We start from the raw sequence: 576,716 nt of genomic DNA, 5'->3' as shown, positions 1-576,716 counted from the left end.
AAATAGAACATGTAATACTAAAATTTATATGGGACCATAAAAGACCCCGGATAGCCTCAGCAATCTTGAGAAATAAGAACAAAGTGGGAGGTATAACGATACCTGTCTTCAAACTATACTGCAAGGCTACAGTAATGAAAACAGCATGGTACTGGCATAAAAATAGACACATAGATCAATTGACCATAATAGAGAGTCCAGAGGTAAATCCATGCCTATATGCCCATCTAATCTATGACAATGGAAGCAATGGGGTAAAGACAGTCTGTTCAATAAGTGGTGTTGGGAAACCTGGACAGACACATGGAAGAAAATGAAGCTGGACAACCTCCTTACACCATATATAAAAATAAATTCAAAATGGCCTAAAGACTTAAATGTAAGATCTGAAACCATAAAATATGTAGAAGAAAATATAGGAAGAAACTTCATAGACATTACCCGGAGTAAGATTTTCACTGATATATCCCCTCGCACGAGGGAAGTAAGAGAAAAAATAAACATGTGGGATTACATCAAACTAAAAAGTTTTTCACAGCAAAGAAAACCATCAATAAAACAAAAAGGGATCCTACTGAATGGGAAAAGATATTTGCCAATGATATATCTGATAAGGGATTAATATCACAAATCTATAAAAAACTTACTCAACTCAAATCCAAAGAAACAAACAACCCAATTAAAAAATGGGCAGAGAACTTGAGGAGACATACAGAAGGCAAGAAGACATATGAAGAAATGCTCAACCTCACTAACCATCAGAGAAATGCAAATAAAAACCACAATGAGATACCACCTCTCCCCAGTCAAAATGGCTATCATCAATAAATCAACAAACAACAAATGCTGGCGCGGATGTGGAGAAAAGGGAACGCTAGTGCACTGTTGGTGGGATTGCAGATTAGTGCAGCCACTATGGAAAACAGTATGGAGGTATCTCAGGAATCTGAAAATGGAACTAACCTATGATCCAGTAATTCCACTCCTAGGCATCTACCCGGAGAAATCCAAAACTCCAATTCAAAAATCTGTATGCACTCCTATGTTTCTTGCAGCACTTTACACAATAGCCAAGATATGGAAACAACCGAAATGCCCATCGGTAGATGATTGGATTAAGAAGCTGTGGTACATTTATACAATGGAGTATTATGCAGCCATAAAGAAGAAAGAAATCTTACCATTTGCAACAACATGGATGGATCTAGAGAACATTATGTTAAGTGAAATAAGTCAGAAAGAGAAAGACAAGAACCATATGATTTCACTTATATGCGGAATCTAAAGAAAAGCATAAGTGAATGAACTAATCAGAAACAGTTTTGGGGACACAAAGAAAAAACCGAAAGTTGTTAGATGGGCGTGGGGGTTGGGGATAAGGGGTAAGGTGAAGGGATTAGGAAGCAGCTGGTAACCACAAGATGGCCTCCGGGTTTTTTGAAAATTAATTTGGGGAACGTATTCAATAATGTTGTAAAGATTTTCTTGGGTATCCGATGGACATGCGTCCTATTTCGGAGACCACCTCAGGGATACTGTAAATGCCTGATTATGGCATTGTACACCAGAAGCTAAACATTAATGAATGCCAACTATAATTATAGATAGATAGATAGATAGATGGATAGATAGATAGATAGATAGATAGACAGATAGATAGATAGATAGATAATGTGATGGCTCAGTGTGAGGTCGAAGGGATAGTGGATGGGGGAAGGGGGGTTCATAGTGTGAGGGATATAAATGATGAATGTCTAAGTATTACCTTGTCTTGTACACCTGAAACTAATAAATCTAAAAAAAAGAAGAAGAAAGTCCTGCCATTTGTAACAATATTAATGAACCTGGAGCACATTATGCTAAGTGACATGAGCGAGACACAGAAGGAATGATACATGATATCACTTATATGAGGAATCTAAAATAGTTAAACTCAAAGAAGCAGAGAGTAGAATGGTGGTTTCCAGAGACTGGGGGGGGAGGAGGAAGTGGGAAAGTATTACTCAAAGGGTATGAACTATCAGTTATACAAGATGAACAAGTCCTAGAAATCCACAGTACAGCATAGGGCCTGTAGTTAGCAAGACTGTGGTCTATACTGAAAAACTTGCCAGAAAGGTAGATCTTTTGTTAGGTATCATAATCATCATCATCATCATCATCATCATCATCATCATCATCATCATAACAATAACAATAATAAATATACTGGGCAGGAGAAAACTTTTGGAGGTAATAGATAAGTTTATTGGTCTAGACTGTGGTGACAGTTTCACAGATGTATACTTATCTCCAAACTCATCAAGTGGGATACATTAAATATGTATAGATTTTTTTTAATTAAATTTATTAGGATGACAATTGTTAGTAAATTTACCTAGATTTCAGGTATTCAATTCTGTATTACATCATCTATAAATCCCATTGTGTGTTCACCATCCAGAGTCAGTTCTCCTTCCATCACCATATATTTGATCCTTCTTATCCTCATCACCCACCACCCACCCTTTACATTCTGGTAACCACTAAATTATTGTCTGTGTCTATGAGTTATTCTTTCTCATTTGTTTGTCTTGTTCTTTTCTTGTTTTTGATTTATATACCATATATCAGTGAAATCATAGGGTTCTCTGCTTTTTCTGTCTGACTTACTTCACTTAGCATTATACTCTCAAGATCCATCCATGTTGTCACAAATGCTCCTATATAATCTTTCCTTAATGCCGAATAGTATTCCATTGTGTATATATACCACAACTTCTTTATCCATTTATCTATCGAAGGACATTTTGGTTGTTTCCATGTCTTGGCCACCGTAAACAAAGCTGCAATGAACATTGGAGTACACATGTCTGTATAAAGAAATGCTTTCAGATTTTTTGGGTAGATACCCAGGAGAGTGATTGCTGGTTCATATGGTAATTCTATTCGTAATTTCTTGAGGAACCTCCACACTGCCTTCCATAGCAGCTGCACCAGTCTGCATTCCCACAAAAAGTGTATGAGAGTTCCTATTTCTCCACAGCCTCTCCAACACTTGTTACTATTTGTCTTGTTGATGAAAGCCATTCTGACTGGGGTGAGGTGATATCTCATTATGGTTTTCATCTGCTTTTCTCTGATGATTAGCGATGTTGAACAGTTTTTTTTTAATTAAATTTATTGGGGTGACAGTTGTTAGCAAATTTACATAGATTTCAGGTGTACAGTTCTGCATTACATTGTCTATAAATCCCATTGTGTGTTCACCACCCAGAGTCAGTTCTCCTTCCATCACCATATATTTGATCCCCTTTACCCTCATCACCCACCCCCCACCCCCTTACCCTCTGGTAACCACTAAATTATTGTCTGTGTCTATGAGTTTTTGTTTCTCATTTGTTTGTCTTGTTCCTTTTGGTTTTTCTACCACATATCAGTGAAATCATAGGGTTCCCTGCTTTTTCTGTCTGACTTATTTCACTTAGCATTATACTCTCAAGATCCATCCATGTTGTCACAAATACTCCTATATCATCTTTCCTTAACGCCGAATAGTATTCCATTGTGTATATGTACCACAACTTCTTTATCCATTCATCTATCGAAGGACATTTTGGTTGTTTCCATGTCTTGGCCACCGTAAACAAAGCTGCAATGAACATTGGAGTACACGTGTCTCTATAGACAAATGCTTTTATATTTTTGGGGTAGACACCCAGGAGATTGTTTGCTGGGTCATATGGTAATTCTATTCGTAATTTCTTGAGGAACCTCCACACTGCCTTCCATAGCGGCTGCACCAGTCTGCATTCCCACCAACAGTGTATGAGAGTTCCTGTTTCTCCACAGCCTCTCCAACACTTGTTACTAATTGTTTTGTTGATGAAAGCCATTCTGACTGGGGTGAGGTGATATCTCATTGTGGTTTTCATTTGCATTTCTCTGATGATTAGCGATGTTGAGCATTTTTTCATATGTCTATTTGCCATTTGTATATCCTCTTTGGAGAAATCCTCCTCAGGTCCACTGTCCATTTTCAATTGGGTTGTTTGCTTTTTGTTGTTGAGTTTCATGAGTTCCTTGTATATTTTGGATATTAGCCCCTTATCAGAGGAACTGTTTGCGAAAATCTTCTCCCATTCAGTTAGTTGCCTCATTATTTTGTCAATAGTTTCTTTTGCTGTGCAGAAGCTTTTCAGTTTCATATAATCCCATTTGTTTATTTTAGTTTTTACTTCCATTGCCTTTGGAGTCAGATTCATAAAATGCTCTTTGAACCAAGGTCCGTAAGTTTAGTACCTATGTTTTCTTCTATGCAATTTATTGTGTCAGGTCTTATGCTTAAGTCTTTGATCCATTTTGAATTAATTTTGGTACATGGTGACAGATAGCAGTCCAGTTTCATTCTTTTGCACGTAGTTATCCAATTCTGCCAGCACCATTTATTGAAGAGACTGTCTTCCTCCATTGTATGTTTTTAGCTTGTTTGTCAAAAATTGTCTGTCCATATTTATGTGATTTTATTTCTGGGTTCTCAATTTTATTCCATTGGTCTATGTGTGTGTTTTTCGGCCAATACCATGCTGTTTTGATTATTGTAGCCCTGTAGTACAAGCAAAAATCAGGGAGTGTGAAACCTCCAGTATTGTTCTTTTTTCTTAATATTGCTTTGGCTATTCGGGGTCTTTTGTGGTTCCAAACAAATCTGATGATTTTTTATTCTATTTCTTTAAAAAATACCATGGGGATATTGATGGGGATTGCATTAAATCTGTATATAGCTTTGGGTAATATGTCCATTTTAACTATGTTGATTCTTCCAATCCATGAGCATGGAATGTCTTTCCATTTCTTTGTGTCTTCAATTTCTTTCAAAAATGTCTTATAGTTTTCAGCATATAAATTCTTCATATCCTTGGTTAAGTTTATTCCTAGGTATTTTATTATTTTTGCTGCAATTGCAAAAGGAATTGTTTTTTGTGTTTCTTTTTCTGAGATTTCATTGTTAGTATATAGGAATGCAATGGACTTTTGTACATTGATTTTTTAGCCAGCAACTTTACTGTATCCGTTGTTAGTTTCTAAGAGCTTTTTGGTGGAGTCATTAGGGTTTTCTATATATAGTATCATGTCATCTGCAAAGTGTGATATTTTACCTTCTTCATCCCCCAATTTGGATGCCTTTTATTTCTTTCTCTTGCCTGATGGCTCTGGCAAGGACTTCCAACACTACGTTGAACAGCAGAGGTGATAGGGGACAGCCGTGTCGTGTTGCTGAACGTAGAGCAAAGGGCTTCAGTTTTTCACCATTAATTATAAGATAAGCTGAGGGCTTGTCATAGATGGCCTTTATTATGTTAAGGTATTTTTCTTCTATATCTATTTTATTGAGTGTTTTAATCATAAATGGATGTTGTATCTTGTCAAGTGATTTTTCTGCATTAACTGATATAATCATATGATTATTGTCCTTTATTTTGTTTATGTGATGTATCACATTGATGGATTTGCGGATGTTGAACTGTCCTTGTGACCCACGGATGAACCCCACTTGGTCATGATGAATAATCTTTTTAATGCATTGTTGTATTTGATTTGCTAAAATTTTATGTAGGATTTTTGCATCAGTATTCATCAGAGATATAGGTCTGTAGTTTTCTTTTTTTGTGTTGTCCTTACCAGATTTTGGTATCAGGGTAATGTTGGCCTCATAAAATGAGTTAGGGAGTACTGACCCTTCTTCAATTTTTTGGAAAAGTTTGAGCAGGATTGGTATTAGATCCTGTTTGAAGGTTTGGTAGAATTCACTAGTGAAGCCATCTGGTCCCCGACTTTTGCTTTTGGGAAGGTTTTGGATGACTGATTCAATTTCTTTAATGGTGATTGGTCTTTATAGATTTTTCAGTTCTTCATGGTTCAGCCTTAGAAAGCTATATGTTTCTAAGAACTTGTCCACTTGTTCTAGGTTATTGAATTTGGTGGCATATAGTCCTTTATAGAATTCTTAGATGAACTTTTGTATTTCTGTGGTGTCCGTGATAACTTCCCCTTTTTCATTTATGATTTTGTTAATTAGTGTCTTCTCTCTTTTTATCTTAGTGAGTCTTGCCAAAGGTTTTTCAATTTTGTTAATCTTTTCAAAGAACCAGCTGTTTCTCATAGTAATTTTTTTTATGTTCTTTTTGTTTCTATTTCATTTAGTTCTGCCTTGATTTTTGTTATTTCCTTTCTTCTGCTGACCTTGCATTTCACTTGTTCTTCTTATTCTAGTTCTTTAAGGTGTAACATGAGGTTATTGATTTGGGATTTTTTTTTGTTTCTTGAGATAGGCCTGTAATGATATACATTTCCGTCTTTAAACTGCTATGGCTGCAGTATATCCCAAAAATTTTGGTCGGATGAATTTTCATTGTCATTTGTTTCTATGTATCTTTTGATCTCTCCTCTAATTTCTTCTTTGATCCAGTCGTTCTTTAAAAGTGTTTTGTTTAATCCCCATGTAGTTGTGTTATTTCCTGCTTTCTTTTCACAGTTGATATACACTTCCAAAGCCTTGTGATCAGAGAGTATGCTTGGTATGATTTCAATATTCTTAAATTTGCTGAGGCTGATTTTATGTCCCAATATATGGTCTATCCTTGAGAATGTTCCATATACACTCGAAAAGAATGTATAGTCTGATGTTTTAGGATGAAGTGCTCTATATATGTCAATTATGTCCATTTCATCTAATGTGTCATTTAGGGCTGCTATTTCGTTATTGATCTTCTGTGTGGATGATCTATCCATAGCTGTCATGATGTATTTATGTTCCCTAGTATAATTGTGTTTTGGTCAATTTCTCCCTTTAGTTCTGTTAGTAGTTGCTTGGTATATTTCGGTGCTCCCTGATTGGGGGCATAAATATTGATGACTGTTATGTCTTCTTGTTGAATAGTCCCCTTTACCATTATGAAATGTCCATCTTTGTCTCTTGTTATATTTTTCACCCTGAAGTCTGTTTCATCAGAAATCATTATGGCTACACCTGATTTTCTCTGGGTACCAATTGTTTGGAGTGTGAATTTCCACCCTTTCACTTTGAATCTATGCTTGTTGTTGTAGCTGAGATGTGTCTCTTGGAGAAAGCATATGGTTGGGTTTAGTATTTTGATCCAATCTGCTACTCTATGTCTCTTTATTGGTGAGTTCACTCCATTTACATTTAGGGTGATTATTGATATGTGTGGATTTCCTGACATTCTATCTTTAGTTTTCTGGTAAGGCTGTGTCTCCATTGTTTCTTAGCCTTTTTGTTGTTGTCTATTATTTCTGTGTGATGGTATTCTATGATATTTCCCTGTTTCTTCTTTTATTACAGTATATATTTCAGATCTGGATGTTTTTTGACTGGTTACCCTTAAGTTTATGTAGAAGAAAGTTTGATATTTAGAGTCTTCCAGTCCTCAGCACGCTTACCTTCTCTATTGCCATATTCCAGTTCAGACCTTTACTCTCCCCCTTTTTAAGTTTTTGTTGCCACAAGTTTTCCCTGTTGATGGTGGTCTAATAGCCTCCTTTAGTAGTTCTTGTAGTGCAGGTCGTGTATTAGAAAATCCCCTCAGCTTCTGGATGTCTGGAAAAGTCTTTATTCCTCCTTCATATCTAAAGAAGATCTTTGCTGGATATATTATTCTTGGCTCATAATTTCTCTCTTTCAATAGTTTGAATATTTGGTTCCATTCCCTCCTAGCTTGTAGAGTTTCTGCTGAAAAATCTAATCATAATCTAATGGGCTTTCCTTTGTAAGTTACCGTCTTCTTTTCCCTGGCTGCCTTGAGGATTCTTTCTTTGTCATTGATTTTAGACAGCTTCAATACAATGTGCCTTGGTGAAGGCCTGTTGGGATTGAGATAATTAGGTGTTCTATTTGCTTCTTGGATTCGAGGATACAGTTCTGTCCACAAGTTTGGGAAGTTCTCATCAATAATTTGTTGTATATATTCTCTGTTCCCTTCCCTCTTTCTTCTCCATCTGGTATGCCCATTATTCTTATATTGCTCTTTCTGATGGAGTCAGAAAGTTCTTGTAGAGTTCTTTCATTTCTTTTAAGTCTCAAGTCTCTTTCTTCTTCCGTCTGTGTAAACTCCAGGTTCCTATCTTCGATGTCACTGATTCTTTCATCCATCTGGTCAACTCTACTACCTAAGGTGGATATTTTATTCTTAATTTCTTCTATTGAGTTCTTAATCTCCAGAATTTATATTTGGTTCTTTTTCAAAATTTCAATCGCTTTTGTAAAATGCTCATGGTGTTCTTTGATTGTGTTTCTGAGTTCATTAAACTGCCTTTCTGTGTTTTCTTGCATCTCGTTCAGTATTTTCAGAATTGCAATCTTGAATTCTCTGTCATTTAAATCACAAATGTCCATATCTCTAAGTTCCTTTTCTGGAGACTTTTCACTTTCTTTCTGAGCTATCTTGTTGCCTTGGTTTCATGGCAATCACTGATTTACTATTTCTCTTCCTAGACATCTACAGGAGTGGCTTCTGCAACAGGTTGATAGGTATGAGAAGAGCTTTTGAAGTTCCAAAACTCTTTCTGCACCAGATTCAGACCACGTATGTTTCAGCATTTCTGTTTACTCCTGCAGGGATCCACCCAGATAGATGGGGCCAGGGGCGGGGTGAGTTGTGAGAGGTGGCCCAGAGCAATGGCGGTGACCACGACCACACCAGTCTTGCTTCTACAGCTCCCTCTCCTTTGCCGGAACTAGTTGAGTTGCGAATAAGTGTCTGCGGTCCACAGTTCTCAGAGCAGCAAATATTCTGTCCTTTGATCTGACACTGCTACTTTATCGCTTCTAGCACCAGGCAGGTAGGGGCGGCGCGAGCTTTGGGAGGGTAGGGAGGCGGCGGCTAGTCTCTGTGCCTAAGGCTTCCGCTCTCCGCTTGGCTGAGAGGGCTTAAACCACCGATTTCAACCGTCTTCCCTCAGTCTTTGCTTTGTGAGGTCTCTGCCATGAGCGCTGTGTTCAGCTGTGTTATATGCTGCCCCCTCAGCCCTGTGGGCCATAAACGGAGCCCTAGCAGTTCTAGTCTTTCCTCTCCCGCAGCTGCGGTAGATCCAGGAGTAGCGAGCTCCGCGCACTGAGCTAGGTCTGCGTCCTGCGCCCTTGCGGCTCCATCTCAGCACTTCTCCTCTCCCCACTCCCCCGCTCACGAGATTCACCCACCTGGAGGTGAATTCAGTAGTGGGCCTCTTCGTCTTGCCTGTCTGCTGTGCAGGGAGTCCTTTGTGGAGTTATTGTTGTCCAATTCGTTGTAAATTCCAGGGGAGCGCTCCAGAGGCTCACCTCATGCCACCATTTTTTTCTTCATGTATTGCTTTTTGTATGCCAATAAAACCTCAACAATTTTTTTTAAATAAAATATTTTAAAAGATGATTTACTAGAGTGTGTTCAGATCCCTTTTGCCTCATCTCCCAGATTTCATCTCTATCTTCTCTCTTTGTCTTACATAAAACACTATGGCTTCCACTAGCCACACTGTATTTTAATTATCTGATTAATGGCCTGTCTCCCCCACTAGACTATGGGATACTCAAGGGCAGGGATTGTGTCTTACTGAATTCAATATGCCCAACACCTGGAATTCAATGGCTCTCAATACGGCTCAAAGACTGAATTGAATGCCTCTTTGATAATTTGGGATATTATTAAACAAATGTAGTTATAAAGTTTATTATAATAACAATTACAATTAATTCAATAAATTTCAACAAAAACTGCCTTAGAACACATGACATCCAAGACAATAAGCTAGATACTATGTATCCAATTGTAAAGGACACAGGATCTGGCTTGCACATTTGTTCTTAGTCTTGGCTTCATAGTAGAATCACCTAAGGAAATCTTTTTTGAAATACTGTTGTCTGCAGACGTCACCAAAATGGCGGTGTGAGGTGAGTCCCTGAAATCTACTCTGTAATTTATAACTAATCAAACAACTATAACTCCACAAACGACTTCCTGCACAGCAGACAAGCAAGACGAAGAGGCCCACTACTGAATTCACCTAAAGGAGGGCTAATCGCGCAAGCAGGATTGGAGGGAAAGCAGAAACACAGAAACGGAAACACGCAGACGCAGGACACAGACCTAGCTCAGTGTACCAAGGTCGCTGTACTCAGGAACTACCGCAGCTGCGGGAGATGGAATGACTCAGACAGTTATGGGTCTGTTTATGGCCCACAGTGCTGAGCAGACAGCATATAACACAGCTCAACCAAACGCTCACGACAGAGACTTTGGAGAAAAGACTTAGGGAAGAAGGATGAAAATGGTGTTTCAAGACCTTACTGCCAAGCAGAAAATGGAAGACTTAGGCACTGAGACAAGCCGCCCCTTGCCTCCCCTCCCGGAGCTCTCCCCACCCCCACCTGCCCAGTGCTAGAAGCGGAACAGTAGCAGTGTCAGATCAAAAGAACAGAATACTTACTATTCTGAGAACTGCAAACCACAGACACAAATTTGCAAACCAACTAGTTCTGGCAAAGGGGAGGAAGCTGTGGAAGCACGACCGGCTGTGGTGGGGTTCTCCGCCATTGCTCTGGGCAAACTCCACAACTCACCCCGCCTCTGGCCCCAACTATCTGGGCAAATCACTGCAGGAGTAAACAGAACTGCTGAGACATATGGGCTCTGAATCAGGTGCAGGAAGAGCTTTGGAACTTCAAAAGCTCTCTGCATACCCACACAGACACTGCGCACTGTGACCCAGATGAACTGTGAAAAGAGGAGAAGCCCATCTCCCAGGGAATCCCTCATTGTGTGAGAAGATGGAATAGTGCAGAGAAAACATAGCACTACCGTGTGAGACAGAAAACAAGGCTGCAGTTGGACAGAAAATAAAACGTTCTACCCACAAGTACTGGAAAACAAAAGAAAGACCTCTTACTACCAACCTGGTGCAGAAACTACTACTATACATGTCTGGGAAGAGAAATAATAAATCATCAATTGCCATGAATAACCAAGACAACAAGACAGCTCACAAAGAAAGTGAACAATCTCCATAAAAGGAAGTTAACGATATGGAAATATGGGACTTAAATGACAAAGAATTCAAGATTGCAGTTTTGAAAACATTTGACGAGATGCAAGAAAACACAGAAAGGCAGTTTAATGAACTCAGAAAAACGATCAAAGAACAACATGAGCATTTTATGAAAGAGATTGAAATTTTTAAAAAGAACCAAATGGAATTTCTGGAGATAAAGAACTCAAAAGAACAAATTAAGAATGAAATAGACACCTCAGGTAGTGGAGTTGACCAAATGGAGGAAAACTTCAGGGACATCGGATATAGAAACCTGGGAATGACACGGATGGAAGAAAAAAGAGACTTGAAAATTAAAAGAAATGAAAGAACTCTACAAGAACTTTCTGACTCCATCAGAAACAGCAATATAAGAATAATGGTTATACCAGAAGGACAAGAAAAAGAGAAGGAAACAGAGAATATATTAAAACAAATTGCAGATGATAAATTCCAAAACTTGTGGACAGAACTGGATCCTCGAATCCAAGAAGCAAACACAACACCTTATTACCTCAAACCAAACAGGCCTTCTACAAGGCACATTGTACTGAAGCAGTCTAAAATCAACGATAAAGAAAAAAATTCTCAAGGCAGCCAGGTAAAAGAAGATAGTAAACTACAAAGGAAACTCCATTAGATTATCATCAGATTTTTCAGCATAAGCTTTACAAGCCAGGAGGTAGTGGAACCAAATATTCAAACTATAGAAAAAGAGAAATTATGAGCCAAGAACAATACATCCAGCAAAGATATCCTGAAGGAGGAATAAAAACCTTCCCAAATATACAGAAGCTGAGGGAATTTTCTAATACACAACTACACTACAAGAAATACTAAAGGAGGCTATCCGACCACAACCAACAGGGACAATTTATGGCAACCTAAACATAAAAAGGACGAGAGTAAAGGCCTGAACCGGAATATGGGAATGGAGAAAGTAAGCATGCTGATGAAAAAGGAATACTCAATATATCAAACTTTCTTTTACATAAACTTAATGGTAACCACTCAAAAAAACACCAGAACTGAAATATGTACTGTAATAAAAGAAGAAACAGAGGGAAACATCAGAGAATACCACCACACAGAAATAACACACAACAACAAAAAGGCAAAGAAACAATGGAGACATAGCCTTACCAGAAAACTAAAGATAGAATGACAGGAAATCCTCACATATCAATAATCACCCTAAATGTAAATGGACTGAAATCACCAATAAAAAGGCACACAGTAGCAGATTGGATGAAAAAACTAAACCCAACCATATGCTATCTCCAAGAGACACATCTCAGCTACAACAACAAGCATAGACTCAAAGTGAAAGGGTGGAAATTGACACTCAAAGCAAATGATACCCAGAGAAAACCAGGTGTAGCAATACTGATATCAGATGAAACAGACTTCAGGGTGAAAAATGTAACAAGAGACAAAGATGGACATTTCATAATGGTAAAGGGGACTATTCAACAAGAAGACATAACAGTCATCAATATTTATGCCCCTAATCAGGGATCATCAAAACAGACCAAGCAACTACTAACAGAACTAAATGGAGAAATTGACCAAAACACTATTATACTAGGGGACTTAAATACATCATTGACAGCTATGGACAGATCATCCAAACAGAAGATAAACAATGAAATAGCAGCCCTAAATGACACATTAGATGAAATGGACATAATTGATATATATACAGCACATCATCCTAAAACATTAGACTATACATTTCTTTCTAGTGTATATGTAACAGTCTCAAGGAAAAAAGGCTGCAGTCGGTGATAAAATAAATTGGGAGAGAAATAAATTGGGAGAGAATATATTGGGACGTAACATCAGCCTCAGCAAATTTAAGAATATTGAAATCATACCAAGCATATTCTCTGATCATAAAGCTTTGAAATTGGATATAAACTGCAAAAAAATGCAGAGGGGAAAAAACAAATACATTGAGATTAAACAACATACTTTTAAAGAATGGCCAGGTCAAAGAAGAAATTAGAGGAGAGATCAAAAGATACGTAGAAACAAATGACAATGAAAATACATCCTACCAAAACTTTTGGGATACAGAGAAAGCAGATTTAAGAGAGAAATTTATATCACTACAGGCCCAACTAAAGAAACAAGAAAAATCCCAAATAAACAACCTCATGCTACACCTTAAAAAACTTGAAAAAGAAGAACAAATGAATCGTAAAGTCAACAGAAGAAAGGAAACAACAAGAGTCAGAGCAGAACTAAATGAAATAGATAACAAATAGACAATAGAAAAAAGTAATGTGACAAAGAGCTGGTTCTTTGAAAAGGTTAACAAAATTGACAAACCCTTCGCTAGATTCACTAAGATAAAAAGAGAGAAGACACTAATTAGCAAAAAAAGAAATGAAAACGGGAAAAGGGGGAAAATGGCGTCGTGAGGTGAGCCTCTGTAGCACTCCCCTGGAATTTAAACGAATGGGACAACAATAACTCCACAAAGGACTCTCTGCACAGCAGACAGGCAAGACGAAGAGGCCCACTACTGAATTCACCTCCAGGTGGGTGAATCGCGTGAGCGGGGGAGGGGGGAGAGGAGAAGTGAGGAGACGGAGCCGCATGGGCTCAGGACGCAGACCTAGATCAGTGCTCCGTGCTCATTTCATCCCGGAACTACCGCAGCTGCAACTGCGGGAGAGGGAAAGACTCGGACTGCTAGGGCTCTGATTATGGCCCACAGGACTGAGGGGGCAGCATACAAAACTGCTGAACCCAACGCTCGCTCACGGCAGGTCTCAGAGCAAAGCCTGAAAATAGAGGGCTGAAATCGGTGGTTTAAGCCCTCACTTCCGAGAGGAGAACAAAAGCCTTAGGCATGGAGACTAGCCGTCACTCTCTACCCTCCCAGAGCTCACCCTGCCCCCACCTGCCCGGTGCTAGAAGCGATAAAGTAGCAGTGTGAGATCAAAGGACAGAATATTTGCTGCTCTGAGAACTATGGACCGCAGACACAGATTCGCAGCTCAACTAGTTCCGGCAAAGGGGAGGGAGCTGTGAAAACAGGACTAGCTGTGGTCGTGGTCGCCACTATTGCTCTGGGCCACCTCTCACAACTCATCCCGCCCGTGGCCCCACCTATCTGGGCAGATCCCTGCAGGATTAAACAGAACTGCTGAAACATACGGGCTCTGAATCTGGTGCAGAAAGAGCTTTGGAACTTCAAAAGCTCTTTGCATACCTACCAACCTGTTGCAGAAGCCACTCCTGTACATGTCTAGGAAGAGAAATAGTAAATCAGTGATTGCCATGAATAACCAAGACAACAAGATAGCTCAGAAAGAAAGTGAAAAGTCTCCTGAAAAGAAACTTAGAGATATGGAAATATGTGATTTGAATGACAGAGAATTGAAGATTGCAATTCTGAAAAAACTGAAGGAGATGCAAGAAAACACAGAAAGGCAGTTTAATGAACTCAGAAACACAATCAAAGAACACCATGAGCATTTTACAAAAGCGATTGAAATTTTGAAAAAGAACCAAATAGAAACTCTGGAGATTAAGAACTCAATAGAAAAAATTAACAATAAAATATCCAGCATAGGTAGTAGAGTTGACCAGATGGACGAAAGAATCAGTGACATCGAAGATAGGAACCTGGAATTTACGCAGAGGGAAGAAGAAAGAGACTTGAGACTTAAAAGAAATGAAAGAACTCTACAAGAACTTTCTGACTCCATCAGAAAGAGCAATATAAGAATAATGGGCATACCAGATGGAGAAGAAAGAAAAAAGGGAAGAGAGAATATATTCAAACAAATCGTCGATGAGAACTTCCCAAACTTGTGGACAGAACTGCATCCTCGTATCCAAGAAGCAAATAGAACACCTAATTACCTCAATCCCAACAGGCCTTCACCAAGGCACATTGTATTGAAGCTGTCTAAAATCAATGACAAAGAAAGAATCCTCAAGGCAGCCAGGGAAAAGAAGACAGTAACTTGCAAAGGAAAGCCCATTAGATTATCATCAGATTTTTCAGCAGAAACTCTACAAGCTAGGAGGGAATGGAACCAAATATTCAAACTATTGAAAGAGAGAAATTATGATCCAAGAACAACATATCCAGCAAAGAACTCCTTTAGATATGAAGGAGGAATAAACACCTTTCCAGACATCCAGAAGCTGTGGGAATATTCTAATACACGACCTGCACTACAAGAAATACTAAAGGAGGCTATTAGACCACCATCAATAGGAACAACTTGTGGCAACGGAGACATAAAAAGGGGGAGCGTAAAGGCCTGAACTGGAATATGGGAATAGAGAAAGTAAGCATACTGAAGAAACTGGAATACTCTAAATATCAAACTTTCTTTTACATAAACTCAAGGGTAACCACTCAACAATCATCCAGAACTGAAATATATACTGTAATAAAGAAGAAACAGAGGGAAACATCATACAATACCACCACACAGAAATAATAGACAACAACAAAAAGGCAAAGAAACAATGGAGACACAGCCTTAGCAGAAAACTAAAGATACAATGACAGGAAATCCTCACATATCAATAATCACCCTAAATGTAAATGGACTGAACTCAACAATAAAGAGACACAGAGTAGGAAATTGGATCAAAAAATTAAACCCAACCATATGCTGTCTACAAGAGACACATCTCAGCTACAAGGACAAGCATAGACTCAAAGTGAAAGGGTGGAAATTGACACTCCAAGAAAATGGTACCCAGAGAAAATCAGGTGTAGCCATAATGATTTCCGATGAAACAGACTCAGGGTGAAAAAGATAACAAGAGACAAAGATGGACATTTCATAATGGTAAAGGGGACTATACAACAAGAAGACATAACAGTCATCAATATTTATGCCCCCAATCAGGGAGCACCGAAATATACCAAGCAACTACTAACAGAACTAAAGGGAGAAATTGACCAAAACACAATTATACCAGGGGACTTAAATACATCATAGACTCCTATGGATAGATCATCCAAACAGAAGATAAATAACGAAATAGCAGCCCTAAATGACACATTAGATGAAATGGACATAATTGACATATATAGAGCACTTCATCCTAAAACATCAGACTATGCATTCTTTTCGAGTGTACATGGAACATTCTCAAGGATAGACCATATATTGGGACACAAAATCAGCCTCAGCAAATTTAAGAAGATTGAAATAATACCAAGAATATTCTCTGATCACAAAGCGTTGAAATTGGATATCAACTCAAAAAGAAAGCAGGAAAAAACGGAAATACATGGAGATTAAACAACATACTTTTAAAGAACAACTGGGTCAAAGAAGAAATTAGAGAAGAGCTCAAAAGATACATAGAAACAAATGACAATGAAAATACATTCTACCGAAATTTTTGGGATGCCGCGAAAGCAGTTTTAAGAGGGAAATTTATATCATTACAGGCTTATCTCAAGAAACAAGAAAAATCCCAAATGAATAACCTCCTGTTACACCTTAAAGAACTAGAAAAACAAAAACAAGCAAAACCCAAGGTCAGCAGAAGAAAGGAAATAACAAAAATCAGAGCAGAACTAAATGAAATAGAGAACAAAAAGACAATAGAAAAAATTAATGTGACAAAGAGCTGGTTCTTTAAAAAGATTAACAAAATTGACAAACCCTTGGCTAGACTAACTAAGATAAAAACAGAGAAGACACTAATTAACAAAATCAGAAATGAAAAAGGGGAAGTTATCACAGACACCACAGAAATACAAAGGATTATCCAAGAATACTGTGAAGGACTATATGCCACCAAATTTAATAACTTAGAAAAAATGGACAAGTTCTTAGAAACATATAGCCTTCCAAGGCAGAATCATGAAGAACTGGAAAATCTAAACAGGCCGATCCCCAGTAAAGAAATTAAATCAGTCATCCCAAACCTTCCCAAAATCAAAAGTCCTGGACCAGATGGTTTCACAAGTGAATTCTACCAAACCTTCAAAGAGGATCTAATACCAATCCTGCTCAAACTCTTCCAAAAAATTGAAGAAGAGTCAGTACTCCCTAACTCATTTTATGAGGCCAACATTACCCTGATACCAAAACCTGGTAAGGACAACACAAAAAAAGAAAACTACAGACCTATATCTCTGATGAATACAGATGCTAAAATCCTAAACAAAATTCTAGCAAATCGAATACAACAATGCATTAAAAAGATTATTCATCACGACCAAGTGGGGTTCATCCCAGGGGCACAAGAATGGTTCAACATTCTCAAATCCATCAATGTGATACATCACATAAACAAAATAAAGGACAAAAATAATATGATTATATCAATTGATGCAGAAAAAGCATTTGATAAGATACAACATCCATTTATGATTAAAACACTTACTAATATTGGTATAGAAGGAAAATAACTCAACATAATAAAGGCCATATACGACAACCCCTCAGCTAATCTCATAATTAATGGTGAAAAGCTGAAGCTTTTGCTCTACGTTCAGGAACACGACAAGGTTGTCCCCTATCACCTCTGCTTTTCAACATAGTGTTGGAAGTCCTCGCCATAGCTATCAGGCAAGAGAAAGAAATAACAGGCATCTAATTGGGAATGAAGAAGTTAAATTGTCACTCTTTGCAGATGACATGGTGCTATATATAGAAAACCCTAAAGACTCCACCAAAAAGCTATTAAAAACAATCAATGAATACAGTAAAGTTGCTGGCTACAAAATAAACATACAAAAGTCCATTGCTTTCCTATATACCAACAATGAAATCTGAGAAAAAGAAATGCAAAAAACAATTCCTTTCACAATTGAAGGAAAAAGAATAAAATACCTACGAATAAACTTAACCAAGGATGTGAAGGATTTATGTGCTGAACACTATAAGACATTTTTGAAAGAAATTGAAGAAGACACAAAGAAATGGAAAGATTCCATGCTCATGGATGGAAGAATCAACATAGTTAAAATGGCCATATTACCCAAAGCCATATACTGATTTAATGCAATCCACATCAAAATCCCAATGGCATTTTTTAAAGAAATAGAACAAAAAATCATCAGATTTGTTTGGAACCACAAAAGACCCCGAATAGCCAAAGCAATATTTAAAAAAAAGAACAATACTGGAGGTATCACACTCCCTGATTTTTGCTTGTACTACAGGGCTACAATAATCAAAACAGCTTGGTATTGGCAGAAAAACAGACACATAGACCAATGGAATAGAATTGAGAACCCTGAAATAAAACCACATAAATATGGACAGATAATTTTTGACAAAGAAGCGAAAAACATACAATGGAGGAAAGACAGCCTCTTCAATAAATGGTGCTGGCAGAATTAAATAGCTACGTGCAAAAGAATGAAACTGGACTGCTATCTGTCACCATGTACGAAAATTAATTCAAAATGGATCAAAGACTTAAGCATAAGACCTGACACAATAAACTGCATTGAAGAAAACATAGGTACGAAACTTATGGACCTTGGGTTCAAAGAGCATTTTATGAATTTGACTCCAAAGGCAATGAACATAAAAAGTAAAATAAACAAAAGGGATTATATGAAACTTAAAAACTTCTTTACAGCAAAAGAAACCATCGACAAAATAAAGAGGCAACCAACTGAATGGGAGAAGATTTTTGCAAACAGTGCCTCCGATAAGGGGCTAATATCCAAATATACAAGGAACTCATGAAACTCAACAACAAAAAAACAAACAACCCAATTGAAAAATGGGCAGAGTACCTGAAGAGACATTTCTCCAAAAAGGACATACAAATGGCAACTAGACATATGAAAAAAAATGCTGAACATCACGAATTATCAGAGAAATGCAAATGAAAACCACAATGAGATATCACCTCACTCTAGTTAGAATGGTTATCATCAATGAGACAAATAGTAACAAATTTTGGAGAGTCTGTGGAGAAAAAGGAACACTCATATACTGTTGGTGGGAATGTAGACTGGTGCAGACGCTATGGAAGGCAGTGTGGAGATTCCTCAAAAAATTAAAAATAAAATTACCGTATGACCTAGCGGTCCCTCTCCTGGGTATCTACCCAAAATATCTTAAAACATTTATCCATAAAGACACGTGTTCTCCAGTGTTCATTGCAGTTTTATTTACGTTTGCCAAGACACGGAAACAATCAATATGTCCTTCAATAGCTAAATGGATAAAGAAGTTGTGGTATATATACACAATGGAATACTATTTGGTGGTAAGAGAAGATGAAATAGGACCATTTGTGAGAACAGTCATGGATCTTGAGAATATAATGCTAAGCAAAGTAAGTCAGTCAAAGCAGAGAACCATATGATTTCATTGATATGTGATATATAAACCAAAAACAACAAAAGAAGAAGACAAACAAATGAGATACAAAAACTTATAGACACAGGCAATAGTTTAGTTGTTCTCAGAGGGTAAGTGGGGAGGGGGTGGTAGATGAGGGTAAAGGGGATCAAATATATGGTGATGGAAGGAGAACTGACTCTGGGTGGTGAACACACAATGGGATTTATAGATGATGTAATACAGAATTGTACACCTGAAATTTATGTAACTTTACTAACAATTGTCACCTGAATAAACTTTAGTTAAGAAAAAAATAGAAAGTTAATAGGAAAGCAGTTAACCGCCAGCTAGCCTGAGGCCGTACCAGCTTCCCAGCCCCGGGCCACTGCAGGCTCTCAGGTCTTGGCTGCGAACTAATGGCCGCCTCACACCCAGTGGCGAAGCTGGAGTTCTCCAGTCTCAAAACCCTGGTAAACCCCAACACCAGAGCGCAGGTACCACAGTAGCAACACGAAGACCCCTTAGATGCTCTTGCGATGGCGGCCTTGGAGGAGGCACAGGAAGAGCAGGTGGAGGTAGTACAGAGAGGGACTGCATTGGTAATGTACGGGCAGGCCATGGGCTGGGTCTGGGCACTGGCTGGGTGCAGGCGGGTCTGCATCCTCACTGGGCTGAGCGACATGCTTCGAAAAGTGGCACCCTGTCCATATCCTACCTACCAGGTAATACTGGCATACTGCCTTCTTTCTGTTACAATGAATACCTCTCAAAACCGAGGCAAGGCGTTGGAATGTCTTTTAATTTTCACCAAAGAAATTGTTATAATAATTTTTTGGAGAGCATTTACTTTTTTTACACTATAGAGTGCAAAGTACAGAACCTTACTGCTTGTGCTTCAGCATCTCTCAAAAGTAGATATCCCTGAGTGACGTCATAGGAATGGAGGCAACGGGGCGCACTTTTTCAGTTCTCCTCTGGATCTTATCACAAACGGGATATATAACCCACCAAAAAACTCTCTGCTCATCACACAGAACAGCTAAGAGACTCGTGCAAGGATTACTTGAAGGTACGCAAATTGGGTGAGCAGGGGAAGAGGGAAGGGAGTGGAGTTGAGACGCGGCCTGCATCTGCGGCTATGGGGACATGGACCGCATCTGCGGTGGTGGAAATGCGGTCTGCACCTGTGGCTGTGGGGATGCGGCCCTCACTTTCAGCTGTGAAGAGCGGCCCACATCTGCGGCTGTGGAATCGCGGTCAGCACTTGCGGTGGTGGAAACGGGGCAGGGATATATGGCGGAGGAAATATGGCCAGCACCCGCAGCTGAAGAGATGCAGGGGATCCCAGGACGGAACAGAGAACACAAAAGCCAGGAGTTGAACTCTTTCCCTGTGTCCCACAGCTATTCTCTCCGGCTGAGGGGGCAGCTAGGTGGGCCCTAGGGCAGACAAAGAACACAAACTCCATACATGGGCCCCTCCCCCGCTCCTCCAATCCTACCACTGCCCTTCGAGAGACTTAAACTGGACCCTGAACTGAGGAGTAGTGTCAGATTACAGAGGAGCAGTAGTGCTCAGCCTCTGGGAAGACTGGGACGCAGCTCTGACCCAGGGAAGAGGCTGGGAAGAGTGTGATTTATGCTGGGCTAGGAGAGAAGAGACTCCTCCACCCCAGCCACCACCTTTTTTGGCCTGCAGGAAGAATGTGACACGGCTGGGCTGGGAGAGAGAAGACCCCTCCATTTCTGGCCTGCCTAGGGCGGGGCAAGTACAAATGCGGAGGCACTCCCAGAGATCAGCAGTAAGGGGCAGATTCAGCTCCCGGCTTTCAGCAGCTCAGAAATCTCCCGCCCACCACACACACATACACACACACACACACACACACACACAGAAGAGGTGCCCTAAGACTCAGGAGAACTGGACACAGGGCTTGTAGTGCTAAACTCAGTGTGCATATGTGCAGGCAAGGGCAGAAACTGCACTGAATTTGTAAAAAATACCATCCATACCCCTCAGCCCCAAGCATCTAAATCTGCAGTCCCATAGTCACTAAGGGCACTAGGTGACCGGAGCTGCATGCAAAATTGGCAGGGGACTCTTTGGTACAGCAGAGGACAACCTGGAGATTACTTGGTGGGCTTAAGCCAAGACTGGCACTGCTTTTTGTTTTGCTTTGTTTTGTTTTGTCTTTATGTCTTTGATATGTTTGCCTGTGCTGAGTGGTGATTGACAGTTGTTTTTAAAAGTGAATGTATTTGATTTTTTCTTTCCTGTTGTTGTTGCTGTGCTTGGTGATTTCCTTTGTTCTGAAATTGCCCTACCAGGGCCCAGCTTCAGAGGCACAAGATTCAACATATCCAGAGGCCAACTCCAGACAAAACCAGAGTACTACCGGGTTTGACCTACAAGTCACACACCCAGAGGGAATTCTCTACAGGCACAAGACCCCATAGAGGCCAAACCACATTTAAGTGGTCAACCCTCATGCAGCAGAACACCCTGCGGTGGGCAGAGCCAAGTCTCACAACTAGTCAGCCTAGGAGTTAACCCCACCTACTCACAAGTGAAAATAAATTAAAGATCTTATTTAACGGGACAATATACACAACACAAGAGTCACCTTTGGAGCACACGCAGAGGAGGAGGACGGAGTAGTGCAAGTCAAATATAAAGGACACATACTACATAAGATAACCCAGCAAAAAATAAGAACCCTAGGGGATCTACATAACACATTAAAGCAAACACACGGAGTCAGCCAGAATGGGGAAACAAAGAAACATGTCCAAAATAAAACAACAAAAGAAACCTCCAGAGGCGGAACCAAATGAAACAGAGGTAACCAACCTATCAGAGACAGAGTTCAGAACACTGGTGATGAGACTGTTTAAGGAGCTTAGAGAAGACATAAAGAAGGATGTAGAAATCATAACATACAACCAGCTAGAACTAAAGAACACAATTACCAAAATTAAGAACTCACTTGAAGGAATTAACAGCAGGTCAGATGAAGCAGAGGATTGAATCAGCGACTTAGAAAACAAGTTAGCAGAGATCATCCAAATAAAAAAAAGCAGAAAGAAAAAAAAATAAAAAACAATGAAGATGGTTTAAGAGACCTCTGGGATAACATCAAGCACAACAACATGCACATCATAGGAATACCAGAAGGGGAAAGAGGAAGCAAGAGATTGAGAACATATTTGAAGTAATAATGTCCGAAAACTTCCCTAACCTGATGAAGGAAACCAAAATATAAGCCCAGGAAGTGCAGAGAGTTACAACCAGGATAAACCCAATCAGGTCCACACCAAGACCCATTATAGTTAAAATGGCAAAGCTTAAAGACAAAGAGAGAATTCTAAAAGCAGCAAGAAAAAGACAGAGGGTTACATACAAGGGAACTCCCATAAGACTATCAAATGACTTTTCTACAGAAACATTGAAGAACAGGAGGGAGTGGCAGGAGATACTCAAAGTGATAGAAAACAAAGGCCTACAACCTAGATTGCTTTATCCAGCAAGGCTATCATTTAAAGTTGATGGAGAGATAAAGAGCTTCCCAGAAAAGAATACGCTAAAGGAATTTAGTACCACCAACCCAGCATTGCAAGAAATACTAAAAGGACTTCTGCAAATAAAAGAAAGATGAAAACAATCTAACTACAAATTTAAAAATGGCAATAACTATGTACATATCAATAATCACTGTAATCATCAATGTAAATGGAATAAATGCTCCAATCAAGAGACATAGGGTGGTGAGTAAATAAGAAAGCAAGACCCTTGTATATGCTGTTTACAAGAGACTCACCTCAGATCAAAAGACACACACAGGCTGAAAGTGAAGGGTTGGAATAAGATATTTCATGCAAATGGAAATGAGAAAAAAGCTGGAGTTGCAATACTTATATCTGACTAAATAGATTTTAAAATGAAGAATATGTTAAAGATGGGCACTATGTAATAATAAAGGGATCGATCCGAAAAGAGGACATAACCCTAGTAAACATCTATGCACCCGACATAGGAATACCTAAATATATAAAACAGACACTGACTGACATCAAGATAGAGATCAACAGTAACACTATCATAGTAGCAGATTTCAAAACACCTCTGAAAACAAGGGACAGGTCTTCCAGACAGAAAATCAATATGGAAACAACAGCCTTAAATGATACTTTGGACAACTTGGATTTAATCAATATTTTCAGAGCATTTCACCCCACTGCTGAAAAATACACATTTTTCTCAAGCGCACGTGGAACATTTACCAAGATAGACCTTATGTTAGGCCACAAAACAAGTCTTGATAAATTTAAGAAAATTAAAATCATACCAATTGTCTTCTCAGAACACAGTGCTATGAAATTAGAAATTAACTACAGGAAAAAAAACTGGAAGACACACCAATTCATGGAGGATGAATAACTCATTACTAAACAATGAATGGGTAAAGCAGGAGATCAAGGAAGAAATCAAAAGATATCTCGAAACAACCAAAAACGAAAACACGCCTACGCAAAATCTGTCGGATGCCGCGAAAGCAGTCTTAAGAGGGAAACTCATAGCATTGCAGGCCTACCTAAAGAAACTAGAAACATCACTAATCTACAGTTTATCTTCACACTTATGGGATCTGGAAAACAACAGCAAAATAAGCCCAAAAGGAGCACAAGGAAGGAGATAATAAAGATCAGAACGTAAATAAATGAAATGGAAACCAGAAAAACAATACAAAAGATCACTGAATCCAAGATTTGGTTCTTAGAGAAGATAAACAAACTTGACAAACGTTTAGCCAGACTCATTTAAAAAAAAAGAGAGAGGGAGACATCATCAAAATGGCGGCGTGAGGTGAGCCTCTGTAAAGCTCTCCTAAAATTTACAACTAATCGGACAACAATAACTCCACAAAGGACTCCCTGCACAGCAGACAGGCAAGACAAAGAGGCCCACTACTGAATTCACCTCCAGGTGGGTGAATCGCGCGAGCGGGGGAGGAGGGAGAGGAGAAGTGCAGACGGAGCTGCAAGGGCGCAGGACGCAGACCTAGCTCAGTGCTCGGAGCTCGCTGCTCCCAGATCTACCGCAGCTGCGGGAGAGGGAAGGACTCGGACTGCTAGGGCTCCGTTTATGGCCCACAGGGCTGAGGGGGCAGCATATAACACGGCTGAACACAACGCTCATGGCAGAGACCTCAGGAGCAAAGACTGAGGGAAGAGGGCTGAAATCGGTGGTTTAAGCCCTCACTGCTGAGTGGAGAATGGAAGCCTTAGGCACGGAGACTAGCCGCCCCCTCCCTACCCTTCCAGAGCTCGCCCCACCCCCACCTGCCCGGTACTAGAAGCGATAAAGTAGCAGTGTCAGATCAAAGGACAGAATATTTGCTGCTCTGAAACTGTGGACCGCAGACACAGATTCGCAGCTCAACTAGTTCCGGCAAAGGGGAGGGAGCTGTGGAAGCTGGACTGGCTGTGGTGGCGGTCGCAGCCTTGCTCTAGGCCACCTCTCACAACTCATCCCGCCCCTGCCCCACCTACATGGGCAGATCCCTGCAGGAGTAAACAGAACTGCTGAAACATAGGGGCTCATTATCATAGAAATGCAAATAAAAACCACAATGAGATATCGCCTCACCCCAGTCAGAATGGCTATCATCAACAAGACAAATAGTAACAAGTGTTGGAGAGGCTGTGGAGAAAAAGGAACCCTCATACACTGTTGGTGGGAATGCAGACTGGTGCAGCCGCCATGGAAGGCAGTGTGGAGGTTCCTCAAAAAATTACGAATAGTATTACCATATGACCTAGCAATTTGTCTCTTGGGTATCTTCCAAAAAATTTGAAAACATTTATACATAAGGACACGTGTGCTCCAATGTTCATTGCAGCTTTGTTTACGGTGGCCAAGACATGGAAACAACCTAAATGTCCTTCGATTAATGAATGGATAAAGAAGTTGTGGTATATATACACAATGGAACACTATTCGGCAGTGAAAAAAGATGATATGGGAAAATTTGTGACAACATGGATGGATATTGAGGGTATAATGATGATTTTTTATAATAATGAGAGTATAATTTTAAGTGAAATAAGTCAGACAGAAAAAGCAGAGAACCCTATGATTTCACTGATATGTGGTATATAAACCAAAAACAAAAAAAGAACAAGATATACAAATGAGAAACAGAAACTCATAGACACAGACAATAGTTTAGCGGTTACCAGAGGGTAAGGGGGTGGGTGGAGGGAGATGAGGGTAAGGGGGTCGAATATATGGTGATGGAAGGAGAACTGACTGTTGGTGGTGGACACACAATGGGATTTATAGATGATGTAATACAGAATTGTACAACTAAAATCTATGTAATTTTACTAACAATTGTCACCCCAATAAATTTTTTTTAAAAAGACAAAATGTATCATCCCAATGTTCATATCATTTACCCTTTCCCCCAATTAAAGGAACTCATACTCCAGACAATTCTTTCTGCCCCTGTCATAATATACATACCGCACTCTCAAGCTGCTAATATGATTTCCCACTGCCCAGCTAAAGTGAAAGAAGTCACTGAAGCACTTGCAGATTGTACTGCACTCATTTGGGGCTACACTCCTCACCTCCCCATATTAGAGTAGGCTTTGAAAGACCCTTAGAGACCTCCCTCAGAGGTGGCCCCACAGATGTTAGCTGGTGTGTTCCTGCTGAAAGGTTCAGAGGAAGGGTTAAACAGCCAAACAAAGCTAGTAAATTCTTACCTGTCGCCTTTGCTAATTAGAGACTGCAGCTCCTGGCTTGACATGTGAAAAGGGATTAGAAAGAAATTGGAGTGGGGAAGAAAAGATGAAAGCAAATGTGGAGAAACACAGTTCAACCCATAAAGTGGCAAGGGGAAATGTCTGATAACAGGGAAAATAGGGCTTTGTTTAGAATGCCTCCCCACCCCCACCTCAGGTTTTCATCATCCTTTTGAGTCATCCTCTACTATGCAGGAAGAGCCACTACAAAAGAAAAAAGAGTCTCCATGTCTTCCAATCCCAGCCAAACTCCTCCCATACAACTTCAAAGGCTGGGAAATGGCATCCAAATTTGGAGAAATTAAAAACTACACTGGCTTATTCACTCCTCATCTATCTGCACATCATTTGAGACCAACTTCCATTCTAGGTTCAGAGAGTTCAGGACAATTAAGGGTAAAGAGCCTGAGGACCTGGGGATATTCAAATACCTCTGGTTTCAGATGCAGACCTGCTGCATTCTGGGTTAGGTGAACAGACACAAAGGTAACCTTAGGAATGCCTCCCACTCTCCGCTCCCTTATGCCACCACGACTACACCCATAATATTATTCATGGAAGTTGGCATGAGCATCCAGTTTACAACTTGGGAATTTGAAAGAGTCTTCATGGTACGCATGCCTCTGTATTAAAATATCTGTCTCTTGGCTAAGATGGATTGTGCACCAGGTTTTCCACTATAAAGTTTATATTTTGTCCTTTATAATAATGAGTGATCTGTGGTAAGATTCTTTGAGTGTATGTAAATATCCTATTTCCCATCAAACTTACCCCTCTAATTTTGTTATTTTATTTTTTATGCCCTTAGCTTTGTTTTATTTTCCTTTGTTCCCCAAAATATTTATTTTTATTAAATTTATTGGGGTGACATAGGTTAGTAGAATTATATGTTTCAAGTGCAAAATTCTATAATACATCATCTATAGATTGCATTGTGTTCACCACCCAGAGTCAGTTCTCCTTCCATCACAGTGTGGTTGACCCCTTTCACCCTTTCCGACCACCCCCTTTACTCTCTGGTAACCAATAAACTGTTCTTTGTGTCTGTTTTTTGTTTGTTTTTCTTGTTTGTTTATTGCATTCAGTTTTATATCCCACATATAAATGAGGACATATGGTTCTCGACTTTTTCTGTCTGACTTCTTCCACTTAGCATAATAATCTCAAGATTCATCCATGTTGTTGCAAATGGCAGTATTTCATCTTTTCTCATGGCTGAGTAGTATTTCATTGTGTATATATACCACTTCTTCTTTATCCAATCACCTATAAAAGGGTACCTTGGTTGTTTCCATGTCTTGGGCACCATGAATAATGGTGCAATGAACATAGGGGTATATACATCTTAACAGATAAATATTTTCAGGATTTTTTTTTTTGGCTATATACCCAGGACAGGGATTGCTGGGTTGTATATAATTATATTCTTAATTTTTTGAAGACCCTCCATACAGTTTTCCATAGTGGCTATACCAATTTACATTCCTATCAGCAATGCATGATAGGAAGGCTCCTTTTTCTCCAAAATGCTCCAACACTTGTTATTACTTGTCTTGTTGATAATAGTCGTTCTAAAAGATGAGAGGTGGTATCTCATTGTGGTTTTGATTTGCATTTCCCTAAAAGCTAGAGAAATTCAGCACTTTTTCCTATGTCTTTTGGCCATTTGTTTATCTTCTTGGGAAAGGTATGTGCTCAGGGCTTCTGCACATTTTTTACTTGCATTGTTTATTTTTCTGTTGTTCAATTGTATGAGTTCTTTATATATTTTGGATATTAGCCCCTTATTGGAGGTACTGTTTGCAAATATCTTCTCCCATTCTGTTGAATGCTTCTTTGTTTCCTTGATGGTTTCTTTTGCTGTGCAGAAGCTTGTTTGTTTGATATAGTCCTATTCATTTATTTTAGCTTTTATTTCTTTTGCCTTTTAAGGTCAAACTGATAAAATACTCTTTGAACCCAAGGTCCATAAGTTTAGTACCTGTACTTCCTTCTATGTAGTTTGTGATAACAGGCCTTCTAACATCTTAACAATGAGTTCATTAATTTGCCACGGTGCACTTACATTGGCAGCACTATACAAACAGCTCAGTAAGGTTTCATGACCTGGGAATATCAGTCTCACAAATGCGTCTCACAGCTATGTTCATGTTGATGTGTGGCAGTGTCTTGCTGAGTAGAGTTTATTATTGTTCTTCCATTTTCTCATTTGTGCCGTCACAAGATTGTCTAAGCTTGAATTAGAACAATGAGCAAACATTAAATTTCTTGGAGATGTCATCAAAATGGCGGCGTGAGGTGAGCCTCTGTAAAGCTCTCCTAAAATTTACAACTAATCGGACAACAATAACTCCACAAAGGACTCCCTGCACAGCAGACAGGCAAGACGAAGAGGCCCACTACTGAATTCACCTCCAGGTGGGTGAATCGCGCGAGCAGGGGAGGAGGGAAGGGAGAAGTACCGGGAGGGATGCACACGGGCGCAGGACACAGACATACCTCAGTGCTCCGAGCTCGCTGCATCCCAGAACTACCACAGCTGCAGGAGAGGGAAGAACTCGGACTGCTAGGGCTCTGCTTATGGCCCACAGGGCTGAGGGGGCAGTATATAACACGGCTGAACCCAACGCTCACGGAAGAGACCTCAGAGCAAAGACTGAGGGAAGAAGGCTGAAAACGGTGGTTTAAGCCCTCACTGCCGAGCGGAGAATGGAAGCCTTAGGCACTAAAACTAGCCGCCCCCTCCCTACCATGCCTGAGCTCACCCCACCTCCAACTGCCCAGTGTTAGAAGCGATAAACTAGAAGTCTCAGATCAAAAGGACAGGATATTTGCTGTTCTGAGAACTGTGGACTGCAGACACAGATTCGCAGACCAACTAGTTCCGGGAAAGGGAAGGGAGCTGTGGAAGCAAGTATGGCTGTGGTGGTGGTCGCCGCCATTGCTCTGGGCCACCTCTCACAACTCACCCCGCCTGTAGCCCCACCTATCTGGGCACATCCCTGAAAGAGTAAACAGAACTGCTGAAACATATGGGCTCAGAATCTGGTGCAGAAAGAGCTTTGGAACTTCAAAAGCTCTCCGCACCCCCACAGGGACATGGCGCCCTATGACCCAGGTGAACTGTTAACAGAGGAGAGGCCCATCTCCCAGGGAATCCCCCGATTGTGTGATAAGCTGGAATAGTGCAGAGAAAACATAGCACTACTGTGTGAGAGACAAAAAAAGAAAAGGCTGCAGTCGGAGAGAAAATAAAACATTCTACCAACAAGTATTGGGAAACAAAAGTAAGACCTCTTCCTATCAAACTGTTGCAGAAACCACTCCTGTAGATGTCTAGGAAGAGAAATAATAAATCAGTAATTGCCATGAATAATGAAGGCAACAAGACAGCTCAGAAAGAAATTGAAAAGCCTCCAGAAAAGGAACTTAAATATATGGAAACATGTGACTTAAATGATAGAGAATTCAAGATTGCAGTTCTGAAAAAACTCAACGAGTTGCAAGAAAACACAGAAAGACAATTTAATGAACTCAGAAACACAATCAGAGTGACGTCATAGGAATGGCAGCAGCGGGACACATTTTCTGAGTTCTCCTTCGGATCTTATTACAAACGGGATATATAACCCATCAAACAACTCCTTGCTCATCATGCATAACAGCTAAGAGACTCCTAAAAGACTCGTGGAAGGATTCCTTGAAGAACAGCGGGGAGACTCGTGGAGGAATTACCTGAAGGTGAGCGCTGATTGCGAGCAGGGGAGGAGGCAGGACAGCGAAGTGGAAGCATGCTCCCCCCCCACGGCCGGCCGGCGACCTCCGCGGCCGCGCCCAGGACGGAGGGCAGACTCGTGGAAGAGCCCAGACCTGACGGCAACCGCTGCGCGAATCTCAGGACAGAGCAGAGACTCGTGGAAGGTTTGCTTTCGGGTGTGCTAGTTGGGCAAGCAGGGGAGGAGCGAGGAGGGCAAGAGGAAATGCGTCGCGCTCTACCCACCCCCCACGGTAGAGACTCGGCCCTGTAGCATGCCCACAGCAGCAGTGGCAGGCAGCACCCGGGGCTCTAGAGTCCCACGGGAGCCCAGGGTGCAGCGGAGAGCGCAGGGTCCAGGAAGTGGGCTCTTTCCCTGCGTCCCACAGCTGATCGCTCTCGCCGGGGCGGGCAGCTCGTGGGCCCCAGGGCAGACAAAGAATTCAGACGCCACACCTGGGCACGTCACCCCACTTTTCAAATCCTCCCCCCGCCCTTCCATAGACTAAAACTGACCCCTGAACTGAAGAGTAGTGTCAGATTACAGAGGGGCGTCTGAGCTCAGGCCCTGGGAAGATTGGCAGCCAGCTCTGACCTTCGGAAGAGGCTGGAAGAAGGGGATTTTCGCTGGATGAGGAGAGAGGAGACTCCCACATACCAGCCACCACCTTTTCGGGCCTGCGGGAGGAGTGTGACGTGGCTGGCCTGGGAGAGAGAAGACCCCTCTATCACCAGCCCCCACCCTCTCTGGCTGGCCTGGGGCGGGGCAAGGGCAACCGCAGAAGGACTCCCTGAGTTCAGCAGTGAGCGGCAGACGCAGCTCTCAGCTTTCAGCAGCTTAGAGATCTCCCGCCCGCCCCCTCCCACACACCCACGGAAGGAGGGCCCTAAGACTCAGGAGTACTGGGCACAGGGCTGGTGGAGCTACTCTCAGCGTGCATTTGTGCAGGAAAGGAAAGAAACTGCACGGTCTCTCTGAAAACTGTCATCCAGACCCCTCGGCCCCTTGCATTTAAATCTACAGTCCCAAATTCACTCTGGGCACCAGGTGACCAGAGCTGCCTGCGCAATAGGCAGGGAACTCCTTGGCACAGCGGAGGACAACCTGGAAATTACTTGGTGGGCTTAAGCCAAGACTGGTGCTGCTTTCTGTTTTGCTTTGCTTGGTGTTCTTTTTTTCTGCTTGTTGTGATTTGCTTTGTTCTGCCTTTATTCTTTTGATATCTTTGCCTATGTTGAGTGGGAATTGTCGGTTGTATTTTACATGTGAATGTACTTGATTTGTTTTCTTTGTTGTTGTTGTTGTTGTTGTACTTGGTAAGTTGATTTGTGCTGAAACTGTCCTAACAGGGCCCAGATTAAGAGGCACAAGATTCAACATATCCAGAAGCCAACTCTGGACCAAACCAGAGTACTACTGGGTTTGACCAACAAGTCACACACCCAGAGGGAATTCTCTGAAGGCACAAGAGCCCATAGAGGCCAAACCTAAGTTAAGTGGCCAACCCTCACCCAGCAGAACACCCTGCGGTGGGCAGAGCCAACTTACACAACTAGACGGCCTAGGAGTTAAACCCACCTACTCACAAGCAAAAAGCAATTAAAGTTCTTCTTGAACAGGACAATATACTGAACAAATGAACCGCCTGTGGAGCACATGCAGAGGAGAAGAACGAAGTAGTCCAAGTCAAATATAAAGGACACATACTATATAAGATGACCCATCAAGAACTAAGAGCTCTAGGGGATCTTCCTAATACATCAAAGCAAACACAGAGAGTCAGTCAGAATGGGGAGACAAAGAAACATGTCCCAATTAAAAGAACAGAAGAAACCTCCACAACTGGAACCAAATGAAGCAGAGGTAACCAACCTGTCAGAGACAGAGTTCAGAACACTGCTGATAAAAATGTTTAAGGAGCTTAGAGAAGACATAAAGAAGGATATAGAAATCATAAAGAACAACCAGTTAGAACTAAAAAAGGACGTAGAAATCTTAACGAACAACCAGCTAGAACTAAAGAACACAATTACCAAAATTAAGAACTCACTTGAAGGAATGACCAGCAGGTTAGATGAAGCAGAGGATCGAATCAGTGACTTAGAAAACAAGTTAGCAGAGATCACTCAAACTGAACAACAGAAAGAAAAAAGAATAACAAACAATGAAGATGGGTTAAGAGACCTCTGGGATAAAATCAAGCGCAACAACATGCGCATCATAGGAATACCAGAAGGCGAAGAGAGGAAGCAAGGGATTGAGAACATATTTGAGGTAATAATGTCCGAAAACTTCCCTAACCTGATGAAGGAAACCAACATACAAGCCCAGGAAGTGCAGAGAGTTTCAACCAGGATAAACCCAAACAGGCCCACACCAAGACACATTATAGTTAAAATGGCAAAGCTTAAAGACAAAGAGCGAATCTTAAAAGCAGCAAGAGAAAGGCAGAAGATTACGTACAAGGGAACACCCATCAGGCTATCAAATGACTTTCTACAGAAACATTGAAGGCCAGGAGGGAGGGGCAGGAGATACTCAAAGTGATGGAACACAAAGGCCTACAACCTAGATTGCTTTATCCAGCAAGGCTATCATTTAAAGTTGATGGAGAGATAAAGAGCTTCCCAGAAAAGAACAAACTGAAAGAATTTATTACAACCAAGCCAGCATTGCAAGAAATGCTAAAAGGACTTCTGTAAATAGAAGAAAGATGAAAACAATTTACTACAAATTTATAAATGGCAAAAACTATGTACCTATCAATAATCACTTTAAATGTAAACGGATTAAATGCTCCAATCAAGAGACATAGGGTGGCTGAGTGGATAAGGAAGCAAGACCATTGTATATGCTGTATACAAGAGACTCACCTCAGATCAAAAGACACACACAGGCTGAAAGTGAAAGGTTGGAGTAAGATATTTCATACAAATGGAAGCGAGAAAGAAGCTGGAGTTGCAATACTTATATCTGACAAAATAGACTTTAAAATGAAGAACATATTAAAAGACAAAGATGGGCACTATATAATAATAAAGGGATCAATCCGACAAGAGGACATAACCTTAGTAAACATCTATACACCTAACATAGGCGCACATAAATATATAAAACAGGTACTGATGGACATAAAGACAGAGATCAACAGCAACACTATCATAGTAGGGGATTTCAAAACACCTCTGACAACAAGGAACAGGTCCTCCAGACAGAAAATCAATATGGAAACAACAGCCTTAAATGATACTTTGGAACAGTTGGATTTAATTGATATTTGCAGAGCATTTCACCCCAATGCTGCAGAATACATGTTCTTCTCAAATGCACATGGAACATTTTCCAAGATAGATCAAATGTTAGGACACAAAACAAGCCTTGATAAATTTAAGAAAACTGAAATCATGCCAATTGTCTTCTCTGACCACAGTGCTATGAAATTAGAAATGAACTACATGAAAAAAAACCAGGAAGACACACCAATTCATGGAAGCTGAATAACATGTTACTAAATAATGAATGGGTCAAGCAGCAGATCAAAGAAGAAATCAAAAGATATCTCGAGACAAATGAGAATGAGAACACGACGACCCAAAATCTATGAGATGCTGCGAAAGCAGTCCTAAGAGGGAAGTTCATAGCACTGCAGGCATAAATAAAGAAACAAGAAACATCACTAATTGACAGTTTATCTTCACACTTAAGGGATCTGGAAAAAGAACAGCAAAATAAGCCCAAAGGGAGCACAAGGAAGGAGATAATATGGATCAGAGCAGAAATAAATGAAATAGAAACCAGAAAAACAATACAAAAGATCAATAAATCCAAGAGCTGGTTCTTAGAGAAGATAAACAAAATTGACAAACCTTTAGCCAGAGTCATTAAAAAAAGGAGAGAGAGAACCCAAATTAATAAAATCAGAAATGAAAGAGGAGAAGTGACAACAGACACCACAGAAATACAAAAAATTTTAAGAAATTACTATGAGCAACTATATGCCAACAAATTTGACAATCTGAAAGAAATGGAAAATTTCCTAGAGGCTCACAACCTTCCAAGGCTAACTCAAGAAGAAACAGAAAGCCTGAACAGTCTGATTACCACCCGGGAAATTGAATCAGTAATCAATAATCTCCCAACAAACAAAAGCCCTGGACCAGGTGGCTTTACAGGTGAATTTTTCAAAACGTTCAAAAAAGAATTATCACCTATTCTCCTCCAACTCTTCCAAAAAATCCAGAAGGAAGGAAGACTCCCAAACACTTTTTACGAAACCACTATCACCTTCATCCCAAAAGCAGACAAAGACACCACAAAAAAAGAAAACTACAGGCCGATATCTCTAATGAACATAGATACAAAAATTCGCAACAAAATATTAGCGAACAGAATTCAGCAATACATTAAAAAGATCATACACCAGGATCAAGTGGGATTCATCCCTGGTATGCAGGGGTGGTTCAACATCCGCAAATCAATTAATGTGATACACCACATTAACAAAATGAAAAATAAAAATCCCATGATCATATCAATAGATGCAGAAAAAGTATTTGATAAAATACAGCAACCTTTTATGATAAAAACGCTTAAGAATGTGGGAATAGAGGGATTATATCTTAACATAATAAAGGCCATATATGACAAACCCACAGCTAACATCATACTCGATGGGGAAAAGCTAAAACCATTCCCCCTAAGATAAGGAACAAGACAAGGTTCCCCACTTTCTCCACTTCTATTCAACATAGTGCTGGAAGTTCTAGCCACAGCAATCAGACAAGAGAAAGAAATAAAAGGCATCCAAATTGGTAAGGAGGAAGTAAAATTATCACCATATGCAAATGATATGATACTATATAGAGAGAACCTTAAGGACTCCACCAAGAAACTATTAGAACTGATAGATGAATTTAGTAAAGTAGCAGGATATAAAATTAATATTCGGAAATCAGTTGCATTTGTATACACCAATGATAAAATAGCAGAAGGAGAACTTAAAAAAACAATTCCATTTACAATTGCTCCAAAGACTATAAAATATCTGGGAATAAATCTAACCAAAGATGTAAAAGATCTGTACTCAGAAAATTATACGACACTGAAGAAAGAAATGAAAGAAGACATAAATAGATGGAAACACATTCCATGTTCATGGATAGGAAGAATTAATATAGTTAAAATGTCCATACTGTCTAAGGCAATATACATATTCAACGCAATTCCTATCAAACTACCACAACGTTTTTCACAGAAATAGAAAATATAATCCTGAAATTTATATGGGACCATAAAAGACCCCGGATAGCCTCAGCAATCTTGAGAAATAAGAACAAAGTGGGAGGTATAACGATACCTGATTTCAAACTATACTACAAGGCTACAGTAATCAAAACAGCATGGTACTGGCATAAAAATAGACACATAGATCAATGGAACAGAATAGAGAGTCCAGAAGTAAATCCATGCCTATATGCCCATCTAATCTACGACAATGGAAGCAAGAATGTACGATGGGGTAAAGACAGTCTGTTCAATAAGTGGTGTTGGGAAACTGGGACAGACACATGCAAGAAAATGAAGCTGGACCACCTCCTTACACCATATACAAAAACAAATTCAAAATGGCTTAAAGACTTAAATGTAAGATCTGAAACCATAAAATATCTAGAAGAAAATATAGGAAGAAACTTCATGGACATTACCCGGAGTAAGATTTTCACTGATATATCTCCTCGCGCGAGGGAAGTAAGAGAAAAAATAAACATGTGGGATTACATCAAACTAAAAAGCTTTTTCACAGCAAAGGAAACCATCAATAAAACAAAAAGGGATCCTACTGAATGGGAAAAGATATTTGCCAATGATATATCTGATAAAGGATTAATATCACAAATCTATAAAAAATTTACTCAACTCAACTCCAAAAAAACAAACAACCCAATTAAAAAATGGGCAGAGAACTTGAGGAGACATTTTTCTAAAAAGGACATACAGAAAGCAAGAAGACATATGAAGAAATGCTCAACCTCATTAACCATGAGAGAAATGCAAATAAAAAACACAATGAGATACCACCTCACTCCAGTCAAAATGGCTATCATCAATAAATCAACAAACAACAAATGCTGGCGCAAATGTGGAGAAAAGGGAACGCTAGTGCACTGTTGGTGGGATTGCAGATTAGTGCAGCCACTATGGAAAACAGTATGGAGGTATCTCAGGAATCTGAAAATGGAACTACCCTATGATCCAGTAATTCCACTCCTAGGCATCTACCCGGAGAAATCCAAAACTCCAATTCAAAAATCAGTATGCACTCCTATGTTTATTGCAGCACTTTACACAATAGCCAAGACATGGAAACAACCGAAATGCCCATCGGTAGATGACTGGATTAAGAGGCTGTGGTACATTTGTACAATGGAGTATTACGCAGCCATAAAGAAGAAAGAAATCTTATCATTTGCAACAACATGGATGGATCTAGAGAACATTATGTTAAGTGAAATAAGTCAGAAAGAGAAAGACAAGTACCATATGATCTCACTTATATGCGGAATCTAAAGAAAAGAATATGTGAATGAACTAATCAGACACAGTTTTGAGGACACAAAGAAAAAACCTAGAGTTGTTAGACGGGCGGGTACGGGGGGGCTTGGGGATAAGGGGAAAGGTGAAGGGATTGGGAGGCGGCTGGTTGCCTCAAGATGGCCTCAGGGTTTTCTGGAAATTAATTTGGGGAACTTATTCAATAATATTGTAGGGATTTTGTTGGGTATCCGACAGGCATGCGTCCTATTTGGGAGACCAACTCAGGGATGGTGTGGATGCCTGATCGTGTCATTGTGCACCAGAGGCTAAACATTGATGAATGCCAACTATAATTTTATGTGTGTGATGTGATGCGTGGGTGTGAGGTTGGAGGGATGGTGGGTGGGGAGAGGGGGGTTCACAGTGTGAGGGATGTAGATGGTGGGCGTCTAAGTATTACCTTTTCTTGTACACCTGAAACTAATAAAACATAATAATAATATATAAAAAAAGGCAGCCCAGACCACTCAAGAATCACTGACCCCTCAATGGAATGTTTCTGACAAATGCTTATGTTATGATTTATTAAAGATTAGGGAATATGTCTATGATTTTCGTTTAAGGCCGCACATTTTAGCTATATTTTTCTTCAACTAATTGTTACCAAATATGTTTTATTTTTTATAATAATACCCAACCTGTATAATAAATTGCGTACGTTTAAAAAAAAAAGAAAAAAAAAGAAACACAATCAAAGAACAACATGAGCATTTTACAAAAGAGATGGAAATTTTAAAAAAGAACCAGATGGAATTTCTGGAGTTTCAAAAATCAATAGAAGAAATTAAGAATGAAACAACCAGCTTAGGTAGTAGAGTTGACCAGATGGAGGAAAGAACCAGTGACATAGAAGATAGAAACCTGGAAATTACACAGATGAAAGAAGAAAGAGAATGAGACTTAAAAGAAATAAAGAACTCTACAAGAACTTTCTGACTCCATGAGAAAGAGCAATATAAGAATAATGGTCATACCAGAAGGAGAAGAAAAGTAGAAGGGAACAAAGAATATATTCAAACAAATTATTGATGAGAACTTCCCAAACTTGTGGACAGAACTGGATCCTCGAGTCCAAAAAGCAAATAGAACACCTAATTCCCTCAATCCAACCAGGCCTTCCCCAAGACACATTGTATTCAAGCTGTCTAAAATTAACACCAAAGAAAGAATCCTCAAGGCAGCCAGGGAAAAGAAGACGGTACCTTACAAAGGAAAGCCCATTAGATTATCATCAGATTTTTCAGCAGAAACTCTACAAGCCAGGAGGGCATGGAACCAAATATTCAAACTATTGAAAGAGAGAAAGTATGAGCCAAGAATAATATATCCAGCAAAGATCTCCTTTAGATATGAAGGAGGAATAAAGACCTTTCCAGACATACAGAATCTGAGAAAATATGCTAACACACAACCTGCACTACAAGAAATAGTAAAGGAGGTCATTTGACCAACATCAACAGGAACAATTTGTGGCAACCGAAACATGAAAAGGAAGAGACTAAAGGCCTGAACCGCAATATGGAAATGGAGAAAGTAAGTGTGCTGAACAAAATGGAATATTCTAAACATCAAACTTTCTTTTACATAATCTTAAGGGTAACCACTAAAAAGAAATCCAAAACTGAAATACATACTGTAATAAAAGAAGAAACAGAGGGAAACATCATAGAATACCACCACACAGAAATTAGAGACAATACAAAAAGGCAAAGAAACAATGGAGATACAGCCTTACCAGAAAACTAAAGATAGAATGACAGGAAAACCTCACGTATAAATAATCACCCTAAATGTAAATGGACTGAACTTGCCAATAAAAAGGCACAGAGTACAAGATTGGATCAAAAAAGTAAAAGCAACCATATGCTGTCTCCAAGAGACACATCTCAGCTACAAGGACAAGCATGGACTCAAGGTGAAAGGCTGGAAATTGACACTGGAAGCAAATGGTACCCACAGAAAATCAGCTGTAGCCATAACCATAAAAGATGAAACATCCTTCAGGGTGAAAAAGATAACAAGAGACAAACATGTACATTTCATAATGATAAAGGGGACTATACAACAAGAAGACATAAAAATCATAAATATCTATGCCCCAAATCAGGGAGCACCAAAATATACCAAGCAACTACAAACAGAACTAAAGGGAGAATTTGACCAAAACACAATTACACTAGGGGCTTAAAATACATCATTGACAGCTATGGATAGATCTTCGAAAAAGTAAATAAATAACGAAACAGCAGCACTAAATGACACATTAGATGAAATGGACATCATTGACATATATAGAGCACTTCATCCTAAACATCAGACTATACATTCTTTTCGAGTATACATGGGACAGTCTCAAGGATAGACAATATATTGGGTTATAAAAGAAGCCTCACCAAATTTAAGATGATTGAAATCATACCAAGTATATTATCTGACTACAGGACTTTGAAATTGGATATCAACTGCGAAGAGAAAGCAGGAAAAAACACAAATACATGGAAATTAAACAACATACATTTAAAAAACGACTGGGTCAATTAAGAAATTATAGGAGAGATCAAAGATAGATAGAAACAAATGACAATGAAAATACATCCTACCAAAATTTTGGGACGCAGCGAAAGCAGTTTTAAGACGGAAATTTATATCAATACAGGCCTATCTCAACAAAGAAGAAAAATCCCAAATAAATAACCTCATGTTACACCTTAAAGAACTAGAAAAAGAAGAAAAAGTGAAACCCAAGGTCATCAGAAGAAAGGAAATAACAAAAATCAGATCATAGCTCAATGAAATAGAGAACAAAAAGACAATAGAAAAAACTCATGTGACAAAGTTCTGGTTCTTTGAAAAAATTAATAAAATCGACAAACGCTTGGCTAGACGCACTAAGATAAAAAGAGACAAGACACTAATTAACAACATCAGAAATGAAAAAGGGGAAGTTATCACGGACACCACAAAATACAAAGGATCATGTAAGAATACTATGAAGGACTATAGGCCACAAAATTCAATAACCTAAACGAAATGGACAAGTTCTTAGAAACATATAGCCTTCCAAAGCTGAACCGTGAAGAACTGGAAAATCTAAACAGACCGATCACCAGTAAAGAAATTGAATCAGTCATCCAAAAGCTTCCCAAAAGGAAAAGGCCGGGACCAGATGGCTTCACTAGTGAATTTCACCAAACCTTCAAACAGTATCTAATACCAGTCCTGCTCAAACTCCTCCAAAAAAACTGAAGAAGAGTCAGTACTCCCTAACTCATTTTATGAGGCCAACATTACCCTGATACCAAAACCTGGTAAGGACAACACAAAAAAAGAAAACTACAGACCTATATCTCTGATGAATACGGACGCAAAAATCGTAAACAAAATTTTAGCAAATCGAATACAACAATGCATTAAAAAGATTATTCATAATGACCAACTGGGGTTCATCCCAGAGTCGCAAGTATGGTTCAACCTCTGCAAATCCATCAATGTGATATATCACATAAACAAAATAAAGGACAAAAATCATATGATTATATCAATTGATGCAGAAAAAGTATTTGACAATATACAACATCCATTTATGATTAAAACACTTAATAAAATAGGTATAGAAGGCAAATATCTTAAAATAATAAAGGCCATCTATGACAAGCCCTCAGCTATTCTCATAATTAATGGTGAAAAACTGAAGCCCTTTGCTCTACTTGCAGGAACACGCCAGGGCTGTCCCCTATCACCTCTGCTTTTCAACATAGTGTTGGAAGACTTTGCCAGAGACATCAGACAAGAGAAAGAAATAAAAGGCATCCAAATTGGGAATGAAGAAGTTAAAATATCACTCTTTGCAGATGACATGATGCTATATATAAAAAACCCTAACGACTCCACCAAAAAGCTGTTAGAAACAATCAACGCATACAGTAAAGTTGATGGCTACAAAATCAACGTACAAAAGTCCATTGCATTCCTATATACTAAAAATGAAATCTCAAAAAAAGAAATACAAAAAACAATTCCCTTTGCAATTATAGAAAAAAGAATAAAATACCTAGGAATAAACTAAATCAAGAATGTGAAGGATTTATATTCTAAAAACTATAAGACATTTTTGAAAGAAATTGAAGAAGACACAAAGAAATGGAAAGACATTCCGTGCTCATGGATTGGAAGAATCACCATAGTTAAAATGGCCACATTACCCAAAGCAATATACAGATTTAATGCAATCCCCATAAAAATCCCAATGGCATTTTTTAAAGAAATAGAACAAAAAATCATCAGATTTGTTTGGAACCACAAAAGACCCCGAATAGCCATAGCAATGTTAAAAAAGAAAGAACAATACTGGAGGTATCACACTCCCTGATTTTTGCTTGTACTACAGGGCTACAATAATCAAAACAGCTTGGTATTGGCGGAAAAACAGACACATAGACCAATGGAATAGAACTGAGAACCCAGAAATGAAACCACATAAATATGGACAGATAAGTTTTGACAAAGAAGCGAAAAACATACAATGGAGGAAAGACAGCCTCTTCAATAAATGGTGCTGGGAGAATTGGATAGCCACGTGCAAAAGAATGAAATTGGAGTGCTATATGTCACCATGTATCAAAATTAATTCAAAATGGACCAAAGACTTAAGCATAAGACCTGACACAATAAACTGCATAGAAGAAAACATAGGTACTAAACTTATGCACCTTGAGTTCAAAGAGCATTTATGAATTTGACTCCAAAGGCAATGGAAGTAAAAGCTAAAATAAACGAATAGGATTATATGAAACTGAAAAGCTTCTGCACAGCAAAAGAAACTATTGACAAAATAAAGAGGCAACCAACTGAATGGGAGAAGATTTTCGCAAACAGTCCCTCCGATAAGGGGCTAATATCCAAAATATACAAGGAACTCATGAAACTCAACAACAGAAAAACAAACAACCCAATTGCAAAATGGACAGAGGACCTGAAGAGACATTTCTCCAAAGAGGACATACAAATGCTAATAGACATATGAAAAAATGCTCAACATCACTAATCATCAGAGAAATCAAATAAAAACCACAATGAGATATCACCTCACCCCAGTCAGAATGGCTATCATCAACAAGACAAATAGTAACAAGTGTTGGAGAGGCTGTGGAGAAAAAGGAACCCTCATACACTGTTGGTTGAAATGCAGACTGGCGCAACCGTTATGGAAGGCAGTGTGGAGGTTTCTCAAAAAATTACGAATGGAATTACCACATGAACCAGCAATCCCTCTCCTGGGTATCTACCCCGAAAAAATTTGAAAACATTTATACATAAAGACACGTTTACTCCAATGTTCATTGCAGCTTTGTTTACCGTCGCTAAAACATGGAAACAACCAAAATGTCCTTCGATAGATGAATGGATAAAGAAGTTGTGGTATATATACACAATGGAATACTATTTGGCAGTAATTAAAGATGATATACGAACATTTGTGACAACATGGTTGGATATTGAGAGTATAATGGTAAGCGAAATAAGTCAGACAGAAAAAGCAGAGAACACTATGATTTCACTGATATGTGGTATATAAACCAAAAACAACAAAAGAACAAGACAAACAAATAAGAAACAAAAACCAATAGACACAGACAATAGTTTAGAGATTACCAGAGGGTAAAGGAGGTGGGGGGAGGGAGATGTGGGTAAGGGGGATCAACTATGTGGTGATGGAAGGAGAACTGACTCTGGGTGGTGAACACACAATGGGATTTATAGATGATGTAATACAGAATTGTACACCTGAAATCTATGTAATTTCACTAACAATTGTCACCCCAGTAAATTTAAAAAAAAGATATATGTGCTGCAATGCTATTGCAGCTTTATTTATATTTGCCAAGACACGTAAACAACCAAACTGTCCTTCAATAGATGATTGGATAAAAAATTTGTTGTATATATACACAATGGAATGTTATTCTGCCATAAGAAAAGATGAAATAGGACCATTTGTGACAACATGGATTGATCTTGAGATGATTGTGCTAAGCGAAATAATGCAGACAGAAAAATTCCAGAACCATATGATTTCTCTGATTTGTGGTATATTAAACTGAAAACAACAAAAGAACAAGACAAACAAATGAAGAAACAGAAAGTCATATACACAGATGATAGTGTAGTAGTTACTAGAGGGTAAGGGGGAGGGAGGTGGTTAATGAGGGTAAAGGAGATCTAATATATGGTGATGGAAAGAGAACTGACTCTGGGTGGTGAACACACAATGTGATATATAGATGATGTATTATACAATTGTACACCTGAAATCTATGTAACTTTACTAAGATTTGTCACCCCAATATACTTTAATGTTTAAAAATGAGAAAAGTGGTCATCCAGGTGGCTCAGTTGGTTGGAACATGAGCTCTGTTCAGTGGGATTGCCGGTTCAATTCCCACATGGGCCAGTCATTTGCACCCTCCACAAGTAAATTGAAGACAATGCGCTGTCAGTGAGCTTTCTTAGGGGTGGCCAGATGGCTCTGTTGGTTGTAGTTTGAGCTCTCAACAGCAGAGTTTCTGGTTCAATTCCCACTTGTGAAGGTGTGCTGCACCCTCTGCAACTAAAGATTGAAGACAACAAATGGACTTGGAGCTGAGCTGTGCCCTCCACAACTAGATTGAAGGACAATAACTTGGAGCTGATGGGCCTGGGAGAAACACACTATTCCCCAATAAAGTTTACTTTTAATAAATGAGCAAAGGACATAAGGAGACATTTTTTTTAAAGACGACATACAGATAGCTAATAAACCTATGAGAAGATGCTCAAAGTCACTAATGATCAGATATATGCAAATGAAACCACAATGAAATACCACCTCACTCCTCTCAGACTGGCTGTCATCAAGAAATCAACAAACAACAAGTTTTTGCAAGGTAGTGGAGAAAAGGGAACCCTCATGCACTGTTGGTGGCATTGCAAATTGGTGCAGATACTATGGAAAACAGTTTGGAGGTTCCTCAAACAAATAAAAATAAAGCTAACTTATGACACAGCAATTCTATTCCTGGGTATTTATGCCAAAAAACCCAAAACACTAATTTCAAATAATACATGCACTGCTATGTTTAATGCAGTGTTATTCACAATAGTAAGATATGGAAATAACCGAAATGCCCATCAATAGACGAATGGATAAAGAAATTGTCCATTTAAACAATCGAGTACTACTCTGTCAGAAAAAAGAAAGAAATCTTACCACTTGCAACAACATGGATGGACCTAGAGGATATTATGCTAAATGAAATAAGTCAGATTGAGAAAGACAAATACCATATGATCTCACTTATATGTGGAATACAAAGAACAGAATAAACGAACAAACAAAACAGAAATAGACTCAGACATAGAGAAAATAATTGATGGTTGCTGGATGAGTGGGGGGTTGGGGGATGGGGAAGAATGTGAAGGAATTAGAAAGTACAAACTGGTAGTCACAAAACAGTCATGGGGATATGAAAGACAGTATGGGGAATATAATCAATAAAGTAGTAAAGACCATGTAGCATGCCAGATGGATTCTGGACTTATCAGGGGGATCACTTCATAGACTGTATAGATTCCTGACCACTGCACCATATACCTGAAGCTGATATAGAATAATATTGAATGTCAATTGTAAATATATATATATTCATGACGTAAAATACAGCATGGGGAACATTATCAATAGTATTGTAATCGCTATGTATGATGTCAGAGGGGTTGCAGACTTGGGGGGTATCACTTTGTGAGGGGTATAAACGTCTAATCATTATGTTGTTTTGCACACCTGAAACTAATAAAAAGTGCACATAAATAATAAGTAAATATCCTAATAAATGTAGTTGCCTAAATCCAAAAAATAAAAAGAGCTTCTCATACAATAAAAAGGTAAAGGAGTTCATCATCACTAAGCCAGTATTAGAAAAAAAAATGTTACAGGGACTTCATTAAGAAGAAGAAGAAAAAGATTAGAAATATGAATAATAAAATGGCAATAACTACATATCTATCAACAATTACTTTAAAAGTAAATGGATTAAGGGGCAGCCAGATGGCTCAGTTTGCTAGAGCGTGAGCTCTCAGCAACAAGTTTGCGGATTCAATTCCCACATGGGATGGTGGGCTAAGGCCCCTGCAACCAATATTGAAAATGGCGACTGGACTTGGAGCTGAACTGCGCCCTCCACAACTAGATTGAAGGAAGTAACTTAGAGCTGATAGGCCCTGGAAAAACACGCTGTTCCCCAATATTCCCCAATGTAAAAAAAATAAAATAAATGGATTAAATGTACCAATCAAAAGATATAGGGTGGCTGAATGGACAAGAAAATAAGACCCTTCCAAATGATACCTACAAGAGACTCACTTCAGATTGACTGACACAGACTAAAAGTAAAGGGATGGAAAGAGGTATTTCATGAAGATGGAAATGGAAAAAAATCTATGGTAGCAATACTTATACCAGAAAAATAGACTTTAAACAAAGGTTATAACAAGAGACAAAGAAAGACCCAGTATTTCCACTTCCGGGTATTTATCCAAAGAAACCCAAAACACTACCTCAAAGTGACTGGTGCATCCATATATTGACTGCAGCATTATTTACAATAGCCAAGATGTGGAGGCAATCTGGGTGTCCATTAATGGATAAATGGATAAAGAAAAGATGGTACATATATATAATAGAATACTTTCTACCATAAAATAGAATGAAATCTTGCCATCTGCAACAACATGGATGGACCTAGAGGGTAGTATGCTGAGTGGAGTAAGTTGGACAAAAAAGACAAATGCTGTATGATTTCACTTATATGTGGAATCTAAAGAGCAAAATAAATGAATAAGCAAACTAGAAAAACTCATAGATACAGAGAACATTTTGATGATTGCCAGATGGGAGGGGTTTGGGAGGATGGGTGAAAAAAGGACAGGATTAAGAAGTACAAACACGTAGTTACAAAATAGTCACATGGATATAAAGTATAGCACAGGAAATAATATTGTAATAAATATGTATGGTGTCAGATGAGTACTAGGTTTGTTGGGGTGATCACTTCATTAGCTATATAAATATGTAATCACTATGTTGTACATAAAACCAATATGATATAGTATGTTAACTGTAACTGAAAAAAAATTTAAAAAAAGAGGATGCTGGTCAAAGTCACATGCATGTGTACATGCATGCAAGAATGCACACATGGGTGTGTGTGTGTGCACACACACAGACACAGTGTTGAATAACCCTATTACTTGTGTAAGCACCAGCCATTTACAGAACACATTGTTATAAGGGCCAAATTTAGTGTTTTCTCTGCTTGCCAAGGCTAAGCCATGTGGTCATTTTTCTTGTAATCTACATCCACTCACGAGAAGAATGTTGTTTTTCATGATGTCATCCAAATTATGTTTTTTAAAGTGAGTGAGACTGGAAGCTGGGTCTGAGAAGTCTGCTTAATTGCCTTATTTCAGTATATTGTTATCTTGGGTACTCAAGTCTGACTATGATGAGAAGAAAATATGCCACTGTTTCGGTTTTACCTGCCAGCACTGAGGGTGGTCTTAGAGTTTACTGAGCAATGAGGTAGACTTTTTTAAATGTTCACATTCTTCCTATTAAGCTTTCAAGCCTATTTTTCTATTCTCAGCAAAGGCTTCAGAACTTACCTGGGCCTGGCTCTTCCTGGGTAGATATGATGAAACCAGGTGGTGTTCCCCAGACCCTCTGAGTAAACTTTTCTCTTCACCCTTCAAAAGACAAATGAATACTGTAAATTCTTTAATGCCATTCATGGAACTTTATTTCCCACTGGGGAGCTGGCCGAATGGCCCTAACACATGTAGAAGAGAAGCACGCACGTGAACTGATGAAGGCACAAAGGGAAAATTAGGAAAATTGGCTCCTAGTCCAAATTCTGCCACCATGTATGTGGCCTTGAGAAAGACCTATCTATTCTTTGGGCTTTTAAAATTCATCTCTAAAATCACTGGGATGAACTTTGTAATCTCTAAGAACACTTTAGTCCTTATAATCAAGATTTGCCCACACAAACACATCCATGTTAAAATAAACTCTCCCAGATAAACGTCATCAAAACAGCGGCATGAGGTGAGCCTCTGAAAAGCTCCCCTGGAATTTACAACAAATTGAACAACAAACTCCACAAAGGACTCCCTGCACAGCAGACAGGCAAGACGAAGAGGCCCACTACTGAATTCACCTCCAGGTGGGAGAATCGCAGGAGCGGGGGAGGAGTGAAGGGAGAAGGACAGAGACGGAGCCACAGAGGAGCAGAACGCAGACTGACCTCAGTGCTCCAAGCTCGCTGCATCCCGGAACTACCACAGCTGCAGGAGAGGGAAGAACTCCGATTGCTAGGGCTCCACTTATGGCCCACCGGGCTGAGGGGGCAGCATATAACACGGCTGAACCCAACGCTCATGGCATAGACCTCCGGGAAAAGACTGAGGAAAGAAGGCTAAAAGAGTGGTTTAAGCCCTCACTGCCAAGCAGAGAACGGAAGCCTTCGGCACTAAGACTAGCCGCCCCCTACTTACCCTCCCAGAGCTCGCCCCGCCCCCACCTGCCTGGTGCTAGAAGCGGAATAGTAGCAGTGTCACATCAAAAGAAGAGAATATTTCCTGTTCTGAAAACTGTGGACCGCAAACACAGATTTGAAGCCCAAATAGTTCCGGCAAAGGGGAAGGAGCTGTGGAAGCAGGACTGGCTGTAGTTTTGGTTGCTGCCATTGCTCTGGACCACCTCCCACACCCCACCCTGTGCCTGGCTCCACCTATCTGGGCGGATCCCTGAAGGAGTAAACAGAACTGTTGAAACATACGGGCTCTGAATCTGGTGCAGAAGAGCTTAGGAACTTCAAAAGCTCTCCATATCCCCACAAGGACGTGGCGCCCTATGACCGAGGCAAACTGTTAATAGAGGAGAAGGCCGTCTCCCAGGGAATCTCCCCACTGTTTGAGAAGCTGGAATAGTGCAGAGAAAACATAGCACTACTGTGTGAGAGAGGGAAAAAAAGGCTGCAGTCAGAGAGAAAATAAAACATTCTACAAACAAGTACTGGAAAACAAAAGAAAGACCTCTTCCTATCAACCTGTTGCAGAATAACCAAGGCAAGAAGACAGCTCAGAAAGAAAATAAAAAGACTCCAGAAAGCGAACTTAAAGATATGGAAATGTGTGACTTAAATGACAGAGAATACAAAATTGTAGTTCTGACAAAATTCAACAACATGCAAGAAAACACAGAAAGGCAATTTAATGATGTCAGAAACGCAATCAAAGAACAACATGAGAATTTTACAAAAGAGATTGAAACTTTAAAAAAATACCAAAAGGAATTTCTGGAGATTAAAAACTCGATAGAAGAAATTAAGAATGAAATAACCAGCGTAGGTAGTAGAGTTGACCAGATGGAGAAAAGAATCAGTGACATTGAAGATAGAAACATGGAAATTACACAGATGGAAGAAGAAAGAGACTTGAGACTTAAAAGAAATGAAAGAACACTACAAGAACTTTCCGATTCCATCAGAAAGAGCAATATAAGAATAATGGGCATACCACAGGAGAAGAAACAGACAAGGGAACAGAGAATATATTCAAACAAATTGTTCATGAGAACTTCCCAAACTTGTGGACAGAACTGGATCCTCAAATCCAAGAAGCAAATAGAACACCTAATTAACTTAATCCCAACAGGCCTTCTCAAAGGCACATTGTATTGAAGCTGTCTAAAATCTATAACACAGACAGAATCCTCAAAGCAGCCAGGGAAAAGAAGACAGTAACCTACAAAGGAAAGCCCATTAGACTAGCATCAGATTTTTCAACAGAAACTCTACAAGCCAGGAGAGAGGGGAACCAAATATTCAAACTTTTGAAAGAGAGAAATCATGAGACAAGAATAATATATCCAGCAAAGATATCCTATAGATATGAAGGAGGAAAAAAGACCTTTGCAGACATACAGAAGCTGAGGGAATTTTCTAATACACGACCTGCACTACAAGAAATACTACAGGAGGCTATTCGACAACCATCAACTGGGACAATTTGTGGCAACCGAAACATAAAAAGGGGGAGAGTAAAGGCTTGAACCGGAATATGGGAATGGAGAAAGTAAGCATGCTGAAGAAAATGGAATACTCTAAATATAAAAGTTTCTTTTACATAATCTTAAGGGTAACCACTCAAAAAAAAATCCAAAACTGAAATATATACTGTAATAAAAGAAGAAACAGGGAAACATCATAGAATACCACCACACAGAAATAATAGACAAAAACAAAAATGCAAAGAAACAATGGAGACACAGCCTTACCAGAAAACTAATGATAGAGTGATAAGAAATCCTCACGTATCAATAATCACCCTAAATGTAAATGGACTGAACTCACCAATAAAAAGGCACTCAGTAGCAGATTGGATCAAAAAACTAAAGCCAACTATATGCTGTCTACAAGAGACACATCTCAGCTACAAGGACAAGCATAGACTCAAAGTGCAAGGGTAGAAATTGACACTCCAAGCAAATGGTACCCAGAGAAAATCAGGTGTAGCCATAATGATATCATATGAAATAGACTTCAGGCTGAAAAACATAACAAGAGACAAAGAAGGACATTTCATAATGGTGAAGGGGACTATACAACAAGAAGACATAACAGTCATCAATATTTATGCCCCCAATGAGGGAGCACCGAAACATACCAAGCAACTACTAACAGAGGTAAAGGGAGAAATTGACCAAAACACAATTATACTAGGGGACTTAAATACATCATTGACAGCTATGAATAGATCATCCAAACAGAAGATAAATAACGAAATAGCAGCCCTAAATGACACATTAGAGGAAATGGACATCATTGACATATATAGAGCACTTCTCCTAAAACATCAGACTATACATTCTTTTCTAGTGTACATGGAACATTCTTAATGATAGACCATATATTGGGATATAAAATCAGCCTCAGCAATTTTAAGAAAATTGAAATCATACCAAGCATATTCTCTGAACAGAAGGCTTTGAAATTGGATGTCAACAACAAAAAGTAAATAGGAAAAACCACAAATACATGGAGACTAAACAACAAACTTTTAAAGAACGAATGGGTCAAAGAAAATTAGAGGAGAGAACAAATGATACATAGAAACAAATGACAATGAAAATGCGTCCTACCAAAATTTTTGGGATGCAGCGAAAGCAGTTTTAAGAGGGAAATTTATATAATTAAAGGCCTATCTCAAGAAACAAGAAAAATCCCAAATAAATAACCTCATGTTACATCTTAAATAACTAGAAAAAAAAGAACAAGTGAAACCCAAGGTCAGCAGAAGAAAGGAAATAACAAAAATCAGAGCAGAACTAAATGAAAAAGAGAACAAAAAGACAATAGAAAAAAATAATGTGACAAAGAGCTGATTCTTTGAAAAGATTAACAAAATTGACAAACCCTTGGCTAGACTCACTAAGATAAAAAGAGAGAAGTCACTAATTAACAACATCAGAAATGAAAAAGGGGAAGTTATCACGGACACCACAGAAATACAAAGGATCATCCAAAATACTTTGAAGGACTATATTCCACCGAATTCAATAACCTAGAAGAAATGGACAAGTTCTTAGAAACACATACACTTCCAAGGCTGAATCATGAAGAACTGGAAAATCTAAACAGACCGATCACCTGTAACGAAATTGTATCAATCATCCAAAACCTTCCCAAAAGCAAAAATCCAGGACTACATGGCTTCACTAGTGAATTCTACAAAACCTTCAAAGAGGATCTAATACCAATCCTGCTGAAAGTCTTCCAAAAAATTGAAGAAGAGTCAGTACTCCCTAACTCATTTTATGGGGTCAACATTACCGTGATACCAAAACCTGGTAAGGAAAACAGAAGAAAAGAAAACTACAGACCTATATCTCTGATGAATACAGATGCTAAAATCCTAAACAAAATTCTAGCAAATCAAATACACAATGCATTATGAAGATTATTAATTACGACCAAGTGGGGTTCATCCCCGGGGCACAAGGATGGTTCACCATTTGCAAATCCATCAATGTGATACATCACATAAACAAAATAAAGGACAAAAATCATATGATTTTATCAATTGATGCAGAAAAAGCATTTGACAAGATACAACATCCATTTATGAGTAAAACACTTAATAAAATAGGTATAGAAGGAAAATATCTTACCATAGTAAAGGCCATATATGACAAACAGTCAGCCAAACTTATAATTAATGGTGAAAAACCAAAGGTCTTTGCTCTATGTTCAGGAACACAACAGGGCTGTCCACTATCACCTCTGCTTTTCAACACAGTGCTGGAAGTCCTCGCCAGAGCAATCAGACAAGAGAAATAAATAAAAGGCACCGAAATCGGGAATGAAAAAGTTGTTGCTCTTTGCAGATAACATGATCCTGTATATAGTAAACCCTAAAGAGTACACCAAAAAGCTATTAGAAACAATCAACGAATACAGTAATGTGGCCAGCTCCAAAATCAATGTACAAAACTCCATTGCATTCCTATATACTAACAACGTAAACTCAGAAAAAGAAATACAAAAAACAATTCCTTTTGCAATGCCAGCAAAAACAATAAAATACCTAAGGATAAACTTAACCAAGGATGTGAAAGACCTATATGCTGAAAACTACAAAACATTTTTAAAAAAAAAAATTGAAGAAGACACAAATAAATGGAAAAAAAATTCCATGCTCATAGAATGGAAGAATCAACGTACTTAAAATGGCCATGTTCAGTGTAGAGGTTCCTCAAAAAATTACAAATAGAATTACCATATGACCCAGCAGTCCCTCTCCTGGGTATCTACCAAAAGAATTTAAAATCATTTATACATAAAGACACGTGTGCTCCAATGTTCATTGCAGCTTTGTTTACGGTGGCCAAGACATGGAAACAACCAAATGTCCTTCGATAGATGAATGGATAAAGAAGTTGTGGTATATATACACAATGAAATACTATACGGCGTTAAGGAAAGATGATATAGGAACATTTGTGACAATATGGATGGATCCTGAGAGTATAATGCTAAGCGAAATAAGTCAGACAGAAAAAGCAGCGAACCCTATGATTTCACTGATATGTGGTATATAAACCAAAAACAAGACAAACAAATGAGAAACAAAAACTCATAGACACTGTGCTCGCTTCGGCAGCACATATACTAAAATTGTAACGATACAGAGAAGATTAGCATGGCCCCTGAGCAAGGATGACACGCAAATTCGTGAAGCTTTCCATATTTTTCTATGATCCAGTAATTCCACTCCTAGGCATCTACCCGAAGAAATCCAAAACTCCAATTCAAAAATCTGTATGCACTCCTATGTTTATTGCAGCACTTTACACAATAGCCAAGATATGGAAACAACCGAAATGCCCATCGGTCGATGACTGATTTAAGAAGCTGTGATACATTTATACAATGGAGTACTACGCAGCCATAAAGAAAAAAGAAATCTTATCATTTGCAATAACATGGATGGATCTAGAGAACATTATATTAAGTGAAATAAGTCAGAAAGAGAAAGACAAGTACCATATGATCTCACTTATATGCGGAATCTAAAGAAAAGAATATGTGTATGAACTAATCAGAAACAGTTTTGGGGACACAAAAAACCGAGAGTTGTTAGATGGGCGGGGGGGAGGGGGTTGGGGATAAGGGGAAAGGTGAAGGGATTGGGGGGCGGCTGGTGACCACAGGATGGCCTCAGGGTTTTTTGAGAATTACTTTGGGGAACTTATACAATAGTGTTTGGGGATTTTGTTGGGTGTCCGATGGACATGTGTCCTGTTTGGGAGACCACCACAGGGATGCTGTGGATGCCTGGTCATGGCATTGTACACCAGAGGCTGGACATTAATGAATGCCAACTATAATTTTATGTGTATAATGTGATGGATCAGTGTGAGGTCGGGGTGGTGGTGGATGGGGGGAGGGGGGCTCATGGTGTGAGGGATATAAATGATGAACGTCTAAGTATTACCTTGTCTTGTACTCCTGAAACTAATAAAAAAAAAAAAAAAGAAAGAAAGCTTATCATTTGCAACAACATGGATGGATCTAGAGAACATTATGTTAAGTAAAATAAGTCAGAAAGAGAAAGACAAGTACCATATGATCTCACTTATATGCGGAATCTAAAGAAAAGAATAAGTGAATGAACTAATCAGAAACAGTTTTGGGGGCACAAAGAAAAAACCGAGAGTTGTTAGATGGGCGGGGTGGTGGGGGTTGGGGATAAGGGGAAAGGTGAAGGGATTTGGAAGCAGCTGGTAACCACAAGATGGCCTCAGGGTTTTTTGAAAATTAATTTGGGGAACGTATTCAATAATGTGAAGATTTTGTTGAGTATCTGACGGACATGCGTCCTATTTGGGAGACCACCTCAAGGATACTGTGGATGCCTGATAATGGCATTGTACACCAGAAGCTAACCATTAATGAATGCCAACTATAATTTTATATATATAATGTGATAGCTCAGTGTGAGGTCAGTGGGATAGTGGATGGGGGGAGGGGGGTTCACAGTGAGGGATATAAATGATGAACGTCTAAGTATTACCTTGTCTTGTACACCTGAAACTAATAAATTTAAACAACAACAACAACAAAAACCAACAAAATATACAGGGAACTCATGCAACTTAACAGCAAAAAAACAAACAACCCCATTGATAAATTGGCAGAGGACCTGGAGAGACATTTCTCCAAAGAGGACATACAAATGGCAAATAGACATATGAAAAAATGCCCAACATCAGTAATCATCAAAGAAATACAAATAAAAACCACAATGAGATATCACCTCACCCCAGTTAGAATGGCTATCATCAACAAGACAAATACTAACAAGTGTTGGAGAGGATATGGAAAAAAAGTAGCCCTCATACACTGTTGGTCGGAATGCAGACTGGTGCAGCCACTATGGGAGGCAGTGTGGAGGTTCTTCAATAAATTATGAATAGTATTATGGTATGATGCAGCAATCTCTCTCCTGGGTATCTACCCAAAATATCTGAAAACATTTATTCATAAAGACACGTGTGCTCTAATGTTCATTGCAGTTTTATTTATGGTGGCCAAGACATGGAAACAACCAAAATGTCCTTTGATAGATGAATGGATGAATAAGTTGTGATATATATACACAATGGAATGCTATTTGGTGGTAAGAAAAGATGAATAGGACCATTTGTGCCAACATGGATGGATCTCGTGAATATAATGCTAAGCGAAATAAGTCAGAAAAAAATGCAGAGAACCCTATGATTTCACTGATATGTGGTATATAAACCAAAAACAACAAAAGAACAAGACAAACAAATGAGAAACAAAAACTCATAGACACAGACAATAGTTTAGTTGTTACCAGAGGGTAAAGGCAGTGGGGGGTGGTAGACGAGGGTAAAGGGGATCAAATATATGGTGTTTGAAGGAGAACTGACTCTGAATGGTGAACACACAATCGGATTTATAGATGATGTAATACAGAATTGTACACCTGAAAGCTATGTAAGTTTCCGAATAATTATCACCCTAATAAACTTTAATTTTAAAAAAAGAAAGTTAAATGGTGAAGAGCGTCACTCTCAGTTGAACTCTGAACTTTCCAGAGCAATTAGTTAATATGCCTACATATGTCTAGTCTATGATTTTTTAGGAAAATTTAGGTATTTATTTTAAGAGGAAGAAACTGTACATTTTAGCACCATCTGCTGGTGCTAAGTAAGCTCTGGAAACGAATATACACTACCCACCTTACTTGCAAGCTCGAAATCTTCTGTTGCTAATTAGTCAAAGTTGACTTGCCTGTTTCAGTCATATGGTCACTTTGAATGATTTACTTATAAAGAAGAAAGTTGTAATAAAAGACAGGTTCTGCAAGAGATCAAAACTACTAACTTCCCCCCAAAAGATTGGCAGAGAAGGTGACCACCTGTCTAGTAAAATTTGAGGAGCCCCAGAAAGGCGCTTCCTGTTCCCAATTTCCCCCCTACTCATCAACCCTATTATTATTACAACAGTTTTATTTTTGTTCTTCAAAGCTTTTGGACCTAAATCCCCATGTGAAAATACAACTCCCTCGAGAAAAAGACATATTGTAAGCTATTAGCAGTTAACACTTAATGAGGAATTAATTGGATCCTCCTTGGGAGTCACCTTCAAGAGGGCTATGATTAGGATGCCTCTTGAAAGTCTCAATTTATACCTATTGTCCTGATACGATTGTTTAATAGCATTCTCATTTACTCTCCAATGTATCCCAGTTTGAGAGATGAATTATCTTAGCCATAACATTTGTTAATACATTATACATTTGGAATTACCAAGTCCAACAGTGTCAAAGCTGATTAGTTCTTCCCGGTATTATGTTTACAACTCAGAAGACTCTCAGTAAATGGATGGTGCAGCCTGCGTGTGGCTTTATGAGCAAAGTGTAAAGCAGGTGGGGTTGGTGAATCTAACTTAGATTATATATATAATACTTGAGGTATAATATTTGTTAAATTGAAAATTTTAAATACTAGCTAATCACTCATTACTAACAGTCTTATAAATTTAAAGTCTACAGTGAAAAACGACGTTAAAAAACCTACTAGTATCAACTTGATTAGATCTCAACACCTATAAAATTACTGCATTTATTTGTTTAACACAAATGACTGCTGCTAGACTTTGGTCGCTGCTTAGGAATTTAGACCTTTCAAGATAACAGCAGCATGGTAACATTTTAAAATATCATTAAATAGGTTTTATGTTCTTGGTTATTAACGGTGTAGGCCTAGATTAGGGTTTCTCAACCTAAGCAATCTTCACATTCTGGCAGTGGCGGTAAGGGCTTTCCCGTGTTTTACAGAATGTTAAACAGGATCTCTGGCCTCTACCCACTAGATTCCAGTAGCACCAACCCCCAGTTCTGAACATAAAAAATTTCTCCAGTGATGTCATCAAAATGGCAGTCTGAGGTGAGTCTCTGAATTTTCAACAAATCCAACAACTATAACTGCCCAAAGGACTCCCTTCACAGCAGACAAGTAAGACGAAGAGGCTCACTACTGAATTCACCTAAAGGTGGGCTAATTGCACGAAGAGGGGAGGAGGGAAGGGAGAAGTGCAGAGACAAGGCCAGGCAGGCTGGTGCAGGACGCACACCTAGCTCAGTGCTCCGAGCTCACTGCATCACAGAACTACTGCAGCTGCAGGAAAGGGAAGGACGTGGACTGTTAGGGCTCTGCTTATGGACCACAGGCCTGAGGAGACAGCATGTAATAATGCTGAACCCAAGGTTCATGGCAGAGACCTCAGAGCAAAGACTGAGGGAAGAAGGCTGAAAACGGTGGTATAAGCACTCACTGCTGCAGAGAATGGAAGCTGTAGGCACAGAGACTAACTGCACTCTCCCTACCCTCTCAGAGCTCACCCACCCGTACCTGCGCAGTGCTAGAAGTGGAACAGTAGCAGTGTCAGATCAAAAGAATAGAATATTTGCAGTTCTGAGTACTATGGTCCACAAACACAGATTCTTAGCCCAAGTAATTCTGTCAGAGGGGATGGAGCTCTTGAAGCAGGATTGGTTATGGTGGTGGTCATCGCCATTGCTCTGGGCCACATCTCACAACCCACACCGGCCCTGTCCCCAGATATCTGGGCTGATCCCTGCATCACTAAAGAGAACTGCTGAAATAAACATGCCATGAATCTGATGCAAGAAAAGCTTTGGAACTTCAAAAGCTCTCCACATCCCCACACAGACACGGTACCCTATGACCCAGGTAAACTGTTAACAGAAGACAAGACCATGTTCCAGGGAATCCACCCATTGTGTGAGAAGCTGGAAGGGTGCAGAGAAAACATAACACTGCAGTGTGAGAGAGAAAAAAAGGCTGCAGTCAGAGAGAAAATAAAATTCTACCAATACCTCTTGAAAAACAACAAAAAAAGATATATTCCTATCAACATGTTGAAGAATCCACTCCTGTAGATGTCTAGGAACAGAAATAATAAAGCATTAATTGCCGGGAAAAACCAAGGCAACCAGATAACTCAGAAAGAAAATGAAAAGTCTCCAGAAAATGAACTTAAAGATTTGGAGATACATCACTTAAATGACAGAGAATTCAAGATTGCAGTTCTGAGAAAACTAAACGAGATGTGAGAAAACACAGAAAGGCCATTTAATGAACTCAGAAACACAATCAAAGAACAACACAAACATTTTACCAAAGAGATTGAAATTCTAAAAAAAAAAAAGAACCAAATAGAATTTCTGGAGATTATCAATTCAAGAGAAGAAATGAAGACTGAAATAGACAGCTTAGGTAGTAGAGTTGACCAGATTGAGGAAAGAGTCAGTGACATCATAATTAGAAACCTGGAAATGACATAATGGAAGAAGAAACAGAACTGGGACTTAAAAGAAATGAAACATCTCGACAAAAGCTTCCTGACTCCATCATTAAGTGCAATATAAAAATAAGGGGCATAGCACAGGGGGAAGAAATGGAGAAAGGAACAGAGAGCATATTCAAACAAATAGTTGATGAAAACTTCCCAAACTTGTAGAAAGAATTGGATCCTTTAAACCAAGAAGCAAATAGAACACCTAATTACATGAACCCCAACAGGCCTTCTCCAAGGCACTTTGTATTGAAGCTGTCTAAAATCGAAGACAAAGAGAGAATCCTCACGGCAGCCAGGGAAAAGAAGATGATAACCTACAAAGGAAAGCCCATTAGATTATCATCAGATTTTTCACCAGAAACTCTACAAGCCAGGAGGGTGTGGAAGTAAATATTCCAACTATTGAAAGAGAGAAATTTTGAGCCAAGAATAATATGTGCACCAAAAATATATTTTAGATATGAAGGAGGAATTTGTCATCAAAATGGCGGCATGAGGTGAGCCACTGTAAAGCTCCCCTGGAATTTACAATTAATCGGACAACAATAACTCCACAAAGGACTCCCTGCACAGCAGACAGGCAAGACGAAGAGGCCCACTACTGAATTCACCTCCAGGTGGGAGAATCGCGCGAGTGGGAGAGGAAGGAAGGGAGAAGTGCGGGGACAGAGCACGCGGGCACAGGACGCAGACCTAGCTCAGTGCTCCGAGCTCAGTGCATCCCAGAACTACCGCAGCTGCGGGAGAGGGAAGAACTCAGACTGCTTGGGCTCCACTTACGGCCCACAGGGCTGAGGGGGCAGCATATAACACAGCTGAACCCAACGCTCATGGCAGAGACCTCGGAGCAAAGACTGAGGGAAAAAGGCTGAAAACAGTGGCTTAAGCCCTCACTGCCCAGCAGAGAACTGAAGCCTTACGCACTGATACTAGCAGCCCGCTCACTACCCTCCCAGAGCTCACCCTGCCCCCACCTGCCTGGGGCTAGAAGCAGGACACTAGCAGTGTCAGATCAAAAGGACAGGATATTTCTTGTTCTGAGAACTGTGGACGGCAGATACAGATTCGCAGCCCACCTAGTTCCGACAAAGGGGAGGGAGCTGTGGAAGAAGAAACAGCTGTGGTGGTGGTGGTCTCCGCCATTGCTCTGGGCCATCTCTCAGAACTCACCCCGCCCCTGACCCCAACTATCTGGACAGCTCCCTGCAGGAGTAAACAGAACTGCTGAAACATACAGGCTCTGAATCTGGTGCAGAAAGAGCTTTGGAACTTCAAAAGCTCTCCGCACCTCCACAGGGACGTAGTGCCCTATAAATCAGGCGAACTGTTAACAGAAGAGAGGCCCGTCTCCCAGGGAATCCCCCCATTGAGTGAGAAGCTGTAATAGTGCAGAGAAAACATAGCACTACTGTGTGAGAGAGGGAAAAAAAAAGGCTGCAGTCAGAGAGAAAACAAAACATTCTACCATCAAGTATTGGAAAACAAAAGAAAGACCTCTTCCTATCAACCTGTTGCAGAAACCACTCCTGTAGATGTCTAGGAAGAGAAATAGTAAATCAGTGATTGCCATGAATAACCAAAGCAACAAGATAGCTCAGAAAGAAAGTGAAAAGTCTCCAGAAAAGGAAATTAGAGATATGGAAATATGTGATATACATGACAGAGAATTCAAGATTGCAGTTCTAAAAAAACTGAACGAGATGTAAGAAAACACAGAAAGGCAGTTTACTGAACTAAGAAACACATTCAAAGAACACCATGAGCATTTTAAAAAAGAGATTGAAATTTTGAAAAAGAATAAAATAGATATTTCTGGAGATTAAGAACTCAATAGAAGAAATTAACAATAAAACACACATACTGTAATTAAAGAAGAAATGGAGGGAAACATCATAGAATACCACCACACAGAAAGAATAGAAGATAACAAAAAGGCAAAGAAACAATGGAGACACAGCTTACCAGAAAACTAAAGATAGAATGAAAGGAAATCGTCACATATCAATAATCACCCTAAATGTAAATGGACTGAACACACCAATAAAAAGGCACACAGTAGCAGATTGGATCAGAAAACTAAAGCCAACCATATGCTGTCTACAAGAGACACATCTCAGCTACAAGTACAAGCATAGACTCAAAGTGAAAGGGTGGAAATTGGCACTCCAAGCAAATGGTACCCACAGAAAATCAGGGGTAACCGTAATGATATCAGATGAAACAGACTTCAGGGTGAAAAAGGCAACAAGAAACAAAGATGGACATTTCATAATGGTAAAGGGGACTATACAACAAGAAGACATAACAGTCATCAATTTTTTTTTTGAGGATGGAAAACATATATTTATTTAGTGATCAAATGGACTGAACATGGACTGTCAACAGAGTCAGCCCCTATTTATGTTCCCAATGTCTTTGTGGAAGTCATTTGTTAAGGTTTTCCCATGACTTGTCTGTCACAAATATGTTTCTGGATATTTACATAATGTTTATTTATTATCTTTTTCCTTCATATTAAAGGCTTTATTTGCCTGCAGTAGAGACTCTCCATTGACTAAAACCTTACCTACTTCACAAGACAGATTCGTTTTTCTCATCCTCTTTTTTTTCAATTTTTTTAAATTTAGTAGTTTCAGGTGTACAAGACAAGGTAATACTTAGACATTCATCATTTATATCCCACACACTGTGAAGCCCCCTCCCCCCATGCCCCTATCCCTCCGACTTCACACCGAGCCATCACATTATATATGTAAAATTATTGTTGGCATTCATTAATGTTTAGCTTCTGGTGTACAATGCCATGACCAGGCATCCACAGTATCCCTGAGGTGGTCTCCCAAATAGGACGCATGTCCATCAGATAACCAAAAAAATCTTTACAGCAGTATTATTTTTTTTATTAGTTTCAGGTGTACAAGAAAAGGTAATACTTAGACGCCCACCATCTACATCCCTCACACTGTGAACCCCCCTCCCCCCACCCACCATCCCTCCGACCTCACACCCAGCCATCACATCACACACATAAAATTATAGTTGGCATTCATTAATGTTTAGCCTCTTGTGCACAACGCCACAATCAGGCATCCACACCATCCCTGAGGTGGTCTCCCAAATAGGACGCATGCCCATCAAATACCCAACAAAACCCCTACAACATTATTGAATAAGTTCCCCAAATTAATTTCCAGAAAACCCTGAGGCCATCTTGCAGCCACCAGCCGCCTCCCGATTCCTTCACCTTTCCACTGATCCCCAACCCCTCCCCCGCCCCAGTCCATCTAACAATTCTCGGTTTTTTCTTTGTGTCCTCAAAACAGTCTCTGATTAGTTCATTCACATAGTCTTTTCTTTAGATTCCATATATAAGTGAGATCATATGGTACTTGTCTTTCTCTTTCTGACTTATTACACTTAACATAATGTTCTCTAGATCCATCCATGTTGTTGCAAATGATAAGATTTCTTTTTTCTTTATGGCTGCGTAGTACTCCATTGTATAAATATATCCACAGCTTCTTAATCCAGTCATCGACCGATGGGCATTTCGGTTGTTTCCATATCTTGGCTATTGTGTAAAGTGCTGCAACAAACATAGGAGTGCATACAGATTTTTGAATTGGAGTTTTGGATTTCTCCGGGTAGATGCCTAGGAGTGGAATTACTGGATCGTAGGGTAGTTCTATCTTCACATTCCTGAGATACCTCCATACTGTTTTCCATAGTGGCTGCACTAATCTGCAATCCCACCAACAGTGCACTAGCGTTCCCTTTTCTCCACATCCCCGCCAGCATTTGTTGTTTGTTGATTTATTGATGATAGCCATTTTGACTGGGGTGAGGTGGTATCTCATTGTGGTTTTTATTTGCATTTCTCTGATGGTTAGTGAGGTTGAGCATTTCTTCATATGTCTTCTTGCCTTCTGTATGTCCTTTTTAGAAAAATGTCTCCTCAAGTCCTCTGCCCATACTTCCCTGGCGCGAGGGGATATATCAGTGAAAATCTTACTCCGGGTAATGTCCATGAAGTTTCTTCCTATATTTTCTTCAAGATATTTTATGGTTTCAGATCTTACATTTAAGTCTTTAAGCCATTTTGAATTTATTTTTGTATATGGTGTGAGGAGGTGGTCCAGCTTCATTTTCTTGCATGTGTCTCTCCAGGTTTCCCAAGAGCACTTATTGAACAGACTGTCTTTACCCCATCGTACATTCTTGCTTCCATTGTCATAGATTAGATGGGCATATAGGCATGGATTTACTTCTGGACTCTCTATTCTGTTCCATTGATCTATGTGTCTATTTTTATGCCAGTAAAATGCTGTTTTGATTACTGTAGCCTTGTAGTATAGTTTGAAATCAGGTATCGTTATACCTCCCACTTTGTTCTTATTTCTCAAGATTGCTGAAGCTATCCGGGTCTTTTATGGTCCCATATAAATTTCAGGATTATATGTTTTATTTCTGTGAAAAAGGCCGTTGGTATTTTGATAGGAAATGCATTGAATATGTATATTGCCTTAGACAGTATAGACATTTTAACTATATTAATTGTTCCTATCCATGAACATGGAATGTGTTTCCATCTATTTATGTCTTCTTTCATTTCTTTCTACAGTGTCGTATAATTTTCTGAGTACAGATCTTTTACATCTTTGGTTAGATTTATTCCCAGATATTTTATAGTCTTTGGAGCAATTGTAAATGGAATTGTTTTTTAAGTTCTCCTTCTGATATTTTATCATTGGTGTATACAAATGCAACTGATTTCCGAATATTAATTTTATATCCTGCTACTATACTAAATTCATCTATCAGTTCTAATAGTTTCTTGGTGGAGTCTTTAGGGTTCTCTTTATAGTATCATATCATCTGCATATAGTGATAATTTTACTTCCTCCTTACCAATTTGGATGCCTTTTATTTCTTTCTCTTGTCTGATTGCTGTGGCTAGAACTTCCAGCACTATGTTGAATAGAAGTGGAGAAAGTGGGCAACCTTGTCTTGTTCCTGATCTTAGGGGGAATGGTTTTAGCTTTTCCCCATTGAGTATGATGTTAGCTGTGGGTTTGTCATATATGGCCTTTATTATGTTAAGATATGATCCCTCTATTCCCACTTTCTTAAGGGTTTTATCATAAATGGCTGCTGGATGTTATCAAATGCTTTTTCAGCATCTATTGATATGATCATGTGATTTTTATTTTTCATTTTGTTAATGTGGTGTATCACATTAATTGATTTGCGGATGTTGAACCACCCCTGCATACCAGGGATGAATCCCACTTGATCATGGTGTATGACCTTTTTGATGTATTGCTGAATTCTGTTCGCTAATATTTTGTTGAGAATTTTTGCATCTATGTTCATTAGAGATATCGGCCTGTAGTTTTCTTTTTTTGTGGTGTCTTTGTCTGCTTTTGGGATCAGGGTGATAGTGGCTTCATAAAAAGTGTTTCGGAGTCTTCCTTCCTTCTGGATTTTTTGGAAGAGCTTGAGGAGAATAGGTGATAATTCTTTTTTCAATGTTTTGAAAAATTCACCTGTAAAGCCATCTGGTCCAGGGCTTTTGTTTGTTGGGAGATTATTGATTACTGATTCAATTTCCCTGGTGGTAATCAGACTGTTCAGGCTTTCTGTTTCTTCTTGAGTTAGCCTTGGAAGGTTGTGCGCCTCTAGGAAATTTTCCATTTCTTCCAGATTGTCAAATTTGTTGGCATATAGTTGCTCATAGTAATTTCTTACAATTTTTTCTATTTCTGTGGTGTCTGTTGTCACTTCTCCTCTTTCATTTCTGATTTTATTAATTTGGGTCCTCTGTCTCCTTTTTTTAATGAGTCTGGCTAAAGGTTTGTCAATTTTGTTTATCTTCTCAAAGAACCCGCTCTTGGATTCATTGATCTTTTGTATTATTTTTCTGGTTTCTATTTCATTTATTTCTGCTCTGATCCTGATTATCTCCTTCCTTGTGCTCCCTTTGGGCTTATTTTGCTGTTCTTTTTCCAGAACCCTTAACTGTGAAGACAAACTGTCAAATAGTGATGTTTCTTGTTTCTTTAGGTAGGCCTGCAGTGCTATGAACTTCCCTCTTAGGACTGCTTTCGCAGCATCCCATAGATTTTGGGTCGTCGTGTTCTCATTCTCATTTGTCTCGAGATATATTTTGATTTCTTCTTTGATCTGCTGCTTGACCCATTCATTATTTAGTAACATGTTATTCAGCTTCCATGAATTGGTGTGTCTTCCTGGGTTTTTTTCCCTGTAGTTCATTTCTAATTTCATAGCACTGTGGTCAGAGAAGACAATTGGTATGATTTCAATTTTCTTAAATTTATCAAGGCTTGTTTTGTGTCCTAACATATGATCTATCTTGGAAAATGTTCCATGTGCACTTGAGAAGAACGTGTATTCTGTAGCATTGGGGTGAAATGCTCTGAAAATATCAATTGAATCCAACTGTTCCAAAGTATCATTTAAGGCTGTTGTTTCCATATTGATTTTCTGTCTGGAGGACCTGTCTCTTGTTGTCAGAGGTGTGTTGAAGTCCCCTACTATGATAGTGTTGCTGTTGATCTCTGTCTTCATGTCCATCAGTACCTGTTTTATATATTTAGGTGCGCCTATGTTAGGTGCATAGATGCTTACTGGGGTTATGTCCTCTTGTCAGATTGATCCCTTTATTATTATATAGTGCCCATCTTTGTCTTTTAATACGTTCTTCATTTTAAAGTCTATTTTGTCAGATATAAGTATTGCAACTCCAGCTTTTTTCTCACTTCCATTTGCATGAAATATCTTACTCCAACCTTTCACTTTCAGCCTGTGTGTGTCTTTTGATCTGAGATGAGTCTCTTGTATACAGCATATACAAGGGTCTTGCTTCCTTATCCACTCAGCCACCCTATGTCTCTTGATTGGAGCATTTAATCTGTTTACATTTAAAGTGATTATTGATAGGTACATAGTTATTGCCATTTTTAAATTTGTAGTAAATTGTTTTCATCTTTCTTCTATTTACAGAAGTCCTTTTAGTATTTCTTGCAATGCTGGCTTGGTTGTAATAAATTCTTTCAGTTTGTTCTTTTCTGGGAAGCTCTTTATCTCTCCATCAACTTTAAATGATAGCCTTGCTGGATAAAGCAATCTAGGTTGTAGGCCTTTGTGTTCCATCACTTTGAGTATGTCCTGCCACTCCCTCCTGGCCTTCAATGTCTCTGTAGAAAAGTCATTTGATAGCCTTATGGGAGTACCCTTGTACGTAACCTTCTGCCTTTCTCTTGCTGCTTTTAAGATTCTCTCTTTGTCTTTAAGCTTTGCCATTTTAACTATAACGTGTCTTGGTATGGGCCTGTTTGGGTTTATCCTCGTTGGAACTCTCTGCACTTCCTGGGCTTGTATGTTGGTTTCCTTCATCAGGTTAGGGAAATTTTCGAACATTATTACCTCAAATATGTTCTCAATTCTTTGCTTCCTCTCTTCGCCTTCTGGTATTCCTATGATGCGCAGATTGTTGCGCTTGGTGTTATCCCAGAGGTCTCTTAACTCATCTTCATTGCTTTCTATTCTTTTTTCTTTCTGTTGTTCAGTTTGAGTGAATCTGCTAACTTGTCTTCTAAGTCGCTGATTCGATCCTCTGCTTCATCTAACCTGCTGGTCATTCCTTCAAGTGAGTTCTTAATTTTGGTAATTGTGTTCTTTAGTTCTAGCTGGTTGTTCGTTAAGACTTCTACATCCTTTTTTAGTTTTAACTGGTTGTTCTTTATGATTTCTATATCCTTCTTTATGTATTCTCTAAGCTCCTTAAACATTCTTATCACCAGTGTTCTGAACTCTGTCTCTGACAGGTTGCTTACCTCTGCTTCATTTGGTTCCAGTTGTGGAGGTTTCTTCTGTTCTTTTATTTGGGACATGTTTCTTTGTCTCCCCATTCTGACTGACTCTCTGTGTTTGCTTTGATGTAGTAGGAAGATCCCCTAGAGCTCTTAGTTCTTGCTGGGTTATCTTATGTAGTATGTGTCCTTTATATTTGGCTTGTACTACTTCGTTCTTCTCCTCTGCATGTGCTCCACAGGTGGCTCGTGTGTTTGGTGTATTGTCCTGTTCAACAAGAACTTTAATAGCTTTTTCTTGTGAGTAGGTGGGTTTAATTCCTAGGCTGTCTAGTTGTGAGACTTGGCTCTGCCCACCGCAGGGTGTTCTGCTGGGTGAGGGTTGGCCACTTAAATGAGGTTTGGCCTCTATGGGCTCTTGTGCCTTCAGAGAATTCCCTCTGGGTGTGTGACTTGTAGGTCAAACGCGGGAGTACTCTGGTTTGGTCCAGAGTTGCCTTCTGGATATGTTGAATCTTGTGCCTCTGAAGCTGGGCCCTGTTAGGGCAGTTTCAGCACAAATCAACTTACCAAGTACAACAACAACAACAACAACAACAACAAAGAAAACAAAACAAGTACATTCATATGTAAAATACAACCAACAATCTCCACTCAACATAGGGAAAGATATCAAAGAAATAAAGGCAGAACAATGCAAATCACAACAAGCAGAAGGAAAAAAAAAACACCAAGCAAAGCAAAACAGAAAGCAGCACCAGTCTTGGCTTAAGCCCACCAAGTAATCTCCAGGTTGTCCTCCACTGTGCCAAAGAGTTCCCTGCCTATTGCGCAGGCAGCGCTGGTTACCTGGTGCCCAGAGTGAATTTGGGACTGTAGATTTAAATGCGAGGGGCTGAGGGGTCTGGATGACAGTTTTCAGAGAGACCATGCAGTTTCTGTCCTTTCCTGCACAAATGCACGCTGAGAGTAGCTCCACCAGCCCTGTGCCGAGTACTCCTGAGTCTTAGGGCCCTCCTTACATGGGTGTGCGGGAGGGGGCGGGCGGGAGATCTCTAAGCGACTGAAAGCCCGGAGCTGCATCTGCCGCTTACTGCTGAATTCAGGGAGTGCTTCCGTGGTTGCCCTTGACCTGCCCCAGGCCAGCCAGAAAAGGTGGGGGCTGGAGATGGAGGGCTCTTCTCTCTCCCAGGCCAGCCACGTCACACTCCTCCCGCAGGCCCGAAAAGGTGGTGGCTAGGGGTGTGGGAGTCTCCTCTCTCCTCGTCCAGGGAAAATCCCCTCCTCCCAGCCTCTTCCAAAGGTCAGAGCTGGCTGCTAATCTTTCCAGCGCCTGAGCTCAGACGCCCCTCTGTAATCTGACACTACTCCTCAGTTCAGGGGTCAGTTAAAGTCTCTGGAAGGGCAGGGAGAGGATTCGAAAAGTGGGGTGAGGGGCCCAGGTGTGGCAGCTGAGTTCTTTGTCTGCCCTAGGGCCCCTGAGCTGCCTGCCCCGGTGGGAGCGATCAGCTGTGGGACGCAGTGAAAGAGCCCACCTCCTGGACCCTGCGCTCTCCACTGCACCCTGGGCTCCCGTGGGACTCTAGAGCTCCGGGTGCTGCCTGCCACTGCTGCTGTGGGCACGCTGCAGGGCCAAGGCTCTACCATGGGGGGTGGGCAGAGCTCTGCGAGTTTCCTCTCGCCCTCCTTGCTCCTACCCCACTCGCCCAACTAGCACCCCAGAGCAAACCTTCCACGAGTCTCCGTTTTGTCCTGGGAGCTGCGCAGTGCAGCTCTTGCTGTCCGGCCTGGGCTCCACCATGGAGGGGGGGATGCGTTTCCACTTCATACCCCTCTCTCCTCCCACGCTTGCCCAACTAGCACACCCCAAAGCTAACCTTCCACGAGTCTCTACCCTGTCCTGGGAGTCGCGCAGCAGTCGCTCTCCGGCCTGGGCTCCGCCGTGGGGGAGGGAGTGTTTCCACTTCGCGCCACTCTCTCCTCCCCTGCTTGCCCAACTAGCGCACCCCAAAGAAACTTTCCACGAGTCTGCCCTAAGTCTTGGGCGCCATGAAGCGGTCGCCGTCCGGCCTCACCTCTGCCGTGGGTGGGGAAACAGTCATCAATATTTATGCCCCCAATCAGGAGCACCAAAATATACCAAGATATACCACTAACAGAGCTAAAGGGAGAAATTGACCAAAACACAATTATACTAGGGGACTTAAATACATCATTGACAGCTATGGATAGACCATCCAAATAGAAAAATAAATAACGAAATAGGAGCCCTAAATGACACATTAGATGAAATGGACATCACTGACATATATAGAGCACTTCATCCTAAAACATCAGACTATACATTCTTTTCAAGTGTACATGGAACATTCTCAAGGATAGACCACATATTGGGACATAAAAACAGCCTCAGCAAATTTAAGAAGATTGAAATCATACCAAACATATTCTCCAATTACAAGGCTTTGAAATTGGATATCAACTGTGAAAAGAAAGCAGGAAAAAACACAAATACATGGAGATTAAACAACATACATTTAGAGAACAACAGGGTCAAAGAATTAGAGGAGAGATCAAAAGATACATAGACACAAATGACAATGAAAATACATCCTACCAAAATTTTTGGAATGCCGCGCAAGCAATTTTAAGAGGGGAATTTATATCATTACAGGCCTATCACAAGTAACAAGAAAAATCCCAAATAAATAACCTCATGTTACACCTTAAACAACTAGAAAAAGAAGAACAAGTGAAACTCAAAATCAGCAGAAGACAGGAAATAACAAAAATCAGAGCAGAGCTCAATGAAATAGAGAACAGAAAGACAATAGAAAAAAATTAATGTGACAAAGAGCTCGTTCTTTGAAAAAATTAATAAAATCGACAAACCCTTGGCTACACTCACTAAGATAAAAAGAGAGAAGACACTAATTAACAAAATCAGAAATGAGAAAGGGGAAGTTGTCATGGACACCACAGAAATACAAAGGATCATCCAAGATTACTATGAAGGACTATATGCCACCAAATTCAATAACCTATAAGAAAAGGACAAGTTCTTAGAAACATATAGCCTTCCATGTCTGAACCATGAAGAACTGGAAAATCTAAACAGACCAATCACCAGTAACGAAATTGAATCAGTCATCCAAAATCTTCCCAAAAGCAAAAGTACGGGACCAGATGGCTTCACTAGTGAATTCTACCAAACCTTCAAAGAGGATCTAATACCAATCCTGCTCAAACTCTTCCAAAAAATTGAAGAAGTGTCAGTACTCCCTAACTCATTTTATTAGGCCAACATTACCCTGATACTAAAACCTGGTAAGGACAACACAAGAAGAGAAAACTACAGACCTATATCTCTGATGAATAATGATGCAAAAATCCTAAACAAAATTTTAGCAAATCGAACACAACAATGCATTAAAAAGATTATTCATCACAACCTAGTGGGGTTCACATCTGGGGCACAAGGATGGTTCAACATTCGCAAATCCATCAATGTGATACATCATATAAACAACATAAAGGACAAAAATCATATGATTCTATCAATTGATGCAGAAAAAGCATTTGACCAGATACAACATCCATTTATGTTTAAAACGCTTAATAAAATTGGCATAGAAGGAAAACACCTTAACATAATAAAGGCCATAACTGACAAGCGCTCAGCTAATCTCATAATTAATGGTGAAAAACTAAAACCCTTTGTTCTACATTCAGGAACACGACAGGGCTGTCCCCTCTCACCTCTGCTTTTCAACATAGTGTTGGAAGTCCTTGCCAGAGCTACCAGGCAAGAGAAAGAAATAAATGGCATCTAAATTGGGAATGAAGAAGTTAAAATATCACTCTTTGCTGATGACATGATGCTATATATAGAAAACCCTAAAGACTCCACCGAAAAGCTGTTAGAAACAATCAACTAATACAGGAAAGTTGCTGGCTACAAAATCAACATACAAAATTAGATTGCATTCTTACATAGTAAGAATGGAATCTCAGAAAAAGAAATACAAAAAACAATTCCCTTTGCACTTGCAGCAAAAACAATAGAATACCTAGGAATAAACTTAACCAAGGATGTGAAGGATTTATATGCTGAAAACTATACCACACTTTGAAAGAAATTGAAGAAGACACAAAGAAATGGAAAGACATTCCATGCTCATGGAGTGGAAGAATCAACATAGTTAAAATGGCCACACTACCCAAAGCAATATACAGATTTAATGCAATCCCCATCAAAATCCCAATGGCATTTTGTGAAGAAATAGAACAAAAAAATCACCAGATTTGTTTGGAACCACAAAAGACCCCAAATAGCCAAAGCAATCTTAAGAAGAAAAAAAAACAATGCTGGATGTATCACACTGCCTGACTTTAGCTTGTACTGCAGGGCTACAATAATCAAAACAGCATGGTTTGGGCAGAAACAGACACATAGACCAATGAAATAGATTTGAGAACCCAGAACTAAAACCACATAAATATGGACAGATAATTTTTGACAAAGAAGCTAAAAACATACAATGGAGGAAAGAGAGCCTCTTCAATAAATGGTGCTGGGAGAATTGGATAGCCACGTGCAAAAAATGAAACTGGACTGTTTTCTGTCACCATGTACCAAAATCAATTCAAAATGGATCAAAGACTTAAGCATAAGACGTGACACAAAAAAAACTGCATAGAAGGAAACATAGGTACTAAACTTATGGACCTTGAGTTCAAAGAGCATTTTATGAATTTGACTCCAAAGGTAATGGAAGTAAAAGCTAAAATAAATAAATGAGACTATACGAAACTTAAAAGTTTCTGCACAGCAAAAGAAACCATCGACAAAATAAAGAAGCAACCGACTGAATGGGAGAAGATTTTTGCAAACAGTGCCTCCGATAAGGGGCTAATATCCAAAATATGCAAGGAACTCATGAAGCTCAACAGCAACAACAAAAAAACCCAATTGAAAAATGGGCAGAGGACCTGAAGAGACATTTCTCCAAAGAGGACTTACAAATGGCAAATAGACATATGAAAAGATGCTCAACATCACTAACCTTCAGAGAAATGCAAATAAAAACCACAATGAGATATCACCTCACCCCAGTCAGAATGGCTTTCATCAACAACACAAATAATAACAAGTGTTGGAGAGGCTGTGGAGAAAAGGAAACCTCATACACTGTTTTGGGAATGCAGACTGGTGCAGCCACTATGGAAGGCAGTGTGGAGGTTCCTCAATAAATTACAAATAGAATTCCCATATGACCCAGCAATCCCTCTCCTGGCTGTCTACCCAAAAAATTTGAAATCATTTATACATAATGACATATGTGCTCCAATGTACATTGCAGCTTTGTTTGCGGTGGCCAAGACATGGAAACAACCAAAATGTACTTCGATAGATGAATGGATAAAGAAGTTTTGGTATATATACACAATGGAATACTATTTGGCGTTAAGGTAAGATGATACAGGAGCATTTGTGACAACATGGATGGATCTTGAGAGTATAAAACTAAGCGAAATAAGTCAGACAGAAAAAGCAGAGAACCCTATGATTTCACTGATATGTGTTTTATAAACGAAAAACAACAAAATAACAAGACAAACAAATGAGAAACAAAAACTTATAGACACAAACAATAGTTTACTGGTTACCAGAGGGAAAGGGGGTTGGGGGGTGGGAATGAGGGTAAGGGGGATTAAATATATGGTGATGGAAGGAGAACTCACTCTGGGTGGTGAACACACAATGGGATTTATAGATGATGTAATACAGATTGTACACCTGAAATTATGTAATTTCATTAACAATTGTCACCCCAATAAATTAAGAAAAAGGAAAGAGAAAAAAAAAAGAGGATACAGAAAACCTGAATAGACTGATTAGCATCAGGGAAACGGAATCAGTAATCAACAATACCCCTACAAACAAAAGCCCTGGACCAGACGGCTTTACAGTGAATTTTACAAACGTTCAAAGAAGAACTATCACCTATTCTCCTCAAGTTCTTCCAAAACATCCAGAAGGAGGGAAGGCTCCCAAACACTGTTTACGAAGCCACTATCATTCTGATCCCAAAATCATACAAAGACACCACACACACACACAAAAAAAACTACAGGCCGATATCTCTAATGAACATAGATGCAATAATCCTCAACAAAATATTAGCAAATAGAATTCAGCAATGCATTAAAAAGATCATACACCATGATCAAGTGGAATTCATCCCTGGTATACAGGGGTGGTTCAACATCTGCAAATCAATTAGTGTGATACACCACATTAACAGAATGAAAAATAAAAATCACATGATCATATAAATAGATGCAGAAAAAGCATTTGATAAAATCCAGCAGCCATTTATGATAAAAAAAAAAACCTTAAGAAAGTGGGAATAGAGGGATCATATCTCAACATACTAAAGGCCATATATGACATACCCACAGCTAACATCATACTCAATGGGGAAAAGCTAAAACCATTCCCTCTAAGATCAGGAACAAGGCAAGTATGCCCACTATCTCCACTTCTATTCAACATAGTACTGGAAGTTCTAGCCAAAGCAATCAATCAAGAAAAAGAAATAAAAGGCATCCAAATTGGTAAGGAGGAAGTAAAATTATCATTATATGCAGATGATATGATACTATAGAGAAAGAACCCTAAAGACTCCACCAAGAAACTATTAGAGCTGATAGATGAATTTAGTAAAGTAGCAGGATACAAAATTAATATTCAGAAATCAGTTGCATTTGTATATACCAATGATAAAATAGCAGAAGGAGAAATTTTTAAAAATACCATTTACAATTGCTCCAAAGACTATAAAATACGTGGGAATAAATTTAACCAAAGAAGTAAAAGATCTGTACTCGGAAAATTATAAGACACTGAAGAAAGAAATGGAAGAAGATATAAATAGATGGAAACACATACCTTGTTCATGGAGAGGAAGATTTAATATAGTTAAAATGCCCATACTGCCTAAGGCAATATACATATTCAATGCAATTCCTATCAAACTACCAATAACATTTTTCACAGAAATGAAACATATAATCTTAAAATTTATATAGGACCATAAAAGACCCCGGATAGCCTCAGCAATCTTGAGAAATAAGAACAAAGTAGGAGGTATAACAATACCTGACTTCAAATTGTAGTACAAGTCTACAGTAATCAAAACAGCATGGTACTGGCATAAAAACAGACACATTGATCAATGGAACAGAATAGAGAGTGCAGAAATTAATCCATGCCTATATGGCCATTTAATCTACGACAATGGAAGCAAGAACGTACGATGCAGTAAAGACAGTCTATTCAATAAATGGTGCTGGGAAACTTGGACAGACAAATGCAAAAAAAAAATGAAGCTGGACCACCTCAATACACCATATACAAAAATAAATTCAAAGTGGCTTAAAGACTTAAATGTAAGATCTGAAACCATAAAATACCTAGAAGAAAATATAGGAAGAAACTTCACAGACATTACCCGGAGTAGTATTTTGACTGATAAATCCCCTCGCACGAGGGAAGTAAGAGAAAAACAACATGTGGGATTACGTCAAACTAAAATGTTTTTTCACAGCAAAGGAAACCATCAATAAAACAAAAAGGGATCCTACTGAATGGGAAAAGATATTTGCCAATGATATATCTGATAAGGGGTTAATATCACAAATATATAAAAAAACTCACTCAACTCAACTCCAAAAAAACAAACAATCCAATTAAAAAATGGGCAGAGGACTTGAAGAGACATTTTTCTAAAAAAGAACAGACAGATGGCAAACAGACATGAAGAAATGCTCAACCTCACAAACCATCAGAGAAACGCAAATGAAAACCACAATGAGGTAGCACCTCACTCCAGTCAAAATGGCTATCATCAATAAATCAACAAACAACAAGTGCTGGCGCGGATGTGGAGAAAATGGAAAGCTTATGCACTGTTGGTGGGATTGCAGATTGGTGCAGCCATTATGGAAAACAGTATGGAGGTATCTCAAAAATCCGAAAATGGAACTACCTTATGATCCCGCAATTCCACTCCTAGGTATCTATCCAGAGAAATCCAAAACTCCAATTCAAAAATCTTTATGCACTCCAATGTTTATTGCAGCACTATACACTATAGCCAAGACATGGAAACAACCGAAATGCCCATCGGTAGATGACTTGATTAAGAAAGTGTGGTACATTTATAAAATGGAGTATTAGACAGCCACAAAGAAGAAAGAAATCTTACCATTTGCAACAACTTGGATGGACCTAGAGAACATTATGTTAAGTGAAATAAGTCAGACAGAGAAAGATAAATACCATATGTTCTCAGTTATATGCTGAATCTAAAGAAAAGAATAAGTGAATGAACGAATCAGAAACAGATTCGGAGACAAAGAAGGAAAAAAAATGCTAGATGGGGGAGTGGGGATAAGGGGAAAGGTGAGGGGATTAGAAAACAGTCGGTAACCACAAGATGGCCACAGGGTTTTGAAAATTAATTTGGGGAACGTAATCAATAATAGTGTAAAGATTTTGTAGGGTATCCGATGGACACGTGTCCCATTTGGGAGACCACCTCAGGGATGATGTAGATGCCTGATCACTGCACTGTACACCTGAAGCTGAACGATAATGAATGTCAACTATAATTTTACATATATGTGTGTGTATATATATATATGTATATATATATGTATATATATATATGTATATATATATATATATGTATGTATGTATATACTTACAAGAAGTGGAGTACAGCATTAGGAATAGAAACAGTGGAAATGTAATGACTCTGTGCAATGTCAAATGGGTAGTGGATGGGGAGAGGGGGGTTCACACAGTGTGAGGGATATAAATGATAAATATCTAAGTATTACTTTGTCTTGTGCATATGAATCTAATAAAAAAACACAATGGGATATCACCTCACCCCACTCAGAATGGCTATCATCAACAAGACTAATAATAACCAGTGTTGCAGAGGCTGTGGAGGAAAAGGAATCCTTATACACTGTTGGTGGGAATGCAGACTGGTGCAGCCGTTATGGAAGGCAGTGTGGAGATTCCTCAAAAAATTATGAATAGAATTACCATATGACCCAGGAATCCCTATCCTGGGTATCAACCCAAAAAATCTGAAAACATTTATAAAGACACGTGTGCTCCAATGTTCATTGCAGCTTTGTTTACGGTGGCCAAGACATGGAAACAACCAAAATGTCCTTCGATCGATGAATGGATAAAGAAGTTGTGGATATACACACAATGGAATACTATTCGGCGGTAAGAAAAGATGATATAGGAACATTTGTGACAACATGGATGGATCTTGAGAGTATAATGCTAAGTGAAATAAGTCAGACAGAAAAAGCAGAGAACCCTATGATTTCACTGATATGTGGTATATAAACCAAAAAGAACAAGACAAACAAATGAGAAACAAAAACTCATAGACACAGACAATAATTTAGTGGTTACCAGAGGGTAAGGGGGTGGGGAGTGGGTGATGAGGGTAAAGGGGATCAAATATATGGTGATGGAAGGAGAACTGACTCTGGGTGGTGAACACACAATGGGATTTATAGACGATGTAATACAGAATTGTACAGCTGAAATCTATGTAAATTTACTAACAATTTTCACCCCAATAAATTTAATTTAAAAAAAAGGGAGAGAGAGTATGATGCTAAGCGAAATAAGTCAGACAGAAAAAGCAGAGAACCATATGATTTCACTGATATGTGGTATATAAACCAAAAACAACAAAAGAAAAAGACAAACAAATGAGAAAGAAAAACTCATAGACACAGACAATAGTTTAGTCGTTACCAGAGGCTAAGGGGGGTGGGGAGTGGGAGATAAATGTAAGGGGGATCAAATATATGGTGATGGAAAAACTGACTCTGAGTGGTGAACACACAATGGGATTTATAGATGATGTAATACAGAATTGTATGCCTGAATCTATGTAATTTTACTAACAATGGTCACCCCAATAATTTTTTAAAAAGATATTATTAGAATGATTAGTGAAATTTGAATGAGGATGGTAGCCTAGCTAATAGTACTATATCAATGTTAATTTCCCGATTTTGATCATTATGTGTTTATGTAATATATTGTCCTTGTTTTAGGAAATGCACATTGAAGTATTCATTGGTAAAGTGCTGGTCATGTGTGTAACTTACTTTCAAAAAAATTTTAAGGGGTGTGTGTGTGTGTGTGTGTGTGTGTGTGTGTACCAGGGAGAGAAAGTGATTTTAAAAATGAGGTAAAATTCGAGGAATGTGGGTAAAGGGCTACTTGTACTATTCTTTCAACTTTTCTGTAAATTTGAAATAATGTCAAAATAAATAGTTTACTTAAAAATGGGAACAAAAGGATAAAAAAGGAAAAGGAACACTCATACATTGTTTGTGGGAATGCTGAGTGGTGCAGCTGCTATGGAAGGCAGTGTGGAGGTTCCTCAAAAAAATGAAAATAGAATTACCATATGACCCAGCAATTCCTCTTGGGTATCTACCCAGAATACATGAAAGCATTTATCTGTAAAGATATATGTGCTCCGATGTTCATTGCAGCTTTATTTACAATGGCCAAGACAAGGAAACAACCAAAGTGTCCTTCAATAGATGACTGGATAAAGAAGATGTGGAATATATGCACAATGGAATACTATTCTGCCATAAGAAAAGATGAAATAGTATCATTTGTGATAACATGTCTGGATCTTGAGATTATAATGCTAAGCAAAATGAGTCAGACAGAAAAAGTAGAGAACCATATGATATCACTGATATGTGGTATATAAAACTGAAAACAACAAAAGAACAAGACAAACAGATGAAGAAACAAAAACTCACAGACACAGACAATAGTTTAGGGGTTACCAGAGGGTAAGGGGGAAGAGGAGCTCTAGAAGAGGTTAAACGGGGTCTAATATATGGTGTTGGAAAGAGAACTGACTCTGGGTGGTGAACAAACAATGTGATATATAGATGATGTAATACAGAATTGTACACCTGAAATCTATGTAACTTTACTAACAATTGTCAGCCCTATAAACTTTAATGTAAAAAAAAAAAAAGAATTTAAGAGTTGATGCAATATAATGCCAGAGTGATTCCTGAGCAAGAGTAATATGATGAATATCATATTTGGGAATAATTCTTCCATTATCCATATATAGGATCATTTGGAGCAAAGAATCTTGGAGTCCATGAAACAAGCCAAGTTATAATGGAGATGGAAAATACTAAGGAAAGTGATTATAAGAATCTGAGAGGTGTGGCTGAAAGAGGAACCACAAGATTAACCATCTATTTAGATATGGTGAAAGAGAAAAAGTGAAAATGGGCTTAAATATTTTTTCTATTCCTGCTATAACAAATTGCCACAAACGTGATGGGTTAAATTAAGACAAATGTATTATGTTACAGATCTGTAGGTCAAAAGTCTATAAGCGGGTCTCAGTGGGATAAAATCAAGTTGTCAGCAAAGCTGCATTTCTTTTTGGAGTTTCTTGGTGAGAATTATTTTCCTTACCCTTTCCAGTTCCTAGAGGCCACCCACATTACTTGCCTCTTTCATGGCCCTCTACCTCCATCTTCAAAGCCAGTAGCATTCCATCTCTCTGACCCATTCATTCTTGGTCATATCTGCCTGTGACTCTCCCTCAGCTTCCCTCTTCCACTTTTATGCACCCTTGTGCTTACATTGGGCCCACCTGGATAATCTAGGAGACTCTCCCCAAAGCAAAGTCATCTTAATTCCTGCAACCTTAATTCTCCATTGCCATGTAACATCACACTCACAGGTGTTGGGGACGAGGATGTGAACATCTTTAGGGATTTGGGGGCACTATTCTGCCTACCACAAGGTTTAAGGGTTAGAACTTGGGAATTCATGAGGATAGTAGTGCCACTGATAATAATGGAGAAGATGAGAGGAATTCATTTGATGGGAAGTGTCATGCAGGGTCTCAGCTCCTGCTCCCCGCACAAGAACGCAGGACATGGTGAAGCCAAAAAGGAACACCCACGGAGCCATAGATAGGGGAGTCATACCACTATATTCTCACTGGTGGCTGGGCTGGAGCCACAGGAAGCAGGAGCCAAACGATCCACATCCTACAGTCCACTTCTCTGCCAAATGACCCCACTTGCTAACTACAATCTGTGCTTGCTAGCTTAGCCACGGCAGTTATATCTGTACCTAATTGGCTAACTGGTTACAGCTGATGGCCATCTACTACCCAAGCCAGGACCTTTCCACATAAGGCCGAGAGCCTGGAAACTTCTCTCTGGGACTCTGTCCCTATACTCCACCCCCAAGGGTCTCGACTCACAATCTATGCTACAAGGGTCTTCCACGAGGGGCCCTGTGTCAGGAACCCAGGTCATGAGAAAAAGTTTCAATCCAGTTCAAGTATTGTCCCAGGAGGTGTCCCTCAATGTCCACTGTCATGCCAGGTGACATGCAGGGTCTCTGGTCCCGCTCCCCACACAAGAACGCAGGACATGGTGAGGCCAAAAAGGAACACCCATGGAGCCATAGATAGGGGAGTCATACCACTATCGTCTCACTGGCGGCTGGGTTGGAGACACAGGAGGCAGGAACCACACGATCTGCAATCCACACTCTGCCACCTGCTAGCTCAGCCACCATCTTCTTGCTAGCCCACATTTTCTGCTAGCATAGCCACAGCAGTTATATTAGTGGCCAACAGCTCATTGGTTACAGCTGATGGCCAACTAGCCACAGCTGATGGCCATTTAATCCCAGTTGATGGCCATTTACTACCTGAGCCAGCACCTTTCCACGTGAGGCCAAGAGCCTGGAAACTGCACTCCTGGCTCTTTCCCCACACTCTACCCCTACAGGGTCTTGCCTCAAAATCTACGTGACAAGTTTTTTTCCGCAAGGGACCCTGTGCGAGGAGTCTAGAGGTGAATGCAGTATCCTGGACACAGCCAAGCTCTCTGGACACAGCCAGGGTTTCTCCACCTCCACTCCTCCTGGGCACAGCCAGACTTCCTGGACACAGCAAGGGACTGTCAGGGCACTACCACTCTCTCTGGGCACAGCCAGACTTCCTGGGCTCAGCCAGGGTTCTCAGGGCACTGCCACTCTCTCTGGGCCTCTCAGGGTACTGTGCTGAAACAACAGCGACTCACAGTCAAGGTGCTTACATATTATCGATGGCAGCCAATCAAGACACAAAAGCAAACATCCGCCAGTTCCACTATATGGTGGTATGTTCCGAAACAAACAGTCAAGCCGTCCATTAAATTAGGGATGGAAGGCAATTCCCCATAGTCCATAGTCATTTGCCAGGGCTGTCCTGGGGGTGAGGGACGACCTTGACCTCACCCTCATCTCCCATGGAGGACTCAGCAAGCGTTTCCTCCTGGGACTACATGTCCTGCATCCAGGCTATCTCAGCAAGCACTTCCCACCCCACAGGGCCCCAACAACCTTCGCTTTCTTTTGCCTATGCTGGTTGGGGAACCGTACACATCCTTCCACCCCTCCACAGGGATCCAGCTCTCCGGCAACTGCTCCTCCTTGTTTTTCTGAGACTGAGTGTTCATATGCACAAATTGCTCCACCGCCTTTCGAAGAGCTTTGGCTGGCACCATACCCTGCTCACTGCGCCATTTGTCCTGCAGGAGACCCTGCTCGCTGTGCCATTTGTCAACCAGGGTGTCATGCGTGGGTCTCTGGTCCCACTCCCCACATAAGAACACAGGACATGGTGACGCCAAAAAGGAACACCCACGGAGCCATAGATAGGGGAGTCAGACCACTATAGTTTCACTGGTGGCTGGGTTGGTGACACAGGAAGCAGGAGACACATGATCTGCAATCCACATTCCGCCACATGCTAGCTCAGCCACCATCTTCTTGCTAGCTTCCATTTTCTGCTGGTGTATCCACAGCAGTTATATTTGTGGCCAATGGCTCACTGGTTACAGCTGATGGCCAATTAGCCACAGCTGATGGCCATTCAATCCCAGTTGATGGCCATTTACAACCTGAGCCGGCATCTTTCCACGTGAGGCCGAGAGCCTGGAAACTGCACTCCTGGCTCTGTCCCTACACCACCTACTTTCTGGGCACTGCCTGAGCTCCCAGGGCACCATCAGGGTTCTCAGGGTACAACCAGTCTTTCTGGGCACAGCCAGCCTTCCTGGGCACAGCCAGGGTTTCCATAAACAAAACTGCCATCTGCGTCAATGTCAAGTAGAGCCAAAATCCTCTGCACATTAGAAGGGTGTGGGGACAGAGTCCCAGAGAGCAGTTTCCAGGCTCTCGGCCTCACATGGAAAGGTGCTGGCTCAGGTAGTAGATGGCCGTCAGATGTGGCTAGTTGGCCATCAGCTGTAACCAGTTAGCCAATTAGCCACTGATATAACTGCTGCAGCTGCACTGGTTAGTTGGTCGGTTGGGTGGCAGGCAGAGAAGTGGACAGCAGGTTGCAGGTCATGTGGATCCAGCCTCCAGTGAGACTATAGAGGTATGACTCCCCTAGCTATGGCTCCATGGGTGTTTCTTTTTGGCCTAGCCATATCCTGCGTTCTTATGTGGAGAGTGGGACCCGCAGGCCGCCTCGCATGACACATGGCACAGCAAGCAGGGTCTCCCACACGACAAAGTGGATCGATGTATGGACAGTTCCACGTGAGGCCTCCAGTCCCCGCTCATCCCCTCTGACCGGGTACCTTGGCCCCACCCCTAATCAAGCTGTAAGGAGTCGGCCTCAAGCAACCCTATGAAGTCTTGGAGGGACATAGGTCGGATTTCCCGGACTTCTCCTTTAGGATTCGCCGGAATTGCTGTTCCGGACACAGCTGTTTCCAAAGTTCCAGCAAGACTGCATTGGGTTGTCCGTCTATTTTTTTCCTGATCAACCCCTGCTGCCACAAGATAACACCACATCTGCATGGGTGTTACTCTCTGAGGCCTGCAACCTTGCTCCCTTACGTTTGGCTTGGGCTTCCAGGTCCTAACTTCTCAGGCCTCCTGTCTTAACTTCCTTTGCCACCAGCTTTCAACATCCCCTAGGGTGGCCATGACAATGGTAACTTCATGGATCTGCTGTCCCACATAGGGTATAAGAATGGCAACCAAGGATACAAAAGCACTTGCAGGGGCAGTATCCAAAACCAGATCCCTCATACTGCTTGTAAATCACTCGTCATCTGGCCCCCGCATATTATGGTTGAACATAGCATGTGTCATACCCATTTCACAGATGATTCGAGTAACCTCAGTATACGATTGCCATTTACTCAGTGTCTGGAAGCTCGCCAGCCTGTCCACATACTGTGCATACCGCAACGATGAGCCACTCCATTAGAGTGTGGTTGTCATGGTCGTGGGCCAATCTATGGCAATTCTGTAACCTTTGTCGCAGGGAGGGATACACTGTCACGAAGGCTAGCTTTTCCATTTTGCCTGGGGAGCAGAGAATGCTGTCTGCCCCTCATCCTATAAACATAGTAGCCAAGCCGAGATTGGCTCTCCAGGGCGCTGTCAGCACCGCCTCCCCAGCTCCTGCAACTCAGTGGGAGTGTAAGCGATGTAGGTTGTGAACTCAGTCACAGCTGGGTTGCCAGCAACAATGCCCCCGGGGCCCAAAAGTTGCTCACTGTTTACCTTTTGCTTCATAATGGGCTGGGCGTGGTGGTTGGGAGCTACATTGTCTCCACTGCATTGTCCACCTCTGCTTCAGAGTCTCCAGTGTGGGGCTCATCCTCTAACAGGCAGACCCCGGCTTCCATCACCTCCCACCAGGACACCTGGTCCCACACCTGAGCCATTCCAGCAAGCGCTTCCTCCGAGTTATGATGCAACACGGTGAGCACCTCCTCTAACTGGCGGTCCAGAGCTTTCAGAGCCTCCTGCCGGGGCTGCTGGTCCAGCACCTGAGCTATTTCATTGAGCACATCCTCCATGTTATGACACAAGGCGGTGAGGAATATTCAGCCCACATAGCCGGCTATACCTTCGCCTCCTCTAGCAACCGCTCAGCTAAAACCTGCAGGGCCCTCTCCATGTTGGCCAGAGAGCCATCCATGTCCTCCTACTCCTCCTTGGGGGTCCAGCTCCTGAGAACAGTGGCTACCGGTATCCCACACTGTATGGGAGCCACTTGTCCTCCTGCCCAGAGTCAGACACCATTCCTACCTGGGCAGAATCCTGCTCACCCTACCAAGCATCTGATTGTGTGGAGGCCTCAGTGTGAGATGCCCACAACTCTAGGAGCCTACGGCAGCAGTAAAGGCTCCTAGAGTTGTGGGCATCTTACACTGCAAGGTGACACCCTCCACAGCCACCAGGGTGGCATGTCTTCTGGAGGTTTGAGACACCCACCAATTCACCAAGGGGTAACATTTCTCCCAAGCAGATCGCGCCTCTTGTTCCCAGCACCACTCCTCATGGACTTCCTGAAACTGAGCTTTCATACATATAAACTGCTCCATTACCTTTCAGAGAGTTTTGGCCGACACCACACCCTACTCGCTGCACCATGTGTCATGCAGGGTCTCAGCTCCCGCTCCCTGCACAAGAATGCAGCATATGGTGAGGTGAAAAAGGAACACCAATGGAGCCATAGATAGGGGAGTCATACCACTATATTCTTGCTGGCAGCTCGGTTGGAGACACAGGAAGCAGGAGCCACAGGATCCACAACCTCCTGTCCGCTTCTCTGCCAACCGACCCCACTTGCTAACTGCAATCCATGCTTGCTAGCTTAGCCATGGCAGTTGTATCAGTGGCTAATGGCTAACAGGTAACAGCTGATGGCCAACTAGTCACAGCTGATGGCCATCTCCTACCCGAGCCAGCACCTTTCCACATGAGGCCGAGAGCCTGGAAACTGCTCTCTGGGACTCTGTCCCCACAAGAAGATAACAAAGTTTTTGCTAAGTGGAATGTCCAATTGACAATGGTCTCCAGAGCTATTTATCTTGAGGACCTGGGTCCTTGGAAAACCATCACGATTAGGGACATGATCTCAGAGAAACTTACACCTGAAGATAAAATCTGAAAGCCCTTGAGCCACTGACCCCTTAGTTGCTTTAGAAAGAGAATAACAAAAATATAAGTTGAAAAGGGAAGTGCCCTTATCACCTCTTATCTAGGCTCAATGTGGGGCAAAAACTCATTCGTGGAGAACTGAAAGGAACCAAAGGAAGGCCTAGAGGAGCCTGAAGATGGTGCAACAAAATTCCAAAGGGGACCATTTAGCTTGTCCCCTCAACCACATCTGTAGCCCAGATGTTCCATGTAACCAGAGCATATGCCCACACCAAAAAGCCGACATTATATGCTCCACAAGGTCTGTGGCCAATGTAAAAGTGTAGAGGAACCCGTCCACATGGCAAACCAAGTTTGTTATTTGTGTCACATCAAAGCCAGAGCCTCAACGAATTACTGCCCTCTGAGGTCATTTAATTATGATTAAGTGAACTAAGAACCAGTGTAAATGGCATTTTATACTCCAGTGAATTAAGGTATGAGATGTAGCCGAAGTGAATAAGATTTATGGCCCAAACTCATGCAACCTTACAGTAATTTCATGACACTTTTACTATGAGGCAAGCGATGCCAGCTCTTGAAATAATTAAAAGTATATACTAACTCTAAGGCCGGGCTTCAGACATTTATGCGAAGCCAGGAGACAGAATGAGGAGCAGGTTTCTTTGTGACTAATTTACTCTGGATAGCAGCAGCTGTTTCTTTTACCTGCAGTAAAGTCTTAATTAGAGTGGGAAGATTGACCCTGAGCAAACCAGGCTGGCTCCAGGAGGTCAGACCACACCACACATCTTCAGGAGCCAGGTTCGTCCCCAGATGAGAAATGCTTAGACAAGTAGCTTTTCAAATCCCTGGGCTCACACACCACTGCCCTCTGCAGATCCCTTTCTGCCTTTGAGATTAGTTTAGTCTGGGTTACCATCCATGGAGGCAAGGAATCACTGTCCACAGATTCCGAGGGAACTGGCAGAGCAGAATGTGGGTCAGTCAGAATGTGTCCCATTTACCTTGGGCACTTCATTGCCCCATCGCCAGCTGTTGCTTGCCTTCTGATACTTCTGATTCTTTAGGTTCATGCAACAATTGGCATCTTCCTGGCTTCTGGTTTTGTACTCCATCTCAAGAATTCTGATCTCACCTCTCCCATTCAATGAGAGGGGGTCACATGGACAGAACCTAGAGCTAACCATATGGGAAGACCTCCATTACCTTCTGCTTCCCATATTTCCAATTTAAGAAACTTCAAGCGTGAGGATGAATCTTTGCCATCATAATAAGTTAAATTCAAATATGGGACAGAATCTTCTCCTTGCAGCTCCTGACCCTCATGTCAGTGCCTGATTATATCAGGTATAAAACAGGGGGATGAGGAGAGTGTTAACCTATAATCATTGAATAAAACAATATATTTTTTACTTATTAGGCCAGATGAATTGAAGGATTTGGTTATCGCAATACTCCCCTAGCTAATCTCCCCATCTTCAAACTTTCCCCACTTTAATCCAATCTCCCTCTGTGAACTGAGTAATTTTTTAAACAATAAATCAGTTCAAGTTACTTTCTAAAACTTTCAGTGGATCCCCATTGCCTATTGGACAAAGTCTATACTCCTTATCATGGCCAACAGCAGAGTTTCCCAACCAGTATGCCCTAAATACATTACAGGTATACCTAGATATTGATCCCCTCATCCCTGCAGAGAGGCCTGGGATAGCTGAGCCCCAGAGACCTTGCCTTAGGAAGAGCAGTCTTTTGAGTTGTGAGAAAAGTTGAAAAGAGGCCTTTCAAAAATTTGGTCCCCCCGCCAATCTTCTCCTTAGCTCCTAAATACACACACACACACACACACACACACACACTTTTTCTTGATACATGAATGCTATGTAGGTTACAGATAATCTATAGATTACATGGAACATTATAATGCATCAGAATCACCAAGAGAACAAATTAAAATGCAGGTTCACAGACCCTACCACAGAGCTACAGCTGCATTTTTAAGAAACAGCCTGTGTAATTGATACAGATGGTCTATGGACCACACTTAGAGAATTACAGCCTACTCTAGCTATACTGGACCATAACATATTCTTCAAATGTGCATGCTCTTTGCTCAGGCTATTCCCTGTGCTTGGGATGCCTGTCCCCTATTTGATCACATAGTTAATCCTTATTTATCCTCCAGACCTATGCTTAGACCTCATTTCTTCTGGAAAGCCTTCTCTGACTCCCTAGCCCATGTCAAACAACCCTCCTATGTTTTCCCTGAAGCCCCATATTTCTTGTAGCACTTGAATGATTACCTGCCATAGAGGTAGAAACCATTTCAATATTGTTTACCATTTTATCCCTAATACACTCTATAGCATGACATAGTTCATTATAGGCATTCAGTAAACATTCATATTAATGCCTTATCTTGAATACAGATCCCAAAGGAAATGGTCATTTGATGATCTAGGTGTGATAACCTCTGTCAACCCAAAAGAAAGCAAGCCATCAGTCTAGCCCTAGACTCAGAGAGCCAGGAACCCAGTTCTTCCACATTTTCTAGTTTGTATGAGCATTCCTTATGCTTTGTAGCAAAACAGCTACTACTGATTCCAAAATTTTCACTCTCTGTGAATGGTACCCCTTATCACTTCTAAGGCTCAGGGTTATACCAAAAGATATTCCTTATCATCCCTGACATAATTTCCCATTCAGTAGCATTTTAACAATTGCTTTTATTGCCCAGTATCCCTCAGATATTTTTTTTTTCCTTCTGGCTTCGTTTCTGAATGGTTTTCTCCTGTCCCAACCAGGGAGGACATTTCACTTTCATCTAAACAAGAGTGTTGTAAAGCATTCCTCAGCTTCTTTACACTTTCACCGTCTGTGTTAACAAGAGTACCAGTTTTAGGGCAATGTCCTGGTTTGCCCAGGACATTCCCACTCTTAACATTGAAAGTCCCCTATCTCCCCTTTTTCCCCAACCCCCAGGCCCAGACCACCACCATTCTACTCTCTTCTTCTGTGAGTTTAACTTTTTTAGATTTCTCATGTAAGTGATATCATGTAGCATTTGTCTTTCTGTATCTGGCTTATTTCATTCAGCATGTCCTTCAGGTTCATCCATGTTGTCACAAACAGAATAATTTCTTTCTCATGGCTGAATATTTCATTGTATACATACCCCATATTTTTTTATCCATACATCCATTGATGGATACTTAGATTGTTAGTCAAAGGGTAAGAACTTTCAGTTATAAGATGAATAAGTTCTGGAAATCTAATGTACAGCATGGTGACTATAGTTGATAATACCATATTGTATACTTGAAAATTTCTGAGAGTAGATCTTAATGTTCTCAACACACACAAATACACACACACACACACACAAATGGTAACTATATGAGGTGATGGACATGTTAATTAATTTGATTGTGGTAACCATTATACAACATATATGTATATTGAATCTTCATGTTGTACACCTTAAAAATCACATTGTACAACATAAACATATGCAAATTTTATTTGGCAATCACACCTCACTAAAGTTAGAAAAAAATAAAGTCTTCTAGAAAAGTTTTTTTAAAAAAAGAAGAATGTCCCCCTCATCTCAGGAAAGCCCTCAGTTCTGGGAATACCAGAATGGTTGGTCAACCTAAGTTTGCATTTACAACAGTAACTGCTTCCCTGACCCTCAGATAAGTAAATGTGGGCTACTCATCCTTAAAGCCGATAGGGATCCTTCAATCAAGATTCCCAAAAAATGCACTGGGACCACCATTTCCACAGTCATTATCAGTGCTACTCCATCTTCACTGTTTCTGGGATATATTGCTTTTATATCTAAGTAGTTCATCTCTCTCTCTCACATACACCACCCAAAAGACTCCCCTACCTCTCACAAGTACACAATTCACACAGTAAGAAGCAATGTTTGACTTACCTGTTCTGGGACTGCTCTTACTGCTTCAGATCTAGGATTCATTGCCCTCATGACTTCTGGGCAGGATTTTATTTTTTCAATTTTTAAAACTGAGGTAAAATTTTCCATTTTAAAGTGATTTCAGTGGAATTTTTAGTATATTTGCAGTGTTGTGCAACCATCATCCCTTCTAATTCCAGAACATTTCTATCACCCCCAAATAAACCTAATATTTGAGCAGAAATCCTTAAGGGCCCCCTCCACTATTGAAAAAAACCTGTTCTTCAACTATGGTAATGATGACGAGAATAATAGATCCTGAATTTTCAATGGTTTATCTAATAAATGGAAATGGGATATACCAATCCAACATGCCTGTCCCCTTTACAACCAAAGACATCACATTTGAAGACAGAATAACAAAAATAACAATTCCCTATATTACATAACATAAGTAAAAACTGCTTCTATTTATATGCTGCCTTACAGCTTAGAAGGGATTCTCACTCTCTCTCATTTGATAATACACATACAAATTTCAGACTCACACAAGGTCTCACAGCTGGTGAGGAGCAGAGCCAGAGAAGAACCTCTGGCTTGACTCTTACTCAAGTGCTCTCCCCTGATTCTACACTGACTCTCTGTCTGGGCTGATTGTTGGCCCAACCGGTGTTTATGGACCCAGTCTTCATTTTGATGTAAAGCTGACTGGCCTTTGATAGGACTCTAACTCCTAAACTTAGTTTTACTTGCCTGCTCAAATTTAGTTTTACTTGCCAGGCAGAAAGGCAGCTGAGGATGCATCCAAAAGGGAGTTAAGAAGGTCCAACTTAGTACCTCCACCCTGAGGACAAGGTGAACATACACCCAGGAGAACAGTTAATCATTGGAAGATCTCCAGCATCCCCATCTCTCTTTAGAGGTCACCCAGACTAAAATAAACTCATTTATATTTCCTCCTTGATCTTAGAATTTCCTTATTCTCTCCTAAAGGTGCTAATTAGTAGAAGCCAGAAGACCATGTGGTAATGACATTGATCCCACGTATCTGTATGGTGCATTATGGTTTATAAGACCTTCTTCACATTTACTGTGGCTATTTAATCCTCTCAATAACCCTGTGAGGTAGGTTAGCATCATCCCCATTTAACATAAAAGGCAGAGGGGTGACTAGACATGGCATTTGTCCCACAGTTAGTATGTAGATGGAAGAGCCAAGAGTCAAAAACAGGTACATTGACCTCCCATCATGTCAAGAATTGACTAGAGTATTAGTTTCCTGGTACATTCTTATGATGATTAACTATGCACTGTCCCTGGACCCCAGGAAGTTATATCTCTTTAAGCTCCCAGTTCCTAATTCCAAGGCACCCAGTGCCTTCACATTGCCTACCTAATTCCCACCTCCACCCACCCCTGAATTAGGGCTTTCCCAGCAAGTTTTTCATAGACGTAGTGGGAGAATTAAAGTAATAAAATTACTAAATGCATTCTAAGCAGCACATTCAGTACCCCACTTCACCTTTGAGTATATCTGCCATTCTCTCTGGGGTCTTGATAATTATACACCTTTCTGCTCATTTATAAATGTAAGGGAGCCTCTCCAAGTTCCAAAGTCCTTACGAGAGCAAGCTGTCAGACTTTAAACCGATAACTGGTTCTGTTGTTTAGTTTACGACCAGAGGCCTGGCTGCAGCTCTGGCTCTTGGCTGGCCTCTGTGAACAGAAAGAAGGAAACTTGTTTTTCATCCTGTTTCCAAAGTCCGACCTAACTGTCTGCACACAAATTCCATGACGGAGTTAGGAGCTTTAGGCACAGCAGGTGGAAAGTGTTTCATTCCTGATGGGAATTCCTGGGCCCAAATCCCAAGCCCCTCCTTCCCTTCTCACAGCAGGCTCCTGCTCTGATTGCCCCATCATCTCCTAAGTGAAGCAAACAGAATCCCAGCTCAGCCTGGCCCCAGTAGTATCTCCCTTAAATGCTGACTGCTTTCCTGAATTAGGAACAAGGACCTCCAGGAATTGATTGAGCTTAGTTGTGTGGTGCAGTGACAAGTGCTCTGAGCTGGAAATAAGCAGCCCAAGATTCCTAGGACCACCTCTATTTCAAATCACTTCTTTTGAGGCCTAAGTTTTCTCATCTAGAAAGCAAAGATAATAGTGGCTTCCTAGCTTGCCTCCACCCGGTTTTGCACAGAAAACGAAAAGTCCTATCCAAAAATAAATGACAGAAAGTATGGTATAAACTTGTTCATCCCATGATCCCTCAGCCCCCGCCCCAGGACAGTCAGTCCCTGGTTAGAGGATAAGAGTGCTCCGTGAAGGAAGATGGAGATGCTGAAACATGCATTGACTTCCCAGGCCCCAACCTCCACACTTCCCTGAATCTGAAGGTTATCTAAACTGAGGCCAATGGTGGTGGCATGTGAAGAATGTGTGTGTGTGGGGGGGTGCTTCCCCAGCAGACACGAGAAAGGTCTGGACATGAATCCATATGTGTATGAGCAAGTGAGCAAGTATTGGAGTAAGGGGACTAAGGATGCCAAGAGGCATAATGGCTAATGCGCCCAAAGTATGTTAATCACATCCATGCACAAAGTACAGCAGTGCCCACTCTCACCCAGACCTCTTTCTACCTATTAACTCACTCCTCCAACAAGTCCACTCTTTGCTGAGGCTTGTGCAAGGATAAGATCCCTCCTTCTCATTGTCATCCTGGCTTAGTGCCAGTCTATGAAGACAGCCAAGGAGCCCAGGCTTCGCCCTCCAGGAGCTCATACCTGTAATTGGGGGAGGAAAGAGACACCCACAGATTTGAAGAAGCGACTTTCTGTTTAAGACATGAGCTGTCTAAGGGACACATAGGTGGAGGTTTTACCAGCCAATTGAATATGTGAACCTGGGTCTCCAGAAAAAGATCAAGTCTGGAGGTAAACATTTGAGAGTCATCTTGAAAGAGGTCATTGTTCAAGCCGTGGGAGTAAATAGGATCTCTCAGAGACCTGAGGGATACCTTATAGAGCAAGAATGGAAGAGGACCAAGAATGGACTCCTGGCACCAATTACTTTAAGAGAAGGGAGGAGGAAGTAGAATGGTTTGACCAAGGAGACTGAGGAATAGCCATAAGAAAGTAGGAAAACCAAGAGAAGATTATCATGATATTCAAAGGAAGAAATTTGTTAGAAAGAGGGTGATCACACAGAAAAGAGGTCAAGAAAATGAGCACAGAATAAAAGCTATCTGATTTGGTGACCTTCCATAGAGGAGTTTCAATTAAGCCTAGAGAGCAAAATCTAGATAGCAGAGAACAGGCCTGAGAGGTAGTGTTGCCAGAGCCAGTTTGAATGGTTTGCAGGCCAGTGACAGGATGGAGGGAACAGACAGATTCTTACATGAATACCAAGATCAAGCAGAGGACTTCTAAGGAGACTCTATGGTTTCAGACCAGGGTGGCTGAGTGTCTAGGGGTGTGAAGGTTGGAGGAAGTTGTCTCTTTTGGGAGAAAGAATAAACTCCTATTGGTGTGTGGACCTCTGAATACCTGGAGACAATTAATGAATTTGTGTTTATGTGCAGATAAGAGAGGAAGAAGGAGATGCAATACTGGCATTCTGGCCTACTTCTCTTAGGAGCAATTGAGTGGATAGGATTTGCTACAGGAATAACAGCAGTAACTAACTTTTTTGACTATGTTCTACATGCAGGCACTATCCTAAGTATATTAGCTCTCCCCAAGATCTTTTGAGGTAGGTACTCTCATCATCCCTATTTTATAGATGAGGAAACTGAGGCATAGAGAAGTTAAATGCAAATTATCCTAAACTCTAGTTAATAGCACACATGCTAAAATTTTTGGCTGTATAACTCCTTTCTCATCTCTCTGCTGAAGCCTGGTTGGGGCACTTGGAGAGAGAACATTTGCAAATGCTGGAAAGGTCTTTGTCAAAGGAAGTGTCTTTCTTCTACACCACATTGCCTTTAATTCTGTTTCAAATCACAGTCCAATCTAACTTGAAAATCACATTTGAGGAAAAAATCTGACTGGAATATCTGCCCTGCAAGTCAAATAAGAAACAGAGTAGCAAGGAGGGAGTGGCACAGATCATGACAAAGGGCATCTCTTCTCTCTCCAAGAGAAGCCATGTTAATGAGGAGACTTGACTAACAATCCAATCACACTCCATATTTTATATATATACACATACATACATATTGAGTGGAGAAAGCCTTAACCCAAAGGAACACAATCCACCCACTGCCCTGGACAATTTTCTCTCTTAGCCCCATCACCACACTTCTTTTCAACCAAGTTATACATGATAGACAGAATTCTAAGATGGACCCCCAAGATTTCATGCCCCTCACATACACACCTTCTCTCATTTACTCAATCAAACACTAATTTAGGTGCTGCTGTGAATGGATTTTGCAGAGGCAATTAATGTCCCTAATCAATTGACTTTATTTAAGGGACATTATCTTTGGTGGACTTGATCTAATCAGGTGAACACTTAAAATAAGTCAGAGACATTCAAATCAGCAGAGGTTCTCCTGTTTACTTTGGAGAGGTAAACAACCATGTTAAGAAAAGCCTGTGGAGGGTGCCACATGTGGTCCTAAGTCAAAAACCAGAAAGAAAACAGACTTCAGTCGTACAAGCCCAAGGAAATAGATTCTGCCAAAAATCAGTGAGCTTAGAAGAGGACCCCAAATCTCAGAATAAATTGCAGCCCTGTGAACACCTTGATTTCAGCTTGTTGAGATCCTGAGCAGGGGACCCAGCTAATCTATACCTGGACCCTGACCCATAGAAACTGTGAGATAATAAGTTTGTGTTGTCTGAAGTCATTGAATCTGTGGTAATGTGTTACACCAAAATAGAAAACTAATGCTGGGTGGAAATTTCTTCTTTTCTCTTAGATCAGTGGAAGACAAGGTAGAATTTATCACAAACAGTTTGTACCGGGAAACCAAGGGCAAACAAAACAAACACCAACACAGACCCAGCTGATTTTATGTAACATCCTACAATGCACAGGACAGCCCACACACATACACGCCAGGGGTACCAAAAAATATATACAAGTGGACACTTTGGTCAACATTGCTCAAGCAGTAGTTTGTCATATCAGAAGTATTTGGACATGATGGTAACCACTTTGAGCACCTCCTGTAATTGCAGAAGTCAAACATGACTTGTATTTATCTTCTGTTATCAGTATATATTGAATATTACAATTTTTTTATTAGCTGAGGGTTTGTCATATATGGCTTTTATTATGTTAAAGCATTTTCCTTCTATACCTATTTTATTGTTTTAATCATAAATGCATGTTGTATCTTGTCAAACACTTTTTCTGCATCTGAGTATTACAATTTTAATAGTATTTTTTCTGTTCTTAAAATGTGTATACATTTTTTGGCACCCTCTGTACATGCACACACACACTAAAGAATTATCTGATCCAAAATGTTGAAAGTGCCAAGGATGAGAAAGCTTGACCTAGAGTGTAAGACTTGGCTGAAGATGAGGGAATATGCTTCTTTTCACTAAAAATAGGAAATGGGGTAGAAAATAAGGCAATGGAGGAATGCTAGGGACCAGGCACCACGATGTCCAGTTCCTGCCCAAAGATGTCTCAGATAAACTATGGAGGTCTTTTGCTTAAGAGCCCTAAAAGTAATTCTCCCTTCACCAGGAAATTTTGAAAGGGACCTTTGAACTACAGTTCCCATTAGAGTTCTAGAAGCACTGTCCGCATTGCAATCAATGAGACTTACCCTCATAAAGGAGAGAATACTCCGCTTGAAAGGACATGGAGAGAAAATCAGAGACATGGGCAGCATGCAGAGAGAACAAGCTTCAGAATATGCACAAGAAATAGCCAAAACAGATTCCATTTGGATACTCACAAAATAAATCATATAACTGGGAAAAATCTAAAAGAAAAATGTTTCTGAGGTAGGAGGAAGCTGAAGAACATCAGAGCTGAGAGATACCTGGCCTTGCTAACCAGTGAGCGAGGGGTTGGCCTTAACCTGTTGAGCTACATAGATCATTCTGGGGATGGCTGGGCTGTCCCAAGGTCCAAATGGGGCACAGGAATATCTGACCCTTTATCCAGGATTCTAGTCATTGGAAAAATACCCTGAACAATGCCTTGGGGAGACCGGCAGCAGGTGGCCTAAAGGTCTTGGAATATGATCCTGGAGAATCATTCAGTATAATTAATGAAGATAGATGAAAGAAATTAAATCTGGACTGCAGCATGCCTAAGAAAGGAAATGATAGCAGCCTACATGTATTTGGATGTGCAAACACAGCTAAAAGGAATGGACTGGGGTTGGGGTAGAGGAATTGTAGACAAGAGGGTACTGAATCTCAGAGGTCAATGAACCAAAATGGGAATGCAAGACACTGAAGACCAACTATACCTGCATTTCAAATGTGTTTCAGTTGGCCCTGGGTGCCAAAAACAACTCTTGCTTGGTGGCTGGAGAAGGTAAGGCCGAGGTCATGATAACATTCGTATTAGCCCCTACCACACAACTTACTTTACCCAGAGCTGTCTCTAGAATAGAATCAACTCTCAAGGCCATACAGTGCTCTGAGGAAAGAGAGGTCTCTTCCAGGTAATATGGGCAGAGAAGGCTTCACAAAGGTTGGTTCCCTGACTCCATTTATTGAATAAGTCTTTACTAAGAGCCAAAGTATACAGAACATTACACTAAGAAACTTTGGGGACATGAAGGAAATACTGGACATGGTCCCTGTCTTCCAATAGCAGATAACATCCTTCAGGAAAACATGTCCAGAGAGACTTCTTAGAGGATCAGGGCCTTGAATGATAGGTAAGATTTAGTGAAGCTGAAAGAAAAAGGAAATAGAACAACAAAGAGCACACTTTGGGTGTAATAAAAGATCTTATTAAACAACTAAGGGTAGGAGGACCCTTCCTGATGACCCTGAAATCATTCTACATAGGTGACCACAGACTAGGTTACTTACCATTTACACTTATACAGAAGGTCAGCTTTCAAACACTCTTTATCAAGTTGGCTAAAACCTTCCCTGACTTGGCCCTGGATTTCTTTTGATTTCCTTTTTAAAATGGCCCAACTAGCTCCTAAAGATGGCTTTCTGATAGGTGGATTACATCCCATCACCTACCATCTGAGATTACTAAATGAATAAGTATTTACTGTCTAGCTGTATTATGTCAGATAGCCTAGAAAAGCATGAGTGGTTTAATTTCGATGAACATAATGTAGAGATGCAACCCAGGCCTTCTGCCTGAGATATGTTAACAGATATAAAATCTAAAAGGACTTTGTGCCACATATGAGACCCAATTTGGGTCCTCCAGTGGAAGTAGAGAAGAAAATCCCATGCCCCTTCTAAATCTGTCTAGTATTTATAGTCACCAGGTTGCAGGAGCTGCTCTTGACTCTTTTCACTGTAAGCACAATGAAAGGATACTAAACTACTTAAAAGAAAAGATAAAATAGGACCATTTGTGACAACATGGATGAATCTTGAGATTATAATGCTAAGAGAAATAAATCAGAGAGAAAAAGTAGAGAACCATATGATTTCACTGATATATGGCATATAAACCAAAAACAACAAAAGAACAAGACAAACGAGAAACAAAAACTCATAGACACAGACAATAATTTAGTGGTTACAAGAGGGTAAAGGGGGTGGGTGGAGGGAGATGAGGGTAAGGGGGATCAAATATATGGTGATGGAAGGAGAACTGATTCTGGATGGTGAACACACAATGGGATTTATAGATGATACAATACAGAATTGTACACCTGAAATCTATGTAACTTTGCTAACAACTGTCACACCAATAAACTTTAATAGAAAAAAAAAAAGAACTAGGTATTTTGCTTTGGCACCAGAAATATATCTTAATCAGAATGGAAAACACTTCCATTACATGTTAAGTACAGTCAACACTGTATGAAAAGAGTTACCATAATGGAAAAGTGGAACACACTAATGGTATATCCTACGACAGCCTGCGACCTCCCTCTGCAATGACCTGCCTGTTTCCCTGCCCAGTTATTCCTCTGTGCCACACAGCTATAGGCACTTTTTTCATTCAGTAATTCATTCAATTATTCATTCAACAATTTTTACCAAGCACTAGCTACGTACTAGGCACTATATCAGGTACTGAGATCCAATCAAATGAAATAATTCTAATCTCTGTCCTCCAGAATCTTAATTCTAGGAGAAGAGACAGACATTTAAAAATTACACCAGAAGGTCATCAAAATGGCGGCGTGAGGTGAGCCTCTGTAAAGCTCCCCTGGAACTTACAACCAATCGAACAACAATAACTCCACAAATGACTCCCTACACAGCAGACATGCAAGACGAAGAGGCCCATTACTGAATTCACCTAAAGCTGGGAGAATCACGCGAGTGGGGGAGGAGGGAAGGGAGAAGTGCAGAGATGGAGACGTGTGGGCGCAGGACAAAGAGTTACCTCAGTGCTCCGAGCTCGCTGCATCCCGGAATTACCACAGCTACAAGAGAGGGAAGAACTCGGATGCTAGGGCTCCGCTTATGGCCCACAGGGCACAGAGGGCAGCATATAACACGGCTGAACCCAAGGCTCATGGCAGACACCTGAGAGAAAATACTGAGGGAACAAGGCTGAAAACGGTTAAAGTCCTCACTGCCGAGCAGAACATGGAAGCCTTAGACACTAAGAATGGCCGCCCCCTCCCTACCATCCCAGAGCTCACCCCGCCCCCACCTGCCCGGTGCTAGAAGCAGAACAGTAGCAGTGTCAGATCAAAAGAACAGAACATTTGCTGTTCTGAGAACTGTGGACCGCAGACACAGTTTTGCAGCCTAACTAGTTCCGGCAAAGGGGAGGGAGCTGTGGAAGCGGGAACAGCTGTGGTGATGGTCGCTGCCATTGCTCTGGGCCACCTCTCACAACTCACCCCGCCCCTAGCCCCACCTATCTGGGAGGATCCCTGCAGGAGAAAACAGAACGGCTGAACCTTACGGGCTGTGAATCTGGTGCAGAAAGAGCTTTGGAACTTCAAAAGCTCTCCGCACCCCCACAGAGACATGATGTGGTATGACCCAGGTAAACTGTTAACAGAGGAGAGGCCCGTCTCCCAGGTTATCCCCACATTGTGTGACAAGCTGGAATAGTGCAGAGAAAACATAGAACTACTGTGTAAGAGAAAAAAAAAGGAGGCAGTCGGAGAGAAAATAAAACAGTCTACCAACAAGTATTGGAAAACAAAAGAAAGACCTCTTCCTATGAACCTGTTGCAGAAGCCACTCCTGTAGATGTCTAGGAAGAGAAATAATAAATCAGTAATAGCCATGAATAACCAAGCAAACAAGATGGCTCAGAAAAAAAGTGAAAAATCTCCAGAAAAGGAACTTAAAGATATGGAAATATGTGACTTAAATGACAGAGAATTCAAGATTGCAGTTCTGAAAAAAACACAACGAGATGCAAAAAAACACAGAAAGGCAATTTAATGAACTCAGAAACGCAATCAAAGAACAACATGAGCATTTTACGGAAGAGATTGAAATTCTAAAAAAGAACCAAATGGAATTTCTGGAGCATTAAGACCTCAATAGAAGAAATTAAGAATGAAATAACCAGCTTAGGTAGTAGAATTGACCAGATGGAGAAAAGAATCAGTGACACCGAAGATAGAAACATGGAAATTACCAAGATGGAAGAAGAAAGAGACCTGATATTTAAAAGAAGTGAAAGAACTCTACAAGAACTTTCTGACTCTATCAGAAAGAGCAATATAAGAATAATGGGCATACAAAAGGAGAAGAAAGAGAGAAGGAAACAGAGAATATATTCAAACAAATTGTTAATGAGAACTTCCCAAATTTGTGGACAGAACTGGATCCTTGAATCCAAAAAGCAAATAGAACACCTAATTACCTCAATCCCAACAGACCTTCTCCAAGGCACATTGTATTGAAGCTGTCTAAAATTAACACCAAAGAAAGAATCCTCAAGGCAGCCAGGGAAAAGAAGATGGTAACCTACAAAGAAAAGCCCATTAGATTATCATCAGATTTTTCAGCAGAAACTCTACAAGCCAGGATGGAGTGCAACCAAATATTCACCCTATTGAAAGAGAGAATTCATGAGCCAAGAATAATACATCCAGCAAAGATAGCCTTTAGATATGAAGGAGGAATAAAGACCTTTCCAAACATACAGAAGCTGAGGGAATTTTCTAATACACGACATGCACCTCAAGAAATACTAAAGGAGGCTATTCGACCATCATCAAAAGGGACAATTTGTGGCAACCGAAACATAAGAAGGGGGAGAGTAAAGGCCTGAACCGGAATATGGGAATGGAGAAAGTAAGCGTGCTGAAGAAAATGGAATACTCTAAATATCAAACTTTCTTTTACATAAACTTAAGTATAACCACTCAAAAAAAATCCAGAACTGAAATATGTACTGTAATAAAAGAAGAAAGAGAGGGAAACATCATAGAATACAAACACACAGAAATAATAGACAACAACAAAAAGGCAAGAAACAATGGAGACACAGCCTTACCAGAAAACTAAAGATACAATGACAGGAAATCCTCACGTATCAATAATCACCCTAAATGTAAATGTACTGAACTAACCAATAAAGAGACACAGAGTAGAAGCTTGGATCAAAAAACTAAACCCAACCATATGCTGTCTCCAAGAGATACATCTCAGCTACCAGTACAAGCACAGACTCAAAGTCAAAGTGTAGAAATTGACACTCCAAGCAAACGGTCCCCAGAGAAAATCAGGGGTAGCCATAATGATGTCAGATGAAACAGACATCACGGTGAAAAAGATAACAAGACACAGAGATGGACATTTCATAATGGTAAAGGGGACTATACAACAAGAAGACATAACAGTCATCAATATTTATGCCCCCAATCAGGGAGCACCGAAATATACCAAGCAACTACTAACAGAAGTAAAGGGAGAAATGGACCAAACACAATTACACTAGGGGACTTAAATACATCATTGACAACTATGGATAGATCATCCAAACAGAAAATAAATAACAATGTAGCAGCCCTAAATGACACATTAGATGAAATAGACATCATTGACATATATAGAGCACTTCATCCTAAAACATCAGACTATACATTCTTTTCTAGTGCACATGGAACATTCTGAAGGATAGACCATATATTGGGACATAAAAGCAGCCACAGCAAATTTAAGAAGATTGACATCATACCAAGCATATTCTCTGATCACAAAGCTTTGAAATTGGATATCAACTGCAAAAAGAAAGCAGGAAAAAACACAAATACATGGAGATTAAACAACTACTTTTAAAGAACGACAGGGTCAAAGAACAAATTAGAGGAAAGCTCAAAAGATACATAGAAACAAATGACAATGAAAATACATCCTACTAAAATTGCTGGGATGCAGCGAAAGAAGTTTTAAGAGGGAAATTTATATAATTGCAGGCCTATCTCAAGAAACAAGAAAAATCCCAAATAAATAACCTCATGTTACACCTTAAAGAACTAGAAAAAGATGAACAAGTGAAATCCAAGGTCAGCAGAAGAAAGGAAATAACAAAAATCAGAGCAGAACTAAATGCAATAGAGAACAAAAAGACAATAGAAAAGATTAATGTGACAAAGAGCTGGTTCTTTGAAAAAATTAATGAAATCGACAAAGCCTTGGCTACACTCACTAAGATAAAAAGAGAGAAAAAACTAATTAACAAAATCAGAAATGAAAAAGGGGAAGTTATCACGGATACAACAGAAATATCAAGGATCATGTAAGAATACTATGAAGGACTATATGCTACCAAATTCAATAACATAGAAGAAATGGACAAGTTATTAGAAACATATAGCCTTCCAAAGCTGAACTGTGAAAAACTGGAAAATCTAAACAGACCGATCCCCAGTAAAGAAATTGAATCAGTCATCCCAAACCTTCCCAAAGCATAAGTCGGGGACCAGATGGCTTCACTAGTGAATTCTACCAAACCTTCAAAGAGGATTTAATACCAATCCTGCTCATACTCTTCCAAAAAATTGAAGAACAATCAGTACTCCCTAACTCATTTTATGAGGCCAACATTACCCTGATACCAAAACCTGGTAAGGACAACACAAAAAAAGAAAACTACAGATCTATATCTCTGGTGAATACTGATGCAAAAATCCTAAACAAAATTTTAGCAAATCGAATACAACAATGCATTAAAAAGATTATTCATCATGACCAAGTGGAGTTCATCCCTGGGGTGCAAGAATGGTTAAACATCCGCAAATCCATCAATATGATACATCACATAAACAAAATAAAGGACAAAAATCATATGATTCTATCAATTGATGCAGAAAAAGCATTTGACAAGATACAACATCCATTTATAATTAAAACACTTAATAAAATAGGTATAGAAGGAAAAAATAAAGGCCATCTATGACAAGCCCTCAGCTATTCTCATAATTAATGGTGAAAAACTGAAGCCCTTTGCTCTAAGTTCAGGAACACGCCAGGGCTGTCCCCTATCACCTCTGCTTTTCAACATAGTGTTGGATTTGCCAGTGCCATCAGGCAAGAGAAAGAAATAAAAGCCATCCACATTGGGAACGAAAAAGTTAAATTATCACTCTTTGCTGATGACATGATGCTATATATAGAAAACCCTAAAGACTCCACCAAAAAGCTGTTAGAAACAATCAGCGAATACAGTAAAGTTGCTGGCTACAAAATCATCGTATAAAAGTCCATTGCATTCCTATATACTAAGAATAAAATCTCAGAAAAAGAAATCCAAAAAACAATTCCCTTTGCAATTGCAGCAAAAAGAATAAAATACCTAGGAATACACTTAACCAAGTATGTGAAGGATTTATATGCTAAAAACTATAAGACATTTTTGAAAGAAATTGAAGAAGACACAAAGAAATGGAAAGACATTCCATGCTCATGGATTGGAAGAGTCAATATAGTTAAAATTGCCATTTTACCCAGAGTAATATACAGATTTAATGCAATCCCCATCAAAATCCCAATGGCGTTTTGTAAAGAAATAGAACAAAAAATCATCAGATTTGTTTGGAACCACAAAAGACCCTGAATAGCCAAAGCAATCTTAAGAAAAAAAAAACAATGCTGGATGTATCACACTGCCTGACTTTAGCTTGTACTACAGGGCTACAATAATCAAAACAGCATGGTATTGGCGGAAAAACAGACACATAGACCAATGGAATAGAATTGAGAACCCAGAAATAAAACCAAATAAATATGGACAGATAATTTTTGACAAAGAAGCTAAAAACATACAATGGAAGAAACACAGCCTCTTCAATAAATGGTGCTGGGAGAATTGGATAGCCACGTGCAAAAGAATGAAACTGGACTGCTATCTGTCAACATGTAACAAAATTAATTCAAAATGGATCAAAACTTAAGCATAAGACCTGACACAATAAACTGCATTGAAGAAAACATAGGTACTAAACTTATGGACCTTGGGTTCAAAGAGCATTTTATGAATTTGACTCCAAAGGCAATGGAAGTAAAAACTAAAATAAACGAATGGGATTATATGAAGCTGAAAAGCTTCTGCACAGCAAAAGAAACCATCGACAAAATAAAGAGGCAACCAACTGAATGGGAGAAGATTTTTGCAAACAGTGCCTCCGATAAGGGGCTAATATCCAAAATATGCAAGGAACTCATGAAGCTCAACAGCAACAACAAAAAACCCAATTGAAAAATGGGCAGAGGACCTGAAGAGACATTTCTCCAAAGAGGACATACAAATGGCAAATAGACATATGAAAAAATGCTCAACATCACTCATCATCAGAGAAATGCAAATAAAAACCACAATGAGATGTCACCTCACCCCAGTCAGAATGGCTTTCATCAACAAGACAAATAGTAACAAGTGTTGGAGAGGCTGTGGAGAAAAAGGAACCCTAATACACTGTTGGTGGGAATGCAGACTGGTGCAGCCATTATGGAAGGCAGTGTGGAGATTCCTCAAAAAATTACAAATAGAATTACCATATGACCCAGCAACCCCTCTCCTGGGTATCTACCCAAAAAATTTGAAAACATTTATACATAAAGACACGTGTTCTCCAGTGTTCATTGGAGCTTTGTTTACTGTGGCCAAGACATGGAAACAACCAAAATGTCCTTCGATAGATGAATGGATAAAGAAGTTGTGGTATACATACACAATGGCATACTATTCAGTGGTACGGAAAGATGATATAAGAACATTTGTGACAACATGGATGGATATTGAGAGTATAATGCTAAGCGAAATAAGTCAGACAGAAAAAGCAGAGAACCCTATGTTTTATGATATGTGGTATATAAACCAAAAACAACAAAAGAACAAGACAATCAAATTAGAAACAAGAACTCATAGACACAGACAATAGTTTAGTGGTTACTGGAGGGTAAGGAGGTGTGGGGGGAGGTAGATGAGGGTAAGGGGGATCAAATATATGGTGATGGAAGGCGAACTGCCTCTGGATGGTGAACACTCAATGGGATTTATAGATGTTGTAATACAGAATTGTATATCTGAAATCTATGTAATTTCACTAACAATTGTCACCCCAATGAAAATATTTAAAAATTAAATAAATAAATAAATAAATAAATAAATAAATAAATAAATAAAAATTACACCAATAGGGGACAACCAAAATGGTGCAGTAAGTAAATGCTGTGTTTAATTTCTCTCACAACCACATCAAAATTACAACTAATCCACAAAACAACCATTATTGAGAATCACCTACAATCAAGCTGAACTGAAGCCTTTTGACTATGGACGTACAGAAGAGGCCACCTCCAGACTGGGAAGAACATCAGAGATGCAGAACAGGCTGGTCCCACACCCGCGTGTGACCATTAAAGATCAGCAGGGCTATTTTGGCTGTGGACGTTCTCCCATTCCCTAGAGGAGTGTCCTGCGGTAGACCCTGCTCGCTGCGCCATTTGATGTGCGAGGCAGCCTTCGGGGTCTCTAGTACCGCTCCCCACATAAGAACACAGGATATGGCTAGGCCAAAAAGGAACACCCATGGAGCCATAGCTAGGGGAGTCATACCACTATAGTCTCACTGGTGGTAGTACAGTCTCCTTGGAGGATGGAGTCACATGACCTGCAACCTGTTGTCCGCTTTTCTGCCTGCCAACCAATCTACCGACTGACTCGACTCTACTCACTCACCAGCGCAGCCACGGCAATTATCAGTGGATAATTGGCTTACTGGTTACAGCTGGCGGCCAATTAGCCACAGCTGACGGCCATCTACTACCCGAGTCAGCACCTTTCCACGTGAGGCTGAGAGCCTGGAAACTGCTCTCTGGGACTCTGTCCCCACAATCCACCCCTACATGGTCTGTCCTCACAATTTACATGACAAGCATCTCCTGTGAGGTTCCCTGTGTCATATTAGCCTACAGGCACCTACGGATGGAAAGAAACAGTAGTCTTGGTGTGGGGACAGAGCCCCAGAAAGCAGTTTCCAGGCTCTCGGCCTCATGTGGAGAGGTGCTGGCTCAGATAGTGGATGGCCGTCAGCTGTGGCTGGTTGGCCATCAGCTGTAGCCATTAAGCCATTGGTCACTGATATAACTGCCGCAGCTACAGAGGGGAACCGAGGAGAGTGAAGGAGGAGACTGAAGGAGAGTGAGGAGAGTAAAGGAGAGTTGGTCGGTTGGCAGTAAATCGGACAGCAGGTCGCACGTCGTGTAAACCCAGCCTCCAGTGAGACCATAGTGGTATGACTTCCCTACCTATGGCTCCGTGGGTGTTCCTTTTTGGCCTCACCATGTCCTGCATTCTTATGTGGGGAGCAGGAGCAGAGACCCCGCAGGCCGCCCCGCCGGACACCCCGCACAACACTTGGGAACCAACAATGGCAAATTCCTTCCATCTGGGAGGATACATGCTAGATTTTTGTCCTGGGAAAGGAGGGTCGCTGCCATTAGCACCTTTCCTGGTTTATGGTACCAGACCTTTATGGCAGTGCTTGGGGTCCCTTGCAGAGTTTCAACATGTAACAGAACAGGGGACCCCATAATAGGCCACAGCAAGAGCACATAAGTTCCCCGCAAAATCATCCCTGTGTCGGGACCTCCATATACCACAGTCACTTGCGGTGGCCACTCAGCCACCACCCCTGGCATCACTTGCAAATCATGAGTCAAACCGACCCCTCATGGGGCTATCAGGCCCAACCATCGACAGTGGGGGCTTTTGACCTGCCAGGGCCAACTCGATTGCTGCCGTTCCCCTGCTTTCAAGCATGTGGGTGCTGGCAGCAAAATGTTTCCATTCCTGCCGTAGCCTGGTTTTAACAGTCTCACTTGTGGTGACTTGTAATTGAATGGGAGCGGCTGTTCAATGTAGCAGAGCTTCTACTGGTGCCGGTCCTCCCGTCCGTGGTCTCTCATTCAGGATTCTCAAGACGTCCCATAGACATGAAACCCAGTCACGCATCATGGGAGGGTGTTTTGACACCCAGAGGCCTTGCTTCAAAAGGCCGTTGTAGCGTTCAATCATGCCAGCTGCTTGTGGGTTATACAGTGTATGAAACATCCATTGCAAGTCCGTCCTGGAGCCCAGCACTGCACTTGTTGCCCCTTAAAATGGGTACCCCTGTCACTTTCAATGACTTAGGGGCGCCCATAGAGGGTGCACAGCCGTGTAAGAGCGACTGCTGTATGCCACTGATCCGCAGCTGGACACGGCCAAGCAAACATCAACCCCGTAGCAGTGTCCACTGCTGTGAACGCATACACAACATTGTGGGCCTTAGGTAGGGGTCCAATATAATTCACTTACCAGCAAGTGAGGGGCACCTTCCCTCGAGTAATCTGCTGTGTCTCCCAGGGGAGCTTCTGCCTTTGGGGACTGTCCTGGGCATAGACAACACAATCATAGCAGGCATCTGCTATCTCCTGCCATTTCAAAGGCAGACCCAAGTGTCTGCTCACCTGCCACATGGTTCAGCTTCCAGTGTGCTGCAATTTCTTATGCAGCCAATGGGTCACATCAGTGACAGGAGCCCGCTCTAACCATCAGATCCGTGCTAGGGCGTCTGCCTCATCATTACCTGGGGACACTAAGGTGGAGTGACCTGTGATATGCATTAGGGTCACCTCCTTTCTCTGCCCTAGGTCCCAGAGGTCCTGCCACATGGCTTGACCCCACAGTAGACGGTGTCCTACCAACCAGTTTTGGTGTTTCCATGTAGGGAGCCACAACGTTAGGCCACAGAACACCGCCCAGCTGTCAGTAAAAATAACTAGGGGTCCGGGCTAGTGGCTGATTATCATCCACATAGCCCGTAGCTCAGCCCACTGGTTATTCTGGCCCGTCCCAGTATCAAACCAAATGTTGTCTGTTTTGGGCTGCACACCAATAGCCATCCAAACGGCTGCAGCTCCTCAGCTAGAACCATCAGTAAAGCAATCATCCTGAGGTACTGGGGGCTGTTCTTTGTAGGACGAGGGCTCCAAGTCCTCCCGTCTAGGCCCAGTGCTTGGCTCAGCCTGGGCTACAAGCTCCACAGGCCCCAGGACCTGTTGTAGCTCTGTGCTGAAAGGGCTTGAACTAAGGGTACTATGCTGCTCTAAGTAAGCACCCCACTTGGCGAGGGTGGTGGTCTGTGCCACCCCTGTTTTGGGTCCCTGGGTCCACGTATGGACCCACCCCTGGATGTGATAGGTTGTTCGAACCAACACCCGTGCCGTTCCTGTGATGGCTTCTGTGGCCAGTTGTTTCTCTATTGGAGAGTAGCGGACCTCTGCTCCTTTCCACAATTGGGACCAAAATCCCACTGGCAACCGGAGATCCTCCTTCTGTTGCCAGAGGCCACAACCATACCCCTCTTGGGTTACGTGAACATCAAGTTCAAATGGGCGGCCAGGGTCTACTACTTGTGGAGCTTGTGCCTGCTGCACTGCCCGTTTCATGGCAACGAAGTCTTGCTCTATAGCCTCTGTCTAATCCCATGAGGTCCCCTTTTTTATCATGTTATACAAGGGCTTTGTCATTTGTGCTAAATGGGGTACAAACGCCCGCCAATATCCTAGCAGACCTAAATACGTCTGCAGTTGGGAGACCTTGGTCTGCCAGGGAAAGGCTTGAATTTTGTCAATGATCACCTCAGGTATGACCTTTGTCTTACCCGAACACACAACACCCAAAAACGTGATGGATAAGCCAGGGTATTAGACCTTTTCCTCATTCACCACCCAGACATGTGACTTCAGGTGGCGGAGAAGAGAGGGAGCTGCTTGCTCTAAATCTGAAAAAATCAGATGTTAATAAAATATCATCAACATAGTGAAACAAGGCCACAGAGGACGGGCGATCCCAATGTGCCAAATCCTGGGTTACGAGCCCTTGGCAGATAGTGGGGCTGTGCAAGAATCCTTGCGGAAGGACTTGAAAAGTCCACTGCCGCCCATGCCAAGTAAAAGCAAACTGCTCTTGACACTCGGGTGCAATGTCAATGGAGAAAAAAAGCATTGGCCAAGTCCACTACATAGTGATATGTTACCAGGTGGACAGACAATCCATCAAATCATGAATTGAAGGCACTGCTGCTTGCAAAGGTGGCATCACCTTATTTAACTCCCTATAGTCCACAGTCATTCGCCAGATCGCATCTGGCTTCTTTTTTATTATTATTAATTTTTTTAATAATTAAATTTATTGGGGTGACAATTGTTAGTAAATTTACACAGATTTCAGGTGTACAATTCTGTATTACATCATCTATAAATCCCATTGTGTGTTCACCACCCAGAGTCAGTTCTCCTTCCATCACCATATATTTGATCCCCCTTACCCTCATCACCCACCCCCAACCCCCTTACCCTCTGATAACCACTAAATTATTGTCTGTGTCTATGAGTCTTTCTTTCTCATTTCTTTGTCTTGTTCTTTTGTTGTTTTTGGTTTATATACCAAATATCAGTGAAATCATAGGGTTCTCTGCTTTTTCTGTCTGACTTATTTCACTTAGCATTATACTCTCAAGATCCATCCATGTTGTCACAAGTGTTCCTATATCATCATGCTTACCGCCGAATAGTATTCCATTGTGTATATATACCACAACTTCTTTTTTTTTTAAATTAAATTTATTGGGGTGACAGTTGTTAGTAAATTTACATAGATTTCAGGTGTACAATTCTGTATTACATCGTCTATAAATCCCATTGTGTGTTCACCACCCAGAGTCAGTTCTCCTTCCATCACCATATATTTGATCCCCTTTACCCTCATCACCCACCACCCACCCCCTTACCCTCTGGTAACCACTAAATTATTGTCTGTGTCTATGAGTTTTTGTTTCTCATTTGTTTGTCTTGTTCTTTTTTGTTTATATACAACATATCAGTGAAATCATAGGGTTCTCTGCTTTTCTGTCTGACTTATTTCACTTAGCATTATACTCTCAAGATCCATCCATGTTGTCACAAATGCTCCTATATCATCTTTCCTTAACGCCAATAGTATTCCATTGTGTATATGTACCACAACTTCTTAATCCATTCATCTATCGAAGGACATTTTGGTTGTTTCCATGTCTTGGCCACCGTAAACAAAGCTGCAATGAACATTGGAGTACACGTATCTCTACAGAGAAATGCTTTTATATTTTGGGGGTAGATACCCAGGAGAGCGATTGCTGGGTCATATGGTAATTCTATTTGTAGTTTTTTGAGGAACCTCCACACTGCCTTCCATAGCGGCTGCACCAGTCTGCATTCCCACCAACAGTGAATGAGGGTTCCTTTTTCTCCACAGCCTCTCCAACACTTGTTGCTATTTGTCTTGTTGATGATAGCCATTCTGACTGGGGTGAGGTGATATCTCATTGTGGTTTTTATTTGCATTTCTCTGATGATTAGTGATGTTGAGAATTTTTTCATATGTCTATTTGCCATTTGTAAGTCCTCTTTGGAGAAATGTCTCTTCAGGTCCTCTGCCCATTTTTCAATTGGGTTGTTTTTTGTTGTTGTTGAGTTTCATGAGTTCCTTGTATATTTTGGATATTAGACCCTTATCGTAGGAACTGTTTGCAAAAACCTTCTCCCATTCAGTCGGTTGCCTCTTTATTTTGTCTATGGTGTCTTTTGCTGTGCAGAAACTTTTAAGTTTCATATAGTCCCATTTGCTTATTTTACCTATTACTTCCATTGCCTTTGGAGTAATATTCATAAAATGCTCTTTGAACCCAAGGTCCATAAGTTTAGTACGTATGTTTTCTACTATGCTGTTTATTGTGTCAGATCTTATGCTTAAGTCTTTGATCCATTTAGAATTAATTTTGGTACATGGTGACAGATGACAGTCCAGTTTCATTCTTTTGCACGTGGGTATCCAATTCTCCCAGCACCATTTATTGAAGAGGCTGTCTTTCCTCCATTGTATGTTTTTAGCTTCTTTGTCAAAAATTATCTGTCCATATTTATGTGGTTTTATTTCTGGTTTTCAATTCTATTCCACTGGTCTATGTGTCTGTTTTTCTTCCAATACCATGCTGTTTTGATTATTGTAGCCCTGTAGTACAAGCTAAAGTCAGGCAGTGTGATACCTCCCGCAGTGTTCTTTTTTCTTAAGATTGCTTTGGCTATTCAAAGACTTTTGTGGTTCCAAACAAATCTGATGATTTTTTTTGTTCTATTTGTTTAACAAATGCCATTGGGATTATATGGGGATTGCATTAAATCTGTATGTTGCTTTGGGTAATATGTCCATTTTAACTATGTTGATTCTTCCAATCCATAAGCATGGAATGTCTTTCCATTTCTTTGTGTCTTCTTCAATTTCTTTCAAAAATGTCTTATAGTTTTCAGCATATACATCCTTCACATCCTTGGTTAAGTTTATTCCTAGGTATTTTATTCTTTTTGCTGCAATTGGAAAAGGAATTGTTTTTTCTATTTCTTTTTCTGAGATTTCATTGTTGGTATATAGGAAAGCAATGGACTTTTGTACGTTGATTTTGTAGCCAGCAACTTTACTGTATTCATTGATTGTTTCTAATAGCTTTTTGGTGGAGTCATTAGGGTTTTCTATATATAGCATCATGTCATCTGCAAAGAGTGACAATTTAACTTCTTCATTCCCAATTTGAATGCCTTTTGTTTCTTTCTCTTGCCTGATTGCTCTGGCGGGGACTTCCAACACTATGTTGAAAAGCAGAGGTGATAGGGGACAACCTTGTCGTGTTCCTGAACGTAGAGCAAAGGGCTTCAGCTTCTCACCATTAATTATGACATTAGCTGAGGGATTGTCGTATATGGCCTTTATTATGTTGAGGTATTTTCCTTCTTTACCAATTTTATTAAGTGTTTTAATCATAAATGGATGATGTATCTTATCAAATGCTTTCTCTGCATCAATACATAAAATCATATGATTTTTGTCCTTTATTTTGTTTATGTGATGTATCACATTGAGGAATTTGTGAATGTTGAACCATCCTTGTGCCCCAAGGATGAACTCCACTTGGTTGTGATGAATAATCTTTTTAATGCATTGTTGTATTCGATTTGCTAGAATTTTGTTTAGGATTTTTGCATCTGTATTCATCAGAGATATTGGTCTGTAGGTTTCTTTTTTTGTGTTGTGCTTACCAGGTTTTAGTATCAGGGTAATGGTGGCCTCATAAAATGAGTTAGTGAGTACTGACTCTTCTTTAATTTTTTGGAGGAGTTTGAGCAGGATTGGTATTAGAATCTCCTTGAAAGTTTGGTAGAATTCACTGGTGAAGCCTTCTGGTACAGGACTTTTGATTTTGGGAAGGTTTTTGATGACTGATTCAATTTCGTTACTGGTGATCGGCCTGTTAAGATTTTCCAGTTCTTCATGATTCAGCCTTGGAAGGCTATATGTTTCTAGAACTTGTCCATTTCTTCTAAGTTATTAAATTTGGTGGCATAAAGTCCTTCATAGTATTCTTGGATAATCCTTTGTATTTCTGTGGTGTCCGTGATAACTTCCCCTTTTCCATTTCTGATTTTGTTAATTAGTGTCTTCTCTCTTTTTATCTTAGTGAGTCTAGCCAAGGGTTTGACAATTCTGTTAATCTTTTCAAAGAACCAGCTCTTTGTCACATTAATTTTTTCTATTGTCTTTTTGTTCTCTATTTCATTCAGTTCTGCTCTGATTTTTGTTATTTCCTTTCTTCTGCTGGCCTTGGGTTTCGCTGGTTCATCTTTTTCTAGTACTTTAAGGTGTAACATGAGGTTATTAATTTGGGATTTTTCTTGATTCTTGAGATAGGCCTGTAATGATATAAATTTCCCTCTTAAAACTGCTTTCGCGGTATCCCAAAAATTTTGGTAGGATGTATTTTCATTGTCGTTCCTTTCTATGTATCTTTTGATTTCTCCTCTTATTTCTTCTTTGACCCAGTCATTCTTTAAAAGTATGTTGTCTAATCTCTATGTATTTGTGTTTTTTCCTGCTTTCTTTTTGCAGTTGATATCCAATTTCAAAGCCTTGCAATCAGAGAATATGCTTGGTATGATGTTAATCTTCTTAAATTTGATGAGGCTGATTTTATGTCCCAAAATAAGGTCTATCCTTGAGAATGTTCCATGTACACTAGAAAAGAATGTATAGTCTGATGTTTTAGGATGAAGTGCTCTATATATGTCAATGTTGTCCATTTCATCTAATGTGTCATTTATGGCTCCTATTTCGTTATTTATCTTCTGTTTGGATGATCCATCCATAACCATCAATGATGTATTTAAGTCCCCTAGTATAATTGTGTTTTGGTCAATTTCTCCCTTTAGTTCTGTTAGTAGTTGCTTGGTATATTTCGGTGCTCCCTGATTGGGGGCATAAATATTGATGACTGTTATGTCTTCTTGTTGTATAGTCCCCTTTACCATTATGAAATGTCCATCTTTGTCTCTTGTTACCTTTTTCACCCTGAAGTCTGTTTCATCGGAAATCATTATGGCTACACCTGATTTTCTCTGGGTACCATTTGCTTGGAGTGTCAATTTCCACCCTTGCACTTTGAGTCTATGATTGTCCTTGTAGCTGAGATATGTCTCTTGTAGCATGCACATGGTTGGGTTTAGTTTTTTGATCCAATCTGCTACTCTGTGTCTCTTTATTGGTGAGTTCAGTCCATTTACATTTAGGGTGATTATTGATATGTGAGGATTTCCTGTCATTCTATCTTTAGTTTTCTGGTAAGGCTGTGTCTCCATTGTTTCTTTGCCTTTTTGTTGTTGTCTATTATTTCTGTGTCTTGGTATTCTATGATGTTTCCCTCTGTTTCTTCTTTTATTACAGTATATGTTTCAGTTCTGGATGGTTTTTGAGTGGTTACCCTTAAGTTTATGTAAATGAAAGTTTGATACTTAGAGTATTCCAGTTTGTTCAGTACGCTTACTTTCTCTATTCCCATATTCCAGTTTAGGTCTTTACTCTCCCCCTTTTTATGTTTTGATTGTCACAAGTTGTCCCTGTTGATGGTGGTCTAATAGCCTCCATTAATATTTCTTGTAGTACAGGTCATGTATTAGAAAATTCCCTCAGCTTCTGGATGTCTGGAAAGGTCTTTATTCCTCCTTCATATCTAAAGGATATCTTTGTTGGATATATTATTCTTAGCTCATGATTTCTCTCTTTCAATAGTTTGAATATTTGGTTCCATTCCCTCCTAGCTTGTAGAATTTCTGCTGAAAAATCTGATGATAATCTAATTGGCTTTCCTTTGTAAGTTACCGTCTTCTTTTCCCTGGCTGCCTTGAGAATTCTTTCTTTGTCATTGATTTTAGACAGCTTCAATACAATGTGCCTTAGTGATGGCCTGTTGGGATTGAGGTAATTAGGTGTTCTATTGCCTCTTGGATTCGAGGATCCAGTTATTTCCACAAGTTTGGGAAGTTCTCATTGACGATTTGTTTGAATATATTCTCTGTTCCCTCCCCTCTTTCTTCTCCTTCTGGTATGCCCATTATTCTTATATTGCTCTTTCTGATGGAGTCAGAAAGTTCTTGTAGACTTCTTTCATTTCTTTTAAGTCTCAAGTCTCTTTCTTCTTCCATCTGTGTAAATTCCAGGTTCCTATCTTCGATGTCACTGATTCTTTCCTCCATCTGGTCAACTCTACTACCTAAGCTGGATATTTTATTGTTAACTTCTTCTATTGGGTTCTTAATCTCCAGAAATTCTATTTGGTCCTTTTTCAAAATTTCAATCTCTTTTGTGAAATGCTCATGGTGTTCTTTCATTGTGTTTCTGAGTTCATTAAACTGCCTTTCTGTGTTTTCTTGCATCTCGTTCAGTTTTTTCAGAATTGTAATCTTGAATTCTCTGTCATTTAAATCACATATTTCCATATCTCTAAGTTCGTTTTCTGGTGACTTTTCACTTTCTTTCTGAGCTATCTTGTTGCCTTGGTTATTCATGGCAATCACTGTTTTCTCTTCCTAGACATCTACAGGAGTGGCTTTTGTAACAGGTTGATAGGTATGCGAAGAGCTTTTGGAGTTCCAAAGCTCTTTCTGCACCAGATTCAGAGCCCGTTTGTTTCAGCAGTTCTGTTTACTCCTGCAGGGATCCACCCAGATAGGTGAGGCCAGGAGCGGGGTGAGTTGTGAGAGGTGGCCCAGAGCAATGGTGGCGACCACCACCACAGCCAGTCCTGCTTCCACAGCTCCCTCCCCTTTGCCGGAACTAGTTGAGCTGCGAATCTGTGTCTGCAGTCCACAGTTCTCCGAGCAGCAAATATTCTGTCCTTTGATCTGGCACTGCTACTTTATCACTTCTAGCACCGGGCAGATGGAGGCGGGGCAAGATCTGGGAGGGTAGGGAGGGGGCGGCTAGTCTCCGTGCCTAAGGCTTCAGTTCTCCGCTCGGCAGTGAGGGCTTAAACCACCGATTTCAGCCCTCTTCCCTCAGTCTTTGCTCCGAGGTCTGCCGTGAGCGAGCATTGGGTTCAGCTGTGTTATATGCTCCCCCCTCAGTCCTGTGGGCCATAAGCAGAGCCCTAACAGTCCGAGTCCTTCCCCCTCCCGCAGCTGCGGTAGTTCCGGGATGCAGTGAGCACGGAGCACTGAACTAGGTCTGTGTCCTGTGCCCGCGTGGCTCCATCTCGGCACTTCTCCTCTCCCTCCTCCCCCGCTCGCGTGATTCACCCACCTGGAGGTGAATTCAGTAGTGGGCCTCTTCGTCTTGCCTGTCTGCTGTGCAGGGAGTCCTTTGTGAAGTTATTGTTGTGTGATTTGTTGTAAATTCCAGGGGAGCGCTACAGAGGCTCACCTCACACTGCCATTTTTCCCCCTGTTTTCCCATCTGGCTTCTTTACAGGCCATACTGGGGAGTCAATGGGACAGTGCATATGCCTCACAATATGTGCCTTCTCCAATTTCAATATTGTACGACCAATCTCCTCCTGCCCTCCTGGCCGGCAGTACTGTCGCACTGTTACCACGCGCCAGTACGGTGGCAACACTTGAGGAGGGTGGAGAGCACGCCCACGCGTCACTGCTTCACCACCCAGATCTGGAGACAAAACTCTCCTACCGACGTCTGTAAGCTGAGGCCATGTAGCATGTCCACCCCAAGAATATACTCCGGAATGTGGGAGACATACACCTTGTAGGTATGAGGGGGAAGCCTTCCTATACCCAGTGGTAAGGAAACAGCTTTTACCGTCACAGTCTTTCCCCTGTAGCCATCAGTGCTGATTGCTGGGCCGGGGAACAGTTCTGGGTTCCCATAAACAAGACTACAGTCTGCACCAGAATCAACTAGGGCTAAAACCCTCTGCACATTAGAAGGGGACCAATGTATGGACAGTTCCACGTGGGACCTCTGGTTCCTGCTCGTCCCCTCTGACTGGGTACCTTGGCCCCACCTCTAATCAAGCAGAAAGCAGTCGGCCTCAAGCGGCCGCATGAAGTCCTGGAGGAACACGGGTCATGCTTTCCCAGACTTCTCCTTTAGGCTTCTCTGGAATTGCTGTTCCAGACACAACTGTTTCCACAGTTCCAACAAGGGTGCATTGGGTTGTCAGTCTATTTTTTCCCGATCAAACCATGCTTCCACGAGATCACGCCACATCTGTGCACGTGTTACTCTCTGAGGCCCGCAACTTCGCCCCTTTACTTTTGATTTGGGCTTCCAGGTCTCAACTGCTCGGACCTCCTGTCTTAAATTCCTTTGCCTCCAGCTTTCAACATCCCCTATGGTAGCCATGGCAGTTGTAACTTCATGGATCCGTCGCCCCACATAGGGCATAAGAATGGCAACGAAGGATCCAAAAGCACTCGCAGGTGCAGTATCCAAAACCAGATCTCTTATGCTGGCTGTAATCAGCTCGTCATCTGCCCCTGCATATTAAGGTTGAAACAGCACATCTCATACCCATTTCACGGATGATTTGAGTAAGTTCCGTATATGACTACCATTGACTCAGAGTGTCTGGCAGCTCACCAGACTGTCCCCATACTGTTCGTACTGCAGCAGTGAGCCACTCCATTAAAGAGTGGTTGCCCTGGTTTTGGGCCAACCTATGGCAGTTCTGTGACTTTTGTCGCAGGGACGAATGCACTGTCACAAAGGCTAGCTTTTCCATCTCACCTGGGGAGCAGAGAATGTTGTCTTCTCCCTCATCCCATAAACGTAATAGCCAAGTCAAGACTGCCTCTCCAGGGCTCTGTCTGTACCGACTCCCCAGCTCCTGCAACTCAGTAGGAGTGTAAGGGGTGTAGGTTGTGAACTCAGTCACAGCTGGGTTGCCTGCAGCAACGCCGCCGGGGCCCAAAGGATGCTCACATTTTATCTTTTGCTTCAAGATTGGCTGGACTTGGGGGTTGGGAGCTATATTGTCTCCACTCGCTTCTTCCGCCTCTGCCTCAGAGTCTCCACTGTAGGGCCCCTCTTCCAACAGGCGGACCAGAGCTTCCAGCATTTCCAACCGGGATACCTGTTCGGCACTTGGGCCACTTCATGAAGTGCATTTTTTGTGTTGAGACTCAAGGCTGTGAGGAACATCCAGCCCACATGGCGAGCTGTAGCCTTCTCTTCCTCCAGCAAACTCTCAGCCAGAGCCTGCAGGGCCCTCTCCATGCTGGCCAGAGATCCATCCATGTCTCACACCCCTCCTTGTGGGTCCAACTCCTGAGAACAGTGGCCACCGGACACCACACACTGTGTGGGGGCCACCTGTCCTCCTGCCCAGAGTCAGACGCCATTCCTACCTGGTTGGAATCTTGCTCGCCATGCCAGGTGTCTGAGTGGGTGGTGGCCTCGAAGATGTCCACAACCTTTGGAGCCTAAGGCCGCAGCAGATCACCAAAAATGAAGGCAACGCCTTCCATGGCCAAGATGGTGGTATGCCATCTGGAGGCTTGAATTACCCAGGCAGACCGCACCTCCCATTCCTGGTGTTGCTCCTCACAGGCCTCCCAAAGCTGAGCTTTCACATGCACAAACCACTCCAACATCCTTCGGTAGGTTTTGGCCGGCACCATACCCTCCTCACTGTGTCATTTGTCATGCGGGAGACCCTGCTCGCTGCACCATTCATCATGTGAGGCGGCCTGGGGGGATCTCTAGTCCCGCTCCCCACATAAGAACACAGGATATGGCGAGGCCAAAAAGGAACACCCACGGAGCCATAGCTAGGGTAGTCATAGTCTCATTGGCGGCACTATAGTCTCACTATAGGATGGAGTCTATAGGATGGAGGATGGAGTCACACGACCTGCCACGTGCTATCCGCTTTTCTGCCTGCCACCCAACCGACCGACTGACTCGACTCGACTCGACTCCCCGGCACAGCCGTGGCAGTTATATCAGTGGCTAATTGGATAACTGGTTACAGCTGATGGCCAATTAGCCACAGCTGACGGCCATCTACTACCCAAGCCAGGACCTTTCCACGTGAGGCCGAGAGCCTAGAAACTGCTCTCTGGAACTCTGTCCACACAAGGAGCAAGAGATCCCAGCCCCAGCCCAGCGTTCCAGTGACAGGGAGAGAAGTCCCCATAATTTTTCCTTGTGAAAACCAGCGGAGATTGTGACTTAGTGAGACTGAGTATAGCTGTACTCACAGGTGCTCCTCTTAAAAGGACTGCACGTGGACTTACCCACCAATGGAATTGCTTGCTCTGAGCTCCAGCACTGGTGCAGCAGCTGGAGAGGCAGTGGGGACATATAGTGGGGAACTGAGTTGTCTGGCTTGAGACAGGGGCTGGAGAGGCAGCTTTCTTCTAGACAGGGGAACTGGCAGGAGCCATTTTTTCTTTGTTAGACCTCCCCCTTCCTGGCGTGTGAACACAGGCAGCCGTCATATCTGAGTCTCCACCATTTGATTGCTATGCCCTGGCGATTTGAGACCTAGCCCCGCCCAACTTTCCAGCACACCCAGACCACTTCCAGTGGCTTTTTCATGTAAGACCTCCTGCTTTAACTCTAGCTGCAGACTTTCCTTGGGTCTCTCAAAGGTTCAGAGAACCCAGACAAGCAGCATCTGGCTTGAGTATGTCCTGTACCTCTGGCTGAGCAGCCCTAAGCCAGCACTAGCAGCCACTGGCCTTAGTTCATGGCTTGGCCTCTCAAGGCGCTTCCAAGCACAGCACAGGCAACAGCCATCTACAGACTTCTTTCTGGTTCCTGTTAGGTGGCCCCAGGTGGGGCACAGGCTGTGACTGAAGTAGACTTACAGGGGATCCCCTCTAAGGTGGTCCTGAGGCTGGCGCCACCAGTGGCCAGCTTCAAAACAACCTGGTGCATCACCCAGCTACCTCCAGGTATGACACATCCAAGGGGAAGATTAGGCAAGCACCAGCATTCTGCTGAGGCAGATCATGCTCTGTAGGATCAGCCTCTGCACAACAACTCTTCCACTGTAGTCAACGCCAGTCCTCACAACCAGTGAGCCCAAGGGTCAGTCCTTCCTATTGATGCAAATATCAACCAAGGCTCAACTACAAGAGGAGGGCACAGACACAAATGTCACACCTGGAGTGCGTGGCTCAGGTGGCCAGAAAGACTGTGCCACTGACCCCCACAAAACACCTACTACATAAAGCCCCTCTAGTAAGACCAAAGACAAAGCAGCTCTACCTAATACATAGAGACAAACACAGGGAGGCAGCCAAAATGGGGAGACAAAGAAACATGTCCCAAATAAAAGAACAGAACAAAGCTTCAGAAAAAGAATGAAGTGAAACGATGTAAGTAATATATCAGATGCAGAGTTCCAAACACAGGTTATAAGAATGCTCAATGATCTCAGGAGAACTTCAACAGAGAGATGAAAATTGTAAAAAAGAACCAGTCAGAAATAAAGGATACAATAATGGAAACAAAGAATAAATTACAGGGAATCAACAGTATATTAGATGAAGCAGAGGATCCAACCAGCAATGTAGCAATGTAGAAGATAAGGTAGCAGAAAACATCCAACCAGAACAGAAAAAAAAAAAAAAAAAGAATCCAAAAAATTGAGACAAATTTAAGGGCACTCTGGGGCAATATGAAGCATACAAACATTCAAATTATAGGGGTACCAGAAGGAAAAGAGGGAGAGCAAGGAATTGAAAACCTATTTGAAGAAATAATGACAGAAAACTTCCCTAACCTGAAGGAAAGGGAAAAGACATACAGTGAAGGAAAAAGACATACAAACCCAGGAGCACAGAGAGTCCCAAATAAGATAAACCCAGGGCAGCCGGTTTGCTCAGTGGTTAGAGCATAGTGCTCATAACACCAAGGTAGCCAGTTCAAGTCCCACATGGGCCAGTGAGTTGCACCCTCAACTAGATTGCAAACAACGACTTGACTTGGAGCTGACCTGCGCCCCCCACAACTAGATTGGAAAAAAAAAAAAGCAATGACTTGACATAGAGCTGATTGGTCCTGGAAAAACACACTGTTCCCCAATATTCCCCCAAAAAAAATTTAAATAAAAGATAAACCCAGAGAGGCCAACACAAAGACACATTATAATTAGAATGTCAAAGGTTAAATACAAAGAGAGAATCTTAAAAGCAGCAACAGAAAAGCAGTTAGTTACCTACAACAGAAATTGTGCAGGCAAGAAGGAAGTGGCAGGAAATATTCCAAGTGATGAAAAGCAAGGACATACAACCAAGATTACTCTACCCAGCAAGGCTATCATTTAGAATTGAAGGACAGAAAAGGAGCTTTCCAGACAAGAAAAAGCTGAAGGAGTTCATCTCCACCAAATCAGTATTACAAGGAATCTTAGAGGGACTTCTTTAAGATAGAAAGGGGATAAAAGATGGGTGAAAGGGAAGGGATTAAGAAGTACAAATTGGTTGTAATACAGTCATTTTGGGGATGTATGGTATAGCATAAGGAATATGGTCAATAATATTCTAATAATTAGGTATGGTGCCAGATAGGTACAGATCTATAAAGATGATAGATGGGAATAGAGTTGTGGATAGGGTAAAAAGGTGAAGGCATTAAGAAACACAAATTGGGAGCGAGAGGGAGCCACCCCCGCCCGGCAGGGCAGTGATGAGCTCCTCTCGGACGCCCACCAGCCTCCGAGGGTGTACACACACACCGTGCCCGCCCGCCCGCCTCGCTCGCTCGCTCGCTCCTTTTTTTTTTGGTTGTTGAGAGCCCACTGGCCCTTGCGGCTGAAGCTGTTACCTCCCTCCGCCACACATTCAGAGGAATGAGAGTCCCGTAATCCTCTTAGGGTGGAAACCGGTGACGGCTGTAGCGGAGACTGCAGTGAGTGCTGCTGCCGGGGGCGAGTAGCACTTGGCGTCTTCATCTCCCCGGATTCTTGGAGTCGGGCTGCCCCCTCTGCCCAGACCGAAGTCACTCTATATATGCCTTTCCTGGGTCCACGGGAAACATGAGTCTTTTGGGACTTGGGACAAGAAGAAAACAAGACATCTTCACGAGGAAAACCAGACACTAACAAAAAGTATCCCAAAGTCTGAAGAGACAGCAGACAAACATGGCTGACGGAGGACTCAGGGATCCTTCGGAGGACTCTCCAAAGGGATTTGGAAAATGACCCATCGATAAATTCTCAGGTACAGGAGACCACAGTTACAGCAAGTACCACTGAAGAAGAAGAAGAAGCGCAGATCCTAAACTCTGCCTCTGGTTTCAACAAGGACCACCAAGAGGTAGAAACAATAGGTTCAGGAAGTGCAGATACAGACGATCAATCAGCAGGTCCGGATGAAACAAATGATGGAAACTATCCAAAGGATGAAACAGAACATGAGACCAAGCAGAGTTTTCAGGAGGGAGAACAAGGGCATCAACTCTCTTCAGAAAATCTGGGTGAAGAACCCAACAGTTCTCCAAGTGACAAGGCAGGAGGAGCAGATGCACCCTTAGAGAACATCTCTGCTGCCCTCCCCGAGGAAGCGAGCGACAGACCTAAAGTGCCCCAGGAGCCACCTGCTGTAGACCCTGAGAATGCCCAGTCTGGTCCTCACAGTGCAGGGCTGGAGAGCCAGGGCGCATTGAGGAGGCGACTGCTGGCGCCAGAAGCTGAAAGTCACCAACAAGAAATACAAAAATTGGAAGAAAACAAAGAAAATACACAAGGAACTATACGAAAGAATAATAAAAAGGAGTTTTTTAGCTACGGCTCCATCTTCCTTGGCTTCCTGGTTCTGACTCATGTTTGCTAAGCTCTGTTCATAGCTACTATTCCTCTCCAGCACAGCAAGTGCCCAAAAATCCAGCTTTGGAGGCCTTCTTGGCTCAGTTCAGCCAGTTGAAGGATAAATTTCTGGGCCAGAGTTCCTTTTTGTGGCAGAGAGGACGTAAGTTTCTCCAGAAGCATCTGAATGCTTCCAAACCCAGCGAGCCCGCCACCGTCATTTTCACAGCAGCTCGAGAGGGAAGAGAGACCCTGAAGTGCCTGAGCCACCACATGGCGGATGCCTACACCTCTTCCCAGAAGGTCTCTGCAGTTGAGGTCGATGGGGCTGGAAGAAGCCAGCAGGATAGCGATGTGGTCAAGCTGCTGGTTGACATGGCGCTAAGCTCTGGCTGTGAGAATGGCCAGACGGCTGCCGTGGTCCACCGCTTTGAATCCCTTCCTGCAGGCTCCACCTTGATCTTCTACAAGTATTGTGACCACGAGAATGCCGCCTTCAAAGACATGGCCCTTCTCCTGATCGTTCTCCTAGAGGAGGAGACATTAGAAGCAAGTGTCGGCCCAAGGGAAATGGAGGAAAAAGTGAGAGATTTACTTTGGACAGGCTTTACTGACTCAGACACACCCACCTCCTTCAACCACATGGACTCCGACAAGCTGAGTGGCCTGTGGAGCTGCATTTCCCACCTGGTGCTGCCTGTCCAGCCAGTGAGGACTATAGAGGAACAGGGGTGCCACTTATAAGCTAAGTTCAGAGCTGGTTATGGAAGTTGGAGGTTGACGAAAAAGTCAGTTTAAAAGCCTTCCACTGACATGGAAGGAGATTGATGAATGTGAATAAATCACCGGAAATGCCCAAATAAGCTTATTTTAGGAAACAAATTTATTTTTCACTTTTTTAAATGTTTTTCTACTCAAAGCTTGACAAAGTTAAAGGTTGACTTTACCTTTCAAGCCAATCAGGTTTGAAATACAGCATAGTGTATATAACTGAGGATTATAATACAGCAATAGAATTATTGCACAGGAAAGGAATCTGCCAAGAGTAACTACAGAGTGCATTTTGTTTTCTTGAGAATCTAAAAAGCCTTTCGTAAGATTTTTACTGATATATCCCCTCGCGCGAGGGAAGTAAGAGAAAAAATAAACATGTGGGATTACATCAAACTAAAAAGTTTTTTCACAGCAAAGGAAACCATCAATAAAACAAAAAGGGATCCTAAAAAGACTTTTGGATAGTATTTGGATTAAAGCAATTACAGTTATGAAGCAACGATAATTTTAAAAGCTTTTTTTTCTATCCTATGTCTAACATTTTAAAAACTCATTTTAATAGCCTAGTTGTGGGATTACATTTTTTTTTAATTTTAATTTATTAGTTTCAGGTGTACAAGACAAGGTAATACTTAGATGTTCATCATTTATATCCCTCACACGGTGAACCCCCTCCCCCCATCCACTATCCCTCCGACCTCACACTGAGCCATCACATTATATATATAAAATTATAGTTGGCATTCATTAATGTTTAGCTTCTGGTGTACAATGCCATGATCAGGCATCCACAGTATCCCTGAGGTGGTCTCCCAAATAGGACGCATGTCCATCGGATACCCAACAAAATCTTTACAACATTATTGAATACGTTCCTCAAATTAATTTTCAAAAAACCCTGAGGCCATCTTGTGGTTACCAGCTGCTTCCTAATCCCTTCACCTTTCCCCTTATCCCCACCCCCCCTGCCCATCTAACAACTCTCAGTTTTTTCTTTGTGTCCCCAAAACTGTTTCTGATTAGTTCATTCACATATTCTTTTCTTTAGATTTCGCATATAAGTGAGATCATATGGTACTTGTCTTTCTCTTTCTGACTTATTTCACTTAACATAATGTTCTCTAGATCCATCCATGTTGTTGCAAATGATAAGATTTCTTTCTTCTTTATGGCTGTGTAATACTCCATTGTATAAATGTACCACAGCTTCTTAATCCAGTCATCTATAGATGGGCATTTCGGTTGTTTCCATATTTTGGCTATTGTGTAAAGTGCTGCAATAAACATAGGAGTGCAACCAGAGGCTGGACATTAATGAATGCCAACTATAATTTTATGTGTATAATGTGATGGCTCGGTGTGAGGTCGGGGTGGTGGTGGATGGGGGGAGGGGGGTTCACGGTGTGAGGGATGTAAAAATAAAATAAAATAAAATAAAACTAAAAAAAAAATAGGAGTGCATACAGATTTTTGAATTGGAGTTTTGGATTTCTCTGGGTAGATGCCTTGGAGTGGAATTACTGGATCATAGGGTAGTTCCATTTTCAGATTCCTGAGATACCTCCATACTGTTTTCCATAGTGGCTGCACTAATCTGCAATCCCACCAACAGTGCACTAGCGTTCCCTTTTCTCCACATCCGCGCCAGCATTTGTTGTTTGTTGATTTATTGATGATAGCCATTTTGACTGGAGTGAGGTGGTATCTAATTGTGGTTTTTATTTGCATTTCTCTGATAGTGAGGTTGAGCATTTCTTCATATGTCTTCTTGCCTTCTGTATGTCCTTTTTAGAAAAATGACTCCTCAACTCCTCTGCCCATTTTTTAATTGGGTTGTTTGTTTTTTTTGGAGTTGAGTTGAGTAAGTTTTTTATAGATTTGTGATATTAATGTGGGATTACATTTTATACTAATTTACACTTTTGAATAGTATGAAAAAAGGAAATTTGAATTCAAATACTTAACCTAAATACTATACAGAAGGCACTGTACTATTTTTCTGTGAATGAGCTGGGATAACAGCAGCTGTATCCAAGAAATGTTCTTAAGAATTGGGGGAATTCTTTATAATCATTGGAAACAAAGTTCCAATTGGCTGTGTCTTTCCCATTACGTGGCACTCCAAAGAACAGTCACCAGGCTCCTGGAATATTTCAGTGAGGTTTTGGGATACGTTTTTTCTTAAGTCACATGATTAAAGTATGGAAGGAGTTTCAGAAACAGTAAGAAGATAATAGAGATTCTTACTGATACCTAAAAAGAGATCACAAAGAGCTGGGGGAAGAATCTATTTGAAACGCATATGTCTCTTTTAACCAAAGCCTTATGTTGTACTCAGTTGAGGTTGGGGAATACCTAACGGGGCATACCAAAAGGGACTTTGTGAAGCAATCTTCCAACAGATTTGAGGAAAGAACTGCCTGAACACAAAGTTAAAGCATAGTGAATATAATATCAATATCGATCTAATGGAAACTCAGAGGAAATTGGAGAAAAATCTATATAGCATATGCAAAATTTTTCTGCCTTTCTAGATCTCAGTTGCTAGCATTACATCACACAGACCGATGATGCCTTGTACAACTATTTCATTGGCCTACTTACTTGTGCTACCTCGGATCTGTAACCAGTGAGAAGTGTGCGTGTCTAATCTGCCAGTGACTCAGATCACAGCTAAAGCAAAGAGTCTTATTTTTTTCATTCAGTTGAATATAGTTTCTCAGCCTTTCCTTTCAATGTAGTTTAGAAAAGGAAATTTAAGAAATGTTAACAGATCTTTTTAATATGTAGCCTTTGATAAAAAACACTTCTCCTTCCTTGTATAAGTGCAATCAACTGTAAATGTTGTCAGTTTTCTGTCCACTACTTCAAAATCATTTTACAAAGAAGCAGTATATTATTAGCTCTGGGTCTTTTCATGAATAAAATGATTATTTTTAAAGCGTAAAAATTTATATTTTTAAATGTACAAATAATTAAAATGTATTATCTAATATACTCAATTTACTTAATATACTTAATTTCTACTCAGTTGTTTCTATTTTTTCCACTTTTCAAGTTTCCAAATGTTCTTGTGTATCTTGTCATTCACCTTTCATTACTATAATAGATAGCTTGTTTATGACTTAGAACAATGACTTATGGGTATATGATACCATATGTGATACTGAAACATCACCATTTATTATTGTAGAACAACTCTCATTACACAACATATTAACATAAGTCACTTGTTGATTAATAGTGAAGTTCTAGAAGCAACTGATGGATTCAGAAATTGTCTCTGGACTTGAGGTTTTTTTCCTGTGGTGCAAATTTTAGGTTCCCGACTTAATTTCCAAGGGGTGGTGGAGAAGTTCTAGGGGCTTCATATCGCTAAAGGTAATCATGATCTTGTTTCTGTTTCTTTAAATCAATAAAATAATTTCAGTGTATTTCATTTGAAGGCCTTCGCGCTTACAGTGGTAAGGATTAGCATGTCACCCACCATCCCCCAGGTGAACTGTACAGTTGCTGAGGTGGTTTTGACCCTTTCATAGTTGTTAATTGTTTGATTTATACTTTTATCTGTTAAAGACAGGAAGCATAATGAGCACTGATGTTAAACTACATATAACAAATGTACAATGTGAAAGTGACAATAATTCAGCTATACGATCTTTACCAAAAATTGTATGCAGGTATCTAGCACTTCAAAATGTTAAATAGAAATGTTAAATAGATAAATAGATAATGTTAAATGTTAAATAGTTAAATGTTAAATGTTAAATAGTTAAATGTTAAATAGTTAAATAGTTAAATGTTAATAGTTAAATGTTAAATAGTTAAATAGATAAACGTTAATAGTTAAATGTTAAATAGATTAAAAGATAAATAGATAATAGATAAATAGATAAATAGATAATGTTAAATAGAAATAGAAATGTTAAATAGATAATGTTAAATAGAAAATATAGGATCAGAGAAAAATGGCAGCGTGAGGTGAGCCTCTGTAACGCTCCCCTGGAATTTACAACGAATCAGACAACAATAACTCCACAAAGGACTCCTTGCACAGCAGACAGGCAAGACGAAGAGGCCGACTACTGAATTCACCTCCAGGTGGGTGAATCACGCGAGCGGGGGAGGAGGGAGAGGAGAAGTGCAGAGACGGAGCCGCGCGGGCGCAGGACACAGACCTAGCTCAGTGCTCGTTGCCCGCTGCTCCTGGATCTTCCGCAGCTGTGGGAGAGAAAAGGACTCGGACTGCTAGGGCTCCGCTTACGACCCACAGGGCTGAGGGGGCAGCATACAAAACCGCTGAACCCAACGCTCGCTCACGGCAGACCTCGGAGCAAAGACTGAGAGAAGAGGGCTGAAATCGGTGGTTTAAGCCCTCACTGCCGAGCGGAGAACGGAAGCCTTAGGCGCGGAGACTAGCCGCCCCCTCCCTACCCTCCCAGAGCTCGCCCCGCCCCCACCTGCCCGGTGCTAGAAGCGATAAAGTAGCAGTGTCGGATCAAAGGACAGAATATTTGCTGCTCTGAGAACTGTGGACTGCAGACACAGATTCGCAGCTCAACTAGTTCCGGCAAAGGGGAGGGAGCTGTGGAAGCAGGACTGGCTGTGGTGGTGGTCGCCGCCATTGCTCTGGGCCACCTCTCACAACTCACCCCGCCCCTGGCCCCACCTATCTGGGCGGATCCCTGCAGGAGTAAACAGAACTGCTGAAACAAACGGGCTCTGAATCTGGTGCAGAAAGAGCTTTGGAACTCCAAAAGCTCTTCGCATACCTATCAACCTGTTGCAGAAGACACTCCTGTAGATGTCTAGGAAGAGAAATAGTAAATCAATGATTGCCATGAATAACCAAGGCAACAAGATAGCTCAGAAAGAAAGTGAAAAGTCTCCAGAAAAGGAACTTAGAGATATGGACTTTTGTGATTTAAATAACAGAGAATTCAAGATCGCAATTCTGAAAAAACTGAACGAGATGCAAGAAAACACAGAAAGGCAGTTTAATGAACTCAGAAACACAATCAAAGAACACCATGAGCATTTTACAAAAGAGATTGAAATCTTGAAAAAGAACCAAATAGAATTTCTGGAGATTAAGAACTCAATAGAAGAAATTAAAAATAAAATATCGAGCTTAGGTAGTAGAGTTGACCAGATGGAGGAAAGAATCAGTGACATCGAAGATAGGAACCTGGAATTTACACAAAGGGAAGAAGAAAGAGACTTGAGACTTAAAAGAAATGAAAGAACTCTTCAAGAACTTTCTGACTCCATCAGAAAGAGCAATATAAGAATAATGGGCATACCAGAAGGAGAAGAAAGAGGGAAGGGAACAGAGAATATATTCAAACAAATCGTCGATGAGAACTTCCCAAACTTGTGGACAGAACTGGATCCTCGAATCCAAGAAGCAAATAGAACACCTAATTATCTCAATCCCAACAGGCCTTCACCAAGGCACATTGTATTGAAGCTGTCTAAAATCAATGACAAAGAAAGAATCCTCAAGGCAGCCAGGGAAAAGAAGACGGTAACTTACAAAGGAAAGCCCATTAGATGATCATCAGATTTTTCAGCAGAAACTCTACAAGCTAGGAGGGAATGGAACCAAATATTCAAACTATGGAAAGAGAGAAATCATGAGCCAAGAACCATATATCCAGCAAAGATCTTCTTTAGATATGAAGGAGGAATAAAGACCTTTCCAGACATCCAGAAGCTGGGGGAATTTTCTAATACACGACCTGCACTACAAGAAATACTAAAGGAGGCTATTAGACCACCATCAACAGGGACAACTTGTGGCAACCGAAACATAAAAAGGGGGAGCGTAAAGGCCTGAACTGGAATATGGGAATAGAGAAAGTAAGCGTACTGAACAAACTGGATTACTCTAAGTATCAAACTTTCTTTTACATAAACTCAAGGGTAACCACTCAAAAAACATCCAAATCTGAAATATATACTGTAATAAGAGAAGAAACAGAGGGAAATATCATAGAATACCACCACACAGAAATAACAGACAACAACAAAAAGGCAAAGAAACAATGGAGACACAGCCTTACCAGAAAACTAAAGACAGAATGACAGGAAATCCTCACATATCAATAATCACCCTAAATGTAAATGGACTGAACTCACCAATAAAGAGACACAGAGTAGCAGATTGGATCAAAAAACTAAACCCAACCATATGCTGCCTACAAGAGACACATCTCAGCTACAAGGACAAGCATAGACTCAAAGTGAAAGGGTGGAAATTGACACTCCGAGCAAATGGTACCCAGAGAAAATCAGGTGTAGCCATAATGATTTCTGATGAAACAGACTTCAGGGTGAAAAAGATAACAAGAGACAAAGATGGACATTTCATAATGGTAAAGGGGACTATACAACAAGAAGACATAACAGTCATCAATATTTATGCCCCCAATCAGGGAGCACCGAAATATACCAAGCAACTACTAACAGAACTAAAGGGAGAAATTGACCAAAACACAATTATACTAGGGGACTTAAATACATCATTGACAGCTATGGATAGATCATCCAAACAGAAGATAAATAACGAAATCGAAGCCCTAAATGACACATTAGATGAATTGGACATAATTGACATATATAGAGCACTTCATCCTAAAACATCAGACTATACATTCTTTTCTAGTGTACATGGAACATTCTCAAGGATAGACCATATATTGGGACACAAAATCAGCCTCAGCAAATTTAAGAAGATTGAAATCATACCAAACATATTCTCTGATCACAAAGCTTTGAAATTGGATATCAACTGCAAAAAGAAAGCAGGAAAAAACACAAATACATGGAGATTAAACAACATACTTTTAAAGAACGACTGGGTCAAAGAAGAAATTAGAGGAGAGCTCAAAAGATACATAGAAACAAATGACAATGAAAATACATCCTACCAAAATTTTTGGGATGCCGCGAAAGCACGTTTAAGAGGGAAATTTATATCATTACAGGCCTATCTCAAGAAACAAGAAAAATCCCAAATAAATAACCTCATGTTACACCTTAAAAAACTAGAAAAAAAAGAACAAGCGAAACCCAAGGTCAGCAGAAGAAAGGAAGTAACAAAAATCAGAGCAGAACTAAATGAAATAGAGAACAAAAAGACAATAGAAAAAATTAATGTGACAAAAAGCTGGTTCTTTGAAAAGATTAACAAAATCGACAAACCCTTGGCTAGACTCACTAAGATAAAAAGAGAGAAGACACTAATTAACAAAATCAGAAATGAAAAAGGGGAAGTTATCACGGACACCACAGAAATACAAAGGATTATCCAAGAATACTATGAAGGACTTTATGCCACCAAATTTAATAACTTAGAAGAAATGGACAAGTTCTTAGAAACATATAGCCTTCCAAGGCTGAATCATGAAGAACTGGAAAATCTTAACAGGCCGATCACCAGTAACGAAATTGAATCAGTCATCAAAAACCTTCCCAAAATCAAAAGTCCTGGACCAGATGGCCTCACCAGTGAATTCTACCAAACCTTCAAAGAGGATCTAATACCAATCCTGCTCAAACTCTTCCAAAAAATTGAAGAAGAGTCAGTACTTCCTAACTCATTTTATGAGGCCAACATTACCCTGATACCAAACCCTGGTAAGGACAACACAAAAAAAGAAAACTACAGACCTATATCTCTGATGAATACAGATGCTAAAATCCTAAACAAAATTCTAGCAAATCGAATACAACAATGCATTAAAAAGATTATTCATCACGACCAAGTGGGGTTCATCCCCGGGGCACAAGGATGGTTCAACATTCGCAAATCCATCAATATGATACATCACATAAACAAAATAAAGGACAAAAATCATATGATTCTATCAATTGATGCAGAAAAAGCATTTGATAAGATACAACATCCATTTATGATTAAAACACTTACTAAAATTGGTATAGAAGGAAAATACCTCAACATAATAAAGGCCATATACGACAAGCCCTCAGCTAATCTCATAATTAATGGTGAAAAGCTGAAGCCCTTGGCTCTACGTTCAGGAACACGACAAGGTTGTCCCCTATCACCTCTGCTTTTCAACATAGTGTTGGAAGTCCTCACCAGAGCTATCAGGCAAGAGAAAGAAATAAAAGGCATTCAAATTGGGAATGAAGAAGGTAAATTGTCACTCTTTGCAGATGACATGATGCTATATATAGAAAACCCTAAAGACTCCACCAAAAAGCTATTAGAAACAATCAATGAATACAGTAAAGTTGCTGGCTACAAAATCAACGTACAAAAGTCCATTGCTTTCCTATATACCAACAATGAAATCTCAGAAAAAGAGATAGAAAAAACAATTCCTTTTGCAATTGCAGCAAAAAGAATAAAATACCTAGGAATAAACTTAACCAAAGATGTGAAGGATTTATATGCTGAAAACTATAAGACATTTTTGAAAGAAATTGAAGAAGACACAAAGAAATGGAAAGACATTCCGTGCTCATGGATTGGAAGAATCAACATAGTTAAAATGGACATATTACCCAAAGCCATATACAGATTTAATGCAATCCCCATTAAAATCCCAATGGCATTTTTTAAAGAAATAGAACAAAAAATCATGAGATTTGTTTGGAACCACAAAAGACCCCGAAGAGCCAAAGCAATATTAAAAAAAAAGAACAATACTGGAGGTATCACACTCCCTGATTTTTCCTTGTACTACAGGGCTACAATAATCAAAACAGCTTGGTATTGGCGGAAAAACAGACACATAGACCAATGGAATAGAATTGAGAACCCAGAAATAAAACCACATAAATATGGACAGATAATTTTTGACAAAGAAGCTAAAAACATACAATAGAGGAAAGACAGCCTCTTCAATAAATGGTGCTGGCAGAATCGGATAGCTACGTGCAAAAGAATGAAACTGGACTGCTATCTGTCACCATGTACCAAAATTAATTCAAAATGGATCAAAGACTTAAGCATAAGACCTGACACAATAAACTCCATTGAAGAAAACATAGGTACTAAACTTATGGACCTTGGGTTCAAAGAGCATTTTATGAATTTGACTCCAAAGGCAATGGAAGTAAAAACTAAAATAAACAAATGGGATTATATGAAACTGAAAAGCTTCTGCACAGCAAAAGAAACTATTGACAAAATAATGAGGCAACCAACTGAATGGGAGAAGATTTTCGCAAACAGTTCCTCTGGTAAGGGGCTAATATCCAAAATATACAAGGAACTCATGAAACTCAACAACAAAAAAACAAACAACCCAATTGAAAAATGGACAGAGGACCTGAAGAGACATTTCTCCAAAGAGGATATACAAATGGGAAATACACATATGAAAAAATGCTCAACATAGCTAATCATCAGAGAAATGCAAATGAAAACCACAATGAGATATCACCTCACCCCAGTCAGAATGGCTTTCCTCAACAAAACAAATAGTGACAAGTGTTGGAGAGGCTGTGGAGAAAAAGGAACTCTCATACACTGTTGGTGGGAATGCAGACTGGTGCAGCCGCTATGGAAGGCAGTGTGGAGGTTCCTCAAGAAATTATGAATAGAATTACCATATGACCCAGCAATCGCTCTCCTGGGTATCTACCCCAAAAATATAAAAGCATTTCTCTATAGAGACACGTGTACTCCAATGTTCATTGCAGCTTTGTTTACGGTGGCCAAGACATGGAAACAACCAAAATGTCCTTCAATAGATGAATGGATAAAGAAGTTGTGGTACATATACACAATGGAATACTATTCGGCGTTAAGGAAAGATGATATAGGAGCATTTGTGACAACATGGATGGATCTCGAGAGAATAATGCTAAGTGAAATAAGTCAGACAGAAAAAGCAGAGAACCCTATGATTTCACTGATATGTTGTATATAAACCAAAAAGAACAAGACAAACAAATGAGAAACAAAAACTCATAGACACAGACAATAATTTAGTGGTTACCAGAGGGTAAGGGGGTGGGGGGTGGGTGATGAGGGTAAAGGGGATCAAATATATGGTGATGGAAGGAGAACTGACTCTGGGTGGTGAACACACAATGGGATTTATAGACGATGTAATACAGAATTGTACACCTGAAATCTATGTAAATTTACTAACAATTATCACCCCAATAAAATTAATTTAAAAAAAATAGAAAATATAATTGTTATATCTGCTTAGGGTTATTTAATGGGAATAAAGCTTATATCTATACACAGATTACTTGTAAGAAATAGCAACATGAAAACTTTTTTATCATTTGAAAATAAAACAATAATTATAAAAATAAACCAGTGCATCTTTGTAAGGCCCTTAACATATTATTTAATAAAAGCAGTTTTTAATGTTTTTCAAAAGTTGAATATGTAGTTAAGTATCAGTATTCATTTTAATATTTTTTTCACTGATTTAAGCATAATATATTTCATTTTAAAATTTATTTGTTGAAAAGTCATAGGAGTTTTGTTTTTTGTTATTTCAAAAATTAAAGTATCTTGAACACTCAAAAAAAAGAAATACAAATTGGTAGTTCATACAGTATGGGAATTCAATCAACAATGTTATAAAGATCATGTAAAGTACCAGATGGGCACTGGACTTATCAGGGGGATCACGTCATAGACTTTGTAGATGCCTGACCAATGCACTACATATCTAAAGCTGAAGTAGAATGATATTGAATGTCAACTATAACCTAATATACAGGTATATACAGTTACGGGATATGGAGTACAACATAGGGAAGATAGTCAATGGTATTGTAACAGCTATATAAGATGACAGAGTGGTAGCTGGGGGTGGGTTATCACTTTATGAGGGATTTAAATGTCGAACTATTATGCTGCTTTGTACACCTGAAGCAAATAAAAAAATAAATTTAAAAAATTACACCAATAAACTTATACTTATAACTTGTGATCAATACTATGAATACAAACAGCAAATACAGTTGATTCTCATTATTCACAGTAGCTACACTCTATACAGTTACCACCAATACTGAATTAATGAACCCTAAACCATTTCTTCTGGGGAAATACAAGGTTAAGTACCTGTGAACCTCTGGTCCCAAAATTTTTATCAACTGATTGATACACAACCTTGTTTTATGTGTGTAGCTGTTTAAAGATACCTTATTTAATATATATTGTTGATTCATTAACATTGAACTTAAAGCCAACAGCACTATATCTCAGGCCTGAGTGAAACTAATCTAACACATGTACGAGGTCTGACAATTAAGTTCACAAAACTTGTTTCAACGATGTTGCCAATCTTTTTTGACATCAGAGGGATTATTCATTATGAATTTGTACCAACTGGAAAAAACAGTTAACAAAGTTTACTATTTGAAAGTGCTGAAAAGGCTACATGAAAAAGTTAGATGACCTGAACTTTTCACCAACAATTTACAGCTCTTGCATCACGACAATGTACCAGCTCACACGGCACTGTCTGTGAGGGAGTTTTTAGCCAGTAAACAAATAACTGTATTGGAATACCATCCCTACTCACCTGATCTGGCCCCCAGTGACTTCTTTCTTTACCCGAAGATAAAGGAACTATTGAAAGGAAGACATTGTGATGACATTCAGGATATCAAGGATAATGCAACAGCAGCTCCAATGGCCATTCCAGAAAAAGAGTGCCAATATTGCTTTGAAGAGTAGACTAGGTGCTGGCATTGCTGCATAGCTTCCCAAGGGGAGTAATTCGAAGGTGACTATAGTGATATTCAGCAATGAGGTATGTAGTACATTAGCTAGGATCAGTTCGCGAACTTAATTGTCTGACCTCATATTTTCTCTGTAAGATACATCGGTCTTGTGCTTAGAAACACTGGACAGCACTTCAGCACTATGCACCAGGGCCATTTTAAACATCAAAATCACCAAGAAAAAGCAAAACAAAAAAAGGCACTAAATAGATTGCAAAAGAGGCTCATTTACAGTATGAGAGCTAAAACAGGAAAGCAGAATATTGCCTTCGTTCTTAAACCTCAACAGGGAACACATGCCTTAGACAACTCAAATATTTTAGTGCTCTGTGCCTGCCCATGAATGATAGTCAAAACATAATGAGTATTTTTCAATTTTTTATTCAATTTACTTAAACTAAAAACAAACAAACAAAAAAAAGTTTACCTATTTCTCCCACCTTCCAACTGCTGCCTCTTGCAACCACCAATCTGTTCTCTGTATTGATGAGCTCAGTTGTTGTTTTTTGAACTTCAAACAATTTTTAGGTTCCACATATAATAGGCATTATATGGTGTTTGTCTTTATCTGTCTGACTTATGTCACTTAATATAATGCCCTCAAGTTCTATCTATATTCATTCATTGTTAGAGCAGAATAATATTCCACTGTATGTATAAAACATAATTTCTTTTTTAAAAAAAATTAAAGTTTATTGGGGTCACAAATGTTAGTAAAGTTACATAGATTTCAGGTATGCAATTCTGCATTACATCATCTATAAATCACATTGTGTGTTCACCAATCAGAGGCAGATCTTTTTCCATCACCATATATTTGATTCCACTTACACTCATCTATCACCCCTCTCCCCTCTTACCTTCTGGTAACCACTAAGCTATTGTCTGTGTCTATGAGGTTTTTTTTTTTTTTTCTCATTTGTTTGCCTTGTTCTTTTGTTCTTTTGGGTTTATATACCACAAATCAGTGAAATCATATGGTTCTCTGCTTTTCTGTCTGACTTATTTTGCTTAGCATTATAATCCATCCATGTAGTCACAAATGGTCCTATTTCTTCTTTTCTTACTGCTGAATAGTACTCCATTGTGTACATATACCACAACTTTTTTATCCATTCATCTATCGAAGGACATTTTGGTTGTTTCCATTACTTAGCCACCGAAAATAAAGCTACAAAGAAAACTGGAGTATACTTGTCTTTCTGGCTAAATGCTTTCAGAAGTTTTGGTAGATAACCAGGAGAGGGATTGCTGGGTCATATGATAATTTGTAAGTTTTTAAGGAACCTGCAACCTGTCTTCCATAGAGGATACACCAGTCTGCATTCCCACCAACAGTGTATGAGGGTTCCTTTTTCTCCACAACCTCTCCAACACTTGTTACTATTTGTCTTGTTGATGATGGCCATTCTAACTGGAATGAAGTGATATCGCATTGTGGTTTTCATTTGCATTTCTCTGATGATTAGTGATGTTGAGCATTTTTACCTATGTCTATTGGCCAATTGTATATCCTCTTTGGAAAATGTCTTTTCAGGTCCTCTGCCCAGTTTTCAATTGGGTTGCTTGTTTTTTTTCTTCTTGAGATACATGAGTACCTTTTATATTTTGGATATTAGCCCTTTATTGGAGGCACAGTTTGCAAAAATCTTCTCCCATTCAGTTGGTTGCCTCTTTTTTTTGTCAATAGTTTCTTTTCCTGTGCAGAAGCTTTTAAGTTTGATGTAGTCCCATTCCTTTATTTTACCATTTACTTCCCGTGCCTTTGGAGTGAAACTCATAAAACATTCTTTGGACCCAAGGTCCACAAATTTAGTACCTGTGATTTATCTTATGCAGTCTTTTCTCCATTGCATGTTTTTGGTTTCTTTGTCAAAAATTATCTGTCCATCACAATGGCTGCATCAGGTGAGACTCTGTAAATCTCCCCTGAAATTTACAACTAATCACACAACTATAACTCCACAATAGACAGGATTATCCAACAATACTATGAAGGACTATATGCCACCAAATTCAATAAGCTAGAAGAAATGGACAAGTTCTTAGAAACATATAGCCTTCCTAGATTGAAACATGAAGAATTGGAAAATCTAAACAGACCAATCACCAGTAACAAAATTGAATCAGTCATCAAAATCCTTCCAAAAAGCAAAAGTCTGGGACCAGGTGGCTTCACTAGTGAAGCTTCAAAGAAGATCTAATATCAATCCTGTTCAAACTCTTCCAAAAAATTGAAGAAGAGACAGTACTCCCTAACTCATTTTATGACGCCACCATTACCCTGATACTAAAACATGGCAAGGACAATACAAAAAAAGAGAACTACTGCATCTGATGAATACAGATGCTAAAATCCTAAACAAAATTCTAGCATATCGAATGCAAAAACACATTTAAAAGATTATTCATCACGATCAAGTGGGGTTCATCCCCGGGCCACAAGAATGGTTCAACATGCGCAAATCCATCAATGTGATACATCACATAAATAAAATGAAGAACAAAAATCATGATTATATCAATTGATGCAGAAAACACATTTGACAAAATACAACATCCATTTATGATTAAAACACTTAATAAAATAGGTATAGAAGGATACTAACTTAACATAATAAAGGCCATATATGACAAACCCTCAGCTAATCTCATAATTAATGGTGAAAAAGTGAAGCCCTTTGCTCTCTCTACTTTCAGGTACACGACAGGGCTGTCCCCTATCACTTCTGCTTTTCAACATAGTGTTGGAAGTCCTTGCCAGAGTAATCAGGAAAGAGAAAGGAATAAAAGGCATCCAAATTGGGAATGAAGTTAAATGGTCCCTCTTTGCAGATGGCATGATGCTATATATAGAAAACCCTAAAGACTCCAACAAAAAGCTATTAGAAACAAGCAACGAAGCTGGCTACAAAATCAACATACAAAAGTCCATTGCAAGGGTGGAACACAGAATACAAAAGCCAGGAGGTGGGCTCTTTCCCTGTGTCCCACAGCTGATTGCTCCTGCCAGGGAGGCAGCTTGGTGAGCCCTAGGGTGGACAAAGAACACAGACTCCATACCTGGGCCCCTTCCCCCACTCCTCCAATCTTAACCTGCCCTTCCAGAGACTTAAACTAGCCCCTGAACTGAGGAGTAGTGTCAGATTACAGAGAGAGCATAGTACTCAGGCTCTGGGAAAACTGACAGGCAGCTCTGACCCAGGGAAGAGGCTGAGAAGAGTGTGATTTTCGCTGGGCTAGGAGAGAAGAGTCTCCTCCACCCCCAGCCACCACTTTTTCTGGCCTGCAGGAAGAGTGTGACGCGGCTGGGCTGAGAGAGAGAAGACCCCTGGATCCCCAGCCCCCACCCTTTCTGGCCTGCCTAGGGCGGGGCAACTGCAACTACGGAGGCACTCCCAGACATCAGCAGTAAGTAGCAGATGCAGCTACCGGCTTTCAGCAGCTTAGAAATCTCCTGCCCGCCCCCGCCCCCCCCACACACACACGGAGGAAGTGCCCTAAGACTCAGGAGTACTGGGCACAGGGCTGGTGTTGCTACTCTTAGTGTGCATATGTGCAGACAAGGGCAGAAACTGCACTGACTTTGTAAAAACTATAACCCAGACCCCCCAGCCCCACGCATTTAAATCTACTCTCCCAAAGTCACCCTGGGCACCAGGTGACCGGTTTGGCCTGCACAATAGGCAGGGGACTCTCTGGTACAGCAGAGGATAACCTTGAGATTACTTGGTGGGCTAAAGCCAAGACTGGTGCTGCTTTTTTGTTTTCCTTTGTTTTGTTTTGTCTCATATCTTTGATATCTTTGCCTGTGTTGAGTGGGGGTTATCGGGTGTTTTTTCATGTGAATGTACTTGATTTTTTTCTTTGTTGTTGTTGTTGTGCTTGGTGATTTGCTTTGTTCTGAAATTGACCTACCAGGGCCCAGATTAAGAGGAACAAGATTCAACATATCCAGAGGCCAACTCCAGGCCAAACCAGAGTACTACCGTGTTTGACCTACAAGTCACACACCCAGAGGGAATTCTCTGCAGGCACAAGAGCCAATAGAGGCCAAACCACATTGAAGTTGTCAACCCTTACGCAGCAGAACACCCTGCGGTGGGCAGAGCCAAGTCTCACAACTAGCCACCCTAGGACTTAACCGCACCTACTCACAAGCAAAAAGCAATTAAAGATATTCTTTAACAGGACAATATACGCAACACAAGAGTCACCTTTGGAGCAAACAGAGAAGAATAACGAAGCAGTACAATTCAAATATAAAGGACACATACTACATAAGATAACCCAGCAAGAACTAAGAACTCTAGGAGATCTAACTAATACATCGAAGCAAACACAGAGAGTCAGCCAGAATGGGGAAACAAAGAAACATGTCCCAAAGAAAAGAACAGAAGAAACCTCCAGGTTGGCTACTAGAGACAGAGTTCAGAACACAGGTGATAAGAATGTTTAAGGAGCTTAGAGATGACATAAAGAAAAATGTAGAAATCATAACGAACAACCAGTTAGAACTAAAGAACACAATTACCGAAATTAAGAACTCACTTGAAGGAATTACCAGCAGATTAGATGAAGCTGAAGATCGAATCAGCAACTTAGAAGACAAGTTAGCAGAGATCACCCAAACAGAACAACAGAAAAAAAAAAGAATAAAAAACAATGAAGATGGTTTAAGAGACCTCAGGGATAACATCAATTGCAACACATGCGCATCATAGGAATACCAGAAGGTGAAGAGAGGAAGCGAGGGATTGAGAACATATTTGAAGTAATAATGTCCAAAAACTTCACTAACCTGATGAAAGAAACCAACATACAAGCCCAGGAAGTGCAGAGAGTTCCAACCAGAATAAACCCAAACAGGTCCACACCGAGACACATTATAGTTAAAATGGCGAAGCTTAAACACAAAGAGAGAATCCTAAAACCAGCAAGAGAAACACAGAGGGTTACATACAAAAGAACTACCATAAGACTATCAAATGAGTTTCCTACAGAAACATTGAAGGCCAGGAGGGAGTGGCAGGAGACACTCAACATGATGTAAAACAAAGGCCTACAACCTAGAATGCTTTATCCAGCAAGGCTATCATTTAAAGTTGATGGAGAGATAAAGAGCTTCCCAGAAAAGAATACGCTAAAGGAATTTATTACCACCAAGCCAGCATTGCAAGAAATACTAAAAGGACTTCTGTAAATAGAAGAAAGATGAAACTATCTACCTACAAATTTAAAAATGGCTATAACTATGTACCTATCAATAATCACTTTAAATGTAAATGGATTAAATGCTCCAACCAAGAGACATAGGGTGGCTGAGTGGATAAGAAAGCAAGACCCTTGTATATGCTGTATACAAGAGACTCACCTCAGATCAAAAGGCACACACAGGGTGAAAGTGAAGGGTTGGAGTAAGATATTTCATGCAAATAGAAATGAGAAAAAAGCTGGAATTGCAATACTTCTAACTGACAAAATAGATTTTAAAATGAAGAACATATTAAAAGATAAAGATGGGCATTATATAATAATAAAGGGATAGATCCGGCAAGAGGACATAACCCTAGTAAACATCTATGCACCCAACATAGGAGCACCTAAATATGTAAAACAGGTACTGACTGACATAAAGACAGAGATCAACAATAACACTAACATATTAGGGGACTTCGACACACCTCTGACAACAAGGGAAAGGTCTTCCAGACAGAAAATCAATATGGAAACAACAGTCTTACATGATACTTTGGATCACTTGTATTTAATTGATATTTTCAGAGCATTTCACCCCAATGCTACAATATACACGTTTTTCTCAAGCGCACATGGAACATTTTCCAAGATAGACCATATGTTAGGTCACAAAACAAGTCTTGATAAATTTTTAAAAATTGAAATCATACTAATTCTCTTCTCTGATCACAGTGCTATGAAATTAGAAATGAACTACAGGAAAAATCTGGAAGACACACCAATTCATGGAGGCTGAATAACTTATTACTAAATAATCAATGGGTCAAGCAGGAGATCAAGGAAGAAATCAAAAGATATCTCAAGACAAACGAAAATGAAAACATGAAGACCCAAAATCTATGGGATGCCGCAAAAGCGTCCTAAGAGGGAAATTCATAGCATTGCAGGTCTACCTAAAGAAACAAGAAAAATCACTAATCAACAGTTTATCTTCACACTTAAGGGATCTGGAAAAAGAACAGGAAAATAAGCCCAAAGGGAGCACAGGGAAGGAGACAATAAAGATCATAGCAGAAATAAATGAAATAGAAACCAGAAAAACAATACAAAAGATCAATGAATCCAAGAGTTGGTTCTTAGAGAAGATAAACAAAATTGACAAACCTTTAGTCAGATTCATTAAAAAAAAAATAGAGAGGACCCAAATTAATGAAATCAGAAATGAAAGAGGAGAAGTGACAACATACACCACAGAAATACAAAAAATTTTAAGAAATTACTATGAGGAACTATATGCCAACAAATTTGACAATCTGGAAGAAATGGACAATTTCCTAGAGGCGTACAACCTTCCGAGGCTAACTCAAGAAGAAACAGAAAACCTGAATAGACTGATTACTATCAGGGAAATTGAATCAGTAATCAACAATCTCCTAACAAACAAAAGCCCTGGACCAGATGACTTTAGAGGTGAATTTTACAAAACGTTCAAAAAAGAATTGTCACATATTCTCCTCAACCTCTTCCAAAAAATCCAGTAGGAGGGAAGCCACCCAAACACTTTTTATGAAGCTACTATCACCCTGAACCCAAAATCAGACAAAGACACCACAAAAAATGAAAACTACAGGCCGATATCTCTAATGAACATAGATGCAAAAATTCTCAACAAAATATTAGCGAACAGAATACAGCAAAACATTAAAAAGCTCACACACCATAATCAAGTGGGATTCATCCCTTGTATGCCGGGGTGGTTCAACATCCGCAAATCAATTAATGTGATACACCACATGAACAGAATGAAAAATAAAAATCATATGATCATATAAATAGATGCAGAAAAAGCATTTGATAAAATCCAGCAGCCATTTATGATAAAAACCCTTAAGAAAGTGGGAATAGAGGGCTTATATCTCAACATAATGAAGGCCATATATGACAAACCCACAGCTAACATCATACTCAATGGAGAAAAGCTAAAACCATTCCCCCTAAGATCAGGAACAAGGCAAGGTTGTCCACTATCTCCACTTCTATTCAACATAGTACTGGAAGTTCTAGCCACAGAAATCAGACAAGAAAAAGAAATAAAAGGTATCCAAATTGGTATGGTGGAAGTAAAATTATCATTATATGCAGATGATATGATACTATATATAGAGAATCCTAAAGACTCCACCAGGAAACTGTTAGAGCTGATAGATGAATTTAGTAAAGTAGTAGGATACAAAATTAATATTCAGAAATCAGCTGCATTTGTATATACCAATGATAAAACATGAGAAGGAAAAATTTAAAGAACAATCTCACTTACAATTGCTCCAAAGACTATAAAATACCTGGGAATAAATTTAACCAAAGAAGTAAAAGATCTGTACTGAGAAAATTATAAGACACTGAAGAAAGAAATGAAAGAAGATATAAATTGTTGGAAACACATATCATGTCCATGGATAGGAAGAATTAGTACAGTTAAAATGTCCATACTGCCTAAGGCAATACACATATTCAACGCAATTCCTATCAAACTACCAACGACGTTTTTTACAGATATAGAACATAAAATCCTAAAATTTATATGGGACCATAAAAGACCCTGGATAGTCTCAGCAATCTTAGAAATAAGAACAAAGTGGGAGGTATAACAACACCTGACTTCAAATTATACTACAAGGCTACAGTAATCAAAACAGCATGGTACTGGCATAAAAACAGACACATAGATCAATGGAATAGAATAGAGAGTCCAGAAATAAATCCATGCCTATATGGCCATTTAATCTATGACTATGGAAGCAAGAATGTACAATGCGGTAAAGACAGTCGATTCAATAAATGGTGCTGGGAAACCTGGACAGACACATGCAAAAAAATGAAGCTGGACCACCTCCTTACACCATATACAAAAATAAATTCAGGGAGGGGAAAAAATGGCGGCATGAGGTGAGCCTCTGTAACGCTCCCCTGGAATTTACAACGAATGGGACAACAATAACTCCACAAAGGACTCCGTGCACAGCAGACAGGCAAGAATAAGAGGCGCACTACTGAATTCACCTCACGGTGGGTGAATCGCGCGAGCAGGGGAGGAGGGAGAGGATAAGTGCGGAGACGGAGCCGTGGGGGCGCAGGACACAGACCTAGCTCAGTGCTCGGAGCATGCTGCTCCCGGATCTTCCGCAGCTGTGGGAGAGGGAAGGACTCGGACTGCTAGGGCTCCTGGTCCGGCCCACAGGGCTGAGGAGGCAGCATATAGCACGGCTGAACCCAACGCTCCCGGGAGCAAAGACTGAGGGAAGAGGGCTGAAATCGGTGGTTTAAGCCCTCACTGCCGAGCGGAGAACGGAAGCCTTAGGCACGGAGACTAGCCGCCCCTTCCCAACCCTCCCAGAGCTCGCCCCGCCCCCACCTGCCCGGTGCTAGAAACGATAAAGTAGCAGTGTCCGATCAAAGGACAGAATATTTGCTGCTCGGAGAACTGTGGACTGCAGACACAGATTCGCAGATCAACTAGTTCCGGCAAAGGGGAGGGAGCTGTGGAAGCAGGACTGGCTGTGGTGGTGGTCGCTGCCATTACTCTGGGCCACCTCTCACAACTCACCCCGCCCTGGCCCCACCTATCTGGGCGGATCCCTGCAGGAGTAAACAGAACTGCTGAAACATACGGGCTCTGAATCTGGTGCAGAAAGAGCTTTGGAACTTCAAAAGCTCTTCGCATACGTATCAACCTGTTGCAGAAGCCACTCATGTACATGTCTAGGAAGAGAAACAGTAAATCAGGGATTGCCATGAATAACCAAGGCAACAAGATAGCTCAGAAAGAAAGTGAAAAGTCTCCAGGAAAGGAATTTAAAGATATGGACATTTGTGATTTAAATGACAGAGAATTCAAGATTGCAATTCTGAAAAAACTGAACGAGATGCAAGAAAACACAGAAAGGCAGTTTAATGAACTCAAAAACACAATCAAAGAACACCATGAGCATTTTACAAAAGAGATTGAAATCTTGAAAAAGAACCAAATAGAATTTCTGGAGATTAAGAACTCAATAGAAGAAATTAACTATAAAATATCCAGCTTAGGTAGTAGAGTTGACCAGATGGAGGGAAGAATCAGTGACATCGAAGATAAAAAACTGGAATTTACACAGCGGGAAGAAAAAAGAGACTTGAGACTTAAAAGAAATGAAAGAACTCTACAAGAACTTTCTGACTCCATCAGAAAGAGCAATATAAGAATAATGGGCATACCAGAAGGAGAAGAAAGAGGGAAGGGAACAGAGAATATATTCAAACAAATCCTCGATGACAACTTCCCAAACATGTGGAAAGAACTGGATCCTCGAATCCAAGAAGCAAATAGAACACCTAATTACCTCAACCCCAACAGGCCTTCACCAAGGCATATTGTATTGAAGCTGTCTAAAATCAATGACAAAGAAAGAATCCTCAAGGCAGCCAAGGAAAAGAAGACGGTAACTTACAAAGGAAAGCCCATTACATTATCATCAGATTTTTCAGCAGAAACTCTACAAGCTAGGAGGGATTGGAACCGAATATATAAACTATTGAAAGAGAGAAATTATGAGCCAAGAATAATATATCCAGCAAAGATCTCCTTTAGATATGAAGGAGGAATAAAGACCTTTCCAGACATCCAGAAGCTGAGGCAATTATCTAATACACGACCTGCACTACAAGAAATACTAAAGGAGGCTATTAGACCACCATCAACAGGGACAACTTGTGGCAACCGAAACATAAAAATGGGGAGCGTAAAGGCCTGATCTGGAATATGGGAATAGAGAAAGTAAGCGTACTGAAGAAACTGGAATACTCTAAATATCAAACTTTCTTTTACATAAACTCAAGGGTAACCACTCAAAAAACATCCAAATCTGAAATATATACTGTAATAAAAGAAGAAACAGAGGAAAACATCCTAGAATACCACCACACAGAAATAATAGACAACAACAAAAAGGCAAAGAAACAATGCAGACACAGCCTTACCAGAAAACTAAAGACAGAATGACAGGAAATCCTCACATATCAATAATCACCATAAATGTAAATGGACTGAACTCACCAATAAAGAGACACAGAGTAGCAGATTGGATCAAAAAACTAAACCCAACCATATGCTGCCTACAAGAGACATATCTCAGCTACAAGGACAATCATAGACTCAAAGTGCAAGGGTGGAAATTGACACTCCAAGCAAATGGTACCCAGAGAAAATCAGGTGTAGCCATAATGATTTCCGATAAAACAGACTTCAGGGTGAAAAAGATAACAAGAGACAAAGATGGACATTTCATAATGGTAAAGGGGACTATACAACAAGAAGACATAACAGTCATCAATATTTATGCCCCCAATCAGGGAGCACCGAAATATACCAAGCAACTACTAACAGAACTAAAGGGAGAAATTGACCAAAACACAATTATACTAGGGGACTTAAATACATCATTGATACCTATGGATAGATCATTCAAAGAGCAGATAAATCACAAAATCGCAGCCCTAAATGACACATTAGATGAAATGGACATAATTGACATATATAGAGCACTTCATCCTAAAACATCACACTATGCATTCTTTTCTAGTGTACATGGAACATTCTCAAGGATAGACCATATATTGGGACACAAAATCAGCCTCAGCAAATTTAAGAAGATTGAAATCATACCAAGCATATTCTCTGATCACAAAGCTTTGAAATTGGATATCAACTGCAAAAAGAAAGCAGGAAAAAACACAAATACATGGAGATTAAACAACATACTTTTAAAGAACGACTGGGTCAAAGAAGAAATTAGAGGAGAGCTCAAAAGATACATAGAAACAAATGACAATGAAAATACGTCCTACCAAAATTTTTGGGATGCTGCAAAAGCAGTTTTAAGAGGGAAATTTATATCATTACAGGCCTATCTCAAGAAACAAGAAAAATCCCAAATAAATAACCTCATGTTACACCTTAAAAAACTAGAAAAAGAAGAACAAGCGAAACCCAAGGTCAGCAGAAGAAAGGAAATAACAAAAATCAGAGCAGAACTAAATGAAATAGAGAACAAAAAGACAATAGAAAAAATTAATGTGACAAAGAGCTGGTTCTTTGAAAAGATTAACAAAATTGACAAACCCTTGGCTAGACTCACTAAGATAAAAAGAGAGAAGACACTAATTAACAAAATCAGAAATGAAAAAGGGGAAGTTATCACTGACACCACTGAAATACAAAGATTTATCCAAGAATACTATGAAGAACTTTATGCCACCAAATTTAATAACTTAGAAGAAATGGACAAGTTCTTAGAAACATATAGCCTTCCAAGGCTGAATCATGAAGAACTGGAAAATCTTAACAGGCCGATCACCAGTAACGAAATTGAATCAGTCATCAAAAACCTTCCCAAAATCAAAAGTCCTGGACCAGATGGCTTCACCAGTGAATTCTACCAAACCTTCAAAGAGGATCTATTACCAATCCTGCTCAAACTCTTCCAAAAAATTGAAGAAGAGTCAGTACTCCCTAACTCATTTTATGAGGCCAACATTACCCTGATACCAAAACCTGGTAAGGACAACACAAAAAAAGAAAACTACAGACCTATATCTCTGCTGAGTACAGATGCTAAAATCCTAAACAAAATTCTAGCAAATCGAATACAACAATGCATTAAAAAGATTATTCATCACGATCAAGTGAGGTACATCCCCGGGGCACAAGGATGGTTCAACATTCGCAAATCCATCAATGTGATACATCACATAAACAAAATAAAGGACAAAAATCATATGATTCTATCAATTGATGCAGAAAAAGCATTTGATAAGATACAACATCCATTTATGATTAAAACACTTACTAAAATTGGTATAGAAGGAAAATACCTCAACATAATAAAGGCCATATACGACAAGCCCTCAGTTCATCTCATAATTAATGGTGAAAAGCTGAAGGCCTTTGCTCTACGTTCAGGAACACGACAAGGTTGTCCCCTATCACCTCTGCTTTTCAACATAGTGTTGGAAGTCCTTGCCTGAGCTATCAGGTAAGAGAAAGAAATAAAAGGCTTTTAAATTGGGAATGAAGAAGTTAAATTGTCACTCTTTGCAGATGACATGAAGCTATATATAGAAAACCCTAAAGACTCCACCAAAAAGCTATTAGAAACAATCAATGTATACAGTAAAGTTGCTGGCTACAAAATCAACGTACAAAAGTCCATTGCTTTCCTATATATCAACAATGAAATCTCAGAAAAAGAGATAGAAAAAACAATTCCTTTTGCAATTGCAGCAAAAAGAATAAAATACCTAGGAATAAACTTAACCAAGGATGTGAAGGACTTATATGCTGAAAACTATAAGACATTTTTGAAAGAAATTGAAGAAGACACAAAGAAATGGAAAGACATTCCGTGCTCATGGATTGGAAGAATCAACATAGTTAAAATGGACATATTACCCAAAGCCATATACAGATTTAATGCAATCCCCATTAAAATCCCAATGGCATTTTTTAAAGAAATAGAACAAAAAATCATCAGATTTGTTTGGAACCACAAAAGACCCCGAATAGCCAAAGCAATATTTAAAACAAAGAACAATACTGGAGGTATCACACTCCCTGATTTTTGCTTGTACTACAGGGCTACAATAATCAAAACAGCTTGGTATTGGCGGAAAAACAGTCACATAGACCAATGGAATAGAATTGAGAACCCAGAAATAAAACCACATAAATATGGACAGATAATTTTTGACAAAGAAGCTAAAAACATACAATGGAGGAAAGACAGCCTCTTCAATAAATGGTGCTGGCAGAATTGGATAGCTACATGCAAAAGAATGAAACTGGACTGCTATCTGTCACCATGTACCAAAATTAATTCAAAATGGATCAAAGACTTAAGCATAAGACCTGACACAATAAACTGCATTGAAGAAAACATAGGTACTAAACTTATGGACCTTGGGTTCAAAGAGCATTTTATGAATTTGACTCCAAAGGCAATGGAAGTAAAAACTAAAATAAACGAATGGGATTATATGAAGCTGAAAAGCTTCTGCACAACAAAAGAAACCATTGAGAAAATAATGAGGCAACCAACTGAATGGGAGAAGATTTTCGCAAACAGTCCCTCCGATAAGGGGCTAATATCCAAAATATACAAGGAACACATGAAACTCAACAACAACAAAAAACAACCCAATTGAAAAATGGGCAGAGGACCTGAAGAGACATTTCTCCAAAGAGGACTTACAAATGGCAAATAGACATATGAAAAAATTCTCAACATCACTAATCATCAGAGAAATGCAAATAAAAACCACAATGAGATATCACCTCACCCCAGTCAGAATGGCTATCATCAACAAGACAAATAGCAACAAGTGTTGGAGAGGCTGTGGAGAAAAAGGAACCCTCATTCACTGTTGGTGGGAATGCAGACTGGTGCAGCCGCTATGGAAGGCAGTGTGGAGGTTCCTCAAGAAATTACGAATAGAATTACCATATGACCCAGCAATCGCTCTCCTGGGTATCTACCCCAAAAATATAAAAGCATTTCTCTATAGAGACACGTGTATGCCAATGTTCATTGCAGCTTTGTTTACGGTGGCCAAGACACGGAAACAACCAAAATATCCTTCGATAGATGAATGGATAAAGAAGTTGTGGTATATATACACAATGGAATACTATTCGGCAGTAAGAAAAGATGATATAGGAACATTTGTGACAACATGGATGGATCTTGAGAGTATAATGCTAAGCGAAATAAGTCAGACAGAGAAAGCAGAGAACCCTATGATTTTACTGATATGTGGTATATAAACCAAAAACAACAATAGAACAAGACAAAGAAGTGAGAAACAAAAACTCATAGGCACAGACAATAGTTTTGTGGTTACCAGAGGGTAAGTGTGGTGGGGGGAGGGAGATGAGGGTAAGGGGGATCAAATATATCGTGTTGGAAAGAGAACTGACTCTGGGTGGTGAACACACAATTGAATTTATAGATGATGTAATACAGAATTGTATACCTGAAATCTATGTAATTTCACTAACAATTGTCACCCCAATAAATTTAAAAAAAGAAAAAAGAAAATGCAATTCTAGTTTTCTGTCAATATAATATTTAATACTAAAGGCCTTTTTTAAAATCTCATAAATAAACATAGCAAGCCTGAGCCAGCTTTGAACACAACAAATTAAATCCCCTTTCCACAAACCTACAAAGTTCTATATCCATAGATAGCCAGTACAGTACTACTTTTCAAAGTAGTAAAAAGAAACATTTATTAACAGACCCAAGAATATATAGCCTCTCTGTAGCATATAAAAATAAGCTGGCACCATATATAGTTATTACAATATTATTGACTATATCCCCTATGCTATCCTTTGCATCCCTGTGACTGTTTTTATAACTGATAATTTGTACATCTTAATCCCTTCACTTTTTTCCTCCAACCCCTCCCATCTGGCAACCATCAAAATGTTCTCTATTTCTGTCAGTTTGTTTCTCTTTTGTTTGTTTGTTTTGTTTGTTGGATTCCACATGTATGTGAAATCATATGGCATTTGTGTTTCTCTGTCTGACTTATTTACTTAGCATAATACCTTCTAGTCCCATGCATGTTTTCACAAATGGCAAGATTTAATTCTTTTTTATGGCTGAGTAATATTCCATTGTATATATGTACCACCATTTCTTTATCCAATGATCTATTGATGCACACTTAGGGTGCTTCCATACCTTGCCTCCTGTAATAATGCTGCAATGAACATAGAGATGCATGTCTTTTCAAATCAGTATTTTGGGTTTCTTCAGATAAATACTCAGAAGTGAAATTGTGGGTCATACAGTAGTTCTACTTTTAATTTTTTGAGGAACCGCCATACTGTTTTCTATAGTGGCTGTACTAATTTGCAATCCCACCAAAGTGAAAAGGGTTCCCTTTTCTCCACATGCTCACCAACATTTGTTGTTGTTGACATATTAATGATAGCCTTCTGACAGCTGTGAGGTGATATCTCACTGTGATTTTACTTTATTTTTTTATTAATTTATTGGGGTGACAATTGTTAATGAAATTACATAATTTCAGGTGTACAATTCTGTATTATATCATCTATAAATCCCATTGTGTGTTCGCCACCCAGAGTCAGTTCTCCTTCCATCACCATATATTTGATCCCCCTTACCCTCATCTCCCATCCCCAAACCCCCTTACCCTCTGGTAACCACTAAACTGTTGTCTGTATCTATGAGTTTTTGTGTCTCATTTGTTTGTCTTGTTCTTTTGTTGTTTTTGGTTTATATACCACATATCAGTGAAATCATAGGGTTCTCTGCTTTTTCTGTCTGACTTATTTCGCTTAGCATTACACTCTCAAGATTCATCCATGTTGTCACAAATGTTCCTATATCATCTTTCCTTAACGCTGAATAGTATTCCATTGTGTATATATACCACAACTTCTTTATCCATTCATCTATCGAAGGATATTTTGGTTGTTTCCATGTCTTGGCCACCGTAAACATAGCTGCAATGAACATTGCAGCACACGTGTCTTTATGTATAAATGATTTCAAATTTTTTGGGTAGATACCCAGGAGAGGGATTGCTGGGTCATATGGTAATTCTATTTGTAATTTTTTGAGGAATCTCCACACTGCCTTCCATAGCGGCTGCACCAGTCTGCATTTTCACCAACAGTGTATTAGGGTTCCTTTTTCTCCACAGCCTCTCCAACACTTGTTGATTATATTTGTCTTGTTGATGATAGCCATTCTGAGTGGGGTGAGGTGATATCTCATTGTGGTTTTTATCTGCATTTCTCTGATGATTAGTGATGTTGAGCATTTTTTCATATGTCTATTTGCCATTTGTAAGTCCTCTTTGGAGAAATGTCTCTTCAGGTCCTCTGCCCATTTTTCAATTGGGTTGTTTGTTTTTTTGTTGTTGAGTTCTCACTGTGATTTTAATTTGCATTTCCTTGATTGTTAGTGATACTGAACATCTTTTCATATGTCTATTGGCTATCTGTATGTCCTCTTTGGAGAAATGTGTACTTAGGTCCTCTGCCCATTTTTTAAATCAGATTATTTGGCTTGGGTGAGTTAAGTTGTTATTAGTTCGTTACCAATTTAGGATATTAACCCATTGTTGGATGTATCATTGGCAAATATCTTCTCCCATTCAGTAGGTTATATTTTCATTATGTTGATGGTTTTCTTAGCTGTGCAAAAACTTTTTAGTTTGACATACTTCCATTTGCATATTGTTTCTTTTGCTGCCCTTGCTTGATCAAAAAAAATATATTACTAGGAGCGATGTCAAAGAGTTCACTGCCTATGTTTTCCTCTAGGAGTTCTATGGTTTGGGGTCTTACATGTAAGTCTTTAATACATTTTGAGTTTATTCTTATATATGGTGTAAGAAAGTGATCCTCTTTTGCATGTGCCTGTCCAGTTTTCCCAATACCATTTATTGAAGAGACAGTCTTTACCTCATTGTATATTATTGCCTCCTTTGTCATAGATAAACTGACCATATAGATTTGGATTTATTTCTGTGCTTTCTATTCTGTTCCATTGATTCATATGTCTATTTTTATGCCAGTACTATGCTGTTTTGATTACTATAGCCTTGTAGTATAGTTTGATATCAGGTATTGTGATACCTCTAACTTTGTTCTTCTTTCTCAAGATTGCTTTGGCTATTCAGGGTCTTTGATGGTTCTATGTAACTTTTGGGATTATTTGTTCTAGTCCTGTGAAAAATGCCATTGGTATATTGATAGGGATTGCATTGAATCTGTTTATTTCTTTGCATGGTAAGAACATTTTAATGATAAAACATAATTACTCTTGAAATATGATTTGTCAGAGTAATTATTTGATTTGGTTAAACACAAATATACATTTCCAACAATATTAAGCATTTAGTAGAAGTAATACTAGCATATTTGGTCAATAAACCTGTATATATTTAGGAATAACATACTCATGTAGAATAAAAATGTAAGCTTGTAGTATATTCAACACTGATTAAATCATGAAAAGCATAGCTGTTTTTATTAAGTGAAAAATATTAAATGACTCTCATTTGCTAGATTTATGTAAATTTTGTGAACTTGAATTCTTCAAATATTTGAATTCATTTCTATAAGAACACTTTTGTTTAGCACATTGCAAGTATTCAATACAATACCGTTTCCTTAATTTTTGAGAATTTTAGGAACATTCAATGTATACAAGCATTTATTTATATCTAAACCAATCAAAATAGAGCTCCTTTAAGAAATTTTATAATCTAATTTGATAATACCATCCAGAAGTTGAAAAATAGTACACAATCACAGAATAAAAGATAAAGGCCTTTCTGAATTACATATAAACATATGGAAAGATAGCTTATAGCTTTAATTCTAAAATTCCATCCATGGCTCCAGTGTAAACACAGAATTATAAAACTCACTGATCTATATCAAAGAGCTGTTTTCTTCCTGATGGGCATGGTATTCTCAATTGATTTAAGCTCAAAATAGAAAAAAATAGCGAGATACTATCATCACCTTTCATCTAACAGAGATAAGATCTCTGTAAACCATTAATCTATTTACAGAGGTCACTAAATGGTCAGACCATGAAAACAAAAATAAGCCATCACCAGAAATCAAGCAAGTACTCAAAAATAATCAAAATCAAATCTTACAGTGCTAGCAGTAGACAAGAGTCCAGAACACAGGATCTGGAACTGGACTCACGGGTGGGTCCCTAGATCACCAGGCAGGAGAGGAGTACAAAGAGCTCCGAGAGGCCTTGTTACAGATAGGATAAATATGCATCTGAAGGTAAGATCTAACCCATTCCAGTCAAGGAAGCAAAACCATGAAAGACAAAATACAACAGACAATTAAGGAGATTATTTTATTAGTGTTATTGCAATAGCAAGAATGTTCATAAACGAGGAATGTATCAACAAAGAGGAAAAAAACTTGGGGGTAGGTCTTATCTGAGTCATTCAGAAAGGTTGGTGGTGGGTCTTATCTTATAATTTGTGAGGGCAGTGTCCTCCTTTGTTAGCCATTTTTGGAATACAAAAGGGTCATAAAAAGGTAAGGGGTTTTCCAGAAGTATGGGGCTCAAAATAAAGTTCAGCATTGTCAAGTTTGCTGGCCATGGTAAGTCTATTTGTCCTTATCCTAAGAATAATGGGAAATCATTGAGGGTTTAAGTAAAACTATGGCAGAGTCATTGGATCTCAGACAGTCTGTCTCTATCTACCTACTTGCAAAATATCCCTTCCCTCAATGTTTACTGCCCAGGTCTTCACAAGATACTGGATTCTGGGCTCCCTATTGCTGTGACAGCTGCCCAACAGGATGTCCAGTGGTGACCCCAAACTACCTCTCCCAGGCTTTGTGACTCTTTTGGGGCCTTACTGCTCATTTGTCTCCCCTGCCCTGCAAGAGAATCCCCCCACTAAGGCCTATCCACCTTGATGAGTGTTGAAATTTGAGGTATCACAAACTGGTCTACAAAAGACAGACAAGTAGCCTAAATGAAAGAAGCACAGAGGGTATAATGCAACCAGTAAGGAAATAGGGTATTCTGAAAAACTAGAAAGTGCAGATCCTGCTCAAATGTGGCAACCACTATTGAGTATAACTAATTGTTGTCAAGCAGGCGACATGCCAAGTGTTATCTGACCCTGTTATTTTCAAGTTTCTGAATTTTTTAATGTGGGTAACCAATTTAAATATTTTAAAACACTGTTCAAGGAAGCCCTACAACTAAGGACATACAGAAGAAGCCACCTTGAGACTGGTAGGGGCAGAAAAGTGGAACAGGCTGGTCCCATACCTGTGTGTGGCAGTTAAAATTCAGGAGGGATATCTTGACTGCAGAGATTCCCCCCAAAGGAGTGAGAGGTTCCAACCCCATACCAGGATCCCCAGCCCACGGTTTCAGTGCCAGAGAGAGAAGTCCTCATAAGTTCTGGTTGTGAAAACCAGCAGAGATTGTGGGTGACTGAGACAAAGGGTGGCTGAAGTCCTAGGCACTCCTCTTAAATGGTCCATGCATGAATGTACTTGCTGACAAACTCACTCACTCTGAACTCCAGCACTGGGACAGCAGCTTGAAAGGCACCAGGGACATACATGGAGGAACTGAGCTGTCTGGCTTTTATACAAGGGCTGGAGGGGCAGCTTTCTCCTAGATGGAAGGGCTGACAGAAGCCATTGTTTCTTTGTTGAGCCAACACCCCTCCCAGTGTGCATAATCAGGCAGCCACCATATCTGAGTCTCTACAAACCTGGCTAATGCTGTTCATTCGCCCTGCCCTAGTGATTCTGAGACCCTACTCCACCCAAATTTCAGGCACAGCCAAGCCGTTTCCAGCAGCTTTTCCCTATGAATGGCCTGTCTTGGCTCATGCTGCAGACTTTCCTAAAATCTCTCAAAGATTCACAAAACCCAAACAAGCATCATCTGGCTTCAGCATGTCCCATACCTCTTGCTGAGCAGCTCCAAGCCTAGCACTAGGAGCAGCCAGCCTCAGTTCATGACTTGGCCACTCCAGGCACCTCCAAGCACTGTGTGAGTGGCAGCCATCTGTGGATTGCTTTGTGGCTCATGCCAAGTGGCCCTGGTCAGGGCACAGGCTGTGCCTGAGCTTGGCCTGCAGTAGGTCTCCTCCCAGGAGTCCCTGGGGCTGGCATGCCCAGTGGCCAGCTTCAGAATAAGCTGGAGCATCACTCGGCAGCATCCAAGGGTGGCATAACTAAAGGGCATACTGGGCAGGCACCAGAGCCCTGCTAAGCAAATCCTGCTTTGTAGGGTCAGCTCCTGCACTACAACTCCTTCATTGTAGTCATGGCCAGTCCTCACAACCAGTGAGCACAAAGGTGAATCCCTGTCACTGACATGAAAACACCAACCAAGGCTCAACTACAACAGGAGGGCACACAAAATGTACACAAGAGACACACCTGGAGCACCTGGCTCTGGTGACCAGGGAAACTGTACCACTGGGCCCCACAAGACACCCACTACATAAGAACATTCTACTAAGACCACAAAATATAGGAGCTCTACCTAATACATGGAAACAAACACAGGGAAACAGCAAAAATGGGGAGACAAAGAAACATGTCCCAAATAAAAGAATAGAACAAAGTTCCAGAAAAAGAACTAAACAAAATGGAGACGAGCAATCTACCAGATCCAGAGTTCAAAACACTGGTTATAAGGATGCTCAATGATCTCAGTGAGAAATTCAACAAAGAGAAAAGAAACATAAACATGGAGACAGAAAGCATTAAAAAAAGTACTAGTCAAAAATAAAGAATATAATAACTGAATATATTAGAGGGAATCAACAGTAGATTCGATGAACTGAAAATGGAACTACCCTATGATCCAGTAATTCCACTCCTAGGCATCTACCCGGAGAAATCCAAAACTCCAATTCAAAAATCTGTATGCACTCCTATGTTTATTGCAGCACTTTACACAATAGCCAAGATATGGAAACAACCAAAATGCCCATCGGTAGATGACTGGATTAAGAAGCTGTGGTACATTTATACAATGGAGTATTACGCAGCCATAAAGAAGAAAGAAATCTTATCATTTGCAGCAACATGGATGGATCTAGAGAACATTATGTTAAGTGAAATAAGTCAGAAAGAGAAAGACAAGTACCATATGATCTCACTTATATATGGAATCTAAAGAAAAGACTATGTGAATGAACTAATCAGAGACAGTTTTGGGGACGCAGAGAAAAAACCGAGAGTGGTTAGATGGGTGTGTGGGAGGGGGTTGGGGATAAGGGGAACGGTGAAGGGATTTGGAAGCAGCTGGTAACCACAAGATGGCCTCAGGGTTTTTTTTGAAAATTAATTTGGGGAAGGTATTCTATAATGTTGTAAAGATTTTGTTGGGTATCCGATGGACATGCGTCCTATTTGGGAGACCACCTCAGGGATACTGTGGATACCTGATCATGGCATTGTACACCAGAAGCTAAACATTAATGAATGCCAACTATAATTTTATATATATAATGTGATGGTTCAGTGTGAGGTCGGAAGGATAGTGGATGGGGGGAGGGGGGTTCACAGTATGAGGGATATAAATGATGAATGTCTAAGTATTACCTTGTTTTGTACACCTGAAACTAATAAATAAATTAATTAATTAAAAAAAAAACAGTAGATTCGATGAAGCAGAAGACTGAATCAGCAATTTAGAAGATAAGGTAGCAAAAAAAAATATCAGAAAGCAGAAAGAAAAAGTATCCAAAAAAATGAGGACAGTTAAGGGACCTCTGGGACAACATCAAGTGTATCAACATTGGCATCAGTTTTGTTACCAGAAGAGAGAGAGCAAGGAATTGATAATCTGTTTGAAGAAACAATGATGCAAAATTTCCCTACCCTGGAGAAGGAAATAGACATAGAAGCCCAGGAAGCACAGAGCCCCAAATAAGATGAAGCCAAAGAGGCCAACACCAAGACACACGATAATTAAACACCAAAGGTTAAAGATACAGAAAAAATCTTAAAAGCAGCAAGAGAAAAGCAATTAGTTACCTTCAAGGGAGCTCTCATAAGACTGTCAGTTGATTTCTCAACAGAAACTTTGCAGGCCTAAGGGATTGGCACAATATATTCAAAATGATTGGAAAAGCAAGGACCTAAAACAAAAATTACTTTACCAGCAAAGCTTTCATTTAGAATCAAAGAACAAAGAAAACACTGAAGGAGTTCATCACCACCAAACCAGTATTACAAGGTTTCTTAGAGGGACTTCTTTAAGATGAAAAAAAAGGATTAAAAAATATGAATAATAAAATGACAATAACTACATGTTTATCAACAATTTACTTTAAATGTGAAGGGATCAAATGTTCCAATCAAAAGAAATAGGGAGACTCAGCGATGGCTACTGAGTAGATTGGATTCTACTCGTTCGCGAGCCTTGCTCCTCTTCTTTTGCAACCATGTCTGACAAACCCAATATGGCTGAGATTGAGAAATTTGATAAGCCTAAACTGAAGAAGATGGAAACACAAGAGAAAAATCAACTGCCTTCAAAAGAAACGGTTGAACACTAGAAGCAAGCAGGCGAATCGTAATGAGGCATGCACCACCAATACACACTGTACATTCCACAAGAATTGCCTTATTTTACTTCTTTTAGCTGTTTAACTTTGTAAGATGCAAAAAGGTTGGAACAAGTTTAAAATCACTGTGTTACCCCTTTTCACATCAGAACTACTGACAACGAAGGCCGCACCACCCTCTCCCACATACCTGGCTAGCTGGCAGGGGGGAACAGAACTTGCATGTTGGTAAAGGCAGAAACTGGGTGGGATGACAGGGAAAGCTACAGTAAATATCAAGCTGATCCAAGGTGTCTTGCAGGATGTAAAATGCAGCTTAGTCAGAGTGCCATTTTATTCTGTTAAAACTATTTTAATTATTGGAATGCAGAATTTTTTCATAATGCAAATAAAAAGTTTTAAAACCTGAAGAATAAAAATAGAGAGGCTGCATTGAAAAGAAAATAAGACCCTTACATGTACTACCTACAAGAGACTTCAGATGGAAAGACACACACAGGCTGAAAATAAAGGGACAGAAACCGATATTACATGAAAACAGAAACAACAACAAAAAGCTGGGAAACAATACTGGTACCAGACAATATAGACTTTAAAACAAAGGCTATAACAAGAGACAGAGAAGGAACCAGTAATCCCAATTCTTGGTATTTACTCAAAGAAACCAAAGACAGTACTTCAAAGGGACATCTGTATCCATATGTTCACTGCAGCATTATTTACAATAGTCAAGATATAAAGGCAACCTGGGTATTCCTGAGTGGATGAATGGATAAAGAAGAGGTGGTACATATATACAAGGAAATATTACTCAGCCGTAAAAAAGAATTAAATCTTGCCATCGGCAGCAACATGAATGGACCTAGAGGATACTGTGTAAAATATAGTATGTCAGAAAGAGAAAGGCAAATGTCATATGATTTCAGTATAAGTAGAACCTACAGAACAAAATAAACCAACAAAAAAGAAAAATATGAACAGAAAACATTTAGATGGTTAACAAATGGGATGGGAGTTGGGAGCGGGTGAAAAAATGGAAGGTTTTAAGTACAAATTGGTTGTTACAAAGTATTCAAGAGGATATAAGGTATAGCATAAGAAATATAGTCAATAATATTAAAATAACCATGTATGGTGTCAACTGCTTTTCAACATAGTACTAGAAGCACTAGGCTGAGCAATCAGGTAAAAGAAAAAAATAAAAGGCATCTGAATTGCAAATGAGGAAGTTAAATTGTCACTTTTTGCAGATGACATGATGTTATATAAAGAAAACCCTAAAGAGTCCACAAAAAGCTATTAGAAACAATCAATGAAAACAGTAAAGTTGTTGGCTATGAAATCAACATACAAAAGTCCATTGCATTCCTGTATACTAACAATGAAATATCAGAAAAAGAAATTGAAAAAAACAATTCCTTTTGCAATTGCAAAATAAAGAATAAAACACAAAGGAATAAACTTAACCAAGGATGTGAAGGACCTACACACTGAAAACTATATGACATTTAAAAAAAAAAAATTGAAGAAGACACAAAGAAAGGGAAAGATATTGTATGTTCTGGAAGTATCAACATAGTTAAAATGGCCATATTACCCAAAGCCATATACAGATTTAATGCAATCCCCATCAAAATCCCAATGGCATTTTTTAAAGAAATAGAACAAAAAATCATCAGATTTGTTTGGAACCACAAAAGACCCCAAATAGCCAAAGCAATATTAAAAAAAAAAAGAATACTGGAGGTATCACACTCCCTGATTTTTCCTTGTACTACAGGGCTACAATAATCAAAACAGCTTGGTATTGGCAGAAAAACAGACACATAGACCAACGGAATAGAATTGAGAACCCAGAAATAAAACCACATAAATATGGACAGATAATTTTTGACAAAGAAGCTAAAAACATACAATGGAGGAAAGACAGCCTCTTCAATAAATGGTGCTGGGAGAATTGGATAGCTACGTGCAGAAGAATGAAACTGGACTGCTATCTGTCACCATGTACCAAAATTAATTCAAAATGGATGAAAGACTTAAGCATAAGAACTGACACAATAAACTTCATAGAAGAAAACATAGGTACTAAACTTATGGACCTTGGGTTCAAAGGGCATTTTATGAATTTGACTCCAAAGGCAATGGAAGTAAAAGCTAAAATAAACAAATGGGACTATATGAAACTTAAAAGCTTCTGCACAGCAAAAGAAACCATTGACAAAATAAAGAGGCAACAACTGAATGGGAGAAGATTTTTGCAAACAATGCCTTCAATGAGGTGCTAATATCCAAAATATACAAGGAACTCATGCAACTCAACAACAAAAAACGAACAACCCAATTGGAAAAATGGGCAGACGACCTGAAGAGACATTTCTTCAAAGAGGACATACAAATGGGAAATAGACATATGAAAAAAATGATCAACATCATTAATCATCAGAGAAATGCAAATAAAAACCACAATGAGATATCACCTCACCTCAGTCAGAATGGCTATCAACAAGACAAATAGTACCAAGTGTTGGAGAGGCTCTGGAGAAAAAGGAACCCTCATACACTATTTATGGGAATGCAGACTGGTGCAGCCGCTATGGAAGGCAGTGTGGAGGTTCCTCAAGAAATTACGAATAGAATTACCATATGCCCCACCAATCCCTCTGCTGGATATCTACCCAAAAAATTTGAAAACATTTATCCATAAAGACACGTGTACTCCAATGTTCATTGCAGCTTTGTTTACAGTGGCCAAGACATGGAAACAACCAAAATGTCCTTCAATAGATGAATGGGTAAAGAAGTTGTGGTATACCTATGATCCAGTAATTCCACTCCTAGGCCTCTACCCGGAGAAATCCAAAACTCCAATTCAAAAATCAGTATGCACTCCTATGTTTATTGCAGCACTTTACACAATAGCCAAGATATGGAAACAACCGAAATGCCCATAGGTAGATGACTGGATTAAGAAGCTGTGGTACATTTATACAATGGAGTATTACGCAGCCATAAAGAAGAAATAAATCTTATCATTTGCAACAACATGGATGGATCTAGAGAACATTATGTTAAGTGAAATATGTCAGAAAGAGAAAGACAAGTACCATATGATCTCACTTATATGCGAAATCTAAAGAAAAGAATATGTGAATGAACTAATCAGAGACAGTTTTGAGGACACAAAGAAAAAACCTAGAGTTGTTAGATGGGCGGGGGCGGGGGGGGGGGTTGGGGATAAGGGGAAAGGTGAAGGGATTAGGAGGCGGCTGGTGGCCGCAAGATGGCCTCAGGGTTTTCTGGAAATTAATTTGGGGAACTTATTCAATAATGTTGTAGGGGTTTTGTTGGGTATCAGATGGGCATGCGTCCTATTTGGGAGACCACCTCAGGGATGGTGTGGATGCCTGATCGTGGCGTTGTGCACCAGAGGCTAAACATTAATGAATGCCAACTATAATTTTATGTGTGTGATGTGATGGCTGGGTGTGAGGTCGGAGGGATGGTGGGTGGGGGGAGGGGGGTTCACAGTGTAAGGGATGTAGATGGTGGGCGTCTAAGTATTACCTTGTCTTGTACACCTGAAACTAATAAAAAAAAAAAGAATAAAATCAGGAAAAAAAAAAGAAGCTGTGGTATATATACACAATGGAATACTATTTGGCGGTAAGAAAAGATGATATAGGAACATTTGTGACAACAAGGATGGATCTTGAGAGTATAATGCTAAGCGAAATAAGTCAGACAGAAAAAGCAGAGAACCCTTTGATTTCACTGATATGTGATATATAAACCAAAAACAACAAAAGAACAAGACAAACAAATGAGAAACAAAAACTCACAGTCACAGACAATAGTTTATTGGTTACCAGAGCATAAGGGGGGAAGGAGGTGGGAGATGAGGGTGAGGGGGATCAAATATATGGTGATGGAAGGAGAACTGACTCTGGGTGGTAAACACACAATGGGATTTATTGATGATGTAATACAGAATTGTACACCTGCAATCTATGTAATTTTACTAACAATGTTCACCCCAATAAATAAAGAAAGAAAGAAAAAGAAAAACAAACCATGGTACATTTATACAATGGAGTATTAAGCCGCCATAAGGAAGAATGAAATCTCACCATTTGTAACAACATGGATGGACCTAGAGAACATTATGTTAAGTGAAATAAGTCAGACAGAGAAAGACAAATACCATATGATCTCACTTATATGTGGAATCCAAAAATAAGAGTAAATGAATGAACTAATTAGAAACAGTCTCAGAGACATAGAGGAAAAACTGAGGGTTGTTAGATGGGAGGGGGGTGGGGATATGGGGGAATTTGAGGGGATTAGAAAGCACAATCGGTTACCACAAGATTGTCACAGGGATACGAAACTCAATTTGGGGAATGTAATCAACAATGTTGTAAAGATTTTGTAGGGTATCCGATGGACACTTGTCTCGTTAGGGAGATGTTGATGCCTGATCCCTGTTCTGTACACCTGAAGCTGAAGCTGAATAATAATGAATGTCAACTACAAATATATATGCGTGTGTGTGTGTGTGTATATATATATATATATATATATATATATATATATATATATGTGTGTGTGTGTGTGTAAATATATATATATGTATATATATATAAAACGGAGTACATCATTAGGAATAGAGACAGTGGAAATATAATGGCTGTGTGTGATGTCAGAGGGATAGTGGATGGGGGAGGGGTTTGACAGTGTGTGTGGGATATAAATGATAAATGTCTAACTATTACATTGTTTTGTGCACCTGAATCTAATAAAAAACAAAAGACACTGTTCAAGTTACATAAGTTGTGAATGCTGAATTTGGTCTTCGGATTCCCACTTGGCAACTTCTACTCTCATTTCCAAGGGGACCCTGCCCCTGTCAGGGTGCTCTCCACCGCATCCCACCTGCCAAGAGAACTCTAAACCCTTTTTCTGATACCTTTGGCCCAAAAAGCAATTAACCTGCAACCTCACTGTACTAAAAGCAAATCACCTGTCAATCACCTGTTGGCCTATGAATAACATTAGTATCCACATTTACATATTAAGTCAGCCCTATTCAGAGAATAGATCCATCTGAATCTACCACAGAGAGAGGGTGGAATTGCAATATACACATGAGTGGAGAGTTCATCAGCGCTGCTGGCAGGGTCTTAAGAATAAGACAATCTGGTGGCTACCAACCGCACAAAAGCTGGGAAACAAGCCATTTTCCAACTGAAGGGAGATGAGGTTCAGCTCTTTCTTCACTCTTCCTTTCAAGTAGTGGGCAGAGGCAGAGTAGTAGAAATGGTAGACAAACCCTGTGATAACCTACCAGCCACAAGACAATCAGCCTCTGGCAAAGTACAAGTATGATGATCCAACCTCTCCTGGGTCAGTTTTCCAAAGTTTATCCAAGGTCCCCACATTCTGAATGAAGAACACTGAGACCCAGAGTGGCAACCTGTCATGCCCTGGGTATTTCAGACCTCAACACAGTCAGGAACAATGATCCAAGAAGCTTAGGCCTTTACCTACATATAAGGCAACAAGAAAGACCTTTTTCTTTTTTTTTTTTTTTTTTTTTTTTTTTTTTTTTTTTTTTTTTTACATAGCCAACTCTTGCACTAAAGAATCCTTAAAAGAGCCAAAGGACAAATTCACAGAGCATTGATACAGGCCATGCACACTCAAAATACACACTCATGCCCACAGCCCACACAGGGACACCCTTCCCCTAGCCCTGCCCATACTTGCAAACTCAAACTAGTCTCAGCCAGTAAACCTTTCACCTTCCCCTTCCTGGTCCTGAACACACACAAAATCCCCGGTATTGATATTTCAGGCACAAAACTTATTTCTGCTTAATATTAATAGCACCAGAGGAACTTTTTACTGGGAATTACACCTCTTTCCAAAGGTGTTTAACATTGGACCCCAGTGAAGGCCCCAGGCTATTCGGTGAGCATGTGAAAAGCCTCTGGAGCTGCTAAGGGGGGTTAGCAGAAATAATCTTTACAGACTAATGGTTTTTCTGGCCCCAGGTCTGATATCCAAGCCTGGAACAGAGCTCTTCAGGCCTCTTGAGTCAGTGTGACTTAAACCTCAGGGAAGGAGCAGGTAAATTGCTAGAAATTTGTTTTGTGTGCTCTTGGAGGCCTCACCGGAGAGAAGACCTTGCTGTGGTCCTATATACCTCAGGCATTTCCTGCATGCAAGTACACAGTGTGTGCAGCATGGCAAGCCCTGTGTGGATAAAAAGTACTGTGTTTCCCCGAAAATAAGACCTAGCTGGATCATCCACTCTGGATCAACAGGGACTTAATATAAGACCCTGTCCTATTTTACTATAAGACTGGGTCTTATATGACATAAGACTGGGTATAATATAATATAATAATACTGGGTCTTATTTTACTATAAGACTGGGTCTAATATAATATTATATTATAATAAAATATAATATAATATATTCCAGGTCTTATATTAATTTTCACTCCAAAAGACACATTAGAGCTGATGGTCCAGCTAGATCTTATTTTCGGGGAAACACAGTAGGTGGCCCCCTAGCAGGGAAGTTTGAGAAATGGCTGTCTTGAGAGGCCTCCTAACAACAACAAAACCTAGCCCTCCCCTGCCCGAGCACCTGGAATCTACCATTATTCATTCCTCCTGAAGCAGAGAAAGCTCCCTGTTGAAATGTAAATATATCGTCCAATTAACACCCATTAACACATTAGCATGGATTTTTTTTTCCAGATTTAGTGATAAAACAGCCTGGAGAACAGAAAGTATGGTCCTAAAGGGATGGTAACTAGGTTTAGGTAAAGGTCAGCAAGGCTGGGGAGGAAAGGGAGGGAAAGAGGCCTAAAAGGAGTAATTATGATTCTCTTGGAGGTTACAAAGCGCTTGGGCCTCACCATAACCCCGGTAAGTTGTTTATCCATCCCCTCTTATAGGCTTAAAGAGGTTAATTGACTTGTCCAAAGTTAATCAATGGCTAAACTCAACAGTATATCAGCTCATCATTTGAATTAGGCTCTATAAACATTTTCTGCACATCTGCTCCACTCGGGCAATACGCTTTTTGTCCAGGATACAAAGATGGTCAAGGCATTGTCCTCACTCTCAAAGTGCTCAGTCTACTGTAGATGACAGGAGGCAGTGAAAAGAGAGACAAATACCATGATAAGGGAAACAGTAGGCACTGTGAGAACACAAAGAGAAGGCACCTGATCCAGATAGGGAGGTGGGGCACAGCAAGGTCAGGAAAGTCTTCCTGCAAGAAGTAAGTCTTGAACTCAAATATTCTCACTCCAAAGCCCATACCCTCTCTATACCCCTGATGATAAACATCATGATGCTTTGACACTTTGGTTTTCCCAGCCTATGGATAAGGTACAGCATGCTCCAAGATTCCAGCTCATCGCTCCCAAGTTCTTAAAGCTGTGGCTGTCAGATCAGTCAGGCTTGCAGGCCCTGCCGTCATAGTCAAGTCCTCTATGGGCTTCCCACAACATTGATTGTTCTTCCCCTTTAACTTGTGAGCTAGTGGGAAAGGGGGAGACCTGAAGAGTCTGGGACATGGTTGAAGTTCAGGTTCTGCCTCATTGAAAATCCATCATTTGCTCCTCATAGGGGTGACATAATTAAAAACAAAGACGTTAAGTGTTTACTATGTGCTAGACAGTGTGCTAAGCTTTTTGTAGACATTATCTCATTTCATCCTCCAACAGCCCTATGCAGTAGGTACTATTAACACCTCCAATTTACAGATGAGGAAATGGAGAGTTGGAGAGATCACATGACTTGGCAAAGACTGGGATTCTAATCCCGGCCTGTGTAATGTGGTCCACTACACTACAATCCCTGAATTGTTGCAAGATCCTCCTCTCCTGCCTCCCAGCTACTCACTCTACTAATTCACTCATCAGTGTTTATTAAGAACCTACTACATTTAATTTACTACACTTGAATATAATTGAAATTCTAAGATATATAAGCCAAGGAATTTACCTTCCAGGATATCACAGAACACAAACTTACTGATTTTTAGAAATGAAAGGTCATATTGCCCAACCCCTTTAGCCTAAAATGAGGAAACAGAAACTCAAGAGAGGACAAGTGAGTCACTGGAAGTCACGTAACTGGTTAGTGGCTGAGCCAGGACGAAGACGGGTCTCTCTAAATCACTGGCTCTCAGACTTTATGTACCAGAAGGATCTTCTTTCAAATGTAGATTCCAGAGCTCCAACCCAGAATACACACTTGAATCTGTGGGGATAGTATCTGGGAATCTGCATTTAAAGAATGGCCATATGTGGTCCTTGGAACACACAGAGGGAAACATTTTCCTATGTCCTGCTATATCATCTGTATTGCTGAATGAGCACAATCAGTCTCATTCTCACCCTGAGGTGAGACAGAAGAGCTGGACCTGATCAAAAGCAGGAAAGTATTGTGGACACAATTTACTTGGAGAGGTAAGACCAATGCAAAGGAAACAATTGGGAAGAAATACATGACTGTAGAGAAAGAGTTCGCAAAACACGTAGCAAAGACAGTCAAAGCTGTAGCAGTCAGAGGAGGCAAAGCTCTCTGTGGACTGAGGTGATCAGAGAGGCCTTCCTGGAGGAGGTAGGACTTGAGTCCAGCATTGCAGGACAAGAAGAATTAGGTGGACAGAGAGGAATACATTCCAGGGAGGGGAATTACTTTGAGCAAAGGTAAAAAGTGAGGACATGAAGATCATATTAGAGAGACAGAGAAAAGGCCTGCCCAATTCTGCCAAATTCTGAGGATACAGTTGAGGGACCAAACACAATTGGCCCCTGCTCTCATGGAGCATACATGGGTCAGGGGAATGGGGAGGGACAATAAACAACCAAATAACCAAATGGTGATTTGAGGTAGTGAAAGGTGCTATAAAGACAATAAATAGAGTGATATGAGTGGGGGTGGAAGCTTTCTAACTAGGAGAGTGAGGGACTGCCTCTGAGGAGGTACCATTTTTGCCACAACCTGAATAAGGGTATGTGTAGAAGAGCAATGGAGAATATGACAGAAAATAGGGTTGTTGAGACCATAACTGAAGACTCTTCACCTTAGCTTATCTGCTTTCATTGAAGCCCCGGTGAAAGACACATAAGGGCAGCATTGAGCCTGTTTGTTTTGTTCAAGACAAGATGGGGTTTGGAAAAAGGCAAAACATGTTTTGGGGTCACTGGGTAAAATCAGGTTGGGGGGCCTACCTTGACAGAGTGGGCTACATCTAAATGCACACTTTGTCCTAACATTCAGGTCTTTCACTAAGCCCCAGTCCTCACACATTCATCTCCCCTCAAATGCCCAGTAGTTCCCAAGCTGGTTCAGTTCTCTCAACTCTGTGGGAAGCAGAGACCCTGCAGCCAAAGCCTGACCCACAGAAACTGCCCCTATGCCTAGGATCGCAGCCTAAAGTGTCCTAAATTCATGAGCAGGTAGTCATCTCTCTCCTTTTTTGAGGTCAGTCTGTTCCTCTACAGTGAGGGCCTGAGGCCCATGCTGGAAAAATGGCTAATTAAACTTAAGTGAATCTTTTTTTTGCCCCTCCCTTACCTTGCCCCATAAGCACAGAACCCCTATAGGAGAAGCCATGACCTGTGTCTACAAATACTAGTCGATGGAAAAGCCATCAGGTTGGTGATTTATTTGCAGTACCTCAATATCCCCATTCTGTGCCCTTCTCTTCCCTTGAGACAAATATCTCCCTGGCCAGATGTTCAGGACCCTCATTATCTCTCCTTTCACTCCATCTCTGTCTCTCAGGAAACAAGAGTAAAAGCCCATTAATATTAAGGTTGAAGTAAATAATCAGGTTTAAGGAGTATTTGAATTTTACTAGAGTGGAATTATAGGTCTTAGCAAATAGATGGGGAAGTTTGTTTTGTTTTAATTGGGTACTTTACATGCATCCCTAAAAATGATGTTAGACAGTTGCCTTTTCTGGCAATATGGAGTTAAACTCTGGTTCCCTACGGCAGAAGCAAAAAGAAAGACAATACAAGAGCAGGAAAGAGCCAAGACACAGTTTTGTCATAACTGCGGGATGATTTTATTTGTTTTTAACCATAATAATGATTAATATATGGCAACACCCTGCATTGCGGGTATAAAAACACAATCCTCTCCCAAAATATGACTCAGCCTCTGTGCTCTCAGATACACTGAAATTCCTTGGAAGGCAGCTGTGGGCCTTCATGGAGGCTCCCATTCTTGCTTCTTTCACAGTTGGACAAAGCAAAGCAGACCCACAACCCTGATGCTAGGTGCCCAGTCATAAGGAAAGAGGGACTGGTTTCACTAATTGCCACACAGTAGAGCCAAGTATGTCCTATTCAGACCTAAAGTTCTCCCACCCCCCCACCCCCCCACCCCGACTACCTCCAGGGGAAATGGGCTGTTTCTAGGCCAAACTCGCTGTTTAACAGTGATCCAAACACCTCATCCTGGATCTTTGAGTGGAAGGTTTGGGAAAAGTCATAGGGATAACTGCCTTTATCCACAAAATTCTTACACTCCCAGAACCCTAACCCTGCTCTCTTCTTGCCTGGGGACTCTTTGTGACGATACCTTTTACACTAAGAAATGGAAAAATAACTCATTCCAGAGACAGTGGAAATGTAATGGCTGCGTGCGATGTCAGAGGGGTAGTAGATGGGGGGAGGGCGGTTGACACTGTGTGAAGGATATAAATGATGAATGTCTATTATATTGTTTTGTACACCTGAAACTAATATAAATAAATAAATAAATAAATAAATAAATAAATAAATAAATAAACAAACATAACTTATTCCTTCTACTCAGACCTACCCTTGGGAACGGCTTTTCAGTTTACTAACTGCTTCCTGGGAGGAGAAGTAGGAAGAAGTAGGGTGGGGCAAGGACTAGGAAGATCTTAGAAGGCCAAGTATTCTAATTAGGATCACTTTTGACTGTGGGCTCCAAAGGTTTTCCTTTCTGCTTACCATACTTATTGAAAGGAAAGCTGAAGCCCAAAGAGGTCAAGAACTTGTCCAAAAGTCACATCAAATGTATAGAGGAGAGTTTAGGAACAGGAGCCAGGTGCTCCATCCAAAATGATGTGTGATTCTCCTCAGTGAGTCTGGGAAAAATGCAGAGAAAGACGGTTATCAGAGGAGAGGGTTGTAGTTCATGTGCTTTCACTCTGCCTCCCAAAAAGGAAGAGGAAGGAGATACACAAACAGGGCCTGAATGAATGAATAAATTAGAAATCTCTAAATTGTAGAGGTGAAGGGCAATGAGGTGGCCACCTCTCCTGTGTTCAAAGATGCTTCCCCAGTATTGGGCCACTCTGACTGTCCAGATGTCCTTCACTACCCTGGAGAGAGGAAGGAGGGGAATGAGTAAAAGAAGGAAAGAGAGAGGAGAGGAAGAAGTTGGGGAGAAAAGAAAGGAAAGGAGCTGGTAAAAAAGATTTGGGAGAAAAAACGATGGCTGAATGAATATTTGAAAAGGAGGAACATGCCATCCCAGGATGCTTTGGGGCCCTTAGCACAGATTGGTTCCCCTTCACCTCTCTCCTCCCCCTATTCTGCACTGTCTTGGGTACACAGGTACAAACACACACACACACACACACACACACACACACATGCGTGCATGCACATGTGTGCGTGCTCTCTCATTAGTCCCTCCTGGGCCTACCCCTATTTCTTCCCCAGATGTGCTGGCCCGGGCTCTGGAGCCTCAGGCTTCAACCATTGCAAAGGAATTGCTGGGCCAGCCCAGCCTATATGCTGCTTGACCTATACATTTCACAGATGTTAATTCCCTCTGCTGTTCCCCAGGGAACCTGAGCAAAGATAATATAGCAGGAAAATATCTATTCCAAATGGTTTCATTATATCCAAAAGGAAAATAAATTCACATTTCCTAACTCTCAAAATAAAAATGCCTTTTCTCAATGTCCCTAGAGACTACTCCCGTAGAGTATGTCTACTTAGACAGTTGGGCTAAGACTATGTCAACACCTCTACAACCTGATTGCTGCCTTTGACCTATAGCAGTGGGCTTCACTGGCCCCAGAGGAGAAGGGGCCCCAAGCCAACAATAAAACTGCTGAAGCACGAAGCATGGTGAGAACCACTCCCCAGAATCCAATTGAATAACACCTCACTCATCCAGAGGTCACTTCTCTGGCAACCTCATATATCTGGAACAAAGCAGCATAGAAAGAAGTGAGAAGGGGGAAAAGGCCTCTAGGAAGTCAAAATAGATGTGAGCATCTATATGGTAAAATTTGCAGGCTTTACTCATAAAAGAATCTTTGTCAGAGTCAATTTACTTTACTTCAGACTAAATCTTTACAAGTGTGTTTATTATGTTTGTAGCCACATTAATGAGAAATAGCAAATTATGAGGAGGCAGAAACACTGATAACAACAGAAGTGACAGTTGCATGTAGATGTAGATGGTTAATCAAAGTCTTGAGGTTTTGTCCTCTTAGTAATACAACAGGACTGACTTCTATTGTCAAACATGGAGCAACTTGCTGAGCTATGAGAAACGTGGCAAATCCTATTGGCCAATCTTACCTAGTCATTCAGTTTTGGGGATTGTTAGTTGTCTCTGGACCATACTTTCAGCCTGATCATTTGCTTGAGTGTGATGAGTGTGATGGCAATAGCTCAGCTAAGTTTCCTTCCTTACAAAATAAATAAATAAATAAATAAATAAATAAATAAAACTCCTTAAGCTTGACTAAGGTAAACCCCAGCCCCACTGTCAGAAATAATGGAGCCCAGAGGTATGACTGCAGGATATTTGGGACAGGATTCAGATCATTAGGCTCTTACCAGATAAGAAGCTACCATAGACAAGAGTCTGTTTCCTAGACTGGTCTTGCCAAATCATTCTGGATTCTTGACTGAGGCTTCTCAGGCACTTCCCCTGGAAAGATAAGTACCTTTGGAAGGCCAGGATAAGCAGCCTCACCTGCTCTATACTCCTCTATCCATGTTGCTTTTATTATCAGAATCCCACCCAGGGTTACCAGGTTCAGCTAGTATCAATAGCTTCTGGATTTGCTCTTTGTAGTATGGGCAAGATGATAGGATTGCAAACTTTACTGTCACTTGAGTGGGTTTGAGTGTGAGGCATGCAATATGGACCAGTGGGGAAGAGGAAGACATTAGTTCCAAGTGATACGAGAGCTGGGAGTCACTACCTCAACCACTTAGGGTGGACTCTGAGGGAGGAAGCAGTTGAACAGAACAATGCATCCTGGCTAAAGGGCATGTGGTTCTCTGGGGCTGGTTAGATACCAGATGCAGGGTCCGAGAGGGTAGGCAGGCCCAGCAGCAGCCACCCACCAGCACAGCCAGAGAATTTAGGTAACAGGCAACAATCCTCCAAATTAGACAGATGGTAGTGTTGAGTGCATTCACAGCTAAACCTCAGCCACTAGTATGGGAGGACAGGGAAAAGCATTCAGCCTTCAGAGGAGGAACTTGGCAAGAGCTAGGTAGGGAATCAAGGCCCCAGCCAAGTGGACCTTAGTCCAAGCAGAGAACCAAAGTGCAGGCCGATGAACTGGGCCACACAGTGAGGGACAGGAAAAGACTGTGAAAAGAGGGCTGCAAGGTATTTGTGTCTTCCTCATGGCTCATGCGAGTCAACAGTGGACTGAAGCAGCTGAGATGTCCCCATATCCTATTCAGTATTGGTTCAGGGTAGGAATTAGGAAAGGCTGGAGAAGGCAGGGGCTTGTAGTCCTCTTGAAAAAAATAACAATTCCACCATCAGGGTCATCCTTTGTGGGCCAGGAATTCAACTTGGTTCCTTAGTCAGCTTCTCTGAAGATCCTTGTACCCACTTTTAAAAACAGCTTTATTGAGATATACTTCACATACCATACAATTCACCCATTTAAAGTGCACAATTCAATGTTTTTAGAATATGCACATGGTTGTGCAACCATTGCTACAATCGCCCATTCTGTTGTTAAAATTTTTCTTTTTAAATCATTGTAGATTCACATATAGTTATAAGAAATAATACAGAGATCTCTTGTACGCTTTGTCCAGCTTCTCCCAACAGTAGCATCTTGCAAAATTATAGTACAATTTCACACCCAGAATATTAACATTGATACAATCCACCCATCTTGTTCAGATATCTCCCGTTTTTGCTTGTACAGTAAGTCCTCACTTAATAGCAATAGATTCTGTGACTTTAAGCAAAACAAGATATAATAAAACCAATTTTACCACAAGCTAATTGATATAAACAAAAGATAACCTCTGTGGCATCTCATCAACATTACAGCAAAATGACATTGAATGAAAACATGCTATCCGAGGACCTGCTGTATTTATTTGTGTGTGTGTATATGTGTGTGTGTGCATTTCATTCTATGCTATTTTATCACCTGTTTAGGTTCATGTATCCAACACCACAGTCAAGATACTAAATAGTTCCATCACCACAAGGATCCTTCATGTTGCCCTCATCCTTCACACCTGCCTCACTTCCCCTCTTTTCCCTAAACCCTGGCAACCACTAATCTTTTCTCCACATTTATAATATTGTCATTTCAAGAATGTTTTATAAATAGAATTATATAGTATACAATCCTTGCGGATTGATGTTTTTCACTCAGCATAATAATGCAGTTGAGATTCATCCAAGTTGTTGCATATTTCAATAGTTTATTCCTTTTTACCTTGCAACCACTTTTAAGTTAGATAATCTACCAGTGGCTTGATACACTGAAGAAGAAGCCCTGCAGATGGCATTGCAGCATACTGAAGGAACTGCAAAAGCAGAGGGCATGGGCCTCAGGAGAATTCTTCCCAACTTAGAGACATGCCTGGAGTCTTGAACAGCCTTTAAGCATATGGTTCCCTCTTTTAGGTGAAAATTTAACATCTGTGTTCTTGAGCAAGCAGCCACCAGCAGTTGTCACCACAAGACAGCTGGTATTTAGGGTCTCCACCCAGATCACACTCCGCTCTCTAAAGGAGAAGCCTCAGAGCTAAGAAATTATTAATCCTAGCAGAGCTCAATTATTGAGTGCTTAACATTCTAGAAACCATCTACATACTGAGCAACAATTGCCTTTAGGGAAAGAAAAAAATATGGAAGAAGCCAAGGAGACTCAGGAAAGCCAAAGGCTCTTGCCTGATTTATAGAGTAGAGATGTCTTGAGGAGGATATACTCAAGCAGTCTTGGTTGTACTGATTTCATATATCTCTTCTTTCACTCATATTGAAAACCTAAAGATTTTTCGCTTCTTCTATTGATCCCAGGATCATCAGAATGAATTACCTGTTGAGTGACATCAGAAACATGGTGGTGTGAGAGGTTCCTCTTGATCTCTCCTCTTGAACTTACACAGATTGAACAGCTAAAATTTGACAAAGGATTACCTATGTAACACACAAACATGTCTGAGACATCTGCATATCAAAACATCTGAAGGTGGGCAAATCAGGGTGAATAGGGGAGGAGGGAAGAGAGAACTGCAGATATAGGGGCTGTGGGATGCAGCCTGGAGCTCACTGTGGTCCCAGGAAATGGGAGGATTGAGATTGCAGATGCACTGCCTGTGGCCCCAGCAATCCTGCCTGAATGATCACCATACAATATGGCGGAACTCAGTGGTTGGGGCAGAGACTTCAGGTCAAGACCAAATACAGAAGTGTTATGAACTGTGGTCTAACAACCTCCACAGCCAGGCAGAAAATAAAACCATAGACCCTAGCCACCTTCCCAACAACCTCCCATTGTTAGCAACAGGCCCTGGACGGGGGACTGTACAAGTGTCAGATTAAAGAGCAGAATATCTACAGCCTTGAGAACTGGAAAGATAGTTTGTGAGCAGCAGATGAACATTGCAGCTAACTCCAGTGACAAGGGAGGAGATATAGGGGCACGGCAGCTATGTTCTGGCAGTCACCATTACTCAGAGAAGAACAAAGCCACAAACATACTAGCCACCTCTCACATCCCACCCCGTCACCAACTTTGGGGCTGATCCCTGTGGGGCACACTGAGGTGCACATCTCTGCATCTGGCTAGAGAGGCAGCACTGGGATTTCAGGGGCTCAGAACCCCACAGTCCACTACATCCTCCCATGGGGGTGGTACCTTAAGAATGAGGTGATCTGATTACAGAGGAGAAGCCACCTCCCCAGGAAACCTTCCACTATGAGGAACTGGAATAGGGTAATAGAAAATAAAACTCTCCAGGGCTACCTACTGAAAAACAAAAGAAAGACCTCTTCCTATCCATTTGCTGCAGAATCTATTTCCATAAATAGCCAAGAGGAAAAATAATTCATTAATTACCATAAATGACTCAGGGAACAAGGCAGCTCAGAAAGAAAATGAAAAACATCAAGAAAATAAACCTACAGACATGGAAATATGTGTCTTCAGACAATAGTTGAGTGGTTACCAGACGGTAAGGGGGGAGGGGAGTGGTAGATGACGGTAAAGAGGATCGAATAGATGGTGATGGAAGGAGAACTGACACTGGGTGGTGAACACACAATGGGGTTTATATATGATGTAATACAGAATTGTACACCAGAAATCTATGTAATTTTACTAACAACTGTCACGCAATAAACATTAATATAAAAAAATGAAATGAGATAAAAAAGAAAGAAATATGTGTCTTAAATGATGGAGAATTCAAGCTTGCAGTACTGAAAAAACTCAGTGAGATACAAGAAAACTGAGATAGGCAGTTTAATGAACTAAGAAATAAAATCAACAAACAAAATGAACACTTTACAAATGAGATAGAAATTTTTTAAACGAATCAAATAGAAATACTGGGTCTGAAGAACTCAGTAAAAGAGAGGAAGAAAGAAATAACGAGCTAAAAAAATAGAGTGCACCAAATGCAGGAAAGAATCAGTGACATCAAAGATAGAAATCAAGAAATGATGCAGATGAAAGAAGAGAGAGACTTGAGAGTTAAAAGAAATGAAAGAATTCTACAAGAACTTTCTGACTTTATCAGAAAGAGCAATATAAGAATAATGGACGTACCAGAAGGAGAAGAAAGAGAAAAAGGAACAGACAGTATATTCAAACAAATAATCCATGTGAACTTTCCAAACTAGAATCCAGGAAACAAATAGAAAACATAATTACCCAACAGGCCTTCTGCAAGGCACATTGTATTGAACCTGTCTAAAATCAAAGACAAAAAAAGAATCCTCAAGGCAACCAGGGAAAAGAAGAAGGCAACCTACAAAGGATAGTCCATTGGATTATCATCAGATTTCTCAGCAGAAACGCTACAAGACAGGAGGGAGTGGAAACAAGTATTCAAATTATTGAAAGAGAGAAATTCTGAAACAAGAATAATGTACCCAGCAAAGATATCCTTTAGATATGAAGGAGGAATAAAGACCTTTCCAGACATACAGAAGCTGAGGGAATTTTCTAATACACGACCTGCACTACAAGAAATACTACAGGAGGCGATTCGACCACCATCAACAGGGACAATTTGTGGCAACCAAAACATAAAAAGGGGGAGACTAAAGGCCGGAACTGAAATATGGGAATGGAGAAAGTAAGCATGTTGAAAAAAAATGGAATACTCTAAATAACAAACTTTCTTTTACATAAACTTAAAGGTAACCACTCAAAAAACTAAATCCAGAAGTGAAATATACACTGAAACAAAAAAAGAAACGGAGGGAAACATCATAGAATATCACCATACAGAAATAATAGACAACAACAAAAAGGCAAAGAAACAATAGAGACACAATCTTATAAGAAAACTAAAGACAGAAAGATAGGAAATCCTCACATATCAATAATCACCCTAAAAGTAAATGGACTGAACTCAACAATAAAAAGGCACAGAGTAGCAGATTGGATCAAAAAACTAAACCCAACCATACGCTGTCTCCAAGAGACACATCTCAGCTACACGGATAAGCATAGACTCAAAGTGAAAGGGTGGAAATTAATACTCCAAACCAACGGTATCCAGAGAAAATCAGGTGTAGCCATAATGATATCAGATGAAACAGACTTCAGGGTGAGAAACGTAACAAGACACAAAGACGGATATTTCATAATGGTAAAAAGGACTATACAACAGGAAGATATAACAGTCATCTATATTTATGCACCCAATCAGGGAGCACCGAAATATACCAAGCAACTACTAACAGAACTAAAGGGAGAACTTGACCAAAACAAAATTATACTAGGGGACCTAAATACATCATTGGCAGCTATTGATAGATCATCCAAACAGAAAATAAATCATGAAATACCAGCCCTATATGACACATTACATGAAATGGACATAATTGACATATAGAGAGCAATTCATACTAAAACATCAGATTATACATTCTTTTCGAGTGTACAAGCAACACTCTCAAGGATAGACCATATATTGGGACAAAAAATCAGCCTCTGCAAATATAAGAAGATTGAAATCATACCAAGCATATTCTCTGATAACAAGGTTTTGAAATTGGATATCAACTGCGAAAAGAAAGCAGGAAAAAACACAAATATATGGAGATTAAACAACATACATTTAAAGAATGACTGTGTCAAAAAAGAAATTAGAGGAGAGATCAAAAGATACATAGAAACAAAACAAAAAAACAGATACATAGAAACAAATGACAATGAAAATGCATCCGACCAAAATTTTTGGGATGCAGCGAAAGCAGTTTTAAGAGGGAAATTTATATCATTACAGGCCTATCTCAAGAAACAAGAAATATCTAAATTAAATAACCTCATGTTACACCTTAAAGAACTAGAAAAAGAAGAACAAGTGAAACCCAAGTTCAGCAGAAGGAAGGAAAAAACAATAATCAGAGCAGAAGTAAATGAAATATAGAACAAAAAGAAAATAGAAAAAATTAAAGTGACAAAGAGCTGGTTCTTGGAAAAGATTAACAAAATCGACAAACTCTTGGCTAGACTCACTAAGACAAAAAGAGAGAAGACACTAATTAACAAAATAAGTAAAGAAAAAGGAGAAGTTATCACGGACATCACAGAAATACAAAGGATCATGCAAGAATACTATGAAGGACTATATGCCACCAAATTCAATAACGTAGAAGAAATGGACAAGTTCGTAGAAACATATAGCCTTCCAAGGCTGAAACATGAAGAACTAGAAAATCTAAACAGACTGATCACCAGTAACGAAATTGAATCAGTCATCCAAAACCTTCCAAAAACCAAAAGTCTGACACCAGACGGCTTCACTAGTGAATTCTACCAAACCTTCAAACAGGATCTAATACCAATCCTGCTCAAACTCTTCCAAAAAATTGAAGAAGAGAAAGTACTCCCTGACTCATTTTATGAGGCCAACATTACCCTCATACAAAAACGGGGTAAGGACAACACAAAAAAAGAAAACTACGGACCAATATCTCTGATGAATAGTGATGCAAAAATCCTAAACAAAATTCTAGCAAATAAAATACGACAATGCATTAAAAATATTATTTATCACGGCCAAGTGGAGCTCATCCCCGGGTCACAAGGATGGTTCAAAATCCGCAAATCCATCAATGTGATACATCACATAAAATAAAGAACAAATATCATATGATTTATCACCTGATGCAGAAAAAGCATTTGACAAGAGAGAACATCCATTTATGATTAAAACACTTAATAAAATAAGTATAGAAAGAAAATACCTTAACATAATCAAGGTCATACATGCCAAGCCCTCAGCTATTCTCATAATTAATGGTGAAAAACTGAAGCCCTTTGCACTACGTTCAGGAACACAGGGCTGTCCCCTATCACCTCTGCTTTTCAACATAGTGTTGGAAGTCCTTGCCAGAGCAATCAAGTAAGAGACAGAAACAAAAGGCATCCACATTGGGAATGAAGAAGTTAAATTATCACTCTTTGCAGATGACATGATGCTATATCTAGAAAACCCTAAAGACTCCACCAAAAAGCTGTTAGAAACAATCAACAAACACAGTAAAGTTGCTGGCTACAAAATCAATATACAAAAGTCCACTGCATTCCTATCTACTAAAAATGAAATCTCAGAAAAGGAATACAAAAAACAATTCCCTTTGCAATTGCAGCAAAAAGAATAAAATACCTAGGAATAAACTTAACGAAAGATGTGAAGGATTTATATGCTGAAAACTGTCAGACATTTTTGAAAGAAACTGAAGAAGACACAAAGAAATGGAAAGACATTCCATGCTCAGGGATTGGAAGAATCAACATAGTTAAAATGGCCATATTACCCAAAGCAATATACAGATTTAATGCAATCCCCATCAAAATCCCAATGGCATTTTGTAAAGAAATAGAACAAAAAAATCATCAGATTTCTTTAGAACCACAAAACACCCCGAATAGCCAAAGCAATCTTAATAAAAAAGAACAATACTGGAGGTATCACACTGCCTGACTTTAGCTTGTACTGCAGGGCTACAATAATCAAAACAGCATGGTATTGGTAGAAAAACAGAAAAATTAAAAAATGGAATAGAATTTAGAACCAAGAAATAAAACCACATAAATATGGACAGACAATTTTTGACAAAGAAGCTAAAAACAGGCAAGCTGACGTCATCAACATGGCGGTGTCAGCCAATGTAAAGATCCCCTGGAATTTAAAACTAATTGGACAACAATAAGTCCACAAAGGACTCCCTGCACAGCAGACAGGCAAGAACAAGAGGCCACTATTGAATTCATCTCCAGGTGGGCAAATCAAGCGAGTGGGGGAGGAGGGAAAGGAGAAGTGTGGGGATAGAGCGGGCAGAAACAGAACGCAGACCTAGCTCAGTGCTCTGAGCTCGCTACATAGCGGAACTACCGCAGCTGCGGGAGAGGGAAGAACTCGGACTGCTAGGGCTCCGCTTATGGCCCACAGAGCTGAGGGGGCAGCATAAAACACGGCTGAACCCAATGCACACTGCAGAGACCACAAAGCAAAGACTGAGGGAAGAAGGCTGAAAACGGTGGTTTGTCCAAGTCAAATATAAAGGACACATACTACATAAGATAACACAGCAAGAACTAAGAGCTCTAGGGGATCTTCCTAATACATCAAAGCAAACACAGAGAGTCAGTCAGAATGGGGAGACAAAGAAACATGTCTCAAATAAAAGAACAGAAGAAACCTCCACAACTGGAATCAAATGAAGCAGAGGTAACCAACCTGTCAGAGACAGAGTTCAGAACACTGGTGAGAAGAATGTTTAAGGAGCTTAGAGAAGACATAAAGAAGGATATAGAAATCATAAAAAACAACCAGTTAGAATTTAAAAAGGATGTAGAAATCTTAACGAACAACCAGCTAGAAATAAAGAACAAAATTACCGAAATTAAGAACTCACATGAAGGAATGACCAGCAGGTTAGATGAAGCAGAGGATCGAATCAGCGACTTAGAAGACAAGTTAGCAGAGATCACACAAACTGAACAACAGAAAGAAAAAAGAATAAAAAACAATGAAAATGGGTTAAGAAACCTCTGGGATAACATCAAGCGCAACAACATGCGCATCATAGGAATACCAGAAGGCGTAGAGAGGAAGCAAGGGATTGAGAACATATTTGAGGTAATAATGTTCGAAAACTTCCCTAACCTGATGAAGGAAACCAACATACAAGCCCAGGAAGTGCAGAGAGTTCAAACCAGGATAAACCCAAACAGGCCCACACCAAGACACGTTATAGTTAAAATGGCAAAGCTTAAAGACAAAGAGAGAATCTTAAAAGCAGCAAGAAAAAGGCAGAAGGTTACGTACAAGGGAACTCCCATATTGCTATCAAATAACTTTTGTACAGAAACATTGAAGGCCAGGAGGGAGTGGCAAGAGATACTGAAAGTGATGGAATACAAAGGCCTACAACCTAGATTGCTTTATCCAGCAAGGCTATCATTTAAAGTTGATGGAGAGATAAAGAGCTTCCCAGAAAAGAACAAACTGAAAGAATTTATTACAACTAAGCCAGCATTGCAAGAAATACTAAAAGGACTTCTGTAAATAGAAGAAAGATGAAAACAATTTACTACAAATTTAAAAATGGCAATAACTATGTACCTATCAATAATCACTTTAAATGTAAACGGATTAAATGCTCCAATCAAGAGACATAGGGTGGCTGAGTTGATAAGGAAGCAAGTCCTTGTATATGTTGTATACAAGAGACTCATCTCAGATCAAAAGACACACACAGGCTGAAAGTGAAGGGTTGGAGTAACATATTTCATGCAAATGGAAGTGAGAAAAAAGCTGGAGTTGCAATACTTATATCTGACAAAATAGACTTTATAATGAAGAACGTATTAAAAGACAAAGATGGGCACTATATAATAATAAAGTGATCAATCCGACAAGAGGACATAACCCTAGTAAACATCTATGCACCTAACATAGGCGCACCTAAATATATAAAACAGGTATATGGACATAAAGACAGAGGTCAACAGCAACACTATCATAGTAGGGGACTTCAACACACCTATGAAAACAAGGGACAGGTCCTCCAGACAGAAAATCAATATGGAAACAACAGCCTTAAATGATACTTTGGAGCAGTTGGATTTAATTGATATTTTCAGAGCATTTCACCCCAATGCTGCAGAATACACGTTCTTCTCAAGTGCACATGGAACATTTTCCAACATAGATCATATGTTAGGACACAAAACAAGCCTTGATAAATTTAAGAAAATTGAAATCATATCAATTGTCTTCTCTGACCACAGTGCTATGAAATTAGAAATGAACTACAGGAAAAAAAAAACCAGGAAGACACACCAATTCATGGAAGCTGAATAACATGTTACTAAATAATGAATGGGTCAAGCAGCAGATCAAAGAAGAAATCAAAAGATATCTCGAGACAAATGAGAATGAGAACACGACGACCCAAAATCTATGGGATGCTGTGAAAGCAGTCCTAAGAGGGAAGTTCATAGCACTGCAGGCCTACCTAAAGAAAGAAGAAACATCACTAATCAACAGTTTAGCTTCACACTTAAGGGATCTGGACAAAGAACTGCAAAATAAGCCCAAAGAAAGCCCAAGGAAGGAGATAATAAGGATCAGAGCCCAAATAAATGAAATAGAAACCAGAAAAAAAACACAAAAGATGAATGAATCCAAGAGTTGGTCCTTAGAGAAGATAAACAAAATTGACAAACCTTTAGCCAGACTCATTTAAAAAAAAAGAGAGAGGACCAAAATTAATAAAATCAGAAATGAAAGGGGAGAATTGACAACAGACAAGACAGAAATACAAAAAATTTTAAGAAATTACTATGACCAATATATACCAACAAATTTGACAATCTGGAAGAAATGGACAATTTCCTAGAGGCGCACAACCTTCCAAGGCTAACTCAAGAAGAAACAGAAAACCTGAATAGACTGATTACCATCAGGGAAATTGAATCAGTAATCAATAATCTCCCAACAAACAAAAGCCCTGGACCAGATGGCTTTACAGGTGAATTTTTCAAAACGTTCAAAAAAGAATTATCACTTAATCTCCTCATGCTCTTCCAAAAAATCCAGAAGTAAGGAAGACTCCCAAACACTTTTTACGAAGCCACTATCACCCTGATCCCAAAAGCAGACAAAGACACCACAGAAAAAGAAAACTACAGGCCGATATCTCTAATGAACATAGATTCAAAAATTCTCAACAAAATATTAGTGAACAGAATTCAGCAATACATTAAAAAGATCATACACCATGTTCAAGTGGGATTCATCCCTGGTATGCCGGGGTGGTTCAACATACGCAAATCAATTAATGTGATACACCACATTAACAAAATGTAAAATAAAAATCCCATGATCATATCAATAGATTCAGGAAAAGCATTTGATAAAATACAGCAATGTTTTATGATAAAAAACCTTAAGAAAGTGGGAATAGAGGGATCGTATCTTAACATAATAAAGGCCATATATGACAAACCCACAGCTAACATCATACTCAATGGGGAAAAGCTAAAACCATTCCCCCTAAGATCAGGAACAAGACAAGGTTGCCCACTTTCTCCACTTCTATTCAATATAGTGCTGGAAGTTCTAGCCACACCAATCAGACAAGAGAAAGAAATAAAAGGCACCCAAATTGGTAAGGAGGAAGTAAAATTATCACTATATGCAGATGATATGATACTATATAGAGAGAACCCTAAAGACTCCACCAAGAAACTATTAGAACTGATAGATGAATTTAGTAAAGTAGCAGGATATAAAATTAATATTCGGAAATCAGTTGCATTTGTATACACCAATGATAAAATATCAGAAGGAGAACTTAAAAAAACAATTCCATTTACAATTGCTCCAAAGACTATAAAATATCTGGGAATAAATCTAACCAAAGATGTAAAAGATCTGTACTCAGAAAAAGTGGGAGGCATAACGATACCTGACTTCAAACTATACTACAAGGCTACAGTAATCAAAACAGCATTTTACTGGCATAAAAATAGACACATAGATCAATGGAACAGAATAGAGAGTCCAGAAGTAAATCCATGCCTATATGCCCATCTAATCTATGACAATGGAAGCAAGAATGTACGATGGGGTAAAGACAGTCTGTTCAATAAGTGGTGTTGGGAAACCTGGAGAGACACATGCAAGAAAATGAAGCTGGACCACCTCCTCACACCATATACAAAAATAAATTCAAAATGGCTTAAAGACTTAAATGTAAGATCTGAAACCATAAAATATCTAGAAGAAAATATAGGAAGAAACTTCATGGACATTACCCGGAGTAAGATTTTCACTGATATATCCCCTCGCGCCAGGGAAGTAAGAGAAAAAATAAACATGTGGGATTACATCAAACTAAAAAGTTTTTTCACAGCAAAGGAAACCATCAATAAAACAAAAAGGGATCCTACTGAATGGGAAAAGATATTTGCCAATGATATATCTGATGAGAGATTAATATCACAAATCTATAAAAAACTTACTCAACTCAACTCCAAAAAAACAAACAACCCAATTAAAAAATGGGCAGAGGACTTGAGGAGACATTTGTCTAAAAAGGACATACAGAAGGCAAGAAGACATATGAAGAAATGCTCAACCTCACTAACCATTAGAGAAATGCAAATAAAAACCACAATGAGATACCACCTCACTCCAGTCAAAATGGCTATCATTAATAAATCAACAAACAACAAATGCTGGCGTGGATGTGGAGAAAAGGGAATGCTAATGCACTGTTGGTGGGATTGCAGTTTAGTGCAGCCACTATGGAAAACAGTATGGAGGTATCTCAGGAATCTGAAAATGGAACTACCCTATGATCCAGTAATTCCACTCCTAGGCATCTACCCGGAGAAATCCAAAACTCCAATTCAAAAATCTGTATGCACTCCTATGTTTGTTGCAGCACTTTACACAATAGCCAAGACATGGAAACAACCAAAATGCCCATCGGTAGATGACTGGATTAAGAAGCTGTGGTACATTTATACAATGGAGTATTACGCAGCCATAAAGAAGAAAGAAATCTTATCATTTGCAACAACATGGATGGATCTAGAGAGCATTATGTTAAGTGAAATAAGTCAGAAAGAGAAAGACAAGTACCATATGATCTCACTTATATGCAGAACCTAAAGAAAAGAATATGTGAATGAACTAATCAGAAACAGTTTTGGGGACAGAAAGAAAAAACCGAGAGTTGTTAGATGGGTGTGGGGAAGGGGGTTGGGGATAAGGGGAAAGGTGAAGGGATTTGGAAGCAGCTGGTAACCACAAGATGGCCTCGGGGTTTTTTTTTGAAAATTAATTTGGGGAAGGTATTCAATAATGTTGTAAAGATTTTGTTGGGTATCCGATGGACATGCGTCCTATTTGGGAGACCACCTCAGGGATACTGTGGATACCTGATCATGGCATTGTACACCAGAAGCTAAACATTAATGAATGACAACTATAATTTTATATACATAATGTGATGGTTCAGTGTGAGGTCGGAGGGATAGTGGATGGGGGGAGGGGGGTTCACAGTGTGAGGGATATAAATGATGAACGTCTAAGTATTACCTTGTCTTGTACACCTGAAACTAATATATAAATAAATAAATAGAAAAAAAAAAAGAGAGACGACACTAATTAACAAAATCATAAATGAAAAAGGGGAAGTTATCACTGACACCACTAAAATACAAAGGATTATCCAAGAATACTATGAAGGACTATATGCCACCAAATTTAATAACTTAGAAGAAATGGACAAGTTCTTAGAAACATATAGCCTTCCAAGGCTGAATCATGAAGAACTGGAAAATCTTAACAGGCCGATCACCAGTAACGAAATTGAATCAGTCATCAAAAACCTTCCCAAAATCAAAAGTCCTGGACCAGATGGCTTCACCAGTGAATTCTACCAAACCTTCAAAGAGGATCTAATACCAATCCTGCTCAAACTCTTCCAAAAAATTGAAGAAGAGTCAGTACTCCCTAACTCATTTTATGAGGCCAACATTACCCTGATACCAAAACCTGGTAAGGACAACACAAAAAAAGAAAACTACAGACCTATATCTCTGATGAATACAGATGCAAAAATTGTAAACAAAATTTTAGCAAATCGAATACAACAATGCATAAAAAGATTATTCATCATGACCAAGTGGAGTTCATCCCTGGGGTGCAAGAATGGTTCAACATCCGCAAATCCATCAATATGATACATCACATAAACAAAATAAAGGACAAAAATCATATGATTCTATCAATTGATGCAGAAAAAGCATTTGACAAGATACAACATCTATTTATGATTAAAACACTCAATAAAATAGGTATAGAAGGAAAATACCTTAACATAATAAAGGCAATCTATGACAAGCCCTCAGCTAATCTTATAATTAATGGTGAAAAACTGAAGGCCTTTGCTCTACGTTCAGCAACACGACACGGCTGTCCCCTATCACCTCTGCTGTTCAACATAGTGTTGGAAGTCCTTGCCACAGCCATCAGGCAAGAGAAAGAAATAAAAGGCATCCAAATTGGGAATGAAGAAGGTAAAATATCACTCTTTGCAGATGACATGGTTTTATATATAGAAATCCCTAAAGACTCCACCAAAAAGCTCTTAGAAACTATCAACGAATACAGTAAAGTTGCTGGCTAAAAAATCAATGTACAAAAGTCCATTGCATTCCTATATACTGACAATTAAATCTCAAAAAAAGAAATAGAAAAAACAATTCCCTTTGCAATTGCAGCAAAAAGAATAAAATACCTAGGAATAAACATAACCAAGGATGTGAAGGATTTATATGCTGAAAACTGTGACATTTTTGAAAGAAATTGAAGAAGACACAAAGAAATGGGAAGACATTCCGTGCTCATGGATTGGAAGAATCAACATAATTAAAATGGCTATATTACCCAAAGCAATATACAGATTTAATGCAATCCCCATCAAAATCCCAATCGCATTTTTTAAAGAAATAGAACAAAAAATCATCAGATTTGTTTGGAACCACAAAAGACCCCGAATCGCCAAAGCAATCTTAAGAAAAAAGAACAATGCTGGAGGTATCACACTGCCTGACTTTAGCTTGTACTACAGGGCTACAATAATCAAAACAGCATGTTATTGGCAGACAAACAGACACATAGACCAATGGAATAGAATTGAGAACCCAGAAATAAAACCACATAAATATGGACAGATAATTTTTGACAAAGAAGCTAAAAACATACAATGGAGGAAAGACAGCCTCTTCAATAAATGGTGCTGACAGAATTGGATAGCCACGTGCAGAAGAATGAAACCGGACTGTTATCTGTCACCATGTACCCAAATTAATTTAAAATGGATCAAAGACTTAAGCATAAGACCTGACACAATAAACTTCATAAAAGAAAACATAGGTACTAAACTTATGGACCTTGGGTTCAAAGAGCATTTTATGAATTTGACTCCAAAGGCAATGGAAGTAAAAACTAAAATAAACGAATGGGATTATATGAAGCTGAAAAGCTTCTGCACAGCAAAAGAAACCATCGACAAAATAAAGAGGCAACCGACTGAATGGGAGAAGATTTTTGCAAACAGTTCCTCCGATAAGGGTCTAATATCCAAAATATACAAGGAACTCATGAAACTCAACAACAACAAAACAAACAACCCAATGGAAAAATGGACAGAGGACCTGAAGAGACATTTCTCCAAAGAGGACTTACAAATGGCAAATAGACATATGAAAAAATACTCAACATCACTAATCATCAGAGAAATGCAAATAAAAACCATAAAGAGATATCACCTCACCCCATCATATTGGCTATCATCAACAAGACAAATACTACCAAGTGTTGGAGAATCTGTGGAGAAAAAGGAACCCTTATACACTGTTGGTGGGAATGCAGTCTGGTGCAGCCGTTATGGGAGGCAGTGTGGAGGTTCCTCAAAAAATTATGAATAGAATTACCATATGACCCAGTAATTCCTCTCCTGGGTATCTACCCAAAAAATCTGAAATCATTTATACATAAAGACACGTGTGCTCCAATGTTCATTGCAGCTTTGTTTACGTTTGCCAAGACATGGAAACAACCAAAATGTCCTTCGATAGATGAATGGATAAAGAAGTTTTGGTATATATACACAATGGAATACTATTCAGCGGTAAGGAAAGATTATATAGGAACATTTGTGATAACATGGATGGATCTTGAGAGTATAATTCTAAGTGAAGTAAGTCAGACAGAAAAAGCCGAGAACCCTATGATTTCACTGATACGTGGTATGTAAACCAAAAACAACAAAAGAACAGGACAAACAAGTGAGAAACAAAAATTCATAGGCACAGACAATAGTTTAGTGGTTACCAGAGGGTAAGGGTGGTGGGGGGAGGGAGATGAGGGTAAGGGGGATCAAATATATGGTGATGGAAGGAGAACTGACTCTGGGTGGTGAACACACAATGGTATTTATAGATGATGTAATACAGAATTGTACACCTGAAATCTATGTACACCTGAAATCTATGTAATTTCACTAACAATTGTCACCCCAATAAATTTTTGAAAAATGATGAAATGCAAAGATCTACAACCAAGATTACTCTACCCAGCACAGCTATCATTTAGAATTGAAGGACATATAAGGAGCTTCCTATGCAAGAAAAAGCTAGAGTAGTTTATCACCACCAAGCCAGTATCACAAGGAATCTTAGAGGAACTTCTTTAAAATGAAAAAAAAAATCAAAATTGTGAAAAATAAAATGAAACAAAATGGCAATAACTACATACGTATCAACAATTACTTTTAATGTAAATGGGTTAAATGCTCCAATCAAAAGTATGAGGTGGCTGAATAGATAAGAATACAAGACCCCTACTACTTAAAAGAGACTCAGTATAGATTGAAAGACACACACAGACTGAAAGTACAGGAATGTAAAAAGATATTTCATGGAAATGGAAACAAACAAAAAATCTGAAGGAGCAATACTTATACCAGACAAAACAAACTTTAAATCAAAGACTGTAACAAGTGATGAAGAAGGATCCAGTAGGGCGGCCGGATGGTTGGAGCACTAGCTCTGAAAAACAGAGTTGCCATTTCGATTCCCACATGGGCCAGTGAGCTGTGCCCTCCACAATGCATTGAAGACGAGCTGCCACTGAGCTACAAGAGAAGCCAGATGGCTCAGTTGGTTAGTGCACGAGCTCTTAATAAAGTTGCTGGCTTCATTCCCACATGGGATGGTGGGCTGTGCCTCCTGCAATTAAGATTGAAAACAGTGACTGGACTTGGAGATGAGCTGTGCCTTAGGACAACAACTTGGAGCTGATGGACCCTGGAAAAACACACTGTTTGTTCCCTAATATTCCCGAATACACAAAAAAAGCAGAAGGACCCAGTAATCCCCCTTTTCAGTATTTATCCAAAGAAACCCAAAACACTACTTCAAACGCTACTTCAAGGGCACATGCCTATGCATATATTCATTGCAGCATTATTTACAATAGCCAAGATATAAAGGCAACCTTGGTGTCCATCAATGGATGAATGAATAAAGAAGAGGTGGTTCTGTGTTTCCCCAAAAATAAAAGCTACCTCGAAAATAAGTCCCAGTTAAGATCATCAGCCAGACGGACGCATTTAGTATGTTATGATGATGTTTCTGAAGAAGATGACATGACTGTATTTGAATACATGTAGATTGTTGTACATGAAAAAATAAGACATTCCCTGAAAATAAGCCCTAATGCATCTTTTGGAGCAAAAATCAATATAAGACCCAGTCTTATTTTTGGGGAAATACAGTATATATACAATGGAATATTACTGAGCCATAAAAAAGAATGAAATTTTGTCATTTGCGACAAATGGATATTGTGCTGAGTGTAGTAAGCCAGACAGCAAAAGAAAAATGTCATATTATTTCACTTAGAAGTGGACTCTAAAGAACAAAATAAACAAACAAACAAAATAGAAACAAATTCATTGATACAGAGAACATTTTGATGATTGACAGATTGAAAGGGGGTTTGGGATGGGTGAAGAAATGGAGGGTTTTAAGTAAAAATTGGTTGTTACAAAGTAGTCATGGGGATGTAGGTATAGCACAAGAAACGTAGTCAATAATATTATAATAACCAAATATGGTGTCACATGGGTACTAGCTATATCAGGGTGATAGATGGGAGGTGGGTTGGGGGCACGGTGAAAAAAGTGAAGGGATTAAGAAATAAAAATTGTGGTTATAAAATAGTCCTGGGGATGTAAAGTAAAGCATAGGGAATATAATCAATAATATGGTAATAATTATGTATATTGCCAGGTGGGTATTAGTTAGGGGGATCACTTCATAAATTACATAAATGTCTAACCACTATACTTTACACCTGATGTAATGTACAGTATAGGTAATATAGTCAATAATATTGTGATAGCGTAGTATGGTGTCAGATGGTGGTGGGACTTATCATGGTGATCACTTCTTTAGGTACATAAATGTTGAATAACTACTGTGTACACCTGAAACTAATATAATATTGTATGTTAGCTATATTTTAATAAAAAAAATTTTTAATGTGAACATACTAAAATATTTAGCTTGAATGGAGTATAAAAATCTACTAGTCTTTACTTTTAGGGATGGTACTTTTGACCTGATTCCTAAAGGGTCCCGGATCCTGCTGCTGTTTTGGGGCAATTCTTGGTCCCCTGACCCTAATAAATGATTGGTTGCATCTGTGTTTAAAATAGTATCACATTTGCCTCAGGTAAATCTTTCATGCAAGAAGAACTTAAAAGGACAGAAATCTGAAATATCAGTGAGCTTCTAGAACAGGTTTTATGACTGTGTTTGTGCCTACTTGCCAATGTTTACATATGTGGCAGATTTTGGTCTGACACTTGCTTGTATTACAAAGTGGCAACAAGATTGGCAGTTAACCCCCTCACCTTCCTCCAACTATTGGTGACTACTGAAACCTAGCCATAAAATCTAATAGTTATACCTGACCAAATTTGTTTACATTAGTTCACCAGATGACCCTAAGAATGTAAAAAAGGAACCCTAATGGTAGAATCTCCATAAAGCTGTGAAAATCCCAACAGCGACAAAAATTATGAACAGAAGATTCTGAACTCAGTAGCAAACAGCAGTCTTTGTCAGCCAAGCAACCAAAGTCTCTAGATGTCAGCTGAGGAGGCCTGCAAGTTGTGGTTCTGGGTCTTCACTGGGAATGATTTTTCTATGGCATGATTTTTCAAGGTGGATCTTCTTTAAAAATTTACATTACAAATCCTTGAAATCATGGAGTATTAATAAGCCTTTGACAGACTGAGCTAACCCACACATCTTGAAAAATCTAAATCTCTAAACAATGACCAATAGAATAAAAACTCTGCATATTTAAGTACCAAGCATATTACACATATTGGCTCTTTTAATTCTTTTTAAAAACCTTTCAAAACGTCATAAAAATGGTGGCATGAAGTGAGCTTCTTGAAATCTCCCCTAGAATTTACAACAAATTGAACAACTATAACTCCACGAAGAACTCCCTGCACACCAGACAGGCAAGATTAAGAGGCACATTACTAAAATAACCTAAAGGTGGGCGAATTGTGCGAGCAGGGGAGGAGGGAAGGGAGAAGTGCAGAGATAGGGCCGCGTGTGCACAGGACGCAGATCTAGCTCAGTGCTCAAAGCTCGCTGCATCCTGGAACTACCACAACTGCGAAAGAAGGAAGAAATCGGAATGCTAGGGCTCTGCTTATGCCCCACAGGGCTGAGAGGACAGCATGTAACACGGCTAAACCCAACGCTCACGGCAGAGACCTCGGAGCAAAGACTGAGGGAAGAAGGCTGAAAACGGTGGTTTAAGCCCTCACTGCCACAGTGAAAGGTAACCTTAGGCACGGAGACCAGCTGCCCCCTAACTACCTTCCCAGAGCTTGCCCCACACCGACCTACCAAGTGCTAGAAGCAGAACAGTAAGCAGTGTCAGATCAAAAGAACAGAATATTTGCAGTTCTGAGAACTTTGGTCCACAGACAGAGATTCGTAGCCCAACTAATTCCAGCAAAGGAGAGGGAGGTGTGGAAATAATACTGGCTGCAGTGGTGGTCGCAGCCATTGCTCTGCCCACCTCTCACAACCCTCCCCCCTCCTGCCCCTGCCCCACCTATATGGGCAGATCACTGCAACAGTAAACAGAACTGCTGAAACATATGGGCTCTGAATCTTCAAAAGCTTCAAAAGCTCTCCGCATCCCGACATGGACACGGCTCCCTATGACCCAGGTGAACTGTTCACAAAGGAGAAGCCCACCTTCCAGGGAATCGCCCCATTGTGTGAGAAGCTGGAAAAGTGCAGAGAAAACATAACTCTACAGTGTGAGAGACAATAAAAGGCTGCAGTCAGAGAGAAAATAAAACATTCTACCAACACCTACTGAAAAACAAAAGAAAGACCTCATCCTATCAACCTGTTGCAGAACCCACTCCTGTAGATGTCAAGGAAGAGAAATAATAAATCATTAATTGACATGAATAACCAAGGTAACAAGACAGCTCAGAAATAAAATGAAAAGTCTCCAGAAAAAGCACTTAAAGATATGGACATACGTAATTTAAATGACAGAGAATTCAAGATTGCAGTTCTGAAAAAACTCAACAAGATGCAAGAAAACATAGATAGGAAGTTTAATGAACTCAGAAACACAGTCAAACAACACAATGAACATTATACCAAAGAGATTGAAATATCAAAAAAAAACAAAACAAATAGTATTTCTGTTTATTAAGAACTCAATAGAAAAAAACTATAGAAATGATCCCTGAAAGTATAGGAAAAAAAAAAAAAAGAACTCAATAGACGAAATTAAGAATGAAATAGCCAGCTTTGGTAGCAGAGTTCACCAGATGAAGGAAAGAATCAGTGACATCAAAGATAGAAACCTGGAAATGACACGGATGGAAGAAGAAAGAGACTTGAGACTTAACAGAAATGAAAGAACTCTACAAGAACTTTCTGACTCCATCAGAAAGAGCAATATTAGAATAATGGGCATACCAGAAGGAGAAGAAAGAGAGAAGGGAACAGAGAGTATATTCAAGTAGTCGATGAGAACTTCCCAAACTTGTGGAAAGAACTGGTTCCTTGAATCCAAGAAGGAAATACAACACCTAATTACTTCAACCCCAACAGGCCTTCTCCAAGGCTCATTGTATACAAGCTGTCAAAAATCAACGACAAAGCCATGGACCTGAACCCTGGCCGATGGGCAGGAACCGGGCTGCAATTGTTGCCTCCCTGCCCCAGGCTCCTCCTCCTCGCTTCCCACCGCCTCCTCCAGACGCCCGCAGGCAGCGCACTGCAGGCTCCGGGCTGTCGGAGCTGCCCCGAGAGACTGGGTTGCGGTTTCGCGGCTGCCACGGAACTGAGGCCTACTCCGCTGTTTCTCAGTGCTATTGTCCATGGGCCCGGCCCTGACCGGGTCCACTGGGGAGGCGAGTGCGCCGGCTCCGCGGAAAATGCCGGACCAAGCCCTACAGCAGATGCTGGACACAAGTTGCTGGGTATGTTTTGCCACCGATGAAGATGATAGAACCGCCAAATAGGTGAGACCGTGCAGGTGCAGAGGATCTACCAAATGGGTTCACCAGACTTGTCTGCAGCACTGGGTGGATGAAAAGCAAAGAGGAAACAGTACAGCCAGAGTGGCGTGTCCTCAGTGCAATGCTGAATACTTAATAGTTTTTCCAAAGTTGGGTCCCGTTGTGTATGTCTTGGATCTTGCAGATAGACTGATCTCAAAAGCTGTCCATTTGCTGCAGCAGGAAAAATGGTTGGCTCTATCTATTGGACAGCTGTGATTACGGAGCAGTGACAGTGATGCAGGTTGTAGGCCATAAAGAAGGTCAGGATGTTATGGAGAGAGCTGATCCTTTATTCCTTTTAATTGGAATTCCTACTATTCCTGTCATGCTGATATTAGGCAAAATGATTCACTGGGAGGATTATGTCCTTCGACTATGGCACAAATACTCAAATAAACTACAAATTTTGAACAATATACTTCCAGGAATTGGTTGTCCTGTTCCTCGAATTCCAGCTGAGGCTAATCCTTTAGCAAATCATGTCTCTGCCACCCGAATTTTGTGTGGAGCCCTTGTCTTACCTACTATTGCGACAATAGTTGGTAAACTGATGTTTAGTAGTGTTAATTCTAATTTACAAAGGACAATCTTGGGTGGAATTGCTTTCGTTGCCATAAAAGGAGCATTCAAGGTTTACTTCAAACAACAGCAATATTTACGTCAGGCACACCGCAAAATTCTAAATTATCCAGAGCAAGAAGAAGCATAAAACTTTAACTTCTAGTTGTTCTGCAGTCCTCTCATCCTTATGAGTCTGTTGTGTTGTTTTGATTCCATCATTAATGCACAGTAGTGGAGACCTGTGATAAGCTGCTGCTCCCCAATTTTTAAGAAATATAATAAAAGCACTTAGGGCAAGGGAAATCCTCTCAGTAAACATGGAACCTAAGGATGGAATTTGTTTTCATTGTTCTGTATGTACTTCTTTTATGGCAGTCATCGGAACCATTATCTTAGCATGGTAAACCTGCGCTTTGTTCCTATTTTCTCCAGACAGAAATGTAAAGATCAAACTACAAATATTGAAAAGTGCACATGCTGTTTTATTCCGATGCCTTTTTTGTACATATCCATGTTCAATGTTTTCTTAGAGTCAGCAACTCAATGAAAGTACTATGAGGATTTTTCTCAGTGGCATAGTTTGACTTCATGTTAAACAGTAATATATGTTAATATGAGGAAATGTAAATTAAATTAGTTATAAATAAATAACCAAAAATGTATGTAAACATTCACATGATTATTTGAACAAATGCAATTTGTTGTTTTTCTTAACCCATGTGATGTCCTCCAAAATGTGTAGGGTAAAAATTCACAGGGCTTCCAGATCACTTTTTTCACTATTAAATTTTATTTATATAATGTTGGGGTGAAAAAATCAACGACAAAGAAAGAAACCTCAAGGCAGCCATGGAAAAGAGGGTAACCTACAAAGGAAAGCCCACTAGAATGTCATCAGATTTTTCAGCAGAAACTCTACAAGCCAGGATGGAATCAAACCAAATATTCAAACTATTGAAAGAGAGAAAGTATGAACCAAGAATAATATACCCAGCAAAGATATTCTTTAGATAGGAAGGAGGAATAAAGACCTTTCCAGACATACAGAAACTGAGGGAATTTTCTAATACATGACATGCACTATTAGAAATACTAAAGGCGGCTAATCAACCACCATCAACAGGGACAATTTGCGGAAACCAAAACATAAAAAGAGGGAGAGTAAAGGCCTAAACTGAAATATGTGAATGGAGAAAGTAAGCGTGCTGAAGAAAATGGAATACTCTAAATATCAAACTTTCTTTTGCATGAACTTAATGGTAACGACTGAAAAAGCATCCAGACCTGAAATATATACTGTAATAAAACAAGACACAGAGAGAAAAATCATAGACTATGACCAGACAGAAATAATAGACAACAAAAAGGTGAAAAAACAAAGGAGACACAGGCTTACAAGAAAACTAAAGAAAGAATGATAGAAAATCCTCACCTATCAATAATCACCCTAAATGTAAATAGACTGAAATCACCAATAAAAAGGCACAAAGTAGCAGATTGGATTCAAAAACTAAACCCAACCATATGCCATCTCAAAAAGACACATCTCAGCTACAAGGACAAAAGTAGACTCAAAGTGAAAAAGTGGAATTTGACACTCCAAGCAGATGGTATCCAGGGAAAAGCATGTGTAACCATACTAATATCAGATGAAACAGACTTCAGGATAAAAAAGGTGACAAGAGACAAAAATGGACATTTTATAATGGTAAAGGGGAATATACAACAAGAAGACATAACAGTCATCAATGTTTCTGCCCCCAATCAGGGAGCACCGAAATATACCACGCAACTTCTAACAGAACTAAAGGGAGAAATTGACCAAAACACAATTATACTAGGGGACTTAAATACATCATTGACAGCTATGGATAGATCATCCAAACAGAATATAAATAAAGAAAGAGCAGCCTAAATGACATATTAGATGAAATGGACATAATTGACATTTATAGAGCGCTTCATCCTAAAACATCAGACTATACATTTTTTCTAGTGTACATGGAACATTCACAATTATACATCATATATTGAGACGTAAAACTAACCTCAGAAAATTTAAGATTGAAACCATACCAAGCAAATTCTCTGACCACAAGGCTTTGAAATTGGATATCAACTGCAGAATGAATGAAGGAAAAACCACAAATACATGGAGATAAACAACATACTTTTAAAAAAAATTTACTTATTTATTTTTTTATTGGTTTCAGGTCCGCAAGACAAACTAATACTTAGACGTTTACCTTTTATATCCTTCACACTGTGTGAATCCCCCTCCCCCATCCACTATCCTTCTGACTTCGCACAGAGCCATTGCATTTCCGATGTCTGTATTCCTAATGCTGTACTCTGCTTCTTATAAGTACATACATATACATATACATATACATACACATACACATACACATACATATACATATATATACATATATATGTATATACATACACACACATATACATACAAACTTGTAGTTCACATTCATTATTGTTCAGCTTCAGCTTCAGGTGTACAATGCAGCGATCAGGCATCTACATCATCCCTGAGGTGGTCTCCCTAATGAGACAAGTGTCCATCGCATACCCTAGAAAATCTTTACAAAATTATTGATTACATTCCCCAAATTAATTTTCAGAACCTGTGGCCATCTTGCAGTTACTGATTGTTTTCTAATCCCCTTACCTTCCCCTTTATCCCCACCTCCCTCCCATCTAGCAACACTCAGTTTTTTCTCTATGTCTCCAAAACTGTTTCTGAATAGTTCATTCACTGATTCTTTTCTTTAGATCCCGCATATAAGTGAGATCATGTGGTATTTGTCTTTCTCTGTCTGACTTATTTCACTAAACATAATTTCCCTAGGTCCATCCATGTTGTTGCAAATGGTAAGATTTCTTCCTTCTTTATGGCTGTGTAATACTCCATTGTATAAATGTACCACAGCTTCTTAATCCAGTCATCTACCGATGGGCATTTTGGTTATTTCCATGTCTTGGCTATTGTGTATAGTGCAGTAATAAACATAGCAGTGCATAAAGTTTTTTGAATTAGTTTTGACTTTCTCCGGATAGATACCTAGGAGTGGAATTGCTGGATCATAAGGTAGTCCCATTTTCAGATTATTGAGATACCTCCATACTGTTTTCCATAGTGGCTGCACCAATCTGCAATCCCACCAACGGTGCTCAAGGGTTCCCTTTTCTCCACATCCGCGCCAACACTTGTTGTTTGACAATTTATTAATGATAGCCATTTTACTGGGGTGAAGTGGTATCTCATTGTGGTTTTTATTTGCATTTCTCTAATGATCAGTAAGTTTGAGCATTTTTTCATATGTCTCTTTGCCATCGGTATGTCCTTTTTAGAAAAATGTCTCTTCATGTCCTCTGCCCATTTTTTAATTTGGTGGTTTGGTTTTTTTTGAGTTGAGTGAGTTTTTCATAAATTTGTGAAATTAACCCCTTATCAGATATATCGTTCGTAAATATCTTTTCCCATTCAGTAGGGTCCCTTTTTGCTTTATTGATGGTTTCCTTTGCTGTGAAAAAACTTTTCAGTTTTATAAAATCCCACATGTTTATTTTTTATCTTACTTCCCTTGCACGAGGAGATATATCAGTAAAAATCTTACTCCGGGTAATGTCTGTGAAGTTTCTTCCTATATTTTCTTCTAGGTATTTTATGGTTTCAGATCTTACATTTAAGTCTTTAAGCCACTTTGAATTTATTTTTGTATATGGTGTAAGAAGCTGGTCCAGCTTCATTTTTTTGCATTTGTCTGTCCAGTTTTCCCAGCATCATTTATTGAATAGACTATCTTTACCCCACCGTACATTCTTGCTTCCATTGTCGTAGATTAAATGGCCATATAGTCATGGATTTATTTCTGGACTCTATTTTGTTTCATTGATCTATTTGTCAATTTTTATGCCAGTAAGATGCTGTTTTGATTACTGTAGCCTTGTAGTATACATTGATGTCAGGTAACGTTATACCTGCCACTTGGTTCTTATTTCTCAAGATTGTTGAGGCTATCTGGGGACTTTTATGGTCCATATAAATTTTAGGATTCTGTGTTGTATTTCTGTGAAAAACGTCATTAGTAGTTTGATAGGATTTGTGTTGAATATGTATATTGCCTTAGGCAGTATGGACATTTTAACTATATTACTTCTTCCTATCCATGAACATGATGTGAGTATCCATCTATTAGTATCTTCTTTCATTTCTTTCTTCAGTGTCTTATAATTTTCTGAGTATAAATCTTGTACTTCTTTGGTTAAATTCATTCCCATGTGTTTTATAGTCTTGGAGCAATTGTAAATGGGATTGCTTTTTAATTTCTCCTTCTGATGTTTTATTATTGGCATATAAAAATGCAACTGATTTCTGAATACTAATTTTGTATCCTGCTACTTTACTCAATTCATCTATCAGTTCTAAAAGTTTCTTGGTGGAGTCTTTAGGGTTCTCAATATATAGTACCATGTCATCTGCATATAATGACAATTTTACTTCCTCCTTACCGATGAGGATGCCTTTTATTTCTTTTTCTTGTCTGATTGCTGTGGCTAGAACTTCCAGCTCTATGTTGAATAGAAGTGGAGAAAGTGGGTAACCTTGCCTTGTTCCTGATCTTAAGAGGAATGGTTTTAGGTTTTCCCCATTGAGTATGATGTTAGCTGTGGGTTTATCATATATGGCCTTTATTATGTTGAGATATGATCCCTCTATTCCCACTTTTTTAAGGGTTTTTATCATAAATGGCTGCTGGATTTTACCAAATGCTTTTTCTGCATCTATTCATATGATCATTTGATTATTATTTTTCATTTTGTTAATGTGGTGTATCACATTAATTAATTTGTGGATGTTGAACCAACCTTGCGTACGAGGGATGAATCCCACTTAATCATGGTGTATGACCTTTTTAATGTATTTCTGAATTCTGTTTGCTAATATATTGTTGAGGATTTTTACATCTATGTTCATTAGAGATATCACCCTATAGTATTCTTTTTTTGTGGTGTCTTTTTCTGATTTTGGGATCAGGGCGATAGTGGTTTCATAAAAAGTGTTTGGCAGGCTTCCCTCCTTCTGAATTTTTTGGAAGAGCTGGAGGAGAACAGGTGATAATTCTTTTTTGAACGTTTTGTAAAATTCACCTGCAAAGCCATCTCGTCCAGGGATTTTGTTTATTGGGAGATTGTTGAGTACTGATTCAATTTCCCTGGTGGTAATCAGTCTATTTGGGTTTTCTGTTTTTTCTTGAGTTAGCGTTGGAAGGTTGTACGCCTCTAGAAAATTGTCCATTTCTTCCAGATTGTCAAATTTGTTGGCATATAGTTGCTCATAGTAATTTCTTAAAAAATTTCTGTATTTCTGTGGTGTCTGTTGTCACTTCTCCTCTTTCATATCTGATTTTACTAATTTGAGTCCTGTCTCTCCTTTTCTTGATGAGTCTGGCTAAAGGTTTGTCAATTTTGTTTATCTTCTCTAAGAACCAACTCTTGGATTCATTGATCTTTTATATTGTTTTTCTGGTTTCTATTTCATTTATTTCTGCTATGATCTTTATTATCTCCTTCCTTGTAATCTCTTTGGGTTTATTTTGCTGTTCTTTTTCCAGATCCCTTCAGTATGAAAATAAACTGTTGATTAGTGATTTTTCTTGTTTCTTTAGGTAGGCCTGCAATGCTATGAATTTCCCTCTTAGGACTGCTTGCGCAGCATACCATAGATTTTGGGTCATGTGTTTCCATTTTCGTTTGTCTTGAGATATCTTATGATTTCTTGCTTGATCTCCTGGTTGACCCATTTATTATTTAGTAACATGTTATTCAGCCTCCACAAATTGGTGTCTCTTCCAGCCTTTTTCCTGTAGTTCATTTCCAATATCATAGCACTGTTGACAGAGAAGACAATTTGGTATGGTTTCAATTTTCTTAAATTTATCAAGACTTGTTTTGTGACCTAACATATGATATATCTTGGAAAATGTTCCATGTGCCCTTAAGAGAAACGTGTATTTTACAGCATTGGGGTGAAATGCTCTGAAAACATCGATTAAATCCAAGTGATCCAATGTCTGATTTAAGGCTGTGTTTAGGTGTTCCTATGTTGGGTGCATAGATGTTTTCTATGGTTATGTCGTCTAGTCGGATCAATCCTTTTATTATCATATAGTGCCCATCTTTGTCTTTTAATATGTTCTACATTTTAATGTCTATTTTGTCAGATATAAGTATTGCAACTCTAGCTTTTTTCTCATTTCCATTTGCATGAAATATCTTACTCCAACCCTTCTCTTTCAGCCTGTGTGTGTCTCTTGATCTGAGGTAAGTCTCTTGTATACAGCATAAGCAAGGGTCTTGTTTCCTTATCCACTCAGCCACCCTATGTCTCTTGATGAGAGCATTTAATCCGTTTACATTTAAAGTGATTATTGATAGGTACATAGATATTGCCATTTTAAAATTTGTAGTTAGATAGTTTTCATCTTTATTCTATTGACAGAAGTCCTTATAGTGTTTCTTGCAATGCTGGCTTGGTGGTAATAAATTCCTTTCGCTTATCCTTTGCTGGGGAGCAGTTCATCTCTCCATCAACTTTGAATGATAGCCTTGCTGGACAAAGCAATCTAGGTTGTAAGGCTTTTTTTCCCACCACTTTGAGTATCTTTTGCCACTCCCTCCAGGCCTTCAAAGTTTCTGTAGAAAACTCATTTGATATTCATATGGGAGTTCCCTTGTATGTAACCCTCTGTCTTTCATTTGCTGCTTTTAGGATTGTTTCTTTGTCTTTAAGCTTTGCCATTTTAACTATAATGTGTCTTGGTGGGGACCTGTTTGGGCTTATCATGGTTGGAACTCTCTGCACTTCCTGGGCTTCTACGTTGCTTTCCTTCATCAGGTTAGGGAAGTTTTCGGACATTATTACCTCAAATATGTTCTCAATCCCTTGCTTCCTCTCTTCACCTTCTGGTACTGGTACTGAAGCACATGTTGTTGCACTTGATGTTATCCCAGAGGTCTCTTAACCCATCTTCATTGTTTTTTATTCTTTTTTCTTTCTGTTGTTCTGTTTGGGTGATCTCTGCTAACTTGTCTTCTAAGTCGCGGATTCAATCCTCTGCTTCATCTAACCTGCTGTTATATCCTTCAAGTGAGTTTTTTATTTCAGTAATTGTTGTCTTTATTCCTAACTGGTTGTTCATTATGATTTCTATATCCTTCTTTATGTCATCTCTAAGCACTTAAACATTCTTATCATCAGTGTTCTGAACTCTGTCTCTGATAGGTTGTTTACCTCTACCTCATTTGGCTCCAGTTGTGGAGGTTTCTTCTTTTCTTTTATTTGGGACATGTTTCTTTGTTTCCCTATTCTGACTGACTCTCTGTGTTTGCTTTGATGTATTAGGTAGATCCCCAATAGTTCTTAGTTCTTGCTCGGTTATCTTATGTAGTATGTGTCCTTCATATTTGACTTGCACTACTTCGTTCTCCTCTGCATGTGCTCCAAAGGTGACTCTTGTGTTGTGTATATTGTCGTGTTAAAGAAGATCTTTAATTGCTTTTCACTTGTGAGTAGGTGGGGTTAACTCCTAGGCTGACTAGTTGTGACACTTGGCTCTACCCACTGCAGCGTGTTCTGTTGCGTGAGGGTTAACCACTTAAACGTGGTTTGGCCTCTATGGGCTCTTGTGCCTGTAGAGAATGGGTGTGTCACTTGTAGGTCAAACCCGGTAGTACTCTGGTTTCGTCTGGAGTGGGCCTCTGGGTGTGTTGAATCTTCTGCCACTTAAGCTGGGCCCTGATAGGGCAATTTCATGATCATGGTATCTCCCCTGCCAGGTAAGTATGATAGGGCAATTTCAGAACAAAGCAAATCACCAAGCTCAACATCAACACCAACAACAAAGAAAAAATCAAATACATTCACATGTAAAAACAACTGACAACACACACTCAACACAGGCAAAGATACCAAAGATATAAAGACAAAACAAAACACAAAAAAGCAGCATCAGTCTTGGCTTAAGCCCTCCAGGTAATCCGCAGGTTGTCCTCTGCTGTACCAATGAGTCCTCTGTGTATTATGCAGCGAAGCCGCTCACCTGGTGCCCAGAGTATCATTGGGACTGCAGATTTAGATGCATGGGGTTGAGGGGTCTGGATGGTAGTTTCTACAAAGTCAGAGCAGTTTCTGCCCTTGCCTGCACATATGTGCACTGAGAGTAGCATCCCCAGCCCTGTGTCCAGTTCTCGTGAGTCTTAGGGCAGTTCATCCAAGTGTGTGTGTGTGTGTGTGTGTGTGTGTGTGTGGCGTGTGGGAGATTTCTGAGCTGCTGAAAGCCCAGAGCTGCATCTGCCGCCTACTGCTGATCCCTGGGAGTGCCTCCGCAGTTGTAATTGCCCTGCCCTAGGCAGGCCAGAAAGGGTGGGGGCTGGGGATGGAGGGGTCTTCTCTCTCCCAGCCCAGCTGTGTCACACTCTTCCCGCAGGCCAGAAAAGGTGGTGGCTGGGGGTGGAGGAGTCTCTTCTCTCCTAGCCCAGCAAAAATCACACTCTTCGCAACCTCTTCCCTGGATCAGAGCTGCATGCTGTTCTTCCCAGAGCCTGAGCACTAAGGCTCCTCTGTAATCTGACACTACTCCTCAGTTCAGGGTCCAGTTTAACTCTCTGGAAAGCGCGCGTAATATTGGAAGAGCAGGGGGAGGTGCCAGATTTGGAGTTTGTGTCCTTTGTCTGACCTAGGGCCCAACTGGCTGCCCCCTCGGTGGGAGAGATCAGCTATGTGACACAGGGCAAGAGCCCACCTCCTGGCTTCTGTATTCTCTGTTCCATCCTAGGATCCCCTGTGTCTCTGCAGCTGTGGATGCTGGCAGCGTTTCAACCTCTGCAGGTGTGGGCATCATTTCCTCAGCCTCAGATGCGGGCCACGTCTCCACTCCGCTCCCTACCCTCTTCCCCTGCTCGCCCAATTTGACCACCTTCAAGTATTCCTTGCATGAGTCTCTTAGCTATTCTGCATGATGAGGAGAGAGTCCTTTGATGGGTTATAATATCCTGTTTGTGATAACATCCAGAGAACTGAAAAAGTGCACCCCACTGCTGCCATTCCTATGATGTCACTCCCAACAACATATTTTTAAAGAACGAACTGGTCATAGAAGAAATTAGAGGACAGACCAAAGATACATGGAAACAATGAGAATAAAATACATACTACCAAAATTTTGGGGATGCAGCAAAAGCAGTTTTAAGAGGGAAATTTATATCATTACAGGTCTATCTCAAGAAACAAAAAAAAATCCCAAATAAATAACATCACGTTAAACCTTAAAGAACTAGAAAAAGAAGAACAAATAAAACCCAAGGTCAGCAGAAGAAAAGAAATAGAAGAAATCAGAACAGAACTAAATGAAATTGAGAACAAGAAGACAATAGAAAATAATAATGTGACAAAGAGCTGGTTCTTTGAAAAGATTAACAAAATTGACAACCCCTTCACTAGACTCACTAAGATAAAAATAGAAAAGATACTAATAAACAAAATCAGAAACGAAAGGGGGAAGTTTATTAGGGATACCACAGAAATACAAAGGAACATCCAAGAATACTGTGAAAGACTATATGCTTCCAAATTCAATAACCTAGAAGAAATGGACAAGTTCTTAGAAACATATAGCCTTCCTAGGCTGAACCATGAAGAACTGGAAAATCTAAACAGACCGACCACCAGTAATGAAATTGAATCACTCACCCAAAACCTTCCCAAAGGAAAAGTCTGGGAACAGATGGCTTCACTAGTGAATTCTACTAAACCTTCAAAAGGATGTAATACTAGTCCTGCTCAAACTCTTCCAAAAAACTGAAGAAACAGGAGTACTTTTTAACTCATTTTATGAGGCCAACATACCCTGATACCAAAACCTGTTAAGGATAACACAAAAAAAGAAAACTACAGACCAACATATCCGATAAATAGAGATGCAAAAATCCTAAACAAATTTTCCAGCACATCAAATGCAGCAATACATTAAAAAGATTATTCATCATAGACACAGACAACAACTTAGTGGTTCCCAGAGGGTAAAGGAGTGCGGGGTGGGTGATGAGGGTAAGGGGGATCAAATATAGGGTGATGGAAGGAGAACTGACTCTGGGTGGTGAACACACAATGGGATATATAGATGATGTAATACAGAATTGTACACCTGAAATCTATATAAATTTACTAACAATTGTCACCCCAATAAATTTAATTAAAAAAAAGATTATTCATCACGACCAAATTGCTACATCCCATGGGTACAATGATGGTTCAACATACGCAAATCCATCGATGTGATACATCACATAAATGAGATAAAGGACAGAAATCATATGATTCCATCAATTAATGCAGAAAAACGATTTGACAAGATATAACATCCATTTCTGATTAAAACACTTAATAAAATACAAATAGAAGAAAAATACCTTAACATAATAAAGGCCATAGATGACAAACCCCCAGATAATCTCATAATTAATGGTGAAAAACGGTTGCCCTTTGCTCTACATTCAGAACACGACAGGGCTGTCCCCTATCACCTCTGCTTTTCAACATAGTTTTGGAAGTCCTCGCTACTGCAATGAGGCAGGACAATGAAACAAAAGGCATCCAAATTGGGAATGAAGAAGTTAAATTGTCACTCTTTGAAGATGACATGATTCTATATACAGAAATTCCTAAAGAATCCACCAAAAACCTATTAGAAACAATCAACGAATACAGTAAAGTTGCCGGCTACAAAATCAACATACAGTCCATTGCATTCCTATATACTAACAATGAAATCTCAGAGAAAAAAAAACAAAACAAGAAAACAGTTCCTTTTGCAATTGCAGCAAAAAAAAAAAATACCTAAGAATAAACTTAACCAAGGATGTGAAAGACCTATATGTTGAAAATTATAAGACATTTTTTAAATAATTGAGGAAGACACAAAGAAATGGAAACACTATCTCTGCTCATGGATTAGAAGAATCAACATAGTTAAAATGGCCATATTACCCAAAGCAATATACAGAATTAATGCAATCCCCATCAAAATCCCAGTGGCATTTTTTAAAGAAACGGAACAAAAAATCTTCAGATTTGTTTGGAACCACAAAAGACCCCAAACAGCCAAAGCAATCTTAAGAAAAAAGAAGACAGACATAATCAAAATGTCAGCATGAGGTGTGCCTCTGTAAAGCTCCCCTGGAATTTACAACTAATCGAACAGCAATAACTCCACAAAGGACTCCTTGCACAGCAGACAGGCAGGACAAAGAGGCTCACTACTGAATTCATCAAAAGGTGGGTGAGTCAGGCGATGGGAGTGGGGGGGAGGAGGGAAGGGATAAGTGCAGTGACAGAGTCGCAGGACGTAGACCTACCTCAGTGCTCCAAGATCGCGGCATACAAGAACTACTGCAGCTGAGGGAGAGGAAAGAGCTTCGACTGCTAGGGCTCTGCTTATGGCCCACAGGGCTGAGGGAGCAACATATAACAAGATTGAACCCAACACTCACTGCAGAGACCTCGGAGAGAACACCGAGGGAAGGCTGAAAACAGTGGTTTTGGCCCTAATTGCCAAGCAGAGAACGGAAACCTTGGGCACTAAGACTAGTCGCCCCTCCTTATCCTCCCAGACCTCACCCTGCCCCACCTGACTGATGCTAGAAGCAGAACAATAGCAGTGTCAGATGAAAAGAGCAGAATATTTGCTGTTCTGAGAACTGTGGACCGCAGACACAGATTCACAGCCCAACTGGTTCTGGCAAAGGGCGGGGAGCTGTGCAAGCAAAACGGGCTGTGGTGGTGATCACCGCCATTGCTCTGGGCCACCTCTCACAACTCACCCCGCCCTTGGCCCCACCTATCTGGGCGGATCCCTGTAGGAGTAAACAGTACTGCTGAAACATATGGGCTCTGAATCTGGTGCAGGAAGAGCTTTGGAAATTCAAAAGCTCTCTGCATACCCACACGGACACTGCACCCTGTGACCCAGGCGAACTCTTAGCAGAGGAGAAGCCCGTCTCCCAGGGAATACCCCCATTGTGTGATAAGCTGGAATAGTGCAGAGAAAACATAGCACTACAGTGTGAGAGAGAAAAAAAAGGCTGTAGTCGGACAGAAAATAAAACATTCTACCAACAAGTACCGGAAAACAAAAGAAAGACCTCTTCCTATCAACCTGTTGCAGAAGCCACTCCTGTAGATGTCTAGAAAGAGAAACAATAAATCAGTAATTGCCATGAATAACAAAGGCAAAAAGACAGTTCAGAAAGAAAGTGAAAAGTCTCCAGAAAACGAACTTAAAGATATGGAAATATGTGACTCAAATGACAGAGAATTCAAGATTGCAGTTCTGAAAAAACTCAACGAGATGCAAGAAAACACAGAGAAGAAGTTTAATGAACTCAGAAACACAATCAAAGAACAACATGAGAATTTTATGAAAGAGATTAAAGTTTTGAAAAAGAACCAAATAGAATTTCTGGAGATTAAGAACTCAATAGAAGGGTCTCGTGGTGGAATCAGGCCGGCGGGGGCTGCGGCAGCGACAGCGGCAGTAAACCGCAGCTCTAAAGACACAGGGAGATATAGAACACGCAGAACAGTGGGGAGACTCGTGGAGGAATTACCTGAAGGTGAGCGCTGATTGCGAGCAGGGGAGGAGGCAGGACAGCGAAGTGGAAGCACGCTCCGCCCCTCCACCGCCGCCGCGGTGCCCAGGACGGAGCACAGACTCGTGGAAGAGCCCAGGCCGGTCGGCGACCGCTGCGCGAATCTCAGGACAGAGCGGAGACTCGTGGAAGGTTTGCTTTGGGGTGCGCTAGTTGGGCAAGTAGGGGAGGAGCGAGGAGGGCAAGAGGAAACGCGCCACGCTCTCCCCACCCCCCACGGTAGAGCCGCGACCCTGTAGCGTGCCCACAACAGCAGCAGCAGGCAGCACCCAGGGCTCTAGAGTCCCACGGGAGCCCAGGGTGCAGCGGAGAGCGCAGGGTCCAGGAGGTGGGCTCTTTCCCTGCGTCCCACAGCTAATCGCTCACGCCGGGGCGGACAGCTCGTGGGCCCTAGGGCAGACAAAGAACTCAGACGCCACACTTGGGCCCCTCACCCCACTTTTCGAATCCTCCATCGCCCTTCCAGAGACTTAAACTGACCCCTGAACTGAGGAGTAGTGTCAGATTACAGAGGGGCGTCTGACCTCAGGCGCTGGGAAGATTGGCAGCCAGCGCTGACCTTCGGAAGAGGCTGGAAGGAGGGGATTTTCGCTGCACGAGGAGAGAGGAGACTCCCAAAAAACCCCAGCCACCGCCTTTTCGGGCCTGCTGGAGGAGTGTGATGTGGCTGGCCTGGGAGAGAGAAGACCTCTTTATCCCCAGCCCCCACCCTCTCTGGCTGGCCTGGGGCGGGGCAAGGGCAACCGCCAAAGCACTCCCTGAGTTCAGCAGTAAGCGGCAGACGCAGCTCCCAGCTTTCAGCAGCTTAGAGATCTCCCGCCTGCCCTCTCCCACACACCCACGGAAGGAGGGCCCTAAGACTCAGGAGTACTGGGCACAGGGCTGGTGGAGCTACTCTCAGCGTGCATTTGTGCAGGAAAGGACAGAAACTGCACAGTTTCTCTGAAAACTGTCATCCAGACCCCTCAGCCCCTCGCATTTAAATCTACAGTCCCAAATTCACTCTGGGCACAAGGTGACCAGCGCTGCCTGCGCAATAGGCAGGGAACTCTTTGGCACAGCGGAGGACAACCTGGAGATTACTTGGTGGGCTTAAGCCAAGACTGGTGCTGCTTTCTGTTTTGCTTTGTTTGGTGTTGATTTTTTCTGCTTGTTGTTATTTGCTTTGTTCTGCCTGTTTTCCTTTGATATCTTTGCCTATGTTGAGTGGGGATTGTCAGTTGTATTTTACATGTGAATGTACTTGATTTGTTTTCTTTGTTGTTGTTGTTGTTCTTGTACTTGGTAACTTGATTTGTGCTGAAACTGCCCTAACAGGGCCCAGCTTCAGAGGCACAAGATTCAACATATCCAGAAGCCAACTCTGGACCAAACCAGAGTCCTACCGGGTTTGACCAACAAGTCACACACCCAGAGGGAATCCTCTGAAGGCACAAGAGCCCATAGAGGCCAAACCTCATTTAAGTGGCCAACCCTCACCCAGCAGAACACCCTGCGGTGGGCAGAGCCAAGTTTCACAACTAGACGGCCTAGGAGTTAAACCCACCTACTCACAAGCAAAAAGCAATTAAAGTTCTTCTTGAACAGGACAATATACTAAACACACGAACCACCTGTGGAGCACATGCAGAGGAGAAGAATGAAGTAGTCCAAGTCAAATATAAAGGACACATACTACATAAGATAACCCAGCAAGAACTAAGAGCTCTAGGGGATCTTCCTAATACATCAAAGCAAACATAGAGAGTCAGTCAGAATGGCGAGACAAAGAAACATGTCCCCAAAAAAGAACAGAATAAACCTCCACAACTGGAACCAGAGGTAACCAACCTGTCAGAGACAGAGTTCAGAACACTGGTAATAAGAATGTTTAAGGAGCTTAGAGAAGACATAAAGAAGGATATAGAAATCGTAAAGAACAACCCGTTAGAACTAAAAAAAGGATGTAGAAATCTTAACGAACAACCAGCTAGAACTAAAGAACACAATTACCAAAATTAAGAACTCACTTGAAGGAATGACCAGCAGGTTAGATGAAGCAGAGGATCGAATCAGCGACTTAGAAGACAAGTTAGCAGAGATCACTCAAACTGAACACCAGAAAGAAAAAAGAATAGAAAACAATGAAGATGGGTTAAGAGACCTCTGGGATAACACCAAGCGCAACAACCTGCGCATCATAGGAATACCAGAAGGCGAAGAGAGGAAGCAAAGAATTGAGAACATATTTGAGGTAATAATATCCGAAAACTTCCCTAACCTGATGAAGGAAACCAACATACAAGCCCAGGAAGTGCAGAGAGTTCCAACGAGGATAAACCCAAACAGGCCCACACCAAGACACGTTATAGTTAAAATGGCAAAGCTTAAAGACAAAGGGAGAATCTTAAAAGCAGCAAGAGAAAGGCAGAAGGTTACATACAAGGGAACTCCCATAAGGCTATCAAATGACTTTTCTACAGAAACATTGAAGGCCAGGAGGGAGTGGCAGGAGATACTCAAAGTGATGGAACATAAAGGCCTACAACCTAGATTGCTTTATCCAGCAAGGCTATCATTTAAAGTTGATGGAGAGATAAAGAGCTTCCCAGGAAAGAACAAACTGAAAGAATTTATTACAACCAAGCCAGCATTGGAAGAAATACTAAAAGGACTTCTGTAAATAGAAGAAAGATGAAAACAATTTACTACAAATTTAAAAATGGCAGTAACTATGTACCTATCAATAATCACTTTAAATGTAAACGGATTAAATGCTCCAATCAAGAGACATAGGGTGGCTGAGTGGATAAGGAAGGAAGACCCTTGTATATGCTGTATACAAGAGACTCATCTCAGATCAAAAGACACACACAGGCTGAAAGTGAAAGGTTGGAGTAAGATATTTCATGCAAATGGAAGTGAGAAAAAAACTGGAGTTGCAATACTTATATCTGACAAAATAGACTTTAAAATGAAGAACGTATTAAAAGACAAAGATGGGCACTATATAATAATAAAGGGATCAATCCGACAAGAGGACATAACCCTAGTAAACATCTATGCACCTAACATAGGAGCACCTAAATATATAAAACAGGTACTGATGGACATAAAGACAGAGATCAACAGCAACACTATCATAGTAGGGGACTTCAACACACCTCTGACAACAAGGGACAGGTCCTCCAGACAGAAAATCAATATGGAAACAACAGCCTTAAATGATACTTTGGAGCAGTTGGACTTAATTGATATTTTCAGAGCATTTCACCCCAATGCTGCAGAATACACGTTCTTCTCAAGTGCTCATGGAACATTTTCTAAAATAGATCATATGTTAGGACACAAGACAAGCCTCGATAAATTTAAGAAAATTGAAATCATACCAATTGTCTTCTCTGACCACAGTGCTATGAAATTAGAAATGAACTACAGGGGAAAAAAACCAGGAAGATACACCAATTCATGGAGGCTGAATAACATGTTGCTAAATAATGAATGGGTCAAGCAGCAGATCAAAGAAGAAATCAAAAGATATCTTGAGACAAATGAGAATGAGAACACGACGACCCAAAATCTATGGGATGCTGCGAAAGCAGTCCTAAGAGGGAAGTTCATAGCACTGAGGGCCTACCTAAAGAAACAAGAAACATCACTAATTGACAGTTTATCTTCACACTTAAGGGATCTGGAAAAAGAACAGCAAAATAAACCCAAAGGGAGCACAAGGAAGGAGATAATAAGGATCAGAGCAGAAATAAATGAAATAGAAACCAGAAAAACAATACAAAAGATCAATGAATCCAAGAGTTGGTTCTTAGAGAAGATAAACAAAATTGACAAACCTTTAGCCAGACTCATTAAAAAAAGGAGAGAGAGGACCCAAATTAATAAAATCAGAAATGAAAGAGGAGAAGTGACAACAGACACCACAGAAATACAAAAAATTGTAAGAAATTATTATGAGCAACTATATGCCAACAAATTTGACAACCTTGAAGAAATGGACAATTTTCTAGAGGCGCACAACCTTCCAAAGCTAACTCAAGAAGAAACAGAAAGCCTGAACAGTCTGATTACCACCAGGGAAATTGAATCAGTAATCAATAATCTCCCAACAAACAAAAGCCCTGGACCAGATGGCTTTACAGGTGAATTTTTCAAAACGTTCAAAAAAGAATTATCACCTATTCTCCTCAAGCTCTTCCAAAAAATCCAGAAGGAAGGAAGACTCCCAAACACTTTTTACGAAGCCACTATCACCCTGATCCCAAAAGCAGACAAAGACACCACAAAGAAAGAAAACTACAGGCCGATATCTCTAATGAACATAGATGCAAAAATTCTCAACAAATTATTAGCAAACAGAATTCAGCAATACATTAAAAAGATCATACACCATGATCAAGTGGGATTCATCCCTGGTATGCAGGGGTGGTTCAACATCCGCAAATCAATTAATGTGATACACCACATTAACAAAATGAAAAATAAAAATCACATGATCATATCAATAGATGCAGAAAAAGCATTTGATAAAATACAACAACATTTTATGATAAAAACCCTTAAGAAAGTGGGAATAGAGGGATCATATCTTAACATAATAAAGGCCATATATGACAAACCCACAGCTAACATCATACTCAATGGGGAAAAGCTAAAACCATTCCCCCTAAGATCAGGAACAAGACAAGGTTGCCCACTTTCTCCACTTCTATTCAACATAGTGCTGGAAGTTCTAGCCACAGCAATCAGACAAGAGAAAGAAATAAAAGGCATCCAAATTGGTAAGGAGGAAGTAAAATTATCACCATATGCAGATGATATGATACTATATAGAGAGAACCCTAAAGACTCCACCAAGAAACTATTAGAACTGATAGATGGATTTAGTAAAGTAGCAGGATATAAAATTAATATTCGGAAATCAGTTGCATTTGTATATACCAATGATAAAATAGCAGAAGGAGAAATTAAAAAAACAATTCCATTTACAATTGCTCCAAAGACTATAAAATATCTGGGAATAAATCTAACCAAAGATGTAAAGGATCTGTACTCAGAAAATTATACAACACTGAAGAAAGAAATGAAAGAAGACATAAATAGATGGAAACACATTCCATGTTCATGGATAGGAAGAATTAATATAATTAAAATGTCCATACTGCCTAAGGCAATATACATATTCAACGCAATTCCTATCAAACTACCAACGACGTTTTTCACAGAAATAGAACATATAATCCTAAAATTTATATGGGACCATAAAAGACCCCGGATAGCCTCAGCAATCTTGAGAAATAAGAACAAAGTGGGAGGTATAACGATACCTGATTTCAAACTATACTACAAGGCTACAGTAATCAAAACAACATGGTACTGGCATAAAAATAGATACATAGATCAATGGAACAGAATAGAGAGTCCAGACGTAAATCCATGCCTATATGCCCATCTAATCTACGACAATGGAAGCAAGAATGTACGATGGGGTAAAGATAGTCTGTTCAATAAGTGGTGTTGGGAAACCTGGACGGACACATGCAAGAAAATGAAGCTGGACCACCTCCTTACACCATATACAAAAACAAATTCAAAATGGCTTAAAGACTTAAATGTAAGATCTGAAACCATAAAATATCTAGAAGAAAATATAGGAAGAAACTTCATGGACATTACCCGGAGTAAGATTTTCACTGATATATCCCCTCGCGCGAGCGAAGTAAGAGAAAAAATAAACATGTGGGATTACATCAAACTAAAAAGTTTTTTCACAGCGAAGGAAACCATCAATAAAACAAAAAGGGATCCTACTGTATGGGAAAAGATATTTGCCAATGATATATCTGATAAGGGATTAATATCACAAATCTATAAAAAACTTACTCAACTCAACTCCAAAAAAACAAGCAACCCAATTAAAAAATGGGCAGAGGACTTGGGGAGACATTTCTCTAAGAAGGACATACAGAAGGCAAGAAGACATATGAAGAAATGCTCAACCTCACTAACCATCAGAGAAATGCAAATAAAAACCACAATGAGATACCACCTCACTCCAGTCAAAATGGCTATTATCAATAAATCAACAAACAACAAATGCTGGCGCGGATGTGGAGAAAAGGGAACGCTAGTGCACTGTTGGTGGGACTGCAGATTAGTGCAGCCACTATGGAAAACAGTATGGAGGTATCTCAGGAATCTGAAAATGGAACTACCCTATGATCCAGTAATTCCACTCCTAGGCATCTACCCGGAGAAATCCAAAACTCCAATTCAAAAATCTGTATGCACTCCTATGTTTATTGCAGCACTTTACACAATAGCCAAGATATGGAAACAACCAAAATGCCCATCGGTAGATGACTGGATTAAGAAGCTGTGGTACATTTATACAATGGAGTATTACGCAGCCATAAAGAAGAAAGAAATCTTATCATTTGCAGCAACATGGATGGATCTAGAGAACATTATGTTAAGTGAAATAAGTCAGAAAGAGAAAGACAAGTACCATATGATCTCACTTATATATGGAATCTAAAGAAAAGACTATGTGAATGAACTAATCAGAGTCAGTTTTGGGGACGCAGAGAAAAAACCGAGAGTGGTTAGATGGGTGTGTGGGAGGGGGTTGGGGATAAGGGGAAAGGTAAAGGGATTTGGAAGCAGCTGGTAACCACAAGATGGCCTCAGGGTTTTTCTTTTGAAAATTAATTTGGGGAAGGTATTCTATAATGTTGTAAAGATTTTGTTGGGTATCCGATGGACATGCGTCCTATTTGGGAGACCACCTCAGGGATACTGTGGATACCTGATCATGGCATTGTACATCAGAAGCTAAACATTAATGAATGCCAACTATAATTTTATATATATAATGTGATGGTTCAGTGTGAGGTCGGAGGGATAGTGGATGGGGGGAGGGGGGTTCACAGTATGAGGGATATAAATGATGAACGTCTAAGTATTACCTTGTTTTGTACACCTGAAACTAATAAATAAATTAATTAATAAAAAAAAATAAAAAATAAAAAGAATGCCTGGGATCAAATATATGGTGATGGAAGGAGAACTGACTCTGGGTGGTGAACACGCAGTGGGATTTGTAGATGATGTGATGCAGAATTGTACACCTGAAATCTATGTAAATTTACTAACAATTGTCACCCCAATAAAATTAATTAAAAAAAAAAAAAAAAAAAAAAAAAAGAAGAAAGAAATCTTATCATTTGCAGCAACATGGATGGATCTAGAGAACATTATGTTAAGTGAAATAAGTCAGAAAGAGAAAGACAAGTACCATATGATCTCACTTATATATGGAATCTAAAGAAAAGACTATGTGAATGAACTAATCAGAGTCAGTTTTGGGGACGCAGAGAAAAAACCGAGAGTGGTTAGATGGGTGTGTGGGAGGGGGTTGGGGATAAGGGGAAAGGTGAAGGGATTTGGAAGCAGCTGGTAACCACAAGATGGCCTCAGGGTTTTTCTTTTGAAAATTAATTTGGGGAAGGTATTCTATAATGTTGTAAAGATTTTGTTGGGTATCCGATGGACATGCGTCCTATTTGGGAGACCACCTCAGGGATACTGTGGATACCTGATCATGGCATTGTACATCAGAAGCTAAACATTAATGAATGCCAACTATAATTTTATATATATAATGTGATGGTTCAGTGTGAGGTCGGAGGGATAGTGGATGGGGGGAGGGGGGTTCACAGTATGAGGGATATAAATGATGAACGTCTAAGTATTACCTTGTTTTGTACACCTGAAACTAATAAATAAATTAATTAATAAAATAAAAAATAAAAAAATAAAAAAAATAAAAACGGCAGTAACTATGTACCTATCAATAATCACTTTAAATGTAAACGGATTAAATGCTCCAATCAAGAGACATAGGGTGGCTGAGTGGATAAGGAAGGAAGACCCTTGTATATGCTGTATACAAGAGACTCATCTCAGATCAAAAGACACACACAGGCTGAAAGTGAAAGGTTGGAGTAAGATATTTCATGCAAATGGAAGTGAGAAAAAAGCTGGAGTTGCAATACTTATATCTGACAAAATAGACTTTAAAATGAAGAACGTATTAAAAGACAAAGATGGGCACTATATAATAATAAAGGGATCATCCGACAAGAGGACATAACCCTAGTAAACATCTATGCAGCTAACATAGGTGCACCTAAATATATAAAACAGGTACTGATGGACATGAAGACAGAGATCAACAGCAACACTATCATAGTAGGGGACTTCAACACACCTCTGACAACAAGAGACAGGTCCTCCAGACAGAAAATCAATATGGAAACAACAGCCTTAAATGATACTTTGGAACAGTTGGATTTAATTGATATTTTCAGAGCATTTCACCCCAATGCTGCAGAATACACGTTCTTCTCAAGTGCACATGGAACATTTTCCAAGATAGATCATATGTTAGGACACAAAACAAGCCTTGATAAATTTAAGAAAATTGAAATCATACCAATTGTCTTCTCTGACCACAGTGCTATGAAATTAGAAATGAACTACAGGGAAAAAAAAACCAGGAAGACACACCAATTCAAGGAAGCTGAATAACATGTTACTAAATAATGAATGGGTCAAGCAGCAGATCAAAGAAGAAATCAAAATATATCTCGAGACAAATGAGAATGAGAACATGACGACCCAAAATCTATGGGATGCTGCGAAAGCAGTCCTAAGAGGGAAGTTCATAGCACTGCAGGCCTACCTAAAGAAACAAGAAACATCACTAATTGACAGTTTATCTTCACACTTAAGGGATCTGGAAAAAGAACAGCAAAATAAGCCCAAAGGGAGCACAAGGAAGGAGATAATAAGGATCAGAGCAGAAATAAATGAAATAGAAACCAGAAAAACAATACAAAAGATCAATGAATCCAAGAGCTGGTTCTTTGAGAAGATAAACAAAATTGACAAACCTTTAGCCAGACTCATTAAAAAAAGGAGAGAGAGGACCCAAATTAATAAAATCAGAAATGAAAAAGGAGAAGTGACAACAGACACCACACAAATACAAAAAATTTTAAGAAATTACTATGAGCAACTATACGCCAACAAATTTGACAATCTGGAAGAAATGGACAATTTCCTAGAGGCGCACAACCTTCCAAGGCTAACTCAAGAAGAAACAGAAAGCCTGAACAGTCTGATTACCACCAGGGAAATTGAATCAGTAATCAATAATCTCCCAACAAACAAACGCCCTGGACCAGATGGCTTTACAGGTGAATTTTTCAAAACATTGATAAAAGAATTATCACCTATTCTCCTCAAGCTCTTCCAAAAAATCCAAAAGGAAGGAAGACTCCGAAACACTTTTTACAAAGCCACTATCACCCTCATCCCAAAAGAAGACAAAGACACCCCAAAAAAAGAAAACTACAGGCCGATATCTCTAATGAACATAGATGCAAAAATTCTCAACAAAATATTACCGAACAGAATTCAGCAATACATCAAAAAGGTCATACACCATGATCAAGTGGGATTCATCCCTGGTATGCAGGGGTGGTTCAACATCCGCAAATCAATTAATGTGATACACCACATTAACAAAATGAAAAACAAAAATCACATGATCATATCAATAGATGCAGAAAAAGCATTTGATAACATCCAGCAGCCATTTATGATAAAAACCCTTAATAAAGTGGGAACAGCGGGATCATATCTTAACATAATAAAGGCCATATATGACAAACCCACAGCTAACATCATACTCAATGGGGAAAAGCTAAAACCATTCCCCCAAAGATCAGGAACAAGACAAGGTTGCCCACTTTCTCCACTTCTATTCAACATAGTGCTGGAAGTTCTAGCCACAGCAATCAGACAAGAGAAAGAAATAAAAGGCATCCAAATTGGTAAGGAGGAAGTAAAATTATCACCATATGCAGATGATATGATACTATATAGAGAGAACCCTAAAGACTCCACCAAGAAACTATTAGAACTGATAGATGAATTTAGTATAGTAGCAGGATATAAAATTAATATTCGGAAATCAGTTGCTTTTGTATACACCAATGATAAAATATCAGAAGGAGAACTTAAAAAACCAATTCCCTTTACAATTGCTCCAAAGACTATAAAATATCTGGGAATGAATCTAAGCAAAGATGTAAAAGATCTGTACTCAGAAAATTATACGACACTGAAGAAAGAAATGAAAGAAGACATAAATAGATGGAAACATATTCCATGTTCATGGATAGGAAGAATTAATGTAGTTAAAATGTCCATACTGCCTAAGGCAATATACATATTCAATGCAATTCCTATCAAAATACCAACGGCCTTTTTCACAGAAATAAAACATATAATCCTGAAATTTATATGGGACCATAAAAGACCCGGATAGCCTCAGCAATCTTGAGAAATAAGAACAAAATGGGAGGTATAACGATACCTGATTTCAAACTATACTACAAGGCTACAGTAATCAAAACAGCATCTTACTGGCATAAAATAGACACATAGATCAATGGAACAGAATAGAGAGTCCAGAAGTAAATCCATGCCTATATGCCCATCTAATCTATGACAATGGAAGCAAGAACGTACGATGGGGTAAAGACAGTCTGTTCAATAAGTGCTGTTGGGAAACCTGGAGAGACACATGCAAGAAAATGAAGCTGGACCACCTCCTCACACCATATACAAAAATAAATTCAAAATGGCTTAAAGACTTAAATGTAAGATCTGAAACCATAAAATATCTTGAAGAAAATATAGGAAGAAACTTCATGGACATTACCCGGAGTAAGATTTTCACTGATATATCCCCTCACACGAGGGAAGTAAGAGAAAAAATAAACATGTGGGATTACATCAAACTAAAAAGTTTTTTCACAGCAAAGGAAACCATCAATAAAACAAAAAGGGATCCTACTGAATGGGAAAAGATATTTGCCAATGATATATCTGATAAGGGATTAGTATCACAAATCTATAAAAAACTTAACTCAACTCCAAAAAAAACAAACAACCCAATTAAAAAATGGGCAGAGGTCTTGAGGAAACATTTTTCAAAAAAGGACATGCAGAAGGCAAGAAGACATATGAAGAAATGCTCAACCTCACTAACCATCAGAGAAATGCAAATAAAAACCACAATGAGATACCACCTCACCCCAGTCAAAATGGCTATCATCAATAAATCAACAAACAACAAATGCTGGCAGGGATGTGGAGAAAAGGGAACGCTAGTGCACTGTTGGTGGGATTGCAGATTAGTGCAGCCACTATGGAAAACAGTATGGAGGTATCTCAGGAATCTGAAGAGAGAACTACCCTATGATCCAGTAATTCCACTCCTAGGCATCTACCCGGAGAAATCCAAAACTCCAATTCAAAAATCTGTATGCACTCCTATGTTTGTTGCAGCACTTTACACAATAGCCAAGATATGGAAACAACCGAAATGCCCATCGGTCGATGACTGGATTAAGAAGCTGTGGTACATTTATACAATGGAGTACTACGCAGCCATAAAGAAAAAAGAAATCTTATCATTTGCAACAACATGGATGGATCTAGAGAACATTATGTTAAGTGAAATAAGTCAGAACGAGAAAGACAAGTACCATATGATCTCACTTATATGCGGAATCTAAAGAAAAGAATATGTGTATGAACTAATCACCAACAGTTTTGGGGACACAAAAAACCGAGAGCTGTTAGAAGGGCGGGGTGAGCGGGTTGGGGATGGGGGGAAGGGTGAAGGGATTGGGGGGCGGCTGGTGACCACAGGATGGTCTCAGGGTTTTTTTGAGAATTACTTTGGGGAACTTATTCAATAATGTTTGGGGATTTTGTTGGGTGTCTGATGGACATGTGTCCTGTTTGGGAGACCACCTCAGGGATGCTGTGGATGCCTGGTCATGGCATTGTACACCAGAGGCTGGACATTAATGAATGCCAACTATAATTTTATGTGTATAATGTGATGGCTCGGTGTGAGGTCGGGGTGGTGGTGGATGGGGGGGGGGGGTTCACGGTGTGAGGGATGTAAAAATAAAATAAAATAAAATAAAATAAAAGTATAAAAATTTTTTAAAAAAAGAACTCAATAGAAGAAATTAAGAATGAAATAACCAGCTTAGGTAGTAGAGTTGACCAGATGGAGAAAAGAATCAGTGACATCGAAGATAGAAACCTGGAAATTACACAGATGGAAGAAGAAAGAGACTTGAAACTTAAAAGAAATGAAACAACTCTACAAGAACTTTTTGACTCCATCAGAAAGAGCAATATAAGAATAATGGGCATACCAGAAGGAGAAGAGAGAGAGAATGGAACAGAGAATATATTCAAACAAGTTGTTGATGAGAACTTCCCAAACTTGTGGACAGAACTGGATCCTCGAATCCAAGAAGCAAATAGAACACATAATTACCTCAATCCCAACAGGCCTTCTCCAAGACACATAGTATTGAAGCTGTATAAAATCAACAACAAAGAATCCTCAAGGCAGCCAGGGAAAAGAAGATGGTAATCTAAAAAGGAAATCCCATTAGTTTATCATCAGATTTTTCAGCAGAAACTCTACAAGCCAGAAGGGAGTTGAACCAAATATTCAAACTATTGATAGAGAGAAATTATGAGCCAAGAATAATGTATCCAGCAAAGATATACTTTAGATATGAAGGAGGAATAAAGACCTTTCCAGACATACAAAAGCTGAATGAATTTTCTAATACACAACCTGCACGACAAGAAATACTAAAGGAGGCTATTCGATCACCATCAAGAGGGACAGTTTGTGGCAACCAAAACATAAAAAGGGGGAGAGTAAAGGCCTGAACCGGAATATGGGAATGGAGAAAGTAAGCGTCCTGGGGAAAATGGACTACTCTAAATATCAAACTTTCTTTTACATAAACTTAAGGATAACCACTCAAAAAAATCCAGAACTGAAATACATACTGTAATAAAAAAAGAAACAGTGGGAAACATCATAGAATACCACCACACAGAAATAATAGACAACAAAAAGGCAAAGAAACAATGGAGTCACAGCCTTACCAGAAAAGTAAAGATAGAATGACAGGAAATCCTCACATATCAATAATTACCCTAAATGTAAATAAACTGAACTCACCAATAAAAAGGCACAGAGTAGCAGATTGGATCAAAAAACAAAACCCAACCATATGCTGTCTCCAAGAGACACATCTCAGCTACAACAACAAGCATAGACTCAAAGTGAAAGGGTGAAAATTGACACTCCAAGCAAATGGTACCCAGAAAAAATCAGGCGTAGCCATAATGACATCAGATGAAACAGACTTCAGGGTGAAAAAGATAATAAGAGACAACGATGGACGTTTCATAGTGGTAAAGGGGACTATACAACAAGAAGACATAACAGTCATCAATATTTATGACCCCAATCAGGGAGCACCAAAATACACCAAGCAATTACTAACAGAACTAAAGGGAGAAATTGACCAAAACACAATTATACTAGGGGACTTAAATACCTCATTGACAGCTATGGATGGATCATCCAAACAGAAAATAAATAACGAAATAGCAGCCCTAAATGACAAATTAGATGAAATGGACATCATTGACATATATAGAGCACTTCATCCTAAAACATCAGACTATACATTCTTTTCTAGTGCACATGGAACATTCTCAAGGATAGACCATATATTGGGACATAAAATCAGCCTCAGCAAATTTAAGAAGATTGAAATCATACCAAGCATATTCTCTGATCACAAGGCTTTGAAATTGGATATCAACTGCAAAAAGAAACCAGGAAAAAACACAAATACATGGAGATTAAACAACATACTTTTAAAGAACAACAGGGTCAAAGAAGAAATTAGAGGAAAGATCAAAAGATATATAGAAACAAATGACAATGAAAATACATCCTATCAAAATTTTTCGGATGCATCGAAAGCAGTTTTAAGAGGGAAATTTATTATATGGTGATGGAAGGAGAACTGACTCTGGGTGGTGAACACACAATGGGATTTATAGATGATGTAATACAGAATTGTACACCTGAAATTATGTAATTTCATTAACAATTGTCACCCCAATAAATAAATTTTAAAAAATAGGGAAATTTATATCATTACAGACCTATCTCAAGAAACAAGAAAAATCCAAATAAACTCAACAACAAAAAATAAACAACCCAATTGAAAGATGGGAGCGGATCTGAAGAGATATTTCTCCAAAGAGGACATACAAATGGCAAATAGACATATGAAAAAAATGCTCAACATCACTAATCATCAGAGAAATGCAAATAAATACCATAATGAGATATCACCTCACCCCATTCAGAATGGCTATCATCAACAACACAAATAGTAACAAGTGTCGGAGAGGCTGTGGAGAAAAAGGAACCCTCATACACTATTGGTGGGAATGCAGACTGGTGCAGTTGTTATGGAAGGCAGTGTGGAGGTTCCTCAAAAAATTACGAATAAAATTACCATATGACCCAACAATCCCTCTCCTGGGTATCTACTAAAAACCTGAAAACATTCATACAGAAAGACACGTGTGCTCCAATATTCATTGCTGCTTTGTTTGCAGTGGCCAAGACATGGAAACAACCAAAATGTCCTTCGATAAATGAATGGATAAAGAAGTTGTGTTTATATACACAGTGGAATACTATTCAGTGGTAAGGAAAGATGATATAGGAGCATTTGTGACAACATGGATGGATCTTGAGAATATAATGCTAAGCGAAATAAGTCACACAGAAAAAGCAGAGAACCATATGATTTTACTGATACGTGGTAAATAAACCAAAAATAACAAAAGAACAAGAGAAGCAAATCAAAAGCAAAAACTCATAGACACAGACAATAGTTTAATTGTTACAGACGGTAAGGGGGAAAGAGGGTGGTAGAGGAGAGTGAAGGAGATCAAATATATTGTGATGGAAGGAGAACTGACTCTGGGTGATGAACACACAATGTGGTTTTTAGATGATGTAATACAGAATTGTACACCTGAAATCTATGTAACTTTACTAACAGTTGTCACCCCAATAAACTTTAATTGAAAAAAAAAACTTTCGGGAAAGTGAAGCTCAGAAAAATTAACATGCGGTTTTTGAGATCAAAGATGGTGAAGTAGATAAACACTGTGCTTGCTTCCTTTTCTGAACAAATTAAAATTGCCACTAAATTATAGAACAGTCAACAACCTGGAAAACCAATCTAAAGTCTGGCTGAACAGAAGTTTTATAACTAAGAATATAATGAAATCATGTCAAGACTGGTATGAGGGGCAAAGATGCAGAACTGGCTAACCCCAAACCTCTGTGTGATGGTTGAGAACTGGGAGGGATATCTCAGCTGAGGAGGTTTCCCACAGAGGAAGAAGGATTCCAGCCCCCCACCAGCCTCCCCATACTGGAGTACGTGTGCAGAAAGAAGAGCACCCACAATATCTGGCTGTGAAAAACGGTAGGGATTCCGACCATCTCGGCGGGAAACCCAGAGGTCCTCTTAAAGGGCCCACACACAGATTCACTCACTCACAGGCACTCACTTTGGGCTCTAGCAGAGGGATAATCACTTGGTGGGGTGGGGGGTGTTGGAGACATACAGCGGGGAAGACTGAGTTGTGTGTCTTCAGGACAAGGACAGGAAGTCAGTCAGCATTTCCCACGTGAGGAGTCCTCCTGTGGTGCAGCCAGCAGGCTGGCGCCATCTTTACTGTGTTGAGCCTGCCCCCTACTCTTAAGGCCAAATCTGAATCTGATTGGTCTGGTGAGCTCTGCAGCTCTGCCCTGCTGACTCACTGGGACCCCACTGCACCCAATTCCCCCATCACTGGAGGCACTTTTTCCAAGAACAGCCAGCCCCACACACATTGCTCTCTTTCCTGGAAAACTATCAGAGTCTGACAGACCCCAGGCAGGCAGCAACTGGCCTCAGTGCGCTCTCATACGTTTGCTGAGTAGCTTCAGGCTCAGCACTGGCGCCAAACCAGAATCTACATTAATGTGGTGAACACAACACTTCCCACTTTAGGGATTCCCTGAGACCCTGCCTCACCCAACTTGCATACCACACAAGGCTTTATCAGTAGCTGAACCTTAAGGGAGCTAGCAAGTTGCAGCAGGCCTCGAGGTGTCCTGACTTTTTGAGGAGCTACCCCAGGCCCAGCACTGGTGGCAGATGTCCTTGGTTTGCAATGTGGCCTCTCACACGCGCCTTCAGGTTGATCACAGGCAGCAAACTGTGGATCACTTTGTAGCTCTTACGTGGTAGTCACCAGCCATTCACAGGCAGTGGGTGACCTGGGCCTGCACCAGAGCCCCTTGCAAAGACCCCAGAACCAACATATTGGAAGTTGGCTTCAGACCACAGCAGAATACCATACAATTAGCCCCACAAGCAGCACACCCAAAGGGCAGTCTCAACAGGCACCAGAGCCTGCTGGGGTGAATCCCACTCAGTGAAGTAAGTCCCGTGCATAGCAGTTGGTAAGCTGTGAATGTGGCAAAACCTTATAGCCAATCAGTCTGAGGGTCAATTCCACCCACTGAAGTGCCAATAGCAACCAAGGCTCAACTATATCAGGAGGGTACACAAAACCAACACAATGGACACTCTTGGACACTCAATACAGTGACCAGGAAGACTGTGCCAGAGCCGTACAGGGCGTCTACTACATAAGTCCACCTGGCCAAGACTGGGGGATATAGCAGATCTACCTAATGCATAGACACAAACAGAGAGGCAGCCAAAATGAGGAAACAAAGAAATACAGCCCAAATGAAAGAACAGGAGAAAACTCCAGAAAAAGAACTAAACTAAATGGAGGCAAGCAACCTGCCAGATACAGAGTTCAAAACAAGGCTATTAAGGATTCTTAAGAAAGTTAATGAGAACTTCAACAAAGAGACAGCAAGCATAAAAAAGGACAAAACTATAAAAAATAACCAGTCAGAAATGAATAATACAATAACTGAAATGAAGAATACACTAGCAGGAATCACCAGCAGATTAGATGAAGCAGAGGATCAAATCAACAATTTGGAAGACAAGGTAGCAGAAAATACCCAATTAGAACAGCAAAAAGAAAAAAAAAGAATCTAAAAATAGAGGAGAGTTTAAGAGACCTCTAGGACATCAAGTATAACAACATTCACATCATAGGAGTACCAGAAGGAGAAGAGAGAAGGCAAGGGATTGAGAACCTATTTGAAGAATAGTGACTGAAAAATTTCCTCACCTGGCGAAGGAAATAGACATACAAGTCCAGCAAGTGCAGAAAGTCCCAAACAAGATGAACCCAAACAGGCCCACACCAAGACACATTATAGTTAGAATGGCAAAGTTAAAGACAAAGAGAGTCCTAAAAGCAGCAAGAGAAAGGCAACTAGTAACTTATAAAGGAGCTCCCATGAGATTGTCAGCTGATATTTCAATAGAAACTTTGCAGGCCAGAAGGGATTGACAGAAAATATTCAAAATGATGAAAAGCAAAGATCTACAACCAAGATTACTCTACCCAGCAAAGCTATCATTTAAAATCGAAGGAGATATAAAGAGCTTCCTACACAAGAAAAAGCTAAAGGAGTTCATCACCACGAAACCAGTATCACAAGGACTCTTAGAGGAACTTCTTTAAAATGAAAATTTTTTAAAAAATCAAAATTATGAATAATAAGATGGCAACAACTACGTACCTGTCAACAATTACTTTCAATGTAAATGGATTAAATGCTCCACTCAAAAGACAGAGGAGGGCTGAATGGATATGAAAACAAGACCCTTACATATGAGGTCTGACAATTAAGTTCACGAACTAATCCTGGAAAAAGTGCTACATACATCATTGTTGAATATCACTATGGTCACTTTTGAAGTATTCCCCTTGGGAAGCTATGCACCAACACCAGTGCATAGTCTACCCTTCAAAGTAATGTTGGAACTCTTTTCCTGGAATGGCAATTAGAGCTGTCATCATATTACCCTTGATGTCCTGAATGTCATCAAAATGTCTTCCTTTCAATATTTCCTTTATCTTCAGGTAAAGAAAGAAGTCATTGGGGGCCAGATCAGGTGAGTAGGGAGGGTGTTCCAATATAGTTATTTGTTTACTGGCTAAAAACTCCCTCACAGACAGTGCCGTGTGAGCTGGTGCATTGTCGTGATGCAAGAGCCATGAACTGTCGGTGAAAAATTCAGGTCGTCTCACTTTTTCACACAGCCTTTTCAGCACTTCCAAGTAGTAAACTTGGTTAACTGCTTGTCCAGTTGGTACGAATTAGTAATGAATAAGCCCTCTGACATCAAAAAAGTTTAGCAACATTGTTTCAATATGTTCACAAACTTAATTGTCATACTTCATATGCTGCCTACAGCAGACATACTTGAAATTGAAAGACACACACAGACTGAAAAGTAAAGCTATGGAAAAAGACATTTCATGAAAATGAAAAAAACAAAAACAAAAGCAAAAAAGCTGGGGTAGGAATACTTATACCAGACAAAATAGACTTTAAAACAAAGGCTATAACAAGAGACAAAGAAGGACCCAGGAATCCCACTTCTCAGTATTTATCCTAAGAAACCTAAAAGCTCCTTTGAGGGGCCATGTGCATCCATATGTTCATTGCAGCATTATTCACAATGGCCAACATGTGGAGGCAGCCTGGGTGTCTGTCTGTGGAAGAATGGATCAAGAGGAGGAGGTACATATATAGAATGGAACATTGCTCAGCCATGGACGGTAATGGTTTCTTGCCATCTGCAGTGACATGGATGGATCTGGAAGGTATTGTGCTGAGTAGAGTGTCAGACAGAGAAAGACAGATGGAATGAGATTTCACTCATATGTGGAACCTAAAGAACAAAACAAACAAACAAAACAGAAACAAACTCATAGATACAGAGAACATTTTGATGGTCGCCTAATGGGAAGGGAGTTGGGGATGTCGGTGAAAAAACGGGAAGGGATTTAGAAGTACAAATTGCTGTTAAAACAGTAGTAATGGGGATGTAGGGCATAGCATATGGAATGTAATCACTAATATTGTAATATCTATGTGTGGTGTCAGATGGGTACCTGATTTGTTGGGGTGACAGATGGGAGGGGGTTAGGGATAGGGTGAAAACGGTGCAAGGAGTAGGAAGTACAATCTGATAGTTACAAAATAGTCATGGGATATAAAATAAAACATAGGGAATATAGTCAATAATATGGTAATAGCTATGTATAGTGCCAAGTGAGTACTAGACTAGTCAGGGTGATTACTTCTTAAATTATTCAAATATCTAACTACTGTGCTGTACACCTGAAATTAACATAAAGTAACATTGAATGTCAACTGTAATTGAAAAATTAAAAGGGGGGGGGAAGGTGAAGAGGAATAAGAGGTTCAAACCTCCAGGTATAAAACAAATGAGTCATGGGGATGTAATGTACAGCATAGGGAATATAGTCAGTAATATTGTGATAGCATGGTACAGGTCAGATGGTTGGTGGACTTACTGTGATCACTTCTTTAGGCATGTAAATGTTGAATGACTATGATGTACACCCGAAACTAACATAATGTTGTGTGTTAGCTATATTTTAACAAAAACCTTTTAAAAAAATAAAAGTTAACATGGCTCATCTAGGGTTCTATGTCCTGTAAGTGACATGGGGTGTTCAAGCCCCATTTTTCTGACTCTTTCTGCTCCACACCATGCTGTATCTCATTTTTTTTTAAATACAATGAGTGGATAAAAGGGGAAAAGTCAGACAAAGAAGGAGCATGCATTCACAAAACATTCCTATCTGCAAAGTCACAGTAACCCACCTCTCAAAAACTTTGCTATAGTGAGCAATCATGAAAATAAAAAAAGAATAAAAAGACCCACTAATGTCGAACCACAGGGTCCCTGGCATACCTAACACCATGTAACTGTGTTACTAACTCACTGTGAGACCTCCAAATATATATATATATAGATAGATAGGTGTGTATTCACATTTTAGTCTCACTATCACCTAAGAGGAACCTTCAATTATTGTTTCAATTTACAGCAGATGAGACAGAATTAGAGAGGATTAAATGCCTTGCCTAAGGTCACACAGCCAATGATAGTCAGGAATCAAACTCAGATCTGTCTGATTCCACATCCAGTACACTCCACTGCTTAGCAAACCTTTACCTGATATTTCACACCATCTACAGATTCACTCTTGGACTCAGAGAGAGCCTGAGACCCACCAGTTATGGTGTGTATCTAATTCCAAGACTGTTAGCCCCCAGGATGGCCCAGCCCCAAACCCTTACTGAAGAGCAAGTCATCCTGCCCCACGCAAGCAGCCAGCTGGCCCCAGTTATGGTTTAGGAGGCTGAGCAATTCCTGCTGGGATTTTCTCTCTCTGTCTTACTATTTTTTTTCCAGTTTGGGGTTAGTAGGTTAAGCACCCTCTGCTTTGGAAATCTTCAAGGCACTTGAAAAGACAAAGCTTTTTATATCTGCAAAAGAGGAGACTTCTGTCATATTAAGAGAAATCATGAGTGTTGTTCTCCCCCTTAAACCATCTGGGCCTTGCTTGCCTCCCCCAGCTGTCAGCTCTTCCTTCCCCCACACCAGCATAAACCATCTCCTAATCCAAACTTGGTTTAGGAGAAAGTCAAAATTTTACAAATAGCTTCATGGTCATTGCTTTGAATCACACAACCCCTTGGGGAAACTATGAGATTTCAAAATTTAGCTTTAAAAGTAGTTGTTTTATGGCCAGCCAAGTCATGATACTGTCATCTCATCTCACACCAGGGTGACCTCATCTTCCACTGTGGGCCTGAGATGCTAATCAAGAAAGGCCTGGGTGTGGGGAGGTCCAGACGGTCAAGAATCAGTGAAGCCAACACCCTGAAAGGACAATTTTGTACTTCTTTCTTGAGGTGGCAGGGAGGAGGATGGGGAGGAAGATGAGGAAACGTGCCTCTGGACCCTACTACAGATATTTTGAGTGGTAGTGTGGCTTTGTGAGTTTGTCTGGGTGGCACTTTGATGACCTGTCCAGCTTCAAGCCCCTTCTAAGGCCACTTAACACACAATGATAGATTTTCCCACCATTTCTATGAAACTTGGATCTGTGATTCATTCTGCCCTGAATAAGGGGGAAATATAAGATATCTCTGTCTATATCTCACCAGCTGAGGCTCAAGTAAGTGGCATCTGTCCCTCTTCTGATCTCATTCCAGTACCAGTAACTGAGCTCTCGTCCCTTCCCTTATCTGCCTTGTACCCAGTTCGTGTAATTAAGTTCCTGTCTTATCCGCTCAGTATCCGAGATCCTGTAGTTCCCTAGGTATCCAAATTCTTCCAGCATTGAGGGGAGCATTGGCTTCCTTGGCAATACCTCCAATCCCTAACCAATCTGTGTCTTTTCTGGCAACTGGAGTCCTTCGAAATTTTAAATTTACACATTTCAGTTTCAGATATTATCATTTGGCTCCCTGGTAAGAAAGATTTAAAAATCAGCACTCAATTATGCTAGATGCGTTAAGTCCTAGAGACCCACTGTACAACATAGTGACTATGGTTAATAATACTATATTATATACTTAACATTTTGCTAAGAGGGTAGATATTATGTTAAGTGTTCTCATCACCAAAAATAATGGCAATAATAATAAAAAAGAGGACGGGGAAACTTTTGCAGGTAATAAATATGTTTACAGCATAGACTGTGCTGACGATTTCATGCATATATGTTTATCCCCAAACATATGAAGTTGTATATATTAAGTATGTACAGCTTTTTGTATGTCAATCATGCCTCAATAAAGTGGTTTTAAAAATATCAGCCTTTATTCATTTTTGCCTATTTTCTCTCCTGTCACCTTCTTATTTCTGTTAGTCATATTGGTATTTTTACTTGGTCTGGATTTCTAACCTGTTGGTAATGTGTGCCTGCCATCTGCAACTGTGCTTCCTTGACACCAGCTTGCTTACCTGGATCTTTCTCTACTGCCAGGCTTCCTGGACGCTGGCTCTGCCCCGCTTCAGGTCCACCTGTGACCTGCCTGCTCCGGGGCTTCCTGTTCCTGACTGCCTGCCTACAACCTTATCATCCCTGGGCCTGTTGTTGAAGCCTCTCCTTGCCACCAACTCTGCTCTTCTGGGGCATGTCTCTCCTTAAGTTCTGAGACAGTTCTGGCATCACTATCCCTGGCCACCAGCAGGTCCTGGGTAGGTTTCTTCACTCTCCCTAGTGCTCTGCTCTGAGGTTACGTGTACAGGGGCTGGGAGCTCCCCTGTACTCTAGGTTGCCCCAAACCATATATACTATGCAAGCACTACCCAGGGTTCTTTGAAATGAACTTTTACTAATAAATTAAAGAAAACCAAAGAAAATAACATGCACCCAAAAGACCAGAAATCTAGTAGCTTACAGAATAAACCAACATCTAATCACAGACTGGATTGGATGACAGTATATGAGATTATTGAGATACTTTTTTTATCGTTCACTCTCTCCCTCAAACCCTTTTTTGAGGGTTGTTTTCTTTGGTTCCAGAGACTTCCTACTCCCTGCAGGAGAGGGGGTCAGTCTCAGGCACAACCTCCTATAGAAAAAGACAGTGGACTGACAAGTAGTTAATAATTCATGCCCAGGGGGAGAAAGACCCCATTTCAGCTTTCTGTGCCTCCTGCCACTGAGCAAGACTCTGGCCTAGGCCTAAGCAGGCCACAATCCTGACAGCTTTCAGAGCTTTGCTCATGCCCTCTTCCCAGCTGGAATGCCACTCCTCATCTATCCATTTATCTAAACTGCTCATTCTTCAAAACTCCTCTCTTGCTCTCCTATCACCGCCTCCAGGAAGCGCATCTGTGTTTTGCTTCACAATCTCATGCAGCACTTAAAATCTACACAACACAATTTACTATTTAACTCACCAAACTCTTAACTCCTGTTGCTTCACGTAAGGTAATTTAGGCTCCACAAGACTCTTATGGAGTCTACCATAAGACTCTTTCTTGATGTCCCCGGGACACTTAGCGTAAGTCTGAGCCTGTAGTTGGGGCTCAGCAAAGACACACTGGAAATGCTTGTTCTAGAAACAAAATCAGGGGTTTCCATTCTTTTTGCATAACTGGCTAGAAAATGGAGTGCTCAGACGCAGCCATTAAAAAAGAAAGAAAGAAAAGAAAAAAAATCAACCCTCCAGCATCCTGGCGAACAGCTACGAAAGACACCACAGGTATTCCCAGGTCATTGAACCACAGAGTGTTAGAGCAGAAAGTAAAGGAATCTTAATCATCTACTCCCCAACTTTTAAACTAGGGTATGCATACCCTGGGGGTCCATGGCAGCGTGCCAAGGGGGTCCACAAAGCCACAGGATAAACATGGCATGCTTTCTTCGAGTGTCAGTTTTACTCAAGTATAAGAAATTTAAAACATTTCTATATTAAAACAAATATGTCTATATCATGGAGGCAAATGCAAACTTTGCACTCATTTTTAGGATAAAACATGAGACCTCAAAGACACTTTAGAGCATGCAGTAGGCTGCTTTGGGTTACCCCATCCACCCTTCTCCCTTACTCGTGCTAGGGATTTCATTTTCCCTCTCTTCTGTCATTAGGGTTATTTCAGTTAAAAAATAAATAAAGTTTGAGAAGGCTGATCTAGTCCAGCCCCCTCTTTTCACAGGTTGGAAAACTGAGGCCCACAGATGAGAAATAATTTGGCCAAAGCCCTAGACAGCGAGTTTAGCAAGAGCTAGGAGCACAATCCACCCCCATCAGATGTACATTATTTTTAGTGACTTGTTCAGGTGACTACTGATTGCAAACTAGAATTTCTTGCCACCTCTGTTCCACCCCTTGTAACCTTCACCATCGTTTTTTCTTTGCCAAGGGTTACGCAGCCCATCCTTAGAGGGGCTCGGGCACCAGCAGCGCTGGGAACAGTCCAGAACCTATCACCCTTTCCTATAGCTTCAAAAACAGTGAATAACACTGCATTTCCAAGACATCGGAGTGTAACTGATGAGATTTAAACTCTTCACAGAAACAGGACAAAGTCTGTAGTTTTAGGGAGAGAGAGGCAAAGCAGGGAGGCGGTCCTGCTAATCAGAGGCCATAGCCAGGAAGCAAAGAGCTAATCTTTTTCCTTTGCTTTTTAAGAGCTTGCTTTTCCCTTTGTTTATGTAAGAAAGAGATGCTATAAGACCACCACAGCAAGGCTCCAAGGAAACTGGGTCGTCAGACGAGCCCCCACAACTGGCTACCCTATCTCCTGAGGGGAATCTGCTCACAGGCTATGGGGTTAAACTATTCATTGCAGTTAAAAAAAAAAAACAAATGACTTTGGACTCAAATTAACTCAGATTCACACACTGTTGTGTATATTGTCTGTGCAAATTAGCAGAGGCTGTCTGTAGATTCACATACTTCATCCACTTATTCACACCTTAAACCCACAACACTTGCTGTTACACAGACACATGCAAATTTTTCTGCACACTGTCACAAATACAAACGTAAGCACACATTTGTGTTGGGAAAAGCAATACAATTATAGTTTCTGCCCACACTTCTCCCCCAACACAAAGCCCCAGACACACACAGCCACGGTTGATACCCACATTCACAGCCACACACACTAGGTTGAGAAGTGACCCAGGTTGCCAGGGTTAGAGCCACATTCCACAGTATCCCATTCCCCTCAGAGAACTAACAGATCATTTCACAAAGATGTCATCACCTGCCTACTAATGGCAAGTTATAGCCAGAATAAATGGTCCATTACCCACCCCTATTACAGGTAGGCCCACAGGAGAATGATAGCAGAGACAAAGGAGACTTGTGGCTCAGTGTCACTGCAGGGGACTGACCAGACAGGTAAGATGGGGGCTTGTTCCAGCCAAAGAGATTTCCTTTCCTCTCTGGGCCCTAGAGTCCGGGGTGGGGAGATCAGAAAGTAGTCTTACTTTTTGCAGGTTTCTCAAAGTCTAGCTACAAATCATGTAAGAAAAAAAAAAGACTGCTATGTAAATCTGAGTTTTCCTTGTCCAGAAGAGGATTGGGTTGTGTATAATATTTTCTCTTTTGAACAAGGCACAAGACTTTTTGGAGTACTGTAGTGACCAACACATGGTCTCTGGAGCCACTCTCCAGATCTGAATTTTGGCCCCACCACATACAAGCTGTATGACCTTGAGCAAGTTACTTAACCTCTCTAACCCTCAGTTTTGCTATCTATTAAAAATCAGAATAATAATATTATCTACCTTGTGGTGTGACATGATTTAAATGTAAAGCATTTAGATACAGCAATTCCCCCTTATCCGAATTTTTGCTTTCTGCTTTCAGTTGCCTACAGTCAACAGTGGCCTGAAAATATTAAGTGGAAAATTCCAGAAATAAACAATTCATAAGTTTTTAATTGCATGCTGTTCTAAGTAGTGTGATGAAATCTCATCCCCTCCCATTCTGTCCTGCCTGGGAGGTGAATCATCCCTTTGTCCAGCGTATCCAAGGTGTATATGCTCCCCACCCACCCATTAGTCACTTAGTAGCTGGCTGTGTTATCAGATCAACTGTCACAGTAGTGCAGTGCTTGTGGTCAAGTAACCCTTATTTTACTTCTAATTGTTATTATTGTTCTATTTTATTATTAGTTATTGTTGTTAATCTCTTACTGTGCCTAGTTTATAAATTAAATTTTATCAAAGGTATGTATATATAGGAAACAACACAGTATATATAGGGTTTGGTACTATGTGCGGTTTCAGGCATCCACTGGCCCCCACAGATAAGGGGGGACTACTGCAGTGCCTGACACTTAGGTTGCTCAATAAATGGAATTATGCAAATGAGCGATTTCCTGTTTTTCTCAGACCTCCATTCCCTCACGACCTGTTTGCCCACACAGAGGTGACAGTTTGGTCACCCCATTTCTGAGACAGGCCTTCTAAAGTCCAGAGAGAACAAGACTGACCTACTACCACACAGAAAGAGTAATAGGATTGGAATTGATTGCTTTGGGGTGACCCGATCAGTGTTTTCTCATCTACTTCATTTCTCCCTTAGGAGAAAATGAGCATAGTTTGAGGAAACCTGGGGAGGAAATATGACTGGGATCAGGCAGGATGTAAATAATATTAGGAACAATGACCACTTAATATGTGCTAGGCACAGGTGTAAGTACACTATGTGTATTCTTTTATATAAACCTCACAACAACCCTATGAAGTGATGCCTATCAAAATCATCATCTGCATCACACAGAAGAGGAAACTGAAACTCCAATGTCTAGAATGGCTTCAAGCTGGGATTTGAACCCAGTCAGTCTGACACCAGAGATGGAGTGTGCAACCACTAAACTATACCACTGTCCATAAGGAAAGCAGGAGGAGAGGGGAGGCAGGAACAAAGGACAGAGGAACAATACAAGTTCTTTTTGAAATAGATTGACACAGTGTATTGTTGTGGTGAGGTTCTAACTTAAGATCGAGGGTTTAGTCCTACCTCTGCTACTACTTATTGAATGTCTTTGGGCCTGAGCTTCCTTGTCTGTAAAATGGAAATAAAACTATTTCTTGGAGTTGTGATAAGGCTTTGGGAGGTAATGCATAAAGCACCCAGGGTAATGCATAACTCAAGTTAAATGCTCAGTAAACAGGAGCATTTGATGTTCTTAACTGTGTTCCCTGCAGGGTTTGCCTAGCAGTACAGCTCTCTCTGCTCCTTCTCAGGGAAAATAAATTAGGAAGGGAAAAGAAGACAAAAAACATTTATAAGCTGTCAGGAAAATGAAGAACTGTGCAGAGCACCACTTCCAGACATCTTTTCCCCTGTCTTGGGTGTGTGGAGAGGGTGGGAGGAGCTAATAATAGGTATTACTATCTCTTTCCTCAAGGAACAGTCCAACAGGTTGCCCCCCAGCTTCTGGTCATTTATAGCCTAAGTCAGAATGCTCCTTTGTCTTCAAGAGTTTTGTTTTTCTATGTCCTTTTCACATAGGTGCACAGTGCTGTGTGGATTCAGAAAGCAGAGTTTTCATTTCAATCCCATGAAGTATTGGGAAATGAGGATGGAATCTCAGAAGATCTGAGTATTTTCCATGTGCCAAACAGAATGCTGGCACTTGCCATCACTGATTTTATTTTATCTTCACAATATCACTGTGAAGGGGTCCAGTTTTCCTCATTTTACAAGTGATTTCCTGAATAAAGTAAGGGTTACTTCTTTTTTGTACATTTTTCTCTCATTCTATATATCCAGCACAACCCTGGCCTAAGGCTGTATCCTGCTGAGAATTTTCTGCAAACCAAAGTATTCTGAAATCTCCCTGTCCTCAACATGCAGATTTTTTCACAATCCCGATTATATAAATTGAGAGTAATTTGTCCCCAGTGAATCTGAGATCAAATTATGACTCTGTTCCTTATTAACTATGTGTGATTCTATGCGAGTCACTTAATCTCACCTCTGAAAGAGGGATAATTGCACCTCCTATTCCACAAGGTTGTGAAAATTAATTAACTTTCATGAAAGTGCCCTGTCAATTCGGACACTTCGTGGAAACATTTAAAACAGAATTACCAGTCAGCTTAATTTCAAAAAAGCCCCAGAAGGGCAATGGAATGTTTGCATCTCTGACCTTTGATAAAGTAGGATTCCAGATCTGCAGTTACCGTTGGTGACTTTGGGAACGTTGGGGGACAGAGAATGCAGAAGTTCCCTGAAGTGACTGTTGAGGAAATGATCTTTCACCATTATCAATGTGTGACTTATATCATAGAGACATCTAAACCCTTTATATCACATTCTTCTTAAAACAGTTTTACTAACAGTATTTCATTTGACATTCACTAAACACCCCAAGGATTAGTCTTTATCAATTAAAATTGTTCCACTTGCTTTGTTACTATTTTTCCCTTCCTGGAAGTGGCCCACCTGAATTTATGAAATCCTTCCCTTCAAGGTCCATTCATTACTAAGGCCACTTTGGACCAAGGCCCAGCCCTAAACCCCCAGATCAGCCTTCTCTCTGCTTTCTGAATCCACACAGCACCCTGCACCTTACACTGCCTAGTATTCTAGTCATTTATATACTTGTCTTAACCTCTGCCCCTCTCCTCCCACCTTCTCACTAAATCCACAAAGTCTTTGAAGGGAAGAATAAAGAAGAAATGATTTCCTTGTTGTTTTATGTCAGTCCCATTTTAAGAGCTTTCTATTATGGAAATTTTCACACGCGTGTTTATATAGAAAGTAGAGGAAATATATAATGAACACCCATATACCCATCACCCAGCTTCAACAATTAGTAACACATATTATCACCTCTGTACCTCCACTCCTTCTGCCTTCTCACTCTGGATTATTTTAAAGCAAATCCCAGAGCCTCAGAGCCTGTTATTTCACCCATAATACAGACGCCATCTTTTGTATTTCTGTGTCCCCTACAGTGGGAAGACCGTTTGTATCTTGTTCCCTACTACTGGGAGCACGACAGAAGATGCTTTCTGAGTACCTACTGTGTGCCAGACCTCGTGCTTAGCTCTGGAGGCTCTGGCTGAGCTAGGGAGACATACCAGAACCAAGCCACGATGTTCCAAACCAAGAATTGCTACGGTACCAGAGCGTGAGCACGGGGTGCCAGTGGGAGCCCAAGGCAGGACCTCCGATTGCACTAACTGAATGGAGCTGAATCGGTCTTAGGAAGACTGAGTTCAAACTCCCCGCGAGGCACGGGCTCTCCAGCAGGAGGCGCTGCAAAGGCGGGGCGCGGGATACTTGGTATGTTCAGTTTCTCCTGCAGGAGCTGCGGAAGGAGGCCAGAGCCCACCGCGGGTCCAAACCGCAAGCAACAACGCAGTTTAATAGGTGAGCAAGACGCTGAGCGCCAGGGCCTGAGAGAGGCCCTAGGATTCAGGTGCCGGGCAGGGGCGCAGGGGGCACATAGCAGGCCGGGCACCTGCTCCCAGGTTTTCTCGACGCTGCCCGTTGCCCTGACTGCCGCCAGTTACCGCCCCAACTGCTGCTCTTCCTGATAGAATATCTCGGAGCAAGGCACAGGACAGAGCGAGAAAACACCTGTTTCCAAGAAGAAAAGAAGTGGGGGTAAGCCCCCACCAGGCTTCCAATGGCCTCTCATCGAGCTTGCTCTCTAGAGCCTTGTAAAAGCGCGCCCAGAAAGCCAGTGGAGATCATTTTTCAAAAAGATCGCTTTCTATTTCTTACTCCCCCTCCTTCTCCTAAGCTGTAACGTCCCTTAAAAATGTCTTCTTTCCTCCGTGGGGTTTACCGCTCCTCCCAGACCCCTTAAGGCCCCGCCTTGGTGCCTGCTGGGACCGCCACCACCCCCAATCGCAAAATTTGCAACTGCATTCGCTTCCGGATCTTTCACTTCCTCAGCCCCCTGCCGAACTACAGGTGGGGAGTGGGCCTGGGGGCAACAGAACAAAGAAAACAGGGAGCCCCTATCCCAGGCCAGGCACCCCTTCTGCAGCTTCTGACCAGCCAGGGAACAAGAGGGGCTCAGGATCGCGTGAACACCCCGGCCCTGCTCTCACTCCACTTTCCCAAGGCCAGAAGCTAGAGGACGCGTGGGAGGTGGGACCTGCCCCCGCGCAGCAGACAGACCTCCACGCAACAGGCCTGAGTGGCAGTGGGCGCCAACTGCCCTCCACGCACTGGGCTCCGTTATTTCATCAGCAGTTTCAGAAAAACCTGCCAAAAGCAGTTATGCCTCACTGCAATGTGTAGCTTTTTCCTGCCATTTTTTCATAATAAAAGAGGGAGTGAAGCTCGCTCGCTCTCTCCTCCTTCCCCCTCCCTCTCCCAAAAAGAGCCAAATGGATACGAGAAGGAGAAGGAAAAAAAAAGAACTCACACACCAATCTCCGAGGGGATGCCAGTGAGGTGTGGCTTGTATTTAAATATCCAATATGTCAATGTGAGGGGAGTGGGTACGTATATAAAGTGCCGTTTGCATCCGATATCTCGACGAAGCCAGCTATGAGAGGCCCAGGGAGATGGATGCGGAGGGGAAGCGGCACTTTGACTGAAAGCAAGGTCAGGAGCGCGCTGCCCCACGCTCCCCGCGGCTGAAAAGTTCCTTGGACGCGAACAGACGTCGATTGCAACTCGGCGGAGCGCGGAGCGAGGGAGCGAGCGAGCCGGCCAGCCAGCGCCCGCGAATCGCTCACGCCCGCTGCGGGGAGAGGCAGTTCGCGCCCCGCCGCCCCGGCTCGGCCCCGCGCGCCCCGCCATGGCGGAGGTAGGGGGGGTCTTCGCTTCCTTGGACTGGGATCTGCACGGTTTCTCCTCGTCTCTGGGGAACGTGCCCTTAGCTGACTCCCCAGGTTTCCTGAACGAGCGCCTGGGCCAGATCGAGGGGAAGCTGCAACGCGGCTCGCCCACAGACTTCGCCCACTTGAAGGGGATCCTGCGTCGCCGCCAGCTCTACTGTCGCACCGGCTTCCACCTGGAGATATTCCCCAACGGCACGGTGCACGGCACCCGCCATGACCACAGCCGCTTCGGTGAGGATGCGGCGGGGAGGGACGGGAGGCGAGCGGACGGACGGCGCTCTGGGGAGCCGACGGCTCCGGGCTCCGGCTTCGGGCCCCACGGACCGCCCCCAGCTCGGTGCGGTCCCGGCCCGTCGAGGCGGGAGGCTGCCAGGGACGCGGGCCAGGCGTGACAAGACCGTGCGGACTTCAGCCGCGCAGCGTCAGGGCGCCTGGCACCCTCAGACGCTCGGGAGGGGGCGGGGGCGTCTTGAGGTGAGACCTCTCCTTTCCCCCACTCCACCCTCCCTCTGTCTCCTGGGTGCGAGGGATCGTTCTGGGACTTGAACGCTGTGCTTCGGCCGGAAGCAGGTGAAGCTGGGAGAGGGGTAGGAGCACCCGCGGAAGAGGTCAGGGACCGCGGCTGCAGCGCAGGGCCGAGCCTCGAGGGCAGCAGGGTTGTCGCGGCCAATAGACTGGAGCAGGAGCCTTCCTGGGCCAAGGATGTGATGGGCAGGAGGCCCAGGCCCAAGTCGCTTTTGGCCTGCAGAGACGCGACAGCTGTGGCACCTGCCTGCCTCTGGGTTGCTCTGCCCTGGGGTAGGGGCCAATCCAGGCAGCTCGGCGTCGGCTGGATAGTGGAGAAACTAGGAAAGCCTCCCGGTGTCCACTGTGCAAGGGCGAAGCCCTGGGGCAGCTTTTGCCATGAGCTACCTCTGGTCTCCTTGCTTCAATGAGGAAACGGTCCTGGGCCCACTCCCAGCTACAGAAACAGGTGTCTCCCGGGCTCAGGACAGGAAACGTCCAACCTCCATCCAGGATTTCTCCACCCGCCATTCTGCAGATTGTTCAAAGGGCACAGCTGCCTGTCTCACGTAGAGAATACAGTTAATACAAACGTTGAACTGAGATGGAGATCATTAGGTTTCTAAGCAAATATGTTCACTCTTCAGTAATTTGGCCATTTTTATTTTCAGTTTCCTATTCTCTGCTAAACCATTTTTCAGTTGCTGTGACAGCTACCCTTCCTTGGTCCTCCCATCCCCCGATGCCCCGACTTCCTCCCAAAAACCCTGTGACCCAAGGACACCTTCTATCCTTAAGCCTGTAAGAGGCTTTGCCTACCCTCAGGCATAATACCATTCCCTTCGTTTTCCCACCGTCTCCACCCCCCTAAACTTCCTCATCCTCCTGTTCCCATGCCTTGCTAGAGCTGCATCTGGAATGCACAGTAAAAAGGGGAGGGGGTGCACAGAGGCCAAGTCTAGCAAACAACTTAGGGCCAGGGCTGGTCTTCCTTGCTGGGAGCAAGCAGGAACCCTAATGAGGCCTATGTCATCTTGGAAAAATGCACTCACAGAGCTGGAGTGCAGTAGGTTGTGTGTGGGGTGGGGGTAATGGAGGGGTGCAGGTGTCTGTATAAACTTGCAGCAGGTTCTCAAAAGGGTGATAAGGTGGGGTGGAGGGAGAAGGAGTGTTAACTTGGCTCCTTTCCCTTCCATCACTTGTGACTTTGCAGTCGCCTTTTGTTCCTCTTCAAAAGGAATGGGACTCTCACCCAGGCCTCAGAGCTTCCCAAAGTCTCCCCAAAATGGCCTAAAAATACTGGGGTAGCTCATTCCTGATACATAAAAGAAAAAGCATGAAATGATGGAGAAATATAAGATGGGGCAGCAGAGGTGGAGAAACTATGAGCTTGGCTCTCAGCGGCTACAAGTGTTTGTCTGACTCTGTGCCTAAGCTGAGCCCAATAACCTACAAGGTCAACATAAATCAGTAATAGGTTCTTGGGATAAGTGGTCTTTAATTACCTCCCTAAGGACACATCTTGATTTCTTTTCATCTCTCAGGCCTGCTAGGGGTGTTAAGTTTAAGCAGAAACCAAAGGAAATAAAACTGGCAGGAAGAAGGGATATTTTTCACTGCTGCTTAACTGACTGCTTCATTTTTGGTTTGGCCTTAACAAACAAACAAACAAAAAAACTAAACTAAACAAACAAACACTGCTTGAGACCACCTCTGCATCACCTTTTCCCTTTCCTCCTTCCCTGGCTTCCTGGAAGTTCCATGTATTTCCTGTAAAGGAAATGATAACTGGTCGAAGCTGTCTCTTTGTAACCTTCCTTGCCAACTTTCAAACACACATTTACTCTTTTGCAGTTTAGCTTTTGGCAAAGAAAGAGGTGGCGTTTGAGTCTCCTCCCTCCACATTTGAGTTAATCAGCCAGGGTATTCAATAAATCGAAACTTTAACATTCCATAAGTGCTTTAGCAGTCAACATTCCAGCAGGGTAAAGTAGGCCAGACTTAAGATATAAAATATTATAGATTTCTGCTTGGGAGGAGGAGGTAGTCTCCAAAGGCCATGTAAAGTAAATAGCTATTTGTTGTAATTGGAGAGCAGGGCCCCCAAGGATTACCCTGGAATCCATGTGTTCAGGAGTCAGGCTGAGCCCAAGAGCAGCCCCGACTCCAAATAATAACCTGTTGGCACAGCCTATCCTCCCCTTTCCACCCCCCATTCTGCAATCAGTAGCCAGGAGTATTTCAATCTCTGCCTGGCTGTTGGCATTTACATGAGGTTCACAGGGATACTGACATTCCTGAGGGGCACCTGTGGACTGGCAGAGCAGAGCTTGGGAGCCAGACTGGAGGAGAGGCCTCTGGCCAGGTGGGATGAAGCAGGCTTCTGCAGCTGCTTTGGTTTTTGAGTGATCTGGTTCTTATTTGGCAAGATGCCAAGGCAGCACTGTCTTGGCCCTAAAGGTCTGAAAGGATGACTGAGGGAACTCAGGCAAGTTATGGAACCAGATTAAATAACACATTAGCCAGTCATCTAGCTAGTTTCTTAAGCAGTGGGGTCCAGGACAGATCCGTTTTGACTGACGCCATGGGGGGAAAGGTGTAAGAAGAGAAGAGTCTGGAAATTGTCAAGCGAAGGCCGGAGCCTGAGGTGGACAGGTCAAGATGAGGCAGAGCAGAGGGAGGTCCTGGGCTTTGAAGGGGGTGAGAGTACCAGGACAAACTTTGTCTACTTAATACTTTGCCTCAACACTTTGCTGTTAACACCCCTCTCCAGCTGTAGCTGGGAAAATGTGAAAATGGCTTGTTTTCTTTCTCCCTTCATGCTGGCTGGGATTCAGGAGAAGGTTTAGGAATATCTGTTCCATCATCATGTGCCACTGGGTTCCCACAGTTTGAATCCAGCTAATAGGAAAATTGGCAAGGGGAAGTGATGCCCAAAGACAGCTGGGCAGGGATGATTCCAGCTGTTGGAGACCCCTGTTACTGGACACAACCCAAGTGACTTCCTGTATGATCTATCCTTTGGCATCAAGGTTAACAGAGTTGGAGAAAAACTGTGGTGACTCAAATGGCCACACCTCTTGGGTTTCATGATTTGTTCTCACACCAGGTCTTGGACGGTGAGATCACAAGCTGCCCTCTGCTACTTAATGAGCTCAGGGTGGTCAGAGACATGAGATACTTAGAGAATGAGGGAACTAAGACTTGAAGCTCAGAAATAATCTGCCTAAGCAAAGCAAAGAACTGAAGGCTCCAGCAGGTTGCTATCCCTCAAAGTTTAGCACCCAGAACTGAATCATGACCTGGTTTCTCGTTTCCTTGCCACAGTGGCTGTTCTCCTTTGGACATGCCCCTATTTTTCCATAGCCCTCTTTAAACTATAAACAGTCTTCTCAGTGTGACCTACCTAAAACAGACAGAGTGGAGCAGTCCCCTCCCTTATGCCAGTTACTAGACCTTTATCAGTGTAGCCTTAAATCACATTAGCTTTTCCCCCTTTTTACTAGTTTTCACATTAGCTTTCTTTATTTGTTTCAGGTGTACAAAACAATGTAATATTTAGACATTTATACCCCTCACAAAGTGATAACCACTCTCCCCCAATCTACCACTACATTAGCTTTTTAATACTTTTTAATTTTTACATGACTAGTTTACATTATTTAGGTTTTTAATGATCTCATGAGTCACCCACACTGAGCTTACCTTGTTCAACCAAATCCCTTAAGCCATTGTCGTGCATGTTTTGCTATGCCACATCTCCCCATTCCAAAGATGGACAGACTTGCATTTAATAAAAATGCATGAAGACACAAAAAAACAGTACATGTTTTCAAGAAAATATATGTGGTTACCTGAAGTGGGGAGGAGGATGAGAGCAGAGTATGGAAATAAAAAGAAAGAAATAGATAAACAAAAAGCCCTTGTACAGACTGATTGTGATAATAGGCCAAAAACCAAGGAATATGATTCACCTGTCTGCAATTGAGGCTCACCCTCCCCCCAAAAAAACCCAAACAGAAAACATCTCAGGTAATTGGTTTGGGGACCAAAGTGCAGGACTTTACATTTTATTCTAATTAAAGCTTACTTTGATAGAGTCAGCCCATTTTTCCATTCTCTTGAAATTTCTTTGGATTTTGTTTGTCACCCTCTCAGCTGTATGTCTTCTGGAACTAAAGTAAGCAGTCCACCTATGTCCTCTTACAAGTTATTTATTAAAATGTTAAACAGTGCAGAAACAAAAATCAGAACATTGTATGGTACAACTAAAGTTTTTTGTCCATTAAATCAGTATCTGCTTAATAGTTACCTGGCATCCGGTATTTTCCCTTCCTCTCCTACCATCTTGTATCAATCTCTTTTCCTAAAACTCCTTTCTTTGTACTATAAGAGCTAGTAACAATCAGACTGAGAATAAAACTTGGAGGATTTCGATGCTGGAGGCCAAAGGCTACACTGTGAGCGTTCTATACAATGGCAGCCAAAGAACTTGACATTCTCTGAATGGATCCCAGTGGGCCATGGAAACATGTGCCCTAAAGCTGCCACACCTGAACACCCACCCACCAGCCAAAGTCACTGGGGCTCTTTAGACTTCCCACTGGAGTTTTGAACCTGATTACAAAATTAACCACTTACATTTTTTAAGTGATCTTTAAGGAATCAGTCTCACTCCCTATGGAGAGTACATAGATTTAAGAATTGCATTTTTGGACAAGAAAGAGCCAGATATGAGCTCATTTCATACCTTTGGATGCCTCTGTGAGTCAGTTGTATCAAGTTTTGTTCCGTATGTTGAAAAACATGGTTAGAGACAGGAATATCACAGAGGAATCTAGTTGTCCATTATATCTGCATTCATATAATAGATGTGCTATCTTAGGACGAAAGTATAAAGTCTTTAGTGTCACCATTATTTCAGTTCTTGGTCCTTTTTTCCCTCTTACTAGTTGATTTCTTTTCTCCTCCTACTGTTGCTGAGTAAATGAAAACATTTTCAAACTCTCACCTCTAACCTTGTCTGCTAAAGGGACATTTCTGAATGTCTTCCCTTTCCCCTTAAAGTTGCAACATCTCAAATCAGTTTCAAGTCCAATACTACCTGCCAACTCTTTGCCATGGATAAACTTAAAATTCTCTAGGGAGCAGGGGAGAATGACAGGCTTGTCAGCCTGGGACTGCACTAGCTGAGAACACTTTCTAGGAGAAATCTCTCACTGGGCCAAGTTTTGCCTCCTGCCTCTGACAGGAGAAACAAACTTAGTGAGTAGCCTGTGTGGCCTTTGTTAGAGTCAGCTACAGGCAGTTGACAGCCTCATGTGGCTTTACGGACATGGGAGCTAAGAGGGTGCAAAACAAGTTCAGCCTAGAGGACAGCAAGGTAATGATGTGTGCTCTAGGGCAGAGGGAAGTGACTTTGGGAAGATACAGAAACCAGGCCACATTCTTCCATTTAGAAAGCTGCTCTCCCATTTCTTGAAATGGTGGCATTTAACAGTAATAGTACCTTATAATTATGGAGATTTTATAGCCAAAGCCTTCTCACAGTCTCTTCCTTATGATATGCCTAAGAGTGTTGAGTAGAGGCAGAAAGTATTTCCCCCATTTTACATATGGAAAAACTGAAGTCTAGAGAGACTCACTGCCTGAGGTTCTATTCTTGCTGCAAAAAAATGGTTTCATCAGGTAATTCACAAAAGGCACACAAGACTGGCTTCTAAACTGGCTTCTAAATGACTGAAAGTTCATGTCACCTGGACAGTTTCCTCTTAGCTTGATATCAGTAATGGAAATGACACTCACTTTTTTGCTCTAGGCATCCTGGAGTTTATCAGCCTGGCCGTGGGGCTGATCAGCATCCGGGGCGTGGACTCTGGCCTATACTTAGGAATGAACGAGCGAGGAGAGCTGTATGGGTCGGTAAGTTTAAGGTTTTCTTTTCATCGGAGGCTATTACCATCAGTGTTTGGACAATGTAAAGCAAAAGTATAAACACTTTTACCTAGCATTTGAAAGCACTTTTGTCAAATGTAAAGGATTAGTGTCTTCAAATCACTGCTTGGCTGCCCAGGAACTTGCTACATAACACTTTCACTCATTCAGCCACCATTAAAACATAAGCTTTATTATGGCACACTTGCTTTCGCCTTTTCCATTAGAGAGCCAGCTAGTCTGATGATATAGTGAGCTGTGCTGGTTTGTCAGTAGATGGTAATGGTTTGGGGCATTAACCCTCCCAAGGAGCACATCTGAATTTTAATGGGTGCCCAGAAGAGTAGCAAACTAGCTGGTACAAAAATCAGCAGTGTAAGAGCTGGCCTTCAGATTGAGGATTCTGAGATTAACAACACAGTCCTTGATTTCCAGATTGCTTCAGCTGAATCCCAAAGGCTAAATGAAACAAACAAAGAGAGAGGGTTCCTGGGTCTGGTGACAACCCAAAGTCCCCAGCTAGGACTGGGTTGGCTGCAGTGCATGTTCTCTATTCTGGAAGCTAGCCAAGATCTGGGAAATGGTGAATGGGATCCCAACTTGTGGCTTTGGCTTTTGAGTCACATAGCATGCTTTCTGGCTGCCTGCACCCCTTTGAAATCAGAGCACATTTTTCCCTGACACCTAAGCGATATGCCTGTCCCCAGCACTCAGTATCGGCAACCCCAGCAAGTAGTATGGCGGTTGGATCAAGTGTGAGAAGGGACAGAGGCAAGAGACCCGAGAACTGCTAGCTTGAAGTAGCCAGATTGGAGGAACTTTTCAAGGAGATCTTTTCTGAGCTATCCAACTGACAGACCTGAGACCCTTCATCATGAGAAATCACCTCCCATGGAACTTTATACAGATCCAAGGCCTTTGCCTATCAGTTGACATAGTTGACTGTAATCTCAATGGATTTGAACATCATTAGCCCTAAGTAGGGAGGAAACTCAGACGTGCCAGTGGGACATTGGGAGGCCATAGCAGAAATTCTCAGGCTCAGAAAAATCTCAGTCTCCATGAGCCAGGTGAGGCCATCTCCTGCAGTCTCCTGCCTTTAGGAAAGATCTCACCTAAAATATTTGTGTGTGGCTGGCTCATGAAAGAAGACGAAGGTGATACAGACAGGATTCTCTTGTGCTACTTGGAAAGATGGACCTCAGTAATACCGGGAGATAGGACTGAAATTTTCTAATATCAATGTGCTATTAGCAATGTGCTATTGCTAATTCAGGGTTCTCCACTAGCAAGCTGGGATGGGAGAAATAGTCATATAATGGGCTCTGCTTTGTTTTCTCACCCTCACAGAAGAAACTCACACGTGAATGTGTTTTCCGGGAACAGTTTGAAGAAAACTGGTACAACACCTATGCCTCTACCTTGTACAAACACTCGGACTCGGAGAGACAGTATTATGTGGCCCTGAATAAAGACGGCTCACCCCGGGAGGGATACAGGACTAAACGACACCAGAAATTCACTCACTTTTTACCCAGGCCAGTAGATCCTTCTAAGTTGCCCTCCATGTCCAGAGATCTCTTCCGCTATAGGTAACAGACCCTAGTGTGATCTCTGTGACCTGTGTACTCTGAGGCCACAGTTGTCTCTGTAAGCACTATATGTGTAGCTTTTCAATTCTCTTTCCTATCAATTTAGATAACAGAGAAGCACTTACTGTTCAACTTGACCCAGCTGTTCCCTTGTTCAAAATGTATATCAAGGTTGGGTTATTTTGGGGAGGGATGTGGGAGGAGGGGTGGGCTAGAGGGAATCTTGTATATACTTTTGTCTTTACTCATGTTCTTTCCCCTGAGGTGGCATGAGAAAGAATGGGGGCCCTTGCCAAGGGCCAGGGTGTCTTACCCCACAATCTACCCAAATACCTTGACAATGGGTAAATGAAAGACCAAGAAATCTGCCATAGATGCTACCTACAGAGCTTTGGAAGTCTCATTCAGAAAATCCCTACAGCTCTGCTGCAAGCTGACCCTGCATTGGCTCTGCAGATTTCTCATCTGTCCTGACATGCAGTTTTCCTGCCATCAGAAGTGGGAGATGGAGTAGGTTGTAAGAAAATGCTATTAAAATGTAAGCATGGATACTGTGCATAAGGACAAACTATTTATGAAATGTACATGCTATTTATTTTATATATTTATTTATTTCAAAATAATTTTATTTTTAATGAGAGATGCTATGACTGGATTTTCATCAGAAAGAATAAGGTCCTACTGAAACGGGATAAATGAGTTATTAAAGGCTTTTATTGGCAATAAAATTGTCTTTATATTGTAACCACTGTCTAATTCTATTGATTCGTACATTTAGTAGGCTTAGCTCGGTTAGCTTCATTCCTTCCAACTTGTTAGAATCTCCTGATGTTGGCATCACACTGCCTAGGCTAAATGACCCATCATTCATAATGTCAGCATTATCTAGAGGCCCTATCTGAAGTCCTTTCTGGTTCTGTGACATTAAACTTAGTAGTGAATCAAAGCTTCAGGAAGGCCTGGATCAACAGCTTTTATGGAAGCTCCTATCTGTGCTTAGGACTAGGCATAGGGAAACTCTCTTTTGAGATTTGGTTAGCGCCCAAAGCCTGGAGGTCAGAAACCCTAATTGGTGGCTTTTTACTTTAGATATGAAAATGAAGGGATTCAAAATAGACAGATGATTACTAGAATTATTGGGATGATCACGTTGTAAGGTATAAAAATGTTGAATCACTATATTGTACACCTGAAACTAATATAAACAACATAAGATTGTATATCAACTATACTTAAATAAAATTTTTTAAAAAGAAAAATAAATAAACAACAATCAATAGGGAGACTGATTTTTTTTAACCAATCAACTTCCCTTCTGGAGGTGTTCTCCCACTCCCTCTCCAACCCTGACCCCTATCCTCTGCCAGTGCTTTTCCTAGAGAATTCTGGGAAGCTCTTATCACATTTCCCTAAAGCAGTAGTTCTCAGAGTTTATGGCCTCTTGACCAGCAGCAGCATCTGGGAACTTGGTAGAAATGCAAATTATCAGGCCCTCCGGTAGACCTGCCAAATTAGAAACTCTGGGTGTGGGGCTCAGCAATCTGTGTGTTAACAAGTCTTCCAGAGGATTCCTGTACATGATAAAATTTGAAACCTAGTGCCATAAATGAATGGTTTTATAAAATAATTATTTTTGCAGCTGAATGGCTTATAGATAAAGCTTTAGGATAACTTCAGTCCATAAAGCAAAAGTAGATTAGCTCTAGTTGAAGTGGGGATGGCATTTCTGGAGCTCCTTCTTCTCCACAGTAACCCCTGAGATATTTTGGTTAAAAATTTCTGGCCTCTTTACTGGTATTTACTGAGGAGCATAGGATTATTTGTATTTTCCAAATGAATGCTGTCAGGAAACAAGAACCAAAGGAATAAAAGTCGTATTGAGTACTCAGGCACCATGAAGGACTGGTGGGAGAAGGTTTTGGGTAAGATACCGTGTTTCCCCGAAAATAAGACCTAGCCAGAGAATCAGCTTTAATATGTCTTTTGGAGCAAAAATTAATATAAGACCAGGTATTATATTATATTATTATATTATTATATTATATTGTTACATTATATTATATCATATTATATAAGAACCTGTCTTATATAAGACTGGGTCTTACATTATATTAAAATAAGACCAGGTCTTATATTAATTTTTCTCCAAAAGACAAATTAGAGCTGATGGTCCAGCTAGATCTCATCTTCGGGGAAACACAGTTCTTCCTGGTGTTTCTCAATCACATCATATAAGTATCCACTATTTTTCCAACCAATTGTATGGGTGAAACAAATAGCTTAGGTAGCAGCTCACTTAAAAATCAAAACCAAAAAGTCTATAAAAGCTCATCCAAATCTAAGTACCCAACAGGAAAACCACACATATGAGATTACATACATGAGATAGCAAATAAGGCTGTAGGATAAAAAAAATGCTAAGTTGCCTGGTGTGTGTGATCATAGAATGCTCACCAATGGAAAAACCAAGGCAGAGATCTTGCAGGGCCAGGATGAGTAGGGAAATCTTCCTGAAAGGAAAAATTCCCCCATGAAGAACCAACAGGATTTGGAGAGCCAAAGAGGCTGATGGCAATGTCCATGTTGGGCTACAGGGAAAAGACAGCACCTCTAGAGATCTCAGAAAAGGGTGAAAAATCAGCTATGTGACTTTTTTTTAATCACATTTTTTAATGTGTACCACACCTTTATTTTAAAACCAAAATTTTACCCATATTATCTATGGTCAGCTACCTAGAACTTTTGATACACAGCTACAATTTCTGAGGGCTTGAGAGATAAATGTGATCTATTTTAACCAATGGAAAGCTGGCACTTCCTTATGAGTAGGGCCAGTGTTATTCTAGTGAGGCACTTAACATGGTCCTGGCAAGGCCACAACACCATACTACAAGGCAGGATTTACAAGAAAAACACCACTGTAATGAAAAAGGGAAAGACTTCAAATCCTAGGTTCAGTCCTTAATTTTTTCCTCTAGGTGGAAGTAGAGGGAAAAAGACTAGAAGAATGGGGTAGGGTCCCCAGGATACAGGAGGAGTTAGTTCATTGGCAGGGGGTGGGGGATGGGGGCTCTCTTTGGTATTGAACTATAGGAATAACAGTGAAGGAGACACATGACCAGGAAATGTCAATGGGTAGCTGTTTTCATTTTCAAAAAGAGGGGAAAGATATATTCTGGAAGTGAAAATGTAAGATGAATGATCTGACACCACTTGATCAATCGACAGCTAACTGACATCATATCCCCAGAGTGCTAAAGTAATGGGTTTTGTGCCAACTAGAGAGAATTTTAGAGTAGTAAACTCTGGACCTCAGGTTTTGGGTGAAAACATGTGCAGAGACAATTTCTTATTCATCTTTGCATCCCCTCTCAGTGTTTAGGTTGTTCTTGAACAAAACAAACACCTAGGAAATGTTTGTTAAATAAACAAATGGGTAGTTGAAAGAATATGAATGAGTACATGAATGAATGGACAAGGATACCTTTAGCAAATATGTACATGAGGCAAAAGCTAGGCTAAAGAGAGAAAATGCATTCTATAACAGAATCACCTGAACTGTTATGTTAAGTTCTGAGTATACTTAAATAGGGACAATGACAAACTAGAGTGTGTCTCGGGAAAGAGAGTGAGTTCCCTGTCACTGGAACTGTTAAAGGAGAGGCTAGACATCCTCTTGACAAAGATATTGCATTGAGAGGGGACAAGGTGAATATTAGATTAAAATGGTAGAATGTGTCATTAGTTTACTAACTCTTACTCTGTGGGACCCCGAGATTTCTTTTGAGCACCAATAATGTTCCAAGAAAGAATACATAATATCTAAGAGTGCTACCCAACTGCTATTCTAGGCCAAGGAAAACACTGTAGACCAGAGGTTCATGAGGTCCTTAAAGATCCATAGAAGGCTCCCTGGTCCTGCATTCCCAAAATAGTAGTAATTTTTTATGTGTATGTACATTTGACGTTTCATTGGTTTTCAAAGGATCCCCCAAAATGTTAGGAAAAACTGCCTTTGAAGTTTCCACCGCCTCAAATCATCTGGTATACAAAGTGATGGCCACTTCCTATGTGAAAAACACGACAGTCTGTAGTTTTTTCTCTTTTTTTCAAAGATGTAGATTTTATATGTGAAACCTTTGACTTCTGTCCTCTAAGATATAGCTTCAAGTTTGGAAACAGGAAGGCAGGAGTGTGGTGAGGGAGGAGCTGGGATGGCTTCACTGCTCAGTGGTTCTGAACAAATCTTAACCCAGGTCCAGCCCCAACAGTAGTCCTGATAGAAGCAAGATACTCCTTCCCTGCCCTACACTCCCCTCTTTTTACTCCCACTGCCATAGCCAAATGTTGCTCATGTTTAAAAAAACAATCAGAGACTGAACCCACCAGGCCCAGACACGAGGAGTTTATCAAAGCCATCAAAGCAGACTCCTTCCCAAAAGAAATTTAATCAGTCTTGAAATAATAAAAGAAACTAAGTTTATAGCTTACCTTCAAGTCACTGCAGTACTCAGTCATCAAATCCTTGGCTGAATAGTCAGAAATCCATCAGACTCAGGGCTCTAGTTGGGCCACAGGTCACACAGGCTTCATCCAAGTTGCCTGGAGTGTAGGTCTAACCTTCCTCCTCCTGAAGAGGCTGGCCTTTAGGACTGCTTTCCTTCTCTCTGGAGTAGGAGCTACATTGCCTTTCCCCAGCACTTCACGAAATGGGATCTGTTGAGAAGGAATATGGGAGGTTAGGGAGAAGGAGACCAGAGAGGAAAAATCTCTGGAAAAGACACATTCACTGTCAGTCATTTACCTCCCTTGCTCAGCAAGAGGATCAGAACATAATTTACTTTGTCATTCCTAGAGTTCCATCTTTTCTCAGCAGAAAATGGAAGGCCTTTCTAATAGGTCTGTACACCAGGGCTCTGGTGTCAATTGCAGAGATACCCAACCATCTCTTTGACCTTCAGTAGTCTCCACTCCTCCATCCCAACATAAGCTGTTTAGCCTCTGCATCTTTTTCCAATTTCCAGACAAGGTATTGAATCAGCCCTGTTCTTTATTGTTGGCAATGGAGCAAAAGACATGTAGATAACATGTTACCCAGGTCCTAGAGTCAGACCAACTTGTTTACATTCAGATTCCTTTACTTCTTAACTGTGTGACCCCAAATTTATTAATTTATGCATCAATTCAACAAATATTTATTGAGCACCTATTACATCTTTAGAGATATAATGGTGAATAAGACAGATGTAGCTCCTTTCATCATGACATGGTGTAGCCGGGAAGACAGATATAAACAAATAAACTTACATATTGTAATAATTGCTGTAAAGAAATTGTGCAAGGGCTATGAGAGTGTTTAACGGGAAGACATAACCTTAAATTAAGGGAGTTCCTGGAAGGCTTCCTGAAAAAGTGATGCTTAGGGTAAGCCCTGAAGGGTGAGTAGGAGTTAGCTTAGTTGGGGGTAGGAATAGCTTTCCAGGCAGAGAGAACAGAAATATGTAAAAGTCCAGAGGCAAAAAGGAGTTATGCATGATCAAAAAACTACAAGAAAGTAGAATGACTGAATTGTAGTGAGCCGCAGTGTCTTCATAGATGGGGATGATTGTAACACCTACCTCAAGGGCTGCTGCTGGAAGATTAAATAAGATAATATATGGAAAATATAAAGTACTTAACACAGTATCTCGTGCATAGTGACCACTCAGTAAATGTTAGCTATTGCTATTACCTTTAGTTCATTATTTATTAGTAATAGTATTAATTTGAAGACATGTCTCTGAATGAAAATATGCATCACTCCATCCCCTCTCCCATATGTATGATTCTGCTGGGGTTTAGAAAGGATGGGTACCAGAAAGCATGGTAGCACATTGGACAGTCACACCATACAAATACTGGCCTCTTACTGAGAACATATAATGAGAGCACCCACTTGGAAACTCAGTCTTCTAATGTACCTGGTCTGAAGCAAAGCAACAGAATCTCTCAGCCCTCACCCAACTTCTAGTTTAGTTATATTTTAGCAGTGCATCCTAGGGTCCCAGGATGCTCCCTTCTCCAGGCTCCCATAACCATACCAAAAATAGACTGTGTCACTCGGGTCCCAAGTACCCAGAAACCTCCATTTTCATTTCTCTTTTTTGTAGTCTTGTTATTTGAGCCCCATCCCAGTCCTTTTTAACGTGCCACACACTATACTCCTAGGAAACTCCTGGTGGCAGATGTATACTTGCTCTGTCAGTTTCCAATTTCCCTGTGTCCCACCAGTTATAAATGCTCTAAGTTTCCAAAACCCATTATACCATCCTAACCTCATTGAACACTATATCTTACATGTTTCCCCAGGATTGCCCCTTAAGCTATTGTACCCATACACAATATCCCTAGAACTCTCCTCCAATATAAATCCAGGGCATAGCCTCCTCAGTGTGTAATCTGAATGTCATGTATATATCTAGCACAGGGTAACAGCCTCCACCCAAAGCACATCCAACTATAGTTTAAAGTGCCCACTTTCTCTGCTTCTGCTTCTGGATTGCTAACATTGCTAGGTAAACCTATGAAAATTGGGTCCTCATTTCTGCACAGCAAAAGAAACCATCGACAAAATACAGAGGCAACAAACTGAATGGGAGAAGATTTTTGCAAACAGTGCCTCTGATAAGGGGCTAATATCCAAATTATACAAGGAACTCATGCAACTCAACAACAAAAAAAAACAAACAACCCAATTGAAAAGTGGGCAGACGACCTGAAGAGACATTTCTCAAAAGAGGACATACAAATGGCAAATAGACATATGAAAAAATGCTCAACTAATATTCAGAGAAATGCAAATAAAAACCATAATGATATATCACCTCACCCCAGTCAGAATGGCTATCATCAACAAGACAAATAGTAACAAGTGTTGGAGAGGCTGTGGAGAAAAAGGAACCCTCATACGCTGTTAGTAGGAATGCAGACTGGTGCAGCTGTTATGGAAGGCAGTGTGGAGGTTCCTCAAGAAATTACGAATAGAATTACCATATGACCCAGCAATCCCTCTCCTGGGTATCTACCAAAAAAATCTGAAAACATTGATACATAAAGACACGTGTGCTCCAATGTTCATTGCAGCTTTGTTTACGGTGGCCAAGACATGGAAACAACCAAAATGTCCTTCGATAGCTGAATGGATAAAGAAGTTGTGGTATATATACACAATGGAATACTATTCGGCGATAAGAAAAGATGATATAGGAACATTTGTGACAACGGATGGATCTTGAGAGTATAATGCTAAGCGAAATAAGTCAGACAGAAAAAGCAGAGAACCATATGATTTCACTGATATGTGGTATATAAACCAAAAAAAAACCCAAAAGAACAAGACAAACAAATGAGAAACAAAAACTCATAGACACAGACAATAGTTTAGTGGTTACCAGAGGGTAAGGGGGGAGGAGGGTGGGAGATGAGGGTAAAGGGGATCGAATATATGGTGATGGAAGGAGAACTGACTCTGGGTGTTGAACACACAGTGGGATTTATAGATGATGTAATACAGAATTGTACACCTGAAATCTAGGTAATTATACTAATAATTGTCACCCCAATAAATTTTTAAAAATGGGTCCTCAAATGGCTCCACTACAAATATAGTCTTGTCAACCTCAAATGGACCAGCCATTTTCTGCTTGATGGCCCTTTTATTCATTTAGTTTTTATTCTTTCTGGCATTCTCCATAACTCATAAAAAAAAATCCCTAACATTTTAAACACCTTTATACTGCCTCAGTGTTAATCAAATTTCTCTGGTAAGCACCTGGTGTAATTATCTAAAAATACAGACTCCTGGGCTCTAGTGGGACTTCCTAAATCAGAATTTCCAACTGAGAGGCTTGGTTATCTATAGCAATGGTTCTCATACTTTTTGAACTGAGGAACCCTTACACTCTTCAAAATTATTGAGGATCTCAAAGAGCTTTTGTTTATGTGGATTATAGCTATTGGTATTTACTGTACTAGAAATTAAAATTAAGGAATTTTATTATCTAATGATTCATTTAAAATAACAATAAACCCATTAACATTAATATAAATCACATTTTTATGAAAAATAACTATATTGCCAAAAATTTAGTGAGTGGTATTCTTTTACATTTTTCCAAAACTCTTTGATGTCTGCCTTAATAGAAGACAGATGGATTCTTATATTTGCTTCTGCATTCAATTTGTTGCTATATGTTCTTTTGGTTGAGGTATAGGGAGAAAATCTGGCCTCTCCCAGATCTGTAATTAGAAAAGAAAGGACCTCACTGACCCCACAAGCCCTTAAACCACACTTTGAGAATCACTGATCTGTATATAACAAGGCTCCAAGTAAGTCTTATCACGAAAATATGTGGTAAACACTGCATTAGTTCATGTGAGATTTGTAACGTTACAAACCTTCATTTGTCTCCAGCTCTCAGCTTCAGCCTGTTCTGGATCAGACTCTCCCTGGTCTCTCTCTGTTGACGAAATCTTTCTCACATTTTACTAAGACCCAAGCCACTGAGCAGTGGCTTCCTATCAATCATTTTTTTATATTGTTTAGTGTTGCTTTTCTTCTTTTAAAGAAAATATCTTTTGATTTTTTTATTGTAGTAAACTATATATAACAAAATTTGCCATTTTAACTGTTTTTAAGAGTACAATTTGGGGCATTAATTATATTCACAATACTGTGCTACCATTGCCACTATCTACTTACAAAATTTTTCATCACCCCAAACAAAAATTATGAAACCATTAAGCCATAGCTCCCCATATTTCTCCTCCAAGCCCCTAGTAACCCCTAATCTACTTTGTCTCCATAGAACTTCCTGTCCTGGACATTTTATATAAATGGACTCATACAATGTGTGATCTTCTGTGATTGGCTTCCTTCATATAGCACAATGTATTTTGTTTTGTTGTTTTCGTTTTTTTATTTTATTTTATTTTAATTTATTAGTTTCAGGTGTACAAGACAAGGTAATACTTAGACATCCATTATTTATATCCCTCACACTGTGAACCCCCCTCCCCCCATCCACTATCCCTCCGACCTCGCACCGAACCATCACATTATATATATAAAATTATAGTTGGCATTCATTAATGTTTAGCTTCTGGTGTACAATGCCATGATCAGGCATCCACAGTATCTCTGAGATGGTCTCCCAAATAGGACACATGTCCATTGGATACCCAACAAAATCTTTACAACATTATTGAATACGTGCCCCAAATTAAATTTCAAAAAACCCTGAGGCCATCTTGTGGTTACCAGCTGCTTCCTAATCCCTTCACCTTTCCCCTTATCCACCCCCGCCCATCTAACAACTCTCGGTTTTTTCTTTGTGTCCCCAAAACTGTTTCTGATTAGTTCATTCACTTATTCTTTTTTTTAGATTCCGCATATAAGTGAGATCATATGGTACTTGTCTTTCTCTTTCTGACTTATTTCACTTAACATAATGTTCTCTAGATCCATCCATGTTGTTGCAAATGATAAGATTTCTTTCTTCTTTATGGCTGCGTAATACTCCATTGTATAAATGTACCACAGCTTCTTAATCCAGTCATCTACCAATGGGCATTTCGGTTGTTTCCATATCTTGGCTATTGTGTAAAGTGCTCCAATAAACATAGGAGTGCACACAGATTTTTGAATTAGAGTTTTGGATTTCTCCAGGTAGATACCTAGGAGTGGAATTAATGGATCGTAGGGTAGTTCCATTTTCAGATTTCTCAGATACCTCCATACTGTTTTTCATAGTGGCTACACTAATCTGCAATTCCACCAACAGTGCACTAGCGTTCCCTATTTTCCACATCCGCGCCAGCATTTGTTGTTTGTTGGTTTATTGATGATAGCCATTTTGACTGGAGTGAGGTGGTATCTCATTGTGGTTTTTATTTGCATTTCTCTGATGGTTAGTGAGGGTGAGCATTTCTTCATATGTCTTCTTGCCTTCTGTATGTCTTTTTGGAAAAATGTCTCCTCAAGTCCTCTGCCCATTTTTTAATTGGGTTGTTTGTTTTTTTGGAGTTCAGTTGAGTAAGTTTTTTATAGATTTGTGATATTAATCCCTTATCAGATATATCATTGGCAAATATCTTTTCCCATTCAGTAGGATCCCTTTTTGTTTTATTGATGGTTTCCTTTGCTGTGAAAAAACTTTTTAGTTTGATGTAATCCCACATGTTTATTTTTTCTCTCACTTCCTCGCGCGAGGGGATATATCACTGAAAATCTTATTCCGGGTAATGTCCATGAAGTTTCTTCCTATATTTTCTTCTAGATATTTTATGGTTTCAGATCTTACATTTAAGTCTTTAAGCCATTTTGAATTTATTTTTGTATATGGTGTAAGGAGGTGGTCCAGCTTCATTTTCTTGCATGTGTCTGTCCAGGTTTCCCAACACCACTTATTGAACAGGATGTCTTTACTCCATCATACATTCTTGCTTCCATTGTCGTAGATTAGATGGGCATTTAGGAATGGATTTACTTCTGGACTCTCTATTCTGTTCCATTGATCTATGTGTCTATTTTTATGCCACTACCATGCTGTTTTGATTACGGTAGCCTTGTAGTATATTTTGAAGTCAGGTATCGTTATACCTCCCACTTTGTTCTTATTTCTCAAGATTGCTGAGGCTATCCGGGGTCTTTTATGGTCCCATATAAATTTCAGGATTATATGTTCTATTTCTGTGAAAAACGTCGTTGGTAGTTTGATAGGAATTGCGTTGAATATGTATATTGCTTTAGGCAGTATGGACATTTTAACTATATTAATTCTTCCTATCCATGAACATGGAATGTGTTTCCATCTATTTATGTCTTCTTTCATTTCTCTCTTCAGTGTCGTATAATTTTCTGAGTGCAGATCTTTTACATCTTTGGTTAGATTTATTCCCAGATATTTTATAGTCTTTGGAGCAATTGTAAATGGAATTGTTTTTTTTTAATTTCTCCTTCTGATATTTTATCATTGGTATATATAAATGCAACTGATTTCTGAATATTAATTTTATATCCTGCTATTTTACTAAATTCATCTATCAGTTCTAATAGTTTCTTGGTGGAGTCTTTAGGGTTCTCTATATATAGTATCATATCATCTGCATATAATGATAATTTTACTTCCTCCTTACCAATTTGGATGCCTTTTATTTCTTTCTCTTGTCTTATTGCTGTGGCTAGAACTTCCAGCACTATGTTGACTAGAATTGGAGAAAGTGGGCAACCTTGTCTTGTTCCTGATCTTAGGGGGAATGGTTTTAGCTTTTCTCCATTGAGTATGATGTTAGCTGTGGGTTTGTCATATATGGCCTTTATTATTTTCACATATGATCCCTCTATTCCCACTTTCTTAAGGGTTTTTATCATAAATGGTTGCTGGATTTTATCAAATGCTTTTTCTGCATCTATTGATATGATCATGTGATTTTTATTTTTCATTTTGTTAACGTGGTGTATCACATTAATTGATTTGCGGATGTTGAACCACCCCTGCATACCAGGGATGAATCCCACTTGATCATGGTGTATGATCTTTTTAATGTATTGCTGAATTCTGTTCACTAATATTTTGTTGAGAATTTTGGCATCTATGTTCATTAGAGATATCTGCCTGTAGTTTTCTTTTTTTGTGGTGTCTTTATCTGCTTTTGGGATCAGGGTGATAGTGGCTTCGTAAAAAGTGTTTCGGAGTCTTCCTTCCTTCTGTGTTTTTGGAAGAGCTTAAGGAGAATAGGTGATAATTCTTTTTTGAACGTTTTGAAAAATTCACCTGTAAAGCCATCTGGTCCAGGGCTTTTGTTTGTTGGGAGATTGTTGATTACTGATTCAATTTCCCTGGTGGTAATCAGACTGTTCAGGCTTTCTGTTTCTAATTGAGTTAGCCTAGGAAGGTTGTGCGCCTCTGGAAAATTGTCCATTTCTTCCAGATTGTCAAATTTGTTGGCATATACTTGCTCATAGTAATTTCTTAATTTTTTTTGTATTTCTGTGGTGTCTGTTGTCACTTCTCCTCTTTCATTTCTGATTTTATTAATTTGGGTCCTCTCTCTCCTTTTCTTGATGAGTCTGGCTAAAGGTTTGTCAATTTTGTTTATCTTCTTTAAGAACCAACTCTTGGATTCATTGATCTTTTGTATTGTTTTTCTGGTTTCTATTTCATTTATTTCTGCTCTGATCCTTATTATCTCCTTCCTTGTGCTCCCTTTGGGCTTATTTTGCTGTTCTTTTTCCAGATCCCTTAAGTGTGAAGATAAACTGTCAATTAGTGATGTTTCTTGTTTCTTTAGGTAGGCCTGCAGTGCTATGAACTTCCCTCTTAGGACTGCTTTCACAGCATCCCATAGATTTTCGGTCGTCGTGTTCTCATTCTCATTTGTCTCGAGATATCTTTTGATTTCTTCTTTGATCTCCTGCTTCTCCCGTTCATTATTTAATAACATATTATTCAGCCTCCATGAATTGGTGTGTCTTCCTGGTTTTTTTTTCCCTGTAGTTCATTTCTAATTTCATAGCACTGTGGTCAGAGAAGACAATTGGTATGATTTCAATTTTCTTAAATATATCAAGGCTTGTTTTGTGTCCTAACATATGATCTATCTTGGAAAATGTTCCATGTGCACTTGAGAAGAACGTGTATTCTGCAGCATTGGGGTGAAATGCTCTAAAAATATCGATTAAATCCAAGTGATCCAAAGTATTATTTAAGGCTGTTGTTTCCATATTGATTTTCTGTTTGGAGGACCTATCCCTTGTTGTCAGAGGTGTGTTGAAGTCCCCTACTATGATAGTGTTGCTGTTGATCTCTGTTTTTATGTCCATCAGTACCTGTTTTATATATTTAGGTGCTCCTATGTTAGGTGCATAGATGTTTACTAGGGTTATGTCCTCTTGTCGATTGATCCCTTTATTATCATATAGTGCCCATCTTTGTCTTTTAATATGTTCTTCATTTTAAAGTCTATTTTGTCAGATATAAGTGTTGCAACACCAGCTTTTTTCTCACTTCCATTTGCATGAAATATCTTACTCCCACCTTTCACTCTCAGCCTGTGTGTCTTTTGATCTGAAATGAGTCTCTTGTATACAGCATATACAAGGGTCTTGCTTCCTTATCCACTCAGCCACCCTATGTCTCTTGATTGGAGCATTTAATCCGTTTACATTTAAAGTGATTATTGATTATTGATAGGTACATAGTTATTGCCATTTTTAAATTTGTAGTAAAATGTTGTCATCTCTCTTCTATTTACAGAAGTCCTTTTAGTATTTCTTGCAATGCTGGCTTGGTTGTAATAAATTGCTTCAGTTTGTTCTTTTCTGGGAAGCTCTTTATCTCTCCATCAAATTTAAATGATAGCCTTGCTGGATAAAGCAATCTAGGTTGTAGGCCTTTGTGTTCCATCACTTTGAGTATCTCCTGCCATTCCCTCCTGGCCTTCAATGTTTCTGTAGAAAAGTCATTTGATAGTCTTATGGGACTTCTGTTGTATGTAACCCTCTGTGTTTCTCTTGCTGCTTTTAAGATTCTCTCTTTGTCTTTAAGCTTTGCCATTTTAACTATAATGTGTTTTGCTGTGGCCCTGTTTGGGTTTATCCTGGTTGGAACTCTCTGCACTTCCTGGGCTTGTATGTTGGTTTCCTTCATCAGGTTAGGGAAGTTTTCGGACATTATTACCTCAAATATGTTCTCAATCCCTTGCTTCGTCTCTTCGCCTTCTGGTATTCCTATGATGCGCATGTTGTTGTGCTTGATGTTATCCCAGAGGTCTCTTAACCCATCTTCATTGTTTTTTATTCTTTTTTCTTTCTGTTGTTCAGTTTGGGTGATCTCTGCTAACTTGTCTTCTAAGTCGCTGATTCGATCCTCTGCTTCATCTAACCTGCTGGTCATTCCTTCAAGTGAGTTCTTAATTTCAGTAATTGTGTTCTTTAATTCTAGCTGGTTGTTCGTTAAGATTTGTACATTTTTTTTTTTTTTGGTTCTAACTGGTTGTTCTTTATGATTTCTATATCCTTCTTTATGTCTTCTCTAATCTCCTTAAACATTCTTATCACCAGTGTTCTGAACTCTGTCTCTGAAAGGTTGGTTACCTCTGCTTCATTTGGTTCCAGTTGTGGAGGCTTATTCTGTTCTTTTATTTGGGACATGTTTTTTTGTCTCCCCATTCTGACTGACTCTCTGCATTTGCTTTGATGTATTAGGAAGATCCCCTAGAGTCTCAGTTCTTGCTGGGTTATCTTATGTCGTATGTGCACTTTATATTTGACTTGGACTACTTCGTTCTTCTCCTCTGCATGTGCTCCAAAGGTGGCTCGTGTGTTTAGTATATTGTCTTGTTCAAGAAGAACTTTAATTGCTTTTTACTTGTTAGTAGGTGGGTTTAACTCCTAGGCTGTCTAGTTGTGAGACTTGGCTCTGCCCACCGCAGGGTGTTCTGCTGGATGAGGGTTGGCCAGTTAAATGAGGTTTGGCTTCTATGGGCTCTTGTGCCTTCAGAGAATTCCCTCTGGGTGTGTGACTTGTAGGTCAAACCCGGTAGTACTCTGGTTAGGTCTGGAGTTGGCTTCTGGATATGTTGAATCTTATGCCTCTTAAGCTGGGCCCTCTTAGGGCAGTTTCAGCACAAATCAAGTTACCAAGTACAACAACAACAAAGAAAACAAATCAAGTACATTCACATGTAAAATACAACTGACAATCCCCACTCAACATAGGCAAAGATATCAAAGAAATAAAGACAGAACAAAGCAAATCAAAACAAGCAGAAAAAAAAAAAGCAAAGCAAAACAGAAAGCAGCACCAGTCTTGGCTTAAGCCTACCAAGTAATCTCCAGGTTGTCCTCTGCTGTGCCAAAGAGTTCCCTGCCTATTGCGTAGGCAGCGCTGGTCACCTTGTGCCCAGAGTGAATTTGGGACTGTAGATTTAAATGCGAGGGGCTGAGGGGTCTGGATGACAGTTTGCAGAGAGACCGTGCAGTCTCTGTCCTCTCCTGCACAAATGCACGCTGAAAGTAGCTCCACCAGCCCTGTGCCCAGTACTCCTGAGTCTTAGGGCATTCCTTCCGTGGGTGTGTGGGAGGGGGCAGGCAGGAGATCTCTAAGCTGCTGAAAGCGGGGAGCTGCGTCTGCCGCTTACTGCTGAACTCAGAGAGTGCTTCCGAGGTTGCCCTTGCCCCACCCCAGGCCGGCCAGAAAGGGTGGGGGCTGGGGATGGAGGGGGTCTTCTCTCTCCCAGGTCAGCCAGGTCACACTCCTCCCGCAGGCCCAAAAAGGTGGTGGCTGGGGGTGTGGGAGTCTCCTCTCTCCTCGTCCAGCGAAAATCGCCTCCTCCCAGCCTCTTCCAATGGTCAGAGCTGCCTGCCAATCTTCCCAGCGCCTGAACACAGACGCCCCTCTGTAATCTGACACTACTCCTCAGTTCAGGGGTCAGTTTAAGTATCTGGAAGGGCGGGAGGAGGATTCGAAAAGTGGGGTGAGGGGCCCAGGTGTGGCGTCTGAGTTCTTTGTCTGCCCTAGGGCCCACGAGTGCCCGCCCCGGCGGGAGAGATCAGCTGTGGGACGCAGGGAAAGAGCCAACCTCATGGACCCTGCGCTCTCCGCTGCACCCTGGGCTCCTGTGGGACTCTAGAGCCCCGAGTGCTGCCTGCCGCTGCTGCTGTGGGCACGCTGCAGGGCCGCGGCTCTACCGTGGGGCGTGGGGAGAGCACGGGGCGTTTCCTCTTGCCCTCCTTGCTCCTCCCCCACTCGCCCAATTAGCGCACCCCAAAGCAAACCTTCCACGAGCCTCACAGCTGTAATGGCTTCTATCTTCTCCACTCGGCCCTGGGTCCCCACTGCGGCGCCAGGCAGCGGCTCTGTGGTGGGGGGGGCACGTTTCCCTAGCACAATGTTTTGAAGGTTGTTCTATATTGTAGTATGTGTCGAAACTGCATTTCTTTTTATGGTTGAATAATATTGTATTGTATGGATATTTTGTTTATCCAGTCATCAGTTGACGGGCATTTGGGTTGTTTCCACTTTAGAGCTATTATGAATAATGTTGCTATGAACATTTGAGTACAAGTCTTTATGTGAAAACATGTTTTCATTTCTCTTGGGTATATACCTAAGAGTAGAATTGCTGGGTTATATGGTACTTTTATGGTTAACCATTTGAGACACTGCCAAACACTTTTTCAAAGAGGCTGTACCATTTTACATTCCCAGCAGCAACATATGAGTGTTTCAATTTCTGTACATCCTCATTATCCCTTGTTATTTTCCATCTTTTTTATTGTAGCCATTCTGGGGTGTGTGAAGTGGTATCTGTCTGTAGTTTTTATTTGAATTTTCCCGAAGACTAAGATGTTGAGCATCTTTTCATGTACTTCATGGGCATTTGTACATCTTCTTTGGAGAAATGTCTATTCAGATTCTTTGTCCATTTTTAAATTGGGTTATGACTTTTTATTACTGAGTTATAAGATTTCTTTATTATGGACACAAGTATATGATGTGAGGTAGAGATCCAACTTCATTCTTTTGCATATGTATGCCCAGATGTCTTGAAAGCATTTGTTGAAGATTATTCTTTTCCCACTGAATAGTCTTGGCACTCTTGTTGATAATCAATTGACCATATACGTGTGGGTTTAATTCTGCATTCCCAATTCTATTTATTGATGTGTATGTCTATCTTTATGCTACTACCACACAGTCATGATTACTATAGATTTGTAGTAAGTTTTAAAATCAGGATGTGGGAATTCTCCAACTTTGTTCTTCTTTTTCAAGACTGTTTTAGCTATTCGGGGTCTCTTGAAATTCCATATGAATTTTAGGACCAGTTTGTCAATTTTACAAAGAAGCCATCTGGGATTTTGATAGAGATTGTGTTGAATCTGAAGATGAACTTGTGGAGTATTTGCCATCTTAACAATATTAAGTCTTCCAGTCCCTGAACATGGACTGTCTTACCATTTATTTAGTTCTCCTTTAATTTATTTCAAGCAGGCTTTAGACTCATTTTTCCTTTCTTCCTCTTTCAGAGAATGTTCCTCCCTCTCTGAAAGCTATGTCCTTTCTCTGAATACTTGATCCCAACTCCTCCACATAGCCTTGTCTTTTCAATATATCCAAATTGCTCTAGTTCTTGAAGAACTTCTAAACATAGTGAAGGATGAAACCATTAAGAAAAATATCAAGAATTGTGTAAACACTTAAATATTTTAAAATATTAAAATTAAAAGCTAAAAGAAAAAACCCTGGGGAAACATTTGCTACAATATTTTAAAAGTTATTATCCTTAACATACTGAATATAAGACCCATACAGATATATAATAAAAACATCAAGCCTGCAATAGAATATGGGCAAAGAACATAGACAACTTGCAAAAGAAGATACACAACTTGTAAAACACATAAGCAACATATTTTGACTTCAAAAGTAATTAATAAAGTTTCTTATCAAATTAACAAAGTTTTAAAAAAATATAGTACTCAAAACCAATGAGGGTGCAGAGAACTAGGCTCAATCATATACTCCTAGTGGGAGAATTCTGATGATGCAACTTGATAATATAAATCAAGATCTTTAAAAATGTTTATAATTTTTGACCCAATAAGTCCACTTCTAATAATGGAAGGAAAACTGACTCTGGGTGGTGAACACACAATGTGACATATAGATGATGTATTACAGAATTTTTTTTTTTTTACTGTTCCAGTCAATGAAAGGGAAACCTTATTGAAGCCCCAGGGACAAGGGTTTGGGGCAGGAGGCCACCCTGTGAGCCAAAGTGGTGGAAGGCCCTTATTTGACCTTCTTCTTGGGGCGTAGGTTGTTGGTGTGGCCACAACTCTTCTTGTGGCAGTTGTCAGCACGAGGATGCAGGTGAGCATAACACTTGCGGCAGATCATCTTGTCACAGTTGTACTTCTGGGCAAGCTGGAGGAGGGAAGGCTCAATGATACCACCCCGCAGACGAAGCACCAAGTGCAGAGTGGACTCTTTCTGGATGTTATAGACTGAGAGAGTGCAGCCATCCTCTAGCTGTTTGCCTGCAAAAATCAGACGCTGCTGGTCAGGTGGGATGTCCTCCTTGTCTTGGATTTTGGCTTTGACATTTTCAGTAGTGTCAAGTGGGCAAGACCTGGAGTGTGATGGTCTTGCCAGTCAGGGTTTTCACAAAGATCTGCATCTCTATGTCTGCTGGGGAGGCTGCTCCATCGCCTCGTTGAAAAGAAAGAGTGTATTACAGAATTTTACACTTGAAACCTTTCTAATTTTACTAACCATTGTCACCCAAATAAATTTTAATTAAACAAATAATGCAAAGATATATACACAAAGATGCTTCTTGCAACATTATATATAAAACAAAAAAGAAAGAAAGAGAAAGAAAGAAAGAAAGAAAGAAAGAAAGAAAGAAAGAAAGAAAGAAAGAAAGAAAGAAGGAAAAGGAACGAAAAAAATAACTTTTCAACAGTAGAAGAATGGCTTTAAGTTATGGTACATCACTATGATCAATTATTATGCAGTCCATTTAAAATGAGGTTATTGAGAGAGATAGAAGATAAACACTGAGTAGATAAACATTGTGCCTGCTTCCTTGGGTGAATACATTAAAATTACAACTAAATTATAGAACAGTAAACTGGAGAACCACCTGAAATTTTATAACTAGCTGACCTGAAGTTTTATAACTAAGGATATAAAGAAGAAGCCATGGCAAGACTGGTAGGAGGGGCAGATATGAAACAGGCCCCAAAACTCTGCGTGCTGGTTGAGAATCAGGAGGGATATTTCAGCCATGGAGGTTCCCCCAGGGAGGAGTGTGGGACCCCTGCCGACACCAGGCTCCCCAGCCAGGAGTGCTGGTACTAGGAAGAGAAGCCTCCACAACATCTGGCTGTGAAAAACAGTGGAGTTTCCAACCATCTTGGTGGATGGAAGGCTGAGGGAAATCCAGACATTCTCTTAAAGGGCCCACACACAGACTTACTCACTCTCAGGCACTCACCCTGGGCTCTGGCAGAGGGTGGTGACTAGGGGTGCATTGGAGGCATACAGGGGGGAAACTGAGGTGTGTGACTGGGTTGGAGGACAGTCCCCATTTTCCCTTGTGGGGTCCTACTCTTGTGCAGCTAGAAGGTAGGCACCATATTTCCTGTGTTGAGTCCTCCCCAACAAGGCCAAATGTGAATTGGAATTGGTCTGCTGAGCTCTACTGGGACCCCACCAACCCAACTCCCCCAATGTCAAAAGCACTCTCAGTGAGAAGCCAGCCCCACCCGAATTGCACTGTTTCTTGGAAAACTATTGGAGACTGCAGGCCCCAGGTGGGCGGTGACTGGCCTTTGTGTGTTCTGAGACTTTTGCTGAGAGATCCAGGATCAGCACTGGCACTAAACCAGAATCTACATTAATCTGGTGAGCACAACTCTTTCCACTTTAGGAATTCCCTGAAACCCTGCCTTACCCAACTTGCATATTGCACGAGGCTTTCTCAGTGGCTGAACCTTAAGGGAGCTGGCAGTTGGCAGCAGGCCTCAGGGTGTCCTGACTTTTTGCGGAGCTATCTCAGGCCCAGTACTGGTGGCAGACATCCTTGGTTTGCAGTGTGGCCTCTCCCACGTGCCTCCAGGTTTAGCACAGGAAGCAAACAACCACAGATTGATCACTTTATAGCTCCTACAAGGTAACCCCTCGCAGGCCACTGGCAGTGGGTGATCCGGGCTTGCACTAGATCCCTTACAAAGAGGCCCCAGAACCAACACACTTGGAGGTTGGCTTCAGACCACAGCAGAGCACAACCCAATTAGCCCCCCTAAGTAGCACACACAAAGGGCAGTCTCAACAGGCACCAGAGTCTGCTCGGTGAATCCCGCTCTATGGGGTAAGCCTCCTGCACAACAATCTGTAAGCTGTGGACATGGCCAAACCCCACAGCCAATCTGACTGAGGATCAATCCCATCTGCTGACATGCCAATAACAACCCAGGCTCAACTATATCAGGAAGACACACATAAACCACACAAGGGACACTCCTGGGCCACATGGAGCAGGTGACAAGGGAGACTGTGCCACTGGGCCCCACAGGACACCTACAACATAGGGTGACCCGGCCAAGACTGGGATGCGTAGTAGATCTACCTAATACGTAGGAAAGACACAAAGAGGCAGCCAAAATGAGGAAATAAAGAAATACATCCCAAATTTAAAAACAGGAGAAAACTCCAGGAAAAGAACTAAACAAAATTGAGGTAAGCGACCTACCAGAGACAGAGTTCAAAACAATGGTTATAAGGACTCTCACGGAACTTAGTGAAAACTTCAACAAAGAGATAGCAAGCATTAAAAAAGGAGAACTGACTCTGGGTGGTGAACACACAATGGGATTTATAGATGATGTAATACAGAATTGTACACCTGAAATCTATGTAAATTTACTAACAATTGTCACCCCAATAAATTTAATTTAAAAAAAAGGACATAAAAACCATAAAAAAGAACCAGTCAGAAGTGAAGAGTGAAATAACTGAAATGAGGAATATACTGGAAGGAATTAACAGCAGACTAGATGAAGCAGAGGATCAGTTCAGCAATTTGGAAGACAAGGTAGCAGAAAACACCCAATTGGAAAAGAATAAAAAAAGAATTCACAATATTGATGATAGTTTAAGAGACCTCTAGGACAACATCAAGAATAACAACATTCACATCAGAAGGAGAAGAGAGAAAGCATGGCATTGAGAACCTATTTGAAGAAATAATGACTGAAAACTTTTCTAACCTGGCGAAGGAAATAGACATACAAGTCCAGGAAGCACAGAGAGTCCCAACCAAGATGAACCCAAAGAGGCCCACACCAAGACACATTATAATTAAAATGGCAAAATTAAAGACAAAGACAGAATCTTAAAAGCAGCAAGAGAAAAGCAGTTAGTTACCTACAAGGGAGTTCCCATAAGACTGTCAATTGATTTCTTAACAGAAACTTTGCAGGCCAGAAGGGATTGGCACAAAATATTCAATGTGATGAAAAGCAAGGGCCTACATACAAGGATACTCTATCCAGCAAGGCTATCATTTATAATCAAAGGACAGATAAATAGCTTCACAAACAAGAAAAAGCGTAAGGAGTTCATCACAACCAAGCCAGTACCACAGGAATGTTAGAGGGAATTATTTAAGACGGGAGGAAAAAAGATCAAAATTATGAATAATAAAATGGCAATAGCTACATATCTATCAACAATTACTACATTGTAAATGGGTTAAATGCTCCAATCAAAAGGGCTGAATGGATAAGAAAACAAAACCCTTACATATGCTGCCTACAAGAGACTCACTCCAGATTAAAAGACACACATGGACAGAAAGTAAAAGGATGGAAAAAGATATTTCACAAAAATGAAAAAAAAATAGGGTAGTAATACTTATACCAGACAAAATGGACTTTAAAACAGAGGCTGTCAACTATAATTTTATATATATAATGTGATGGTTCAGTGTGAGGTCGGAGGGATAGTGGATGGGGGGAGGGGGGTTCATAGTGTGAGGGATATAAATGATGAACGTCTAAGTATTACCTTGTCTTGTACACCTGAAACTAATAAATTAAAATAAAATTAAAAATTAATAAATAAATAAAACAGAGGCTGTAACAAGAGACAAAAAAGGACCCAGTAATCCCACTTCTGGGTCTTTATGTAAAGAAACCCAAAACACTACTTCGAGGGGACATGTGTTTGGTGTAGCACTGTTTACAGTGGTCAAGATATGGAGGCAGCCTGTTTTTCTGTTTATGAAGAATGGATAAAGAGGAGGTGGTATATACAATGGAATATTGTCTAGCCATGGAAAGGAATGGGTTCCTGCCATCTGCAGCGGTGTGGATGGACCTGGAGGGTATTGTGCTGAGTGGAGTGTCAGATAGAGAAAGACAGATGCAATGAGATTTCACTTATATGTGGAATCTAAAGAATAAAATAAACAAAACAGAAACAAACTCATAGATACAGAAAACATTCCGATGGTTGCCAAATGGGAGGGACATTGGGTGTGTAGGTGAAATAGGGGAAAGGATTAAGAAGTACAAATTGGTTGTTACACAGTAGTCATGGGGATGTAGGGCATGTAAATAGAATATAGTCAATAATATTTAAAATAATTATGTATGTGTCAAATGAGTACTAGATATGTTGGGGTAATAGATGGGAGGGGGGTTGGAGGACAGGGTGAAAAAGGTAAAGGGATTAAGAAGTGTAAATTGGTAGTTACGAAATAGTCATGGGGATGTAAAATAAAACTTAGGGAATATAGTCAACGATATGGTATTAACTATGTATAGTGCCAGAGGAGTACTATAATGGTCAGGGGGATCACTTCTTAAATTATGTAAATGTCTAACCACTATGCTGTATACCTGAAATTAACATAAAATAATATTGAATGTCAACTGTAATTGGGAAGTTCATAAAAGGGGAGGAAAGGTGAAGGGGAATAAGATATCCAAATCATCAGGTATAAAACAAATAAGTCATAGGGATATAATGTACAGCATAGGGAACATAGTCAATGATAAAGTGATAACGTGGTATGCTGTAAGATGGTTGCTGGACTTACGGTGATCACTTCTTTAGGCATATAGATGTTGGATAACTATGGTGTACCCCTGAAACTAGTATAATATTGCATATTAGCTATATTTTTAATAAAATCTTAAAAGTAAAACAAGGTTGTTGAATATTTTAAATGACATAGAGACATTCTCTCAGGACAATTTAAAGGGAAAAGAAGAATACAGAATTGTATTACACTATGATCTAAAATACGTAAATATATCATACATATATACATACATACATATGAATAGAAAAAATAAAAGTTAAATGAGTCAAAATGTTGAGTGTTTGTCTGTGAGCAGTATGTTTTTATCTTTATCTTCTATATTTTTTTCTGTATTTTTCTAACTTTTCTATAGTTACCATGTATAATTATCTACATAGTGGAGTAGGGTTTCCAGGTGGGAATTTCTGCCTGTTCTCAGGAATTTTTTTCACTTTCCCATTTCCAAATCCCGAGATATAAACTGTTTTCTGTTCTCCACGATGAATCATTTCCACAAAGTGATGGCCAATACTACCAACCACCTGGGTTCAAGGAGCCAATTTTCCCAATTTCCCGACCAACTTTTCTCTGGATTCAGAAAGGGGAATGAGAAAAAAAATTCCTGAGAACGGGCAGGAATTCCCTCCTGGAGACCCTATAGTGGATTGCCTTGATGCCATTATACTACTTAATCAGTTCTCTGTTAATGGCCATAAAAAACAAGGAGGCATTTAGTCTGCTACTGCAATCAACATTCAAGTGAATATCCTTGTACATACATTTTTGTGGACAATGTGAGTTTATCTGTAAGAAATTCCTAGAAGTGAAATGTTCTGGGACAAATGAAATAAGCATTCTAAATTTCGATAGATAGTGCCACATTATCCTTCATCAAAGTTGTGCCCATTTATACTACTGCCAATAATTTATAAGGGTGCATGTTTCACCATACTCTTGTCAACAAATAAACAATTGTTTTTTATCTTTTCTAATGAGAGATGAAAATTGTATTTATTTTAGCTTCATTTGCATTTTATGAGTGAGATTAATCATCTTTCCATTTGTTTAAAAGCCATTTGCTTTGCTTTAGTCTCCTTATTTTATAAATGGGGAGACTTGACGCCCAAAGAGGGTAATATTTTTAAGGGGACATACCTAATTAGTGGTAAAATCAAAATTAGCTCCATAGTTTATTGAACTTTAATCATAGACTCTTTGTATCCATCAGTTTGTCTTTAGCTGTAACACAAATTACCACCTGATCATATACTGCGTCAATATGCTGGCTTCATATCAAGAACATCAACCTTATCTTCCCAAACAGGTTGCAAGCAGTACCATAAAAAAAGGGGGCATTGCATGTGGCAGATTTGGGTTTGAAACCTGGATATTCTATGTTCTACTTGTGTGAACCTTTGGCAAACCTCATTTTCCTCATCTATAAAATGGTGGCAATGATAGAGGACTAAATGACATAATGGGTGTAAATAACCTAGGATAGTGGCTGACACATGGAAAATACTTTGTAAATGGGAGACACACAGCTTCTTAATGCCAGGATCCAGACCAGCAAGTTCTCTATAACTTCTACACCATACCAGTCACAGGGCGGGGAACTCAGTAGGTGCTAACAAATGTTCATTGACTTCAGGGGAGGCTTACAGTGTAATAGAGGTTCAAAAAGCAGAGAGAGGGGTGGCTGATTAGCTCAGTTGGTTAGAGCATGGTGTTGATAACAACAAGGTTACTGGTTCGATCCCTGCATGGGCCACTGTGACCTGTACCCTCGTAAAAAAAAAAAATGTTTACTTAATAAATTTGTTTTTAAAAAAAGAGAGAGAAGTCCTATTGCCCTACAGCCTGCTGTCCCCCTGCTCTGGAGTCTTGTCCCCACATACAGTGAATGACTGCACAATAATGACTCAAAACCCTGCAGCCATCTGGCAGAGAAAACAACCACCAGTTCCTCCCAACTGCTCCTCAAGGTATATCTAAATGATGGGCGGGTGGTAGGGGGCGGGGGAAAGAGAAATCCTAGGCTAAAGAGGTCCAGCCCTCTGGCAGTTTTATATCTTTTAGGAGTTTAGGGGAGAATGTATCATTACATTCCCTGTTACATGAGCTGCTATATGGTGGGGAGCAAACTGAAGAAACGTAACATGGTCAGATTTGTTTTTAATAAGATCATTGTGGTTGCAGTGTGGAATATTGATTGGATGAAGGTGGGGAGACCAACGAAAAGTTTACTGTAGTTATCCACTCAGGAATAGGTCAGGGTTGGGTTGATGGAGGTTGAAGGTATAGGAGAGAAGGGGGGGATGATGGATAGAGCCACATCTCTAAAGAGGGGGGGGGAATTTGGTTCCAGAGCATAGGTGGAGGAATTCATTTATTGCCAGAAGGGAAACACTGACACTGAAACTGAAGAGAAAGGGAAAGCAAAGGTAAGTTTGTGCGGGGGACTGGGTGGAAAGGAGATTGAGAGGTTCTGACTTGATGATGCCCTTGCCATTCTCAGGGACCTAGGAGGCAAGGCCATCTCCTGAGTATAAACAGGAGGGTAGAAGGCACTGACTAGGGACACTTAGAAGGGTTTCTACACAGCTGAGTTTACAGTTAATGACTTTGTTGTGGCTCCAGTTCACAGAGCTGTGGAATATTCTTTCTGAGAAAATTTTGGTGATTAGGATATCATGGTTACTGTCAAAAAGTATCTTCTGTAAAGATGTAAAAGCAGAAGGCATATTGCTGGGCCTGGGGAGTGAAGAGGAGGGTGAAGGGAACTGTAGGCAGCAGGCATAGACCACACTTTTGAGAGGTTTGGCAGAAAATAGAAAAGGGGAAGATAGGACCATGGCTTGAGGAAGAAGCAGAGAAAGGATAATTTGCGTTTGTTTATAGGATAGGAGAGACTTTGAGGCCTAAAAAGGATGCTATGTACATACTCTAATGGAGGTAATATAATGTTTAAGAGCACAGGCTCTGGAGCCATTGTGCCTGGGTTCAAATTCTGACTTTGCCACTTACCTTAAAATTATGTAAGTCGCTTACCTTCTCTGTGCCTCAATTGCCACAATGGCAAAATGGGGAAAAAAATTACAGTATCCACCTCAGGATTGCTTAAGTAATAAATGAGATAATATTTGTAAAACACTAAGGACAGTAACTGGCATATAGTTAGTACTTGATAAGTGTTAGATATTATTATTTAAGAAAAAATGCAGGATATTATTAGGTTTCTTTTTATTTTGGCAAGCTTTTCCCCTTATTGTAAAAGTGATTGTATATATATATATATATATATATATATATATATATATACACACACACACACACATATATATTTTTAAGCTTTTGAAAAAGTATACAAAAAATGGCGGCGTGAGGTGAGCCTCTGTAACGCTCCCCTGGAATTTACAACGAATCGGACAACAATAACTCCACAAAGGACTCCTTGCACAGCAGACAGGCAAGACGAAGAGGCCGACTACTGAATTCACCTCCAGGTGGGTGAATCGCGCGAGCGGGGGAGGAGGGAGAGGAGAAGTGCGGAGACGGAGCCGCGTGGGCGCAGGACACAGACCTAGCTCAGTGCTCAGAGCCCTCTGCTCCCGGAACTACCGCCGCTGCGGGAGAGGGAAGGACTCGGACTGCGAGGGCTCCGCTCATGGCCCGCAGGGCTGAGGGCGCAGCATACAAAACCGCTGAACCCAACGCTCGCTCACGGCAGACCTCGGAGCAAAGACTGAGGGAAGAGTGCTGAAATCGGTGGTTTAAGCCCTCACTGCCAAGCGGAGAACGGAAGCCCTAGGCACGGAGACTAGCCGCCCCCTCCCTACCCTCCCAGAGCTCGCCCCGCCCCCACCTGCCCGGTGCTAGAAGCGATAAAGTAGCAGTGTCGGAACAAAGGACAGAATATTTGCTGCTCTGAGAACTGTGGACCGCAGACACAGATTCGCAGCTCAACTAGTTCCGGCAAAGGGGAGGGAGCTGTGGAAGCAGGACTGGCTGTGGTGGTGGTCGCCGCCATTGCTCTGGGCCACCTCTCACAACTCACCCCGCCCCTGGCCCCACCTATCTGGGCGGATCCCTGCAGGAGTAAACAGAACTGCTGAAACAAACGGGCTCTGAATCTGGTGCAGAAAGAGCTTTGGAACTCCAAAAGCTCTTCGCATACCTATCAACCTGTTGCAGAAGACACTCCTCTAGATGTCTAGGAAGAGAAATAGTAAATCAGTGATTGCCATGAATAACCAAGGCAACAAGATAGCTCAGAAAGAAAGTGAAAAGTCTCCAGAAAAGGAACTTAGAGATATGGACCTTTGTGATTTAAATGACAGAGAATTCAAGATCGCAATTCTGAAAAAACTGAACGAGATGCAAGAAAACACAGAAAGGCAGTTTAATGAACTCAGAAACACAATCAAAGAACACCATGAGCATTTTACAAAAGAGATTGAAATCTTGAAAAAGAACCAAATAGAATTTCTGGAGATTAAGAACTCAATAGAAGAAATTAACAATAAAATATCCAGCTTAGGTAGTAGAGTTGACCAGATGGAGGAAAGAATCAGTGACATCGAAGATAGGAACCTAGAATTTACACAGAGGGAAGAAGAAAGAGACTTGAGACTTAAAAGAAATGAAAGAACTCTACAAGAACTTTCTGACTCCATCATAAAGAGCAATATAAGAATAATGGGCATACCAGAAGGAGAAGAAAGAGGGAAGGGAACAGAGAATATATTCAAACAAATCGTCAATGAGAACTTCCCAAACTTGTGGACAGAACTGGATCCTCGAATCCAAGAAGCAAATAGAACACCTAATTACCTCAATCCCAACAGGCCTTCACCAAGGCACATTGTATTGAAGCTGTCTAAAATCAATGATAAAGAAAGAATCCTCAAGGCAGCCAGGGAAAAGAAGACGGTAACTTACAAAGGAAAGCCCATTAGATTATCATCAGATTTTTCAGCAGAAACTCTACAAGCTAGGAGGGAATGGAACCAAATATTCAAACTATTGAAAGAGAGAAATCATGAGCCAAGAATAATATATCCAGCAAAGATCTCCTTTAGATATGAAGGAGGAATAAAGACCTTTCCAGACATCCAGAAGCTGAGGGAATTTTCTAATACACGACCTGCACTACAAGAAATACTAAAGGAGGCTATTAGACCACCATCAACAGGGACAACTTGTGGCAACCAAAACATAAAAAGGGGGAGTGTAAAGGCCTGAACTGGAATATGGGAATAGAGAAAGTAAGCGGACTGAAGAAACTGGAATACTCTAAATATCAAACTTTTTTTTACATAAACTCAAGGGTAACCACTCAAAAAACATCCAAATCTGAAATATATACTGTAATAAAAGAAGAAACAGAGGGAAACATCATAGAATACTACCACACAGAAATAACAGACAACAACAAAAAGGCAAAGAAACAATGGAGACACAGCCTTACCAGAAAACTAAAGACAGAATGACAGGAAATCCTCACATATCAATAATCACCCTAAATGTAAATGGACTGAACTCACCAATAAAGAGACATAGAGTAGCAGATTGGATCAAAAAACTAAACCCAACCATATGCTGCCTACAAGAGACACATCTCAGCTACAAGGACAAGCATAGACTCAAAGTGAAAGGGTGGAAATTGACACTTCAAGCAAATGGTACCCAGAAAAAATCAGGTGTAGCCATAATGATTTCCGATGAAACAGACTTCAGGGTGAAAAAGATAACAATAGACAAAGATGGACATTTCATAATGGTAAAGGGGACTATACAACAAGAAGACATAACAGTCATCAATATTTATGCCCCCAATCAGGGAGCACCGAAATATACCAAGCAACTACTAACAGAACTAAAGGGAGAAATTGACCAAAACACAATTATACTAGGGGACTTAAATACATCATTGACAGCTATGGACAGATCATCCAAACAGAAGATAAATAACGAAATCGCAGCCCTAAATGACACATTAGATGAATTGGACATAATTGACATATATAGAGCACTTCATCCTAAAACATCAGACTATACATTCTTTTCTAGTGTACATGGAACATTCTCAAGGATAGACCATATATTGGGACACAAAATCAGCCTCAGCAAATTTAAGAAGATTGAAATCATACCAAGCATATTCTCTGATCACAAAGCTTTGAAATTGGATATCAACTGCAAAAAGAAAGCAGGAAAAAACACAAATACATGGAGATTAAACAGCATACTTTTGAAGAACGACTGGGTCAAAGAAGAAATTAGAGGAGAGCTCAAAAGATACATAGAAACAAATGACAATGAAAATACATCCTACCAAAATTTTTGGGATGCCGCGAAAGCAGTTTTAAGAGGGAAATTTATATCATTACAGGCCTATCTCAAGAAACAAGAAAAATCCCAAATAAATAACCTCATGTTACACCTTAAAAAACTAGAAAAAGAAGAACAAGCGAAACCCAAGGTCAGCAGAAGAAAGGAAATAACAAAAATCAGAGCAGAACTAAATGAAATAGAGAACAAAAAGACAATAGAAAAAATTAATGTGACAAAAAGCTGGTTCTTTGAAAAGATTAACAAAATCGACAAACCCTTGGCTAGACTCACTAAGATAAAAAGAGAGAAGACACTAATTAACAAAATCAGAAATGAAAAAGGGGAAGTTATCACGGACACCACAGAAATACAAAGGATTATCCAAGAATACTATGAAGGACTATATGCCACCAAATTTAATAACTTAGAAGAAATGGACAAGTTCTTAGAAACATATAGCCTTCCAAGGCTGAACCAAGAAGAAGGGGAAAATCTAAACAGGCCGATCACCAGTAACGAAATTGAATCAGTCATCAAAAACCTTCCCAAAAGCAAAACTCCTGGACCAGATGGCTTCACCAGTGAATTCTACCAAACCTTCAAAGAGGATCTAATACCAATCCTGCTCAAACTCTTCCAAAAAATTGAAGAAGAGTCAGTACTCCCTAACTCATTTTATGAGGCCAACATTACCCTGATACCAAAACCTGGTAAGGACAACACAAAAAAAGAAAAATACAGACCTATATCTCTGATGAATACAGATGCTAAAATCCTAAACAAAATTCTAGCAAATCGAATACAACAATGCATTAAAAAGATTATTCATCACGACCAAGTGGGGTTCATCCCCGGGGCACAAGGATGGTTCAACATTCGCAAATCCATCAATGTGATACATCACATAAACAAAATAAAGGACAAAAACCATATGATTCTATCAATTGATGCAGAAAAAGCATTTGATAAGATACAACATCCATTTATGATTAAAACACTTACTAAAATTGGTATAGAAGGAAAATACCTCAACATAATAAAGGCCATATACGACAAGCCCTCAGCTAACCTCATAATTAATGGTGAAAAGCTGAAGCCCTTTGCTCTACGTTCAGGAACACGACAAGGTTGTCCCCTATCACCTCTGCTTTTCAACATAGTGTTGGAAGTCCTCGCCAGAGCTATCAGGCAAGAGAAAGAAATAAAAGGCATCCAAATTGGGAATGAAGAAGTTAAATTGTCACTCTTTGCAGATGACATGATGCTATATATAGAAAACCCTAAAGACTCCACCAAAAAGCTATTAGAAACAATCAATGAATATAGTAAAGTTGCTGGCTACAAAATCAACGTACAAAAGTCCATTGCTTTCCTATATACCAACAATGAAATCTCAGAAAAAGAGATAGAAAAAACAATTCCTTTTGCAATTGCAGCAAAAAGAATAAAATACCTAGGAATAAACTTAACCAAGGATGTGAAGGATTTATATGCTGAAAACTATAAGACATTTTTGAAAGAAATTGAAGAAGACACAAAGAAATGGAAAGACATTCCGTGCTCATGGATTGGAAGAATCAACATCGTTAAAATGGCCATATTACCCAAAGCCATATACAGATTTAATGCAATCCCCATTAAAATCCCAATGGCATTTTTTAAAGAAATAGAACAAAAAATCATCAGATTTGTTTGGAACCACAAAAGACCCCGAATAGCCAAAGCAATATTAAAAAAAAAGAACAATACTGGAGGTATCACACTCCCTGATTTTTCCTTGTACTACAGGGCTACAATAATCAAAACAGCTTGGTATTGGCGGAAAAACAGACTCATAGACCAATGGAATAGAATTGAGAACCCAGAAATAAAACCACATAAATATGGACAGATAATTTTTGACAAAGAAGCTAAAAACATACAATGGAGAAAAGACAGCCTCTTCAATAAATGGTGCTGGCAGAATTGGATAGCCACGTGCAAAAGAATGAAACTGGACTGCTATCTGTCACCATGTACCAAAATTAATTCAAAATGGATCAAAGACTTAAGCATAAGACCTGACACAATAAACTGCATTGAAGAAAACATAGGTACTAAACTTATGGACCTTGGGTTCAAAGAGCATTTTATGAATTTGACTCCAAAGGCAATGGAAGTAAAAACTAAAATAAACAAATGGGATTATATGAAACTGAAAAGCTTCTGCACAGCAAAAGAAACTATTGACAAAATAATGAGGCAACCAACTGAATGGGAGAAGATTTTCGCAAAGAGTTCCTCTGATAAGGGGCTAATATCCAAAATATACAAGGAACTCATGAAACTCAACAACAAAAAAACAAACAACCCAATTGAAAAATGGACAGAGGACCTGAAGAGACATTTCTCCAAAGAGGATATACAAATGGCAAATAGACATATGAAAAAATGCTCAACATCGCTAATCATCAGAGAAATGCAAATGAAAACCACAATGAGATATCACCTCACCCCAGTCAGAATGGCTTTCATCAACAAAACAAATAGTAACAAGTGTTGGAGAGGCTGTGGAGAAAAAGGAACTCTCATACACTGTTGGTGGGAATGCAGACTGGTGCAGCCGCTATGGAAGGCAGTGTGGAGGTTCCTCAAGAAATTACGAATAGAATTACCATATGACCCAGCAATCGCTCTCCTGGGTATCTACCCCAAAAATATAAAAGCATTTCTCTACAGAGACACGTGTACTCCAATGTTCATTGCAGCTTTGTTTACGGTGGCCAAGACATGGAAACAACCAAAATGTCCTTCGATAGATGAATGGATAAAGAAGTTGTGGTACATATACACAATGGAATACTATTCGGCGTTAAGGAAAGATGATATAGGAGCATTTGTGACAACATGGATGGATCTCGAGAGAATAATGCTAAGTGAAATAAGTCAGACAGAAAAAGCAGAGAACCCTATGATTTCACTGATATGTGGTATATAAACCAAAAAGAACAAGACAAACAAATGAGAAACAAAAACTCATAGACACAGACAATAATTTATTGGTTACCAGAGGGTAAGGGGGTGGGGGGTGGGTGATGAGGGTAAAGGGGATCAAATATATGGTGATGGAAGGAGAACTGACTCTGGGTGGTGAACACACAATGGGATTTATAGACGATGTAATACAGAATTGTACACCTGAAATCTATGTAAATTTACTAACAATTGTCACCCCAATAAAATTAATTAAAAAAAAAAAAAAAAAAAAAAAAAGAAAAAGTATACAAGTATTGTTTTTCACTACATAGAAACCAGAAGATAAAGATAAACAAAAAGAAAACAAAACCTGGGTATCCGATGGACATGCGTCCTATTTGGGAGACCACCTCAGGGATACTGTGGATACCTGATCACGGCATTGTACACCAGAAGCTAAACATTAATGAATGCCAACTATAATTTTATATATATAATGTGATGGTTCAGTGTGAGGTCGGAGGGATAGTGGATGGGGGGATAGTGGAGGGGGGTTCACAGTATGAGGGATATAAATGATGAACGTCTAAGTATTACCTTGTTTTGTACACCTGAAACTAATAAATAAATAAATTAATTAAAAAAAGAAAAAAAAGAAAACAAAACCAGCTATATCTTCATTCTGTATCATCTTTAATATTCTGATGTGTATCACTCCAGACATTTTTCTATTCATCCAATGATGGTTTTCAAATTGTGTTTTGGTGTATGTGCATGCCTACAACAGGGAGGCCAGGCAAGTACATCCACTGAGATTTTGGGCTTTGTATCTGTGGCAGCTAAGGTTAATTACCCTAATACACATGCTTCCCTCATTTCCCTTGATGCCCCCCAACCCAGGGAAGGCCAAATCCACTATACTCTGCCCCAGCTCTTAGTTCTGGGGTCCTCAATACATGAGAGACCAAGGCCCTCCATCTGCCCAAATAGAGAGGGGAACTCAGACACCTTCCCTGGGGCTCTGGTTCTAGAAATTCCTGCCTTCCAGTTCCCCTGTGCAAAATGCAGATCCCCTATATTGCTCTAGATCCACTGTCCTCTTGCTCCTGGAAACGTGGTTCCTGGGCCAGCAGCACCAGCATCACCTGACAGCTTGTTCGAAATGCAAATTCTTGGGCCCCACCTCAGAGCTACTATATCAGAATCAAAGTTTAACAAGCTCCCCAAGTGATTTGCATATACATTAAAGTTTGAGAAGCATGGAACCAGCACAGGTCCTTTCAATTCTAAGAATGAAGATTTCCCTAAATGTTCTCTAACACTAGAAACTTCAAGAACTTTCTCATCAAAAGACTTACCTTTCATTAGGCCATTATGTTTAATGGAACAGTCTGAGCTTTGTATGTGAACAATAGGCCCTATGCTTTCCTCAGGATTCCAGTGCATCCCATTCAAACATTAAACATCTTTATGATCAAACTCAGTAACCAGAGGATGGAATGAGGGAAAAGACTGAATTAACTCTGATCCTAATGGGGATCTGATTTCTTCTGAGTAGACGGCATCAAACAATATCCTGTCAGAAGAGAAGAAATTATGTTGTTTGGGCAATGTGGGCCATGCATTCAGAGAACAAATTTCCACCAGTAGGTACAAAGGGACAGCTTATGTGGGATGTTTCTGCCCCTGGGTTCTATATACCTTCCAAAGTCAGAAAAAAGAAACTTCTATCAAGGATCACTCATATTTTTGACCTTCTTCTTCCTCTTCTTCTCCTTCTCCTCCTTCTTGTCCCTTTAACACTCCTTGTAATACTGGTTTGGTGATGATAAAGTCCTTTAGCTTTTTCTTGTCTGGGAAACTTTTTATTTGTCCTTTGATTCTAAATGATAGCCTTGCTGTGTAGAGTAATCTTGGTTGTAGGTCCTTGCTTTTTATCACATTGAATATTTTTTGCCTCGATATTTTATTAAAATTTTAAACACAGAAAAAGTTTAGAGGATGACCAATGAACATCTTTATATCCTCTATAAAGATTCAATGACAGTTGACAATTGTTTTTACCAATTTATATGAAAATACACTATAAACATCATGACTTTTCAAATTGAAAACTTTTGCATGCATCTCTTAGGAATAAGGGCATTGAACTATATACCTTTTAGCATTGCAAATGGAATCTCCAGATAGACCAGGGTGCTGTAGTTCTCCAGCATCACCTCCCGGTACAAGGCTCTCTGCACAGAGTCCAGGTACAACCACTTGTTCTGGCTAAAGAGCACAGCCACATCCCCGAATGTCACAAGCTCCATCGCATGAGCAGGCAGCAAATCCATGGCTGTTCTCTCCTTCTTAGTTTTCCTATCAATGGAGAGCAGAGTGCTGTGAAGGTCAATATGGAGATAGGTGCTGGTACTACCCACCACCTGGGAGAGGCAAGGGAGCTTCTCTGCCTCAGGCAGGCTGCCCTAGTGGAGCCAGGATAATTCATGCCACAAGCCCCAAAAAGGCAGAGAGTGGTCTCCGCAATCCCACAGACCCCAGGAGACATTTTGAATATTTCGTGCCAACCCCTTCTGGTCTGCAAAGTTTCTGTTAAGAAATCAGCTGACAGTCTTATGGGAGCTCCCTTGTAGGTAACTAATGGCTTCTCTCTTGCTGCTTTTAAGATTATTTGTCTTTAACCATTGGCATTTTAATCATAATGTGTCTACGTGTGGGCCTCTTTGGGTTCATCTTGTTTGGGACTCTCTGCATTTGCTGGGCTTGTATGTCTATTTCCTTCACCACGTTAGGAAATTTTTCCATCATTATTTCTTCAAGTAGGTTTTCAATTCCTTCCTGTCTCTCTTCTCCTTCTCATACCCCATTGATGCCAATGTTGTTATGCTTGATGTTGTCCCAGAGGCCCCTTAAACTATTGTAATAACTATGTGTGGTGTCAGATGGGTACTAGATTTGTCAGCGTGATCACTTTGTAAATTATATAAATGTCTAATTACTATGTTATACACCTGAAACTAATATGATATTGTATGTTAAGTGTAATTGAAAAATAAAAAGAAATATTTAAAAAAATTTCAATAAACCTGCATCCCAAGTTAGCACAAAAAAGGATCACTCACCCACTGTGTAAATTAAATAGTGAATAAATGAAGGGCCCTTGAATACAGCAATTTTTTTAGTGCAATAAACTATGTTACTTATTTTTTTAAAAAAACCATGAATAGGACATATAAGACTTTACTCCATAAACATAATAGAGAATTACAAGATGTACTTTAGTCCTTTGTTATGGCCAATTAAAAAATAGGGACAGGGGCCAGCCCGGTGGCTCAGGCGGTTGGAGATCCGTGCTCCTAACTCCGAAGGCTGCCAGTTCGATTCCCACATGGGCCAGTGGTCTCTCAACCACAAGGTTGCCAGATTGATTCCTCGAGTCCCGCAAGGGATGGTGGGCTCTGCCCGCTGCAACTAAGATTGAACACAGCACCTTGAGCTGTACTGCCTCCCGGATGGCTCAGTTGGTTGGAGCGTGGGCTCTCAACCACAAGGTTGCCGTTTCAATTCCTCGACTCCTGCAAGGGATGGTGGGCTGTGCCCCCTGCAACTAGTAACGGGAAATGGACCTGGAGCTGAGCTGCGCCCTCCACAACTAAGACTGAAAGGACAACAACTTGAAGCTGAACCGCACCCTCCACAACTAAGATTGAAAGGAGAACAACTTGACTTGGGGAAAAAAAAAAGTCCTGGAAGTACACACTGTTCCCCAATAAAGTCCTGTTTAAAGAAAAAAAGGGAGGGCCGGCCGGGTGGCGCAGGCAGTTGGAGCTCCGTGCTCCTAACTCCGAAGGCTGCCGGTTCGATTCCCACATGGGCCAGTGGGCTCTCAACAACCAAAAAAAAAAAAAAAAAAAAAAAATAGCAAAACATTTAAAAAAAAAAAAAAAAGAAAAAAAAAAAGAAAAAAAAAAAAAAGAAAAAAAAGGGACAGAAGTAATGAAGAGAGAAGAGAAAATAAAGAAGGGAAAGGAGAAAGATAAAGAGATGCAAAGAAAAAGAGAAACATACATATACATTTGGGGACACAGAAATCGATTTTGATGGTATTGATATTGCCATAATGTTCTCAGGTAACATGACTGCCAAGACATTTACACATTAAGTTCATCAAACATTTATTTCACACTTTTTCTCTCAGCTGCTGAGGATATTATGGTGAGCAAAACAGACAGAGTTTCTGCCCTTAACGAGCTCACATATCTAGCAGGGGAGCAAGACATTAATCAAGTAATCACACAAATAGCCATTTGTATTAGTTTCCTGTTGCTGTTGTAACAAATTACCACTAATTTAGTGGCTTACAACAACACCCATGTACTACAGTGTTTCCCCCAAAAGAAGACCTAGCCGGACAATCAGCTCTAACGCATCTTTTGGAGCAAAAATTAATATAAGACCTGGTCTTATTTTAATATAAGATTGGGTCTTTAATATAATACTATACTATACTATACTATACTATACTATACTATAATACAATATAATATAATACCAGGTCTTATATTAATTTTTGCTCCAAAAGACTCATTGGAGCTGATAATCTGGCTAGGTCTTATTTTCAGGGAAACATAGTATCTTACAGTTCTGTATGTAGAAGTCTGACATGAGTCTCACTGGGCTAAAATCAAGGTGTCATCAGAGCTGCGTTCCTTTTTGGAGGTTCTAGGTAAGAATTCTTTTCCTTACCCTTTTCAGTTTCTAGAAGCCACCCACATTCTTCCTCATCTTCAAAGCCAGTGGCATTGCATCTTCTAAGCCATTCATTCCTGGTTTCATCTGCCTGTGACTCTCCCTCTGCTTCCCTCTTCCACTTTTAAGTACCCTGTAATTACATTAGGCACACATGGATAACCCAGGAGACTCTCCCCATCTCGAGGTCAGTTGATTAGCAACCTTAATTCCTGCAACCTTAATTCTCCATTGCCATGTAATTTAACACATTCCCAGGGGATTAGGATGTAGACTTCCTTGGGGGACCACTATTCTACCTGCCACTCCATTTGATTACAAATTGTCCATTATAGAAGCCATTGACTTAAATAGGTGTCATGCAGGGAATCTGGTCCCGCTCCCCACATAAGACCACAGGATATGGTGAGGCCAAAAAGGAACACCAATGGAGCCATGGATAGGGGGTTCATACCACTATTTCTCGCTAGCAGCTGGGTTGGAGACACAGAAAGCAGGAGCCACATGATCTGCAACCCGCTGTCCACTTCTCTGCCCACCAACCAACCCCACTTGCTAGCCGCAATCCACAGTCTGCTTCTCTGCAAACCAACCAACCAACACCCTAGTGTAGCCACAGCAGTTACATTAGTGGCTAATGGCTAACTGGTTACAGCTGATGGCCACCCAGCCACAGAGGATGGCCATCTGATTACAGCTGATGGCCATCTAATAACCGAGCCAGCACCTTTCCACGTGAGGCCGAGCGCCTGGAAAGTGCTCTCCTGGCTCTGTCAACAAAATAGGGCTATGCCATGTGCACAAGTACACAGGTCATATGACCTGTGCATAAGCATGGCATTTCTTGGCAATATCCTGAGTTTTTTTCTTTGCTGTCTGCATTTGTTTGTGTTTTCTGTTTCTTCTGAGATGCCCTCCTCTGCAGTCTCTACATGTCCATATTCTAGCTACTGTATTTTCCCGAAAATAAGACCTAGCCAGACAATCAGCTCTAATGCATCTTTTGGAGCAAAAAATTAATATAAGACCCAGTCTTACTTAACTGTAATATAAGACCAGGTCTTTATAATATAATATAATGTAATGCAATGTACTATACTATACTATACTATAATATAAATTGTCATGTGGGGTCTCTGGTCCCACTCCTCACATAAGAACGCAGGATATGGCGAGGCCAAAAAGGAACACCAACGGAGCCATGCATGAGGGGCTCATACCACTATATTCTCACTGGCGGGCTGGGCTGGAGACACATGAAGCAAGAGCTACATGATCCGCAATCTGCCCTCCGCTTCTCTGCCAACCAACCAACCAACCAACCCCCTTGCCAGCGTAGCCACGGCAGTTATATTAGTGGCTAATGACTAACCAGTAACAGCTGATGAGCAACTATTCACAGCTGACGCCATCTACTACCCAAGCCAGCACCTTTCCACGTGAGGCCGAGAGCCTGTAACTGCTCTCCGGGACTCTGTCCCCACGCTCCACCCCCCACCCCAGGGTCTCGCCTCACAATCTGTGCAACAAGTGTCTTCCGCGAGGGAGCCTGTGCCATATTAGCCTATAGGCACCTACGGACCGGAAGAAATTGTAGTCATAGGAACCAACAATGGCAAACCCCTTCCATCTGGGAGGATACATGTTGGATTTTGTCCTAGGAAAGGAGGGTCGCTGCCATTGGCACCTTTCCCAGTTTGTGGTACCAGACCTCTACGGCAGTGCTTGGGGTCCCTTGCATAGTTTCAACATGTAACAGAACAGGGGACCCCATAATAGGCCACAGCGAGAGCACATAGGTTCCCCGCAAAATTGTCCCAACATCGGGACCTCTGTATACCACAGTCACTTGCGGTGGCCACTCAGCCACCACCCCTGGCGTCACTTGCAAATCATGGATCAGACCAGCCCCCCATGGGGCTATCAGGCCCAACCATCAACAGTGGGGGCTTTTGACCGGCCCGGGCCAAGTCCATTGCTGCCGTTCCCCTGCTTTCAAGCATGTGGGTGCTGGCAGCAAAATGTTTCCATTCCTGCCGTAGCCTGGCTTTAACAGAGTTTCACTTGTGGTAACCTGTAACTGAATGGCAGCGGCCGTTCAATGTAGCAGAGCTTCTACTGGTGCGGGCCCTCCCTTCCGTGGTCTCTCATTCAGGATTCTCAAGACATCCCATAGACCGAGGCCCAGTCACGCATCGTGGGAGGGTGTTTTGACACCCGGAGGCCTTGCTTCAAAAGGCCATTGTAGCGTTCAATCATGCCAGCTACTTGTGGGTTATACGGAGTATGAAACAACCATTGTACGTCCATCCTGGAGCCCAGAGTTGTACTTCTTGCCCGGTAAAACGAGTACCCCTGTCACTTTCAATGACTTGGGGGCATCCATAGAGGGCGAACAGCCGTGTAAGAGCGACCACTGTATGCCGCTGATCCACAGCCAGACACGGCCAAGCAAACATCAGCCCTGTAGCAGTGTCCACTGCTGTAAACGCATACATCACATTGTAGGCCTTAGGTAGAGGTCCAATGTAATCCACTTGTCAGCGAGTGAGGTGCACCCTCCCCTGCGTAATCTGCTGTAATTCCCAGGGGAGTCTCCATTTTGGGGGGCTGTCCTGGGCACAGACGGCACAATCATAGCAGGCATCTGCTATCTCCTGCCATTTCAAAGGCAGACCCCAGCGCCTGCTCACCTGCCACATGGTTCGGCTTCCAGCGTGCTGCAATTTCCTGTGCAGCCAATGGGCCGCATCAGTGGCAGGGGCCTGTTCTAACCATTGGACCCGTGCTAGGGTATCTGTTTCATCGTTACCTGGGGACAATAAGGGTGAATAACCTGTGACATGCATTAGGGTCACCTCCTTTCTCTGCCCTAGTTCCCAGAGGTCCTGCCACATGGCTTGACCCCACAGTGTATGGTGTCGTACCAACCAGTTTTGGTGTTTCCATGTAGGGAGCCACAACGTTAAGCCCCGGAACACCACTCAGCTGTCAGTACAAATAACTAGGGGCCAGGGCTCATGGCTGCTTATCATCCACACAGCCCGTAGCTCAGCCCACTGGCTATTCTGGCCCGTCCCAGTATCAAACCAAATGGTGTCTGTTTGGGGCTGCACACCAAAAGTCATCCAAATGGCTGCAGCTCCCCAACTAGAGCCATCAGTATACCAGGCATCTTTAGATACTGGGGGATGTCCTTCTCTGTAGAGCGAGGGCTCGAAGTCCTCCCCCCTAGGCAGAGCGCTTGGCTCAGCCTGGGCTACAAGCTCCACAGGCCCCAGGACCTGTTGTAGCTCTGTGCTCAAGGGCTTGAACTAAGGGTGCTACGTTGCTTCAAGTAGGCACCCCACTTGGCGAGGGTGGTGGTCTGTGCCACCCCCGTTTTGAGTCACTTGGTCCACATACGGACTCAACCCTGGACGGGATAGGTTGTTCGAACCAACACCCATGCCATCCCTGTGATGGCTTCTGTGGCCACTAGGGCTGCGTACACAGCAGTCAGCTGTTTCTCTATTAGAGAGTAGCGGACTTCTGCTCCTTTGCACAATTGGGACCAAAATCCCACTGGTGACTGGAGACGCTCTTGCTGTTGCCAGAGGCCCCAACCGTACCCCTCTTGAGTTACATGAACATCAAGGTCAAACGGGCAACCAGGGTCTACTACTTGTAGAGCCTTGCCTGCTGCACTGCCCGTTTTGTGGCAACAAAGTCTTGCTCTATAGTCTCTGTCCAATCCCACAAGTACCCCTTTTCTACCATGTTATACAAGGGCCTTGCCATTTGTGCTACATGGGATACAAACACCCGCCAATACCCCAGGAGATCCAAATATGTCTGCAGTTGGGAGACCATTGTCGGCTGCGGAAATGCTTGTATTTTATCAATAATCACCTCAGCTATGACGTTTGTCTTACCCGACCACACAACACCCAAAAACTTGACAGATAAACCAGGGCCTTGGACCTTTTCCTCATTCACCGCCCAGACACGTGACTTCAGGTAGCGGAGAAGAGAGGGAGCTGCTTGCTCTAAATCTGAAAGAGAATCAGAAGTTAGTAATATGTCATCAATATAGTGAAACAAGGCCAGAGGACGGGTGATCCCACTGTGCCAAATCCTGGGCCACGAGCCCGTGGCAGATAGTGGGGCTGTGCAAGTATCCTTGTGGAAGGACTTGAAAAGTCCACTGCCACCCGTCCCAAGTAAAAGCAAACTGCTCTTGACACTCAGGTGCAATGTCAATGGAGAAAAAGGCACTGGCCAAGTCCACTACATAGTGATATGTCCCCAGGCGGACAGTCAGATGATCCATCAAATCGTGAATTGAAGGCACTGCAGTGAGCAAGGGTGGTGCCTCCTTATTTAACTCCCTATAGTCCACAGTCATTCGCCAGGTCCCATTTGGCTTCTTGACAGGCCATACTGGGGAGTCAAAGGGACTGTGCGTCGGCCTCACAATATGTGCCTTCTCCAATTCCAAAATTGTATGACCAATCTCCTGCTGTCCTCCCAGCAGGAGGTACTGTCGCACTGTAACCACGCGCCAGGGCTGTGGCAACATTTGAGGAGGGTGGTGAGCATGCCCGTGTGTCACCGCTTTCACCACCCTGATCCGGAGCCGGAACTCTCCTACCGACATCTGTAAGCTGAGGCCACCCGTAGAATATATTCCGGGATGGGGAAGACATACACTGTGTAGGCACCAGGGGGAAGCCTTCCTATACTCAGTGGTAAGGAAACAGCTTTTACAGTCACAGTCTTTCCCCCGTAGCCATCAGTGCTGATTGCTGGTCCGGGGAACAGTTCTGGGTTCCCATAAACAAGACTGCAGTCTGCGCCAGTTTCAACTAGGCCCAAAACCCTCTGCACATTAGAAGGGGACCAATGTATGGACAGTTCCACGTGGGGCCTCCGGTCCCCGCTCATCCCCTCTGACTGGGTACCTTGCCCAGGCCCCCACCCCCCAATCAAGCTGAAAGGAGTCGGTTTCAAGTGGTCGCATGAAGTCCTGGAGGGACACGGGTCGTGCTTTCCCGAACTTCCCCTTTGGGCTTCACTGGAATTGCTATTCAGGACGCAACTGTTTCCAAAGTTCCAACAAGAGTGCATTGGGTTGTCGGTCTATTTTTTCCTGATCGACCCCTGCTGCCCCGAGATCATGCCACATCTGTGTGCGTGTCACTCTCTGAAGCCAACGACCTCGCCCCCTTACTTTTGATTTGGGCTTCCAGGTCTTAACTTCTCGGACCTCCTGTCTTAACTTCCCTTGCTGCCGGCTTTCAACATCCCCCAGGGTGGCCATGGCGGTGGTAACTTATGGATCCGTCGCCCCACATAGGATGTAATAATGGCAACCAAGGATCCAAAAGCACTTGCAGGGGCAGTATCCAAAACCAGATCTCTCATGCTGGTTGTAAAATGCTTGTCATCCGGCCCCCGCATATTACGGTTAAAAATAGCATATCTCATCCCCATTTCACGGATGATTTGAGTAAGTTCTGTATATGAATGCCATTGACTCACAGTGTCTGGCAGCTTGCCAGCCTGTCCCCATACTGTGCGTACAGCAGCAGTGAGCCACTCCATTAGTGTGGTTGCCCTAGTCTTGGGCCAACCTATGGCAATTCTGTAACTTTTGTCGCAGGGATGGGTGCACTGCCATGGAGGCTAGCTTTTCCGTGTCGCCTGGGGAGCAGAGAATGCTGTCTGCCCCTCATCCCAAACGCGTAGCAGCCAAGCCAAGATCGGCTCTCCAGGGCGCTGTGGGCACCGCCTCCCCAGCTCCTGCAGCTCAGTGGGAGTGTAAGGGGTGTAGGTTGTGAACTCAGTCACAGCTGGGTTGCCGGCAGCAACGCCCCCGGGGCCCAAAGGTTGCTCACGCTTTACCTTTTGCTTCAAGATGGGCCGAGCCTGGGGGTTGCGAGCTACATTGTCTCCACTCACATCATCCGCCTCTGCCTCAGAGTCTCCACTGTGGAGCTCCTCGTCTAACAGGTGGAACTGAGCTCCAGTGCCTCCCACCAGGTGTTGGTCCGGCACCGGGGCTATTCCAGCAAACACTTGCTCCGAGTCATGCTGCACCGCGGTGAGGAACATCCAGCCCACACAGCCAGCTGTACCCTTCGCCTTCCTCCTGCAACTGCTCAGATAGAACCTGCAGGGCCCTCTCCACGCTGGCTGGAGAGCCATCCATGTCCTCCCACGCCTCCTCAGGGGTCCAACTCCTGAGAACAGTGGCTACCAGGCACCACACACTGTGTGGGGGCCACATGTCCTCCTGCCCAGAGTCAGACGCCATTTCTACCTGGTGGGAATCCTGCTTGCTGCGCCAGGTGTCTGATTGGGTGGAGGCCTCGGTGTAAGATGTCCACAATCCTAGGAGCCTACAGCAGCAGCAGATTACCAAAATGAAGGCGACACCTTCCATGGCAAGAGGGTGGTGTGCCATCTGGAGGCTCGAGTCTCTCAGGCAGACCACGCATCCCGTTCTGGTGCGGCTCCTCCCGAAGCTGAGCTCTCATACGTATAAACTGTTCCATTACCCCTTTGGGGATTCTGGCCGGCATCACACCCTGCTCGCTGCGCCATGTGCCATGCGGGGTCTCTGGTCCCGTGTCCCACATAAGAACGCAGGATATGGCGAGGCCAAAAAGGAATACCAACGGAGCCATGGATGGGGGGTTCATACCACTAGTCTCACTGGAGGCTGGGTTGGAGATACAGAAAGCAGACTCCACACGATGCGCGACCCGCCGGCTGCTTCTCTGCCAACCAACCAACCAACCCTCTTGCCGGTGTAGCCACAGCAGTTATACCAGTGGCTAATGGCTAACCGGTAACAGCTGATGGCCCGAGCCAGCACCTTTCCACGTGAGGTCGAGAGCCTGGAAACTGCAATCTGGGACTCTGTCCCCACAATATAATAAATTAATATAATAAATATAATAAGCATAATATAATATACAATATAATATAATAAATATAAAATTAAATACCAGGTCTTACATTAATTTTTGCTCCAAAAGACGCATTAGAGTTGATGGTCCGGCTAGGTCTTATTTTCGGGGAAACACAGTAGACTTTATCAAGTGGAAAAATGAAAAATAAACTTAGTTCAGAGTATTTCTTTTACCTTTAGGATTCTCCATTGGCCCCTAATTGAACTTGTGCGGAAGCCACTGCATTAAAATGAGTTCTGATATCTTAAAACATATTTTAAAGTATTCACACTGGATTTTTCAGATACTTCAGTTTGGAGCACAGAAGGAAATGAAAGGAGAAACCCAAACCCTCTAGGCACCACTGAAGAGGGACAGAAGGAAGTGCCTTGAGAACACTAAAGGGGAGTATTCTGTTTCTTTAAGGCCTTGCTCAAGGTAAAAGCAGGTAAGTGAGAGTTGACAGCAAAAGAACAAAATAACAGTGTACTCTAAATGGATTGCAAAAGGCTGGTGTTAAATTGTAGTTCTAGGAAGAGTTGCAAGCTTGTTCAATGGCAAAAGCATAAAATCAGATACAAGCTTTTGAATCCTGCTTCTTCCAATTAGTCGTGTGACACTGGGAGAATTTTTTGAAAAACCTATTTGCTCATCTGTAAAACAGGAATTACAAAAGTGACTAGTCATCATGCCTGACAAAATCAGCGTTCAAGAAATCTTTATTGCAGTGAGAGAAAAGATTCAGAGAGGTGTAGTAACTTGTCCAAGTGTGTACAGATAGAACCAGGTCCCCAAATTCTAGCATATTAAATCATTTTGCTCGTTTTTTTTTTTTTTAGTTCTTTGGAAATATGTAAACTATTCATGTTCCTGGTGGCACATCTTTGTAACTCAAAAATAGTCGCCTCTATCCTGACAGAGATCACTGCACTAACAGAGTTTTCTGCTTGTTGCCTTGTGACTACAGTAGCATTTCATTTGAAATAGAGGATTTTGTAGTATGTGGTACATCAACTTGCTTCATCTGAGGAAGGCTGAATTATTCTAATCTTGGCCCTGAAGGAAACTGAGATACAGAAAATGGAACAGTGCTTCTAGATCCTAGTGGTCTAAACTGTGCTGAGTATGGGGAAAGAAGAACCTTTTAAACAAATTAAATATCCCTTTGAAACAAAATCCTGAAGCCAATGCCCTGGATACCAAATTAAAGGCTTAGGAAATATATCAGGGGTCTTCCCATTTTACAGTTGTCACACAGGAATTTCGTTCCCCTTCATTTTGGTTCACGTACTCCACTTTCCACAAACAGTTCTCATTTTAAAGCTTAGTGCAGTACCAATTGTTCTGCAAATTTGCTTAATGTGGTCCGGCACATTGAAAAAATGAATTGGAATACAAGAGTAATTGGGGGCATCTGAATGGAGTGGAATAAGTGGAACAGAAACTAGAAGACATGGGTGCCCTTGGACTTCTCTTACCCTGTGGGCCTTATTTTTTTTCCTGATTGTAAAGGAAGAGGACTGGGCTACAGGGTCTCTAAGACCCCCTACCACCTCTAGCATTCTGATTCTATAAGCTCCCCTCACACACTAAGGTATTAAAATATAAAGGAGTGAGGGGGGAGGTGGGGAGGGAGATAGTTTGGTGAAGGGGAAAAAACTGCAGGCCGGCACGCCGTCATCTGAGCTTAGCACTTCTTGACTGTGCAAGATGTGGATGTGGGAAGAGAGAGTGGGAAAAGGAGTTAATAGAATAAAATGTTTACTTTGCTAAGGATAGGGTCCAAGCAAGCTTGCATCATCAAAACCTTTGAAGCCCAACCTCCATGCAGTATTGAAAACCTACAAAGAGCTGGGAATTAAGGAACAAGACCTCAGATGATTATATTAACGTTTCTTTTCTCTTAAGTTTGGTTTTGTTTTCACTGAAATGTATTCAGCAGGCTAGACACAGGCTTCTACCTGCTTTGCTACTGGCATGCGGGGACAAGCAGCTACAGAAAAAAAAAAGGATTGCTATTTCACTTTTATTAGTTTTCATAGTTTTTTCGCAAGATTTGACATAGTTTTTGCTGCAAGATATAAAATCTGCCGCTCAGAAAGTATGCCATGTGTTATTACATGAGTCAACATAAACAAATATAAACTCCTACTCACTATAAACTTTACCCAGACCAATTTAAATATTGGCCTAATTTGGGCTACAGTTATGAACAACAGAATGGGAAGTTACAAATTATTTACTTAAAAGCTGACCTTACAAAAGGTGATTTGTATTTACCTTGATGTTTTGTCATGTATATAATCCAATCAGGCAACCAAGATATAAGAATCGGATCCTTAAACATGATTTTTTCATTTTCTGTAGAGTTCCAGAGGCAGTAAGAAACAGCTCTGGGAGTGCCTCTGGGCAAAAGATAAAGGAGGTTACAGCTTGTGGAAGTGGTAATTAGAGCCAATTACAACTTGACTTATCTGCTTTGTCATTAAAATGCCTGTCAGACCTCTCATTTTTCTAAACAGAGGGAAAGAAAAGGTATAGCTTAGTGGAGGGCGGGGGGAGGGTTGGCCAAAGGGAAGGGATTTCTAATTCTGTTCACAAACTTACCATGTAATCTTAGACAAACACATTGCCTTTTGGATTCAAACTATGCTTTCTCACAGTTAAAATCTAACTCTTGGAGCTAAAAGTGACCTCAGGAAATAATCTGCTCCAGTCGCCTGCCATCAAGAAATTAAGGTATTATTGTCCCATTTTCCAAATGAAACATGAAAGACCCAGATAATTCAAGTAACTAGAATGTCTTCTGCCTCCTAAGTGCAATGGATTTGATTTTGGTCTCCCTTTTAGCTTAACTGTCATGAGAATGTAATCATTCTCCTCACTTTTCTCACAGATGTTGTATACATGTTAATACATAATAACCACAAGGCACTTTGAAAATACCAAAGGAAGCCTATAACATTAACAGATACTAGCACTTGGAATAGATGGGTCTCAAGGATAACACGAATGGATTTAGCCCTTTGAAGAATTAGCTTGAATAAATAGAATTACACTGTTAAAAGGACCACTTACCTTCTGCAAATACGTATGAGTACAATTAGGAGTAACAACAAATTGAGAAAGAACAGGAATGCCATTAATAGATTTATCATCAGGTTTGAGAGAGTAATCAAAAGAGCAGGTGAAAATTTCCATGTAAAACAAAAAATCCTGAACAAAGTGGGGTCCTTGGGGAATGGTAAAAGGGAATTAACAAGTTTTTCTTACAATTTAAAAATTCTATACAACCTCTTTTTGCCTTTTGTCCTTAAAATTATCTGCAGTCTGGCCACTGAATGCCTGGACTCATTATCTACCATCCTGTCTCCAATCTTTCTTCACCTTGCATTCTAAACCATTCAAATTACCCCTACCCAAATCACCATCTTTACCAGCTACTTTGAACACATCAGCCTTCTCACAAACCCTTATCCTCCGTATTGAATTACTCATTCAGGATTTCAAAGCCCTCTATCAGTCCATTCTAATCTAGTCTCTTTCCCAATCCTTCTTTACTTTTGTTCTTTTTCTTTCAATACATTTTCCCCTCATAGACCTGAAACAAATCCCATCCTTGCATCTGATAAGTCATCTCTCTTCACCTCTCTTGAAAATCAACAGGTATTTGATGTGAGGGCTATATGGAAGGAGCTGAGCCTATTTAATAGGTAGAAATCTCTTGGTAGTCATTTGATATAATTAGCTAAAGGAGATTGGAGCCAAGCTCTCTCTTCTTTCCGTGTTTCTATCAAGGAGGAGAAGCAAGGGCAGAAGGGTCTGGAGCAGAATGTGGAAGTGCTGCTGAGTAGAGACTGCTTGGAGTATGTGCTAGTTCCGAGTATTTATTCCTTCAATTAAAGCTTTATCTTTAATAAAAGCCTCAATTTCTATGCTGTCTTCCTTGGTGAAGTGTATTAGTCCCTGTCAGAGACAGATCCCTAGAGTGGGGGAGGGTGGGGGAAGGGTGATTCCCTTAGCCAAGGAGGCACAATGGTGTCAGGAAGATTATTCCAGAGAGGGTGGCAGTCTATATTGTAACTTTATGGCAGTACATACTTGGGGGAGTAAAACTCTTAGGCATGGGTGGGAGTGGGCATTGTTATTAGATCCAACATGAATGATGTGGGCAGTCTGGTTGTTACCTGGCAAATATTGAGCTTAGAAACAGTGTATGTTTTGGATTTTAAATTTTTATTCACCTCCATATAACAGTATATATAAAACGTAGCACACACAAAAAGCATTTCTGAAACTTGGGATTGGCACAGATTACAGTGTTTTGGGGGAAAAAACTTCAATTGTGAAAGAATTTTCATCTCTAAGGGTAGATTTGATTTCGAGATAGCCAAAAGTCACGAGACTAAGTCTGGTGAAATAAGGTAGATAATAATCTGAACATGTTTTTAGTGAACTAAGGATGTAAAAGGATGACCTATCTTAGAGTAAGTGTCTACAAACCTTACAACATGCCACCCTCAAAAGAAACAATGGTTACTGGGATAAATAAGTAATTGTTTTTAAAGTTTTGTTTGGGGCACAGATATATGTATCTGATTTTATGATACTAGAGGGGGAATGGATATAGCTAAAGGAAGACTACAAAATATTCAGCTTTTTTGGAGGCCAGGTAATAAGGTTTTCCATCAACCTGCTATGGCTTCAGGATAGTAAGCAGCTTTTGTTATCAAGTGTGGATCAGCAGCTCTGCTTGACTTAAAATGAGTGACGCAGCTGTTGGGAAGCAGAAAGTGGTGCTGGATTACACAGACAACCAAAACTCACACACACACACAGGCTTCCTGATAACGTAAATTATTTTTTGAGGTTAACGATCTCCTTTTACAGAATTTAGTATATAACAGATTAAAGAACCAAATTTCTTGACCTCCCAATATTAAATGACTAATTGTGCAAAAGAACCACCATTAAATAGGGCATCAAAAGCTATACATTTTCTATGAAATAATATATGCAGATTTTCAAAGCTGTGAAAATGCAATAAAGAGCACAACACATTTTGGTCACTTTATTAAATGATATTAAATAGTTTAAGTTTCAACTACTAAACAGCACTTTGAATGGTGAAAACACAGATAGTATTATTGTCATACTTGAATGCTTTTCTTTAAAAACACAATTCCAGTCCTTATATATATTACAAAACAGCCTTAAAGGAAGAAGTGACATCTTTTCTACAGTACTTAAGATACTCAATACAGAACTGAAGAGCAGTCTAACAGAAACGAAGGCAAGTCTTCACAGCTGTATGATTTCAGCAGCCAAAGCTGGATGATGGACCGAAACATTACTATACAACTGGGACAAAACATATACAATATCACAATACTAAGCAAAAACGCTTTACACCCAAAGAAATAAAACAGGTTACAAAATGTGGAGAATTTAGCAGGCAAAACTGTATTACAAGCAACATTTTAAATCATCATTTTTTAAGCCATTGCAACTATTTAAAACATCTAAAACAAATATAAAAATGAGCCTTTTTAGTATCTTATTGACGTGATTTTGTCTTTAAATATTTGTTAAAGCTTGATGTTATACTCAAAGTACATATTATATAGCTAAAATGTCAAGTGAGAAGAGTGTATGCAAAGTGGTCCAAGTTTTATTTCAAACTCTCTTATTCCAATTACTCCTTCTATGTATTATTCTTTAAGTCATAATTTCATCCATGGTGAAAAAGTTTTACAAGTTTGCCTAAAAATTTCACATCTATGTCTTTGAGCAAGTAATCAGACCATGTTGAAAGTTCCCAGGTCTAATAAATCAGGTTTAAAGTATTCTGGACTTGTAGAAATACCAACTGATAACAGTTGGCCAGAGTGTACTGTCTTCAACTATGTGTCTCATAAATCTTGTCTTTTTCATTTCTCCTAAAGTAAGCACACATCTCCCCCCATACCCGTGCCAATTAAATAAATTTGATTATATGGCTGTCATACTATCCAAATATACAGAATTTGTTAGTGATAATTCGTCATGGGGAGGTGGGGGGTGGATCCACCAAACCTCACAAATTCTGTATCACAAACTTAGTGCTCTTGGATGTTTTACTACTAGTCCTTTTCAAGATAAAAATGGAAATCTCTTAATCATCCAAACATCTCAAAACAGTTTTAGCTAATGTTAAACTGATTCTAATCCAGTGATACATAGAGCAAATCAATCCTCCAACCAGCTTTCTTTATTCTGGAATTCCTTAGGTGTTTCCAATACCTGTTACATCATCATCTCAAAAATGTCTTTGCCATGTTGAATTGACTCCCATAGTCAAACAATCTTTTTAAGAAACTCATGCAACCAAATTGTACATGAATAAACTTATAGGTTATTTTTTCAGGCCATGATTAAGAAAACAACATGTAATGATTTTCCAGTAAAACCTTATGAAAGGGTATTTGACGCATTGATTTTGATCAGAAAATTGCCTCACAGAAAAAAAAATCAAACTTTGAGACATAATTTAAGAAAACGTAGGGAAGTTGGGGAAAAGAACATGATGATGAAGAAGAGCATAGAAGCCAGTGATTCGTATCTTTAAGAGGAACTAATTCACAATACTGCCAGTACTGGGAATTGTTAAAGCACATTCCTCATGTGAACTTAAAGTCAGCAATGTTTCTGCCATTTTGATGTTGTTTATAAAACAGGGTGCGAACCTAACAACCACAACATCATCCTTAACCTCTTAAAATGCTAGAACTTGATTTTGTTAGATCACATCCCACTGCCAGCAACAGGATGAAGCACTAGCACTGGCACCAAGCATTTAAGAGATGTGCTTTATATTAGTGCCAGGAGAGAGAAAATTCATGTGTGGAAGATAATCCACAACCCTGAAATTTTACCAGTAATTATTTCAGCACATATAACTGAAAATAAAAAACGGCAGAAAGACTAAAGAAGAAACAGGAATTCTCTTCTTAGGCTGTACTTAAGGCTGTTTATATAATGCTAAGATAACTGCAAGACTCCTCCAAGTTTTAGAGCAGTAGTATTTAAGAATATTGCACACAATTCTGTGTCAAAGATAACCCTTAGTTTCTAACTTTCAGTCACAGAGATGATTTAGCCGGAGCCCACTTTCAGACTTCAGTCAAAAGAAGATTAAAACCATTTCAATCACTTTAATCAAGAAATGGATTAAGTATAAAAGTATTTAATAACTTGAGGAATCAACTCTAAGAACTCAGCTGTGTGTTTTTATATGTAAAGAATAAACATATAAATCTGTATTCTTTCTTAAATTTATCAATTTTATGGTCGCTAAAAGCAGGCATAAAAATTTAGAGAGGAAATCTGTGGAGTAATTACTGTCATGGAAGAACTTGTTTTCACTGAAAACAATTTGAAATATCTTCTGTACTCAATGTGTGTAAGAAGATTCTAGGCAACATCACTGACAAATGTCAGGAAGAAATGGTACGCCCTATTAAAAAAATTAACGTGGAAGATTGGCATTTAAGGGGACCAAACTATTTATACAGTTGAGTTCTGTTTAGTCATTGATTCCTAAAAAAATAAAAGATCTTTCTATGATTTTAACAATCCTTTAAGCTTTTAGTGCAAAATCACATTGATTTCCCTTGGGAAGGTCCTGGATTTTTGCTTCTCATTGGGGGTGGTGCACGCTGTAATGGAGGTGGCTGCATACCACCAGCCACTGACTGATACATTCCTCTCATATCAATCTGCTGGTAGTTAGAAGGATTCATGATTAAATTTGGAGGCTTTGGCATCATGAGGTGACTTAGTGTTGCTTGTTGATAAGTCATTTGTTGCTGTTGCTGCTGATTGTACTGCTGCTGGAGCCTTCGGTTCATAAGTATTCGCTGAACACAGCTGATTAACTAAAGAGAGAAAAGGGAGCTGTTACAAGTGCATGACCTGTCTCAAAGAAGCAAGTATCAAGTTTTTAGTTAAAATCAATTTGCTAAGGGGGGACCATACCAAAAGGAAAACACATTATTATTATCACCATTACTAATTTGATGGCATTCACAGGACCATTACTGTAGAAACCAGTTAGTAACACCATTTAGGGCTAAATTCTCTTAATGACTTGACTATTGTATTGCAAGCAGCATTTAGGTTAGTTGCCATAGTAACCTGTTCCCGCACTGTGATTAGTCTCAAGTATTAGTTACAGCACTTTTTGTCAAGTCTCTCTTCTTTGTCATTCTTTTGACTATTTCACATGATGACAGACAAATAAACATTTTTAGTGACAAACACCAAAGAGAAAAAGTACTTGCAGTGGGAATAATTCTTGTCTGGAATGTCTCAAATGTCCTAAGATAATTTAAAACCACATAATTCTACAGTGCTTTCTAAGTAAAATTCATGCCACAGAAATTGATTCCCTAGTGTCCAGAGCTGAAATTTTCCAGTGCAAGTAGATGGCTGGCAAACAACTGCTGGGAAAGATGATCAAGGATCCTGGAATATGCCAGTCTTTTTATTTTTTTATTTTATTTTTTAACAAAGTAACATTTTACTTTTATTGTGATAAAATATGCTAGCCTTTCAAAGAATAACATAATTTAGGTCAATAATGTTGTAATAACTGTACGGTGCCAGGTGGGTACTAGATTTATTAGGGGGAACCACTTCATAAATTATATAAATGTCTAACCACTAAGCTATATACCTGAAACTAATGTAAAGTAATATTGAATGTCAACTGTAATTGAAAAATAAAATAACATAATTTAGTAGAAACCTGTGTCATATATCAGCTATAGGCCACTCTTTACTCTCAAATTAAATATATTAAAAAGTATACCTATTTTGGGAAATTGTTTAAAAATGGTAAATGTGGTAAAAAGTCTAGCAGAAATTCCTTTTGAGATGTTCAGGACATATAAAAAATAAAATTATATGGAAGAGATCCTACATAAACTTCAAGGGGATCCATTTGGGAAGATGTTGCTGTTTTTAACAAAAGATATTACCTTTACTTGACATTACTAGGTTTTTTGACAAAATTTCTTCTGGAAATAACCAATAACCATCCATCCATTCCTATGAGGGATGGTTATTGACACAGGTCACCCAAATCCAGTATTATAAATTCAATAAAATTAAACACAACCGAGAGATAGTCGGAATTCTTACCATCTGTTGTTTTGTCAACACGTCATTGTAGATTGCTTCTCTTCGTTTAACATCAAGCTCCTGGCTGGCTTGTCTACTTAATGCCAATGCCTGTACTTGGGCCTCTGAGAGATTCATGTTTTCCTTCCACTAAAAGAAAAAAATCCTATGTACTTCTTATTGCAGCAAAATAATTAAAGTACTTGAAGATATTCAGAATTTTTAAAGTTTTCCCCCCTTTTTCCTTTAGTCTTTTTAAAGAAAACAATGATGGAAAAGCAGAGTACTATGTTGTTCACTGTTGTACAAGGGTTGGCTATCTCTGGAATGAAACTATTTGGATTTAATTTGTGCAATTGGTAATTAAAATATGTTTATGTAAAACAATGCATACATTTCTATGATTGATTTCACAATTCTCAGATTTCAACCATTTCTCGTGTCAACATCCAGGTAAAATTGTTGACTTGTGCTTGGAACTAATATCCAGTCTACTCTAATAGTATTTTACTATTACAGTTATAAGAATTATGTTATTTTCCCACAGAAGTAGTGAAGCAAATGACAATTAAAAATTAAAATAAATGGTGGGGGGAAGTGCATAAATTGCAAGCTGAAGTAAAACAATTGCCGATTAACTTACTACAGCTGAAATTATATCTTCAAGAGGCTGAATCCTCACTGCTGTCACACTGTTTGTTGCTTCCACAACTTTTTCTCTTCCTTGATTAATGAGGTCCTAGAAGAACGCAAGAAATAAGTTATACAGGGTATGTAAAAGACAGCATAGTTTTAAAGTACAGGGATCCTTCCTCTTTCCAATTTATAGCACTTGGTTTTAAAACTCTTTAAGTAATTGAAAAGAACAGCAAACTTCAGCATTAATAAAGTGGAATAAAACTCATCAATGAGGGTCTTGTCAGGAAGATAAAAGTTTGGTTTTTATTGCACCAACAATTCAATAATTCAAATGATTGCATAAGTACATTTTAAAAAGGAAGCCACAGATTCAACTAAGTTATTAAATTATTGGTATAATAAAACAAAATTTTTCCTATTTAATTCGTAATGGATTCTAGTTTTAAATCACTTACTTCATAATACTGGGCATTATATATTTAATGCTGCATCTACATGGCATTAGAATGTAAATCAGTGTGTATATTTATCCTACTCTCAAACTTTAAGCAAGCAATTTGTTTATTCAAAAAATTTTATAACTGAACAAAGCGCTATTTCCCTAGCCAGTCAGCTGCCCTATTGTTCCTTAATTAAAATAATTCAAACTACATTAATTCAAGGCCTGATTCCCTTGTGCTCTGAATAAATCACATTTTACTACACTATGCTGGTTCAGAAAGGTCAACAAATAAAAAAAAAATTTCTTAGTCTATTCGGAGGTAATCTTTTCGAGAATGTGATATTCCTGTATAGGGAACCCTCAACAACAGGGCACTTGAAATTGCCTTTAATTCAAGTTAAACTACTTTTGTACTTCACAACTTACCTCCAGCTGTTGATTACTCATTGCTGACAGGGCTCCCAAATTGAAAGGAATATAAGGAGTTTGAGAGTTGAAACTGACAGGGGGTAAATTGGTCCCAGTTGGTATGTTGAAACGCATGGTCAGTCCCTAAAAACAAAAAAATTATGCACTTCTACACTGTGATTTAAGACTTGAAATTCTACATCACCTACTGGTTTAGAAAAGAATCCACATTCTCAGATCTAGGAAATTATTAACACTCTTCCACACACAAACAAAACACCCTTTTCACCCGAAACCAAGATCTTATTACATGGAAAGCTTTAACCCCTAAAGGTGTACTCTTTTTCTGATAATTCCCACAGAATGGGGCAACTGAGAGAATTATGATGAGACTCCTAACATCACATTAACGTTAAAGAAGTTTGGTACAATGAGTTAGGATTCAGGTATTAGGATAAGATTTCCTATGCTCAGGCACATTTTCTCTCAAGTGGGTTGGTGTTTAAAACAGATATGGAACTATTTTAAATACTCGTAAAGTTGCTGCTGGAGATTGACATTAACGTCTAAGAACAAAATATTTTTGTGTTGTGATACATATTCAGTCAAAATTTAGATTTTATAGTACACATGCTGCATATACTCCTACCTACAAACTCTAAGCTCCTGTATGTCTATTATTACAGTGAGGGTGTTGAAGGGAGTTAAGTGATGCTAAATATATACCTTCCCACTAATCTCTCAATTCAGCAAGTGCTAAGCAGAAATGGGGTTACCACTCTTTAAGTGGAAAATATTTTCTTCTCTCTTCCCACCCTACCAACCAAAGGTAGCCAAAGCCTGTAAACAGACTCTCGTATCCAGGGTCTCTGTTTCTGAAATCTCACCTGTTCCAAATACGACCCTTTTCTTCCTCACTGGTCTTTCAAATGACTAACCAAAACAAAAATCAAAAAGCATTTCAAATTACCTTCTTCTCTGCTTCATACTCAGCCCAAGCTGCTTTTCTTTCTTCTTCAGTCAACTCTTCTTCTTCTTTGTGGTCCAAAAGAGAATCATGCTCATGATATCCTACAATGTGTTCTTTATGTATTTGAAGAAGTTCTGCAAGTATGGTGTCCTGTTTAGAGGGGTTGAAATAACAGAATTATTTTCTTCCTCTGGATCATATCTAGTCTATTGTTAGACTAGAAACTGGCTGTTCTACATATTTCTGGTATATATGATAAATTACGTAGAAAAGTTACTATACATGCAACACCAGCCTCTTATGTAAGAATTTCATTTATATTGCATGCTTTAGGGATTCAATTGTTTAATGACTACTTTCCAGCTTTCAAGATTTTTTTCCTCTCTCACTTTTTTTCTAATTTTTTCATACGTAGTTTGTTTTGTGCTTAGTTCTAAATAAGTATGCTTAAATCAGAAATTACATTGGATGTACTAAAAATCATGGCTATGGCTGTTCCTGTTTATACATACTTAATAGTTTTATTTTCACAATCACTTTATCTACCAACCACTATACTAACAAAAACCAAATCTAAATTAAACAGCTACAGGACAGTTTAACTGGAACATAGTCTTTATATTTCAATTGTAGGAAACTCAAAAATAAATTACACTGTACGGACCCATGGATCTAATTTAAACTGATATACACTGTTAAGCAATTTATTATCATAGGTTTTTTTCAATTTCATGGTGTCTGAAGTCATTCTTTTAAAGTTAAATAATCAAAATCTTAAAAATTGGGATCATTCCTAAAATTTATATGGGACCATAAAAGACCCCGGATAGCCTCAGCAATCTTGAGAAATAAGAACAAAGTGGGAGGTATAACGATACCTGATTTCAAACTATACTACAAGGCTACAGTAATCAAAACAACATGGTACTGGCATAAAAATAGATACATAGATCAATGGAACAGAATAGAGAGTCCAGACGTAAATCCATGCCTATATGCCCATCTAATCTACGACAATGGAAGCAAGAATGTACGATGGGGTAAAGATAGTCTGTTCAATAAGTGGTGTTGGGAAACCTGGACGGACACATGCAAGAAAATGAAGCTGGACCACCTCCTTACACCATATACAAAAACAAATTCAAAATGGCTTAAAGACTTAAATGTAAGATCTGAAACCATAAAATATCTAGAAGAAAATATAGGAAGAAACTTCATGGACATTACCCGGAGTAAGATTTTCACTGATATATCCCCTCGCGCGAGCGAAGTAAGAGAAAAAATAAACATGTGGGATTACATCAAACTAAAAAGTTTTTTCACAGCAAAGGAAACCATCAATAAAACAAAAAGGGATCCTACTCTATGGGAAAAGATACTTGCCAATGATATATCTGATAAGGGATTAATATCACAAATCTATAAAAAACTTACTCAACTCAACTCCAAAAAAACAAACAACCCAATTAAAAAATGGGCAGAGGACTTGGGGAGACATTTCTCTAAAAAGGACATACAGAAGGCAAGAAGACATATGAAGAAATGCTCAACCTCACTAACCATCAGAGAAATGCAAATAAAAACCACAATGAGATACCACCTCACTCCAGTCAAAATGGCTATTATCAATAAATCAACAAACAACAAATGCTGGCGCGGATGTGGAGAAAAGGGAACGCTAGTGCACTGTTGGTGGGACTGCAGATTAGTGCAGCCACTATGGAAAACAGTATGGAGGTATCTCAGGAATCTGAAAATGGAACTACCCTATGATCCAGTAATTCCACTCCTAGGCATCTACCCGGAGAAATCCAAAACTCCAATTCAAAAATCTGTATGCACTCCTATGTTTATTGCAGCACTTTACACAATAGCCAAGATATGGAAACAACCAAAATGCCCATCGGTAGATGACTGGATTAAGAAGCTGTGGTACATTTATACAATGGAGTATTACGCAGCCATAAAGAAGAAAGAGATCTTATCATTTGCAGCAACATGGATGGATCTAGAGAACATTATGTTAAGTGAAATAAGTCAGAAAGAGAAAGACAAGTACCATATGATCTCACTTATATATGGAATCTAAAGAAAAGACTATGTGAATGAACTAATCAGAGTCAGTTTTGGGGACGCAGAGAAAAAACCGAGAGTGGTTAGATGGATGTGTGGGAGGGGGTTGGGGATAAGGGGAAAGGTGAAGGGATTTGGAAGCAGCTGGTAACCACAAGATGGCCTCAGGGTTTTTCTTTTGAAAATTAATTTGGGGAAGGTATTCTATAATGTTGTAAAGATTTTGTTGGGTATCCGATGGACATGCGTCCTATTTGGGAGACCACCTCAGGGATACTGTGGATACCTGATCATGGCATTGTACATCAGAAGCTAAACATTAATGAATGCCAACTATAATTTTATATATATAATGTGATGGTTCAGTGTGAGGTCGGAGGGATAGTGGATGGGGGGAGGGGGGTTCACAGTATGAGGGATATAAATGATGAACGTCTAAGTATTACCTTGTTTTGTACACCTGAAACTAATAAATAAATTAATTAATTAAAAAAAAAAAATTTGGGATCATTGATATACTCAGTAAGAACACCAAACTTCTACTCTGTAATTATGAGAGAGACACAAAGAGAGATTGGCGGTGGGTTAAAGTGAACGACAGATATGTTACTTGCTAATATAAAATTAAAATATTCACAAGCTGTTTATTAAGAAATCACAGATGAAGACCTGAATATTTAAAAGGCAAATTAATTCATTCCACAAAAGGATTTTTCATAGCTTGTAACAGCAAGCTCCCTTAGAACATGCTTTCTAAATTGAATGTGAATTTAGTGACGGAACATAAATAATTACTTGTCGAAGGAAGGTATGGGAAGGTATTTAGCACATTAAATTAAATTTGTATCTAGTAATTCTTAATGCTTCCATACATTTTAGCATAGACAAAGCCCACACTTATGAAGAATCTTGTCTTTATATCTTAAATCATACCTAGAGTATAGGGTCCAACACAATGGTAGGAACTCAAATGTCTGTTAAATAACTCAAGATGAAAAATTTAAATCATGAGGCCCTAAGCTTTTTTTTCTGTACAATAAATGCTAACACTAATTACAAATATTCTGATATTTGATGTCATTTGATACCAACTTTTTATCTTGCTACCTCAATAAACACCTGAAATACTGACTTCATAATTTCATAAAAGAAAATGAAGTGGTTTTCTTTTCTTTTTTTTTTAGGGTTTTGTTTTGTTTTATTTTTCTTTCTTTCTGTCTTTCTTTTTAAATTAGTTTCAGGTATACACAACAATGTAATGGACATTTATACCCCGCACAAAGTGATAACCTTCCTCCCCCAACCTACTACCCCTCTGACACAGTATATAGTTGTTATAATTCCATTGACTCTATTCACTACGGTGCACTCCACATCCCATGACTCTCTCTTTCTCTCTATATATATGTATATATTAAATTATAGTCGGCATTCATTATTACTCAGCTTCAGCTTCAGGTGTACAGCGCAGTGGTCCAGCATCTACACAGCCTGAAGTGGTTTTCTTAATGGATACTGCTGTTGAGATTTTAGAATTCATTTTGACATGCATGTGCTATTACTTTTGTTAAAAACAGAAAACATTAAAAGACCATACAAATGAGAGGGCGCAAGAAAGTCTACTGATGGAATACATAGACACTAACAGGTTTGGTTCTTTTAAAACATTAATTAGATATTTCTCTCCTACACCAGTGTAGAAATCTGCCACCAGAGCTGACTTCTCTGACCTATGCCATATAGAACAGGTTTATAATCACTAGGTAGATCTCCAAAGTTCAGAGTTACTGACTAGGCAGGCAGGGCGATAGGCTAGTTTGAATTAAATTCTACTAAAAACTAATGCTTCTTTAGATATGTGACTCCTATGCTCACATCCCCAGAATAACTTGAGAGGTATATAATAAAACCAGATACCACTGACTAATATTTTCAGCAAGTGACCATGCCAAATACAGTTAGAAAAGCCAGCTCTTCTCCAAAATATCAAATAAATTACAAGGTAGAAATGTTCTATGGATAGTCCTTAATTTTACTTCTGTCTGGCAATAGTGATGCTCTTCCTTAACCATCGTCAAAAATTACTTCATTTCTCTAGGAAAGCAACCTAAGGGAAAGACCAAGAGAATGTACTAGGAACTTAATTTTCAGCTAGGCTACTGATTCTCCCTTAACACTGGATAATAACTTAGTCTAGCTATGACAGTAAGTAAATATAGATGAAATGCTCTCCACTCACATGTGTAACAGGGTGACTGAGAATAGCAGAAACAAATGAAACACTCAATTCACTGGAAATAAACACTATGCCAATTAAGTGTAGTGTTTATTTCTCAATTATAAACACCATGATTCATAAATTACTTTTTTGTGGTTAGAGAAAGCCTTTCCAGAAATGACTGTATGCAATGTACATATGCACATGCACACACTCATACTACGTTTCCCTGAAAGTAAGACCTAACCAGAAAATAAGCCCTAGCATGATTTTTCAGGATGACATCCCCTGAACACAAGCCCTACTGTGTCTTTTGGAGCAAAACGTAATATAAGACCCGGTGTCTTATTTTTGGGGAAACATGGAATATACCATTTTAAAAATGTCCGAGATGTAAGAGAGCTTTATCAAGTTAGTGCTTAGCATCCTATAATTTAAAAGTCCAAATTTATCACCTTCGAATTGGTAGAAACTGATATCCGGAGAGGCGAAGTAACTTTTCCCCAATCGCACAGCTAAGGATTAGCTGAGACTAGAAGTTAAATTTCCTGACTCCTACCTAGTGATCATTCTGTCACACTATAAAGAATGAGTTTTCTTTTTTAAAAAATTAAAGTTTATTGGGGTGACAACAGTTAGTAAAGTTACATAGGTTTCAGGTGTACAATTCTATAATACATCATCGATATATCACATTGTGTGTGTGCACCACCCAGAACCAGTTCTCCTTCCAGGATGACTGTTGTCTTGTAGCATAGTTCTTCCATTTCCCAGATCTATTCCCTTAGATAAAAAAGATAATCCCCTGAAGGATTCGGAGGGAGAAACCTAAGTAGGTCTATTTCTTTCACTTTTAACACTTTTGTACTTTTTGAAGTTTTATTAAAACAAGCATATATTAATTTTTAATAAATATATAAAAACTGAAACAAACACAATTACCAGACACAAACTTGTGGAAGGCCAGTTCATGCTTAGCCTAAACCAGGCATGAACTATTTTACCATTTTTATCTTCAGGAAATATTCATTTTAGCAGGGGTGTCCAAACTGCGGCCCGTGGGTCAACTGCGGCCCACAATCCATTGTTAATTGGCTCGCAGCAAATTCCAAAAATATATTTAGTTTACTTAAATAAACCAAGTGAGGCAATACGTACTTCACGTTGAGTGAGTGGCCCAGCTGTTTGTGTATTTTACCGCATATGGCCCTTGGTGAAAAACGTTGAAAAAAATTTGGACACCCCTGATTTTAGGAATCCCATTTCTCAAACCATTTAAGGTCTTCTCCCCACCAATTCCAGATTTGAGATCTATCCTATCTAGTTAAACATGATTACCTAATTAAGGTCAGATTACATACAGTGGAGGTTTAGCAGTATCTTTCCTTTTTCACCCACAGTCAATTAAAATGCCAACAAGTCAGGAAAAGTGCATGTGACTTCGTTTTGTATCACTAAAAAAATCTGGATCCTTTCCTAAATATCACCTCTCTCCTAACATCAAATCAAAAAAAATTCATATTCCTTCTACTAGCTATGACACTCCCTCTCTTCAAAGAAATTAACCTTTAATGGAAACCATGCTAATAGCCTATTATAAAACCTAGAGATAACTATGTAACATTTGTTGTATATTCTTTCACATACTTACACACTTACACACACTTTTACAAAAAAAAATGGGATTGTATTATACAGTTTTGAAACCTAGTTTTCTGCCTTAATATCTTTCCATGGACATCATTTTGCGTTAAATTTAACCTTCATCATTTTTAATGGTTGCAAGGTATTATATAGATACACTTTATCATCTATTTAATTTTTCTCTTAAGAGTTTATTAACACATTTAGGCTGCTTTCAGTTTTTAATTATTACCAAATCTACAATGAAACAGGTTAATGGATAAATTTTAATGTACTTCAATTAATGCACAATAATTATGCCAATACTCAAGACTTAGACAAATGTTTATCATGTTCATTTTAACAAAGAAAAGACACTACATGTAAGTTAGCTGACTTTTATTGGAACAAGATTCATTTACACAGAACTCTTTCTTTCCTCCAGTGCTGTGTGAGACACAAGTAAGAGAAAGACGATACAGGATTTCTGAAACAAATGGTTGATATTTCTCCTCTTTTAAACTGACTGCAGTATACTATCAATACAAGAAACAGATGATGAAATTGAGATGGCAAAAAAAGTACTTGTGGGGCAGCTGGACAGCTCAGTTGGTTAGAGTGCAAGCTCTTAACAATAAGGTTGCCAGTTCAATTCCCGCATGGGATGGTGAGCTGCGCCCCCTGCAACTAAGATTGAAAACGGCGACTGGACTTGAAGCTGAGCTGCGCCCTCCACAACTAGACTGAAGGACAACGACTTGGAGCTGATGGGCCCTGGAGAAACACACTGTTCCCCAATATTCCCTAATAAAAAATTCTTTAAAAAGTATTTGTAACAGGATCCTCCAAATATTTATTTGGGAAAAACAGTTTTGCAAAGTATAGAGCGAGTTATAAAAGTTAATAAAGAAAATTTTCATCCCAATATACAACACAATCGGTGGAGTGGTTTTTTTGTTTTTTTCCCCTTGAAGCATACATTTATATTAGTTGCTATAGTAACACTATTATTGAAAACAATACTGGAACAGAATCTATAATCACTAGGCCAACAGTCATCAAAATGAGGTTTAAATTATATCCAAATGTGTACCTTTACTTTTCTTTGTCTAAACTTTATTTTTCCTTAAATAAGTGAGAAAGCTTACAAGCTGGGAAAAGCATGGTTTATATTCTAGCTAACAATCTAAATTAGTTTAAGCTTTAAAAGTGACTAGTTCAATTAATAAAACAAAGTTAATGATAAATTAAAACTTGAAGTTAATTTATTTAGAAGTTTAAAGTATTTGGCAAGCTGACAAAAATTCCCATCTAATTAATTCTGAAATTTAACCTTGAAAATAAAATTTTTAAAAAACAATCAAGGCTTTGCCTGGGGGCGGGGGTGGAGGTTTGCCATGTTTCAAAATATTTTGCTTTCCATCACTCTGAATTTGAGTTTTCTAATATCTGGAAATAAAATGTCACTAGACTACTTAAGTGCCACAGGACCCATTCAAAAAGCTATGAAAAAATTCCTTTTATTACTTAAGTAAGTCTAGATTCTTAGTTAAAAAAAAAAAAATTCCTGGTGAAAAAAGTTTCTGCTTTCAAAATTGAAGACTGTTTCTTCACAAAATGCACTGGAAAAAATACAGAGTATTTGATAAGTAACTACAGAGCTATTGAGTGAAGTTTACATACCATCTCATATCAGATTTTCAGGTCAAGAGGATATAACCTTTGCCAAGGAGCATTTATAAATATATCCAGATCCCCAAATTGTAGATATGAATAAGATAGTGACAACTGCAGACCTTATCACTTTCAAGAAAAGAAAAGGCAGGCCTGCCAAACTCACTTTGGTAGAGGGTAAAAGCCAGAGGCTCCTTTGATAAGAATGTTTTCTATTCAATTTAACATTTAAAGAACTAGATGTTATACTTAGCATTTAACGTTTACAAATTATTCATTACTGTGAAGTAAAGAGTATATCACTCTAGATTTTATATTGATTGCAGTAACTTTTTAGAGGTTATGTAGCTAGCTTTTCAAGTAGAGCCTGAATTGGAACTGATTCTCCTGCTATACAATCTGAACTTCCCCTTCTCGCTCCGTTTCAGAAACAGTGCTGCATCCTCTAACTCAACTATAAGCGTGCTATAAAAAGGACATAGAAGACATACACAATAGGAATGAAAGCAACTACACTTAGCAGTTCAAATTACATCTTAAAACATTAAAAGGTAAAATGGTAAAAAAAAAAAGATACAAATAAGGTTATCTAGTAATTCTTATATTGACCAAATCTCTCCCACAATTTATATTCCTTTAAAGGTCCAAACTATTACATTTGATGTAAAAAGCTTGCTCATGGAAACATCAGTAATTGAAGAGACAGAAGTGTGGCATTTGCCTACTTAATTCCCCTAAAAGCATAACAGCTTCAATTTTCCACTGCTCCTACTCCTAGAAATGCTACAAGACATATTTGAATCAGCCAACTGAACCAACTAAGTAACACACTGTAGGGTATTAAGATACAGATACTGTGACACTCAAGTACTAATATTCAGGATCCCCGATCACTCCAACATGTTGGTTACGTCCTTCTCAACTCCCCTAAATGAAAATGGAAAAGAGTGAATGGACACACGTATAGCCTTGCTTCCCAGGTTTCTCTATGCAACAATTTCATGACCAGACTGCTTAAGTTGTAAAGACCAATATGATTTTGCTGGAGTCAACTGATTTGGTAAAAAGAAGACCTGTATCAGCCTTCTGCATTTCAGAGGAAAGTTTAATGGCAGAATTTAGTTTAAATGAAAAAAATATAGATATATTTATAACTGTGTAAATTAAGAGGCTTTATTTGTAGTGGTTAAGATTACAGGCTCTGGCATACTGCTTTCCAAAAGAACTCTGGGAAATGATGGAAGTGTTCTATGTCCGCGCTGTCCAATATGGTAGTTACTAGCCACATGTGGCTACTGAGCACTTGAAAATGTGACTAGTGTGACTGAAGAACTAAAGTTTTAATTTAATTTCATTTCAATTAATTTCAATGGAAGTAACTACCGGCTCTTGTACTGGACAGTACAGGTCTAGAGTCGTACTGGGTTTAAATCCTAGTTCTAACATTACCAACCCTATGTCCTCAAGTTATCTCCCTGAAACTCAGTTTCCTGGTCTGTAAAATGGGCCTAATAAGTATCTACTTCACAGGATTACTGTACAGATTAAACATTACACATGAAGTGCTTAGCACGGGGCCTGGTTTACCAATGACCTTTGCACTACTAAATCTAATGGTCAATTCTCACACCTGACCCTATCCATCCACCAGTAATATCTGACAGAATTTAATCCCTCTCTTCTGATGGTGAACTAACTGGGAGAACTCTACTGGTGTTTACCACTTTCTCTTACTTCCAAACTTTTCCAAAGGTCTAAAGCAGACTCTCACTTTAAGAAAACACACACAATATATTCCCATACAGATAGAGGGGTTTTATACCTTAACTAAATTTTTCTAATGAAAAATTCAGGAAATGTGTGATAGGACAAATTATCTGACATCAGAATTGTCCTAGAAAATCTTAGATATATGGCCATCATAGTTACAGAAGGACCAATGAGTCATTACATGTCCTGTGAATGCATATACACATGTTAAACATTTTAGCTGATGCTTAAAGGATAACTCTCATTACCTAACATTAAAGCATAAGTCTAAGCAATTTATTTGTGAGGGTCAAGTCAATTTGTTGCTCTTATTTTACCAGAGATTGAGACAAAGAGAACAAGTGATTTGTTAGTAAAATATTGTATGTTTATGTAATGATAAAGGCCTTGCTTGACTTTTTTCCTTCTTTTTTTTTAAAGATTTTATTGGGGAAAGGGAACAGGACTTTATTGGGGAACAGTGTGTACTTCCAGGCCTTTTTCCCAAGTCAAGTTGTTGTCCTTTCAATCTTAGTTGTGGAGGGTGCCGTTCAGATTCAAGTTGATGTCCTATCAGTCTTAGTTGTGGAGGGCACAGCTCAGCTCCAGGTCCAATTGCTGTTTCTAGTTGCAGGGGGCACAGCCCACCATCCCTTGTGGGAGTCGAACCGGCAACCTTGTGGTTGAGAGGACACGCTCCAACCATATGAGCCATCCAGGAGCTCAGCGGCAGCTCAGCTCAAGGTGCCGTATTCAATTTTAGTTGCAGGGGGCACTGCCCACCATCCCTTGCGGGAGTCGAGGAATTGAACTGGCAACCTTGTGGTTGAGAGCCCACTGGCCCATGTGGGAATCCAACCGGCAGCCTTTGGAGTTAGGAGCATGGAGCTCTAACCGCCTGAGCCACCAGGCTGGCCCTCCTTCTCTTTTTGAACCCTAACTTTGGTTCTTAATAGTTGGGCCATCTCCCAGAGCCTAGTCCTTTACTTCAAAGGGACAATACCACCTGTAATTCATATGGTTATTGTAAGGACTATATGAGATAATGCATTTACAGGAACATAGCACAAGCACTCAATATGTATGGCTTCTTTTTCCTCATACCTTGCTTTATCCTGTTTTTTTTTTTTAATATTCATCTCCTTTTACACACCATCTGTAAACCATTCTTGCCACAAATATTTGCCATGAATCTAATTAAGCCTTTGGATCTAATTTCGTTTATAGAATATATAAGATAGAAGTTCAAACACACCATCAGGAAATAAACAAATCCGGAATGGAGGGGAGGTGACTGCACTAAATTAAAAGAAAATTAACGAAGAGACACAACAACTGAACGCAATGTGAGTACCTTGAGTAGATCCTGATTTGAACAAAGCACCTATAAAAGACATTGGTGTAATTTGAATATGGCTGTGATATTAGTTGACATTAGGGAATTAAGAAGTTATTAATTTTATGGTATTGTGGTTATATAAGAAACATCTTCACCAAAGACGTTTTAATATGTAATATTAATATATTCATATTTATTCCAATGCAATCATAAATTATGATTTAAGAAGAAATTTTTCTGTTAGAAAGGGCCCACAAAAGTCAAAAAGCTGCACTGGTTGTATCAGTAAGCATGTGTTTTTGCTACATATATCAGAAAACCCACTCTCAATGGCTTCAGCAGTGACAATGTTTAATTTCCCTATATGAAAAAGTTCAGCATTAGGGTGGCCTCTAGGGTCAGCAGACTGAGTGCCGTCAAAGACAAAGACCCTTTCAGGCTTTCCACTCCTCCATCCTTGCTGTTGGCTCCATCCTCAGCTCTTAGCACAATAGCTGCAGCAGTTCTAGGACACATCCAGACTTGACAACATTCCCCTAAAGAAGAGACTGTGACTTCCAGTGGCTAGCTCCTAGGAGTGAGGAAACCTTTCCCAGAAGCCCCCCAGCAAATGTTCCCTTAGTCTCAATGGACAGGACCAGAGCATATCCCTATTTCTAAACCAATTACTGGTAAGAAGAATGGAATTAATATAATAGGCTCAAACTAATCACCCAGGGTGCAACAGAGATTACGGAGTCAACCATAACACCTTCTCTAGAAGTTTTCCTCCAGGAGGTAGGAACTGAAGCCAAAAGATCACCCAGGGAGAGTGTTCAGAGGGAGAAGCACAGAGAATGTAGGAGCTTCAACATCACCAACATCTACTGAGGGATAAAGGAATGGATTTTCAATCAGTTATGTTTTCTGCTACAGATGGGCTTCCTGTCAGTGGATAAGACACACCATTAAACAGTTACAAATGGACTGGAACTGTCATTGGGGTCAGCACAGGGCCTGTGAGAGCAGACTGGGTTGGAGTCCCAGTTGTATATTAATGACTGGGTGACTGGGCAGGTTACTTAAGCTCTCTGCATCAGTATCCTGTCTATAAGGTACCCTATACACCAGGGGTGTCAAAACTGCGGCCCGTGGGCCAACTGCAGTCCGCAATCCATTATTAATTGGCTCGCAGCAAATTCCAAAAACATATTTAGTTTACTTAAATAAACCAGGTGAGGCAATATGTACTTCACCTCAAGTGAGTGGCCCGGCTGTTTGTGTACTTTACCACATATGGCCCTAGGTAAAAAATGTTGAAAAAAGTTTAGACACCCCTGCTATACACAGTAAATATCAAATAAATATAGCTGTTATTGTTTTTAAAATGTCTTTATATTTCAGAGATTTATACTGAAATATTTACAAGTGAAATATAATCTCGTAACTTAAAATATTTCATAAAGGAAGTAAATGTGGTGAAATATTATCAATTATTAAATCTAGGTGATGGGTATATGAGTATGCAGTCTATTTTTCTGGTTTGAAAATTTCCAAAATAGGAAAAAAAATAACCATTTTTTTCATATTTTCTTTGCGATAAGGGAGACAGACAACACTAGATTATGTGGCAGAATTCTGAGATAGCCCAAAGTCTGAAAGACTGGTCAGTACCCTTTTTATCTCTAGTTAGCTCTATATTTTAGTATTTCAAAACAGTTTTCTAAAGCTGGGATCTGTATCCAAGTCACCTCTTTACAGATTTTTTAAAGCTAAATTTAATGTATAACTTGCATGTTAACACTGTTCTAAGAACTTCACGTGGAATATCTAATTTTCATAACTCTATGAAGTACATACTATTATTATCCCCATATTACTGATGAAATTTCTAAGACTAGGAATCAATGTGGGCTGCTGGCTCTCTCCTTCACAATCAAGCTGCAGAAACTAAAGAAGGGAAAAGGAAACAAATTCTAGGAACTTAAACACACACACACACACACACACACACACACACACACACACGGCATCCCTGGGGTGACAACAAACTGGCACCATGTGCAATCTGAAGCGGAGTTATGAAAAACATGTGCCAAAAATTCAAAATAAGCATGACAAGCATATTTAAGAAAACAAGGGAAAATATCGTTCCAATTTTAGTATATGTGCTGCCGAAGCGAGCACGGGAAAATATCAATATGAAGTTAAAATAAAAATTATCTAAGAGTCAAAATGAAATACTAGGGATAAAAATTATCCCTGAAATAAATAACTCAATGGATAGTATAAATAGCAGGAAAACTAAAGAATAACTTAATGAGTTAGGACATCAGATTGAGGCACTCTTCCAGAAGACAGAAGGAAAGGCTAAAGAAATAGGAAATGCAAAAGAAAAGCTAGAAGATACGGAAGCTAAAAACAGAAGGGCAAGCATTTAGTAACAACAGTCTCAAAAGGAGATGAAAATAAAAATGGAGAGGATGAGAATTTTGAAGAATAACAGACATTAATTCTCAGAATTATAGATCAAGAAACTGAGGCACAGATTAGTTCAATAACTTGACTAAGGTCAAGATTCAAACCAAGGTGGGTCTGAGGGCTCCTGCTTCTAATCATTTGGCTATACCGATTCAGGGCTGAAGATCAATAGGTACAGCATCAAAAGTAATGAAGGAGGACTGGGAACAACTTTGCCACCCTAGAGTTTTGCAGTAACTAAAGGATGAAATCAATGCTCTCCAATATTACATACATTGATAACACTGAAAATGCCTTTCCATAAACCCACAGTATTAATTAAGAAGGAAGTGTGAGGATGTGGAAAAAAGGAAACCCTTGTTCACTGTTAATGGGAATAAAAATTGGTACAGCCACTATGGAAAACAGTATGGAGGTTCCTCAAAATCATTAAAAACAGATCTACCATGTGACCCAGCAATTCCACTTCTGGGTATTTATGGAAAGAAAAAAAACACTAAGTTGAAAAGATATCTGCACCCCCATGTTCATCACATTATTTGCAATAGCCAAGACATGGAAATAACCTAAGTGTCTACTGATGGACGAATGGGTAAAGACAATTACACACACACATACACACACACCATTGGAATATAATTCAGCCAAGAATATGGATGGACCTTGAGGGTATTATACTAAGTGAAGTCCGATTGGGAAAGAAATACTGTATGACCTCACTTATATGTAGAATCTAAAGACATTGGGTTTACAGAAACAGAGTAGACTACTGGGAGTGTATGTGTGAAATGGGGAGATGTTTGTCAAAGGGAACAAGCTTTCAGTTATAAGATGAGTAAGTCCTGGCGATATAATGTGCATCATGGTGACTGTAGTTAATAACACTGTATTGCATATTTGAAAGTTGCTGAGAGTAGATCTTAGAAGTTCTCATCACAAGAAAAAAATCTGTAACTACATGTGGTGATGGATGTTAACTAGATTACTGTGGTGATCATTTCATAATATATACATAGATAGAATCATTATGTTATACACCTTAAACGAATATAATGTTACATGTCAATTATATCACAATAAAAATAGTTGGAAATAAAAAAGAAGTGTAAAGTCACATCAAAGGAGAGTGCTTCAATCTACTTCTTCCACAGGTTTCATCATGTAACATATTAATGTCAGCACAATAGGGTAATGGTTAAAGAGTATGGGCTCTGGAGTCATGGCACTGAAATCAAATGTAGGTGCCACCACTTCTCTATGCCATAATTTCATTATCTATAAAACAGAAATAAACTGCACCAGTTTTGTAAGGTGGCTATAAGAATAAATGATTGAAGGCTAGTAAACCCTTGGTACAGTGCCTAGCATAAAAAACACTCAGTAAATATTAGTAACTGCTCATTATTATTAATTCAAAGATTTAGCTGATAATGATTATAAAGGCAAATCATGCTACTACATACCTTGTACCCACAACAATGGTGGACCTCGTTAAAATAAATTCCCCACACCCACCCCCAAATTCATGCACTACATCTTGGATGAAGCCAGGAATCTGCATTTTTATCAAACTGCATGTTAGTCTAAGAAGTACACATAAGAAAAAATTCTATTTTAAAGGCATGTCAACCATTTACTTACAACAAGCAAGCTCGTAATTTTAGGACAAAAATTCATTTGTTCACATATCACAATTTTATTGAATACTTGCTATGTGCTAGGTATCATGCCAGGTGCTGTGGATACAGGGATGAAGATACAGTGACACAATCCTTGCCCTCATAGGCTAGTAGGAAGCTTATAATGTAGAGAGAACAGATGCATCTTTTAATTTGTCTATTAAACCAAAAATGTTCCCACCATTTAATTCATTTAATCAATGAGCATTTACTAAATACAAACTTGGTACGTTAATTTGAGAAGTTCCATGATCTGCTTCAAACCCTCCCTAATGAAATCTTGCATTCCACTTGCTATTCTGTCAGCAAGGAGGCTTCACATATGTTGATGTTTCCATTAGCAGTGATTTGAAAAAGCTTTCCAGGGTTAGGGAGTCTGCTATTTAGGGGCATTACTGACACCACAGTCTCCTTAACCCAAGTGTTTCCCCTAAAATACTTTGTGACTTTGGCTCCTCAATGGTTTTTCTTGTGTTATAAAGTGATTCAATCAAAACAAGATACAAAGCAGCACTTTAAATAAAGGATGGTCAGTCAATTAACAAGTTTTTACACTGTAGTTTATGGAGGGACACTAGAAACACACATTCACTTTTAAGAATTACAACTGAAGTATCAGCTGGCTATAAGGTAGACAATATTCTAAAACTGTATATATTACTTAAGGAAAAAAATCCTCGAATGTTAGAAAGGTTAATAGTTCATAGTCAAATGTATGCTACCATCACTCAAAATGATTAGCAGTATCTAGTAATTAAATATTATTATATTCCTTCTTGATTATAATTGATTTCCAGGGGAATTCAAGCCTCAAATACCTGTCTCTTATGCAACCTAGCTGAGATTACTGCCTCTGGCCCCTAAATGTTTTCAGTCTTCCCCTGATCTGCGATATGTCAAGCTTAATCTTCTAGGATTAGAACCTCACATGACTCCTGTGAAATTTCAAAAATTTAAGTCTACACAGGTTTCAGAGAAATGAACTGAGTATATAATGGCAATATTAGTAAAAATTATGTAAACAAAATAGCAGCTAACATTTGAGCACTTACTATGTGCAAGGAAATGTGCCTTACGTGGGTCATCTCCTTTGTTAAATAGGTCCTACTATCTTCTTATTGAGAGAAGTGAGGCCTGAAAAGCTTATGTGGCTTGCTTAAGATTACACCCTAAAAAGTGTGGTTGGTAGGTTACCTGGGAAATGGTAACCTTTTTACTTGGCACCAACCATCCCAGCAAACACTGAATAGGAGAATTTTTATAACCTACAAAGAAATGTATTATGATTTCTGGTGATCTAGTCTTATTCAGATGAATAAGTCAATAATAATAATTTTTATGCCAGTGAATACAAATATAGAAACAACTTTCTATATTTGAAAGAGGGAGAGAAGTGGGAGACAATGACATCAAACCTCATATATGCTCACAATGATCCAAAATCTATGGGAGGGAAAACTCATAGCAATGCAGGCGTATCTAAAAAAAAAAAAGAAAAAAGAAAAAGAAAAAGAAAAAAAGAAAAATCTCAAATCAACAGTCTATTCTTACACCTAAGGGAACTGGAAAAAGAACAGCAAACAAAGCCCAAAGTGAGTAGAAGGAGGGAAATAATAAAGATCAGAGTGGAATTAAATGACATAGACTAATTTTATACACACACACACACACACACACAAGATCAATGAAACCCAGAGCTGGTTTTTTGAAAAGATAAACAAAACTAACAAAACTTTAACCAGACTCATCAAGAAAAAAAAGAGGACCTCTTTCAGAAGTGAAAGAGGAGAAGTGACAACTGACACCACAGAAATACAAAAAAAATTAAGAAAATACTATGAGCAACAATATGCCGACAAATTGGACAATCTGGAAAAGAAAGGATAATTTCTTAGAAGCATACAGTCTTCCAAGGTTGAACCAAGAAGAAACAGAAAATTAGAAGGGACTGACTGCTACCAACAAAATTGAATCACTAATCAACAAGCTCCCAAGAAACAAAAGTCCTTGACCAGATGGCTTCACAGGTGAATTTTACCAAACATTCAATAAAGAGTTAACACTTATTCTCGTCAAACTATTCTACAAAATCCATGGAGGGAAGGCTCCCAAGTTAATTTTATGAGGCCACCATTACCCTGATTCCAAACTAGGCGAAGACATTACAAAACATAAAACTACAGGCCAATATCCCTAATGAACATAGATGCAAAAATCTTCAGAAAACTATTAGCAAACCGAAGGGAGGAACCAAGATGACGCAGTAGGTAAATGCTGTGCTTACCTTCTCTCACAACCACATCAAAATTACAACTAATCTACAAAACAACCATTATTGACAATCGCCTAAATTCAAGCTGAACTGAAGCCTTTCAACTAAGGACATCCAGAAGAAGCCACCTCCAGACTGGTAGGAAGGCCAGAGACGCGGAACGGGCTCTGGTCCCACACTCACATGTGACCATTAAATATTGGGAGCGCTATTTCGGTTGTGGGGATCCCTCAGCATCCCCTAGAAGGGCAAGAGATCCCAGCCCCACTCCAGTCCAGTGTTCCAGTGCCAGGAAGAGAAGTCCCCGTAATTGTTAGCTGCGAAAACCAGCGGAGATTGTGACTGAGTGAGACTGAGTACAGCAGCACTCACAGGCATTCCTCTTAAAGGGACTACATGCGGACTTAACCACCAAGAAAATCACTTGTTCTGAGCTCCAGCGCTGGGGTAGCAGCTAGAAAGGCAGCAGGGACAAATGGTGGGGAATTGAGTTGTCTGGCTTGGGATGGGGGCTGGAGAGGCAGCTTTCTCCGGGACGGGGGAGCTGGCAGAGGCCACTGTTTCTTTGTTGAGCCCTACCCCTTCGCAGCGCATGAACATAGGTGGCCGCCATATCTGAATATCTGCAGTTAGTTTGCCCCGTCCAACTTTTGGGCACTCCCAGGCCGCTTCCAGCAGCTTTTCCATACAGACCACCTGCCTTGGCTCAAGCTGCAAACTTTCCTAGAATCTCAAAGGTTCGTGGAACCCAGACAAGCAGCATTTGGCTTGAGCACGTCCTCTACCTCTGGCTGACCAGCCCTAAGATGGCACTAGCGGCAGCCAGCCTAGGTTCTCGGCTTGGCCTCTCAAGGAGCTTCCAAGCACAGCACTAACAGCAGCGACCTGTGGATTTCTTTCTGCATCCCACTGGGTGGCCCTGAGTGGGGCATGGGCTGTGGCTAAAGTAGACATACAGCAGATCCCTCCAAGGTGGTCCTGGAGCTGGCTACCCCAGTGGCCGACTTCAAAACAAGCTGGAGCCGTAGGGTCAGCCCCTACAGAACAACTCTTCCACTGTAGTTAAGGCCAGCCCTGACGACCAGTGAGCCCAACGGTCAGTCCCTCCCACTGATGTGCAATTATCAACGAAGGCTCAACTACGAGAGGAGGGCACACACAACCCACACAAGGGATACACTTGGAGTGCTGGCTCAGGTGACCAAAAAGACTGCAACATTGAACCCCAGCACACCTACTACATAAGGCCACTCTACTAAGACCGGAAGACATAGCAGCCCTACCTAATACTCAGAAACAAACACAGAGAGGCAGCCAAAATGGAGAGACAAAGAAACATGTCCCTAGTAAAAGAACAGAATAAAGGTCCAGAAAAAGGACTAAGAGAAACGGAGATGAGCAATCTATCAGACACACAGTTCCAAACACTGGTAATAAGAATGCTCAGGGAGAACTTTGAAAGAAGATAGGAAGCATAAAAATGGAGGTGAAAACCATAAAAATGAACAAGTCAGAAATAAAGGATACAATAACAGAAATGAAGAATATATTGCAAGGAATCAACAGATTAGATGAAGCAGAAGATCCAACTAGCGATACAGAAGATAAGGAAGTAGAAAACACCCAACCAGAACAGCAGAAAAACCCCACAGAATCCGAAAAGTTGAGGAGAGTTTAAGGGGCCTCTGGGACAAAATCAAGTGTACCAATAGTCGCATTATAGGGGTACCAGAAGAAGAAGAGAAAGAGCAAGGAATTGAAAACCTATTTGAAGAAATAATAACAGAAAACCTCCCTAACCTGGTGAAGGAAAGACATTCAAGCCCAGGAAGCACAGAGTCCCAAACAAGATGGACCCAAAGAGGCCAACACCAAGACACATCATAATTAAAACGCCAAAGGTCAAATACAAAGAGAGAATCTTAAAAGCATCAAGAGAAAAGCAGTTAGTTACCTTCAAGGGAGCCCCCATAAGACTGTCAGCTGATTTCTCAACAGAAACTTTGCAGGCAAGAAGGGAGTGGCAGGAAACATTCCAAGTGATGAAAAGAATGACATACAACCAAGATTACTCTACCCAGCAAGTCTGTCATTTAGAACTGAAGGACAGATAAAGAGCTTCCCAGACAAGAAGCTCACCATCAAACCATCAAACCAGTATTACAAGGAATCTTAGAGGGACTTCATTAAGATAGGAGGGGGCTTAAGGACGGGTGAAAAGGGAAAGAATTAAGTATAAATTCGTTGCTATGCAGTAGTCATGGGGATGTAGGGTATAGCATAAGGAATATACTAAATAATATTGTAATAAGTAGGCATGGTGCCAGATAGGTACTAGATCTATCAGGGTTGGGGGTTTGGAATGGGGTTGGGGGTAGGGTAAAATAGGTGAAGGCATTAAGAAATACAAACTGATTAGTTAATACAGTGTGGGGAATATAATTAACAATGTTGTAAAGATAATGTAAGGTGCCAAATGAACACTGGACTTATCAGAGGGATCATGTCATAGACTGTATAGATGCCTGACCAATGAGCTATACACCTGAAGCTGAAGTAGAATAATATTGAATGTCAACCATAACTAAATATACAGGTATATATAGTCACAGGATGTGCAGTACAACATAGGGAAGATAGTTGATGGCATTGTAACAGCTATATAAAATGTCAAAGGGGTCGTAACTTGGGGAGTGGGTTATCACTTCACAACGGGTTTAAATGTCTAACTATTACGTTGCTTAGTACAATTGAAACTAACTTTTAAAAATGGAAAAAAAATAGTAAACCGAATTCTGCAACACATTATAAAGATCATACACCACAATCAAGTGGGATTCATTCCTGAAATGCAAGGTTGGTTCAATATCCACAAATTAATTAACAGGATACACCACATAAACAAAATGAAAAATAAAAATCATATGGTCATATCAATAGATGCTGAAAAACATTTAACGTAATCCAATATTCATTTATGATAAAAACTCTCAGCAAAGTGGGAATAGAGAGAACATATCTGGACATAATAAGTCTTTATGTATGACATACCGACAGCTAATATACTCAATGGGGAAAAGCTAAAACCATTCTCCTTAAGATCAGGAACACGACAAGGATGTTCTCTTTCACACCATTTATTCAACACAGTGCTGGAAGTTCTAGCCACAGCAATCAGACATGAAAAATAAAATAAAAGACATACAAATTGGAAAGGGAGAAGTAAAAGTGTTGTTATATGCAGGTGACATGTACTGCATATGAAAAACCCCAAAGATTCTACCAGAAAACTATTAGAACTGATAAATGAATTTAGTAAAGTAGCAGGATACAAAATTAATATTGAGAAATAAGTTGCATGTTTATACACCAATAACAAACTACCAGAAAGAGAAATTAAGAAAACAATCCCAATAAGTATTGCATCAAAAAGTAAAATACTTATTAGGATTAAATTTAACCAAGAATGAAAAAGACCTGTACTCAGAAAATTATGACATTGAAGAGAGAAATTGAAGAAGATACAAATAAATGGAAACATACACCACGCTCATGGATAGGAAGAATTAAAATAGTTAAAATGTCCATACTATCTAAAGCAATGTATAGATTCAACACAATCCCTATCAAAATACCAATGGCGTTATTCATAGAACTAGAACAAATAATCCTAAAATTTATAAGGAACCATAAAAGACCCTAATAGCCACGGCAATCCTGAGAAAGAATAACAGTGGGAGGTATCATGCTACCTGATATCAAACTATACTATAAGGTTATAGTAATCAAAACAACGTGGTATTGGCATAAAAACAGACACATAGATCAATGGAACAGAATAGAGAGTCCAGAAATAAATCTATGCCTGTATGGTCATTTAATCTATGACAAAGGAAAAAAGAATTTACACTGGGGTAAAGAGTCTATTTAATAAATGGTGCTGGGAAAACTGGACAGAAACATGCAAAAAAAAAAAAGAGAGAAACTGGATCACCTTCTTACGCCACATACAAGAATTAACTCAAAATGGATTAAAGACTTAAATGTAAGACCCGAAACCATAAAACTCGTAGAGGAAAATATAGGAAGTAAACTCTCAGACACTACCCTTAGTAATATTTGTACTGATATATCTCCTCGGGAAAGGGAAACAAAAGAAAATTAAACAAATAGAACTACACCAAACAAAAAAGTTTTTGCACATCAAAGGAAACCATCAACAAAACAAAAAGATATCCTACCTAATGGGAGAAGTTATTTGCCAAGGATACATCTGATAAGGGGTTAATACCAAAATTTTATAAAAACCTAATACAACTCAACACCAAAAAACCCAAAACAATTCAATTAAAAAATGGGCAGAGGACCTGAAGAGACATTTCTCCAAAGAGGACATACACATTGCCCATAGACATATGAAAAGATGCTCAATGTCACTAATCATCAGAGATATGGAAATAAAAATCACAATGAGATACCACTTCACTCCTGTCAGAATAGCTATCATCCATAAATCAACAAACAACAAGCGTTGGTGAGGATGGAGAGAAGGGAACCCTCGTGCACTGCTGGTGGGATTGCAAATTGTGCAGCCACTATGGAAAACAGTATGCAGGTTCCTCAAAAAATTAAAAATAGAACTACCTTATCACCGAGCAATTCTACTCCTGGGTACTTATTCAAAGAAATCCAAAACACTAATTTGAAAAGATATATGCACCCCTATCTTACTGCAGTACTATTCACAATAGCCAATATATGGAAACAACCAAAATGCCATGATAGACAATTGGATAAACAAACTGTGGTACATTTATACAATGGAGTATTAGTCTGCCATTAAAAAGCATAAAATCTTACCATTTGCAACAATGTGGATGGCCCTAGAGGACGTTATGCTAAGTGAAATAAGTCAGGCAGAGAAAGACAAATACCGTATCTCAACTTACATGTGGGATATAAAAAATAGAATAAGCTAGCAAACAAAACAGAAATAGCCTCATAGATAGAGAAAAAACTGATGGTTTCTAGATGGGAGAGGATTTGGTGGGATGGGTGAGAAAGTGAAGGGATTAGAAAGTACAAATTGGTAGTCAGAAAATAGTCACGGGACTATGAAATACACTATGGGGAATATAATCAATAATGTTGTAAAAATTATGTAGGGTGCCAGATGGGTACTGGAGTCTTTGAGGGGATCACTTCACAGATTATATAAATGCCTAACCCCTGCACTGTACACCTGAAACTAATATAAAATGATACTGAATGTCAACTGTAATTATATACACCCATATACAAGGTCTGACAATTAAGTTTGCGAACTCATCCTAGAAAATACTACATACCTCATTGCTGAAAATCACTATGGCGACCTTTTAAGTACTCCCCTTGAGAAACCTAGTCCACTTTTCAAACAGTATGGAACAGCAATTTTGGAACTCTTTTTCAGGAATGGCCATCAGACCTGTCATCGTATTACCCTTGATATCCTGAATGTCATCAAAATGTCTTCCTTTCAATATTTCCTTTATCTTCAGGTAAAGAAAGAAGTCATTGGGGGCTAGATCAGGTAAGTAGGGAGGGTGTTCCAATGCAGTTATGTTAACTGGCTAAACATTCCCTCACAAACATGGCCATCCTAAGCTGGTGTATTGTTGTGATGCAAGAGCCATGAATATTTGGCAAAAAGTTCAGGTGATTTCACGCAGGCCTTTTCAGCACTTCCAAATAGTAAACTTGGTTAACTGTTTGTCCAGTTGCTACAAATTCATAATGAATAATCCCTCTGATATCAAACAAGGTTAGCAGTCGCAACAAGTTTGCCAACTTAATTGTTGGACCTTGTATACATACTGAGGGAGCCAAAAAAAAAATGTATACACATTTAAGACATGTTATCTATGCTCCAGCAGTAGTTTGCCATAATCAGAAGTGTCTGGAAGCTAATGGTAACCACTTTGAGCACCTCTTGTAATTCCAGAAGTCAAACGTGACTTGTATTCATCTTTTGTTATTGGTATATATTATTACAATCAATATAGTTTTTTCTTTTTAAAAAATGTGTATTTTTTTTGGCTCTCTCTGTGTGTGTGTGTGTGTGTGTGTGTGTGTGTGTGTGTGGTCACAGGATGTAAAGTACAGCATAGGGTATATAGTCAATAGTACTGTAATAGCTATATACAATGTCAGAGGGGTAGGAGACTTGGTGGGTTATCACTTTGTCAGGGGTGTAAATGTCTAATCATTATGTTGTTTTGTACACCTGAAACTAGTAATAAAATAATATAAAATCTCACAAATGCTTCAATTATGAATATGGCTCCTTAGAGGTACATATCAACAAAAACTGGGTTCATGTGCCACCATGTGGTTAATATGCTATAAGTTACTAACACTTGTCCTATAATGGTCCTTTTGAACCTTTATTCTCAAAAGTAAATGTGTGCACCTTCCTGAAATAGGTTGATTAGCTATTTTACTTCACATCAAGTTATTTTATTGGAGTATATTTCTTTCTAATGCTAAGTATGAGTAAGGCAAAACCTTATATTACCATCTGCTGGCTAATAAAACTGTACAATAACATCTCTGTTCAGCAAACTATGCTTTGAGGTATTAAACCTTGAATGAAGGACTAAAGACAAAAGAAGAAAATTGTACATAACATCAGGGTGGGGAAGCAAACCTGAAGCCTTACTTTGGATACTTTAGTTTAAATCCCCGTTTGTTCTCCCTGTAATTACCAACACGCACTCCACATTTAAAAAGACATAGGTAGTACAGTGCTAGAAAAAGGAAGTGCAAAACATTTTCTATGCCCGTTTCACTGATTTATTTTCTTAGTAAAGGGTAAACAGCTTAGCTGTATACCCACTTAAGCATATTATGAAACATGACCGTGACCAAGATCTCCATCTCTGTTATCTGTGTAATTCATAAGTTTATTACCAGAAAAGGTACTTTCCCTAACATAATTTACATAAACGTTAACATAGGTTATATATTACCTTAATATTTTGAAAAAACAGTTAAGAATCAGTCAACAAATCTATTAATATTAGAAACTTGTTTTAAACTAGTCACAAGTTTAGATCATACTGAAGTTTCAAAATGGCTGAGGAACATTATTACCCGGAACTAAAGAGATGCACAGACACTTGGTAGACATGATTCGGAAGATCCTAAAATCAGTATATAGAGGGTGCCAAAAAAATGTATACACATTTTAAGAAAGGAAAAAAAAACTGTATTAAAATTGTAATACTCAATATATACCGATAACAAGAGATGAGTGCAAGTCATGTGTATACATTTTTTTGGGCACCCGTGGTATTAAAATAAAGGGTTTACAGGACTAGAAAATCATTATGTTTCAAAAAAGGAAAGGCAGCAGCAGAACCAACAACAGCAAGAAACCAATGAGGGGATTTAACGAAATCTAATTTATGGGGTGGAGTGGAGAACAGAGCTAAGACAGCTGATTCTGTACAGAACTGAAGACAGGAATTAAAGCTCCAATGCTCTTCCTTTCACACACATGCTGTGACAGACAAATCACTCTTCATTTGAATTTTACTGCTTGCAAAAGTAAGTCTACTTCTAACACCGCTTTTCATTGATACATGGATCATTAAAAACAATAAAAAGTCCAGTTAAATATCACTGTAAAGGCAACTAGAGTTTCAAAAAAGGTCACATAACAGTGCTAGCATTAAATAATTCACTATGAATGAAAGAAAAGCAGCAAAGCATATTGTTCTTGACGTTAAAGAGTTGCAAAGGTAAAAAGACAAGAAAAACAGGCAGTTCATAAATTGAGCCTGAGATATTATATTTAATTAGAAAGTAGAGAAAAGAAAGTAAACAGGAATAGAAATTAAATAATAATGACTTAAAGAGGAAGTGATAAAGCAGAAAGAGATATAATAATCACATATCAAGTAAGTTGAAAATAAACACTTTGAGAACTATCAAAGGACAAAGAAAATTTAATTTAAAAGGCATACAATTTAGTCATTATTTAGATAATAGCAATTTGAGAGGGAAATGAATATGTATCATTTTTGGCAGTCTTTCATCTTAAAAATTATGTATAAAATGGAAGGTGTTCGCAGTTGTACTATGATAATAGGAACCAACTCTGAAATACCTGGCTCAAATACCAAGAAATCCCTCACTACATATATCAAAAACACCTATTTGTACCCATTTTCAGAGAGGACTAATTTTCCAACTCTCGTTAAAGGAAATCAAAACCAAATAGTAGTAGGCAGAGTTACATAATTCTAAATGTAAGCCTAGGGAATAAAGTTAACATTGTGCCTGGTACTTCCGTATCTCCACTGCTACCACCTTAGTTCAAGACGCCTGCATTACCTCTCTCACCTGGATCATTTTAATAGCATCCTAACAAGTATCTTAACATCCATTTTCTTTTCTCCAATCCATCCTGTACACTGATAACCACAGTGATTTTTCTAAAATGAAAATCTGATGTTGGTCTTGTGCTTAAAATCATTAAACAGATCCCACAGCCTATAACAGTGTCTAAACTCTGACTTTTATGATCTGATTCCCATTTACCTTTCCAGTGTTTTCTCTCACCTCCTCCCACACCCCGTTATATTCTACCACCACCCTCCTTCCACTCCATTATTCTTAACTACTTGACACTCCTGAAACTTGCCATGCTGTTTTATGCATACATTTCTTTTTTTCTTCTGCTCCTGCTCTTGAAGGGCCTTTAACTTTTTTCTTCAGCAATGAAAACAGCTACCCCCTTCTATTTTCAACATCAGTTCAAGTCCTCCTTATGTTAACTCCCTATCTCAAACTTTTCCAAGAAAAGGACTGAATGTTCCTTCCTTGATGACTGTACCAATTCCTATTATAGAACTCATAACTTTTATTATATTTACTTACTTAGGGTATGCTTATTAGCCTACAGGCTCTGTGGGAGCAGGAACCTAGTCTTATTTACCAAATGTATCCTTAGTAACCAGCATAATGATTGGCATATCACAGGCACCTGAACCAAGTTTTTAATCAATGAATAAGCTCCATAATTTAAATATTTTACTACCTACAAATTAAAAGCTATAGTCTATTATCAGTTATTGAGTTCTATTATTTATTCTTGAAATGTCTGATTCACTCTATAATCATTACCCTATTATATGTCCTCATCCTGCATTTTACTGCCAGACTTAATTTTCCCAAAGCCCGCATTCATCATGCAACAGCACCATGCATGAACTTACAGTGAATAATATTTTAAATTCAAAATGCCTCCATTTACCTTTCATAGCTCTCCACAAGCTGCCCCCATCTTACCCATAGAATTTCAACTCTTCATCTGGCCGATTTATTCATCACACCTTGAGTCTGGTTCATAATTTTTTACCTTTCCCTTTGCCTAAACAGTTTCACCCTGCATTCACACCACATTCTTCCCTTAACACAATTAAATACTAACCACATTTTATGGGCCAATCAGTCTGATGTTTTCCAACAAAACTGTACCGGAATGTTTTATCCTCCATTTTGAACCATATACAGTATTCCCCCCTTATCCATAGGGGATACATTTCAAGATCCCCAGTAGATGCCTGAAACCACGGACAGTACCAAACCCTATAATATATACTATGCTTTTTTCCCTATACATACGTAGCCATGAGAAAGTTTATTTTATAAACTAGGGACAGTAAGATTAACAATAACTAATAATAGAACAATTTACTGTAATAAAATTTATGTGACTGTGGTCTCTCAAACTATTTCACTGTATTGTACTTACCCTTCTTATGATGATGTGAGAAAAAATGCCCACGTGATAAGATGAGGAGAGGTGAATGACAGACATTGTGATGTAGTGTTAGGTTATTATTGACCTTCTGATAATATTTCAGAAGAAAAGTCATCTGCTTTGGGTGATCGTGAGTCATCGAGTCATGACTATGATGATGTTGATGGTTGGGGAAATTTAGTATTTTCAGACCACAGTTGACTGTGGGTAAATGAAATCGTGGAAAGTAAAACTGCAAATGGGGGTGGGTGGGTGGGGGAGAGCTACTGTACCACGGCAAAAACATTCAGTGTCTTCATTCTTTGGTATTTAAGAATGTTACTTTTCTCTCCCCAAGTGGACTATCACCTCCTTCAAGTCCATCTCCTATATATTTTATTGTATTCCCTTTTAGATTCCTGATAGATTGTAGTTACTGTGATAGTTAAAAAGGCATCACGGTTTATAGTACAATGCTCTAAAAACATTTATTAAAGGAAAATAACAGAGGGAGAAGGGGAAGGGATTCGACAGCCTAAATTGGTAACTACAATATTGCCACGGGGATATGAAAGACAGTTTGGGGAATATAATCAATATTATTGTAAAGATTTTATAGGGTGTCAGATGGGCACTTGTCTTATTAGGGAGACCACTTCATGGAGGGTGTAGATGCTTGACCACTGCACTGTACACCTGAAGCTGAATAATATTGAATGTCATCTATAATTTTACATATCTATATCTATATCTATATCTATATCTATCTATCTATCTATCTATCTATCTATCTATCTATCTATCTATCTGGTCACCGGATATGGAGTACAGCATAGGGAATAGAGTCAATGGAATTATATTAGATATATACGATGCCAGAGGGTCAATAAGATTGGGGGAGGGGAGTTATCACTTTGTAAGGGGTGAAATGTCTAACTATTACATTGTTTTGTACACCCTGGAACTAATTAAAAAAAAAAAAAAAGAGGGCCGGCCCGGTGGCTCAAGTGGTTGGGAGCATGGTGCTCCTAAATGCCAAGGTCGCCAGTTGGATTCCCACATGGGGCAGTGAGCTGCGCCCTCTACAGCCAAGATTGTGAACAACGGCTCTCCCTGGAGCTGGGCTGCTGTGAGCAGCTAGAGTTTGGCATGAGCTGCTGTGTGCTGCCGTGGGCTACCGTGTGCCGCCATGGATGGCTGGCAGCCAGGGTGAGTGGCTGGCAGCCAGCGTGAGCTGCTGTGAGCGGCCAACCAACGACCGGTGACCAACTGCCTCAGCCGGGGGGAGTGCAAGGCTCATAATACCAGCATGGGCCAGGGATCTGTGTCCTACACAACTAGACTGAGAAACAACAGTTTGAAATGGAGTGAGGGGAGGGAGGCGGAAGAAGGTGGGAAATACATAAGAAATGTAAGAAATGTTAAAAATATAAAATATTTTTTTTAAATCTAAGAAAACAGGGCAATAACATCCTCTCTTTAAATTAAATCTTATCTTGCAGCCCAATATATAAAAGAAATAAAAGGAGCAGGACTCTGATGGAAATGGGATGTGGGGATTGGAGTGCTGCCTATCTGGCCTTTCCTTACTCACACACATGGTCTCCCTGGAGTACCTCTGCAGATGTCCTGGGGGCTCCGTGGAATACAATTTGAAAACTACTGGGTTAAGTTCTAGCTCAAACACTTACTGGCCATGTATCCTTGGGTAATCACAAACTCTCTAAGCTTTAGTTTCTTCAGATAATAAATATGTATGAGAAAGACGTTTGTAAACTTTATGGCTTTCTATAAATTTGAGGAATTTACAACTTCACAAGCCACAAGCTCAACTGGTTATATTATATAATATTAACAGTTATGTCACAATGGTATTGTCTGCAAAATAATTCTACATTTTAAAATCCAGCTTAATTATAAATAAAATAAAGCATTCTAAATGCCACTCAATTCTTGGAATCCTAGATCCTCTGCCTTGTTTCTTAAACTTGGAATTACCTTTCTAATCTCCATTTGGGGGGGCAATAAAGTATAATTATTAGGAGTACATGCTTTTGAGTTGGGCAGACTTGGTTTGAAGGCAAGCTTCATCACTAATTAGGTATGTAAACTTAGCTAAATTACACAACTTCTCCATTCCTTAATTTCTTCACCTCGAAAATGAAAACAGCACTATTGGCTTTGCAGTTGCTGCTGGCTTAAGGAAGGTAATCTGCACAAATTGCTTAGCACAGTGTATGAAACACAGTAAGAAACCAGTAAGTTCACTATTGTTTTCCATCTGGGAAACACTGTAGGAGAGTTGAAGCATTTTGTGCTAATGTAGCATTTAATATCCCTGTTCTTCTTTGTTCTTGGGCAAAGGGTAACAGCACCAAAATCAAAAAATAGCCAGTACAGTCTATAAATAAAAAAGCCTGACACCTTTGATGGTTCAGAGTGCCAAGTTATAAAACAGATGGTTTCTTTCCAGTCATCCTATAAAAATTAAATAGCATTTCTTTCTTGCTGATTTTATCTTCTTTAAAGCATAGACAATGTCTTGTTCTTAGTTTACCATCAGAGTACACCTCCAAGTTAGCAAGTAATTAATGTTCATCAAATTAAACAGATTTTGTACAATCAGAAATTTACCATATAACAAATAACTTCAAAGCAATTACTCCTTTCCAAATTGGAATGTTTGCTTCCTATCAGACATATTACTAATCATGGGCTATTTCTCACAACAGTTAAAGTTTAAAGTTAAGTGTAATTTTAAGAAAGATGCTAATTAGATATAAAATCATGCTAAATTTGAAAAAGGACTTCACTATCATTAAAACTATAAACATAAACATGTGCAAGTCCTTAAAAGAATATTTCTTGCCATATAAAATTAAGTAATTGACAGGAAAGGTGTTGGAGATACAACAGTTAAACCAAACAAGGCAAGTGAACACTATGCAGTTGTTTTTAAAATGGTGGAGGTATATGTACCAATACGGAAAGATGTTCAAGAAACATCCAGGTGAAAAGAGCAAGCTGTGTAAGAGTATGCATGGTATCATTCCATTTGTGCTTGTCTGCTTTTAAAGGTATACAAATTTGTTTGTATACAGAAAATTTTCCAAAGACTACTCAAGAATCCTACTCACATTCTATAATAACATAATTAAGAAAAAACCCAAATTACTATCAATTTAAAGTTTCATAACGCGGCAATCGAAATGATTCTTTTTAAAAAAGTATTTTAAATGTAATATTAAAAGGGAAGATTTAAACCCCCATGTGGCCTGTAGCCATGATCAAAGGGATTTGATAGAGGTTGTCACAGAAACTCTTTTCTAAATGCTCTATCAGTGAACTTTAAATGGAAGAAAAGTTCAATGATTAGAAAAACCAAATATTTGCTTATAAGGCAAAGGACACTTAAAAAAATTCTAGGATTACGTCATCAAAATAGCGGCGTGAGGTGAGCCTCTGTAAAGCTCCCCTGGAATTTATAACTAATCGAATAACTCCACAAAGGACTCCCTGCACAGCAGACAGGCAAGACGAAGAGGCCCACTACTGAATTCACCTCCAGGTGGGCAAATCCCCTGAGCCAGGGAGGGGGGAAGGGAGAAGTGCGGAGACGGAGGCGCTGGGGAGGAGGACGCAGACCAATCTCAGTGCTCCGAGCTCGCTGCATCCCAGAACTACCGCAGCTGCGGGAGACGGAAGAGCTCGGACTGCTAGGGCTCCGCTTACGGCCCACAGGGCTGAGGGGGCAGCATATAACACGGCTGAACCCAATGCTCACGACAGAGACCTCGGAAAAGCACTGAGGGAAGAAGGCTGAAAACGGTGGTTTATGCCCTCACTGTCCATCAGAGAACAGAAGCCTTAGGCACTGAGACTAGCCGGCCCCTCCCTACCCTCACAGAGCTCGCCCCGCCCCCACCTGCCCGGTGCTAGAAGCAGAACAATAGCAGTGTCAGATCAAAAGTACAAAATATTTGCTGTTCTGAGAACTGTGGGCCGCAGAAACAGATTCGCAGCCCACTGGTTCTGGCAAACGGGAGGGAGCTGTAGAAGCGGGACCGGCTGTGGTGGTGATCACTGCCTTTGCTCTGGGCCACCTCTCACAATTCACCCCGCCCCTGGCCCCACCTATCTGGGCGGATCCCTGCAGGAGTAAACAGAACTGCTGAAACATACCGGCTCTGAATCTGGTGCAGAAAGAGCTTTGGCACTTCAAAAGCTCTCTGCACCCCCACAGGTACGTGGCGCCCTATAACCCAGGCGAACTGTTCACAGACCAGAGGCCCATCTCCCAGGGAATGCCCCCATTGTGTGAGAAGCTGGAATAGTACAGAGAAAACATAGCACTACTGTGTGAGAGAGGAAAAAAAAGGCTGCAGTCGGAGACAAAATAAAACATTCTACCAACAAGTATTGGAAAACAAAAGAAAGACCTCTTCCTATCAACCTGTTGCAGAAGTCACTCCTGCAGATGTCTAGGAAGAGAAATAATAAATCAGTAATTGCCATGAATAACCAAGGCAACAAGACAGCTCAGAAAGAAAGTGAAAAGTCTCCAGAAAAGGAACTTCAAGATGTGGAAATATGTGACTTAAATGACAGAGAATTCAAGATTGCAGTTCTGAAAAAACTCAACGAGATGCAAGAAAACACAGACAGGCAATTTAATGAACTCAGAAACGCAATCAAAGAACAACATGAGCATTTTACGAAAGAGATTGAAATTTTAAAAAAGAACCAAATGGAATTTCTGGAGATCACGAACTCAATAGAAGAAATTAAGAATGAAATAACCAGCTTAGGTAGTAGAGTTGACCAGATGGAGGAAAGAATCAGTGACATCGAAGATAGAAACCTGGAAATTACACAGATGGAAGCAGAAAGAGACTTGAGACATAAAAGAAATGAAAGAACTCTACAAGAGCTTTCTGACTCCATCAGAAAGAGCAATATAAGGAGAGTAAGGGGGATCAAATATATGGTGATGGAAGGAAAACTGACTCTGGGTGGTGAACACACAATGGGATTTATAGATGATGTAATACAGAATTGTACACCTGAAATCTATGTAATTTCACTAACAATTGTCACCCCAATAAATTAAAAAGAAAATTCTAAATTCTTAATGATCATGTTACTTTAATTGACATGTGTACATTACAAATTAATTGGAGGAATCAATGATTTATACTAGCATTTGTAATTATTCCTATTTTTTTACTTGAAATGTGTCCAACCACATGGAAAACTAATATACTTTTGAGTATTTTTACACACAAATAAGTGACTTTGGTAGTGACACCATAACCTGGTAGTTGCTTTCCCAAATCTGTTAATAGACATAGGGAACATTAAGTGCTTGAATTTGAAACCAAGACAACAGGAAAAGCACTCCCCGAACAATACTTCCCAAAATAGAGGTATTGCCATTTAGTAGTTGAAAATTGTGGGCAAGTCACCGAATGTCTCTGACCCTGTTTCCCCATCTATAAAACGAGAAGGCTTGACTAGATTACCTCTAAGGTCCTTTTCCAAGTCTTGCTTGCTTTACGACAGTGAAAAAAATACCAAGTAAGAGACACTTTCATTTGCTGGTTCTCAATTACTATATGACAGCAAAGAATGTTTAGGGACAGTTAAATTTCATATACAATTATTAAAATTATATACACCCTCTACTGGAGGTTATTAAAATAGAACCATGCTATTTTTTTAAGGCTTCTACACAGAAACCTTTTTCTGCAGGGTTGAACATTTTATTTTGCATAAAATATGTATTTCAGATTATACTATCTTTTTGTGGTGTTGTGTGGAAAACTGACCGAGCACCTTTTCATTTAAATACAATTTTATTCTCTGAAAATTTCTGAAATACAGACTTAGATGACTAACTTTTATTGTAGTAGTAAAATTTCCTTGGTCCATGTTCACTTTTTTAAAGCTAATAATCTAAAGATGTTTACCTTTGGCAGCATGGGAGTATCCCTTTTCTTCTTTTTTTCTGAATTAGGGTCATCTAATAAGTCTGGCTCAAAGGTATAAAGTTCAGTAAGCTCATTCATGGTAAAATGACGCTCGACCTGCTGCTGATCAACAACTCTAAAAGATAGTGACTGCTTAGTTACTTGCCGATCATAAATCTTATCTTCCATGGTTCCCTTAGTAAAAAGAAGTAACAATATACAAATAAATAAGTTTTGTAAACATGAAACATAATCAAGTAAAAATATAGTTATCAGGTAATACGAAGTGGCAAAACTTCATAGTAATATACTACCATAAAGCAAATTTTATTATCAATGCTACTTAATTCATGAGGGATTTCATCTGTTCAGTGTAGTTTACCTTGACAAAATCATTTTCTACTATATTACTAACATGATTCATGTGTTGCTTTATGTATTTCTGAACTTGATGGAAGTAGGAGAGCAGTCAGATACTAAGGTAAACAGAAATAAAGGAGTACATGAAAGAAGGTTTTAGGGGGTTATTAAAGTAACAGTACATGAGAGTATCTTATTTCTTTTTCAGTGGAATATAATAAGCTCACAGCAATCACTATAAACTGCCTTTATATCAAGTCTTACTTTCTGTAATTTCAGGGAAGAAAATTAATGTAGCTAAAATGCCTATCTATTTCATATTTGGCATTCTAAACTAGAATATAAAGAAACTCAAAAATAATAGGAAACAGTTTACACTGTAGTTTATCAATTGTATCATGTACTAAAGAAGATCAAATGAGCAAGGATCTACCAATAAATGGGCAGTCTCTGGTAGAGAAGCCCAGATTTGTACGCAGGTGGAGAGGGTAGCATCTGCTCCCAAAGCAGATGTATCAGTTAAAAGAGCAACTTGATTCTATAAACCTGTACTACTCTGAACTATAACCACCTCTTTGATTTCATTCATTTTTCTTAAAATTCAGTGTCTGTTTTTTTAATACCTGAATTTATATTTAGAGGAAATGACTTTAATATTCTTACCTAGAAAGTATTATCTATTCTTTGTTAATATAACTTTTTCTTCTAATTTACCCACATTCTTCAAATTAAGAAACTGTCTACTGGCCATTAAAAACAATGACCATTTGACCTTCATATCTATAAGCAAGTTAGATTTAGTTACTGGCTTTTCTATGTATGCTAAGTAAAAGAACTATAAATGTTTAACTTTCCCGACGTAGCAAGAAAATGCCTAATTTATTTACCCATGCAAATCCACCTAAACCTGAGAAAGTTGACATTATAGATATGAATGAACTACAAAATAGAAAATCAGGAGAGGCTAAAATTGACTTCTGCTGCTTTACATATAGGAATGATGTTTTCAACTTTTTTTGCCGCACTAATGCATATATGTTCCGCACTCCAAAAATATCATCAGTTTCACCCAACCTTTAAATATGAAAAGGAGAATGAGGCTATAAATTATAAACCTACCTGAGCTAAGAACCTGTATACATACACAGGTTTAGTTTGTCCAAAGCGATAAACTCTGAATATACTCTGGATGTCATAAGATGGATTCCAAGAAGCATCAAATATAATCACTCGATTAGCAGCTACCAGATTAATGCCAAGAGATCCCGCTTTAGTGGAAATGATAAACAATCGTCCTCTGAAAATTAAAATAGAGAATAAATGCTTTAGTAATGAGTGTTTCACAGTTATTTTAATTATGATATGACTGTAATCCTAAGGCAACTTTTTGAACAATCAGGAGTCCAGAGAATTCACTTTTCACTTACTGAAGAAAACAAGACATGTCTAAAGAGTCAGGCTGAATATTTATATGCCCAGGAAGAATCTTATTGCTGGAAAATAAAATAGTCTGATTTAGGAATAAAGATCAATATGAAAATCACATGTTTATAAAGTATTCAAGGTATTTACAGAATTCTGAGTAAATGTAGGAAATTTATGCATAACTCAAAAGTCTACCTTCTGTTTGGTACTGTTATGAGCACTGAGTACATCAAAATGAACGACAGTACCCAAGGAGCGGAGTGCAGTAAGGGTGATTGATATGCAACTACCACACAACGTAATGAAGGTAAGGAGAGAAGTCACATAGATGCAAGGTACTGAGGTAACTAAATAGAACCAAGAAGACAGAGAACCCCAGAAAAGCTGTGTTCAAGAAAACGAACAAAACAAAAAACAACTCAAAACTGATAGAAAACCTGCTGTATCAGAACACAAGAATTTATATTTCTGTAGGAGAATCTGGGAATGAGTGATAGGTTCATAGAAAACTAAGCAAGTGCTAAAAACAAAAATAAACAGGTATACAAAAAAGGAAAACTACTCATAGTATTTCAAATGGCTTACGTGTGAATGTTTACACAGTCACAATAAACCAAACACTCCAAATTGATTTAGCAAATATTATGAAAAAAAATATTCTGAGGAAATGAATGAGAAGTGTGTGTGTGCATGTAAGTAAATTCCCACCTTTGACTGCAAAAGGGAAATATATATAAGTAAATACCGAATCGCCAAGAGTTGATATTGGTTACCTGTGAAGAGTAGAAATCATGGACAGGAAGGGGTTGGTAAAGGGACTGGTTTTTATCTTAAGGCTTGCAAAACTAGATTGTTTTTTTCAAATATGTAAACATATTACTTTCATATAAATAAAAATTTGATTTGAGATTATATTATATATATAATATTTTTTTGAAAATATAAACAAGTTTAAAGAAAAAAAAATTACTCACTTCCACTTCCCAGAAACAACATATATTCAAATCATGGTATTAGGTTGGTGCGAAAGTAATTGCGGTTTAAAAGGTTAAAAACTGCAAAAACCGCAATTACTTTTGCACCAACCTAATACATTTCCTATAGGTTTCTTTTTCCTAAGGATATACATTTTTTGGTTTTACACTGACAGACAAGTATTTATGGATACAGTTTATATTTTGAGCATTCCCTCAAATTTCTTGGTAAAAATGATGCTTAATAGCTGCATGATATTCCACCAGGTAACTAGTTTGTTTACTGTGGGTAACTTAGAGTGATAAAACCCCTGGAATATGATAAGCTCTCAGGAATCTTCACAAAATGCCTTTATACAGCAAGCCTTATAAGAACACAACCCTGAAAACAAAAAACTGTAACACAGAGGATTAAATTATACCCCAGCTAGTCACAGGTTACATTACCATTAAAAATCTACAGTATTATGTTATGTGGGAAAAAACAGGATATAGAACTTTCTTAATTAGAATGGCAACTGCTTTAAAAAAACTAAACATACATACATACAATGTTAACAATGGTTATATCAGGTCACTGGGATTACATTAATTTCTTCTTCATACTTCTCTAATCATACATACTCATTACAGTGAACAAACTGTGCTTTCTTTAATTAATGGACATATTTAAGGGTTTATGGGCAAATGCTGCCTGAACATTACTCCAGTTATTTACATCTATTACACATCAGGAAAAGGATCATGCATATAGAATGAATGGTATAAACTATGCAGGTTAAAACCAAAAACAAAAAACCCCACAAAAACTGCCCAGAAAACCCATAGAGAACTTCAAAGCTCTTTGGTATCTATTCACTAATGAAGAATTGAATGGGTTTAATAATCATGCTTATTAAATTGTTATGCATCCCAAATACTAAGCTAGACTGGGAATATAAAAGATGAAAAAATATCTGGTCACTGTACTAAAGGAGACCACCAACTATAAGACAATAGACATATAAACAATTGTAATGCAGTCTAATTTGCAATAATAGAGGTATTATTTATAGGGTATACATGCGGTCAATGACATAATTTGGCTTTTAAGAGCACACAAGTGGGAAGAAAAATTGTTTAATTTTGCCCCCAAAGGAAAAATAAACAAAGAAACAGTCAAGTGATTCAACTGGTATTAAGAATTATTTTACAACTATTTAACCTTTAATATTCTTTAGTCTGGAATATATGTCGATACTGAGATAAATAGGGTATTTTTAGAGTTTTTAATACTAAACATCAGTATTAAAGTATACACTCAAAACAAACAATTAATATATGAATCATCATATGAATAGTGCTGCTATAAACCTTCCTGTATGTCTGCTGGTACATGTAAGTATTCTAAAAGTAGAATTGGTAGGTCATAGGGTATGTGCATGGTACTGTTAAAGCAGAACGAATAATTCTCCAAAGTGCTTATTCCAATTTATATTCCAACCAGCATTGTGTAAGAGTTCCAGTTGTTCCAGATCTGTGACAATTCATGGTACTTTCTTTTTTATTCTAATTCTAACCTTTAAAAAACAGTAGTTTAAGGGTCACGAGAATGTGCAACAATAGTACAGAGTGTTCCTGTGTATCCTTCATACAGCTTTCCGCAATGGTAGTAACTTACATAACTACAGTACATTGTCAAAACCAGGAAATTGACACTGATACTATGAACTCAGGCACAGAGCTGATTTGATTTCATCAACTTTTAGATGTACTTTTTTGTTTGGTGTATAGCTCTATGAAATTTTCTCATGTGTGTAGAATCATGCAATCATTACCACAAGCAGGAAACAGAGCTGTACCATCACCCAAACAAATCCTCCTTTATGTTATCCCTAGTATTTACATTCTTCTCTTAACTCTAATACTTGGTAACCACTAATTGTTCTCTAATTACTATAATCTTCTCAAGTCAAGAATGCTACATGGGGCCGGTCCGGTGGCTCAGGCTTTTGGAGCTCCGTGCTCCTGGCACTGAAGGCTGCCGATTTGATTCCCACATGGGCCAGGTAAGCTCTCAACCACAAGGTTGCTGGTTCGATTCCTCGACTCCTGCAAGGGATGGTGGGCTCCGCCCCCCGCAACTAAGATTAAACGTGCGGCACCTTGATCTGAGCTGCACTAAGCTCCCAGACGGCTCAGATGGTTGGAGCGCGGGCTCTCACCCACAAGGCTGCTGGTTGACTCCCGCAAGGGCTGGTGGGCTGTGCCCCTTGCAACTAGAAAACGGCAACTGGACCAGGAGCTGAGCTGCGCCCTCCACAGCTAAGAATGAAAGGACAACAGCTTGACTTGGAAAAAAAAAGTCCTGGAAGTGCACACTGTTCCCCAATAAAGACCTGTTCCCCTTCCCCAATAAAATCTTAGAATGCTATATGAACAGAATCATACAGTATTTAACCTTTGGAGATTGGCATTTTCACTCAGCATAATGCCCTTGAGATCCATTCAAGTTGTTGCTGATAAATATCAATACTTATTCCTTTTTATTGCTGAGCAGTATTCCATTATACGGATATACCACAATTTGTTTATCCATTCATATGTTAAAGGACATTTCAGTTGTTTCCAGTTTGGCTGTTACAAATAAAACTGCTATGAACATCTGTGAATGGGTTTCTATGTGAAAATAAGTTTTTATTTCTCTGACATTAATTTTCAAGAGTGCGACTGCAGGTTGTATGGTAAGCATATGTTTAATTGTTTAGTTTTTTAAAACTACCAAATCGTTTTCCAGGAAAAGTGTCTGTGGAATTTCACATTCTCACCAGCATTGCAAGAGAGATCCAGTTTCTCTGTATCCTCACCAGCACTGGTAGTGTCACTATTTTTTATTTTAACCATTCTGATAGATTTGAAACGATATCTGGTTGTGAGTAATTTACATTTCCCTACTGGCTCATGATGTTGTTTTTTCTTCATTTAAGACAGCTGATGATTTATTGTACATGTTACATTCAGCCACAACTGAGAACAGAACTTGTCCAAAATGTCACAGGTCCAGAGCAAAGGACTGTTTTTGTATGAGCAAGGTGGGTCTCTCAAAAGGTGGTTGCGAGGAACAGATGGCGATGTATGTTCTAGATCCATTAAGAAGTTCTAGACAACAGGCATGCAGTCCAACGATTTGTATCAGTGTTCCTGGCCTCTGGCTTTCCTAATTTCTGCTCCTGTGGCTTCCACCGGTGCACAAGCTAGCAGTTTACTTGGACCCATGTCTCATTTTTATTCTTTTACACTTCAGCCTCTCATGGCATGGAGATTTCTAAGATGATGCTAAGGCCGAGAGACCTGGCGAGTGATGTTGAACAACTTTTCATGTACTTATTTGCCATGCATAGATCCTCTTCAGTGAAGTATCAATTTAAGTCTTTGGCCTTTTCTAACTGACCATTGTTGTTTGTTTCCTTACTGTTATATTTAGAGAATTCTTTGAGTCCTTTATTAGATATGCTACTTGCAAATATTTCTCCAAGTCTATGAATTGTCATTTTCTCTTCTTACAGGGTCTCTCACAGAAAAAAGTTTTCAATTTTGATTGTCAAATTATTTATTTTTTCTAATTGAATTACATACCTTTGGTGTCATGACTCAGAACTTTTTGCCTAACCTAGGTTCCTGAGGATTTCATCTGTGTTTTCTTAAAGAAGTATAATGTTTTATATTTAGACTTATAATCCACTTTGACTTGATATTTTTTAAAAGGGTGATGGTCAAGAGTTCATTTCAGCCTAAGAATATCCAATTGTTTCAATACCATTTGTTGAAAAGCTTATCCTCCCTACACTGAAATACTTTTGCACCTTTGTTAAAAATGTGTTTAACTTGCACGTATCTGATGATTAATAAAGATGAGCACTTTATGTATGTTTATTGGTTATTTGCATATCGTCTTTTGACCTTTTCAAGTTTTCTGCCCATCATTCTATGGAGTTGTCTGGTTTATCCTACTGATTTTTAAAAATTCTTTATAAATTCTAGTTAAGAGTCTTTTTGGATCTATGTATTGAAAATAGCTTCTACTTTGTGGCTTGTCTTTTCATTCTTAACAGGAAATGCCTTTGATGAATACAACTTCTTAATTTTAACGAAGCTCAATTCATTAATCTTTCCTTTTATGGTTAGTACTTTGCATGTCCTTTTCATGAAAATTTTCTTACTGCAAGATCAGGAAAATACTCTTTATTGTTTTCTTCTGAAACCTTTATTGTTATAGCTTCCACATTTAAATTTACAAACCACCTGGAATTAGTTATCAGACTATGAAGACTTTCCACTACATATCTATTGCAATGGCTTAAAAAAAAACAGACATCATCAAGTGATGATGAAGAGAGAGAACAAATAAAACATACAAACACTACTGGTGGGAGTGCAAACTGGCACAACCATTTTGGAAGAAATGTTCTGGCAATAAAAGTTAAAGCTGAACATACACATACTTATTACTCAACAATCTCACTAAGAGGCATATACACAACAGAAGGACATATGTATGTTTGCCAAAAACCAGTTAGAACAATTCTTTTAAAAGTTTAATCTTTGGACGTCCATCTCTGGAAAGATAGAGTAGACATACTGTACCCAGCTCCGCATAATACGTAAAGCTAAAAGCCCTGGACAGTATATGTAAAACAAATACAAAATGTTTCTGAAAAGTGAGGAGAAGGAGGCAGACTGGCTAGGGACCTTGGGATCTAATACACATTGGCAGTGAGTTCCACAGGCTTTCTTTTTGCCTCATGTATCCCAGACTGAGTGCTGAAGAACCTAGCAACCTGGAAATGCCAGTGGGTGCTATAAAAAAAAATCTCCAAGGAAAGCCTGGTGTCTTTAGCCAAAGGACCAACAAAGGGGCAAACTAGCAAGACAGAAAACTTTAAAACAGGAACTGCTCAACTCCAGTCAAATAGTACAGAAAAAAAAAAATGCAGTGCACTTCCACCCTTGTCACTAAAGCCTGAGTGCGAAGTCCAGACTTCTACCCTCACCTAGTTGTAACAAGGCACTGCCATGGTGTTTTCAGAGAAGTCTGAGTTAACAAGGTCCTCCCCCTGACCTAGAAATGTAAATGAATACTATGCAAAGAATCAGGACATCTACTCACATGCAGTAGTTGTAAGGAAAACCCTATCCCTCCCTCTCCTGGGGTAGTATGAAAGAAGTCCTAGGAGAGAGTCAGGAATTATACAACCACCCAAACAGTAATGAGTCACCCTCTGTAGTATCAGTAGAGGCTAATGGGGACGGTTGTAAATAGGCAGTCCTGACTCTCCCAGCCAGGGTACTATCAGTAGAAGCCTAGTGAGTAGACTGAATTCCCAATATCAACTGACAGTAATGAGGTTTGGGAACCTCATGTCCTACCAGAACATGTGTCAGAAGAGGCCTGATATAAGATAAGATTTAAATAAGATCCACATTCTCATGGCATAATAACCAAACTTCCAGTTTAAATAGAAGATTTCTGTCATAACAAGAACAAGAAAAATATCAACTTCAATGGATATTTTGGAGGAAATATCCAATGGAGGGAAAAACATCAGGAAACACCAACACTGATGTGACATAAATGTTAAAACTGTCAAGGATTTAAAAACTAGCCATTATGAAAAAGCTTCAATAAGCAATTATTAACACACTGAGACAAATAAAAATAATTAGAAAGTCTCAGCAAAGAAACAGAAGACATAAAGAAGAACCAAATGGAACTTTTAAAATTGAAAAATACCATAATAAATAAAACACTCAATAGATGGGCTCCATGGTAGAATATAGAGAACAGAAGATTCAATGAACTTAAAAAAGAACACAACTAGAGAAAAACAGAAATGACCCAATCCGAACAACAGAAACCAAATGAAAAAAACAAAACAAAAACGGAGACTCTTCTTTTTTTCTAACAGGGTTCTAACGGGGACCTATAGAACTATAATAAAAGACCTAAGCTTCTTCTAATAAGAGTCCTAAAAGAAGAAGACAACAGGCTATGAAACTACTCAAAAAAAAAAGAACAACAAAAAAAAGGAAGGCTGAAAATTACCAAAATTTAGCAAGAAACACAAACTTACAGATTCAAGAAATTGAATGAAGCACAGAGTAAACCCAAAGAAATCCATGCCAAGACACACCATACTCAAACGTCTGAAAATTAAAACAAAGAAAAAAAAAATCTTCAAAGAATCAAGAGAGAAATAGAACCTTAATGTTAGGAGAAAAACAATTTTAAAAAACACCAGGTTTTTTAAAAAAAATAAAATATATTTGAAATAAAACATTGTGTAAAATTAAGGTGCACATATTAATTTGATACATTTATATATTGTAATATATAATTGCCATTGTAAGGACAAACAGCACCTCTAAGTTATACAATTATTATTTCTTTTCAGTAGTTAGAATAATTAAGTTCTAGTCTCTTACAATGTTTGATGATTATAATAAATTATTGTTGTCAACATTCACTAATTGGTTCAGCCACTATGGAAAACAATGTGCAGATTCCTCAAAAAATTAAAAATGTATATACCATACAATCTAGCAATTCTACCTCTGGGTATATACACTAAAGAAATGAAAACTGGATGTCAAAGAGATATACGCACTCTCATGATTAGAGCAACATTATTCACAATAGCCAAAACATAGAAACACCCTAAATACCCATCAATGGATGAATGGATAAAGAAGATATGGCGAACATCTACAATGGACTATTCTTAAGCTGAGAAAGGACATCCTGCCACATGGGACAACATGGATGGACCTTGAATACATTATGCTAAGTGAGATAACTGACAAAAAAAGACAAGCACTGTAAAGGAAATGATAAAATAAGGAATATTGAAACATTAGGAAGAAGAAACAATGAAAAGAATATATGAGTGAATGTTTTCCTTCTTTTAAGTTTTCAAAATTCTGTTGGATGGTAGAAGAAAAAATTATTACACTGTCTGATGTGGTAATCTATTTATGCAGAGAAAACACTTAAGATAATTATATTATAAATGAGGCAGACAAAAGAACATGAAGGGATAAGATTTCCATACTTGAATCAAAATGGTAAAATAATGACCAGTAGACTACAAGTCACGTATATATAATGTAATACTTACAACACCAATGTAAAAGTTACATAAAGATACACTAAAAAAACTATAGATGAACCAAAATGGAATTCCCCTTGTGTTTTTTTTTTAATTTATTTGGGTGACGATTGTTAGTAAAATTACATAGATTTCAGAAGTACAATTCTGTATTACATCATCTATAAATCCAATTGTGTGTTCACCACCCAGAGTCAGTTCTCCTTCCATCACCATATATTTGATCCCCCTTACCCTCATCTCCAAGCCCCCACCCTCCTTACCATCTGGTAACCACTAAACTACTGTCTGTGTCTGAGTTTTTTTTCTCTCATTTGTTTGTCTTGTTCTTTTGTTGTTTTGGATTTATATACCACATATCAGTGAAATCATATGGTTCTCTGCTTTTTCTGTCTGACTTATTTCGCTTAGCATTATACTCTCAAGACCCATCCATGTTGTCACAAATATTCCTATATCATCTTTTCTTACAGCAGAATAGCATTCCACTGTGTATATATACCTCAACTTCTTTTATTTTTAATTTATTGGGGTGACAACTGTTAGTGAAATTACATAGATTTCAGGGGTACAATACTGTATTACATCATCTATAAATCCCATTGTGTGTTCACCACCCAGAGTCAGTTCTCCTTCCATCACCATATATTTGATCCCCCTTACCCTCATCTCCCTCCACCCACCCCCTTAACATCTGGTAACCACTAAACTATTGTCTGTGTCTATGAGTTCTTGTTTCTCATTTTTGTTTTGTTCTGTTGTTTTTGGTTTACATACCACATATCAGTGAAATCATAGGGTTCTCTGCTTTTTCTTTCTGACTTATTTCGCTTTGCATTATACTCTCAAGATCCATCCATGTTGTCACAAATGTTCCTATATCATCTTTTATTAACGCCAAATAGTATTCCATTGTGTATAAATACCACAACTCCTTTATCCATTCATCCATAGAAGGACATTTTGGTTGTTTCCATGTCTTGGCCACCGTAAACAAAGCTGCGATGAACATTGGAGCACACGTGTCTTTACGTATCAATGATTTCAAATTCTTTGGGTAGATACCCAGGAGAGGGATTGCTGGGTGATATGATAATTCTATTCGTAATTTTTTTTGAGGAACCTCTACACTGCCTTCCAAAAAGTCTACACCGGTCTGCATTTCTACCAACAGTGTATGAGGGTTCCTTTTTCTCCACAGTCTCTCCAACACTTGTTACTATTTGTCTTGTTCACGATAGCCATTCTGAATGGGGTGAGGTAATACCTCATTGTAGGTTTTATTTGCATTTCTCTGATGATTAGTGATATTGAGCATTTTTTCATATGTCTATTTGCATTTCTATGTCCTCTTTGGAGAAATGTCTCTTCAGGTCCTCCGCCCATTTTTCAATTGGGTTGTTTTTTTTTTTTGTACTTGTTGAGTATCATGAGTTCCTTGTATATTTTGGATATTAGCCCCTTATCGGAGGCACTGTTAGCAAAAATCTCCCATTCAGTTGTTTGCCTCTTTATTTTGTCAATGGTTTCTTTTGCTGTGCAGAAACTTTTAAGTTTCATATAGTCCCATTAGTTTATTTTAGCTTTTACTTCCTTTGCCTTTGGAGTCAAATTCATAAAATGGTCTTTGAACCCAAGGTCCCTAAGTTTAGTACCTATGTTTTCTTCTATGCAGTTTATTGTGTCAGGTCTCATGCTTAAGTCTTTGATCCATTTTGAATTAATTTTGGTACATGGTGACACATAGCAGTCCAGTTTCACTCTTTTGCATGTGGCTATCCTAGTCTCCCAGCACCATTTAATGAAGAGGCTGTCTTTTCTCCAATGTATGTTTTTGGCTTCTTTGTTGAAAATTATCTGTCCATATTTATGTGGTTTTATTTCTGGGTTCTCAATTCTAATCCATTGGTCTATGTGTCTGTTTATCTGCCAATACCATGCTGTTTTGATTATTGTTGCCCTGTATTACAAGCTAAAGTCAGGGAGTGTGATACCTCCAGTACTGTTCTTTTTTCTTAAGATTGTTTTGGCTATTCGGGTTCTTTTTAGGTTCTAAACAACGCTGATGATTTTGTTTTATTTCTTTAAAAAATGCCATTGGAATTTTGATGGGGATTGCATTAAATCTATATATTGCTTTGGGTAATATGGCCATCTTAACTATGTTGATTCTTACAATCCAAGAGCCTGGAATGTCTTTCCATATCTTTGTGTCTTCTTCAATTTCTTTTAAAAATGTCTTATAACTTTCAGTATGTAGGTCTTTCACATCATTGGTTAAGTTTATTCCTAGGTATTTTATTCTTTTTGCTGCAATTGCAAAAGGAATTGTTTTCTGTATTTGTTTTTCTGAGATTTCATTGTTAGTATATAGGAATGCAATGGACTTTTCTACGTTGATTTTGTAACCAGAAACTTGACTGTATTCGTTGATTGTTCCTAACAGTTTTTTGGTAGAGTCTTTAGGGTTTTCTATATATAGAATCACGTCATCGGCAAAGAGTGACAATTTCACTTCTTCATTCCCAATTTGGATGCCTTTTATTTCTTTCTCTTGCCTGATTGCTCTGGCAAGGACTTCCCACACTATGTTGAAAAGCGGAGGTGATAGGGGACAGCTCTATCGTGTTCCTGAACGTACAGCAAAGGGCTTCAGTTTTTCACCATTAATTATGAGGTTAGCTGAGGGTTTGTCATATATGGCCTTTATTGTGTTACGATATTTTCCTTCCATACCTATTTTATTAAGTGTTTAATCATAAATCGATGTTGTATCTTGTCAAATGCTTTTCCTGCATCAATTGATATAATCATATGATTTTGTCTTTGATGTTATGCATCACGTTGATGGATTTGTAGATGTTGAACCATCCTTGTGCCCCGGGGATGAATCCCACTTGGTCGTGATGAATAATCTTTTTAATGCATTGTTGTATTCAATTTGCTAGAATTTTGTTTAGGATTTTTGCATCTGTATTCATCAGAGATATTGGTCTGTAGTTTTCTTTTTTTGTGTTGTCCTTACGAGGTTTTGGTATCAAGGTAATGTTGGCCTCATAAAATGAGTTAGGGAGTACTGTCTCTTCTTCAATTTTTTGGAAGAGTTTGTGTAGGATTGGTGTTAGATCCTCTTTGAAGCTTTTTGGTAGAATTCACTAGTGAAGCCATTTGGTCCAGGACTTTTGCTTTAAGGTTTTGGAGGACTGATTCAATTTCTTTACTGGTAATCAGTCTGTTTAGATTTTCCAGTTCTTCATGGTTCAGCCTAGGAAGGCTATATGTTTCTAAGAACTTGTCCATTTCTTCTAGGTTATTGAATTTGGTGGCACATAGTCCTTCATAGTATTCTTGGAGATCCTTTGTATTTCTCTGGTGTCTGTGATAACTTCCCCTTTTACATTTCTGATTTTGTTAATTAGTGTCTTCTCTCTTTTTATCTTAGTGAGTCTAGCCAAGGGTTGGTCAATTTTGTTAATCTTTTCAAAGAACCAGCTCTTTGTCACATTAATTTTTTCTATTGTCTTTTTGTTCTCTATTTCATTTAGTTCTGCTCTGATTTTTGTTATTTCCTTTTCTGCTGACATTGGGTCTCACGTGTTCTTTTTCTAGTTCTTTAAGGAGTAACATGAGGTTATTTGTTTGGGATTTTTCTTGTTTCTTGAGATAGGCCTGTAATGATATAAATTTCCCTCTTAAAACTGCTTTCGCTGCATCCCCAAAATCTTGGTAGGATGTATTATCATTGTCATTTGTTTCTACGTATCTTTTGATCTCTCCTCTAATTTCTTCTTTGACCCGGTCATTCTTTAAAAGTATGTTGTTTAATCTCTATGTATTTGAGGTTTGCCTGCTTTCTTTTTGCAGTTGATATCGAATTTCAAAGCTTTGTGATCAGAGAATGTGCTTGGTATGATTTCAATCTTCTTAAATTTCCTGAGGCTGATTTTGTGTCCCAATGTATGGTCTATCCTTGAGAATGTTCCATGTACACTAGAAGAGAATGTATAGTCTGATGTTTTAGGATGAAGTGCTCTATATATGTCAATTATGTCCATTTCATCTAATGTGTCATTTAGGGCTGCTATTTTGTTACTTATTTTCTGTTTGGATGATCTATCCATAGCTGTCAATGATTTATTTAAGTCCCCTAGAATAATTGTGTTTTGGTCAATTTCTCCCTTTAGTTCTGTTAGTAGTTGCTTGCTTTATTTTGGTGTTGCCTGACTGAGGTCATAAATATTGATGACTGTTGTGTCTTCTTGTTGTATAGTCCCCTTTTCCATTATGAAATGTCCATCTTTGTCTCTTGTTACCTTTTTCACCCTGAAGTCTGTTTCATCTTTGGCTACACCTGATTTTCTCTGGATACCATTTGCTTGGAGTGTCAATTTCCACTCTTTCACTTTGAGTCTATGCTTGTCCTTGTAGGTGAGATGTGTCTCTTGGCGACAGCATATGGTTGAGTTTAGTTTTCTGATCCAATCTGCTACTGTGTGCCTTTTTATTGGTGAGTTCAGTCCATTTACATTTAGGGTGATTATTGATATGTGAGGATTTCCTGTCATTCCATCTTTAGTTTTCTGGTAAGGCTGTGTCTCCATTGTTTCTTTACCTTTTTGTTGTTGTCTATTATTTCTGTGTGGTGGTATTTTATGATGTTTCCCTCTGTTTCTTCTTTTATTACAGTATATATTTCAATTCTAGATTTCTTTTAGTGGTTGCCCTGAAGTTTATGTAAAAGAAAGTTTGATATTTAGAGTATTCAAAATGGAATTCCAATAAAAGGTAAAAGTAGCCCGCAGGAAGGGTGGAAAATAAATAAGAAAACAAATTGAACAACAAAAATGTTATCCTGAAGCCCTATATTAAATGTAAATGGTTGTTGCACATGTGAAACTAATATAATGTTACATGTCAATTATACCTCAATAAAAAATGTAAATAGTCTGTACACACCGTTTAAAAGGAAGAGCTCAACAGAGTGGGTAAAAGTAAAACATGACCCAACCATATGTTGTCTACAAGATACTTACTTCAAATATAACAAAATAGGTAGGTTGAAAGTAAAAGGATGAAAAATAGATGTAACATGTAAATGTCAATCAAAATAAAGCATGAGTGGCTATCATAAGTATCAGATAAAATAAGTTTCAGAGCAAAGAAAATTATGAAGGGTAGAGAGGGATATAGCAATCCTAAATGTGTATACACCAGAGGTGACAATATGGGAAGGAAAAACTGAAAGGAGAAACACACAAACAATTATAGTTGGAGGCCTCTACACTCCTCTCTCAATTTGATCAACAACTAGACAGGTAATCAGCAAGGGATAAAGAAGAACATGACTCTATCAAAGAATAGAATCTGATCAATATTTATAGAATACTCCTCCCAATATTAGGAAAATACACATTCATTTCAAGGGCGCCTCTACGATATAGCAAGATATACCATATCTTGAGCCATAAAACAAAAATACAACAATGTCCTGCAATAGATATACAATTTGTACGAGCATTAAACCAACTGGTACATCTCTGCCATGGACAACTACTCTGTAATAAAAAGGAATGAACTATATACATAACAACTTGAATGGAGCTAAGGGGCATTATGCTCAGTGAAAAAGGTGATATATAGAATATCATTTATATAACAGTCACAATATGATGAAATTATAAAGATGGAGAGCAAATTAGTTATTGCCTGTAATTAGAGATAGAGGCAAAGTGGTGGTAAGAGTGGGTGTGACTATAAGAGAATAATAGAGAACAATCTCAGGGGATGGAATATTTCTGTTCCTTGATTGTAGTGGTGGTTATAGGAATTTCTACATACATCCTAACAAGACATAAATATACACATACATTGATATAGTGTCAATTTTTTGGTTTTGCTATTATAGGTAAGATATAACCATTAAGGAAAATTAGGTAAAGGGTTCACAGGACCTTTCCATACTGTCTTTGCAAGTTCCTGTGAATCTATCATTATTTCTAAATAAAAAGTTCAAAAAAGCAGTATCAAGCTAAATAGGAAACCTGACACTGTTGAAAACTACTTCCTGGCCACACAGGACAACATTAAAAGTAGTCATTATCTTAAAGTTTATTTTAACGTCTTTCCAACTGCTTTACCATAAACAAATGTTATATTTATATTTTGTTTTCTGAAAATTACTGAGTCATGAGAAAATAGAATATAGATAGACAGCACACTGACAGAAATAATCTCTAACATTTGCAGATATAATCCAGACAGCTTTATCTACTCAAGGGTAACCCCTCAAAGCTATGATATGTAGGTATATGTATTTGTATGTGTACACGTGTGTTTGTATAACGAATTTGAATCATAGATACTTTTTGGCATATGTTATTTTTTTAGGGGGGATGTTAATTTGCTAGTGAGTAAGCATCCTCATTTCAATGTTGTTCCCTACTGGTCATCAAATATGAAATGTTATGGGGTAATTCATATACTACTGTGATATTTACTAATTTGAGAAACTGAGCAAGTCAAAGATTTAGCTTAAGCTTGACAAATTAGACTAAGGTTACTCAATCAATAAAATTGATTCACACAAATAATAATTTTTAAAAACATGGCAGGGGCGACCGGTTAGCTCAGTTGGTTAGAGTGTGGTGCTCTTAACAACAAGGTTGTCGGTTCGTTCCCCACATGGGCCACTGTGAGCTGCGCCCTTGACAACGAGATTGAAATAACTACTTGACTTGGAGCTGATAGGTCCTGGAAAAACACACTTAAACAAATTTTTTTAAAAATTAAAAAAAAGTCTCACTAGTCATTGGAAATAAAAGACAAATTAAAAAATAACAGACAAGTTAAAAAAACATGGCAGACAGAATATAAAAATGTACTTATTTTTAAAAGTTATTTAAACATATGCTTTTATAACCTTACTGTACTCAAACCAACCCTTTATAAGCTCTCCTAAACTCTACAGATTTAAAACATCTAATAGAGTATACCCTTCCTATGATATAACTGTAATTTGTCCAATATTACCCCCAGGTATAGTTCAGGACTCTTCTAGAATTAAAAAATGTTTAACACACACAGTACAATATCTTTCATACTTTAAGACATTTATTCAGGCATACCTCAGCCACCTAGTCATTAAAATAACTCCATCTCTTCATCTTTTCCTTAAAGGCCATGCTTTCACATATGTGTATGTGTGTGCATATGTTTATATATATGTATATATACACTTTTTTCTCTTCCAAATGAAGTTCAAGTCTGTTAATTGCTAAGAACAATTAAGTTAAAAGCAACACCAATAACAGATAAATAACACATTCTATATGTATAGTGGCTTAAAGTACAGTTGACCATTGAACAACATGGATTTGAACTGCACGGGTCCACTTATATGTGAATTTTTTACATATATTTTCTCTTCTTTCTGATTTTTTAATATTTTCGTTTCTCTAGCTTATTTTATTATAAGTATATAGTATATAATACACATAATATGTAACATATGTGTTAAATGACTATTTAAATTATCAATAAGGCTTCCGGTCAACAGTAGGCTATTAGTTAAGTTTTGGGGGAGTCTAAAGTTACATGTGGAGTTTCAACTTTGGGGGGGTCAGTGCCTCTAACTCCCACATTGTTCAAGGGTCAACTCTATATGATTCAAACTTCAACAACAGATACAGAGATCAGGAATACTAACTTTAAAACCCTGTAACAGATTTTTCACCAAAGAAGATATAAAAATGGCTTAAAAGCACATGAAAAGGTGGTTAACATCAATTATCATTAGGAAAATGCAAATTAAAATCACACGAGATACCATTACATACCTATTAGAATGAGTAAAATAAAATTTTATGTATTTGTTTATTTATTTTAATTAACTGTTTTATTTTATTTGTTTTTTAAGGAGAGCACAGCTCACAGTGGCCCATGCAGGATCAAACCAGCAACCTTGGTGCTATTAGCACCATGCTCTAACCAATAAAATAATATTTTTAAAAACTCTGATAATATAAAGTACTAACAAGGATGCAGAGTAACAAACTCTCATACATTGCTGGTGGGAATAAAAAATTGTATAACCACTTTGATAACTGTTTGGCAGTTTCTTACAAAGCTAAACATAAACTTATCATACAACCCAGGAAATACACGCCTGGACTTTCATTTCACATGGGTAAAATTTAGGTGTCACACAAAAACTTATACATGGATATTTAGAGCAGCTTCAATTTTAATTCCAAAACGTAGAAACAATTTAAATGTGTCTCAAGTGCAAATAAATTGTGATACAACATAGAATGGAATACTACTCAACAACAAAAAGGAACACACTATTGACATACGTAACAACATAGATGAAGCCCAAACGCATTTTGATCTGTGAAAGAAGTGAGACTCAAAGGGTTACAAATTGTATGATTCCATGAGTGAATTTCTTGAAGGGTGACGGAACCATTTTATATCTTGACTATATCTTACATTTTTAAAAAATTGTATAAGTATATACTAAAAAGAGTGAATTTTACCGTATGCAGATTTAAAATGATTTTTTAAAACCTCTACACAAACAGAAAAGTATTCCTACCTCACATTAGTTTCATCATTAAATTCTTCAGCCCATTTTTTCCTTGACTGTGCAGTAGTAGAACCATCTAAACGGTAATAGTCAATGTTTCGGAGCCACTTCCCTTCACCTGAATATTTAACAAGAAGAAAAGAGATTTGACATATATTGTTGTACAAGTAATAACAGATTTTCTTCCTCGCTCACTATTCAAAAGCTGGTTTTATATATTCCATTTGCATAGCAAAACAAAATTTTTAATCAAGGGGCAATTCATTGTATTACATATAAATTCACCACAGATCCAATAGATACTGATTAACAAAAGTACTTATAAAAAGTATTTCATCTGCATGTGAATTTCTTAAGATTTCCTTGATTAGAATACTTTAAAACTGTCAAAAGAATATGATTAAGTTGCACTATGCTTATGAAGTTTGCTTTTAATTAATCTGTAAACATCCACGTTTCTCCCTTCTTACAAACAAATTAATACTGATCAGATAAAAATAGAGACATAATGCATTTATTCATTCATTGAACAAATATTTATTGAATGCCTATTATGTGCCAAAACTACTCTACATACTCTAGCCACAAAAATCAGCATATGTTGCTATTTTATGACAATCGTGTGTATGTGTAAGTAAAGGATTGTAACTTTATAAGTTAAATACAGATCAGATGTGTCGTCTTTTGGACGTGAGGTGAAATTTTACCCAATATTTATATTGATATTAAAACACCAAGGGATTAAATGCTTGTGACATTTTTATCTTTTATTATACATAATTTCCGTATCAATTCTTTAACTACCAACATAATACTACTTCACCTCCAAACAAAATTCATATCACTCCCTAGAGGGTTAACATAAAAACAAGTTGGCAAAACTGATATTTATGTCTCTCAGCTATCTATTTACTTAATACATTAGTTTAATGTATTAGTTTCAAGTACAGTACAGGGCCGGCCCAGTGGCTCAGGCGGTTAGAGCTCCATGCTCCTAACTCCAAAAGCTGCCGGTTTGATTCCCACATGGGCCAGTGGGCTCTCAACCACAAGGCTGCCGGTTCAATTCTTCGACTCCCACAAGGGATGGTGGGCAGCGCCCCCTGCAACTAAGATTGAACACAACACCTTGAGCTGAGCTGCCGCTGAGCTCCTGGATGGCTCAGTTGGTTGGGGCGCATCCTCTCAACCACAAGGTTGCCGGTTTGACTCCCGCAAAGGATAGTGGGCTATTCCCCCTGCAACTAGAAAACGGCAACTGGACCTGGAGCTGAGCTGTGCCCTCCACAACTAAGACTGAAAAAAGACAACTTGAAGTTGAATGGCACACTCCACAACTAAGATTGAAAGGACAACAACTTGACTTGGAAAAAAGGCCTGGAAGTACACACTGTTCCCCAATAAAGTCCTGTTCCCCCTCCCCAATAAAATCTTAAAAAAAAAAACAGTACAGTACATTAGTTTAAAAGATCCTTTTCGACATGTTTATTACTTACCTATAGCTGTACCTACATCGAAATATCAATAATGGCTAAGAAACTCTATTTACCTATGGTTTTTATTTCTTTCAACTGGAAAAAAAGGCATAAACATCTAAGGAAAAAAAAAATTTGAGACAGAAGGTTGGATAAAAAAGTAAGAGACTAGAGACACATTTGCATTAACTTTTCACTTGAACAGGATAATTATTAAAATAAATATGCTAATCATAAATAAACGGAATATATGAATATGTTTTAAAGTATTTTGACACACTCATGTTTCTGTGATAATACAAATGAACAATCTATACCACCACTTCTGTGAATCCAACATGTAAAAAACTGTGATAAAGTCAGTATAGGTTAGTAATCAAAAATGTAAACCTTGGAGTCAAGACTCCTAGAGTTTAATCCCAGTTTCATCATTTACTACCATTTTCACTTAGGGCAAAGTAATTAATTAAACATTTTCCTCAGTGTCTTTATCTTTCAACATGGTGGATAACTAGAGTACTCAATGCATAGGATTGTTGTTTATTAAATAAGTTAATATAAGCAAAAGACCACTTAGAACAGTGCGTATCACACATTAATTAAGATTACTGAGTATTTAATATTATCACCCAAGATTTCACAGCAAATTATATATATATCTCTATTGTGGCACATATGTGTGTTTGATCCCTCTCTATAATGATTTCCTGTAATACTCCTTTAACATAGTTCAGTGCCCAAAACAGAGCAGCAGCAGTAGTAGTAGTGCTACCATGTTTCCCTGAAAATAAGACCTAGCCGGACAGTCAGCTCTAATGCGTCTTTTGGAGCAAAAGTTAATATTAGACCCGGTCTTATATTATATTATGTTAAATTAAATTATATAAGACCGGGTCTTATAATAAAATAAGACCAGGTCTCGTATCAATTTTTGCTCCAAAAGATGCATTAGAGCTGATTGTCCAGCTAGGGCTTATTTTCAGGAAAACATGGTAGTAGTAGTACTCAAAAGATAAGCAGGCACTCAAAAGATAAACCAAACCGATTAATAGTTAAAACAAATATTTGCTGAAGACAATTTATAAAATTGGATATGAACTAGCAAGCATATGGAAAAATATTTAACCTTGACAGTGGTCAGAAAAATATAAATTAAAACAAAGACAATTGTTTTTTACCCATTAAAGATAAAGACGACATAATTATAGTACTATATAGTAACATGGGCACTTTCCATTTCTTTACTGAGTAAACTGATACAACTTTTTGGTAACATAGCCTTTCAGACAATGAAGCACTGCTAGAATATAAAATCTGACTAACAAAAAAAATACATAGTGATGACAAAAAAATACATTTAGAGTTCTGGTCAAGATGGCAGATTAGATAAATGCTGTGCTTGCCTCATCCAATGACCATTTCAAAATTACAACTGAATTACAGAACCACTACCCTTGAAAACCAATCGAAGACTAGCTGAACAGAACTGTACCTAAACATATAAAAGAAGCCACATTAAGATTGGCAGGAGCGGCTGAAACACGAAACGGCCAATCCCACACCCACACAGCTCAAGTTAAGAATAGGGAGGGATATCTCAGCTTAGAGGCTCCCCTGGGTGGGATAAGGTCCCAGCCACACATCGGTCACCCCAGCGCAGAGCACTAGGGCCAGGACAAAGAGTCCTTACAACACCTGGCTATATACATCAGTGCTGATTTTGACTGGGTGAGACAGAGGGATGCTATAGATACAGGCATCTTCTTAAAGGGCCCACACACAGACACACACACAAACACTTGCTCTAAACTTCAGCAAAGTGATAACAGCTCGAAAAGTGCCAGGGACATACAATGAAGAATTAAATAGTCTGGCTTCAGAGAAGTTGCAAGGGCAGCTCTCTCGGGGACAGAACTGCTGGCAGGTGCCACTGTTTCTTTTTTGAGCCCCCCTCTCACACAGCCTGCAGGCACAGATAGGCGCCAAATCTGAGTCTCCATTAACCTGCTAAACACTGCTCGACCCATCCTGAGGATTCCCTGAGACACTACCTCACTGAATTAAACCCTCAAACTGAACATCTTTCGGTGGCTGTTCCACACAGTGGCTGGCCTCCACCTACACTGCATACTTACCTAATATCTCTCAAAGTTCCATAAATTCCAGACAAGTGGTGGACAGTCTCGCATGCCCTGTACCTCTTGCTACAGGGCCCAAGCCTGGCACAGTGGTAGCCGGACTCGGATTACAATATAGACTCTCCCAGGAGGCTCTAAGCACAGCTCAGGCACCTAACAACCACAGTTAAGTTTGTAGATTTTTACCAGGTGGCCCTGTACCAGATATAGGAAGCGGCTGAACTTGACCTGCACCAGAGATGCTTCCAAGAGGCCCCAGAACCAATATAACTGGTGGCTGGCATTAGACCACACCAGAGCACCAACCAAATAGCTCCACAAATTACATACACAAAGGGCAGACAGGGCAAGAACCAGAGCCCCTCTAAAGAAAATGCTGTTCACTGGAATCAATGCTTGCATAATACCTCATCAGCTTTAGTCATGGCCAGTCTTCATAGCCAGTCAGTGTGAGGGTCAATCACACCTACTGACATGCCAACAGCAACCAAGGCTCAATAACAACAGCAGGGCACACACATTATCCACAAAAGGGACAACCCTAGAGCACCCATCTCAGACGACCAGGGAGACAAGACATCTACTACATAAGGACACCAAGACTGGGAGATGAAGCAGATATACCTAATAAAAAGAAACAAACACAAGGAGTCAACCAAATGAGGAGACAAAGGAACATGTCCCAATGAAGCAAAAAGGAAAAAGTGACAAATAAAGAAATAAATGAACAGGAGCCAAGCAATCAACCAGATGAAGAGTTGAAAAGCCTGGTTATAAGTACGCTCACTGAACTTAGGGGAAGAATATAGATTACATCACTGACAAATTACACAGAGAGATAGAAACCATAAAAAAGAACCAATCAGAAATGAAGAATACATTAGATGGAATCAACATCAGATTAGATGAAGCAGAGAAAGGAATGAGTGATTTGGAAACAAGGTAGCAGAAAACACCCAACTGTAAAAAGGGGGGGAAAAGAATTTTAAAAAAAAGAGAATAGTTTAAGGGATTTCTGGGACAACATCAAACAAAGTATTTGGGGCCGACCCGGTGGCTTAAGCGATTGGAGCTCCACGCTCCTAACTCAGAAGGCTGCCAGTTCGATTCCCACATGGGCCAGTGGGCTCTCAACCACAAGGTGGCCGGTTCAACTCCTTGAGTCCCGCAAGTGATGGTGGGCTCCGCCCCCTGCAACTAAGATTGAACACGGCACCTAGAGCTGAGCTGCCACTGAGCTCCCAGATGGCTCAGTTGGTTGGAGCGCATCCTCTCAACCACAAGGTTGCTGGATCGACTCCCACAGAGGATGGTGGGCTGCGCCCCCTGCAACTAACAACGCAACTGGACCTGGAGCTAAGCTGCGCCCTCCACAACTAAGACTGAAAGGACAACAACTTGAAGCTGAACAGCACCCTCCACAACTAAGATCGAAAGGATAACAATCTGAGTTGGAAAAAAAAAAGTCCTGGAAGTACACACTGTTCCCCAATAAAGTCCTCTTCCCCTTCCCCAATAAAATCTTTAAAAACAAAACGAAACAAAATATTTGAATTATAGGAGTACTAGAAGAAGAGAGAGGGCAAAAGATTGAAAACCAATTTGACGGGACAAAAACAGATAAATTCCCTGAGCTAGCAAAGGAAATAGACATATAATCCCAGGTAGCACAGAGAGTCCCAAACAAGATGAACCCAAACAGGCCCACACCAACACACATCATAATGAAAATGTAATGGTTACAGACAAAGCAGGAATCCTAAAAATAGGAAGAGAAAGGCAACTAGTTACTTACAAAGGAGCTCCCATAAGACTACCAGCTGATTTCTCTACAAAAACTTTGCAAGCCAGAAGGGATTTGCAGGAAATATTCAAAGTGATGAAAAGCAATGACCTATAATCAAGACTACTGTATGCAGCAAGGCAATCATTTAAAACTGAAGGACAGATTAACGAGCTTCTCAGACAAGTTAAATGAGTTCATCACCACCTAATCAGTATTACAATAAATGTTAAAGGGACTTCTTTAAGAAATAAAAAAATATATATATGAATACTAAAATGGCACTAACTACATACCTGTAAGTAGTTACTATATATATAAATGGTTTAAATGCTCCAATTAAAACACACAGGGTGCTGGAATGGATAAAAAAAAAAAAAGAACCATACATACGCTACTTAAAAGAGACCCACTTCAGATTGAAAGACATAAAGAGACTGAAAGTAAAAGGATGAAAAAAGGTATCTCATGAAAATGGAAATTTAAAAAAAGCTAGAATAGCAATACTTATGTCAGACAAAACAGACTTTAAAACAAAGGCCATAACAAGAGACAAAGAAGGACATTTCACAATGATAAAGGGATAAATCCAACAAGGGGATATAACCCTTGAAAACATTTATGCACCCAACATATGAACAACTAAATATATAAAGCAAATATTGACAGATACAAAGGGTGCCAAAAAAGGTATACACATTTTAAGAAAGGAAAACTATTAAAATTGTAATACTAAATATATACCAATAACAAAAGATGAATATAAATCACATTTGACTTCTACAATTACAAGAGGTGCTCAAAGTAGTTACCATCAGCGGCCAGACACTTCTGATTATGGCGAACTACTGCTTGAGCAATGTTGACCAAAGTGTCCACTTGTACATTTTTTGACACTCCTAGTATAAAGTTCTCTTTTTAAAGATCGATAGTAACAGTCCTAATTGGTGACTTTAACACCCCATTCATATCAATGGAAAGATCATCCAGACAGTAAATCAACAAGGAAACAGTAGCCTTAAATGACACATTATAGCAGGTGGAATTGATATTTTTAAAGCATTTCAACCCAAAGCAGCAGAATATATATTCTTCTCAAGTGCACGTGGAATATTTTGCAGAACAGACCACATGTCAAGAAACAAAACCAAGCCTCAATAAATTTAAGAAGATTGAAATCATATCAAGCATCATCTCTGACCACAATGGTGTGGAACTAGAAATCAATTACAAGAAAAATGAAAAACACACAAACACATAGAGGCTAAATAAGTAACAAGCTACTAAACAAAGAGGTCAAGGATTAAGTAAACAGATACCATGAAACAAATGAAAATGAAAACACAATGACCAAAAAAATCTGTTTGACATATCCAAAGAAGTTCTAAAACGGAAATTTGTAGCAATACAGGCCTGCCTCAAGAAACAAGAAAAATATCAAACTAACAATCTAACCTCACACCTAAAGAAACAAGACAGGAATAAATACGGCCCAAGTGAGTTTAAGGAAGAAAATAATAAACATCAGGGTGGAAACAGAGTACATATATATTAAAAAAAAAAACATCAATGAAATTAAGACCTGGTTCTTAAAAAGATAAACAAAACTGATAAACCTTTAACCAGACTCATCAAGAAAAAAAGAGAGAATTCAAATAAATAAAATAAAGAACACACAATGGGATTTATAGATGATGTAATACAGAATTGTACACCTGAAATCTATGTAAATTTACTAACAATTGTCACCCCAATAAATTTAATAATAAAAAAAACGAAAGAGAAGTGACAACTGACACCAGAGAAATACTAAAGATTATAAGAAACTACTATGGACAGTTATATGCCAAAAAATGGATAACCTGGAAGAAATGAATAAATTCATAGAAACATATAATCTTACAGGACTCAATCAAGAAGAAACAGAAAATCTGAACAGACCCATAACTACTAATGAAATTGAATCAGTAATCAAAAAACTCCCAACAAACAAAAGTCCTCAACCAGAGTGTTTCACAGGTGAATTTTACCAAACATTCAAAATATTAACCCCCATCCTTCTCAAACTATTCCAAAAAATTCAAGAAGAGGGAAAGCTCCACAGCTCATTTTACAAGGTCAGCATTACCCTGATTCCAAAACCGAAAAAGACATTACAAAAAAGAAAATTATAGGCAAATATCCCTAATGAACATAGATACAAAAATCCTCAACAAGGGTAGCTGGCTAGCTCAAGTGGTCAGAGTGCGGTGCTCTTAACAACAAGGTTGCTGATTTGATCCCTACATGGACCACTGTAGGCTGCACCCTCCACAACTAGATTGAAACAACTACTTGACTTGGAGCTGATGGGTCCTGGAAAAACGCACTTAAAATAAAAAATTTTTAAAAATCCTCAACAACATATTAGCAAACCGAATTCAGCAATGCATTAAAAAGATTATACAACATGATCAAGCAGGATGCACTACTGGAATGCAAGGTTGGTTCAATAACCACAAATCAATTAATGTGATACACTAATGAAGGATAAAAATCACATGATCATATCAATAGATGCAGAAAAATCATTTCACAAACTCCAGCATCATTTTATTATAAAAACTCTCAGCAAAGTGCAGATGGAGAACATACCTCAACATAATAAAGGCCATATATGACAAACACACAAATAACATAGGTGAAAAGCTAAAAGTGCTTTCCTTAAGATTTGGAAAAAGACAAAGATGTCCACTTTTATTCAACACAGTACTGGAAATCCTAGCCATAGCAATCAGACAAGAAAAAGAAATAAAAGGCATCTGAATTGGAAAGGAAGAAGTAAACCCTCTCTATTTGCAGATAACATGACACTATGTATAGAAAACCCTAAAGATTATACCAAAAAACTACTAAAACTGATAAATTAATGCTGTAAAGTAGCAGATACAAAATTAATATCCAAAATCAGTGGTATTTTTATATGCCAATAAGAAAGTATCAGAAAGAGAAATTTAAAAATCTCATTCACAAATGTATCAAAAAATAAAATGCCTAGAAATATATTTAACCAAGGTGGTAAAAGATCTGTACTCAGAAAATTACAAGACACTGAAGACACAAGTAAATGAAGGCTTACACCGTGCTCATGGGTAGGAAGAATTAACATTGTTAAAATATCCATGTTACCCAAGCAATCTATACATTCGATGCAATCCCTGTCAAAATACCAATGGTATTTTTCACAGAACTAGAACAAATCATCCTAAAATTTATATGGAACCACATAAGACCCTGAACAACCACAGCAATCTTGAGAAAAAAGAACAAAGTTAGAGGTATCCTGATATCAAACTATACCACAGGGCTCTAGCAATAAAATTGAAACGGTACTCGCATAAAAACACATAGATCAATGGAAGTGAATAGGGAGCCCAGAAATAAATTCACACCCATATGGTCAATTAATCTATGACAAAGGAGGCAAGAATATACAATGGGGTAAAGAATGTCTCTTCAATAAATGGTGTTGGGAAAACTGGACATATACATGAAAGGAAATGAAACTGGACCACCTCCTTATACCATGCATAAGGATAAACGCGCACTAGATTAAAGGTTTAAATGTAATACGCAAAACCATAAAACTCATAGAAGAAAAGATAGACATTGAACTCTTTGACATGTTACACATAGCAATTTTTTTTTTGGACACATCTCCTCAGGAAAGGGAAACAAAAGAAAAATAAACAAATGGGACTGCATCAAACTAAAAAGTTTCTGCACAAAAAAGGAAACTGTCAACAAAGCAAAAGACAATCTACTGAATGGGAGAAGATATTTGTCAAGAGTACATCCAATAAGGGGTTAATATCCAAAATATCAGGAACTTAAAACCAAAAAAGCAAACAATCCAATTAAAAATGGGCAGAGGACCTGAATAGACATTTCTCCAAAGATGACATACACATTGGCCATAGACATATGAAAAGATGCTCAATGTCACTAACCACCAAAGAAACCCAAATAAAACCACAAGGAGATATCATCACACACCTGTCAGAATAGCCACCATCAATAAATCAGCAGAAAACAAGCTAGAAGGGAGGGGGTTAAGGGCTGGGTGAGAAAGGTGAAGGAATTAAGAAGTACAAATTGGTAGCTACAAAATAGTCATGTGGATGTGGAACACAGTATGGGAAATATAGTCAGTAATATTGTAAAAACTATGTACAGGTCAGAGGTGTACTAGACTTATTGGGGGGAATCATTTCATAAATTATGTAAATGCCTAACCACTACACTGTACACCTGCAACTAATATAATATCGAATTTACACACACACACACACACACACACACACACACACGGGATATAAAATACAGTTAGGGAATATAGTCAAGGGTATTGTAATAGCTACATGCGGGGTCAGATAGGTAGTAGACTTGTTGGGGTTATCTCTTTGTGAGGTGTGTAAATGTCTAATAACTATGTTGTTTTGTATACCTGAAACTAATAAAACAAACAAACAAACAAACAAACAAGTGTTGGCGAGGATGTGCAGAGAAGGGAACCCTCATGCATTGCTGGTGGGTTGCAAATTGGTGCATCCACTATGGAAAACAATATGGAGGTTCCTCAAAAAATTAAAAACAGAACTACTTTGTGACCTAACAATTCCACTTCTGGGTATTTATCCAAAGAAATCCAGAACACTAATTTGAAAAGATACATGTACTCCCCATGTTCATTTCAGCATTATTAACAATAGCCAAGATATAGAACAACCTAAGTGCCCACTGATAGATGACTGGATAAAGAAGTGGTACATATATACAATGGAATAATACTTGGCCATAAAAAACAATGAACTATTGCCATTTCTGACAACGTGAATGGACCTAGTGGGAATTATGCTGAGTTAAGTAAGTCAGATAGAGAAAGACAAATACTATATGATTTCATTTATATGTGGAATCTAAAAACAAAATAAACGAACAAATAAAACAGAAACAGCTTCATAGATACAGAGAACAAACTGATGGTTAACACATGGGGACAGGGGGTTGGGGAGTCTGGGTGAAAAAGGTGAAGGTATTAAGTACCAATTGGTAGTTACAAAACAGTCATAAGGATGCCAAGTACAGCATAAGGAATATGGTCAATAATATTGTAATAACTATGTATGGCGCCAGATAGGTACTGTCAGAAATATCACTTCATAAGTTATATGAATGTCTAACCACTATGCTGTACACCTGAAACTAATATTGAAAATCAACTATAATCAAAAAACAATTTTTAAAAAATTTCCTAAAATGATGATAACTGCAAGGAACAAAATTTAATCCATGGGGAGAGGGATTTCTGGCTTGACAGTGTAAAAAGCTCCATGGACTTGCTCTCCAGGAAAACTGGCAAAATTTATTTTAAACATGGTGGTGATGGTTGCATTGGCAACATAAATAATGCCACAGAACTGCACACTTAAAAATGGTCAAAATAGTAGAAACTTTTTCCCTCTCTATCTATCCCCTCCCAATTTGGGTTCCTTTTTTTCTACAAATTGACTGATAAGGGTAAATAAATTTAAGACATACTAAGGAGGTGCCCAAGATATCTTGAGGTAGCACAATTACACCAACTATTTCCTAAATTATAGAAATATTCTCCTCTCAATTTCCTGGGCATTTAATGTTCTGTATTTATTTGTTAAATATTCATATTACCCATTAGATTACTCCTAAGAGAGGCACTACAACTGTAAACTCTTAGACATTGCTAGTAGAAATATTTGTTCTTTGGCTATGTCCTAATCCTTGGCAGAGTACCTGGTAGGTACTCATCACATATCTTTTCTTTTTAATTTAGTCTCTATTTAATTTTCGATAAAAATCTACTTTGCCTTACAGACTAAACAAATGTGGAGTTCTGTTTCCTACCCCACGTCTTACCAGTTTTTCAAAATTTGTATTTTTAATGAAAGACAAATACAGATAAACTGAAAGGATTTTGTGCAAAACAAAACAAACAAAAACCCTGTTTTACCCAACCTCCACTAACAGCTGGTAGTGTATTTTTCAAAATTGTAGTAAAAGACACATACCATAAAATTCATCATCTAAACCAGTAGTGTTAACAGGTCCCCAGAACTTTTTTATCTTGCAAAACTAAAACTCTATACCCATTAAACAACTATCCACCTTCCCCTTCCCCACTATTCTACTTTCTTTCTGTCTCTGTGAATTCAAAGATCTTCAGATAGCTCATACAAATGGAATTGTACAGCCATTTGTTGTTTTTGTGCTGGCTTATTTCATTTAGCATAACGTCCTCAATGTCTACCCATGTTGTAGCATGTGACAAGATTTCTTTACTTTTAAAAGCTGAGTAATGGGCTGGCCCGGTGGCTCAGGCAGTTAGAGCTCCATGCTCCTAACTCCGAAAGCTGCCGGTTCGATTCCCACATGGGCCAGCGGGCTCTCAACCACAAGGTTGCCGGTTCATGTCCCGCAAGGGCGGCAACTGGACATGGAGCTGAGCTGCGCCCTCCACAACTAAGACTGAAAGGACAACAACTTGACTAGGAAAAAAGTCCTGGAAGTACACACTGCTCCCCAATAAAGTCCTGTTTCCCTTCCCCAATAAAATCTTTAAAAAAAAAAAAAAGCTGAGTAATATTCCATTATACATGTGTAGCACATTTTGTTTATTTATTCATCCACCACTGTACACTTCGGTTGTTTCAACCTTTTCAGTATTGTGAATAATGCTACTATTAATATGGGTATACAAATATCTCTTTGAGACCATGCTTTAAATTCTTTTGGTTATATACCAACAAGTAGCATTACTGGATCATATGAAAATACTAGTTTTAATTTTTTGAGGAACCACCAGCCATACTGTTTTCTATGGTGGCTGCAAAATTTTACATTCTCACCAACAGTGCACAAGGGTTCCAATTTCTCCACATCGTCACCAACCCCTTGTTATTTACTTTTTTGTAACAGTAGCCATCCAATTGTGTGAGAGGTTGCATCTCAGATTTTCAGTTCTCTAATAACTAGTGAACATGTTTTCCTGAGTCTGGTGGTCATTTATGTATCATCTTTGGAGAATATCTATTCAAGTCTTATGCCCATTTTTTGAATCATGTTGCTTTTTCTTGTTGAGGTGTAGTAGTTGTGTATGTGTTCTGGATATTAACACCTTATGAGATATATGATTTGCAAGTATTGTCTCCTATTCTGTAGGTTCCATTTTCACTCTGATAAAATGTTAAATTTTATGTTATATATATTTTACAATAATAACAACAACCCACAAGAAAAACCAGGTCCAAATAGCTTCACTGCTGAATCTGGCAAACATTTTAAGAAGAATTAATACCCATTCTTTCCAAACTGTTCCAAAAAATAGAAGATGGAACACTTCCCAACTCAGTAAGTCAGTCAAATAGTAGCCTACTATCAAAACCATACGAGAAAACAAAACTGAAAACTAGTATCTCTTATGTATAAGGAGGCACAAATCCTCAATAAAATAGCATACTGAATGCAGTAATATATAAAGAAATTATACACGATGGCTGAGATTTATTCCAGGTATGCAAGGTTGATTTAAAATATAATAATCAAAGTGATATGTCATATCAATAGAATTTTTAAAAACCCCATCTCAATGGACACAGAGAAATGATTTGACGATATCCAACATATTCATGATAAAAAAAAACACTCAAAAAACTGGAAATAGAAGGGAACTTCCTCAACTTGATAAACAGCAACAATGAAAAAACTAAAGCTAAAACCATACAAAACAGTGAAAGCTAAAACTATACACAATAGTGCAAGATCAGATTGTTTTCCTCTAAGTAAGATCAGGAACAAGAAAAGGATGTCTGCTCTTGCCACTTCCATTTGACAGTATACTGGAGGTTCTAACCAGGTAAATTGGGCAAGAAAAAGTAATCCACATTGGAAAGGAAAAAGGAAATTATCTCTGTTTGCAAATGACATGACCTTGTATATGAAACATCCTTTAACAAATGGACTAAAACAGAAGTATATAAATGATTTAAATACAAAACTCAATTTATACATTTACAATGAAAAATACAAAAATGAAATTAAGAACACAATTCCATTTACAATACCATCAAAAAGAATAAAGTAGAAATAAATTTAACACAAGAAGTGAAAAATGCACACACTAAAAATGACAAAACACTGGTGAAAGAAATTAAAGACCTAAATAAATGGTAAAACATCTCATGTTCGTTGATCAGAATACTTAATATTGTTAAGATGACAGTACTTCCTAAAACGAACTAGATATTCAACACAATCCCTTTCAAAATCCGAGTTGACATCTCTGTAGAAATTTACAAACTGATTATAAAATTTACATGGAATTGCAAGGGACCCAGAATAGCCAAAACAATCTTAAAGAATAACAAAGTAGGAAGACTCACACTTCCAAAACTTACTTTCAAAGCAACAGTAATCAAGACAGTGTGTTACTAGCGTTAAGGAGTGACATATAGGTCAATGGAATAGAACTATACAAATCTCCATCTCCATGATCAATTGATTTTCAACAAGGGAAGAATACTCTTTTTTGAAGGGAAGAATACTCTTTTCAAAAACTAGTGCTAGGACAATTGCATAGCCATAACAAAAGACTGAAGTTGGACACTTACCTCTCACTATATATAAAAATTAACTCAAAATGGATCAAACATCTAAATGTAAGAGCTAAAAGTATATAATTCTTTGACGGAAACATAGGGGTACATCTTCATGAACTTGGATTTGGCAATGGTTTGTTAGATATGACACTAAAACCACAAGTAACAAAAACATAAACTGGACTTCACCAAAATGAAAAACTTTTGTGCTTCAAAGGACACTACCAGGAAAGAGAAAAGACAACTACAGAATGAGATAAAATATTTACAAATCATATATTTGATAAGGACCTGGTAATGCAGACAAAAAAACAAAACAAAACAAAACAAAACAAAAAACCTGTCAACTCAATACCATAAAGACAAATAACCCAATTCAAAAATGGGCAAAGGACCTGAATAAACATTTCCCCCCAAAAATATACAAATGGCCAACAAGCACATGAAAAGATGCTCAACATTAATAATTAGAGAAACACAAATGAAAATCATAATGAGATACAACTTCACAGCCACTAAGATGACTACAATTTATTTTTTTAAGTAGAAAACAGGTGTTGGCGAAGCGGTGAAAAATCAGAAGCCCTGTACACTGCTTGTGGGAATGTCAAAGTGCAGCCAGTGTGGAAAACAGTTTGGTGGTTCCTCAATAAGTTAAACATAGAATTATCATATGACCTGTTCTCCATTCCCAGGTATATATAGAAAATAATTGAAAACAGATGTTTAAATAAATAAAACCTTGTATACAAATGTTCATAGCAGCACTATTCACAATAGCCACAAGGTGAAAACCACCCAAATATCCATGAATGAATGAATGGAAAATCAAAATGTGGGTATTCTCCAAACAATGAAATTTTATTAGGCCATAAAAATGAATGAAGTACTGGCAAAATGAATGAACCTTGAAAACATGCTATGTGAAAGAAGCCAGTCACAAAACACCACATATAATATGAATCCATTTATGTTAAAGGTTCAGAAAGGTCAATCTATAGAAACAGAAAGTAGAATAGTGATTGCTTAGGAGAGGAAAAGATGGAAGGGAAAGGTAGGAGAGTGACAGGTAAAGGGTACGGGGTTTCTTGGGTGGTGATTCAATTTTTCGAAAACTGACTTGGTAATAGTTGCACAACTCTGTGAATATACTACAAACTATGGAACTGTACACTTTAGATGGTTGAATTGCACAGTATGTGAATTATGTCTCAATAAAGTTATTTAAAAAACAAAATTTTTGAAGTTATGCTCTAATTGCAACAACAAAGACCATAATTATGTGGATAAAAATAAGAATCAAAGTGGAGAAAAACATGGATATATTAGGGTGTGGGTCTGGGTAGTATTTTTTCTTTTACTGTTAAAATGTTTATACAGTATGTATAAATGAATGTTTTAAAAAATATGATACAGAAATGTTTGTAACTCACCTTTATAAATAAGAGGTTTATCTTTATCTTCTGTTTTCTCCCTACTAGCCAATTCAAGAAAATCTTCAATTAAGTCCAGAGATATGAGAGACTGGCTAAAAACAAGGCTAAAAAAACAGATGAGTGTTCATGGATTAGAAGATTTACACAGTAAAGATATCACTTCTTCCAAAATTGATCTACAAATTCAGCAAGATTCCAATCAAAACCCCAGTAAGATTTTTTTGTAGAAATTAACAAGCTGATTTGAAAGTTTATGTAGTAATGGCAAGCACACAGAGTAACTAAAACCATTTTGAAGAGAAAAAGTTGGAGGCCTAACGCTACAGGATTTCAACATTTACAAAGTTAGAGTAATCAAAACAATGTAGTGCTGTTGAAGTGACAAGCACAAATCAATGGATCAGAACAGAGTCGACACAAAAAGCCACAACATAGTTAATTGGTTTTTGACACAGAGGCAAAGGCAATCCAGTGGGAAAAGGACAGTCTTTTCAACAATGGTCTTGGCAAAACTACACATCCTATTTAAAAAAAAAGAACTTTGGCCTAAACCTCATACTTTATGCAAAAATTAATTCAAATGGAGAATAAATCTAAACGTAAACTGTAAAACTACAGAATGTTTAGAAGACCACAAAAAATAATAGCTTCATAACTTGGGGTTAGACCAACAATTCTTAGACTTGACAACAAAAATATAATCTATGAAAAAAACGTTGATAAACTGGACTTCATCAAAATTAAAAACTTTTACTCTGCAAAACACACTGTTTAGAGACTATGAGAAAAAAAATATCCTACTAAAAGTATTTGAGGAATTTTAGATTGTACACATTGTGAAATGCTTTGCTATTCCATTTCAAATATGTCTCGAAATTCTTGATTCTGTATCTCAGTAGTTCTCTAACTTTATACTCATTAAAACTATTTGTTCACATAAAGTCTTATGTTAAAATAAAACATAATATAAAAGCAAGGTGTTTTGGGGATTGGGGGAGAAGGAAAAGTGCTAATGGCCCCTCACCCTATGCTCTAGGTCATCAGCTTACACAGCTTCTGAGAAATAGTTTGAAAACCACTACTGTAATCTATCCAATTGGTGAGAAGTGGATATAATAACACACTGGAAGTGAGAAAGAATCTAGAAAAAATATAGGAGAATTCACTCTCTCCCTTCTATAAGCAAATGAAGTAGGTCAGTATACAAGGAACTAGACACCTGTAAGCAAGCATATTTTTTGTTTTGATTCTGAAAGTTATAATGTAGGAGAGAGAGGTGCTTATCACTCCAGAAGATCCTTCACCCCTCAATGCTAGATGTCTTCAAATTTAGAACTAAAAAGAACTGAAGCTATGAAACAGCCGTTGGGAGTTAACATATGCATTTACTATTGTATGGCTTCCTGAACTCTGCACTGTGGAGTACTGTCTACCAGCTGGTACTCCTAGAATACTGGTAAGGAAATGAATTGACTCCTGGTATTCAGCATCAATGACTAGGAGCTATGCCTTGATCCCGCAGTAGATTATCTTTTCCAGAATCAAAAACTTTATTGAATCAATTCTTTCTAAACTACAAAATAAGTTTTTGACAGTTCCCATAACAGGGAAAACTAAAATTCTTAGAAATATTAATTATTTAATTGGAATTAATCTGGAATTTGGGCTACTATTCCAGAAAAAGGTTGACTTGAGTCAATTAGCATTAAGGCTGGTTCTGGGAACCACTGAGCTCAGATAGTCTCACTATGAGAAAGGTAATGAAGTTGCTATAAACTAATGGTTATCTCTGTTAACCTTTTCTAGTTGCAGATAACATGAAGAATTACTGTCCTGATTAGTAATAATTTTCATACTTATATAAACTATTTTGGCTTTATCTATTTTATAAATGACCCATGTGAAAAAATAAAGGCAATACTTATCAAATTCACACATATCAAAAATCTGGAAAAAAGATTCAATCAAAATTTAATATTCAAATGACAGAAAACAAATTAACCAGAAGGGCTGGGCTGAAACCAGTGGTGTACTAGAGTTGGCTGTAATTAGCTTGAAACAGGAATGTGGATTGTCAACATCTCTTCCCACCTGTGACATGTTGGTAGCTTGAGTTGGCCATAGTAGGAACATTTATACCATGGAAATCAGTAAATATTACAAATCAGGAATTTCCTTTCTTGCTTCTTTGCTTTCTCTACAATATACAGAGGGGTGCCAAAAAAATGTATGCACATTTTAAGAAAGGAAAACTGTATTAAAATCAATACTCAATATATACCACTAACAAAAGACGAATACAAAGTCACATTTGACTTCTGCAATTACAAGAGGCACTCAAAGAGGTCACCATCAGCATCCAGATATTTCTGATGACGGCGAACTACTGCTTGAGCAACGTTGACCAAAGTGTCCACTTGTATACATTTTGTGGCACCCCCAGTATATACATATACATGTATAGCATTCATTCACCTATTCATTCATTTGGAGAGTCAGTTTTAGACAGCATATCACTGGCTACAATCACAAAAATTAATTTATCTCTGACCCTGTGAAAATATCAAGTTTCTATTTGGGTCAAAAGATCAACTGAACAAATAGAGAATAGGGAAACCTGATTTAACAACAGTTCTTCTTTAAAAAAAAAAATAGGTGTTTAATTGACCACAAGTTCAATATGAACTTAGATGCTGTAAAAGGGTTCAGAACAAGCCTCTCCAGGATGTGCAACTTTGGCACATTTATTATTTTGAGCTGAAGGTAACTGAGATCCTGAAGGCTCAAGAGAAACTTTTATCAGAAATAACTTTTTATTACCTATCTACAGGGCAGAGCAAACTTCTACTTACTGAACACCTGCTCTTACTCTGCGTGTTGTCCTCCTCCCCTCTGAAGCCTCAGGGCATTTCACCTCATTGTTTAACTCAAGATTACCTTTCTACCTCAGAACCTCTTGTGTATGTGGGGTCTCTGATTCTCTCACATCTGTGGGGTTCCCATTCGTACATATGTAATTAAATTTAGTTGCTTTCTCGTGTTAGTCTCTCTGATGTTGACTTAACTATTAGACCAAATTAATGACATCTTTAGAAAGGAAGTAAACAGATTTCTTCAGATAAATTGTTTAAACAGAAAGGTTATTAAAAGTTTCATTTAACAAAAAGAGTAAAGAACTTACACTTTATCCCCAATTTCCTCTGCCATTCGAAGAATTTCAAAGAGAAGTACCATTTTGCCAGAATGTTCTAAAATCTCAGCATCAGCATCTGTAACAAAATCTTTGTACCAATCTGGAGCTGGACTGCTTGGATTAGAAGAGGAAGCAGCTTTACCTAAATAAAATATATGAAAACATAAATAAGGAGGCAAATAAGGACAGAAACTCAAAGACCCCAAGAGAGGGATTAAGAAAAAAACCAAGAGAAACTGATATAGATCAACCCAGGGAGAGAGTGAGAAAGAAACTGATAGGGATTTGGGAGAGGGGAATGAAACACGCACGCGCACACGCACACGCTCACGCTCAGAGAGAAAAACAACCACTCTAGGAGAGAGAAAGCTTTAGACTAGAGAAATACATGAGGTAGGGGGCTCAGAAAGACAAAGACACTAAGAGACAGAGGCCCTGAAAGAGTATAACCCCCAAAACACATCCCAAGAAACAGGGACTAGGAAAGAAAGAGACTGAAACAGAGACAGAGAGAAGAAGTAAGAGAAGGAAGAATGGAGGGGAGACTGACTGACTCAGAGATGAAGAGAGAAAAGATCTTAGGGGCAGGGACAGGAAATATTTGACTGTGCTACTAGAATTCTGGAAAACTCAAGTATCGATCCAAGAATCACCACATCATATTAAATCATTTTGTTCTTATTTTTACTAAAAACCTTGACTATAAAAGGTGTAAGAAGAAAGTGTTACAAAATGGTCTATTAAAGATCTAAACAAACAGTTCAATTCAAAATAAGGAATATACAGGTTTAACATGTTTTAGTACCTTTTCCCAATTGCTTTCTAATGAAAATTATTTAAAATTTTTATGTATTTTTAAAAAATATTTTACATATCCAGAAACATATATAGAATATAATGAGCACCTGTGTTCCCACATCCCACCTTTATCAAATTCTAACAGTTGTTAAATCTGCTTCTGATGTAGTTGAAGCCTAGTATGTGACCATACCCAGTCACATTTTTTCTTTCTCTCCCTTCTTTGACAAGTAACTAAAAACCTAAATTCCTACCAGAGGGTAAAGGGGGAGGCGGGAGGGAGATGAGGGTAAAGGGGATCAAATATATGGTGATGGAAAGAGAACTGACTCTGGGTGGTGAACACACAATGGGATTTATAGATGATGTATCACAGAATTGTACACCTGAAATCTATGTAACTTTACTAACAATTGTCACCCCAATAAACTTTAATTAAAAAAGAAATAAAAACCTAAATTCCATATTTACTATTCTGTGTATATTATTATATGTTCACTACATGTGTATCCCTAAACTGTACATTATCTTTCATGTTATTAAATTACAGCAGGCCCTCAAATAATGTTGTTTTGTTCAGTTGTTTTGTTATAACGTTGATGAGACATCATAGAAACTTAATTCTTGTTTATATCAATTAGCCTATGGTAAAACTGGTTTCGTTATACACCGTTTCACTTGAACATATCAACATATCAACATGAAGTGAGGATGTACTATATATACCATACTACGTGTATCATTCTACAACTTAACTTTTAACTCAGTGTAGTTTTTCGTTTTTCACTCAAAGTAAGACTTATTCAATATTCTGTCATGTAGTATTTCACTGCATAAATATACCATTATTTATTAGTTCTCATGTTCATAGCCATGTAAGTTATTTCTAATTTTTGTCCACTATGAAATAACTACAATGAAGACTCAATGCTGTTATGTTTTTCTAGAATGTTGTCTACTTCATCTAAGTTTTAAACTGTCTGGCATACAGTTATACTTTTAATTTTTTAAAAACATCACTTTAAACATACTTATTTTATAGTCATCAAATAGTTCCATTATCTGAGGTTCTCGAGAATCTAATCATGCCGTTTGTTTTGTTTATTAACTTTCATCAAGTTGACTAACATATTTTGTTGCTAACTTTTCCTAAGGTGAATTGTTTCCTCCGGTATTCTGTAATTTGTAATTATCATTTAACTTTCAGTGTAGCTGTAATACCATACGGAGAATCCTGAGTAGTGTGAGTTGGGGTCATTTATCTCCACTGATTGTGCATCTGCTTCTTCCAGGTGCTCCAGGGGATCACCAACCCAGAATTACTTTTGAGATTAATATTTCAGCTTGAGATTTTTAGACTATGTAAGTATGGTAAATTCAAACCATAAACTATGTGAGGGAAATCCCATGATTATGAATCCGAGGAAATTATTTTTCCGAGTCCAGAGCCCAAGGCGAAACAGATAACGTTTCTTGTCATTTCCCTGGATTAAAAGATTGAAACATTTTTTTTTCTATCCTACTCTTGCACGGAGTATGTACCCTTTAAAGAGATTCAGTTTTAATTTGGGTTCTAAGAACTCTCCACTTTATAAATGTTTCAAGGCCTTGTGTCCAATCCCTGGATAGGTGAAAACCAAAACTGCTAATCTCAAAATTAGCATATCCCCAAGGATTCCATAGCACAACTTTTTGAATGTACTATTTACCTTATCAGCTCCCTCTTCTTGTGTCTGAGTCCTAGTGATTTCCATTACTTTTAGAGAGGTGATTATACATTTATATTCAAATCACAATGTACTGCCTAAACATTTCACCTATTTACAAGATTCCCTACCTTTCCTTCAATGGCTTGTATTATTTTCTTCTCCTCTTTGCCTGGCAAACTTCTATTCATGCTTTACTATCCTTCACAAGTCAACTAAAATTTCACCTAAGAAAAGCCTCCTTGCAAGGCTGGCCCTTGGCTGTTGTCTGGGAACTTGAATGGCAAATAGTTCCCTGTACTGATATAGAACTTTCCAAGATAAGAGTGCCTAGATTGTTTGTACAAACAATGTGGTCTATTCTGAACACCTATTTTCTCTCTGGGAGTCTGGGATTTGGTAAGAGCCAGGCAGACAGTGCCTGTGTGACTAGTCTCCAATAAAAACTTTTGGCACTTAGTCTCTATTGAGCTTCTCTGGTAGACGACACTTCATATATGTTGTCATAACTTGTTTCTGGAGAAATTAGCACATCCCGTGTGACTCCGCTGGGAGATGAATCTTGGAACGTTATGCCTGGTTTCCTCTGGACTTCACCCCATATACCTTTTTCCTTTGCTGATTTTGCTTTGCACTCTTTCATTATAATAAATCAGTCTTGAATATGACTATGTGATGAGTCCTGTAAATCACCGAAACTGGCGGTGCACTTAGGGACCCCTGCCACATAGCTCATCAAGCAAATATTGACTAATCTCCTTCCAACAATTAGTCAACTTGCACATGAGCAGTACCTATGGAGAATTTTGCAGTTCCACACATTGGTTATCCAAATTTACTAAAGGTAATTTACCTAAGGTGAGAACATCAGCAGTAAAGAAATGCTAGCAAAAAGTTGGTAAAAATGTGACAGCTAGATAAGAAGTCTCAAACCAAAGCTTAGGACAGGCAACAATTTCTGTGCAAATGCAACAGATTCCATTCTAGTTTTGATCCTATTGGATATAATCACAATAACTTACAGTAATGTCTAAAAAATTAAAAAGTGACCCAGAAATATATAATAATATACTCCAATTAAAAAATATTCTGAACATATAATTAAAACTAATAGACATTTTATGCTGATTATTTCATCACTCTCATGGATTAATCATTACTTGTTATAAATTTGTGCTGTGTGTGTGTGTGCATGTGTGTGTGCGTGAGAGAGAGAGAGAAGGAACAGTGAATTGATTAATTAATTAATCAAAGCCACTCCCTAATATTCACTCTGGATACCACAAAATGCTTGTAAGGTAAGGCACAAACACACAAGAAAAAAAGAAAATCATATCAAATAAAAAAAAAACAAACAGAAAATACAAAGAGAAAGCAACACCTTTACCCCTAACTTCTTGAAGCATCTAAATATATATTTACCATATTTATAGCAAGATACACTGTAGTTTAAAAAAAGGTAGCATATCATTAAAACATTATGTGGATAAACAGTAATACTAGTAGAATGGTAAGCTCCATGAGTGCATTTTGTTCAGATATAATACAAGCTTCTACAGCAGTGCCTGTCACATAGTAAGCACCCAACAAATATTTGAATGAACAAATATAGTATACTAGTGACATTACGGTCCTACATCATATACAAAAATTCTATCATAAAAGACGATACCGTACAATTAATTACACACATTTTAAATTGTAAATGCTCATCGATAAAGCTTACTCTAAAAATATTGAAATAACAATAAATTGAATATTTTGAAGTAGTTTATATAGTCATTTCCACCTCACATTAACTGTCCTAATAAAATATTAAAACACAGAAATGGGGATGCTGTAAGGTATATTTAAATGACCTATTCAGGGGCCGGCCCGGTGGCGCAGGCGGTTAGAGCTCCGTGCTCCTAACTCCGAAGGCTGCCGGTTCGATTCCCACATGGGCCAGTAGGCTCTCAACAAAAAAATAAATAAAAAATGTATACACACACATAAATGACCTATTCAGGACTCTGCTTCTTAGAAAATTCAGAAAGCTACTGCAAAGAAATTAAACAGAAACTCTTTGAAGTAAAACTAAAATATGCAGTGAAAATCATGTTATAGCTCAAGTACAGCCATCTACTTATTTACCGTATTTTGCCATGTATTATCCATACTTTCTTGCACAAATTGGTGAGGGAAAAATAAGGATGTGCATCATACATGGGTAGTACTAATTCTGTGTCTATATAGATGTTTTTAATTCTTTTATTTACGCTTATGAGTTAAAAATGTAACTCTAGAAATCAATAACGATATCCGTATGCAAAATAATATACTGGAATACAATAATCGGTTTTGTTGAACTTATGATGACCTTCCAACAATGAAGAGTTTTGGGCCTTCTATGACGCGTAAATATTGTAAATTTGTTACCAGTACATAAAATTTCTTGTACCTTGTATCTGTTCCTGTGTTTTGTAATTATTTGTTAAATAAAATTTCTTGTACCATAATATGTTTTAAAAATGCTAAAATTCTTTTATAATACAAAAAACAAGTACCTAAATATAAACAAATAAAAATTTGAGTTAAAAAATTAAAACAAAAGATTTTCTTCCCCTGAAAGTTTTGGGCCAAATACATAGGTGCGTGTTATACATGGCAAATTACAGAAATATCCATTTCAAATCCTAGGTACAACATTTTGGCCCTTTAATACTTCCTATTCAGGTTTTCTTACATTTACTACCATGTTTCCCCAAAAATAAGACCTGGCTGGACCATCAGCTCTAATGCGTCTTTTGGAGCAAAAATTAATATAAGACCCAGTATTTAATATTATATTACATTATATTATATTATATTACATTATAAGACTCAGTCTTACATTATAGTAAAATAAGACCGGGTCTTATATTAATTTTTGCTCCAAAAGACACATTAGAGGTGATGGTCTGGCCAGGTCTTATTTTCGGGGAAACATGGTATAAGAAAGTAATTTTTAAAAAAAATTACAGTACCAGCTATGTACGAGTATGTCTATATCCTATGATCTACTCAGCTTTATATGGACTTAATCTAGATCTATAGAACAAAATTAGATTTTTATCATCTATTTGTTCTAAAAAATGTTTCTGGTAAACTATACATGTACACAATTGCAAAAATATAAAATATATCCATATGTGAATGACTTCCATTTGACTGCACATAGCTAAAATGAAACAAAGACCCTAGACAAGTAGTCAGTTTGTCATTTGGAAACCACAGCCTTCCCTGGCTGCTTTTAAGCTTATAACATGTAGCCACCTACTCTCTGCCCCAACTCTTTCCAACCTTTTTCACATTATGGCATATACGGAAAGCAGTAACACTCATACGCAACACCAGCAAAAATGGAAGAGGTCACTCCATCATCTGGAGGTGACTCCGATACCTCAGACCCCACTTGTACTTCCAAGTGATGAAGGGATCAATACCTTAGCATACATTTATGTAACCCATTTATAGCACAGGATGAGTCATTCTGGTAAATCTACTCTCTCTCTCTTCTCTGAACCATAAGCTATGAGAAAAAAATTTCAAAACGAATGTTATGAGAAAATCATTCCCAGGAACACAAACTCTAAGCTATTTATTTCTAATTATAAGATGACAGATTGAGGAGAATTTTAAGTAAAAAGGCAGGTTGGGAGGGCAAGAGAGGAGATAACAGGAGCTTCACATTACCTAAAATTAAACTATAACCACTCCTTTACTATTCTTAGAAAACTACATTATTTATATCTAATTGGAAAATGAACATTAATAAACTGCCTTTATAGGGTAGCAGGAGAAAAGGAGAGAAATTTTGCAGTTTAATTTTTACTATTCTCCTAATTTCTTAGGGAAGTAAGCCAGGGTCTGTGGTTAGGCTACCATCTTGTCTATTCCAAGGAGGTAATGAAGAGAGAAATGTTTATCAATGAATTGCCAAAATAGTTCAGTTGCAGGCCTGGGACCAGCTAACCTTGAGGACAGGATCATTTGCCTAATTGGCACCCACATCTCCATATCTCTCTTCTCTTCACAGACAGTCAACTGCTTTGCTCCATGACTCCCAAATGCCAAAAATTTACAGCTATTTACACTGTCCTGTCTTTAGATCTTTGGTTTCCTATTTCAAATATTCAGATATTTAGAACCCAAATTCCTAGATACCCAGTCAGGCTGTACTGGGAAGATACAGAGCCTCAACACTAATTTTTCAAATGTAGATACAGATAAACACAAATTTACCAATGGGCAGTTCAATCAAAAACTTTCACTGTGTGTACACTCATGCACAACAGAAAGAAAGAGAAAGCAACAGAGGTGACACAAACTATACATGAAAGACAGGAGACCTAAAGTCGACAACAATGATAAATTATTGAACAACAATGAACAATTACAAAGGAAAAAGACTAAACCATTAAAACGAATTTCACTATACAAAATTAATTACAATCATACTTGATTCCCTGAAATGCTTCCAGGTATCTATAAATAGTTAAGTGAAACTACCAGGGTGGCTTGGAGATTGGATGTATCTATGGCTGAATCCCACTTGTACCAATCATTTATAAAAATAAAGATATCAACAACACTGCAAGGCTGCTCATGAATTAAGTTAGCTAACACATGGAGTGAAAATAATACAGAGCTTAGTTGTATACATGTAAATAAACATTACTTTTTTCTTTTTTTCTTTCCTCTTAAATATCAGAGAGCACAGTGCTTACTTATAATTAAACATTCGTTATATATTTCTTGTTATTATGTCTATACCTGATTATCCTAGATACTTACTAATTGAAGGAAGATACTCCTTTGAGCCAACTAGAGAGAATTCATAACTGAAAAAAGGTAGTGACATGAGAATGCTATATTTTCTAATCAATGTTCCATGACAAAGGCAACATTCATTACTCACTTTCTTCCAGTTTTATAGAAACTGAGGGATTGTTTCCTGTTTCATCCACATTTCCTTCACCACCTCCTCGAGACCTTGAATTCCAGACTTTAATAACTTCAACATCATTGTCACTGCCACTTCCACTTGAGCTACTCCCCTTTTTCCCCTTTTTCCCCTTAGTTTTCTTCTTTCTAAAGAAAGAACAAATTCAAATTATTAGAAAAGCATAGTAAAGATACAGTGCCAATTATCAGGACAATAAGCAAGTAGGGATTTTTATCGTGTCAACACAGGGCACAAAAGCATTCAATTTACTTTGCATAATCATCGGAGCTTAAACTCATGGAGGTTTCATCGGAATCTGAAGCTATAAATTCATCCATACTGTCTTCATCAAAATATCCCTAGAGAAAAAAAAAAAGATAAATGTTTTAATAGTTTATTTTCAACTTATATTGGAAATTATAATGATGTTTATTTCTTTCAGCATAAGTTAATTGTCATGAGATGAGGAAGAACTAAGAAACTATCTATCATGAATCAGAAAAATATAGGAAACATGACAGATATGACTACTAAATGCATTGTGAGGTCTTGGATTGATCATAAAAAAGAAAAAAGATGTAAGTACAAAACCTGATGAAATCCAATTAAAGTCTGCTGTTTAGTTAATAGTACTGACACAATGTTAATTTCTTAGTTTTGATCATTTTACTATGGTTATAAAAGATGTTAAAATTAACATCGAATGCTCCTTCCATAACCATAATGCATTCAAACATACAGAAATTAACGGAATAAAATAGGCTGAGTTACTATATCACAGCAAAATGCCGTAAGTCTATATAGACCACCCTTTTTCCTAAGTTACTATTCTGCCCCCAACAGATACCTGTTAATCAATTTTAGGTTACTTGATTTACCTTGTTTTCTTTGCTAATGTAGTCCAGCTGCAAACACCAAGGATGAGTCCAGATTCTACTTAACATCTGAAAATCTTGGAAAAGTTTTGCACCCGCTTTTCCTCTCCCACCTTCACTGCTATTACCTACACCTGATCAAAAGAAAAACAGTTAAAGACATAAAAATTTTCTATTTCAACGTAGGTATTTCTAAATTATGGCTTTTAACTTTATATGTTCCATGAACTCCTTTGGCAGTGTAGAGAAGCTTACAGACACTCTTTCTCAGAATAATGTTTCGGACCACATAAAATAAATAGAATTACAAAAGAAACCAATTATACAGAAATTATCAAAATATTTAAAAAACAAATCTGTGATATAGTAATATGTGCACTTTATTAATGCATTAAATAAATATATATATATATAGCAGCAAGTCTAACAATTACCTGAAATTCTGAAGTATTGCTAAAGGTATATAATTTTGAGATATCATTAACAACAACATATAGAAATAATTAGAAAAAAATGCTACAATTTTCTTGGAGGTTAGTGAATATTAATACATAATTTTTCTTATTTAGGCTCATATACCCCTGAAATTCTATCCACAGACACTAGATTACAAACTCCTGTTTTAGATAAAGCCTCTTTCTGCATACTTCTTTAGCAACTCATTATAACTATTCTTAGAAAAGAAAGTACTTCGAAAAATTATGTTTTTCAAGTTGAAATCATTAGATTTCTTCTGCCCAGAGTAATTTCAACAAAATTATATTGTTCTATGAAAGTTAAATGAAAATTGAAATGAATTCACATTTCATTAATATGATAAAATTATCAAGTGGGTAAAATGCAAAATAAAGCTAATTAAGATTTCTAAAAAATGGGTGTTTTTCTTTTTGGAATTTTAAGTAACATGTTTTTTTTCTGTCCAGTTTTAAAACATGTAAATTCACTGATAATTAGTAACTCTTGCCATCATTAGTGACGAGAAAATTTAGTAATGATGTGAAACACCAAATAAAAATGCAATACTGATTATTTTGCATGATTAGAGGCATTTCCACTGTGGATGATAGAAATCGCTGCTGTGAAAAAGGGTATCTAGTTTCTTTTTTTTTTAATTAAAGTTTATTGGGGTGACAATGATTAGTAAAGTTACATAGGTTTCAGGTGTATTCTGTAATGCATCATCTATATACCACATTGTGTGTTCACCACCCAGAGTCAGTTCTCTTTCCATCACCATATATTTGATCCCCTTTACCCTCATCTACAACCCCCCACCCCTCTTACCCTCTGGTAACCACTAAACTTTTGTCTGTGTCTGAGTTTTTGTTTCATCATTTGTTTGCCTTGTCCCTTTGTTCTTTTCAGTTTTATATCCCACATATTAATAAAATCTTATGGTTCTCGACTTTTCTGATTTAGTTTGCTTAGCATAATAATCTCCAGATCCAACAATGTTGTTGAAAATGGCACTATTTCATCTTTCCTTAGGGCAGAATAGTATTCTATTGTATATACATACCACATCTTCTTTATCCAGTCATCTATCGAAGGACCCAAAAGATCTGAATATATTTATCTGTAAAGATATATGTGCTCTGATGTTCACTGCAGCTTTACCTATGGAGGCCAAGACAAGGTATCTAATTTCTTGATATACAACTCTTCATGGCATTCCTTTATAATTCTTTTATGCTATTTAATTTTTGATTTTAGTTATTTGCATCTTCTCTATTACTTTGTAAGTACAGTTAAAGAGTTATCAATTATGTTGATGTCTTCAAAGAACCAACTTACAGTTTCAATGATTTTCTCCAGTTTTTCTTTTTTTTCTTTTATTTCTGTTAAGGTCAGTACTTATGCTATTTAATTTTTGATTTTAGTTATTTGCATCTTCTCTATTACTTTGTAAGTACAGTTAAAGTTATCAATTATGTTGATGTCTTCAAAGAACCAACTTACAGTTTCAATGATTTTCTCCAGTTTTTCTTTTTTTTCTTTTATATGTACTTTTGCTCTAGCTTTTATTATTTACTTCCTTCTACTTGCTTTGCATTGTTTGCTCTTATTTTAGTTTCTTAAGGTAGAAAGTTAGATTATAAGATTGAGAATTTCCTCTATTTTAACATGCATTTACAGCTATAAATTTCCCTTTAAGCATTGCTTTACCTGCATCCCATATTTTAGTACCTTGTGCTTTTGTTTTTATCTCTAAATATTTTCTAATTTTCCTTGTGATTTCTTCTATGACCCACTGATTCTTTAGGAGCTTGTCATTTACAAATATTTGTTAATTTTCCAACTTTCCTTCAGTTATTGGTTTGTGACTTCATTCCAGTGTGGTTAAAGAAAATATTTTGCATGATTTTATCCTTTTATACTAATTGAGGCTTGTTTTATAGTCTAAAATATGATCTATTTTGAAAAGTGCTCCATGTGCACTTGAGAGTAATGTGTATCCTGCTGCTAGGTCTAGTTCATTTCCTTCATTTTTCAAGTCTTCTATTTCCTTGTTCATCTTCTGCTCAAGCTGTTCTATTATTGAAAGCCTTATGTGTTTTTAAAAGTAATGTAAAGAAAAGATACTTCCAAAAAGGTAAGCTAAAAACTACCATTTTATTCTAAGAAAAATTGACAAGTCAATTTTTGCGAGATTTTTTTGGGGGGAGGGAACTACTGTTCTACATATTACAAATATTACATAAAATTTTCACAAAACTTTTAGGCCAACTGGCTAAGGTAGAAAAAGGAAGGAAATCTTTACAGAGGAAAAAACTGCAGGTTCCTCCACCTACACTACTGATTTATCAGAACTGATATTCTATGTGGGGAATAGGAACCACATAAAAAGGATATGCTAATAAACCGTCCAAATGAATATCCACAGAAACCTGTCCTCTAATCAAAAGACCATTGAAAATTATTATTGAATCATTCTGGGTTTTTTTTTAATGTTTTGATTTCAAATGGGTTTATTTGGAAAAACTATCACAAAAACGACATAATGAATTAAGAATGACAATTTGTTATTGAACTTAATTTACACTCATGGTTTCTACATGAGATGTTATCATGAGTTCTATATTATACTGAAAAATGGTTCACCAAATATATTCACATCTTAATTCCAGGCACCCATGTATGTTATTCTACATGGCAAAAGGCAATTTGCAGTTACAATCAAGATAAGGACGCTAAAATGAAGACGACCAACCTAGATCATCAGGAGTGCGTTTAATGCAACCACAATGGTCCTTAGAAGAGGGACACAGAAGTAAGAATCACAGGTGATATGATGACATAAACAGAGACTGGAGTGATGCACTTTGAAAGTGGAGAATACAGGCAGCCACCAGAGTTGAAAAAGGTAAGGAAACATTTTCCTTTCCTAGAGTGTTCAGAAGGAGACATCAACCTTGCTGACTTTAGTCCATTGAAATTCACCTTGAACCTCTGACCCCCAAACCTTAAGAGAATAAATTTGTGTTGTCCTAAACCATCAAATTTGTGGGAATTTTTTACAGCATCCCAGTGAAATGTTTTATCAAAACTGGTGCACATCAGAATCAACAGGGTAGTTTGGTAAAGATACAAGTCCTTGGATCTGATTTCTAGAAATTCAGATTCCCTGTATCTGTGATGAGGCACAGAAGTCTAAACTTTCTAAGAAACTTCTTGGATAACTGCTGTGCTATAGAGTATAAGTGAAAAGAGTGTTCGGGGAAAACTTGCTGCTTGAATTAGTTTCCTAGGGCTGCCATAACAAATTACAACAACCAGAAATCTTAAGACAACAAAAATGTACACCTTCACATCTTGGGAGATCACAAGTCTGAAATCAATAACACTGAGACAAAACCAAAGTGTCCATAGAGCCACATGTCCTGTGGAAGCTCCAGGAAAAAATTTGTTCATTGCCTCTTTCTTATGGCCACATCACTCAAATCTCTGCCTCTGTGGTCACACTGCCTCCTCTTCTGTATTAAATCTCCCTCTGCCCCTATCCTACAAAGACATCTAGACAATCCCATCTCAAGATACTCAGTTTAATCTTACCTTTACAAAAATCCCTTTTTCTTACAAGGTAACACTTACAGGTTCCAGGAATTAGGACCTGGCATCCTTTGGTGGCCATTATTCAATCTGCCACACTGCTTTGTGTCCTTGAGGTTATTTAGGGATGAGACTATAGAGCTGAAGCAAACTTTCTAAAAATATAAGACTAAAACCTTTGTATATTCAAATTCCCTTAGACCATTTACAAATTACAATTAAACTATTAAAAACAACCAGTCTCATTGGAGTATTTTGATGATTAATGAGTTGATGACAAGCAAGGAATGGGGGATGATCATAGTAACGTACCATGGCTATAGTTAAAATAACTTTCATACAGTTTCCCTAACTCCTGAAAATCATTTAAAAGAAACTTCCACGCAAATGACTAAAAAGGGTTAATCAAGAGGACCCTGGGGGTGGACTAGCCACTAAGAATTTGAAAACAACTTCTAGATTTCCACACACAGTTTATCACAAAATCCTTAGTAATGAAATAATTCCTTTGTACTATATCTCAGAAATCTGATTTTCTATGCTCTAATGCTCCTTAAGGGTTAACTGTTAGGAATCAAAAACATTTTTGAAAAAAAAAAAACATTTTTGAGCCTAACAAAGACTTAGGAAAGTGTGAAAATCCAAGCAATAACACTCCTACCAAGAGGTGTTCAGAAGAATTCTACACATAATGAACAATAAGTGGAAGAGTATCTCATTGGTATTAGGTATTTCACTGCCACAACACATCAGTGCATGCCCTATAAAGCTGACTTTAAGCAAATGGCTTAGTTTTAATGTCTAAACACATGCTGTTAAAACTGTTCAAGTATAGGGCGGCCAGATAGCTCAGTTGATTAGTGTGGTGCTCTTAATAAGAGGGTTGCCAGTTTGATCCCCACATTGGCTACTATGACCTGCGCCCTCCACAACTGGATTGAAACAACTACTTGACTTGGAGCTGATGGGTCCTGGAAAAACACACTGAAATAAAGTATAAAAAAAAAAACCTGTTCAAGTCTAAATCTACATCTTTTCGTCATAGCGCCTCTAATTCACCACACAGTACAGCAATTTCACATAAAAACTACCACCCTTAAACTATCATGCATAGACCACTAAAAGTGGTTAACATCCTCTGGGGTATGCTTATTGTATTTAGCAGAAAACAGAACAAACAAAGGAATATTTTAAGTAACACAGAGCCCCCATTTCACATCATTAAACAGTGTATCACTAATCCAAATTCCTATTAAGTTTGTTCTTTAATTTTTTATTCAAGTATAGTTAGAATATTAGTTTTTAGGTATACAACATAGTGACTCAACATAAATGTATATACCTTACAATGAGATCACCATGATAAATCCAGTAGCCCTCTGCTACCATGAAAATTACCATGTTATTGACTATATTCCTTGTGCTGTAAACTACACCCACACAGCTTATTTGTTTTCCAACTGAAGTTTGTACCACTTATTCCTCTTCAACTTTTCCACCCACCACTGAAGCCCCTAATCTGGCAACCATCACAATTTTCTCTGTATCTATGTTTGTTTCTATTTTATATTGTTTTTTACATTCTACATGGGTGAAATCGTATGGTATCTGTCATTCTCTGCGACTTACTTATCTTAGTATAATACACTCCAGATCTATCCATGTCGCAAACAAGATTTCATTCTTCTTTTATTGCTGAATAATATTCAATGTTATATAGATCTATCTATCGATCGATACCTATACAACATCTTTTTTATCCATTCATCTATCGATAGACACCAAGATTGCTTCCATATCTTTGCTATTGTAAATATTGATGCAATGAACATAGGGGTGCATATATCTTTTCAAATCAGTGTTTTGGATTTCTTTGGATGAATACCCAGAAGTGGAGTTGCTGGGTTGTATGACAGTTCTATTTTTAATTTTCTACGGAAACTTCATGCTGTTTTACATAGTAGTGACTGCACCAATTTACAAACTCATCAAAAGCCCACGGGGGTTTCCTTTTTTCCACAACCTCACCAACACACGTTATTTGTTGAACTTTTGTATGAGAGCTATTTTGACAGGTGTGAGGTGGTACCTCACTGTGGTTTTGTTTACATTTACCTGATGATCAGTGAGGTTGAGCATCTTCACATGTCTGTTGGCTATCTGTAAGTCTAACATTTCTTTGGAGAAATGTCTATCCATGTACTCTGTTGATTTTTTTAATTAGACATTGTTTTTTCTGATGTTGAGTTGTATGAGCTCGTTATATATTTTGGCTAATAACGCCTTATCAAACATGTCATTTCCAAATGTCTTTTCCCATTCAGTAGTTTATCTATTCATTTTGTTGACAGTTTCTTTGTCTGTGTAGAAGCTTTTTAGTTTGATGTGGACCCATTAGTTTACTTCTGTTTTTGTTGCCCTTGCCTAAGGAGACATATCCAAAAAGACCAATTTCAAAGGGTTTGGTGCCTATGTTTTCTTCTAGGAGTTTTATGGTTTCAGATATCACATTTAAGTCTTTGATCCATTTTAAACTTATTTTTGTATATGGTGTAAATGATCCAGTTTCATTTTTTACATGTACCAGTCCAGTTTTCACTGCTTTTGAAGAGATTGTCATTTCCCAATTGTCTATTCTTACCTCTTTTTTGTAGATTAATTGACCATATAAAGCTAATAAACAGAAATCTGTTGTGTTTCTATATGCTAATAACCAACAATCATAAGGACAAATTAACAAAATAACCCCATTTACAACTGCATCAAAAAGAATAAAATATCTAGGAATAAATTTATCCAACAAGGAGAAAGACCTATACTCAGAAAACTATAAAACATTGAAAAAGAAATTGAAGAGGAGGATGTGAGGGTAATCTGGCTGAGACATCTATCACCCCATGGATTGCCAGGGTTGATTCGGCTGATCTGGCTGGCCAGGTGGGTGCTGTTTCCTTCCTCACCACTCCATTCGTGTCCATCCCGAAGCTGTGTGCTGGGTCGAAGAGAATAGCCTTCCACAATGGAGGAGAGGGCCATTCTTTGGTCAAGGGTATACGAGTAGTTCCCCTGCTAGATCTTCCAAACAAGCTCTCAAGAAATTGAAGAGGACACAAATAAATTGAAGGATATACCGAGCTCATGGGTTGGAAGGATTAATATCACTAAAATGCCTCTACTTTCAAAGCAATATACATATTCAATGCAATCCCTATCAAAACACCAATGGCATTGTCCTCAGAACTAGAACAAATCATTGTAAAATTTATATGGAACCACAAAAGACCCCGAATAGCCAAAGCAACCTTGAGAAAGAACAACAAAGCTGGAGGTATCATATTCCCTGATTTCAAACTATATTGCAAAGCTATAATAATTAAAACACTATGATACTGGCAAAAACCACAGAAACCTATCAATGCAACAGAATGGAGAATGTAGAAACAACCCCTTGTTTATACAGTCAATTAATCTGACTTGAGTTTTAAAAGCCGTAATCACAGACTGTAGTATAGAGGGATCCTAGACTAAGTAGTACCCCCAGAACGCTAGCAGAAACAACTATAAATCCTTTCTGGAGTACCCAATCTTTATCCTACACCTCAAAGAAATCCCATATATAATACTCCAAGGAATATTAGGAACTTGTGGCCAAAAATTACTTAAACACAGAGAAACAAGGTGGTATGCTTAAAAACTGACAGAAACGCGACAGAGGTGAAGAGACATATGAGGTCTGACAACTAAGAGAACTAGCCACCGTGTGCTTACACTGATAGCACTGTATAAACAGTGCTGGTCGTTTTCATAACCTTGGTATATCAGTGTCTCACAACTGTGTTCTTGTTGACATGTGGTAATGTCTTGCTGAGTGGCATTCATTGTTGTTGTGTTTTTCTGTACTGTGGTGAGATGTCTAAACTTGAATTAGAGCAATAAACAAACATAAAATTTCCTGTTAAAAGAGAAGAAGGGAAGGGCCGGCCCGGTGGCTCAGATGGTTGGAGCTCCGTGCTCCTAACTCCGAAGGCTGCCAGTTCGATTCCCACATGGGCCAGTGGGCTCTCAACCACAAGGTTGCTGGTTCAATTCCTCGAGTCCTGCAAAGGATGGTGGGTAGCGGCCCCTGCAACTAAAATTGAACACGGCACCTTGAACTGAGTTGCTGCTGAGCTCCCAGATGGCTCAGTTGGTTGAAGTGCGTCCTCTCAACCACAAGGTTGCCGGTTCGATTCCTTGATTCCTGCAAGGGATGGTGGGCTGTGCCCCCTGCAACTAGCAACGGCAACTGGACCTGGAGCTGAACGGCACCCTCCACAACTAAGATTGAAAGATCAATAACTTGACTTGGAAAAAAGTCCTGGAAGTACACACTGTTCCCCAATAAAGTCCTGTACCCCTTCTGCAATAAAATCTTTTTTAAAAAAAAAGAAAGAGTGGAAGGGAAATCAGGGACATTTTAGTCCAAGTTTATGGGGATAATGCCATGAAGAAAAAGGCAGTATACAAATGGATTAGAAGTTTTTCTGATGGAAGAGAATGTATCACTGATGAAGAGGTCAGAGCAGCCAGTAACGAGCAGATCTGATGAAAGCACTGCAAAATTTCATTGAATCATGCGTCAAAATCGTCGGCTGACTGTGAGAAGTGCAGCAAATGGAGTAAACATCCATAGAAAAACAGGAAAGTCTTAACTGAAAATCATGGTATGAGAAAGGTGTGTGGAAAAATGGTCCCAAAGAAGCTCACCAAACAAAAGCAAAGGAGAGTCAAAGATTGCCAAGACCTTTGGGAGAGGCAAGACAATGTTATGTGCTGGGTTATCACTGGGGATGAAATATGGGTGAACAAATATGACCCTGAAACAAAGTGACAAAGTGCACAATGAAAGTCAGCCAATTTTCCACAACCAGAAAAGTTCCGTCAGTCCAAATCAATAGTCAAAACAATGCTGCTAACCTTTTTTGATTATCAGAGGGATTATTCATTATAAATTTACACCAACTAGACAGTTAACCAAGTTTACTATTTGGAACTGCTAAAAAGGCTGCATGAAAAAGTTACACGAAAACGAACTGAACTTTTGAACAATTCATGGCTCTTGCGTCACAACAATGCACCAGCTCACATGGCACTGTCTGTGAAGGAGGTTTCAGCCAGTAAACAAATAACTATATTGGAACACCCTCCCTACTCACCTGATCTGGCACCCAATGACTTCTTTCTTTACCTGAAGATAAAGGAAATATTGAAAGGAAGACATTTTGATGACATTCAGGACATCAAGTGTAATATGACGACAGCTCTGATGGCCATTCCAGAAAAAGAGTTCCAAAATTGGTTTGAAGGGTAGACTAGGCGCTGGCATTGGTGCATAGTCCAAGTACTCCCCCAAGGGGAATAGTTCGAAGGTGACCATAGTGATGATATTCAGCAATGAAATATATAGCCCTTTTTCTGGGATGAGTTCGCAAACTTAATTTTCAAACCTCATATAAGGATTTCAGAAAGTGGATAATTAGACAGACAATAACTATTTACTATGTTTAAAGAAATGTTAAAAACAATCTTGAAGATACATGCAAGATACAGGAAATCATAAAGAATGAACAATTGGCTGGAAAATAACTGAACAAAACTGTAGATAAAAGAAGTAAGCCACTTATATTTATACAATGGAGTATTACTCGGCCATAAAGAAGAATAAAATCTTACCATTTGCAATGATATGGATGGACCTAGAGAACATCATGCTAAGTGAAATAAGTCAGACAAAGAAAGACAAATACCATATAATCTCACTTATATGTGGAATCTAAAGAATAGAATAAATGAACGAACTAATCAGAAACAGTCTCAAGAGACATAGAGAAAAACTGAGGGTTGCTAGATGGGAGCTGGGTGGGGATGAGGGAGGGATTAGAAAGCACAAAATGGTAACCACAAGATTGACACGGGGATAAGAAAGACAGTTTGGGGAATATAATGAATAATGTTGTAAAGATTTTGTAGTGTATCCAATGGACACTTGTCTTATTAGGGAGACCACGTCATAGATGGTGTACATGCCTGACCACTGCAGTGTATACCTGAAGCAGACGATGAATAACAATGAATATCAAACTATTATTTAACATATATATGGTCACAGGAAGTGAAGTACAATGTAGGGGATAGAGTCAATGGAATTGTAATAGCTATATACGATGTCAGAGGGGTAGTAGATTGGGAGACAGAGGTTATCACTTTGTGGGGGTGTAAATGTCTATTACATTGTTTTGTACACCTAAAACTGAAAAAAAAAGTAAGCCACTGAGTTTTATTACGAATTTTTATTGAGATATAATCTACATCATACAATTTACTGTTTAGAGCAGGGGTGTCCAAACTTTTATCAACGTTTTTCACCAAGGGCCATATGTGGTAAAGTACACAAACAGCCGGGCCACTCACTTGAGGTGAAGTACGTATTGCCTCACCTGGTTTATTTAAGTAAACTAAATATATTTTTGGAATATGCTGCGGGCCAATTAACAATGGATCATGGGCAGCAGTTGGCCCGGGGGCCGCAGTTTGGACACCCCTGGTTTGGAGTATACAATTCAGTGGTTTTTAGTATATTCATAGAGTTGTATATAACCATGACTAAAATCTAGTTATGAAACCATTTTATCACCCCCAAAAGAAACCCTGTACCCCTAAGCCATTATCCCCCAATTTCCTTATTCTTCCTATAGTCTTAGGAAGCAAGTAATGTACTTTCTCTGTATAAATTTGTCTACTCTGGATACTTCATATATATGGAATCATACAACATGTAGTCATTTGTGACTGGCTTCTTTAACGTAGCACATGTTTTCTAGGTTGATCCATATTGTAGCATGTATCAGCAATTCTTTCCTTTTGATTGACGAATAATATTCTACATGCATATACTACATTTGTTTACCCATTCACCAGTTGAACATATGGGTTGTTTCTAGTTCTTGCCCATCATGAATAATACTGCCATGAACATTGGTGTACAAATCTTTGTGTGAAAGCATGTTTTCATTTCTATTGGGTATATACCCAGGAGTATAACTACTAGGTCATATGGTATCTCTATATTTAACCATTCAAGAAACTGTCAAATTGTGTTCCACATCAATTACACCATTTGACATTCTAAACCAGCAACACACAAGGGTTCCAATTCCTCTGCATCCTCACCACTTCTTATTTCTATTTTTGGTATTATAGCCACCCTAGTGAGTGATGAAGTGTTATCTTGTAGTTTTGATTTCCATTCCCCTGATGGCCAGTGATGTTGAGCATCATTTAGAGCAGTGGTTCTGAAGCTGAAGGTACATCAAAAGCAACTGGAGGGTACAGCATATAAAAATGCAGATACTTGTACCCTACTCCGTATCCACTGAATCATTCTATAAAGGGTGGTACATGGACACATGCATTTTTTGAGAGATAAAAACATATTACTGCTCTCCATTTACAAGACTAGAATTCAGTGGCATTAGGTATAAATACAATGTACAAGAACCACTATTCGTCATTTCTAAAACTTCTTCATCATCCAAAATGGAAAGAGAAATTCCGTACCTATTAAAAATAATTATGCATTCCCTCCTCTCCCAGCCCATGGAACCTCCATTCTACCTTCCACCTCTATGAATCTGACTACTGTAGGTACCTCTAAGTGGTTTCATACAGTATTTGTCTTTTCTGTCTGGCTTATCCACTTAGCATGATGTCTTTAGGATTCATTCATGTTGTAACGTGTCAGAATTTCCTTTCTTTTGAAGACTGAATATTTTATTGCATGTATGTATATCATATTTTGTTCATATTTGAGGTCTGACAATTAAAATTGTTGGCGAATTCATCCTAGAAAAAGTGCTACATACCTCACTGTTGAGTATCACTGTGGTCATCTTTGAAATACTCCCCTTGGGAAGCTATGCACGGATGCCAGTGCCTAGTCCACCCTTGAAAGCAATTTTGGAACTCTTTTCCTGGAATGACCATTACAGCTATCATCATATTATACTTGATGTCCTGAATGTTATCAAAATGTCTTCCTTTCAATATTTCCTTTATCTTCAGGTAAGGAAAGAAGTCACTGGGGGCCAAATCAGGCGAGTAGGAAGGGTGTTCCAATACAGTTATTCGTTTACTGGCTAAACACTCCCTCACAGAAAGTGCAGTGTGAGCTGGTGCATTGTCGTGATGCAAGAGCCATGAATTACTGGCAAAAAATTCAGGTTGTCTAACTTTTTCATGCAGCCTTTTCAGCACTTCGAAATAGTAAATTTGGTTAACTATTTGTCCAGTTGGTACAAATTCATAATGAATAATCCCTGATATCAAAAAAACTTAGAAGCAACATTTGTTGCAATAAATTCATGAACTTAATTGTCAGATCTCATATTCATCCATTGATAGACACTTAAGATTGCTCCTACCTTTTTGGCTATTATGAATAATGCTGTTATATAAACATGAGTGTACATTATCTGCTTGAGTTCCTGCTTTCAATTATTTGGAATACATACCTAGAAGTGGAATTGCTGGATCATATGGCAATTCTACATTTAACTCTTTGAAGAACTCCCATACTGCTTTTTCCAAAACAGCCGCACCATTTGACATTCCCACAAGCAATGAATGTACCAGCGTTCTCTTTCTCCACATCCATATCAACACTTGTTTTTTCTTTTTCGTATTTTTTTATAGTAGCCATCCTATCAGGTGTGAAGTGCATCTCATGGTTTTGATTTGTATTTTCCTAATAACTAGTGATGACAGCATCTTGTCATGTGCTTATTGGCCATTCGTATATATTCTCTGGAGAAATATTTACTGAATTCCTTTGCCTGTTTTATCATTGGATTGTCTGGGTGTTTTTTGTTAAGTTGTAGGAGTTCTTTATATATTCTGGCTGTTAATCACTTATCAGATACATGATTTGCAAATATTTTCTCCCATTCTGTAGGTTGTCATTTGATGTGCTTCACTTTTGCATGCCTTAAGATAGTGTATGGATTTCAATATTGATTGAAACTTAAAATCAGGCTAATGTTTACTTATTAAAAATTAAGTGTCTGCACTTTTAAAACCTAAAGTGGTTACTGAAGGCAGAAGCTTACATGTAAATATAAACTTCTGCTACCTGAGGTTAAAAGGAAATATGCAGGAATATATTGGAAAAGGGAACAAAGAAAAATTAGAATCATTTTAATTTTCTTGAAATTCATTAAAAGCCAGTGTCTTGCGATGTTAATTCTGCAAATATTAAATACCGTGTCTCCCCGAAAATAAGACCGGTTCTTATATTAAGGTTTGCTCCAAAAGACGCATTAGGGCTTATGTTCAGGGGATGTCATCCTGAAAAATCATACTAGGGCTTATTTTCAAGTTAGGTCTTATTTTCGGGGAAACATGGTATATTACAAATGATCACCACTAAAATTAACATCAAACTATTGCTAGTATTAAATGCAAAATTTATTAGCTTCAGGTGTACAAAGCAACATAATAGACATTTACACCCCTCACAGTGATAACCTCCCTCTCCCAAGCTACTACCCATCTGACATCTTATACAGTTGTTACAATACAATTGACTATCTTCCTTATGCTATACTCCACCTCCCGTGAATAAATATGAATATATATATATATACACACACACATATATTTGACATACACTATTATTCTACATCAGCCTCAGTGCACAGCACATTGATTATGCATCTACACTGTATACCCTGCACTGAATGGAACCATTATATTATAATTATCATAAAAGAGCATAGTTCACATCATGTTATGGCAATTTATCCTAAATTAAAACCTTTCAGAGTCCTTTTATTTTGGAATATCCTGTAAACAATCAAACCATCAGAACATGATTGTACAACAGTGAAATGTTTCCTGCATAAAAAAAGCAAAATTTAAGTGAACTTCATAAAACTAAGTAGAATCAAAAAATAGTCAAATATAGAAAGAAAGGCATTTTTGGAATATCTAACAGATAAAAATACCAAACATTTCACATACAAGTGAAATAGGGTGGTGACATTTTCGGAGAAACACTGTGACAGTTTGTAGTAAGAATCAATATAGAGTAGACTTTAGGCATTTTATGGAAGTTTTCTAAAAGGAGCTATTAACTGAGGGTGTTCCACTTTAAGGAAACAAAAAATGTCACATTTAATATGAGGAAAACCCAGACCTTTTCATTACTGAAATATTCAGGGCACCAAGTTGTACATTAGCAATTACACGTTTCAGAGTTTTGAAATCTTGGCAATTAATACTTTAGATATTTACCCCTATCAATTAACATCACAAAGACGCAGACCACCTTCTTAAATATTGCATTGCTTTCAAAAGAGTACATTTTAACTTCTACACATGAGCTATTAACATTTTGCTATTGGTTATTAAATACAACTGATTCTCTAATATTTGAAAACACTGCAACTAGCACTTTCTCCAAAACAATTTGAAATGGAAAAAACATTAAATTAAATGACAAATTTAGCATCCTGTATTACTCAGAAATCAATGAAAGATAGGTCTGAACATCACTCTTTTTCTTAAACCACATACAGTAACTCTCATTATCATGAATACATTTGATAACTTAATTCTGTGTGCAATTATCACTCAAAACAGAACGGTATAAAAAAATCTTACAGCCTCTGGTATACAAATGAAAATGTGTGCCTTATTGGAAGTGATTTTCTTCCAAAAGTCAATAAGAAAATTCTGTTCTCATAATATAGCAAAAAAGCACTTCTATAGAATACTAAAATTCAAATCCTCTTTGCCTGAAAGCAGAACAATTCTTGCGGACCACTATCACTATTCTACTTTATAAAATGTACAGCTGTTACAAAAAGCATCACTGTAACTATTGATATAATATAATCATTTTAATATGTTTGCACACTTCCACTGTCCATTATTTTTTGATCAATTATTGCATCCACAATGGCTGAAGGGTACCCTCTAATCTATATCACCTGAATAAACCTGACACATCACTTGGAAAAAGATACTGGAATAAAGTGACCAACATGTAAGAACTCTCACTCCAGGACAAACAGAAACCAGGTTTTGTTCTGTGAACAGTGACTACCTCAGGCACACAGTGACAGACACACACAGACACAAGCTTATTGGTGATAGAACAATACCTATTCATGGATGAGGACATACCATAAGGTTTTTATTTGACAGAAATTGCCATACCAGAAGTGATGTGTGATGCAGACAGTTGTTCTGATGGAGGATTAAACCATTTGACCATTTCATGTTAAAAAAAAAACAAAAAAAAAACCCCAATACCTATTCATTGTATTTTTTAAAAGCCCACAGAAAATAATAAGGAATAAACTAAAAGTTCATCATAATGAAACCACCCAGGAAACAATTTCTGTTAACATTTTGATGTATTTTAGGTATTTATATGTATTTTTACTGTAACAGTGGGAGCATAATATATGTCCTGCTTTGTATTTTGCCTCTTTCTTTCCTTCAACCTTTGTCAATTTGATAACTGAGAAATAATTTCATGGATATCATTTACATGCCTTTTATTATTAATCTGGTTGAATGTTGCTTTAATGATACACAAGTTTTATTTGTCTTTGTTTATGGATTTATTCATATTCATAACTTTCCTTAAATAAAAGCTCTTTACATATTAAGGGCATTATTCATATATGCTGTGTATGGTTTTTCACCGGTTTATTCCTTAATTGTATTTTGACAATATTAGTGCTTTTTTAATTAGAAATATTTTGTGCATTTACAAAATAAGCATTACCTATTTATTCATATGCAAAATTGAAAAAGAACAACTACATGGTAAAATTACCAAGACAGCATTCTACAGAAAAAGAATGTCTTTAGAGAGAAGATCAAAACAATAAACTAAGTGTATTTGTTACCTGTTAAGTGATCTAAGTAGTACTGATAGAGCTTGCACTGAATAGGAGTCATTCTCACAGCTAACACATACTCATGTTTTGGAGGCAAGAACTTTGTTAATGCTGTATAATCTTTCCTCTGTAATTAACAAGAGAATGAAAATCAGTTAATTGAAACATATGACAGGAATTAACTGCTCTAAAAATTATCATTCCTTACAGCTAAAACATTCACATAAATAAATAGGTATCAAACAAAAGAAAACATTTTCTTAAAACATATTTACCCTCTTTAATCACACTATGATTTCCTATATGATTGTAGTTAACGTATTTCATATGACTACACAATATGATGCACTGGCAAAAAGACACTGCAATGTAAGTTTTAAATTGAAGTGGTCATATTACCAAGCGAACAATATAGGTTTTCAAATGGTCTCCTAAAAAAAGGCCGGGGAGGGAGAGATGTAGTAGGTAGTGCTAGCAAAAATACTTGCTTTAATCACACAGTAAAATAGATGAATCAAAGTCAGATGCATTTTGGGTCGTCCTTTGTGTAAGTTGTGCCAATACGCCGGAGGATAACACATAACTCCAGGGGGAATCTTTGCCCAATTGAAAAAACAAGCCATGTATATAAGCACTCTTGAAACCATTTAATTATAGGAACTAGAAAGAAAGAACACTAATGTGCAAGATACAAATGACTACCTAAATCAGAAAAATGCTGCCTACGTACTAGCAGCAATACAGAACCACAGTACTTGCTGGTACGTGTGGCTAACCTGAACAAACAGAATGACTCTGCCTTTTATGATGGTAGTAAACATAGGCAGAAGAATAGCCTATCTCATTTGTTACAACACTTTTGTGGCTACCATTAATGTTGGAAGAAACAGTGTGAATCTTGAGATCTATTAACTGCTGGCTCAGTCTCCACATACTTACCTACTCACTGAAGAGCCACATGTAAACAACATTACTAGACCATTCAGGTTTTTCTATGTACTTGACAATAATAAAACTGTTTTATCAGGATTGCAATAAAAATGGCCCCTCTCATAATTCATAATTGCATTTCCTACATCCATTTCAAATAAGCAAAGTTTAGAATACTATAGATTTAGGGTGAGCACAGCAATTTCTTAATCATAATAGCTGTGTTCCTTTTACATATTCCCTATCTTAAGGATGAGGAATCTAAATATTAACATATTAAAACATGAAGCCATACACTTGGCAAATGAAATAATCAATTATGTAATAAAATTCTCAACGGAACTCTTTTTAAAGTCAATAAACTTTTGAAGACAATGGAAGGAGATTTAACTACATACTAAAAAGGGGGTGAAGAAAACACAAACTAAAGTCTAAATTCACAAAACATTTTAGGATTGCAATATAATCAAGTAACACTATGGAATGAATTTGTACCTGAACACATCCAGCTAACATCTCATAGAGAATGTGAGCACGTTTCTTCATCACTCTGACATCTACCATGGTAGAATCTGCACACTGACCATTTTGGATCGGATTTATGAATCGATTCCTGAACTCCTTAATGGATCCAAGCAAATTTTCCTTGATAAAGTTAACCATGCAATGATCTAAGAGAGAAGACGTGAGTTCATTAACAGCAATAATGTCAAACAGGACTCAGGAAATTTCTCTGATAAAATGCTCATGTCAAAAATGCGAGTCATGGAAGCATCACAATTAAGCTACAAAGAAAGAACACCAAACTGAGTATAGACTAAACACTGGTTATAAGTATGACCTAGAAGTGGATTACTTACACCTGATGATAAATTCAAATAACCACCTTTAAATTCTAGACATGAATGTTTAAAAAATCCTAAGAACACTTTATTCTAACTCACTATTCTTTACAATGTATATGAAATATAAAACAAGTATTCTATAATTATAACCATGACTTTAAGGTTAGCAAGGGTATCTTGTGGGGAAAAAACACAGATTCCAAATCAAAATAATAAAATCAGGTAGTAAGTTACTATATCAAATTTTATATTTATTGATTTAGTTTCAGGAGTCTTTAACAGAGTTATCAGTTACTCTATACAAACAGGACCACAATATGAAATAGCGTTAAGTGGGGTACCAGAATAGGGGGAAACTGGAACAGATAAAAACAAAGATAAAATATAGGCTAAAGTGAAATAATAACCAGAACTACAAACAATGAAATAGAAAAGTTAAGTTACTATAGATACATTAAATGAATGGAAATAACATAAAAACAACAAAAAGCTGCTACAATGGATTACAAAGGGAAATTTCAAACGGTTATTTGCTGAATAACTCATGTTGCCAACTTAGTGTCACCACACATATGAAAACGAGGGGAATTCACAAGTCGCTTCATAGGGTTCACATCATCAGTCCTCCGCCTCAGCAAACTCTATCCTGACATGGATTCAACACAGCTCTCCTGTCATCTCCACCTTCCTGAAATGTTCACACTTGGCATCTCTTTTCAATTTCCTATCACTACCTCCCCCCTAAACTGGATACACAGAGGATGCCAAAAAATGAATACACATTTTAAGAAAGGGGAAAAAAAACTGTATTAAAATTATAATACTCAATATATACTGATAACAAAAGATGAATACACGCCAGGTGTATACATTTTTTGGCACCCTCGGTATTTTCTTAAAGTATCTCTAAATAATCACAAATCCACTTGTTCTTTCAAAGTAATCAATTAAGGCTTATGATATTTTTATATATTTTTTAAATTCTATATTTATATTTGAACACTCACAGTGGAACACCTCTTGACTAGTTTACCATACATACATACAGAGCACTCTACTTGAAATGTAAGATATTCTTTCACAATAGACTAAGATGGACCTATGTGTGTAGATCATGGTCAGTGACTATACTAAACAGAAGAAAGGCAAATGGCAAAGTGGCAAAGATAATATTCTACAGCATAATTGCGATGTTAACTCACACTCGATTAGGTTATTTTGAAGTGGTGTTCCTGTTAATATAATCCTCCTCCTTGATCGTATAGAATTCATAGCTTTTGAAACGGCAGATGCTTCATTTTTTAAAATATGGCCTTCATCACAAACAACAAAGTCAGGCCCTATCAAAATGAATAGAAAAACAACATTTAATTAACATATAACAAATATGAAACTGTAATCCACAAGTATATGAAGTTAATCATTTTACAGTGCTGCTCATGTGGGAAGATAAAAAAACATCCTTGTAAGAACAGTCATATTTGATCTGCAGCTGTGTTGAGTTAATGTGGCAAAACTAGTGTTAATAATACCCCAAAAGTAGAGTATTAAAAGTACTACTACAGATGGTACTGAAAAATAAGCAAGAATAAAAATAATCACATGGATGAAAAGATTCCCACAGATTAGGGGTATTTGAAAAAACAAGTATCTTTTATGAATAAAAAACAGTATCTAAAGAAATATTTCGGCACCAATGTATAAAGTTGAAACTATCGCCTAAGACTAACAATTTACATAAATATCGACAAATTTCAAGTTACATTTAAAAAAAATAATATATAATCTAAAGATCCATCCATGTTGTCACAAATGGTACTATTTCATCTTTTCTTATGGCAGAATAGTATTCCATTGTGTATATATATCACATGTTCTTTATCCAATCATCTAGCGAAGGACACTTTGGTTGTTTCTATGTCTTGGCCACCGTAAACAAAGCTGCAATGAACATCAAAGCACGTATGTCTTTATGGATAAATGTTTTCAGATTTTCTGGGTAGATACCCAGGAGAGGGATTGCTGGGTCACATGGTAATTCTATTCTTAATTTATGGAAGAATCTCCACACTGCCTTCCATAGTAGCTGTACCAGTCTGCATTCCCACCAACAGTATATGAGGGTTCCTTTTTCTCCACAGCCTCTCCAACACTTGTTACTATTTGTCTCGTTGATGGTAGCCACTCTAACAGGTGTGAGGTGGTATCTCATTGTTTTATTTCCATTTCTCTGATGATTAGTGATGTTGACCAGTTTTTCATATGTCTATTGGCCATTTGTATGTCCTCTTTGGAGAAATGTCTATTCAGGTCCTCTGCCCATTTTTTAATAGGGCTATTTTTTTGTTGTTGAGTTGTATGAGTTCCTTGTATATTTTTGATATTCGCCCCTTATCGGAGGCGTTATTTGCAAAAATCTTCTCCCATTTGTTTGGTTGCCTCTTTATTTTGTTGATGGTTTCTTTTGCTGTGTGCATGGATGGATCTCGAGATTATTACTATGCTAAGCAAAACAAGTTGTCAGACAGAAAAAGTAGAGAACCCTATGATTTCACTGATACGTGGTGTATAAAACTGAAAACAACAAAAGAACCAGACAAACAAATGAAGAAACAGAAACTCATAGAAACAGACAACAGTTTAGTGGTTACCAGACGGTAAAGGAGGAGGGGAGTGGTAGATGATGGTAAAAGGGATCAAATATAAGGTGATGAAAAGAGAACTGACTCTGGGTGGTGAACACACAATGGGATTTATACATGATGTAATACAGAATTGTACACCTGAAATCTATGTAACTTTACTAACGATTTTCACCCCAATAAACTTTAATTTAAAAACAAGAAAAAAAGAAAGAATATATAAATCACAATAGGCCATGCAGTATTTCCCATTTAACTTATGCCAAATAACACACTCATTGCTAGGGGGTGGGGAACTAACCAATGAAAACAACTGAGCTGATTGTTACATTGGTAGAAGGGATGGGGAGAACGCTTCCCAAGGTATGAAAAGAAAAGCACACAGCTGAGTGACTCTTATGAAAGAAACACATAGGCTTATTTTATTAAAATAACATACGTATTGTTTGCTAAAGTATCCCACATACAAAATTTGCTTGCTGGTTAACATACACACATATCACTTAAATATTGATTTCAACAACAGTTGTCCAATTAGCATGATTATAAAAGTAACTGCTTCAGTATAATTAGACAAAATAATTGTTATTCAATATTCAGATGGGGTTACATAAATAATAAAATGTAATTTTCAAATTACTAATATACTTTCTAAAAGCTAAACTCTACAGCTAGCTTTGTATTTAAAAGACTGCATGTCGTTTATTTTGAATCCTAAAGAGTTTTCTAAAGAGAAAAAAATGCCGTTACACAAGTGATTTAAATGATCTCCACCACCTAATATTTAGTGCTCATGAGGGTTTGCTGAAACAGGTACTAGGTATTCTCATATGCTTTGTGGGAGTAAATTAGTCTTAATCCGTTAAAACGTAAAATGTATGCACTGGAAATTTATCCTAAAGATATACTTTCACAAGTACTCTAGGATATATATCTTCTGAAGCATTGTTATGATAGAAAAAAAAAAAAAGCTTGCCAAAAGGAGTTAATAAAATTATATAATGGAATGTTGCAGAACTAAAATTAATGATGTAGATCTCTATGTATTAAACTTGAAAAATATGTCAAATATATTACTAAATAGAAAGGAATAAGTTGCAGCAGAATCTATATTATAATCCCATTTGTATTTAACAACTAACTCAAAAAGGGTGGTGATTTTTATCTACGTATACATGTATGTAATGTAGTGAAGTAAAGAATTAATCTTGCCCAAAGATAGATTTGGCTCTTGCCTCCAGCTCTTGGGAGGTAATCTCTAACCCTTGGAATGTCCCACCTAATAATTTCTTTGTTTACTTGAATGGCTTGGGACATACCAGAGAGTCTATGCTAACAATATAATTTATGGGACAGGGGTCAGAGTAGCACCTTTTGGTGATATGGCATCTTCTCAACATCTGGAGGGGCTGGAGACTAAGCTCACTCACATGGGTGATCAACCATGTCTATGTGATTCAGCCCAAACTCAAGACAAAGTCTCAGATGAGCATGTTTGGCTGGCAATATTCCATGCATATTGTCACACATCATTTTGGGAGAAGTGTGGTCTACATGATTCCACTGACAGATTGGTCTTGGAACTCCCCTGGGCCCTGCCCTATGTGCCTTTTCCTGCTGCTGATTTTAATTTGTATCCTTTTTCTGTAGTAAAGCATAATCATGCGTATAACAGCTTTTCTAAGTTCTGTGAGTCCTAGTGAATTACTGAACCTGAGGGTAGCTTTGGGAACGTCCAAACATTGCAATATAAAACACATGCCAAGGAAAACAAAATCTGATTAAGAAAATGTGCAGAGGATCTGAATGAACATTTTTACAAAGAAGACATACAAATGGCCAACAGGAAAAAGTCCTCAACATCACTAATCATCAGAGAAATGCAAATCAAAACCACAATGACCTATCACCTCACACCTGTTACAATGGCTATTATCAAAAACACAAGAGATCACCTGAAACTAATAAAAAAAAAAAACACAAGAGATAACTAGCGTTGGTGAGGATGTGGAGAGAAGGGAACCCTTATGCACTGTTGGTTAAAATGTTAATCGGTGCAGCCATTATGGAAAACAGCATGGAGGTTCTTCAGAAAATTAAAAATAGATCTACCGTAAGGTCCAGCAATTGCACTGCTGGGTATATATCCAAAGGAAACAAAATCATTATCTCAAAGAAATATCTGTACTCTCATGTTCATTGCAGTATTATTTACAATACAATACCCAAGACACGGAAACTGAAGTGCCCAGTGCCGAACGAATCGATAAAGAAAATGTGACACATACACAAAAGAAAGAAATCCTGCAATTTGTGACAACGTGGATGTACCTTGACAGCATTATGCCAAGTGAAATAAGTGAGACAAATAAAGACAAACACTTATGATCTCACTTATGTTCGAAAGCCAAGTAACAGATTAACAAAATAAAGAGGCTAAAATGAACCCTATGATACTGGATTAGAGGTGAAGACCTTATGAAATCCAAGTTTATCTTTATACACAAACAGACACACATATACATACATACACACATGGATATGGATTTGTATACATGTCACCTAGTTCTGTCTGCTGAGAGGACCCAGAAGTAATGATACTCCAGTAGCAATAAACATACTCAGAGCCCCGATCTTGGTTTCTAAACACCAGTTTTCAATAAAAGGAACCAAGGTTCCCCGTTTAAATTGATGACTTTGTGTCAGGGACAATATAACATGAGCCTGGAGCATCTAATAGTTCCAGAATGTAATGAAGTACTTAAAACAAAACAAAACAAGCCTTAAAGGATGAAATATCAAAGGGATACAGGAACCACCCTGAAAGAGCTCCCAATGGCCAAACTGGAACAATTTAAACAACAAAATAAACAATATAGTGTTAATTTACAGTCTAACATAAACTAGTAATAGATGATTAGTCTACACTAATATTAGGTTGGTGCAAAAGTAATTGTGGGTTAAAAGGTTAAAAATAATTGCAAAATACGCAATTACTTTTGCACCAACCTAATATAAAATCAATGACTGATTAAAAAAGGGGTAAGAAGGAAAATATCTTTCTGAAAGAAAAGTTCTAAATTTTATGTATAGATACTATACACTACAGGAGATGGAGCCCAATTTCTGCCCTCCTCCTACTTAGGTGGGCTAGACTTAGTGACTGGCTTCCAAAGAATAGAGGCAGGTGAAAACAGTAACTCTATAGTAGAGAAACCTGTCTATACTACCTTAACCAAGTGAAGAAAGTTCACATCACCATGATGTCATATGGATCTAAAGTACTCCTGACATGATGTGACGAGAGGATACTACAGCTTTGGTATGTATATTCTTTCAAAACCTATAACCCCAGTCTAACCACAAGAAACACAAACAAACCGACTAGTAAACTTTCTATAAGATACTTGAACAATACACAAGATAATGAAAAATAAAGACTGAGAAACTTTCATAGACCAGAGGAGACTGTGGAGACATGACAATTAAAAGCAATGTGGTACCCTGGATCGGACCCTGGAACAGAATGCAAACATTACTAGAAAAACTGGTGAAATTCACATGTAGTTTGGAGTAAATAACATGCCAACAACAAATCAATTTCTTAGTTGTGACAAATCTACCATGGCAATGTAAGATGTTAGTGGGGGATCTAAGTACAGCGTATACAGAAGCTTTCTTTACTATAATTTCAACTGTATACAAAAAAATATTCCAAAATATAAAGTTTTTCCAATGTCACTAAATAATTTACATGGAATAATAAATGTTACTCTTCACGTTAAGAGTTTTAATTTCTTTATTTCCTCATGAACAAATCAACACATTAAGCATCTGAACCTGCTGTTTTAAACTGTTCCAAGGAATCCTTGTGAAAAATACTCTGCAATACTATTGACTAGCTCATGGTTCTCCAACAATAAAACTACCACAGGACTTTTAGACAACTATTTTAATCATGGGGAAAAGATAAGCTTATTCTTAGGCCTTAGATTTACAATGGCAACATTACTTTGGTACATGTTAATCAATTACATCATCATCTAAAAAAAGATGAAAAAAAGGTACAAACTTTCAGTTATAAGATGAATAAGGTCTGAGCACCTAATGTTTAACATGGTGACTACAGCTGATAACATTGTTGTGTAACTGAAATCTGTTAAGAGTAGAACTTAAATGTTCTAACAAAAAGGGGTAAATACTGTTATTTTTAGAGTGAATATATCAGAATTTGTCAACAAACATCTAAAACCTCAATTGTCTTAAAGTAGATATGACAAAGATTGAATTGAAAAAAAAATTACAGATACAAATTAATTAAAATTAATTAGTTTGGCGGATAGTACAATTTGCTGCCTTTCCAGGTGGCAAAAGTCAAATATTTGGCTCTCATATCATGAGGATTACTGTCATAAGGATAGACAGTACTGGAAATACTAACCTTCCATAGTGATCACCTTTAAAAGAGAAAAAAATAACATGCAGCAATTCTCTTAATGACAAAGTTTGGAAAGAAACGTAAGATCTGTTTTCAGACTGTGGAGAGAGCTCTTGTTATTTAATATTCAGACAGTTGGAAGCATCTGAAACTGATACAGGCACATGATGCACTTTTAATTGTTTACAAGGTCTCCTCTGAAAACCACAAATACTTCCAAACTCATCAAGTAAACTCTGAAGAGCTGGCATCATTGGGGTGATTTCATCTTGCTTTCCATGCCAAGAGCGCTCTCTCAAACATGGTGAACGTTTCTTAAACCCGCTGGACTTTCTATAAGAAGTGTGGCAAGCACCAACCCCACAAAGTGAACAGTACAAAAAGGGTAAGAATTCTCTCTCTCTACGTGCAGGGAAAGCAGTGTTATGACAGGAAGCAGAGTGATTATGGCAGACTAAGCCGATTTTCTGCAAAAGAGGCTAAAACTGCAAAGGAGATTGTCCTGAGGCTTGAACATGTTGAGTCTAACTGCAGATCTAAGAGAATGCTGGCTACTGAGAGATGCAAGCATTTTGAACTGGGAGAAATGAAAGGGCCAAGTGACCCAGTTCTAAGATTCATATTTTTATCATAAAGACAATAAAATCTTGAAGATGAAAAGGGGTGATTTCACCTTAATTAAATTATACTAAGAAACAAAAAGAAGGCAAAAAACTGAAGGATAAATGAAACAAAACCAGCTACTTAGTAGTTGTACAATTAGTATTTGTTAAATAAAACACAGAGCACAATTCAATTTGCTTTTCTAAATCAGTGCCTGTTAATATCTTACCTGGATCAACCAAAGCTTTGTTAAATATTTCTTTAAGTTTCCTACTCTTCACATTCCTTCCTTGAGCAAGATTTCTGTACATCTCATAGCCTATGATCATAACACCACCGTCTTCTTGCCACCTCTGAAGCATGTAGCTTCTCTCTTGAGGACGTTTCACAGTTGCTAATTCAGAGACCTTTTGTGGGAAAATAAAGATTTTTAAAGATAGATATTAGGAATGTACAAATACTAAGTATTCCCACTGAAGTATGCATCACTGGTAATGAAAAATCTTTTTTTTTTTTACTATATGAATTTCATGTAGTTATTTTAATAATAAAAAACATTTAAAATATGATACCTCAAGCTTCTCATCATCTTTTAATCCCTCTTGCCACTTCTCAAATTCATTCATCCAATTCAAAGCAGTATTCAGAGGACAAACCACTAGAGCTGTGCTGAAATCCAATTTCTCACACAAAAGAACCGTATGAAGAAAACTAACCACCTACAAGAAAAAAAATTAAGTTGCCATATTCATTTCAATATCCACAAAAATTTAATAAATCAAGCAATCTTACAATTCAATAGCTGGGTGTTTTGTTGTTGTTGTTGCTTTATTTGCTTTAAATAATAAAGAAGCCAATCAAAAGTCACAATTTCGGAACCAGACAGATATGTCAAAAGAGGGAGTTCAAGTAGATGGTGTGTAAGGCCCTTCCAACTCTAAAGCTACATTATTCTATGCTCAATTACTAACATAAAGCAACCACACTGAAACAGCTACCAAGACTGTGGTCTCCACAGAACGTCCCTACGTTTCAGAAAATAATACTGCCCATTGAAAAGAAAATTGTATTACAGAGTACTTTTCCACTTTAAAGTTTTCTGAATCTATAATAATCTTATGATTTAAAATTGCATATATATTTACTGATTTCACATCTGTGCCACAATTCCTTGCCATTCAGAAATGTAGTATTTTAAAGTGAAAAATATTTCACTTTCTCATTATGACAGGATCCCAGACTGTTAAAAAGTAAAGGAAGTTCATTTCTCCCTGAGAATATTTGCAGTTTTTACTGGCTGTGCCTGTAATCCCATTACTTCACTGCATTAGAAACTCTGCCCAAGCATCATCTCCTATAAGATGCTTTCCCTCTCGATTCTTCTTTAACACTTATCTGAAAGTACATATTTCATTTGATTAAAATTTCTCTCCATAAAGTTCTTGGGGGAGGGATCTTGTTATTCTTGTTCACTGCTTTACCTTCAGCCCCTATAACTGTGCCTGAGACAGAATAGATCCTATGTGTATTCTTGAATTAATGAATATGCAAAAACACAATACCCTCATGGTATTTCTTACCTGTAAAGTCTTACCGAGGCCCATGCAGTGGGCAAGAATACATCCTGAACCTGGAGATTTCTTTGTTTTTTTTACAGATTCACAGCAGCAATCCCACATAAACTGAACACCTAAAAATAACAGATTAATTAAGTTCAATTTAAAGGCCCAAATTAAGAATCTTCCTTCCTAAAATATCGAAAACATTACCAGAGTCAGTTCTCCTTCCATCACCATATACTTGACTCTGGGTGGTGAACACACGATGTGAGATGTAGATAATGTAATACAGAACGGCACACCTGAAACCTATGTAACTTTACTAGCAATTGTCATCCCAATAAACTTTAATTAAAAAAAAGTTACCAAAACTTCTAAAAAACAGAATTTTTAAAAACAGATAAAGAATCTCTTAAATGTAAATGAGGATTCCCCCATTTAAGGTTAATTAGAAAAAAAGACAGCGAACACAAGCACACAATAGTGTGGTTTTCCTTCATTCACCTTATCTGAGCTATCACAGCAGACCTTTTCTATGCCCTGGGATGGTCCAAAGAGACATGAATAATCTAAAATAGCAACTTTATCCAAAGAAAAGACAGATTTCTATCAATTATATATTCATGTTTATTCAGTCAATAAAGAAAAAAACAGGAGGGGTAGTCCATTAGCTCGGCTGGTTAGAGTCTGGTGCTGGTAGCACCAAGGTTGCCAGTTCAATCCCCACATGGGCCACTGTGAGCTGTGCCCTCCTTAAAAACAAACAAACAAAACAAAATAAACAACAAGGAGATAATTTCTCATTTCTCCCTTTATTCATTAGTAAAGAACTGAACAAGAAAAGTGGCTGGCTACCTAAGGAATATCAACTGTAGAACTTCCCATATGAATTCAACCACATACACACTAAAAGTTGACTTACTGATTTTACACTAACAAAGCAGAGGATAGAGATAATTTGTTATCTTTCTAATACCAATGTAGGAATATTATGAACAAGTATACCTGAAAATGTTGAAAGAGCATTTCCTAAAGAAGGCTTTTACCTAACTGTATTTCTTCCTATCCCACCACTGACCTTAGCCAACCACTGTAGACTAGGTGAAGCCCACCTGCCACATATCCCCAGTTGTAAGTGCCATTTACTTCCCGTTTTGTAACTCTATCTTTGAAATCATTCAGTTTCGGTCTTTGTCATTTGCTTATGTGCTCCAGAAGGGCAGGGATCATGTTTGTTTTGCTTACCAGTGTACCTCCAGTGCTTAGCAGAATATGAGACACACAGACGACACCAAATACTGGTAAAACTTAACTAAAATGCTTTAATCATCTAAAAGTTTCTTACCATCTACTTGATGGGGTTTCAATTTGATAACCATATTTCTATGAACCTGCACTAAAGGTTCTTTGGTTTCTTCATCTTCATCTAAAACCAACTTGGTTGTTATTGGACACTTGGTGGGTGAAGCATCTTCAATTTCTATCACCTACAAGAAGGGGAATTATAGTTAAGCTCATAGAAATCACTTAAGCAATGGTGGAGTATTAGTCTTATTAAAAGAAATTTTCCAAAATATAAACACATGTACTTCCAAAGCACACATCCAATATTTTGGTTCAATAATACCAGGACAGATCACAGATTTACATGTTTTCCAAAATCAAAAACTTCCACAAGACTTTGAATCATTGTGGTAATGTCAGTAATTTAGCTCATCAGTTCTCACCTTGAATATGTCAACACGTTACAGTAGAGCTATGAGAAAAGCAGAGCTCTAAACTAATCTATGGCACCACCATTAAAATTTGAATGGACATGTGACTCCCAAATGGATGATTCTATTCTTCTAAAAGACATCTGAAAATGTACAAGGGCACTTGTGGCTGTCACAATTATTTGTCAGGACTGGTACTTAATGTAGGCAGAAGGGGAGGTAAATTTAAATGTTCTACAATGTTAAAAATCCCAAATAAGAACCACCCCAACCAAGAGGCCAAAAGACTCCCACTGAAAATATGTGCTGTGAACGGAAAAACAATTTAGAAACACTGGTTTGAGAACCACATGATCAAAAGCATGACAAGAACACATAATACCCTCTAATTCCAGAAAGGTAACAATAATCTCAAGTTTCTTATTTAAAAGAAAACTTAAACAGACATAAATACACATGAACACACATGTGCATATATTTTTCACTGTCTTATCTCAATATCTATCGATTATAGTATGCCCAAGAACTGTATGCTCAAGGTAGGCACAAGTATTCTCATTTTACAAATGAAAAATAAACTGAGAAACAAAGAAAATAAATAACTTATACAAGTTCATACAACTATTAAGTATCACAACACTAAGATTTATACCCAGAGAATCAGGCTCTAGTGTCCATATTCTTCACTACTACGTAATACTACTTGAAAAAAGGAAATGCTTATATTAACAGTTTTATGATTCCATGAAAATCAATAAAAATTCATGATTTTAAGATTATAGACACTGTGACGTTTAAGGAATAAAATTTTAGCCAGTATTTTTTTCTTATTTAGAACTATATATAACTAGAAACAAATGTATTATTTAATATTAACTATAAAAATGTTGAAACATAAAAGTAGAATAGCATAATGAACCCTATTACCCATTATCAGTTTCAAAAATTATCAATTTCTGGCCAGTTTTGTTTCACTGACAGCCTCCCAACCATTCTCCAATTCCCCTGATCCCACAAATGATTTTGAAGCAAACCCAAGAAAGCATATCATTTCATCTGTAAAAAGTTTTAAAATATCTCTTTAAAAGGATATACTCTCTTTTAAAAACCGTAACTACAGTAACATTATTGCATGTAAAAACTTAAAAATAAGTCACACATTTATAATAAATTACCTGAATAGTTACTGCATTTATATAAAACTGTAAATGATACACAAATCCAGACTAATACTGGAAGAGAGTGTGGTTAAGTATAAATAGCACAGGTCATTTAGATCCAAACTATTTCAACAAGTTACTTAAACTCTCTTAGTTTCAGTTTCTCTTAGTTTGCAGTTTCATCTGCAAACTGGGAAAGATTATAAACAGCCCTCACGGGGTTGTAGTGGAGATTAAATAATGCAATGTATGCAAAGTATCTGGCATAGACTAAGTATTCAATAAATTTTTATTGTGTCCTCGTTTGGATGTGTCTCACCTTAATAACACTGGAGCAAAGCCATTAGTCAAAATAGAAAATTCGCTGAATATCTTGTCTTATTTGCAAGGTGTGGTAGGCAGAATTCTAAAACAACCCACAGGAGTCCACCCTCTGGTGTAAACACCCTGTATAATCCCATCCTTTTGAGTATGGTTGAGATCTGCAAATATGATATCATTCCCATAATTGGGTTAGTAATCAGTTAGGTTTGATTAATCAAAGGGAGATTCTCCTGGGTGGTCCAGACCTAATTAAAGTGAGCCCTTAAAAAAGAGTTAAGTGTAACAGATGCACTCTTACTAATCTCAAAGACAAACAAACTACCACGTTGTGAAGAGACGTCTCTAGTAGCTAAGGACCTCAGTGTTACAACTACAAGGAAATGAATTGTGCCAGTAAGTGAGCTGGAAAAGGACACAAAGACTTAGATGAAAATTGTATTTCTGGCTAACACCTTAATTTCAACTTGGTGAGACACTGAGCAGATGACCCAGTAGAGCCATGGTCAGCTAAGCTACTCTCAAATTTCTGACTTATGGAACTGTGAGATAATAGTTTTGTCATAAGAGGCTAAGTTTGTAGTAATTTCTTAATGCAGCAATAGAAAACCAATACACAAGGCTTTAACTAAGACTTTGGAACCGTATATTTGTTAGTGATTTGGATGATACTTTTGTTATTAAGTGCTATCTTCAGGATGAAGGATTTTCATCCTGACTGCAAGATGAAATGATCCATAAAGAAAAGGTGTACTTACTATTACTAAGGAGATGTGTTTATGGACTCAAGCTATAAGGAAAATATATATAGGGGCGGCCGGTTGGCTCAGTAGTTAGGGAGCAGTGCTCCTAACACCAAGGTCACTGGTTCGATTCCCATATGGGCCAGTGAGTTGCGCCCTCCACAACTACATTAAAAACAACAACTTGACTTGGAGCTGATGGGTCCTGGAAAACCACACCGTTCCCCAATATTCCCTAATGAAATTTTTTTTTAAAAAATGAAAGTGTCTATAACTAATAATGAAAAGATAGCAATGAAATGGGAGAACTCAGGACAAATGATAAATTGAGGTATAGTAAAGGTTGAATAAGGACATGAAATGTATATTCCACACCTGAATTGATAAAAGAAAAGAAAAAAGTGAAAACAAAACTATTTAACTATAACATATTAATAAGGTTGAGCCCAATTTTTGCTGATGGAGATAAGGAACCAAGATGTATGGTATATTATGAAACAACACATTGAATATTAGGAACCAGATTTACCCTTCTGCTGTAATCAATTAGAAAAGTAGACAAAACATGTGAAACAAATATTTTCAGACACTGTATAGCAGGCAACAACAGGGCACTGATCCCTGAGATAAGCACAAAAACAAGGAGGACCCTATATTTCCCCTGGATTGCTGCCTGAAGGCACATTCCAGAATCCAGGGAAAGGGTATCCCAAGCAGAGCACTGGAGGTGTACTAAGTTGAGGAGACAAAGGTGGAGTTGAGATGACTTAGAAAGAAGCTACAGAGAAGTACAGAGGAAAAGGAGCCACAAAACAAGACCTTCAGAAATCAAGATGGGAGTCACTGTGAGTTTTAGATGAATAGTAAAATGTACATGAGGAGTACAACTTCACAAGGCCAGACGAACTGTGATTGAGAAGTTATGAGCTAAACAATCCCCAGTTTAAACAGATCATATAGGTATGGAAGGCATTCAATTACAGACAAGGCAGAGTAGAGAGTCTTCATGTATAACTCAGGGCATTCAATAGAGACAAGAGAAGCCCCACACACTACCAATGGGGCAAAACCATCCATAAATTAAAGGGCATTTAAGACACACCTTAACAAAGCTTTTTTTAAAAAAAAATCAAAATAATTGAACTGAACCAAAAGTGACTTAAATGCCTGTAGACAACAAAGCCAAGCACTTTCGATAGCATACACTCAACAACATCCAAATTACAATCTCCACTTTTTAATAAAACATTACTAGATATGTCAAGAAAGGAAAATATGAACAATAACGAGAAGAAAAATCACTTAACAAAAACAGACGAAGAAGTGACAGAGATGTTGAAATTGGAAGACAAGTACAGTAAAATAGCTGTAAGTATGCTCCAATACTGAAAGGAAAACATAAATATAGTGAGAAGAAAAATAAAATATATAAAAAAGGACCAAATGGAATATCTAGAAATAAAAAATTGCTATCTAATATGAAAGATTCACTGAATGTGATTAACAGCATAATAGTACAGAAGATCAATGAACTTGAAAACAAAGCAAGAGAAACTATCTAAAATGAAATACAGGACGGAAAAATGAAGAAACCAGTGAGACAATATGCAACAGTTTAATATACATGTAGAGTCTCACAGAGCAAAAGAACAGAAAAGCTTATTTGAAGAAATAATGGTTAAAATTTTCAAAAAACTTAATGGAAACTAGAAACCCACGAATCCAGCAAGTTTAAGGAACATTGAACATAATATAAACTAAGAAAACAAAAAGCGTCAATTCCTGAAAGCCAGTGACAAACAGAAAATCTTTTAAAAATCATTATATCAATCTTTTAAATAAAAGACACATTAAATACAAAGGGGCAATGAAAAGAAAGACCATAAAAAACATGTCATTAAAAAGCACCACCTTTAAACAGATGAAAGAAGAAAAAAAAAGCTATCAAATAAGAATTCTATACCCAGGGACAGTAATGTTCAAAAATGAAGGGAAAAGGTAAATGTCAAAAAAACGATGGATTACAAAACTCTAAGCTCTCATTTCCACATAGAAATGTCAAAGAAAATCATCTGAAACTGTCTGAACCAACATTATCAGTGTTCTGGAACACAGCCAAAGGTTAAAAAGTGAATGTTCAGTCAAGAAAAAGCCAGCTTCAAAATAGTAGGGGAATTTTATGTCATATTTACTTGCCCTAACCCTATTGCCTCCCTGGTGAAGCGATGGTCTTTTTCTTGAAGCAGCAGCAGCCTGGCTGCCATTTCCCTCCCTCAAATGAGGGAGGACAGCAAACCTTATTTGCAAATTATTGTGTATATCTATTCTAACCTCTGCAGGGGATAACTATAGGATTGACATAATACTCTTGTCACTGTTTCACCTAACTTGAAACTATCGGGAAAAACAGTACACACTGGTTATTAAAAGCAAAACAAAACAAACAAATACAAAACAGAAAAGCTACAAGGGAAATATAAACCCACAGACACCAGGGAAAAGATATTATAGATGGAGACATAAAAATGACCAACAAAGGCTCAGAGAAGAAGCTGTAATGAGGCTTTTGGAATTTAGAACATTCAAAACCAGCAACATGTCTAGGACAATTTAGAAACCCACGTGTATGGCTAGGCAATACACATGCTCAGAAAAAAACCGGAAAAAGACCTTAAGTTTTAATCTTGGGCTGATGCTTAGCTCCAGGACAATTCTAGTTAAGTACTAAAGAAGTACTTCAGTACACAGTCAACCTGCAAAGACTGGAAAAGATCAGGCATTCAAAGAAATCTCTTTCAAAACATTAGCAGAATATTCGAGAAAGGAACAGACTTCAGTGATGACACAAAACAAGGAACAGACTTTGCAAAAATAATTGGGAAGCATCTCAAAACAATCATACTACTACGACTTAAGAAAAATAAATATAGCAAATCCTTCCTAAGAAAGATAGCTTAGTTACCAAAATTATCACATTATAATAGTCAAATTACCTATTTGAAATTTTTTAAAAAGTCACAAACCATACAATGAAATAGGAAAAGTGGCCCATTCAAAACAACAAAACAGAAACCACTCGTGAGAAATCCACAAAAGTATATTTACTAGATAAAGACACTAAAGCAATTGTCTTTATTATGCTCAAAAGACCAAAAGAAACCATGGAGAAAAAACTACAGGAAATGAGGAAACTAATATGTGCACAAACTGGAACTCAACAAACAGGTAGAAATTACAAAAAGGAACCAAACCGAAAATCTGCAGCTGAAAAAGACAGTAAGCTAAATAAAAAATTCAAGAGATTCAATAGCAGGTATGACCAAGCAGAAGAATTAGCAAACATGAAGATGTCAATGAAAATTATCCAGTCTTGTGGGACATTAAGGAGACCAACTTATACATTATGAAAGTCCAAGGAAAAAAGAGAAAGGAATACAAAGATTATTTGAGGAAACAATGGCCAAAAACTCCCTAAATTTGAATACAGACCAGAATCTACAACTCCAAGAAGCTCTTCAAAGTCTATATAAGATAAACTAAAAGAGGCCCAGACAAATCACATTATAATCAAGCCTTATAAACTGATTTCTCATTAGAAAATTGCATACTTTAAAGTATTGAAAGAAAACAACAGTCAGCTGAAAATTCTACACACAAAAAAGCATCCTTCAAAATAGAGTGAAAAATTCAGACATTCCTAACCCAAGGGAGTTCATGAAAACTAGACCTACCCTAAAAGAAATGATAAAGGGAGGTATTTAGGCTGAAATGAAAGGGTGCTAAATAGTAACTCAACGAGGTACAAAGAAATAAATATCCATGAAACACATACATAAAGGAGCAAATATGAAACCCAGTATTACTATAACTTGGGTTTGTAACTCCAGGTTTACTTTCTGTTGAGATTTAAAAACAAAAGCATAAAAAACAATTATGTTATTGGGATAAAATTTTTAAAATGCAATTTGTGACATGAATAATATACAGCGGGAATGAAGCTGTATAAGATTACAGTTCCCTTTGGGGAACTTACTCAATAGTGTTTGGGGATTTTGTTGGGTGTCCGATGGACATGTGTCCTGTTTGGGAGACCACCTCAGGGATGCTGTGGATGCCTGGTCATGGCATTGTACACCAGAGGCTGGACATTAATGAATGCCAACTATAATTTTATGTGTATAATGTGATGGCTCGGTGTGAGATCGGGGTGGTGGTGGATGGCGGGAGGGGGGTTCACGGTGTGAGGGATGTAAAAATAAAATAAAATAAAATAAAAGTATATAAAAAAAAGATTACAGTTCTTGTACGCATTTGAAGTTAAGAATATACTATGTATAGATTATACACAAAATAAAATGAGATGGGAATCAAAATGTGTCACTGTAAAAAAATCACCTAAACAACAAAGACGGCAGCAATGGAGGAAATAATGAACAAAAAAAGCAGTGAGAAATAAATAAAATAGCAAAGTGACAGAAGTAAATCCTTACTCATCAGTACCTACTTAAAACATAAATGGATTAAGCTGCCAAACAAAAGTCACAGATTGATAAAACTGATTTTGAAATTATGGAAATATATGAATCAATAAAAGAATCATATTATATCAAAAGACACAAGCAGGCTTAAGGTGAAAGAACAATAAAATATATTCCATTCAAATAGCAATTTAAAAAGCTAGGATGACTATACAAACAGATGAATAGGCTTTAAGTCAAACACTATTAAAAGGGGCAAAAAGGATATTTATTATATATCAATAACAGAGTCCAGTAATCAAGAACAAATAACAAGCACCACTATGTTGTACACCTGAAATTAATACAATATTAAATGTGAACTGTAACTGAAACAAATTTAAACTATTTTTTGTAAAAAGAAGAAATAAGAGGATTTCCAGTTAAGATGGCAGAATAGGTAAATGCTATGCTTACATCCTCTCATGATCACATTAAAATTACAAGTAAACTACAAACAACTATGACTGAAAATCGCATGAACTCTAGCTGAACCGCAGCCCTACAACTAAGGGCATACAGAAGAAGCCAACTTGAGACTGGGAGGAGGGGAGAAGATGAAAAACACCCGCATGTGACCATTAAAAATTGGGAGGGATATCTCCGTTGCGGAGGTCACCCCAGCAGAAAATGGAGGAGTCCCAGCCCCAAAGCAGCCTCCCCAGCCCCAGATTTCAGTGTTGGGGAGAGAAGTCCCCTAACTTCTAGCTGTGAAAACCAGCAGACATTGTGGCTGACTAAGAAGGAAGGCAGTTGCAGTCCCAGGCACTCCTTTTAAAATGTCCCATGGAGAGACTTACTTGATTAACAGAGCAGCAGTTCGAAAGGTACCAGCGACATACTGGAAGGAACAGAGTTGTCTGGCTACAGGGCAAGGACTGGAAGGGAAGCTTACTCTGGACAGAGGAGCTGGTGGAAGCTATTGTTTCTTCGTTGAGCCTTCCCTCCTCCTGGTGGGCAAAGGCAGGCAACCAGCATACCTGAGTTTCTATCAACCTGGGTAACACCATTTGTTTCCACGGACTCCCTAAGGCCACACCCACACATATTTAGGCACACCCAAGCCACTTCCAGTGGCTTTTCTGTACAAATGGTCTGCACTGCCTCATGCTACAGACTTTCTCGAAATCACTTAAAGGTTCACAAAACATAAAAAAAGCACCATGTGGCTTTGGCATGTCCTGAATTTCTGGTTGAGATCCCCAAGTCTGGCATGGATGACAACAAGCCATGGTTTGCAGCTTGATCTCTTGAGGCACCTCCAAGCATAGCGTGGGTTGTGGTCAACTGTGGATTGCTTTGTGGATCATGCCAGGTGAACCCAGACTGGCCACAGGCTGTGCCTGAAATTGGATGGCAGTGGGTCCCCTCCCAGGAGCCCCCAGGGCTGGCACGTCGAGTGGCCAGCTTCAAACCAATCCGAACCATCACCCTCTAAGCTACCTCTAAGGAAAGCACACAAAAAGGACAGACTGAGCAGGCACCAGAGCCCCACTAAACCAAACCGTACTTTTTAGGGTCAGCCTGTGCACCACAGGTGTTCCACTGTAGTCATGGCGAGTCCTCACAACCAATCAGCCTGAGGAATAATCCCTCCTATTGATGTACAAACAGCAACCAAGGCTCAACTACAACAGGAGGACACAAACAACCCTCAAAGGGGACACACCTGGAATACTTGACTCTAGTAACCAGGAAGACTGTACCACTGAGCCCCACAGCACACCTGCTACATAAGGCCACTCAACTAAGACTGGGAGGCATAGCAGCTCTACTTAATACATAGAAACAAGCACAGTGAAGCAGCCAAACTGGGTAGGCAAAGAAGCATGTCCCAAATTTAAAAACAAACAAAAACAAAAAAACCAAACAAAGCTCCAGGGGGAAAAAATGAACAAAATGGAGATAAGCAATCTACAAGACACAGAGTTCAAAACACTGGTTATAAGGATGTTCAATGATCTCAGGAAAAACTCCAACACAAGAGACAGGAAACATAAAAATGGAGATACAAAACATAAGAAAGAACCACTCGGTGGGGCGGCTGGATGGCTCAGTTTTGGTTAGAGCGAGAGCTCTTAACAACAAGGTTGCCGGTTCCATTCCCACATGGGATGGTGGGCTGTGGCCCCTGAAGCAAAGGTTGAAAACAGCGACTGGACTTGGAGCTGAGCTGCGCCCTCCACAACTAGATTGGAGGACAACGACTGATGGTTCCTGGAAAAAAAACAGTTTCCCAATATTCCCCAATAAAATAAAATAAAAAATAAATTAACACACACACAAAAAGAACCACTCAGAAATAAATACAAAAACTGAAATGAAGAATATATAGATTACATGATGCAGAGGATCGAATCAATGATTTACAAGATAAAGGAGTAGAAAACCCCCAATCATCGGGGTCAAATATACGGTGATGGAAGGAGAACTGACTCTGGGTGAACACACAATATGAGATATAGATGATGTAATACAGAACTCTACACCTGAAATCTATGTAACTTTACTAACAACTGTCACCCCAATAAACTTGAATTAAAAACAAAACAAAAACAAACAAAAAAAAACCAATAAGAACAGCAAAAAGAACCCCAAAAATGAGGACCCTTTAAGTGGACTCAGGGACAACAAAAGTATACCAACAATTGCATCATAGGGGTACCAGAAGGACAAGAGAGAGATAATGAATTGAACACCTATTTGAAGAAATAATGAGGGAAATCATCCCAAACCTGGTAAAGTAAATGTATATTCAATCCCAGGAAGCACAGAAAGTCCCAAACAAGAAGAACACAAAGAGGCCCACACCAACCGACATCATGGCTAAAATGCCAAAATTTAAAGACAACAAAAGAATTTTAAAAGCAGCAAGAGAAAAGCAGTTCATTACCTACAAGGGGCCTCCCATAAGACTGTCAGCTGATTTCTCCACAGAAATGTTGCAGGCCAGAAGGGTTTGGCATGAAATATCCAAAATAAGAAAAAGCAAGGACTTACAGCAAAGCTACATTTGGAAATGGAAGTACAGACAAAGAACTTCCCTAACAAGAAAAAGCTAAAGGAGTTCATAACCACCAAAGGACTATTACAAGGAATGTTAGAGGGACTTCTTTAATATGGAAAAAAAATGACCAGAAATAGAAATACGAAAATGGCAACAATTACACATCTATCAACAATAACTTTCAAAGTAAATGCATTAAATGCTAAAATCAAAGCAGGAGGTGGCTGAGTGGATAAGAAAACAAAAGGTAACATATACTGCCTATGAAAGACTCACTTCCAATTGAAAGACAAACATACACTGAAAGTAAAGGATAGAAAAAGTTATTTCATGAAATGGAAATGGAAAAAAAAAAAAGCTGAGTAGCAATACTTACACCAGACAAAAGAGACCTTTAAAACAAAGACTATAACAAGAGCCAAACAACGCCCCAGTATTCCCACTTCTGGGTATTTATATGAAGAAACCTAAAACAGTACTTTGTGGGGACATGTGCATCCATATGTTCATTGCGACATTATTTAGAATAGCCAAGTTGTGGAGGCAGCCTGGGTGTCCATCGATGGAAGAATGGTTAAAGAGGAGGTGGTACAGATATACAGTGGAATACTGCTTGACCATGAATAGGAATGGATTCTTGACACCTGTGACAGCATGAGGAACCTGGAGTGTATTGTGCTCAGCGGAGTATGTCAGACAGCCAAAGACAGATGCAATGTGATTTTGCTTATATGTGCAATCTAAAGAACAAAATAGAAACAAATTAAAAAATACAGAGAACATGATGATGGTTGCCAGATAGCAGGAGTATTGAATAGGTGGGTTAAAACAGGAAGGGATTAAGAAGTACACTTTCGTTGTTACAGTAGTCATGGGGATGTAGGATATAGCACAGAAATAGTAAATAATATGATAATAACTATGATGGTGTCAGGGGGGTACTACATTTATCAGGGAGATAGAGGTGAGGAGGTCTAGGGTACAGAATGAAAAAGGTGAAAGGATTAAGAAATACTAATTGGTAGTTACAAAATAGTTATGAAGATGTAAAGTAAAGAATAGAGAATATAGTCAATAATAACTGCCTAGTGCCGGGTGGGTACTAGATTAGTCGGGGATCATGTCTGAAATTATACAAATGTCTAACCACTATGTTGAACACCTGAAATTAACACAAAATATTGATATAATATTGAATATTACCTATAATTAAAAAATAAAAAGGGAGGTAGGTGAAGGTGAATAAGAGGTTCAAATTTTCAGATATAAAACAAATAAGTCACGGGGATGTAATGCACAGCATGGGGAATATAGTCAATGATACTGTGATTGCATAGTATTTTGTCAGATGGAGACTGCACTTATGGTGATCACTTCTTTAGGTATACAGATGTTGAACAACTGTGGTGTACACTTGAAACTGATATAATCTTGTATGTCAGATATATTTTTCAAAAGAAATCTTGAAAACAAATTTAAAAAATACATTAGAGGGAATCAACAATACATTAGATGAAGCAGAGGATGAATCATTGAATAGGAATATAAGGTAACACAAAACACTCAATCATGACAAGAAAAAGGAAAAAGAATCCGAAAAAATGAGGACAGTTTAAGGGGCCTCTGGGACAATATCAAGCATACAAAATTTACATCATAGGAATACCAGAAGGCACAGAGAGAGAGCAAGAAATTGAAAAACTATTTGAAGAAATAATGAGAGAAAACAACCCTAACCTGGCAAAGGAAATGGGCATACAAGCCAAGGAAGCACAGAGTCCCAAACAAGATGAACCAAAAGAGGCCCATATCAAAACACATCATAATTAAAATGCCAAGGTTAAAGACAAAGAAAGACTCTTAAAAGCTGAAAGAGAAAGGAAGTTAGGTACCTGCACAGGAACTCACGTAAGATTGTCAGCTTTTTTCTCCACAGAAACTTTGCAGGCCAGAAGGGATCGGCACAAAATATTCAACGTGAGAAAAAGCAAGGACCTACAACCAACATGACTCTACCCAGCAAAGCTATCATTTAGAATCAAAGCAGAGATAAAGAGCTTCCCAGACAAGAAAAAGCTAAAGGAGTTCATCATCACCAAACAAGTATTATTAAGGATTGTTAGAGAGAGTGCTTTAATAAGAAACTATTTTAAAAATATGAATAAAATGGCAATAACTATGTATCAACAGTTACTTTAAACGTAAATGGATTAAATACTCCACTCAAAAGATGTGGGGCATATGAATGGATAAAAAAAAAAAAAAACATGTGATGCCCATAAGAGACTCACATCAGATTGAAAGCCAGAGAATGAAAGTAAAGGGACGGGAAAAGATATTTCATGTAAGCAAAACAAACAATAAAAGCTCTGGTAGCAATACTTATACCAGACAAAACAGATTTTAAAACCGGGGCTACAACAAGAGACAAAGAAGCATCTAGTAATTCTACATTTGGGTATTTATTTGAAGAAATGTAAAACACTAATTTGAAAAGATATATATGTATCCATATGTTCACAGCAGCATTATTTACAAATAGCCAAGATACAGAAGCAACCTAAGTGTCCATCAGTAGATGAATGGATTAAAATATGGTAAACACACACACACACACACACACACACACACACACACATAAACACTGGAACATTACTGAGCCATAAAAAAGAATGAAATCTTGCCATCTGCAATAGCATGGATGAACCTAGAGGATATTATGCTAAGTGAAATAAGTCAGAGAAATACAAATACCTTGTCATTTCTCCTATATGTGAAATCTAAAAATCAAAATAAATGAACAAATAAAAAAACCCGACAAACACAGATAACATTTTGATGGTTGCCACATGAAAAGAGGGTTTGTGGGACAGATGAAAGAGGGGTAAGGGATTAAGAAGTACAAATTGGTAGCTACAAAATAGTCATGGGGGTACAAAATATAGCATAAGAAATACAGTTATTAATATTGCAATAACTATATAGTGCCAGATGGGTACTAGATTTATTGGGGTGATCACCTTCTAAGTTATATAAATGTCTAATAACTATGTTGTACACTTGAAATTAATATAATGGTGTATGTGACCTGTAATTAAAAAATAAAAATATATATAAAAAAAGAAATTAAACAAAACACTCCGAAATAACCAACAGGTCAAATAAGAAATCACACAGGAAATTGGAAAGTAGCTTAAGACAAATGAAACAAAAACATGGAATACTAAAACTTTTTAAAACATTCAGCTAAAGTAGAGTGTGCTAAGATGGGAATTTACAGTGGTAAACACATACATTTAAAAGAAGAAAGATCACAAATCAAAAACTTAACCTTACATCTCAGACACAGAAAAAGAAGACAAATTACCGCCAAAATAGCAGAGGGAACAACAATGATTATAGCAGATATAAAAAAACACAAGAAAAAGAGAAAAATCAACAAAATCAGAAGTTGATTCTTTGAAAAGAATAAAATTTACAAATCTTTAGATAGATTAAACCAAAAAGATAAAGGATTGAAAGTATTAAAATCTGATATAAAGGTGGGAAATTAATAGCAATTTTACGGAAATAAAAATAATGAAAGAATATTATAAACAAGTGGACAAAAAAATGGTTAAAGTAGATGTAATGGAAAAATTCCAACAAAAAAAATCAACTTAGAAAAGACGATTGATGGGAAACAAAATGTGGAAAGACCACTAAACCATTAAAAACACTGAATGAATAATCAAAACTTCCAACACAGAAACACCCAGGACCAGACTGCTTCTCTGGAGAATTATACCAGTCATTTAAGAAATACTTAATGACGGACATCTTGAAAATGGCGTCGTAAGCTGACCCTCTGTAAAGCTTCCCTAGAATTTACAACTGATCGAACAACTATACCTTCAAAAAGGACTCCCTAAACACAAGACAGGCACGACGAAGAGGTCCACCATTGAATTCACCTAAAGGTGGGCGAATCGCGCGAGTGGGGGAGGAGGGAAGGGAGAAGTGCGGAGACGGAGGCGCGGGGGAGGAGGACGCAGACCAATCTCAGTGCTCCGAGCTTGCTGCATCCTGCAACTACCACAGCTGCAGGAGAGGGAAGAACTCGGACTGCTAGGGATCTGCTTATGGCGCGCAGGGCAGAGGGGGCAGCATATAACACGGCTGAACACAATGCTCACGGCAGAGGCCTCGGAGAAAAGACTGAGTGAGGGAAGAAGGCTGAAAACGGTGGTCTAAGCACTCACTGCCAAGAAGAGAACAGAAGCCTTAGGCACTGAGACTAGCCGCCTGCTCCCTACCCTCCCAGAGCTCGCCCCACCCCACCTGCCCATGCTAGAAGCAGACCAGTAGCAGTGTCAGATCAAAAGAACAGAATATTTGCTGTTCTGAGAACTGTGGACTGCAGATACAGATTCGTAGCCCAACTAGTTCTGGCAAAGGGGAGGGAGTTGTGGAAGCAGGACAGGCTATGGTGCTGGTCGACGCCATTGCTCTGGGCCACCTCTCACAACATACCCGGCCCCGGCCCCACCTATCTGGGCAGATCCCTGCAGGAATAAACAGAATTGCTAAAACATACCGGCTCTGAATATGGTGTAGGAAGAGGTTTGGAACTTCAAAAGCTCTCCCCATAATGGACACTGAGCTCTGTGACCAAGGCGAACTATTAACAGAGGAGAAGCCCGTCACCCAGGAAATCCCGTCATTGTATGAGAAACTGGAATAGTGCAGAGAAAACACAGCACTACCGTGTGAAACATTAAAGAAGACTGCAGTCACAGAGAAAATAAAACATTCTACCAACAAGTACTAGAAAACAAAAGAAAGACCTCATCCTATCAACCTGTTGCAAAAGCCACTCCTGTAGATGTCTAGGAAGAGAAATAATAAATTAGTAATTCCCATGAATAACCAAGGCAACAAGACAGCTCAAAAACAAAGAGAAAAGTCTCCAGATAAGGAACTTGAAGATATGGAAATCTGTGACTTAAATGACAGACAATTTAAGATTGCAGTTCTAAAGAAACTCAAAGAGATGCAAGAAAACAAAGAAAGGCAATTTAATGAACTCAGAAACGCAATCAAAGAACAACATGAGCATTTTAAGAAAGAGACTGAAATTTTGAAAAAGAACCAAATGGAATTTCTGAAGATTAAGAACTCAATAGAAGAAACTAAGAATGAAATAGCCAGCTTAGGTAGAAGAGTTGACCACATGGAGGAAAGAATTGTGACATCGAAATTAGAAACCTGTATGACAATGGAAGCAAGAATGTACGATGGGGTAAAGACAGTCTGTTCAATAAGGGGTGTTGGAAAACCTGGACAGACACATGAAAGAAAATGAAGCTGGACCATCTCCTTACACCATATACAAAAACAAATTCAAAATGGCTTAAAGACTTAAATGTAAGATCTGAAACCATAAAATATCTTGAAGAAAATATAGGAAGAAACTTCATGGACATTACCCGGAGTGAGATTTTCACTGATATATCCCCTCGCGCGAGGGAAGTAAGAGAAAAAATAAACATGTGGGATTACATCAAACTAAAAAGTTTTTTCACAGCAAAGGAAACCATCAATAAAACAAAAAGGGATCCCACTGAATGGGAAAAGATATTTGCCAATGATATATCTGATAAGGGATTAATATCACAAATCTATAAAAAACTTACTCAACTCAACTCCAAAAAAACAAACAACCCAATTAAAAAATGGGCAGAGGACTTGAGGAGACATTTTTCTAAAAAGGACATACAGAAGGCAAGAAGACATATGAAGAAATGCTCACCCTCACTAACCATCAGAGAAATGCAAATAAAAACCACAATGAGATACCACCTCACCCCAGTCAAAATGGCTATCATCAAAAAATCAACAAACAACAAATGCTGGCGGGGATGTGGAGAAAAGGGAACGCTAGTGCACTGTTGGTGGGATTGCAGATTAGTGCAGCCACTATGGAAAACAGTATGGAGGTATCTCAGGAATCTGAAAATGGAACTACCCTATGATCCAGTAATTCCACTCCTAGGCATCTACCCGGAGAAATCCAAAACTCCAATTCAAAAATCTGTATACACTCCTATGTTTATTGCAGCACTTTACACAATAGCCAAGATATGGAAACAACCGAAATGCCCATCGGTCGATGACTGGATTAAGAAGCTGTGGTACATTTATACAATGGAGTACTACGCAGCCATAAAGAAAAAAAAATCTTATCATTTGCAACAACATGCATGGATCTAGAGAACATTATGTTAAGTGAAATAAGTCAGAAAGAGAAAGACAAGTACCATATGATCTCACTTATATGCGGAATCTAAAGAAAAGAATATGTGTACGAACTAATCAGAAACAGTTTTGGGGACACAAAAAACCGAGAGTTGTTAGATGGGTGGGGGTGAGGGGGTTGGGGATGGAGGGATGGGTGAAGAAAGTGGGGGGCGGCTGGTGACCACAGGATGGCCTCACGGTTTTTTGAGAATTACTTTGGGGAACTTATTCAATAGTGTTTGGAAATTTTGTTGGGTGTCCGATGGACATGTGTCCTGTTTGGGAGACCACCTCAGGGATGCTGTGGATGCCTGGTCATGGCATTGTACACCAGAGGCTGGACATTAATGAATGCCAACTATAATTTTATGTGTATAATGTGATGGCTCGGTGTGAGGACGGGGTGGTGGTGGATGGGGGGAGGGGGGTTCACGGTGTGAGGGATGTAAAAAAAAAAAAAGAATATATCACCATAACCTCTATTTCCATTCCAAAAAAAAAAAAAGAAATTGGAAACCTGGAAATGACATGATGGAGGAAGAAAGAGACTTCAGATTAAAAGAAATGAAAGAACTCTACAAGAACTTTCTGATTCCATCAGAAAAGGAAATATAAGAATAATAGGCATACCAGAAGGACGAGAAAGAGAGAAGGAAACAGAGAATATGTTGAAACGAATTGTCGCTGAGAACTTCCCAAACTAGAGGGCAGAACTGGATCATAAAATCCAAGAAGCAAATAGAACACCTAATTACCTCAATCCCAACAGGCCTTCTCCAAGGCACATTGTATTGAAGCTGTCTAAAATCAACGACAAAGAAAGAATCCTCAAGGGAGCCAGGGAAAAGATGGTAACCTACAAAAGAAAGCCCATTGGATTATCATCAGATTTTTCAGCAGAAACTCTACAAGCCAGGAGGTAGTGGAACCAAATATTCAAACAATTGAAAGAGAGAAATTATGAGCCAAGAATAATACATCCAGCAAAGATACCCTTTAGATATGCAGAAGGAATAAAGACCTTTCCAGACATACAGAAGCTGAGGGAATTTACTAATACACGACCTGCACTACAAGAAATACTACAGGAGGCTATTCGGCCACCAACAAAAGGGACAATTTCTGGCAATCAAAACATAAAAAGGTGGATAGTAAAGTCCTGACCGGATTATGGGAATGGAGAAAGAAAGCGTGCTGAAGAAAATGGAATACTCTAATTATCAAACTTTCTTTTACATAATCTTAAAGGGTAACCACTAAAAAAATTCAGAACTGAAATACATACTGTAATAAAAGAAACAGAGGGAAACATCATAGAATACCACACACAGAAATAAAAGACAACAACAAAAAGGCAAAGAAACAATGGAGGCACAGCCTTACCAGAAAACTAACGATGGAATGACAGGAAATCCTCTCATATCAATAAACACCCTAAATATAAATGGACTGAACTCACCAATAAAAAGGCACAGAGTAGCAGATTAGATCAAAAAACTAAACTCAACCACATGCTGTCTCCCAGAGACATATCTCAGCCACAAGTGAAAGCGTAGACTCAAAGTGAAAGGGTGGAAATTGAAACTCCAAGAAAATGGTACCCAGAGAAAATCAGGTGTAGCCATATGGATATCAGATGAAACAGACTTCAGGGTGAAAAAGGTAACAGGAGACACATATGGATATTTTGTAATGGTAAAGGGGACTATACAACAAGAACATATAACAGTCAACAATATTTACACCCACAATCAGGGAGCACCGAAATATACCAAGCAACTACTAACAGAACTAAAGGGAGAAATTCAGCAAAACACAAGTATACTAGGGGACTTAAATACATCATTGACAGCTATGGATAGATCATCCAAACAGAAAATAAATAACGAAATAGCAGCCCTAAATGACACATTAGATGAAATGGACATAATTGACATATATAGAGCACTACATCCTAAAACATCAGACTATACATTTTTTTCTTCTGTACATGGAACATTCTTAATGATAGACCATATATTGACACATAAAGTCAGCCTCAGCGAATTTAAGAAGACTGAAATCATACAAAGCATATTCTCTGATCACATGGCTTTGAAACTGGATACCAAGTGCAAAAAGAAAGCAGGAAAAAACACAAATATGTGGAGATTAAACAACATAATTTTAAAGAACGACTGGATCAAAGAAGAAATTAGAGGAGAGATCTAAAGATACATAGAAACAAATGACAATGAAAATACATCGAACCAAAATTTTACGGATGCAGCAAAACCAATTTTAAGACGGAAATTTGTATCATTAAAGGCCTATTTCAAGAAACAAGAAAAATACCAAATAAATAACCTCATGTTACACCTTAAAGAACTAGAAAAAGAAGAACAAATGAAACCCAAGTTCAGCAGAAGAAAGTAAATAACAAAAATCAGACCAGAACTAAATGAAATAGAGAACAAAAAGACAATAAAAAAAATTAAGGTGACACAGAGATGGTTCTTTGAAAAGATTAACAAAATTGACAAACCCTTGGCTAGACTCACTAAGATAAAAAGAGAGAAGACAGCAATTAACAAAATCAGAAATGAAAAACGGGAAGTTATCACTGACACCACTGAAATACAAAAGATCATCCAAGAATTCTATAAAGGACTATATGCCACCAAATTCAACAACCTAGAATAAATGGGCAGTTCTTAGAAATGTACAGCCTTCCAAGGCTGAACCATGAAGAACTGGAAAATCTAAACAGACAAATCACCAATAACGAAATTGAATCAGACATCCAAAATCTTCCCAAAAGCAAAAGTCTGGGACCAGATGGCTTCACTAGTGAATTCTACCAAACCTCCAAAGAGGATCTAATCTAATACCAGTCCTGCTCAAACTCTTCCAAAAAATTAAGGAAGAGAGAGCACGCCCTAACTCATTTTATGATGCCAACATTACCCTGATACCAAAACCTGGTAAGGATAACACAAAAAAAGAAAACTACAGACCAATATCTCTAATGAATAAAGATGCAAAATCCTAAACAAAATTCTACCAAATCGAATAAAACAATGCATTAAAAAGATTATTCATCACTACCAAGTGGGGTTCATCCCCGTGGCACAAGGATGGTTCAATATCCGCAAATCCATCAATTTGATACATCACATAAACAAAATGAAAGACAAAAATCATATGATTTTATCAATTGATGCATAAAAAGCATTTGACAAGATACAACATCCATTTATGATTAAAACACTTAATAAAATAGGTATAGAAGGAAAATACCTTAACATAATAAAGGCCATATACGACAAGCCCTCAGCTAATCTCACAATTAATGGTGAAAAACTGAAGGCCTTTGGTCTATGTTCAGTAACATGACAGGGTTGTTCCCTATCACCTCTGCCTTTCAACAGAGTTGGAAGTCCTTGCCAGAGCCATCAGGCAAGACAAAGACATAAACGGCATCCAAATTGGGAATGAAGAAGTTAAATTGTCACTCCTTGCAGATGACCTGATGCTATATACAGAAAACCTAAACACCCCACCAAAAATCTATCAGAAACAATCAACAAATACAGTACAGTTGCCAGCTACAAAATCAACGTACAAAAGTCCATTACATTCCTATATACTAACAATGAAATCTCAGAAAAATAAATACAAAAAACAATTCCTTTTGAAATTGCAGCAAAAAGAATAAAATACATAGGAATAGACTTAACCAAGGGTGTGAAAGACCTATATGCTGAAAACTATAAGACACTTTTAAAGAAACTGAAGAAGACACAAAAGAAATGGAAAGACAGTCCGTGCTCATGGACTGGAAGAATGAACATAGTTAAAATGGCCGTATTACCCTAAGCAATATACACATTTAATGCGATCCCCATCAAAATCCCAATGGCATTTTTTAAAGAAATAGAACAAACAATCATCAGCGTCGTTTGGAACCACAAAACACCCCAAAGAGCCAAAGCAATCTTACGAAAAAAGGACAATAATGAAGGTATCACACTCCCTGACTTTAGCTTGTACTACAGGCCTACAATAATGAAAACAGCATGGTATTGGCAGCAAAAGAGACACATAGACCAATGGAATAAAACTGAGAACCCAGAAATAAAACCACATAAATATGGACAATTTTTGACAAAGAATAAAAAAAATACAATGGACAAAAGACAGCTCTTCAATAAATAGTGCTGGCAGAATTGGATAGCCAGGTGCAAAAGAATGAAACTAGACTGCTGTCACCATGTACGAAAATTAATTCAAAATGGATCAAAGAGCATGAGACCTGCCACAATAAACTCCATAGATGAAAACATAAGTACTAAACTTATGGACCTTGGATTCAAAGAGCATTTCATGAATTTGACTTCAAAGGCAAGGGAAGTAAAAGCTAAAATAAACGAATGGGACTATATGAAACTTAAAAGCTTCTGCACAGCAAAAGAAATCATCAACAAAATAAAGAGGCAACCAACTGAATGGGAGAAGATTTTTGCAAACAGTGCCTCTGATAAAGGGCTAATATCCAAAATACACAAGGAAATCATGCAACTCAACAAGAAAGAAACAACCCAATTGAAAAATGGGCCGAAGACCTGAAGAGACATTTTTCCAAAGAAGACATACAAATGGCAAACAGACATATGAAAAAATGCTCAACGTCACTAATAATTAGAGAAATGCAAATAAAAACCACAATGAGATATCACCTCACCCCACTCAGAATGGCTATCATCAACAAGAAAAATAGTAACAAGTGTTGGAGAGGCTGTGGAGAAAAAGGAACCCTCATACACTGTTGATGGGAATGCAGACTGGTGCAGCTGCTATGGAATGCAGTGTGGAGGTTACTCAAGAAATTACGAATAGAAGTATCATATGACCCAGCAATCGCTCTCCTGGGTATCTACCCAAAAAATCTGAAAACATTTCTGTATAGAGACACGTGTACTCCAATGTTCATTGCAGTTTTTTTTATGTTGGCCAAGACATGGAAACAACCAAAATGTCCTTCGATAGATGAATAAAGAAGTTGTGGTATATATACACAATGGAATACTATTCGGTAGTAAGAAAAGATGATATAGGAACATTTGTGACAACATGAATGGGTCTTGAGAGTATAATTCTAAGCGAAATAAGTCAAACAGAAAAAGAAGAGAACCCTGTGATTTCACTGATATGTGGTATATAAACCAAAAACAACAAAAGAACAAGACAAACAAAGGAGAAACAAAAACTTATACACACAGACAATAGTTTAGTGGTTACCAGAGGGGAAGGGGGGTGGGAGGAGGGAGATGAGGGAAGGGGGATCAAATATATGGTGATGGAAGGAGAACTGATTCTGGGTGGTGAACACACATTGGGATTTATAGATGATATAATACAGAATTGTACACCTGAGATCTATGTAATTTTACTAACAATTGTCACCCCAATAAATTAAAAAAAAAAAGAATTACCATATGACCCAACAATCCCTCTCCTAGGTATCTACCCAAAAAATCTGAAAACATTTATCCATAAAGATACGTGTGCTCCAATGTTCACTGCAGCTTTGTTTACGGTGGCCAAGACATGGAAACAACCAAAATGTCCTTTGTTAGATGAATGGATAAAGAAGTTGTGGTATATAGGCACAATGGAATACTATTCGGCGGTAAGAAAAGATGATATAGGTACTTTTGTGACAACATGGGTGGATCTTGTGAGTATAATGCTAAGTGAAATAAATCACACATAAAAAGCAGAGAACCATATGATTTCACTGATATGTGGTATATAAACCAAAAATAACAAAAGAACAAGACAAACAAATGAGAAACAAAAACTCATAGACAGAGGCAATAGTTTAGTGGTTACCAGAGGTAAGTGGGGAGGAGGATGGGAGATGAGTGTAAGGGGGATCAAATATACGGTGATGGAAGGAGAACTGACTCTGGGTGTTGAACACACAGTGGGATTTATAGATGATGTAATACAGAATTGTACACCTGAAATGTATGTAATTTCACTAACAACTGTCACCCCAATAAATTAAAAAAAAAAGAAATACTTAATGCCCATCCTTGTCAAACGCTTCCAGGAGCAATGAGATCAGCATTATCCTGACTTGAAATCCACACAAATGAATTACAAGAAAACTATAGATTCTGTATTAATATATATTCAACAATTCTTAAGAAAATACCAGAAAACCAAATTCAGCACAATATTAACAGGGTAATGCAAAATGACAAAGGGGAAAGCTCTTCATGACATAGGACTTGGCAATGATGCCATAAACATGACACCAAAAGCACAGGTAATGGAAGAAGAAAAAAAAGACAAATTTGATTTCACAATAATTTAAAACTCTTGTGTAAAAGAAACGTCAATAGAGTTTAAGGTAAGTCACAAAATGGAGCAAATATTCTCAAATCACGTATCTGAAAAGGAACTGATATCTAAAGAACTCCTACAATTCAACAACAAAAAACGCCACAATTTTCAAATGCACAAAGAAATTGAATAGAGATTTCTCCAAAGAAGATATACTAATGGCCAATAAGCACATGAAAAGATGGTCAATATAATTATGGAAATGCAAATCAAAACCATGAGATACCCCTTTACATCTGTTTGGTTGGCCATTACCAAAAAATAAGAAAAATAATAAATGTTAGTAAAGATGTGAAGACATTGGAACCTGTATGCAGGGCTGATGGGAATGTAAAATAGTGCAGCTGTTGTGGAAAACAGTATTCCATTCCTCAAAAAACTTACATGCAGAATTACTGTACGTTCCAGCAATTCCACTACAGTGTATTTACTCAAAAGAATGGAAAGCAGGTACTTCATGAGATATGTGTGCACCTGTGTTCATAGCAGCATTATTCACAACAGCCAAAACACGGAAGAAACTCAAGTATCCATCAACAGATGAATGAATAAACAAAATGTGGTGTATGCATACAATTTATGATTCATCCTTAAAAAGGAATGAAATTTTGATAGTTGACATAACATAGATGAGTCCTGAAAACATTTTCCAAGTGAAATAACTCGTACAGAAAAGGACAATATGAAGTATGCAGAATAGATAAATTCATACAGACAGAAAATAGAAGTGATATTACAAGGGACTAGCAGGATAAGGAAATGGAGATTTACTGTTAAATGGACACAGTGTTTCTGTTTATGATGAAGAAAAAGTTATGAAAAGGATGGTGGCGATGATTGTACAACATTGTGAATATATGTACTTCACTGAACTGTGAGCTTAAAAACAGTTAACATGGCAATTTATTTTTTCAAAAGAGCCCAAAGCATCATAAACAAGAGAAGTCATTCCAATATGTAACAGGATATTCCAATTTAGTGTGAATATTGAAACAAGTTAAATGTCCCTCAAAAGATTTGCGGAGGGGAGAATTGACAGTTGTGTATCCATTTAACAAATGAGTTGTGCCTAAGTTAAGGGCAGACACAACCAATGGAGGACATGGAAATCTCTTCAAACATTAAGTAAAAGAAAAAAGGGCAAGTTGAAACAAACCACAAAAATATTTGCCATGCATCTGTGTATTTCAAGGTATGTCAACATCAAATGTACACTTAAGATTAGTACATTTCACAAACTGTAAATTTTACATAAAATGGAAAACTTGTAAAGAAATATGAATTCTACCTAATGAGATGCATGCTGAAACATCTACATTAAGTGAAATGGTATCCGCAATTAACATTGAAATGCATTAAAAAATGTAATGACGGACAGAAAGATTAGTAAATAGGAATGTAATAAACCAAGTATTGAAAAATATTAATTAAACAATCTAGAAAGTGAGTTCATGGGGACTCACTGTGAAATTCTGTCAATATTGCCGTATGGTGCAACATTTCATAATAAAATGTTGGAAAAGAAAGATGGTGTGGCTATGTTATTATCACATAAAGTAGATTTTGTATGAAGGAAAATCACCAGAGATTAAAAAAAAGGCTATTACTTATTGATAATGGGTAAATTCACTACAAAGACATGACAATCCTAAATGTACATATGCCTAACATCAGAGCTTTAACACACAAAAAGCTGAGAACTGCGAGAAGAAAATGGCAAACCAAAAATTGTACTTGGAGACATCAACATTGTTCTCTGAATATTACAGAGAGTACCTTTAATGATATAGAAGACAAGAATGCAATCAATGAACAATTTAATTGAAATGTATACACTATTTCATCCAACAACAGCAGAATCTATACATGGAACATCCAAAAAGATACACAATTTCTGGACCTTAAGGGAAATTAGAAAAGATTATGAACAGAGTAAAACTGAAACATAAATCATCAAAATTTGTAAAATGCAGGATTTAAAATAGTATGCACAGTAGGAAATTTTATATATTTAAATGCATGTTAAAAAAGGAGCAACATCCAAAATCCATCTTATGTAGCTAGAAAAAGAAGAGTAAATTAAACTCAAAGAAAGAAGGGTAAAAATCAAGGAAATAGAGAAACATGAAGCAACAGAGGAAATCAATGAAATCCAAGGTTGGTGCTTTTAAAAAATATAATAAAACTGCGAAAACTCTACAGGGTAATCAAGAGAGAGAAAAAAAGCAAGATACAAATTAACAGAAATGAAAACTGATATATCATGACAGATCCTATAAAAAAAACCGCAAAAGGATAAGACAACATTATGAACAAATTTACACCAATAAATGTAACTATTTTATTTCTGAATATATTTTTTTTCCATTTTTCAGTAACAGTTGACATAGAAGATTTTATTAGTTTCAGGTGTACAACATAGTCATTAGACATTTGTATAACTGGCCTGCAAAGTTTCTGTTGAGGAATCGGCTGACAGTCTTATGGGAGTTCCCTTGTAGTCATCCCGATAAATCTAGTACCCATCTGACACCGTACAGAGTTATTACGAAGTTATTAACTATATTCCTTATGTTATATTTTACACCGCCATACTATTCTATAACTTCCAATTTCCACTTCTTAATCCCTTATCTTTTGCACCTACCCCTAAACCCCCTCCCACCTAGCAACCATCTAAAGATTCTCTGCAACTATGAGTTTCTTTCTGTTTTGTTTATTATGTTCTCTATGTTCAACATATGAGTGAAATTATATGGGATTTATCTTTCTCTGTCTGACTTACTACAATCAGCACAATATCCTCCAGTTCCATCAATGTTGCTGCAGATGTCAATATTTTCCTTCTATTTTATGACTAAGTAATACTCCATTGTGTGTGCATACACGCGTATGTATATATATGTATATAGATATCAGTATACATATGTATACAGATCTATATACATATGTACACACACACACCCCCAAAAAAAATCCTCTTCTTTATCCATTCACCCATTAATGGACACCCCAGTTGCCTCCATATCTTGGCAATTTTAAATAATGCTGCAATGAACAAATGGATGCACACATCACTTCGAAGTACTGTTTTGGAATTCTTTGGATATATATCCAGAAGCGAGATTACTGGGTCCTTCTTTGTCTCTTGTTGTAAAGCCTTTGTTTAAAAGTCTCTATTGTCTGGTACAAGTATTGCTACCCCAGGTTTTTTTTTTTCTATTTTCATGGAAATGTCTTTTTCCATCCCTTCACTTTTTAGTCTGTGTGTTTCGAACAGAAGTGAGTCTCTGGTAGGCAGCACATGTTACAGTTTGTTTTCTTATCCATTCAGCCACCCTACATTTTCATGGGAGCATTTAATCCATATGCATTGAAAGTAACTGTTGACATATATGTAGTTACTGCCATTTTATTATTCATATTTTTATCTTCTTTTTTCTCCATCTTAAAGCAGTCCAACATTCCTTTTAATACTCCTTAAATGGTGGTGAACTCCTTTAGCTTTTTCTTGTCTGGAAAGCTCTTTATCTGTCCTTCCATTCTAAATGACAGCTTTGCTGGATACAGGAATCTTGGTTGTAGGTTCTAACTTTTCATCACTTTGAATATTTCATGCCAATCCCTTCTGGCCTACAAAGTTTCTGTTGAGAAGTCAGCTGACAGTCTTATGGAGCTCCCCTGTAGGCAACTGAGTGCTTTTTTCTTGCTGCTTTTAATATTGTCTTGGTCTTTAACATTTGGTATTTTAATTATGATGTGCTTTGGTGTGGGCCTCTTTGGGATTCTGCTTCCTATTTGGGCTTATAAGTCTACTTCCTTTGCTCGGTTTGGCTAAGTTTCCTGTTATTATCTCTTCAAATAGGTTTTCAATTCCTCTCTCTCTCTCTCTCTCTCTCTCTCTCCCCCTTCTCATACCCCAATAATGCCAGCGTTGGTACACCTGATATTGTCCCAGAGGCTCCTTAAACTAACTTCATTTTTTTGGATTTTTTTCTTTTTGCTATTCTGATTGGGTGCTTTCTGCTACCTTATTTTCTAAATCAATGATTCGATCCTCTCCTTCAATTAATCGACTGTTGATTCTACCTAATGTAGTCTTTATTTCAGTTACTGTATTCTTCATTTCTAACTGGTTGTTTTTCTGTGTTCTATCACCATTTTTATGTTTCCTATCTCTTTTTTGAAGTTCTCACTGAGATCACTAACCATCCTTTTAACCAGAGTTTGAACTTGGCATCTGATAGATTGCTTGTCTTCTTTCTGTCTTGTTCTTTTCTGGAGCTTTGTTAGCTCTTTCATTTGGGACATGTTTCTTGGTCTCCCCATTTTGGCTGCCTTCCTGTTTGTTTGTTGTATGAGTTAGATATAGCTGCTATGTCTCCAGGGCTTACCAGAATGGCTTTTTGTAGTAGTTGTCCTGTGTGACCCAGTAGTACAGTCTCCCTGGTCACCTAATTCAGGTGCTCCAGGTATGTCCCTTGTGTGGGTTTTGTGTGCCCTCCTGTTGTAGTTGAGCCTTGGAGGCTGTTTACATGCCAATGAGAGGTACTGAAACCTCAGGCTGACTAGTTATGAAGACTGGCAGTGACTACAGTAGAGAAGCTATTGTTCAGGGGCTGACCATACAGATAATTTACTTTAGCTAGGCTCTAGTGTCTGTTAAGTCTCTTATTTGAGTGTGTCATTTGTAGAGATGATGTGGTTGCGCAGTGGTGTGGTTGAAGCCGGGCCACTAGGTGTGCTGGTTCTTGGGCCTCTTGGGAAGTGTTTTCATGCAGCCCAAGGTCACCTGAGGCCTGTGCCCTACCCAGCACCACTTGGTTTGAGCCACAAAACAATCCACAGATGGAGGTGCTCAAGAGGCCAGGCCATGAATGGAGTCCAGCTGATGCTATTGTCAGGATTGGGGATGTTCAGCAGGAGACATAGGGCACACTGAGAGCAGATACTGCTCGTTTGGGTTTTGTGAACCTTTGAAAGATTTTAGGAAAGTCCATAGCATGAGCCAAAACAGGCCATTTGTATGGAAAAGCCACTGGAATCTGCTTGGGTGGCTCCACAAGTTGGGTCGGACAGGGTCACAGGAAATCAACAGAGCAGGCAGAACAGTGTTGACCAGGTTGGTGTGGACTCAGATATGGCAGCTGCCTGAGTCTGCACACCAGGAGAAGGGAAGGCACAAGAATGAACCGATGGGTTCTACCAGTACTTCTATCTGTGAGAAAGCTGACCCTTAAACTCTCACTCTTAAGCTAGACAATTCAGTTCCTCCCTGTATGTTCCTGTCACCTTTTGAGCTACTACCACTCTGAGCGGGTGAGTCTGGCAGTGAATGAATCCATGTATGGGCCCTTCAAGCGCCTGGGACTCCAACAGCCCTCCATCTCACATAGCCAAATTCTGCTGGTTTTCACAGGCAAAATTTGGGTGGTCTTCTCTTCCCAGCATTGGAACTCTGGACTGGGGAGCCTAGTGTGGGGCTGGGACCCCTCTGTCCTCTGGAGGATGCTCCACAGTGGAGATATCCCTCCCAATTTTTAACTGCAACACACAGGTGTAGAACCAATATGTTCCATGTCTCCACCTCTCCTACCAGTCTCAAAGTGGCTTCTTCCGTATGTCCTTAGTTGTAGGGCTTCTATTCAGCTAAACTTCAGGTGATTTTCAATGATGGTTCTCCTGTAGTTTAGTTCTAATTCTGATTTGGTCCTCAGAGGAGGCCAGCACAGCATTTACGTACTCTGCCATCTTGACTGGAAATCTTAAAATTTGACTACTTTAAAAGAAAGGAACAAATATCTCAAAGACAAAATTTACCCAAAACAGATCTAAGGAAAAACACATAGTCTAAACAGCCCTGCATTTATTAAAGAAACTGAATCTGACTTAAAATAAAACAAAAAAATTAAACCACCTGAGAAAATTCCAGGCCCATGGCTTCAATGGAAAATTTTATGAAACACTGAAAAATGAAATAATATTTATCCTACAAACATTCCTTAAGAAGACAAAGGAGGTGGGAGCACTCCACAACTCACTATATGTAACAGTATTACTATGATAGCAAAACCAGAAGATATTACAAGAAAAGAAATCTACAAATGAACGTATCTACTTAATACTGAAGTAAAATCCTGTTGAAATACAATATATATAAAGAATAACATACCATGACCAAATAAGGCTTATTCTAGGAATGCACGTCTGCTTTTCTAGCTCACCCCAAAAGACACATTAAAATGCATTTGAATAAATTAAGCATCCATTTATTATTTCAAAACAGATTTTATGCATAGGCAACATGACTGTATATGTACTAAATCCACAGAAATCTACAAAAAAGCTACTAGAACTAGTAAGAGATTTTAGCAAGGTCACAGAAGAAAAGATCACTAAATCACTTGAAATTTCATTTATCTTGACATCAAAAACATTAACTATTTAGGGACAAATTTAGCAAACTATATCCTAAATTTGTACAGTATAAACTACAAAGCATTGCTAAGAGAAATAAAATAACTAAATAAATAGATATATTATATTTATATAACAGGAGACAAAATACTTTTAAAGTGTCATTGATCTAACAATCCAATAAAATTCCAAGAAGTCTCCTATAAAAAAAAATTAACAAACATACTAAAATTGATACAGAAATGAAAATAACTGAGATTAGCCAAAACAATTCTGAAAAAGTAGAAGAAAGTTACAGGAGTTACAGTATCTGAATTCAAGACTTATTATAAACTATGAGATTACAATAACCAAAAAAGTATGGTACTGGTTCAAGCATAGACATATAACCCATTAACTCACAATTACATGATCAATTGATTTTTTACAGGAGTTACAGTATCTGAATTCAAGACTTATTATAAACTATGAGATTACAATAACCAAAAAAGTATGGTACTGGTTCAAGCATAGACATATAACCCATTAACTCACAATTACATGATCAATTGATTTTTGACAAAGATATGAATGCAATTCAATGGAGAAACAAGTCTTTTTAACCAATGGTGCTGGAACAATTGATTGTTTATACAGTAAAAAAAAACAAAAATCAATCTTCACCCATACCCCACCTATCATGTGCTAAAATTAACATGAAAGCAATTAAACTTAAAAATGAAAACTATAGGTCTTTTAGAAGAAGTCATGGAGAAAAATATATTTGTAACCTTGGGGTAGATCAAGGTGATGGAAAGTGAACTGACTCTGAGTGGTGGACACACAATGTGATGAATAGCTGATGTAGTACAAAATTGTACATTTGAAACCTACATAATTTTACTAACCATTGTCATCCCAATACATTTTAATTATTAAAAAAATGATTTCTTAAAGTAGGACACACACACACACACACACACACACACACACACTTTAAAAAACTGATGAACAAGATTTCACCAAAATTCAAAACTTCTGTGTTTTGAAAGACACCATCAAGGAAATTTTTTAAAGCCAAAAAGAAAGAAAATATGTACAATACATAAACATGAGAAATGACTAGTATACAAAATTTGTAAATAATTATCACAAATAAAAAGACAAATATCCCCCCCAAAAGAGCAAAAGAGTTGAATGAACACATCACAAGGATATAAACAGCCATTTAGCACATGAAAAGATGTATGACATCATTAGTTATCAGAGAAATGCAAATTAAAATAACAACGAAATACCATTACATATCTATTAAAATGGTTTTAAATTTTAAAAACTGGCAATAACTAATGTTAGCAAGGATATAGAGAAATTGGAACTCCCATATATTGCTGGTGGGAATTCAAAATGTTGCAGCCTCATCGGAAAACAATTTGGCAGTTTACTATAGTGTCAAACATCAATCTAACTCAGCCTATGTACATTAAAGAAATTGAATCAATAATTAATAACCTTCTAAAACAGAAAACACCAGGCTCAGATGGGTTCACTGCTGAATTCTACCAAACATTTAAGGAAGAAATTATGCCAATTCTCTACAATCTTTTTCAGATGATAAAGCAGAAGTAATACTTCCTAACTAAATCTATGAAGCCAGCATTACTCATATACTGAAACCAAAAAGACATTACAAGAAAACTACAGGCCAATGTAGCTCATAAATATGTGCAAAAATGCTCAACGAAATGTTAGCAAATCAAATAACAAAATGTATAAAAAGAATTATACACCACAACAAAGTGGGATTTATCTCAGGTACGGAAACCTCATACAACATCTAAAAATCAATTACTGTAGTCCTTTCACATCAACAGGCTTAAAAAATCATATGATCATATCAACAGATGCAGAAAAAGCGTCCGACAATGATCCAACACCCTTTCATGATAAAAATTCTCAGTAAACTAGGAATTGAAGGGAACTTCCTCAACTTGATAAAAAGTATTAAAAACCTTCAGCTAACGTCATACTTAATGGTGAAAAACTAGTAACTTTTCCACTAAGGTCAGGTATAAGGCATGCATGTCTCCTCTCACCAGTTCTTTTCATCATCACACTGGGAATTCTAGCTAATGCAGTAAGACAAGAAAACATAATAAAAGGGACACAGGTTGAGAATAAAATTGTCTTTGTTTGCAAATAAAATGATCTTCTATGCAGAAAATCCAAAAGAATTAACCAAAAAATCCTGGAACTAAGTGATTATAGCAAGGCTGCAGGATATAAGATTAATATACAAAAGGTAATTGCTTTCCTATATACCAGCAACAAAAAAATGGAATTTCAAATTAAACATGCACATATCATGTGGCCCAGTAATACTGCTACTACTTTTCTGATAAAAATGAAAACATATTTACACACACAGACCTATTTTATAATAGCTGTATAAAACCTGTTTATAATAGTTTCATCATAAGCCAAAAATAACCCAAGTGTCCATAAACAAATGAATGGATAAACAAATTGTGGTCTATACGTACAGTGGAATAGTACTCAATAAAAACAACAAACTATCTGATATAGACAAACATGGATGAATCAAAAAATTATTACCCTTTAGAGACACAAAGGAAAAACTGATGGTTGCTAGATGGGGGTGGGGATAAGGGGGAAGGTGAGGGGATTAGAAAGCACAGTCAGTAACCACAAGATTGCCACAGGGTTACAAAAGTTAATTTGGGAAATGTAATCAATAATGTTATAAAGATTTTGCCATGATCAGGTATCCACAGTATCCCTGAGATGGTCTCCCAAATAGGACGCATGTCCATCGGATACCCAACAAAATCTTTACAACATTATTGAATACCTTCCCCAAATTAATTTTCAAAAAAAACCCTGAGGCCATTGTACACCAGAAGCTAAACATTAATGAATGCCAACTATAATTTTATATATATAATGTGATGGTTCAGTGTGAGGTCGGAGGGATAGTGGATGGGGGGAGGGGGGTTCACAGTGTGAGGGATATAAATGATGAACGTCTAAGTATTACCTTGTCTTGTACACCTGAAACTAATAAATAAAAAAAAAACTTTAAAAAGCAACAGCAAAAAGCAAAAAAAAATAAATAAATAAATAAAAATTAAAAAAATAATAATAATAATGTTATAAAGATTTTGTAGGGTATCCAATAGACACTTGTCTCATTAAGGAGACCACCTCAGGGAAGACGTAGATGCCTGATCACTGCACTGTGCACCTGAAGCTGAACAATAATGAATGTCAACTACAAGTTTATATATGTGTGTATATATGTATATGTGTATATGTATATATATGTATATATGTATGTATATATGTACATATATATATTATGTATATATATAATTATGTATATAGTTACAAGAAGTGGAGTACAGCATTAGGAATAGAGACAGTGGAAATATAATGGCTGTGTGCGATGTCAGAGGGATAGTGGATGGGGGGAGGGGGGTTGACACAGTGTGAGGGATATAAATGATAAATGTCTAACTATTATATTGTTTTGTGCACCTGAAACTAATAAAAAAAATTATTACCCTGAAAACTATTACATAAGAGAACACACTATATGATTTCAAGCATATAAAACTGAAAAAGATAAAACTAATCTACAGTGATAAAAGTGCAGCTAGAGATGTAGGGTTGGGGACTAACCAGAAAGTATTGATGAAATCTTTCTACATCTTAATTATGGTAATGACTACATGGAAATAACTTTGATAAAATTATTTGATCATAAACTTGGTATGGGAAATACATCATAGCATAATTGGTAGATACACACAACTGTATTAAATTTATTGGGAGAGTTTATTTAAGCTAAAGAAACATAAGTGGCTAAAATTGGTGGATTGAATGTTTACTAAAATGAAGAACAAAAAAAAGTTAAAATCACACAAGTACAAAAGAAGAGGAAGATCCTGGCAGAAAAGAAATATCAACTAAATTGTGAAAGTCACAAGGAATATGGGCAAGTGTCAAATGATATAATAAAGAAAGATGAAACTTCAGTACTTGTTAAATAAGAAGTACTAAATTTGATATTCCTCAGAAGGTTCAGGACTAGGAGGTATCAGTTAACACAGATAGTTATGGAGAAATGTGGAGTGAAAGCAGAATTGGTTGAAAGGCTAAAGAAAGAACAGTTAAATCTACCAGACGATCAAATTAATCCATTCAAGTCAGGTGATTATCCCACTTCAAAAATTCTGGAAAATAAAGTGCATAAGAAAATATGGATCTAAGGAACAAGAGATAGGTGAGAGAATTCTCAGAACAGTGAAAGTAGATGAAGCCCAACTAGATACTAATCAGATTAGAGTACGAAAACAAGGCTCTAGCAGTGGAAATCCAAAGAAAAATACTAGAACTAATCAATTACTTGATGTGTTTGAAATTACTGAGGAATGTTAGCGTTTTGCTGGAACGCTTGAAAATGAATTCACCACAAAAGCATATAGAAAAATAAGAGAAAAAATCCAAAACATTATTAACTCTGGGAAAAGCAAACAAAAAAGTACATACAAAGGAATGTAATCATTATATACTATGTGTACATACACATGCAGATGTGTGTATGAGATAAACATTCAGTATACACAATGTAGCCCTGCTGTGAATAGTTACAGAGTTATAGTCATGGGAACACTGACTAATGATTTAACTGAACTGTGATAAAACCATATTGAGAGAATGTGAACAGGAAACTCTATCTTTGATGGGTACTATATTGAGAGCTAAATCTATAACTTCCATATAATAATGTCATGAGAAATAAAGAAATAGTATTATGAGCATATTAAACAGAAACATACAGGTAAAAACAAAAACCAGCTAAAAGAATTAAAAGTTGTTACCCCTGAGTACAGTCCAGGTAGAACAGAAAACTGTTATTTTTTCAATGTAGCCTTATAGTAATATTTAATTTTAACAAAGCATATTTTTCAATTTAATAAAAATAACATTTCAATTACATAATAAGCATGAAAAAACAATTAAAAGTATATGGAATATATTAATATACATTTAAACTGAATAAAAGGGAGAGTAAAACACAGTACATACCATATACAACGATTACAACTATATGAAACACGTATGTATACTGATAGAAATCAGAATAAGAAAATTATAATAATATAGGGGTTTAATGTCTATTTACCAAATTGTTAAGTTTTTTAAACAAAATTAATATCACAAAAAGAGACAACTAGAGTTAAAGTACCCCTAAGTGAGATGCAAGAGGAAGCATGTATTACCACACAAGTATTTTTGCCCCCTCCAAATAAAAATGAATCTAAATCTGATCAGGCCTCTATATCCATCTAAGTAACAGTTTATAGGACACACAGGAGCCAATGAAAACACAACACAGGGATGCGACCAGTAAAACTCAAAATATAGAAAACTGTGCACACATAATAGTCTGGTTTCTTAATGTACTATAAGACAAAAAGGGGAAAAAAGGAAAAGCAGAAAAAAATGCAACATATAGTTGAGACCTCCTTAGGATTCTGGTTCACACCATTTTTAGAAACCATTACTATGTTATGAGGAAAACGAAGGAATTTTAAATAACTAGATATTGGAAATATTAGGGAATTATTGTTAATTTTTAGTGTAATGATGGTACTGTAGTAATGTTTAAAAGGCCTTTATCTTTCAACAACATATTATGAATTACACATAGACAGAATGATATGGTCTCTGAGGCTTCCAAAATATAATCTGAAGGTAAGAGAATAGATGAAACAAGACTGGCCATGTCTTCAAAACTGTTGAAGCTGAGTAATGGGTACAAAGAAATTTATACTACTACTCCTTCCCTCTATACATATGCTTCAAAATTTTTACAATTAAAAAATTTAAAAATTTGAAATGCTTTATGGATTTAAACATTAACTTTTAAACATTTTTCTACCCCAGATGAAACAATCACTGCTCATCATTCAAGAATCTCAACTCTTTCCATCTACCTATTTATATTAATATAGCCTAATGAAGATTTTTAAACTGCATAAAATACTGCTAGTAGAGGAAAAACAACTGTCACTAAAAAATCTGTGGTTGATTACAACATTCTATTCCTGAAATACTGAAATATATCTATGAATCTATGGAAATCATGTTAAAAAGAAATCATAAATAAAAACTGGCTTACCTCTCTCAATTTCTCTCTCTCTCGCTCCCTCTCAGCAATGCGTTTTCGCCTCTCTTCCTCTTCCTTAAGAGCATTTTGTGTTTCTGTTCTTAGTTTATCATCTTTAAGAATCTTTCGAATTTTCTTTCTGCCTTTCCCAGGAGACTTGGAATCATCATTTTCATCTTCTTCTTCTTCTTCTTCTTCTTCCTCATCGTCGTCTTCTTTATCTCCTTCGTCAGAATTACTCTGGAAATTAAATGATCAAGGGTAAATACAACAAAATTGCCTAATTTATCCACTTCATATTAAAATATGTAACATACCAACAAACGGTGGAAACATACTAAAAAGTTTCAGAATTTTACTTCACAAAACAACAGGATTATTAACTCACACACAACCCAAAAAATGGTAAAAGGGACTGGAATAGACTTTTCTCTAGAAAAATATAGAAATGTTCAATAAGTACGTGAATAGATACTCAGTATCATTTGTCATTAGGGAAATTTAAATCAAAACCACAAATGAGATATTATTCAAATGGCCATTTAAAAAATACAGAAAATAACAAGTATTAGTAAGGATGTAGAGAAACTGAAAGCCTGATGCATTGAGAAAACAGTGTGACAATTCCTCAAAGAATTAAATATAAAATCACCACATGATCTGGCAAGTCTACTTCTTAGATTATAACCAAAAGAATTAAAAGCCAGGATTCAAACAGATATGTGTACACCCACATTAATAGCAGCATTATTCAAGATAGCCAGAGATGGAAACAACCCAAATGCCCATCAACAGATAAATGAATAAATACAACGTTACATATAAATACAATGAATATAATCCAGCCTTAAAAGATATTCTGATACATGCAAACGCATGGATGAACCTTGAAAGCATTATGCCAGTAACATAAGCCAAACACAAAAGGACAAATATTATATGACTCCACTTATATGAGCTATTTAAAAATAGGCAAATTTATACACAGAGAAATTAGAATAGAGGGTACAAGGGGCTGGAGGTAGTTGGGAATGGGGAGTTACTGTTTAAGGGGTATAGAGTTTTCAATTGTGAACGTAACTAAGGCCACTGAATTGTACACTTACAAATGGTTAAAAGGTTCATTTAAAAAAATGAACCCACCCAAAAGAGAATAGTGACAGAATAAAACATGGTACAGAGTATTTATACTTTGCATAATTCTGCTTATATGTGGAAAACTCAAATTGAATAACTTCATTTGTAGAAGAAATGTATTCCACATGAAACATTATACAGGATAAAATATTTAATGTCTTCAGAAAATATAAACACTTCACAACAGTTCTATAGTCCTTCGGATGTGAAATAATGAATTAGAACAGCTAAAAATTTCCATTCGATTTAGTTAAGAAACAAAAAACAATTATGTCAAAATTAAGAGTTCTGCATATTTATACACTCACTAAGTCAATCCTTCCACAAAAGTATAAAAAGTAAATAAACCACAATTTAAACAACCAATGGAATAAAGAGGTAATAACATACTTACTATCGTCCAATGTACCAGTTAAAATTCAAGTGCACAGTAAATGTCCTTATTACCTTGTTTTCACTGGATGAATCTTCTTGAACCTTAATCCGTCGCCTTTTCTTTTTCTGTTTATAACTCCGCTGATTTTCTTCTAACTCTGCTTTCTTTGCAGACCTAAAAAACATTTAAAATGCAAAATAAGGCCAGTCACCTTTGGGTGGCTGGTGTCTGTCGGGGGGCCCTGAGCGGGTGCCGAGTCACAGCACGAAAGGAGAAAGCCAGGCGAGCGATGCTCTCTCTGGTCCATCCCGCCTCCTGTGTGTCTGTGTCCAACTCAATGTCATTGGTGCTGATCACCTTTTTGATGCGGTGATCATAGCACTGGCTTTGGAGTCGGGAAACCTGGGTTCAGATCCTTTTCCCTTTGGTTAATACCTTAAATACTGACCATAGCTCTTCAACTTCAGTATAGGTCCTGTGTTACTGGGGGAACAAACTGAGGCTCAGAGAGTTTAGGTAGCTTGCCCAGGGTCCCACAGAGGGGACATGGGAAAGGAGTGACTCAAACAGCTCTGTTTTGTGCCAAAACCTGTGCTTTACCACTGCCCACAGACTTCCAGTCACTCTCTGAGCGTCACTGTCCTCATCTGTCCTTACCTAAGCTTAACCCATAGAGCAAAAGCAACAGCTGTATTTTTCAGCATTAGTTTCTTATGAGGTTCAAAAAAGATTATGTTCATCAAAAACACTGTAAATTTCTGCCTGAAAATGAGTAGAGTATACGTTGGTGTGCACGAGTGTTTATACCTGTTTTTAAGTTGGGCTAAATGGACATTTGATGATAAAGAATTTTCCCTTTTTTAGACGCAATAATAGTGTCATGGTTATGTTGTTGTACTTAATGAATTCTTTTATAGAAATATATTGACATCTTTACTGATTAAACTTCTGATTTGCTTTAAAATAATTGAAGAATTGAGCCAGAAGCAGTGTGAATCAAACAAAATTGGTCATGAGTTGGTAACTACTGAATCTGGGGAGGGATCCTTGAGGGCTCAGGGCTCACTATGCTATTCTCTTCACTTTAGTATGCTTGACATTTTCCATAATAAAATGTGAGTATATGTAGGTAGGGAATTTAAAAAAAAAAAAACAACAGTGGGACTTCCTCTATTCTACTGATATAAACCCACCTCTCGAATGCTATGTTCAATTCCAGGTGCACACTTTTAAAGAGAGAAACACAGAGAAACTCTGTACTCTGTGTAGTAAGTACAGCAAAGGTGACTAAAATGGTGAGCAAATGAAACCTTGGAGAGTGAGTAAAGGAAACAGGATGGAAGGACATAGTCACAGTCCTCAGAGATAGAAAGGACGATCCTGTGGGACAGGAGGGAACATCTTTGTCCCTGTCATGTCCAGAGCTAAGCTAAAACCATAGGAGAGAGTTACAGGAAAGCAGGTCAGATGCAAAAATTTTCTAACTGAGCTTTTAATGGTGGGATGGCTCCCACAAGTGCTGAGTTCCTAGTCACTTAGAATTCCAACAGGGGCTTCATCCAATGACTGAGAAGAGTATATTGCCTTCATTCATTTACCATTTATTGGTACCTATAACGTGTCAAACAGTTCAGGGTGGGACACATCAATAATATACATACATACATACTTACGTACATACAAAAATAAATATAAAATACTTAACGATGAATTTCCTTAAATGAATTATTTACTATTTTAGAATTGCTTTACCTTTGTGTACATTCCTAAAAAAGAGGAAAACAGAAAGAAAAATAACTTCACTAGGTTCAAGAATGATAAAACTCAAATCTAATCCAATGACCAACATTTTAAGTTATTCATAGAAGAGATCTGGTATATGAGTAATAAGACAGATGGAGGGTCTTTAGAAATATAAATGGCCAATATAGACATAAAAATAAATATTCATCATGTCTAAAAAGCAGAATTTTAAACACTATACTATTTTCTTTATATCAACTCACTTAAAAAAAGAAAAACAGTAACAATATTTTTGGTGAGGAAAGTTCTTCTGGACTTAGAAACCGGTACCCAAAGTTACATTAATCCAGACACTATGTTCCCGGCATAAAGGACAGACACACAAATCAATGGAAGAGAAACTAATGTCCAGAAATAAAACTACATTTATGGTCTACTGATTTTCCACAAAGGTATCAAGACAATTCAATAGGGAAAAAATAGTCTTTTCTACAAATTGTGCTAAGAAAACTGTATATCTACATGCAAAAGAATGAAGTTGGACCCTTATCTTGTGCCATATGCAAAAATTAACCCAAAGTGGATCAAAGTCCCACTAAAATATATGTTATAACTAACAGACTAAAAAACTACTTCAAATGCCCAGGTGGAGAAATAATCAGTCAACTACCATGAATAACCAAAGTAACAAGGTATCTCATAAAGTAAATGAAAATTATCTGGAAAACAAACTATAAGTCATGGAAGACTGTGATTTAAATGACAGAGAATTAAAGATTGCAGTTCTGAAAAAACTCAATGAGATACAAGAAAACTCAGAAAAGCAGTTCAATGAGCTCAGGAATAAAATTAATAAACAAAAAGGTGTACTTTAGTAAAGAGACTGAAACTATAAAAGAAATTCTGGAGCTGAAAAACCCAATAAATGGGATGCAGAATGAATTCGAGAGCTCAGGAAACAGAGCAGAGCAGATGAAAGAGAGAATTAGTGTTTCTGAAGTTGGAAACCTACAAATGATTGAGGTGGAAGAAATAATTGAGAGTTAAAAAAAATAAATGAATTCTATGAGAACTGACTCCTTTAGAAAGAGCAATATAAGAATAATGTATATACTAGAAGGAGAACACAAAGACAATGGAAAAAAATGTGACAAAGAGCTGGCTCTTTAAATAGATAAACAAAATTGACAAACCTCTGGCTAGACTCACTAAGGAAAAAAGTGAAAAAGACTCAAGTAAAATCAGAAATAAAAGAGAAGTTACAATGGACACCACAAAAATACAAGGAATTATACAATAATACAATGAAAGGCTATATGCCACCTAATTTGATAAACTTGAATGGACAAATTCTTAGAAAGATATAATCTTCCTAAACTGAAAATGAAGAGTTGGAAAACCTAAACAGACCGATCAATAGTAAGGAAATTGAAAATTATCAAAAACCTCCCAAAAAATAATGGTCCAGGGGCACATGGCTTCGATGGTGAATTAAACCAAACATTCAAAAGATTTAATACCTATCCTTCTCAAACTCTTCCAAACAACTGAAGAAGAGGAATACTTAACACATTTTACGAGGCCAACATTGCACTGATACCAAAACCAGGCAAGGACAACACACATAAAAAGAAAATTATAGGTCAATAATGCTGATAAACAAAGGAAAAATCCTAAACAAAATACCAGCACTCCAATAAACTTGAAAAAAAGAGACACCAGCAAATCCAATATAACAATACATTGAAAAAAGAATACATCACAATGAAGTGGGGTTCATTCAGGGACGCAAGGATGGTTCAGCATATGCATATCAATGATGTGATATACAACATTAACAAAATAAAAGATAAAAATCTTATAATCCTATCAATAGATGTAGGTAAAGCATCTGACAAGATAAAACCTCCATTTATGATTAAAACACTGGAAAATGGGTACAGGAGGAAAATACCTCAATATAATACAGGGAATACATGATAAACCCTCACCTAGTATCATATGCAATGGTAAAACAAAACAAAACAAAACTAAACTAAACTAAACTGAAATCTTCTTCTCTAAGATTAGGAACAAGCCAAGGATACCCTCTAGCCACTGTTATTCAACATAATACTGGAAGTTCTAGCCATAACAATAACACAAGAAAAAAAAAAGTAAAAGGCATCCAAATTGGGAATGAAGAGATAAAACTGTCACTATTTGCAGATGATATGATTCTATATGTAGAAAACTTTAAACATATAAAGACTATTAAAAAAAATAAACAAATACAGTAAAGTTGCATGATACAAAATCAATATACAAAAATCAGTTGTGTTTCTGCATACTAACAATGAAATATCAGAGAAATAAAAGAAGGACACAATCCCATTTGCAACTGCAACAAAAAGAATAAAATACCAAGAAATAAATTTACCAAAGGAAGTGAAGAAACTATACACTGAAAACCCCAAAGCTGGGGCGGCTAGATGGCTCAGTTGGTTAGATCGTGAGCTCTGAACAACGGGATTGCCGGTTCAATTCCCACATGAGCCAGTGAGCTGCACCCTACACAACTAGATTGAAGACAATGAGCTGCAATTGAGCTTCCAGAGAGGTGGCTGGATGTCCCAGTTGATTAGAGCAGGAGTTCTCAATAACAAGGTTGCCCGTTCAACCCATCCATGGGATGCTGGGCTGCGCCCCCTACACTGAAGATTGAAAACTGCATCTTTTTTTTTTTTTTTTAAGAACAGTTTTTTTTTTAATTTTTTTTTCTTTTTTTCTTTTCTTTTTTTTTTTTTTGGTTGTTGAGAGCCCCCTGGCCCATGTGGGAATCGAACCGGCAGCCTTCGGAGTTAGGAGCATGGAGCTCTAACCGCCTGCGCCACCGGGCCGGCCCTGAAAACTGCATCTTGATTTGGAACTGAGCTGTGCCCTCCACAACTAGATTGAAGTACGATGACTTGGAGCTGATGGGCTCCGAAGAAACACACTGTTCCCCAATATTCCCCAATAAAATTTGAAAAATAAAAATAAATTTAAAAAAAGGAAAAAGAAAACTACAAAGCATGCTTGAAAGAAATTGAAGATAACAAAAAAAATGGAAAGATATTCTGTGTTCAATGATTGGAGAAATTAACATAGTTAAAATGGCCATATTATCCAAAGCAATATACAGATTTCATGCAATCCCCATCAAAATCCCAGTGGCATTTTTTCAAGAAATAGAACAAAACAATCATCAAATTTGTATGGAACCACAAAAAGAGCAATCCTGAGAAGAACAAAGGTATCACACTCCCTGACTTCACATTACACTACAAAGCTACAATAATCATAACAGTAAGGTATTGGCAGAAAAATAGACACACAGACGAATGGAACAGAATTGAGAGCCCAGAAATAAACCCAAAGGTACATCGGAAATTATCAAAAAAGGAGCCAAAAACGAATAAGGGAGAAAGCAAAACCTCTTCAATATGTTGTTAAGCAAACTGGAAACCCACATGCAAAAGAATGAAACTGGACTGCTATCTGACACTGTATACAAAATTAACTCAAAATGGATTAAAGACTTGAATGTAAGACCTGAAACAATAAAATACATATAGAATACATAGGCACTACACTTATAGATCTTGGTCTCAGAGAGCTTTTTGTAAACTTGACCACTAAGGCCAGGGAAGTAAAAGCAAAATTAAATGAACGGGATTCCATCAAACTAAAAGGCTTCCACACAGCAAAAGAAACCATCAACAAAACAAAAAGGCAACCAATTGTATGATAAAAGGTATTTGCAAATGGTACCTCCAATAAGGGACTAATATCCAAACTACATAAAGAACACATATAACTCAACAACAAAAAAAGAAACAATCCAATTACAAAATGGACAGTGGACCTGAACATTTTTCCCAATAAGACACACAACCAACAGAAATATGAAAATCCTCGGCTTCACTAGCTATAAGGGGAATGCAAATCAAAACCACACTGAGATAACACCTCACACCTGTTACAATGACTATTATCAATAAGAAAAAACAAGTGTTGGAGAAGATGGGGAGCATGGGGAACCCTGGTACATGCTGGTCCAAATGTAATTTGGTTCAGCCTTGTTGGAAAAAAAGTATGTAAATTCCTCACAAAATTAAGAATAGAGCTGCCATCTGAGCCAGCAATCCCTCTTGTGGGTATCTATCCCCAAAAATTTGAAAACGCTTATTCAATAAGATCTATGTACCTCTATGTTCACTGAAGCATTATTCACAATAGCCAAGACATGGAAAAAACCTACCGTGTTTCCCCGAAAATAAGACCTTAGCCGGACCATCAGCTCTAATGCGTCTTTTGGAGCAAAAATTAATATAAGACCCAGTTTTATATTATACTATACCCGGTATTATATATTATAATTATATTGTATTGTATTGTATTGTATTATATTATATTACATTATATTATATTGTATCATACATTTGTATTGTATTGTATTGTATTGTATTGTATTGTACCCAGTCTTATATTAAAATAAGACCAGGTATTATATTAATTTTTACTCCAAAAGATGCATTAGAGCTGATGGTCCGGCTAGGTCTTATTTTTGGGGAAACACGGTAAGTGTCCTTCAATGGAAGACTGGATAAAGAAGATGCGGTACATATATACAATGGAATACTACTCTCCCATAAAAAAGTGAAACACTGCCATTTGCAACACTGGATGGATCTTGAAAGTATCATGCTAAGTGAAGTCAGATGAGAAAGAACTCATGTGGGATACAAAACAAAAAGCAACAAATGAACAAACAAAAGAAACAAACTCCAGACACAGACAACGGTATGGTAATTACCAGAGGGAACGTGGGTTGGGGAGGATGAAGAGGGTAAATGGGGTCAGATGTATGGTGATGGAAGGAAACTAAACTTTAGGTGGTGAGCACACAATGCAATACACAAATGATGTAGTATAAAGCTGTACACCTATAACCTGTATAATTTATTAACCAATGTTACCCCAACAAATTTAATTTAAAAATAATAAAATCAAGAGCTTCAGTTTTGCAAGATAAAGAGTTATGGAGATTGCTTGCAGAATAACATAAATCTACTTACCACTACTAAACTGTACACTTAATGGATAAGATGGTAAATTTTTATGTTATGTGTATTTAACCACCATTGAAAAAGTAATTTAAAAGGAATAAAGTACTGATACAAACTACAGCCTGGATGAACCGTGAAAACATTATGCTAATCAACAGAATTCATTTATGAAACACCACATATTGTATGAATCCATATGAAATGTCCAGAATGGGCAAATCCATACAGAATAGATTCCTTTTTCCCAGGGGATGGGATACAGTAAGAATGTGTAATGACTGCTATTGGGTACAGGGTTTCTTTCTGGGGTGATGGAAATGTTCTGAAATTACGTAGATAGTGGTAGTGGTTGTGCGACTTTGTAAATATTCTAAAAATCACTGTATTCTACACTTTAAAATGGTAAATTTTGTTATATGATTTCTATCTCAGTTTTTAAAAGTTATCATTGCACACTGCAGTTATTTTATATTTCCCTATAGTACAATATGTTAGTATACTCCAGGCAAAACCTGTTAAGTAATGATCAAAAAAAAAATCTCAAATGTTTTAAAATTGACAAGGGTAGACAACTATGTGTCTACACACCTGCATGCAAGCGCACGTGTGCACACACACACATACACTCACACAAACACAGATTGCCCATTTGATAAATTGTAGAATGATCATATTATTATTCTGGAAGAAATAAAAACATTCTTAGAATGGTTAGTATTATTGTAAAATACTATGCTAAGAAGGAAGCAAAATTTAAAATAACTAATAATCTAGATCAAACACATTAAGAGAACAAACACATCTTAATTACTATAATACTAATATTACTACTAAGACCAGTAATTAGCATTCATGGAGCACTAACTATTTGCCAAGTAAGCACTATTATAAGTCCTTTACATGTACCGTCTCATTTAATGCCCACAATAATCAATAAGATAAGTAGTACTATAATACCCCATTTTACAAATGAGGAAACTGAAGCACAGAGTATTCATACAAATAGAAAGTAATAGAGTGAGGAGTTAGATTAAGGTAGTTTGTCTACAGAATCTCTCATTTACTACACTATGACTTCCCACCACAGCAATCAAAAAATACTCCAGTGATTTTGCACCCTGAAAGTCCACCTTGTTTAGAATACACAGTTCAATTATACATACTCATATGTTATGAACACCCCATTTAAATTAGTAATTTTAACAATTAGTTTCAAATCAAAATATTAAATATTTTACTTAAATTTATTAGTAATAGCAATCTTCCTACAAATAATTTGAAACATGGTTATTCAGATTAATTCCTAAAATTTTTGTAAAACCAATTATAATATTTACCTTGTTCTGGGCCGTTGTTCATCTTCAGATTCACTAACTTGTTCACTAACTCCTGATTCCTGAAAATCAGAATCTTCAGAATCTTCGCTGCTCACTTAAATAAAAAGCATATTAAATTGTTAAATACTTCCCAATAAAATGTAATTCACTTAATTTGTCAATAACTTCACATTAAAACTTAGAGCACTGTGAGGAGAATATCTGTAATATGTACATTAATGGGTATTACATCATATAGATTAGACTAGTTAATTATTCAAATGATATTTAGAAAAATAATTCCAAGGTATTCCAACTATGATTATAAAACTATGCTTCTACATTAAAATGTAAGTATTAAATGCATACAAATTAACAAAATGAGAATTTACCTGTCAATAAAATATATCCATAATTACCAAAGGTAAATAAAGTAAAATGAAAGAATTCTGCTTATTCAAAACAAGCAGAGTAGGCTGGCCATAATGAAGTAAGGGTGATTACAGACTCTCTGTCATTCATGGACAGAATATATTAAGAAATGACCTAAGGACTCTAAAAAGGAAACAATAGCAGGCAGATTGGGGACTGAAATCAAAATTTGAATAATGATCCTTATAAAACTGAAGGGTTGAGGGTGGATGGCTGTGAGTGTCATTTTTCCCCCTCCTTTCTTTCCTGATTTTGAAAGAGGATGGCAACCTGAATTCCAAAACTACGCAGAGGGTGCTGACAGCAAAACTCTGGGAGAACATCATTTCTAGCCACAGCACTGTAAAGTGGAAGCTGGACCCTGCATATCACAATATAAGAATTCCTGACATTTTTCTCTCCAACATTTTATTTTTCTCCCCTAAAATTGCCACTATGACACAGGTATCTAAAACCCCAGGAGAATATCCATGTTTCTGGCCAGCGGAAGCCAAACTGGGAAAATACAAGATGAGCCTGAAATATGTTGTGGTGCCAGAAAGCAAAGCAGTGCTCAAAAAATAATGGGGGCATATTCAAAACATGTGATCCAACTTGAAGGCACTCCCAATAGCCAAATCTGGAACAGTTAAGAGCCACAAAATGAACAATCGGATTACAACTCATAGAATAAAATAAATGTCTATAAGTCCACATTAATGTAAGTAATGGGATAAACAAATAGGGGAAAACAGATAGCCCTTCCTTAAAATTACTAAACGTAGAGGTAATGAAAGAAATAGAAAATCACCACCAGACAAACATCACAGTAATAATTGCTTCAGGCAAGATGGATACCAAAATTCGTGGGTTTAAGTATGAGGACAAACAGGACATTTGCATAGTCTCAAAGTATTACCCCACAAGATATTCATTACATATGAATTAAAAAAATTTTGTACAGTGGAAGAACCCAGCAGACACCAAGTTAACCAAGTAATCAGGGTTAACATTACCAGTAGTAAATGTTGTCATCCTATACCCTTGACATGATACAATGAGAAGAATTCAATACCACTTTGTGGTATTCCTGTAAAAATGCATAGTACCCTCAATACAATTATGAGAAGATATTAGACAAATACATATAGATGGACAGTCTGGAAAATAACTGATCAATACTGTTCAAAAGTGTCAAGGTCATGAAAGAAAAGACAGAGGAACTGTCACAGATTGGAGTAGATTAAGACATTCCAAATGAATACAAAGTGGGATGTGCTAGATTAGATTTTGAAGCACAAAAAGGACATTAGTGGGAAAAATGATAACCAAATAAGAGCTATAGTTTACTTCAGAGGTTAGAAAACATTTGATGTAAAAAGTCTGATGGCAAATATTTTCAACTTTATAGGATATAATGTCTCTGTTGCAACTACTCATCTTTACTCAATTTTGCCATCATAAACATATGAAAGCAGTAACTAAGTATGACTGTTTGCCAACATAACTTTATAAAACAGCCGAAGATAGAATTTAGCCTACTGGTGTAGTTTACCAACACTTGGTTTATTTAATAGTATTGCATCAATCAATGTTAATTTCCTGGTTTTGATTACTATACTATATAGTATTATTATATAAGGTATTGAAGCTGGGTGAAAGGTATGTAGGAACTCTACCATTTTTGCAACATTTCTGTAAATCTAAAATCATCTCAAAATAATTATTTTAAAAAGATCTATCAGGACCTGAGATCAAAACCAAAGGTCTGATCCATCTAAAAACATATGGACAAACGTAAATACTATTAAAAAATTGCTGTGCGGGGAGATGGAAATGAAGTTACTCATGTGACGAAAGAGTTCTATAGACAGATGTTGATAGTTGCACAACGATGTGAATATACTTAATGCCACTGAACTGTACACTCGAAAATGATTAAAATGGTTAAATTTTTTTTGTGATTACTTTACCACAATACAAAACAATTTAAAAAACTGTTAACCAACTGGGAACTGTGGGAGAACACGTGTCCACATGTACGCACAAATTTTGTGATTAAGTATAATTTTAAGCCTAGTATTAAGTTTTCATCGAACATTTTATTTTTAAATATTCAAACTTAACAAACTTTGAAAGAACTGTTGAATGAACATCCATATCCCATCTCCTAAATTCACTTAACAACGTACCACATTTGAGTTATCTCTGTACATGCACACATACTTTTTTGCACTGAACCATTTCAAATTCGGTGTATACATCATGACATCTTACACTTAAGCAAAAGGATACTACTGTTCTACATAACTAAATACCATTACCACACTTGATAAAAATAACATCAATTTAATATCATCTAAGGACAATAATTACATTTTTCAAATTATGACTAAAATAACTTTTTTCAAATTTAGGTGAAAATTAAAGTTCGCATGCTGCACTTCATTTAGTAAGTTATTTTCTTATTTCTCCCCATCGCCCAACTAAAGTTTCCAGACAATATGGGGTCACCAGAGTATGCAAAACTTGGAAAATCATTCCATTTCAAAGGCAGTTATCAATCACTATAATCATAACCATACTAGAAATATAGATAATATATAGATTTTAATTTTACTCTCTCCTACACAAACAAACAAAAACCACTAGGGTAATAAATTACCCACATAAGAGGACAGTGAAAACATAGGTCACAGAAAACCTCGGTTTTAATAAAGCATCTTTTTTTTTTTTAATAAAGCATCTTGAATGTAATCTTTCCTACTAAAGGACTCTGTTCTGAGCAGAGCTTCAGAGGCAAAATCACTACTTCTCATTTTATTGAAGATGCACAGGAATTCAGGTTATGCAACCTACTAAATCATTCAATTCCTTTATAGAATCTGAAAGACAAGCTTGTAGTCATGTTGTAAAGAAATTTATGAGATAAACATTCACAAAATGATATACAACTATTTAGTAACATAAAAATGTCCATGACGGGCGGCTGGTTGGTTCAGTGGTCAGAGGGCAGTGCTCATAACAGCAAGGTCACTGCTTCGATTCCTAAACGGGCCAGTGAGCTGTGCCCTCCACAACTAGATTGAAAACAATGACTTGACCAGAAGCTGAGCTGCGTGCTCCACAACTAGACTGCAAACGACCTGACTTGGAGTAGAGCTGCGCCCCCTTCCACCCAAAACAACTAGACTGAAACAATGACTTGACTTGGAGCTGATGGGTCTTGGAAAACCACCGTTCCCCAATATTCCCCAATAAAAAGAAGAAAAAAAAGAAAATGTCCATGACATATTAAGTATATGTATTAATAGACATATTAATGTCTTCCTCTTCCCCTTCTTTAATGGGTAACCATTGCTCAACAGACCTTTAAATGGTCAGAATTCCAAGATTTTTTTCCTTAGCCCTCCATTTGCGCAATATTACAACTCCACTGGGCAAGCTCAACTATTTTTGTAGTATTAAAAATATACCACGACAACTCCAAAGACCTGACAGTCATCCTTGACTTTTCTCTTTTATATTACCTAATAAGGTCTAACAATTCAACCTCCTGTATAATTCAAGTCAACCCTCCTCTTCTCCAACCACACTTGGCATAAACTATAGCAATAGACTCCAAACAGATTCAAAGCCTTCAGTCTCACAGAGTAACAGGCAACTAACCTGATCATATGACATCCTTGGTTAAAAAACTTTCAATGGGAAACATGAATGGTTGTACTGAGAGATTGTGATTCTTGAGTAAGTGATAGTAATGAATGCCCAGTGCCTTTATCTAAGTGCCATATGTGTTCATCAAGTTGTCCACTAATTAAATGCACACTTCCCTGGATATACAGTATACCCCAAATAAAAATTTTTGTAAGTGGTAGCACGCTTCTGTAAATATACTAAAAATAAATTGTACACTGTAAATTACAATTTTAAATGGTAAATTCTATTGTTTGTGAATTAAATCTCAATAGAGCTATGATTTTAAAAATACTTTTTTAAATTAAAAAAATAAAACAAACTTTCAATTGCTCTCCAGCCTATAGAGCCTAATGTACTTCTCAGTCACTTCCCAAAATGTTTTCCTATTCCTACTAGAAAAGAAGAGTTAATCTTCCCTCCAGGAGTTGGAGAGTAAAGTGTTCAGTATCTGCCCCTAAGAAGCAAAAAGCTTTCTTTGAACTTTTTGTTAATCAAAATTCTTAACAAATTTCGCATTTAATTGCTCAATATGCATGTGATTATTTAATATAAGAATGTTCTCCCCTAACTCTCAAGTAAAAAGAACACACCAAACACATGTTTTACTCTACAGCCTCACGTACCCCTGGGGCTACTGCCAAGAGTCTCCAGTATCTGGTCTCTGCATGATTGGCCCAGTTTCATTCCTGCTGTTCCTTTAGCTATTCCCTCCTATAGTCCAGCCCTACCATATTAGTTGCACCCCTTCCACCATTCACCATTTTGAAGAGGCTTTAAAAAATTTTTCCCTGCTTGCATTATTAATCTTCACAACACATCCACCTGCTTCCCATCTACAACTTGGTCCACTGAGTGAAGCCCCTCATCTTAATGAAGTCTTCCCTGGGGATAACCCCCACCCATTAAGAAGCTAAAGAAATACTCCTTTGTGCCACACTATACAGTAGTTCTATTATACAAGACATCCCTCATGCTGCTATAATTTCTTATAATATTAATTTCGATAATTTTTACTAAACCAATAACTGCCAAACCTGGCTACTTACCAGAATAATATCAGAGATGCTTTTAAAAGGTATAGATACCTAGGTGCCACCACCACCTGTTATGCTGTGTAATTGGCTTGGGATGGAGCCCCGTCACAAGTATATTTAAAAATCCCCCAAGTAATTCACATGTGTAGCCAGATTGAAAACTACCATACCAGATAATGATTTCCTTATTCATTTTTGTATCCTCAGTGTTTACCATGATGCTGAAAACATGTAAGCACTCAATGCAGAAGGATACAAACTTTAATGTAATGAAAGTTTAATCTGACTACATATAAGTTTTGCATACAAACTTGCATAAATGTACCTAAACTAATTGTATCTTATCTAGTTCCTTAGAAAAGAATTATTTCTTCCTGAAGTTATACGCAATCCTATATTTCTTAGCTTTCATTTGTTGTCATACTTATTTATCTCTTTAATCTAAATGTGTGTAACTACTAAAGGTTAAAAATATTCTTGTGTCATCTCTCAACTTTCTGAGGTATCTTCCCACTCTAACTTCTTTATTTCACTCTCATGTAAGAATAGTTGTTGCCAGTGTGCTGGTATTTACTTAATATGGGTGGTCAACTGTTGGAGCAGATATCTTAAATTTCATTACCATAATTAGTTTATAAAACCACTATGTTCCTTGCACTCAAAATTAAAATGTCTTACCCTTCCTTCTATTTCTGCTTTTGGCTTCTTTGTGCTCTTTGGGCTTCATCTTTTTCTCTTCTCCAGATTCTCCATCACTTACAGTCAGTTTGTGCCTCAAAAGCCTATGTCTATATCTTGGCTTCTTAGATTCTTCAGAATCTGAATCTGATTCAGTATTGATTTGATTTTTTACTTCTAAATGGAAAAAACAAATCAGGAAAACCTTCAGGCTTTTATTTTTAAAATGTTTTCTAAAACCATTTTGTTGACAATTTTCATGATTTATAAAAAAGACCAGAACTATGTACTTACCTGGGAATCACTGGTGATACGAGGCAATCTCATACATCAGACTTGATCTATTACTATTATTAAATATTGATTAAACATCACCAATACATATTTGTAAATAATTTAAAGGTAAAAAAAAATTTGCTTTGAAAATCATCTGTTTATAGGCAGTAACTGACAAAATGTGCACAATAACTACCAGATACTCAAATGGAGTAAAAGTTGTAAGGTTTTAAAAACGTTAATAAACTTCAAATGCATGTATTAACATAGTCTTCAAAGATTGAAATGGAAAAACAATCAAATTATGGTATCCTGTACTTTTCTTTGGGGAGCTTACCCTCATCTCCTGGGTTTTCTTCACTGTGTTTTCCAGTTCTTTTTTTCCCTTCTTCTGGTTCATCATCTGAAGATCCATCCTCATCAGAAGAAAGATTGGCTTTAATTTCTTCTAAAAGCATCTTCTTGGCAATTCTTGAGAGTAAAAAGACAATAAAAAACTATGCATTTGGTGAAGAACAAAACAAAAATTACAAACAAAAACAAATAATTCTGTTTCAAAAGAAAGATAAATGTGTCAACAGACTTTACATTATAAATAAAAGACTACCAGACCATGTTTTAACATAAGCTACTAACTTAAACTTTTGAAAATGCTCTTAGCACTGGTATTTTCCCAATTCAGTGTAATTCTGCAATATATTGAAAAATCTGAGGGACATTTCCACTAACAATTTTGACCAACTGTAAACTTCATGATGGACAATCTTCCAATCCTATACTTGTTCTGCTGCCATCATTCAATAACTACAATATCAGACAGGCCCACAATAACAAATTTACTTACAAAGACAAAAATGGCATTCCAAGACAAAACTCCACAAGAACATTTATTCTTAGAAACATTATCTTAGAAAATATATTCTTAGAAACATATTCTTAGAAAATCAGTATGTGATAAACCTCTTTATTATAAGACAGTGCCTCAAACTGGGGAGTAATAATTTTGGTCCTCAAATTTCAATTTACAGCCTGACATCATCAAAATGGCGGTATGAGGTGAGCATCTGTAAAGCTCCCCTAAAATTTACAACTAATTGAACAACAATAACTCCTGCACAGCAGACACGCAAGACAAAGAGGCCAACTACTGAATTAACCTAAAGGTGGGCGAATCGCACAAGTGGAGGAGGAGGGAAGGGAGAAGTGCAGAGAAGGAGCCGCGTAGGCGCAGGACACAGACCTAGCTCAGTGCTCCGAGCTCGCTGCATCCCGGAACTACCGCAGCTGCAAGAGATGGAAGAACTCGGACTGCTAGGGCTCCGCTTATGGCCCACAAGGCTGAGGGGACAGCATATAACACAGCTGAACACAACGCTCACGGCAGAGACCTTGGAGAAACGACTGAGGGAAAAAGGCTTTGAAAACGGTGGTTTAAGCCCTCACTGCCGAGCAGAGAATGGAAGCCTTAGGCACTGAGACTAGTCGTCCCCCTCCCTGCCCTCCCAGAGCTCGCCCCGCCACCACCTGCCCGGTGCTAGAAGCAGAACAATAGCAGTGTCAGATCAAAAGAACAGAATATTTGCTGTTCTGAGAACTGTGGACCACAGACAGAGATTCGCAGCCCAACTGGTTCCAGCAAAACATAGGGAGCTGTAGAAGCAGGAACGGTTGTGGTGGTGGTCACCACCATTGCTTTGGGCCACCTCTCACAACTCGCCCCACCCCTGACCCCACCTATCTGGGCAGATCCCTGCAGGAGTCAACAGAACTGCTGGAACATACAGGCTCTGAATCTAATTCAGGAAGAGCTTTGGAACTTCAAAAGCTCTCACCATACCCACATGGACACTGCGCCCTGTGACCCAGGCAAACTATTAACAGAGGGGAAGCCGGTCTCCCAGGGAATTTCCCCATTGTGTGAGAAGCTGGAGTAGTGCAAAGAAAACATAGCACTACCATGAGAGAGAGAAAAAAAAGGTTGCAGTCGGAGACAAAATAAAACATTCTACCAACAAGTACTGGAAAACAAAAGAAACACCTCTTCCTATCAACCTGTTGCAGAACCCATTCCTGTAGATGTCTAGGATGAGAAATCATAAATTAGTAATTGCCATGAATAACCAAGGCAATAATACACCTCAAAAACAAAGAGAAAAGCCTCCACATAAGGAACTTGAAAATATGGAAATATGAGACTTAAATGACACAGAATTCAACATTGCAGTTCTGAAACACCTCAACGAGACACAAGAAAACACAGAAAGGCAGTTTAATGAACTCAGAAACACAATCAAAGAACAACATCAGCATTTTACGAAAGAGATTGAAATTTTAAAAAAGAACCAAATAGAATTTCTGAAGATTAAGTACTCAATAGAAGAAATTAAGAATGAAATAACCAGCTTAGGTAGTAGAGCTGACCAGATGGAGGAAAGAATCAGTGACATAGCAGATAGAAACCTGGAAATTACACATAGCAGATAGAAACCTGGAAAGAGACGTGAGACTTAACACAAATGAAAGAACTCTACAAGAACTTTCTGACTCCATCAGAAAGAGCAATATAAGAATAATGGGCATACCAGCAGGAGAAGAAAGAGAGAAGGGAACAGATAATATATTCAAACAAATTGTTGATGAGAACTTCCCAAACTTGTGGACAGAACTGGATCCTCGAATCCAAGAAGCAAAAAGAACACCTACAGACCTCAATCTCAGCAGGCTTTCTCCAAGGCACATTGTCTTAAAGCTGTGTAAAGTCAACGACAAAGAAAGAATCCTAAAAGCAGCCAGGGAAAAGAAGACGGTAACCTACAAAGGAAAACCCATTAGATTACCATCAGATTTCTCAGCAGAAACTCTACAAGCCAGGAGGGTATGGAACCAAATAATGAAACTATTGAAAGAGAGAAATTATGAACCAAGAATAATATATCCAGCAAAGATACTCTTTAGGTATGAAGGAGGAATAAAGACCTCTCCAGACATACAGAAGCTGAGGGAATTTTCTAATACACGACCTGCACTACAAGAAATACTAAAGGAGGCTATTCGACCACCATCAACAGGGACAATTTGTGGAAACCAAAACATAAAAAGGGGGAAAGTAAACGCCTACACCAGAATATGGGAATAGAGAGAGTAAGCGTGCTGAAGAAAATGGAATACTCTAAATACCAAACTTTCCTTTACATAAACTTAACGGTAACCACTCAAAAAAATCCAGAACTGAAATACATACTGTAATAAGAAACAGAGGGAAACATCACAGAATATCACCACACAGAAAGTATAGACAACAACAAAAAGGCAAAGAAACAATGGAGACACAATATTAAGAGAAAACTAAAGACAGAATGATAGGAAATCCTCACATATCAATAATCACCCTAAAAGTAAATGGACTGAACTCACCAATAAAAAGGCAGAGAGTAGCAGATTGGATAAAAAAACTAAACCCAACCATATGCTGTCTCCCACAGGGGCAACTCAGCTACAAGGACAAGCATAGACTCAAAGTGCAAGGGTGGAAATTGACACTCCAAGAAAATGATACCCAGAGAAAATCAGGTGTGGACATAATGATATCAGATGAAACAGACTTCAGGGTGAAAAAGATAACAAGAGGCAAAGATGGACATTTCATAATGTACAACAAGAAGACATAACAGTCATCAATATTTATGCCCCCAATCAGGGAGCACCGAAATATACCAAGCAACTACTAACAGAACTAGAGGTAGAAATTGAGCAAAGCACAATTATACTAGGGGACTTTAAATACATCATTGACAGCTATGAATAGATCATCCAAACAGAAAATAAATAACGATATAGAAGCCCTAAATGACACATTTGATAAAATGGACATAATTGACATATATAGAGCACTTCATCCTAAAACATCAGATTGTACAATTTTTTCTAGTGTACATGGAACATTCTCAAGGATAGACCATATACTGGACATAAAATAGGCCTCAGCAAATTTAGGAAGATCAAAATCACACCAAGCACATTCTCTGATCACAAGGCTTTGAAATTCGATATCAACTGCAAAAAGAAAGCAGGAAAAAACACAACTACATGTAGATTAAAAAACATGCTTTTAAAGAACAACAAGGTCAAAGAAGAAATTACAGGAGAGATCAAAAGATACATAGAAACTAATGACAATGAAAATACATCCTAGCAGTTTTAAGAGGGAAATTTATATCATTACAGGCCTATCTCAAGAATCAAGAAGAATCCCAAATACATAAGCTCATGTTACACCTCAAAGAACTAGAAAAAGAAGAATAAGTGAAACCCAAGGTCAGCAGAAGAAAGGAAATAACAAAAATCAGAACAGAACTAAACGAAATAGAATACAAAAAGACAATAGAACCAATTCATGTGACAAAGAGCTGGTTCCTTGAAAAGATTAACAAAATTGACAAACCCTTGGCTAGACTCACTAAGATAAAAAGAGAGAAGACAGTAATTAAAAATCAGAAATGAAAAAGGGGAAGTTATTACGGACACCACAGACATACAAAGGAACATCAAAGAATACTATGAAGGACTATATGCCACCAAATTCAATAACCTAGAAGAAATGGAGAAGTTCTTAGAAACATGTAGCCTTCCAAGGCTGAACCATGAAGAATTGGAAAATCTAAACAGGCCAATCACCAGTAACGAAATTGAATCAGTCATCCAAAACTTTCCCAAAAGCAAAAGTCCAGGATCAGAAGGCTTCACTAGTGTATTCTACCAAACCTTCAAACAGGATCTAATACCAATCCTGCTCAAAATCTTCCAAAAAATTGTAAAAGAGAAAGTACTACCTAACTCATTTCATGAGACCAACATTACCTTGATATGAAAACCTGGTAAGGACAACACACAGAAAGAAAACTACAGACCAATATCTCTGATCAATACAGATGCAAAAATCCTAAACAAAATTCTAGTAAATCGAATACAACAATGCATTAAAATGATTATTCATCACGACCAAGTGGGGTTCACCCCGGGTGAACAGGATGTTTCAACATCTGCAAATCCATCAATGTGATACATCATATAAACAAAATAAAGGACAAAAATCATATGATTATGTCAATTGATGCAGAAAAAGCATTTGACAAGACGCAACATCCATTTAGGATTAAAACACTTAATAAAATAGGTATAGAAGGAAAATACCTTAACATAATAAATCCATATATGACAAGCCCTCAGCTAATCTCATAATTAATGGTGAAACACTGAAGCCCTTTGCTCTACGTTCAGGAAGACGACAGGGCTGTCCCCTATCACTTCTGCTTTTCAACATAGTGTTGGCAGTCCTTGTCAGAGCAATCAGGCAAGAGACAGAAATAAAAGGAATCCACATTGCGAATAAAGAAGTTAAATTATCACTCTTTGCAGATGACATGATGCTATATATAGAAAACCCTAAAGACTCCACCAAAAAGCTATTGGAAACAATCAACGAATACAGTAAAGTTGCGGGCTACAAAATCAATGTACAAAAGTCCATTGCATTCCTATATGCTAGCAATGAAATCTCAGAAAAAGAAATACAAAATCAATTCCTTTTGCAATTGCAGCAAAAGAGTAAAATACCTGGGAATAAACTTAATCAAGGATGTGAAGGACCTATATGCTGAAAACTGTAAGACATTTTGAAAGAAATTGAAGAAGACACAAAGAAGTGGAAAGACATTCCGTGCTCATGGATTGGAAGAATCAACATAGTTAAAATGGCCATATTACCCAAAGCAATATACAGATTTCATGCAATCCCCTTCAAAATTAAAATGGCATTTTTTAAAGAAACTGAACAAAAATCATCATATTTGTGTGAAACCAAAAAGACCCCGAATTGCCAAAGCAATCCTAAGAAAAAAAGAACAATCCTGGAGGTATCACACTCCCTGACTTTAGCTTGTACTACAGGGCTACAATGATTAAAACAGCATGGTATTGGCAGAAAAATAGACACACAGACAAATGGAATAGAACCAGGAATAAAACCACATAAATATGGACAGATAATTTTTGACAAAGAAGCAAAAAACATACAATGGAGAAAAGACAGTCTCTTCAATAAATGGTGCTGACAGAATTGGAAAGCCACGTGCAAAAGAATGAAAACTGGACTGCTGTCTGTCAGCATGTACCAATATTAATTCAAAATGGACCAAAGAATTAAGCATAAGACTTGAAACAATAAACTGCACAGAAAACATAGGTACTAAATTTATGGACCTTGGGTTCAAAGAGCATTTTATGAATTTGACTCCAAAGTTAAGGGAAATAAAAGCTGAAATAAAGGAATGGGACTATATGAAACTTAAAAGCTTCTACACAGCAAAAGAAACCATCGAAAAAATAAAGAGGCAACCAACTAAATGGGAGTACATTTTTGCAAACAGTGCCTCCGATAGGGGGCTAATATTCAAAATATACAAGGAACTCATGAAATTCAACAACAAAAAACAAACAACCCAATTGAAAAATGGGCAGAGGACCTGAAGAGACATTTCTACAAAGAGGAGATAGAAATGGCAAATAGACATATGAAAAAATGCTCAACATCACTAATCATCAGGGAAATGCAAATAAAACCACAATGAGATATGACCTCACCGCAGTCAGAATGGCTATCATCAACATAATGGCAAATGTTGGAGAGGTTGTGGCGAAAACCGAACCCGCATATGCTGCTAGTGGAATGCAGACTGGTGCAGCCGCTATGGAAGGCAGTGTGGAGGTTCCTCAAAAAATTACGAATAGAATTACCATATGACCCAGCAATCCCTCTCCTGGGTATCTGCCCAAGAAATCTGAAAACATTTATCCATAAAGACATGTGTGCTCCAATGTTCACTGCAGCTTTATTTACGGTGGCCAACACATGAAAACAACCAAAATGTCCTTCGATAGATGAATGGATAAAGAAGTTGTGGTATATATACACATTGGAATACTATTCAGCGAGAAGATGAAATAGGACCATTTGTGACAACATGGATGGATCTTCAGATTATAATGCTAAGCGAAATAAGTCAGACAGAAAAAGCAGAGAACCCTATGATTTCACTGATATGTGGTATATAAACCAAAAACAACAAAAGAACAAGACAAACAAATGAGAAACAAACACTCATAGACACAGACAATAGTTTAATGTTTACTAGGGGGTAAGCGAGGAGGTGGGTGGTAGATGCGGGTAAAGGGGATCAAAAATACGGTGATGGAAGGAGAACTGACTCTGAGTGGTGAACACACAGTGGGATGTATAGATGATGTAATACAGAATTGTACACCTGAAATCTATGTAACTTTACTAACAATTGTCACCAAAATAAACTTTAATTTAAAAAAAAGTACAGAGTCCTAGTCACAATACAGTCACAGGGAAATAAAATAGATTTTGAGGAATATAATCAATAATGTAAAGATTTTATGGGCAGTCAGATGGGCACTTGTCTTATTAAGGACAGTACTTCATGGACTGTGTAGATATCTAACTACCGCAGTGTACACCTGAAGTTGATGCTGAATGATGTTGAATGTCAACTATAATTAAATATATAATATATATAATATATATGTTATATATTATATATATATTAGTTTTTTAATATATGTATATGATGTTGAATGTCAACTGTAAATAAATATATAATATATACTACATAATATATATAATATAATACATATATATTATATATTAGTTTTTTCTAATGTGTGTGTGTGTATATATATATGTATATATATATACACACATATATATATATTTCCCTCCCACACACAGAACATGGGACTATAGCATAGGGACCAGAGTCAATGGAATTCTAATAGCTATATACTATGTCAGTGGTGTATTAGATTGGGAGGGGAGGGTTACCACTTTGTGAAGGATGTAAACATCTATTACATTGTTTTGTATACCAAAAACCAATTTAAAAAAAAGAATATTACAAAAATGATTCTTTTTTCAGGGGTAATGGACTCTTCAGTGATTGTTTAGAATGCAAACTCTAAAGACAAGCCTGATTTAATTATTCTCCTCACTAACACTGTTAAACTTGAACACTATCATCTTGTTATTGAGGCTATTTCACAGTACAGGTATTAAAATATAGGACATTATGAGAAAATTTTTAGTCAAAATAACCCAGTTTATATTGAAAATATTAAGTCATCATAATCCAGTTTTAATGCCAGCCTTACTGCACAATAGCAACCATAATAAAAAAATTATGCGAATAAAGGTCCTTTCGACGAAAGAATCAATTTAATGCAACAGGTATTTGAAAGGCACCATTAACATAATAGCACATTTAAATAACTGATTGTATAATTTGGGGTGGAGACTTAGCTCAGTTGGTTAGAACATAGTGCTAGAAATAGTAACACCAAGGTTCCCGGTTCAGTCCCCGAATGGGCCACTGTAGGCTGTGTACTCTTTAAAAAAACATTTAAGATAAAATAATAGAATATAGTTACATATATAATTTAAATAACCTGATAAACTGGTAGTGTTTTTCTCCCTTTCAAAAAGTACATAAAGCCTGGGCGGCCAGTTGTCTCAGAGGTTGGTGTGCAGTGCTCATAGCACCAAGGTCACTGGTTCAATTCCCACATGGGCCAGTGAGCTGCACCCTTGACAACTAGATTGCAAACAATGGCTTGACCTGGAGCTCAGCTGCGCGCCCCTAAACTAGATTGAAAATGACTTGAACTGGAGCTGATGGGTCCTGGAAAGGCACACTGTTCCCAAATATTCCCCAATAAAAACTTTTCCAAAAAGTACATAAAGCCTAAGCTATAAAATATGAAGTGAATTCTGTTACAGAAAATATAATCTATTTATATTTTTCCTAAAAAGCTCAACCAAAAAAAGTAATGAAAGAAACTGTCGGAGAATTGGAAAGCCATATGCAAAATAATGAAATTAGACTGCTATCTGTAACCGTGTACCAAAATTAACTCAAAATGAATCAAAGACCTAAACATAAGACCTGAAACAATAAAATGCATACAAGAAAACATAGGCCCCAAACTTATGGATCTTGAGTTCAAAGAGCATTTTATGAATTTGAACCCAAAGGCAAGCGAAGTAAAAGCTAAAATAAATGAATGGGACTATGTCAAACTAAAAAGCTGCACAGCAAAAGAAATCATTGACAAAATAAAGAGGCAACCAACTGCATGGGAGAAGACTTTTGCAAACACCTCTAATAAGGGGCTAATATTTAAAATGTATAAAGAATTCATACAACTCAACAAGAAGAAAAAAACAAACAACCCAAATGAAAAATGTGCAGAGAACCTGAATAGACATTTCTCCAAAGAGGAAATACAAATGACCAATAGAAACACGAAAAAATGTTCAACATCACTAATCATCAGAGAAGTGCAAATAAAAATCACAATGAGGTATCACGTCACGCGAGTCAGAATGGCTATCATTCAGACAAATAGTAACAAGTGTTGGAGAGGCTGTGGAGAAAGAGGAACCCTCACACACTGTTGGTGGAATGCAGACTGGTGCAGCTGCTGTGGAAGGCAGTGTGGCGGTTCCTCAAAAAATTAAGAACAGAATATGACCCAAAATTTCCTCTCCTGGGTATCTACCCAAAAAAAACTGAAAACATTTCTCTGTAAAAATATATGTGCTTCAATGTTCATTGCAGCTTTATTTACGGTGGCCAAGACATGGAAACCACCAAAGTGTCCTTTGGTAGATGATTGGATCATGAAGATGTGATATATATACACAACGGAATATACTACTCTGCCATAAGAAAAGATGAAATGGTACCATTTGCGACAATATGGATGGATCTTGAGATTATTATGCTGAGCGAAATAAGTCAGAAGAGTTCGAGACCCATATGATTTCAGTGATATGTGGTATATAAAACTGAAAGCAACAAAAGAACAAGACAAACAAATGAAAAAACAAAAACTCATAAACACAGACAATAATTTAGTGGTTCCCAGAGGGTAAGGGAGTTGGGGGGTGGTAGATGAGGGCAAAAGGGATCAAACATATGGTGATGGAAAGAGAACTGACTCTGGCTGGTGAACACACAATGGGATATACATATATCACGATGTATTACAGAATTGTACACCTGAAATCTAAGTAATTTTACTAACAATTGTCACCCCAATAAACTTTAACTTAAAAAAAAGAATCTGTCAACCTATATTTTTTATTGTTTATTACATAAATGCAATTACATAGAATTTACAAGTTAGACCATTCTAGCTCACAATAGCATACATTTACTTTCAAATAAGAATGATGCTACAATAATAGTATGCTAAAATAACAGAAACTTTATTCACACTTACTAAAATATTCAGGACATAGCTAAGTCTTTTTAATTACCTCAAAAGCTATATAGCTTAAAATGAAGAAAGATGAATAACAGTGAACTCTATTGCAGAACTTTCACACAAATATGTAAGTATATAAATCATATATAAAGTGTATGTCACATACAAGTGTTTCAGAAATTATAAAGCATTTACTTCCTCAATTTCAGAAATACCAAAACTTCTTTGGCTAAAAACTAGCCTGCATATCTTGTTTCTAACAAACTCTTTCTACTTTCATGAAAAGATGCATTATAATTAAAATGAAATGCTTGAACAAGAAAGAAGTTTTATAGAAATTTATTGCATCCAATTAACTGAGCATTTGCATTAAAGCACTATTTACCTCTCCACAACATCAACATCGAAAATGTATTATAATACTTCTAGGAAGCATATATGAAGTTTATACACAATTTATGTACAATTAAAACTGTGTACATATTTGTGCACAATTGCAATATGCTATCTACCAAAATACATCCTACTTAAAACTGTGAAATTGGTAAAAGTAATTCCAAGCCTTAATCATCATCTGTAAATTTCTAAAAGCTTCTCAGAGGGTATTTAAATATACTCAAATACATCGCCTATACTAAAATGGTTCAAGAAGGTATTTGTACCCCCATTATTAGATAATCCATGGGTATTAGATAACCTCTTTGGTATCCTGAACATGAAACAAGTTATTAACCGTATATTTTATAAAGTGACATTAAACTGAGTATAAAGAAAAATATGCTCAAGATAAAATTCAACTATTTTCAAAAGTACTTATCAGGGCTGCATTTTCCAATCACAAATACAAGACAGAATTAAAGGTACCTTCCTTTAATTAATTTAATTAAATTAATTAATTAAAATATTGTCCAGTTCCAGAGAGATACGATAAAGTAACTTAAAAAATGAAAATGAGGTTTATATGTTGACAAGCTCTATCACAAATAAAAAATTATCATACCTTAATGACACTCTCATTTGGTGGTTAAATACAAAATTAAGGCTTACTACGCACAGTTAAATTAGGATATAGCATGTTTCAAACATTATTAGCCTTTCAGTAACATTTGAAGTCTCATGTGTTACAGGAAAACAAACAGTAACATAAAGTGAAAAGGAATTAACGCATTTCGAAAGAATACATTTTTAAATGCTTTCATAATCTAGCTGTGATTATGTCCTATATAAAATGCCTCATAAATAAAATGTATACTCTTACTATTCCATTCTGTACCTCACCACTATCGCATAAAATAACTGGATATACATTCAAAATATAAGTATGTAAGCAGCATCTGAGTCTTTGTAGCCATGATTAAGCTCTATTCAAAAGTGCAAAATAGAACTGCTCAGTAACCTTAATAAAAACATTGTCCTGTTAATTGGGAGAACGCTGATCTGTGAAACGGAAAAACCCATCAGCACCAGCTAGATATAAAACTGAGCAAGAACAACAGCTGTCCCCACAGCACTGACTAACTCAAAATTAATTTCTTAAAAAATTATGACACAAAAATTACATGTATATTCTCTTACTACTAGAGCTTACTATTGGGAATAAATGGACAGTTAATATAGTACTCTTTAGTAAAACCATCAGATCTATTACAGATTTTTGGTGATAGGATTAATCAGAGAAAATTTCATCCAGCCCTTTCATTTCAGAGATCAGAAAATTTTGGCGAAGAGTAGTTAAGTCACTTGCCCAAGATCCTACAGCCAGTGTTAGAAAATTTAGAAATATAAGTCAGATATTCTTATCCCCATTATTCCAAAATTTCATCCACCATACCACACTTGGTTGAAAGGTGACGAGTATGGGGTATACCACAGTCTAGCAAAGGTTTAAAAGGTATGTAAAAACATATGGTTATATTCTTTAACACCTTTGTTTTCCTTTATTCTTCATTGATGACATACGGGTGTCCCTTTGGATTTTTTCCTTCTCCCAGCCATCCCTTAGTTAAATAAATCTGTACAGGATACACTGTTTACATTTAAAGCTATTGTTTATGTCTTATCAGAGCTAATACTATCATACTGTCTACTTATATTTTATTTGAAAAAATGTTTAAAATCTGTATTAGTCTGGACACTATGTAAATTGATACTAATTTTGAAAGTGATTTCTTAATCTTAAATATCTGAATAATCTCCTTTTTTTCACATGAACAGGTTTTAATAAATAGGACCACCATACTGTATGGCAATTAAAAATAATAATCATATTATGGAGAGATGTTTTTTGTCACCAATTTACTGAGGTATGATTTACTTTCATCAATAAAATAATCTGTCAAACTTAAAATATTCTCAAACTTATCAGTTTACATGAAAACATAAAATCTATAGTGCTGTATTTATAACAACACATCCTACACTCCCTCTTAAGGTTTCGGGTTTTAGCCCATTTTCTGGCCTTTCTTAGGCAGGCACTCCTGGTTTTTACAACCAGCTTACGGTTCCATAGCCAGTGTTTCTGCCCATGCTTAGGGTATGTTTTAAAGTGCTTACAGATGGAATCATACCTATTCTCAGGATCATTGTCATCGTCATCATCATCCACTGTGACAGGCACTGATTTAGATAAGGCTTCATCTCCTTGAGGGGAAAAAAAGTACACTTAAAATTAGTTTTAATTTACCTATGTACGTAAAACCATGTAAAATAAATCTAAAAGTCTAAAACTTCAAAAACAACTAGTGGGTTCTACACTATACTCTGGGATCTAAAACATGGTTAAAAAGAATTTATAAGTGCCAGCAGTAAATTTAAGAAGTGCCAGCAGTAAAGTGATAAGTCAGTTGAATCTTATTTATTTTACAGTGTCTTCCCAGAGCACAAGTGTTTTGAAGCTCATCCCTCTGGTAACAAGTCTGTATCATTAGCCATAACATTAGCGTAAGTTTCTTGCTGAAATAAGCTTTATAGTGATCCGTTTTACGTTTACAGTTAACAGACGTATCATTGAAGAACAGAAAAATTGCTAGATATTTGAGTAATACCAAGTAATTTCAAAATATACTTGAATTTGTATTGTATTCATGAGTGGAATTAGAGACATTCAAGTACAGTAAAACTGATTTCCTTATAAAAAAGCAACATTTTTATCCTTTGATTAAAAATCTAAAGAAATTAAGATTTGTGCATTTCATTATATGTAAATTATACCTCAAAAACAAACTTAAATATTAAACTCTTGTTCATACCATATATGCTGAAGTAATTAGGGAGAAGTACGCTGATGTTTACTATTTACTTGGCAATTTATCCAAAATTTCAAGAGCATAAATAACACTGAGTGAAAAGAGCCAATCTCAAAAGGTTATATGCTTCGTGATTCCATCTCAAAATAACAGAGATAAAATCAGATCAACAGTTGCTAGGGGTTAAGAATGGGGATCAGCATGAGGTGTGCATAAGGTTTAGCACAAAAGAAACGTATGGTAATGGAACAATTCAATCTTGGTTGTGGTGATGGTTTACGAGGTCTGACAATTAAGTTCGCGAACTCATCCTAGAAAAAGTACTACATACCTCAGTGCTGAATATCAATCACTATGGTCACCTTCAAAGTCCTCCCCTTAGGAAGCTATACACCAATGCCAGCGCCTAGTCCACCCTTCAAAGCAATTTTGGAACTCTCTTTCTGGAATGGCCATCAGAGCTGTCGTCGTATTACCCTTGATGACCAGAATGTCATCAAAATGTCTTCCTTTCAATATTTCCTTTATCTTCGGGTAAAGAAAGAAGTCACTGGGGGCCACATCAGGTGAGGAGGGAGGGTGTTCCAATAGTTATTTGTTTACTGGCTAAAAACTCCCTCACAGACAGTGCCTTGTGAGCTGGTGCATTGTCGTGATGCAAGAGCCATGAATTGCTGGCGAAAAGTTCAGGTCGTCTAACTTTTTCACAGTCTTTTCCACCCTTCCAAACAGTAAACATGGTTAACTGTTTATCCAATTGGTACAAATTCATAATGAATGATCCCTCTGATATCAAAAAAGGTTAGCAACATTGTTGCAACAAGTTCCCGAACTTAATTGTGTGATCTAGTACAAAGCCACACAATACAATTGCACAGGACTATGTTTATACAGACACCACAAAAATGAATGAGTACATATAAAACTGGTGAAACCTGAAGAAATATTGTTTCCTGGTTTTGACACTGTATTATAGTTATGCAAGATATTACCATTAGGGGAAACTGAATAAGGGGTATCCACATTGTCCATGTATGTACATTTTTTGTGTGCAACTTCCTATGAATTTATAATTATTTCAAAATAGTTAAAAGGGCAAAAAAAGTTACTTACACTGATGGACAAACAGAAGAATACACAGATAGGTGATAAAGCAAATATAGTACAATGTTAACAGAAGAAACCTTTCTGTATATTTAAATTTTTTCATAATAAAATATTTGGGGAAAACGTTAGAAGAAAAAATCCATAAAGAATGCAGACAGCTACAGGTTCAGGACAGAAATACACTAAATATAGAGAGGCAAAAATAAATTGCACAATATCTTAGCAAACTCACAATAAATACCTCATTCAAACAGACCAATCTTCAAATGAAATATTACTAGTAACAGTACTGTCATTTGCCTTACTACATCTTTTAAAATTGACCCCATCCTTCAAAATTGAATTAAATGCTACCTTTTCTTTTAAGTCTTCCTCCAATATTTAAACTAAATGGTTCAATTATCACATCGCCCCATTTTAATGTTGTATCTTTCTTCTTCTATTCTTTGTTTAAAAAATGGTTTATCGATGTCTATCTTGCTCATTAGACTGCAATCTCTACAACCATGTTCTTACTCTTGGTTGCTCATGGCATTCCCAAGCCCCAAGTTCTAAGAAAATGTTGTACCACATAACAGGATACCCAACTATTGCTGAATAAACTAGAACCGCTAAATTCATGAAAGCAGGGGAAGTTTTTTAAGAGCTCATTAAAAATGTCGCCAAAATTAAGTTGGATGTGTTACAGAAATAAATAAATGTAGCATGCTTATATATGCATCCAAGCAAATTCTTAAGGAATGCCACTTACATCACTGGCTTACACCCAACCTTACCTTGAAAAAGAGTACTTTTTACAGTGCTTATTTTCAATGCCCTTCATATTCTTTTCTGCTTCAGATTTTCTACTGACAAAGTCCAATTTTCAGATGTGTTAACTCCCTAGCAAATTTATCTTTTTTTTATCTAATCAGTCCCAAGAAATATCCAGGATTAACAAAATCTGAACAAGGCTGGTTCCACCAAATAGTTGAGAGACTGGCATCTGATGCAGTGCTGAATTCCCAAGGTTTCTCTGGGTATATACATGAGAAAAAGTTCACTTCCCCATCAGCACACTGGTCCTTCAAAATGAAGTTACATAAATCAAAATGGAACACAATGATAGACTAATGCTGGGTTAAGGAATTACTGGGAAATGTACCCTCTGAGTATCTGCCATATGTTGCCATCTCTTCTTAAAATCTGAACAGGTATTATTTATCACACTAGGAATTAATAGTTCCAAACATGAGAAGTGTATCATAGATATCCACATATATATCAAATAAAATGATATTTGGGGAAATGAAAATTAGTATTTGAAATTAATTAAGCATGTTGGTTTCACTAGGGAAGATATTTAATCATGGAAACCACTCTTCCAAATTTAAGATTAGTTCACTAGCCTAGAATATGGTAATGAGAATACTCCACGTAACTAATTATAATTAATTATTCTCATATACACCAATCCTTAATAAAAGTTTTCTCAACTAACTTGATAGTGAAAACATTGATTTGATATCCAAGTAACTATTGGATTGTGTTTTGAATACAAGTCCACAATCTCTTATACACAATTCTGAAATCCAAATACTCTCAAACTGTAAACGTTATGTAAAGTGGTGCCAAAGTTTATTTGGCAGCAAAAACCAATCTGAACTGTTTATTCTTCTAAGTGTGAATGTTCATGTTTTGCTACAGAAATACTAATGTGTCTGATTATGGGGGTGTTCCCTCAGGCCCTGACGGAGCTATTATACAACATATGGTAACCACTCTATATTATCTCCCTGAAAACCAAACATTTGAAAATTCTGAAACACATTAGGCCCGAGAATTTCAGGGACTGAGGACCTGTAGTTACAATAGAATACAAGCAGAGCTCCCTCGAGGCGTGTGATATAGCAGAGCATTACATTGAGTACACCATGCATGTCAGACTTGGTTTTCAAATCAACTGATTACATCATTACTCCATAACAGGAATGTAAAGATTAAAAAGCAAGATTCAAGTTAATTCCACTAAAATCCAATTGGGATAAATGGAAAATCCTAACATAAGGAATGAAACACAGTTATAAGTGGAATTCTACTTTATAAAAATTTTGAAATAAATTTCAAGTGTCCATGGTTAACTGACAGGTTTTAGTGACTTAAAAAAACACAACGAGTGACAAGATTATATTCATTATACAACTGATTTTAGTCAGAACAGCAATAATAAAAATTATTTTCATAATTTTTGGGGACGGGGTGGAATATCATTATTTGGGTTGACCCAAACCCTAATTCCTAGTGCTGTATCTCATCAGGGTAGGGTAATCCATCTAGTTTTTTTGGATTTCTTTCTTCCTTTATTTCGTTAGTACTGAAGACAGAAACATCTGTTCATGTCATTAGAAAAAAAAATTGATGAGCATCAGCAAAAAGTTTCAATGAAGTAAATCTAATTTTTTTCAGAGGATTTCATGGAACACAGAGTTATTCTGTCCAATTTAAAAAGTCATATGCATGGTAAAGCAGTTAAACCATTCACATGTTATACCAGTACCAAGCACCTATCTCCATTACATGAATAAATCTCTACTGAACTACTGGCACCAGTCTGATTTTCCTTCATAAACTACTATTCATTACATTAGAGAAAAAGCATTAAATATTGGGAAATAAATTTTGTTATTATTATAAAAAAAGAAAAAAAAAGAAATTTTGTTATTTACCCAACAAACTTGGTATACTTGATACAGAATACTAACAATGTTTGAAACATCTTCCAATGATGGCATAAAAATAAATGGAGAAAGACGTTAAGGAAATTAAATAATGTAGTTATTCAAGAGAGAATAAGTAAAAATTGCATTTTATTTATTTTTTGCATACCTGAAGATTGACAAAATCCAGTATGTGAAGACAGCACTAAATTTTCAGTCACAGGCTTAATTTTCTGTTCATCACTGCTCCCTTCGCCTACAGAATTATGATCATCATCTCCTATATCAGAAGATGAGGAAGTAATGTCAGCTTGCTTCCTTTTAGTGCTTGTTCTTAGGGAGTTTCTCATTTTCTCCTTAACATTGCCTGCCTTCTTTTTAGCTGAAGTTCTTTGTTTCTTCAGCTTTTTATTATCTTCAGAACTTTCCTCAGCATCTGATGATGAGCCACCTTGTACTTCCTTGGTATTTCTCTTTGAATTTAAATTTCGTCTTTCCCTCAATTCTATTCGCTTCAGTTTCTTATCAGAAGAATCACGACCATCTGTTTTCATGGAATATTTCTCAGTATCAGATGATGAACAATCTTGTCTTTTCCTTGGACTTTTTTCAGACAAGTTGCACCTTTTCTTCTCTCTACTGGATGCTACATTCTTACTCCTTTTTTCTTCTGAAGAATCACAACTATCTCTTTTCCCTTGTAACTTCTCAGCATTAGCAAGTAATTCATCCTTCTTTTTAGTTTTATCTTTTATCTTTTTACTTTTCTTTTCCCCATCAGTTGTGCCATTCTTATTTTGTTTCATGCCTTTAGGAAAAGGACACATTTTTTCTCCTTCAGGTAATTTCTCAGGGCCATCAGATGATGATTCATACTGTTGTTCCATCTTAATTACGTTTTTCTTCAAATCTGTAGTTTTCTTCTCTCTTTCCTCAGTTCCCTTTTTGCTCTTCTTTTTATCATCTTCAGAGGCATCGTCACTGTGCTCTTTCTTTGAGAACTTCTCAGCAACATCAGATAAGCTACCCTGTACTTTCTCACACGTTTCAGTTTTCAGATGCTTACTCTTTTCTTTAGTTTCAGCAATATTTTTGTCTTCTGGAGAACTAAAACTCTCCTCTTTCCCAGAAGAAGGCACATCAGCACCATCAGAAGAAACAACAGGCTGTTCCTTCTTTGACACTGTATCACTTAAATCTAAGTTGGTCTTATCTTTATCCACTGTGCTTTCTGCTGAAGAAAACTTGTCTCTCTCCTGTTTCCTTTCAGGATCATCAGCTGACCCTTCTTGTGCAGCCTTCAAACTTTTCTGCCCTTGATTAGCCATTCCTTTTTTGCTGTGTTTTTCATCTTCGGAAGAATCATAGTCTTCTTTATTTGGAGCTCTCTTTTTGGTTGTTCTGGCAGCCCCAATTTTACTCATGCTCTTTATCTCTTTTTCTAATTCTGAGTCATAATTGGAAGAATCAGACCGGTTTCTTCGTTTCTTTTTAGAAACTATAAACCTTTTAGGTGATTTGCCTTTTTTAATATCAAAATCTGAGCCAGAAGTAGAACTTTTTCGTTTCCTTTTTCCTTGATTATCATCTTTCCCTGTTTGAGTCTTTAAATCATACAAAGTCTTTCCATGATTTGTATAAGTTTCATTAATATCAGTATCTGAAGAAGAACTGTGACTCATCCTGGATACCTCTTTGAGGATTGCTAGCATTTCATCAGAATCTGAATTTTGATCCACAATATTTAACTGCTTAGATTTAGGCAATTTATTAGGTTTAGGATTATCGATAGCACTGTCAGAAGAATTCCGCTTATCATTTTTTCTCATTGGACCTGACAGTTTTTGTTTCTCCGTAACTGTTTCACTGCTTTCTTCATCTGAATTAGATGTTGCAGGGTTGGTTTCTGTCTGTCGCCTCAAGGGTGTAGTCTTTACACGTGGGGATCTTCGAAGATCAGATTCTTCTGAAGGTAACAGAACTTCACATTCAGCCAAATACTCATTATCATTTTTTTCCTGTCCAAGTCCACAGTTCTCTGGCTTGGAGCTCAGATCAGAACTTTTGTAGCCATCTTTATCTTGTAGAAGTTCCTGACAATCAGCACCTTTAATTGGGGAATTAGAAAGGGAGACAGGAGTGAGTTTAACATATAATTCTTTTGTTACTTTTGTTGTAGTTTTTGATTCAATACCTCCTCTGTCATCTTTTGAAGAAATATTTAATTTTACAGAAGACCTCTCCAGTTCTTGCTCAGTGCCACTGTTGCCATCACCCTGGTGAACAGCTGAACTCTGAACTTCCATAGCACTCTCAAGATTCTCAAAAATGTCTTCTGGAACTGAGGAAGGAACAGACACAATATCCATGTCTAAGTCTTCAGATGTGTTAGCAGGTTCATACTGAGGTTCTTCCTTTTTACCAGATTTCTTATTGTCACCACTGGTACTTTGATTGGCTCTTTGTTCCTCTTCTAGAATGTTCTGATCCATGCGCTCACTATCTACCTGCTTTCCTGACAGTTTGGCTTCTGATTTTGAAGTATCTTTCCTTTCCAAAGCACAGGATTTTTCTCCTTTTTGTACTTTTGTTTCAGACTTAGCTTCTATGACTTTATGCTCTTTGGTATTTTTCTCTTTGTTTATAGCATCCAAACCTTCAATCTTTGAATTCAAATCTTCTTCTAATGCAAGATGAGCTTTCCTGATATCGGCCAACACAGATTTAAAAGCCTTAAGCTGACGTAACTTTGTATCAGAATTGATTTCTGAATTATCTGTTGCCTGCTTCAAAAACTTAACATAACTAGAGTTCATGTTGGCTGTGGTTTCAATCAGTTTTTTTGCCTTCTTAATCATCTCTTTGGGCACAATTAGTGCTGAGTAAGAGTAGGTTACAGAACCAGAACATGAATCATCTAATTTCTTTTCTTCTCCATTACAATTTGAACTATTTTTCTTTGGAGAAAATCTGGATGTATGGTCACATACTTTATTACTCTTTTCACTGTCAACTTTTATCTTCTTCTTATTTTGTTGCAACAACTGTTCTAAATTTTCAAATACGCTGTTACATGCAGTAACCAAGTCCAACAAAGGCTCCGGGTGACAAATGTAGCAATACCATTGGTTGTTTTCATCCATTATCGTAGATAGCTCCTTTCGGCCAAGGTTGCGCAGAATGCATTTCTTGCAGAAGGCATTATGGCAAAAGTCACAACAAATCAAGTTTCCACCTTCTGCACACCATCTGAAATTATTTAAAGATTAAAATATTATTCCCAAATCAAACTCATTTTAAATCTTTTCATTATTAAAGCAATTTAAAATTTCCTGCCATCAATTTTAATAGAAAAGCAATTTAGGTCATCTGCTTATTCTTTAATAAAAACTTAAAACAGACATAAACCTCAGGCTTTGGGGAAAAGAACAATCTTCCATTAAAGACATCAACAATGATACTACCAAAAATGGATCTATTAACAGATTATGTAAGAATCCCTCCCCCCCCAAAAAAAAGTAGACAACACTGAATTTTAGTTCATCTTGAGGTATTACTTACCTACATTGTTCATCCATTCCATCTGAGTCACGGCTAATATCATCACTCATGTAATACTTAAAGCAATTCTATTAAAAGAAAAGGGGAAAAGGAAATTTTATTCAAAATTGGTGGCATACAGGATAAAAACTTGATTTTTTAAGTCATTAAAAAAGTAAAAGGAATATGTGTGTGGGCCTATATTTTAGACAATCAAAGCAAAAACACTGAACTACTCAATACTAGTACTTTCCAGACAAAGGAATAGCTCAAGAAACTAATACCTTGAAATAGATATCCATATCATTGAGCCCATTATTCCTTATATAAAAGTTTATAAAAGATTTTGGTAAAGCAAATTTCTGATTTCATATGACTAGCTACTAAAGCTCTATATAAAAATGCATTAGGTGTTGTTGCTACTTAATAAATTTAGTAGTCATCATATATAAACAGCTACTGTTGTACAGCTAAGCAACATTATCCTACGTTATCTTAAATCTCAAAATACCTACAAGATCGGAGGTATTATGCCCAATTGGAGAATAAAGGCTAAGGTTCATTAGTATGTAAATAAATCTCCTAAAGTCATACAATTAGTAAGAGACAAAGCTAGAATTCAAATCCAAGTCTGACTGACTTTAAACTCCTTTTGACTGGGACTGGATAAAGGGAAGGTTCCATGTCCACAGGTGAAAACTATTTATTACTGAAATGGGCTAGGTTCAACAGACTGGTCCTTGGTGGAAAAAACAAACAAACAAACAAACAATCATATTTATAAGAAAAGAGAATGGGAATGCATATTCCAAATCCTGCAATATGAAATTCAGCTGTCACAATTTAAAACTAGAGGCTACAACATGTATCCTAAATAGGTTCCTGGCTGAACTGAATTCAAGGAAAGGAGGGACAAAGATTGCTAAAGGAGGAAGTAAATTTAGTACATTTAAGTAGGTCTATATTTATCAAAAATGCATATAAGATCTAGAATCAGAACTCTTGAGAAAAGTCTGGTCTCTCCCTGCATTTCAAGGAGGTAATTTACTGCAAAACAAATTAATGCAGGATTAATCTTAGCAATATGAACTAGGAAAACCATAACACTGATATTACAGATATTTACAATAAACTCCAAGGTATTACTTTTAAAAAGTGTACATATACTGTTGAAACTATCTTAGACACGAACTAAGCATTTTTAATTCTATTATCTCCAAGTTACGTCAAAACCCCACTCCACAGAGTTTAGATATAGATAATTAGGGTACACAAGAGGGCAAGTTATAAAAAATGTATGTGTGTAAACACATACACTCTTCAGATTTTCCAAGACACCACACTCTCCCTCACCTATCATCCTTTGAACACCATGTTGCCTCTCCCTAGAATATGCTGAACCAATCTCACTTCACCAGGCTAATTCTTATTTCAGATATACCAGTTTACATCGTCTCCATGATAAAGCCCCCCTACCCAACTCCAAATTACACAGGTTTCCTTTGTGTTCCCAGAGTACACAGTATCTCCACTATCGTGGCACTAATCAGGCTTTTTAGAATCTGTCTTCCCCACTACAATAAGCAATCTAAGGGCAGAGACAATTTCCATCTTTTTCACGACTGTGTACCAAAATTCTGACACTGTGCACCAAAAGTTGGACGTATGGTAAGCATTTAGTTATTTGTGGAATGATTCATCATCAGATCATTACATACCTTACAAATAAGTACTTGCAGTGAAGGATGTCTATAAATGGAATCTTTTTGAAAATGATTGACCTGTTGTCCACAAGCTGTGCAGCTTACAATCCCATGAAGCCCATCTTCTAAGAGAAAGGAGTAACTGTTATTCACACATACAAAAAGATATTTACATTAGTCAGCATTTTGCATTGGAAATTAATACCTCATAATCCTTGGGAAAATGACATTTTGGACACAAGTTAAAAGGTTAATAATTTAATTAAACTTACTAAAAACATGACAATCTTGGCAAATTCCAGAGCTACGAATTCTAACTTGTTTCCCTTTACAAATGCAAACCCTATTTCTCACAACAACTTGATATAACATGAAGAGACTCCACAAAAGAAGTTCTGAAAATAAAGGGCAAGAGCTCTTTTTCATTTTGCTATTGCTTTGCAAATAAATTCAATATCGGTTCTGAAAGAATGGGGAAGCAAGTGACATATATGGAATAGATGCTTTTGCAAACCTATACTTAAGTTAGGTATGCCATAAAGCTTTTACTCTCAACATGGAACTGTCTGCACAGATCTTTTCAATACAGTATGTGAAGACCTGATTGTTTTATATTACCAATTTTTTTCTAAGGTTTACAAGAGTACTATCCACAATCCCCACTAAGCTGCCTTCTCTCTGTCTATTCCTCTGTGCACTTCATATCAACACTGTCTACTATTTCCAAGTAAGACTTCCAGGTACATCTATCTTGGCAGCAAAATCTCAGAATGGCTGGGCTGGGAGGTGGGGGAAGGAGGCACAGTCCATTCCACAGTATCTACAGGAAAACAGACTGAAGATAACCTTTACAACAAAGAGTAAGAGAAAACTTCTCCTGGCTCACTCTCACCCCTAGTTCTGCTTCAAGCAGTTCTGCTTCACAATCTGAGCTGAACATTAGAATCACTTGATGAATCTTTCTGAAAACAAGAGCTAAGCATTCCCAACCCTAAACCACTGAATGGGAATTGCCTAGACATTTTTTTTTTCGATTTTATGGATGATTCTGATGTGCAACCAAGAACTTGATCCAAATAAGATGGCAGATTATGATTCAAAAGAGGTCAGTGAAAATGGCTGCATTCACAAATAAAAGGGAACTAAAAAAAAAAATACAAACTTTGTCTCTATCCCTAAACAAGACAAAACAACACATACACTTCTCACCTTTTAAGTTTCTATTTTGTATTTTTCTTACTTTGAAGGTCCAACGAACCATGGACCCAAACATTATCACAAACATTTTTATTTGCAGAGGTTAAAAAAGTTTATCCATGGTATAAGGGCACAATCATACTTTCCAGAAAACACAGAGAATTTGAAGATTTACTATACAAGCTGCTAATATTGTATTTTAAATCATATTGCCCTGCATTAGTGTTTGATCTTAAGTATTCCTATATTTTGTATTTGTATTAACAGAAACAAATACACAGTGTGCACTCCTAAACTAACAAGATAAATAAAAGCTAGAGTTTGAATGTTCATCCAATGTTAGTATTTATTAAGCATCGATGCTATGTGCTTTTTGAACATATATCACTCAAGAATTAAACAAAACCAGGTGATACTTTAGAGAATTTCTCCTACATGTGCACAAGGAATCACACAGAGGATACTCACTGCAGCAATAATTAGGACATTTGAAAACAAAAAATTGAAAATAACTTCACATTTGGGAAATGGATGGTGGTTTACTCATAGTACAACATAATTCTACAGAGCTGTGAAAAAATAGCAAAAAACACTAAATTTACATTTACTGACATGGATACATTAAAAAACAATGTTGAATAAGAAATGTTGCAAAAGGATATATACAGCATACTATTTTGCATGTTTAAATGAAAAATAAATGCTTTATGAATAAATATATGTATATAAAATATGCATGGAAACACACATCCATACAAACTTCAGGATAATCATTACCTAGGGGTGGGAGGAAAGGGAAATGGATGAGAGTAGGACTGAAACTTTATTTAAGTGAGATCTGAAGCAAATATTATAAAACACTGAAATGTTACTTTCTGTACTTGTTTCTATATGTGTATGTTTTAAGTTTTTATTTTTAGTCATGAAATATCTTAATGATTATAATAATACAGTGCATAAATAGAAAAGAGGCATTTTTATTTCTGAGCTCAATATATTTTAATATTTTAAAGAGAACAAAATTATTGTGTCATATAGAAAAATCAGTTGTAAAATATATTTTCTAACAAACTGGAGAAAGCATGTCACAACAGGCTATGATATTTAACAAACAGTGGATTATAAATGGTCAATATAGTTATATCTTCGTGTTTAATTTTGTTTCAAATTAATATAAGGATGTTTTATATATGAAGTTTACCTTCTTGAAAGTTTCCTATATTAGGCTTCGATTTTGGAACTAACTTTCCTTGGAAGTGTAAATATTAACTAGCAATTCAGTTCCTCAGATCACTAGTTTATTCATACATGTGTGTATAAGTAAACACAGTTAACTTTCCTGTGTGATTTCTGACAGCTTAAAAATGTAACAAATCATTAAGACAAAAACTAACGTGAAAGATTTAAGTACTACTATATGGCTATAAAGATAAGCACGATATAAACACTCTTACACAGAACACTTAATAAAATGTTCCAGAAACATATCAGCTCAGAGCAAACACCAGCACCATAGAAAAGTGGCACTAGGAACACCCTCCCCAACAACTTTTGTTATTTTTATAACCTTTCAGCTCTTACCCACATTTCAGACACTGACTGCTCCAGAGTCCCTCCCCAGAAGACACCATTTATTAATAGATATTAATGTTGACACAATGCAGTACACTTAATTATCTGTCTTCTACATAGGACCTATGATCAGAAAAAATAAGAAACTCTTGCTCCTGGTCCTTACCATCACCTTCCAGTTGCTGATTCTCTTGTTTTAAACATACTACTTAGCTTTGGTGAGCTCTGTTACTACAATAGCATTTTCCCTACTATGAACTAGATTCTCAATAAATCTTCCTTATGCTTGAAAGGGGTAGAACACCCCCTTGTGGATAAAAGACTAAACAACATTTCCTTGAATTTCTCCAACAACCTAATGAAATATTTAACCTGAAAACTGATAATGTGTTTTATAAATACAGATACATTTTAGTAGTTCCATCAAGCTAATCATAGAGCACTGAAATAAAAATCTATACAAGATGTCATCAATGTAGGAACTATGCTATAATTTCACAATTAACATGATAAATATCAAACACACACACTTCCATTACACTTCTACTTAGAAATTTAGTGTCAAGTTCTATCTTTTAGAGATTCATTCCTTTTATAGTCATTGATTCTGGCTGTTAATCTGCCCAAAAAATACATATAGGCACTATTTAAAAATCACCAACAAGTGGGACACATACACCAATGTCATAAATTTCTAAATGAATCCTCCTTAGGCTAACTTTCTACAGATGATTAGCCAATATGGTTGTGTGTATAAGTAAGCGAGGGTAGACAGACAAAGGGAGAGGAGGCTCAGACAGATAGAGGGAAGGTTACTAACTCTAGCTCCCTTCTTTCCTACTCATCTCTGCATTGCTTTCCTTAGATCAATAGATCTCCAACTTCAATTTTCATAAGAAAAAACTGGGGCATGTTTTTGACATCATCCCCAGAAATTCTCATTTGTTAGGAGTGGAGTCAAGGAACTTGAACTTTTAATAAGCACCCCAGGTAACAGTAATGCAGATGTCCACCGCTCTGTGAAACAATGTTTTAGTTACGTACAAAGTTACCTGAAGATAGGCCCACAGGCAGGTTTTGTCCAAATCTGAAATTCTTTTGGGGTGAGGAAATATATGGTATTCTGGCATATAGGCATTACAGAACTAATATGTGAACGAAGGAAATGCTAAGCTTCTTGAGATAACTTAACAGCCACTGAAGGCAAAGGTTTTTCATAAAGTGTTTAACCTTTTCTGCTTCAGAGCTCAGAGAGAAACAGAAATTATTTTTAAGTAGTGCTTTCAATAAACAATGGGCAGAAAAGTGGAGGTATTTTTAGTAAGCACATCAGATTTTCCAATATGGTCATAAACAGCAATTTAAACTCATGTTTTCATTTTCACTTGTATTTACCTCCGCGTTTTTTGAGATTTTCAGTTTTCATTTTACTTCTGCTTCTAAATTCAGGCCCTTTAAAATCATCTTTGTCTTCATTCAGCACTGGCTCTGGTTGTACAATCACTGTACCTAGAATGATTTCATTTAAAAAACCATTACACATATTAAATGTGCAAGTGAAGTACAAGACTTCAGTTCAGATAAAGCCAACATTGCTGGTACCTAGTTTTGTTTTTTTCAAGCTTTCAATACTTGTATAAGGACCTCTCAAGAGTAAATAAAACAGGGAAATAGTAAAAGGGCCAGGTGTGAACAATCAGATTACTGGGGGAGGGAGGTATTATGAACTGATTATAACGTAAATGTGTGAATAAAGCAGAAAGCCTCAGCCCAGTTCTGAATTTTTATGGTAACTATCATCAAAGTTGTTTTGAATATGAACATCCATGCTAAGTTCCATAAAGAGTTTATAAAATAAAATGACCAGAAGGGAAAATTTTAAAAAGATATCCTATTCTTCTCATAATCCATATCATAAACTCAGAAAAAGATCTGAGGTTTCTTTCTCTATTTTTTCTTTTCGTAAGGTTTCAATTATAGTTGACATTTAATATTATATTAGTTTGAGGTGTACAGCATAGTGGTTAGACATTTATACAACTTACAAAGTGAGAAAAGGATTTTTAAGGATTGTTTTATACTGCTTTGAAAGAGAATAGTGGGGGACAACGTGAGAAGTTAATTCTGCTATTACTGCTTGCTGTACCTATTCTGAGACATTTCCCAACTAGTATGTCAAAGTTTCAGCACCCTGCAAAATCCTCAAAAAGTTTTAAACCGAAGGTTGCTTTAAGATACTTTAGCTCAAGTGCTCTAACAATAAACTGTATAATAGCATCAATCGTTGGTCCCTATGGAAATATTTTAGAAAGAATGTACTTTCTTAGCTATGAAACATGTGAACTAAAAGAGAGAGGTTGTTAATTTCGGTTTTCATTATAATCTCCCAAGAGCAAATAAAGCAGGGGTAGAGTAAAAAGGGTCCAGGTCTCACATTTATCTACATTGCTGGGCTTAGTAATTGGGAATTATCAGCAACAATTAAGAAAGGAAAACCCGGTAGTTGCCAGGGACTGCTGCCCTGAACCATGTGCCTTTGTTATCCAGCAAAAAGGTTTTGGCAAGGTATAGGATCTAGTTAAATGAATTTCTGAGTCTCTGAGAAAAGGGGGAAAGAGGACACAGAGGATTGAGTTTTTACAAACTGGCGAATTTACATAATCTCCACAAAAGAAACTATTCACAACAACCATTTCACGTATAGACTCTTAGAGAAGCCCTGACATTTGAAAAGAGTTAAAGATTTGTAACTACAAAAAAATAATAGAATTCATTCTGAAGATTCTCCTCCAAATGGAAGCAAAGCAGCAGAGTGGAAAGAGCACTCACTAGCTTTGAATTCAGACAGACCTGGGTTCAAATCTCAACTTCTAAATTTAAAGCTGAAAAAGTTCCTTGAGCTCTGAATTTGTTCCTTTATCTCTCCAAATAGAAACAGTAACTACCCTACAGCACTGTTTTGAGAATTAAATGAATTATTTTTTTTAAGACTCTGGTATCTATACAGTCAATACAGAATTGTTAACAATAATTATAATCACCCCAATTTGACCTTATGGAACGGGTCTATTTTTGGTTTAGTGGGAGAAAATTATGCTTAGTTCAGGTTAGTAACATCCCATACTAACTTTCTTCCACAATATCATTGAAAGATTTGATACCTAGTTCTTAGCTCACCCAGTGGCCATGAAAAGGACTCCCAGTAACAACCACTGACAACGTAACAATCCAAAGTAACTCACTGCCTATGAGACTCAGGCTCCCATGATGGTTGTTTCTGCCCCTGGCCCCCAAAACCATTACTTAAAATTGACATAGATGATTTGCAAAGCCAAGTAAATGGAAGGCCCATCAAGTTTCCTTCTTCCTCTCTTCTTTCTCTCATTATTCCTTTTCCTCATTTTTCATCTATTTTAATTCCTAATCTGTCCTAGTCAAGCAATGTCTTATCCTCCTACTCACCATTTTTTTAAAAATTCCATAATCAAAAGGCAAGTCATAAAAACATAAGCATAGACAGAAAACAAAATTTAGTAAACACTGCTATAAATGGTCTGTGAGAATTTGAAAAATATACTAAGAGCCTTAAACATATTATTTAATATTTAATAAAGAAAAAAATTTAAACTTTTGACTCTGAAACACTGTGAATTACCAAAACCCTTGTCATTCTCTCATCATGTAATCATATTGCTCTCAGACTTGGACTATGGAAAGTCCAAGATTTTCACTTGGCTTTTTTGCCCCAATCTAATTAATGAGGTTGTAAGGCTAAAACCACAACAGTTGAGAGGTATCTGGCAAGATTTTTAAAAGGATAAATACAAGAAATATACCTAAATCTATCTTTGATAATTAACTTCAATTTTGAGTCTTAGGGAATTTAAGAACGTAGTAAGGCTAAACTAGATTTTAAATGTTTTTCTTAAAAAGTTTTCAGAATATTCATAATGTTTTTCTATAAAGCAAATGCATTAAAATTTACTGAACCAAAACTTAATATATGAAATTTTTAAATCAACTTCCACATTCAATTATAATCTGTAAACTAAAAATAACTTTTCTAAAATCCAAGAAAGAGAAATTAAGTTTTGTTCTTTACAAAGCTGACTAAACATTCTAAATTTTTAACCTCAATAACGCACATTACCATTACCATACTAATACATTTCCAGACCATCACTATTAAAATGTCAGGTTGCTCCTTTACACACAGCTAACAGTAATCAAGTTCCAATTTTATAATAATGGCATTTAAAAATACATTTCAACTTTAACTTCATATGAAAAATTAACACAGATTACCTTTTGGCAAGCTTTGCATAGTAATATCATTTTCTGAATTTTCATTAGAAGTGTCTTCATTTACAGTCTCAGCCAAAGGTTTTTCATCATCGGATTCTACATACTTTGTTACAATTGAAGGTTTCCTATGAAAGAATTAAGTCCATAGAATTATGGACACTTCTGACAATTGGAACAATACCCAAAGAATATAAATAATATGTGTAGATTGAGCAGTGGCACTTAAGCAGGTATAAACATCACAATCACCTAATGAAGCACACATCTCTTTTCTGTATTACTGAAGACTATAATTCAGTAGGTCTTGGGTTGGACCAGGACATGTGCATTCTGAAAAAGCTACTGGGGTATCGTGAAGGGAACACCTAATTAATAATCATTCCTTTGAGAATAAGTTAATAACAAGCAAGCTGTGTTTATTAAGAGACATTCCCATTGGTCAGAAACAACAAAAGTCCAATAGAACAAATTGCACATTTCTAATAAAAACTATGCTCCATAGTACATTATACATTCTAAGTATGCTTGGAAGCAGTTCCAGTCATGTACCATTCACTGATAATTTTACACAGAAAAGTATGTTTACCACTCTTTGCTCTCTTTATAACTTCCTCATTACTATGATAGCTATCACTCCTCAACCAAGACAATTTTACAGAACCCTGAAAAAACCTGTACTGCCTCATGAGGCATTCAGTATTTAATTTCCCCTTTTTTCCTTTTTTTAAAGCACATATATGATCTAATGAAAGTGACCTATATATTGTAAGGGCCACTAGTACGTGATAAATCCTCCCTGGAAAATTCCATTAAAATTCAAAATCAGAATGAATCAATAATTGTTGAAGCCAGGAGATGGATACAAAAGGATTCATTATACTATACTGCCCATTTTTAATATGTATGTAAAAAAATCGTTTACACTGAACAAGAGTACTTGAATTAAGTTTAGAAAAAAAGATTATTCTTAGAAAAAGAAAAGAGGACAACCTGAAAAAGAAAATGACTTTTTTTCCCTACAACATGGACCAACCTCTTTGATCGCGATGATCCTGACTTGGATTTTTCTGAAGAGGAAGCTCCCTAAATGTAAGAAAGAAAAACAAAGATGAGTAAAAGGTTCAAAGAAACATCCCGACAATTAACTACTTCCTAACACCAAGATCTCTGATATAGTGAGATAATGAGATATTATTTATATGCCTAAAATATTTTTCTATAAGGAACTTCAAAAACTAATTCTTGGGCCGGCCCGGTGGCTCAGGCAGTTAGAGCTCCATGCTCCTAACTCCGAAGGTGGCCGGTTCGATTCCCACATGGGTCAGTGGGCTCTCAACCACAAGGTTGCCAGTTCAATTCCTAGAGTCCTGCAAGGGATGGTGGGCAGCACGCCCTGCAACTAAGATTAAACACAGCACCTTGAGCTGAGCTGCCGCTGAGCTCCCAGATGGCTCAGTTGGTTGGAGTGCATCCTCTCAACCACAAGGTTGCTGGTTCGACTCCCACAAAGGATTGTGGGCTGCGCCCCCTGCAACTAGCAATGGCAACTGGACCTGGAGCTGAGCTGTGCCCTCCACAACTAAGACTGAAAAGGACAACAGCTTGAAGCTGAACGGCACCCTCAACAACTAAGATTGAAAGGACAACAACTTGACTTGGAAAAAAGTCCTGGAAGTACACACTGTTCCCCAATAAAGTCCTGTACCCCTTCCCCAATAAATAAAAAATTAAAAACTAATTCTCATTTACTTTCAGATTTCCTTGATTTAAGGTAATTTTCTTGGATTTTATTAAATTGTTACTGTTAAATTTCATGGCGTGGGAGAGGATACACTACTCTATCATAATCTTGGGCCAAATCAACAAGGACAAAACAAAGATATAGAAATCATCAGATCCCAACAGAGGTACAGAGTTTTAAAGATCTAAAAATGTGTCTTTTTTTTTTCTATCCTAACATATGGCACAGAGTACCTTCTAAAATTTGTTTTGAGATACTAAATTTACCCTCATTTTGCCAGTATAATCAGTATATTTTACTGGATTAAATGCTTTACACTGAGTAGAAAGAATCCTAAAACGATAGCGTAGGCCTGGGTATCACATGAAGGAACTTAGGATGGGGTCCTACAATAATGCTTAAGAGGCTCTGAACATCAATTTTGACAAAATCTCAGAACCATGAAACCTTGCCCATAACAACCACCTTGAACACCACTGTTGCAATACACAAGGTGTGATCAAACAAGAAGGTGAATGTTTCAATAAAAAAATTATTACAGTGAAAGACAAGTTGCCATTAAACCCCTTCAAAATACTACCCCTTGCTTTCAACACACTTACCCCATTGTTCTTGCCACTTTCTGAAGCAGTTCTGGAAGTCGTCTTTCATGAGTGTCTTTAATTGTGCTGTCATGGCTGCCTCTACGTCCTAAGTCGATTCAAAACGTTTACCTTTCGTGGTCATTTTGACTTTGGAGAAGAGCCAGAGGTCACACGGTGCCAGATCAGGTGAATAAGATCAATAAGGACACACCATAATGTTTTTATTTGACAGAAATTACCATACCAGAAGTGATGTGTGACTTTCCATTGTGATCACAAAATACAGTGACTGCTGCTACCGAGTGTCATTCAATGGAAAGGCAGGGATCTTCAACACAGGAAGCATTGTGTCGAACTTTAGTGACTGTGTGACAAGTTTCAACTTGTTCGGTGTAGTCAGTCGGGTATGAGCTATAGATTAGAGGAGGTGTGTTTGAAGGTGAGTCATAAATCATCCTCCATCATGACAATGCTCCATGCCACACATCACTTCTGATATATATGGGAATTTCTGTCAAATAAAAACATTACAGTGTATCCTCATCCAACTTGGTCACCAGATCTGGCATCATGCAACTTCTGGCTCTTCCCCAAAGTCAAAATGATTCAGGACATTTAGGCAGCCACAACAGCGCAACTAAAGACACACATGAAACAGGACTTCCAGAACTGCTTCAAAAAGTGGCAAGAACGATGGGATAAGTGTATTTGAAGTGAGGGGGAGTGTTTTGAGGGAAATTAATAGTAATGTGTCTTTTACTGTAATAATTTGTTTTATTTAAATATTCACCATATTCTTTGATCACACCTCGTGGTAACGTTCAAATATCTGTTAGCAAGCCTTCCATTATCTGACTTTAGGCATACTACTGACGCAAACCACAATAATAACAAAATCAATAAACACCTTCTATAAATTGGACAACTACCCAAAATGAAGCATCATAGTAATACTTGGGTATAACAGTAATCTTAAACACACGCATGTATTAAATAGAAGCAATCTGATGACATATACTCTAGTTGGTTATTAGTAACAAATATCTTTTATATGTTTCAAATTATTCTTACCTCTTCCTTACTGTTTTCCATCATATCAGAGTTATTTCCAGAACCACTGATTTTATCTTAAGAGAAGAAATAAAAACATTATTTATCTCTATAATAGATTATCAAAAGGAACACCAATACCAACAACTCTACAAACCCATTTTTCAATCTATGAAGTAGGACAGTATTGGTAATATGTTACTCACATTAAAATATTCCTAGAAGAGTTTTATGACTAGAATCACTCTCTTTTGACAAACTAAATCCTTCTAAAAAAGCATTCATTTCTAAAAAGCGTAATTTGATATCAAAACATTTTATACTATAATTTTCTAAGTCAGATTCTCTTAAAAGAAAATTTATGCTTCATCTTCTACTAAAAATAAACCCATTATTATTAATAAAATTGTATTTCCCTTCACCATAAGACACTGGAAAAATAACAGCAAACTAAACCTAAAGAAAGCACAGTGAAGGAAATGGTTAAGATTAGAGCGGAAATTAATGAAACAGGGAATAGATAAAAACAATAGAGAAAAATCAGTGAAACTAAAAGTTATAGTCATGCCTCAGTATCTTCTGGTATTTGGTTCCAAACCCCCTGCAGATACCAAAATACTTGGAAGCTCAAGTCCCGTATAGAAAATGATGTAGTATTTGCATATAACCTATACACATCCTCTCATATACTTGAAATCATCTCTAGATTACTTAGAATACCTAATACAATGTAAATACTAGGTAAATAGCTGTTATACTGTATTGTTTAAAGGAATAATGACAAGAAAAAAAGTCTGTACATATTCAGTACAGTTGCAACCACCATAGGCCTAACTGCATACTAGTACACGTCTGCAACAACATATCTTTTTTCCAAATATTTTCCATTCGTGTTTGGTTGAATTTGTAGATGCAGAACCTGTGGAAACAGAGGGCCAACTGTAATTTTTTTGAAAAGACGAACAAAATTGATAAACCTTAGACAAGACTGATCAAGGGAAAGAGACAAGACTCCAATTATACAATCAAAAATTAAAGAGGGGATTTTACCACCTACTTTAAAGAAATAAAAGGATTATAAAGAAATATCATGAACTGTATACCAAGAAATTAAGATAACCTAAATTATATGTGTAAATTCTTAAACACACACAAACTACTGAAACTGACTTAAGAATAAACAATATGAATACACCTATAACTGAAGAGACTGAATTAGAAATCAGAAAACTACCCACAACGTAAAACAAAAGTCCAGATGGCTTTACCACTGAATTACACCAAAATAGTAAAAACAGACTTAATACAAATTCTTTACAAATTCTTCCAATAAAAAAGGAGGGAACATTTTCCAACTCATTTTGATACCAGTATCATACCAAAAACAGAAAAAATACCACAAAAAGAGAAATCTGGGACCAATATCACTTACGAATATAGATGCAAAAGTCCTCAACAAAATACTAGCAAACTTCAAAAAAATACAAAACAAGTCTTTTTCCCACAGACTGAAACTATTTGCAAAAGACACATCTGAAAAAGAACTATTATCTAAAATACACAAAGAACTCTTAAGCCTCAACAATAATAAAATGACATGATTAAAGACAGGCAAAAAACTGAAGACGGGAAGGCCCGGTGGCTTGAGTGCCATGCTCCTAACGCCGAGGTCGATGGTTCGATTCCGACATGGGTCAGTGAGCTGCGCCCTCTACAGCTAAGATTGTGAACAATGGCTCTCCCTGGAGCTGGGCTGCCGTGGGTTGCCGTGAGCAGCCAGAGTTCGGCGTGAGCTGCTGCAGGCTGCTGTGTACTGCCTTGGGCTGCCGCGGGCTATGGTGTGCTGCCAGGAGCAACCAGTGGCCAGCGTGAGTGACCGGCAGCTGGCAAAAGCTGCTGTGAGAGGCCAACCGATGACTGGTGACTGACTGCCTCAGCTGGGGGGAGTGCAAGGCTCATAATACCAGCAAGGGCCAGGGAGCTGTGTCCTACACAACTAGACTGAGAAACAACGGCTTGAACCGGTTTTGGGGGGGAAGGGAAGACAGAAGAAAGGGGGACAAAAAAGAACTGAAGACACCTTACCAAAAAAGATAAAGAGATGGCAAATAAGCATATAAAAAGATGCTCCACATCACATGTCATTACGGAACTGGATATTAAACAAGATAACACTACAGACGTACCAAAATGGACAAAATGCACAACACTGAAAACAGCGAATGCTGGTGAGGATGTGGACCAACAGAAACTCTCATTCATTGCTCAAAGGAATTCAAAATGGTACTGCCACTTTGGAAACATTTTGGCAGCTTCTTACAAAATTACCCATATTCTTACTATATGATCCAGCAATCATGCTCCTTGATATTTACCCAAATGTTAAAAACTATGTCTACTCCAAAATCTACACACAGATTCTTATAAACATCTTTATTTTATATAAACATTTTTATTTATATAAATATCTTTATAAGTAGCTTTATTCATAATTGTCAAAATATGAAAGCAACCATGATATCTTTTAGAAGGTGAATGGATAAACTAACTAGTACATCCAGATAATGAAGTATTATTCAGCGCTAAAAAGAAATGAGCTATCGAGCCATAAAAAGAGATGGAGGAACCTTGAATGCATATTACTAAGTAAAGGAAGCTAAGCTGAAAAGGCTACGTACTGTATGTTTCCAAATACAGTGGTACCTCGGTTTTCGAACGTAACCCATTCTGGAAGACTTTTCAGGTTCTGAAATGCTCGAAAACAACCGACAGCTAGGATCTTGCACTCGGCAAAAGCCATCTGACATGTTCGACTTCCGAGGCGTGTTCAAAAACCGAAGCATTTACTTCTGGGTTTACGGCATTTGTAAACCGAAATGTTCGTCAACAGAGACATTCAAAAACAGAGGTACTACTGCATATGACATTTTGGAGAAGGCAAAGCTATGGAGACAGTAAAAAGATCAGTGCTTGCCAGGGCTGGGGGTAAGGAAGGATTTTTAGTGCAATGAAACTAACCTGTATGATACTAAAATGGTAGATATATGTCATTATACATTGGTCAAAATCCCTAGAATGAAAAAAGAAAATCCCTAGAATGTACAACACCAAGAGTGAAAAATAATGCCAACTATGGGTTTGGGGTATGACTTGTCAATGTAGGTTCATCTATTGTAACAAACGTATGACTGTGGTGCAAGATGATGACACTGGGGGAGGCTGTTCATGTGTGGGAAGGAATAGATAATCTCTGTACTTTCCACTCAATTTTTCTGTGAACCTAAAACCACTCTAAAATATAAAATCTATTTTTAAAAACTCAAAAAAAGGGAACTTCCTCAACTATCTATAAAATACCCAGAGGTATCATACTTAATGGTGAAAGACTGAAGCTTCCCCCTCTAAGATCAGAAATAGGACAAGAAAATCCACTCTTGCCACTTCTATTCAAGATTATAATGAAGGGTCTAGCCAGAATAAGTAGGCAGGAGAAAGAAATAAAAGGCATCAAGATTGAAAAGGAAGAAATAAAACAGTTAATCAGTAAACAATACAAGTTTGAACTGCACAATCCACTTATATGTGATTTTTTTTTAATAAATACAGTCAGCCCTCAATATCTACGGGTTTCCCATCCATGGATTCAACCAACCTCAGATCAAAGACAGTATTTTCGATCCACAGTTGGGAATCTGTGGATGTGGAAGGCCAACTGCATGCATTGTTCTATGCCATTTTATATAAGGGACTTGAACATATGCATATTTTAGTATCAGCAAGGAGTCCTGGAACCAATCCCCCACAAATACCAAGAGATAACTGTAGTAAGAGGTTGAAGGATATAAGAACAATATACAAAAATCAACTGTATTTCTATATACTTGCAAAGAATGATCTGAAAGTAAAATTAAGAAAACAATCCATTGACAATAGCATCAAGAACAGCAAAATATTTAGGAACAAATTTAATGAAAGAAGTGCAAAACTTATATTCTGAAAACTACAAAACATCACTGAAATAAATTGGAGATCTGAATCATGGAAAAAATACCACATGTTCATGAATTGGAAGACTTAACCTTGTTAAGATGGCAATACTCTCCAAATTGATCTACAGATCCAATGTAATCCCTGTTAGAATCCCAGCTGAATTCTTTGTAGAAATTAACAAGTTCATTCTAAAATTCATATAGAATTAAAAGGGACTCAGAATAGCCAAAACAAACTTTAAAAAGAAAAAGAAAATAGGAAGACTCACACTTTGAGATTTCAAATATTACTGTAAAACAACTATAGTGAAGATAGTGTAGCACTGGCAAAAGGACAGACACATGGATCAGTCAAAAGAACTTAAAGTACAGAAATAAACCCATATATCTATGGTCAACTGATTTTCGACAGGGATGCCAAAACTACTCAATCTGGAAAGAATACTCGTTTCAACAAAGGGTGCTAACATAACTGTGAATTCACATGCAAAAAATGAAGTTGGAGCCCTGTCTCATACCACATAGAAAAATTAACTCTAAATGCATCAAAGACCTAAAAGCTAAAACTATAAAACCATGAAAGAAAATATAGAGGTAAATCTTCATGACCTTCGATTTAGTAATGGATTCTTAGGTATGACACCAAAAGCACAAGTAACAAAGCAAAGTTAGATAAATTGGACATCATCAAAATTAAAATATGTTGTGCTGCAAATGACACCACCAGGAAATTAAAGACAACCAACAGAAAGGGAGAAAATACTGCAAATCATTTATCTGACCCAAATGTCCAGTGACAGATGAATGATAAACTAAATATAGTATATACATACAATGGAATGCTATTTGGCCTTATAAAGAAAGGAAAGTTTGATACATGCTACAACAATGATGAACCTTGAAGACATGCTAAAATAAAATAAGACACAAAAAAGGACAAATATTCTATGATCCCACTTATATGAGTTTCTTAAAGTAGTCAAATTCATGGAGACAGAATGCAGAATAGTGGATGCCACGGGTTAGGTGGAGAGGGTATTGGGAAGTTAAGTGTTAAATGGGAACACAGTCTCAATCGGGGAAGATGAAAAATTTGAGAAATTTTAGAAATGAAGGACTAATGAATGTTAGGCAGAGTTAGGTTTGGAGGTAGGGAGGTAAGCATAATTAAAAAAGGGCAAGATGAGTATGTTGACTGTAGTGGTGGGTACATGAATCAACCAACGTAATAAAATTGTATAGAGGTTAATAAAAACACACACAAGTATAAATAAAACTGAGGAAATGTGAATCAGATTCACAGATACCAATAACCTGGTTATGATAATACATTATAGTTTTATAAAATGTTACCATTGTGGGAAACTGGGAAGAGTGCACAAGAGCTCTGTATTAGTTGTTACAACTGCATATTAATCTACAAGTACCTCAATAAAAATGTCAATTTATAAAAACTCTCAGAAAACTAGGAATAGAAGAAGGGAACTTCCTCAATTTGATAAAGAGCATTTACAAATACATATATAGGAACCATCACACTTAATGGTGAAAGACTGTATGCTTTCCAACTAAGATCAGAAACACCAAGAGGATGCCTGCTATTGCCATTCTTCTTCAACATGAATTAAAAGGCACACAGATGGAAAGGACGAAATAAAACTAATCTTATTTGCAAACAACAAGATTAAGTAGAAAACCCCATGGAATAAACAAGGTGGGAAAAAAAGCTTCCTAGAGCAACTTCACAGAATAAAAAAGACAATTTAATTCCGATATACTTGCAATGAACAATTGGAATCTGAAATTTTAAAAACAAGGTAATTTAAAACAGCACCAAAAAAACCGAAGCACTTATGTAAAAATCTAACAAAGCATGTGCAAGATTAGTATGTGGATAACTACAAAACACTGGTCCCTCTCAGAGTTACTACTGACTTTTTTTTCCTGAGTATGGACTAAACATTCTTATCCTTTGCATGTGTCAGGATGTTAACTATACAGTTTTATTGGGGAAAGGATTTGAAGAGCAAATGTTCTATAAACTTTTATTATTCTGTTCTCTATTCTCAGATTGGATAACCTCCATTAGTTTATATCATCAAATTTACTGATACTTCTACTGCTGTACTAATCTATTAAGTACAAACAATGATTTGTTATTCAGAAATTACATTTTTCAGTCCTAGAATTTCAAATTGGTTCTTTTTTAAAGATTCTATATCTGTGCTGAGATTTCCTATTTGTCCATTCAGCATAAATATTCATTCTTGTGTGCGAAATTTAACATTTCAGTAATCTGTGGTTTGGTCTCTATTGACTGCCTTTCCTTTTCAGGATGGGTCACATTTCCTCTTTCTTCATCTATGTTGGATACTCAACATTTTGAAAGATAAAGTGGAGACACTGCATTCCATTGTGTTCTTCCAAAGAGATGGCATTTTTGTTAATAGTTAACTTAGCTAAACTCAAACCCCAAACTTTTTACCCTGTAGTCAAAGCAGCTGAAAGCTTTGTTCTGTTCTTTTAGCCCTAACTGGGCTGCCTGGAATGTGGACCGCACTTGAGCAATTCAACCAGAGATACGATCACTTTTGCAGATTTTGGAGCTCCGAATCTGTAGTTCTCTTTTAGATGGGAGAACTTTACTAAACTTTACTAAAACTGCTGTATCAACTCCCCTCCAGTTTGTGTCGACTACCCTCAGTTTGTGTCTGCTTTTTGTCACTGTTCAGTTCCTTCATATCAGTTTTCAGTATATTGGCCAGAGTTTACAATTGGTATCTATGGGAAATGCCTTTATCTAAATGGAGCTACTCTGCCACTACCAGAAGCAGAACTCCCCAACAGACTACTAAACACAGAAGTCTGACAATATAACTCCATTTTAAAAATAAAAAGAACTTTAGACAAATATTTAATGCTAGTTAGGTTTTCTTTATTGTGATGGTATGGTTACCAGATTTGAAAACTAGATGGGTACAATGAGGACTGAGCAAACGAGTACATAAATTGACTATAATGGGATCCAGGTTTCTTTCTATTGGAGAAAGAAATTAAAATATGAAAAGAGGAAGACTAAAATGAAGTCTGTGGTATCAAATTAGAATTAAAAATATCAATATCAACTCATGAAAATATAGTAACACATATGTTGACTTTCTCTGTGAAAGGACCTGGAAGCACCGACATCCTGCTGGCAATGGGCACATCATACACCCAGATCTTACTTTCTAAATACTACATCCCACTAAAAAGAATCAGAACTCCTTGGAGAAATAACTGATTCCAGGGCTGGGGAAGGGACAGTGCAAAGTAAACACAGAACATCTTGTGAGGGCGGAAAGTAAGGAAGTGCTCAAGGATCATGAAACCTTGTGAAAATGTTAGCAGGAACCACACAGAATGGGTTCCCACTAGCCAATACCGACTGGTACATTTGAGCATTGGAATAAATGATAGTGAATATTAATGGCGGGGGGAACCTTTCCTTATAGTAATATACCAACTAAAACACAGAAGGAATGATAGATTAGAACATCACCATTTTGTAATATATCATTCAGGCATGAAATCATGAATGGATAGTGTGGTAGGCAGAATTTCTGTGAGTTGTCCCAGGATTTCATGCCCCTAATCCCCAGAACCTGTGAATTATGAGGAAATATCACTCCTGTGATTATGCTATGAAAAATGGCACAGTTGACTTTAAAACTGAGAGGTTATAGGAGGAAGGTAAGAGGAAAGGGAGCCTAATCTAATCACGTGAGTCCTGAAAAGCAGAAAAATTTCTCCAGCTGGTGGCAAAAAGTGGGAGAAGAAGCAAGCAAAAGGGTAATTCAGAGAGATTCAAAGCATGAGAAATGCTCCATGTGCCGTGGCTGGGTGTGAAGATGAAGAAGGCCATGTGAGAAGAAATGCGAAAAGCCTGAAGGAGCTGAAAGAGAGACTCCTGACCAATAGCCAGCAAGAAAATGGGGACCTCAAACCTAAAACTACAAGGAACTGAATTCAGCCAACAACATAAATTAGCATAGAAATGGATTTTTCCAGAACCTCCTGAAAGGAACTTAGTCTTACTGACACTGACTTTGGTTTTGTGATACCCTGAGCAAAGCCCAGCAAAGCCCACTGGACTCCTAACCTACAAAAGTTATTTACAGTGAGATAATAAATTTGGATTGTTTTAAGCTGCAAAGTTTGTGGTAATTTGCAATAGAAAATACATAAGTTAACTGTTGATGATGAAAGGAATATCTACATAGTTTGAGAGTAATCTCCAACAAATTACTTATTAGTTACAAAGGAATAAATCATAACTTTACAGTGGATTAATATAGCAAAACAACCATAATCAAGTAACCTAAGTTACTTGATTACCTTGATTACCAATAAAAGGAAAAATCGTGTGCCTCGTGAAATAATGTACTGATAAGAACATAACACCAAAAAAAGAGGAAAAAAAGAACATAACACCACTTATGTAATCCTGCCAAAAATAACCTGAATCTAATTATAACTAACCAAACAAATCCACACTGAGGGACAATCACCAAATGTCATGGTTCCAACAGACAGAAAAATTATTTGAGATTTAAAAAGACTCAAGAGACAAGACAACTATATGCAATGTGTAATCTTCAACTAGATCCTAGACTTAACCTATAAAAATACAGTTGGGGCAATTTGTGAATTAAGAATAGAAACTGTGGATTAGATAAATATGTGTACATATTTAGTTTTACCCATCTGTTTACCCTTCCCATTGCTATTCATTACTTCCTGTGTTTTGGTATTGACATTTCAAATTATTTTCCTTCTGATTTAATAAAACCCTTTAGTGTTTCCTCTATTGTAGGTCTGCTAACATCAAGTTATTGCTTTTTGTTTGTCTTTATTCCAACTTCACTTTTGAAAGACGTTTTCACTGAACATACGCAGACATAGCACTATGTTGGCAATTATTTTCATTTGGCACTTTAAAAAAATCATTTCCTTGTCATCTAGCTTCCTATCAGTGTTATTGTTGTTTCTTTGAAAGCAATGACATTTTTCCCTCTGACTGCTTATAAGATTTTTCTCTTAGTTTTTGTACCTTAGGAGTTCAATTATGATATGCCTAGTTTTAGCTTTCTTTATATTTATCCTGCTTGGGATTCAGAGTTTCATGAATCTGTGGCTTGATGTCTTTCATCACTTTTAGAAAATGCTCAGCCAATCGCTCTTCAAATTCAGCTTCTGATCCATTCTACCTCTTCTCTCTTTCTAGAATTCTAATTATACATATGACTTAACTTTTCACTGTGATCTAACTCTCTTACACTTTTTGTACATATTGTGTTTGTGTGTGCATGCCCATGTGTGTATTCAGCTTTTATATATGTAGCTATCTGTGAAATCCTCAAAACAAGTGATGGTAATCATCACAAGATAAAGGATACTTTAAAAAAGGAGAAAGGGAGGTAGAGAGGGGTTAAAGTGTTTTCATAATTTGAAAACATATGCACCAAAACTATTCAGAGAAGTTATCGAACAACATAAAAATTTAACTCATAATACATGAATAACTGCTTGGAAAACATATCTCTGTACTGTTCTCCGAATGTTATCAGAATATTTTTCAGTCTACATTCTTCACCCTCTCTATAAGACATTTCCATTACACATAAAACCGGAAGTACATCCTTCTCTAAGCACCTATAACCAGAAAACCTTACATTATCACTTATCTAAATTATTATAAAATCTCAAATATCAGATATTATGTAAATACTAGACACGGGGGGGCTATTAAAGCCTTTAATAGCTGCTCACCCCCAAAAATAAATGGAAAACAGATTAGAAGATATTGCACATCGTTTTTCAATTTACCTGTGCTTTGGTTCATCATAAGTCTTGGAGGAGAACTTGTTTCTTCAGAGTCTTCTGATGAGTGTGCCAGGAAGTCATGAAGCTTCTGCACCAGTGTATTCAATTTGCTTTCACTATAAAAACAAAATTTAAAGAATTTCTTTAATTAGACTGCCATGCATTTAATTAAATATAAAGTTCTAACAAACTGAAACTATGTCTATACTGTAAGTTGTCTGAAATAGTGTATATATGAAATAAAAATTAAAGGATATGAATTTTATTCATTTATCTGAGGATATGAAAACATGAGTAACAATGTACCTGTACAGTTAGGATCAAAATATAATTTAAGTAAAATGCTGATGTGATTTTGCTTTACATCATTTAAAATAATAATTCAGTAATTTATCAAATGTGTTTACTGAGCACTTATCTATGGAAGTCTTTTGGTAATTTTTTTTTATTACTCTATCTTTTGTTTGGCACAGAATAATTATATGAATGACTGATAGAAAGATAAATAAAACATAGAACAGGACTTATAAGAGCTCACAGATTTTCAGGGAAATATTTATGTAACTAAATTATTACAGAATATCCTGTTAAGTTATACTTAACAGGTTATATATAACAGGTTATAAAAAGTTAAACCTGTTATATATTTATATATATATATATATAAACCTGTTACATAAACCTGTTATGTATAACAGGTTATAAAAAGTTAAACATTTCAAATGCAAAAAATATGTATGTACCTTATTTCTAATAAAAGATTTCCTAAACTTAAAAGCAAGGTGAAAATAGATAAAATTGACTTCATCAGAATTCAAAACTTTTGTGTTTCAAGAGAAAAGGGTTTTAAAAGCCATTTTATAATATATAACCTTTAAAAGTTTTAATAATATAAATAATTCTTACAATTAAACAATAAAGACAAAACACCCAATTTAAAATTGGGCAAAGGACTCAGACATACATTTCTCTAAATAAGTTATACAAATGGCTAGCAAATATACTAAAAATGCTCAAGATTATTACTCATTTGGAAAATGTGAATCAAAACCACAACAAAATACTATTTTTACACTCATTAGAATGAAGAACTTTCAAAATGAAAAACAAGGGCTGGCAAGGATATAGGGAAATTGGAACACACATGAATTACTAGTGAGAATGTAAAATGGTGTAGTCACTGTGAAAAAGTTTAGTAACTCAAAAAGTTAAACATAGAGTTACCAAGTGACCCAGCAATTCCACTCCATTCTCTTGGATAAAAGAATGAAAACATATGCCCACACACAAAAAAGAGATTGTACATAAATATTCATGGCAGAAATATTCATAATAGCCAAAAAGTGGAAAGGACCCAAATGTCCATCAACTAATGAATAAACAATGGAATATTTTACCCCAGTAAAAAGGAATGAAATACCATTCATGATATAAAACATGGATGACCCGTGGAAACATTATGCTAAAGAAAGCAAAAACAAAATATCACACATACTGGATGACTCCATTTATATGAACTGTCCAGAATAGGCAAATCCATAGAGACAAAAGTAGATTTGTGGTTTCCACGGGATGGAGGAAGAACGGAATTGGGAGGTATGGGCTATCTTTGGGGGGTAATGAAAATGTTCTCGAATTAGAAAGTGGTGACAGTTGTACAATATGGTGAATTTCCTTTTTTAAGAAATCCACTGAATTGTATTCTAAATGGTTTAAATGGTGAATTTTATCTTAAAAAGGTGAAAAAGAGGAAGAAATTCAAAAATATACATATCTATTTACACAGAAAATAAAACTTGCATATACACCCTCCAAAAAATAATCAAAATTTAAAAGACAAACTTGAAAATAAAGAAATAAAACACCCTTACTAAAATAATACTAAATTCCTAGTAAATTAATAAAATACAGGTTTTTTTAAGGGAATACAACTGGGTAACAAAAATATTAGGAGAATAAGCACTCAAACTTCACTAATAATCAACAAAATGAACATTAAAACACTGTGAATCAGGTAAGTGATTTATCAGGCCTTGCTGAGCCAGGCACAACCCCCATTCAAGCACTGGGGCACTGGGCCCCAGGGCCATTTTGCTATGTTTGGTCAGGAAGAGCACAAGGTATATAGGGAAAGAAAAAGAAATGAGATAACAGACATACTGCAACCAGAGATTGTGTGGGAGATTTTGGTTGTTTTATTTTGGTGGAGAGGGTTGTTTTACAAAATTTTGAAACAAACTAGCCTCTAGAATAAAGGTACCAAAAGGATAGGATTTCTACTTTTTGCTATAACATTCCTTTGGAAAAGAGTCAGATGTACAAGGAAAAAAGTTATCAAGTCACTCGGTGACCTTAATCCTAAATTAGAAAATGAAACCAGAGGAAATGATGCTACATGTCAAGCCACAGCACACAAAATTCCTTGTAACCAAAATTTTAAAGTAAAAATGAATGATGTCATTCTACATCTCATAGCATCAACAGATTACCAACAAGCAAAGAAAATTGTTCTTTAGAAGTGAAAGGAGTACAGTTAACCAGCAGAATGATGACTGTCCTACCCATTCCTATAACTCACAGCAATCCAACCACAAAGCCAGCTTAATTATCACTTGAATTCATGCTGCAGCTTGCCAAATTCAGGACTATGAATAAATCAGTGCAGCCTATTATTATAACCACCACACACAAAAATTTAAACAATTCAATCAGAACATTTTTCTTCTGTGAAGTACAGCATTTTTAGGCATAAATATGTATGTGTTATTCTATAAATTATGAGATCAGGTAGAAGCACAATGGTGAAAAAAATTTGATACTTAAAAAATTTTGCCCAATGTGATGTATAGATGATGTATTATAGAACTGGACACCTGAAATCTATGTTAAATTTTACCAACAATTGTCACCCCAATAAACTTTATTTTTTTAAAAAAATTGCCCATTCATTTGAAAAATCTGAGGGTGGATATGATTTTTGGAAATAGCCAAATGTCATTTAGAATCAAACATGTTGCATAATGAAAGATTATCAAGTTGGGTAAAATTAGTTTTTGCCAAATCCAAAGTATTCCCGAAGATTTATTTTCTTACGTGTGACTTCTAAATTGGTTACAAAAGGCGAGTTCTCAAAATGTCCTCAAGAAAGACAATATCAAGGCTATCAGTATGGCCTCCCAGAGTGATTGCTTAGAAGGGAAGTACTCATTTGCATAAAAAAGCTCTAATGTCAGCTAAAAGTCTGCCTCATTTCTAGAGTTACCTTAGAAATGGTCCTTGTAATTGTCTAAGTCTTATTTGTGGAAATATTTTAAACACACCAAAACAACTGCATAAAAGGCAGTACTCAATCCTTTTGCAAACTTAAGAATGTGGGCACAACTGCCCACATTAACTTATCAATTTTATAGTTGTGAACCATTGAAAGTGGTTTTTAAAATCCAGACATGGTTGACACTCACTTCCTCCCTCTACCAAAATGTGAAACTGACTCAACTAGTACTATATATTTCTTAACTCTGGGTTCTAGGTAGAAGTCCTTTAAATGATCCTTTAAAAAAGTGGTTAAGGGCGGCCTGATGGCTCAGTTAGAGCACAGTGCTCATAACAACAAGGTCGCTGGTTGGATTCCCACATGGGCCAGTGAGCTGTGCCCTCCACAACTAGATTGAAAAGACAACGACTTGACTTGGAGCTGATGGATCCTGGAAAAACACACTGTTCCCCAATACTCCCCAATAAAAAATAATTTAAAAAAAAATAGAAGTGGTTAAAAATCTCCTCTAAGGAATGTGTTCCGCATTCATGTTCACAGCCACACTATTACAACGTGGGCTCGATGTAGATAACCTATGAGGTCTGACCTGCCTATCTGCAAGTGGACCCCAAAAAATTCTAAATTCCTAATATAAGCAAGCCAGTCACATCATTAATGACTGGATTCATACAAGTTTTGAGTCCTAATTGTCAGTATTTTTAACTATGGGCCATGTTCCTTCCTTGAATGTTTTATAGATAGATAGATAGATAGATAGATAGATAGATAGATAGATAGATGGATGGATGTAGATGTACATTTTTTTTCCCATGAGGAATTGTGGAGTTCCAAATATTAGTATTTCACCTCCCTTGCACTATTAGTTTTGATAATTATATGCGTAAAGAAACTAGCTGTTTTTTTTTATTAAACTTTTCCTTTTGAGGTAATTATAGATTCACATACAGTTGTAGACAGATACTGTGTATCTGTTACCCTGTTTCCCATAATGGTAACATCTTACAAAACTTTTTGTTGTTGTTGTTTTCACCCATTCATCTACCTGCTCCCATAGATGGGCTACTGTCTTTAAAACAGAAATGAACCACATGGAGTCTTGGAAATTTGGGTATATGATCAAGGGTCTATTGACCAAAATGTTTTTTTACAGAAAAATCAATGGTAATTAAAATTTTTTGTTCACTTCATGATTGTTTAATAGCATATTATAACCCAAATTGGAAAGGAATAGTAAATTATCTCTGTTCACAGATGACATTTATTTTCTTACATGACTTCTAAATTGATTACAAGAAGCGAGTTCTCAAAATGTCCTCAGAAATGACATCGTTATTGCTATACAGAAAACAAGGATACCACAAAAAAATTCTTAAACAGTTAATAAACATGCTTGGTGAATATGAAAATCAACATGAAAAAAATCAACTTTAATTTTTTAAAAAATCAGTTGCAATGCTATATACAATTAACAACCCAGAAAGGAAATTAAGAAAATAATTCCATTTACATTAGCATTGAAAAGAATTAAATATTTAAGAAAAAATTCAACCAAGGAGGTAAAAGGCTTGCACACTGAAAACTGCAAAACCGTAATGTTTTTATTGCTGAAAGAAATTAAAGACACCAATAAATGGAAAGCTACCCTGTGTTCATGGATTGGAAGAATCAATATTGTTCAGATGACAATACTACCCAAACTGATCTACAGATTTAATTCAATTCCTATCAAAATCCCAACAACACTTTTTGCAGAACTGGAAAATCCCATCCTAAATTTCATGAGGGATCGCAAGGAATCCTGAATAGCCCAAACAATTGTGGGATGGGTGAAGTTGGAGAACTCACACTTTCTGATTTCCAAAACTAACTGCAAAGCCAAAATAATCAGAATACTGTGGTACTGGAACAAGCACAAACATATCGACCAATGGAGTAAAGAACCCAGAAATAAATGCTTGCATATATATGGTCAATTGATTTTCAACAACGGTGTCAAGATCATTCAATGAGGAAAGGAAAGTCTTTTCTAACAAATACTGCTAGGAAAACTGGATATAAAACATGCAAAAGAATAAAGTTGGACCCTTGCCTAATACCACATACAAAAATTAGCTCAAAATGTATCAGAGATCTAAACAGAGGTTGGAACTATTAAACTCTTAGAAGAGTTTGGTGTCTTATGACACCAAAAGCACAGGCAACAAAAGAAAAAAAAATGATAAACTGGATTTCACCAATATGAAAAACTTTTGTCCATCAAAGGACACTACCAAGAGAGTGAATAAGACAACCCAAAGAATGGGAGAAAATAATTCCAAATCATGTATGTGGAATGGTATTGATATCCAGAATACATAAAGAAATTCTGCAAAATTCAACAATCAAAACAAACAAACAAAAATAAAAACAACCAAATTCAAAAATTGGCAAAGGACTTGAATGCACATTTTTCCAAAGAAGACATAATGTCCAATAAGCACACAAAAAGATGTTCTATGTCATTAATTATTAAGGAAATACAAATTAAAACCACAATGAAATACCACTTCACACCCATTAGGAGGCTATTATCAAAAAATAACAAGTATTGGTGAGGATGTAGAGAAACAGGAACCTGGGTGTGTTGCTGGTAGAACTATGAAATGGTGCACTACCCACTGCAGAAAAACAGTATGGTGGTACTTCAAAAAGATAAACATAGAATTACCATGCTATCCAGCAATTCCACTTCTAAATATATATCCAAAGAAATGAAGTTGGAACTCAGATATTTGCAAACCAGTGTTTATACCAGCATCATTCACAATAGCCAAAAAGTGAAAATAACCAAATTATCCATCAACAGATGAATGGATAAATAAAACATAGTATATACATGGGATAAAAGGATATTCCCTAAAAAGGAATGAAATTCTGATACATGCTACAACATAGATGAACTCTGAAAACATTATGCTAAATGAATCAAGCCAGACACAACAAAAGCACAAATATTATATAATTCCACTTACCATGTTTCCCCGAAAATAATACCTAGCAAATCAGCTCTAATGCGTCTGCTGGGACAGAGCCAGGAGTGCAGTTTCCAGGCCCACGCCCTCACATGGAAAGGTGCTCACTCAGGTAGTAAATGGCCATCAACTGTGATTGGATGGCCATCAGCTGTGGCTAGTTGGCCGTCAGCTGTAATCAGTGAGGCACTGGTCACTAATATAACTGCCGTGGCTACGCTAGCAGCAAATGGGGCTAGCAAGAAGATGGTGCCTGAGCTAGCAAGAGCGGATTGCAGTTAGCATGGAGGATTGCAGCTAGCAAGTGAGGTTGGTTGGCGGAAAAGTGGACGACAGGTTGCGGATTGTGTGTCTCCTGCTTCCTGTGTCTCCAACGCAGCCGCCAGTGAGACTACAGTGGTCTGACTCCCCTATCTATGGCTCCATGGGTGTTCCTTTTTGGCCTCACCATATCCTGCATTCTTAAGTGGGGAGCGGGAACAGAGACCCTGCATGACACCCCGCATGACAGCGTCTTTTGAAGCAAAAATTAATATAAGGCCCAGTCTTCTTTTACTATAAGACCGGGTATAATATAATGTAATATAATATAATGTAATACCCAGTCGTATATAATATAGTAAAAGACCGGGTCTTGTATAGTATAATATAATATAATATAATATAATATAATATAATATAATATAAGTAATGTAATGTAATATAATATAATACCGGGCTAATATGATACCCTCTCTTATATTAATTTTTGCTCCAAAAGATGCATTAGAGCTGATTGTCTGGCTAGGTCTTATTTTCAGGGAAACACAGTAGATGAGATTCCCAGAAGTCAAATTCATTGAGACAGAAAGTAGAACAGAGGGCTGGAGGAGCAGGTACAATTATTGCTTAATGGGTACAGGGTTTCTGTTTTGGAGATGATGAAAAGTTCTGGAAGTGGAGAGTGATGATGGTTGCACAAGACTGCCAATATACTTAATACCACTGAATTGTACACAATAAAAGTAGTTAAAATGGTAAATTTTTAAAAAGCCATCTGATTATCAGGCATATATTAAAAGAAACTTGGTGCCGCACATGGCCACTCAAGATATGAGCAAAGCCATGTACAAACTGCAGCACCATTTGTATCAGAGAAAATAAATGGAAATAACCTAATTATCCATAAAAACGAATGTTAGATTATATATTCACATAATGGAATACTATGCAGCAGTTAAATGAATGTACTGAAGCCACATGAATAAGTATCGATTAAAAAAAACGTTCAAATGGGACTTCAGCTTCATCTACAATAGTCTAGTAATTTAATTTGAAAATCTAAAGGAAGTATAATTAATTTTTCATTAGCATAATATTTCAATAATAAAGCAACTTGGCTTGCAGGAGATGCCCAAGGAGTCTGTGAATCCTGAGTAGAGCTAGTTTGCATATCCGGGCCCAGGGGAATATGGGGCAAAAGTGAGAATGGGTTAGGCAAAGGGCCTAGGTGATGGAAGGAGAACTGACTCTGGGTGGTGAACACACAATGGGATTTATAGATGATGTAATACAGAATTGTACACCTGAAATCTGTAATTTCACTAACAATTGTCACCCCAATAAATAAATAAATAAGGGCATCTCCTAGGACCAAGTGCTCCGATTCCCACCAGACCCTGTTCCCCATTACCCACCACGCTACCATTCAGCAGCTGGTAGAAAAATGGTTTTGATGACTACATAAAGGAAGATTACTGACTTTGATGGCTATAAGAAGGAAGCAGGACTAGGACTGGCACTGTAAAAAAAAAAGGGAGGGGGCACAATGGCCAGGCCAGATTCATTTCTGCCAGCAAATCTCTCACCATAAAAACCAAGAGCACTCTGAAAACTGTTTTCTTGTAAACTGGGAGAGAAGTTCGAAGAAACTACACCTGATGGCAGAAAAACTCAGACTGTCTTCCACTTTACAAATGGTGCATTGTTCAACATCAGGAATGGGATGAGAAGGAGAGCACCACGAGAAAAGCAGAAGAAGATAGGAAATCAATAATGAAATGTATTATGAACAATATCACCTACTATACCAGGATCTATGAAAAGTTATAATAAAAATTCCACCATAAGTCAGACAGAAAAAGCAAAGAACCATATGATTTCACTGATATGTGGTATATAAACCAAAAACAACAAAAGAACAAGACAAACAAATGAGAAACAAAAACTCATAGACGCAGACAATAGTTTAGTGGTTACCAGAGGGTAAGGAGGGTGGGGGGAGAGAGATGAGGGTAAGGGGGATCAAATATATGGTGATGGAAGGAGAACTGACTCTGGGTGGTGAACACACAATGGGATTTATAGATGATGTAATACAGAATTGTACACCTGAAATCTGTAATTTCACTAACAATTGTCACCCCAATAAATAAATAAATAATGAGTTTAAGTAAAATCAAAAAACAAAAATTCCACCATCACTTTAGAGAAGATTTAGCTGTTAAAATAAACAAGTTGAGAATAAGCAAATCTCCATAATGCTTCTTTTTTTCATATAATTACTGTGTGTTCAATTATGTCTATCACAAACATTTTACATGCAACTGTTTTCAAGTGTTGACTTAATTAGGATCATCCCTTTGGTTAGTAGAGATAAATGTATTTGTGCTAAAAAAAAAAATGTATTTGTGCTAACCAAAAAATAACTAAAACCATCTAAAACACATTACTTTGCTCTGATCCCCTTACAGAAACTTTTTAAAATATTGTAACCATTTTCATTTAAAAATAAATGAAAATACATGAAGAAACAAATATGAAACTATAACTTATTAAATGCTGTAAAAAGTATTAAATGTGATATCTTTCTTTAACCTATCAAATATTTAATGGAAAAATGACTACTCACTGTAGGATGAGGTGCTATGAAATTCACTCTCACATAGGGCCATTGGTAATGTAAGGATTTAGAAAACAACTTGGCAGTAAGTCTTATAATCTTATCTCAAATAATTCTGTCTCTTTTTATTTATACAAAGAAAGTAATTCCAAATAAATAACTTTAATCACTAAAGATATTGATCAATGAGTTATTTTCAACAGCAAAAACTATAAATTAAAATGTACCAATAATGACTAAGTAAACAGGTACGAATAAAAGTCATAGGATATCATATCAGCCATTAAAAACATTCAAAAAGTGCAGTTACAGTATGAAAAATAGTTCATGCTACAATGCTAACCAAAAATAGCAGGCTATAAATTATACATAAAATATGATCACAACTATGTTTAAAAATACATTAAAATATGTATATATAAATAAAATACACTCAAAATGTTAATAATGGGTAATATCTAGCTGGTAAGATTACAGGTGACTATTTTCTTCTCAGAGCTTTCTGTGACATAATAAATTCACTGCTTTCGTGCTGGAAAAGTTTTGTTTTCTTTTTTAATTTTAGAATTTTCTTTTATATTTCATAAGTGAAGACTGGACGTGTATGACTCTGTTACAAGCTGAAAAATCATTTTCCTAAAATTTTTCAAGGTAATCACTTCCATTGAAAAAATTACTCATATATACATGTTTCTATAGTTTTAAAATTATTTTGTTTATAATGCATTATAAAATATACAATTCACTTATTTGTTAATATCTATAACTTCACCTACAAATTAAACAGTAATTGACAACAGACTTTTCATTAATCCAACAGATTCTTTCAACACCACCTTTATTTACCACAATTTTACTATCCACTAAAGTGTTAAAAATCTCCTAACTTATGTCCTTATTCAAGTGAAATTATAAGAAATCCTTTCAAAAGCTGCCAGGTGTTAACTATGTAAGCATATAAAATAAAGTCTAATAATTGTCTATAATATTTTTGCCTTGATTTCACTCCCAAATGTGACATAGGTTCATACAGGTTTCTACTATGCCACAGAATATCAACCACTGGCAGGGCAGCTGTTAGCTAAAAGGCAGAATTTTTCTTAGTAGAAACACATGATTTGGGTTTCCTTACATAATCTTACCAAATTTTAGCATGTGCATTTTATACACACTGGCCTGATTTAAACCTCATGAGTACACCTGAAACTAATATAATATTAAATATCAACTGTAATTGGAAAATAAACCTCATGAGAACTTTATTATAGGAAACTGAGGCTCAGAAAGGCATTTACTTGCTGACAGCAACAAGGAGTTTTACGCTTGCAACTAAGTGGAAAATCAGAAATTCTATCTCCAACCAAAGCCTACCCTATACTGCATCCCTTAGGGGAACTCAAGGCACAGTGACTAATACAATTTAATGAACAGAAAAGTAGTTACCCTAATAGATAATTCTCAAAACTCAAAATACTTACAAGAACTAAAGATAAACTAAGATTTCCATAAGAGTGCTTTCAGTTACTACAGTGTATTTTTCCGGAATTTTTCATCTTTGTTCATTGTTACCTTTGTTGTTTTATATGCACTCATTGGTTTTTTTAATTTAATTATTTAATAACATTTTAGGAACACATGGAATTATCTGAGTTCTCTAGTCTTACTGCTCATGCTTAAGTCACTATGCTTATTTGAATGCAGCAGCATAACAATAAGGAAAAAAAATAATTTTTAAAACAATTCCTAAAAACTTCCAACTGAAATTAGAACCTGATCCTCACAAAGACCAAGATCTCAATGGTGTTACGCAAGCATTTCAAACAAAAGAAAGCACCAAAAATAAAGTTACAGAAAGCTATGGCATGTCACATTAGGTCCGTTTATTTAAAAAATAAAAAATAACCGGGCTGGCCGGATGGCTCAGATGGTTAGAGCACGAGTTCTGAACAAAAGGGTTGCCAGTTTGATTCCCACATGGGTCAGTGAGCTGCGTCCTCCACAACTAGATTGACGAAAATGAGCTGCAGCTGAGCTGCCGGTGGGGCGACCGGATGGCTCAGATGGTTAGACGGAAGCTCTCAACAACAAGGTTGCAGGTTCAATTCCCACATTGGATGGTGGACTGTGCCCCCTGCAACTAAGATTGAAAACGGCGACTGGATTTGGAGCTGAGCTGCACCCTCCACAACTAGACTGAAGGACAACTTGGAGCTGACGGGCCCTGGAGAAACATACTGTTCCCCAACATGCGCCCCCCCAAAAAAAAATTAACAAGAATAGCTGATCTTTAAAAATAAATAAATAAATAACCAACCAACCAGTCAGCTACACCATGTAAGGAGCTTAGAAGTCCTCACTCCCAGACTCATAACAAGAAAACAGATGAATTGAAAATCAGTAACTTATCTTCGAACCATTAGAGATCTGAGGTGGGAAATATGCAGTAAATATTTCAAAAGCTTAGATTTATTGTTCCATTCAATGCAAGTCTAATCTAAATTCAATATACAAGCTAGTCACTAACACAAAAAGTAAGTAAGTACAAGTATTACTGCCTTTATTTTCTAACAAAAGCATACTAAATTCCTTCAAAAAAGAAACCTTTGGAAGGTTTTTATCACAATGAAGTATATTTTAGCTCAAAAGGAATGAATTCAGATTTAAGTAAGTTAAAAGACAAACTGCCCTCAGATGAAATAGAAATGCAATTTTACTTTGGCCACTGTTACAAAACGTATTTTCCTCTAAAATTTGATTCAGAATCAATCTATACACTTATGTATTGTAACGCAGAGTACTTAAATCCAGTTTAACTAAGAGCCTCATTTCTCTTTTGGTAAAAAAGGGGAAAAAGCAAATTTCTGAGAGAAAACAAAGTCAGGGATTCCCATCTGTATAACTAAATATTCAATGCTTTAACTAAGCCCATCTACAAGCCATTAGGGTAATCATTTAATTTGTGGGCCACTACTCAATTTTGAGGGAGTCCTAAAAAGCAAATCTCTCCAGATAAAAATAAAGGCTACCTCCCTAATCAATAAAAAGTGAATCAGATAAAATCTGCAATGCAAGCAACTAGCTAAATTGAGTTTTGACAAATGCTAATTAAGGTCTGAAATAGTATTATCTTTTTTACACAAGCAATAAAACCATCATGTCAGAGGCAAAAGATACATAAACAGATCAGACAAACCATCTTTGAAAATACCATGTTTAGCTTACTTTGAGAATGTAGTGAACTCAATGCTCCAGGTGATAGATACCTGAGGGGGAAGGTATGAAAAATTAGGATCAACTTATATGGTAACTTCTATACCTTTTTATATGTAGATCAGAGCTATTCACTGCTATTTTCATGAAATTCATACCTAATCAATTCTGTCTCCAGCTATTAAATGCATCCACTCTGAAAAATAGAAAAAGAGGAAATTTTGTTAAGGGCTTACACTATGCTAGACATCTCATAAAGATTTTCATTTAGGTATTATTGTCTCCATTGCACGGATGAAAAGACAACTTGGATGCTGGGTAACTTTCCAAAGGTTACAAAGCAAGAGAACTGGATTTTAACCCAAATTTATCACACTACATCATGTAAATTCCAAATGAAACCAAGTTGAGACTAGAACTCAAACTAAATTTCATTCCAAAGGATTGGAGATGCGTCCATTTTCCACTAGTCTTTCCCCAAAAGTAGAAAACACAAAATTTAAAATGGACTTCTTACTGAAGTTAAATGACAATCCCTAAATATTTTGAGACATTCTTTGAAAACTTCATCTAATGCTGAAAAACCAATGGATAAACAACAATATAGTTTGGTTCCATTTGAAGCTTAAGGAAAGCCTGATAATTAATAGAAGAAACGTTAACTTATTTTTTAAAATGAGAACAATTACAGTTCCTTTACTCACTTCTCTTTTCTAATCATATTCCAGGTCTGGAAGTTTTAGCTTCCAGGTGCTAAGGTCTCTTCCTTCCCTGATAGTAAGTCCACTATAGAAAGTGGAAAATAAAGAAGTGTGTGAAGAACAAAACAGAATGTCACCTAAAATCTCATTATCCAGAGATAATCATGGGAAAATGTTAACACACATTTGGTTTTAACAAAATTGAACATTAATTACTTCACTGCTTTGTAACCTTTTCCATTAATTAATATACTATGAATATTTTCCTGTATCATTAAATATTCCTCTAAAACAATTTTTAATAGCAGCATAGTATTCATCATGTAAAGATGCTATAAGATTTTGTTCAAGTTAACAGCACTTAAAAATGGGTTCACTTTTGTTGCAAGAATTGCAGCTGCCTACTAACAGGATATACATAGCATGGCTGCTAAATTTTAAAATCAGTTTTTATTTATTCAGACCATAAAAGGGCTATGTGCATTGACTATTACAAAAGATTAACTGAGAAAAATAAGCTGACATTTTATAGTCACTTAAAATTAACAATGCTTGTTTGTGCTATTAACTTAAAAGTGTTAAGTTATATAGTTCACTATACAAACAAATTGGCCAGTATGAAGGAATGAGAAATTATCAAACTACCAGTGGAAGTGTAAATTAGTAAAACCATTATGGATAGAAATTTCACAATTACCTTGTAATAAAATACTGACCTCCTGAAACAACTCTGGCGTAAGTGCCAAGAAGACATGTTTAAGAATGTTCGTGGCAACACTTTTTAATAGCACCAAATTAGAAAAAAATTCTAAATATTCACCAATGGTAGATAAATTATAGTATACCCATACAACTTAACACTAAACAGGAATGAAGAGTCAGCAATCTAGATCCGTTGTCCAAAAGAAATATAATGTGGGCTGGCCCTGGCTCAGGCGGTTGGAGCTCCTGCTCCTAGAGCTCCTGCTCCTGACACCGAAGGCTGCAGGTTCGATTCCCACATGGGCCAGTGGGCTCTCAACCACAAGGTTGCCAGTTCAATTCCCCAAGTCCTGCAAGGGATGGTGGGCAACACGGCACCTTGAGCTGAGCTGCCGCTGGGCTCGCAGATGGCTCAGTTTGTTGGAGCATGTCCTCTCAACCACAAGGTTGCCAGTTCGACTCCCACAGGGGATGGTGGGCTGCGCTCCCTTGCAACTGGCAACAGCAATTGGACCCGGAGCTGAGCTGCGCCCTCCACAACTAAGATTGAAAGGACAACAACTTGACTTGGAAAAAAGCCCTGGAAGTATACACTGTTCCCCAATAAAGTCCTGTTGAAAAAAAATATATATATATACTATAAAAAATATATAATGCAAGCCACAAATGTGAACCAGAAATATAATTGAAAATTTTCTAGAAGCCACATTTAAAAAGAAAAACAGGTGAAGTTAATTTGAATATCTTATTTAACCCAATATATCCAAAATTATTTCATTATGTAATCAATATAAAGGAATTAGTAATGAGACATTTCACATAATGTTTTTTGTACTAACTCTCCAAAATCCTGTGTGCAAACATACTTCCAGCACACCTCAATGCACACCAGCCACATTGCAAGTGCTCAATAGGTAAAGATAATTCACGGTTATTGTACTACACAGTGCAGATCTAACGCCTACTCAAAACCCCCAAAACAACAATGAACAGAAAAAGAAAAAAAATTTTAAAATAATATGCACTTTATGGTGGCACTTAAATAAACTTATAAAACTGAAAAATTTCTAAATAAATGCTTATGTTTAAGAATACATTTCATAAGGGGTTAACATCCAAAATTTATTAAAAAACTCATACAACTCAACATCAAAAAAACAAACAATCCAATGAAAAAATGGGCAGAGGACCTGAACAGACATTTCTCCAAAGAAGACATACAGATGGCCAATGGACATATGAAAAGATGCTCAACAAAAAAGAAAAATAAAAGAGAAAGGAAAAAAAAAGATGAATCATCAGAGAAATGCAAATTAAAGCCACAATGAGATACCACCTCACACCTGTCAGAATGGCTTTCATCAGTAAATCCACAAACAACAAGCTAGAAGAGAGGGGAATTGGGGGGATGGGTGAGAAAAGTGAAGGGATTAGGAAATACAAATTGGTAGTCACAAAATAGTCACGGGAATGTGAAATACGATGTGGGAAATATAGTCACTAATATTGTAAAAACTATGTATAGTGTACTAGATGGGTACTAGACTTACTGTGGGAAATCACTTCATGAATTATATAAATACCTAACCACTAGACTGCACACCTGCAATTAATATAAATAATAATGAATGTCAACTATAATTAAAAATATATATAATCACAGGATGTAAGGTACAGCATACGGAATGTAGTCAATGATATTGTAATAGCTTTGTATGGTATCACGTGGGTAGTAGACCTATTGGGGTTATCACTTTGTGGGGAGTGCAAATGTCTAATCATTGTGTCATTTTGTACACCGAAAACTAATAGTAATAAAATAGGACAAAGTTTTCTTAGACTATTAGTCTACTCCTGATAAGATATTGTGGTTTTCTACCTAAAAAGCAAATATTCTGTTTAATCAAAATAATTTTCTGTGTTTTATGTTGCCTTAATTAGGTCCATAATTACTTAAGAAAACTGAATACCTTCAATAGTAAAAGCTGGTTTTGCTAACAATAAAGTAACTTTCTATATTTGTCTTTGAAATATTTTGTTACTTTGGTTAGTTAAATGAATAGTTAGGTATTGTTTCATAAATATCTGTGATCTTTTTAGTCAAATGTCCAAACCTCTGACATATTTTTGACAAACTTCCCAATATTCAAATTTTAAAGTCTTTTCCTTGCCCTGGAAATAACTGAGGTATTCCAGAGGGTTCCTGAAACGCCTCAAAAGATTTATTGTCTCTCCTTATAAAAGAGAATTATTAAACTAATTAGCCTTATTTGTGTGTTGAATTTCATGGAAAGCATTGTCAAGCAAGTGATGATGAACTTCTAGGGTATATTATTATGGGTAATATTATTTATGTAAATATTCTAAAAAATATGAAATTTCTAAAATTCTGATATATCCTGGTATAATGTTTTCACTTGTAATTCTAATAATTTTCTTAAAATGTTGTGTGTCATAAACAAATTTCCTTGTCAATTACATTATCTTTAACCATGGGTACTTTAAGTCTTTGTAATTTATAGTCATTGCCTTACTCTGATGGTTTTGCAAATGTTTCATCTTCACAGATTCACAGAGAAGACTGACACTATAAAATACAGGTTTCTAATATATTTTCAGCTCATACCATTGAACTAGGTAAAAAATTGCAGAACTCTAACAGAAAAACTGACGGCTTCATAAAACTGCTAACAAAAGATAAACAAGAATTATGTGGGACTCAATGAACTCATAAAGTGATTATAATTTTTATGATTTTTGTTTAAAATATTACTTACTTTTTAAATCTTTTGTTTTCCAGACTTAAGAAAATATTTTCTTGTAAGATATCTATGACTTAGAGCAATTGGTAAATTATACCTTTGTTAGCAGAATTGAAACATTTATCTTTGTCATCCTACCTAATCCCTCAAAAATTTGGAAAGTCTTAGTGAATATTCTTTCTTCATGGCAATATAATTATTTGCATAAGTTTAATAAGAATATGTTCTCTTTGTCACAGGACACAATTGGAAACTGGTTATATTACCAAGTCTTTGACTGGAACGTCATGTTTGAGAGAGACATGCACAGACTCAGATATGACCAGACAATCTTAAGGAATTGTTTGACTTATGAAAGCCAAAAAAATCCCTTTGGAAAAACAGCTTGGTACCTTGCTTACAGGGGTTCCCAGCAGCCTTACCAGGATAGTTAGTCACTTCTTGCGAGGTTCAGGAACCTCAGGATATTCTGCAAACCTTAAGAAAGGAATTCACCCAAATCTAAAGGTACTACAGGCACAGTCTGATGGCTAGCAGATTTAAAAGAGCCTATATGATCAATTGCTATTCTTGTTTTATTTATACAAGTAACAGGCCAGGTTTATTGAAACTACACTTATTTTACAAATAAATTAATCTGAATTTGTCTATCGTTGGTAAAAATGAGGTTGATTTTAAAGAGAAAAAATGTTTCAATAGAAACTATAATATATAATTATGGATGTTAAATTCTAGTTCTATTAATTTCTTTGAAATTTTTTGTTATTTACCTGTAAACGAGACTGGATCCTAAATACTTACAGTTTCCCAAAACATTTGGCTGCAACTCTCTTAACTAATGTTCCCAATTTTCTCCCATTTTTGACTTGGAATCATTGAAAACTAAAACTGCCCTTTTCCTAAATCCCTGCAAACTGCAGCTAGACCTGATATAAATTTCTGAGAACTTGCCACAGTATCTCGTGCTTAGACAATCCATGTCTGATGCTGTGTACAGCACTAAATAATTTTGCCTGAACATCTGATGATATCATCAGAGGCATTTAAAACTGTAAAAGATGCTTCAAACCTGACATCTAGAAATCTTCTCTACTGGCATCTCTCAGGACTCAGATACTGGTTTATAATTTACTCCAATTTTTCTTTTTTTTCCATAATAAGAAATGCCTTTTATTATATACCTGACTGCTTGCTAACAATATAGGCCTAACTTTGGGTGCCCACCTGCATCACCACCTTCTGAAATGACATACAGCTGTTTAACTGAACTGACCTAAAGACTGAGTAATTGGTTCCATGAAATATGGAGCGATCTACTAAGCTTTTGGACTGTGCCACTTCTTATTTGAAGTTTCAAAGGTGGGACATAGCGGGAAGAGAATTTGCCAGCCCAAAATATGCCTTCTTTCATGTCATTTAAGCTGCTTGTTTTCAAGAAACAAAAGACTCATGAAAAACCTTTGGCCTTCCCTCTTACTGCCTAAAAGAACTTAGATAAAGGGCCTGCTCCAATACAGGAGATATCCTAGATCACTACAGTTTAATATGAAATCGTATGTTTTATGGAGAAGCCCAGCAAGTCCTGTTTTGTCAAAGTCATCTCTGTGTTCCATTCTTAAAAATGGCCAAGAAAACATTTATTTACCACACTTTTGCTTTTCCATCTCTATGTGAATTGCCTTTCTGCCCTTTGGAGTTCCAAACAACTACCCCCATTTCTCCTTAGATCAAAATGCCATATAAGCCTTAACTGCCTGATCTGTCCTTGGGTCCCATACTCTTAAGGAACCCCTGAATGCACACACATAATAAATGTCATTTTCTCCTATTTAAAAAAACACATACTACCTCAAACCTGTCAGAATGGCTATAACCAATAAAACAACAAACAAGTGTTGGGGAGGAGGTGGGAAAAAGGGAACCCTCGAGCACTGTTGGTGGGATTGCAAATTAGTGTAGCCACTATAGAAAAAGTTTGGAGGTTCCTCAAAACATTAAAAATAGAACTACTTTATGACCCAGCAATTCCACTCCTGGGTCTTTATCCAAAGAAATCCAAAACACTAATTTGAAAAGATCACATCCCTATGAGGTGTAATCAAAAAATACGGTGAATGTTTAAAAATTTCAAAAACTTATTACAATAAAAGATACATTGAGATTAATCCCCCTAAAAATACTCCTCCTCGCTTTGAACACTTATTTCATTGTTCCTGCCACTTTCTGAAGCAGTTCTGAAGGTCCTCTTTCATGAGTATCTTTAGTTGTGCTGTTATGGCTTCCTCAATGTCCTGAATCGATTCAAAATATTTACCTTTCATGGTCATTTTGACTTTAGGGAAGCCAGAAGTCACATTGTGCCATGTGCGGTGAATAAGGTGGGTGAGGACACACCGCAATGTTTTCATTTGACAGAAATTGCCATACCAAAGGCGATGTGTGACATGGAGCGTTGTCATGATGAAGGAAGAAGTAAAGACACTCACGAAAGAGGTCTTCCAAAACTGCTTCAGAAGTGGAAAGAACGAGGGGATAACTGTGTTCGAAGTAAAAGGGAGTTATTTTGAGGGTGATTAATGCCAATGTGTCTTTTATTGCAATAATTTTTTAAAATGTAAACATTCACCATATCTTTTGATCACACCTCATATGTTCACTGCAGCACTATCCACAATACCCACGATATGGAATCAAGCCTACTGCCCATCAATAGAGGATTGAATAAATGTTGTAAAGATTTTGTTGGGTATCCGATGGACATGCCATCGGGAGACCACCTCAGGGATACTGTGGACACCTGATCATGGCATTGTACACCAGAAGCTAAACATTAATGAATGCCAACTATAATTTTATATATATAATGTGATGGTTCAGTGTGAGGTCGGAGGGATAGTGGATGGGGGGAGGGGGGTTTACAGTATGAGGGATATAAATGATGAACGTCTAAGTATTACCTTGTCTTGTACACCTGAAACTAATAAATAAAAAAAAAAGAAAGAAAAAAAAAGAATTTCAGCCATGAAAGACATAGAGGAAACTTAACTGCATATTACTAAGTGAAAGAAGCCAATCTGAAGAAGCTGCATACTGTATGAATCCAATTGCGTGACATTTTGAAAAAGGTAATACCATGGAGACAGTAACAAGATCAGTGGTTTTCAAGGGTTAGGCAAGAGAGAAGGAGGGATGAATAAGCAAAGCAGGGGAATTTTAGGGCAGTGAAACTACTTTGCATGATACTATAATGGTGGGATATATATCATTATACATTTGTCCAAACCCACAGAATGTATACCACCAGGATATAACCCTAATGTCACTATGGATATTGTGTGATAACAGTGTATCAATTTAGGTTCATCAATTGTAAGAAATATACCAGGGGATGTTGATCGCCAGGGAGGGGGTTGTACGGTAGGGGGCAGGGTGTGTTTATGGGAACTCTGTACTTTCTGCTCAATTTTTCTGTAAGCCTAATACTGCTCTAAAAAATAAAGTCTATTTAACAAAGAAAAAAAAATAGAGGATTGAATAAAGAAGTAGTACATATGTACATTGGAATGTTACTCTGCCATAAAAAAGAATGAAATCTTACCATTTGCAACAGCATGAATGAACCTAGAAGGTATTATGCTAAGTGAAATAAGTCAGACAGAGAAAGACGAATACCACATGACCTCACTTATATGTGGAATCTAAAGAACAAAATAAACGAACAAACAAAACAGAAACAGACTCATAGATATAGAGAACTGATGGTTGCTATATGGGAGGGAGGTTAGAGGGCTGGCTGAAAAAGGGATTAAAAAGTGAAAAATAGTAGTTACAAAAGAGTCACAGAGATGTAAAGAAGACCATAGAAAATATGGCAATAACAAGGTAATAACTATGTACAGTGCCAGGTGGGTACTAGGCAAGTCAGGAGGATCACTTCTTAAATTATATAAATGTTTAGAGACTATGCTATACTCCTGAAACTAATATAAAATACCAAATGTCAACTGTAATTGAAAAATAATAAAATGTTTCTTCACATCTATATGTACCTATATACGAGGTGTGATCAAAAGATACGGTGAAAAAAAACAAATAATAAAAAAAAAGACACATTGCCATTAATCCCCCTCAATACACTCCCCTTCGCTTTGAACAGTTATCCCATTGTTTTTGCCACGTTCTGAAGCAGTTCTGGAAGTCCTCCTTTGTGACTGTCTTTACTTCATCCTCCATCATGACAATGCTCCGTGTCACATATCGCTTCTGGTATAGCAATTCCTGTCAAATGAAAACATTATGGTGTGTCCTCATCCACCTTATTCACCAGATCTGGCACCATGAGACTTTTGGCTCTTCCCCAAAGTCAAAATGACCATGAAAGGTAAACATTTTAAATTGATTCAAGACATCAAGGCAGCTACAACAACGCAACTAAAGACACTCATGAAAGACGTCTTCCAGAACTGCTTCAGAAAGTGGCAAGAACAATGAGGTAAGTGTTTGAAGCGAGGGGGAATATTCTGAGGGATATTACTGGAAATGTGTCCTAATAAGTTGTTTTTTAAGTTATACATTCACTGTTTTTTTATCACACTCGTATGTAAAATATATTTTAAAATCCATGAGACCTCACCACTATCTGTAACATTTTATTTCTTTAAAAGATATTTGAAGTAAATATAAGATTTCATAAAACTAGGTGGTAGTTGCAGAATTGTTTATATTATGTTCGTTTTTAATCATTTTTTTGTTTCAATTACAGTAGACCTACAATATTATATTAGTTTCAGGTTACAACATAGTGATCAGAAATTTATATAACTTGTGAAATGATAACCCTGATAAATCTAGTAACAATCGGAAACCATACATAGTTATTACATTATTCTTAACTATATTCCTTATGCTATAGTTTTCATCTCCATGATTATTTTGGAACTACCGATTTTTATTTATTAATCCCTTCCTCTTTTTCATCCATCCCCTATACACACCCCCACCTGGCAAATATTAAAACGTTCTCTGCATCTATGAGTTTCTGTTCCGCTTATTTTGTTCATTAGATTCCACGTATAAGTGAAATCATATGGCATCTGTCTCTCTGTCTGACTTACTCCATTCAGTATAATACCCTGTAGGTCCACTCATATTAATGCAGATGGCAAGATTCCATTCTTTTTCAATGGTTGAATAATATTCCATTGTGTATATGTAGCAGCTCTTGTTTATCCATTCATCCATTGATGGACACCCAGGCTGCTTCTATATCTTGGCCATTGTAAATAATGCTGTAAATAAACATGGATGCACACATCCCTTTGAAGTAACGTTTTGGATTTCTTCAAATACATAGCATGAAGTAACGTTTTGGATTTCTTCAAATAAATAAATCCTTTTTGTTGCCTTTGTTTTATAGTCTATTTTGTCTGATACAAGTATTGCTACGGGAGCTTTCTTTGTTTCAATTTTCATGAAACATTCTTTCCGTCCCTTTACTTTCAGTGTGTGTGTGTCTCAATCTGAAGTGAGTGTCTTGTAGGCAGGCAGCATACAGAAGGGTCTTGCTTACTTATCCATTCAGCCCTCCTGTGTCTTTTGATTGGAGCATTTCATCCATTTACATTGAAAGTAATTGTTGACCATGTATTGTCATTTTATTATTCATATTTTTAATTTTTATTTCGACTTAAAGAAGTCCCTCTACGATTCTTTGTAATACTTGTTTGGTGGTGATTAACTCGCTTAGCTTTTTCTTGTCTGGGAAGCTCTTTATCTGTCCTTCAATTCTAAATGATAGCCTTGCTGGCTATCCTACTTGGTTGTAGGTCCTTGCTTTTCATCAATATTTCATGCCAATTCCTTCTGGCCTGCAAATTTTCTGTTGAAGAAGCTGACAGTTTTATGGGAGCTCCCTTGTAGGGAACTGACTGCTTTTCTGTTGCTGCTTTTAAGATTTTCCGTCTAACCTTCGGCATTTAAATTACCATATTTTTCCATGTATAATGCATATCAACATTTTTGCCCAAACTTTCAGGGAAAAAATATCTTTCGTTTTAATTTTCTAATTCAAATTTTTATTTGTTTACATTTAGGTACTTGTTTTTTGTATTATAAAGGAATTTGAGTGTTTATTTTTTAACATATTATGGTAGAAGAAATTTTATGTAACAAACAATTACAAAACACAAGAATAGATACAAGATACAAGAAATTTTATGTACTAGTAAAACATTCACGATATTTACGTATCATAGAAGACTAAGAACTCTTAGTCACTGCAAGTTCATCGTAAGTTCAACAAAACCAATTATCGTATTCCACGGTATTATTTTGCATATGGGTATCATTATTGATCTAGAGTTACACTTTTAACTCATAAGCATAAATAAAAGAATTAAAAATATTTGTATAGATACGGAATTAGTACTACCCATGTACAATGTACATCCTTATGTTTCCCTCACAAATTTGGGCAAAAAAGTGCACATTACACATGGCAAAATACGGTATATAAAGTGTTTTGGTATGGGCCTCTTAGGGTTTATCTCATTTGAGACTCTGTGATTGCCAGGTTTGTATGTCTATTTCATTCATCAGGTTAGGAAAGTTTTCCATCATCGCCTCTTCAAATAGGTTTACAATTCTTTGCTCTCTCTCTTCTCTTTCTGGTACCCCTATGATGTGAATGTTGGTACACTTGATGCTGTCCCAGAAGCCCCTTAAACTCTCATCTTTTGGATTTATTTTGTTTTTCTGATCAGGTGTTTTCTGCTATCTTATCTTCTAAATTGCTGATTCGATACTCTGCTTCATCTAATGTACTGCTGAGTCCCTTTAATGTATTCTTCATTTTCAGTTACTGTATTCTTCATTTATGACCATTTTTTATGTTTTCTATCTGCATCTTTATGTATCTTATCTCTTTGTTGAAGTTCTCACTGACATCACTGAGCATCCTTATAACCAGTGTTTTGAACTCTGCATCTGGTAGATTACTTGTCTCCCTTTTGTTTAGTTCTTTTTCTGGAGCTTTGTTCTGTTCTTTTGTTTAGGACATCTTTCTTTGTCTCCCCCATTTCGCTGCCTCCCTGTGTTTGTTTCTATGCATTAGTTAGGACTGCTGGTCTCTAGGTCTTAGTAGAGTGACCTTATGTAGTATGGGTCCTATGGGGGCCCAGTGGCACAGTCTCCCTGGTCACCAGAGCCAGGTGCTACAGGTGTGTCCCTTGTATGGGTTGTGTGTGCCCTTCTGTTGTAGTTGAGCCTTCATTGCTGTTGGTATGATTGCTGTTGGTATGTCAATGGGAGGGACTGACCCTCACCCTGATTGGCTGAGGGTCCAGCTGAAACTAGAGGAGCTTTGATACAGAGGCTGACCTTACAGAGCAGGATTTGCTTTGGCAGGGCTCTGGTGCCTGCTCAGTCTGTGCTTTGAGTGTGTCATTTGTGGTGGTAGTTGGATTCTGCTCTGGTGTGGTCTGAAGCTGGCGACTGGGATGTTGGTTCTTGTGACCTCTTGGGGTGGGGGCATCTCTGTTGCAGGCCAAAGACAGCCTCTGCCTATGCCCTGCATGGGGCGACTTGGTATGAGCTACAAAATGATCTGCAGACAGCTGCCACTTGGACTGGGCTTGGAGTTGCCTAAGAGAGACTAAGCTGCAAACTGTGGCTGGCTGCAACTAGTGCCAGGCTTGGTGTACTTAAGAGGTACAAGGCACACAGAGTCCAGATGCTACTTGTTTGGGGTTTGTGAACCTTTGAGAGATTTTCAGAAAATCCGGACCATGAGCCTAGACAGGCCATTTGTACGGAAAAGCCACTGGAAGCAGCTTGGGTGGGCCCACAAGTTGGGTAGACCAGGACTTCAGGGAATCACCCGGGCAGAGCAAAGGGTGTTAGCTAGTTTGATTGAAACTCTGGGCACCCTTCTGTGAATGCAGGCAGGGTGGTAGGAGGGCTCAACAAATGAACAATGGTCTCTGCCAGCATTTCTGTCTGGGAGAAAGCTGCCTCTCCAGCCCTTACCTTGCAGCCAGACAATTCAGTTCTTCTTTGTATGTCCCTGGAGCCTTCTGAGCTGCTGCCCCTGTGCTGGAGCTAGAGTGAGTGAGTCCGTCAGCGAGTAATGTGTATACAGGCCCTTCAAGAGCAACGCCTGAATTTTAACCATCCTCTGCCTCACACAGCCACAATCTCCATTGATTTTCACAGGCAGACATTGTTGGGACTTCTCGTCCCAGCACTGGAACCCTGGGCTGAGGAGACTTGTGTGGGGCTGGGAGCCCTCATTCTTCAAGAGGTACTTCCACAGCAGAGATATCTATTCTGATTTTTAATTGCCATACTTGGGTGTGTGACCCAGCCATTCCACATCTCCACCCCCTTACCAGTCTCCGCGTAGCTTCTTCTGTATATTCTTAGTTATAGGACTTCTGTTCAGCTAGACTTCAGGCAATTCTCAACGATAGTTGTTCTGTAGCTTAGTTGTAATGTTTAGGTTGTCGTGAGAGGAGGGAAGCACAGCATTTACTTACTCCACCATCTTGACCAGAAGCCACTCTACTTTATTCTTGTCTGAAATACTTCCCAATTAAATAATAAATACAGAATACACATGTTCTAAAACTCTCAACTTATTTCTGTTTACATTAATTCTAAAGTGTTTAGAATTTAGCCTTCATACTTCACTTTGTTCTACACAGAGCAAAAGCATACTTCTGCCCTTCATATAATAAGTTTGATAATAAAAGGTAAAGGAAAACTTCAAAAATTAAGTAAGGATAAAAACTGATAAATTTACCTAATTCGTTTGCTCAATAAGCATTTACTACATGGCTATTATGAGCATTGAAGTAGTTGTCACAACTCCAAACTTCATATAAACTGTCATTCACAACAATGAAATTTACACAAAACAAAAAATCCAATACAACCTAGCTGAAAAGGCAACTTTAAAAATTGAACTTCAATTACACTGATCTCTGCCAATTACTTTGAAATGAGTCAGAAAATAGGATGGATTACTGTATCAACGCAGAGTTGGATATAGATGGATAAATGTGTGCTAAAACAAGAATAGTAAAATGTTAAAGGTAGAATCCAGGTGGTGAGTATATGTAAAATTCAACTTTGCTGTAAGTTTGAAATTTTTTATAATGAAAAGCTTAAACTTTTATACTTCAATAATGTGAGTATAATAGCTTCTAAATTACAAAATATGATGGACACCACATACCTAAAACATTATCACTTAAAAGTAATCGAGAAGGCAACCTGTTTTTTGTTTTGTTTTTGTTTTGTTTTTTAATTGGCACCAAAGGGGTGGGGGGACAACTTGTCTTTTTGCAAACAGTTCATCTGAGGCAAACATCCTATAGTATAGTTTGTTGCAAAAAAAAAAAAGAAAGAAAGAAAAAAAGAAAAAATTTCAATGCAGTAATATGATGTCTGGAATTTGTTTCAAAATGATCCAGTGAGGGGGAATTTGGGGGGGTATGTATTAAATTCTACTAACTAAGAGATAATCGTTGAAGCTTGGTGATACGTATTTGTAGGATTCTATTATCTTCCTTGTGAATATCCTTGTAATTTTCCATAATAAAAACTTATATAGTGCATTATTTTAATACCTGGTTCAGTGTCCTATATCCTAGAATAGTGGCCTGTAAATGGTAAGCACTCAAATTTGTTGTAGATAAGGAAATCTAGAGTTTAAACTCATACACTTCTGGTTATATTCAATTAAACATGGATTAATGCTTATTTGTGAACTCATTTCATAAATACACACAAGTCACTCATTTATGTGTCCACTGATTGACCTTAGCCCTACAGAAGATTCAGCTATCAGCAATATATACACACATAACAAAAATAAAATTCAAAGCTAACATTTACTAAATATCTATTATATGCCAAGCAGTGTTCTAAGTGCTTAATATGCATTATCTCCTTTAATCCTCAGAACTACCCTATAAGATAGCTACTATGATTATCTGCATTTTACAGATGAGAAAACTGAGGTACAGTAAAGGTTAGGTACCTTGCCCAAAATCACAATGCAAATAAATTGTAGAGTCAGAATCTAAATCCAGCTGCTAACTCCCAAATTAGCCAAATCTTAATTATAAAGTACTTAAAAAGTAAAGGTTTGCTTCTTAATGTAGTTAGTAAAGAATAGGGAGAGATTCTTAAAGTGCTCAGGAAATAAAAATCTTAGTAACATTTGAACTGGATAGGGCCTTTAAACAATTGAGCCCTATGTTCTGAATTTACAGCAAACCAACCATAGCTATAATTAAACATATTCTCGATTATATAAAAGTTCCACAAATACATATGACAATAGGAAGGAACAGCTCTCTAGGGCCACAGAATAGTATTTACTTCAGTACTGCATCTCCTAGTAACTAGCAGAACAGCCATTTAATAAGTATTTGCTGAATAAGCCTAATGATTAAAACTCTTTGTCTTACTTCTGTACTATTTTCTATACTTATTTCTATAGGATATTTGTTATTTTTCAGATAAAAATAAGCTGTTTCAATTTTTTATATTAAAGGTATAACTGATTCTTGCTCATCCTACAACAATAACCTTACAGAAAGGAACTGATCCTTGTTTTTATGGAGTTAGTTCTAAATCTGCTGGGTACCTCAATATTCCTTGAACTACTATTATAGTCTGCATTTAGGAAAATATTAAGAGTTACCAGGACTTGACATGAGTTCCATAATTATAATCCAAGCTTCTGGACTTTGCCAACTCTAATTGAAGAATTTAATAGAAGGTTAACTGTTCTGTGGCCAATTTCTAACTTATCTTACATTTTTCATCATAATAAAACCATAGGTAATAAATGGAGATCCAAGCTCCAATATACAGAAACATGATGCAAAAGTCAAACGAGGGGCCGGCCCGGTGGCTCAGGTGGTTAGAGCTCCGTGCTCCTAACTCCGAAGGCTGCGGTTGGATTCCCACATGGGCCAGTGGGCTCTCAACCACAAGGTTGCCAGTTTCGACTCCCACAAGGGATGGTGGGCTCCGCCCCCTGCAACTAAGATTGAACAAGGCACCTTGAGCTGAGCTGCCTCCTGGATGTCTCAGTTGGTTGGAGCGCAGGCTCTCAACCACAAGGTTGCCAGTTCGACTCCCACAATGGATGGTGGGCTGTGCCCCCTGCAACTAGCAACTGCAACTGGACCTGGAGCTGAGCTGCGACCTCCAAAACCAAGATTGAAAGGACAACAACATGACTTGGACAAAGCCCTGGAAGCACACACTGTTCCCCAATAAAGTCCTGTCCCCCTTCTCCAATAAAATCTATAAAAAAAAAAAAAAGTAAACCTTCTGCACATTCACTCCTGGAAATAACCAATTAGCAGTTCCCTTTTGCTCTGCAATGTATTGATCCCAACATCCCACCATTTTAATTCCATCCTCACACTAAAGGAAAAGTCTAGTTCATTTAAGGAGACCCAATCCCAAATTGGATTTCTGAAATGCTACTGCCTTCCTCTTTTTATCGAGGTATCTCACAGGATTGTTATATAATCTACCAAGTCATAGGGACAGAATTTTAGAGCTAAAATCACTTTAAAATGAGGGACTGGACTAGATAAAAAGGGGGGAAAATGAGGCCTATGGTTATTAGAAAATCCAGAATTAACAGTTCTAGAAAGCATGGTCTTAGTACAGTGCTTTTTCAATATTTCATTCTATAAATAACACTATGTCCCATGGCCTGGAAATACCTTGACTTACTTTATATTACCCAACATTTCAGTTATTTCATTTCCTCACCAACTATTTAAGTGTAAGGTGAAATCAAGCCAGCTATCATCACTGAATGGGAGATACATCACGTAATAAACCTACTTTGCTCATCATTCCACTCTGTTAACTTATCCTGTCAACAGCAGAAGACACAGCAATTCTCACAGAGATCTGGTCCAAGAGTAAGGACAGACTTACTCCCCCTGTCATGTTTCCTCATTTTTAGAAATGTACATGCAACAAATAGCAAAGATTTTTTATCTATCGTAACATAATGTTAGTTTTAACAACTTTAATAAAGCAAACTTATGAATAAAAGGAAGTGTTTTGAACTCCTCACTCTTAAAATTGGATCACAAGTAGGCCACACTACTCAAAACTAAGAAAAAATGAACCACACCCGTGTTTCCTTACAAGGATATCATTAAATATGAATAGTATACACATACAGGAAAAATTCCATTCTCAGGCAATTTTCTTGAAAAACAGAGATACAGTAAAAAAAAGATGGGAATTAAAATAAATGTAGCTATGGATATGGTCCTAGCCATTTGTTAAAAGGCAAAATACTACCTATACTATTATAACACTCAAAACCATGAAAATCTCACTTCCAATGTCATAATTACATAAAGACTTTCAGAGCTGGGTTTTAAAGAATAGCTAATTTAAATGCAATGCTAGCAATAAAACAAGTTAGAAAAATCTACTCAAATTATTAAAGATAAAGCAAAAGAGTATAAACAGTATATTCTTAGACATAATTATGAACATGTTAAACGAACATTTATGGTTCTTTCACTTCTGATTTTCATTGAATACCATTTAATATTTTTTAAGTTATTACTTTATTTGTTTATTTATTTATTTATTTATTTATTTTCAAGGAGGGTGCAGTTCACAGTGGCCCATGAGGGGATCGAACCGGCAACCCTGGTGCTATCAGCACCACGCTCTAACCAACTGAGCCAACCCCTGCCATTTAATTTTGTATTGAATACATTTAACTTTCAAGACCATAGCAATATAAATAAAAAGGAAAATAAACTGGGGCGGGGGGAACCTCCAGCAAATATGATGCAAGTTTAACATTCTATTAAAATATCAAACACATTAAAAAATCTTGTCATATGGGAATATGGACAAAAAATCAAAACAATTCTCAAAAGCTATGCAATTAGTAAACCCTGTTAAACTAACTTTAACCTCTTTATAGCAAGTTACCATTTTATATACAATAACTGAAATAGCAACAATTCCCCATGAAGTTATAGTGAAATAGGTATGCTCATACATTATGTTAACAGTATAATTAAGTATAAACATTTTAGAAAGTAATTAGTAAATGATCAAAAGAAACATAAACATTTATAACCTTTGCTCACTAATCCCTCCCTCAGGAATATAAATTTAAAACATAATCCTTTAAAAACCATTACAGGCATGAAGTGGTCACATTATAAAAATGAAATTAGAACTTTAATCACTAAGAGAATAGTTGAGTAAATTACGGTACAATTAAGGGGATTAAAAATAACTATGAAGAAAAATATTTTTCTTCAAACACATCTTTGTAAACACCAACTAATAAATCTTCAAGTTAGACAATCACCAGTTTTTTTAAAAAATCATAGTAATAAATGAATGTTAAAATTTGTGTGTAAGAGACTGAGGAACAAGATATTTATAGTCTCCACAAATTATTCATTGGTTAAAAATTATTAATTTTATTTGAAAATCTGGGAGATACCACTTTAACCAATTCATCAAAATTATTACCACCAGTAATGGGGCCAACTGATACCATGTGTCTCCTATTAAGATGCACTAAAAAGAACACACAATCACTTCTGTTTCATTTTGCCAAAAATCCATAACCTTAATTAACCTAATCATAAGGAAGCATCATACAAATCCAAATTGAAAGACATTCTAAAAAAATAATTGGCCTGTACTCTTCAAAGATGTCATGGTCAGGAAAGACAATCAGAGGCAGAAAAACTTCCAAATTAAACATTACTAAAACAATATAAACATTGTTCCTAATGTTGTCAGGGCAATTGGAAACTCTGAATATGGATTTTGGATTAGATAAGAGTATTGTATATATTTAAATTTTTAATTTGATAATTACCCTGTACTTGTGTAAAAAAATACCCTTGTCCTTTGGAAATACTGAAATTTTCAGGAAAAAAGGGGCATGATACTTACAACTTACTCTAAAATGGTTCAGGAACAAAAATGAAAATAATGAGACTAAACGCAAATGATAAAGTATTTGGGACAAAAAGTTAACAATGGTGATTCTAGATAAAGGGTAAATAGTTCTTTTACTAGTCTTGCAACTATTCTGTAAGTTTGAAATAATATCAAAATAAAAGTTACAAAAAGTATGTAGCATTTTAACTCTTCTTCAATTATCTTCTTTTTCTCAGGACACAGAACTATTATAAGAGTCCAGTTTCAGTTATTCTGACTACATGTCCAATCCAAGAAAGAAGGTAACAGTTTAAAATGTATCACTCTGATAATATAAAAAACAAACTTTGTACATTTGCCTACTTCACTCCTGCTTTAAATACCAAGTATCGTCATCAGTGTTGATAATATGTAAGACTTTTTTTGACAAACATAGTATGAAAAAAGTTTACAAAGAAAGGTGATTTAAGGGCAATCGCTGATATCTAGTTTTAGTATTCTATAAATCTTCGCGCCCCCCGTTCATTTTTCTACTTTATAGGCTAAAGTTCTCTTCTTGAGTTTAATATTCACCGTGTCTTTTATCATTTCACTGTATCATTATTGTTCTTCAAAAAAAGTTGATATCACTCTAAAGACTTAAAGTATTTACTGATTTTTTAAAATGAAAAGGCAAACAATGAAACAGCATAGCATAAAAAGTCTTTTCAAATCTGACCCCAACTACATTCCTTTTTCCCATCTCTATCCCATATCCTCTCCAATCACAATGTCTCAGTGTTCTCCAGGCACACAATGTCCCTTCTACCAAGGCTATAGACATGCCCTTTCCACCACCTAGAACATCCACTCTACCAATTTGCCTCAAGACCAAGGCAATTTCTCCAAGGCAATTTTTTGTTCTTCTTCCATATTTCTCGGTTCATTTCTCCGTAATTGTACTTAACTCCATCACAGTGTATTTCAGCCATTTACTCCTCCACTTAGCTCATTATTAAGTAGCTGCGAATCCTTACCATTTAGAATAGTGGTTCTCAAATGGGAGAATTGTGCCATCCCCACACTCCCATCACCCACAGGGACCACCTGACGTCTTTAAACCAAAATATTTTTGGTTGTCACAACTCGGAAGAAGGATGCTACTGGTATCTGCTAGGTAGAGGCCAGGGATATACTGTATACACAGCTTCCCAAAACTAAGAATTATCTGGACCAAAATGTCTATAATGTCAAAGTTGATAAACCTTTATCTAAAACAATGCTTGGCTCACATTAGGCCTTCAAAGCATTTATCAAAATAGAATAAAACATTTATCAAAGAATTTAGGAACATAAAAAGGAATACAGAATATGGAATAGCACGCGTTCAAGAACAATGAACAATGTGGCTATTCATGCCCTAGGAGACATCAAGACTTCATAAAAGCTAGTTATTATAAAAATGTAGCACTGGCATAGAGATTAAAACAAACACACCAGGAATGACACAGTGGTAGAGCCGGTAACTCCAAAATTCTGTCCCTCAATTAAATTGTCAGAAGCAACTTTTTGAAACTCTAGAATCTAATCAAAAACTTCACCACCACCACCACCACCACCACCACAGGAACACTTAAAAGAGAAAAAGCTGCTGAAATTCGATAGGAGAGCACTGTGGTGTTTTAACTTATGCACCTACCATGTCCCACTCCCTGGCTAGGTGGCAGCCATGAAGACAGTGGCCCACATTCCTAGTGCAACTTACAGATGCCAATAAGAGTAATATGGACTTTATTCTTAAAGAACTGTGGTTGTGTGTTTTCACCTGCTTGGTTGTTATCTGATGAACTGCGTCACGGTTTTGTCTTTCTTTCACCCACCTCAGAACTTTCTCAGGACAAACAAGTTTCTGAGATGAGCGGGGTTTGTCCAAAGCATTTAAAGGCAAATATCCACAAACTATCCACAGCTACCTAGGGCAAGGGATAACAAGTGGTTCAGGCACTAGACTGATGGAAAAGCCTAGTAAGGAAGAAGCTGGAGAAAGAGATACATGAGGAAGTAACGGCTCTAAAAAGCTCCTGCGCATACCAGCGAATTTGCAAAGCCACCCATATGCTTTGGGCTGGACACATGCTCAGAAAAGACATGAGAAAGCCATAAGCTTTCACGTCTGGCTGACCTTTAACCCCCACGCAATCAGGAAGTAAATAAACAGGCCAAACACTGAGAGGTACCACCAAAACTTAGCCAGTCTGCAAAAATTGACAGATTTTTTTTTTTTTTTTGCTTCCAGGCATTTAAAGAAAACTCTGCAAAACCTCTAACTGACCAATAAGCTACCAAAACAAACACTTCGGTGCTCTCACATGACAAAGAATATAGTATTTATGAAAATAGGTTAGAAAAGCTCATTAAGCAAAAATTACAACTCACAACAAGCAGAAACAACAAACCCTAGGGAGGAGGAAGAATGTTTTCCAGGGGTACTACATTAAATGCAGTCATGCCTCACCTGACAACTGGGATACGTTCTGAGAAATTCATCACTAGGCGAATTTGTCATTATGCAAATGCCACAGACTGCACTTATACATACCTAGAGAGTAGAGCCTATTACACACCACGACTATATGGTATAGCCTATTGCTCCTAGGCTACAAACCTGGAAAGCATGTTTCCGTACTGAATACTGTAAGCAAATGTAACACAATGGTAAGTATCTGTGTATCTAAACACATCTAAAAATAGGAAAGATACACTAAAATACAGTATAAAAGTTAAAAAAAAATGGTACACCTGTGTAGGACACTTACCATGAATGAAGTTTGTAGGACTAGAAGTTGCTCTGGGTGAGTCAGTGAGTAAGTGGTGAGTGAACGTGAAGGCCTAGAGCATGACTGTACACTGTAGACTTTATAAACACTGTGCACTTAGGCTACACTAAATGTATATTTTTCTTTCTTCAATAAATTAACCTTAGCTTAGTATATCTTTTACTTTATGAACTTTTCAATTTTTTTCAAGTGTTCAATTCTTTTGTAATAACACTTAGCTTAAAACACAAACACATTGTACAGTGGTACAAAAGTATTTTCTTTCCTGATATCCTTATTCTGTAAGGTTTTTTCTATTTTTTTTTTAATCTTGAAAGTTTTGTTAAAAACTAAGACATAAACACACACATCAGCCTAGGATAGGGTCAGGACCGTCAATATCACTGTCTTTCACCTCCACATCTTGTCCCACTGGAAGATCGTTAAGTGGAGTAACATGCATGCAACTATCATCTCCTGTATCTCCTGTGGATCTCCTGAAGACTTCCTAAAGGATCTGCCTGAGGCTCTTTTTGAGGTGATATCATTCTATTCAGAAATACCTCCAAGGTGGTTTGCTTAGTTTGTTTCTTTTTTTCATCATAGATTTACTTGTAAGCAGGTAACACACCATGAACACTGCTCTCTCTATAATGAAAACATTTCAGTACTGGGGTTCATGTTTTCAAACTTTTTAAGGACTTTGCTACAGACTGAAAACGATTCTGCTAAACGCTTCACTGTGAATTTTCTTGAGGGTCTGATGAGCCCACCATCATATATGCAGTCTGTTGTTGGCTGAAATGTCATTATGCGGCACATGACTATATTCAAAATGTCCATTTTCAACAAAAAGTCACAAGCATGCAAAGAAACATAAAAGTATGACCTATTTACAGGGTGGGGGAGATTAACAGACCTGTCCCTGAAGAAGCCCAGACATTGGAATTCGGGGATAGGACTTTAAATCAACTGTCTTAAATACTCTCAAAGAGTTAAAGGAAACCATGGACAAAAACTGAAGGAAACCAGAATGTCTTACTAAGGTAAGAATATCCAGAAAAAGCAATTATGAAAAGAAACATAACAAAATTTTGTGTCTTAAAAGTGAAATAACAGAAATGAAAATTTCACTATAGAGGTTCAAAAAAAGATTTGAACAAGGCAAAGAAATAATCAGTGAACTTAAGAATAGCCCCACTGAGATTATCCAGTATGAGGAACAGAAAGAAAAAAGAATGACAAAAAATGAACAGAGCATCAGAGACCTGTAACACACCATCAAGCATACCTATACATATGAGGAGCCGAAAGTGAGGACAGAGAAAAAGGAGCAGAAAGAATATCTGAAGAAGTAATAGCCTGAAGCTTCCCAAATTTCATGAAATACGTGCATCTCAGAAGCACAATGAACTCTAAGTAAGATAAACAGAGATCCACATTGAGACAAAATATAATTAAACTGTCAAAAGCCAAAGAAAATCTCAAAATCAGCAAGACAAGTGGCAACCATAAGGAATACTCACTAAGATTAACAGTTGAAAACTATGGAGACCAGAGAACAATGAGATAACATATTTAAATACTGGAACAACATGCTATTGAAGAATGACTGGGTCAAAGTAGAACTAAAAGGAGAGATCAAAAGATACATAGAAACAAATGAGAATGAAAATACATCATATCAAAATTATTGGGATGTAGCAAAAACACTAATAAGAGGGAAATTTATATCATTATAGGCCTATCCCAAGAAACAAGAAAATTACCAAATAAAGAACCTAACACTACATCTTAAAGAACCAGAAAAAGAACAAATGAAATCTAAAGTCAGCAAAAGGAAGGAAATAATAAAAAATCAAAGCAGAACTAAATGAAATAGAGAACAAAAACAGAAAAAATTAATGCAACTAGGACCTGGTTCTTTGAAAAGATTAATACAGGCTGGCCCGGTGGCTCAAGCGGTTAGAGCTCCGTGCTCCTAACTCAGAAGGCTGCCGGTTCGATTCCCACATGGGCCAGTGAGCTCTCAACCACAAGGTTGCCAGTTCAATTCCTCGAGTCCCACAGGGGAGCAATGGATGGTGGGCAGCGCCCCCTGCAACTAAGATTGAACACGGCACCTTGAGCTGAGCTGCCTCCCAGATGGCTCAGTTGGTTGGAGCGTGGGCTCTCAACCACAAGGTTGCCAGTTCGATTCCTCAAGTCCCACAAGGGATGGTGGGCAGCGCCCCCTGCAACTAAAATTGAACATGGCACCTTGAGCTGAGCTGCTGCTGAGCTCCAGGATGGCTCAGTTGGTTGGAGCGCGTGCTCTCAACCACAAGGTTGCCGGTTTCGACTCCCGCAAGGGATGGTGGCCTTGCCCCCTGCATCTAGCAACGGCAACTGGACCTGGAGCTGAGCTGCGCTCTCCACAACTAAGGCTGAAAGGACAACAACTTGAGTTGGAAAAAAGTACACACTGTTCCCCAATAAAATCTTAAAAAAAAAAAGATTAATTCAACTGAAAGACAATGGCTACACTCACTAAGATAAATAGAGAAAAGATGCAAATAAAACAAAAATGAAAGAAATGTTACAATGGATACCACAGAAATTCAAAGGAACATCCAAGAATACTATGAAGGACTATATGCCACCAAATTCAATAACCTAGAATGGACAAGTTCTTAGAAACATATAGCCTTCCTAGGCTGAACTATGAAAAACTGGAAAAGCTAAAAAAACAGATCACCAGTTACAAAATTGAATCAGTCATCCAAATTTTATGAGGCCAACATTACCCTAATACCAAAACCTAGTAAGGATAACACAAAAAAAGAAAACTATAGACCAATGTCTCTGATGAACATATATGTAAAAATCCTAAACAAAATTCTAGCAAATCAAATACATTATAAAGATTATACGAGGACATCACGATCAAGTGGGGTCTATCCCAGGGGCACAAGGATGGTTCAACATATGCAAATCCATCAATGTGATACACCACATTAACAAAACAAAGGATAAAAATCATATGATCGTATCAATAGATGCAGAAAAAGCATCTGACACCATACAACATCCATTTATGATTAAAACACTTAATAAAATGGGTTTGGAAGGAAAATAACATAACAAAGACCACATATGACAAAACCTCAGCAAATAATCATATTTAATGGTGAAAAACTGAAGGCTTTTGCTCTATGTTCAGGAACAAGACAGGGCTGTCCCCTATCACCTATGCTTTTCAACATAGTGTTGGAAGTCCTCGCCAGAGCAATCAGGCAAGAGTAAGAAATAGAAAGCATCCAAACTGGGAATGAAGAAGTTAAACTGTTACAGTTTGCAGATGACATGATTCTTTATATAGAAAACACTAAAGACTCCACCAAAAAGCAATTAGAAACCATAAAAGAATACAGTAAATTTGTTGGCTATAAAATAAATGTACAAAAATCCATTGAATTCCTATATACTAACAATGAAATTTCAGAAAAAGAAATTAAAAAACAATTCCTTTTGCAATTGCAACAAAAAGAATAAAATACCTAGCAGTAAACTGAACAAAGGATGTGAAGGGCCTATACACCGAAAACTGTTAAGACATTCTTAAAAGAAATTGAAGACAGAGAAATGGAAAGATATTCTGTGTTCATGGATTGGAAAAATCAGCATAATTAAAATGGCAATATCACCCAAAGCAATATACAGACTTAATCCAATCCCCATCAAAATCCCAATGGCATTTTTTTAAAGAACTAGAACAAACAATCATCAAATTTCTACGGAATCACAAAAGACCCCGAATAGCCAAAGCAATCCTAAGAAAAAAGAACAAGGCTGGAGGTATACTCCCTTACTTCAGCTTGTACTACACAGAAACAATAATCAAAACACCACAGTATTGGCAGAAAAACAGACACACAGACCAATGGAATAAGAGACACACAGACCAATGGAATAAGTTTATTTCTGAGAACCCAGAAATAAACCCACATAAATATGGACAGATAATTTTTGACAAAGCAGTTAGAAACATACAATGGAGAAAAAGAAAGCCTCTTCAATAAATGGTGCTGGCAATATTGGAAAGCGACATGCAAAAGAATAAAGTTAAACTGCTATCTGTCACCATGTACCAAAATTAACTCAAAATGGATCGTAGACCTAAACATAAGACCTGAAAAAATAAACTGCATAGAAGAAAGCATAAGTACTAAACTTATGGACCTTGAGTTCAAAGAGGATTTTATGAATTTGACCCCAAAGTCAAGGGAAAAGCTAAAATAAATGAATGGGACTATAATCAAACTAAAAAGCTTCTGCACAGCAAAAGAAACCATCAACATAACACAGAGGCAACCAACCGAGGAGGAGAAGATACTTGCAAACAATTCATCAGATAAGAGGCTGATATCCAAAGTATATAAAGAACTCATACAACTCAACAACAACAAAACAATCAATCCAATTAAAAAACCGGAAGAACCTGAACAGACACTTCTCCCAAGAAGACATACCAACAGCCAAAAGGTATATGAAAAAATGTTCACCTTCACTAGCTATTAGGGAAATGCAAATCAAAACCACAATAAGAAATCACCTCATACCAGTTAGAATGGCTATCATCAATAAGACAAATAATAACAAGTGCTGGAGAGGCTGTGGAAAAAAAGAAACCCTCATGTACTGCTGGTAAGAATGTAAATCGGTAAAGCTGCTATGGAAAACAGTATGGAGGTCCCTCAAAAAATTAAGAATAGAATTACCATATGACCCAGCAATCCTTCTGGGTATCTACCCAATAAAATCTGAAAACATTTATCCATAAAGATATATGTACCCTGATGTTCACTGCAGCATTATTTATGGTGGCCAAGACATAGAAACAACCAAAGGGTCCTTCAAGATGTGGTACGTACACAATGGAATATAAGTAGGCTATAACAAGATGAAATAATGCCATTTGCAACAACATGGATGGTTCTTGAAATTATTATGCTAAGCGAAATAAGTCAGAAAAAGTCGAGAACCATATGACTTCACTCATATGTGGGATATATAACTGAAAGCAACACACAAACCAGACAAACAAAGAAACAAAAACTCATAGACTCAGACAACAGCTTGGTTACCAGAGGGTAAGTGGGGAGAAGGGGTGGTAGAAGTGGGAAAAGGGGGTCAAATATATGGTGATGGAAGGAGAACTGACTCTGGAAGGTAAACACACAATGTGATATATAGATGATGTATTATAGAATTGTACACTTGAAACCTATCTAATTTTACTAACCAATGTCACCCTTATAAATTTAATGTAAAAAACATTAAGGTAAGTTAAAGAAGCCAGACACAAAGGGCCACGTATTGTATAATTCCATTTATATGAAACTTCCAGAAAAGGCAAACCCACTGAGCTAGAAAGCGCATTAGTGTTTTCAAGTGGATAGGGGAAGGAGCATTGGGAGACACAGATTTTCTTAAAATGGTACAGGAGTGAAGGGCATGTTCCAGAATTAGATAGTGATGATGGGTGTTCAACATTGTGAATATATTTAATGTGCTTAATGCCACTGAATTGTACACTTTAAAGTGGTTAAAATGATAAATTTTGTGTATTTCACCACAATTTATAAAAACAGGAAAGGAGGGCTCAGTTGGTTAGAGCGTGAGCTCTGGGCAATGGAGCTGCCGGTTCGATTCCCACATGGGCCAGCGAGCTGCGCCCTCCGCCACTAGAATGAAGTCAATGAGCTGCCGCTGAGCTCCCGGGTGGCCAAATGGCTCAGTTGGTTGGAGCGCAGGCTCTCAACCACAAGGTTGCCAGCGACTCCCGCAAGGGATGGTCGCGTTTATTAGGCTCAGTACCAACAGTACTTATCTGAGAAAACAAAAACTAATCAGAATTTGTCTGAAAATGTCAAGTTTTCCAAAGCATTTAAGAAACAAGAGGACTGACCAAATTCCAGTTAACTGTTTTAAATACAAAGATATAAGTGTTCTAATGTAGGTAAGAAATTATAAATTTGAGTAATAAAGCAACAATATATTTTTTTAAAACGTTTTTTTGTTTTTTTTTTTTTACATTTTTTATTGCCTTTGTGTGTGTGTGTGTGTGTGTGTGTGTGTGTGTGTGTTGAGAGCCCACTGGCCCATGTGGGAATCGAACCGGCAGCCTTCGGAGTTAGGAGCATGGAGCTCTAACCGCCTGAGCCACCGGGCCGGCCCAAAGCAACAATATTTGAATAAAATCTGCATTTCATCTTACTATTCTAAAATGTTCTCTATATATTACTCAAAACAAAAACTTTTAATTGCAATAAATGTTATCATGTTCATGTGGGCCAAATTACTGGGAATTTCAAGAAATGTTTCATTTTATTTGGCACAGATTTTTTTGCTTTGCTAAATATAGTTAATTTTAACGATACATCACTCACTACCTCCACCCAAAGGAAGTCTTCAAATGGAGACAAGAGGCAAAGAACTGTGGCAAGATCAAGACAGCAAAGCAAAAAAAATCATATTCCTGTTGTGAGGAGTTATAAGAAAAAGGTTTCTGGGGAGAACTAAGGTTCCCTTTCTCTGCACAAAACAAACAAACAAAAAAACCTACAATTTTAGGGAGTTTATATTTTAGAGGTAGAAAATGGTACCTGTTTCCAGAACTCTTCAAGTCAGGCAGGGAACCCTAGCTCCCATCCGAAATAGCAGGAATACAAGTTATTTAAATATTTAAATGCTATATTTGGAATGTGGAAGGATAGAGGAAGGTGTTCCCAAAACTCATCTTTACCTGCCTTGAAATACTATCTTTTACCCAAGTTCATTCTCCCTGATTCAATTAGTAAACTGATAAATTATTGTAACATAATTAAGTCTGTAACACTCTGTTGGTACTTAGCATGATTCTTTTTTTTTTTTTGGAAGGTGAGAGTTGGAGGTATATACCTATATATTCTCCTAAATATATTCCTTGTCTAAAGGACATGTCGAAAGGGCTGTTCTATCTTCTCACTATTTCTAATAACTGGCATTACTGAGTATAGACTCACATCTGTCACCGCCATGCTCAGAATATCCAAAGGCTTCCCATGTTTATAAATATGGATAAAGTACAAACTTCTAAGCATAGCATTCAAAGCTCTCTGCAAGATAATTCACACATGACTTTCCAATCTTATCTTACTACACTTCTTACTAAAAGTAAGTTGATTCTCTTTCTCCTCCCTCTTATCCCACTAAGTTTTGTTTCACTTCAGTTCTCTCATAATAAGCAACACATTCTGCTTATAGTAGTTCTTATTTAAAACTCAGAGTACTCTCTACTGGAGTATAAGCTCCTCAAAAGAAGAAACTGGTCGGGTTTCATCTGTTTTTCCCATGTGGAAAATAACAAATTGCCCTGTACAGAAGAATAATAAATGTTTATTAAAATGAAAATAATGTCTGCTCAGGAATTCCATAAGAGTGGTAAATTGTTGAGCATTAAAAAAAACTAAAGTCATTTAGTACCCTCAAATATTTTTTCTTGTCTCTAAACTGAGATAGTCAGTAAGCTGTGTTGAATGCACTATAGTCAGCCTTTGTAAGAAATGTATTATTTCATATACTTAGAAAGTAACAGGTCCAGTCACTTTAATATGAAACATTCACTCTTAGTTCTCTTTTTAGTATGTGCTCAGAATACACAATGAAAATTCATAAACAGTGTGTTTTGGTTTTGAATTTTGGGGGTATCTGAGGAAGGTGGAAAGGTAAAAGGCAAGAAAAATGAAAGGGGGGCAAGTTCTCCCCAACTCTACAACAAGTAACCAGGCCTAGCTTCAAATCTCTAAACTAAATATAGAGAATGAGCTCATTAATAATCTTGGTATTAAAAGTAAAAGCATTTTTAAAATAGTGAAAGCAAAGATACCATGTGCCTCTGTGCCTGCTGATAAAATGTGCTTAGAAAGACACATCACTTCATAGTAGTTCTAGCAAAATACATAATAAATCACAAGGAAACATCATACAAACCCAAATTAACTGGTCTGTGTTCTTCAAAAAATGGAAGGGTAAAAATAGCAAGTTGATCTGCTTCAGATTAAAGAAGATTAAAGACAACAAACAAATGCTGGCGTGGATGTGGAGAAAAGGGAACGCTAGTGCACTGTTGGTGGGATTGCAGATTAGTGCAGCCACTATGGAAAACAGTATGGAGGTATCTCAGGAATCTGAAAATGGAACTACCCTATGATCCAGTAATTCCACTCCTAGGCATCTACCCGGAGAAATCCAAAACTCCAATTCAAAAATCTGTATGCACTCCTATGTTTATTGCAGCACTTTACACAATAGCCAAGATATGGAAACAACCGAAATGCCCATCGGTAGATGACTGGATTAAGAAGCTGTGGTACATTTATACAATGGAGTATTACGCAGCCATAAAGAAGAAAGAAATCTTATCATTTGCAGCAACATGGATGGATCTAGAGAACATTATGTTAAGTGAAATAAGTCAGAAAGAGAAAGACAAGTACCATATGATCTCACTTATATATGGAATCTAAAGAAAAGTCTATGTGAATGAACTAATCAGAAACAGTTTTGGGGACACAAAGAAAAAACCGAGAGTTGTTAGATGGGTGTGGGGGGGGGTTGGGGATAAGGGGAAAGGTGAAGGGATTTGGAAGCAGCTGGTAACCACAAGATGGCCTCAGGGTTTTTTTGAAAATTAATTTGGGGAAGGTATTCAATAATGTTGTAAAGATTTTGTTGGGTATCCGATGGACATGCGTCCTATTTGGGAGACCACCTCAGGGAAACTGTGGATACCTGATCATGGCATTGTACACCAGAAGCTAAACATTAATGAATGCCAACTATAATTTTATATACATAATGTGATGGTTCAGTGTGAGGTCGGAGGGATAGTGGATGGGGGGAGGCAGGTTCACAGTGTGAGGGATATAAATGATGAACGTCTAAGTATTACCTTGTCTTGTACACCTGAAACAAATAAATAAAAAAAAAAGACAACAGAAAAAAAAATAAAAAATAAAAAAAATAAAAAAAAAAATAAAGAAGATTAAAGAGAAATGACAATGAAATACAATGAGTGTTCCAGAATTGGATACTAGACACACAAAAAAACACAAAACAAAACAAAAAAAAACAACACACACGCAAAAAAGGAATTTTTGTCTTTCACCATAAAGGACATTATAAAGAAATTGGCAAAATGTGAAGGTCTGTAGATTAGAAATAGTACTGTATCAATATTAATTTCTAATTTTGCTAACCATACTAAAGTGATATAAGAGAATATTCCTATTTTGGGGAAATACATACTGAAGTATCTGGGGATAAAGGAGCATCGTGTCTACAATTTACTCTCAAATAATTCATAAAAACAAGAGAGAGAATGACAGAATGACTACATGTTGTGAACTATTAACCATTTGCTGAATCTGGGTGAAGAACTTACGAGAATCTTTGTAATGTTAATCATTTTTAAATGTACACATATATCAAATCATCATATTGTATACCTTAAACTTACACAAAGTTGTATCTCAATTACATCTCAATAAAGCTGGAAAAAAACACAGGAATTGCACAATGGTTATCCAGTATTTGTTCAGGAGTTGAGTTAAAAATTCTAAGTTGACCTTGTTCCAAATAGAAAACCCTAATATATACAACAGTCCTTTGCTCAAGATGAATAGTCCTCTCCTCACATCTGGAATCCTCCCCCAGTCTTCTTTGTCAAAATTGTACTCATCACCCAAGGGCCAGATTCAAATGCTATCTCTCCATAAAGCTTTCCATGGGCCCCATTAGAAATGTCTTCCTACTCTGAATTCCCTCCCACAGCAACTTAGTTTTTATCTAATGCAGCATTTATCACTTTATATCCTGCTTCAAAACTGTGTATATGTCTTATTTTCTCTGCTACACGGAAAATAAAATTAATCTTTAGCCATACCAATCCCTCTGCCTGGACTGCCCTTTTTCATAGCCAACCCTTAATGCTACCTCATCTTCAAGATCCAATTCAGATACCATCTCCTCTGCAAAGCTTTCCTAGATATCCCCTAAATTAGGCTTTCCTTCATTTCTGATCCCTAGCACAATCAATATACCTCCTTTTTTGCACTGCTTTGTAACTGCTTATTTACTAACTGACTCCCTCACTGCATTAAGAATGCCCTAAGGATGCTGTGGATGCCTGGTCATGGCATTGTACACCAGAGGCTGGACATTAATGAATGCCAACTATAATTTTATGTGTATAATGTGATGGCTCGGTGTGAGGTCGGGGTGGTGGTGGATGGGGGGAGGGGGTTCACGGTGTGAGGGATGTAAAAATAAAATAAAAGAAAAAATAAAATAATAATAAAAAAAAGAATGCCCTAAGGAGGCAAGAATTGTGTCTTCTTACCTTTTGCATACCCTGGCACAGTGCCTGGCCCCTAATTGATACTCATGCATTTGATCAACTAATAAAGCATTCTTCCAAAATATGGAGCATAGGATATATATACACGAACATCACTGCTATACCAATGATTTTTTAAACAATTATGTTGTGGAACAGTTAACAAGAAAGCTGGACTACAGATACCAAAAGTGGCTACTTCAAGCCAAAACTGAGAGACAAAGTCTCAGAGACAGCATCTGAAAACAGTAGCGACGGGGTAAAATTCACAGAACCTTTTCCCGGGGCATAAAGCACGATTGGCTAGAACTAATACAGGTCTTTTCAGAAGTATCATCTCCAATCATATAAGGGCAGAAATATAATACAACCGGATATAGTCATCTTCCAAAACAAAACATATCCTGAGCAACAATAATTATTAACTTCCCAGCAAAAAAGTTTTCTTTTTCTAGTAAGTGTTTGCACAAGCATGTATACATACTGTGACAGGTTATATTAGCAACAAAACACCTGTATCCTAGTCATGTAAGTTTTAAGGCAAAAAAAGATATGCATACAGTGAACAAAGAAAAGAAACTTCACCTCATCAATACTTCTCCCTACCCCCAAAAGGCAAATAAAACTAAAAAAAAAGAAAAAATGATTGACACTCACATAAACAGGATTATATTTTTAAATAACTTTATGTAACATCTAGTACAAGTTCGTTTTGCAAATGACAAAGCAAAGGTCTAGAAAGGATAAGTGATTTGTCCAAGGTCATAACAATCAGTTAAGCAACAGGGCTACAACTAGAAAACCTGATCTGGCTCAGAGTTCAGTGTTCATTCCTCTACACCAGTAGTTCTCAAACTGTTAGTACGAGGACTTCTTAAGCTCTCAAAACACTTAAAAGTTAGCAAAGATCCCAAAGAGTTTATTGTCTACTAATAACCACTGCTATAACCATATTACCTCCTCTAGAACAACTGTAGGCTTTATCAACATTAAACTTACTCCCATTTTACAGATGGAGGTTAAATACCTTGCATATCAGCTATCAAGCCAATCATAAGACACGCATTAGGATATAGGTACAGAGAGATCCTTCTTAAACACTCCTTTTACTGCCCTGCTATATCCAACACTCCTAAAGGAAGATCTATGCATCATTTTCCAGTGGCTTAAATCATTTGAACAGCTTCTGCCAACGTCCAAGAGGACATTCAAGATCTTGGGGAAAGGACTTCATATAAACCCAAGAATTACCTGTATCCTAACACCCAATCCAACAAATTTATTCATACTTCAAAAGTGAAATAGGCACATAAATACACACAATTTTTTACGGCAAAAATTATTTCACACACCTGTATCTATACAGAAATTCCTTTTAGTATATTGTATTTTTCTTATCTCTAAAAATACAATATATAACTGAAAGTTCATGGACAACTCCACAAAGGGTAGCCAATAATGAGAACTGGCCTGATCAAAATTAAAACCAGGAATGTCTTTCTTTTAAGCCCAACCAATAATATAACCAAACAGCTGGTACTTAAATGCTTTGAAAACCCTTTATAAAATTTGCATCCACTCCCCCCTCCACAGGCCTGTCTTAATGCTTTCCACATAGTGGGAATACAAGTATTTCATAGATGACATTGTTCAACAATTAGGTTATTATGTAACTGATTGTGAACTACTACCCTAACAGTGACTTTCTAAGACATTTTCCCAACATCTCTCAATTTAGACAACTTCTGCCTTCCTAAATTTAAGACGAATAACAAGTAATATTGCTGTTGGCTTTTCAAGTAATCAGTTGCCGTAAGGATTAAAAAGACAAATCCTATCAAATTTCCATGATCTTTATGTGAAAATAAATTAAAGTTCAACTGTCAATCAGAAGCTGGTCTTTCATATTACCAAAAATTTGAAGAAACAAGCCAATCGTATTTAAAATAAAACAATTAACCAAAAAAAAATACTTTTAAAAATAATAACAAAACCTTTAAAGACTGAGCCACTGATTTTTCAACGTATGATTTAGTCAGGTCAGTTTATTTTCCTCTTTCTTGCTTTCTGGCTACTTTTTCACCATAGAATCATAGAAAAAAAATCTTTTTTATAAACACAAATGAAAATCAGAACTAATGAAGTACTCTACAGAAGAGCTGATAAAGAAAAAAATGGGAACGACTGTGTAGCATACAATTAATGATAATGCATAGAACTGTTCATATTATTTCTGTCTCACATCAGAAGAGAATCAAGAGTGATTCAGTATTGTGGGTTCAACTCACTCAAGCATTTACCTGCTAGATTATCCTTTAACTATGATTATGACTTGAGATGAATGACAGTTCAGCCTGAGACAGTTCTTCTGAATACCCACTTGATGCTCTTTCAGAGTAAATAATCAGAGAGCATCACACTTTTCAAAATTAATTTTCTGCATTTATATATGTGGTTCTTTACAAGGAGTTTTTCACATAAAGACTCTTCTGGAATTAAATGTTTTAGTTATCTCTCTATCTCATCTGACCATAAGAGGCAAAATATTGTAAACAGCTTCAAAATCAAAGATCTACAACAATAGCTAGCATTAACTTCTTCCATTGTTAACAGTTGGGCTAAATTAAAGTGGTCATAATCACGTTAGATCTAGCAGCTCAAGGAGGCATTACTGCCCTGTGGTTAAGAACATAAGCTCTGGAGTCAAGACTGGGTTCAACTGCAGCTCCACCAATTACAAGCTGTATAACTTTTGATCAAGTTCTTTGATCTCTCTGTGCCTCAGTTTCTTCCTCATCTGTAAAATGTAGGTACCAAGTACCTACGCCATAGGGTTGTTCTGAGAATTAATCAAGATTATACAGGTAAAGGTCAACAATAAGCACTCAACTGTAGTAATATCACTCTTACCACCAAGATCTACAAAAACTCAACACCCATAAGGAAAACTAACCATGGCGTAACATAATTATATTCAAGTCGTTAATTTGTAGTTAATTTGTAGCTAATTTGTTCACCCTAAAGAAAGGGAAAAAATCCGTTCAGAAAATCCTATAGTTTTAAATGCAGACTTTGTGTGGTGTAGTAAATGCTAGAGGGCATATTTAACTGTAAGGTACCCCCTTCATGTAGAGGAACATGAGCACTTGGCAATAATCAGCCAGCAAGTTGTACTGGGTACCTCTATATGCCCTATACCCCATAAATAAAAGTTTCTTGTAGTTGAGCCAATTAACACAAATTCAGAAACCAAGGCCACAACTAAGGATCTATAATCTAAGAACTAAGTGTATTTTTTTTCCCTCAAGAAAAAGAAAACACCTATCTACTTCTTGTTAATGTAGAAAAATAGGCATAGTATCACAGTCTCATTCCCAAATTCTACATGCTGGCTAGAGTGCCCTGAAAACGTATACCATCCTAATAATTAAAGGCACATTTTGCCAACTATGAATGCAGTCCTGATCCATGCTCCCTGCAATTGTCTTTATTTTGTCTCTACCCGACAAGGATACATCTCAGAGTAGAAAAACTACTTAATTCACATGGGATGAAAAGTCAAATGTCAAACTACCTGAAAAGCAAGGCAGCCACCTGTGTAAAAGTGGTATACATTTCATATTTAACTACCCGAATTTTTAGACGCTATCAAGAGGCAAATCAGAAGGCAAGAGAAAAACAGCCTCAACCTAATAAACGTGCTTGATTGGTAAGAGGCAGCCTGTGAGGCACAGCTTCCCTTGCAATAAATTTTACTTCCCATCAACCCACGTTAACCTGCTCCTCATCCATAATGGAATAAGTAAACAAAAATAGGGTCTAATTACTTTTGCTCGAAATCTCCCCAGAAAGTGGAGAAACATTTGAGATCTGCCTTACCACCTATTCAATCTGGACTTCACAAAAAGTAGTATACTAGGGACCTCTGGAAGCAAAACCCTGTGTTAGCATTCCCTGGACTAGAGGTAAATCCAAGGATACCCTTCAGAATCTAGATTAGAAAAGGGATGTAAACAACTGGTAAGAGCCACCGTTCACCCCCAAAAACGGGCTTGTCACCAGGGGCTGTAGGAAAAAAAAATCCACAAGGATGGGGTACTTCCCGTCTCCAGCAGTCTAAAAGCCACTAAGTCGTCCCAGGATCTCACATCCTCCCGCCCGCCCGCCCCTCCCCCTCTTCCCACCCCACCCTCTCCTTCCCACCCTCCCACCCGCTTCTTCCCCAGTTTCTAGGCCCAAAAATTAGGAAGAATGACCGGGACACCAAAAACCGCCTCTGACTTTGGGGGTCTCAATGCCAAAGGCAAAGAATACACACAGGAAGCCAACTAAGCTTCACCAGTTAGGGGAGGTTGGAGTAACCGCCCGACACGCCAGGCCGCGCCCCCCCACCCCCCGCCACCGCCACCGCCACCACCACCCCCACTCTCTGCTGGAACCTACCGCCGAAACCCCGAAACCCTTCTCAAGGAGAAAACGATGTCTCTTCCGCTAAACAACAGACAGGCTTGAACCACCAAGCCAACGCTTTCTCAAACACCCGACTCAGAAGGCGCGTAGGCCCAGACCGCTAGGACCCGTGAGACGGGATTGCGTTTTACCTCATGGGCTCAGCAGTCATGTTTTCGCTTCAACGCCTTGTGGACTTCAGCGACCGTAGGGCGCCACTCTGCGCTCCACAGCGCCTGGTTACGATAGAAATGAACTGCACTCTTAGTCGTCACTATAGCTGGTACTGGATCCTCCCCACAGCTCAAAGGCCGCTACCACTGCCACAGCCGCAGGAGCCGCGGAAACAAAGCGACACTGCCACCGCCGCCATTTTGTTGGGCCGAGGCTCAGGCAGGAGAATTGGCGCGTCCTCCCTCTTCCTCTTTTCGTCATCCATTGGCTACCGCCTCCGCAGCGCAGATTCTTATTGGCTACGGAAATTCACCTTTTTTGAGGGCCTGTTGCTAAGGCGGTCTACGTCATTTGATCCTCCACCTTTTCGTAGGGGGTACAATTAGTCCCATTGACATGAAAGTGCTAGTGACTATTTTGACTTTATTCTGAAAATGTTTTTTGTTCCATCCTCTTTTCTTGACATACTGACAAAACAATAACAGCAACTTACATTTATTGAGAGTTTACTATATGCCTAGCACTATACTAATCTTTATCTGGATTATCTCATGTAATCCTTATACCCTTTGAGATAAACAGATGCTGGTTACCGACATTTTCCAGATGAGGAAACTAAGACATAAAGTCCCACAGTAGTGGAGCCGAGATTCAGACCAGACGCACACTCTTAACCACAAATCTATACGGAGATCCTACATATTTTCTTTCCCATGTTCCAGGTTACCATCAAGTGCTTTGCTTTCCTAGATGTTTTATATACAATATTCGGCATGCCATATATACTTATATACATGACATAAGACCAACTTAAGATCTGCATACAATTCTTTCAGTATTGAATAAACTCAAAACTGCCACTTGGAACACACATGCACTGTGGACACAGAGTCCCAGAGAGCAGTTTCCAGGCTCTCAGCCTCACATGGAAAGGTGCTGGCTTGGTTATTGGATGGCCATCAGCTGTGATCAGATGGCCATCTGCTGTGGCTCGGTGGCCATCAGCTGTTGCCGGTTAGCCATTGGCCACTAATATAACTGCCGTGGCTATGCTAGGGGTTTTGGTTGGTTGTCAGAGAAGCGGCTGGTGGATAGCGACTAGCAAGTGCAGTTAGCAAGCAGATTACATTGCGTATCATGTTGATCCTACTTCCTGTGTCTCCTAGGCCTCCAGTGAGCCGGGTGCAGGAAGACCCCTTGTTGGGGTACTGGCAGATGTTTGCTTTTGTGTCACGACCAGCCGCCATCGAGAATATAGTGATATGAACTCCCCTATCTATGGCTCCGTTGATGTTCCTTTTTGGCCTCACCATATGCCGCATTCTTGTGCGGGGAGCGGGAGCTGAGTCCCTGCATTACACCAACCCATCCAGTTCTATTTACTCATTACAGAGGGTTAGCTAGATGATCTCTACTTTCGTGTTCTATAATTTGCCCATTGGTAATCTCTGCAAATTACAAATCAGTTCTCTAAAATCGAATCATTTCAAATTTTATTTCTAAGTCTATTCTGCCATACATGTTTTAGTTCATTCTATTTGCTTTTCTTCAAATTGGCAGGAGCTCCCGTTGTGTTTAGGTGACAAAACCGCTGCTTTCTACTGGAATAGCAAATGATGGGCCTTTTTTGAACCAAATACTTTTTAATGAGCTGATAGACTCAGGCAATGTTTTGATCAAAAGAAGCTTCTACACATTTCAAGTTATCTTGCAAATATTCAGGTACAATTGCCAACTGTAGAAACCAGACTACTTTATCTGGTATATGGATTTTCTTCTGTCTTCCACGCATTAAATATTACTTAAACGTAAAATTTAGAGAAGTTATATTTTCCTCCCTGGTAAATGCAATTAATTTGAAAAGACATCCACTTCATTACAAGATATCACACAACTTTTAAACTAGCTGTTGTTGACAGGACTTCTTAACACTAAGTAGCTTTAAATGATGAATTCCACAAATAGAGAAACAGTAACAAAATTATAATCATAGAATTTTAAAAATATACAATAATTCATTATACATTCATCAATTGTAAGAAAGAGAAGTTCAATGCTATTAAAGGATGACTAACAAATTTTTACAGATATGGGTGTATTATTTTCAATAGATGATTGTCAATGAGTTTCCTTCAGTTGTATTTTAGAAAAAAATTCACTGGTAAATATCTCTTTCACATTTTTCATCAAAATGTGACAGAAATCAACATAGAACCATTTCTTGGACTCTTGAACATAAGTATGTAATTTGTGAATTTGCTTCTTTGCTTTGAAAGAAAGACTAGGTAAATTACCTTTAAGAGAGCTAGTTGGGTGAGACAATAGATGCTTTCATAATTGTTAATAAACACTATCACAAAATCTGACTATCTCAAAATCATAATGGTATGGAAATATCAATTAAACATTTAAATGTATATATCCTTAACCCAGAAATTTAACTTCTAGAAGTTTACCCAACACATACACGTGACATGAGAAAAATAAGATGTCCACAAGACTATTTTCCGCAGCATTGTTTGTCACACCAAAGCTTTGGAAATGACATAGATATTCCTCAGTAGGGTATTGGTCAAATAAATTATACTATCCATACAACAGAATATGATATAGTTCCTTAATATAAATTTTTTTCAAAAACCACTTGTGTTTCTATGCACTAACAATGACCAAACTGAGAAGGAAATTAAGACAACAAACCCACTTACTGTAGCATCAAAAAGGATAAAATACTTAGGAATAAATTTAACCGAAAAGGTAAAGGACTTGTACACTAAAATCTACAAAACACTGCTGAAAAAAAAAATCAAGGAAAATGCAAATGAATGGAAAGATATCCCATCCTCATGGATTAGAGGATTTAATTTTGTTAAAAAGTCCATACTAGCCAAAGGGACCTACAGATTCAATGAAATCCCTATCAATATCCCAATGAAATTCTTTTCAGAAATAGAAAAAAAAAAAAAGAAAAACTAAAATTCACACGGAAGCTCAAGGGATCCTGAATAACCAATATATTTTTTGGTCTGTTTTTTGTTTTTTAAATTAAATTTATTGGGATATCATTGGTTAATAACATTATATAATTTTCAGGTATACAAAATTATAAATCAACATCTTTGTCACCCCCAAAATCTAGTTTCCTTCCATTACCATATATTTGACACCACCCTTTATCCACTTTGCCCTCCTACTACCACCTTTCTGGTAGCCACCATTCTATTGTCTGTAACTCTGAGTATGTTTTTGTGTTTTTAGCTTATTTTTTACTTGTTGTTTTATACTCCACATATGAGTGAAATCACATGTTTTTTTGTCCGTTTCCAAGATAATACAATCTTGAAAAAGAAGAGCAAAGTTGGAGACCATACATGTCCTGATTTCAAAACATACCAAAAAGCAACAGTAATCGAGACAGTGTGGTATTGGCATAAAGATATATGAGGTGTGTTCAAAGACTATGGCGAATGTTTAAGTAAAAATAAAAATTATTACAGCAAAAGACGCATTGTCATTAATCCCCTTTGCTTCAAACGCACTTATCCCATCGTTCTTGCCACTTTCTGAAACAGTTCTGGAAGTCCACTTTCGTGAGTGTGTTTACTTCATCTAGTCATGCATCGCTTCTGGTATACAGCAATTTCTGTCAAATAAAAACATTGCGGTGTGTCCTCACCCACCTTATTCACCGGACCTGACACAGTGTGACTTCTGGCTCTTCCCCAAAGTCAAAATGACCATGAAAGGTAAACGTTTTGAATCATTCAGGACATTGAGGCAGCCACGATAGGGCAACTAAAGACACTCATGAAAGAGGACATCCAGAACTATTTCAGAGAGTGGCAAGAACGATGGGATAAGAGTATTTGAAGTGAGGGGGATTATTTTCAAAGAGATTAATGGCAATATCTTTTACTATAATAATATTTTTTAATTTAAACATTCACTGTATGTTTGATCACACTTTGTACAGACCAATGGAATGGAAGAGAGAGGCCAGAAATAAATGCTTGCACATATGGCTGTTGACTCCAAGAAAGAATGTGCCTATTAAGAAGGACTCCTGGTGGCTAATTGGGGTCAAATTTTTAAACAGAGTCTAGAAGCCATTGCTAAACTGGGGCCTCTTATGCTTGCTGTGCATCAAGGAAAAGCTGCACTGAGCTGCCTGTTTCCTGCACTGTGTTCCTGACATCTGAGCCAATACTTGTAAAGGAGCTCCTAGACTTGAAAATCAACCAATGGGCTGAAGACTTGCCCCAGCCAACTGGAGCTGCACAGCTATATCATCATTTGCATCTTTACCAAACACTCAGACTGGCTCCAATCCAACCAATCACGACAGTGCTTTTTGGACCAATCAGCGAAGAATTGGAGTTCTCATTTGCATAATAATAGACAAGTCAAGGAAGAGGGGAGGGAACTCTGTATAAACCAGCTTCATCTCTGTCTCTGCGGAGAATACTTTCAGTTTCCATAGAGGACCAGCTTTCCCTAGATAAGCTGCAACATTGGCTGAAGCTGTGACATCGAAACTGCAATACCAGAGCTGAAACACTAGAGTGGTTTCATATAAGCCTCTTCACGTGAGCCACCTCGCCTGAGCCACCTCGCCCAAACCACTTTGTACTGTTTCACACCTGAGCTGTCTCACAGCCATGCTGTGCTACAGGAACTGTTTCACAATTGAGCTGTTTTCACTGACTTAAGTTTTCTCTTTCAACACGTTAAATTGGTGATGACAACCTTCAGTTAACATGGCCAAATGATTTTCAGTAAGAGTACACCAAGACTACACAATGGGAAAATGGCAGTCTCTTAATCAAATGGTGTTGAGAAAATTGTATATCTACTTACAAAAGAGTGAAGTTGAACCCTTAACTTGCACCATATATAATAACAACCTCAAAATGGAATAAACACCTAAACCTATACAATTCCTAGAAGAAAACGGGGGAAAGCTTCAGGACATTGGATTTGGCATTGGTTTCTTGGATGTGACACCAAAAGTACAGGCAACAAAAGAAAAACAGATAAGACGTTTATAAAAGAAATTGAAGAAGACACAAAGAAATGGAAAGACATTCCGTGCTCATGGATTAGAAGAATCAACATAGATTAAAATGGCCATATTACCCAAAGCAATACACAGATTTAATGCAATCCCCATCAAAATACCAAAGGCATTTTTTAAAGAAATACAAAAAAAAAATCATCCAGTTTGTTTGGAACCACAAAAGACCCTGAATAGCCAAAGCAATCTTAAGAAAAAAGAACAATACTGGAGGTATCACACTCCCTGACTTTAGCTTGTACTACAGGGCTACAATAATCAAAACAGCATGATATTAGCAGAAAAACAGACACGTAGACCAATGGAATAGAATTGAGAAACCAGAAATAAAACCACATAAATATGGATAGATAATTTTTGATAAAGAAGCCAAAAATATGCAATGGAGAAAAGACACCCTCTTCAATAACTGGTGCTGGCAGAATTGGAAAGCCACGTGCAAAAGAATGATACTGGACTGCTATCTGTCACCATGTACCAAAATTAATTCAAAATAGATCAAAGACTTAAGCATAAGACCCGAAACAATAAACTGCATAGAAGAAAACACAGGTACTAAACTTATGGACCTTGGGTTCAAAGAGCATTTTATGAATTTGACTCCAAAGGCAAGGGAAGTAAAAGCTAAAATAAATGAATAGGACTATATGAAACTTAAAAGTTTCTGCACAGCAAAAGAAACCATCGACAAAATAAAGAGGCAACCAACTGAATGGGAGAAGATTTTTGCAAACAGTGCCTCCGATAAGGGTCTAATATCCAAAATATACAAGGAACTCATGCAACTCAACAATAAAAAAAAAAACAACCCAATTGAAAAATGGGCAGAGGACCCGAAGAGACATTTCTCCAAAGAGAACATACAAATGCCAAACAGACACATGAAAAAATGCTCAAAATCACTAATCATCAGAGAAATACATATAAAAACCACAATGAGGTATCATCTCACCCCAGTGAGAATGGCTATCATTAACAAGACAAATAGTAACAAGTGTTGGAGAGGCTGTGGAGGAAAAGGAACCCTCATACACTGTTGGTGGGAATGCAGACTGGTGCAGCTGTTATGGAAGGCAGTGTGGAGGGTCCTCAAAAAATTACAAGTAGAATTACCATGTGACCCAGCAATCCCCCTCCTGGGTATCTACCTCCAAAATCTGAAAACATTTATCCATAAAGACAAGTGTGCTCCAATGTTCATTGCAGCTTTAGTTACGGTGGCCAAGACATGGAAACAACCAAAATGTCCTTCGATAGATGAATGGATAAAGAAGTTGTGGTATATATACACAATGAATACTATTCTGCGGTAAGAAAAGATGATATAGGAACATTTGTGACAACATGGATGGATCTTGTGATTATAATGCTAAGTGAAAGAAGTCAGACAGAAAAAGCAGAGAACCCTATGACTTCACTGATATGTGGTATATAAACCAAAAACAACAAAAGAACAAGACAAACAAATGAGAAACAAAAACTCATAGACACAGACAATAGTTTAGTGGTTACCAGAAGGTAAGGGGTGTGGGGGGAGGGAGATGAGGGTAAGGGGGATCAAATATATGGTGATGGAAGGAGAACTGACTCTGGGTGGTGAACACACAGTGGGATTTATAGATGATGTAATACAGAATTGTACTCCTGAAATCCATGTAACTTTACTAACAATTGTCACCCCAATAAACTTTTTTAAAAAAGAGAAATAGACAAATGGAACTATATCAAACTAAAAAACTTCTGCACATCAAAGGAAACTATCAACAGAGTGAAAGGGCAACCTGCGGAATGGGAGAAAATATTTGCAATTCATGTATCTGGTAAGGAGTTAATATCCAAAATATATAAGAACTTCTACAAGTTAACAACACAAAACAAATAACTTGATTTAAAAAATGGGCAAAGGAGTTGAATAGACGATTCTCCAAAGAAGATAATACAAATGGCCAACAAATATATGAAAAGATGTTCAACACCATTAATCATAAGAGAAATTCAAATCAAATCCACGATGAGACAGTACCTCACGCATGTCACAACAGTTATCATGACAAAGACAAGAGATAACAAGTATTGGCCAGGGTATGGAGGAAAGAGAACTCTTGCGCACTGTTGATAGGAATATAAAATAGTGCAGCTGTTATGGAAAACACTATGGAAGTTCTTCAAAAAATTAAAAATAGAATCACCATATAATCCAACAATTCCAGTTCTGGGTATATACCCCAAATAATTGAAAGCAGGACCTCGAAGAGATGTTTTCACAGTGGTGTCCATTGTAGCATTATTTACAATAGCCAGGAGGTGGAAGCAACACAAATTCTATCAACAGATGAATGAACAAAGAAAATGTGGTATACATATACGATGGAGTATTATGCAGTCTTAAAGAAGAAGGAAATCCTTTCACATGCTACAACATATGTGAACCGCAAGGATATTTTGTGAAGCAAAATAAGCCAGTCACAGAAGGACAAATACTGTATGATTGCACTCATATACAAAGTATCTAAAGTTGTCAAAATCATAGAATCACAAAATATGACTGTTGTTGACAAGGGTTTGAGAGAGAGTGAGGGGAGTGGGGCATTAGTGTTTAATGAGTACAGAGCTTTGGTTTTGCAAGATAAAGAGTTCTAGAGATCTGTTGCACAACAATTTGAATATACTTAACACTGCTGAACTGTATACTTAAAATGGTTAAAATAGTATCTTTAATGTTACATATTTTTTTACAATTTTTTTAAAGGCAGGTCTAGATGTAGAGCTATGAGATGTTTTCCTAGTTATATTGTTAAATTAAAAAAGCAACTGGCATATCACTGTGCATATTACTATAATATTTGTGTTGCGGGAGAGAGAGAGAGAGAGAGAGAGAGAGAGAGAGAGAGAGAGAGAGAGAGAGAGAGAGAATAAGATAAAACATAAAATACCTCCGAAAGAATAAAAATTATACTTGATAGTAGTGATTGCTGGAAGAACAGGGCAGGAGAAAACCAGTATATTTCACTATGTACTCTTTTTACCTTTTATATTTTGTACCATGTGAGTGTATTCCCTCTTCAAAAAAATTAATGTAATTTTAAAATTAAGATAGTGTGATATTGGTGAAAGAATAAGCAAATAGATCAATGGAACAGAATGCGAAACCCAAAATAATCCCACACAATGGAGTCAACTGAAGTCTGACAAAGACCAAAGGCAATTCAGCAGGGAAAGGACACTCTTTTCAACAAATGGTGCTAGAAGAACTGGACAACCACATGCAAAGAAATTGAATCTGGACACAGACCTTACACCTTTCACAAAAATTAACTCAAAATAATACAAAATTATAAAAGTCCTATAAGATAAAATAGGAGAAGATCTAGGTGACCATGGGTTTGGCAATGACTTCTTAGGTATAACACAAAAAGCATGACCCATGAAAGAAAAAAATTATAACTTAGAATTTTTTATAATTAAAAAATTCTGTTCTGCAAAAGACACTGTTGGGGCAGCAGGATGGCTCAGTTGGTTAGAGTGGGAGCTCTGAACAACAGGGTGGCCGGTTCAATTCCCACATGGGCTAGTGAGCTGTGCCCTCCACAACTAGATTGAAGGACAACTAGTTGGAACTGATGGGCCCTGGTGAAACGCACTGTTCCCCAATAATTTTTTTTAAAAAAGACACTGTTAAGAGAATGAAAACATAAGCCACAGACTGAGAGAAACTCTTTGCAAAACATATTTGATAAAGGGCTGGTATCCGATATATATATATATATATATATATATATATATATATATATATATATATATATATATATATACATACATATACATATATATATAAAGAATTATTAAAACTGAACAATAAGAAAAAAAACAATTTAAAAATGGGAAAAGAACTGAACGGACACCTCATCAAAGAAGACATACTGATGGCAAATAAGCTTATGAAAAAATATTCAACATCATATGTCATTCAGAAATGCAAATTAAAAGAACAATGAGATCCCATTGCACACCTACTAGAATGGCTAAAATCTGAGACACTAACAACACCAAATGCTGATGAGGACGTGGGGCAATGGGAACTCTCATCCACTGCTGGTGGGAATGCAGAATGGTACAGCCACTTTGGAAGATTTCTTATAAAGCTAAATACACTTTTACCTATGATCCGCAATTGCAGGAATGAATAAATGAGTGGAAAACTTACATCCACACACAAAAATTACCAACACACAGATGTTTATGCCAATTTTATTCATAATTGCCAAAACCTGGAAGCAACCAAGATGTCCTTCAGGAGGTGAATGGATAAAAAAACTGTGGTACATCCAGACAATGGAATTAGATATCAAGCCATGAAGTGTTGAGGAAATGTAAATGATTATTACTAAGTGAAATAAGTCAATATGAAAAAGCTACATACTGTGTGATTCCAACTATATATTATTCCAAAAAATGCAAAACTATAGAGATAGTAAAAAGCTCAGTTGTTGCCAGGGGTTGAGGGAGGGAGGGATGAACAGACAGAGCACAGAGGATTTTTAGAACAGTGAAACTATTTATATGATACTATAATGGTGGATACGTATCATTATACATTTATCCAAACCCATAGAATGTACAACACCAAGAGTGAACCCTAATGTAAACTATGGAGTCTGGGTTATAATGATGTGCCAATGTAGGTTCATCAATTGTCACAAAAGTGCCACACTAATGCAAGTAATTAATAATTGAGGAAACTGAGGGTACGATAGGGCAGGTAAGGGGGTATATGTGAACACTCATTACTCTATGCTCAATTCTTCTGTAAAAACTGCTACATAGACAGTCCATTACAATGAATATAATTAAAAATTATAAAGTAGCAACTCTTTTTTTCTCTTACATCTATCTAGTTCTTTTTAACATACAAGAAATTAAATCCATTCACATGAAAATTATGGATGGGAACAGAATCCTTAAAAGTAAATCAGGTACAAACTTCCAGTTATAAAACAAGTCATGGGGATGTAATGTACAGCATGGTGACTATAATTTATAATCCTGTACAGCATATTTGAAAATTGCTAAGGGTAAATATTAGAAGTTATCACAAGAAAAAATTTGTAACTGTATAATGATGGATGTTAACTAGACTTATTGTAGTGATCATTCCACAGCACATAGAAACACTGAGTAGTTACATTCTACATCTGAAACTAAAGTTATATTCAACTTATAGCTCAATAAAAAGAAAATATTTTGATTTTCTAATGTCAACTGATGATCTTTGGCACAAATTCAACACCAACAGGAATCCCCATTTTGGGGTGCAATGAAGAAACTTTTTTTCATTTGTTTTTTTTGTTATTTTGTTGTTTTCACATTTATATACCAATAAACTTTAATTTTAAAAAAAGAAACTTTATTTGATGCGAACAGCTCAATAGTGATACAGAATAGCTGTGAGAACAGCACAACTATGGAATAGATCAAAGGTGTTAGAGCTCAATTATGAAGCAGCACAGCTGGGGAACAGCACTGCTGTGGGGGTCTTGGGGCAAGGCAGCCCTTCTCTGTTCCAGACTGCTCCACTGGCTTCAATCCCTTCCCCTCTGTCCTGCTATACAGTGGTCTGCTCTATTCTGCCCACTCTGTTCTGGTTAGACTTCTTCAGTGTTTCAGTTCCAGCCAGGGAAAAGCAATCTCCTGTCTTCGGTAAAAGGGGAATGTGTGTTCCCTGAACTACAATAGAACTAATACAGAGAGAAGTCCCCACCCTGGATGCTGATTGGTCTGTCCTGTTGCAAATGAGGACTCAAAATCCTTGTACTTTGATGGGTCCAAAAGGCAATGTTCTGATTGTACAGAATGGAGCCCCTCTGATTGGTTGGTGAAGATGCTGACTGAAATATACCTGCACAGCTCCAATTGGACAGGAAACCCTCAGTCTTATTGGTTGAAATACAATTACAGGAAATCCTTTGTAAGGGTTGGCTCAGATAACCAGAACACAATGCAGACAGGCAGTTCCGTGCAGGCTTCTCCCTGAACTGCAATTTACATGAGAAGCCCCTGTTTAAAAACCACTGGTAGGCTCTGATTTTAAAGTTAAGCCCAGTTATGCAACATAATAAAGACCATATATGACAAACCTTCAATTAATATCATACTTAATGGTAAAAAAACTGAAGGCTTTTGCTTTACATTAAGGAACAAGGCAGGTTGCCCCCTATACCACTGCTATTCAACATATACTGGAAGTCCTAGCCAGAGCAGCTAGGCAAGAGAAAGAAATAAAAAGAATCTGAATTGGGAATGAAGAACTTAAATTGTCACTTTTTGCAGATGACATGATTTTTTACTTAGAAAACTCTAAAGAATCCATCAAAGAGCTATTAGAAACAATAAACAAATACAGTAAATTTGAAGGCTATAAAATCAACATATAAAAATCCACTGCATTCCTATATACTAACAATGAAATTTCAAAAAATGAAGAAAAAAAATAATTTTTCCAATTGCAACTAGAAGAATAAAAAACCTAGAAATAAACTTAACCAAGGATGTGAAAAGGGCCGGCCCAGTGGCTCAGGTGGTTGGAGTGCAGTGCTCCTAACACCCAGGTCACCAGCTCCATTCCCACATGAGCCAGTGAGCTGCGCCCTCTACAGCTAAGATGGTGAACAATGGCTCTCCTTGGAGCTGGGTTGCCTTGAGCAGCCTGAGGTTGGCATAAGCTACCATGGGCTGCTGCTGGCTGCCACTGGCTGCTGTGTGCTGCCATGCGCAACCATGTGCTGCCAGGAGTGGCCCGTGGCCAGTGTGAGCGGCCGGCAACCAGCGAGAGCTGCCAAGAGCTGCTGGGAGAGGCCAACAGACGACAGGCAACAGACTGCCTCAGCCGGAGGACCGCAAGGCTCATAATACCAGGATTGGCCAGGGAGCTATGTCCTACACAACTAGACTGAGAAACAACGGCTTGGACCAGAGTGAGGGGAAGAGGCAGAAAAAGGGGAAAAAAGGTGGGGGGGAAAAAGGATGTGAAAGACATATACACTGAAAACTATAAGACATTTTTAAAAGAAATTGAAGAAGACACAAAGAAATAGAAAGACATTCTGTGTTCATGGATTGGAAGAATCAATATAGTTAAAATGGCCATATTACCCAAAGCAATATACAAATTTAATCCAACCCCATCAAAATCTCAATGGCATTTTTTAAAGAAATAGAACCAAAAAAATCATCAGATTTGGATGGAATCACAAAAAACCCCAAAACCCCAAAACCCCAAAGCAATCCTAAGAAAAAAGAATAATGCTGGAGGTATCACACTCCCTGACTTCAGGTTCTACTACAGAGCGACAATAATCAAAACAACGTGGTATTGAAAGAGAAACAGACACACAGACCAATGGAATAGAATTGAGAACCCAGAAATAAACCCACATAAATACAGACAGATAATTTTTGACAAAGCAGTCAAAAACATACACCGGAGAAAAGAAACCCTCTTCAATAAATGGTGCAGGGAAAATTGGAAACCTACGTACAAAAGAATAAAACTAGACTGCTATCTGTCACCATGTACCAAAATTAACTCAAAATGGATCAAAAACCCAAACATAAGACCTGAAAAAATAAACTGCACAGAAGAAAGCATACGTACTAAACTTATGGACCTTGGGTTCAAAGAGGATTTTATTAATTTGACCCCAAAGACAAAGGAAGTAAAATCTAAAATAAATGAATGGGACTATATCAAACTAAAAGGCTTCTGCACAGCAAAAGAAACTATCGATAAAACAAAGAAGCAACAAACCGAACGAAAGAACATACTTGCAAACAACTCCTCCTGTAAGGGGCTAATATCCAAAATATATAAGGAACTCATACTAATCAACAAGACAAACAACCCAATTAAAAAAATGGGCGGAGGACCTGAACACACACTTCTCCCACGAAGACATACAAACAGCTAACAGATACACGAAAAAATTCTCAACTTCACTAGCAATTAGGAAAATGCAAATCAAAACAACAAGAGGCTATCACCTCACGCCTGTAAGAATGGCTATCATCACCAAGACAAATAATAACAAGTGTACGAGAGATTGTGGAGAAAAAGGAACTCTCATACACTGTTGGTGGGAATGTAAATTGGTGCAGCTGCTATGGAAAACAGTATGGAGGTTCCTCAAAGAAGAAATTAAAAATAGAATTACCATATGACCCAGCAATCCCTCTCCTGGGTAAATACACAAAAAATCTGAACACATTCATCTGTAAAGACATATGTACCCTGATGTTCATTGCATCATTATTTACAGTAGCCAATAGATGGAAACAACCAAAGTGTCATTCAATAGATGATTGGGTAAAGAAGATGTGGTACCTATACACTATGGAATATTACTCTGGCACAGGAAAACACGAAATACTGACATTTGTGACAACATGAATGGATCTTGAGATTATCATGCTAAATGAAACAAGTCAGTCAGAACAAGTTGAGAACCATATGATTTCACTCATATATGGGATATAAAACTGAAAGCAACAAACAAGACAAACCAACAAAAACTCATAGATACAAACAACAGCTTAGTGGTTATCAAAGGGTAAAGCAGGAGATGGGGTGGTAGAAGAGGGAAAAGGGGGCCAAATATATGGTGATGAAAGGAGAACTGACTCTGGGTGGTGAACATGCAAACCAATATATAGATGATGTATTATAAAAATGTATACTTGAAAGCAATATAATTTTACTTACCGATGTCATCACCCCAATAAGTTTAATAATATAAAAAGAGAAGAAATGTGAAGATAATATAATCTATTCCTTTTTTATAATTAAAGTTTATTGGGGTGACAATTGTTAGTAAAGTTACATAGATTTCAGGTGTGCAATTCTGTATTACATCATCTATATATCATATTGTGTGTTCACAACCCAGAGGCAGTTCTCTTTCCATCACCATATATTTGATCACTTTTACCCTCATCTACCTACCCCCCTTACCCTCAAGTAACCACTAAACTATTGTCTGTGTCTATGAGTTTTTGTATCTTTATTTGTCTTGTTCTTTTTTTGTTTTCAGTTTTATATACCGCACATCAGTGAAATCATATGGTTCTCTACTTTAACTGTCTGACTTATTTCACTTAGCATTATAATCTCAAGATCCAACCATGTTGTCACAAATGGAACTATTTCATCTTTGCTTATGTCAGAATAGTATTCCATTGTGTATATATACCACAACTTCTTTATCCAATCAGCTATTGAAGGAACTTAGGTTGTTTCCATGTCTTGGCCACTGTAAATAAAGCTGCAATAAACATTGGAGCACATATGTCTTCATGGGTAAATGTTTTCAGATTTTTATGGTAGATACCCAGGAGAGGGATTGCTTGGTCACATGACAATTCTACTCTTAGCTTTTTAAGGAACCTCCACACTGCCTTCCATAGCGGCTGCACCAGTCTGCATTCCCACCAACAGTGTTTGAGGGTTCCTTTTTCTCCACAGCCTCTCCGACACTTATTTGTCTTATTGGTGATAGCCATTCTAAATAGTGTGAGGTGATATCTCATTGTGGTTTTGATTTGCATTTACCTGATGATTATTGATGTTGTGCATCTTTTCATATGTCTATTGGCCATCTGTGTATCCTCTTTGGAGAAATGTCTAATCAGGTCCTCTGCCCACTTTGTAATTAGATTGTTTGTTTTTGTTGTTGTTGTTGAGTTGTATGAGTTCCTTATATATTTTAAATATTACCCCTTATCGGAGGTGATTTTTGCAAAAACATTCTCCCATTCGGTTGATTGCCTCTTCATTTTGTCAATGGTTTCTTTTGCTGTGCACAAGCTTTTTAGTTTGATATAGTACCATTAATTAATTTTAGCTTTTACTTCCTTTGTCTTGGAGGACAAATTCACAAAATCCTCTTTGAACCCAAGGTCCATAAGTTTAGTACCTCTGTTTTCTTCTATGCGTTTTATTGTTTCAGAACTTATGTTTAGGTCTTTTTACCACTTTGAATTAATTTTGGTACATGGTGACAAATAGTCTAGTTTCTTCTTTTGCGTGTGGCTTTCTAATTCTCTCTTGCACCATTGATTGAAGAGGCTGTCTTTTCTCCATTGCTTGTTTTTGGCTGCTTTGTCAAACATTATCTGTCCATATTTATGTGCATTTACTTCTGGGTTTTCAATTCTATTCCATTGGTCCGTGTGTCTGTTTTTCTGCCAATAACATACTGTTCATCTGCAGTACAAGCTAAAGTCAGGCAGTGTGATACCTCCAGCACTGTTCTTATTTCTTAAGATTGCTTTGGCTATTCAGGGTCATTTGTGGTTCCAAACAAATCTGATGATTTTTTTGGTTCTATTTCTTTAAAAAAATGCCATTGGAATTTTGATGGGGATTGCATTAAATCTGTATATTGCTTTGGGTAATATGGCCATTTTAACTATGTTGATTCTTCCAATCCATGAGCACGGAATGTCGTTCCATTTCTTTATGTCTTCTTCAATTTCTTTAAAAAATGTCTTACAGTTTTCAGTGTATACCGTATGTCTTTCACATCCTTGGTTAAGTTTACTCCAAGGTATTTTACTCTTTTTGTTGCAATTGCAAAAGGAATTTTTTTTAATAATTTCTTTTTCTGTGATTTCATTGTAAACATATAGAAATGCAATCGACTTTTGATTTTAAGCCAGCAACTTTACTGTAGTTGTTTACGGTTTCCAATAGCTTTTTGGTGGAGTCTTTAGGGTTTCTATATATAGCATCATGTCATCTGCAAAAAGTGACAACTTAACTTCTCAATTCCCTATTTGGATGCCTGTTATTTCTTTCTCTTGCCTGATTGCTCTTACTAGGACTTCCAATTCTATATTGAAAAGCAGTGGTGGTAGGGGACAGCCCTGTCTTGTTCCTGAACTTAGAGTGAAGTGCTTTAATTTTTCACCATTAATCATGATATTAGCTGAGGGCTGCTCATACATGGACTTTATTATGTTAAAGTATTTTCCTTCTGTCCCCGTTTTATTTAATCATAAATAAATGTTGTATTTTGTCAGATACTTTTTCTGCATCTATTGATATAATCTTATGATTTTTGTCCTTTATTTACATGATGTATCATATTGATCGATTTGCGTATGTTGAACTATCCATGTGCCACTGGGATGAACCCCACTTGGTCGTGATGTATAATCTTTTTAATGCATTGTTGCATTCGATTTGCTAGAATTTTCTTTAGGATTTTTGCATCAGTATTCATCAGAGATAATGGTTTATAACATTCTTTTTTTCAGTGTTATCCTTACCGGGTTTTTTTTTTTATCAGGGTAATGTTGGCCCCATAAAATGAGTTAGGAAGTATTGCATTTTCTTCATTTTTTGTGGAAAAATTTGACTAGGAAAGATATTAAATCCTGTCTGAATGTCTGGTACAATTCAATAGTGAAGCTATCTGGTCCTTCACTTTTGCTTTTAGGAAGGTTTCTGATAACTGATTCAATTTCTTTACTGTTCATCTGTCTATTTAGATCTTCCAGTTCTTTGTGATTCAGCCATGGAAGGCTATATGTTCGCCACAAACGTGCGTTGCATGATGGATGAGGGGGCAGCGCCCTTGTGTCTTTTCTCTTTTTATCTTAATGAGCCTAGCCAAGGCCTTTTCACTTTTATATCTTTTCAAAGAACCAGCTCTTTGTTGCATAATTTTTTTCTATTGTCCCTTTGTTCTCTGTTTCATGTAGTTCTGTTCTGATTTTTATTATTTCCTTCCTTCTGCTAACTTCGGGTTTCATTTGTTATTCCTTTTCTAGTTCTTTAAGATGTAATGTAATGTTATTTATCTGGGATTTTCCTTCTTTCTTGAGGTAGGCCTGTAATGATGTAAATTTCCCTCTTAATAGTGCTTTCACTACATCCCAGTAATTTTGGTAGGATGTATTCTCATTCTCATTTGTTTCTATGTATATTTTTATCTTTCCTCTGATTTTTTCTTTCACCCAGTCGTTCTTTAAAAGTATGCTGTTTAATCTCCACATATTTGTGGTTTTTCCTGCTTTCTTTTTGCAGTTGATATCCAATTTCAAAGCCTTGTGATCAGAGAATATGCTTGGTATGATTTCAATCTTCTTAAATTTGCTGAGACTAGTTTTATGCCCCAATATATGATCTATCCTTCAGAATATTCCATGTACACTAGAAAAGAATGTATAGTCTGATGTTTTAGGATGAAGTGCTCTATATATGTCAATTATGTCCATTTCACCTAATGTGTCATTTAGGGCTGCTATTTTGTGATTTATTTTCTGTTTGGATGATCTATCCATAGCTGTCAATGATGTATTTAGGTCCCCTACTATAATTGTGTTTTGGTCAATATCTCCCTTTAATTCTGTTAGTATTGCTTTGTGTATTTTGGCACTGAATGATTGGGGGCATAAATATTGATGACTGTTATGTCTTCTTGTTGTATAGTCCCCTTTATCATTATGAAATGTCCATCTTTGTCTCTTGTTACCATTTTCATCCTGAAGTCTCTTTCATCTGACATCGTATGGCTATTCCTCCTTTTCTCTGAATACCATTTGCTTGAAGTGTCAATTTCTACCCTTTCACTTTGCATCTACATTTGTCCTTGTAGCTGAGATGTGTGTCTTGGAGGAAGTATGTCTGAGTTTAGTTTTTTTTATACAATCTGCTACTCTGTGCCTTTTTATTGGTGAGTTCAGTCCATTTACATTTTGGGTGTTTATTGCTATGTGAGGATTTCCTATCATTCTGTCTTTTGTTTTCTGGTAGGATTGTGTCTCCATTGTTTCATTGCCTCTTTGTTGCTGTTATTTCAGTGTGGTAGTATTCTATCATTTTTCCCTGTTTGTTCTTTTTTATGTTATATATTTTAGTTCTGGACTTTTTTTTTGAGTGGTTACCATTAAGTTTTTGTAAAAGAAAGTTTCATAATTAGAGTATTTCATTTTCTTCAGCATGCTTCCTTTCTCCATTCTCTTGTGCTGGTTCAGACCTTTACTCTCTCCCCTTTTATGTTTTTTGTTGTCACAAATTTTACCTATTTATGCTGTGAGTTGATTTCTGTGTTGCAGTAGCAAGTTGTCTTTTTCCTCTCTCTCTCTCTCTCTTAAAGATATTATTGGGGAAGGGGAACAGGAAGGTTTTTGGGGAACAGTGTGTACTTCCAGGATTTTTTCCAAGTCAAGTTGTTGTCCTTTCAATCGTAGTTGTGGAGGGTGCAGTTCAGCTCCAGGTCCAGTTGTCGTTGTTAGTTACAGGGGGAGCAGCCCACCATTCCTTGCGGGAGTTGAACTGGCAACCTTGTGGTTGAGTGGACACTCTCCAACCAACTGAGCCATCTGAGAGCCCAGCAGCAGCTCAGCTCAAGATGCCGTATTGAATCTTAGTTGCAAGTGACGGAGCCCACCATCCCTTGTGGGACTCGAGGACCCGAATTGACAGCCGTGTGGTTGAGAGCCCACTGGCCCATGTGGGAATCTAACTGGCAGCCCTTGGAGTTAGGAGCACGGAGCTCTAACCGCCTGAGCCACCGGGCCGGCCCTCGGTTATTGATTTTAGATCTTTCCTTTTTAATAGACATTTACATATATAATTTTGCTTCTGAGCAATGCTTTCACTGCATCCTATGTTTTTTGTATGTATGTTCTTGTTTTCATTTATCTAAAGTATTTTCTAATTTCCTTTGTGATTTCTTCTTTGACCCATTAGTCATTTAAGAATACACCATTTAATTTCCACATGTTTATGGATTTTCCAAATTTTCTTGTTTTATTGATTTCTGGTTTTGTTCCTTGGTAGCAAGAGAATGTACTTCATATGATTTCAGTATTTTAAAATTTATTGAGTGCTGTTTGTGGCCTAATATATAGTCTCACCTGAAGAATGTTCCATGAGCACATGATAAAAATGTGAATTCTGCTCTTGTTGGTGGAGTGTTCTGTATGAGTCTGTGTGTCACTCTGGTTAGTTCATAGTGTTGTTCAAGCTCTTTATTTCCTTAATGATCTTCTTTCTGGTTCTTCTGTTTTTGTAAGTGGAGTGCTGAAGTTGACAACGATTACTGAAGAATTGTCTATTTCTCCCTTCAATTCTATCAGTATTTGCTTCATATATTTACAGGCAATACTGTTAGGTGCATGTGTTTATAATTATCATATTCTCTTGATGGATTGTCCCTTTTATCAATACATAATGTCCTTTTATCTGATATTAGTATAGCTATCTCATTTCTGTTTGGTTACTATTTGCCTGGAATATCTTTATGTATCCTTTCATTTTTGACCTATTTGTGTCTTTCCATCTAAAGTGAGTCTATAGTAGGCAGCCTATAGTTGGATTGTGGGGTTTTTAAAAATCCATTTTGCCATCCTCTGCCTTCTAATTAGAGAGTTTAATCCATTTACGTTTAAGTAATTAGTAATAAGGAAAGACTTCTGCTATTTTTTTATTTTCTATGTCATATGTACTTTGTTCTTCATTTGCTCCATTACTGCTCACTTTTGTGTTTGATATTTTTGAATGCATCATTTTTTAAAAAGATTTTATTGGGGAAGGGGAACAGGACTTTAGTGGGGAACAGTGTGTACTTCCAGGACTTTTTTCCATGTTGTTGTCCTTTCAATCTTAGTTGTGGCGGGTGCCATTCAGCTTCAAGTTGTTGTCCTTTCGGTCTTAGTTGTGGAGGGCGCAGCTCAGCTCCAGGTCCAGTTGCCGTTACTAGTTGCAGGGGGCACAGCCCACCATCCGTTGCGGGAGTCGAACCGGCAACCTTGTGGTTGAGAGGACGCACTCCAATCAACTGAACCATCTGAGAGCTCAGCGTCAGCTCAGCGTCAGCTCAGCTCAAGTTTCCGTGTTCAATCTTAGTTGCAGGGAGCGCTGCCCACCATCCCTTGCGGGACTCGAGGAATTGAACTGGCAACCTTGTGGTTGAGAGCCCACTGGCCCATGTGGGAATCCAACTGGCAGCCTTTGGAATTAGGAGCATGGAGCTCTAACCGCCTGAGCCACCCGGCCAGCCCCTGAATGCATCATTTTGATTCCCTTCTCGTTTCCTTTTCCGTACATTTTTACATTATTTTCTTAGTGGTTATCCTGAAAACTACTATAAATATCTTAAGCTTATAACAGTCTAGTGTGAATTAATGCCAAGTTAACTTCAATAGTATGTAAAAACTCTGATCCTATATAATGCCATCCTTTCCCTTTTATGTTATCAAACTTTTATCTTTATCAATTGCATGCTCATTAAAATAGATGTATAATTATTATTTTATGTATATTCTTTTAAATCATAGAGGAAAATAAAGAGGAGTTATGAACCCAAAATGCAAGTATAATGGCTTTTAAATTTACCTATGTACATATATTTACTAGTGCTTTTCATTTCTTCATATGGTTTTGATTTACTATCTATTAATAGTATATTTTAGTTTCTGCCTGAAGACCTTGCTTTATCATTTCTTGTTGGGCAGATCTAGTAGCAAGAAACACTCTCTGCTTTTCTTTATCTGGGAATATATATATATATATATATATATATATATATATATATATATATATATATATTTTTTTTTTTTTTCTTATTATTATTTTATTGTGGAAGGGGGACAGGACTTTATTGGGGAACACTGTGTACTTCCGGGACTTTTTTCCAAGTCAAGTTTTTGTCCTTTCAATCTTAGTTTTGGAGGGTGCAGCTCAGCTTCAAGTTGTTGTCCTTTCAGTCTTAGTTGTGAAGGGTGCAGCTCAGCTCCAGGTCCAGTTGCCATTTCTAGTTGCAGGGGGTGCAGCCCACCATCCCTTGCGGGAGTCGAACTGGCAACCTTGTGGTTGAGAGGACGCGCTCCATCCAACTGAGCCATCCGGGAAGCAGCTCAGCTCAAGGTTGCCGTGTTCAATCTTAGTTGCAGGGGGCTCAGCCCACCATCCCTTGCGGGACTCGAGTTGAACCAGCAACATTGTGGTTGAGAGCCCACTGGCCCATGTGGAATCGAACCAGCAGCCTTCGGAGTTAGGAGCACGGAGCTCTAACCGCCTGAGCCACTGGGCCAGCCCTATCTGGGAATATCTTAATTTTTTTTCTTCATTTTGGATGATCATTATGCCAGATACAGAATTCTTGGTTGACTTTTCTTTTTTCTTTCAGCACTTTAAATGTGTTACCCTACCGCTTTCTGACCTCCTTGGTTTCTAATGAGAAATTGTATGTTAATCTTATTGACTATCTAAGTGACAAATCACTTCTGTCTTGGTACAGTCAAGATTCTCTGTTTATGGATCTCTTTGTGTTTATTTTACTTAAGAGTTTTGTGAGCTTCTGAGATGTGTAGTCACATGACTTCCATCAAATTTGGAAAGTTCCCAGCCATTATTTCTTCATATATTTTTTCCTAGTTTTTCTCTTGTCTCCTGCTGGGACTCTCATTATGCGTAGATTGGTGTGCTTAATGTTGTCCCACAGGTCTCTTAGGTTCTGTTAATTTTATTTATTCTTTTTTCTTGCTGCCTCCCCAACTGGATATTTGCAATTGACTTATCTTCATATCCACTATTTCTTTCTTCTGCCTCAAATATCTGCTCAAATATTGTTTTGAAGTTCTCTAATTTATTTTATCTTTATCTTTCAGCTCAAGTATTTCTATTTGGTTCATTTTTCTGTTAACTTTTTTTTCCCCAAGACTAATGTGTTGTTTTTTTTTTTCCAGCTTGGAGATATAATTGACATATAAAATTTTGTAAGTCTAAGGTACACTATGTGATTTGACTCTCATATGTTATAATAAGGTTAGTTAACACATCTTTTAGCTCGTATAATTAGCATTTTGTTGCTATGTGTAGTCACACAGCAACCTAGCAGTCTGTCCCCTCCAATCTTTCCTTAGGGAAAGGTGACCCTGTGGGATTGTCCCTCATTGGGGTTGAGTTTATGCTACTCTAAGTCTCCATGTTTGGTCCTTGTAAGCAGGGTCTGCAGTCAAAGACGGGTAAGATTTCTCACAGGAGAAACAACCTAAGCCAGACGGGACCCCCCTAGGACCCCCATGAGCTAATGTAAAGTTAGGAGGTAGCTGTGCCCCTCCTTCTGAGAAGCTGCTGACGCATGCCTCAACTATTGTCCTTTACCCTCAGGAACAATAGCATCTCGCCCCTCCTGTTTGGCTCATGGGATAATCTTAATCTTATCTTGTGAGACTTGCTCCCCCCAGAGATTGTATGTACCACCGATTATGGGATAAGGATTATTGTGTGGTGTAAGAGTTTCACAGACCCTGCCCCTAATCATGTGATCTCTATTGTGAAATATCAATAAATACCCACGGTGACCCGATTCGGGGCTCCAGTCCTTTGAGGCTGTGAGTCCCTTGGTCCTCTGTGATTTAACTACATTTGAGTCTCTGTCTCTTTATGAGAGTTTAACCCTCGCTGCCTCCCTCGCCTTCCCACGGCTTGTGTTGTGCAGGATGCAACATCTGGCGCCCAACGTGGGGCCCGAGGAGAGAAGAACGACTAAGAGTCGAAGGGTCTGCAGATAACGGTTGAAGGGTCTCTGAGCATCCGCTGCGCAGCAACTACCTGGTAAGGAGGTGGTTTTATGGACTTAGAGAAATTAAACCAAGGTAAAAAAGAGGAATCAACAGAGACATTACTAACATTTTCGTGTGAAAGACTGTGAGCGTGTGTGTGAATGCTTATAGTCCCACGATCTTTGTGACTACGGGGCTTGAGTGGGCTCGTCACCACGGTTCCGTCACACAGTCATAAGACATAACGGTGACTCGGGGGTCTCCCTCGACCAGGACTGGGGTTTATACGGTAGCGCCTTAGTCAAGACGGTTGCTAAGTCTCCACAAGGGGAACGGCCGGCCGAGCATCTGAGTGGACATTGAGTGAAAGTCCTTTCTTTTCTTTCCTGTTCCTTAAACTAACATGGGTAATTCAGAAAGCAAGTATAGACCTTGCATTAGTTTGCTTAAGCAGTTACTCAAAAAGGGAAAGTATAAAACCTCAGAGAAAAAATTAGAGGAACTTTTTAAAGTCATTGAGACTCATTGTTTTTGGTTTCCCAGCCAAGGAACTTTGGATTTAGATAAGTGGGATGCAGTTGGCCAAAATCTCTGTGATCTACATGCCAACGGAACGTCTTTCCCTAGCTCAATCTGGGAGACGTTCGAGCAGGTCCGATCAGTTCTGGAACTGCTCCAAACAGATTCAGAAAAAGAGAGGGAAGATAGAGAAGACAATGGAGATTCACCAATAAGAATAAGAAAGGAGTTAAAGAAACCTCCTCAGATAACACCCAAACAGTTTAGTTTTAAATTGTCAGCTTTAGAACAAAGCATACATCAGGCAAAACTGAAAGGAGATAAAGATGCTCTCACTTGTCCTGTAATCTTCAGGCAAGTTGGACAGGCTGATGCTAATCACCCTGATGGGGTCTATGAAGCAGTTTATGAGCCTTTTCCTTTCAAATTACTCAAAGAACTAAAACAGGCAGTATTGCAGTTTGGAACAACTTCTCCCTATACTGTAGGCCTCCTTACAGGCATTGCCGATGGCAATAGAATGATTCCAGCAGATTGGAATGCCTTGGCTCAGACATGTCTCACTCCTTCTCAATTCCTCCAATTTAAAACCTGGTGGATTGAAGGAGCAGAATATAAGGAAAGACAACATCTGGCTCATAATGTAAACATTACTGCTGATCAGTTGTTGGGAAAAGGATTTTGGGCTACAACTCATAATCAGTTAGATATGGAAGGATTAGCCGTTGAACAATTAAAACAAGTCTGCTTAACAGCATGGGAAAAAATTGAGGTAGAGGGTAAAACCCATTCCTCTTTTCAAAAAATTCTTCAAGGACCTCAAGAGCCTTATGCTGATTTTTTGGCACGTCTACAGGAAGCTATTAATAAACAGATAAATAATCCTGTAGCTGCTGATGTTATTTTACAAATTATGGCTTTTGAAAATGCTAATAAAGATTGTCAGAGAGTTATCGGAGCTCAGAAAGGAAAGACAGATGCCATGGGCTATTTACGCTTGTGTCAAGAAGTAGGGACAGAGGATCATAAGGCAGCATTGTTAGCTAACGCAATTACAGGAGCCTTTCAAAAGAAAGATAAATTTTCTGGCACTTGCCATAATTGTGGAAAAACAGGACATACTAAAAAGAATTGCAGAGTTAAGAGTAAAAACAATTCTCAGCTACAACAGCCTGCTTTTCCCCAAGACATAAGACAGCCTGGGTTATGTCCCTGCTGTAAAAAAGGAAATCATTGGGCTTCAGTATGTAGATCTAAATATCATAAAGACGGCACCCTGCTTCAGGGAAACGGGAAGCAGGGCCAGCCCCAGGCCCAGACAACAACCGGGGCATTTGTGAGCCAGCCATTCCCTCAATTGGGGATGTCTGCCAACCCCGAGGTACCACAGAATTACCAATCGGTACTGCTCCCTCAAAATTACCAGTTGAGCAATTAACTTCTGCCACTGAAGAAAGTGCCGCAGTTGATGTTTGTACTGCTCAGGACATTTTATTACTTCCCGGAGAGACGCCTCTCCGTGTGCCTACAGGCATAATTGGACCAATTCCTAAAAACACGGTTGGACTTCTCCTTGGTCGTTCAAGCTTAACATCAAAAGGGGTTACAGTCCACACTGGAATAATAGACCCAGATTTTAAAGGGGAAATTCAAATTGTTATGTCCTCCACAGTTCCTTGGTCAGCTAAAAAAGGAGAGAGTGTTGCTCAGCTTCTTTTAATTCCTTATATTCCACCTAATTTACGGGGAACTCAAAAGAGGACTGAAGGATTTGGAAGTACCGGCTCTGCAGGTACATTCCTGGCAGAAAAAATTTCTAATATTCGTCCCTTGTGTCATGTTAAACTTCAACATAGAAAATTTTTAGGACTTATGGATATTGGAGCTGATATTTCTATAATTTGTTCTCAAGATTGGCCTGCTAATTGGCCTACCCAACAGGCCAACATTAATGTTGTCGGGATAGGTGAAATCAAAAAATTACTCCAAAGTACTCATATCCTCCCGTGCCTTGGGCCGGAAGGACAAAAAGGATTTTTACAGCCATATGTTGCTGATATTCCAGTAAGTTTGTGGGGTAGAGATTTGCTTTCCCAATGGAGAGCTGAGATTGTAATTCCCCCCGGACAGTATAGCCCACAAAGTCAAAAAATAATGAAACAAATGGGATACCAATCAGGACAAGGTTTGGGTAAATTTAATCAAGGCATTACCCAGCCCCTCCAGCCTGTATTGCAGGTGGGACGGGGAGGATTATGATTTCGTTCACAAGACCAACAGCCTTTTTTGTTAAGGGCCGCTGTTGCTGAGCTGAAAACTCCTTTGGCTCTTAAATGGATTAGTAATAAGCTTCACTGGATTGAACAGTGGCCCCTCTCTAAAGAAAAATTAGAGGCATTGACAGAGTTAGTACAATTTCAGTTAGAACAAGATCATATAGAGTCTTCCACCAGTCCGTGGAATTCCTCTGTGTTTGTTATAAAAAAGAGATCAGGGAAATGGAGAATGCTCACAGATTTGAGAGCAATTAACTCTTTAATTGAGCCTATGGGTCCACTTCAACCTGGACTCCCTCAACCATCTATGATTCCAAAAAATGGCCATTAGTAGTTATAGATCTACAGGATTGCTTTTATTCAATTCCTTTGCATCCTGAGGATTGCCCTAAATTTGCATTTTCAGTACCCTCTTTAAATAATAAAGAGCCAATTAAGAGATATCAGTGGAAGGTACTCCCTCAGGGCATGCTAAATAGTCCTACAATTTGTCAATTTTATGTGGCTAGAGCTGTTTCTCCGGTTAGAGAAAAATTTCCAAACTGTTATATTATTCACTATATGGATGATATTCTCTGTGCCGCAGCCTCTCCACAAGTTTTAGCTGATTGTTTGAAATCATTACAAAAACAACTTGAGTTGGCAGGACTTTGTATTGCTCCCGATAAAATTCAGACCACAACTCCTATAAAATATCTTGGCGCTATTCTGGATAGACAGACAATTAGACCTCAAAAGGTACAAATTAGAAGAGATCAGATCTCTACTTTAAATGATTTACAAAAGTTGTTGGGAGATATTAATTGGCTACGTCCCACTCTGGGAATCCCAACCTATGCGCTCAGTAATTTGTTTGGTCTCTTGAAGGGTTCTTCTCAATTAGATAGTCCCCGTACTTTGACTCCTCAAGCATGTCAGGAGTTAGAATTGGTGGAAAAGAAAATTCAAGAAGCACAAATTCAGCGCATAGATCCATTACAGCCTTTACAGATTTTAATTTTTCCCACTCCTCATTCACCAACAGCGGTCATTGTTCAACAAGAAGACCTAGTGGAGTGGTTGTTTCTACCTAACAATTTTGTCAAATCCCTTCCAACCTATTTAGAGTTAATTTCAGAGCTTGTTTCACGAGCTCGCACCAGAGTTCTTCATTTAAATGGAATCAAGGCTAATAAGATAGTAGTTCCATTTAAAAAACAACAAATCCTACATTTAAATACTCATTCTGAGATTTGGCAAGTTGCTATTTGTGGATATTTTAGAATAATTGATAATCATTATCCAAAAAATAAATTGTTCCAATTTTTGTTAAAAACTAGTTGGATTCTTCCTAAAAGATTAAGTTCAGTTCCAATTTCAAAAGGAAAAACAGTCTTCACCGATGGATCTAACAATGGCAAAGCTGCAATTGTTAGTGAGGTAGATCAAAAAGTCATTCAGACTAATTGCACCTCTGCACAAAGAGCAGAACTAGCTGCAGTTTTAACTGCCTTACAAGATCACAGTGAACCATTAAATATTGTTTCTGATTCAGCTTATGTTGTACATACAGTACAAAACATTGAGACGGCACTTCTGTCTAATAATCCAAACCCGTCTCTCCAGTTTCTTTTTTTTTTTAATTAAATTTATTGGGGTGACAATTGTTAGTAAATTTACATAGATTTCAGGTGTACAATTCTGTATTACATCGTCTATACAGTTTCTTTTTAACCAACTCCAACAAGTTGTCAGAAACCGACGACATCCATTTTTTATCACTCATATCCGCGCTCATACTCCCTTACCGGGACCATTGCCACCGGGACGCGTGGCAATTCTCTTGCAGATTCATTGGTTGCTAATGTGTTAGTTACCGAGGCAACCAAGTTTCATTCTTTAACCCATACTAATGCTACTGACCTTCGAGCTCGTTTTCCTATCACCTACAAACAGGCTAAACATATAATTCAAACTTGCCCAACTTGTCAGATTATCAATGCTCCTCAGGAACACCCAGAAGGGGTTAATCCCCGAGGCTTAGTTCCAAATGATATTTGGCAGATGGATGTAACCCATGTTCCTTCATTTGGACGATTGTCATTTGTTCATGTTACAATTGATACATCTTCGGGTTTCATCACAGCCACCGCTCAGAGCGGCGAAACTGCTGGACATTCTTGTAGACATTTGCTTATCTGCTTTTCAATTATGGGACTTCCTAAGGCCATTAAGACAGATAATGGCCCTGCTTATACTAGTAACAAGTTCACAAAGTTTTGTGAACAGTGGAATATTAGCCATACTACCGGGATTCCTTATAATCCCCAAGGACAAGCCATTGTAGAACGTGCTAATTGTACTCTTAAAAAAACAACTACAAAAACAAAAAGGGGGAGACAAGTATCCTCTGCAGGTGCAATTAGCCAAAGCTATGTTTACTTTAAATTTTTTGAATTTTTCCGGCTCTAGTAATAACACAGAGCTACACCTTGGGCATACAACTGCAGAAAGACATTTTAATAATCTCCACAGCCCTAAAGCTTTGGAGGATGTGCCCATTTGGTGGAAGGATATTCAGACCAATCAATGGCAGTTAGGAACTCTGTTAACATGGGGACGAGGATTCGCTTGTATTTCCCCAGGACCAAAAGAACGTCCTTTGTGGGTACCCAGTCGGTGCATCAAGCCATACCATGGAGTCCGCCCAATGTGACCATCACTCGTCGGAACGGATCACCACCGATCGCCCAGGTGTATGCCACTCATCGCTGTGTGCAGCCGAGCGACCCGTACTGCTGGAGTCAGCCGTACCCGGTGCGGGCACCTCCACCCAGCCCGGTGATGCCGTCACCTGAGTTTCCTGGTCCTTCCCAACGAGGTTTAGTTCAAAATCAAATTTGAAATGGAAATCAAACTAGAGACATTGGTAATCAATTGGAAAATTTGCGTACTATGATTACTCTTAAATGCGATTGAAATGTTTCCACTTATTGTGTAACTCCATTTGCTTATAATCAAACATACACCCCTTGTAATGAAGTTTGCGCTCAACTTTTTGGACATATGCTTAATCTCTCTATAGATATTGTTTAGTTACAACAGGAAGTTGATCAAATGTCTAGTGCTAAGCTTCAGCTTTCACCAGAAAAAGATATCCTGTCTGCTGCTGCAGAGGGACTCTCCACCTTAAACCCTGTTAAATGGATAAAAAATTTGGGTGGTGAGTTTGTTGGTGTTATTGTAACACTGATTGCTGTATTTTGTTTATCTTGTTTAGTCCTCGGATGCGGACAAGCCTCCCTCCGAAGGACATTAAATGAAAAAACGGCACGGTCTGTGTATCTCACACTACAAAAACAAAAAGGGGGAGATGTAGTCACACAGCAACCTAGCAGTCTGTCCCCTCCAATCTTTCCTTAGGGAAAGGTGACCCTGTGGGATTGTCCCTCATTGGGGTTGAGTTTATGCTACTCTAAGTCTCCATGTTTGGTCCTTGTAAGCAGGGTCTGCAGTCAAAGACGGGTAAGATTTCTCACGGGAGAAACAACCTAAGCCAGACGGGACCCCCCTAGGACCCCCATGAGCTAATGTAAAGTTAGGAGGTAGCTGTGCCCCTCCTTCTGAGAAGCTGCTGACGCATGCCTCAACTATTGTCCTTTACCCTCAGGAACAATAGCATCTCGCCCCTCCTGTTTGGCTCATGGGATAATCTTAATCTTATCTTGTGAGACTTGCTCCCCCCGGGGATTGTATGTACCACACCTTGGTCATTTGGGGGATGGTATGCATCGGTTGCTTTGGGACGATTATGGGATTTGGAATGAAGGATTATTGTGTGGTGTAAGGGTTTCACAGACCCTGCCCCTAATCATGTGATCTCTATTGTGAAATATCAATAAATACCCACGGTGACCCGATTCGGGGCTCCAGTCCTTTGAGGCTGTGAGTCCCTTGGTCCTCTGTGATTTAACTACATTTGAGTCTCTGTCTCTTTATGAGAGTTTAACCCTCGCCGCCTCCCTCGCCTTCCCACGGCTTGTGTTGTGCAGGACGCAACAGCTATGGTCTCTCTATTGATATTTTCTGGTAAGGCACTGTTCACCTTGTTTCCTTTACTTCTTTGGACATGGTCTCCTTCAGCTTTCTGAATATATTTTAAATAGCTGACGAAGTATTTTTCTAGTAAGTCCCACGTCTGAGGTTCCCGAGGTCATTTCTGTTAATTTCCCTTTACTCCCTGTGAATGGGCCATACTTTCTTATTCTTTATATGCCTCGTGATTTTTTGGTGACAATTGGAAATTTTGAAAATTTTAATGTGGTAACTGGAAATTAGATTCTCCTTTCCTAGGGTTTGTTGTTGCTGTATATTGTAGGTTGTAGTTTTTGCTTAGTGAACTTTCTAAACTATTTTTGTAAAGACTGTTCTTTGTCATATGTGGATAGTGAAGTCTGTTTGACTACCTTATTGGTTATATAATGATTTGAGAGTGATTTGCTTAGATACCTACAGGCAAAAAAGAAAATGCTCTGTCAATCTTTGTAAGTACAATTCCCCAACACTTAGCCTGTTAACAACTCTGCTTTAGCTTACTTCCTGCTCCTACTGAGCATAACTATCAGCCAGAGCTGAAAGCTTAGAGAACTTGTCTTTCCTGAGCATGCATCCTGTTCTGGGTATACGAGGTCTGGCAGTTAGGTTTGTGAACTTGCCACCATGTGCTTACATTAGCAGCACTGTATAAACAGCTTGGTAAGGTTTCATAACCTTGGTATATCAGTGTCTCACAGCTGTTTTCATGTCCACATGTGGCAGTGTCTCACTGAGTGGCATTCATTATTGGGGTTGCATGTTTTTGTGTGCCATCACGAGAATGTCTGAGCTTAAATTAGAGCAATGAACAAACATTAAATTTCTTGTTAAACCTGGCAAGAGTGGAAGTAAAGTCAGGGACATGTTAGTACAAGTTTATAGGGATAAATGCCATGAAGAAAACGGCAGTGTACAAATGGATTAAATGTATTTCTGAGGGGAGAGAACGCATCACTGATGAAGAGAGGTCAGGGTGGCCAGTAACAAGCAGAATTGATGAAAACATTGCAAAAATTTGTCAAATTGTGCATCAAAATCATGAACTGACTGTGAGAAGCATAGCAGACCAAGTAAACATCGATAGAGAAACAGATAGAAAAATTTAACTGAAAATCTTGGCATGAGAAAGGTGTGTCCAGAAATGTTCCCGAAGGAGCTCACCGATGAACAAAAGCAAAGGAAAGTCGAAGTTTGCCAAGACCTTTTGGACAGGCAAGATGATGTTTTGGGCCATGTTATCACTTGTGATGAAACATGGTTGTACCAATACAACCCTGAAACAAAGAGTCAAAATGTGCAATGGCAGTCAGCCAACTCTCCATGACCAAAAAAGTTCTGTCAGTCCAAATCAAGAGTGAAAATGATGTTGCTAACCTTTTTAGATATCAGAGGAATTATTCATAATGAATTTGTACCAACTGGACAAACAGTTAACCAAGTTTACTATTTGGAAGTGCTGAAAAGGCTGCATGAAAAAGTTAGATGAAAACGACCTGAATTTTTCGCCAACAATTCATGGCTCTTGCATCACGACAATGCACCAGCTCACAAGGCAGTCTATGAGGGAGTTTTTAGTCAGCAAACAAATAACTGTATTGGAACACCTTGCCTACTCACCTGATCTGGCCCCCAATGACTTCTTTCTTTACCTGAAGATAAAGGAAATATTGAAAGGAAGACATTTTGATGACATTCAGGACATCGAGGGTAGTGTGACAGGTCTGATGGCCATTCTAGAAAGAGCTCCAAAATTGCTTTGAAGGATGGACTAGGCGCTAGCATCGGTGTACAGCTTCCCAAGGGGAGTACTTTGAAGGTGACCATAGTGATATTCAGCACTGATGTAAGTAGTACTTTTCTTAGGATGAGTTCACGAACTTAATTGTCAGACCTGTATAAAGCCTTTTTTTTTTTTTTTTAACCAAAGTCTCTCCTCAGCTTTTTCTCCTAGAGTTTGGACATATCTATTGTTTGCCACTATTGCAATGTTTTGTCCCATGGAGCAGTGGCTTGTTCATTTGTCTTTCAGTATTTTCAAGAACATCCCACACACAGCTGCTTTTCTGCCTGAGAGATTTCTAATTTAGAAATTAAGACAAGCCCCTTGTGTTATTCCTTCAGGAAACCCACAGAGAGGTCAAACAAAAACAGTTTTGGAGAAACAAGGTGTGCTCTGCTCTCTCTGGGACCAGCTATCCACACTGGGAGCACAGACTACTGTCTTCAAGACTCTGCCCCAACAAACTAGGGGTATGGGGCAAGGCTAAAATACCACAAAGCTCTCCTGCCATGCTTGTTTCTTTCTTCTTGATTCAGTATTCACATGGTTGATTTAAACTTTTGACTGTTTCCCAGAGTTCCACCAAAGTTGACTGTGCAATATTTTACTCATTTTTTTTCAGTGTTTCTATCGATGAATTGGTCCTCCAAGCTGTTTTCTTTGCCATTTGCTCTCTTAGCTATTTTTGGTCCTTTACATTTCCATATTTTTTTCCATCCATATAAATTTTAAAATCAGCATTTCAATCTCCCTTCCCCCCCACACATTTGCTGGAATTTTTATTGGAATTAACCTAATAATTTAGTTTTACAATATTCAACTTTAAAATCTATGAACAGGATATATCCCTAATTTCTGTGGTCTTTAATATGTCTTAAAAATGTTTTATAGTTTTCAGTATACGTCTTGCACATCTTTTATTTATTCCTATTACTATCTTAATCTGAATTAACCTTTGATAGAACTACCGTGTTTTCCCAAAAATAAGACCTAGCCAGAAATCAGCTCTAATGCATCTTTTGAAGCAAAAATTAATATAAGACCTGGTCTTATTTTACTATAAGACTGGGTATAATATAACAATGTAATATCAGGTCTTATATTAATTTTTGCTCCAAAAGACACATTAGAGCTGATTGTTTGGCTAGGTCTTATTTCCAAGGAAAGAGGGTAGCTAGCTACTGTAGTTACTACCAGGGAATTCCATCTTCCTTTCTTCTGATAAACTTTTGGGACTGGAAAACTAATTTATACTTGTATAATACTATAGCAAAATTGTAATCCTAATATTTTAGTACTTATTTTGTATATTTCTAAAACATTGGTATTTTATAAAAATCTGAGATAAAATTGTCATAGTTAACTACATGTTGTTATCAGATGTTGTTACACCTGAAAAATGGCCAGGAACCAGGATTAAGGATTCTTTCTAATTCTAGCTTGAGTCTTTTCGAGAGTGATTAAGGAATAAAATCTTGATTAAAAAGATGAGGACAGGTAAGACTTGTGAGAATGACTTTGACCTTCAAAGGGACAGGAAAGGAAAGAGGAGGAAATCTAACCATGGAGGAAGAGAACTAGTTGGGTTTTCAGGGGTCCTAGAATTGGACCTGGAAACCTGCCTCCTTTTTTCCTTTTCTCCTCAAAATTTTCTACTATTCTCTTTCTGTTTCCCTAAGTTTTCTCCACCTTAATTCTAAGATGATTCCTTGAGAGACTGGAATTAGATGGAGACCCTAATTAGTCCTAAGGAAAATACAAATGACTAATAAATATAAGAAAAGATATTCAGAGTTACTAATAACTTAGGAATTGGTAGTCAAGCAAGATACCTTGGAAAAATTTTAAAACAAAAAAGAGATGAGTGGTAAGAATGTTTTTAAAGTAGTGCATTTTTGTTCATTTATAAATGTTTAAGTACCATGTAGTTCTCTGGATATGACTCAGGATGTACATGACTATGACTTCAGATTTAAAAGAAAAACTGAAATGGTATACTGATAGGAATATTTTGGCATTTCAATACTTTAAAATTCTATCCTTTAAAATTCCAACTCCTGTCACAGAAACCTCTTTTTCCCTCCCACCCCAACCCCAACAAAGTGATGAAACCCTTCTCTGTATCCACGATATAACATATATTTTCCCACTAGCAAAAAGAATTGTATTTTATATGTGTGGTTCCACCACAAGACAGCAAGCAACTTGACAGTAAAGACTTTTTTTCTTTATTCAATCAGTGAAGATTTACTGAGCCTGTATTATGCAGGGATTTTAGAAAATGAGCATAAAAAAATAATACCCCACCTCCCAAGGAACTTAGTTTAGGGGAGGTACTGGACAATTACAAGATAGATTAACAGAGATCAGCATGCATCAAAGAGAGAAAGACTATAAAGCCCAAGCTGGAAGGTCAGGAAAGCTTCCCAGAAATTTTAATGTTTGAGTATTTGAAGGGGGAGAAAATATTTCATTTATTTTATTTGAAGATCATTTAAAAAGACACAAAACTTCATGCTCGAAGTTCTCTAGCTACACCTGCTGGCCACACAGCCACGGCCAGACATTATAAACCGGAAGGCTCAAACCAAATGGGTCATTTCTAAGTTTGGATATTGGCTGGAGCCAACACATCTTAATGAGTTTTTTTTTTCCCCAGCTGAAAGTCATTATTTATATAGCACTCATTGGAATATAGTAATCATCACTGATTCTGAAGGCAGGAT

At 38.0% G+C, this 576,716-nt stretch overlaps 4 protein-coding genes and 2 pseudogenes across 29 annotated transcripts; 4 read left to right on the top strand and 2 right to left on the bottom strand.

Annotated features, from left to right (window-relative positions):
* Window positions 1-116,914: 116,914 nt before the first annotated feature.
* On the top strand, window positions 116,915-118,321 carry LOC308494417 (torsin-1A-interacting protein 2-like; the record flags this gene model as incomplete). The annotated part of the gene is given in 3 exon segments (XM_081042230.1): window positions 116,915-116,953; window positions 116,955-117,602; window positions 117,605-118,321. Coding segments are annotated over 3 exon segments (1,404 nt in total).
* A 34,008-nt stretch (window positions 118,322-152,329) lies between these two features.
* LOC308494912 (uncharacterized protein) lies at window positions 152,330-152,443 on the top strand (the record flags this gene model as incomplete). Its single annotated transcript, XM_081042885.1, has 1 exon — window positions 152,330-152,443. The coding sequence occupies one exon, from the start codon at window positions 152,330-152,332 to the stop codon at window positions 152,441-152,443; it is 114 nt and encodes a 37-aa protein (XP_080899011.1).
* A 34,086-nt stretch (window positions 152,444-186,529) lies between these two features.
* Window positions 186,530-187,364, top strand: LOC308495274 (E3 ubiquitin-protein ligase MARCHF5-like; annotated as a pseudogene). Its single transcript has one exon. The product of its transcript is annotated as an E3 ubiquitin-protein ligase MARCHF5-like (transcript).
* Window positions 187,365-229,939: 42,575 nt separating this feature from the next.
* FGF16 (fibroblast growth factor 16) lies at window positions 229,940-239,526 on the top strand. The gene is made up of 3 exons (XM_081042638.1): window positions 229,940-230,479; window positions 236,571-236,674; window positions 238,037-239,526. Exons 1-3 carry the CDS (start codon window positions 230,206-230,208, stop codon window positions 238,280-238,282), a joined length of 624 nt encoding a protein of 207 aa, XP_080898764.1. The 5' UTR covers window positions 229,940-230,205; the 3' UTR covers window positions 238,283-239,526.
* A 16,589-nt stretch (window positions 239,527-256,115) lies between these two features.
* LOC308494738 (ubiquitin-ribosomal protein eL40 fusion protein-like) lies at window positions 256,116-256,503 on the bottom strand (annotated as a pseudogene). Its single transcript has one exon. The product of its transcript is annotated as a ubiquitin-ribosomal protein eL40 fusion protein-like (transcript).
* A 30,452-nt stretch (window positions 256,504-286,955) lies between these two features.
* Window positions 286,956-542,940, bottom strand: ATRX (ATRX chromatin remodeler). 24 transcript variants are annotated; one of them, XM_081043768.1, is made up of 38 exons: window positions 542,678-542,916; window positions 506,881-506,918; window positions 506,735-506,775; window positions 494,347-494,459; window positions 484,511-484,566; window positions 482,148-482,197; window positions 481,115-481,239; window positions 478,205-478,318; window positions 474,056-474,165; window positions 472,359-472,426; window positions 470,992-472,046; window positions 468,967-470,904; window positions 464,317-464,389; window positions 451,740-451,873; window positions 451,127-451,303; window positions 445,326-445,419; window positions 437,227-437,329; window positions 435,655-435,882; window positions 400,261-400,402; window positions 398,937-399,046; window positions 397,929-398,075; window positions 397,586-397,763; window positions 390,876-391,013; window positions 389,324-389,499; window positions 387,908-388,025; window positions 371,904-372,034; window positions 371,296-371,384; window positions 370,999-371,171; window positions 363,544-363,697; window positions 360,360-360,466; window positions 344,868-344,976; window positions 327,847-328,024; window positions 326,368-326,562; window positions 293,522-293,671; window positions 292,570-292,695; window positions 291,706-291,801; window positions 291,084-291,212; window positions 286,956-289,816 (listed from the first exon to the last, which is right to left on the bottom strand). In XM_081043768.1, the coding sequence occupies exons 4-38, from the start codon at window positions 494,363-494,365 to the stop codon at window positions 289,538-289,540; spliced, it is 7,269 nt and encodes a 2,422-aa protein (XP_080899894.1). In that variant the 5' UTR covers window positions 494,366-494,459; window positions 506,735-506,775; window positions 506,881-506,918; window positions 542,678-542,916; the 3' UTR covers window positions 286,956-289,537. The 24 variants fall into 24 exon arrangements, with proteins under 24 accessions (XP_080899894.1, XP_080899901.1, XP_080899888.1 ...); XM_081043775.1 differs by lacking the exon at window positions 478,205-478,318 and having other exon boundaries at window positions 474,056-474,162; window positions 542,678-542,925; XM_081043762.1 differs by having other exon boundaries at window positions 468,967-472,046; window positions 542,678-542,920.
* Window positions 542,941-576,716: the final 33,776 nt, after the last annotated feature.

This window comes from Rhinolophus hipposideros, assembly GCF_964194185.1.
Source record: "Rhinolophus hipposideros genome assembly, chromosome: X".
Taxonomy (NCBI): Eukaryota; Metazoa; Chordata; class Mammalia; order Chiroptera; family Rhinolophidae; genus Rhinolophus; species Rhinolophus hipposideros.
Note: the sequence above shows the minus strand (reverse complement) of the source record. Positions and strands in the feature narration are given on the sequence as shown.

Coding starts and splice junctions, on each gene's coding strand:
- FGF16 (XM_081042638.1), top strand. CDS start 230,206: ATGGCGGAGGTAGGGGGGGTCTTCGCTTCCTTGGACTGGGATCTGCAC. Junction 230,480..236,570: donor CCATGACCACAGCCGCTTCG/GTGAGGATGCGG, acceptor TTTTTGCTCTAG/GCATCCTGGAGTTTATCAGC. Junction 236,675..238,036: donor GAGGAGAGCTGTATGGGTCG/GTAAGTTTAAGG, acceptor TCACCCTCACAG/AAGAAACTCACACGTGAATG.
- ATRX (XM_081043759.1), bottom strand. CDS start 506,878: ATGAATTTCATGAAAATAGCAGTGAATAGCTCTGATCTACATATAAAA. Junction 472,427..474,055: donor TGCAAGTACTTATTTGTAAG/GTATGTAATGAT, acceptor TTCTTTTAATAG/AATTGCTTTAAGTATTACAT. Junction 445,420..451,126: donor AAGCAGAAATAGAAGGAAGG/GTAAGACATTTT, acceptor TTTTTATTTAAG/TGAGCAGCGAAGATTCTGAA.